The following is a 561,369-nucleotide window of genomic DNA, read 5'->3' as shown; positions in this document are numbered from 1 at the left end:
TCCCTGGACTGACCTATCCCCTCCCTACCTCCCCACCTATACTCTCCTCTCCACCTATCTTCTTTTCTCTCCATCTTCGGTCCACCTCCCCCTCTCTCCCTATTTATTCCAGAACCCTCTCCCCATCCCCCTCTCTGATGAAGGGTCTAGGCCCGAAACGTCAGCTTTTGTGCTCCTGAGATGCTACTGGGCCTGCTGTGTTCATCCAGCCTCACATTTTATTACCTGCCTTGTGCCTGGGTTAAGGAGATTAACGGGGAGTGTAAGGCACCCAGTTATCATCATCCACATTGGTACTAATGACATTGATAGGTGCAGAAAGATGGTTCTGCTGAAAGATTTTGAACAGTTAAGAGATCAATTGAAAAGTAAAATGTCCAAAGTAATAATCTCTGGATTATTACCCGAGCCACAGGCAAATTGACAGAGGGTAAATAAAGCCAAAGATGCATGTCTCGAAGATTGATAAGGGTGGGTTGGGTTTCGATTCATGGATCACTGGCACTTGTACTGGGTGGGAGGGAGATGTGTTAGAACAAGCTTCACTTGAATTGTGCTAAAACCAGTGCCCTGGTGACTGAATATCTAGAATTTTAATTAGACTGAAGAGGAAGGTCATTTCAGGAGAAGGGAAATCGAAAGGATGTGGCAGCTATTGAAGCAATAATACGTAGAGTGGAACAGGAAGGGACAGAGTGTACAACCATAAAGGAAAAGCAGCAAATATGATCAGTTGAGGGGCAATGGCGAAAAGGCAATATTAATGGCTCTTTACTTTAAATGCATTGAACTACCAGCAGTTCAAGAAGGCAGGTCACCATCATTATCTCACTGGCAATATAGATGGGCAATAAATTTTTGCCAGGGATGTAGCATTTAAAGACAATTTTAAAAAAATATATAGTTAAACTAACTGTGCTGAATAGACAGGGATCTCTAATGCTTGGTGTGTGTTAATTTTTTTTAGACACAGGGTTGTAATTCCACTCTCGGAGAGCATAGATGCACTGCATCAATGCAATAAACCTATTTTGTAGCAGTTCATTTGGATATTTTTAAAAACATCTGTGGATATTGATGAGTGTCTAAATTAAATAACTGTAAAAAGTACCTTTATCAGCAGTCCAACAATTTAAGAATAACTAAGTAACATATATATAATTAATTTCAGTTATTTTAATTTTGACTTTGGATTACATCTTCTCTTCCTTGAAAGGTTATATCAGACAGAAAGCGAGACAATTGTTTTACAAAGTTTTTATATTTCATCTAAATTTACTATTTTTTTAAAAAATCTAAATTGGAAATTGCCAGACATAGACATGCAGCAATAAAAAATAATCCTGGAACTTCCAAGAATAAATCCATGACAGTAGAAGAAAAATGAAATTAACTGAACTGGAAACGCTTTCACAGACTGTAAATTTATTTGAACAGCAGAACGGTGATGAGTACCATTAAAACACCCCCTACAATGTCTAAAAGAAAAGAGTGGGATTGAGGTTTCCACTATTTCAATAGTCTGTGAGCTGGGACATCTTCAAACTAACCAAAAGAATAAATGCAAAGCAAGCTGAGCTGTTCATTTCTGCAACATTTCACTTGTGCGTTAGTTAGGGTAGAGGGTTCCATAGCTGTTCCTGGAATGAGGGGTAAAAGACTGCATTTCTGTTCCTGAGGTTGGTGGTGGGGGGTTTATTGAGATGGTGGGGAAGCACCAATACCCCTAGGTTTGTAACAACAGAAGCCAAAACTCATATTTTTGGAAGAAGGCAAAGAGAATAACATTGAAAAACACATCAGCCATGATTGAATGGCAGAGCAGACTTAATGGACCAAATGACCTAATTCTGATTAGATTCCCTACAGTGTGGAAACAGGCCCTTCGGCCAACAAGTCCACACCGCCCCTTGAAGCATCACACTCAGAGCCCCCTGAACACTATGGGCAATTGAGCATGGCCGATCCACCTAGCCTGCACATCTTTGGTCTGTGGGAGGAAACCCACGCAGACACGGGGAGAACGTGCAAACTCCACACAGACAGTCACTCGAGGCTGGAATCGAACCCGGGTCCCTGGTGCTGTGAGGCTACAGTGCTAACCACTGAGCCACCGTGCCACCGTGCCACCTGACTATATCTTACAGTCTTACATGCATGTTTTTGTTTGCCTTTTTGCAGCTGTGTTCATCTTAGAGAGAGTGAGCAGTTAGAGATGAGCAAATAATCCTGGCCTTGCCAGGAATGTTGCATTTACAGAAGAAATGTTTAAAAGTACAGTTAAATTCAACTAACTGTGCGGAATAGATAAGGATCCTTAATGATTGTTTTTTGATAACTTATTTTTTGAATGCTGCCTGGCCTTTGCAAAGGGCCTCAGTTGGTGAAGATGAAAGATGGATTTGGAACGTGTCATGCTTTATCCCTGCCGGTTTTTTATGTCCATCTGATTTTCTGCAGTTACCTGAACTGGACATTGATTGCACCTGCCTATAGTGCATCCACTCTGGGCGGATCTGGTTCAGTGAGCTCTTACTGATGCAGCGATATGTTAGTCTGTTAAATGTCTTTGAATTATCATGTCTAGTGTTGTTAGGCATCCTATCAAAGACAGAAACAATTTCATTGAGTTCCAAAATTCCTGCTGCTGAACTGTACTATTTGGATTCTTTCACACTGTTAACAATTTGCCAATAACTGTTTCCCCAGCCACTGTGGCATTCCTGAATGCACCCTCCTTCCCCTTCCTACACAATCTGTTGATTTTCTACTTCTTCCCTCATGGAGTGTGTGCATCACTGGCAAGGCTACCATTTTTTGCCCATCCCTAATTACCATTCAACCAGGTGGTTTGCTTCTCCATCTGAAAGGGCATTTAAGAGTTAACCAAAAAGCTTCAGGGTCTGCAGTCACCTACCAGGCCAGGTAAGGATGGCAGATTTCATTCCCTGAAGTTCTTCGGTGAATCAGATGGGTTTTTACAATAGCTGTTACAGTCAACATTACCGAGACTAGCTTTCAATTCCAGATATTATTAATTGTAATCAAATTCCATCAGCTGCTGTAATGGGATTTGATCCATTGTTCCCAATACATTAGCCTGCGTGTCTGAAGTACGAGTCCAGTGACATTATCACAACATCATTGTCTCCCCCTAAAAAAATTGATGAACCCCTCCTCTGTGTTTAATGGAGATAAAGGAAGGATACAGTCACAGGAACCATTGGGAACTCAGCCACTGGAATGCCAGTCCAGGTTGTTCTGACTTCAGACTGAGCTAAGAGTTAGGTCTCTTCTAGCGTCCACCATTGATATTGCACTGCCAGTGTCTGCAAAGGTCACCACTTTCCTGAAATATCATGTGACCACATCTTTCCACTCTCTCTTTGAGGTACCAATCGGGGGAGGCAAGGATGCACTAAACAAGACACGGATGCACTGTTCACTTGAGCAAACCAATCCATCACGGGGACTGCAGCATTTATTGAGACATTCAATGGTGTTAAAGACACCACTGTTGAGCCATTCAATGTCACCATGTTGGTTTAATGGTTACCACTGCTGTCTCATAGCACCTGGGTTCAATTCCACCCTTCGGTGACTGTCTGTGTGGCGTTTGCACATTCTCCCTGGTGATGCATGGGTTTCCTCTGGGTGCTCTGGTTTTGTCCCACTGTCCAAAGATGTACAGGATAGGTGGATTGGCCATGCTAAACTGCCCCTTAGTGTCTAGAGATGTGTAGGTTCAGTGGATTAGCCATGGGATGTCCACGGTCTTGCAATAGCTCAGATGTTGGGTTTGAGTAGAATGCTTTTCAGAGGGTCGGTGCAGACTTGATGGGCTGAATGGCTTGCTTCCACGTGGAGGGTTCAATGCTCACATTGCCCACGAAATAGCCATTGCTAACATGAGGATTATGGAGTTCTATGGACTGACAAGATCTCTGAACACCAAGGAGTCATCACTTGCGTTCATTTATGCTACATTTTTTAATCCCATCATGTTTTTCAACAAATATATGTTTTGCTCATTCAATGCAAAGGTAATTTGTGACCAGGAGGACTACATAATGCAAGCAGATGCTTGTTCTTTCAGAAATGACCACAACACTGTCATTTCAACACTACTGAATGTCTCAACAAATTCTGCAGCCAGTGAATTACTTTGAAAGTGTAGGCACTGCTGGTGTGTCATGTCAGTATTCTTTCTTTCACATAAAAAGCCAAAGCTTGGATGGATTCTAGGCAACTGAAATCATTGTGTTGTTACATCTACATGCCTTTGTGGGATTCTAGGAAAACTGCTACAATGGAAGCTACTATTAAAGTCATTACAAACATGCTACTTGGAACGTTCTATGGTATAATCCAGCTAGAATGGCAGTCGTGGTATTCTGAGTACTTCATGTAGTTGCTGCACAATGTAAGCAAGGCAAATGAGGTATCAGAGAAGAAGCAGCTCAGAGGCAGACGAGGAGCAGCATGAGATGGGTGTAAGTTATCAGCTAACCAAAGAATGCTTGGACCAAAATACTTCAAAGTGATGAAGTACTATTGGCAATGCAGTGTGGAGCTGGAAGAACACAGCAGGCCAAGCAGCATCAGAGGAGCAGGAAAGCTGATGTTTCAGGTTGGGGAAGAAGGGTCCCGAACTGAAACATCAGCTTTCCTGCTCTTCTGGTGTTGCCTGGCCTGCTGTGTTCCTCCAGCTCCACACTGCGTTATCCCAGACCCCAGCATCAGCAGTTCCTACTATCTCTGAATGAAGAACTATTGTTGTGTAGCCAAGGATCAGAAGTTGTCAGGAATGTCTGCTCCTGATTTACCAGTCAGGTGGGATCTTCACTGATCACCTAAACAGGGTCAAGGAGTCTTGGTTTAATATTACTTCCTTCTATATGTCACTTTTTCCACCTGCAAAGGGGTTTCAGTTGAACAACATGCTCTAATCTTTGGAGCACAGCTTAATCCCACAATGCCATGACTGAGCTGCAGTACCAGCACTGGGTCAAAACTGATGTTATTCAGTCATACAGCACAGAAATAGACGCTTCAGTCCAACCAGTCCATGCTGACCATAATCCCAAATTAAACTTGCCCCACCTGCCTGTACTTGGCCCATATCTCTCTAAAGATTTCTTATTCATGTACTTATCCAAATGCCTTTTAAAGGCTATAACTGTACCCATATACACCACTTCCTCTGGAAGTTTATTCCACACAGGAACCACTGTGATGATTGTTGTTGATTAAAAACTGATGCAGATCCACAATATGTCCAATGAATGGTTTATTCCCTCTGTTTATGTCTACATGCCAGCAGAAATACCTGCAGAACTGACCCACCAATGTGAGCGTTAATTCCATTGAATACTAACCATGTCATCTTATCAAATGTTTCTCTGAATAATGTTTAGGTGCCAATTTAGCTCAGATATGATTTTTCACAATTGCCCGCGCCCCCCAAATTTCCCTTAATACTGTGGTGGACTGTCTCTGCACAGGCTATCATCTGGTCCAAGTTCAGAATGTGTAACATCTCAAAATAGCTTTTGCTTCCCATCAATGCTATTCAAATTTCAGCAGTACTTGAGGTAATGAGCTGCTATGTTTCTTTTGGAACATGTTTCCTTTGGTGTTTGTTTAACACAATTTATATTCAGATAGATTAGACACAGGGCATTTAAAGTTATAGAACACACTGCCACTTACAACTTCCTCAAAATACAAAATCTTGTATGCGCAGAAACTCTCTGTCCAACTTCCTCCTATTGCAATTTTTGGACACATTTTGTCTGTAGTTGACATTTGAACTATTTGCATAAATATATGAAAGATATCATTTGTGACAAACAAATAACTGAATTGATACAATTACAGACTCAAATCACTACATGAAGCTGTGAAATTAGTTTATGAAGTCTCCCAACTCCATCAACATCATGTACATAAAGAATAATTAACCAAAGGCAGTGCTACTAACAATTTACTAAACTACATTATGATGTAAGGTGTGTGTATATAGTTTGTATTTTGAAATAGTGGCATATGGGAATCAGTCTATGAAGGGGTTTACTAACTAACTTATAAGTATTTCTGTAGCCATGTGATTAATATTAAAACATTATTTGAGAGAGAGATTTCTTGGAAAATAATGGGGTTTTGTTTACTTTGGTTTTTTTTTAGGAGCGAACAAGGTAAATACTGCAGTTCATCAGGCTTCAGGTAAAGATTTTAGAATGGATTTTGTTTTGGTTCAGGGGATGCTCAAAGAATGAATAATCTTTTGATTTCAAGGACCTTGACTGAAGCTGGACATGTAAGATAATTCCTCCTGAGGAAGGGAGGTCATTTAAAACTGTTAAGAAGTAGCTTATCTCAGTGTAAGGAATTTAGTTTGAAAATTCCATATCAGAAGTAGTTGATTAAAATCCTGAAGGAGTTATTTGAAGCTGAGAAGATATAAGCTTAGTTGTATAAGTACGCAAGAAAGGGGCTTTCAGATTCTCAAGACTGATAAATTGTTAGAGAAAGAGAATGTGATAGAGAAAGGATTTCTCTCTGGTGTTTGTACTTTGTAAGAGTGCCTTTGGAACTAATTGGATTGTATTGCATCACATGTTTTGAAACATATAAACTTTTTTTGTTGGATGTAAATAGTTTCATTTATCCTACTTTTGTTTTTCTTTTACAAAATAAATTTGTTTTATTGTTCAAACCAAATCTGTAGCCATTGTGTTCTTATATTTCAGTAAGAGGTCACCTTATTAAAACTAAAGATAAAGCAAAATATGATCTATCAAGCCAGATTTCAGTTTTGGGGTCTGACTTGCCCAGTAATAACATCAGCTATGATAGTAATAATATACATCTTATGAGAATACAAGTGATTGTCATAGAAAGATATTTTGCATCATTTTCTAGTATAATTGTTATGAGATTGGTGCCAAATCTTTGTTCTCTTCCTGTATTAGACAGAGGAGGGAATGAAATTATTTAGAAGCATTTTATCAAAACAAAATGTAACATAGATTGTAAATAAACATGTAGAAAAATATGCAGAAGCTTCTTAATGGGAGCAATTGAACAACAATGTCTGAATGAACTCACCAACTGAACTGAGTTGCCTTAATAATGAAAACAGTCAAATCCTGTAACATGAGATTATGAACGTGAGGAAGATAAATCTGCTTCCTGTTATTTGTTCTGATTGGACTGTCAAGCCATTAGTATGGTCAGAGATCAATCACTGGAGAGCAAAGTTGTTGGTCAGCATCTGGAACCTGTGTTATTGGTGTCCATGTATTGCTAAGTACATGATCCAGATGATACATTTATCATTAATATTAACCTGCAGCTCTGAGACTATCCACACCCTGATATCCATGATGTGGAGGTGACGGTGTTGGACCGGGGTGGACCAAAGTCAGAAGTCACATGACACCAGGTTATAGTCCAATGGGTTTATTTGAAATCACAAGCTTTCGCAGTGCTGCTCTTTTATCTGGTAAAGTGACTATAACCTGATGTCATATGACTTCTGACCATACCCCCAATATGATTACATTCCACTTCTAGGAAGAGGTGACTGACATAAACAGTGCTTCCAAACCATGAGCTTAGTTTCAATATGTAATGTTTCAGCTAACATTTGCGCAATGTCAGTTGAATTTCAAGACCCAAGCTGACTCCGAAGGGACATGAATGACGTTGAGCACCTTGAATGAGTATCCCCACTCCCGCACATCCCAGATGCCCAAGTTCTTTAAGGACCGCAACTTTCCCCCCACAGTGACTACCTAGAATACACCTCCTCCCACCCACCCTCCTGCAAAAATTCCATCCCCTATTCCCAATTCCTCCGCCTCCGCCGCATCTGCTCCCACGATAAGACATTCCACTCCCGCACATCCCAGATGTCCAAGTTCTTTAAGGACCGCAACTTTCCCCCCACAGTGATCGAGAACGCCCTTGACCGCGTCTCCCGTATTTCCCGCAACACATCCCTCACACCCCGCCCCCGCCACAACCGCCCTAAGAGGATCCCCCTCGTTCTCACACACCACCCTACCAACCTCCGGATACAACGCATCATCCTCCAACAATTCCGCCATCCACAATCCGACCCCACCACCCAAGACATTTTTCCATCCCCTCCCCTGTCTGCTTTCCGGAGAGACCACTCTCTCCGTGACTCCCTTGTTCGCTCCACACTGCCCTCCAACCCCACCACACCCGGCACCTTCCCCTGCAACCGCAGGAAATGCTACACTTGTCCCCACACCTCCTCCCTCACCCCTATCCCAGGCCCCAAGGTGACATTCCACATTAAGCAGAGGTTCACCTGCACATCTGCCAATGTGGTATACTGCATCCACTGTACGCGGTGCGGCTTCCTCTACATTGGGGAAACCAAACGGAGGCTTGGGGACCGCTTTGCAGAACACCTCCGCTCAGTTCGCAACAAACAACTGCACCTCCCAGTTGCAAACCATTTCCACTCCCCCTCCCATTCTCTAGATGACATGTCCATCATGGGCCTCCTGCACTGCCACAATGATGCCACCCGAAGGTTGCAGGAACAGCAACTCATATTCCGCCTGGGAACCCTGCAGCCCAATGGTATCAATGTGGACTTCACCAGTTTCAAAATCTCCCCTTCCCCTACTGCATCCCTAAACCAGCCTAGTTCGTCCCCTCCCCCCACTGCACCACACAAGCAGCCCAGCTCTTCCCCCCCACCCACTGCATCCCAAAACCAGTCCAACCTGTCTCTGCCTCCCTAACCGGCTCTTCCTCTCACCCATCCCTTCCTCCCACCCCAAGCCGCACCCCCAGCTACCTACTAACCTCATCCCACCTCCTTGACCTGTCCGTCTTCCCTGGACTGACCTATCCCCTCCCTACCTCCCCACCTATACTCTCTCCACCTATCTTCTTTACTCTCCATCTTCGATCCGCCTCCCCCTCTCTCCCTATTTATTCCAGTTCCCTCTCCCCATCCCCCTCTCTGATGAAGGGTCTAGGCCCGAAACGTCAGCTTTTGTGCTCCTGAGATGCTGCTTGGCCTGCTGTGTTCATCCAGCCTCACATTTTATTATCTTGGAATTCTCCAGCATCTGCAGTTCCCATTATCTTTGAATGAGTATCTCTCTGCTTTGGATTCTGTGGAGTAACACAATAACTGCTGCATCAATGGAAAGCTACAAATACTGTCTGAATATATCCTTATGCCATGATTCTTAAGCCAAAATTCATGATTTCATGGCCATGTATCAAGAATCATGATCGTTCCTAAATAGTTCACAGGTCGGCGCAACATGGAGGGCTGAAAGGCCTGTTCTGCACTGTATTGTTCTATGTTCTATGTTCGATTACAAACAGATGAGCAGTCATAAAACTCCCATTTCTCCCCATTCCCCACTTGGCCACAGGTTTTTCTTAAACAAAAGCTTGCCAATTCAGTCAACATTTGACTGTTTATATGCTGCGCGCACACACGCACGCACGCACGCACACGCGTTTCCTTGAGCGATCTGAAAAGGAAGTACATTTTTTTTAAATTGTACATTTATTCCTTCACTGCCATTGGGTTAAAATCCTGGAATTCTCTCCCTCATAGCATTGTGGATCAACCCACAGCAGGAGGACAGCAGCGGTTCAAGAAGGCAGCTCACCACCACCTTCTCAAAGGCAACTAGGGATGGGCAAGAAATGCTGGCCACCCAGCGACGTCCACATCCCACAAATGAATAAATAAATGAAAATACTCATAGTAAGAAAAATAATGAAAGTGGTTTCACTATAATGCACGCACACATCAGAGTTTGGTTTCTTTAAGGATCAAACAGATCAGTTCCAGAGTTGATCGAGACCAGGCGATACTATCTCTGGATTAGGAGACATAGATCCAAGTGCCACATGCTGCCCAGTTGTGTAATGACATTTCTGAAGCGGTTGATTGGCAATATCTATGAGCTGATGGGTTGTACAAATTTTTAAAAAGTTGTGTTCTTTCCAGGGCTCGTTTCTGGTGAGGGGACAGACAGCAGATGGGAAAAATGGAAACTGATATTTGTGCTGACTTATACATTTACAATAAAATCTTGGTAAATCTCAGAACGTCTTTTACTACCTAATTCACTACATGGATATCCGTGTTTATTACAATAAAGATCAAGGTTCACACAAATAAATCGATTGCAGGAAAGATTAAGCAATTTAAGTCCGTTAAAGTCACAGCGATAAGGTTAGATTCAGACTGGTCCATCTAAATCAGCATTGAGGTAAAGATACAGAAAAATAATTTACCTGTTTTTTCCGAAGATAGCAACAGGTGGGTATGTGTGAGTTCTTTTTAAGTCATCTGTCCATGGCACACAGAGGTGAAAAACACTAGACCAGGTTTCAAGTTTGCCAGCTATCTGCGGAGAGAGAGAGACTCGCACAGGCTTCTTCATGTTTCATGTTCATGTCTTGGTCTACAGAGAAAACGGTTTTGCAAACACACGAAGTGTTAGCTGGCGTGTCACTTCACTCTTTCTGCTCAGTCACCCAAATAGGGTCATGGCTAGTGGTATTTCAGTTGTGATTTGATTTTTGTTTAAGGATGGGAGTTCTCCTATCAGCCAAAGTTGTTTGTCTGAAATGATTACATATAATACTGGTTCCTTGTAGAGTTTAGATGTCCTCACGACTGGGGCTAAGAGGAGTGGCTCAGTCACATTCATAGCTACCTTTGAAAAGGATCTTGCAGCCTGGTAGGCTCCAAAAAACATTGAAGATAGAAGGTAAAGTGATGCAGATTTGGAGCCATCTTTGAACATAATTGCAAGTCATTAGAAAGTGGTTTTAGATTTTCTAAAATTCAATTCGCACTTTCCTGTCAGGAGATTCATAAAGTTTTTTTTATACAGCATGGCCTTCTTTTATATTATCTTCACTGAAGGCAATATAATAAGGAAATTCATTGTGCCAAAATTTTCTAATATGCAGTATGGATTTAGATGTCCACTGAACAGGTAGAACCAGCAGAATTTAATAATTAATTGAAGTTTTGTGTCCAGAAGGATTTGGAATTGTATATTTTGAAGCAAGGACTGCTATAGTATTCACAATGCACTCAGCCAAATTGGAAGTTAATAAGCCGTTGCTTGGATCCAAGAACTTTGTTTGTAATCAAATATTGTGTCACAGCCCTTATAGACTTTTATTTTGATACTGCAACATGAATGATTACATAAAGTTTTATCCATTAACATGTAGCACCGTCTTTAATGTATTACACCTCGTACATTTTTGAGTGATTACATTTATATTTATATTTAATAACGTAAGACAGAAAAGTAACCACATGAGCATGAGGCAAGAGCAGAAATAGGAAGTGGCATTGAAGGAATGGCAGCATGCGGCCACAGTGGCCTGGTAGCTCGCCTCTCAGTACTACTGCCTCCCAGTGCCAGGGATTTGGGTTCAATCCAACCTGCGGGTGGCTGCCTGCGCGGAGTTTGCGTGTTCTCCTCACGTCGACGTGTGTTCCCATTTCCCCCCACAGTCCAAAAATGGGCGAGTTAGATGGATTGGCCATGCTAAATTACCCATCGTGCGCAGGCCGGCTCGGTTAGCCATGGGAAGTCCCAGGGAAGGGGATGGTGTTCGGGGGCGGGGGGGGGGGGGTGGGCTGCTCATCAGAGGGCCGTTGTAGACTGGAGGGGCCAAATGGCTGTAGGAATTCTATGGAGTCAGGACGAATTGTGGCTTGAAGGGGAACTTGCGGGCGGTGGTGACATTTCTATGTACCTGCTGCCCTTATATTTCTAGACAGTTGGAGTCACGGATTTGGAAGGTCCTGCCTTTTATTCTATATACACACTTTAATCCTTAACAGTAGCCTTCCCTATGTGTTTGTCTGGACTGCGTTTGAGCTTTCAATACTAGAATGGCACGGACACACTCTGGAGCAAATTGCACGGACAGATCCTGAGATTAACAATGCTGACTATAACAGTATCATCTCGAACTGAAATTCAGTCAGAATCAGTTGTAAACGTGGGATACGAAAGCCCAGGTCAATTGCAACTGAATGATAGATCCTAATACGAGCTGGACGCGAACCAATCTCAACTCACCCAAGATATCTAAACTGTTCTTCCATGTTTCAGTGTGTTAGAAAATCAAGCAGGTTTAGCAATCGTCGTGGTCTAAATATTCAAAAAATATATATTCTGTAATTCCCAGGGTGTGCTTATCACGGCGCGGTATATTCTTTATATTAGTAATTATACTAATTATTTTCGACAAGATAAAATACACAGCACTGAGAGGCAATGTGCTGCAGGATGATGCATTTACTTTAAGACTTCCGTTCCCAGTTCAGTTATGTGTGAAGATTACGCGAAGGGCACTTGAGATATCCCTTCGTGTGAGGCCTGGAACAGAGCGGGAGGGTCACTTTCTCTCTCTCTCAACACATTGAGCGGAATATTCAGGTCACGTATGGTGTTCTCAGAGCACCCTCTAGAGGAACTCCCGGCTGGCCGGAATTAGACCCCCTCATTGTTCAGCAAAAACATTGCCGTAAACTCTTTTAAGTGTTCCCGAGAGACTGCAGCATTCCCAAAGACATTGTTTACAGCGCAGACGTAGGCAAAAGCTTAAGAAAGGACTGTGATGTTTAACTTTTTAATTTTATTTCTTTCTTTATCTACTTTTACGCTAAGATCTTGTAGGTGAGGTGCGGGCGAAGTTGTAAAATTTTCGCTGTACTCCTACACCCGTAGTTCAGTACAACTGACAATAAACCTTAAACTTTAATCTAAACATTAATGTGCAGTCGCAGCACGCGATCCGGAAGGTGACTGGGATGTTTTCATTAATTATCAGAGGGTCTGAACATAAAAGAAAGGCTGTTATGTTTCAGTGATACATGGGACTGGGGGACCACATCTCAAACGCATTGTGCAATTTAGATCTCCTGATTTAGGAAGGATGTGAATGCACTGGAGGAGGTTCAGAGGAGGTTTATTAGATTGATACCTGGCATGAGCAGGTTGTTTTATGCGGAGAATTTGGAGCGACGCCGGCTAGTTTCCCCTTGAATTTAGAAGATTGAGGGATGACTCGATTGAAGTGTGTGAGATCCTGAATGATCTTGACAAGATGGGCGTGGAAAGGATGTCTCCTCTTGTGATGAGCCCACAACTGTTTTAAAATGAAAGGTAGCTATTTCTGGGTAAAGAGGTTTGATTTTTTTTCTGTCAGACGGTTGAATGATTTTGAAGCTCACTCCTTCAGAAGGCAGTGGATGAGGGGATCATTGCTGAGTGTTTTTTCCAGCAATTTCAGTTTTTGGTTTCGTATCTGCTTTCCAGTATCCACAGTTCTTTCGGATTTTATATTTAACCTACTGTCCAGTGTCAGCGTCCTTCAGTTAGCAGCACTCTCACCTCTCACACAGCATCCTGCTTGGGGTCTTGAATGCAAAACTTAAAGTTGATGCCCCAAAGCAGTACTGAGAGACTGCTGCACTGCTTTCCAGATGAGGCATTGAAATGAGACCCCATTTGCGAGCTCGGAGCAACAGTTCCCAAGGAACTATTTCAAAAACAGCATGGGAGTTATATCCAAATATTTATCTCTCAATCAGCATTACGCAGACATATTATCTGATTATTATAGATAATGGGAACTGCAGATGCTGGAGATTCCAAGATAATAAAATGTGAGGCTGGATGAACACAGCAGGCCAAGCAGCATCTCAGGAGCACAAAAGCTGACGTTTCGGGCCGAGACCCTTCATCAGAGAGGGGGATGGGGGGAGGGAACTGGAATAAATAGGGAGAGAGGGGGAGGCGGACCGAAGATGGAGAGTAAAGAAGATAGGTGGAGAGGGTGTAGGTGGGGAGGTAGGGAGGGGATAGGTCAGTCCAGGGAAGACGGACAGGTCAAGGAGGTGGGATGAGGTTAGTAGGTAGCTGGGGGTGCGGCTTGGGGTGGGAGGAAGGGATGGGTGAGAGGAAGAACTGGTTAGGGAGGCAGAGACAGGTTGGACTGGTTTTGGGATGCAGTGGGTGGGGGGGAAGAGCTGGGCTGGTTGTGTGGTGCAGTGGGGGGAGGGGATGAACTGGGCTGGTTTAGGGATGCAGTGGGGGAAGGGGAGATTTTGAAACTGGTGAAGTCCACATTGATACCATATGGCTGCAGGGTTCCCAGGCGGAATATGAGTTGCTGTTCCTGCAACCTTCGGGTGGCATCATTGTGGCAGTACAGGAGGCCCATGATGGACATGTCATCAAGAGAATGGGAGGGGGAGTGGAAATGGTTTGCAACTGGGAGGTGCAGTTGTTTGTTGCGAACTGAGCGGAGGTGTTCTGCAAAGCGGTCCCCAAGCCTCCGCTTGGTTTCCCCAATGTAGAGGAAGCCGCACCGGGTACAGTGGATGCAGTATACCACATTGACAGATGTGCAGGTGAACCTCTGCTTAATGTGGAATGTCATCTTGGGGCCTGGGATGGGGGTGAGGGAGGAGGTGTGGGGACAAGTGTAGCATTTCCTGCGGTTGCAGGGGAAGGTGCCGGGTGTGGTGGGGTTGGAGGGCAGTGTGGAGCGAACAAGGGAGTCACGGAGAGAGTGGTCTCTCCGGAAAGCAGACAGGGGAGGGGATGGAAAAATGTCTTGGGTGGTGGGGTCGGATTGTAAATGGCGGAAGTGTCGGAGGATAATGCGTTGTATCCGGAGGTTGGTAGGGTGGTGTGTGAGAACGAGGGGGATCCTCTTGGGGCGGTTGTGGCGGGGGCGGGGTGTGAGGGATGTGTCGCGGGAGATGCGGGAGACGCGGTCAAGGGCGTTCTCAATCACCGTGGGGGGAAAGTTGCGGTCCTTAAAGAATCATCTCCAACACCATTCATGACCTCATCACCTCAGGGGACCTCCCACCCACAGCCTCCAACCTCATTGTTCCCCAACCCCGCACGGCCCGTTTCTATCTCCTTCCCAAAATCCACAAACCTGCCTGCCCCGGTCGACCCATCGTCTCAGCCTGCTCCTGCCCCACCGAACTCATCTCCACCTATCTGGACTCCATTTTCTCCCCTTTGGTCCAGGAACTCCCCACCTATGTCCGTGACACCACCCACGCCCTCCACCTCCTCCAGGACTTCCAATTCCCTGGCCCCCAACACCTCATATTCACCATGGACGTCCAGTCCCTGTACACCTGCATTCCGCATGGAGATGGCCTCAAGGACCTCCGCTTCTTCCTGTCCCGCAGGCCCGACCAGGCCCCCTCCACCGACACTCTCATCCACCTAGCGGAACTCGTCCTCACACTCAACAACTTCTCTTTTGACTCCTCCCACTTCCTACAGACTAAGGGGGTGGCCATGGGCACCCGCATGGGCCCCAGCTATGCCTGCCTCTTTGTAGGTTACGTGGAACAGTCCATCTTCCGCACCTACACAGGCCCCAAACCCCACCTCTTCCTCCGGTACATTGATGACTGTATCGGCGCCGCCTCTTGCTCCCCAGAGGAGCTCGAACAGTTCATCCACTTCACCAACACCTTCCACCCCAACCTTCAGTTCACCTGGGCCATCTCCAGCACATCCCTCACCTTCCTGGACCTCTCAGTCTCCATCTCAGGCAACCAGCTTGTAACTGATGTCCATTTCAAGCCCACCGACTCCCACAGCTACCTAGAATACACCTCCTCCCACCCACCCTCCTGCAAAAATTCCATCCCCTATTCCCAATTCCTCCGCCTCCGCCGCATCTGCTCCCACGATAAGACATTCCACTCCCGCACATCCCAGATGTCCAAGTTCTTTAAGGACCGCAACTTTCCCCCCACGGTGATTGAGAACGCCCTTGACCGCGTCTCCCGCATCTCCCGCGACACATCCCTCACACCCCGCCCCCGCCACAACCGCCCCAAGAGGATCCCCCTCGTTCTCACACACCACCCTACCAACCTCCGGATACAACGCATTATCCTCCGACACTTCCGCCATTTACAATCCGACCCCACCACCCAAGACATTTTTCCATCCCCTCCCCTGTCTGCTTTCCGGAGAGACCACTCTCTCCGTGACTCCCTTGTTCGCTCCACACTGCCCTCCAACCCCACCACACCCGGCACCTTCCCCTGCAACCGCAGGAAATGCTACACTTGTCCCCACACCTCCTCCCTCACCCCCATCCCAGGCCCCAAGATGACATTCCACATTAAGCAGAGGTTCACCTGCACATCTGCCAATGTGGTATACTGCATCCACTGTACCCGGTGCGGCTTCCTCTACATTGGGGAAACCAAGCGGAGGCTTGGGGACCGCTTTGCAGAACACCTCCGCTCAGTTCGCAACAAACAACTGCACCTCCCAGTCGCAAACCATTTCCACTCCCCCTCCCATTCTCTTGATGACATGTCCATCATGGGCCTCCTGCACTGCCACAATGATGCCACCCGAAGGTTGCAGGAACAGCAACTCATATTCCGCCTGAGAACCCTGCAGCCATATGGTATCAATGTGGACTTCACCAGTTTCAAAATCTCCCCTTCCCCCACTGCACCATACAACCAGCCCAGCTCTTCCCCCCCACCCACTGCATCCCAAAACCAGTCCAACCTGTCTCTGCCTCCCTAACCGGTTCTTCCTCTCACCCATCCCTTCCTCCCACCCCAAGCCGCACCCCCAGCTACCTACTAACCTCATCCCACCTCCTTGACCTGTCCGTCTTCCCTGGACTGACCTATCCCCTCCCTACCTCCCCACCTACACCCTCTCCACCTATCTTCTTTACTCTCCATCTTCGGTCCGCCTCCCCCTCTCTCCCTATTTATTCCAGTTCCCTCCCCCCATCCCCCTCTCTGATGAAGGGTCTAGGCCCGAAACGTCAGCTTTTGTGCTCCTGAGATGCTGCTTGGCCTGCTGTGTTCATCCAGCCTCACATTTTATTATCTGATTATTATAACTGGTTAGTGGGAGCTTGCTGTACACAAGTTCATTGCTGAATATCCAATGTTACAACAATGATTACAATTCCAAAATACATTGTTTGCTGTAAAGCATGTTGAAACATCTGGCAGCAATATATAAATGCAAGCCTTTCAATTCTATATCATTAGTCGCTAGTGTTGGACTGTCCCAGAAAAGGAGGCACCGTCCCTACCATTTTGGACACCTTCACAATTCTTCATGTCACCTCTTGGCCTTCTATTTACAAACTGTTCAGTATTTCCTCATAGATCTCATGTCTCAGTCCTGGTATCTTCCCTGTTAGTAATTTGTAGCATTACCTTAACCAACGACCCTGTCAGTTTCATTGCAGAGACCTGAACTGAACAATAAGTTGGGCTGAAGCAATGTGACTCGCATAATGAGTGGAAGCGAAGAAATGAAATGCTCTATGGATGTGGATTCGAATCAGCATGACAGCCAGTGATATTTGTATTCAATAAGAAGAAGCTGGGATGAAAAGCTGACTTATTGAACAGTGTGGTTTGTTAATAAACTCCCATCTAGCTCGTGAATATCTTTTAGAGAAGGAAACTTCCATCTTTACCTGGTCTGGCCTACATGTGACACCAGACCCACAGCAATGTGGTTGTCTCTGAAATGCCCCCTGGCCAATTAGAGATTGATAATAAATGCTGGCTCAGTCAGAGAAGCCCACATTCTTTGAATGGGTAGAAAAAAGGGGAAGTTCCTGTCGGATCTGAGATAAGTGAAAAAATAAAGTTTGCATTCGTTTCAAAATCATAAGTCCCGCTGATTTGCTTTTGAGTATAATCTATGACCAGTGTGCCAATAGTTCACATCCAATGTGGCACATTGTAAAGTATGCATTATTATTATTTGCATCACAAATTGTGTCTTCCTTATTTTTATCTTTTCTTGTATTTCATCCATGGGATGTGGGCATCACTGGCAAGACCAGTCTTTGAAATTAATAGTTTGCTTAGCCATTTCAGAAAGTGCGTTCTTGAGTGGGGCTAATTGTGGGATTGGAATCACATATAGGCCAGACCAGGTAAGGATGGTCAATTTCCTTCTCTAAATACAGGAATGAATAGATGGATTTTTACAACAATTGAGGAAAATTTCACTGTTGTCAGTATAGAAAGTAGTTTTTTGTAAACTGAATTCATTTTCCACCTCCTGCTGTGGTGGAATATGAAGCTGATCACTAACATGAGCCTCAGGAGTACTCATCCAGTGACATTACCACTGCTTCACTATTTCTCTCCTTAATGGAACATGAAAGGTGCCTTGTAAATGGTGCTTGCTATTGAATTGTGTAGCAGCATTACCACTTTCACAGCTCCACTGCCAGAAATAGGCTCACTAAAAGTCATTTTGTAAATACTAAAAAGTAATGAACATGTGTCTAACTTTTTGATCTGCATTAATGCCAAGTTAGGAGAATTGGTTTTACTTTATCTATCCTACAGTTACGAATACTAAAGCATATCTGGTCTTACAGAATCATACTGACAGAAATGCCCGAGAGTGTTTAGTTTTAATTCTGTGTTTACCTGCATTAATAAATATTACCCTGTGTTTCCATCAAAATTAGTTAAAGTGGATTTAGGACAAGTTGCTGTGATTTTAATAATCGCCCACAACGGTTTCCCTATGCAGTTTAAGTAGCACAAACTGAGACAGTCTGTGGACCAAATCAAATTGGTAAACTGAAAGGGCAGAAAGGGGAAATATCAAGTGAGGGAATGTGTAAATTATATTAAAGTTATTATGATTACATTGCTAAAAATGTTTCCGGTCCTAATGAAAACCAGTGAAACTTGTAAAGTAAAAGTAAAATGACCAAAATATAGATTTTCGCACAGAATTTACAAATATTGCAATGTTTTCTCTGCACAGGTGCTGACAGAAGCTACTGAATTTCTCCAGCAATTTGTTTTTGTTTCAAAGTTCCAGCGTTTGCAGTTCTTTGTTTTATTTTGCTATATTTACATGTTGTCAGTAATAGTCACTATTTTAAGTTTATCTCTGCAGTACTTTACAGAATTATGTAAATAAATGCCTCCAAAGAATATTTATCCTCTGCAATTTGACTAGAAGGGTGTCAGCAGGATCGACTGGGAGAACAACGAAGACAGTGGCGCCAGCGCCATCTTGTGGTGAGCCACCGAAAGTGGGGCTCATGTTTTGTCTCGATCATAAAATGTGAGGCTGGATGAACACAGCAGGCCAAGCAGCATCTCAGGAGCACAAAAGCTGACGTTTCGGGCCTAGACCCTTCATCTCTATCCCCTCCCTACCTCCCCACCTATACTCTCTCCACCTATCTTCTTTACTCTCCATCTTCGGTCCGCCTCCCCCTCTCTCCCTATTTATTCCAGCTCCCTCTCCCCATCCCCCTCTCTGATGAAGGGTCTAGGCCCGAAACGTCAGCTTTTGTGCTCCTGAGATGCTGCTTGGCCTGCTGTGTTCATCCAGCCTCACATTTTATGATCTTGGAATTCTCCAGCATCTGCAGTTCCCATTATCTCTCATGTTTTGTCTGATCAGATATAAAATTAAAAGTACATATATCAGCAATTCATTACTCCTGTTCAACGTAAGGTCACGATAAACCCAATTAAATACATAATAATGCCAAATACAGTACAACTAGAAATCAGTGCCTCATTAAATGTTTAGAGTGTGAGAAAGAAAGGAGCTGTGTTCCTATAATAATAAAATGTGAGGCTGGATGAACACAACAGGCCCAGCAGCATTTAAGGAGGGTTCCTATAAGTTGTTTTGTTACTTTTTAAAGGATTAAGGAGGGTTCCTATAAGTTGTTTTGTTACTTTTTAAAGGATTTGCTTCAAAATAATTCAACACCAGGATAAACAACCAATAAAGTGGCATAATTATACATTACAAGTGAAATGTTACTTTACATTAAATTGTGAATGGCACACGGGCTATATGCATTCGCCTCATTTTAATTAAAACACATCACACTGTGTGATCAATTAAGGACTGAGTTTGAAAGCATCTCCAATACAATGGCACTTAGCTCAGGATGCTATTTTGTCAAATTGTCAAATTGAATGAGTGAAGATTTGGAGCAATACCTTTTTTTAAGGAATCTTTTAAAATTAGATTTTTCATATTTGAAATAGGAAGGTGTGCAACCAAAAAATCAGACTCAGTGCCACTGTAGATGAGTAACTACTTCCCTTTAGTTATAACTTCCACTAATCATTCCCACAAAGTGAAAGGCTGCAAAAGTGGCCACAATTTTCTGATGAATTCCCATAAACTCTGTCAGCCGCAATTAATGTTCACCGCATTTCAGAGAAACATTGAGGGAAGAATTGAGATTGTGAAGTCTTGGACTGCCTGAGAGAAAACTCAGACTTCATTGAAATTGGAATCTTTCCCTTTCTGCACTGAGTAATACTTTCAAAACTTTAACAAGTTCACAAAATACAATGATTTAGAGTCTTAAAACTACTTTTAAAAAACACTGAAATGCCGAGTGTAGCACAGACTGGTTGAGATTAGAACATCTAACTTTTTTCTAAATACTGTATATCCCCAGGACCAATTCTACCTAAAGAAATGAAATCAAAATACAGCTGGAAATCTGAATCAAACAGTTTCCAAAAGAAGATATATACTGGAAAAGAAATGTTAACTCTGTTTCTCTGCCCACAGATGCTTCCAGACCTGCTGAGTTTCTCCAGTGTTCTCTGTCTAACCAGAATACATTATGATGGATGTGGCAATTAAACTAAATGCTGTCCCTGTTTGGATTAAGTCTCACTGAATCTGTTTCCAAGTTCCCGAGGAAGGGAATGAATTGTTTTGCTAACCCAATCCACTCCTGTTGCAATCACCTCTAGAATGCAACATTCTGAGAGATATTTTTAATGTTGACTCGTGTCATCAATAAAGAGAAGTAAAACAATAAGCAATGCCAGAGGTCACATGACACCAGGTTATAGTCTAACAGGTTTATTTGAAATCACAAGCTTTTGGTGGGTAGCCCTTTTGTCAGGTGAAGTGAGAGAGAAGTGAGCAGACACTGAATTTATAGGCAGAGAGACCAGGGCAGAGAGATCAAAAGACTACAAAAATGGTGTGAGTGGAGTGCCAAAGAATAAGAACCTGTGGGTGATCTGAAGTATTAGACGGTATGAGTAAAGTGTCAACTGTTGAATAACAAGCAAAGGGATGACCTATAATCCAATTATTATCACTGGGCTGTTAATCCAGAACCCAGGTAAAGTCCAGGGGACCTAGGTACAAATTCCATCTTGGCAGATGGTGGAATTTGAATTCAATTTTAAAAATTGCCTATTAAATGAGGCAGAGAGATAATTATAAAAAATTGAAAATGAAATGATGCTGGAGACAAACCAAATCTCTGTAATAACATTTTGAGGGTCTAACCAAAGTAATAAATAATCCAAAACTGTACAAATTAATTAAGGTAGAGAGATCATAACAATTTACTCAGGTGATAGTGACAAAACAGGACCGTAAGGAAGATGCTACAGATCCAGAACATTAGTAGTGGGGTCACATATAGTGTGACATAAACCCAAGATCACTGTTGAATGGGTATAGAACAAAAACAAAGTTGCTGATAAAGCTCAGCAGGTCTGGCAGCATCTGTGAAGGAAAAAACAGAGTTAACATTTCAGGTCCAGGGATCCTTCCTCAGAATTATGTTTTTGTTCCTGATTTACAGCATCTGCAGTTCTTTGTGTTTTTGCGGGTATGGAGCTTGACTATCAGTTTCTGCTTGGTGATTCTGTGTTATTGTGTACCTCGAAGGCCACCTCAGAGGAAGCTTCTGCGAAGATCAGAGACTGAATGTCCCTGACCACTGAAGTCATCCATGACTGGGACGGAACAGTCTGGCAATTGTCATGCAGTGTCCATTCATCTATTGTCATAGCATCTGCATGGTCTTACCAAAATACTATGGCTCAGGGCATCCTTAAGAGATAGACAACATTGGCTGAGTCACATGATTATCTGCTGTGCACATGGTGGGTGGTGTTTCCATGTATGATGATAGTCTCCATGTCGATGATCTGGCATGTCTTGCCGAGGTTGCCATAACAGGGTTGTGTGGCGTTCTCCTAAAGGTTGGGTAGTTTCCTACAAGTGACGGTCTGTTTAAGGTTTGGCGGTTGTTTGTAGGCAGGAAGTGGAGCCGTAGGGATGGTCATCATCAATAATATGTTGAGTGCGGCAAAGAACATGGCATAGTATCTCTGCTCTGGAGAAGTACTGGACAACAAAGGGTCTCTTGATCGTATCCTGTGTCTATCTTCTGAAGACGTTGCTGCGATTTTTCACTGTTGCACATCAGAATTGGCAATCGATGAGCAATGCAATCTTCTTTGAAAAACTTTTGAAATATGTTTAGAACCGTCATTTTGCTTAGAGTGCCACTCGACATTGCACGAAGGATTGACTTCCACGTCAATATTCGATTAAGCTAAATTTTTCCGGATTGAAAGCTTCATACAGTCCATTCATTGGGAGGACTCTTGCAGTGCAGTGGTAATATCAACACCTCTGAGCTGGGAGACCCAGGTTTAAGTCCCACATGCTCCAGAAGTGCATAATAGACATCTCTGAACAGGTTAGAAAATACCTGTTCGGTCTCAATGTGTCTCTCTGTGGTGACGCTGACCCTGGCTAAAGGGATAAGTAGTCTGCAGACCAGTGTCACTGTATAACAAGCTCCTCCAATTGGCTGAGGCTGATGGTGAGCACAGCCGTATGTTGCTGGGCTGTGTTAAAAAGTTAATCGCCTATTGTGCTGAGGATTAGAGTCACATCAGATTTCATTTACCTAATACTGTCGGGGAACATTTGGAATCTGCTTGTATAAAGTGCACAGAGGTTGAAGAGGCCACAAGGTTAATACAGTACTGCACAGGAGACTTTCACATTTTACACTGTCATTTACTGAGGCCCCAAGGAAATTAGTATCAGAACAATTATGCATTGATCCTTAATTAGATCACTAGACTTGCATCGATATTCTATAAAGTTGAAGAAAATCTCATGTGAAACAAATAAGTCCTTAACTCATAAATCTAGTGAGTCACAGATTGTACAGAAATACAAAAGCAGGAAATCTGATACAAAAACAGAAAATTCTGAAGAAACTCAGCAGGTCTGGCCACATCCATGGCAAGAGAATTTCAATTTTCATACATTTTTTCAGAAGAACAACAGGCAGTCAGACAAATAAAATGTCGATGAATGAAAAAAAAAACTATAAGCGATAACATTCATATTTGAAATACATTTGGAACCATCACTTTGCTTACAGCCAGTTACAATGTCACTCAATGTTCTGCTAAGGATTGATTTTCAGCTCAGTACTTGATCAAGCATCTGAATCTTTGCTAAATTGTAAACATTATATACTTCCAAATTCGGACAGGATTATTGCGTTGAGCTGCATGTAACTGAAAATGTTCAGAAATCCTGTACTCACATCACTGTTGGATAGATTCACATTTTAAACAAGAACAGAAAATGCTGAAGAAACTCAGCCGGGCTGGCAGCATCTGTGGAGAGAGAACGGGATCCTTAAAAAGGGGTCACTGGACCCGAAAGGTTAACTCTATCTCTCCCTCCATCGATGCTGCCAGACTTGCTGAGTTTTTCCAGCAATTTCTATTTCAGATCTTCAGCACCCGCAGTTCTTTGCTTTATCTTGCATTTTGGATACTTGTTTTATTATTTATAGACGGCGCTTTGCTTAGGTGTACCATCCTAAGGAGATTAAACAATCAGCACCACTGAATAAGTGTAATCTGGCTAATCCTGTCTCTTGGGATTTAAGACTGCTTGGGCTGTATGCCTTTCATTTCAGAGTGAGGAAGGAAGCTTTGAGTCTCTGTTACTGATAGAGGAGGGCGTTTATGTTTTGGTTCTGTCAAAAGAAGCATCTCATTCAGAAGCATGGATGGAACTGCAAGTCTTTGCTTGGTGCTTATACTTGTGAGCTCCATGCCCAGTGCTAAAATGCTCCAATCCACTATGATGTTAGATATGGCTGAAGTCTTGCTGGAAAATTACTGCTTCCCGGAAAACTTGGCAGGTATGAAGGAGGCCATCCGGCAGGCTAATCAGAGCGAGGAGATCCTACATGTGAGTGAGCCACACACCCTGGCTGCCGTGCTGACGGCCGGGCTGCAGGGGGCTTTGAATGATCCCCGGCTACGAATCTCCTACGAGCCCGGCACCTCTGTCCAGGAGCCAGCGCCTGTCCCTCCCCTCAGCCGCGAGATGCACCTCCAGCTGGTGCAGAGCTCCGTCAAATTTGAGATCTTGGACAACAACGTAGGCTACTTGCGGATTGACCACATCATTGAGGAGGAGATGGTCAAAGAGCTTGGCCCCATTTTGGTGGAGAGGATTTGGGACCATATTGTGACCACCAATGCACTCATCCTGGATCTGAGATACAGTGAAAGCGGTAAAATCTCTGGGGTCCCCTTTCTCATCTCCTACTTCTGCCAAGCCAATGATCAAATCCACATTGACTCTGTCTATGACCGGCCGTCCAATTCCACCCAGGAGCTCTGGACACTGCCTAGTGTCCTGGGGGAGAGATACCGCCAGGACAAGGACCTGTTGGTGCTGGTCAGCAGCCACACCCAAGGGGTGGCAGAGGATGTGGCCTACATTCTGAAGCACTTGGACCGGGCTCTTCTGGTGGGTGAAAGGACCGCAGGCGGCTCACTCAATGTCCAGAAGTTCCGAATTGGCACCTCAGATTACTTCATCACTGTCCCCCTCTCAAGGTCCATCAGTCCCATCACTGGCCAAAGCTGGGAGGTGAATGGAGTTTTCCCAGTGGTGCTGGTCAGCGCTGATAGGGCACTAGAGAAAGCCACCTCTATCCTAGCCATCAGGAAGGCAGTGCCCAATGTGATTGCCAGGGTATCGAATCTACTGGGCAATTACTACGCCTTTGTGGATCACGTCCCTGCCCTGCTACGCCAAATCTCCAAACTGACCCCCTCAGCAGTGATTTCTGAGCAAGACCTGGCAGCCAAGCTCAACTGCGAGCTGCAGGCCATCTGCGAGGATCCCAGGTTAACCATCAGAGTGAGCCTAGTGCCACCCCAATCCATGGTGCCCAACCCTTCAGTGGACCCAGCCGGCGATGCCAGCTCCCTGCTACACCTACTGGACTCCCTGTTCCAGCTGGATGTCCTGGAAGGCAATATTGGTTACCTGAGATTCGACCAGTTCCCTGGCGATGCCCTGATGCCTGCACTCAGCCCTCACCTGGGCGCTAAGGTGTGGGCACCCCTGAGGGACACTGATGCTATGATTGTCGACCTTCGCTTCAACTCAGGTGGCCCTTCTGCCTCAATCTCGCTGCTGCTGTCCCACTTCCAAGAGCCAGCACCACCCGTCCTCTTCTACACAGTGTATAACCGGCTGAGCAATACCAGCCAAGAGTTCTCGACCCTCCCGGCCCCAGATGGGACCCTGTACAGCTCAGAGAAGGATGTCTATGTGCTGACCAGCCACCGGACTGCCTCTGCTGCTGAAGAGTTTGCCTACTTGATGCAGTCACTCAACCGGGCCACTGTAATTGGAGAGATCACATCTGGGACCCTACGCCACTCCAGCTCCTTCCCAATCGGAGAAACCAACCTAGTTATCACAATCCCATTCCTCAATTTCTTGGATAACAATGGCGAGTATTGGTTGGGTGGTGGCGTGGTGCCCGATGCCATTGTGTTAGCAGAGGAGGCACTTGAGAAGACCAAAGAGGTGATGACCTTCCACGCCAAGCTCTTTGAGCTGGTCGAGGAGACGGCCAACCTGCTCAAAGCCCACTATGCCATGCCTGAGGTGGCAGCCCAAGTCAGCTCAGTGCTCCATGCCAAACGGCTGGAAGGGTGGTACCGCTCGGTGGTGGATAGCGAGTCATTGGCCTCGCAGTTGACCAGTGACCTGAAGGAGGCAGCCGCTGACCACCGGCTCCAAGTGTTCTGCAGTGCATCCGTGCCCGAGCCACCGGAAGAGGCTCCCGAGAGTATCCCATCGCCCGAAGAGCTGGGCAGCATACTCCGTGCCCTGTTCAAGGTGGAGGTGCTACCCAGCAACGTGGGCTACCTGCGCTTCGACCTTATGGCGGGGGCCGACACCATCAGGGCCATCGGACCCCAGTTGCTGGAGCAAGTATGGAACAAGCTGGTGGACACGGAGAGCCTGGTCATTGACATGAGGTACAATGTCGGTGGCTACTCCACTGCCATCCCCATTCTGTGCTCTTACTTCTTTGCCCCTCAGCCTCTGCGCCACCTCTACACAGTGTTTGACCGGCCCTCCTCGACCAGCTCACAGATATGGACCATGCCCAAGGTCTTGGGGCGAAGGTACTCCCCCGAGAAGGACATCTACATCTTAACCAGCCACATCACAGGCTCAGCAGCAGAGACTTTCACCAGGGCCATGATGGATTTGAAGAGGGCGACAGTTGTCGGGGAGCCAACTATTGGTGGAGCATTGTCAATAGGCACCTACCGGATAACACACAGTGACCTCTACATGGCCATCCCCAACCAGGTGGTGCTCAGCAGCGTCTCTGGCCAGGTTTGGAGTGTTTCTGGGGCTGAGCCCCATGTCCCCGTCCAAGCCAATGAAGCCCTACAGGTAGCCCTCGGCATTGTCCAACTCCGTGCCAAAATCCCCTGGATCATCCGCACAGCCGGGGAGCTGGTGGCTGCCAACTACGCCTCGGCTGAAAGCGGGGCATCAGTGGCTGAGCACCTTGCCCACACCCTCAGCCTGGACCAGTACAGCGGCATCAACTCCGAGCTGGAGCTGGCTCAGAAACTGTCCGAGCACCTTCAGCAGCTGTCGGGCGACAAACACCTCAGGGTAGCTCACATTCCAGAGAACCGAAAGGATCACATTCCCGGAGTGGTGCCAATTCCGGTAAGTTCACCTCAACATTTCTTGGTTATCCTTACATTATCGTCGATGTGTTTGGCACACGTCCAGGCGGGTCTTGAAGTCAAACCCTCCGATCTAAAAATCAGAGACACAAGGGGAGGTGCTGGTCCAGGGGTATTATTGCTGGACTGTTAATCCAGAGATGCAGGTCATGTTCGGGGGACCCAGGTTCAAATCCTGCTGTGACAGATGGTGTAATTTGAATTCAATTTTAAAAAAATCCGGAATTCAGAGTCTAATGATGACCACGAATCCATTATCTGGAAAAGCCTATTGAGTTCACTCATGCCCTTCAGGGAGGGAAGCTATCATCCTTGCCTGGTATGCCCTATATGTGACTTCAGACCCACAGCAATGTGGTTGACTCGTAGCTGCCCTCTGAACAATTAGGGATGGGCAATAATGCTAAGCTAGCCAGTGATACCCTCGTGTTCCACTGTACTAGAGGAGGCCCATAAAAAAAACAAAGTTCAACTTTTCTGTTTCAGCAAGCCTCTGAGGAAGGTGGAATTTCAACACAGATTTTCTAATCTACAGGTACAGACACTCTAATTGCACCACAAGTCCCTTTCTTTTAGCAATATCAGGTCCTGAAATAAAACACCCTGTGAAAATGAAGTAATGGATTTAGTGTACATTAAGCATAATTCTGCTCTTTCCTAGATTCCTCCCCCTGAGATGTTTGAGGACCTCATCAAATTTTCTTTCCAAATAAAGGTGTTTGATAACACTGTCGGCTACCTCCGATTTGACATGTTTAGTGATCTCGAGCACATCAACCGGGTGTCAGATCTTATGGTGCAACATGTCTGGAATAAGATCGCAAACACTACTGCACTCATCGTGGATCTTAGGTAATGTACACTGCGTGACTGGCCAGTTGGTAACTGCAATGAGGCGCAGTGTTATGTCTGATCTAACTGTCTTGGGCTGCCTGAGAGGTGTTAATATTGTTCAAAACTATAGGCTTTCTGCAGCCTGGTACTGTCTCATGGTCATTGTCTTAGAGTTAACTAAGCACTTTAATAGTCTTCTAATGTTAGCCATGACCCCATTCTCAGGTTTTGACAATGATAATAACCTTCCTCCTTATTTTAGCTTGAAATAAATGAGTCACCCCTTGTTCAAATCCGTGCTGCAACACAATACATTAATTGCCAAGTATTAGTCCAAAAAAATGAATACAATCAAATCTCTTGCTGCCATATTCTGCTCTTGCAAAGACATCTTGCTACTTGGCTTTACCCCAAGCCAACCAGGTTGAATTAGAACTGGAACCAATTTGAGAGATCTTTCAAAGATCTGACACAGACAAGATGGACTGAATGAGATCCCTCTGTGCCATATCATTCCATGATTTTTTGATACCCCATACCCACTTCGCAGATAAATACAGGATTCCCTAGCAGCACTAATTAAAAGCATGCACACTACAGTCCTCCAGAGATTGTAGCTGCTCCTGCCTGGAGACCTGCTGTCACAGTTTGTTACAGTCATCTGTTGTGCCACATCCTCACACACCCACTGTCCCTGCGTTACAACCACACCGAGAACAAACCCTCTCTTGGATGTACTCCACACTGCCCTCTAGAGGACATCCTTTCAGTTCTCAGCTAAGGACCCAAATAACTTTTTAGGATAATAAAATGTGAGGCTGGATGAACACAGCAGGCCAAGCAGCATCTCAGGAGCACAAAAGCTGACGTTTCGGGCCTAGACCCTTCATCAGAGAGGGGGATGGGGGGAGGGAACTGGAACAAATAGGGAGAGAGGGGGAGGCGGACCGAAGATGGAGAGTATAACTTTTTAGGATGTTACTTTTTAAGAGCTCTTATTAACTCTGTAATTTCCAGCACATCTTCATTCCTTTTACAGCTTGTGTATGGAGTTTTTAACATGTGTTTAGAGATCTTTGAAATGTTGATACTTTATTTTACTTGGTGTTGAGGTTTGTGCAGTATTGAGGGAAGTAGATCGAATGCAGCATCTTATGAGATTGTTACAGGCTTGACTTTTCTAGTTATTAACACACCCTTCATCTTCACAAAATTACCCTATCCTTCTTATAACTGCCATCTAGTAGTTATTATTTGCTGTAAAGAGACAAATATATCAACTTGTTCCAGTGTGGTACGAACCATATCAACATCAATGTTCTGAAGAAGGGCCAGTGGACACAAAACATTAACTCTGATTTCTCGCCACAAGTGCTGCCAGACCTGCTTGAGATTTTCCAGCAATTTCTGTTTTAGTTTCAGATTTTCAGCATCTGCAGTTTTTTTCAACTTTTGTTTTCAATATTATTGGAGTTTCTTCTAACGTATTTCTTCCACTTACCATTGTCTTTGTGTTTTTGATCATAAACAGCTGAATTAAAATTGAACATTTGTGTTTTGCTTTTGGTCCAGAAGTCACAGAGGGCAGATTGAAAACTATACATTCACCTTTAATTCCAGGATACGGACTGTTAGGGGACACACTGGGGACCAGTCAGCATTTGAATTTTGCAATTTTGATGTGTGTTTGCTGTATAAATTTAGGGTTTATATATGCCTGTTTTGTGCATCACATTCAAATGAACATTTGTGTTGTAACTTGAGTGTTAAGACATGAAGTTTACCAATGTCAGTGACTGGAGAGAATCTCAGTTTATTTCAGTGTCAATGTGAGACCTGACTCCAAATCCAAAGTTTATTTAAGTTCACTGCAATCAAATTCTCTATGAAATTTAAATACATATATGATTGATCTTACAGCCAGAGTGTAAAAGAACTCCTAATAAAGAAAGAAAACCAATTACTTGAAATGTTGCTGATTCAGTACTTCCCATTCTTTATGTTCTTTCAGCAATACACTGTATTTCATATTTTTTCCAAGGGGTTAAATGGAGTTGGATAAATGCTGATCAGATATAATGGGAACTGCAGATGCTGGAGAATCCAAGATAACAAAGTGTGAAGCTGGATGAACACAGCAGGCCAAGCAGCATCTCAGGAGCACAAAAGCTGACGTTTCGGGCCTAAGACCCTTCATCAGAGCTCTGGAGGGAGGAGGGTAGCTTCTTCAAGTTAGGCATCCCTTGAAGGGCCTAGTCCCGAAACGTCAGCTTTTGTGCTCCTGAGACGCTGCTTGGCCTGCTGTGTTCATCCAGCTTCACACTTTGTTATCTTGGATAAATGCTGTTCACATTTACAGGTTCCTAGCTCATATTTAAATGATAAATGGCATAAGCCACAAATTTGTGGCTGATCTGTAACTTGCCTTCATCATTCATTGTATAACACAAATATTTTTTCCACTTTGCTAAACTGCTGACAAATTATATCTTTGAGTTTTACAGCTACTTGAGCGCACAGGCAAACATGCCACTCATAATAGCAAATCTGGCTTCCCTTCATCAAAAGGAAAACACTGACTATGACTGACAGATATGGGACTCATAAATGACAGGGATGTTTCACGATGCTCTGACATTCAGCTTCCAAGAGTTCTCATAAAATAAAGTATGACAAAAATACGATTGATGGCCCACATTTAATGTTTGTCATGATATAAACTGCAGGAATGCACAGTTTTCAGTCACTGATTCTGTGCTCCTCCAGAAGTATGCTGTTGAGACAAGAGCAGAGGGTGCTGGAAGACTTCAGCACTTCTGGCAGCATTTAGAGAGAAAGAAACATTTAATCTTTTCGGTCCAATATGACTCTTGTTCAAAATTGAAGTAAAGAGGAAAAGTGATGAGTTTTACACTGTGGGTAAATACATGGAGCAGTAAATGGAACAGGAGGAAAGACTAGAAAGCCCGGGAGATTAGCTGTGAAAGATGTCACTAAACCAAATAGCGAAGCTGTAGACAAGAGACAAAGCATAGCTACACAACAGTTGTTGAAAACAGGATATATATCTAAATAAAAGCCAAAAGAACTGCTGATGCTGTAAATCAGGAACAACAACAAACTTGCTGGTAAAGCTCAGCAGGTTTGGCAGCATCTGTGAAGGAAAAAACAGAGTTAACGTTTCAGGTCCAGTGATCCTGAGGAAGACCTGCAGAGCGTTTTCAGCAACTTTGTTTTTGTTCAGAATATGGATCTGTTCAGCTAAAATCAAAACCACAAAACCGAAGGTTCTAGGGGGTGCGGTGGAGGACAGGGTTTGTGGTCTGAATTTGTTCAGTTCAGTGTTAAGTTCAAAAGGCTGTAAAGTGCCCCAAGTGGACAATAAGACATTGTTCCTTCAACTTGCAATGAGCTTCACTGGAGCACTGCAGCAGATCTAGGACAGGAATGCGAGCATGGGGGTAAAGTTGAGCATTGAGATGGCAAGTAATTCAAAGCTTATGGTCCCATTTGCAAACCAAACAGGGGTCTTCCATAAAGTGGTTACCCGATCACCTCAAACTTGAAGGGAGTGCATTGTGGGTATCGATCATGGCAATATTTCCTTCCCGTCACCCACCGCTCCTAGTTTAATGACCTTGTTTTTCAGCAGAACTGTGTTGATGTAACAAGTAATTTAGGTTAGAATGAATGTGTATGATGGCCGTTATTTGATATCTAGGCACATACTGAGGAAATGGTTGGGCCTGGGACAGGGAGGTGCTGGACTCATATTGTCAATGAACTCTGTGCATAATGATAATCTGTGTCTCTTAGCATCCATTTGAGCAGCCTGGTTAGAACCCATCAACAACGTGGCCAATATTCTGCACTAATAACCTACTCTGCATCGTCTTTTGTCTACAATCATTTTCAATCCCTTTCTATGATGCATTTGAGGTAATCTCCCTCATCCACTAACTCCTCCCTGACCTTTCCTTCTGTTCCTCACCTTTTGCCATAGTATAAAACCCAATAACTTTCTATATCATTTCAGTTCCAAAGAAGAGTTATATTGGACACAAAATGTTTACAATGTTCCTTTCTCCACTGATATTGCCAGATTTGCTGAGTTTCTGCGGCACTTTCTGTACTTGCTTTGGATCTCCAGGGCCTGCAGGATTTTGCTTATGTGGCATCTCCAAACATTTCTAAGAAATTAGAGAATTAATAATAACCTCCACTCTTACGCTGTTATATCTGTTCTTAAAACCCTTTAAAAGCTATGGCCTTGAAATATTAACTCTGCTTTCTCTCCACTCCTACTACCTACTTGCTGAGTTTCTCCAGCTATTTCTGTCTTTGTTCCTAAGAAGTAATGTTTTGCTCAAAGCAATGTAATTGCATCTTTTATCAGTGTGTGCAGTTCATAATTAAGTACGCTCACAGGCTCTGAAAAGATATGCAAAAAAATGAAATTCCTGTATCCTAAAAACATGCCTTTTTCATTTGTTTTTAAGTGCTTCTGATATTTTACTTTCTATCTTAATCCAATCATAGTGCTATGCAAAAAATGTAAATTAAACATGAACAGATTTGGTGTTTAACTTCCTTGTTTGCTATAAGTGAGAATACTTCAGTTTGGTTGGGTACTTACTCTGCTTGGTGACATCACTGGATCTGGTCACCTAGCGATTCCCTTGAATTGATAGCAGTTTGAAATTGCCAAAGTGGAGAAGGGAAATTCACTTCCTTTCCCCTGGAAACCAGGAATTACTAAATCTTTGCAGACAATTATCTTCAGAATCAGCAGTGATTAATATTGATTTATACAGTCTATTGTATAGGCTGAACAAGGAGATTCAAAATATTTCAAAACAGTATTTTTGTTCATTTATTCAGGAGTTGTGTGCCTCTCTGGCAGGGCCACCATTTATTATCAATTTCCAATTGTACTTGAGAAGGTGATGGTGAGTTTCCTTCTTGAACCTCGGTACTGTATTATGTGTAGGGACAGTAATGATCCCATTCAGGAGGGTGTTCCAGGATTCTGACCTAATTGTGAACGAATGGTTGTATAATGCCAGGTCTGGATGGTGTGTGGTTTAGAGATAAAGGTCAAGAGATGGTATTCACATGTCATTTTTCCATTGTCCTTCTACATGGTACTAGTTATCAGTCTGGAAGGTGCTGCATAAGGAGCCTTGGTGAATTTTTGTAGCGCATCTTGTAACTGAGTATTGGTGGTGGAGGGAGTGAATGTTTGTGGATGTGGTGTCAGCGAAGCAACTTACTCTGTCCTGAGTTAGACTTAGCCTGTGAATTAAACATTAGTCGCCATTTCTACTCGCTGGAGTTCAAATCTAAAACATACACAGAGAATACTTGAGAAACTCATCAGGTCAGATAGCATCTGTGCAGGAAGAAAAAAAGATAGTATTTTGAGTCCAGCACAGCTAAACATTAATTTTATTTCCTTCTCACAAATGCTGCCTCACACTCTCCAATATTCTTCGTGTTTCCAGCATCAACAGTACTTTGCCTTTATTTGGGTTGAAATCTGGCCCAGGCCGTTTGAATGAAAAGCACTTCTGCAAGCTGTAATAGCGCAATATAAAGTAGTTCGGAAGAAGGATCACTGAACTCGAAATGTTAACTCTGCTTTCTCTTCACAAGTGTGGCCAGACCTGCTGAATTTCTCCAGTAATTTGTGTTTTTGTATGTATAGACTTGGTTGATTGCTGTCTACTTCTAAAGAGATTGTTCACCAAATACAAAGTTATCCATTGTTATGTATGAAGACGGCAATCCCATTCAGAGATCCTAAAAGATAACTTGTATAGAAAGTGGAAAATGGCAACAAGATGGTGCAAGTATTCCATTGTGCTCGTGACTTGTGCCTTGTGGGTGGTTGACAGTTTATGGGGTTCTAGGAGGTGAATTACTCACTGCAGAATTTCCAAGCACTGATCTGTTATTATAGCCACATCAATTTATGGTTAGTCCAGTTATATTTCAAACCTCCAGGATATTGATGATAGGAAAATCAGTAATGGTAATGCCATTTAATGTCAAGTAAAGTTATATTCTTCCTTGTTGGAGATGGTCATTGGCTTGTATGGATATTGCACTAGTGTTACTATCAACCTAAGCCTAAATGTTGTCCAGATCTCAGAGTATATGGACATGGGCTGCTTCAGGTTGATACCCACATTGGAAACTGCTTCATTCACAGACATTAGCATGTTATACCCTTGATGAAACAACAGGACTGGAACTAATACAGTTTCATGCCATGGAATGTTGCATACGCTTTGAACTTTAACAGTGATCTGCACAGTTTCTAATTATGTTGAATTTAATTTTATTACATGGATTTTCAAGATTTTTCAGAGCAATTTAGGGACCAAACTAAAACAAAGCACTTTGGGTCGTGGACATGTGGAACAGACAAAAGACAGAAATTGTTGGAGAAACTCAACAGGATCTGGCAGCACCTGTAGAGAGAGAAAGTGTTAACATTTCAAGTCCAATCAATGGACTCTGTTTATGAATAAAGTTCACTTGTGTTAAAACTGTTTTCTCTCCACAGATGCTGAATTTCTCCGGCAATTTCTGTTTTGTAGGTAATATATGGAAACTGCTTTCAATTTTGATTAAACTGATTTTCTCAAAACAACTAAATCTGTTTTGTTGTGCAACAAATTCTGAGTTTCTTGAAAGTGTTTTGAGAATCAAATTCAACAATTTCATCCATTTTTGTGAAAGCTATGAATTAATGATAATGGTGATGCAGTATTAGTCAAAAATTAAGATGTTATGTAAATGAAGTGACCAGCTAGTATAGGTAATTGCATCCCAACATGTAAATAGTAACCATATGATATTCTGTTACAGGTGTAACTGCACTCAAGGAGATACCTGAGCAAAATGCAGATGTTTTTATGCATTCTGGTCATTACCAATGTTTAAAATACTCACTGCATCCAAGTGAGGCCAAGTGCATGCTTCATGATTACAGTTTCCCTGTCATATCGCATGGTTAGAAGATTAGTGCTGTTTTTCAGTTGATGCAATTTCAAAATGAATTGCTATTGTGGTTGAACAGGATAAAAGGCAAATCTATCAAGTGAATGAATGCACTTCTTTAAACTGGGAACTGAAGCAGGAGTATCTGTGACAGTAGGAACTGCAGATGCTGGAGAATCTGAGAAAACAAGGTGTAGAGGTGGATGAACACAGCAGGCCAAGCCTTCTTCAGAAGGGTTAGGCTCGAAATATCAACTTTCCTGCTCCTCTGATGCTGCTTGGCCTGCTGTTTTCATCCAGCTCTACACCTTGTTATCTCAGAAGTATCTGTGTTAGCATTACACTCAATTTCAAATTTCATCTTTGCCCACAAGCATGTGGGCAAATTAAATCTTTAAAGAGTATTTTGAGCATGTTGATTATTGGTAAGTTTGAGAAACTATATTATTGAAACATGCAGCACAGAAGTAAAAATTCTCTTCCTTGAAAAAAAAGCGTTTGTGTTTTTCCATGTTAATTGGACCAGATCTGCAAAATACTTTTCAAATTTACAGAAAAAAGAGCAAAATTATTTCACAGTTAGAATTTCTTGAATGGCAAAACATTGAGGCAGAGCAGTCAGTGTGACTATTGTGCTCAGTCCCTTAAGGGCAGAGGCAACTCTACATGACTGAAGGAAAGGACAGTCAGCACAGATTCATAAACTGCCCAAAGATTATTCCACCAAATAAAAGGAAAATACTGTGGCTGCTGGAACTGTGAACAAAAACAGAAAGCGTTAACACTGTATGCGCTTATACGGTACATACACTATATTGAAGGTACTCCAAACATAAAGTTTGTTTGTCTCTCCCCAGATGCTGCCAGACCCGCTGAATTACAGTGTGCATACTGCAATGTACAGTTCACATTCTGCTGAGTCTCTCCAGCTTTTTCTGTCTTTATTCAGATTCACAGCAAGTTTCGACCTTTATTCTGGACCTTCACCTTGTTTAATTTCTCCAACCATTATCTACCCCTTTGTCTTCTGTTCAATAATACTTTTAACCCCTAATCTCTCTCTCTCTCTCTCTCTTTCCCTTCTGCCCCATTTGTTCCTTCCGCTTATTCAATACGTAAAACCGATTACATTTCCACCGTTTTTCAGTTCGAAAGAAGGATCAAGTTGCAGTCCGGATGAAACCCCTGTTTCTCTATTCCACAGATGCAGCGCTTTTCGGTTTTAATTCCAATATGCCCACTTTGACAGGAATCATGCAGCACATCACAAGACATAATTTTTGTTCAAAATGCGTCGTTCGGATGTTTCACTAGTTTCTTTGTATAAAGAGATTTCATGCATAATGCCTTGATTTCAAGCAGAATGAGTGAAAATCCGAAACACAGTACCCGGTTGCATATAGGCTCAATCCTTCACTCTCGCCGTGTTGGAAATGTTGAAATGGCCCAAACACACACACACACACACACACACACACACACACACACACACACACTCACTCACACACACACACACTCACTCACACACACACACACACACACACACACTCCCTCTCTCTCACACACACACTCCCTCCCTCACTCTCTCTCTCTCTCTCACACACACTCTTTCTCTCTCTTTCTCTATCACACACACACACACACTCACTCACACTCACACTCACACACACACACACACACACACACACACACATTCCAATTTCTTGCTACTAGCTAATTCAAATACATCTTCTACCGAGTAGGTACAACATTGGAGGACCTACATCTGCCATCCCGGCCCTGTGTTCCTATTTTTTTGACGAAGGAAGGCCTGTTCTCCTCGATACTGTTTACAACAGACCTACTGACACCACCTCCGAACTGTGGACACTTGCACACGTAGCAGGTACGGGAATGTTATTTGTTACCAAGTCACTTATCCGCCTTTGCATTTGTCATGCTGCCTTGTCACTGTTTCCCCTGCTGTTTAAGGTGAGCGATATGGCTCTAGAAGGGAGTTAATCCTCCTCACCAGCAACTTCACCTCGGGAGCAGCTGAGGAGTTTGTCTTCGTGATGAAGAAGCTGGGGAGAGCTCTGGTTGTCGGCGAGCTGACCAGCGGCGGTTGCCACCCTCCGCAAACCTACCATGTGGATGACACCCAGCTGTATCTGAGCATCCCTACGGTCAAATCCTCCAACCCGGACGGAGAGTCCTGGGAAGGAACTGGAGTCGCCCCTCACCTCGAGGTCGCTGCTGAAACCGCGCTAGAAAAAGCCAGAGACCTCTTGAGAAGTCACTTACATAGAGACTCCTAATGTAGCATCAGGTGGTTTATAAACAACATATAAACCCCAAAGTTAAACACGAATGGTAATTTAATGACTTTCACCGAGAATTAGGGGGAATCCAGGATTAAAAGTAATTGTCAATTGACGTGCATTCGAAGCCCAGTTCTCTTTATGCCAGTCACTCTGGAACTCATTCTATAACCCTTTCTCACAAATGCAAATATCTATGGTGTGAATGTGCTACCAGTGTGGGATACTGGAGGACACTGCATCCTAACTTCAGACATTATGACACAGTTGGACCTTATCTTTGCCGTGTGCTCCATCCGCGTTCTTCTCGTTCGACCCATTATTCTGTACATTCCGCCTTCTCATCGGGAAATATCGTGCACGTTTCGGCGCGCTGGGGTTAATTTGGCGTGTGACTCGGCGATTAATACAATAAATTGTTAAAAACTAAGAACACTTTGATGTGTCTATCTGTTCTGGTGTGTTGCCTAAACTTTAAGCCAAACTCATTCCACTGGTCCTAATAAAATTGTACCTATTTCTTGAAAATGGTATCTATGTACTCAATATCTTTAAATCAATATCTATGGTTATAATAATTATATATTGTCAATCTGAAATATTACATAGAATCCAGGCCGTGAATTCTTACCTGAAAAACACGTTTATCAAAATATAAGGAAGTCTAACACATCATTATATACAGCAGGGCATGTGTTGTAAATATAAGTGTTTTAGCCCACTATAACTGAAAGTTTGGGGAAAATACGTCAGCACGTATTCAGAACATTTTCTGTTGCAGGGTCCTGATTCGAAACGTCAGCTTTCCTGCTCCTCTGATGGTGCCTGACCTGTTGTGTTCCTCCAGCTCCGCTCTGTGTCATCTCTGACTCCAGCATCTGCAGCTCTTACTATCTCCTTGTTACTATAATTGATCCTTTTAGTCGCTTATTAGCTGGTAACTTCTCGGAGCGTGGTAAAAGCAAAGTCACTGAACTGCAGTATTCTGTGCTCTTGTCAAAATGAACTGCCCACGTGTAAGTGATAATGGGAATTGCAGATGCTGGAGAATCCAAGATAACAAAGTGTGAAGCTGGATGAACTCAGCAGGCCAAGCAGCATCTCAGGAGCACAAAAGCTGACGTTTCGGGCCTAGACCCTTCATCAGAGAGGGAAGTGCGGCTTGAGGTGGGAGGAAGGGATGGGTGAGAGGAAGAACAGGTTAGGGAGGTGGAGAGGTGGGAGGGGGAGTTAAAATGGTTTGCGACTGGCATGACTTTCCATATTGAGCAGATGTTCACCTGCACATCTGCCAATGTGGTATACTGTATCCATTGTACCCGGTGTGGCTTCCTCTACATTGGGGAAACCAAGCGGAGGCTTGGGACCGCTTTGCAGAACACCTCCGCTCGATTCGCAATAAACAACTGCACCTCCCAGTCGCGAACCAGTTTAACTCCCCTTCCCATTCCTCAGACGACATGTCCATCATGGGCCTCCTGCAGTGCCATAATGATGCCACCCGAAGGTTGCAGGAACAGCAACTCATATTCCGCTTGGGAACCCTGCAGCCCAATGGTATCAATGTGGACTTCACAAGCTTCAAAATCTCCCCTTCCCCCACCGCATCCCAAAACCAGCCCAGTTCGTCCCCTACCCCCACTGCACCACACAACCAGCCCAGCTCTTCCCCTCCACCCGCTGCATCCCAAAACCAGTCCAACCTGTCTCTGCCACCCTAACCTGTTCTTCCTCTCACCCATCCCTTCCTCCCACCTCAAGCCGCACCTCCATTTCCTACCTACTACCTCATCTTGCCCCCTTGACCTGTCCGCCTTCCCTGGACTGACCTATCCCCTCCCTACCTCCCCACCTACACTCTCCTCTCCACCTATTTTCTTTTCTCTCCATCTTCGGTCCGCCTTCCCCTCTCTCCCTATTTATTCCAGTTCCCTCTCCCCATCCCCCTCTCTGATGAAGGGTCTCGGCCCGAAACGTCAGTTTTTGTGCTCCTGAGACGCTGCTTGGCCTGCTGTGTTCATCCAGCTTCGCACTTTGTGGCCCACGTGTAACATGTGAATTTAGCAAGTCCAAGAATGGCGCTAACTCCAGTCCAGGAGGCCCGGATTCAACTTCCCACCTGCTCCAAGAGGCATATTGTCACATCTCTGAACTGATTGATTAGAGGAAAGGTCTAGCTGGAATAGCAGTGCCTTCAGAACCAAATCAAAGTGACTCGTCCCAGCTTTCGGGAGGGAGACACGCCTGTCGCTCCCTCTACCTCTCTCACAACACTCCCTCTAGCTGTATCTCTCTCTTTGTCTCCTTCTATCTCTCTCTATGTATGTCTCCCTCTCTGCCTCTCTCGCTGCCTCTATATTTCTCCCTCCAACTCTTCCTCCATCTTTCCCTCTCTGTCTCCGTCCGTATCACTCCCTGTATCTCTTTGTCTGTATCTGTCTGTCTCACTACGTCTCTCTCTATCTCTCCCTCTCCATCTGTCAATCTGTATTTCTGTCGCTCCGTATTTCTCTCTCACTCTCTCTACGTCCTCGTCTATCTCTCGCTCTATCTCTGTCGCCGAGAGACAGGGCAGCAAGCGTGGAGCTGCAGTGGTGTGCATTTATATCTCTCAGACCATTCACTTCCACCTCACCGCCATGCCTTTACTCTTCCTTAACTCATTGTACTGAGATACTACTTCCCTTTCAGAGGAAAAACGCGGGATAAACCCCAGAAGTTTTGCCGTTTTTGAATAAGTAATTACGAGGAGTAAGGAATAAATTGTAAAAGTAACTGCTTTAATTATATAATTTTCCCCAGAAAACAGAAAGTTCAATTTAAATAGCTTCCTGTATTTTATCAGAGGAAAAAAATTGCAGGAGTCAACCATATAACTGACATGTCTAACGACAGTTTGCTACCTACAACCAGTTATCATTCATAGTGTAAACATGAAGCCTGGTTTACTCTAGAATCTGCGGGAGAAAATGCGGTACAGCTTGTTATGGATTTCCAGACCATAAACATTGCGTCATGTTTGGCTTTCTCATTGGTCGATGTGAATCTCTCCTTTGTGATTGGCTAAAAATACTTCCCTCCTGTCAGGATGGTTACTTCTTGAATTTGCCAATCATGTCCCAGAGAAACCATTTGGGAGATAAGATAAAACAAAGAACTGCCGGTGCTGGAAATATAAAATAAGACAGCAAAATGTCCCTGCTGACATTCAGCAGCGCAGGCAGCGTCGACTCGAAATGTTGCTCTCTCCCCCCATTTGGTAAGAGTTTCCGGCTTGCCCAACATGGACGAGGATATTGATGGACATTGCAACCCGATTGTTCACTGTGATTGGACAGAAACCTCTAGAGTGGCAAAACAGAACTAAATAACGTTTCAGTCCATGGACCCTGATGAAAAAGCGTTGTTTACTCTCCACAAATGCTGCCAGATCTGCTGAGTTCCTCCAGCAATTTTGTTTGTGATCTCTAACTTCAGCATATCTTTGTTCTATTTTACCTCTTGTGTTTTGATATCAGTACTGCTTTAGGCATGATGGATAGTTTTACGGCTCTGGAAATAAAATAGACGACCTGCAGAGGAGGCAACCACTTACTGGTCTTATCGCTAGACTGTTAATCCGGAGACTCAGATAAAGTTCTGGGGATAATAGGAACTGCAGATGCTGAAGAATCCGACATAACAAGGTGTAGAGCTGGATGAACACAGCAGGACAAGCAGCAACAGAGGAGCAGGAAGGTTGACGCTTCTGAAGAAGGATCTAGGCCCGAAACATCAGCCTTCCTGCTCCTCTGATGCTGCTTGGCCTGCTGTGTTCATCCAGCTCTCCCCCTTGTTGTTAAAGTTCTGACGAACCGGGTTCGATTCCCATCATGGCAGATGGAATTTGTACCTCATAAATATCTGGAATTAAGAGTCTAATGATGACCAGGAAGCTTTGTCGATTGTTGCGGGGAAACCCCTCTGTTTCACTAATGACCTTTCGGGAAGGAAACTGCCATCCTTAGTTGGGCTGGCCTACTTGTGATTCCAGACCCACAGAAATGTGATTCTTAGGGATGAGCAATAAATGCTGCCCAGCGATGCCCCCATCCCACGACTGAATTAAATAAAAGGTCAATTTCCAACATGTGGAGTGCTGCTCCCCTGTGCATTCTGGACCCAGATAATCCAATCACCATGTTTATATTCGTCTCGTTTTTTTTTGGGAAGGTGTCCAGGATTCTATCTCCTCCTGAACCTTCCAATAACCCCACCGAGCATCGAGCTACAGGTGAATTCAAGTAAAATAAATAGTAGAGAACAACTCTCTTTGGACACGCATCTCTTGATACTGATGCTAGGTGCCCTTGAATGTTGTCTTGAATCATTATAGACGGCGAACGTTTCTTAAATGCTTCTTGCCTATTCTATGAGTGCCTCTACAGTCTGACAGTAAATCTCAATGTCCTGTACCATTCTTTTCAGAGTTTACTGGCCACACCAGCCTGCACGTTACACTCGTTTGTGTCAGTGTCCCCTCCACTGGGTTACAGGTTCCTAGCTCAAAGCCCACTCACAATACCATAAGAGCATAAGACATAGGAGTGGAAGTAAAGCCATTCGGCCCATCGAGTCCACTCCGCCATTTAAATCATGGCTGATGGGCATTTCAACTCCACTCCCCTGCACTCGCCCCGTAGCCCTTGATTCCATGTGAGATCAAGAATTTGTCGATCTCTGCCTTAAAGGCATCTAACGTCCCGGCTTCCACTGCACTCCGTGGCAATGAATTCCACAGGCCCACCACTCTCTGGCTGAAGAAATGTGCCCTCATTTCCGTTTTAAATTTACCCTGTCTAATTCTAAGGCTACGCCCACGAGTCCTAGTCTCCCCACCTAACGGAAACAATTTCAACACAATCAGCACTTGGGAACAAAGTTCCAGGGGAAGTGGTAGAGGCCGGTACAATTGCAACATTTAAAAGGTATCTGGAGGCGTATGTAAATAAGGGTTTCCGGGGGGCCAAATGCTGGCAAATGTGACTAGATTAATTCAGGACAGGCATGGACGAGGTGGGCCAAAGGGTCTGCTTCCGTGCTGTGCATTCCTATGACTCTGTGGCTTAGGTAAGTGCAGCCCTGAGGGAGTGCTGCACTGTTGGAGGTGCCCGCTTCCCCAACATGGGTAAAGGATTTGGGAGTTCTACCGCTCGTCCTCTCCCAGGCCCAATAACCGGCCCCTCCAACGACACTAAAATAAGCCATCCCTAACAGTGCCGTTCTTGGGATCTTGTTGAGTGCACGGGAGTTGATGTTTTCCCTACAACGGCGACTCTGTGTCAAATGCTGCAATGGATTGTGGGGGGGGGGGGGAGTGCGTATTGGGAGTAGGTGGAAGGTGCTACACAAATGCAAATCTTTATGCTTTGATGAGGCAGCCTCCTCATGCATCAGTGAGGTCTGGGACAGAGGGGAAAGCTTGCAGCCCACTTTGGGAACCATCCTCCTTCCCTAAGACAGCCGGGCAGCGAATTGTGTGTGTGTGTGTGTGTGTGTGTGTGTGTGTGTGTTGAGGGGTTGCACCAACTTTCTGAAATCGCTGTCCGTGCCCTCCACCCGGTTCTACAGAGAAACATAGAAAACAGCAGCAGGGGTAGGCCATTCGGCCCCTTAAGCCTGATCTGCCATTCGATATGATCGTGGCCGATCATCCAATTTAGTCCCTTGTCCCCACTTTTTCAACCCATACCCGTTGATTCTAATAATTATGTCTTAACTCCCGCTTGAAAACATTCATTAAGAACCAAAAGAACTGCGGATGCTGTAAATCAGGAACAAAAGCAAAATTGCTGTAAAAGCTCAGCAGATCTAGCAGCATGTATGGAGGGGAAAAAAGAGTTAACGTTTCGGGGCCGGTGACCGTTCCTCAGAACTTCAATGTTCATTCAATGAAAACATTCAATTCAGCTACGTTTTGTGGCTCACAAAATTCTATCAGATCACCACTCTCTGGATGAAGATATTTCTCCTCATCTCAGCGCTAAATGGCCTACCTCATATCCTGAGACTCATACCTGAGTGCAAATTGACCCTGGTTCAGGAAACTAGTGTCGGCATAAGCTTGGCTCACCTCACTGCCTTGACATTTCTCCATCCCCATGAAGCAGATGAGCTTCGGATTAAGTTTGTTTACGTAACGTGCGGGGGCTACACTTTAAAACGTAAACTCGCCACAGTCCTGCCAGACGATATCGCCTGTTCTCTCATGAGGAAGACAAATGACTGGTAGTTTAGGCTGAGGGTCATCAGCCTCAGATTAATTTGAAAGGCAGCTAACTGGCTTCATGGCTTTTTTTAGATGTGAAAGTCGCCTTATAAATGTCATTTAATGAATTCAGCCATTACTGTACAAAAACAGAAGTTGCTGGAAAAGCTCAGCAAGTCTGGCAGCATCTGTGGAGGAATGAAACAGATTTAACGTTTCGGGTCCAGTGACCCTTCCTCAGAACTCTGTTTATTTATAGGAAACAACTTGTGACTGTGTGGGGCAACCACTGCACTTTTCTCTGGACCGGTTTATTTGTCCCTTCATGATATTTAGAAGTGGTTGGTTGAACCAGCATGTATTGCCCATCCCTCAGCTGGAGAGGGTGGTGGTGAGCTGCCTTCTTGATTTGCTGTAGTCCTTGGGGTGTGGGATCAACTCTGCCAGGGAGGGGGTTCCAAGATTTTGACCCGGCCATAGTGAAGAAATGGCAACATATTTAGTTTCAAGGCATTCAAGGGGCATTAAATGACTACTTAATAAGGAGCAATGCGCAGGCTGTTGGGAGAATGGCAGGATATTGGCACCAAGTCACATGCTCAGAGGCGAGGTGGTGTCCTACCGCGCCTCAACATGTTTGTGACGCTGTCAGCTCAGTGGGAGAGCTTGCACGATTAGTCTTCCCATGTACCTGATACTACTGTCCTTCCAGGTGAGAAACGGAGAGGAGCAAAAAGGATTTCGTAGCAACTGGAAGTTGATAAAGTTGATCAGGAGACGTGTTCAGCTGACCTGGGTTCCTCCTAGTTCAGATCCACAGAATGTAATAAGCAACAGCTAATATGAATGGACACTCTCAGTCACTGTCACCGATTTTTTTTCTCTGAAGGAACGTCAGCTTTTCTGCTCCTCTAATGCTGCCTGACCCGCTGTGCTCCTCCAGCTCCACACTATGTTATCTCTGACTCCAGCATCGGTACTTCTTACTGTCTCACTGTCACTGATTCGTCCGACATACAAACACCTGTAAAATGAATCCTGAACGACAATCAATTGAAGTGAAACTTCCTCAATGAGCACTCACTCGGTGAATACCCCTCTGTTCCCTCCTGCCTTTGACTTGTTCTGGGTGACAGAAAAAGTATTGAATTTAAAGAAATATAATAGCCCGTTATTAATAATTATTAATAATAACTTTATTAATTAATATAAATTATTAATTAATAATAATATTATTAATAACAACGGGCTATTATTATTTGAGCTCTTCCATCCTTCTTTACTGTTTGCCCTGCAGCTTCTGTTAACCAATCATCAGCACCATGACTTCCACTTGGCTGTACGTGAAACAACATTGACTTAAGCACCCCCCAACCTTTCCTCAACCCTATCAGGGTGCAGTGGTAGGCTGCAGGAAACAGACCAACTTTCAAGAGTGATTGGTTGAGTGTTTATATGTCAATTTCAATCCAACCACCAGGCTCTGTTCGAACGGATGATCAGCCACACACCTAACAATTCAGAGGGCTGATGTGAAAATTGATCTTCCGCCGTCTCTCTGCTGTTGGGACAATGTCAGACTGTACGGGAATGGGAGTACAAGAATGAAGGTCACATATTTGTAACAAGTGGACTGCAGATACATACAGTATACTCTGAAAAGGAATTATCCAACCGAGAAGAAATGAAAATTGTAGGTCGCTTTACCAGCTGCATCTTCTCTTACAAGAAGTTCACAGTACTTAAAAACAGAAAGTGTTACTGTACATAACGGTGTTTAAAGCGACTGTTTCGGGGGTCTTTTGTATTAAGTGCATTCATTTGTAGGTATTATTCTGCAAATGCAACCTGGATTACATTGATAGTTGTCTGTATTCCGGATTCAGTTGCCCGCTCTAAATAAATGCGTTTTGCAAGATTATTTTGGAGGTTAAGACAGCTCGTTCGCCAGCTTTGAAACGGTCAGGTCGTCTGATCTGTCCTGGAAAGGGGCTTTGCCGGTTTGTAATTAAACTCCGACCAAAGAAAAACGGATGATAAACCTCACTCCTTACAATGCCGAATCGGATCTCAGTTGTGCGATGTCATGTGCCGCGAGAGGTGATGGCGCTCCCTGAAGAACTCGTTACAAATCGGGCAGGTCAGTTTGTCCTCCCTGCGCCTCTGGCTCAGGTAGTCGGTGGCGTACTCCTTTTTGTGGTGGGACCTCATGTGAAACACCAGGTCGGATGTCATTCGGAAGGAGGCGTTACACTTGGCGCACCAGTTCTGAGCGGACACCGCGAACGAGGTATAGGACGGCGGTAGCAGGGTCAGCGAGGAAGTGGACTGGAACTGTACTCCCCCCGGCTTTGGCCACAGCTCAGTGCTGTAGAGAAATGGGCTGTGAGTGCTCACGCTGGTGTGTAGTATGTGGGAGCCGCTAAGGTCAGCACTGAGAAGCTTGGATCCCAACAGGTTGGCGTGGCCAGGGAGAGGGCTGGAAGGGATAGAATCTGGGAAATCCCGAGAGCACTCTGTAGGAGGGCGAAGGGCGTGCGCTACCAGCATTGAAGGACCCAGAGCTGTCCTCCTTTGGGGTTGGCAAAACGCACTTTTCCGTTCTTCGCGGGCACTTGAAGGTAACACTGAAGAGAAGGCGCTCCCTGTGGAGCTGAGAACCACGTCTGTTCTTAGACTGACCTTCCTGGTCAGGTCAGGGCTGCTCTCTTTAACAATGCCCTCGGTTTTGTCAGCTCTAACCTTATCTCTGAGCCGCCGAACCTCGGTAAAAGCACTGGTGTTATGCCCGGCTGAGTCTTTCTTCAACATGAACTTGTCTGAGTGAAGTCTCCAAATGGAGACCGCGAGGGCCGGGCAGACACTTGACTGTTCTCTCGGAAGCTGCTCTCCCTGGTCACAGCCTAAATTGTTCGTCTTCTCCAACAGAACGGTTTTGCGGATTTTATTCTCCTCCCCTCCGTCTTGTTTCCTTTTGCTGGCGCCTGGGGACCGGCTCTCGTCCTGGGCGCCAGGCTTTCGCTTCGAGTGCTCCAGGTCGTGAGCGATCCTGTGGAAGTTCGTGACTCTATCCTCGGTAATCCGTTGTGGCTCTTTCAGTAGAGAGCCCGGAGCAGTCCCGAGCGCATGCAAGTCCCTCCAGGCCAGACAGTCTTTCCTTTTTCCACACAGGAAGCGGACATGAGCCAAGTATGGATTCTCATATTTCAGTTCCTGATCACAGTCCACGCACCTAAAAGCTAAACGCAAGAAACATTAAGTGAATGAGCAACCTACCCTCTGCGTGCATAGCAGCGAATCCAGAGAAAAATAAAGCATGTGTTAAATTGCCCATTGTGTCTAGGGGGGTGTGTAAATTAGGTGGATTAGCCATGGGAAATGCGGGGTGACAGGGAATGGGTCTGGGTGGGATGCTCTTCGGAGGGGCGGTGTGGACTTGATGGGCCAAATGGCATGCTTACACACGATGGGGATTCTATTGAGATACAGAGAAAAATATTGCTTTGCTTGCTATCCGGGCAGATCAAACCTTACACAAGAAAATCAGGGTAATAGGACAGAATGCAGAATAGTGTTACAGCTACAGAGAAGGTGCAGAGAAAGATCAACTGTAATATATGAGAAGTCTGTTCATAGGTCTGATGACAGCAGGGAAGCAGCTGTTCTGGAATCTACTGGCACGTCTTTTCAAACTTTTGTATCTTCTGCCCGTTCGAAGAGGGTGAAAGAGAGTATAACCAGGGTAACAGGGGCCTGTAGTTATCGCGGCTGCTTTCTCCCAGGTAGTAGGAACTATAGATGGGGTCAATGGTAGGAAGACGGATGGGCTAGGCTGCAGTTCACAACTCTGTAATTTCTTGCCTTGGGCAAAGCAGTTGCCTCACCAAGGTGCGATGTAAGCCGATGCCCTCTATGGTGCATCGAAAATGGATATTATCACCGTTCTATCAATGTCCTTGGGGACACAAGTTCAAATTCCACACGGTAAAGGTTAAAGATTGAATGCAACTAAAATCTCCAGTTAAAGGCTGGCCTAATGGTTCCCATTGTTGTTAAAAAAAAGTCTCAAGGTTCACCGACTTTCTCCTTAAGGGGATGAGAGGCCTGACCTACGTGTGACTCTAGACCTACAGCAATGTGGCTGACTCTTAACTGCACTCCGAAATGGTCTGGCATGCCTGTTTACAAAGTCTCCAGGCGCATGGACTGCAGCGGTTGAAGAAGGCAGCTCACCACCGCCCCTTAAAGGGGCAAATAGGGACAAGCAGTAAATGCCGGCCCGTCCAGCGATGCCCACCAGCGGGTTAAATGAAAACACAGTTCTGGGGCAGACGGATTCCGCAAATACCAACCCAGAGGTAGGTTCTCTCAGAGCGCCACATAACTCCAAACTTTCATTAATACAGCGCCTGTCATGACCTCAAATCACTTTACGGCTAATTGAGTTATTGCTACTGTTGCAATGGATTGCAACAGCTGATCCGAAAAAAGATGTTTGGAAAATATATTTTTTAAATTGTTTGCTCATAGATAAATATTGCTCTGGGCACCTGGAATAAATTGGTCGACTCTGTTTCAGGACTTCTTTTAAAGAATCAGAAACATAGTACCTTAATGTATTGTGTCTTTTTAAAAAGAAAACCTGTTTTGGTCAATACAAAAACTAAACATTACAACGAACTTTCTTGGTTGTAATTCGGAGTGAGAGGTGGCCTCAGGAAAATGTTCCTCTTATACAAAACACGTGTTGTAAACATTTCATGAAACACACAAGATAAGTCTGGCCCAAACAAACTAACTGAATTCTGGATGTGAGATTGCTCGCTGAGCTGGAAGGTCAGTTTTCAGCCGTTTCGTCACCATTCTAGGGAACATCATCAGTGAGCCTCGCACGAAGCACTGGTGTTATGACCCCTTTCTATTTATCTGTTTAGGTTTCCTTGGGTTGGTGATGTCATTTCCTGCGTTGGTGATGTCATTTCCTGTTCTTTTCCTGAGAGGATGGTAGATTGGCTCCAAATCAATATGTTTGTTGATGGAGTTCCGGTTGGAATGCCATGCTTCTAGGAATTCTCGTGCATGTCTCTGTTTGGCTTGTCCTAGGATGGATGTGTTGTCCTAATCAAAGTGGTGTCCTTCCTCATCTCTATGTAAGGATACTCGTGATAGTGGGTCATGTCGTTTTGTGGCTAGTTGATGTTCATGTATCCTGGTGGCTAGCTTTCTGCCTGTTTGTCCAATGTAGTGTTTGTCACAGTTCTTGCAGGGTATTTTGTAGATGATGTTCGTTTTGCTTGTCATCTCTATAGGGTATTTTAAGTTCATTAGCTGCTGTTTTAGTGTGTTGGTGGGTTTGCGGGCTCCCCTGATGCCAAGGGGTCCGAGTAGTCTGGCAGTCATTTCGGAAATGTCTTTGATGTAGGCAAGAATGGTTATGGTTTCTGGGCCCGTTTTGTCTGTTTGTTTGGGTTTGTTGCTGAGGAATCGGCGGACTGTGTTCATTGGGTACCCATTCTTTTTGAATACGCTGTATAGGTGATTTTCCTCTGCTCTGCGTAGTTCCTCTGTGCTGCAGTGTGTGGTGACTCTTTGGAATAATGCTGTAATGCAGCTTCGTTTGTGGGTGTTGGGATGGTTGCTCCTGTAGTTCAGTATTTGGTCCGTATGTGTTGTTTTCCTGTAGACGCTGGTTTGAAGTTCCCCATTGGCTGTTCGCTCTACTGTGATATCTAGGAATGGCAGTTTGTTGTTGTTTTCCTCCTCTTTTGTGAATGTGATGCCAGTAAAGGGTATTATTGATGGTCTTGAAGGTTTCCTCTAATTTGTTTTGTTTAGTGATGACAAAGGTGTCATCCACGTAGCGGACCCAAAGTTTGGGTTGGATGATTGGCAGAGCTGTTTGTTCGAGTCTCTGCATTACTGCCTCTGCTAAGAACCCTGATATCGGAGATCCCATGGGTGTACCGTTGGTTTGTCTGTAGGTTTTGTTATTGAAAGTGAAGTGGGTGGTGAGGCATAGGTCCACTAGCTTGATGATGTTGTCCTTGCTGATGAGGTTGGTGGTGTCTGGTGTATGTGTCTTCGGTTCTTCTAATAGTGTAGTCAGTGTTTCTTTGGCCAGTTTGATGTTGATGGATGTGAACAGGGCTGTTACGTCAAAGGAGACCATTATTTCATCCACTTCTGTCTCGGTGTCTTTGATGGTGTTCAGGAATTCTTGGGTGGAGCGAATGGAGTGGCAGGAGTCTTCCACTAGGTGTTTTAGTTTAGTCTTTGGTGTAGTTCCTTGGCTAATCTGTAGGTTGGTGTTCCAGGTAGCGACACTATGGGTCTGAGGGGGGCTCCTGGTTTGTGAATTTTTGGTAGTCTGTAGAAGCGTGGCGTGTTGGATCCATCTGGTTTCATTTTTGGAAGTCTCTCTTGTTTAGTTCTCCAGATTTTTGAAGTTTTTTGAGTAAGGCTGTGATTCGGTTCTCTAGTTGTGGGGTCGGGTCTATCGCCACCTGTTGGTAAGTGTCGGTATCTGCAAGCCTATCTGCAAGCAGTATCTGCAGACAAACCAACAGTACACCCATGGGATCTCCGATATCAGGGTTCTTAGCAGAGGCAGTAATGCAGAGACTCGAACAAACAGCTCTGCCAATCATCCAACCCAAACTTTGGGTCCGCTACGTGGATGACACCTTTGTCATCACTAAACAAAACAAATTAGAGGAAACCTTCAAGACCATCAATAATACCTTTACTGGCATAACATTCACAAAAGAGGAGGAAAATAACAACAAACTGCCATTCCTCGCTGTCACAGTAGAGCGAACAGCCAATGGGGAACTTCAAACCAGCGTCTACAGGAAAACAACACATACGGACCAAATACTGAACTACAGGAGCAACCATCCCAACACCCACAAACGAAGCTGCATTAGAACATTATTCCAACGAGCCACCACACACTGCAGCACAGAGGAACTACGCAGAGCAGAGGAAAATCACCTATACAGCGTATTCAAAAAGAATGGGTACCCAATGAACACAGTCCGCCGATTTCCTCAGCAACAAACCCAAACAAACAGACAAAACGGGCCCAGAAACCATAACCATTCTTGCCTACATCAAAGACATTTCCGAAATGACTGCCAGACTACTCCGATCTCTTGGCATCAGGGTAGCCCACAAACACACCAACACACTAAAACAGCAGCTAATGAACTTAAAAGACCCTATACAGACAACAAGCAAAACGAACATCATCTACGAAATACCTTGCAAAAACTGTGACAAACACTACATTGGACAAACTGGCAGAAAGCTAACCACCAGGATACATCATCAACTAGCCACAAAACAACATGACCCACTTTCACTAGCATCCTTACATACAGATGAGGAAGGACACCAATTTGATTGGGACAACACCTCCATCCTAGGAGAAGCCAAACAGAGACACGCACGAGAATTCCTAGAAACATGGCATTCCAACCAGAACTCCATCAACAAACACATTGATTTGGAGCCCATCTACCATCCTCTGAGAAAAAGAACAGGAAATGACATCACCAACCCACGGAAACCTAAACAGATAAATAGAAAGGGGACATAACACCAGCGCTTCACCGGAGGCTCACTGATGATGTTACCTAGAATGGTGACGAAACGTCTGAAAACTATCCTTCCAGCTCAGCGACCAAAGTCACATCCAGAACCTCAACCTGAGCTACAAATCTTCTCAAAACTCGCAAACTAACTGAATCATCCAAGTCGTGTCACAAATCCGTTTGAGCACTAATCGTGTAGGCGAGGCAGGGTATATTTCAATTGTTTAACGGGACCTGAACTTACGGTGTCATCTACACAGTGGACCTTCCAGCAGTGCAGCTCTCCCTCAGCACTCCACCGAATTTCAGGCGAGATGGTCTGCCCTCGTCTCTGTTGGGGTCGGGGATGAGGGCGGGGAGGTCTTGACACATGATTTGCTGAGCGGAAGACGGTCGCGTATGAACACAGCGCCACAAAAGGCAGGGTGTCTTCTCCCTGCAATCCTGAACTGAGAACCGCGCGCAGGATTGTCAAAACCAAGGCGATCGCAAAACATTGGTCTGCGGATAGTGACAGCACAGAAGGAGACCATTCAGCCTGTTGGACGGTGACCTTTGCCAGAGCAGCTCAAATCGTCCCCCCACACTTCTGTAACCATGTCTGTTCTTTATCCCTATCTATTTCCATATCCCTTTCTATTTCCATATCCCTGTCTATTTCTGTATCCCTATTTCCATATCCCTGTCTATTTCTGTATCCCTATTTCCGTATCCCTGTCTATTTCCATATCCCTGTCTATTTCTGTATCCCTATTTCCATATCCCTGTCTATTTCTGTATCCCTATTTCCGTATCCCTGTCTATTTCCATATCCCTGTCTATTTCTGTATCCCTATTTCCATATCCCTGTCTATTTCTGTATCCCTATTTCCGTATCCCTGTCTATTTCCATATCCCTGTCTATTTCTGTATCCCTATTTCCATATCCCTGTCTATTTCTGTATCCCTATTTCCGTATCCCTGTCTATTTCCATATCCCTGTCTATTTCTGTATCCCTATTTCCATATCCCTGTCTATTTCCGTATCCCTGTCTATTTCCATATCCCTGTCTATTTCTGTATCCCTATTTCCGTATCCCTGTCTATTTCCATATTCCTGTCTATTTCCATATCCCTGTTTCCGTATCCCTGTCTCTCCCTGAATTGTTACAATGCTTTATTTGAAATCCCGGGTTGTATCTATCCTCGTGCACGCACACGCGGACAACATGGGCTGAACATCGGGCCTCCCGACTCAGCACATACCACAGTGTGCCCATTCATTTTCCCTCTGTCGCTGTCGCTGCTTTTGCCAATCGCCTCAGACCAGTGCCTTTTCCCCCTCTACTGGGAAGATGCTGATTACGACAGAATTCTGTCTGATGCTAAAACCAGACTTACTTTGCCTTACCTGGTTTGTCTAATTTTAAAAAATGAAATAACGACACGGCGCTAATATTCAGAAAGTTAAACAGCCTCAATCCAGATGTCAGATCCCAAACTAACCAGCCTGTACAATGAATGCAGACAACTGTGACAGATATGTAATGACAGAATTGTTACGGATCCTGTCAAATAAACCATGAATAAAGGTGCCACTTTGGATAGACATATACAGCTATTCACTTTTCCCTTTCCGATGTGGAACTCATATGTTATTAAGAAATGAAACTTAATTTAGAACTCTTATTGTGGTTTAGGATGTTCACAATTTCTGGATATCTTTCTGAGCTCAATGTTACTCCCTAACGCATCTTCACAAGGGACGGGTGGAATTAACGAACGATACTGGCTGAAACTAAACAGAAAACTGTCTCCATAATATTCCGAAACCCCGACGATATTTTACATGGGTAAAGTTAAATCTTTAGCTCTTTCATTTACATTAAAATCTTTGAAATCGTCGCAGGGATTGGATTCCAGCAGTCTGGTCGGTAAAAATAAAACTGAAAAGGGGTGAAAATATTTATTACTCGTGGGTGACGGTACCGGAGATTGCTATCTATTTAGGTTATAGTGAGATTCTGGAGACAGGATCTGAGAAGGTTACGATGCAGAGCCGAGTTACGCTGTGCGCTAACTCGGCCCTTCAACTCAATGATGCTACGGATTCTCGTTCCCCCGGGCTTTCCATTGTCCCATTAATGCCAACTTCGGCGATTTATTTGCTGTGCCCATGTGCTATGTCTACTGAGATCCTATCTGAGGCTGCCAGAACGCATTTATAATTTTTTTTATTCATTCATTTCTGAGACAAGAGCGTCGCTAGCTGGGCCAGCATTGATCGAGAATGTGGGAAGGAGCTGCCTTCTTGAACCACTGCAGTCCCCTAGCAGTTTGTGGGGTTAGGGCATTTTCATCGCCTTTCTCAGGGTATACCTTCCAACACGTTGAGTTGACAGAATTAACACTGCAAAGAAGGACACTGCTCAAACCAACGGCTCTACACCTGTAATTATTTTTAAGGCAAAGCTGCCTTGGTACCTTGCTGGAGTGCGATGACAAAAAAACGTTTGCTTTGGAGTCGTGAAGACTTTCCATTTAAAGGCTGAAATATGAGTCGCTGAGCCGCCGGTCTCTCCTCGCCTTGTTAACCCAATTATATTTATTTGAAAGCGACCCTGTTAAAAGACAGGCCAAGCAGCATCTCAGGAGCACAAAAGCTGACGTTTCGGGCCTAGACCCTTCATCAGAGAGCTTTTGAGCTACTGAGATGCTGCTTGGCCTGCTGTGTTCATCCAGCCTCACATTTTATTATCTTGGAATCTCCAGCATCTGCAGTTCCCATTATCCCTGTTGGTTCAATTTGATTTCACAGAGAGACCCATTCTCACCCTTAAAGAAAATTGAATCCATTAACTTACCCATACCTGATGGTCGATCTCGTCGAAGTTTGCTTTGTCCGTTTTAAGCAATAATATCAGTTTTTATTTAAAACGTAACCCACCAACCAGGCGTCTGTCGGAAAATTGAAATTGCTGGAGAAACTCAGGAGGTTCGGCAGCATCTGTGGAGAGAGAACGTCCGGAAACGTTAATTCTCCTCTTTCTCTCTCTCTCTCCGCAGATGTTACCAGACCTGCTGAGTTTCTCCAGCAATTTCTGTTTCTGTTTCAGATTCCCAACATCCGCGCTGCTTTTTTTTTCTAATCGACGCGCCAGTCAGGTTTAGACACTTTTTGGGGCCGAATTTCGAAGCAAGTTTCAAGCACGGTTTGAGCCAATGGGGTGGATTGTGCTAACGCGTTTCAGTTTGTTTTAATTTTACGATTCACGTTCTGCTGCCCCGGACCTGTTGTTACTCACTGTTGGAGTCAGCTCGAGTTTTGATATCAGTGAGTCCGAGGAGTGTGGATAGCTCGCTGTCGTACCATACAAACAGCTCCTCGTCTTTGCTGATCCTCCTGGTGGAGCGGTAGTACAGCTGACCACTCTTCAGATACGCCTCCAGGTTCTGTTCTTTTGAGTTGTTTGCCGCTTGCACGAGTTTCAACCAGGACACACCATCCGTGGTGCTGCTAATCGCTGTGGCATCTACCTATGGGGCAAACAATAATGTTAAAGGGAGGGCTTAAATAAGTTGACTTGCTTATATGGTGTATGGAGGCTTTTAAAAAAAAAATCATTCGCCAGTTTTGGTAAAATATTGAATTTAGTGTCAAATGCATTTCAACCGCTTCTGACATCCCTGTCTGCAATTTCACAATTTTACCGTCTAATGAGAATGGTCCGTTATGTTTCTCACAAAAGTAAAATGTTCTACAGTTTCCTTCCCTCCACATCAGCTCACAAAATTCCTCATAAGCTTTTCTTTAGAGGAGCTGCGAATTTGTTGGGGGTGGGGGGGTGAGGTTAGATTTGGATGTGATACTTCCCTAATTGCCATTGACATGATGTTGCCGGGTATAGGAGGTTTGAGTTACAAAGACGGGCTGGATGAGCTGGGGCTATTTTCACTGGAGCATTAAAGGTTGAGAGGCGATCTGATAGAAATTTACAAAATGGTGGGTGTTCTAGATAGAATTAATGGATATAGTTAAGTTGTCTTTTCCCTAGGATGGGGGTTTTCAAGACTAGGGAGCACGTTTTAAAGGTGAGGGGAAGGAGATTTTAAGGAAGACATGGGGGCATTTTTTTACACAGAGGGTGGTTCGCGTGTGGACTGAATTCCTGAGGAAGTGATGGATGTGGGAACAATTACAACGTCTAAAAGACATTTGGATAAGTACATGAATAGGAAAGGTTTGGAGGAATATGGGCCAGGGGTAGACAGGTGGGACTAGTTTAGCTTGGGATTGTATTCGACATGGACTGGTTGGACCGACGGCTCTTTCCCGTTCCGTACGAGTCTATGACATGTACTTCCCGAGGTATTTCTAAGCTCTACCTTCTAAGAGCAGCGCCTGTTCCTGCGTGAGAAGGCTTCTTACCCTGAACACGTACGGAACGCTTCTCCTGTCTGAAGACTTCAACGCAATGAAAGCTATAGTGTCATAAAAGGTGTTCTGAAGGATACAGGGTCCAAAGATCGTGTCCTCGGGAATCTCGCGAATGATATGCACGCTGGTTAATATGTCAGTGAAGAGATGATGTAGAAATTTGTTATCACCTGCCCACAGTCCCTTTGAGAAGGGGCTCAGTTCCATAATGTACCTGCGATAGACAAGATGAGACAGCATAGTTACTCTATATGGCCAATGAATCAAAACAGTAGTTTAGACATAAATAGTAGTTTAGTCCAGACCATTTGAGCAAAGCAGTATTGGGAATTAAACTTGCGTTCAGAACGTTATGGGACTCGTAGAGACATAAGCATAAATACCTTACATGTTCTAATGCAACCTTCTAAATAAGTGGCATTGGTAAGTGAATACATGCATTCACAGTGCACATAATATGAATGTGTGTGTGAGCTACCTCGGTTTTAAAGGTGAACGAGGCCTATCAATATGAGATCGCCTATTTTAATGAAACATTTGGCTATTAATGGCAGAAACAAAATACGTTTATCATGCAACTGTTTGAAGAGAAAACATCTTGAGAATCTGCATAAGACTGTTCCTGACATCGATTGCATGGGCCGCCCAGTTTGACCTCCCGGGGCCTAATGGTACCAGCGGCTTACCGTGAGTGCCGATGTCGTTTCTCATCTCTATTAGCAGGGTTGTAGTCTCGATGATTTTATCTGGCCTTCCTTGGAACGAGTGTTATCGCGGGCGAATCGGTGTCGACAAGGTACGGCAATTCTGACCCAATCCTTAATCACCGAAGCACTTTCCAAATATTTTAACAAAAGCTTTGTCAAGAGCTCGACCCCCAGATTAATTGACGCGGAAACTAATCATTTGAATATGTCCACCATTCAGTGGAAAAGCAAGGATATATGTGTTTACATTAATACAAACACACAAAGTCTATTTTGATAATTTAGATGAGCTTTGGCGGTTTTGTTTTGCAGACTATTTTGGTTTTATGTTCAGTTAGAACCAATTGGATTGTGGAGTGAACATTTTTTCTGTCACATAGCAGATCTTTTGAACCCTCTTCGCGCCTCTGCTGTCTGGCACTCAATGCAAAGTAACTTCTCAGGCTCTTACTGAGTGTACTGACACTTAGAAGCACGGTACCGTATTTTACTCTTCATTCTTCCCCCTCCTTCCCTTCCAGCTCATTCAAATCTGTCTTCGACTTCACAATACCAAAGTGACACCCGTGCAAAATCAATTTGACATGAAGACGCCAAGATCAACGTAATTATCTTCAGTGCACGGAAAAGGAGTGCTTCAGACTGTTGGAAGCAATCTAAATACATACCCACACCCCTTCAACTGACCAGCCACTATTGGTAAAGATAGCCAGGGCGAGTAAGACTTGCTGCTTATGTTGTAATGTTAGCAGATTAGCTTCAAACGTGTAAGCTACGTGCGCTGCTCTAATTGCCGGTGGTGATCTGATAGAAATTGTCAAAGTGACTGGTCTAAATGTTCAGTAAGTAGATGCAATCTGGGTGCATACATCTCCCCCACAATCAGACCACTCCCCCCCCCCCACCCCCACCACCCCGTCTCCATTGTGCACGGGAGGGAAGTCAAGGGACTGTTCATTTGATGCGTATCAGCTCAGTGAGGCTGATCTCCCCATTGTCCGCCCATCTGTCTGCTTGTTAGCTCCGGCCTTTATTTTCGACCACCACTGCTAATATCACATTTAAATGCACCATTTCGTGCGCAGTTAACAGACAATGTTAGCCACTGCTCGGATTGCTCAAAGTCATTGGAAATGGCAACAAAAATACATCCGGATGTAACAGTTGCTATCTCTGAATTATTTTCAATCACTGTGCAGATTTTCACCCATGGCTGCATGCTTAATTATGTTAAATACTGCTAAAGAATTTTGTTTTATCACCTCAGTTCTTGCACAAGATGAATTAAACAAGGGTTACTGATAGTAGCATGTGACTTTCTATAAACGTACATCACGATCTTCATTAAAATGATTTGGGACGCTTTCAAAATCTAAGACATATTCGGAAATTTAGCACCGCGCAATGCTCATGACAATCTATAAAATGTGCACACACAGTGCGCAGCTCGATACAGACGCAAATCCAGCTTTCATTTACCAATGTAAGCCGATGACTCCTCGGAATCGATCCCTTTCGCTTTCCCCTGTGGGTCTAACCTTCTGTGTGAAAGCAGCGATTCCTATCGATCCTGAAACTGTGAGTGACGCTGGTGAGCGTTTGGGTGGAAATGGCAGTTTATCCCGCTGCAAAGGAGATTTTCCTCTGGAAGATCATCTGCTCAGTGAAGAGTGACAAGCCATCCCAGGGCTCTTCCGCTTGCATGCTCCTTGAGTTGGCACGTTCATTGGTGGGTTATATGGAGCAATTCTCAGAATGAGTGCATGCGAGCGGACAATTGCAGTTCATTTGGAGCAGTGCTTAATAGCTTTCTGCACAATACGTAGATAAGAACAATTTGAAAAGCTTCCACAACAAAAGTTACGGTTTTAGGGCGCTGCCTGGGTGCACCTGACCTAAAAATCAGAGAGAAAATATTACACATTTGTAACAAATTCGCACCTTAGTTTGAAGGTGGTTCATTAACCCTCAGCTCGTAAACTGGCAAGCAGGAGGCTGGAAGAACACAGCAGGCCAGGCAGCATCTGGAGGAAAGGAGCAGTCAACGTTTTGGGTATGATCCTTCTTCGGGACTTCAGAAGTTCTTCAAGCCTCCTGTCTGCCTGCCTTCGATTCCAGCATCTGCAGTTTTTTTGGTTCCTAAACTGGTACAGTCGCTTACACTCATGGTTAAAGGTTTAATATTTTTCTCTAACACAAAATTGGCCACATTCATACAGAATCCGCTCCCCGCAGCCGCAAAAGTTGCGCTCTATTCTGTAGCGTCTAAGGTCAAGTTAGAATTTTTTTTAAATAATAGTGTTTGGTGCCTGTATATAGCTCACATTTTGCACAAACTTCGCTGCTGGGTAGAATGAATGGATTCTAAACCGCCCAGATTCGGTCTTATACTTCCTTGGCAAATTACTTCTTCTTCAGTCTATCAATGATTGAAGATTCGGCGTGTCTTTGATAACGAATGAAAACTGAAAGGAATTATCGAATTAAATCATTAGAAATCACGGAGGTCAGTGTGAACACTTAGATGAACTTAAACTCTATCCTAGTACGTACGTATCGAGAAATGAGTAATTTTGGAGTCCGTTGCACGGATTTAAATAAAAACAATGTTAAATGGCGATAGGTTGATTCTGAAACGTCGACATCATTGTGTTGACGCCTTGTTTATTATTTATGCACCAAACAACGGAGGTAATACACTATTTATAAATTCTAGCAGATCTTTTTAAATGAAAATAAATCGCTTAATTCTCTTAACGCGAATAGCGCAACAATAACAGGAGTATTTGTCTCACCTTTTTTTAAAATTCAGGAAATAGATTTTGTTTTTAAAAGTTTGTCGCGCTACGTGGTGCGCTAATTGGATTGGAGTAGTGTCTCTTATTCGGGGGGGGGGGTAAACAGCTAGATTTCTGGGCCTTATTTTACAAAGAAATAGGAGCATTTGAATCAGGAAGCCGGATCTAACTTGTGTTACAGACAGTCGGAGGTTTCTGTTTTCTCCCTGAACGCCAAACAAAACAAATGGAGCTTAAGCCGCAACCCACATTTTGATATAACAAAGTGTGAAGCTGGATGAACACAGCAGGCCAAGCAGCATCTTAGGAGCACAAAAGCTTCTCACCCACAGTTTGATGTTGAGCCGTGAAAATGTTTAGCGTCTCCAAGGCAGATCTCCCCACAGCCCGTGGCGCAGAACTCCGAGAAACTATCAAGTTTCTGTCAAATTACGCGCAAATTCGGGTCAAATCAATAACGTTCATGGATTGCCAACTTACCCCTTTAGAAGCGGTTTACAAATTCCCGTAAAGTGCCCCCTTTCCCCCCAATTCTCTTGGAAACAAAATGTGACCTTATGCTTTTTGCTAAATCAAAGAATAAACGAATCTCCGCATAGCATTTAACATGCATGGAAATCTTATTTCGATTTGAAATCTTAACGGCGCCCAAATAGATTATTGTGATGCTGCTGGATATTAAATTTAAAATGATACTTGAATTATTCTTTTCCTAGGAAGGGTACTTCATTCTATCGAAAGCGAACCTGAACCTGTTCCATTTAAGTGCTAAATATTCCAAATAACTCGGGGCGGAGAGAGTGCAGTCGGCCGAGTATATAATTTGATTCTTAGAGGAAAGCTTGGAAATGGAATTACAAAAATACTTCCCCAATGGTCAAATGCCTTGTCATAATCAAATATTGCTAAAGATTCAAAAAGTAGCATCGTTTTGGAAAGACGTCGGCCCGAATAAAGGCATGTCAACGCTTGAGAGAAAATTCCTATGAGCATCTTTGACATCTGAAATAACCTACCCTTTTCTGATCTAATGTTCCCGTTATTTCAAAGGCAGCTGGCCACTGAACGCAGAACTAGTTCAGAAGCGCAAGATTGCCCGTTAATTTCACCAGAACTTAATGTTTCTGGGTTGTTAGAGTTTATTTGTTTCATTTTCATAGGAGAACTATGACTATATTCAATGTGGCAATGCAGGTGAAATTGAACAGTGTGGTATGTGGTAATAGTCAAGCAGAGATTCTTTATATAGACCAGATTACGCTGATTGTATGATGATGAATTTGAAAATCATGAGACACTAACAAGCTTGCTTACAAAATGAGTCAAATTTAAGCTTGGTCTTTCAATTCACAATATATTTGTCAATTTCAAGTCTGGCCGAGTGTGAATTTCGAAGCTGTTTTGTAGATTCATAAAGATTCAGTAAAGTGAATTTATTTTTGTTTTAAGTTTGATAGTATCACCGACAGTTGCAAATTATTGTTACACTCTAATACTGTAAATTCTAAATATAGTCTGCATTCCATACAGGCACTGCAATCGATTCTCTAAACGAGAAAGAGACCATTAACCTCGCTGTCTCTGATATTGAACAGGACGGGGTCCAATCGAAGCCTGAAATTAAACAAAAAACCTCTTAAAATAACCATTATCAAAATAATTCCTACATTTATTTGATACTTGCTGTAATTTTGATTCAAGTTGCTGCACTGTTGCAAAATAACATTTTGAAAGAAAGAAGCGAGGCTATAGATAGAAGTCATAAATTGAAGAAGGCATAAAATAATTGTGGAGTTTATCTTTGTGGAAAGAAATACTTAAGAAAGAAACATTTATTTCGTTTCTTTTGGCATAACCTGCCACAGATTTGCTGCCGTGTTTAAAAGCCGGAGTCAACATTTCAAAAATCTCATTTTATTTTTAGGTTTCTGAAGCCGTAAGTAATCATAGCGATTGATATAATTCCGTTCATAAGAGGCATCTTAAGATGCCGTGGGACGCGCATGGCCTGGAAAATATTCTGAAAGTCAATCCTGCTCACAGCACTTGAGGTCAAATGTAAATAGAGATTGAGCATCAGGGTCCACAGCCAGCGGGAAGTATTTTTTTAACATTCGAGTGTGGGTAAACCGTGCCAAACTGTTGCAAACGTACCTGATTTTTAATGGATTTAAACGAATAGAATAATGTTGCTTTACGACAACGTTTATACGCTGTGTCTCAAGCGCCCTCTTTCCAAGGAGCGCGTATTACATGACATTTTCAGATCAAACTGCCTCACCGTTAACCCTTCAACTCTCAGCACCGTGCTTCTCGTTTAATCTTGAAGGTACAGGTCGAAGACTTATTTTGAGTTAAAGAAAAACAGAAGATTTTCATCAATGTAACTATTAAAATCACCGCATGTTTCTCGTCGAAAAAATAATGACACCTTTCATTGAAGTGATTTGACAGTTTTGTAGAAATATTAATTCAAGGTTAAGAAAGTGGGGTGGGTGAGGGGGTGGGGGGGGGTGGTGGCGGATGTTGTTGGAGGCAAGACTCACGTTGACCGTAAGTGTTGCTGTGACAGAAGACTCGAGCCATTGCGGTAAGTGTGCTGTTTGACCATTGAAGGCGCTTTATGGACTGATTGTATAGAACAAAGCAAGACATGAGGAGACCGTTCAGCCCATTTTGGCTGTACTTGTTGCTTGAAAAAAAGGCTGTACAATTAGTCTCAAATCTTTTTCCTTCGCCTCTAAAACCGCGTAAAGATCTCCTCACTCCCTGTTTATCCAAATCCCTTCTCAAAATTACTAAGTGATATGCTTTCAGCGCTATTTAGGGCAACGCATTACATATTATAGTAGCTTCAGGAGAATTATCCGTATTTGTCATTGACCAAAAGAGCTATCCAAATAATGTCCCGTGCCTACCCTTTCCTATAGTCCTGTTTAAACAAGTGTTCCCAAGTACTTATCCAATTTTAGGATTATTAAGGAATTAGCCTACAGCACCGTTTCACGCAGTGCATGTGGTTTGTCTGTCGTAACAGCTTCTGGAGAAGTATTGCACTTAATGCTTCTTGTCAGCCCCTCTTTTCCCTCTCTCACGGTTGAATTTCGCTTACTGGTGCTGGAAATTGGATGCTCGGGATTTATAAGGGCTGGTTAAATTGTAGTCCCAGCCTCCGCACTGACTGTGTGGCGAGGGGGGTCAGGAAGCCTCAGTCTGCTCTGGAGAGAGCATGCTGGAGAGTTGCTGCTCAGACACTCCAGTTTGGGGAGGGAATCATTTGTCTGGCTTAGCCAGGGAGCAATAGAAGAGAAAGAGGGAGAAAGTTGGATCAGTTATTTCCACTCCAGCAGCGTCCTTTTTTTTCAGCCTTGCTTTGCTTTGAAGATCGAATGAGTATTTTGCCCCGAGAAAAATGGCGAGCTTTCCAAGCCGCGTTTGCAGAGCTTTGTTGCTCCTCGGCGTCTTCTTCTGCTCATTTACTTTTGGCCAAGTGAGAGAGGACAAAGACCACGACAAGACATCCTGTCATGGCGCTTTCGACCTGTACTTTATTTTAGATAAGTAAGTGGCGATCCATAGTGCTGGAGCTGCTTTATTTACTCTTTGCTGAACTTGTGTGTGTGTGTGTGTGTGTGTGTGTGTGTGTATGTGTCAATTTTGGGATTGGGGGCTGGTGATGGGAAAAGGAGGAGGGAATTGATCCTTTTTACTCTTTCAGATGAAAATTGAGTGAACCCAGCCAAAACAAGGTCCCACATAAAGGAACGGCAAACGAGCACAAAAGGTTGCAATTCTCCTCAGTGCGTGCTTGTTCGCTTCGGTGGTTGCAAATGAAAGACATGCAGAGATTTCCAACAAAAAATATGTGGTGTGTGTTTGTTTCGCTTATAAGTTTATTTCTCTCCCCACCCCAAGAGAACCTTTATTCTGCAGAGACCTCAGCAACCACGCAGCCCCCACCACCGCAACGCCGCCGCCAGTCACACGGACGCGGCGACTCTGGGGAGGCTACGGCCGCCCGCGCGCCTTTTGTCCGCTCGGTCCCGCTCCGCCCCGCCCCCCGCGCCCCGAGCGCGGCGGCCGCGGCTCGAGACTGATCCAGCTCCTGTTTGAAAGACGGGCTCGCGCCGCGGACGTTGGCGGAGCAGGGAACGTGCGCCCACCTGGCAGATCACGTGACAGGGTCGGGCTCCATCCAGCCAGAGGGAGGGGGTGACTGGCACTGCACTGGATCAACACTAGCCAGAGAGTGGGGTTGACTGGTACTGCACTCACTACACCCAATCAGTGATAAGAGGTACTGGAATTGGTTTGCTTACACTCAACAAGTGGGTGAGAGATCCTGGCACTGGGCTAGATCCATATTGCCAGCTGATGAGTATCAACAGTATTGAGCTGGTTGCACCCAACCAGTGGATGAGAGATACAGGTACTGGGTGCAAAACCCCAAGAAGTGAATAATAGATGCTCTGGCAGTCACTGAGTGGATGGATCTGGCAATGAATGAGAAATCATTTAAGTGAGTAAGAGACCCATATTGAATCTGAACATGAAATACTAAATGACGCATGGAATGAGAGGCATATTGGCACTGAGTGAGTAGGATTGTTATGGGCACTGATTAACGAAAATGAACTGAGCAAGAAAAACATTTGATAAAAGAGGTCTGAGTGAAACATTCTGTTGCTGAATGCAAAAGACTGTCATTGAGTGAGACAACCCTGTGATGAGTGGGAAATGTAGTGTTATTACTGGATTGGTAATACAGAGCCCTACATTTGGGGATCTGGGTTCAAATCTCACCACGACAGAGGAGTTTGAATTCAATAATAATCTGGAATTAAAAGTCTAATAATCAGAATGAAACCATTATTGATTGTTGTGAAAAAAATCCATCTGGTTCAGCAATGTACTTTATGAAGGGAAATCTGCTGTCCATGTTTGGTCTAGCCTACCTGTGACTCCAGATCCACAGCAATGTTGTTGACTCTTAACTGCCAATAGCGCAGTTGGCTAATTAATGATGGCCAAGCCAGCAATATCACATATTAAAATAAAATGCAGTGTCACTGCATAATGGCCCATGGGGGAGAGTGATTCTGCCTGAAAAAAATCGGTAAGAGAGTCACTGCTGATGAAAAGTAAGGGATTTGAATTGATGTAGCTTTTCTATTTGAGAAATATATCAAAGTGCTTCAAATACAGTTATTTTCAGTGGAACTTAGTTACTGTTTTTAGAAAATGCAGAAAACGAAACCAATGAATTAGCTGGTAATTTGTCTAGCAACGATGGTGGAAAGAGGTATATTCATGATGTTTAGTATCATACCAAGGGACTTCAGTATCCTCTGGAATCTCTAGACTGAATCTCAACTTAAAGTATCTGCTATGCCTCCAATAATTAATAATCCCTCAACATTGCCTGAATACATCAGCCTAAGATTTTGTAACTGGATTTTCTGGAGTAATTTCACACAAGCAGCATTCTGACTGGAGCAATGGTGGGATGAGTGGCATTGGTGTTCGCTGGAGCACACCCACAAGATAAGAGTGGATAAAAGTGAGAATCAAGTGTACTTTGTTCAGTGTCACTACTGCTTACCCACTGGATGTAATCAGCCTAATATCTCACTCTCAAATGCAATGGGTGAAAGAAAATGAATATGGCAGTGGCATTAAAAAGGAGGAAATGATGTATGGGAGAGATGCTCTGGCACTAGTACTGGCAAGAGAGAGACAGCAAGATTCATTTGGCACTAAGAGAATAAAACTGCTACTGCATGAGTCAGGTTAGGCAACATGATGCTGAGTAAGAGGGACATCAGTACAGTAAGTGATTAAGGAATTAAAATGAGATGCTGAAGAACTGTAAATCAGCCTGCTTTATCCCACAATGTCAAAGCTAAATGTTGAAGTTCTTCCAAGTAAAACTTCACATATTTTAAATTTTGAGGTGGAACTTTGCTGAAGTATGTGATTGGGGAAAAAAAAGCAAAAAAAAAGAAATCCCAGTCATAAATACCTGAAATAAAGTAAAATTTCTAGAAATGCATAGTGCTTGATGAAGCATTTATCTGACTTTTTCTTTCTGAGCTTGACCATTTTGCTCCATACTTCCAAAGTTTTTGTTATTGTTTGTGTCTAATCATTCAGAAGAATACAGGAGATATAACAACAGCTTTTTATAAGGTCTTGCATGCATATATATACATATATATATATATATATATAGCAGTTCCTTTGAGAAAGTGAGTTGAGTTCAGCAACAGGGTATGAGAACCCAACCATTTTCAGCTTGTATTTGTTGGAAACTGCATATAAACCAGGCAGCACAAAGAAAGGATTCACTGAGCTCACGTCCTTTCTCCTCTCCCAGGGCATTCTGCATTGTGATATCCTATTTAGCTGGCAGATAGATGGGAAAAAGGAACTGTTACATTTAAAACCTGAGAATTTAGATACTTTGTTTTTAAATGTGCAAATTATTTTTTTAAAAACTGAATTAATAATTAGTTCATGGAGTAATTAATCATAAAGTTTCCAGAGTTCTCTTTATTTTGAAGCACCATTTTATTGCCTGTAACACATCTGAAATTTTACTGGCATTGAGCCAGCCTCCTAACTAACTTCCCCAACACAGTGGAAGTGAGTTACACATGGTTCCCACCAGTTCCATTTGTATTTAAATGGCAATATTTTAACCTGCCATTTTGAAGACAAACATTATCAGGGAATGGACACGGATTTCAGACTCCTTTTGTTTTCTCAGAACCTCTGCTGTAGTGGCTCAGTTGGAACCAGAGATGTTTGTGGACAATGGTTAATTCAGGGAGGTGAGGTACACCAAGTATTGCATGCCTGTGAGTATCACTGCAGTGCTAGATTCCAGGGCACAGGCCAGGGAAACAGCCAGGACTCCCCAAAAGTATGTAAACGTTTCAAGTGCAATGCTCTTATATGGAGGTGAGGGAAACATAGTGTGGATTGGCAGGGGACAGGATTGATTTGTACTGTCCTCCCTTATGTTTGTGAGCAGCACACTTTACGTTTGATCACCTTAACTGTCCCTCTCCAAGCTATTGAGCTGTTAAGCTATAGAAAGGTGAATCTTGATAGGAATATTATCAATGGTTTTTCATTCATTCTTGAGAGGAAATGTGTGATTTGATCCAATGGAATGTGACTCCATGCAGTGGAAGTTTGAATATATGTATTTTTCCAGACAGAAATGAATAAACTGTACTTCCCTTTAGCATTGCCTTTCAGAAATCGAAATAGTCATTTTGTATCGTCAGTTGTATATCATACAGTGTAATCATCCATTTCCCTTTAAGATTCTCTTCAAAACTCAACTTCTTGATGAAAGTCTTGACATAAAATTCTATGAAATAACAAGAACTGCAGGTGCTGGAGTCAGAGATAAAAAGAGCAGGAAAGTTGACTTTTCGAAATGTCAACTTTCCTGATTCTCTGGTGCTGCCTGGCCTGCAGTGTACCTCCAGCTCCACACTTTTTTTTAATCTCTGACTCCAGCATCTGCAGTTCTTGATATCTCACCAAATTTTATACCTTGGTGCCCATCTTTCTCTTGCAGCTCTGTGAAATGCCTTGATTTAGTTTCCGTAACAGCAAGTTGTTGCACATTTTATGATGGAGGAGCTGTAATTCACCTCAGGTGCACCTGAGATAAGAGGGACAAATAAATCAGCTAGGGATAACGAAGTGTGGAGCTGGTTGAACACAGCAGGCCAAGCAGCATCTTAGGAGCACGACAGCTGACGTTTCAGGATGGGGAGAGGATTCTGAAATAAATAGGGAAAGAGGGGGAGGCAGGCCGAAGATGGATAGAGGAGAAGATAGGTGGAGAGGAGAGTATTGGTGGGGAGGTAGGGAGGGGATAGGTCAGTCGGGGGAGGACGGACAGGTCAAGGGGGCAGGATGAGGTTAGTAGGTAGGAAATGGAGGTGCAGCTTGAGGTGGAGGAGGGGATAGGTGAGAGGAAGAACAGGTTAGGGAGGTGGGAACAAGCTGGGCTGATTTTGGGATGCAGTGGGGGGTGGGGAGATTTAGAAGCTGGTGAAATCCATCTTCAGTCCATCTCCCCCTCTCTCCCTATTTATTTCAGAATCCTCTCCCCATCCCCCTTTTCTGATGAAAGGTCTAGGCCCGAAACATCAGCTTTTGTGCTCCTACAATGCTGCTTGGCCTGCTGTGTTCATCCAGCTCCACACTTTGTTATTTCGGATTCTCCAGCATCTGCAGTTCCCATTATCTCTAAATCAGCTAGAGTTGTTTTGCTTCTGATCGTAAACTGCTAATCACTGCAAAAATGTGAGAAGGTGAATTTCTGCAGTTACCACAGCAAGGAAAGGGGAGCCTGAGGAAACTGTGTGGAAGTCTTAATGTGAGGAGAGGAGAAGATCAGAATTGTGTTCAACGGCTCCTTGTGACCAATTATCTATTCATTGTCTACTGTTTTGAAGAAATAAACCAATTAACCAAATTAGAAGTGACAGCCCCTTAAGAGGCACTGTAATAAAAATAAGAAATTCCAAAGGAAGCTTACAGTTCAAAATTAAAATATAATTTTGGTGAGTGATGATGTGTCTCAGCCCCTGCAATTCCCACTGGTCACTGGAGGCCTGAAGCATACTGGCAAACACTGTACACTTCCCCTCCATGGGCACCCAGACATGGATATAACTGAAAGGCAAATTGTTGAGTGCAACAACCTCATTCAATGGCCAATTGCCTGACCTGCTGTTGGGCATAGTTCAAAGCCCAGGAACAGACCAACAAGGAAGTCTTCCACCTAGCCCTACAGCCAGAGATCTACTAGCCCTTTTTCATATTGGCTGCTCAAAGATCAGGAGCATGAGGCTGAAATGAAATATTTGATTAAAAAGTCCAATGCAATTTATAACTATAAAACCAAGAATTGCAGATGCTGGAACTCTGAAACAAAAACAAAAATTACTGGAGAAACTCAACGGGTCTGGCAGCACCTGTGGAGAAAAAACAGGTTGCTGAAGAAGGGTCACTAGACCCAAAACATCGACTGTGCCTTCTGTCCACAGATATTGCCAGACCTGCTGAGTTTCTCCAGCAATTACAATTTTATATATGTTTTTTCCACATAATCTTCAAGGCAGTAAAAATTACAGGCTAATATTAAATAATGACCAAATTAAGCAAAAAAATTAGAATTGACAATCCCTGAAGGGTACTGTAACAAAAGTCAGAATTGCAAATGTAACTTACAATTTTCAAAGAAAGTGTTATTTTGAGGTATATGATGCATGCCAGACCCTAAACGGTGCCCACCAATCACAGAAAGCCTGATTTATACTAGCAGACACCACACGCTTGTGCTCTAAGGATGCCCTATGTGAAAGTAATGATAGAGAGAGTCAGGCAGTCAAATGCAATGACCAGTCTGTGGCTCACTGCCTGGATCTCTTGATGACCACCTATGCCAACATTTATAGCCCATCTGTAATTGTCATTGAGAAGGTGATGGTGATTCACTTATTTGAATTGTTGTAGTCCATGTGGTTCAGCTATGCCTACAGCATTCTTAGGAAGACAGTTCGAGGATTTTGACATAACAACAGTGAAGGAACAGCAATGCATTTCCAAGTTTCTGTGGTGCGTGGCTTGGAGCGGAAATTCCCACCACTGTCATTGTTCTTCTAGGTGGTACAGCTCGCAACGTATGAAAGTGCTGTCGAAAGAGTTTTGTTGAGATGGTGAAGTGCATTTTGTCAATTATGCACACTGTTGCCGCTATTAGTAGTGCAGGAAATGAATGTTGAAAGTCACAAATGTGGTGCCAATCAAACAGGCTGCTTTGCCTGGAAGATGTCGAGCATTTTAGGTGTTGTTGGAAATGCAGTTGTCCTGGAGCAGATCTATGAGCCTGTCCCCCCATATTGTCTGCTGCTTTTGGCACTGTACACCCAAAGATCAGGACCATGGGACTAACGTGCAAAAATGTAGTAAAAACCCTTTATGAGTAACATGAAAGGAAATATAGCCTTATACATTTTAGTAACCACATGGTCCAAGGATTCCTTGAGGCCACAAAACATTCAGGTGGACTGGGAGATACTTGTTGCCAATGGCTACAAGTGTTGAATGGCTAGTTAGATGGAGTACCAAAATGTTGATACAGGCTTTATGAGCTATGTTTGATCCTTCAGTAAGGAAAATTAGGATGTTCACTCAGATAGTGAAGTCTACATAGGCAAATTCACAAAATTTAAGCCCATGTTTGATTTGCTAGCCTATGACTGAACCCACTCTCCTTACAGCATGACATCCCAGATGCTGCAGCTTTTCAACCTGGTTCATATTGTGGCCACTTTCAGTGCAGAAATCTTGAGCTGTTCAGTGTCTTCACTCACAAGGATCCATGTTCCTGAAACTCGGGTGGGTGCAGTGCTGTTAAACACTGTTTGTGGCAATAATGACTTGCTGGCTGCTAACTGATGAGCAGTACTTGCTGAGTGGGACACATGGTGAACAGGATGCCTAGAGATGAGCACCTCATTCATGGAGAAAGCCCAATGGCAGCCAATAAGAGCCTGAAGGGCATTTGATTCCATTTGTCCTGTCCCATAGAACTGACCCACCACCAGTTCAATGACAGGTGAGCAAGAGTCCTGTTGGCTTGACAATATCTTAGCCTTTTTTTTTGGCCTCTCTGTTTTGCACCTGTTAATTTTCTTATCAAAGCTTAATCAGAAAGGTTCCATATTTCATGTCTTATCATGCTTTTAATTCTTTAAGAAAGACAAGCTAACAATTATTGGTGTAACCTGTATGTTCTTGCACTTCAATTTGTGTGATATACAACACCTTCAATCATGCTGCTACAAAAGGGAAAGGTTCTCCACAATTTGTATGTTCAGACTGTTATATGGGAAATTGTAAGCACAGTTGGTTGCTAAGTAGCTATTTTCATTTCAGCTGCTAGTTATGACCTTGAAAAATATGAAGCAACACCATTTGAGTTTCTTTGAGCGATCTTAGCCCTGTCATCTTGAACTTTCTTAAAAATATTTTGAACGTGCTTCAACAGGTGAGTTTAGTCCTTTTTGTCAAATTTGTTACTTTCAAGTCTATCATTTCATGGGTTTAAAGTGTTTTGTACTTTCACAAATACGGGTAGTGCTGGCTATACCAACATTTATAGCCCATCTCTAATTGTCTTTGAGAAGGTGATGGTGAGTCACTTATTTGAATTGTTGTAGTCCATGTGAACCCACTGCATTGTTAGGAGATAACATGGTGTAGAGCTGGATGAACACAGCAGGTCAAGTAGCGCCTAGCATGCTGCTTGGCCAGCTGTGTGCATCCAGCTTTACACCTTGTTATCTCAGATTCTCCAGCATCTGCAGTTCCTATTATCTCTGATGCCTTGTTAGGAGGGCAGTTTGAGGATTATGATGCAGCAACAGTGAAGGAACAGCTACTTTCTATGGTGTGTGGCTTGGAGGGTAATTCCTACCACTGTCATTGTCCTTCTGAGTGGTACAGCTTTCAATTTTTGAAGGTGCTGTTGAAAAGAGTTTTGTTGAGATGGTGCAGTGCATTTTGTGAATGACACACATGGTTGCCGCTATTGGTAGTGCGGGGAGTGAATGTTGAAGGTTGTGAATGTGGTGCCAATCAAACAGGCTGCTTTACCTGAATGACGTTGAGCGTGTTAGGTGTTGTTGGATATACACTTTGTCCAGACAAGTGAGGAGTTTTCCATAACACCCCTGTCTTGGGTAGTGTAGACAGTGGGCAACCTTTGGGAGTCAGGAGATGAATTATTTGCCTCAGAATTTCGAACCTTTGACCTGCCACTGGAGCCACAGTATATAAAATGGTGGGTTGAATCCGATTTGTGAAGTGTCCATCTTAAAGCAATAGTTCTTATACAGGGCTCCATAGACCATGCCAGGCGGTCAGCAAAATAATATGAAATGTGAACCTGGAGATGAGGTGGCGTGCAGTTGCCACATGTACCATGCTGCATGGGCTGACTATTACCTAGGAGGGACACACAAAGGTAAACAGTCTTTGAAGTTACAGGCAGACACATACTATTTCACATCTGCATTTAAAGACCTGTTTTCTCAAAAATCATTCTTAAAACACTCAGTATATACAGCTGTTTTATATCATTGGTTTAACATAATACTGTATTGTACTCTACCATTGAGCCAGGAAATCTGGGTTCAAGTCCAACCTGTTCTAGAGGTGTGTAATAACATCTTTTATCAGGTTGATTAGAAAATAGGTTTTAAATAAGTAGAAAACCTAAGGTGCAAACCTGCACACAAGTTTGGGGTTGGACGGGGTAGAGTAATGGGTAAGATAATTAGACTGGATGGAAACAGACCTTTTGGTCCAACCAGTCCACACTGACCAAACTAAACTAGTCCCATCCTGTGTTTTGTTCATTCCATATCCGTCAAAACCTTTCCTATTCATATACGTATCTAAATGTCTTTTAAATCTTGTAACTGTACTTGCAACCACCATTTTCTCTGGCAGTTTATTCCACATACTAACCACTCACTGTGTAAAAACATTTCCCCTCCTGCCATTTTTAAATCTTTCTCCTCTCACCTTAAAAATATGCCCCCTACTTTTGAACTCCCCTACTTTAGGGAGAAGACCTTTACTTTCACTTTATCCATGCCCCTCATGATTTTAGAAACCTCTGTAAGGTCACCCCTCAACCTCCTATTGCTCCTGTGAAAAAAGTCCCAGATTATCCAGCTTATTTTTATAATTCAAACCGTCCATTTCCAGGAACATCCTGGTAAACCTTTTCAGAACCCTTTCTAGTTTAATAATACCCTTCCTATAATAGGGTAACCAGAACTACACACAGTACTGCAATGCCCTGCACAATCTCAGCATGACATCCCAGGTCCTGTACTCGGAGCAATGAAGACAAGCATGCTAAACACCTTCTAAATGAGCCTATCTACCTGTGACGCAAATTTCAAAGAATTATGTACCTGAATCCCTTGGTCTCTTTGTTCTGCTGCACTACCCAGGACCCTCCCATTAATTATATAAGTCCTGACCTTGTTAAATTGTTAAACAAAAACCAAAAAAAACACATAAGTAGAAGGTTTGTATCCCTGCTTACTAATTCATTTGAAAAAGAGCTTCATCATGCAAAGAAATATGACAGCTACTAATTTAGTGGACAGTCCAGTGATAGTCTAAAGGATTAAGGGGAGTCAGCTAGTTCAGTTAACTGAACAGCTGGTTTGTACTACAGAATGATGACAGAGCATGGGTTCAATTCCTGGTACCAGTTGAGGTTAACACTAAGATCACACCTTCTCAAACTTGCCCCTCACCTGAGAGGTGATGACCCTTAGGTTAAACCACACCAGTCATCTCTTAAAAAATGAGAGAGTAACACTCTGGGGCTAAGATATTTTAAGGGGAAGATAAGTTTAGTTGGTTAGATTGATTATTTGCAATGCAGAGTGATGCCAACAGTGCAGCTTCAATTCTCACACTGGCTGAGGTTGCCGCGAGGGTCCCACCTTTTCAGTCTTGCCCCTTACCTGATGTGTGGTGACCCTTAGGTTAAACCACAACAGTCATTTCTGTCTGATGAAGCAGCAGCGCTATGGTTCCCTGGGATTATGATGATTTAAACTTTTTTTTAAACCTAAATGATTGTTGAGAAAGGAATGGAAGCATATGTAAACAAGATGGGATGAAATAAAATGGAGGAAGCTCATGTCGAGTAAGAATAGTAGCATGGGCCTGTGTATCAAATCGCCTGCTTCTATCTAGTAAGTGTCTATTGTTTACAATTTGCAGCAATTTGAATGGATTTGCTTTCATTCCTTGCTTTTGGTACCCCTGCTATTGTTTGTCGAATTGCTGACAATGTGTTCGTTAGTACATTGCACAATTTTCTTGTTAGTTGTCTTTTGTTGTTGAATTCTGAATATAAAATTTGAGCTAATTTGAGACAGGTGCAAAGGTGCTGCAAAATTTTCAAACATATAAAACTGAAGTGTGGCTCACTGAGAGTATTTGTGCAATCCATTTTGTCTGGGTGATACAGGGTCTCTCTGATGATGCTGTTGATAAATTGAATGATATGTTATTTTGTATGCGCGAAAGTGACAGAAAAGGCAGCTGCTTTTTGACTGTCTGGCTTTCACTGGGATCAAATTTAAGCAGTCAAAGGAGAAAAAATAATTAAAATTTGTGCTTCACCTGTGGCTCGGAATCCTTTAGAAGCAAGTGGGAAAGAAATTTGGTTGCAGGCAAAATAGCAAATGGGAGAATTATTACTTCAAAATAATGTCAGGTGTGAACATAGAGTTACAAAGCAATGCCCAAACTTGCAGCTGGAGGCTGGCCCCTTCTGTAGGAATTTTCTCAGTGGGATCAGCAGCTATGAATACATAGGACAGACAGGTTCACCCGGTATCACTCTGTATAGTGTATCCAGTTTCTACTCTCTCAGAATGTGATGGACCCTTGGCTACTTGCCGAGGAATGGCTACCTAATTGTACAATGAAGGTTTGGTGAATGAAGGCCACAGGGGAGGCAATGGCCTAGTGGTATTATTGCTGGACTGTTAATCCAGAGACCCAGATAACGTTCTGGGGACCCAGGTTCGAATTCTGCCATGGCAGATGGTGGAATATGAATTCATAAAAATATCTTGAATTAAGAATATAATGACGACCATGAATCCATTGCCAATTGTCAGGAAAAACACATTTGGTTCACTAATCCCCTTTAGGGAAAGAAACTATCATCCTGAATAAAAACCGAAAGAACTGTGGATGCTGTAAATTAGGAACAAAAACAAAATTGCTGGAAAAGCCCAGCAGGTCTGGCAGCATCTGTGGAGGAGAAAACAGAGTTAACGTTATGGGTCCGGTGATCCTCCATCAGAACTCAATTCTTATTTCTGGTTTTGAGGAAGGGTCACCAGACCCGAAACGTTAACTCTTGTTTTATCCTTCGCAGATGTTGCCTGACCAGCTGGGCTTTTCCACAACTTTGCTTTTGAAACAATTATCCTTACCTGGTCTGTCCTACATGTGACTCCAGATGCACAGCAATGTATTTGACTCTGAACTGCCCTCTGGGAAATTAGAATGGGCAATAAATGCTGCCTAACCAGCGATGCCCTCATCCCGTTAATGAATAAGTGGAAAAGAAAGTGAATTAGCCATGGTGAAATGCTGAGTTACGGGGATACAGTAGGGGGCTGGATCTGGGTAATATGCTTTTCAGACGGTCGGTGCAGACTTAATGGGCCAAACGGCCTCTACTGCACTGTGGGGATTCTATAAATTCACATGTCATCTAAGCATTAATTGTTTGAAAACCATGGGGTTGAAACAAACAATCATGATGCCTGGCTATTTGCCCTTGAGGAAGCCTGTGTCTAATGGAGACTAGGAGACTGTGATTCAAAAGATGTGCACTTTAGGTGGAGTGGCAATGGTAAATTATCTGTAGTGTTCAGGAATGTGTGCCCTAGGTGGATTAGCCATGAGAAATGCACAGTTGCAGAGAAATGGTATGGGGCTGGTTCTGGGTGGGACACTCTGCAGAGGGTTGGTGCTCACAATGTGTTGAATGGCCTCTTTTTGCACTGTAGGGATTCTGTAATTCTTGATTTATCCAGTTCATACATCCTTTTAATATAAAAATTAATAAGAATAATCTTTGCAAACGTTGCATTCATCATTTCCCTCCTGCAAGTGCAGTTGGATTGGTGTTACAGCTCTAGGTGGTTTAGAAGGATGCAGGTGTTTGGAAGCATCACTCAGTGACAATCTTCATTCTTTGGGAATATTTGTGTCTTGTTCTGATGTGCATTAATTGTTGGGCCCATGTCTCATCAGTCTGTGAGCATTGGAATTTTCTGGCATGTCCAGATCCTAGGGTTATAATGGGTGTGGCTGGAATGGTAACTAAAGCTGCAATAGTTAGCTATTCACCTGCTCATCATACTCATTACAAATATTCAGAGCCTTCAAAATCCTCAGAGACCTAAATTAAACCTTCGCTTTTGTCTGAAGTACCATACAAAGCAAAAATTGGGAATAATAAAAAAAATTACTGATGGAGAAATCGAACATAAATCCTACAGTAGTGGCTCACCCAGCAAAAACGACAAATCCAGAGAAGCAAGTGCAACAAGTGTACCTGAAAGCACCAAAAACTTAATTCAACCCTTTCAGATGGGCTGATAACCAGATTTCTGAAGTTTCAACCTTTATGTGTCTAATGTTTGATGGTGGTACTTGCAACATGTAAGCTAAAATGTATTATAGAGTGTGATATGAGGCAACAGTGTCCCTTTAAGAGATGAGTCACATGAACACTGATGAGTCATCAGCCAGGTTCGGCTGCTTGTTTCGACTTGTATTGAGTTTCTACAGAGTGCACAAATAAGAAATAAAACCCCAGTCTTGGGTTATCGGAAACAGCAAGTTTGTTTGTGCTTTAGTTTTGAGTGGAGCTTAGTAAATTTCTAGCCAGAGTTGGCTAGTAGTTATTGAAGGTGTATAATTCACAAATAATTATGAGGCCTGCTCAGAAATGAAATGTACCCCAGAATTTTCATTCAAAGAGCTGTGAATTTTTGGAATTGTCTACTCTAGAGGGCTGTGGATGGATGGTCGGCCGTTGGGTATTTTCAAGATTTAGTCATTGTCTTAGAATTATGTAGCATGGAAACAGTTCCTTCAATCCAACCAGTCCATTGCCAAACATAATCCAAAACTAAACTAGTCCCATCTGCCTGCTCCTGGCACATATCCCTCCAAATCTTTCCTATTCATGTACTTATCCAAATGTCTTTTAAACATTGTAATTGTACTCACATCCGCCACTTCCTCAGGAAGATCATTCCACAAGCAAACACACGGCGTGTAAAACAATTGCCCATCACTTTATTTTAAATCTCTCACCTTAAAAATGTGCCCCCTTGTCTTGAAATCCCTCATCCTAGGGAAAAGACAACTACCATTAATCCTATTTATACCCCTCATTGTTTTATAAACTTCAATTAGAGAAATCATCTTGGGTTAGAAAACTTATAGTGTAATATCCCTAATATTCGTTAGGAAGGTGGAGTTAAAATTGAAGATCAGCCATGATCTTACTCAATGACACAGTAGACTTGAGGGACACCTATTCCCATTTTTCATGTCTTAATGTGTTTCTGGTCGTGCAGATCAGGAGATGGGGAGAACTTCCCTGCCATCACTAAATGGGGCCAGGAAACTTTTACATCCACCTGACAGTAGAAGGTTTTAATGTCTCATTCAAAACATAGCACCCCTAGCAGTGCAATTCTCCTCACCAATGGTGTCGTCTAGCCTAACATATACCCCTGTTGATTGCACTTTTTTTTATTTTCAGGTCTGGAAGTGTGATGAATCATTGGTTTGAAATATATTCTTTTGTTGAACTTCTGGCTGAGAAATTTTTAAGGTATTATCAGGTTTACTTAACATAACTACTGTCCAGTCAAGCAGTTATTTTACTCAAAATAATAATCACTAATTATCAACTGTTTTCAGTCCTCAGTTACGAATGTCTTTTATTGTGTTCTCCACAAGAAGTACAACCTTAATGAGCTTAACAGCAAATCGGTAAGTCTTGTCTCAGATCACTCAAATTTAGTGTCAAATTATGTATTTTTTTTGCCATACAAGGCCCAACTTTCCTTAAACGAGATCTTTATTGCTGCTCTCATTCTGTGAAAAATTACTTGCTGAAATTAGCAACTCACTGCTTTAACAGTACACCTCAATAACAAAGACAGGGGCAAATGATAATATATTCATTGACTTAGTACTATTATTTAAACTTGAGCAATTATATTTTAACTAAAGGGAAGCTATACGAAGAGGTCTTCAAACCCTTCGCAATGTTGTGCCTGGAGGAGATACATTCATGCATGAGGGCTTCAGAAAGGTATAATTTACAGCATAAATTCTGTTGTTTATAATTTGATTCCTTAAAAAAAATGCTGATGTAGACACTGCTTCAAGCTTCACATCAATGTTCTTTAGTAACTGTATGCCATTTAAACTTGTTACAGGCAACTGAACAGATTCACCATGAAAACAATTCAGGTGGGCATCAACCTTATTTCCAGTGGCCATATTTGATCCAAATCCTTATGCTTAAATCACATCGTAGCATTCCCAATTATGCTATAACTTCTATAATTGCTACAACTCCACCCAAGCTCCAAACACTTGGTCCTTTCTCACCCGCCTCCATATTTTGCAGTTCTGACTCATGCCTCTGGTGCATCTTCCCTCCTTTGAACCGTTATTGGTAACAGTTGGCTAAAACATTATTAGGCCTTCAGTTGCCAAGATCCAAATCTCTATAATTTAGTTATTAAGCCTCCCTACCTCTTCTGATCTTATTCAGGGACAAAAACTGTTTTTGCAGATTACATCCGCACACCTCATCGTGTTTATGATGAGTTTTGATTTGAACGTTAAACAAGTTCTGAAATTTCCTATTGCAAATGTAATAGAGACAAATCGCTTGTCACTACTGAAATATCTCCACAGAGGCTGGTGTCTTGTCAGCAAGTCATCCTTTATTCACAAGTGGAGAGTGCTTGACACTATCCAGCTTCCGCAGAGTAAACAGAATGTGTAACACTCCTGTTCCTACCTGTCAGCCAGGGGTTCCTGATTGGACCAGATTGACAGCCCCCATGTGGGAACTTGTACTCCACGAGGTCCAGCTGGCTGACCTCATTACAATCACTGCAACTTCTTTACGGAGTTCCTACTGTCAGCAGCATTGTGCAGGTAAAGGTGCCAAATGAAGGCCACAGTTACTTAGAAAGGCAAGAAAAATATGGGAGTGAGCTGAGACTGAGCTATTTCTATGCCTTCTGCCAACTGCAGGATACTTGCAGAGGTTGGGGACAAATCATTTGTTTGTTTCACTGCTGCATTTGATGGTCTAGCAAGACCAGGAAAAGAGGAAGAAACTTAATGTTGGGCGTGTTTTCCTTAAAAACAAGAAGAATAACTTCTTTAAGAAGAAAGTATTGAATGAACCTGTGATAGAGAAGCTGTAGAAAATAAGTTTTAAAAAATGTCTTTTAGCTAAAGTTTAATTTGTCCTTGTAGTGAGTAATTGCACTGATCATTTGGCATTATTTTATGTAATGCAAGCAATGTTAAATTAAAAATTGGTTGAAATCATATATCTCACATGTCAATGCAACATACTAAAAGTAAAAAATTGAAAATATTAACAACAGTTAAAACATGTATTTATATACAGCCCACAAAGCTGTTCTACACAGCAGTAAGGAAATATGATTAGCACTGAGCTGTAGAAGGAAATTCTTGAAGAGATAACCAAAGCGATTAAAGCAGTGTGTTGTATGAATGGTCTAAAGGATAAGAGTAAGTTAGGGCTGTTGATCTGATCCAATCAGACCTGAATAACTGACTGGGTAGTCGATAATGTGTGCCACTAGCTTAAGATAGACCATTGGAAGGTCAGCAGAGAAGAGAAAATGTCCACCTCCTCATGTACTGCTGTGCTTGGATCTCTGTTCATCTGCAGCCTCAGTGCGATATTTGTTAACTTGTAACACAATCCCAACTGCGCCATTGAAAATAACAGATGTCAAATGAAATATACCTGACCTGCACCAATAATTAGACAAAGACCGAGTTTTGTCAGCAGTGGAGAAAGTGAAGATATAAATTAAAACTGCCTGACAATCTCTTGCTTGTTTCTCTCTTGATTGCAGTCTGTTGCTCTCCTCTTTCCAATGTGTGGTTTTGTTTAAAATATTATCTCACTTTGTTTTATCAGCCTTAATCATAAGTTGTAATATTTAAGAAAATGTTCTGAACCACATTCAAAAGACTAATTAAAATGATTTAATTCCCAGTCTCCTGCTACACAATTATTTTAGTGTGCGGCAGTGGCAGCGCATCAAGCAGTCAGTATGGATTAAGATCAAATTTTCTGCTTTTTGGAAAATCACCCATGAGTCAATGCAGCTCCCCAGAGAGCGGGAAATTTGATTTTAATGTGCGTTGACTTTTATACACGATGCTGCCACTGCACATTACTACAATAGAAAGCAGAAACCTAATACCAGACATTATTTTACTTCATTTTTAAAATAAAAACCAAAAATTTTTCTCTGGTTAAAAAGACTCAGAAGTAAGGGTAGTGGTGCAAAAGCTAGAACGCCTTTTAAACATCTTTGTGCAGTTGAGTTGGGGGATAGGGCATTATGATTGGCAATCCAAGAGGACAGGAATAAGTCTGGGATTCTGCGTGTGGAGGACATCAGGCAGGCTAGAGGAGAGATAGGCCTGTGGTTTGATCATAATGTTGACACCCACCCAATTTCATTCATAATGAAGGTGGAAAATCAGCTCCTATGCTTGGATCCCCTTTATATAGAAGAATGAACAGCAGTGAGCAAAGTATACTTTTAAAAGAAGGCAGATTGAAGACCAAAATACTGCACAGTGAGATCCTTCCGTACCTTTGGATGTACATGAAACTGCAACTCATTTAGAATCTTTTCAAGCTAATTCCTTGTAATTTATGAAGTTCAAGTTAGCCATTTGTCTCTACCATGTTTAAATTTTCAAGGAAATTATTATATTTGTTGAGCAATTAGTCCACTAAGTAGAACTTAGTATATTACCGCATCAAAGTTATCCTGCTAATGATAATGTATATTTTCCTTTCCTCTCCTTGGAGGGTTATTAGTCAATGAAAATGCATACAGAAAATCTATAAGTACTACTTCCCTTTGACTTGGTTTGATACAGAGTTATTTGGAGATGTTAAATGCTGTAGGAGTACTGGATGATAAGTTAAATTCTGCATACTTCCATCCTAAATATCTTCTGCTGGGAAAATACTAATGCTAATTTGCAATTACAGGGATTCGAGCTGCCAGTGTCATCATTGCATTGACGGATGGGGAATTAATTGATCATTTGTATGATCTTGCACAAAGGGAAGTAAGTATCCATAAGCAATAGGAAAGAAATTAAGTCTCCAATTTATTTTCAACAATAAACAAGTTTGGCAAACTTGTCTTCTCTTTTTATAGGCTGAAAGGGCCAGAAGTTATGGAGCTACAATTTATTGTGTTGGTGTGAAAGATTTCAATGAAACACAGGTACATATTGCATTTTCACAATTTGATTTATTTAATAAATTCTTCCTGATGCTTTCTCAAACTTCAAAAATTGCACCGCAAATGTTTGGTCCAGGAAACATTTCCAGTAGCAAGTTTGTAGATGTCTCCTGCAATTGCACCTCAAGATCCCCACTCCTGACTGTGCACCTCCTCCTTCATAACAATGACACTTATGAGAGTGCCCTTTGGGATAGCCATTGCAGTGACTTTGCCATTCCAAGTGTATTACAAAGGATGAAGGTGCAAAGGAAAATTAGTTTCTGACGTTCACAGAACTCTCACCAGGAATTTGAAGATGTGCAAAAAGAGCCAAGCAAAATAAAATTGCCCAGATAAGTGGAGAGATGGAGTGCAGAGTTTGAATAGTTCTGTCAAAATGAGGTATATTTAAGATCTATAATTTACCCTGCCAATTGGTGATTTTTACACTGTCTGCATCACAATTTCTTGTTGTAACTGCATGCCACAAGCAAACTAGGAAATTCCTAGTCACAACTGATTTGAATGGTGTGGAGCTGTGCTAATGATCTTGAAGGGCCTCAGCAGATAGCCTGGAGCAGCAAAGCAGAGATCCCAAGAAATTATGGAGTAACATGAAGTCTTAAAATAAAAGCCAGAGATCTGAAATTAAAATAGAAATAAAATAAAAAGAGAAACTCAGCAGGTTTAGCAGCATCTGTGAAGAGAGAAATATTAGACATGCAATGCTATCCTTGTTTCTCCCTCCATGTATGATGCCAGACCTGTTGAGTTTCTCTAGCACTTTCAGATTTTATAACCTGAGTAGCTTCCTGGCTTTAAATTACGGAAAACATAGGGGGTGCCTAGTGTCTATTGTCTAATGAAAAGCTGAAAATGAACTGTCAATGATTCACCACCCAAAGTTGATAAATGCAGAGCTGGAAAAGCACCACTGGTCATACAGCATTCAAGGAGCAGGAAAATCACCGTTTCAGGCCGAAACCCTTCATCAGGCCTAGCTTCCAGTATCTGTAGCCCTTACTGTCTCCAATTCACCAAGCAAACTTTTTTAGTTCTGAGCAAGGGTCATCGGACCCGAAATGTTAACATTTTTTCTCCTCCACAGATGCTGCCAGACCTGCTGAGCTTTTCCCGCAACTTTGTTTTTGTAAACTTTTTTAATCATAAACTTTCATTCTTTTTTAGCTGGCAAAGTTAGCTGATAGCATTGATCATGTTTTCCCAGTGAAAGGCGGATTTCAAGCATTAGGAAGTGTAATTGATTCGGTAAGTCCAACTTGCATGGTACAGTGGCTTTATGTCCAGTGGTACTTTCACGCAGTTTTTAAGCAGCAAATTATTCTCCACTCCCTATTTCAAATTAATTTAAAGCACAAACAACCATTTTACAAGTATGTTTGTAGTTGAATTAGTTGGATATCAAAGTATTCTTTGTTATCTCTGTCCTACCAGGTTCTTAAGAAATCTTGCATTGAAATTCTGGCAGCTGAACCATCAAGTGTCTGTGCAGGAGGTAGGTTTGACTTTTTAATCAAAAACAATCCATCATTAAGTGATAAAGATTTAAAAAGTTGATGAGAGAGAATTTTTTAAAATGTTTAATTTAATGGTTAAAGTTTTGGCAAGGATCAATAGCTTGGGTTGTGGGTGAGGTTGTTGACTTGCTCACTGAGCTGGCTTGTTCGCATTCAGACATTTCGTCACCATGCTAGGTGACATCATCAGTGGAGCCTCCAATGAAGCTGAAAATGTCACGTAGCATGGTGATGAAACATCTGAACGAGAACAAACCAGCTCGGTGAGCTAGTCAACAACTTCAGTGTAGTTGGTAAGATATATTTTAAAGAAACATCTTTGCATTGTTCATTTAAACACTAACTGAACTCTGATTGAAAGGAAACAAAGTAATATGCATGTTTATGCAGTTTACAAATTTCACACTTAACCAAATTCTTTACTGTTTTATAATAGGGGTTCTCTTAAAAGCAATCAGGCCTAGTCTTGTAATACAAAGGGCATAAGTTAGTTCATGTCTGAAGGTGGTTCACAAGTTGCATGAGATCAGTCAGATTCACAACCATAGCATTACAGTGAAAGGAATGTTTAGAGATGCTTAAATTGATTAGATTAGATTCCCTACAGTGTGGAAACAGGTCCTTCAGCCCAACAAGCCCACACTGCCCCTTGAAGAATTCCACCTAGACCCACCCATTCACCCTGTATATTAATGCAAAAGAGGTTCAGGATAAAATATTTCATTTACTCCCATTTATTCTCCAGTTTTAGCCAAGAAAAATTTTACTTCATTTGACTTAAATAACTTGCTTGGTACCAAGTTCTGCAATGTTTCACTTTCTGCCTCTTGACCGAAGAATTAAATCTCCATATTACATAATCAGTTGCTTTCCATGGTATGAAATTTTGATAGACAAGTATTTCATGCCATTTTGTGTTCTTAGTAATCTTTTCCATCTGTCCTACAACCTCCAGTGTCATTGCTAAAATTTATTTATATAAGCAGAATTGATGCTTGGCTAATAATAACCAGGGAATAATCCTGTGACTCGTGCGGGGTGAAAATGTTAGTTGAACTAACTAAATAAGAGTGGTTGAAATGTGAATAATAGGAGTGGAGTAGTATTTTGATAAATAATTTCTCATTCCAACATAATTTAGAAATTCGAGCAATGCTGCCTTGGTAACTTAAAACTTGTAATTAACCTCATACTTAATTCAGTTTATTGTCACAAAGTCATAGAATCCCTAAAGTAGCAACAAAATTTAGTTTATATGCAGGTTCTAAATATTACACCACCATTCATTAAGTTGTGAGTGCAACTATATAGGAGATAATTTTAAAACTAAACAGCTAATTCTGAAACTGATGATATGAATGGATTGTAACTGAACATTGCTGTTCTGTCTTCACCACCTGGTTAGCTTATGGAATTTAAGTGGAATTAAACATTTCAGTCTTTGTATGTGAAAGCTTATTAATAATTTCAAAATCAAATGTTGAAACAAAAACTTGTTTCTCTAAAATTATTTCACATCTCAAATGTGGACTTTAATCTTTGTCACATATATAATTTGTCTGTGAAAAAGGTTTTATAGTTGTGAATGTTTTCAAAGAAATTTAAGTAAAATGAATCTGACCATCCAAGTTAACATTATTCACTATTACTTTTTATGTTCATTAATATTTATACTTTGATGTTTTACAGTCTGAATGATGCACTGAAATAAAACTATAGAAAACTATGACTTTAAGTTCATTCGATAGACTGTGCAATCAAAGAAGTAGTCCATTGATTCTATATATATTTCCCCAATTCTAAAATAAAAATGAAAATTAAAAAGAGAACACTATTGACTGTCATAAAATGAAATGCATATATTTTAAAAGCCATAAGACATTACATTTATTGATTAAATTATCATCCATTTCTGTCCTTTTTTCTTAACCATATAAATAAGGGCATTTTTGAAATTAAAACCTTGCTGTATTCTTAATATTAAACTGCAAAGTACGAGCTAGATGCTTATATAGTCCAATCTGTCAGTACAGAGTGTGCACTGATAGAGTTGAAAAATAATAATAAATGGCATTCCTGAATTGTGACAGACATGTGTGAAGATATCACTGTTTCTGTAACATGCCACTTCATGCTTTCTGCCTGCATACTGATGGATTCATGAACAATATTTGCATTCTGCAACTCCTGATACAGAGCAACGCATTGCTATCTTCGTAATAAGGTTGATTTGAAATGACCGGGACGTGCAGCCTGTAAACAGGCCATCAGTTCGGCGTTGGAGGTGCATTGTATACAAGTTGACAGCATCATTGCTTTGATTATGCTCATCGTACACAGACATGATTGAAAGGTTTTGCTGGATGTGGCATCCTACTGGCCACGTCAACTACCAGGTGTGGATGCAAACAGTCAGCATCTCATCAGAGTCACAAAAGCAGAGCCGACAGCACAGCCAGCGCGCACCAGCTTCAACCCACCATCTTGCTGCCAGCGCTGCCCGATTATTTCAGAGCTGACCTTTTTCCCTTTGCTATCTTGTCAAAATCGACAAATGTACAATCTGACAGTAACTAAGAAAGAAAAGGACTCGGTCACAGTCAGAACTTGAAATTAAATAGAATTAGCCATTTCGGCATTCAGCTTTCATATTAATCACGTATTGCTGGGCACAAGCAAGGATTTGATTCGTAAACTGGCCTACGACTTTGAAACAAAAGGAAATTTAATGTAAAATTAAACTGGATTACTTGATTGTGATGACATGTTATTAGAGATTTGAACTGGTTGCTAGCTGACAGTAGAGGTTTAATAGTGTACCTCAGCTGACATGGCAAGTGGGACATCAGAAGAACCATAGATGTAAGCTATAATGACGTGATTAAACCCTGTGACATTAACAAGAGAGCAGTTCACGATTTTTGTACTCACAGCTTTGTTTGCCTTATGCCAGCCATTTTTCATTCTTCTTATTTTTTAGTGAACTTGTCTACTTGTGGTAATCATTATTATTGTTTCATTACTATATAACTTTTTAAATATTGTGAAGAGGAAAGTAAAAAGATCCTATTTAATTGTAATAAACTTACAGAATAATAATTACCTCAATAAAAACAACTATTTGCTTTAATTATGCAATACAATGGATTATATTGATCAGTCTTCGGAAGAATTCAGATAAATATGCAATTATATTCAACATTGTTGCAAACTCCGGTATTTTCAAAATTGTTTCAATTGGAAGGAAACTATTGTGGTAGGTAGACACCAAAATGCCATTTAGAAATATGAAAGTGAGCTTGGCTGTTATTCCTCTCCATCAAAGATGCAAACCAAAATCGTCATTATTCCGCATGATGTAGGGAACCTTCAGGTAATGAAAGTTGAGAGATAATCAAGAACTCAAAATTTCAACCATATATATCTAACAAAACAGTAAAGCAGAAAGAGGGCACATGTATTATGCATATTAAATTGATATTAAGCATTCTTGATTATTGAGAAACAAATAAAATGTAAATGACAAAAGAGGTGCATGATGAGAGAATATCTCTGACAAACTTCTGGTAAGTAGGAATATGAATAAATACAACTTCAACATACTGTCATCTTTAGGCACCTGTGAAACTGACTGATTTGTGCCTGTATTCAACTAAAGTAACACTAATGTGCTAGCTAACAAGCTGAACTACTAGACTTACTTGAGGGAATTATAACAGAAATTCTGAATTCCCTGTATTTTAACAGCAAAATTTTTAAAATGAATACATTCTAATTACTTTTAATCAACGAAGTAAAGAGCTTCCTGACTTAGTTCAATTTAAGTTCCTCATGGTTCAATGGTGGCACTCTCACCTCTAAGTCATTAGAGAGTTATACTCTCTAATGCAGTGCTGAGTGAGTGCTGGATGGTTGGAGTTGCTGTCTTTTGTCTAAGACATGAAATCAAATCTCCCTTTACCCTCCCGGGCAGACTAAAAATGCCTCATAGCTCTATTTCAAAGAAGGGCAGTAGAGTTCCTTGGGCAATATGTATTTATCAATCAACATCATTAAAGCAGATCATTTAGTACATTGGTGTGTGCAATTTGTCTGCCTCTTTTTAAAATTACACCAGTGACAATACTTCTAAAAATAATTAAGAGGCTGTAGAGTGCTTTGAATGTCTTGAGATCTGAAGGCGGTATATAAATGCCTGTCTTTCTCTTTCATTTTTCTCTTTCGGGGCAAACTTGTATTTGATTAAAATTTATCCATAATGATGAACTACTTTTGCTCTCTCAAATGCCACAAATACAACAAAGATAGAGCTCTGTAGTAACAGCTTGTGATAACATTCATTAAATTCAATGATTGATTACTAATTCAGTATGGAAACATACTAACCGCATTGTACTTAGCATTGGGAGTGAAATCAGTGTTATTGCATTCTTATGTAAAAAGGGATTTCCTCCCATTGATGAGAACCACAGAAGTGTATATTATTATATATAATAAGGATTAAGTTTTACTCATTATTAAGAACTTAAGAAGTAGGTGTAGGAGTTTGCCATTCAGCTTGTAAGTCTTTTGCACTATGCAATAAAATAATTGGTCTCAATTCCACTTTTCTTTCAGCCCTCTCTTAACCATTGACTTCTTGTTAAGCAATAATCTATCCCCTTTCAGCCTAGCATAAACACAAAAATGTTCATAGCTGCAATTCTGTCGGGAGTGTTGTTCCTTGTTATGTGATCAAAGCATGTGATGATATCAGAAAGTGATGCACCAAGGCTCCAGTGGTTGATGACAGGTTGATGTTAAATCTCAAGATGCAGTCGCCAAATATCCTGTAGCTAATTATTGAAGATTTGCATAACATGTTCAAAGTTGATTATGTGATTTCTAGCATAATTATTACTGTTCTGATGCAGTAAATCTGCAGGATGCATCAGTACAACTATGCGTGTGTTCTAAAATTAAGAAATGTGAGGTTCATATTAGTATTGACGGCCACCTGTAATGTTTTTGTGCTATTTTGCTCTTGTTGCAGAATCATATCAAGTTGTGGTAAGAGGTAATGGATTTTCTCGTGCACGGAATGCTGATCAAGTTCTTTGTAGCTTCAAGATAAATGACACCGAAATAATAAGTAAGTGCAAAATGAACATTTCTGCTTAGATTTTTTATAAGCAACATCTAATAACCATATTTAGTCAAATGATTCAAATCTGATCTCTGCTGAAATCAGAACCAAGTCATCTTACTTGAATCTATTTGGACAGGACGGCAAGTAACATTTTCATAATGTGACAGCAAGAAGCAATTAACATTGCTGGGCTATGTGGGACTTTGCATTTCCTGCATGCATACATTTTGGTATAACGAATTCTGATGCTTGAATAAAATCATGTTATTTCTCCAATAATATCTGAAATTCTGGATTCGCTAAGCAAAGTAGGTTCCATTTTGATTTGGTTTTAGGCTGAAGATTTCTAAATCATTCCAGGAGTCTTGTAGGCTCCAGTCGGAATGCAATTTGCAATTGCAGAATGTATTAAAATTTTCTTAAACAAATGCTTGTGCAATAAAGACTGATTTGTTACCCTAATTGGTACAATATTGAAGCATTGCAATTCAACTCGCAAGTCTTCTTTCAAATCCAAGCTTTGTCTGACATTTGCACTAAGAAATCCAAGTTTGCTGGTCCTGGCAAGGTCATCTGGTGGTAGAGGGCAATCCCTCCAGGGGGTACCTCCATTCAATTCAAATATACCTCCAGCTAAGTGCAGCATTGATGTAATCTATGGAAATATTGGTAGCCTGATCCATTTCTTGCTTCCTAGTGAAAATGATGTGAATCAAAGAAAAAAAATTAAAGTTTTCTGGAAAGAACATCTTTTGTAAAGCTATTTTAACACATAATATTACAAGAGTTAATGTTTATATGGGATACAAATGTGCCAGTTAATTTTCCTGCCCAGGTTATTGAATTTTACTGTTTATATTTTAAAAAATTACATTTTAGTTTGAACATGTTTTCATTGTGTTATTGGACTGCAAAACATTAGAAAATGTCTCATTTACATAAGTCTCAAAGGTGAAGTTTTGAAGCAGCTTCACCATTAAAATTGTAGTTAACACAACAAAAGAGCTAGTTTTTTCATCTTAATGGGATTTGGGTTAGCATTTGTTGCCCATCCTTAAGTAGTGCGGAAGTGAATAGTTTGCTAAGCTATTTCAAAGGGCCGTTAAGAGTGAACCACATGGCTGTGGGGATGGAGTCACATGTAGGCCAGGCCAAGTTAGTGTGGTAGGATAGTAAAGGATATCAATGATTTAGATGGCTTTTACAACAGTCAATGGCAGTTCAATGGCACCAACACTGAGTCTAGTTTTCCAATTCAGATATTATTGAATGAATTTAATTCCGCCAACTGGCAAGGATTTGAACCCTTATTTCCAGAGCATTGGCTTAGGCTGCTGAATTACTGGTCCATTGACAATACCATTACCCAACCACTTCCCAACTTGACGCGTGCTGAAGGGATCGGTTTAGAAACTGGGGGGTCCAGAGTACCCAATCCGGAGAAGTGTAAGTAGACATGACAAAATCAGTGATCTAGAAGGAGTAAAGAGAACAGAAGCAAAGAAAATAAAACAAAAGTGCAAATAATGTGATGGGCTCAGATCCACAATGAAATCAACTGCACATGGAAATGAATTAGGGAAAGGCTAAAAGGGGTAAAAATTAGGATGCATAAGAACCTGATAGTAAACTGGAAATAGGAAGTAAATGAATACTGTAGAAAGTAGTCCAGCATCAATATCAAAGGTCCCAGTGTGGGACAATTATGAGATAGGTAAAGGGAAAGCAACATGGAGTCTCACCAAACCCTTGTCTAAGGTCGAATGCAGCTGTAGTGAGTGAGGTTCAAAAGCTACAGGTGAGTGGAGTACATCAAGAGATAACAATTCTGTTATTTTTATTGTAATGAAGATTCAGGAAGTGCACAGAGTCTGTTGCAAGATCTTAAAGCAGATGGTGAAGATGGGAGTTACCATAAAATCTAGGAGCAGTCAAGATTTATTTCTTTACCCAGGTGGAAGATATTCTGGTTACAACCAGCCTGTGGTTGAGGAAACAGGATAACTCAGTGGCCAATCATGGGTCTGTTGGACCATTGAAGTCTCTCTGTTATGACAGTGGTAGAGAAATGGCTATAATTTGACTAAGTTTACTTTAAATATTACAAACGGCAGCAGACCAGAGACAGAAGTTGGGACTTATGGTATAGCCTACGAAATCACTTTAATATTGCCTCAGTTCATCTGGTGCTGTAACCCTTATTCATGTCATTTTTACTGTTCGATATAGCTATTCCACACTGTCCTGGCTTGCATCCCATCTTCCACCTAACATATTTGTGCTTGTCAAAACTCGACCTATTATCTTAACTCGGTCCAATCATTCATCTGTATTTGCTTAACCTCACTGGCTTCCATTCAATTTAAAATCCTTGTCCTTGTTTTTGAATCTCTCCCAATGCCATGCCATTCTTTATCTCTATTGGATCATCCTGTGCTTCTAGCCTGTGCTTTCCAATTCTCCTCCTTGCGCATCCATGATTTTAGTTGCTTTTAGCAGCCCTGGTACTACATTCTGGAATTCCTTTACTAAACCTGTTAAAGATCTCTCGGTCCCTTACAAACTATCTTCTTGATCAAGTTTTTGCTTTATTTCCCTAGTGGGTGTATTTATTGATATTGCTATTGAAAAGCACCGTTGGAACATTATTTTGCACTAAAATCACTCTACAAATATGAGCTATTATTGTTGTTTACGCTAAGAAATCCCAGAATTTCCTAACCAATCTCCTGTCTGTACCACCCAAAGCAGATTAACTGATCAGACGTCTCATTTACTCTCTGTGGGATGTTCATATGTGCAAATTAAGAGTTGCATTTTCTTGCATAACAATAATGTCTATACTGTGCTTAAATAATTCATTGAAATACCCTGAGGATATGACGGCATGTGATATAAGTGCAAGCTCTTTCTTGTATTAGGTGGGTTGAGCAAAATAACATTTCTTTTTATAATGATTTTGTGCTGCACCTAATTTTCAGGCTTCAAAACTTAGAATTTTACTTGTTTTACATTCTCCACTGACTTGATACACTTTAAGGAAACCTGTCTTGTGTTTGAACCTAAAGATGTTATGGATAGAATGGGGGTTGTGGAGTTGCACACACTCTCCTATTCCTACATTGTTTAAAATCCAGTAATTACATCATTCTATCAGATGTGTACCCTCAGGTAAATTTTTGCTTATTACATTTTTTTTAGCACCAAAGATCAAAACAGGAGTCTGCTTTGGACAATCTGGGCACAAATCATACTCGTGTTTGATAACAGACACGTGAGTTTAGGACAACAAAATGTGAGGCTGGATGAACACAGCAGGCCAAGCAGCATCTCAGGAGCACAAAAGCTGACGTTTTGGGCCTAGACCCTTCATCAGAGAGGGGGATGGGGTGAGGGTTCTGGAATAAATAGGGAGAGAGGGGGAGGCGGACCAAAGATGGAGAGAAAAGAAGATAGGTAGGGAGGGGATAGGTCAGCCCAGGGAAGACGGACAGGTCAAGGAGGTGGGATGAGGTTAGTAGGTAGATGGGGGTGCGGCTTGGGGTGGGAGGAAGGGATGGGTGAGAGGAAGAACAGGTTAGGGAGGCAGAGACAGGTTGGACTGGTTTTGGGATGCAGTGGGTGGCGGGGAAGAGCTGGGCTGGTTGTGTGGTGCAGTGGGGGGAGGGGACGAACTGGGCTGGTTTAGGGATGCAGTAGGGGGAAGGGGAGATTTTGAAACTGGTGAAGTCCACATTGATACCATTAGGCTGCGGGTTCCCAGGCGGAATATGAGTTGCTGTTCCTGCAACCTTCGGGTGGCATCATTGTGGCACCGCAGGAGGCCCATGATGGACATGTCATCTAAAGAATGGGAGGGGGAGTGGAAATGGTTTGCGACTGGGAGGTGCAGTTTGTTGCGAACTGAGCGGAGGTGTTCTGCAAAGCGGTCTCCAAGCCTCCGCTTGGTTTCCCCAATGTAGAGGAAGCCACACCGGATACAGTGGATGCAGTATACCACATTGGCAGATGTGCAGGTGAACCTCTGCTTAATGTGGAATGTCATCTTGGGGCCTGGGATAGGGGTGAGGGAGGAGGTGTGGGGGCAAGTGTAGCATTTCCTGCGTTTGCAGGGGAAGGTGCCGGGTGTGGTGGGGTTGGAGGGCAGTGTGGAGCGAACAAGGGAGTCACGGAGAGAGTGGTCTCTCCGGAAAGCAGACAGGGGTGGGGATGGAAAAATGTCTTGGGTGGTGGGGTCGGATTGTAGATGGCGGAAGTGTCGGAGGATGATGCGTTGTATCCGGAGGTTGTTGGGGTGGTGTGTGAGAACGAGGGGGATCCTCTTTGGGCGGTTGTGGCGGGGGCGGGGTGTGAGGGATGTGTTTCAGGAAATGCGGGAGACGCGGTCAAGGGCGTTCTCGATAACTCTGGGGGGAAAGTTGCGGTCCTTGAAGAACTTGGACATCTGGGATGTGCGGGAGTGGAATGTCTTATCGCGGGAGCAGATGTGGCGGAGGCGGAGGACTTGGGAATAGGGGATGGAATTTTTGCAGGAGGGTGGGTGGGAGGAGGTGTATTCTAGGTAGCTGTGGGAGTCTGTGGGCTTGAAATGGATATCCGTTACAAGCTGGTTGCCTGAGAGGTCCAAGAAGGTGAGGGATGTGCTGGAGATGGCCCAGGTGAACTGAAGGTTGGGGTGGAAGGTGTTGGTGAAGTGGATGAACTGTTCGAGCTCCTCTGGGAGCAAGAGGCGGCGCTGATACAGTGATTCGCCAACTCTCCAACACCACCTCCTACCGCCCCCTCGATCATGACCCCACACCCGAGCACCACACCATCATCTCCAACACCATTCATGACCTCATCACCTGAGGAGACCTCCCACCCACAGCCTCCAACCTCATTGTTCCCCAACCCCGCACGGCCCGTTTCTATCTCCTTCCCAAAATCCACAAACCTGCCTGCCCTGGTCGACCCATCGTCTCAGCCTGCTCCTGCCCCACCGAACTCATCTCCACCTATCTGGACTCCATTTTCTCCCCTTTGGTCCAGGAACTCCCCACCTACCTCCGTGACACCACCCACGCCCTCCACCTCCTCCAGGACTTCCAATTCCCTGGCCCCCAACACCTCATCTTCACCATGGACGTCCAGTCCCTATACACCTGCATTCCGCATGCAGCTGGCCTCAAGGCCCTCTGCTTCTTCCTGTCCCGCAGGCCCGACCAGTCCCCCTCCACCGACACCCTCATCCGCCTAGCCGAACTCGTCCTCACCCTCAACAACTTCTCTTTTGACTCCTCCCACTTCCTACAGACTAAGCGGGTGGCCATGGGCACCCGCATGGGCCCCAGCAATGCCTGCCTCTTTGTAGGTTACGTGGAACAGTCCCTCTTCCGCACCTATGCAGGCCCCAAACCCCACCTCTTCCTCCGGTACATTGATGACTGTATCGGCGCCGCCTCTTGCTCCCCAGAGAAGCTCGAACAGTTCATCCACTTCGCCAACACCTTCCACCCCAACCTTCAGTTCACCTGGGCCATCTCCAGCACATCCCTCACCTTCTTGGACCTCTCAGTCTCCATCTCAGGCAACCAGCTTGTAACTGATGTCCATTTCAAGCCCACCGACTCCCACAGCTACCTAGAATACACCTCCTCCCACCCACCCTCCTGCAAAAATTCCATCCCCTATTCCCAATTCCTCCGCCTCCGCCGCATCTGCTCCCGCGATAAGACATTCCACTCCCGCACATCCCAGATGTCCAAGTTCTTCAAGGACCGCAACTTTCCCCCCAGAGTTATCGAGAACGCCCTTGACCGCGTCTCCCGCATTTCCTGCAACACATCCCTCACACCCCGCCCCCGCCACAACCGCCCAAAGAGGATCCCCCTCGTTCTCTCACACCACCCCAACAACCTCCGGATACAACGCATCATCCTCCGACACTTCCGCCATCCACAATCCGACCCCACCACCCAAGACATTTTTCCATCCCCACCCCTGTCTGCTTTCCGGAGAGACTACTCTCTCCGTGACTCCCTTGTTCGCTCCACACTGCCCTCCAACCCCACCACACCCGGCACCTTCCCCTGCAACCGCAGGAAATGCTACACTTGCCCCCACACCTCCTCCCTCACCCCTATCCCAGGCCCCAAGATGACATTCCACATTAAGCAGAGGTTCACCTGCACATCTGCCAATGTGGTATACTGCATCCACTGTACCCGGTGTGGCTTCCTCTACATTGGGGAAACCAAGCGGAGGCTTGGAGACCGCTTTGCAGAACACCTCCGCTCAGTTCGCAACAAACAACTGCACCTCCCAGTCGCAAACCATTTCCACTCCCCCTCCCATTCTTTAGATGACATGTTCATCATGGGCCTCCTGTGGTGCCACAATGATGCCACCCGAAGGTTGCAGGAACAGCAACTCATATTCCGCCTGGGAACCCTGCAGCCTAATGGTATCAATGTGGACTTCACCAATTTCAAAATCTCCCCTTCCCCAACTGCATCCCTAAACCAGCCCAGTTCGTCCCCTCCCCCCACTGCACCACACAACCAGCCCAGCTCTTCCCCCCCCCCCCGCCACCCACTGCATCCCAAAACCAGTCCAACCTGTCTCTGCCTCCCTAACCGGTTCTTCCTCTCACCCATCCCTTCCTCCCACCCCAAGCCGCACCCCCATCTACCTACTAACCTCATCCCACCTCCTTGACCTGTCCGTCTTCCCTGGACTGACCTATCCCCTCCCTACCTCCCCACCTATACTCTCTCCACCTATCTTCTTTACTCTCCATCTTCGGTCCGCCTCCCCCTCTCTTCCTATTTATTCCAGTTCCCTCTCCCCATCCCCCTCTCTGATGAAGGGTCTAGACCCGAAACGTCAGCTTTTGTGCTCCTGAGATGCTGCTTGGCCTGCTGTGTTCATCCAGCCTCACATTTTGTTGTCTTGGATTCTCCAGCATCTGCAGTTCCTATTATCACGTGAGTTTAGGGTTAGGTGAGCGGAAAGTGGCTGCGCCTGAGATCAAAATGGTATCTGTCCGAACATCAAGTCATCCTGGTAAAATTGAAGTCAATAGGACTCGAGGAGCAAACATTCTACTGGCTGGATGAATACCTAGCACAAATGAAGTTAGCTGTCGTTGTTGGAGGCTAGTCATCTGAGTCTTAGGAATTCCTCAGAGCATGTCTGCAGTCCATCTATCTTCAGTTGCTTCATCAATGACCTTTCCTCCATCACAAAGTCAAATATGGGAATGTTCTCTGAAATTGCACAGTATACAGTTCAAATCACAATTCTATCCACACCATAAACATGTACTCCCACCACCAGCAGAACACTGTAGTAGTGTGTAGCTACCTACCCATAGGGTAGACTGCAGTAAAGCACCTTTCAAACCTGAAGTTTCTGGAATCTAGATTGATGAGGGTATTTGACACATGGGAGCTCCACCACTTCCAAGTTCCCTCCATCATTGCTGGGTCAAAACCTACTCATACCATCTGTATAGCTTCTCTGTATGGTGACTCAAGAATATTTCTCACTTCCTTCTCCAGGGCAGTTAAGGATAGACATAAAGTAATGGCCTGTCCAGATCCTGTGAGTGAATAATCAAAATAAATTTTTCACCAGTTCAACCTTGTAGCCTGGAATAATCTTTTAAAGAGTGATAACTTAATTTGCTTTCATAATTAGAGCTGAAAAAGTATTTTTAATGAACTGTAAACATTTTAATCCATGTCTAGTGCACGACTGTGAGTAACCTCTTTTCTAACAAACAAAAATAGGTCGAAAAAAAGAGAACCAATCATTAGCTTCATTGGTCTACAGTTGTCAATTATTGTGTATATTAGGAATTTTTAAGCTTTAATAGCTTTTAAAAAGGTAGGTATTAGTATTATTGTGATTTAAGAATAAATTAATTTTAATAGTCTTAAAAGCCTAGAAATGGGCACAGTTAGCAGGAATGGCATGATGATTAATCTGATCGGCAGTCACATCCAGTTTTGTAAGCAGGATTCGATTACAGTGGAATCTTTCTAATTTGGTTGAAAATATTGCAGAAACTTTGTATGCACCAGTGGCAATTTAAGGGCCTCCATCTCCTGCACTGGTTCGCTGATTTTAGAGCTTTGCACTGAATCTGTCAAAACAGTACTACAAACATCTCATACCACAAAGTTCAGTACTTTGACAAGAGTGCACTTTTGTCAACATTGACTGATTATACATTTTATTCATTTGGCTGATCTATTTTAGAGTGCCCTCTTTCCCGTATTACACATTATAACACACTGCCTGCTACCACTCAATTATTGCACAAAATGGTAGTGGCCGAAACTGCAACATTGTCAGTTTTGCTAGCGGTTTAGAGGGAGCTAATTCTATGTTTCAGACCTACTCAGTTAATTACATTCTTGGAAGGTGTGGCTGGTTCATTTACCTTGCCAAACCTTATAAGATCAGTACTTATTTTTCCCCTGAAATTGCTGCAGCGCTGAGTAATTGAGTTGATACTGAATATTTCAACAACCTAGCGTTTGCTGTACTGTGCTCTTCTGGAGTTTCAGACAATGTCTCCTTTTTCTAACTATTGAGAAATGCTGATATGCTCTCAATGCTCCTGGATGGGTGGTGGGGGTTTGGTGGAAACCTCCATAGGAATAGGAATCCTGACATGAGTCATTCTGATCAATCCAAAGGTTAAAAGTTTTGAGTGTTGTTAAATCTAGACATCAATGTTTAATAAAGATATGTGCATCACTTTATGTGACAGTTTCGATATGTTCATTTAGCAACTCATTGAGAAATGCCCAAGAAGCAGCTACAGAAAGGACTGACCAACCCATAACTCAGAGGAGGAGGAATTTCTTCTCTAAAAGGGTTGTGATTCTAGAATACTTTACTGAACAGCAGTAAAGGCTGGGTCATCAGCGTATTCATGGCGAGATAGAGTTTTAATCACTGAGTGAATCATGGTTATGGGGAAAAGGCAGGAAAGCAGAATTGAGGGTTATCAGCTGAGCCATAATCTAATTGAATATTGGAGCAAACTGGATGGACTGAATAGTGTACTTCTGCTATGTCTTATGGACTTACAACCTGCTCTCAACAGTTGTGTCAAATGACCATAGGCAGTCTAATCAATTGCATACCTTAGACCCTAGCAGCATTGGGACTGAATGTAATGCTGACCACTGAATGGAAGAATCACAGCACAAAGCATGGGCAGATGATGCAAAAGCATTTAGGGTCAGTCAATGACAACAGCCTCAGGAATGGTTAATCTTGAGGATATGCTTACTTACTGTTTAGCATCAGGTGTGTGTCCTCAGCAGTGTACTCCTGAATGACGTTCTATCAAAGATCCTCATCTGAGTCTCTAGCAGTAGAGTTCATTTGCAATCTCCCCTTCTGGGAGGAGCTGAGCAACAAACCATCTTCACCTCTGGCCTGGCTGCAGCCCATTCATGGCCAATGCATCACACGCTTACCCCAACACTGCAGGTCCATTGAATGTCAGCAACTGACCTGCTGTCTTTGCAATTTCTGATCAAGTGGTTTGGCATCTTTATCAGCACTGTGCTCTTCCATCTTGGCCTTCTGTGGATTGGGAAAGTGCAATACACGGGGTTGGATGGCTGGTTTGCTCAGCAGGGTAATGGTGACAATGTGGGTTCAATTCCTATACTGATGAGGTTACCAGGTGCTCTCTTTCTTAACCTTTCCCCACTCCTGGAGTGTGGTGACCCTCAGGCTAAACCACCATCAGTCCTCTCTCTCTAATGGGACAGCAGCCCAGTGATACTTGCATAAACAACTAGATATAGTTTTATACTTTTTCTTGGGCATTGAAGAAAATTTTGTAATGAGAAAACTTTATGTTGATTTATCCTCTCATCCTAAATATATTTTCTAACAAAATGTGTATTTACGTAGTGTTTGTAGCATAGTAGAACGTTCTAATACAAGTCAAATTAAAATTTACACATTACAAGAATGTACTACATTAGTGTGAATATTTATATTTCAGATTAGCCATTACAATATTCACTTTTAATGCAAAATTTCGGCATTAATAAATATTTCCATCTTTTAGCGGAGAAGCCTCTTGTTGTGGAAGATAATTACTTGCTGTGCACTGCTCCAGTGATCGATGAAGTTGGAATGTAAGTAATAAGGTTATTTTTTTTTGCAATGTATTGAATACCTGAAATTAAGCTTAATTCTGACTCCAGCATGGGCTTCTACTGCAGATCACGATGCATAAGATGACCCCATTTTCTCAGTGCCAGAAATCGTGCTATGTTTGCTTGTCATTTAAGCCAATCCAGTTTTTCAGCCAAGAGATGTTATACACTCATTAAAACTCAACCCATCACCCCAGAAATGCTGCTTTTATTTACCTTGTGCTATGACTCAGTACATTGCATCAAGCAGTTAATACAGACTTGGTTGTGAACAAGATGTGAGGAAATTTAAGGCATGTCCACATGAAAGACACTGTGCATGGTATAGCAAGTGAACAATTGAAATTAGTCTTCCAGCAATAAGTATGAAATACAAAGTTGCTTTTGTGTTAAAAGCTGTAGGAGTTTTTTGTGTACATCTATGATAATGTTTGGGTGGATATGGATTCGTAACTGGAGTTCCTGTGCTCTGTGTAAACAGTGCAGCCTATTAATATAGCAAATGTCCAGATCTCCTATAACCAGCAAGGTCAAAGGATGCCTGAGACAATAGTGATAGAAGTACAGCAGCATTGTCACTGTATTGGTAATGCTTTTGAAACATGGATTCCAATCACCATTGTAGCAGATGGTGAAATTTGAAAAAAATTGGGCAAAACTGTTGTCATAGTGTGAATGAGTAGGTATAGCATTATATTTGCAGGAGAAATTCACAAATATTATTCCTGGGGTGAGAAATTTTAGTTTTCAGGTTGCCATCCTGAAAATATCCCCTTTATCCCACCTCTGTCTTCTGTTAATTAGCCAATGTTCCATCCTACCCTACTCCCAACACAGTATGGGCTTTTATCTTGTGAAATAATCTTATCTTTGGTACCATAAAAGAACCTCTTGGTAATCCAAGTATATTTACAGCTGCTGGTTCCCTCTATCTATTCTTGTTATCTCGTTATCTCCTCAAAGAACTGTAATAAATTTGTAAGGCATGATTTCCCCCTCATGAAGCCATGCTGCTTTGCTTGGTTATATTCAGTTTCTAAATGTTATGTTATTACATCCTTCATAATCCTTTTACAATGACAAATGTTAAACTAACTGGCCCAAACCTACCTCCTTTTCTTTCTCCCTTCCTCTGAATAAGCAGTTTTCTAAATCTCTAGGACGTTCCAGAATCTAAGGATTCCTAGAAGGTTACTACCAGGTAATCCATGATCTCTGTGCTTCTTCATTTAAATCCTAGGATGCAACCCATCAGGTTCAGACGATTTATCAGCCTTTAGCTTCATTATTTTCCACAGCCTGACTGGTCATCAGTGAGTCTACAACCAATGAATACAGCTACCTAAAATCTTGGTCTGCAAAGAAATGCCATGACAGATGGTAAAAAAGTAAAGAAGAATGATAAATTAGTTAATGCATGATATTTCTGTTGCTGACATTCAGAAAGAAACATTAAAACTGGAGAGATTGTACAGCCATGGTCTGAATTATACCAAATATCAGCTAAGTGGCAATTTTTGGGTGTTACATGAAGGGTTTCTCACTGCAACCCCTAGTGGGTTTTTTATTCTTGATGTTGAGAATCTCATTTTCCTGAGTTGACAATTTTTCCAACTGATTTGCCATTATGCATGTCATTCAGGGCTGGAAAAATTTCAGCCATAGTTTCACCAGCATGTTAGTAAGGCTGAGAAGTGTTAGAAGATGCTATCGTATACTGCAATTATTCATGGTAGAGCAGAGAATGCAAAATAAAAATTTTTTTTTGACTTTTAAAATCATGAGAGTGAATGGGAAAAGATTCCTTCCTCAGGTTGGGTCAGTAATAAGAAATTGTCAATTTGAAACATTCACCAAGAGAGATTAGGAGAAATATTTTTATCTAGAGCTGCTGTAGCATGGAGTACTTTGCCAAAGCAAACTAACGAGGTAGACACCATTGCATACTTTAAGGTGGAGTAGGTAAACATTTGAAGAAATGAATTCAGGATGCTGAAGGCAGTTGAGTTAATTTCTAATTGCCGTAGTAAATTGTGGTACAGGCATGATGGGCTGAATAGCCCCAGACATAATATATTTCTATGCTTGGTGGTTTAAACTTTACATAATAATAAATGTTTGACCCTTCTTGTTTTGGCAAAGTAATTCTCATGCATACAGTTTCAACTAATCAAAACTATATGACTCACCATCATCTAATAATTTAAGTTTAAAACAATATTATTTAGACAATTTTATAGGAATTCACCGCTGTCAGTAATTTTATTTTCTAAGTTACTTCACTTTTGTTATAGACAGTCTCTGGTTAACCAGAGATTTCTATTGCTGCACAACTGGAAATTCTGGACAGGATGAAATTGTGGTTTTCCTGTGATTTTGTTTGTTGAGACTGAACCCCACGCATTTTAATAGTTTCTTTGCTGCACCTGCAGTAAATGTAATGACTCTCATAGAGATGCTTATTGTCCAATTTTATTTAAAAGTACTGAGAAACCTACATCTTTACATCCATTTATCCATTTCAAATTCAAGTCGCCTCCTGCTGCTGTTACAGTTTGGATGTTCTTAATTTCGAATATGCTTACTTCATCTGTGGTCGATTGTGATTGATGGATAGCCAGAGGCTTAGAAGACTGTAGAAAGACACTTACTGTTTTCACACAGTCTAGAGCAGTGCAACCTGCATTCTCAGAATAACTTTCACATCTAAATATTCCTTTAGCTGTTGATATTGCAAAGGCTTGCTGTTTCAGAAAGTAGAAGACTGTATTTCACTTCTTAGCACATCATTATTCAACCAAAACATTTTTAATTGATCTGGATTTGAAATTTGTGCTGTTTTTTGCATGACAGAGTATAAGTTCAGTACTCCAACAAAATGAAATCTCACTTAAAAAGTGTCATCAGAAAAGAATGTCTCATCTGAAACATATGATCTGCTATGTCTCAGTTTATTTTCCTGAACTAACTAACTAACTGTTCCAGCTTATGTTCCTGAACTAAATAAATGTTCACATTTTTAAAAAAAACTCCAGAAACCTTTTGCACTTCTCAGTAGGAAGTTATTCAGATTATATGTCTTTCAAACGCCATTTAGTATTATTTTCATTCATTATTTGCTTATCAGATTTATAGATTATAGTGAGAGATGTGGTGAGAGTACTGCCTTTGACATCAAGGTTATATTTGACTGAGTGTGGCATTATGGAGCCCCAGCAAAACTGGAATCAATGGTGTGTCAATACTATGGCTTTAAGCAGTGTATTTGTCCATTTTTTCATGAAGGGAGGTTGAGACAGAAGTGGAGAGTAGTTTGTTCCAAGTCAGTAAAGTAAATGGCTTGTGAGGTTGTGGCTTTTTTTAAAAGTTGGAACAATAGAAGCAGCATGAATGGGAGGTGTTAGACTTCCAAAGATCCAGGGTTTGAGTTTAACTGTCAGTAGTTGTTGACATCTAGAAGTTGGCTGTGGAAGCTGTCTCTGTCTCCTTGCTCCAGCTAAAAAGCTTAGGTTCTCTCTCTCTGCCAGAATCATATGTGAGACAGTCTGTTTTACTGATTTTGCCTTTGCCAAAGGTGTGCTTATGGGATGTTGCTATACTAGAACAGGTGCTGTTTAGTAGTTAAATAGTCTATTATTCTGTTATGCATTCCAATAGAGTTTAAGTTATACCAATTCTTCTTTCTTTTATATGTTTTTTAAACTGTAGGTAAGAATAAAATGTACTTTGCTTAAAGCCAAGGATTGTAACCAATTGAATTACACCTGAAACACAACACCTTACACTTGTCTTTAAATAGGATAAAAGTTAGGGTCTAGGCTATCTCCTTGATATACTTGAAGACAGTTGGGTCTGTTCCATAATAAGTATCAGGGGGTAAACTCTATGTTGGTTGAAGTCATCCCTGACACATAGGAAGATGGTTGTGGTTGTCGGAGGTCAGTCATCTCAGCTCCGGGACATCTCTGCAGCAGTTCCTCAGGTGTCATAGGCTGTCTTCATCTGCTTCATTATTGACCTTCATTCCATCATAAGGACAAAAGTGGGGATGGTCACTGGTGCTGAACGTTGCACATTCATGCCTCCTTGGTGACTGAAGTAACCCATGTCAAAATGCAGAAGTACCTGGACAATATCTCTGTTTGGGCTAACAAGTGACAAGTAATATTCTTGCCACATAAATGTCAGGCAGTCTCCAACAAGTGAGAATCTAACCATAGCCCCTTAGCAAAACCATCATTGAATCCCCTACTGGGAATAGCATTGACCCAGAACTGAACTAGACTAATCATATTGTTATTATGGCTACAAGACCATATCAGAAACTAGGAATCTTGCAAAGTGAGCCACTGTGTGCTTCTTCAATGACATTCAAGAAACCCACATTCATCTAGTACAAAGCAGTCTATTTGATTGGCTTCCATAAACATTCACTCCCTCCACCACTGGCACTCAATGCACATAGCAGCTACTATCTTGAAGATGCACCGCAGAAATTTACCAAGGCTCCTTAGCAGCACCTTTCATAGAATCATAGAATTTTAAAGATAGAAGGAGGCCATTGATAGATTGTGTATATAGAAGCTTCCATAAGAGCTACCCAGCTTGTCCCATTCTCTAGTCTTATCTCCATAGCCCTTTAAAATTCATCACTTTCCATTAAATATCCATCCCTGTTTTGAAACTTCCTATGAATCTGCCTCCACTACTCTCCCAGGCAGTGAATTCCAAACCCACAATTACTTCTATCTAGAAAGACAAAAGGGCAGCCTGTAGTGCAAGTTCCCGTCCAAGTCACTGATCATCCTGACTTGGAAATATATCACCATTCCTTCAATATCACCAGATCAAATCCTAGAACTTGCTCCTTCATGGCATTGTGGGTCTACCTATACCAAACGGACTGCAGCACTTCAAGGAGGCAGCTCACTGCCACCATCTCAAGGGCAACTAAAAATAGGTCATAAGTGCTGGCCCAGCCAGCAATGCCCACATCCCATGAATTAATTAATTTATATAAAGTATGTTCCAAATAATAAGCTGTGTAAAAATATTCCAGTTGCCACTGAGTTTACAGTATAGATGTATTGAGAAAAATATCTTGTGCAACAAAATAATTGAGGGCAAAGGATTGAATAGTAGATCAGCAAGATTTGTATTGTTTTGTTCTAAAATAGCAAAGGATTTTCAAATGATCAGTTTGGTAAATGATCAATTCCATCTTAACTAATTTCATTGATTTCTATATGCAACAATATATTGTAATCATATAGCACCTTTTAATGTGACCAAAAAGATTCCAAGGTATCTTATGAAATAACTACAGCATAGAAGATTGAGGGCTGACATTATTAAAATTTATAAAATCATGAGGGGCATAAGTAAGGTGAATGACAAGGGTCTTTTCCCTAGGGTGGGGGGGGAGTTCAAAACAGGGGGCACATTTTTAAAGTAAGAGGAGAAAGATTTAAAAAGGACATGGGGGCAACTTTTTTACACAGAGTGGTTTCCATGTGGAATGAACCACCAGAGAAATTGGTTGATGCAGGTACAATTACAATGTTTAAAAGATATTTGCCTAAGTTCACAAATAGGAAATGTTTGAAAGGATATGGGCCAAGTGAGTTTGGAATTATGGTTGGCGAGGACAGATTGGACTGAAGTGTCAGTTTCCATGCTATATGATTCTCTTACTCCACAGAAGCCAGTAATATCTCACCATATCAGCCTTTATTTACACATGGAGAGTCCTTGACGCTGAGCCAGCTCCCTCAAAGCCAACTGTCAGAGTGAACAGGATGTCTAACACTCCTGTTCTTATCTCAGCCAGGACTCCCTGACTGGACCACATTAACACCCCCAATCAGGGCACTCATATTCTATGACGTCCACCTGGCTCAGGTTATTACAATCACACCTTACGGAAGCATTATAAAACAAAATTTAAAACCAAAGTGCCACATTTGTCACTGTCTTCCCCTCAAAAAGACCTATTTAATCCCATTTCTTATTTTCTGTGTGCTAACCAATTCACAATCCATGTGAGTATATTACCACCAATCCTATGTGCTTTGATTTTACACAGTACTCTCTTAATTGAGACTTTATCGAAAGCTTTCTAAAAATCAAAAGCACCCAATACAACTGTTTCTCTCTCATCTATTCTACAAATTACCTGCTCAAAAAACTCCAATAAGTTTGCCAAATATGATTTCCTTTCATAAATCCGTGTTGACTTTGTGTAATTTTGTTGGAATTTTTAAGTATTCACTTGTCCGATCCTTCATAATAGACTCCAACATTTTCCCTACTACTGAAGTTAGGCTAACTGGTCTGTACCTTTGCATTTTCTCCAAGCCACCTTTTTAAAGAGAGGGGTTACATTTGCCACCCTCTAATCTGCTTGGACTATTTCAGAATCTACAGAATTTTGGAATATGACAGCCAATGCTTCCACCACTCCCATGGTTTTCCCCTTTCGTATCCTGAGATTTAAGTTATCTGATTCTTTAGAGAACTTTAGGTCTTTAGGAGGTGAGCTGCTAGCTGCAGGCGTCCTATTCTCTGACCTACAGGAAAAGGCACAAACATGAAATGGCTGTCTAATTCAAATTTCTGGTCAATGGCAGCTTCTACAACGTCACTGGTGGTGTCTGCAACCTTGACACAGTCTTGAACAAGACAGCACCTGCAGTAAAACAAAATTGGGGCTCAAATGATCAACATGACATTACCATTTTCTTTCACATTGGATATAATTCCAACCAGGACAGAGCGTTTCAAGATTTCTTAATTCACCTCAAGTACAAACCTATGCAAATACTTCAATAGTTCAAAGGCCAGAAAGTAGTATAATTGGAGTAAAACCTGCATGTATTATAAGGAACATGTTATTAATCAATATTAATGTTTTCCTTTCAGGGTAGTTTACCTTCAAGTAAGCATGAATGAGGGGTTAACATTCATATCCAGCTCTGTCAGTATCACCAGTACACATTGTGTAAGTAAATAGTTGGAAATACAAATAAGAAGGAAATATTTTGGATTATTATCAAAGTATTTATAAGAAGACAAAACTACTCAAATGCAAAAGAAGCTGAAGTTTGTGGTAGACCTCATACATTATAAAAATACTTCTCTGATGGTCACAGAAATTTGAGGGTGCATCCATGAGGATCAATGGTCGGCACAACATTGTGGGCTGAAGGGCCTGTTCTGTGCTGTACTGTTCTATGTTCTATGTTCTATGATCAAGAACAATTTGCACTTCTATTAAATTCACCATGAGCAAAGAGTGATCTCAGTTACTGGAAGCTCAACAAAGTATAAACAAATGGGAAAAAGAGGAAAAAAGATAACGTGGGATTTCAGTCAACGTGAAGGGTTTTAGAGAACTTCAGACAATATGCAGGAAGAGACTGAAGAAAGGAGTTCTGCATGGGGTCTAAGTGAAGGCGTCGCCACAGTTAAAATAAAGGAGTGGCTAATGTTCGAACTGAGAGAGTGGAAACAAAGAGAATTTCGTTCTTAGATGAGCGGACAGTGCATGTAGTAGTGACTGCAGGGTATTTTTTGAGGTCTGGTGTTGTGAATAACAGCATTTGAAGATAATGAAAAGGCTTCAGACTCTGAGGCTTCGTGGATTTTTTTAAAGCTCATTATAGTGATAACGTAACTGCAGGGATTTGTATGAATTGTAGGTTATAGAAAGTGAAGGTGGGAGAGCCAGTTTGGAGATCACTGGGAAAATTAGGATTAAAGCCAGTAAAGGCATGGATCCTGTATTATTTCCCAATTCATTTATTTCTGTTGTGCATATTTAGGTGCACTCTTTTTCACTTCTGGTCTTATTTCTGCATGTCTCTCTTTCTTTAATATTTTTAGCTTGAAGAATTCCTTACTCATCTTACAAAACTATTTGTTCTTCTCTGAGACACCTTCAACTCTTTTTCTCTGGTTGTCTTCCTCCTATAGAGTAAGTTTCTCTACTTCCTGGGTTTATGTAGCTATTTACTGTTGTAGTCTGATTCATAACTATTGTCACCATTTTCCTCAATTCTGAGCATTTCTGTTTCTTTCACAAGATTTATAATGTCATTGGTTGTACATGTTATCTACTATAATGGCTTCTGCCAAGCAGGATAATATCTTTTTTTCTATTTTTCAGTCTGATGGAACAATCCTTTTAATTGCTCTGTTAGTTTTGTTCCTGCTGTTGGCATTGATCTTGCTGTGGTGGTTTTGGCCTTTGTGTTGTACTGTGGTAAGTTTTCAATCACTTAAAGTGACTCTGAAACTAAAACAGAAATTGCTGAGGAAACTGAGGAAGTTGAGAAGCATCTGTAGAGACAGAAACAGAGTTAATATTCCGAGTCCAATGGGTTCAGTTCTGATGAAGGGACACCGGACTAAAAATGTTAACTTTATTTCTATCTCCATAGGTGCTTCTAGACCTGCTAAGCTTCTCTAGAAATTTTTGATTTTGTTTAAGATTTCCAGTATCCACAGTTCTTTGTTTTATTCATTTAAAGCAACTGTCTCTTTGTTTTATTCATTTAAAGCAACTGTCCCTTTTAATGATATTTGTCAATATTAGAGATTATGCCAAAAATTAGATATTTCTCCTACAATCATAATTATTTTTCATAAAACTGTTATTTTTTTTGCCATGCTAAGTATTTGGCACTGTATGTTCGAGCATTAAAATGTTGTACCATGGATTAATTAACCCTACCAGGCTTCAGCAATGACACTGAAGATAGTTGGGAAACCCAAGTTATTTAAATGTGAGGGGAAAGAAAATCAGCTCGTTTGGACATGTTATGTTATTCATCCAGGGAATGTAGGATTTTAATGTAGACCTTCTGATCCAGAGGTAGGAACACTACCGCTACACCACAGGACACCTTTGTTTGAAAGTAAAGGTAGTGGGAAAGGTACCTAATTTGAAAATTTTTGTTTTAATAGAAATAGTGTGTCCAACTGAAACGATTTCCAATCAAATTATTTTATTTTTCCTAATAGGTGATTAAAGAGCCACCACCTCCACCTCCCTATGAGGAGGTAAGTAATCTGTTCTTCGCTTAGTTATATCATTTAATCGTTGACTTAATAACAGTGATTCTGTATTTACATTCTGTGAAAAAAAGTTGGAATTGTTAACTATTTGCACCTGAATTTACTTATGTGCAAATTGTGCTTTGAAAACTGAACTACGTATGAGAATGATTTTGCTATAAGAAGTGGTATGTATTGCCCACAATCATCATAACTATAATTGAAGTATGATTCAGTTAGTATAGTATAATTAAATCTCTCAAATCCAGCAAAATGATATGCCTTCGTTTCAGAAAAACTGGGATACTAAGAGTTCTAGTCAGATAGAAGAATTACCTCCTTATGCTAAATGGGTTATGAAAAGTCAAGGGTCAACACTTTTAGCATAAAGCTTTGCAAGAGACCTTTGTCACACCATACTACAGATGTGTACTTCTGTATAGCCTGCAAAGATCTTGGAGTGAAAAGTGCAAACGTGCAACAGTTACAGGGAGGTCTGTGTTTTAGTGCCTATTACGTAGAGATATGGTAAACAGAAGCAGAATATGGCATTGTCCTTACATAATGACCTATTTTGGCATGAATTATCAGAATTTGTTGTCCTGTATTTGTGTGTGAATAGAACACAGATCGGTGCAGATTCCAAATGTCAAGAGTTGGCTTTTTCTGGCTTTTACCCGAAAAGGAGTTCCAAACAGAATACAGAAACCCATTAGTGATAATGGGAACTGCAGATGCTGGAGAATCCAAGATAATGAAATGTGAGGCTGGATGAACACAGCAGGCCCAGCAGCATCTCAGGAGCACAAAAGCTGACGTTTCGGGCCTAGACCCTTCATCAGAGAGGGGGATGGGGTGAGGCTTCTGGAATAAATAGGGAGAGAGGGGGAGGCAGACCGAAGATGGAGAGAAAAGAAGATAGGTGGAGAGGAGAGTATAGGTGGGGAGGGGATAGGTCAGTCCAGGGAAGACTGACAGGTCAAGGAGGTGGGATGAGGTTAGTAGGTAGGAGATGGAGGTGCGGCTTGGGGTGGGAGGAAGGGATAGGTGAGAGGAAGGGATGGGTGAGAGGAAGAACAGGTTAGGGAGGCAGAGACATGTTGGACTGGTTTTGGGATGTGGGTGGAGGGGAAGAGCTAGGCTGGTTGTGTGGTGCAGTGGGGGGAGGGGACGAACTGGGCTGGTTTTGGGATGCACTGGGGGAAGGGGAGATTTTGAAGCTGGTGAAGTCCGCATTGATACCATTGGGCTGCAGGGTTCCCAAGCGGAATGATCTTCAAGGACTGCAAATTTCCCCCCACAGTGGTCGAGAATACCCTTGACCGCGTCTCCCGCATTTCCTGCACCTCCCAGTCGCAAACCATTTCCACTCCCCCTCCCATTCTTTAGATGACATGTCCATCATGGGCCTCCTGCAGTGCCAAGACGCACCTCCATCTCCTACCTACTAACCTCATCCCACCTCCTTGACCTGTCCGTCTTCCCTGGACTGACCTATCCCCTCCCTACCTCTCCATCTACACTCTCCTCTCCACCTATCTTCTTTTCTCTCCATCTTCGGTCAGCCTCCCCCTCTCTCCCTATTTATTCCAGAACCCTCACCCCATCCCCCTCTCTGACGGGTCTAGGCCCGAAACGTCAGCTTTTGTGCTCCTGAGATGCTACTGGGCCTGCTGTGTTCATCCAGACTCACATTTCATTATACAGAAACCCATTATTTTGTTTTAGCACCAACATCAATTAGTTTTTAGTTGAAGACTAAAAAACACTTGGCTGCTTAAGATTCACTTAAAAAACTTAGAGTTTGGCAAAAGGTGCATGGGCAGCATGCTAGCACAGTATGGGTGGTACAGTGGCTTAGTGGATAGCTCTGCTGCCTCACAGTGCCAGGGGCCCAGGTTCAATTTCAGCCTCGGGTGATTGTCAGTGTAGAATTTACACAATTTCCTGTTTTACCACCTGCTCTGGTTTCCTCATACAATTCAAAGATGTGCAGATTAAGTGGATTGGCCATGCTAAATTGTCTATAGTATGGCGGTTATGTGGATTAGCCGTGGTAAATGTAGGGTTGTGGGTAATGGGTAATGGGTAGGATGCTCTTTGGAGAGTTGGTGCAGACCAGTTGGGCTGAATAGCTTCTTTCTGCACTGAAGAGGTTCTCTGATTTCCCTCCATGGATAACATTCTTTGGTTCATTTGCCTGCAGGAATCTGATGACGAAGCCATGGCAAGGAAAAAATGGCCAACAGTTGATGCATCATATTATGGAGGAAGAGGAGTGGGCGGCATTAAACGGATGGAGGTTTTTATGTTGCTTCTTCTTCTTTCTGAAAGTATATTTGACGCATTGACACTAGTATATTTGGAAAGTTTATTAACCATCTGGAAACATTGATTTTCTTACCATGAGACATGAAAGGTCTACTTACAAAATTTTAGATTAAATGTTAGATTAGACTTTTAGATTAAATGTTAGTTAGAATCTAAGATTTGAAATTTAAAGTTACAATGCCACTTGTACCACAATTACAATGCTGGCTGACTTGTCCTGGTTTGCAGCTGAAGGTAGTGTATGTTATAGAGAAATGTGAGGACAGGACTGTACTGATGGATTTGAATCACTTTGTACTTAAGCTAGTCAAGTTTCATTTCAGAACATTAGAATAAGAATGATCCAACTATCAATTTTTATTTACATTATAAAAGGTAAAAGTGATTTGCTCATCTTTTTTTGAACCTAAATTTTAATGTTAAATTAGATGGCTTCACGAAGGCTTAGTTATATGGTGATTATACAAGACTCAAACTGGTTTGATAATCTCCTTATGAAACTGAGTAGCACCCTAAGATTGGTAAACTAAAGGCAAAGTTGTATGGCAGTTTCTAAATTAAGATCAGAAATTACGTTATTGCCATTGCATGACCTTTACAGTGTTAGTTGCATCTGTAATTGTGAGCCATAGCTTCCTGGAGATTTCTAGGATGGGAGATGCATTTTCTTTCTGGCTGTCATCTGAATTTTTGTGAGGAGCAAGGCGCAAACCTCAAGGTTAAACAGTAACACTAACTTGTTATTGCCTTTCCAAATTTTGCAGCTTTGGAGCCAAAGCAGAAAAGAGCCTTTTTTGAATATATTTAGTTTGGGAGTTATTGTCCCTATTAAATTCAGTGTGTTTGTAAAAACCACTGGTAATTGAGCTGAACACATTAAAGGTAAATTGTTAAAATGATTTTTAGTCAATGAGGAGGACCCACAAAAATCACCCACCTGCTACATTCTGATAGGTTATGCCCTATTCTTTTTAACCCCGCTTGCTGAACTTCACAGAAAATATAAGGATATGACTGAGGCAGTGACAGAGTCAGTGGGGCACTGAGGTTGTAATCGTTTCCCTCCCCCCTCATTACTTTGGGGTTAATCAGTATTGAATTATGGGACACTGACAAAGCTAACCAAAATTAATTTGCTCATTTAACTTTAATTCTGAATCATTTTGCCATTCCGAGTCTGGTAATATTGGAGGATGTCATTCAGAAATGCTGTGTAATCTTCGTAAAATCAAATCTCCATTCTCCTTCAATCATTTATCCTACAGATTAGCCCTCAGCTGATATCATTTTCTGCAAATATGCCCTCAAAATTGGCATTCATTTATCTATTATTCATTTATTCATTCTTTCTTTTACTTCTACAGAATATGTAAGAAATAGGGTTAGGGTTAGGGTTAGGGAAATCACTCAAACCAACTACAACCACAAAAAATCTTGAAGTAATCTGCCTCCATAACAACTTGTTGTATGAAAGATTCCAGGTAGACTCTTAAACTAATTAAGTTAACATTTAAACAACCATTTGATTTTGGCACCCACATTAATAATTTACGACCCAACTCTTCCAATCTGATTTGAAATTCTTGTTTCCTATTTACTTTTGCACCCATTAGGGCCAGTAGCCTTCCCAGCTGAAGCAGCGTGAGTGCGTCTAGGAACACTTGCATCCAGCAGTGGATGGACCTGACATTGAAAGCACACACCCGTTTTCCAGCCAATCTCATACTCCATCTTAACTCCTATTATTTGAGCTGGAGCCATTACAAGAAACATGCTATTCTGTGAAATTTAATAGCTCAATGTTAGGCCAAACACACATGTGCCTGTGAATGCAATGCTTGTACGTAATAGCTGGCCGTAGTAAATGACTGTAAAACTCTTCAGTACTGCTCTATCCAAATCTAGTTTCTTATGTTACATGACATAACATAAACATTGGTGCATCAAGTAAAATGCCCTGTTGGAGGCAAAATCATACTGAGTGCAGGATGCAAGATAGTACAGTAGCTGATATAAGATTTAGTACAGATGCCAGGCAATTGGTTGAGGGTTTTGCTTAAATGTGGGTGTGAGGGGAGTTGGGTACTGTTGTGGAGGGTCTGATTGATGTCAGATCCAAGGAGAGTTGAAGGGGGTCAGGGAGCAGATCAATGAGTATAACTCTTAATTTTTCCTGGCTCTCCTAGTCAGGTAAGTAAGTGCCATGTCTTCCTGGTGCCACAGTTGTTGTCTTTTTGCAAAGCATACTTGAAGAGTAAAAAATGGACGACCAACTTGGCTGCCTTACTGTGTGGCTTCTCGTGTTCATTTTTTATAAACATGATGTTGCGCTAGGGTTGGATCAATCACAAGCTGCGTTATTGTTATGGTTTGAAATAATCACCATCTTTCTTTCAGAAAGATGCTTTGTTTTTGGAATGGTCTCAGAAAAGGGATGCCGCTTTGAGTCTGGAATAAGTGGCAGTTTTGAATCCAAATATTTTGAATTTTTCAAAATGTTGATCAAATGCAGTCTGACAGGTTGCCAGGAGGGAGATATCAATGCTGTGAAATAAAGTTTGTGGCAGGTGATTGAATAGAGTGACCTTGATTTTTTTTTTCTCACTCATGTTTAACAATGGGAATTTGTAGCTCATCTAGAACTGGAATTTGGGCAATTAGATCGACAAAACAAATTATTGGAATCTGGTAGAGACTGATGTTAACATATCTTTAAAAAAAGAAGTCTCCACAGCACCAGTGGATAGCACATGGATAGACTGGTTAGTAACGTTAGATTACATGGGATCCAGGGAAATTCAGCCAGTTGGATACAAAATTAGCTTGATGGTAGAAGACAGAGGGTGGTGGTACAGGGTTGTTATTCGAACTGGAGACCTATGATCAGCTGTGTGCCACAAGGATCATTTCTGGGTCCACTGTTGATCATCTATAACAACAGTTTGGATGACAATATAGGGGGGATGGTAAATAAGTTTGGATGACACCAAAATTGGTGGTATAATGGATTGTGAAGAAAATCATCTAAAATTTTGATCACATAGGACAATTTGCAGGGGAGTGGCAGATAAAATTGAATTTAGATAAATGTGAGATGTTGCATTTTGGGCAGACTAGGGCAGAATTTACTCAGTTAATGGTAGGGCCCCGGAGACTGTTGTTGAACAGAGGGACTTAGGAGTGCAGGTTCAATGTTCTTTGAAAGTGGTGTCACAGGTTTGGCACAGTTGCTGTCACTGGTCAGAACATTGTTGTGTTGCAGCTATAGAAGACATTGGTGAGGCCACTTTTAGAATACTGTATACAATTCTGGTCTCCCTGCTATAGGAAGGATGTTGTTCAACTAGAAGAGGTACAAAAAAGATTTACAAGGATGTTGCTGGGACTGGAGGATTTGAGTTATAAGGAGAAGCTGGATAGGTTGGGACTTTTTTTACCTGGAGCGCCAGAGGCTGAGGGGTGACCTTGTACAGGTTTATAAGATTGTGAGGGGCATAGATAAGGTGAGAGGGGAAAGATTTAAAAGGGACCTGAGGAGCAATATTTTTGCACAGAGCCTTGTGCGTGTATGAATGAGCTGCCAGAGGAAGCAGTAGAGGTGAGTACAGTTACAACATTTAAAAGATATTTGGACAGGTATATGAATAGGACAAGATTTAGCGAGTTATGGGCCAAATGCAAGCAAATGGGACTAGTTTAGTTTAGGATACCTAATCGACCTGGATGCATTGGACTGAAGGGTCTATTTCCATGCTGTATGGCTGTACGATTCTGTAAAATATAGCAGTAAGTTTACATTTGTTTTAGTATTTCGAGGAGTCACAAAAACTCACCATTTTCCCTCATGTACTAGTCCACATCTGTTCTCTTCTCGTATTATGTTTCTGTAATCGGAAACAAATTTTCTATATGACTGCACAGATGCTTTTAGTGATGTTTCAACATGTTTGACAAATTCAAAGCATGTTTAATAAGTGGCAAAATGATAACTGAAAACATTATGTTTACAAATTAACAATACAGCATTCCAACATTTTGTAAAATATTTTATTGTAGTGGTAGCTAACATTTTTTAATTATGCTGTTATTTGTACAATCTTGTTTCTGTGCAGTAGTTGACACAAAATAAGACTTGTGTTTTAGAGTATTTGAAGAAAGGAGGTTATGAAAATTATACCTTCCTGATTTTTGGTATAGGCATTTCTTATCAACTCCAGGACTCTTGATTCATTTATACAATTTTCAAATAGATACCACATTTCACAAGGAGCTTTCAGGATATACTTAACGTGGAGAACCTTTACTTTTCATGACGTTTTGAAGTAAAAGAAATTTCACTTTTGAAACAAAACTGATGAGAGAATTTTTTGTCTGCAATTAATGACCATTTTAAAAAGTTGGCTTCCCAGAATTTGTGTTTCAAAGCTACTTATTCGTGAGATGTGCTGAGCAAATTAATAACTATAAAGAAAAACTGGTATCTATTCTTCTTTTAAATAGAAATTGTGCCTTTTAAATGTTGGCTTCTTTTACAAGGCTTCTTAATTTCCCATACCTCTGGTTTCTCATCGCATTTCAACTTCTGGTTTAAATTTATTTGTGGTCAGGTGCGTTGGGGTGATAAAGGTTCAACTGAAGAAGGTGCAAAATTAGAAAAGCCCAAAAATGCAGTAATCAAGATGCCAGATCAAGAGTTTGAACCATTGGATCCTAGACCCTGCAAACCCCGAAGGCCACCACCAGAGCAGAGAAAATGGTATACACCAGTTAAGGTAATTTACTTCTCCTGCTGGGGAATATTATAATACCTGACTGATTATTAAGAGGAGTAAGACAAACAATTGAATAATTTTGTGTTGCATGATCACCCAAATAGTGCGAGCACAGGCTATTCTGTTCATGTCACAGACTTTTGTGAATTCTTTTTTAGATAATTTGTTTCTGCACTTACATGTAAGAAAATTTTTCCGTGAAGTTTGAAGGAACTTGCAAATTCATGGATAAGTATAATGGCAAGAAATGGTGTAGTGGGACTTGTTTATGGGTACTAAGCAGCTTGAGCTATCTGTTAGCATTTGGCCATATCACTGCGAAGTAATAGTGCAGCATACAGAACATGGAACATACACAAAAAGCTGGTGAGATGGATTTGTGTTCACAAATATACAATGATTCAATAATTAGTCTTCATTAAGCTTTTTAAAAGTCATAATTTCTAACTTAAAACCTGGTTATAGTGTTTCCCTAATCTGTAATACTTTGAAAGTAGTCTCTATGAAACAGTGAACAATTTCTGATGAATTTGTGTATTTAAAAAAGTTTCTGAATAGCATTTAAAATATAGTCACTCTATGATTGTAGAGTTTTCATTTCGCCTTTGACCAATGTATACTGAATATATATGAAATATATAACACTTTGACTGTGACTGTGTATGTAAATCCCGTAAACCTCCAAACACAAGTCATTATTGTACTATGCATTATTAAAAGTGATGGTGAACAGTACCACATGATGTTAATGTGTGCAGCATTTTTGAGTTGGCTATGTTTGTTGCCATTGCAGCAGCCGGGGGTGTCCCTTTGAAGTCACTTCCAGTATTGACACAGAATTAGTGTAATAGCTTCATATTTAAAGTTGATTTCATCCAGCAGCCTGGAACCCCGGAAATAAATTAGAATACCCAGAGGAGAGCTCAGAAAGAGCCCACGGTGCCCTCACCTGCTTCACGTGTTGCTCCATGTTCTGAGTGAAGTGGCGAGCTGGGCAGTGGGGAGAGTGGCGAAGGGGATAGCCAGAGGCTGTGAGGGGAGCAGCTGGAGAACTGAGTGGGTGGGCAGCAGAAAGTCAAGGGGTGCATCAAGGGGACAGTCCATGAGACCGCCAAGGGAACAGCCAGCGGTAAGGGCTGTGGGGTGATCAGCAGGATGTGAAAGAGAGACAGCAACAGGTAGTGCATAACCTCTAGGTCCAGTTTCACCATGGGATGAGTGCACAACCTCATGTTCAAGTGCATTGGCAGGAGATCTATCATTTTAAGTTCATGTTTACGTTTCTAAAGTGCACAAGGATAAAGTTTTAAGACGCAATGATAAACTTTGTTTCTAATATTGTCATAATTTGTCTAGGGAAAATTGGATGCCTTGTGGGCACTTTTTCGCAGAGGGTATGACCAAGTATCTCTGATGAGGCCACAACCTGGGGATCAGGTAATTAGCAAATTGATTGACTTGTACAGTACAGAATGATGCATTATTTCTCCTCTCTTGTCTGTATGTAACAATCCAGATGCGATCAAATGACTAGTAGTATGGTGCCAATTTTGCATTCTTGATGCCTTACATGCAGAATAAGTAATTAATGACTTCAGAAGTGATTACTTTTCTTTATCCCTGTAAATAAATAACTTGTATGTCATAGACTCTTCTACACAGTAAACTTGGAGTACTCACAGAGGTGCATTCAGTTTTATATAGCTGTGAATTTTCTGTGGCAGGTGATTCTTGGACAAAGTATTTAATTATTAGAAGAGAGTTTGTGATTAACGTTTTTATAATGTCTGGCTGCGCTGTGAGTTTAAGCATGTCGATGAGGACAAAGCATTTACACAAACCCCAACAGAGCACTGTCTATGTTCAGGCCAGGACAGCAATTCGATCCAAGCTAGAATAAGTTTCAGTATACAAAAGTAAAACATTGCAGATGTTGGAAACCTTTAATGTAAACAGATAGTGCTGCAATTACTCAGTAAGCCCAGCAATATCTTTGGAGAGAGAAAGAGACTTAACATTTCGGGTCAATGATCTTACAGTTTTTGATGAAACACACAACTGAACAAAAATTCTTCAATCATTTAAGCCATGTTGTGTTAAATTTAACTTACTTGTTAACAGTTTAATTTTCCCACATGTGTAGTTAATTACTCATTTTGTTTCAAAATATTGACCTTTCTTAATTTTTTTTAATTAATATTTTTGTTTGAATTTTGTTTGTATAGTGTTGCAATTTTCTTTTAACCATTCTGTTAAATGAGGGATGCCCTGCTTGCCTGGAAAAGAGAAAAGAGCTAACATATTTAAATTTATCAAGTATTTGAGACATTAAATTTCTAATGCCTGTCATATTAGAAGGATGAATTCAGTTACAGCAAATTTCGGCACTAGCAGTTCGGCAAATTTTGAAAATTATTTGTAGATGTTGTAAAACGTAGGTCCAAAATTGTTCAACCTTATACATATTGTTACAGTTTTTAAAAAACATTTCTTATAAAAAAAGTTGGAAGTTGCCCTCATCCGCTCTCTTATATGTGTATGTATATAAAGAGAGAGGGAGAGAAAGAGAAAAGACTGATGATAAGTTTAACTTGAGGGTCACCTGGTGAGATTGTGAAGGGAGAATCTTAATGGTGACCAAAGCCAGTACAGGAGATGAACGCTCACACTATTGGTATCATGCCGTGTTGGAAACCAGGCTGCTTTTTCTTGGATAGTGTCAAGCTTTTGTATGTGTAAGGCTCAGATAGATAGATTCTTGATCAGTAGGAAAATTGAGGATTATGGGAAAAGGGCAGGATAGTGGACGTGAGGCGTGCTGGATCAGCCACAATCTAATTGAATGGCAAGCCAAGCTTGGGGGCAAAATGGCCTGCTACAGTTCCTTACATTTCTTATGGTTTGAACTTCTTGCGAGTTGTTATAGCTGCACTTATCCAGCTCTGTGGGCAGTATTTCATCACACTCCTGATTTAATGTTTGAGTTTGATTTATTGTTGTCATTTGTACTGAGATACAGTAGAAAGTGTCATTTTGCATGCTGTACAGGCAGATTGTACTGTACAAGGTGCTTCAGAGTAGCAGAACAGAGTGCAGAATACAGTATTATGGTTGCAGAGGAGGTGCAGAGAGGGAGATCAAAATTAACATTTGAGAGATCCATTCAAAAGTCTGGTAACGGCAGGGAAAAAAACTGTTCTTGAATCGGTTCGTATGTGTTTTCAACCGTTTGTATCCTCTGCCTGACGGATGAGGGTCGCAGAGAGTATATCTGGGTAGGAGGGATCTTTGGTTCTGTTGGCTGCTTTCCCAAAGCAGTAGAAAGTGCAGATGGAATCAATGGATAGAAAGCTGGTTTGAGAGATGCCCTGGGCTGTGTTCACAACTGTCTGTAGTTTCTTGTGGTTTGGGGAAAAGCAGTTGCTTTACCATGCTGTGATGTATCCTGACTTGTATCTTGTAGATGGTGGACAGAAAATGGGGAATCAAGAGGTGAGTTGCCCTCTGCAGGCTTCCTATCTTGTTGTTGTCACAGTCTTTATATGGCTGGTCCAGTTCAGTTTCCTGTCAATGGTAACCCCCAGGTTGTTGAAAATGGGAGATTCAGTCATGATAATACTGTTGAATGTCTAGAGATGATGGTTAGATTATTACTTATTAGAGAAGGCCATTGCCTGACACTCCTGTGGTATGATTATTAGTTGCTACTTGTCTGCCCAAACCTGGATATTGTACAGATCCTGCTGCATTCGGTAAGAACTGCTTTAGCATAAGATAAGCAGTCGCAAATGGTGTTGAACATTGTGCAGTTGTCAGTGAACCTCTGACCTTATCATGGTAATTCTATCTGTTCTTCCAACTCAGCAAAGTTTTGTATAAAAAGCAGAACTGCAGGACAGTCTCTTTTTTTGTGAAATTCATGCTGGGGAATACAAATAGTTTTAAAATCCTACTATAAAGTATCTGAGATAGTGACAATGGGAACTGCAGATGCTGGAGAATCCAAGATAATAAAATGTGAGGCTGGATGAACACAGCAGGCCCAGCAGCATCTCAGGAGCACAAAAGCTCTGAGTATCTGAGGATGTTTCACTAATTTGTTGGTGGTGACTTTTGTAGCTTTATTACGACTAAAGCTATAAGGGTTTCAGTTGACTTTCAAACATGTTCTGATTTGGGTAGGATATTGCATTCCTGTCTTTCTGTGTTCTGACTGGAGTCTCTTTTATATGAAGTAGGTCAAAGTGAACAGACAAGTTGTATATAGCCAGTATCAGATTGCCAGTTTGATTTCAGATCAAAATCTGATCCGTGATGTTTCAGAACGAGAGCAATTCTATGCTTTCCAGCACTTGGTTACTTCTGTTGTTCTTAAAATAAAAATGACCACAGATCCTGGCTCAAACGTCAGTTTTGTGCTATAAATGGTGTGAATGGATATGCATGCAGTGTAAGGCTATTCAGTTTCTTTGTGTGGCAATTATGCAGGATTCCTTAAAGGAACATACTGGGTACCACTCTGATAGCAAGAACTGCAGATGTTGGAGTCAGAGACAACACAGTACAGAGCTGGAGAAACACAGCAGGTCAGGCAGCATCAGAGGAGCAGGAAAGTTGACGTTTTGAGTCAGTACCTTTCAGAAATGGACAGGCGGAAGAGAGCTGGGTAGTAAATAGAGGGAGGACGGGTGGGGCTGGGAAAAGGAGATGGGATGGTGAAAGGTGTGTGCAGGTAGGGAGTGGTCAGGATTGGTCAGTGGGGTGGGTGGAGCAGATAGGTGGGAGAGAAGATAACAGGGTGTGTAAATGGATGAACACAGCAGGCCAAGCAGCATCTCAGGAGCACAAAAGCTGACTTTTTGGGCCTTGACCCTTCATCGGAGAGGGTTCTGAAATAAATAGGGAGAGGGGGAGGTGGTCCAAAGATGGATAGAGGAGAAGATAGGTGGACAAGAGAGTTGCAGTGGGAGAGAGATTCCCTGAGGTTGGTCTGGAAGGAGGAGGGTAACTTCTTCAGGTTAGGCATCCCTGAAAGAGGCTTCACAGTGAGGTTAAAATTGTGATCAGAGATAATGGGAACTACAAATGCTGGAGAATCAAAGATAACAAAGTGTGTAGCTGGATGAACACAGCAGGCCAAGCAGCATCTCCAGGAGCACAAAAGGCCTAGACCCTTCATCAGAGAGGGGGATGGAGAGAGGATTCTGAAATAAATAGGGAGAGAGGGGGAGGCGGACCGAAGACGGATAGAGGAGAAGATAGGTGAACAAGAGAGTTGCAGTGGGAGAGAGATTCCCTGAGGTTGGTCTGGAGGGAGGAGGTGGGAGAGAAAATGGACAGGTTGTGTCAGGTCAAGGAGGCTGGGATGAGAGTGAGGGTTGGACATGAGATGAGATGAGGCCAGGAGTGGGGAAATTTCAAAACTGGTGAATTCCATGTTTAGATGATCAAGCTGTAGGCTCCCAAGATGGAATATAAGGTGTTGCTCCTCCAGTTTGCAGGTGGTGTCATTGTGTCACTGGAGGAGGTCCAGGATGGAATGTCACCCAGGGAGTGGGAAGGGAAGTTAAATTAGTTGGCAATTGGAAGGTGTTGTCATTTGTCGTGCTTCTCATCTTCATCAAAGTCTCAGTAGGTGTCACATGCCAGCATCACAGACATCCCAAGAGTGAATGAATTTTTAAAAAATCAAGAAGCTGTAAATTAGATAGCCACATTATGTAGATGCAGAGTTGCAACTTATAGCCTGCCCACACTTTCTCAGGTGTAAATGAGCAGCATGTTAACTGGGGTGAACTCATCTAATTTGGATGAATGGTAGCATTGTTCTGGTGGCTCCTCCACTGCTCCCCTCTCCTAAATGGTACCTGTCATTTTGTGTTTTCAAGGGCAATGCTGTTAGAAAACCTTGAGATTCAGCCAGCCGGCCCTTCTTAAAAGCAGGTTACCTTTCTTTAAAATAAAGCACACTAGTAACTGATGGCTTCACTGATAACAGCTTATTTTCTGATTCTCTTAAGAATCTGTTCCTCGACAATCGACATCAGTTGCTATATCTTTGGTTGCAGCATTTTCTTCACCAATGTTTTTCTGTGGACTTTCTCTTCTTTTTTTCTTCATAGTAACATAATGTTATTTGGTGAGGTTTTTGCTTTAACAATGGATAACAACAGACTAAAATGATTTTTAAGATATTGGCTGTGCTATATTGTGACAAACTCCATCATCCCCACAACCACCATAGATTTCTGTAACAAATTGAATTTTTATTGTGACATTGCAATGATGTGATGAACACATCTACCTCATTATATTACCTTGGAACATGTTCATGGCTGTCTCAAGAAAACTTGATCCTCAGCTTGAATCCAGAGAAGTTCAAACCATGATTTCTACTTTATAGGAACCAACTATTTGCAACACTAAACATTTTCTTTGGCAAACTAAGCTGTGTCGTGCTGAAGTGGAAGCTTGCATTATTTCTGGTGCCATTAAGTGTTATGAAGAATTCTAATATTCCATTTTTCTTTTAGTTTTTAGTAACTTTTATCATTTCATGAATTATTAAATTTTTTTTCAACTGATTGTCATCACAAATTCTGGACTTTGGTAGGGTGATGAAAAATTGTTTTTCATCCATTGTTTTTGAAAAATTGATTCTTCCTATTTTACACTGCAATTGGTTCTTGCAAATGGATGTAAATTTTTATGATCCAATTTTCAGAACAAAGATGAAATTACCTACTTTATGAACATGTATTGCAAATATATTTGATTTGCGTTGGCAAGCAAAGATAATGTAGAAAAATGATTTGATACATATTTTACTTTAAATCTAATTATTGCTAAGTAATGTGTAATAGACTATAGTCATTTGGTCAATTTACAGTTGTCACAAATTTGTTGTTCAAATTTGCTCACAGTTGTGAATGCACTAAAACCCTCAGTGTTTTCAAAGATTTGGTAATAGATTGAATGAAAATTGACTTTTTCTTCCAAATTTATGGATTCTTTTTCAGAATCAGCTTTTTCTGTCAGATTTTGTCGAAACAAAAATAGAAAGCAGCTGAAAAGAATTTATTTTTAATTTATGGTGAAAATTACTTTCATGATGCTTAATTATTTTAATGTGGTGAGTTCTCAATAAAAGCAGGGACGTTTGCTATAGAAGGTGGCTGGGTGCTGGAAAATTGAACTTAGATGATCATCCTATGTCAGTCAGGAATCTCCATACTATTCTAGTTCAGATACTTAAATTTTTGGATTCAGTGAGTCCGTCAACATAGCTGTCTCAATTAATCAGAATTGACTTCAAGTGCACAAAATGTGAAAACAAAATCCTGAGAAATAAATTTTTAAAAATCAGCCAAGATTATTTTTGGCTTCTTGATTATTGAAAGATCTAGCAAGTTTTTTTTATTGAATTGAAGCCTTTCTGAAAGACCTAACATTTTCTGATTCTGATGAAATGAAGCAATAGAATAAGGTGCAAAAGAGTCTGGATACTGAAAATCTAAAATAAATTAGAAAATGCTGGAGGGAGCAACAGCTCTGTCACTATCTGTGGACAGAGGAACAGAGTTAACATTTCAAGTCTAAAGACATTTCCCTCAGAACTCCTAGATTTGAATCCCCTGGACGATCTACTGAGCATATCACTGACATGTCTCCACAGCTGGTTGAAGAAGGAATGCAACAGGTCACTGGCAATCAGAGAACTGCCAGTAACCAGGCATCTTCTTAACCGCAGGCAATTCCATGTTCTCAGCCAAAAGTGACTTTGATGAAATATAAAAAGATACTCAGCAACAATGAGCAGATTGTCAGAGGCAGTGGGTAAACTGAATTGAAGGATGAAGGAGTCCATCAACACTCGCGGTTCTGTGCTGGATCTGGCACACTTAAATCCAGTTGGGCTAGATACTGGTATGCACAACCAAGTACACAAACATTCAGTATCTGCAGTATGTGTGCACAGACCTACACCTTATTTCTGTAGTCATAGATGCTCAGCATAGTTTTCAAGGCAAGATGATGAACAATCTCACTTCATGTGCCCCTTCCTTTCAAGGAAACGGGGAAATGCCAGTAAGCAGACAGATGGAATTACGAACCTGGCCGACTGAAGCATCCTCTCCAGGCACTCCAGAGATGCCTGAAGTTCCAGTTCCAAAGCAGAATCATAATAGACTCAAAAATTCAACTCTATTTCTCTTCTATATTTGCTGCCAGACCTGCTGAGCTTCCCCAGCACTTCCTGTAGTTATTTCAGATTTCCAGCATGAACCATATTTTGTTTTATTTAAAAGAAGTGGTAATGAGCAAAAATTGCTCATCTTTCACAAGTTAGTGACTCCTTAATTGTGGATATCATTAGATGTCAGGGATCCTTGACCGTGGCATTGATGAGTGCAACCAAGACATTATATTTTAATATGGACAACACTGAGTCTATCAGCAAAGTGCAGGGAGAGTGGTTCGGCCTGCCCTGCATAAATCATCCATGCTTATTCCCACCCTGTGATTCCACACATCTCTGTAGGCAGCGTTGGATTCTACCTTTCAGGTTTTCCAGTGAATGCACTGCTTTTCAAGGCTGGGAGGTATACAGTGGGAAATTCACATTCCCACTCATACTCATATCTCAGTGGCCTGCAAAGGGAAGTTGCACAAAGTACAACCTCTCTCAAGATTAAACACTGTGCTCCATATTACTCAAGCATTTTTTGGACAATTTACACAAACTGTGAAACATCAAAAACCAACCAATGATCGAAGAGTTCAAATGATATTTTGTACAAAATGTGAAGGAATGGGATTGTGAAAGATATAGCAGTTTGGATCGGAAATTGGCTTGCTGAAAGAAGACAGAGGGTGGTATTTGATGGGAAATCTTCATCCTGGAGACCAGTTACTAGTGGTGTACCGCAAGGGTCGGTGTTGGGTCCACTGCTGTTTGTCATTTTTATAAATGACCTGGATGAAGGCGTAGAAGGATGGGTTAGTAAATTTGCAGATGACACGAAGGTCGGTGGAGTTGTGGATAGTGACAAAGGATGCTGTAGGTTGCAGAGAGACATAGATAAGCTGCAGAGCTGGGCTGAGAGGTGGCAAATGGAGTTTAATGTGGACAAGTGTGGGGTGATGCACTTTGGTAGGAGTAACCAGAAGGCAAAGTACTGGGCTAATGGTAAGATTCTTGGTAGTGTAGATGAGCAGAGAGATCTCGATGTCCATGTACACAGATCCTTGAAAGTTGCCACCCAGGCTGACAGGGCTGTTAAGAAGGCATACAGTGTTTAAGCTTTTATTAATAGAGGGATCAAGTTCCGGAACCAAGAGGTTATGATGAAGCTGTACAAAACTCTGGTGCGGCCGCACTTGGAGTATTGCGAACAGTTCTGGTCACCGCATTATAAGAAGGATGTGGAAGCTTTGGAAAGGGTGCAGACGATATTTACTAGGATGTTGCCTGGTATGCTGGGAAGGTCTTACAAGGAAGGGCTGAGGGACTTGAGGCTGTTTCCGTTAGAGAGAAGAAGGTTGAGAGGTAATTGAGACATATAAAATAATCAGAGGGCTAGATAGGGTGGATAGGGAGAGCCTTTTTCCTAGGATGGTGACGGCAAGCACGAGGGGGCATAGCTTTAAATTGAGGGGTGAAAGATATAGGACAGATGTCAGAGGTAGTTTCTCTACTCAGAGAGTAGTAAGGGAATGGAACGCTTTGCCTGCAACGGTAGTAGATTCGCCAACTTTAAGTATATTTAAGTCGTCACTGGACAAGCATATGGAATAGTGTCGGTTAGATGGGCTTGAGATCGGTATGACAGGTCGGCACAACTTCGAGGGCTGAAGGGCCTGTACTGTGCTGTTATGTTCTATGATATGCCCCATGATTATCCCCAACCTGCTGCCTATCATGAGGGACTGGACAATACAGCACTTGGTTTCCATCTGCTGACTGGAGCCTTAAAAGCCACCAAGCCTAATGCCCTGCTGTAATTTACTGCCCTGTTCCATTGACTGCTACTTTCTCCTGGACGGTAAGGAAGGCCTGTAAAAGTGGGATCACTTCAAAGGTGGGATCAGCTGAAGACACCACCCAGAAAATCATGGATAAGAAAATCTTTATCATCGACAGAAAGTTGTGGGAGTGCAGAAATAGCCAGCTCCACATATATTGTGATCAGCTCAGAGGTAACCAACAGAATATAACACAAGGAAAGGAACTCCACACCCTTCTGGAAACGGGTTTCAATGAAGCTTTGGCTGAGTTCAGTAGTGCCTAGTTTTATCATTGTCAGTTGGATGTCTCTCACAGTTAATGTCCTGGTCTTATCCTCATCCTCTGAGGACTGCTCTCAGTCTTCCTAGTTTTGTCAGTACCTTGTTATGGATCAGACCAAACCGCCCTCAAAATATTCAGAAAATAGCTCAGACTGTAACCATTTCTTTTTCTAAAGGTAAATGTAATGTGTTGCATTCCAGACATAATTCGATTGTGGAACTACCGGATTTAAAGCAAAACACACTTTTTCACCCATTATAGTGAAAATACAACAAAAGAAAGAAGAAATTGGAATAACAACTCTTTTGTAAAACTTTACAGAATAATAGATACAGTTGCTATTATTAATTAACTGTCCCAATATAGTAATAGCCCATTAAAACAACCTTGGAATAAAGCACATTCAGAAAACTGATTGTCTCACATGCAACTCTCATAGCAGACAGAGAACTGCAGCTTTAGGCTGTAACTGAGAGGGGGTAAAAGTAGCTTCCATTTCTTCAAGATGCCAATAGCAACTGTTGAAAACTAAATCTAAATTTCTTGATTCTGTGGGAGCTCAGCCACATCCATTAAGGCTGCTTCTACTGTTTCAACTTAAATTTGGGTAACTCTTCCAAAGTCCTTTTAGCTGTGATACTGCACAATGGATTGGCCTCTGGAAATCGAGCAGACATATCCATTATGGTCAACCAATACTGATTCCCACTTTTTGTTATAGGTAGGGGTCCTACACAATACATTAAGATCCTTGTAAAAGGTTCCTCAAGTCCAGGAATGGGTATTAAGAGTTCTGTTTTTATCACTACCTGATGTATTCCAATTACCTGACACATATGTCTGGTAATATTTAACCACATCCTTATGTAGTCCAGGCCAATAAAAATGTTATTGTATTTTGGCTTGAGTTTTTCTTGCTCCCAAATGACCTCCTACTGATATTCATGTACTACCTTCAACACTTTCTTTCCATAACCCCCTGGTAATAGAGCTTAATGAATTTCTACCCATTTCTCATCCGCCTGAAAATGTGATGGTCTCTGTTTCCTCATCAAGATTTGTTTTTAAGATAGTAATGTTGTTCTGGGATACTCTCAGATTCTTCTTCTCTGAATGCTTTTGAAACAACTGCTTTAGTTTTTCATTCTGTTGTAATTCAGCTATCTTCTCTAAACTAAAACTAACAACTTCCTCCTCTCCTGCTTTTATTTTTCTCAACCATTTCATCAAATATAGTCTCTGGCAAATGAACTTCAACTGCCTTTTGTTTGTTCTTTGATTTGTCTTCCTGCTTATACCTGTGACTTTATGACCTTAATACTACTGCAAAGTCAGGAAAAATTGCAGGATATACTTCCTGTAACACCTCAGTTGCCTGCCTTTCCTCTGGCTTTTCAACCATTGTAGGCATCTCTCCCAACTGTGATCTAGTCATATCATTACCAAGGATAAACTGCATTCCTGCAAGAAAGAATTTCTCTATTACTGCTACCACAATTTCTCCACTTTTTGCCAGACTCTGCAGCTACACTTTATTTAATGGGACAGTATTCTTCTCAACATGAATTTTATCGTGATACTCCTTCTGAATTACATATCTCCTCACCATCACTCATCTCTCACCATCACAGATTGATTTGCTCCCATATCTCTTAACAATTTTAATTTCTTTGCCTACTCCCCCTGGCATACATGAGTGCACCTTACCCTCACAAGTAACTTATTTAAAGAGCTCTGTCATTTATTTATCAACCAACCCCTGACCAGTGTGTATATTCTTTTGCAACTTTTCAGCTTCCTCTGTGGTTTCGTTTACAACTTCAACAAAACTCACTGGCTTATCCTATTTTTTCCACATCCACCTTCCCAGTGCTTTTCCTAAACCACCAACACTGCAACTTCATGTGGCCTACTTTATTGTAATGAAAAAGCCTGAACTTTTTTGCTTATTTTCCCCCTCATAGGTTTCCTGTTTACTTTATGGTAAACTATCTTCAATGAAACTTCCTTTACCCTTGCCACCGAGAATTTTTCTTTTCCTCAATTTCTATCCCTCACATATTGAAATTGATGTCAGAAGCCAAAGTTTGATGTATGAGCTAACTCACCATTATGGCCATTTCTGCTTGGAAACTCACAGTTTTAACTCTTTGCTCATCCACAAGAGCTCTCACTACTTCAGGAAGTGAATTTTTGAACTCCTCCAACACAATCATCTCTCGAAGAGCATCATATGTCTGATCTATTTTCAATGCCCTTATTCATCAGTCAAAATTACTTTGTTTGATCCTTTTAAACTTGGTGTACATTTGTTCCTGAAACATTGTCTGTAGGCTTCTGGTACTAGATCATATGCATTTAAGATGGCATTTTTCACCTCATTACACTTCCCAGATACCTCCTCTGATAGTAACACAAATACCTCACTAGGTCTACCTACCAACTTTCTTTGTATCAATAATACTCACATGGTTGCCAGTTATTTCATTTGTTTAGTCACTTTCTCAAATGGAATGAAAAAGGCTTCTACATCTTTCTCGTTGAACTTAGGCAATGTCTGGACAGATCCCAGCCAAGCCTTTGGCTACAATGAGACTGTCCTCCATCACTCTCCTCACACCAAGTCCTACTTTTCAACTCTACTTCTGCCATTTTAATTCAACTTTGAGTTATCAGTTTCAACCTTGGAAGTTCAAAAACTCTCTCTTTCTCCCTTTCTTCTGCGAGGGCCTTCCTCTCCTTTGCTCTTTCATCTGCTTTCAATTATAATTCAAATTGTTTCATTTCCTTTTCTTCCATTTCGTTCAACCAGAGCTATTCTTCTGTTGCCATTGCCTCCAATTCAAGCTGCTTTATTTACAATTGAATTTTAGCCATTTCCAAAGTTTCCAATGACATTCCTGGCATTTGTAAATACTGTGCATTTGCAACAACTATTTTCCCTTTTCTCATAAACGCAGGCAACCCTAACTCTAACTTTTACTGCCATGTCCAAAAGTTTTGCCTTGTTTACATTTTGTATGGCTCCCAAAGTGACCTCTTCCACTCCCAGAAAACTCCTAGTGACTAAAAGAGCCATTACTACACAAGGTACATTCTGTTAAAACCAACCGAATTCAACACCTGAAATAAAAGATCCTGATATTCATCACTCACTACATTTGAGTCCAACAATCCTGACCCCCAACCTGGAATTAGAAATTCTGATCATGACAAGAGCTCCCAATTTATTATGGACCAGACCAAACCTGCCCAAAATATTCAGAAGATAGTTTAGACCCTAATTTTTTCTTTTTTTCAAAGTAAATGTAAGGTGTTGCAGTCCAGTCAAGTTACCAGATTTAAAGAAAACCATACTTTATTCATCCACTGTAGTTAAAATGCAACAAAAATAGAAGGAATTGGAATAACAACTCTCTTGTAAAACTTGACAGAATAATAGATACAGTAACTATTAGTAATTAACTTCCAATATAGTAACATCCCATAAACACACCCTTTGGAAAAACGCAGATTCAGAAAACCTATTGTCTTCCATGCAATTCCAGTAGCAGGACGAGGAACCCTCTGCTTTAGGCTGTAAACAAGAGAGGATAAAAATTGTTTGCGCTTCTTCAGGATCCCAAAAGCAACTGCTGAAAGCTAAAGCTAAAATCACCCATCCAGGTTGCTTCTATTGTTCCAATTAAAAAAAAAACTCCAAGGCCTCACAAGCTGTTTACTTTATTGGCTTTCCAAATAGACAACTCATCACCTTTGTCTTAAAACCTCTATTGTAAAAACAAAGGGGAAAATAACCTCTTAAAGCCATTGTATCATCACAAACTGTGCTCCCCCCATGTATCAGCTCTGGTTTTGAAGGTACAGTGTGCCATGATGGCGTGTGGCAAACCCTTTTCTGGGCAATATTGCAGGATCTTGCCAGAGTGATCCAAGCATCAAAGTGGCATGACAACGATGCCAAAGAGGCATCAAATTCTTCATCTTAAGGGGGCCTGTGGTCAGTTCCACTATTGCCTGGTGGAAGGTTGGGAGGTGTTATACCTCTGATATGCAGTGGTCTGAGGGGTTTGTAAAAGAGTCATCGGCCATGTATGACCACGTATGGACCTTGAAAGGACACATGACAGCTCTCCAATATATATACATCATGGCACTTCCCAAGACACCTGGCGCACACCTTCAGAATCTGGCCACTCTGATCAGAAGTAAGTTGGGCATTGATGGACTGGAAGCCTTTTCGATGGCTCTGCAGGTTGGTGATGGGGACCTCTCAAAGTTACATGGGTGCAGTCTTTATTGGCCTGGACCTGCGGGATGTCAGTGATGTTGGAGAATCCCACTAACTGGGTTGCTTGACTGTCCTCATCATGGGGGATAGTTAGAAACTGTTACATTCCGGAGAACTCCTGTGACTCCCTGGATGCATTTGTGGGCCGAAGATTGGCAGGTACCAAACAGGCTCACAGTTGCTTCTTGGAATGAGCTGACTAGCATAATAATCCAGGCTCAATGAGCACCAGGATGGGATGGCCACCCATTCTTTTTGAGAGTAACTCTAGCAGATGACACAGCCTGGTGATAATAGCCCAGAACATTTTATCTGTGAGTACTGGTTCTCTGACAGCTATAGATAAACACAGGGGGAGGGAGCAGTAGATTCAGGATCTAGTCATTCTCCTCCACCACCCTGGGGGATCATCAGCTGCTAGTTTACCCTCTTGTGCATCAGCCACTGGAAGTTCTTCTTCTTTCTGAGCTTGGTAATAGCATTGTAATCGATGTTTTATTCAGTGCTGCTGTCTGATTTCTAACAATGCCACAAGGAATCCTCTGAGCGCATGTTCCATCTTGTATGAGTGATCAGATAATCTGTGGGGAATGTCAGAAATAGAACAGCATGTCAGTCGCAATTCTAGTGATTGCTCATGTCAATCACTACGCAGGGACAGGTTATGGGCTCACATAGTTTTGAGTCATGGAGGCATTGTGTCATAGAAGTAGTTTAGGAAAATTCTTTATAAGATCGTATCAGGAATTCTTAGCTCCCATCAAGTTTAGACTGTTTTACGCTACCTGACTTTGAGAAATTGTTGAACAAAACTGTCATTACACCAGTGTGAGTTTGCTGCCATTTCTGCTAACTCATCCTTCACTACCCATCAAATGGAAATACCATGAGGCAGGGATAGATCTGCAGCATATTGCTCCCCCATCTATCTTTTCCACAATGCTTTCTGAGCCCAGTTGTTGAACTAGGGAAGAAGACCTAAAGGAATGGTAAGAAAGAGTTTTGATGAGATGAGAGAGAGAGAGTAGGCCTGGTGTAGACCTCTTTCTAAATGTTTATCTACTTCAAGCCATTCTCAGGCAAGGCACTCTGAATCTGCTGATCTACTGTGCAGAGCACTTGAATGCTGCTTCCTAACAGGTGATATAGCAGGGAATGGTGCCACATTGCTGTGATTTTCCTGCAAGTAGTTGGTGCACGTCCAATGGGAGCCTGTAATGGACCCTTAACAAAAAACAATACAGTACAGGAGTAGGCCCTTCAGTCCTGTGGGACACCATTAGTTACAACTCTCTATTCTGAAAAGCATCCTTCCACCACTACCTTCTGTCTCCTGTGATTAAGCTCGTTCTGTATCCATCTTGCCAGCCCAACCCTGATACCATGTGGCTTTACCTATTGTCCCAATCTGCCATGAGGAATTGTATCAAAGGCTTTATTGAAGTCCATGTAGACAACATCAACCACTTTTCTCTCATGAATCATCTTTGTCACCTCCTCAAAAACCTCGATCAAATTAGTGAGGCACAACCTCCCTGGGACAAAACCATGCTATCGATTGCTAATAAGTCCATTTGCTACTAAATGCATGTAGATCTTATCCCTAAGAATCTTTTCCAAGAATTTCTCTACCACTGATGTTGGGCTTACAGGTGTAATTTCCTGGATTATCCCAGCTACCCTTCCTAAACAATGGGACGACCTTGCCTGTTCTCCAGTCCACTGGGACCTCAACTGTAGCCAAAGAGGATACAACGATGTCTGACAATTCTCCAGCAATTTGTTCTCTTGCTTCCCCCAATATTCTGGGTTCGATCCTGTCAGGACCAGGGACTTACCTACCTTAATACATTTTAAGATGGACAATAATAACAGTTTGTCTTAGAAATTCAACAACTCCCATCCCTGAGATCACCCTTCACCAATTCCCTCTCTTAGGTGAATACCAACACAAAGTATCTGTTTAGGACCCCACTTAGCTCTTCTGGCTCCACACGCCGCTTCCCTCATTTATCCTTGAGTGGGCTTTTTATATGTATAAAAAGACTTGGGATTCTCCTTAATCCTGTTTGCAAACAACTTTTTATGGCCCCTTGTAGCCTTTCTAATTACTGGTTTAAGTTCTTTCCTACTTTCCTAATATACTTCAAGGGCTTCATCAGTTTCCAATCTCCTAGATCTCGGGTATACTTCCTTTTTCTTTTTGACCAAGGTCATAACATCCCTGGTAATACAAGGTCCACTTAACTTGGCATACCTATTTTTTATTCTAGCAGAACTGTGCTACTCTCGAATTCTTATCATCCGCTGTTTGAAATAATCCCACATGTCTGATTTGGATTTACCCTCAATCAACCACTTCCAATCTCAGTTCTCCAATTCCTGCCTAATAGTGTTGTAGTTCGCCCCGCAATTTAACACCTTCACTTCTGTTGTCCCTATCTGTCAATATCTTAAAATGCAAGGTATTAGGGTACTAATCTTGAAATGCTCCCCCACTGAAACTTCAGTCACCTGGCCAGGCTCATTTTCAAAAACCAGGCCCATTATGACCCCAAGATAACAAAGTGTGAAGCTGGATAGACACAGCAGGCCAAGCAGCATCTCAGGAGTACAAAAGGTGACATTTCGGGCCTAGACCCTTCCTCAGAGAGGGGAATGGGGAGAGGGTTCTGGAATAAATAGGGAGAGAGGGGGAGGTGGACCGAAGATGGAGAGAAAAGAAGATAGGTGGAGAGGAGAGTATAGGTGGGGAGGTAGGGAGGGGATATGTCAGTCCAGGGAAGACAGACAGGTCAAGGAGGTGGGATGAGGTTAGTAGGTAGGAAATGGAGGTGCAGCTTGAGGTGGGAGGAAGGGATAGGTGAGAGGTGGAACAGGTTAGGGAGGCGGCGACAGGCTGGGCTGGTTTTGGGATGCAGTGGGGGGAGGGGACGAGCTGGGCTGGTTTTGGGATGCAGTGGGGGAAGGGGAGATTTTGAAGCTTGTGAAGTCCACATTGATACCATTGGGCTGCAGGGTTCCCAAGCGGAATATGAGTTGCTGTTCCTAATCCTCTGCTGTGTCCTCCCTCAATACAGCTGTGAGATACTCCTTTACAGTAATGCAACTCCCTTATCCCTTTTACATCCCCTTCTATCACAAGCGAAACGTCTAAATTCTGGGGGACATTTAGCTACCAGCCTTGTCCCTCTTTCTGCCAAGTCTCTGTAATTGCAATAATGTCATAGTTCCAAGTAAGTTCATCTACCTTGTCTATTATGCTTCTCACATTGAACACCCTAACACTGTAACCCAGGAAACTGGCTCATAATGGGTCAGGGTAGAAGAGCTTTAGAGTAGGATCAGCCAATCTAATACTTCCTTACACTTTTTAAAATAATGCTGTGTGATCTTTTACACCTACCTGACAGGGCATTCAGAGCTTTGGTTTGACATCCCATCTGAAAGATGTCACCTTCTTCAGTACTGCACTGGAGTGTCAGTCTGGACTTTTATATTCACGACTAGGAGGTGTGCTTGAACCCACAATTCAGAAGCAAGAGTGCTACCATCTGAACCCCCAGTTAAAATCAATGAGTTTCCTTATAACTATTCTATTGACAAATCCTCAAATGAACAACTCTTTGTACATGGTGCAGGAATGACTGTACAGTGTGTGTTACTAGATTCAGTTCTTATATTACTTACTTGCAGCACAACCTTTTTATCTCATAATTTTACAGCGAATGGTAATGACAGAAGCTATAATCAGTGCATTCCTAATGGTCAAATACATAACACATCTCTTGCTCATTTTCTATAAAAGAATTTGGTTTCCGATTTCAGTCAGCTTTTTCATAATGTATGGATCTATTCCTTCCTCTTATAAGTATAGCCTATTGAGCTTTTTGAATAGGCTGTATCGTCCAGCTGTATTCTGTAATGTGCATCCTGTTGCACATACAAATTCTATTTAATAAGCCCACTTCTTTCTTCTGCCAACTTCTCACAAAGGATACATTAGGACTTCTGTTTGGATGTAACCTCCTTAAAGATTCATAAAATAATCATTGAAGGAAAACAGTTTGAATTAAAGTGAACACATTTAGATGGTAAAAGAATCGTGTATTATGTGCAAAAAAGAAAGCAATTAGTGAGTGACTGGCAGGAAACTGCCAAAAGTGAATATCTCTTGGTATAAAAGAAAACCTTTTGCATGACTCCCAGCTGCAGGATTGTGTATATGCTTTGATTTTCTTCAAAACAGGGATGTGGCTGTCAACCAATATTTACACAGAGTGGAAAACAAGTAATCAGGATCACAACATGTGTTTAAAGTAATACATGATGTCAGTGATTAAAAATAAAAATCCTCAAAGGTCAGTAGTGGACTAATTTCCTTCCATGAATCAGGTGATTCAGCAGTCATGACATGCACAGCTTATGATGTGGTTCTGCTTGTATTTTAGCACTACACTGAAAGTAAGCAAAATTCATTTTCAAACTATTCTCACACATGCCCATTGAGCCTCTCAAGGGAATCTGCAAAAGCAGATGACTCTTCTATTTTGTTAAGTGAATTTAAAAAAGTTTTCCCAGCAACTTTCTACCAAGAAAAATACATATGACGTATTGACAGACTAGGTAGGTATGTGACCACAGTAATAGTAGTTTGCATATGTTTTCAATCTGCAAACAAATGCTGACTGTGTGAATGAAACTTTAAATCCATGTCTCCTGAAGGAAATGCAACAGTTTTTGTTAATTAGAAGCTTTAATGTATTTTATTTATCTTAATCAACCTCTTAAGGCATGTTGTGATGCACCTCTAGGACAGTGAGATTTGAACCCAGGTTGAGACACTACCACTTGTGTATTTAATTTGTAACCAATTTAATGATGAAACTTGTGTCATTTTAATAAAATTACATGTAATCAGCCTTACTAGTTATTTATTGAAGTTTAGAATTATTTATTAATAAAGAGAATCTCGTTCAAGCATACATACAAAGGACAAGAATAGACCTTGCAGTCCTTTGAGCATAGTCTGACATTCAATAAGATCATGGCTGATCTGATTTTAACCTCAACTCTACATTCCTGCATATAGAGTCATAGAGTCATACATCGCTGAAACAGGCTGTTTGGCCCAAATCGTCCATGGCAACCAGGTTTCCTAAACTGAACTTGTCCTATTTGTCTGCGTTTGGTCCATATTCCTCTATACCTTTCCTATCCATGTACCTATCCTAATGCCTCGACCACTTTGGCAGCTCATTCCATATATGCACCAGCCCCTCAAGTCTCTTTTATCTCTTTCCCCTCTCACCTTAAAACTATGTTGTATGGTTTTGTACTCCCCTATCCTGGGGAAAAGACTTTGGCGATTCACCTTATCTATGCTCCCACTTGCCCCCTCCTGATTTTATAAACTTCTAGAAGGTCACCCCTCAGCCTGCTAAACTCCAGTGAGAAAATGTCCCAGCCTATCCATCTTTCTTTATAACTGAAACCTTCCAGTTTTAGTAACATTCTTGTAAATCTTTTTTGCACCCTTTCCAGTATAATAAATCCTTCCATAGCAGGGTGACCATAATTGTATGCAATACTCTAAATGTGTCTTGTACAACCTTAACATGATGTCCTAATTCCTGTATTTAGCACTCTGACCGGTGAAGACAAGTGTGTCAAATGCCTTCTTTACCACCCATCTCCTATGACATCACTTTCAAGAGACTGTGTGCCTGTATCCTTTGGTTTCTCTGCTTGACAACACTCCCCAGGGCCCTACCATTAACTGTGCAAGTCCTGCCCTGATTTGTCTGACCAAAAGGCTATACTTCGCATTCATCTGAATTAGACCCTGTCTGCCGTTCCTCAGCCCACTGACCCAATTGATCAAGATTCTCTATATTCTTAGGTAACATTCTTCGCTATCCACTATACCACCAATTTTGGTTTCATCCTCAAACTTGCTAACCATGCCTCCTATATTCTAATCAATGACAAACAACAGTGAACTCAACACTGAACCTTGCAGCACACTGCTGGTCACAGGCCTCCAACCTGAACAACAACCCTCTACCACCACCCTCTGTCTCCAACCATCAAACCAGTATTGTATCCAGTTGGCTACATCTCCCTGGATCCCATGTGATTTAACCTTGCTCACCAGTTCACTGTGCAGAACCTTTGCCTCAATCTTCCTGAAGTCCACATAAACAATGTCTACTGCTCTGCTTTCCTCTGTCTCCTAGGTCACCTCTTCAAAAACCTGTATCTGGTAACCTTACATCCTCTTGCTACTCAAGAACCTAACTACCTCCACTTTTAAAATTATCAAGAATCTTGTCTGTTACTTTAAAACTTTTGTGGCTTGAACAAGCAGCATTGCCAGTTCTTAGACTGGCAAGCCAATGTGGAATGTGACTTTACATGTAAAGCTCTTGAATCTGTGTTTGGGTAATGTAAACAAAGCACACAATACCTACCATTAGCTGCTCTGATAAGCTGATCATAGACCATTTTGAAATAATATAGTCAAACTAAGTGGAAATGCCAAGATATTGCCCTAATGATGGTGAAGAAATATATATAGGGCCAAATCAAGATGTGTATGACTTGGCAGGGAACCCATGATAGTGCTCCAATGCCACTTTTTCATACACTGAGATTGTCAAGCTGTGAGATCAAAATAAGCTTAGTGAGTTGCTAATAGTACGACATACAGATAGTACACAGGGCAGTTCATAGTGCAAATGGTGCTGAAAAAGTGAATATTGAATCCAGTGGCAGGAATACCAATCAAGTGGATGGACTGTATTTATCTTAGATGGTATCAAATTTCGTCAGTGCTGTTGTGGTTATCCATATCCAGGTGAGAATTCCATCTTTCTTATGAATTCACTGTGTAAGCAATGGAAAAGGTTTTTGGGATTAGGAGTTGAACATTACATCATCAAGGAGCCAGCCTTTTCCCTGGCCTTTTACAATTCAGTATTGTATCGCTTGACTGTACATCGCCGAGTGTCAAGTTGTTCAGCTCGTTAACATGGTTTTACATTAAAGTTTGAATGAAATTGTAGGTAAACTAAACACTTACCACATGTACAATGGGGAGAAAAAAAGAAATACCTTCAAATAATGCAGTTTACGACCACTGGATAACTCAAAGCACTTGGCAGCCAGTGAAGTTCTTTTGAAGTGTGGCCACTGTTGTAATGTTCTGAAGAAGGGTCACTGGACCCGAAACATTGACTCTGTTTTCTCCTTCACAGATGCTGCCAGACCTGCTGAGCTTTTCCAGCAACTTTGTTTTTGTTCCTGATTTACAGCACCTGCAGTTCTTTCGGTTTTTATTCATTGTTGTAATGCATCGGCTAATTTGTGCACCGCAAGTCCCACAAACCAGATAATGTGATGTTGATTGTGGAGTAGATGGTGGGAGGATATCGGATATAATTTCACTGCTTTTCTTCAAAATGCTGCTTTGGGATCTTTTACATCCATCTGGGAAGATGGGATCTCATTTTAAAGCCTCATTTGAAAGTCAGCATTTCAAACAATGCAGCACTGACCCAGCACATTGCTGGAATTTAATTCTAAATTTGTGCGTGGAAGCTCTGAACACTTGAATCAAAAACCTTATGGATATCAGCCAACAGTGTACCAACTGTATTACCACGAGACAGAAACAGGAAATAAATTGTCTTACTCTCTCTCTTCCTCATTTGTTCACTCTTTTCTGTTTATATATCTGTCTGTTAGTTTGTCTCTCTCTCTCTCTCTCTCACAAATGCTTCTACCTGTCTTTCACTTTATCCACCTGAACTCCATTATTTTTATCCATTTTTATTAACTTTGTTTCTGTAGATAATCTTACGGTGATCATTGTAACAGAAGGTAATGATAGAAAAGGACAATAGGCAACCAGATTAAGAATAATCCATTGGGAGACAGTTGACTTCAATGAGGCAAGAGTGGCGTTGAGCCAGTCACACTGGCATAAAACATTGATGGGAAAACTGTAGCTGTGCAACAGGTTCCCTTTAAGGAGGAGATTGTTCAGGTACAGGCAGAGTATATTCATACAATCCCTACAGTGCGGAAGCGAACATTTGGCCCATTGAGTCCACACTGAACCTCCAAAGAGCATCTCACCCACACCCAATCCTTGTAACTCTGCATTTCCCATGTCTATTCTACCAAGTGTACCTATCCATGGACACAATGGGCATGTTTTACATGGGCAGCCCAAATAACCTGCACATCTTTGGATTCTGGGAGGAAACCGAGTACCCAGAGGAAACCCATGCAGATATGTAGAGAATGTGCAAGCTCGACACAACCGTGCCCTGAGGCTGGGATCTAAACCTGGACCCCTAGCACTGTGAGGCAGCAGTGTTAACCACTGAGCCACCGTACCACCCCTATATTTTCTTCAAATTCTTTTGAAAGAGAACAGGAAGGCACACAAGTTCACCCCTGGATTAAAAAAAAGGGGCATTGAAATTAAAATAAAGAAAACAGTGTGAACTTACAACAAATGGCAGGTAGGAAATGCAATTGAGAACCAAGAGGAATACAGAAAGTTCAGTGGAAAAGTGAAACTACATATTAAAGAAACAAAGAGAAATTGTGAGAAAAGACTGGTGGCCAACCTAAAGGGGAGTCCCAAAATCTTGTATTGGCATGTCAGTAGCAAACTGGGCGTGGGATTGGGTTAAAAGGAAGAATGGGCCAAATGGAGGCCAAACGTTATGTTTAGACGTTGAAGCAAGAGACATGTCTGAAGTGTTAGGTGAATATTTTATTACATTTTTACCAAGGAGGTAGGTGACAGAGGAGGAATCTCCATCATTAGAAGGGTTCAATATTGATAAGGAGGAAATATCATATATGCTTTTAGTACTCAAAGTGAACATGGCACTGGGACTGGAGGAGACGCATCCATAGATATTGAAGATATTGGGAGTGCAAATTGCAGAGGCATTGGGCATACTTATTTGGCATCCCTTAGAGTTTATGGAGGTACCAGAATATTGGAGAATTGTAGATATTACAGTCTTATTCAAAAAATGTCTTCCTAGCTCAGAAATTGCTGGACAATTAGTTTAACTTCAGTATTGGGGAAGCTTTTAAAAGCAATTATTCAGGATCAAATCACATAGAACAAAAGGTGGGTTGGTTAGAAGACTATGGATTTCCCAAGAAGCAATTCTAGACTAACTTGTAGGAATGCTTTGAAGAGGTAGCAAAGGGTCAGTAAGGATAGTATTGTTGATATGATAAACATGGACTTTCGAAAAGCATTTGATACAGTGCCACCTGAAATAACTCCGCAGAGGCCAGTATCCCATCACCAAGTCACCCTTTATTTACACATGGAGAGTTCTTGACACTGTTCCAGCTCCCTCAGAGCTAAGCTGTCTGAGCAAATGGGATGTCTGACACCCCTGTTTATATCTGTCAGCCACGGCTCCCTGATTAGACCAGGTAACAGCCCCAATCAGGGAATTCAGATTCTACATATATGTTATATATACCTATATGTAGATATACCTGGCTCATCTCATTGCAACCGTTACATCCCTCCTCCTCTGACCCGAGGACATAGGTCATTTTTTTTGTACAGATCCTCCTGGGGAGTTTTAGCACTGGGTCATGTTCCTCCAATGCTGCCTCTGATTGTGTGGCGTGTAACACACAGTAACTTACCTCTTGCGCCCAGAGTGTCTTGGAAGAAAACCATTTTCCTCTTTCGGCAGACATCCATGTTATCCGTGTCAGATTCCAAGATATCTTCAACGCTTGATGGAGACAGAGAACCCACAGGTTCCAGAACAGTCAGAAATGCTGTTAAGGAGCAGGGCATGTTTTGCTCTTGCACTATTTGTGAGGTTGCAGTTTTTATATGGTCCGTGCTTGTTCAGGTCTGTCGCACTTATCGGAAATTTACATGTCACTGGACCTGAGCTCATATCAACCATGCCTCTTACCCATGCAGGGCCATTCCCGTTCCTACTCCAAACTTCATCGTCTGAAGTAAATTGTCTCTTATTGCTTGCCGGAGCTTCGTGTGCAGCATTGATGTTCCTGATGCCATTTCACCCTCCCCAACCCCCACGTCCGGGAAGATCAGATTTAACCTGGTGTGATCTTCTCCCCATCTCTGCAGGGGTATCCCTGCAGTTGCATGACAGGTGGTCCTACAATCAAATAGGAACAGGGACAGTTTGGTACTTAGTGAAGCTGTAGGCTGTTTGTTTAACCATGCCTTCAAAGTTTGGATTGCTGTTTCTGCCAGACCATTGGATGATGATGGTATAGAGCTGTCATTGTATGTTGAATGCTATTCAACTTTAGGAAATACTCAAATTCTCTGCTAGTAAACAATGGACTGTTACCTGTGACCAACACTTCAGAGTCCATGTATTGTAAAAGATATGCAGTTTTTCTCCCATCATCTTTGTGTTTGACAAAAGAATTCTATGTAGTCCAGCCACTTTGAGTAGGTATCCAGAATAACTGAGAACGTTGAGCCTGTGAAAGGATCTGTGTAGTCAATGTGTAACCGAGTCCAGGTTCAGCTGGCCATTCCCACGAATGTGTGAGAGCTATGGGCGACATTTTTGTCCCAGTTGACACTCTGGACACTGCCCCACAAATGCCGCTATGTCTGTATCCAATCCTGGCCACTAGACATAACTTCTCGACAACATTTTCATTTTGGAAACCCCTGTCTGACGCTGATAGCGGTCAGCCAGTATCTGCCAGTAACTTTTGCTTGCGACAATCACCCTTGCTGCCTGTAATAATATGCCATCCTATACTGTGATCTGGTGTCTTCAGGTCCAGAAAGGCTTCAGTTCTGGTTGTGATGGGCCTTTGGTTTCCCTTATTAGCACAAACTGTTTAGGTTTTGTCAGGACCGGATCTTTCTGCGCCCAAAGTCTGATATTGTCAGCTGTGACTGGAAGGGTGTCCAGAAAATTTAAAAGCATGATAGACTGTTCCTGTGGTGGTACTTCCTATGGTATATCTGGCAGTGAAAGGCAGCTCAATGCATCCACATTTGCTACTTGACCTCCCAGATGGTGTTCCAGCATATATTTATACACACTTGGTATTAGAGCCCGCCACTGAATTCAGCCAGAAACAACGTGCAGCACTACCTTGATAACAAAGTGTGAAGCTGGATGAACACAGCAGGCCAAGCAGCAGCTCAGGAGCACAAAAGCTGACGTTTCAGGCCTAGACCCTTCATCAGAGAGGGGGATGGGAGGGGGTTCAGGAATAAATATGGAGAGAGGGGGAGGCAGACCGAAGATGGAGAGAAAAGAAGATAGCTGGAGAGGGGAGTATAGGTGGGGAGGTAGGGAGGGGATAGGTCAGTCCAGGGAAGACAGACAGGCCAAGGAGGCGGGATGAGGTTAGTAGGTAGGAACTGGAGGTGCGGCTTGATGTGGGAGGAAGGGATAGGTGAGAGGAAGAACAAGTTAGGGAGGCGGGGACATGCTGGGCTGGTTTTGGGATGCAGTGGGGGAAGGGGAGATTTTGAAGCTTGTGAAGTCCACATTGATACCATTGGGCTGCAGGGTTCCCAAGTGGAATATGAGTTGCTGTTCCTGCTACCTTCGGGTGGCATCATTGTGGCACTGCAGGAGGCCCATGATGGACATGTCATCTAAAGAATGGGAGGGGGAGTGAAATGGTTCGCGACTGGGAGGTGCAGTTGTTTATTGCGAACTGAGCGGAGATGTTCTGCAAAGCAGTCCCCAAGCCTCCACTTGGTTTCCCCAATGTAGAGGAAGCCACACTAGGTACAGTGGATACAGTATACCACATTGGCAGATGTGCAGGTGAACATCTGCTTAATATGGAAAGTCATCTTGGGGCCTGGGATGGGGGTGAGGGAGGAGGTGTGGGGGCAAGTGCAGCACTTCCTGCGGTTGCAGGGGAAGGTGCCGAGTCTGGTGGGGTTGGAGGTGAGTGTGGAGCAGACAAGGGAGTCACGGAGAGAGTGGTCTCTCCAGAAGGCAGACAAGGGTGGGGATGGAAAAATGTCTTGGGTGGCGGGGTCGGATTGTAGATGGCAGAAGTGACAGGTGTCCCTGCCTCTCTAACCTGTTCTTCCTCTCACCTATCCCTTCCACCCACCTCAAGCCGCACCTCCATTTCCTACCTACTAACCTCATCCCACTTCCTTGACCTGTCTGTCTTCCCTGGACTGAGCTATCCCCTCCTACCTCCCCACCTCCTCTCCTCTCCACCTATCTTCTTTTCTCTCCATCTTCGGTCCGCCTCTCCCTCTCTCCCTAATTATTCCAGAACCCCCTCCCATCCCCCTCTCTGATGAAGGGTCTAGGCCCGAAACGTCAGCTTTTGTGCTCCTGAGATGCTGCTTGGCCTGCTGTGCTCATCCAGCTTCACATTTTGTTATCTTGGATTCTCCAGCATCTGCAGTTCCCATTATCTCTGACCACAATTCAGATTTGGATATTGCTCAGTGGGGTGCTCAAGTGATTGATTTTAGACCAAATTTCTGACGTACATCAGTGCCTTGGATTCCAAAACCCAGTGCAAACTAGTCAACTCTGCGGATTAAATTGGGAGAAATAGAGGAGAAAACTCAAAGATTACAGAATGATCTAAACAAATTTCTGCCTGGACAGAGCAGTGGCAACTAGAATTTAATGCTGACATGTATAAAATACTCAGCATTTGGCAGAAAACATGCGCCATACACATACTTCTTCATGAACTGTACTGACAAAAGATGAATTTGAAAGACGCCAGTCTTAGCAGATCTAACATGCAACATGTGCACCTGTTGCAACATAGCAATCCACAGGGCCAATAAAATGTTGAATTATATGACCAGATCCTTATAGAATGTTTGAGAAAATCACAATCAAGCTATAAACTGTTTTGAGTCAGTACCATTTGGTGTAGTATTTCTAGTTCTGGTCCTGAGAATTAAGAGAACCATTCAATAATGACTTATCCCCAGTGATAGATGTCTTGAGATTTGAGTAAAGAGAGAAGGCTTAAAGGCTTTTCCTGGTATGAGGTGAGCTCTTAGAAATAGATAATGCATGAAATTGTATAGATAAGCTCAATCTGTAACTGAAAATTTAAATTACGTTATAAGATTAGAACAGCTTCAAACTGATAAAAGGCAAATTTAGGATTCCTATTAGAACGTTTGTCACACTTTGAGCAAACTCTAAGTGGAGCATGGAAGAGAAAGCCAATTGAACATCACAATGATGGCATTTAGCAGCACTCTGCCTAGCTGAACAATGAAAAACAACATTGACTTTCTCATTAATCACCTTATATTTATGTGATTGAACATACTTGCCTTATAAACCTAACTCTAAATGTTCTGGTTTTTATAGGCACTCCTGTAATGATTACAAATCATGCACTATGGTACTTGTGGTTCAGTTTAGGGCAAATACAAAAGCTGAACTGCCTAAACTAAATATGATTGCGACTAGTCCATCATCAATAAAGTGAAGGTGATAAGCTAAATCACCGTTGTCCATTTTAATCTGTTTTAATCCATTTAAATTAAGGAACACATTGTTATGTTTCAGTCGGTATATTCTCTGCAGGAATTTTTATTAGTAGAGTGTCACTTTATTGACAACAACAGGGAAAATGATACCATCAAGGAATACCTAGAGGCTGTCCTGTGTGAGAACATTAAGCATGGAGCACAGAGTTCTAAGAACAGCTGAATGAAATGGCTTCATGTATTGTAACCAAAAAGTTGCTTTGTGATGCAGTTAGAGGTAATTTACAATACAAATCAGCATCTAGGTGGTCCATTGAAATGAATACTTCAGTAGATAGACCTAAAAAGGACATGAGGTCATTCACAAGAGGATAATTAGGGGCTGGCATTCAGGCGTGATGTGCTTAGGCAAGGACTAAACAAGTTGCTGTGATTGATTGGTCTTAAGTCAGGGTGAGGGTAACGCCTGCTGCCTCAGCACTTGGGCAGAGAAAAGGCAATTTGGTGAGCAGTACGGCCAACAGCCAAACACAAGGGTGAACATATGGGAAAGAGCAGAATGGTGCAGCATGAATACTGCACAGCTGTGAGTGGAGGTAAGGGACTCATTCCATATGGTGCCTTACTGGTCTTTGGATGGTCATGAATGGCAACAAGCTTCAGTTCAAGGCAGCAGAGAGATTTACTGTCAGAACTAATGATGGAAGTACGAAGAGCAGAATGTAAGCAGACTGATAAGCTGCTTCTTAGGGCCGACAGGCTGAGCTACTAAATGCAAACTGGGAAATGGACAGCTGTCACAGTTAGGATCATTAGTCCACTCTTCAACAATGCATCTCTGACACCTTGGTTTAAAGATTTAATGCATACCAGACTGCAAGAGAACAATATGCCAGGGGTATTGCATTAGAGTAATTATTACCCGTCATACCTCATTAATCTGTTTACCAAATCATTGTGGGGGAGGGGGTGATCATTTGGCCGATTCGATTGTCATTGAAATTAAATGTGGGGAAATCAGCCACAAAACAAAACTATAAGTGAATACATATTCATGTGAATGCACAAGAAAACATCTTTAACAAACAGTTGTGGGTTTAAAAAGCATACCCTTTGGTGTCTACAATAAAGAGGCTGTCATAAAGAGTAGCATACATATAATATGGTGTCACAATTTCTCATTATCTCATTTGGTTGTGAGTCATGTTATTCATTTAAAACCTATTCCTGCTAGGATTCACAAATTGTATTATCCTGTCCTTTGTGCGGTTTAGCTCGCTAAATTTAGTTTAATGTGTTAGAAAATAGTAATTACTGCGTGGAAAGAGACTGTTTGGTCTATTGGGCCTCCAGGGCAGATAGTATTTTAAAAATATTTTACCAAATGATTAAAATTATTTTACCCTAGAAATAATTATATTTTAAATATCAATATTTGTTAGATTAATATTTCTATCTGTGCAGTATTACTGATGATATCCTCAAAATCCATCAAAAGCACACAAATACATGACTTGACCAGGATTTCTATAGGCCTCTGAACGTTGCATAGTTACTGTGATGATCAGATCATTTTGCACAAGTGGCATTCCAATATTAGAAGATCACATTCTTTGTGTTGCACCAGGAAAGATCTGTTTATGATATGTTTATCAAAAGGATAGTTGGTAACATTGCCTTCACACACATAGATTAATCTGATAATGAAAACTTTATGCACAAATGCACCTTATTTATATTTACCAGTTGTTTATCAAGCTGCAATTTCAGCTCCACATCATGCAGTACAAAACAAATCTCGTGCTGACAATGCATTTATGGGCATTCCATTTAACCCATCCAATCTGAAAATTCTAAAGAAACTACAAATGTGTGATTTCTTGAATCTTTAACTCAGCTATATTCTTTGCTTGCATGTTAAGCTCTGACTGACTAAAGAAATTTTTAACATGAGGTAGAGAAGCTTGAACAAAAAATAACTTAAGAATTTAACTTTAGAAGATTTAATAATGAATCGATTCAATGTTTTTTAAATGATTAATAATGATAATGGGTAGATTGCACTTGAGGAAAATTTAGACCTGAGAGTAAAAGAAAACATGAAAAACACATATAACATCAATCAAGTCAATAGTCATCTGGTAATAACAATGATCCTATGTGAAATAGTGTAAGTAGAAAATGTACTATCCACAATCTTAACACTGTTTAAAGTGTATTATTTCTGATAGTCATATGATACGTGAATGACGTTTGATGTTTTCAAACAAACAGAATAAGTAATAGTTTAGTCATATTGTAGATTGCTGAAATATATCACTGATTGAGAAGACCAAGCTTAGCCATGATGTAACGTGCTTTAGTACAGAAGCAACAAAACTGTTGATTGCAGTTAAAACAGAAGGGCATTCCTTTTTTCTCATTTGCAAAGACCTAAGAGTGTGCCAAACAAAGAAAGGAATCTTTTCTGTCACAGTATGGCTCGTGGCCTTTAATCTCTCCATCTGTTTGTCTGACAAGTAATCAAAGTGCGTGGCAGGAACTGGCAGCACTTTGACGGCCCTTCTCACTTTAACTGGAGTGAGAGTAATTTGAACAGATTCATGGTTTCTTACATGATTGTATACCAGTGATGGGCTAGCTATGATTTTTTTTTACGACTGAGTATTTTTGTGTTTGATTAACATAGCATGAAATGAGCACAGACACTTTAGAACCATGGTTATATTCTTTAATCAGTGGATTGCCCAGAGGAACATTTAACATGTTACACAGTTATTTTTAGCTGCTGTTTTAATTAAAATATAAACACTGTGAGGTGCAATTATTTGAAATTAAACTCTTGCTGAGTGACTCTGAACTACATATGTACCCATATGTAGATACTTACATGGTTTCTCTTCCATTCATATTGGAAAGGGTCAAACTATTATCAGCCTCATTTGCACTTTGTACCAAAATGTCCTATATTTGCCATAATATCAGAGGTAACTCGTGTTTCCAATTAATGTTAATACGCATATCACCATATTTTAAACTGTACAAAGTCTGCCTCAAATGAAATATTCACATTTTCACAGCCATATTGAACAAACTATTCAACTGGAGTATGCTTGCAATTAAACTAGAATATGTCACATTGAAATAAAATTGTGAAAATTTAAAATAAAAATGTTAAAATGCTGGAAATGTTAACACCTGATAAAGGTAAATACTTGAAATATCAATGATAATGGGAACTGCAGATGCTGGAGAATCCAAGATAACAAAGTGTGGAGCTGGTTGAACACAGCAGGCCAAGCAGCATCTATGGAGCACAAATGATGAAGGGTCTAGGCCCGAAACGTCAGCTTTTGTGCTCCTGAGATGCTGCTTAGCCTGCTGTGTTCATCCAGCTCCACACTTTGTTACTTGAAATATCAACATCTTTTTATCCCATTTCATTAATGTTGCATATGTTAACACCTGATAAAGGTAAATACTTGAAATATTAAAATTTTTTAATCTCATTTCACAAATGTTGCTTGACCTGCCATTTCCAACAGTGGCCATTTTTATTTCACACTGAATAAATTTAAGTAATAATAACACACAATGAGTGCAAGTACATACTTATATACCAACTTAAAATCAGCAGTGTTACATTATTGAACCGTTGCTCCTGTGATTGTAGTGGTTTGATTTTCTAGCAGATCAAAACCCACAAGCAATAAATGATAACAAGGTGTGGAGCTGGATGCACACAGCAGGCCAAGCAGCATCAGAAGAGCAGGAAAGCTGATGTTTCGGGCCTAGACCCTTCTTCAGCAATTAATAATTATTAGATTAATGCAGGGTGAACCAAGGACGGTCTCTTCGCAGACCAAATAAGATGCCAAAATAATTCTCACTTCTGGACTAAAATCACCTTGTTGTAAATGAAAGTCCCAAAGGAAGCTGGCAGCATGGTGAATGGTATTTTTTCTAAGTAAGGCATTTGGCTGCTAAATATTTTGTTTGTGTGGGAAATATGTAAACATGCAGCTCACATATTTGTTGTATGAGGTTTCAAAGATTCTAGGCAGTGGAATCAGGTCTTCACATCAGGTTGAAGTGATTCTTCTTTGCTAAACTTTTTCTGCTGTGTTTGGACAACTTTTTGAACAAATTTGTCTCTGTGTGTGTTTCTAATTTTTAAGTCAACATTGATTGTTGTAGATAATGAAAATGTTCACTGTTGTTTGTAAGCACTAGCAACATATTTTGGAAGGGAAATGCACTGATCATCTACATCATAGTTCTCACTTTGTTAATCAAATATAGACAGATGGAAGATGTTTACAAATGTCTCCATAGCCCCCCTGTCTCTTAGCTCTGTTACTTCCTCCAGGCTTATAGATCACTCGAGATTCCTTGCACTTTTCTAATTCAGGCTTCTTGGGCATTCCCAATTTTGGTCATTTCACCATTTGTGCTTACATCTTTAGTTGCTAAGGTCACAAGCACTGGAATTACCTCTTTAAATCTCTGGCTGCCTTCCTCTCTTTCCTTCTTTAAGGAATTCCTTAAAACCATCTCATTGACCCAAGGTTTGCTCATTTGGTCTATTTTCCTTAGAGTTTTTTGTTTAATTTTTGTTTGACAATGTTCATAAAATGCTTTGGGTATTTCATCATGTCAAAGGTGCTATATGAATACACATTGTTATTGAAGACTTTCACAGATCTTAGAGTTTAAACCACAGTTATAGACATGCTGGATTTTCTTTTGTGATATGTTGCATCACCTGCATTCTTCAATTTCATTAAGTCTCTTTATAAATAATGTGTACATGTAAATAAACTGGTTATATGAGGGAAAATAAATCAAAAACGCAACGGACCCAGTGGAAATTCCGGGACAAATTAACTGCTAGCTAAATTGTACTGAAGTGAGTCTGGTATAAATAATATTGGCCTTTTAAACAAACAACCTTAAATAGGTATAAAAAGAAATGTAAACTAAATGTTAATTTGCTGGCTGAAAGAATGCTGACAAACATAGTTGCAAACAATAGTGTTGGGAAAGAAAATACAAATATGAATTGCTATGTATAAGTCTTCCCCAGAGCACTTTGACCTGAAATACAGGAATGAACACATGAAGATTATAATTTGGTTATTTCTGTTTCTAATGTAGGGTCGCTGCATAAACTTCACCAGAGTGAAAGAAAATGAAACACCATCTCGTCCATGCAATGCTCCTGCTACTCTCACACCTCACAATGAATGTATTCCTTTAACCCGTGAACTTCCCAGGCCTCCTGCTTCATCAGCCAGGCCATGTGTGAGGAGTCCACCTCCTGGACCACCACCAGCCCGAGCACCCCCTCCTTCAAGACCTCCCCCACGGCCTGCGGTAAGAACCTGACCTCCCCATCATTAATGTTGGTTTAAAAAAAATCCTGAAGAAGAAAGAAAAGACAAGGCCAAACAGAGAATAATACTGGACTTCAAATATTTATTAAATTTATGGGTTTCCTTAAAAGGGTAAAATCTGTTGCTGTGCAGCATGTATCCATTTGGATAACCTAAATCAGTGGAACCTCCTTTTGGGGTTGGAGATGATATTGTCCATCTAATGTACAAGCCATATGTTTGAATTCTGCTTAATTATAAGATTGATTTCAAGTTTTCGTAAACCCTGGCTTTTTATCTCTTAAACATTCAATGCATAGATCAGAATTTGCGTTGTTATTAAAAGTTAAACATATTGTTAACCATCTGTATAAAAGTATCACTAACATCTACTTTAGGTGCTCAAGTATGCGTTCTGTTGATGTTGGTAATAAGTGTTTTGTTCGTCATTGAAACTTTACATTTCCAGCAGAGTCACACCCAGAACTTATGTCCAAAATGGTGCCATTTCTAAACAAATTCACCAATGTCAGATTATGTTTGAAATCCCATATTATATCAAAAATAAATGTGGGCACTAATCAACCTCTGCAGCATACAATCTTCCTTTAAATACTAAATTAATGTTTCCACTCATTTAACCATCATTCATGCAGATTTGGTACAGCATATGTAGGAAACTGCGAGTGGGAAGCTGTTAAATTTTTAATGTTGCCTGCAATGATACCATGAAAATAAGTCCAGTTAAAGACATAAATGCAGCAGAGCAGGTTTCAATGAGCATGATTTTATTTTTTAAAAGGCTCCAAGAATTTCAAGGGAACACTGGACCCATGACTTTGTTCTTTCTGAACCTGGTCATAATTTTTTAAGAATCCTCTGAGCAAATGGCAATAAAGGAAGCAAGGCCAGGATATGGGTTTTGGGCAGAGATGGGCTTGGTGAATGGTTATAAAAGATGGACTCTTGGGGATAATATACTTAAGTACATAGCTCAATTACAATCAAAATTCCACAAGCTGTTATTGATCCCATTGTTGTGCTTGTCTCTGGGCGTAAGTACGCAGGAAATTGCAAATCAAAATTTCTGTTCCTGAATAGTATTGCTGCAGATTCAATTAGATGACTTCATTAAGAGTTCTTCATATTTACCACGTACTTCAAAGTCCAAGATGATTTTTGACTATAAGCATTATTCTTCTTTAATTTTTTTGATAGTTAAAGATAAACGTTCTGACAAAATGAAACCTTAGCAAGGGAAGACACTCTCATACATAATTAATTTACTAAAAATCAAAGGCTAGTTGACCTGTGAGAGACTCTTTAAAAGTTACTGGTTGACTCTATTTGACAATGATTGACCCTATAATTGATTAATTCACAGAACTTTGAGCTCTAATTTCAGTCATACTTGAGCTCCTTTGTACATGGTTAGTGACCCTAAACTGTGCTCTGCGTATAACAATGGTCCTAATTTAGGCATCATTCTCGCTAGCCTTGAATTTTAAACTGTTACAGAGGGACTTTGTTGAGTTGTGTGCAGGTTGTGACCCAAGTTATTCTGCTCTTTAAACGTGAATAGTTGAACTTGCTCTTCTTATACAATGTATTAGCTGGCTACCAAATAGCAGGATGTTCTTTATGCGAAGATCTACATAATAGTTTAAACTGCAAATAATAGCTCACAGAAAACTTCTTAACAGTTGAATTCGGTTTTGGAAATGCTTGTCTGCTGGATGTTAAGCACTTTATAGTTATTTCAGTGTAAATACTAAGAGGCCTGATCCTTTTCCAGACCACATCAAATTTTATAATTCTGGCTATCCACTTTATTCCTTACAAATTAGATTGTACTTTTTGCTTCAGGCACAGGTATGTTTTGGTGATACATAACAATGTCTACTGTAGTGTTTTAATATCAGATGTGATCCATGATCTCATACTGGTAAAGAAAATAATGTAAGGTTTGTGATATTAGAAAAACAAAAAAAAGTCATGTTTTACTGCAGGACAGTTAAATGTATTAATTTACTAAACTGTGGTCTAGGTGTAGGTACTTAAATCTGAGTAAAGGTGGCCACTAAATTTTCAAGATGCTTGATGCATGCAGTAGTAAATAAAAGAGCAAGCATCATTGAGCTTGGGTAGTATATTGATATTTTGCTTTATTACCTATTTAATACCTAACAACTTGAATTAACTTCCTATTTTTAACTAACCATTAATGATGTGTAACCCTTTTGGCATTCGCTACCTGAATTTTCACTTAAGGAATAATTTAGTGAACAAGCTGTATAATCATGAATTGAATTGCAGCTCTAGAAAAGCAGAGTGAAATGTAGTGACATTGGTATGGCTGTGCAATGTAACAGAATCATTATGACAAAAACAAAGATTCACTATTAATTTGACTAATCTGTATGTTAACTCCTGATTTAACACAGTTTTCTAAAGGTATTAAAATAACCACGACAGGTTAGTGTTTAGTAGAGGTATCAAGGGTTACGGGGAGAGGACAAAATAACGATGTTGAGAAACATATCAGCCATGATTGAATGATGGAACAGACTCAATGGGCCAAATGATCTAATTCTGCTCCTGTGGCTTAAGATTTTATAACACTTGTGTTAGGGTTGCAGCAAAGACCATTAGTTAGATTCAAATCAAACTCATCAAACTTAATGCAACCTCGTGCAAGATTGCATTGGGCTCTTGAAAGGTTTTAATGAAAATTGAGTGAGTGTCTACTCAGGCTTGCTTTGGGAAGTAATTCGTAAAAGTATTAAATGATATTGCCTAACAGTAATTTATTCTTCTTCATTTAAACCTAAATTTTCTGTCAAAACTTAAATTGAGGAAATACTATTAATACTGTTTGGAAAATAAAGATACTAGGCCTTGCTTTAGGAAGGATGTTGTGAAGCTTGAAGGGGTTCGAAAAGATTTACAAGGATGTTGCCAGGGTTGGAGGGTTTGAGTTATAAGGAGAGGCTGAAGAGGCTGGGGCTACTTTCCCCAGAGCATCGGAGGCTGAGGGGTGACCTTAGAGACGTTTATAAAATCATGAGGGGCATGGATGGGGTAAATAGAAAAGGGCTTTTCCCCGGGGCGGGAGTGTCCAAAACTAGAGGCCATACATTTAAGGTGAGCAGGGAAAGATTAAAAGGGAACTATGGGGCAACTTTTTCTCAGAGATAGTGGTGCATGTATGGAATGAATTGCCACAGGAAGTGGTGGAGGCTGGTACAATTACAACATTTAAAAGGCATCTGGATGGGTATATGATTAGGAAGGGTTTAGAGGGATATGGGCCAAATGCTGCCAAATGGGGCTAGATTAATTTGGGATATCTGGTCGGCATGGACGGGTTGGATGGAAGGGTCTGTTTCCACGCTGTACAGGCCTATGACTCTGTGTGTATATGCGTAGCAGAGAACAAACCCTAAATTTGCCCTGCACTGTTCAATTCTGTTCAATTGTTTGTGTGATTTTGTTACAACTTATTAAGAGATTTATATGAGATAAGTAATTACTTCGCCAACAAATGCTTTCCAGTTTTTAAAGATTTGTTTGTTTCCTTGTGTTGGAAATTAGTGTTTTCTTAATAGTGACAAAATTGCTACTTTGGAATCAGAACTTAAGAGTTAAACTGCCTTAACACACAATGAGTATATCAACAAAGTAGCATTCTTTTTGTATTTTCAAATAACATAGATCTCCTGGGGTTTTGGGCCGGGGGGTGGTGGGGTGCGGGGGAATATGTTAAAGCAACTAAAAACCAGAAGTAAAAAACTGGAAAACGTTGGAAAGATCAGAAAAGAAAGATATATAATTAACTTGGATGGGACCTTTCGATTGATGACCTGGTGTGTTTTAAAGGATTTTCATTTGTTTTTTTTTAAAGAAACATATCCAGTTGTTTTAAAATTGAGAATTTGATCATTCCAACAATGTAGTCACATTTTTGGTTCAGATGACATTTGGGTCCATGGAACATGTGAGTACAAATGTGTCAAAAATAATTATAAATTTGATATTTTTTCTACGTATTTGAGGATCCTCACTAATATACTAAATTATGGTGTACTTGTGTGTATATAACATCTGGGTGGTGATCTGATATAGTTTACTCAGGCAGTTGTTGCGGCAACATATATTTTCACATGCATGTTGACATCTGGAGCTGTCGGAAATGATAATAGAGCCCTCCAAGTTTTATCCATCATATGCCTGATCAGGAGTCTCTCCCACCCTTACCTCCTGCTATTGCAGTGTACTTGAAGGATTTGCAGGTTGATATTCAACTTGTTCACCTGCAATATAAATACATTTCCATAACCATCGAGTCCTGGGGTGGGATTCAAACCTGGAGCTTTTGGCTCATAGGAAGGGATGCTACCTACTGTACATCAAGACCTACTGTGCCATATCTGTTGCATAAAAATGCTGCTAATGCACAAAAAAAACTTCCAGTACTCAAATGTCAAAATTACATTTCTGTAATTTTTTCCAATCTGTATTCATGAGCGTTGACATCAAACTGTTATTAATGGTCGTGCATCTGTGATAACAAAATGTACATTTTCCTTTATGCCTGTAATGTTAATATCACTAATAAACTGCAATTCTTTTATGTAAAATTAATTTCTAACTTTTATTGTTGGTGTACTAGATGTAATTAACCCATTGACTGCAAGTCACCTTGGATCACAGTTTTGTACGATTATCGGAAATGCACTTAATCATAACAGGACAAATGTTCCTGCTACATTAACCCAAAGTTGCAAAAATGGGCGAAAACTTTTATTACATTGCTTGCCCATCCCATCTTTGATCTTTCTATGTAATTTTTTTTATGTTTTTATACTTCTTTAAACATGCATGTTGAAATTTGGGGAAAGGAGAAAACACACTAATGGCAGATCTTCCCAGCCCTTGGCAAAATATTTGGGAGAATACAGCCAGAATGAAAAAAGAATTACGGCTTCAAAATTGAGGATATCCTTCTGATATCGATGGCTGGATGGGAATTGCACTAGTAGATGGTCCCTATTTGCATGTATTAACATATCCTAAGCATGCCTCATTCTTACGCAGTTTGTAATTCTCCCAGTGATACACTAGACCTCACCAGTTTCCAATGTTGGCAGTCCAAGTGGTTAAATGAAAGAAATCCCTCATATTCACTTTACAATCAACAAGTAACAGTTTATTTGTCTAACTCTCTAACAGTTAACAAATTAACAGAGCTACAAACAAGCCAAATCCCCCTGAACTACTAACTAATCCTGAATTTTAAAAATTGTAATGGTATGCTGTTCCAGTAGATATATGTCCCACTTATCTACACCAAACGTTGGAGCATCCCACCCAGACCTATCCCCCTATATCACACCCAATCTATGCATGCCTGAACACTATGGTCAATTTAGCACAACCAATCCACAAACCAATCCATCTGCACATCTTTGGACTGTGGGAGGAAACCATGCAGACACGCAGAGAATGTGCAGACTCCACACAGACAGTTGGCCGAGGGTGGAATCAAACCCGGGTCCCTGGTGCTGTGAGACAGCAGTGAGGCACCACTGAACCACCATGCTGGCCATCTTTGGCCTAATCGTGACTGTGCAAGAAGGATGAAAACTAACAGCCAGCATCCTCATGGTGGGTGAAATAAGTTTGTTCTGTTTCAGGGGAGGGTGCACTTGCAGCAAGGTGAGGCCAACAAAGGAGCAATTTCATTAATCAGGCATTCATAGCTTCTAGTGACAACTCACATTTAGCATTGACCAACAAATCAAGTTCTTATCTGGGATGAGGAGACAGAGGTCAGTCACCCTGCAGCCTGTCTTTACACTTCCAGCCCTCTTTAGGAGACAGTTTCTCCCACAGTGAGTCAAAGACTGAGAAAGCGAGATGACAGTGGCTGTTTGTGCAGGGCAGGAGTGAGGTGACCCACGTGTTTCAGTCGGAAGCAAAGAGAGCAGGGAAGGGCTAGTTGTTCAGGAGGGTGAGGTGGTTGCAGTGACAGAGTTAGAAAGTGCAAAGCTGCAGAGTAAAGATGGTGTGCCTACCCTTGTGGAGCGCAGAAGATCACCAACCTTCTTGTACCATTGCTGCATAATCCTCTGGACGGTGGACACTTACTGACCAGGGTAGCTCCTTCAGACCAGGCTGGTGGCATTGTTGCCTCTGGTAGTCCTGGGCAAAGAGGGTGGTCCTCCCATCCACCATCCCATCCACCGAGACTCCCAGTTGGCAAAGGAGGCACCAATGTCCCCTTCTCTTCCAAAACGTAATGTCACGAAATAATCTGCAGTGGTCATTTCCAGCTCGCCGCATTTCAACTGTTCTGCAGCTGGGATTTAAGTAAGGCATCCACGTTAGAAAGTTCCAGCACTGGTGATCATTCTACTTCTGTGTAATTAATGAGGTGACCAAAGGAAATTAATGTGAGAAAAATCACCGAGGCTCACGAGCATTGGCCTCCATGAAACTCACCAAAATTGACACTCTAGGAAAGTTCAGCACTATTTTTGTTATTTGTTTTATCTGCTACTACATCAATTTTGAAGGGTAACTAGCATGTTACAAACAGATTTCCAATTATTATAACTAGCCTGGCAGACTAGTTCTCTAGCCAATCAGTAAGCGATGACTAGTCCCTGATGCATTTCATTCATAAGAAGCAGGAAGACATTGCATGCCAAGGCACACACTCAGTTTACATATCACTAAAACAGCATGAATTTCAAACTCTGTTATTGTCCTAATCAAACGTGGTTCATTAAGTTGAATATTCCCCTCCCTGGAGTTTTGAGCGCAATGGTGAGAAATGTGGGAAAATACAGTGAGAATCAAAACATCAGAATCTCAGTCTCAAGAGAAAGCTAAAACTAAAACAAAGAACTGCAAGGTGCTGGAGGTCCGAAACGAATGAGAAACAGAAATTGCTGGAGAAAATGAGAAACAGAAATGTTGGAGAACAATCCTGAAAAAGGATCACTGGACTTGAAACATTAACTGTTTCCCTCTCTACAGATGGGGCCAGACCTGATTCGATTCTCCAGCAATTTCTGTTTTTGTTTATCAAGAGAAAGCTTCCTGATTTTCCCCCTAAGCTTTAAATAGTGTTTGCTGAATCCCACAAACACATGATGACTATCTTATTTTCGTGTTAGCTCAATTCACCATTTTTATGCAACAATTCCCATTCTCTTTTCCTTTCCTGAACACGAATTCCCGACATGTAAATCAGAGTAAACCTGGCCGCTTATCAAATCTGCAGTCAACTGCTCCTTCAGCACAGTGTCACTGCGGACACCATAGACAACATTCTGCTATATATTTTTCTAGACATGTCAACAGCAGCGAAACACCAACCTCACCACATCACCATGGCTGTTCTTGGACAAACTCTTACACTACTTCATCCCTTCAATGCTTTACTTTGGATCTCAGGGGCACCTGTGGCTTGTGAGCTTCTGTCAGGTCACTTTGCACAAAATGTCACAAAACAGTTCAGAGAGGGTTTACTAGACAACGCCTGGAATGTCAGAATTGCCTTCTGATGAAAGGCTCAACAAGTTAGGCCTGTATCCTTTGGAATTTAGAAGAGTCAGAGATGACTCAGTTGACTCATGTAAGATCTTGAGAGGACTTGGTTGGGTGAATGTTGGAAGGATGTTTCCTCTTGTGGAAGAATCGGGATCTAGAAGTCATAGTTTAAAAATAAAGGTTTGCCCGTTTTGAGACAGCGACGAGAGAAAATGTTTCTGTCGGAGACTCTTTGGAATATCCTCCTTCCAAAGGCAGTGGCTGCAGAATTTTTAAATGTTTTTAAGATAGAGGTGGACAGAATCTTGATTACCAAGGGATGAAAAATAATCGGATTTACAGGAATGTAGAGTTAAGGTTAAAATTGAATAGCCACGATCTTTTGCAACACTTGCATCTATGTAGGATACATCTTATGGTTCTTAGCTTTGTCTGTTAGGGTCTGCTTACATTGCGCTTCCTTGAAGGCTGTCAGCCTTTGTGTAGGTGACATCGCTTTCTGGCATAGAGGTTCATCAGTGCTTAGTTACAGGCTGCCAGCCTCTGTGACTTGCATTGGAATTTATTACAGAGGGAGAGTCAGGTAGCTTATAATGGTGCAGTGCTGACCAGCATGGAGCTACGTCAACATTACATCTGCAGCTTATACCAACTGTATGCATTTCAAGCAAAAGACTATGTGTGAAAGTCAAAGGGGAGCAGTCCTTAGTGAAGTAAAGGGGACTACCCTCAATCAGACAGTCAAAGGGCTCTTCCTATTCTGGTTCAAGGGTTGAACGTGGTCCGTCAAGCACATTCAGTTCAGTCAGGGCACTGTGGAAACATCAGTCCCGAGGGTAGGTCAATCTTTCTTGCAAGAGGCAAAGGGAAGGATTCTGCATGATGGAAGTAGATGGGAAAGGAATTAGTGGTCTTTCATGGACAGGAGAGGAGGTGAGGTGATCCTTGTGATTGAGTAGGAAGCACAAAGGCGGGAAGGGTTAATAGTTTAGGAGGATGAGGTGGCTGAACATAATGCATGCAATAGTGAGAGTTGTATCCATCAGCCATACACAGTGACAGAGTTACAGTGGCTCCATAAGGGTGAGATCGCGGACAGAGCAAGAGAACAACGTTGGTTACCCTTAATGAGTGCTGACTTCATTGAGCTTCTGCTTTCACTGCTGGGAGCTGCTGTTAACCTGGGATACAACACTGACCCAGGCTGCTTTGGGTCCAACCTGGCTTGTTCTGCTGCTGTGGCAGTCTACTGGGAAAAGGACTGGCCTCTTTTCCACCATCCCAAGACCTCCAGGCCCCTGCCTGCGAAGGGGGTAGTAAACCTTCCATGCTGTTTGGCAGTGACTTCAGCAAGAGCAATCAAACCCCACAGAGTGAGGGACAGATCCTGTCCTGCAGCATTGACAGCGATGAGCAGTTGGGTTTTAGATATGGTACCAGTGACTGGAATGTTGCAAGATCCCAGATGGGGGTGACCCCTTCCATCTGTTTGGTCACACAGTTCCCCAGGGAACACACCTTAGAACCTGGCTGTAAGATGAAGAGCAGAAGACTGTGTGATAAAAGTTGCTCTGAGCCTGGGAGGACTGGATGTCAGGAATCACACTGAATGAACTGAAAATTGGAAACTTCATAGAATCATAGAATCCCTACAATGTGGAAGCGAGCCATTTGCCCCCAACAAGTCCACATGAACCCTCTGAAGAGCATCCACCCAGCACCACCCGCACATCTCTATCCCCATAGCCCCCATTTTCCAGACTAATCCCCCAGCCTGCACATCCCTCGACATTATGGGCAATTTAGCATGGCCAATCCACGTAAACCATAATTATGCCCATAATCTTTCACTAACCACCCTTTCCATTTCAAAGGCCACACATTAGTTACAACTAAAAGCTACAACTAAAGCAGGCTCTTCCTGCTACATTGATATGATGTTGAATCGTAACATTACAAATATAATTTAAAAGTTGGTAGAATTAACACAAAATGCAAACTTAAATGAGAACATGCACAGGCAACAATTAACAGCACAAAATATTGTAATGCATTAATGAATCTGGCATCTAAGATTACACCATTTCGTTAGCACCAAAAATCAAACTTTTGTACATTCTTGACCTAGAACTTGATCAACGCCTCCACTTTTTTGAGATAAAAAATAGTATGCTCACATTAATAGTTAGCCTCAATATTTCATCTCAAAAATGCTTGTTTTACCTTTTTTTAAACACAAGAAACACTGGCATCCTCTGCAAGCCTCTCCTCCTGCACATTTGTTGTCTCGCCCAACAGGAAGAGGTGGCAGTGGTGCCACTTAGTGCCGGGCATATACCTGACTGCCCCTTGCAGAATTAGTGCCTGGCATATGCCTGGCGTATATACATATTGCAGTTTCAATGACCCAGTGCATGTCTCCTGGGTGCATCTGTACAGAAGCTTCCTGCTGTACCACTGACTTATACAGGAAGAGCCTTACATGATCCAGATCTGGTATGTAGAACCTTAGCTCTACTTGGTCAAACAACAATATTGGCTCTTTTCTGACAAAGAATTTTAAAACTCACAGCTAGGCCGTTATGTCCATCACATCTATGTCAGTTGAGCCTCCAATCTTTTAAAGGCAAAATGCTGTGGATGCTGGATATTTGAAACCAATGCAATAAAACCACTGCTGAAGAAACTAGCAGGTCTAGCAAGTGACAAGAGAAACAAAGTTAACCTTTTGTGTCTGGTATGACATCTTCAGAATTCATGCACAAGAGCACCCAGATCCCTCTCTGCTGAGCACTTCTTTTTGGAGCCCCTCTCTCCATTTAAATAATAGCCTGCCACTTGAATCATCCATTGTGACCTCATGCATATGTTCATGAACTCACACTTTCCAACATTAAGCTCCATCTGCCATGTTTTGCCCAGACACTCAACTTACATATGTCCCTTGCAGTTTCCTTATGTTCCCATGCTTTCCCACCTATTCTTGCTTGGTCATCAAATTTAGATCATTAAAATCTGACCCTTCCTGTGCAAAAAATAATTCCGGCCTTAAGACCGGTCCTTGTGGTATTCCATATCTTTCCAATCTGAAAAGGACCCATTAACCCCATGCCTTCACTGTGTGTTAACCATTTTGTTTTCCCTTTGGATAGTCTTTCAGCTGAAATAACAAGTAGCATTCTTAATGGATTTGGGCAAAAACAACCAAATACTCACAAATATTGAGATCATTCTGCAATGTATAGCAATCCTGTTATATCATGTGAATGGGTGCTTTCATGTATCTACTTCTACCTTTTCCTGTGGGAAGTCAGACAGTTTAACTACTACTATCTGACTGCAATTTCCATTGGTTAGTAAAATATTCCAGTCCTGGGCTGGCTGTAGTGCAGCACCTAGTGGAAGTGTAGATGATGGGGGCCTGACTCATTTAAGAAATACAATTTGTGACATTATGTGCTTTCAAAAGGGATTTGTTTTGTTCTGTTCTCCTTGCAAACAGGTGTTGTCAATCTGGCGCAAGGTGTCCATAGAAAAACAGAGCAGGTAGCTTTTCTAAAAAAAAGACAGAAGAAGCATGAGTTGGTGGAGGCAGGCTCACACAGCTTCAGGGTTTTAGTTTTGCTTCCAGTTGTTGAGGTTGGGGGATTTTTGGAGTTGAAGCTGCTAGATACAGCTGTCTCTCTGCTGCTGCAAAAGCTTGAGTTCTGTCTCTGCTGCTAGCTTCTTTCGATGTTCCTTCTCCTGGACTGGAGAAGATAGAAAGTGTGGTAAATCTATTTTACTGAATTTGCCTTTGCCTAGGGTGTGTTTGCAGGATACTGCTATATTAAAACAGTTGATGAGTAGCAGTTAGATAATATATTATTTTGTCAAGTATTTCAATTGAGTTAAAGTTATGCCAACTCTTTTTTCTTTGTTTATATTTTAACTGTGGTGAAGGAATGAAGTTTGTTTTGCTTTAAGCCAAGTAGTTTGACCAATTAAATCATATCTGAAAAACAGGACCTTCCACTTGATCCTAAATAAGATGAAAGTTAGGATCCAGGTTATTTCCTTATTGTGTTTTGAGAGAGTTTGGTCTGGTCCATAACAAACTTAATGGAATTCAGTCTAAGTTTGACTATCTTGGTGAGAACAATGGGGCTATTATTTAAATTGAAAGAGACTCCAAAATTCCACATGAATCACAAAAATTATCATACAAATAAAGCAAGAAATTAGAAAGACAAATGGAATTTAATTTTTATTGAGAGAGGTGTAATATAAATGTAGCAAAATCTTGCCACAAGGACATTGGTGAAATTCCACCTTAGTGATTGTACAGTTTTGGTCTCCTAACTCAAGGAGGCATTACTTACAATGGAAGTAGTTCAGAGAAGTTTTATTAGGTCGATTCCTGGGATGAAGGGGTTTGGTTTATGAGGAAGGATTGAGCAGGTTGATCTTATAACCTACTCACAATGTGGATCCTCTACACTGGGGAAACGAAGCACAGACTGGGTGACTGCTTTGCAGAAGACCTATATTCTGTTCATAAAAACAACCCCAAATGTCTAGTAACCTGTCACTTCAACAAACCACCATGCTTCCTGGTCAGCACCTCTGTCTCAGGATTGTTGCAGTGCTCTAGCGAAGCTCAGCGCAAACTGGAAGGGACAGCGCCTCATTTTCCACTTGAGATCCTACAACCTTCTGGACTTAATTAGAATTAGAATTAAATTTATTGTCATGTGTATTCAAGTACAAAGTACAGGAGTAGACAGAAATGTGTACATTGTCACCACACATGGTGCCGCTTAGGTACAAAATTAGTGCCTAGGTACAAAATTCTAGAAACTAAAATACGATAGGTACAAAAATAGAGAAATGAGAAGTGGAAGTTCTACATTACAGCTCCTCATAGTATAAATTAGGAAGATAAAGAAATAAAGTTAAAAGATAAACATTACAGTCCCTTCTATAGCCTGCGGTCTCTCCATGCTATTGGCTTTTCACACATGGCCCCGCTTTCCCAAAAGTGCCAGGGACAAGATTTGTGACAAGGCCCCAATCCGCTGGCCTCTCCACTCCAGCTCTGCGATCGCTGGCTGCTCTGTTCTGCAGCACTGCCAGTCTCTTCATTAACCAAGGTAGCTTAAACAAAATGTAAAAAGAGAAGAGGAAAAGTGATAAAAAGAGAAGTGGATAGAAAAGCTGAGCCCAGAGCTGAGGCGGACGCTGCCTACTTTGCCATCACCATTTTGTAAAATATAACATTGAATTCGATAATTTTAGGGATTGAGCCCTTACTCCAACCCCCACACGCCAGGCTTTGACATCAATTGCGGCTACCACACACAACCCATTGTCAGCTACTTCTAGGCCCTATTAGCAACTGTTCATTACCCAGACTGTCCTTTAACCACTCCTCATTCTTTCCACCTCTTTCTCTCTGTCTTGGGGCTCAACTTCCACCAATCCTTTACTCTTGGCCCTTCCCCCACCCCATCTTCTACATAAATATCAACTTTATCCTAGCTGTCATCAGTTCTAAGGAAGGGTCACTGGACCCAAAACATTAACTCTGATTTCTCTCTGCAATGCTGCCAGAGCCTGCTGAGCTTTTCCAGCAATTTCTGTTTTTGTTTGCGTTTCTGATTGTCCACTGTACTTCGAGTTTTCTTTTTGACCTAGTGGCCATTTAACTTGAGGAAAACTGAGAACTGACTTTACTGAAACAATGAGGATACAGAGTACTAAGTACTAAGAGGATGCTGTGTGAGGAAGTCAAGGACTTGGGACACAGTTTCAAAATAAGGGATCTCTGATTTAAGACAGAGGTGAGAAGGAATTTCTTCTCTCAGGGGCTTATGGATCTTTGTATTTGCCCAGATAGCAGTGGGAGCTGGGTCATTGAATATATCCAAGATTGATTTGGACAGATTTTTGATATATTGAGAGGTCAAGGGTCATTTTAGACAGGCAGGAAAGGCAGTGTTAAGCCACAATCAGGTCAGCCAGGATCTTACTGAATGACAGACTAGGCTGGAAGGGCCCAACAGCCTACTCCTGCTCCTTTCTTGTGTCCTTATATCACATAAAAGTTGAGAGGACTGTACTGATAAAATATCCAGCATGGTTGAGAGAGCATGGAGTTTTATTGGATCAATGAGTAAGTCCAATTTGTTTGAAAAGCAACATGGAAGAAATTTCCTGTGTGCCCCCTTAAACAAACATTCAGGAACTCAGAGAGAAATCCAGGGTACCAAGCTTCAGTTCCAGCAATCATTAATTACACTGAGTAGCCAACTTCAAGGCAAGACAGACAATTCACCTTGATTTGGTTTTATTAACCACTACAGATCTTTTGGCTTTGTTGCAAAGAAGTGGCTGATTCTAAATATATGTTTTCCTTGCACATATCAGTTCTGCTTCAACCAATTGTTCCCATCAATCATCACCATTCCAACTTATTACATTCAAAAGCAGATGGATTCTTAACTTTTTACATTTTTGTCAAAGTTCCTTTCCCCTTCCAGCCAAATCCAGATCCGTTGAACAAACATACATCCAGCAAGTAGGAGTTTGGTTAGCTTGGATGGCTAGCTTGCAATGCAGAGTGATACCAATAATCAATTCCTGTACATGAAGGAGTCTCCTCCTCAATCCTCGTTCTTGCTTGAGGAATTGACCCTCAGGTTAAACCACCTCAAAAAAAAAAGCCCCAAACAACTATGGATGCTGGGAATCTGAAACAAAAACAAAAATTGCTGGAGAAACTCAGCAGAATTGTTGACATCCATGGAGAGAAAGTAGAGTTAAGATTTTGGATCCAGTGACCCTCCTTCAGAACCACTTACCCTTCTCTCTCTGATGAGACAGTAGGACTATGGCAACTTTCATTTGAATTTATCAGGGACAAATAGAGAACAGATAATGAAATGTTCCCACATGAATAACTTTGAACAATCAAAGCATCTTTTTACATTACTGAGCAAAAGTAAGAAATCATGTCTACTTCCTGAGAGAAACTCTGTAACGTGATTCTGCTTAAATATAACCTAGACCCTATAAATATCTGAGGATTCTTAAGTAGACCAGGAATTTCAGCTGGACATTGTTTCTTTGTGGTGTTGGCTAGAATGTTATTACCAGATTTTTGACATGCACTGACATATTCTCAAACCAGCTGCCTCAGCAGAAGTGAGATGGAGCAGAATTTGTTCAAGCGCAGTTAATACTGAGTGTTTTAACCCAGTACCAACTGTTAACTATACTGCAAGACGTTGTACTGAGCTTAAAAGATAAAATTGTTGGTGGATTGCAGGAGGGAATAACTATAGTTCATTCTTCTGGAAAATATTCCTTTCTTAGTAGCTTGCTGATTCTTAAAAAAAATACCATTTCCACTATAATTCTTTATGATCTATTTAATAATTTGTTTTTAACCCATGATTAACTTCACCTTGATCTCAAACTACATTTACAACAGTTTCTTATTATGAACATTTTGGGAGGCAGGCTTGAAATGACAGTATTTGCTGTCGTTCTAAAAGTAAACAACCAACAAAAGTTCAGCAAATTTTGTTGCAGGTTTCTTCATTAATTATAATCTGATGCCAATCACTGGGGTCTACAGCCATTCAGCAACAGCGATGTCATCAAGTGGTGTAAACAGCCAATCACATTGATGTATGGTCACAGACAGCAGATCAGGAAGTTACAATGAACTAAAACAAAAATTGCTGGAGAAACTCAGCAGGTTTGCCTGCATCTGTGCAGAGAAAGCAGAGTTAATATTTAGGGTCCAGTGACCCTTCTTCAGTTCTAGAAGTATAGAACCACTGACAGCTAATTCCTGGTTTTCCATGTTTGACCACATTTGTGCAGACTAAAGATGTCACTTGCATTTTTAGAATCAGCTACCAGTTTTGTTATCATCAAAACCAGAAAATCTGAGTCAATATAATCTCTTGTAATTATCATGGATCAATGCCAATGAGCTGCTTCTATTCAAATAGAGAGTAATGGTTACCGTTGGAACTAACTTCTGGCCAGAAAGAACAGGGAACTCCCAGTTTAAACCCAACAACATGTTAACTCCCTTTCAGCATTTAGCAAGTAGGAACCTATCAGCTTATTATCTGCAGCTAACAACCTCATCGTAAATAATTATAAATAGCCATACAAGAGAAATATTGTATAATTCCAACAAAATCCAAGTGGTTATGCAATCATTATTGAGCAGTGTGCTTGTTGAAAAGGAATACATGCTAATATTCATTTGTGAAATGTCTTTTCCTTCTTCTCCACACTCTGCCAATTTAAGATGTGAACAGGGAGAAAGTGAATAGGTCAGCCTTTTTATCCCCATCTACAATGCTGTGCTATGTTATAATGCCCACAGAGTCCAGCAGGTCAAGAATACTAGCTGAGCCGCTAGTTCAAATCAGGACCATTTGGCTGGGAGTTGAATGAGGAAAATTGAGCAGAGCACTGCAAGGTAAATCAACAGAGGTCATAGAGCATATCAGTAAAACCACATTTAAGTGCACACTTGCACTAGAAGAATAACATTGTTGTCGCAAAGCTAAATCAATTTACAGTGTGAATGCAGCATTGATCTGGAGTCAGAGCCTGGCCTAAGACTAGACGAGAGCAGAACGAGGATTAGCTACAGATTTTTAGGTATTTTTAATCAGCATATATGGAGATGTTTGTCACACACCTTTGGAGCAAGTGGGACTTGAACCTGGTCTTCATGGCTCAGCGGTAGATGCACTACAACTGCACTCAAGAGCCCTAAACTTCAGATTTTATGCTGTAAGTTTATAATCATTGTGAAGATGAAACAATTTTGCATTATTGCTAACTTAAAGTGTAAATGCACAGAGTGTTGAATTGAGCATGACCATCCCATCTTTCAGGAGTGGTGTCTGTTGGGTGAAACTTTAAACAGGCATTCAGTCTAGACACTCAAATAGAATTAAAAGACCTTACAATAGAGTCATAGAATTGTACAGCACAGAAACAGACCCTTCAGTTCAACTCATCCACACCTTTTGTTCACAAGAAACAGGGGAGTTATCCCTGGTGTTCTGGCTGGTATTTATTTCTCAATCAACGTAGGGAGTAAAACAGAAAATCTGATCACTTTTGTGGAAGCTCACTGTGTAGTTGCCATGTATTCTACATTATAACAGCGATCTCACTTCAAAAGTAATTCATTGCCTGAAAAGCAATTTGGCATCTGAGGATCGAGAAAGACAAAGTACTATTTCAAGGTTTTCACTATGCATTCGACATAATGATAGCGAATAGGGTAGAGTGCAGAAGAACAGCCTTGAAGTAGCAAACCAGTCATGATGGAGTTGAATGGCAAAGCAGGCTGAATGGCTGAATGGCTCACTCCTACTATTGTTTCTTATGTTCCTATATTAGCACAAGTGGGTAGAGAAAAACAGAAGAAACATATCCATTCCAAAAGGGATTAGGCTGGAGGAAGAATTGATTAAACCAATGAGAACAGCAAGAAGATTTGGGAGAAGAATCTCATTGAAATAAAGCATCAAATGGTACATCTGTGGTAAAATCCTAAAATAAGATCAGCTCAGTCCATGACAATAAATCTCCTGAGATGCTGCTAGCCCTGCTGTGTTCATCCAGCCTCACATTTTATTATCTTGGATTCTCCAGCATCTGCAGTTCCCATTATCACATCAGCTCTGTCCACACCTGATTATCATTGGCTCCTTCATTAGCCAAAAATCTATCTACCTCTGCCTCAAAAATATACAACTTCTACGAGTCTTTGGAGAACAAGGTTCAGGATTTGAAATAATTAGTGTACAGTTGAAGTGCACATATATGTTCAAAAACAATCCCTCAGAGTAGTGGTATAAAGAAACAGAGAACTTCATAGAATCCCTACAGTGTGGAACCAGACCATTTAGTCCAGACTGACCCTCTAAACAGCATCCCATCCAGACCCACCCCATCCCTGTAGCCCTGCTATTCCCATGGCTAACCCACCTAGCCTGATCTTCTCTAGACACTATGGGCAATTTAGACTAGATTCCCTACAGTGCGGAAACAGATCCTTTGGCCCAACAAGTCCGCTCTGCCTCTTGGAACATCCCACCCAGACCCATCCCCCTATAACCCACACACCCCTGAACACTACGGGCAATTTAGCATGGCCAATCCACCTAACCTGCACATCTTTGGACTGTGGGAGGAAACCGGAGCACTTGGAGAAAACCAGCGCACACAATGTGCAATCTCCACACAGACAGTTGCCTGAGGCCAGAATCGAACCCAGGACCCTGGTGCTGTGAGACTGCAGTGCTAACCACTGAGCCACCGTGCCACCCTATGAATGGGCAATCCAGCTAACAACTTGGGAAGAAACTGGAGCACCTGAAGAAAACCCACATACAGACAAGAAGAACTCCATGCAGACAGTCACCTGAGAGTGGATTTGAACACAGGTCATTGGCACTGTGTGGCAGCAGTGCTAACTACTGAGGCACAGTGCCACTCATAGCTTGTGTTAATACAACATTCTCCTAATGTGGTTGAAGCCAATGAAACATTTTTGTTTTGCCCTCTCTCCTGAAGGGATAAAGCAATAATCAATCTGAGCTTCAATGAGCTGAAGCTTTTTCTTTTTAATGTCAATTTTTAAAAATCTGAATTAAGGCTTTAAAGTAACAAAAAAGTAAGTTGTGTTATCTAAGCAATTTAATCCCTCACCTTAAAAACACAATGAATGATTACAAGAAAATCTGTGACAGTGAAATTATTGCTTGCATTGTAAAAAGTGGTACTGCTTGCAGTTCTAAGCTACTATGCAGAAAATGTTTCCAAGGGTAATTATATGCATTTCATTATTAAGATATAGGTCATCTTTGTATTAGGTGCCCTGCTGTATTTGCATGAAGTATCGTGCATCTACACTAGTCCTTGTAAATCACATTCCAGAACATATCCCTACATCACTTCCAGTTGAATAGGCAGGTTTCTCTTGCTTAAAGCGATGCTGATCATTCTGCAGTTACTGACTTAGCCATTATCCCTCGGACAGTCTCCCCTGCAGGAAGAATGGACAACGCATGAATTTAACTCTGGGCATTTAAATGAGTCACAGCTATGGTAATAAGAAACAAAAATATTGTGTCTGGCATCTAAGACTGCTAGTCATTTCGCTTTGTCAAAAAAAACAAGATATTTGTGCTTGCCACTGTTGTATTGTTTTAAAAATAACTCAATTTTCTTTATCAGAGCATGGCAAACTTTACACTGCAACCAAAAACAAATCGAGTACTTGTAGAAAAACACACTGCTGTGGAATTGTAAGAGTAGTTCTGTTTGAAATCTGAAACTATCTTATTGCTTCCTCAAGTGAGGCAGTTGTGTGAGTTTTTATCCTAAGGTTGAATTCCTTGTTTGGATTCTGTTGCACTTCAAGTGTCCATCTGTTGTTCAAGTCCATGGGATTGATGGTAATACACAGGAGATGAAGGGTGGAGAACAACTATGTTCCAGCACTAAATATATGCAAAGGAGAGGAGAGTGACTGCACGATCAGTGCTCAGTATAGAGACTGCCAAACTCTCCAAGTTTTGTTACATAATTCAGGCCTAGACCTGATATTCTGGTTTCTCTCACTGGTCAGAAGTCATGTTTTTGTTCTTTAACTTCCTGTTATGAGTTTAATTTGTGCAATTTGATGTTTTATTAACTTGAAAAAAGAATATTTTCATGCCAACTCAAGAGCCGTAGTGTTTTAGTGTAATGCCTTGGATATTTTAACAGTAGATTGTGTTTTGATGTGGTTACTACATACCTTTCAGCTAATTAGCTTCGTTAGCCCTATCAAAATTATGGCATGTTTATGGCAAAATAACATTTTCAAACAATTTCAAGGAACATAAACACAGTGAAAACACATAGGTATGGTCAAGCTGTGAAACCTTAACTCTAACTGTGATAGTAATGTCTTATGAAGTATGTAAAATTGCTTATTCTAAATGTATATTTCTCCAGTCAGATACACTGAATTCTAGAGCACCTGCAGAACAGAGCTGTTCTTTGTTTCACCAGCTTGTAGCTCTTTTGAAGTTGTTGCCAATACCTATAAAAACCCAAGGGAGATTTGAGACAATCGGCAGTAACCAGAACCATCGACACTCTGGAATATTTAACACTACTTTAGACAAAGGGTTTATGTTTAACAATTACTAAAGGTGTGTATTAGAAGTGTAAAACAAAAGGACTCTTAAATTAACTTTCAATAAAATCATCAAAGACCAAACTGAGCTTGCAACATTCTCTTTTGCAAATTCTAAGTCAAAAGATGTTCATGTTAGGCGTACTGGCCAGGGAAAATGTAGGGTTACAGGGATGGGTTCGGCCTGGGCAGGATGCTCTTCCGAGGATTGGTATGAACTTGATGGGCCAAATGGCCTACTTCTACACTGTAGGGATTGTATAAGATTATAAGATGTAGGAGCAGAAGTAGACCATTTGGGTCATCCGCTGATTGATAATCCTCAACTCCATGTTCCTGCTTTTTATCCATTATCCTTGATTCCCTTTATGATTCGAAATCTGCCTGTATATGTGATGATCCAGCCTCAACCGTCCTGTGCAGTAAAGATTTCCATTGAATCACTAATCTTTGAGAGAATAAATTCTTCCTCATCTCTGTCTGTGCCTCTTTATGCTGCCCTTTAGTTCCTAACTCTACCACAAAGGGAAATAACCTTTCCACGTTTACCCTGTTAAGCCTGCTAAGAATCCTACATGTTTCAATAAGGTCACCTCTCATTTCTCTAAACTCCTATGAATACAGGCCCAACCTACTCAACCTCTGCTCAAAAGAAAATTGGTTCATATCTAGGATTAAGCCAGTGAACTTTCTCTGGGCTGCTTCCAATGCTAATGTAGCTTTCCTTAGAAATGAGGACCTAAGCTGTTCACAGTATTCCAGCTGTGGACTGCCTTGTATACTTTTAGTAAGATCTCCCTGTTTTTAATCTCCATTCCCTTTGAAATAAAGGCTAACATTCCATTTGCCTTCTCTATTGTCTGTTGAATTTGGATGCTGGCATTTTGAAATTCATGCACTATGCCCCCCAAAATCCACCTTGGCTACAGCTTTCTGCAGCCTTTCTCCATTTAAATAATGTATCACCAATTATAGATAGCCCTCTGTTCTATTTTATTTGACCTAACATTTGTTGCAGGGTGTGCCTCTGAGCTGTATTAAATGGAGCCAGGCTGTATCAACACATCTTCTTTATTTTTAAAGGTGAGCACCTTGTCCACCTTCAGGACAAATGCAGAACCAGAAACAATTTGATGAAGGAAATTCTTATGTCCTCCTGTACCAGCACAATAACCATCAGCACTGTAAATCATCTGACCCTTACAGAATTCTTGACACTGGAGGGACTGGCATAGTGCCAACGTTGCCCAATGAAGGAAACATAGATATCACAAGCCATCTGCCTTTCAAAAGGCTCAAGTTAGTGACTCATGCCTTGGATCTAACTGAACACTTAGTTGAGATCAAAAACAATGATGCACAACATCATAGGCAATGCCAGTCCAAAGGCAATGCCAGTCCACAGACAATGCCACTCAACAGCAAGTACACTGATTTTGTCCTGTGTCGGCTTGTTCTTTGGAACTATCATTAGAAAACAGCAGCTAAGGTATTGGGGCATTACTTGGAACAACCCGATGTTGATTTATAAGCACCAGACCATGGCAATGTTGTGTGGGAATGGAATTTTGATTCCAAAATGTTGGGATCGCATGTTGGATCACAGTAGTGCTGTCAATATGATTATTCTTAATGGCGCTTCAATGGCTCTTAATAAAGTCAATGGAAATGGTTTGTTTCTAAGCCCTAAAGCCAATTATATCAATTATTTATCATCACTAACATTTGCTAAAATACCACATTTCCCAGTATAGGACAGCATCCTGGCAAATTATTGCCTATATTTTTCTTGCTGTTTAATAACTTTTTTAAAAATTTCACTTCAATGAAAGCTGAAAGTGCCCCAATCCAATTAGCTGGAGCTAACTGATGCTTAATTTTAGGACTGTTTATTTGGCTGTGCCCTCCCAGTTCACTAGTAGGGCTTTGAGTTTTGTAGATAAAGGCTGTGGGTTCAACATTTCAACTCCCAAGCCTCCAGGAAAGGCAAAGACAGCTGCTTGGATTCACTGTTTCTGGTCCTGTTCAGCTACAGCTTTGATACCCCATATGCTGGAATGAATTACTGGCTGAAATTTGTAGAGGAAGCTGGGAGCAGCTCAGTGGCACAGTGGTTAGCACAGCCCCCTCACAGTACTAGGTCCTCTGGTTTCAAGCCCAGCCTTGGGTGAATGGCTGTATGGTTTTTGCACATTCTCCCCAGATCTGTGGGGGGGGCGGGGTTTCCTCCCGCAGTCTGAAAATGCGCACGTTAGGTGGATTGGCCATGCTAAACTGCCCATATTGTCTGGAGATGTGCAGTTGAGATAAACGTACGGTTTTGGGGATAGAGTAGGTGGCTGAGTTTGTGTGGGATGGCCTTCAAAGGGTCAAAGTAAATTCAATGAGCCAAATAGCCTCTTTCCCCACTGTAGGGATTCTTTGATTGTCAGGCTTGATACGGCAGCAAAAAGAAATTGAGGGGTTTTACTGTCAAAATTTAAACTAAATAGTATACTGTGCATATAATGGCTTTTACAAACAAACAAATTAGAAGCAGGAGCAGGCCAGAGCCCATTGTGCTTGCTATTCAATAAGGCTTCAAGTCAACTGTCCTAGTTGGTTAAAAATCTATCAATGTCTGCCTCAAAAATATTCAGTGACTCCACCCCCACTGTCCTTGGGGTAAGAGAGTTCCAAAGACTACTGACCCTCAGAAACAAAATAATTCATCTCATCTCCATATTTTTGAATCAGTCTGTTCAGAGATATTATTAGGCACCTCTGGAGCAGGTAGGACTTGAAACTGGATCAAACTGGCTCAGAGACAGGGACCCTACCACTCTGCCACAAGAACTCTCAAAGGTTTATATTCTGACTGTGTGTCCCCAGGTTCTAGTTGTTCCCACAAGGGGCAACATCCTTTCGGAATCCACCCTGTCAATTTCCCCTTGGGACCTTGTACTTTTCAATAAGACCATCTCTAACTCTTCTAAAACTCCAATGTATGCTGGATCTGCCTTTCCAATGTTTCCTCATAAAACGACCCTTCCCAACTCAGGTCTTAGTCAAGTGATCTTCTATTGTATTTAGGTGAACCAAAAGACTGCAGATACTGGAGATCTGAAATAAAAACAGAAATTGCTGGTGAAACTCAGCAGGCCAAGCAGCATCAGAGGAGCAGGAAGGCTGATGTTTCAGGCCTAGACCCTTCTTCAGAAATGGGGGAGGGGAAAGGGGTTCTGAAATAAATAGGGAAAGAGGGGCAGGCCGATAGAAGATGGAGAGAGGAGAAGATAGGTGGAGAGGAGACAGACAGGTCAAAGAGGCAGGGATGGAGCCAGTAAAGATGAGTGTAGGTGGGAGGTAGGGAGGAGATAGGTCAGTCCAGGGAGGACGGACAGGTCAAGGGGTGGGATGAGGTTAGTAGATAGGAGATGAGGGTGGGGCTTGAGGTGGGAGGAGGGGATAGGTGGGAGGCAAGACAGGTTAGGGAGGCGAGGACAAGCTGGGCTGGTTTTGGGATGCGGTGGGGGAGGTGAGATTTTGAAGCTTGTGAAGTCCACATTGATACCATTGGGCTGCAGGGTTCCCAAGCGGAATATGAGTTGCTGTTCCTGCAACCTTCTGGTGGCATCATTGTGGCACTGCAGGAGGCCCAGGATGGACATATTGTCTATATGTTTATTTTGTTAATGGTCAATTCTACCGTGAGCACAGCCTGTCTATACTCTCACACCATGCTTTAACTCAAAGCCCAAGCTGTCATTGTTATTTCCGAATAGGGTTTGAGTGGATCACTCTAACTTAGATCACTCAGCCGTTCCCAGTAATGATGAGGACTTGGCTCAATATCAACACAGCTAGCAGCAGGCGAGACACAATGGCAAAGGTTGGGTGACATCACCAGGATCGGATCAGAGTCAACGACACTACTGAAGTAGCCTTTCAGGAGAGTAGGAGGATTTCTGTATGGAGTGCAAAGAAAAGCAGAAGCAGTTAGGTTTATTCCCTATTAATATCTCAACTGGAGCCTCAGGAGAGGAACTGCCGGTGGTCACATATGTACAAATAGACACTGCGTCTTCTGAGTAACAAGACGTCACGGCTAGAAATGGCAAAGTTAGTTTAGAGTGAATGCCTGACACCATATTGTTGCAGGTCTCCTTATGCATTAAGTAACCAATCACTTCCGGTGCAAGCAGTAAAATCGATGTGCAGGGATGTGGGGACAAAGCAGAAAATTGACACGAGGTGATACAGCCATTGCAGACGCAATGAGCTGAATGCTCCGTTTTGCTCCGTAACGTTTCTGTGTGTCTGTGAAGTGATTCAGTCATAAACACAGCCCACTTGTGCTTCCTTTGGCAAACATTTCCTTTTCCCGAATCCAGGAGCTGAAAACAGAGGATGCATTCCAAGTAACCTGACCTTGACATTCATATTGATGGCCTTCAAATTACAATCGCTCCTAACATCTTCAAGCAAACTATTTCTCGAAGCAGAGTGCAGCAAATTGTGGTCTGAAACTCGTTAAGCAGATACTACTCATGCAATTATGGGTCATGTCCTAGATTAAAATCACAGAAAACTGGAAGAAACAACACAACAACCCCTTTGAAAGCCCACTGCTGTACTGCTACAATATACAACACAAAGAACATATTCAAGCTGGGAAACACAGTAATGCAGTGATAATGTTGCAGGACGGGGCAGCATGGTGGCTCAGCGGTTAGCACTGCTGCCTCACAGCACCAGGGACCTGGATTTGATTTCACCCTCAGGCGACTGTCTGTGTGGAGTTTGCACATTCTCATTTTGTCTGGGTGGGTTTCCTCCCACAGTCCAAAGATATGCAGGTTAAATGGATTTGCCATGTTAATCTGGAGATGTGTAGATCAGATGAATTAGCAATAGTAAATGCAGAGTTACAGGGATAGGGTGGCGGTCTGGTTTTTAGTGGGATGCTCTTCAAAGGATCAGTGTAAGCTCAATGGGCCAAATGGCCTCTTTCCCCACTGTAGCGATTGTTTGATTTTGTGGCTTGGTACAGCAGCAATAAGCAAAGGTAGGGGTATATTGTCAAAACTTAAACTAAAAGGTATGTTGAGCACTGAATGGCAGTTACAAACAAATAAATTAGGAGCAGGAGTATGCCAGTAGCCCAATGTGCTTGCTATTCAATAAGGCTAGTTTGACGTAGCTTCAACTCAACTGTCCTTGTTGGTTAGACATCTATCAATCTCTGCCTCAAAAATATTCAATGACTCCACCTCCACAGTCCTTGGGGTAAGAGAGTTCCAAAGACTAATGACCCTCAGAGACAAAATAATTCACCTCATCTCCATATTTAAACAGAAGACCCCATGTTTTTAGATATTTTTGTATCAGTCTGTTCAGAGATATTATTAGGCACCTCTGGAGCAGGTAGGACTTGAAACTGGATCAAACTGGCTCAGAGACAGGGACCCTACCACTCTGCCACAAGAACTCTCAAAGGTTTATATTCTGACTGTGTGTCCCCAGGTTCTAGTTGTTCCCACAAGGGGCAACATCCTTGCGGAATCCACCCTGTCAATTTCCCCTTGGGACCTTGTACTTTTCAATAAGACCATCTCTATCTCTTCTAAAACTCCAATGGATGCTGGATCTGCCTTTCCAATGTTTCTTCATAAAATGCCCTTCCCAACTCAGGTCTTAGTCAAGTGATCTTCTATTGTATTTAGGTGAACCAAAAGACTGCAGATGCTGGAGACGTGAAATAAAAACAGAAATTGCTGGCGAAACTCAGCAGGTCTGGCAGCAACTGACGGAAGCAAATTGGGAGAAATATTCATCAGAATCTTTGAATACTGCTGGTTAGTTACTGTTGTCCTCTGTGATCCTAAAATTCATCATTAGTAGCTCAAACTAAATTAATAGTACCTATCATCAAATAGATGTGAATTATGTTTATTTTGTTAATGGTCAATTCTACCTTGAGCACAGCCTGTCTATACTCTCACACCATGTTTTATCCCAAAGCCCAAGCATTCATTGTTATTTTCGAATAGGGTTTGAGTGGATCACTCTAACTTAGATCACTCAGCCGTTCCCAGTAATGATGAGGGCTTGGCTCAATATCAACACAGCTAGCAGCAGGCGAGACACAATGGCAAAGGTTGGGTGACATCACCAGGATCGGATCAGAGTCAACGACACTACTGAAGTAGCCTTTTAGGAGAGTAGGAGGATTTCTGTATGGAGTGCAAAGAAAAGCAGAAGCAGTTAGGTTTACTCCCTATTTATATCTCAACTGGAGCCTCAGGAGAGGAACTGCCGGTGGTCACATGTGTACAAATAGACACTGCATGTTCTGGTTAATAAAATGTCACGGCTAGAAATGGCAAAGTTAGTTTGGAGTAAATGCCTGATACTTCACTGCTGCTGGTCTCCTTAAACGTCAAGCAACCAATCACTTCCACTGCAAGCAGGAAAATTAATATACTATACATAGATCATATTCAGGAAGGGAAACACAGTAATGCAGTGATAATGTCACAGGACCGGGCAGCATGGTGGCTCAGTGATTAGCACAGCTGCCTCACAGTGCCAGGGACCTGCGTTTGATACCACAGACAACAGTCTGTGTGGAGTTTGCCCATTCTCCCCATGCCTGCATTGGTTTCCTCCCACAGTCCAAAGATCTGCAGGTTTGGAGGACTGGCCATGTTAAACTGCCCATAGTGTCCAGGGATGTGCAGGCTAGGTGGATTAGCCATGGGAAATGCAGGGTTACAAGGATAGGGTAGGGGATGGGTCTGGTTGGGATGGTCTTCAGAGGGTCGGGGTGAACATGATGGGCCAAATGGCCTGCTTCCACACCATAGGAATTCTATGATGACTGGTCATTCAGAATCTCAGGCTACTGCTCTCTGCAATTACGGGTTTGAATCCAACAAAATAGCGAAACAAACACTGGAAAAGATCAGCATCTGCGAAAAGGAAGTCACATTTCAGATCCAATGACCCTCCCTCAGAAACAGGTAGATGGTGGAACTGGAATCAATAAGGATTGGAGTAACAATGATCATCGTAAAAAGCTATTGGGTTTCCCAGTATTATCCTTATCCAGTCTGGCCAATGTGTAATTTCAGACCCTCAATAATGTAGTTACCTCTTAATTACCCTTGAAATAGCATAGCAAGCCATTTGGCTCAAGGACATATACGAACTGTTAACAAAAATGACCTTACATGTAAGAATTTTTAAAAAAGACTGTGATGACATTAAGGCATACCAAGGTCCTGCATGTAAATGAATCTGGATGGACAGGGCAGGCTCAAGGGCCTTGAATAGGTTTTAGGCTAATAGAGCAAACCTCTTTAATCTGCAGAATGAAACCGAAGTAAATTCGATCCGCTGGGTGACCACTGAATAATTACAACCAAAAATACTTTAAAACCTTGTGAGAAAATAACTCCAACTATCACGTAAGGTCTTATTTTTAGCCTGTAAAATTATATGTCCGTGAAGCAATAACAGGTTTTCATGTTGTTGCAGCTGGTAATCCCAGCTCCCAAAGGAATCACAACTGAACTCATGAAAATTCAGTAAAGGGACACAATAAAAGCAAAATACCATGGATCCGAAACGAACACGGAATGTTCGAGAAACTCAGCAGGTTTGGCAGCATCTGCGCAGGGACAGAAACACAATAAATGACTGAAAAAGAGTCATACCAGACTCCACCTGTTGACTCTACATCTCTTTCCACAGATGCTGCCAGACCTGCTGTGCATTCTCTGCGTTTATTGCACTAGACTATGGTTCAGTAAGATCATTTTATTTAAGAAATCCATCTCTTTGAATTAATTTCCATTTTTCCCCTTTATTCATTCATGGGATGAAGGCGTCTTTGGTTAGGTAGCATTTATTGTCCATCCCTAATTGCCCAGTTATGGGTTGGAGTGGGGTTTAGGAGTTAACCACATTCATGTGAGTCTGGAGTTGCATGTAGTCCAGACCAGGTAAGGATGACAGTTTCCTTCCCTAAAGGGCATTAGTGAACCAGATGGGTTTTCCCCCAACAATCACCAATGGATTCACGGTCATCATTAGACTCTTAATTCCAGATTTTTATTGAATTCAAATTCTGCCATCTGTCATGGTGGGATTTGAACCCAGGTTCCCCAGAACATTAACTGAAGAATCTAGATTAGCAGTCCAGCTAATACCACTAGGCCATCACCTTCCATGCTTTAATCTTTGGATTTGCTAGCTAACAGCAACATTCAAATGTGTCGAAATCCATTTGAAAGAAATTCCCCTTTTTAACATTCAAAAATGGAATTAACAACCTGATGATGACCATGAAACTTTTGTCAATTGATGGAAGAACTCATCTGGTTCACTATTGTCCCTTAGGGGTGGAAACTGCCATCCTTACCTGGTTTGGATTACCTCTGACTCCAGAGATACAGCAATGTGGTTGCTGTCTAATTGCTGTCTGGGGTGAGAAGTAAATGCTGTCCTATCCAGCAATGCCCTCAGTCTGCAACTGAATCTTTTTTTAAAAAGTTGTTTAGGGGATGTGGGCATTGCTGCATTATTTGCCCACTCCTAATTATCCTTGAGAAATTGGTAGTGAGCTATCTTGAACAGCGGTCAGAAGTCACATGACACTGGGTTATAGTCCGACAGTTTTATTTAAAATTACAAGGATGAAGGAGCAACACTTTTAAAGCTTTTGATTTCAGATAATCTGGTTGGACTATAACCTGACATTGTATGACCTCTAACCTTGGTCACCCCAGTCCAACATCGGCTTCAATTCATTCTTGAACTGCTACAGTCCATGGGACTTGGATACAACATACTGCCATTAGGGAGGGAATTCCAGGATTATAAACCATTGACAATGAAGGAACGACCAATATATTCCAAGGCAGGATAACATTTGCCTTGGTGGAGAGTTTGCAGGAGGAATAAAAATGTAGCAAAGGTAAGTAGAAAAGTGAGCTGACTGGTTGATACCCAAAGCAGATTTGGAGAGTAACACTAGATTCCAGTTCCTTCCCTACTCCCAGAAACAGCCTTTTCCAACTGTGAAGTTTTTTATAATCATTTCACACACCCCATGACTGGAAAGGCCAAAGGAAATGCGCACCAGTATTGTGGGAAGTTGTGTTTTCCTCTGATATTAGTCACCTGGGATATTTAGTCTGGAATCACACAGTAAAAGTTTAGTATGATGCAGATTACAGAAGAAGGACTGATAAACAGTTGAAGATGTGGCACATTGGTAGATGCCCAAACACAACCCGAAAACTGGCTTGCAAATGCCCATCAGATGTGCCAGCATAAAGCCCATTGCACAACCAAGACTGGATCTGCCTTCACACCTATGATCACACATGGGTATTGGATATTGTTCAGAAGCAGGAACCCTCCCAACATTTCCACTCCATAAACCGCGCATATTCAATCCACCTGTATCGCCTAGCTAGTAGTAGCTAACAAAACCGCAGTCATTTGTGTAACATGTTTAATGCAGAACATATCCCAAAATATTTCAACAAGGGAAGGCAGTCAGGGTAGGGTTGGTGACAGAAGAACTAAAGCAATACAACAAAAAAAATGAAGGAAGGACATCAAACCTTGGGCCAGAAGGAAGGAGCAGTAACTGGGAATTTGAATGGAACAAAGAGCATTGACAAGCATTCAAAGTTGGAAGGAGGAATTTTGTAAGTTTAGTAATGGTTTTGTCAATTAGGGATTTTAGTAAGTTTGCGGATGACACCAAAATTGGTGGCATGGTGGTCAGTGAAGAGGTTTATCTAAGATTACAAAGAGATCTTGATCAATTGGGTCATTAGGTTGAGGAATGGTGAATAGTGTTTAATTTGGATAAATGTGAGGTTCTGCATTTTGTAAAACAAACTAGGGCAGAGCTTCTACAATTAGAAGGAGGGCCTTGGGTAGTGATGCAGGACAGAGAAACCCAGAGGTTCAGGCACATAATTCATTGCCATTTATATCACAAATAGACAGGGTAGTTAAGAAGGTGTCGAGCATGCTTCACTGAGCAGGCCTTGTTGTTCAGAATCTTGGACATAGAGGCAGATGTCAGTCTGAACACATAAAACAGCTGAGATAGTGGGGTGAGGCTTGCAAAAGACTTTAAGACAAGAGTAAAGACTTTACTTAGAATGTGAGAATAGAGGGCAATGATGACAGAAGGGATGGATGAGCAGAACACCACACAAGGTACCTTAGCATAAAGAAATGGGACTTTGCGGAGGATGCATATGAGCAAAAAGCTTGAGAGAAATAAAATCTACAGGTTACGGAAGGTTTTAGAGGCAGTGGGGTTGAGGCAAGGGGCCTGAGAGGTAGAAATAAAGGATTCTGCTGATGGCTGAGATGTGACCTAGCGGCTCGGCGGTTAGCACTGTTGCCTCACAGCTCCAGAGACCTGGGTTCGATCCTACCTCAGGCGACTGTGGAGTTTGCACATTCTTCCTGTGCCTGTGTGGGTTTCCTCCGGGTGCTCCAGTTTCCTCCCACAGTCCAAAGACATGCAGGCTAGGTGGGTTGACCATGCTTAAATTACCCTGCAGTGTCTTGGGATATGCAGGCTGGGTGGGTTATCCATAGGAAATGCAGGGTATGGGTCTGGGTGCAATACTGTCCAGAGGGTTGTTATGGACTCGTTGGGCCAAATGGCCTGCTTCCACACCCTAAGGACTCTATTGAAGATTGAAGCTGAGCTCCAATACTAAATGCCACATCAAGGAGCATGTTTACCCACTAAGCCATTCAAGCTGGTGTATTGGACGGCTCATACTTTGCTCTTTAGAGCATACAAGGCACTAATGCAACTATTAGCGATGCAGGATTTCAGACTTGGAGCAGTGAAGCAACACAGCATGGTCCATGGACCGCCTTGTCTGCGGTGGAGGCTTGTTTTCTTCTCTTGTGAATCATGCCAGATTTTTTTTAAGCTGCTTTATCATCGGAAAAGTATTTGCAAGCCAGTAAAAGCAGTATGAACTAAACACAGGCTAGTCAGCTTTGAGTCAATAACACCGATCCTTTGCACTGTTATATCCAGTTTGATTTCATAATTCAACTTTACTTGCATAAGAATTCCTCTTCAAGCTTGTGGATTTGTCATCATCTTTGTTCACACCATAGTAAATTCATAGCACAATGCGCTTTCACAGGTCATCCACACATGCATTTAGTTAGAGGTCGTATTGTGTCGCATTACTGCTTGAGTGGTTTAGTCAGACTAATTTAACATAGCTGCAGACACACAGCAAAGGATGCAATTGTGTTTCACTCAGTGAGAAAGAGTTTGCAGAGTTATCTATCTACATACTGAAGTTGATTTTAATTCAGATATCATAATGTTTTGGTGAAAATAGGGAAAGTAATAGAGGTAGAACAATGTAGGAAACCCAAGAAGCAGAAGAGGGTAAAATCACAATTGGAGCCTCATACTGGCTGCTGAGTCATAGAGTCACGCAGCATGGAAACAGACCCTTTGGTCCAACCAGTCCATTGCCAAACATAATCCCAAACTAAACTAGTCCCATCTGCCTGCTCCTGGCCCATATCCCTCCAAACCTTTCCTATTCATATATCCTTCCAAATGTCTGTTAAATGTTGTACTTGTACCCACACCGCCACTTCATCACAAATTTCATTCCACACACTAACTAGCCATTGCATTAAAAATAATTGCCTCATGTCTTTTTAAATTTCTTCCCTTCTCACCCTAAAAATATCACCCCTAGTCTTGAAATCCCCCATTTCCAGAAAGGACACCTACCATTAATCCTATCTACGCCCCTCATGATTTTCTGCATTTCAATCGGGTCGCGTCTCAACCTCCTACACTCCGGGGAAAAAGTCATAGTCTATCCAGCCTCTCCTTCTAGCTCAAACCTTCTGTACCGAGCAACATCCTGGCACGTCTCTTCTGAACCATCTCCATCTTGATAATGTCCTGCCTATAACTGGGAAATCGAAACCGGACCTACCAAGAAAATAATTTCATACATTTTTTCACAGATGTGGAGGTGGAGGTGGAGGTGCTGGTGCTGATGTTGGACTGGGGCTGACAAAGTCGGAAGTCACACAACACTAGGTTATAGTCCAACAGGCTTATTTGAAATCACAAACTTTCAGAGTGTCGCTCCTTCCGACGCGCCAAAAGCTTATGATTTCAAATAAACCTGTTGGACTATAACCTGGTGTTGTGTGACATCTGACATTTTTCTAAGCTGCGGACCGACACCAGATCACCGTCTTCCCCTCAACTCCCTGTACCCACCCTCGCCAGATCACCATCACCCATTCACTCACCACCACCACCACCAAATCTCCACTCACTCAGCTTCCACAGCCAGATCACTCAGCCCCTCCTCACTCTCCAGATCAGTCACTCCCCATCACTAGCAGATCACCCATCCACCACCCTTCCCCACCAGATCCGACTCACAGGATTTCTGGTCACACTCTGTCTGCAGCTCAGCTGGTGAAGCTGAAGGGAAGCCAAGGGAATGTTAAGAAGTTAAGTATTAATTACTCTCAGAACCAAATTCAAGCTTTGTAGAAACTTGGATTTTATTAGCACCAAACTATTTTCAATTACAAAACAAAATCCGAACTATTCTTTGGTGTAACTGCACTCAGAATAGAACAGCAATTGATTTGTCATGTGCACATTTACAACCAAAAATGGCGAAAGTTTTATAAGTTGCCCTATCACACACCTAAATTAATGACATGTCATAAATAAGATGGAGAAAAATAGAAGTTCATCGTAGATCAATTACAGACTCATGGGTTCACAGAACGCTGGAAAACCTGCCCGAAACTGCCCCGTGTGGCTGGGCCGAGACCTCATTGTCACACAAAGACAAGACCTTCACACTAGGCTGTTGGAAGATGAAGAAGCCACTCTGTGCTAGGACAACACCTTCACACCACGCTGCTGAAGACGATCCCCACAGTCGGACGAGAACAACAGTCAAGGCTGAGATCGTCCCCTGCTGGACAAGACCATCATGCTGGGAGACCACCCAACCAGGCCTGTACCACCATTCCAGGCCGTTGGAAGCCACCTCGTCGCTGGGCCTGGGAGGGCGTTACATTGTAACGAAGACGGATGAGAAATAACGTTGAATGTATAACATGATATGGAATATTACAATAGCAGATTGAGACTGAGAACAATTTACTATGATGCATATATACGGTTAGATGTGTATATTTGTACAGAAATACTCTGGTTCAACAATTCCATAACTCTACGACAACTTTACTGCATGCACCTTTTGCACAGCGCCAGACTGTTGACATACCCATTCTCTTTGGAGTGCTACAGTACTCTGTCACTGATAGGTCTCACCAACTTGCTGCTTTGTGCATGTATTTCTTTGCGCTTTCTCTCTTAAAGACACTGGCACACCTGCTGAGTGTCTCCAGCACTTTGTTTTTGTGTCAGGTTTCCAGCATCTGCAGCTCTTCTTTATTTCTCAGTGTTCTTCCTTTGAAGAAGTCAACAAGACTGAACTGTTACTACCATAAATTGAACAGGCGATGATATCCATGCTGCCCTGAATTCTGGCACAACGGTCAGCCTTCCATTCAAAAGAAGGATTCTGAAGGACGGTGAGAGGACCCGAAACATTAACTCTGTTTTCTCTCCAGAGATGCTGCCATACCTGCTGAGTTTCTCCACCAATTTCTGTTTTTGCTTCAGATGTCCAGCATCTTCAGTTCTTTGCTTTGTTTTTCCAAAACAAGAGTGTGTCCAGGGCAATTGTCAAAATTGCTCAACCTGTACAGTAAAGCAGCCTACAGAGACATGGAAGATTAACCAGGTTTCAATAACGGGACTTTGGTGAGTCGCTGAAGTTAGGGCTGTTAAGGTATAATTCAGCTACAAACTAGAACTTGGCCTATTCCCGCTGCTTTGAGCCTTCTCCCTCTGTCAATACGATCGTGGAGGGGGGAGGGGGTGGAGTAGTAAGAACTGTTTGGTTGGTGTGACTGGAGGGCAAGATCACATGAGACTGCCAGGAATATACCCACTCAGAACTGGGAACACAACCCTTTACCTGACAGCATTAATTCCTTATTGGAGTATGGTCTCATTGACACCGGTTAACCCTGGGTGCTTTGGAAACATAGAAAACTGGAGCAGGAGTAGGCCATTCAACCCTTTGAACCTGCTGCCCCATTCGATCTGATCATGGCTGATCATTGACCTCAGTTCCCTTGTGCCTGCTTTCTGCTCCCCGGGCCCCCCAATTATCTTTGATCACTTTAGCCCTAAGAAGAGTGTTTAGCTCCTTCTTGAAAATATTCAGCATTTTGGCCTCAAATATCTCCTTATCTGGTTAGGTGGATTGGCTGTGCTAAATGCCCACAGTATCCAGGGAAGTGCAGGTTGCTTGGATTAGCCATGGGAAATGCAGGGTTACAGGGACAAGGGGTGAGTATGGGTGGGATTCTCTTCGGTGGGGGGGTGGATTTGATGGGCTGAATGGCCGGGTTCCACGCTATAGGGGGTTTATGATTCTTAGTCCTTCATGGCCTACCCTGTAACCTTAAACCATGGCCCCAGAGTCCCAAGTCATCAGGAACATTGCCCTGCATTTACCGTGTTTAATTAGAATGTTATACATTTCTATAAGAAACTACTGGAATAGTAGAACGGCTGAAGTTTAATGTTCATATCTTGATTCAACCAGTGTTGGTACTTCTACCACAAAACAGCTATTATATCTTCAGACACCATACCAATTAAAACTATTATTCAACTAATATCCTCATGGGCTGGGCAGAAACCTTTCTCTTTCCAATTATTCATTACGCTGAGTTAAACGATGGAGACAAGCCCAACTAATCAAAAGTATTTAATTTTGTAACTTCTGATGAAACATGACTCTACAACTTGTTTTAGGAAGACCATTTGGCTTGTTCCAGCACTAAAGAAACATTTGGACCCCCACTGTCTAGATGTCACTCTATTCACTGAAACAGTCTAATTATAACAGAGTCACATCCAGTCCTTACATGAACCATTGCAACTGCAGTGACCCAGCCTGCAAATAAAGCCCAAAACAATGCAATCTTTGCTAATTATAAACAGTTGCACAAGGAGCAAGCTATTGCCATTTTAGTCAAATAGCAGGTAAAACAGGCTTGTACACAAAATCAAGAATTGTTAAAAAAATACATCATCTGCAAGAACCTAGAAGTGTCTCCCCTAATGACTAGGATTGGAATGTGCAACATTAAAGTGAACACAATACAGATTTACAAAGTCCCAGCTGATGCCTCCCAGAATTAAGTTGTTTCTCCTCAATTAATTAAATATGCAAGCGTGTCAATGGTAAAACCAGCACTTGTTGCCTACCCCTAACTGCCCTCGAACAGAGTGGCTTGCCAGGGCAATTCAAAAGGCAGTTAAGCGTCAGTGATTTCTCTACAGGTCTGGAGTCATATGTAGACCAGACCAGGCATGTATGGCAAAGTTCCTTCTCTAAAGGGTAACAGTGAGGTGGAGATAGTGCGGAGCTGGATGAACACAGCAGGTCAGGCAGCATCAGAGGAGCAGGAAAGTTGACATTTAGGGTCAGGACCCTTCTTCAGAATTCCGTTTCCGACGAAGGGTCCTGACCCGAAATGACAATTTTCCTGCTCCTCTGATGCTGTCGGCCTGTTGTGGTGCTCCAGCTCTGCACTGTGTTATCTTTGACCCCAGCATCTGCAGCTCCTGCTATCACTAATATTGGGCTGGATGAGCTTTTCAGCAAGCAGTTTTTTAAAAAAAATCATTCATGGGATGAGGGCATCACTGGCCAAGTAGCATTTATTGCCCATCCCTAATTGCTCAGGGGACAGTTAAGAGTCAACCACATTGCTGTGGGTCTGGAGTCACATGTTGGCCAGACCAGGTAAGGATGGCAGTTTCCTTCCCTGAAGGACATTAGTGAACCAGATGGGTTTTTCCCCGACAATGGATTCATGGTCATCTTTAGATTCTTAATTCCAGATGTTTACTGAATTCAAATTCCACTATCTGCTGTAGTTAGCTCAATGGGTTGGTTGCCAAATGCATAATGATGCCAACAGCATGGGTTCAATCCCCACATTGGCTGATATCAGTATAAAGATTTATTAATTTTAAAAATAATTCATATTCCACCAGCTGCCATGGTGGGTCTTGAAACTTTGTTCCCAGAGCATTATTCTGACCTCTGGATTACAGTGCTGTTCCCATGACATCAGTGTCTGAATTGTCTGCCACATCCAAGGACAAATTCAGCTGATGCTCCTCATCATTGCTTCAGTTTAATAGTGTTCAACACTTAGGTGGTGGGCATAGACAAAAATAAAAATACCTGGAGATAGTCCGAGGGCAGGACAGCAGTGATGCAAATCAACATCATCTTCATTCACACAAGAAGGCTCCCAGTAAACAGGACACAGCTGGCTAAATCCTTTCCAAGTTTCCTTTGACCTCCCATAGACATTATGAGAGTTGATGCTGCTCCTGGTTTAACTAACTACTACCTTATAAACTAGTCTTTGCTAGATTGAATTTTGTTGGCTACATCCATTGAAGCCTGACAGTGTGGAAGCAGGCCATTCTGCCCAGAGTCCACAACGATCCTCCACAGAGCATCCCACCCAGACCCACCTCTCCCCACTCTATCCCTGTAATCCTGCATTTCCCATGGCTAACCCACCTAGCCTGCACATCTTTGGACTGCGGGAGGAAACCCACGCAGACACAGACAGAATGTCTGTCTGAAGTTAAACAGTCAGCCAAGAGTGGAATTGAACCTGTGAGGCATCAGTACTAAACACTGAGCCATCATGCCATGCAAGCATGACTATACCCACAGTGTTGATGTAGTTCACACTCGCTTCTAACAGTTGCCAGTGCCAGAACCTAAACTCTATAATGATATGGAAACTGGGCATTGCAATGCAGCATGCAGGAAGAAAATACTTCTGCTGTCTTTTAAGAATCAAATGTCGCAACATTTTCCTTAATCAGTGAATAGCTGCTGTACAGTGAGTTATTTCTGACTCTTCTCATTAGTCAGATCAAAGGATGTGATAAAATAATTACAGTCAGAGATTATTGATAAATGGATTCCCTGTTGCAACCTCCATGTTTAAAGTAAAGGCTTAAGAAAACAAACATTTGGATCTTTTATCAAAAAGCTGAAGTAGGTGTTTGAGGGAGATTGGAATGAAAAGCCAATGCCACAAAAGAAAAACAGAACAAAGGAAAAAGCAATTTGATATCATTGTATTCTTTTCACAGCACTTGTATGGTTTACCAGCCCATAGGCTCGACCACTCATTTAAACTCAAGGAACAATTCTGTAGGTGAGTTCCTTAAAACTGTCAAATATTCATTCTTCACCACACTGGGTCTTTGAGTGCCTTCAGTTGATAGCCAGGCCCCTGAAGATGAAGAAATGTTCTGGCCCCGCCATGGAAACATTTGACTACCTCCCTGTAAGTGATCTATTCCTGTGACTAATTGTCTTTTGTCCGGCTACTTATTAAGATCCTTCTTAAAAGGTCCATTTCATCCTTGATTAGCAACATAGACCATTGCAAGGATTTAAATCCACCTGAAACATGCTGACTGAGAAACTCTGGTGGATATCATAACATGAGCCATGATTAGCAACACATGCACATTGAAATAAGAATGCTACACAGAGGGTGCATTACGAGAGCACTGATAATTTGCTTGGAGGGTGAGGTGGAGCAGGAGGGATGAGAAAAATAAGTCAATTATTGTCAGCGGTTCGAAGGTGATCATCGTGGTGATTGAACAGGCAATTTACATGATTCAAATGGCCTTCCAGGATAGTTCTGAGTAGAGTCATTTCTGATTTTGTGGCCATTTTGCCACTAATTCTCCTTCCCCTATTTATGACATAACATCCTGCCCTTTCTTTTGCATCTCAATTTTTCCTGCTTGCTTCCTGACCTCCCTCGTTCTGATAATTTAAATGCCTGCCTTTATACAGGAGCATCCAACAGCATTCGAAATGGGAATCAGCAGACAGTGAGGACAGAGTGTGAATAGCGGCAAAGAAGGGTTTGGTTGAGAAGCTGGGACTTTGAAGGTGGTTTTCAGAAATTGACAAACACTTGTAGCAAGGCTTTCCGAGTGAGTTGTTGAGTTAACTGTCACTGACAGTGGAGTCATGGAAGGATTATAAACAGGCTCACATTGAGAAAAGAGGAACTGTAAACCAGGCCACAGGACTGAGAGATTGTTCAGGAAAGTATACGAGAACAGAAAGGCAGGCATTCACTTTTAGCAACAAAGTAGAACTACACAACTTTCCAGTGATCAGATTATAAAAGTTGCAATAACAGCGATTGAGGATATTGCTGGGAAGGTTGTTTTTGCCAAACAAGCTCATAATTATGTACTTTACCTGATTCAATTCCTAGATATGTTTCCAACCAGTCCCTCAGGAGAATTTGCAATCATTGGAGCACTGGGGGAGCTTGCATTTTCTTTTATTATCTTTTCTGTGGTAAAAGCAATTTCCTGGGGCTTGGCCACTGTCTCCTGCTGAACCAGACTGTTTGCAACCTTGGCATTCACTCAACCACAAGCTGAGCTTCCAACTCCATACCTTGGCTATCTTAAAGTCTGACTAGCTTCTAGCTGCCCTATTAACACCATAATCTCAACCCATCTGCCACTGAAATGTTTAACTGTGTCTTTGCCATCTACCATTATTCCAATGTTCTCCCATAGTTTTGTAACCTCTTCCTCTAGTATCACTGCTGCTGGGAGCTACTGCTACCAAAAGCCCCTAGTTTCTTGTACTATCCTCTCACATCCACAGTGGCTCATCTGCAACTGCTGCACAACATCCATCATTTATCTCCGGCGAGATGACACGCTTACCTTCATTGGTCAGGACATTGAGTACACGAATCGGGAGGTCATGTTATGGCCTTCCAGGACATGGGGTTTGGCTACAGTTGGAATACTGCATTCAATTCTGGTCTCCCTGGTATAGGAATATATAGGGTTCAGAAAAGATTGACAAGGATGTTGCCAGGATTACAGGGTGAGAGTCGCAGGGACAGACTGAATAGGCTGGGGTATTCCACCAGCTAGCTCCCCCCCCCCCGACCCCCTCCAGGAGTGTTAGAGGCTGAGGGGTGACCTTGTAGAGTTTATAGAATCATGAGGGGTGTGAATAGGGTAAATAGAGCACATTTTTTCCTCTAGGGTGGGGGAGTCCAAAATTAGAGGGCATAGGCTTAAGGTGAGAGGGGAAGGATTTAAAAAGGACCTGAGGGGTAACTTTTTCATGCAGAGGGTTGTGTGTGTAAAAGAACAAGCTGCCAGAGGATGTGGTGGAGGCTGGTACAATTACAACAACATTTAAAAGGCAACTGCATGGGTATCTGAATGGGGAAGGGTTTAAGAGGGATATGGACAAAATGCTGGCAAATGGAATTAGGACAGATTGGGATGTCTGTTTGGCAGGGATGCATTGGACCTAAGGGTCTGTTTCCACACTGTACAACTATATGCTGTCCTCCACTTGCTGACTCTAGTAGCTTTTTATCCTAACTTTCAGTATATCAATGTCCCTCTGTCAAAAATCATAGATTTCATACAATCCTTACATGGGAAAGAGGTCATCTGGCCCATCGTAAATGTAAAGAGAGTGGAAATTCGTTTCTTAAAAGGGGATTGGATACGTAGTCAAGGTTCAGGAACTTGATTAGGGTTACAGGCAAAAAGCAGGGATTGCAGAGGTTCTATCTACAGATTGCAAGATCCAGCAAAGTCAAGATTGGGTGAAAGGCTCCTTTTCTGTGATTTAATAAAAACTCTCACTACCTCTGGGTCTGGCCTTGTGTCTCACCCCTCTCCCTCTTCTCTCAATGTCAGGCACTCAGGAAGGTTTTATAAAGCATCCCTGGTTAACATGCTACATTAAATAAATATTGCATTTTTTAAAAAAAATCAAGCTACCATGGAAATACTATTTTTTCCTTTCTTCCTCTGCCTATCATTCTCACTTTTTTTTCTGATTATGCCTTGCATTCAATGTAAACCATTTTTAACCAGTCACAACCACTAATCAGAATATGTTTCTCACCAAACACTTTCTCATCTAATTACTACGTACCTGACATTACCCTCATGCATTAGTAACATCACATCATGCCCGTTCAGCTCCTTACTGCAAACAGGACAACACATGCCTGATAATATTGCACTGCTATGTAGTTGTCATAGAACAGACCACATTGAACACAAGATAATAAAATGTGAGGCTGGATGAACACAGCAGGCCAAGCAGCATCTCAGGAGCACAAAAGCTGACGGAAGGGTCTAGGCCCGAAACGTCAGCTTTTGTGCTCCTGAGACGCTGCTTGGCCTGCTGTGTTCATCCAGCTTCACACTTTATTATCTTGGATTCTCCAGCATCTGCAGTTCCCATTATCTCTGATACAATTTTAACCATATTGAACACAGAACCCTTAACATTATTTGGAAGAAAGTTTTTACACAAAGCAAAATTTTACAGCACAGAAAAACTATTCTGCCAAACAGGTCTAGGCTGTGTTTGTGCCCCATCTGAACCTCCTCTTACCTTCCCTCGCTTAGTATTCCAAGCAAATTTCTTCCCATGCCTTTATTTCTCAGATGCTAAGAATGGACAAATCTCCACTTGCCTGGGTGAGTGCAGCTCCTACAACATTTAAGAAACTCAGCACCATCCAGGGCAAAGCAGATCCGTTTGGCCATCCATTCATCACCTTAAACACTCACTCCCTTCCTCCATGCTGAGTGGCAGCAATGTGTACCATCTTCAAGACACACTGTAGCAATTCACCAAGGCTCCAAACCCATGTCTAGAAGGACATGTGCAATAGATACATGGGAACACCAGCCCCTGCAAGTTCCCCTCCCAACTGAACTGCCTGTACTGCTCACAAAACAAAACTTTTCAGGTACTTATGTACATGTGACCACAATAAATCAAATCAGAACATCCTGACTTGAAAGTATATTGACGTCCCTTCAGTATTGCTGGGTCAATATCCTGGAACTCCCTCTCTACAACATTGTGGGTCTACTGGCAGCTCATCACCACCTTCTCAAGGGGTGATTAGGGATGGACAATAGACACTGACCAGCCAGTGACACCATGAACAGATGAAGAAATGCATTCACTTTCAGCTTGTGAAATTTTGTCCTAAAATTTACTTTTAATTGTTACTCATGAATTTACATTTCTTTCTTTCTTTATTCATTCATGGGATGAGGGTGTCGCTGGCTAGGGCAGCATTTAATGCCCATCCCTAGTTACCCAGAGGGCAGTTAAGAGTCAACCACACTGCCAACCACATGTGTCTTCTGTTATTAATACAGGCGTCATATTTGTCATTGTGTTTTTCTTGTAAAAGTACATATAGCAATAAATTCCAAATTCTAATTCTATTGTTCGGAATAGTTTATCCCAAGATCCTAATTGGATTAATCAGTGACTACCAAATACTTTGACGAGCATTTTGGACTCTTTTATAAACAGAAGCATTTTCTTTTACATCTATCCCATTAATTAAAAGATAGCTATCAAGACATCCCTCAGTCTCTTCTTAAGGAAAACAGCCCCAAGTCTCATCAGTTTTTTCTCTGCTACATCTTTGCTATGCTTTCTCAACCTTTTCCAGACGTTGCCGAACTGAATTCCAGGATAATAGGCTTGTGACCACGATAAGCATACCTGCTGAGTCCAATGGAGGACGAGACAGAGGAGGATAAGTCAGTGATGTTTAAGGCCCTTTAGGGAGGCAAGCCTCAGTGCGTCAAAATGGCATGATAGTGGCAGCTGTTACAAGTGCGTGTAGGGTAGGCTGGTAAAACCAACAAGCCTTTCGGGGAGTGTCAAAACCATTCCATTCCAGCCACTGCTCAACAGAAATTCAAAAGGAAGAGACAATCTTTGACCAGAATGTTTAAGATAGAAGAGAAGTAGGCCATTCAGCCTGCTTCAGTAGTCAAGCCTGCTCCTCCATTCATTGAGATCAGGTAATTGTCAAATCGAGTTTCTGCCCAGGGAATGCAAATGGGACGCACATAGGAATGGTTACTCTTCAATCCTGGGCCGGGTCGATTTAGCTCTGGATCAGAGCTAGACGGGAATTTTGCTGTTGAAACGATCAACGTAAGGGGAAAAATAAAATATCACAGTGCACAAAAATCACAGATTGCTGACAAGTCGCAATTATTTGAAGGAGTTAAGGGATACAGCAAGTTTCTTGACACTAGGAAAGCTCCAACAGGCAAATGTTACTTTAATTCATTCCCAGCATGTGGTTGTTGTTGTGAAGCCTGGCATTTATTACCCATCCTCAGCTGCCTATGAGATATGGGCCACTCGGTCCCTTGAGCCTGCTGTGCCATCGAAAACGATCATGCGATCTGCTGGTGTTTCAAAACTCCACATTCCCATCAACTTCGATAAGTCTCGATTTCCCTTCCTATCACGAATCTAGCTCTGTCTTAAAAAATACATAATGACCTCCACCTTCATCACCTCCTAAGGCAGTAAAATTTCTAAAGTTGTACGTTTCCCTCCTGAGTGAGGGAGGGGAAAGCAATTTGCCTGACCTTTATCCCAACAGGGCAACCTTTAATTCTAAATAGGGTCCCTCTTAAGTAACCTTTCTGGACTTACCCACAACTTCACTTCCATGTCCATCTTGTCAATACTGTTCAGGATCATAAAATTACCTGCTTCCCTTCCCTTTACTGGCAGAGGTAATGCACTTAGGAGGTGCTGACTGATAAACCCAGGCAGATTGCTGCATTGCATCCAATATATACAGGACACAGCTCCCAAAATGTAGCCAGAATCTCTAAATCAATTGCACGGTTTGGGAACCAAACTCCCATTAGATTCCTTTAACACAATCCATCACTCCACTGATGCAAAGATACCATCCTGTTTCCATCAGCATTTGCCCAGGTATGAGCATCCTACTCAGTGTTCACTATCTGGTGTCTTCTAGCATCGAATAATGTACAACCACTTCAAAAAGAAGAGCCAAACACTTAGGTGGTGGATTCTAAAGTTTTATTTAAATTGATCTTACAAAGCCATCCACATTGTTGAGAAAAATGCACAAACCCACCTCCTTTACAGCTGTGTACACATACAATGCACCCCAAGCAGAGAGTTGCTATGTGTCAGCTACCCCCTACTCTCAAACTTTGTGGATTTAGACAAACATGAGTTCAAGTGTAATGGCATTAGCCTCCTCCATGAGAGAGAAAAATTGAAGTTCAAAAGCAGCCAAAAGAGGTTCTAGTCAAGGAGTGACTCTATCCTCCTTATAACTTGGTGATTCCAATCGGTAAATTGAGAACCCTTTTTAAAACAGGGATTAAAATACTAGAGGAAGCAAGCCAGGATATGCTTCTGGGAGAGGAGGTTGCTTGTAGTACAAACTTGACAGGCTCCAGACAACAGTCTGCTCTCAGAAACCCTAGACTCCACGCCAAGCCTGTTGTTACCCCCTGGTTTTGTTTGTAGGCACTACACACTACTATTCAGACTTGCTGTTCCCCTGTTACTGTAGGCCAGTGACTCTCATTTACTTCACAGCACAAAAAAACAACTGTCGCCAGGACCTCAGCTGCAGGGCAATGGGGAAGAATAGATGCAGAAAAAACTAGAGACTTCCACCGCTCTCTGCAAAACTGCAATCAGCAAAAAAAAATCTCTCAATTTACTTATTACAGTGTTGTGCCACGTGTAAAGTTCATGTTCTTAATGCACATCAGAGGTAGTTTAACAAATTCACTACTGTATGTAAAATATCCAGATTGGCTCTAGAGAATTCCAACATTCCAGTAAAAGGGCAACGCCTTTCCAGAAGTGTATTAATTTGCATCGTCACAGTATTACATCGTACCATGTTGCGAAGCTGTGCATTTAATCTGGGAGTACAAATCGAGACTGTAACAATGTAGAACTGTTGGAGATTGAGGGGAGTTTGTGGGAGGATTTGACCTCGAGTCAGACAGCATGAATTAAAAGATCATGGAGAATGGCCCTCATGAAAGGATAGTGAAGAATGGACTGCAACTGGAAATTAGAAGAGAAAAAAGGAAAGAAAGATATCAAAATGATTTTTAAGAAGGTAGAAAGCTTCACAATGGTATTACTTTTTAAATTTATTCATCCTTCGGCTGTGGGCATCACTGGTAAAGTAGGAATTGATTAAAGATTCTAGCTTGCCCTTGAGGTGGTGGTGGTGAGCTGCCTTCTTGAACCACCATAGCCCAGCTGGTGTAGAGACAACCATAGTGCTGTTATGGAGGGAGTTGCAAGATGCTGGCCCAGCAATGAAGGAACGGTGATCTACACTCATTCAGGATGCAGTGTGAGGTTAGGGAAAACTTACAGGTGATGGTACTTGCACCTACTTTGTCCCACCAAGCAAGCAGAACATCCAAAAATGTGCAAGTTAGGTGGATCAGCCTTGCTAAATTGCCCCATAGTGTCCAGGGGTGTGCAGGCAAGGTGGGTTAGCCAGGGTAAATGTGGGATTATATGGGGACTGGGTGGGGGCTGAGTCTGGGTGGGATGCTCTTCAGACAGTCAGAGTGGACACAATGGGCCAAATGGCCTCTTTCTAGACTTTAGGAATGCTACAATTCTACATATATTTGGAAGGCAGTGTCACTGGGGTTTTAGTGCATTGCTGCAGTGTATCTTATCAATGTGATACAAACTGCTGCTGCTAAGCACTGGTGGTGGAAGGAGTGAATGTTTAAGCAGGTGGATGGAGCGCTTTGTCCTGCTTTGTGTTAAGATGTAGCTGGGTGCAAGTATCAGATAATGGTAGGAGTACTCTGTTCCAGTTATGCTGTTAGTTCATGTGGATAATGTATTACTGTCACTTACTGATTTTAGGGAATGTTATCCATTGTATCAGAGAGGGCAGGGGGAGGTGGGCAGGAGCTTAGGCCACGTTAACCAGGGTTCTAGCGCCCACTCAGAATGCAGACATGACTGACTGGGGCAGTGGAGTAACTAGTGGATAGCCAGCCAACAGAAGGGTGATCCCTTGTGCAATGTACCACAAGCACTGTTTGGGGGGTGGGGGGGGGGGGGGGGGGGGTACTGAGAGAGAGAGGGAGGTAGCTGGAGGAGGTGGAGAGATTAGGCAGGTTGAGGTAACTAACAAACACGAAGAATGACTTTCTCAAGGCACTGACCCTGCTCCCCCTCCCAAAGCAAGAAAAGGAGGCCTGTCCAGTAGTCACGACTTAACAATTTAGTGGTTAGCATAGTACTTGTTAATTTGGAATCCCTCAATTATGCAGGCTGAGAGATCATTCTTCTGGCTTCACTAAAGGAAGCATTCACTAAACAGCGATTTTGATGATAACATAAAATAAATGAAATTCTGAGATGGCCGACTTGGTCACCGTTCTTGGCTTGTTCTCATTCAGATGTTTCGTCACTATACTAGGTGACATTGTCGGCGCAGCTGTCGATGAAGTGCCTGGAATTATAGTATTTGGTCCGTTACCGTGAATACTGTCATTTCCAGTTTTGATCTGAATGGGTTTGTATACAATTCAGTGTGTTTGTTGATTGCATTATGGGTGGAGAATCATGCCTCTAGGAATTCCCATGCATGTCCAAGTTTGGCTTGGGCAACTGTGGCTACTATGACAGACTGGAAAGGAACTAGCCACCAGAATACATGAACAAATAGCAGCAAAATGGTACGACAAACTCTCCTTAATATCGGTACACTCAGACAATAAAGATCATCAGTTTAATTGGGACAAAGTAACCATAGTAGCCCAATACAAACAGAGACATGCACAGGAATTCCTTGAGCATGGTTCTCCACCCATAATGCAATCAACAAACATACTGAATTGGAGCCCATATGCAGCCCACACAGATCAAGACCAGAAATGGCACTACTCTCCATAACGGACCAAAGAGTATAAATTCCAAGCGGAGCAGAATAACATCGCTACATCGGAGGCCTCGCTGATGACGTCATCTAGCATGGGGATAGAATGTCTGAATGACAACAAGCCAGCTCGGCGAGCCAGTCTACAACTTCACCCACAACCCGAACTACAGATCTCTGCCGAAACTTTGAAATGAAGTTCTGTAAAATTCGAAATACCTTTTGCAGGAAGGGCAAAGAAGGGTTAAAAGTTAGTGCGTTGCATGAGGCAGTGGCAGAAGCAAAGGAATATTTATCGAAAGCCCCCTGTGGATTATTTCCCCAAGGATAATCTGTATAATAATGCAGTACGCTTTCCAGTGTTCAGAGAGTGAACAGCAAGTCAGACTTAAAATCAGTATTAATGCAGGTCAACAAAATAAAAAGGAATTTTAAACCTACAGAAAAACTTTGGGAGTTATGTCATGCATTCTAGGGGAGTAGATTTATCAGCATTAGGAGGCAGCTTTATGAATCTGGTCTCCTGGTGGGAAGTCTTACAGGCAGGAGCACATTATCAATGAATTTGAGCTTGTACTCCCCACAATTTTCCTGCACGGATAAAATCCTCATTGACTGGAGGAGATTGACATCCTCTGTCCAGGAACCAAGTTTCACCAAGGACCTCATGTTTCAAAATGCTGGCAAATGGGCCTAGATTAATTTAGGATATCTGGTCAGCATGGACGAGTGGGACCAAAGGGTCTGTTTCCGAGCAGTACAGCTCTCTGACGTCCCATTTCAGCATTCCTATGTTTATTCAAATGTCCCTGGAGGTCATCCATGCTCCTCAGCGTGAAAAATAAACAGCAGTGGGAAAACAAGGAATTAAAGCAAAAATCTAACAAACTTAAATGGAGGAAGTTGACGTAAACACAATTCCATTTCCCAGCTGCACATTTGTGCTGGCCTCACTAAAATCATCACACTGTCAGTGAGGTTTTTAAAAATACTGCCTCCACTACAGTGGCTAAACAATTTGGTATGAAAGAGCTTTTAAAAATGTTCCAAGCATTAGGAAATAATAGACTAGAAAGCTATTCTGTGCCCCATATGATTGAGGCCAATGTATTCCTGAAAGTTTCATTACATTTTGTTGACAAAAGAATTCCTGTTGCCCAAAAATACAAACTAAGAGTAAACTGAATTGTCTGTGAACATTGCTCCTGCTTCCAGTAAGGCGTGCTCAGCCCCCAGAAAATGGACACAGTCTCTAGCCATTATGCAGCCTCACGGTTCACATACCAACTCACATTGGCACGTAATCTGCTTCAATCTTCCTCAGTCGCTTGTTGTCATCCACCTTGAGTCGGTTAAATGTGTTGAAAGAGATTTGAGAGAGGAAATCACCGAGTGGGGATCAGGCATGTAAAAAGATTTAAAAAAAATACAGAATGTGAGCCTTTGAGTGAAGTACTCAGACTGATCCTTCCTTCAGAGAACGCATTTGCGAAGGAGCAAGTGCCTTTACAATGCATGGGAGGTTTTGTTTACACTACAAACTAAGAGCTTCAAAGCAATTTTTTTTGAGGAAAACTCTTCAAATCTCAAAGGCAAAGTGAAAGATGCTGTTTCAGCTCTTCCAGATCCCCGCTCAAGGGAACGAAAAGCTTCACTTCTGCAGCCACATTAATGTTGGATGTTGTAAATTCATTGTTTTGAGTCCAAGATGAAGCACATTGGGATCAACTCCACTCCAGTGTCTGAACTGGACTAGCCCCTGGAGTTACAGCAAAACTCCCTTCACTGAAGCCAATTCATAAACGGATATTAAGGTGGGAAAGTTCCGGGAGGACTGTAGGACTGCTCTCTCATTAGAGAGAGAGAGAGAGAGAGAGAGAGAGAGAGATAGGCGTTTGGTGGCGAGTTTAACCCAAGGGTCACATGCTCCAGGTGAGGGGTGTGGTTGGGAAGGTGGGGCATTCACGGTAATCACAGAATTGTTGACCATCACCCTGCTCGCAAACCAGCCATCCAAGCTAACTGGCCCCCGATACTTGCAGGCCGGTGAGATTGGGAAAAATTTGCTAACTCTTGGGTCAAATGTGTGATCTTTGTAAGTTCTGAGCAAAGATAAAACGCATCTTAGGGGCCCTCTTGTGGTACAGCAGTAGTGTCCCTCCCCTTGAACCAAGAGACCTGGATTCGAGTCCCACCTGCTCCAGAGTTGGGAAATAACATCTCACAACAGGCTGATTAGAAGGTAAAAAGGAGGTTAAATTAAAAACAAAACACATTCCAAGAACCAATAGTGTGTTATATTTTGGATGAAGCAACAACTCACATCATAGCCTCTGAGCACAGCGAGGTGGAAAGCTAGAAGCTGGAGAGGGATAACACTGAGGATTCCTTGCAGACAATCCACTGTGTGGGGAACCTTGACTGCACGGTAAGCATTCTTCATGGTCTCCTCATCATTCTTCTCGCAAATCAGGATGGGACGCCCCTACGGAAACAAACACATCATCCAGTCCCTGCCCAGCAAGCTTTGCATGCTGTACCAGCTACACCCTCCCAAATTCTGATCCCAATCCCTGGACACAGCTCATGCTCCACAATTGCAGGAATTGTGCCAAAACCTTCACGGCAATAAACATGAAAGTAAGGATGAGGTTTAATGAGATGCATCAGATTCACCAGGACATTGCCGGGTGTGGAAAGTTTGAGTTAGAAGGCTGGGACGTTTTTTTTTCCATTGGACTCTCGGAGGTTGAGATTGAACATATAGAAGTTTATAACATAATGATGGCTATAGATAGAGTTAATGGTAGGTGCTTTTTCCCTAGAATGGGGGATTTCAAGACTAGGGGGCACATTGTTAAGGTAAGTGGAGAGATTTAAAAAAGATATGAGGGGTAATTTTTTTTTTAAAACAAAGAAGGTCACTTGCATATGGAATGAACTTCCTACAGAAGTGGCGGTGTGGGTACAAGTACAACATTTAACAGACATTTGGAAGGATATATGAATAGGAAAGGTTTGGCGGGATATGGGCCAGGAGCAGGCAGATGGGACGTTTAGTTTGGGATTTATGTTCAGCATGGACTGGTTGGACCGAAGGGCCTGTTTCCATACTGTACGACTCTAATGACTCTGAGTGCTGGATGCTTTCACCCTGGCCAATGTGTACATGGTCAAGGCACATCCAATGTGGCACTGGGTAACTCCAATGATCTGGACTGACCACTAGTCAGCAGAATGATGACTGGTCTGGCAAGGAGAATTAAACTTGGCCTGATTTTTACATGGAAACACAGAATATTGCTGCAAGCGTAGGTCACTCGGCCCATCCAGTCTGCACCACCATTCAATACGATCATGCAATTTCAGTATCCCATTCGTGCTTTTTCCCGATTTCCCAAGATCCCTTTAGCTGCTAAGGCCATGTCCAGCTCCCTCTTGAATATATCTAACAAACTGGCCCCAACAGCTTTCTGCAGGAGACAATTCCACAGGTTCACAGCTCTGCATGAAGAAATCCTTCCTCACCTCAGTCCTGAATGGCTTAGCCCTTACTCTAGTGATTTTGGCCTGCATTCATTGTTAATACTCGACTGGATCAGATAACAGCTTCAGGAGTCGGTACTTGTGCAGAATGACACGGAAATCCAGGAGCTGCTGTCAGTAACTCCATTGAGTTCTGACAGAGGATGCTCTGTAGATGTCCATCCAGACTGCATTCCTGAAGCCGCAAGAAACTTCCACTTCTATATTGTCGGTCTGGTTATAAGAAACTTTGAAAGCATTATAGAACATAGAACATTACAGCACAGTACATGCCCTTCGGCCCTCGATGTTGTGCCGACCTATCATACCGATCTGAAGCCCATCTAATCTACACTATTCCATGTACGTCCATATGCTTATCCAATGACGACTTAAATGTACCTAAAGTTGGCGAATCTACTACTGTTGCAGGCAAAGCGTTCCATTCCCTTACTACTCTGAGTAAAGAAACTACCTCTGACATCTGTCCTATATCTTTCACCCCTCAATTTAAAGCTATGCCCCCTCGTGCTCGCCGTCACCATCCTAGGAAAAAGGCTCTCCCTATCCACCCTATCTAACCCTCTGATTATTTTATATGTTTCAATTAAGTCACCTCTCAACCTTCTTCTCTCTAATGAAAACAACCTCAAGTCCCTCAGCCTTTCCTCGTAAGACCTTCCCTCCATACCAGGCAACATCCTAGTAAATCTCCTCTGCACCCTTTCCAAAGCTTCCACATCCTTCTTATAATGTGGTGACCAGAACTGTACGCAATACTCCAAGTGCGGCCGCACCAATATATCTGATTAAGTAACTTCAAACTGGGTTTTAATAAAGTACGAAGCAGCTTAGCTGATCATAGAAACTAATTTTCAATTAGGTGAGGTACAGCCATGATCCTACAGAATGGCAGAGCAGGTTCGAGGGGCTGAATGGTCTACACCAGTCCATATTTCTTGTGGTCTTATGTCAGATTTCTTTTTGTGATAGAAAACCTTGGATGATGGCATGGTGTGCAGGGATATCGAGTAAGGCAGGAGACTGGCACTAGGTCATAGTACCATTGCACACACAATAAGCTGAATGGCCTCTTTCTGCACGATAACAATTCTGTAAGGTGCCGCAACTTTAAAATTGCTGTACTTTTGAAGTTTGTGATATTTTTACCAACAATCTTAAATCAGCGCTCCACTACCTAGAGACTTGTAATAGAATGGAAGGATAGTCAAGTGTTTTTAATGACAGGGTTGCTGTCTGTGAGAATATTTTAATGTGATTGATGGCTCAGCTTTCTCATTGACATCATCACAGGCTGGATGCCTGGCCACTTCCTTGTCTCTAAACTGTTGTACAGATCAGGTAAACCCAAACTGGAGAAATTGTTAAGTACTTGCAGGCAACTGGCTCTGGCTTAACAACAGAGCGCAAAAGCTAGCCATTGATGTTAGAGTTGAAGACGTTGCTAAGTTGGTTACATGAGGCTGGAATCTGCACACTGTCCCAGATTTTGAAGTCCACACTGACCCCTGAACCCTCCTCTCCCAACGAAGCATAAACACCTTGCCCAGTCTTTCCAGTGCCACCTGCTGAACACTTCCACCATTTTCTAGTTGATGCTTCAGTACACCACTCACACCATTCCCTCCCGTTATCACTGATGGACAGCCTCGGGCGTTTCTCGCAATCCGCTGCCTGGAAGTCGGAGCAACGTGTGGCTGTAGATGCGTGGGTTGACATTTGACAAGGCAGGGTCCCAATGTAATGGATCTCCCAACCTCTCACAAGGGCGCCCATTCACCTTCAAATGGGCCTCATTTAAAACAACAAGCCAATGTGAGGTGGAATGATGCTGAGAGATGTCGGAGGTTTGATCAGCAGGGTTGACAGCTGACACAAAAATGAACAAAGCGGGGGAATAATCAGACCCAAGAAACTGCAGACCATCAGTGGGATCTTGGTACACTCATTCATGGCTCCTAGACGCGCAGCAGGACAGGTAGGCAGGGTGGTTAAGAAAGTACATGGGATACCTGCATTGAACAGCCACAGAATCGTACAGCATGGAAACAGACCCTTCGGTCCAACTTGTCCATGCTGACCAGATGTCCTAAACTCAGTGACTTTAAAGAAACAATTGCACATTTCCCAGTCAGGATGCTGATGCATTCAATAGAAGAGCAGGGAGGGTTATGATGGGACTGTGTAAGATGTTAACTACAGCACAGCCAAAACATTGATTTGCCACATCATAGGAAGGATGTTATGGCATTAGGAAGGATGCAGGGGAAGTTCACCAGGATGTTGCCTGGGCTGGAGTGTTTCAGCTATGAAGAGAGATTAGATATGCTGGGATTGTTTTCCTTAGAAGAGAAGGCTGTGGGGCAGATCTGACTGAAGTCAACAAATTATGAGGGGCATAAATAGGGTGGATAGGAATAAGCATTTCCCCTTCATAGAGGGGTCAATAACCAGTACGGAGCAGGAGTTTAGAGGACACTTAGGAAAAATGCTTTCACCTAGAGGGCGGTGGCGGGGTGGGTGGGGTGTTATATAGAACTGACAGTTTTAAAAAGTTAGAGAGGTTGAAATTTAAAATGTATTTTGGTGAACACCTGAAATGTCACAGCCTACAACGTTACAGGCCAAGTGCTAGAAAATGCTATTATAATAGTTAGTGGTTGGAGACCAGTGCAGACATGATGGGCTGGGGGGGGGCCTCCTTCTGTGCTGTGAAAACTATGTGGAAGATTACAAATCTGCTCATTGGCAAGTCTCCCTCAGAGGAAAATCTAGATTTGGGTGGTGAAGGTGGCATTTGGTCCATTTGCCTTTCCTGGTCAGTACATTGAGTGTAGGAGTTGGGAGGATCATGCTGTGGCTGTACATTGGGCATCGGTTTAGAACACTGTGAAACAGAACAGAAGTTGCTGGAAAAGCCCAGTAGGTCTGGGAGCATCAGTGAAGGAAAAGAAGAGTTAACGTTTTGGGTACGGTAACCCTTCCTTAGAATACTGTTCAATTCTGGTCTCCCTCGTGTAGGAAATATATAGGATTAGAAAAGTTTTACAAGCATGTTGCCAGGGTTGGAATGCTTGATGTATAAAGGCATCTGGATGTACACATGTATAAAAGATTTTAAGAGGGATATGAGCCAAATGTTGGCAAATGGGACTAGATTAAATTTAGAATATCTGATCAGCATGGATGAGTGGGACCAAAGGGTCTGTTTTTATGCTGTCTGATTCTAGGATTCTAACTTGGGTGCTCTGGTTTCTGCCACAGTCCAAAGATGTGCAGGCTAGGTGGATTGATCATGCTAAATTGCCCATTATGTTCAGGGGTGTGTGGGTTATAGGGGGATGGGTCTGGGTGGGATGCTCCAAAGGGCAGTGTGGACTTGTTGGGCCAAAGGGCCTGTTTCCACACTGTAGGGAATCTTGGTACGCTCATTCAATCTAATCTAACTCACACAGGACAAAGGGCACTCTCAGAACCTGCTCTCCAAGCTGCTTCCTTTAGAAGCCACATAAACTCGCAGTTCAAGAAAAAATATTCCAAACACAAACACTGCAGAATTGCTGGATAGCTGCAGTCATTAAATTCACAACACCACCTTCACAGCTTCCTTCCTTGAATTTGGAAAGCCACACCATGCAAATGCCAGGGCAAATCAGATCAATTTCAGGCATCTTCACTGAACTGGAAGCAAGTTTACATAGATCACCAGGGGAGCTCTAATGCCTTTCCTCGTCCAAATTTTGTGAATGGTTCTGGTGTGGTGTGAGCTCACCGTTGGCTGTCACATGCCAGGGTTGCATGCAGTCAAGGCGAAGAGCAGAATCTTGAAATCCTGCTCTGACATTAGTTACCAAGTTGTCAAGGTTCAGAGGGAGGATCATGGTAAATCACTGCTACCTCTGGCTGGCCACCCATTAATGTTGACATGGACATTGAGTGGGAGAACATTATATGTCATAAACATGCTGAGGGTCATGTAACCCATGTCCAGCGCTGTAAACAGCAATCTGGGTAAAAACCCTGCAGTCTGATGGTAATTTCACATGCTGGAAGTTGATGACTAAGGAAAGGGGCTCAAAACATGGCCAAACAATTTGAGCATCAACCTGCAAATCACATGGCAACAAGGAAGAGCATGACAAACTCTGGAGATAATGGAAAGTAATCAGAACCTCAACCATGACTATCCACAGGTCTGGATTACAACAAGTTTAGACTATGACCTGTTGCCACGGCAACCTAAGCTTCCCGAGTGACATGTATCACTGCCAGCATGAAGCAGTTTAGGGGAGGCAATGTCTTAAATGGTATTAACACTGGACTATTATTCCAGAGACTCAGCTAACGTTCTGGGCAGCCAGGTTCAAATCCTGGCATGGCAGAATTTGAATTCAATAAAAAAAACCTGCAATAAAAGGGTCTCATGATGACCACAAAACCATTGTCAATTGTCAGGAAAAACCCATCTGGTTCACTAATTCCCTTCAAGGAAGGAGACTTGCCACCCTTACCCAGCCTGGCCTGCATGAGACTCCAGGCCCACAAGACTCTCAGATGCCCTGGGGGATGGGCAATAATTGTTGGCCTGGCCAGCGATGCCCACATCCCGTGAACGAATAAAATAATTCCCTGGCTTTCATGGACTTGGGCCCCCCAACACACAGCCAAATCCCCTCTGTATGCACCCGCTCCCCACAAAAGTCAAACATTACCTGACGTGCCACCACTTGCTGCAATGCATTCTGACACTTGACAAACGTGGGGTCCCTCATGACCACCATGATGACAGGCATTCGATGGTCCACCAGTGCCAGCGGGCCATGCTTTAATTCTCCGGCCAGGATTCCCTCCGAGTGCATGAAAGTAATCTCCTTAATTTTCTGCAACAGATGTTTCGAGAGAGGTAGGTATTCATTTCCACTTGGGCATACCAGCAGCAGAGAGAGAGAGTGCCTCACACCACGATTTAAAAGAAAATGCTTGATTCATGCTTATTACAGTGATCAGACCATGAAAAAATGTGGCATTTGATAAATTAACTGCTTTTCAGTTTTATCTTGGTGGTTAGCACTGCTGCCTCACAGCATCAGGAACCCAGATTCGATTCCACTCGCCCGTGTGTAGTTTGCACATTCTCCCTGTGTCTGCGTGGGTTTCCTCCCACAGTCCAAAGACGTGCAGATTAGGTGGAGGGGCCATGCTAAATTGCCTAAGGATTCCTAGGATGTGCAGGCTAGGTGGGTTAGCAAGAAGTGCAGGGTAACAGGGATAAGCTAGAGGGTGGGATACTCTTCGGAGGTTCAGTGTGAATTGAATGGGCCAAATGGCCTGCTTCCAGACTGTAGGGGTTCTCCAGTTTGAAGGCAATATCTACATGAGCAATGAGCCTCAAGACCTCTGATTGAAGAATATCAAGTGATTTTGACATAAACATTACACAAATTCACAATTCAGCACAACTATTGAACAGAGTTAACTGCAGTGGAATTTGTTCCTTCATGGAGTCAATTTGCCCTGACTGAAACTTGAGTGTTACTCACCAACGCCCCCTCCAGGCAAGTAGCATAATGATAACCACGGCCCATAATGAGCACAGACTTCTGCTGATACAGCTCGCTTGCTAATCTCTGGATCTCCTCATCTGAGCTCAGAACTTCCTTTATTTGGTCTAGAAAAACAACATTGGGAGAATAAAAACAATAATCTGAATTACTGTCAGGGAGCCGCTCATGTTTTAATCTTCTGTCTGAAAAGCTAAGGGAAGGGTTCTGTTTAACACGAGATGCGGCAATACACTCTCAACGGCAATATGAGGCTTTCATGAACTTGCAATTAGCCAAAAAATGCTTTCAACAATTTGAGTACTTGATATACATCTAATGCTGCATAAACAGTACAGCAACTTGCAATTATGTTATCCTATAGTGTGGCAAAGAATCCCAAGGCATTCAGTATCTCCCAATCTGACAGTTCCCAAACAAAGGAAGTTTTGGAAAATAAAAACCAATGCATCAACTATCTCACTTGCCACTTATTTTAAGACCTTCGCATAAAATCCATCAGGACATAGGTGCTCATTAATACTCAGCTCCAACATTGCCCTCTGTATCACTTTTCTGGTGATTGCAATTTTCCTGTGTTCCTCCTTCTCTACCATTACCCAGAAGCAGCAATTAATCAGGAAATGGGAGGGATGAACTCCACAGGCTCGGTGGTTTAACCTCGGTCAGAGGGAAAACGTTAGAGGTTAATACTCAAAGATGTTGTCGCGGGTTGTTTAGAGGAGTACAAGGCAATCAGGCAATGTCAACATGGCTTTGGGGAAAGGAAATCATGTTCAAACAATCTATTGGATCTCTGAGAACATTACACGTTCTATGGACAAAGGGGAGGTGGTGGATGTACGTGCTTAGATTTCCGAAGGCATTTCATAAAGGGCAGGTCATTGCTGAAAATGAAAGCTCATGATGTACAGTGCATTAGCATATCGGTACGGTTAGAAGATTGTCTGGCTAACAGGAAGCAGAGAATAGGCATTATTGGATACATTTCAGGTTGGCACCATGTAACAGTTGTGTGCTGGGATCTCAACTGTTTGCAGTTTATATAAAATGAGTGAGTTGGACAAAATGGATGGAAGGCATGGCAGCAAGGTTTGCTGATACAAATGTAGGTATGAAGTTGTGAAAAGGACACAAGGACAATGCAGATGGATACAAATAGAATAAGTGACTGGGCAAAGAGTTGGAAAATGGCGTACACTGTGGGAACGTGTGAAATTGTCCATTTCGAAAAACAAAAAAAGCATATTATCGAAACTTTGAGACACAGAGGATCTGGGTGCCCTGATGTATAAACCTCTGAAGAGGAGTACGCAGGTACAGCAAGCAATTAGTAAATGTCATAGAATGCCATCTTTCATGCAAAAGGAATTGAATACAGATGTAGGGAGGTTACAGTTCAGTGCTGCGCACCCAATTTTAAGGGTTATCATTGTATGAGAAGCAGCTCAGAGAAGGTTTACCAGATGAATACCTGGAATGGGAAGGTTGGCTTATGAGGAAAAATTAGCCAGACTAGGGTTGCATCTGCTCGAGTGAGAAAATGAAAAAAAGATGACTTGATTGAAGTGCACAAGATCCTGAGGGTCTTGACAGGATGGATATTAAGAGTTGAAAACAAACAAAAAAAGAGCTGGAAATCACAGCGGGTCAGGCAGCATTCGTAGATAGAGAGCAAGCTTGATGTTGCTTGGCCTGTTGTGTTCATCCAGCTCCATACCTTGTTATCTCTTTTAAGCTAACATTGAGTTTTTTTTTGTTTTCAGTACAGATTCCAGGATTTGTAGTAATTTGTTTCTACTGGATATTGAGAGATTGTTTCCACTTATGGAAGACATGGGGCGTGGGAAGGGGGGGGGGGGTTACTGTTTAAAAATCAGTATTTAACGCAGGTGAGTTGAATTCTTTTCCCATCTCAGATGGTTGAGTCTTTAGAACACTCTTCCTGGAAGCAATGGTGGAAGCCAAGGGTTTGAATATTTATAAAGGTGGGGTGGAGAGATTGTTTTTAATCAAGGGTCCTAATTCTTGTCAGGAGTAGGAGGCAATGTGAATTTTAGGCTACAACCAGATCAACCATGATCTTGTAGAGTGGAAAGGATTGAGGGGCAGAATGGCCTTCTCCTACCCTTGTCCATACATTCCTGAGGTGCTTCATTAGCATGGAATCAAATAAGCATTAACACCAAATCAAAAAAATGATTAGGGAGGGATGACAGGAATGTTGGTCCAAGTCGATGGTTTAAGCAGGATTTTAAGAGGAAGTAGGAGCAGCACAGACTTTGTGGAGTGACTAGTAAAGATGGGGGAGGTTATTCCAGAGATTAGGGTCCAGGCACTTGATCAAGCAACAGAAAGAATGGAACTATAGGACTGCAGAGTAAATTGGAGTCATAGAGTCAACACTGCATAGAAACAGAGCATGAAAGCTGACGTTTCGGGCCTAGACCCTTCATCTAGGCCTGAAACGTCAGCTTAGGTGCTCCTGAGATGCTGCTTGGCCTGCTGTGTTCATCCAGCCTCACATTTTATTATCTTGGATTCTCCAGCATCTGCAGTTCCCATTATCTCTCATAGAAACAGAGCATTCAGTCCAACTTGCCCATGCTGACCAGGCAGCCCAATTTGATATAGTCCCATTTACCAGCATTTGTCCCACATCCCTCTAACTCAATGCTAGCTTGCTCTCTCTGTACAGATGCTGCCTGACCCGCTGTGATATCCAGCACTTTTTTTGTTTGTTTTCAACTCTTAATATCCATCCTGCCAAGACCCTCAGGATCTTGTCCACCTCAAGCAAGTCATTTTCTTTTCCTTTTTTTGAACTCCAGCAGATGCAAGCCTAGTCTGGCTAACTTTTCCTCATAAGACAACCTTCCCATTCCAGGTATTCATCTGGTAAACCTTCTTTGAGCTGTTTCCAATACAATGATATCTATAAAATGTTATAATTGTATCTGCTTCCACCACTTACTCTGGCAGCTCGTTCCGTACACTATTTTAAATTACTGCCATCGTTCAACTGTTTGATTTTCTGCTGAACTCCTTTCCCATTATACACAGCCTCTATCCTTGTTTAATTGCCCCTTATTTAAGTTTCGCACTTTTGTTTCCAACCAATGTTTCTCACGCTCAAGCTAAATGCTAAGTTCTACCTTGTCATGGTCATCGTTCCCTAGGGGATCTCTTACTCTGAGCTAATTGATTAAATCTGTCGCGTTACATAACACCTGATCCAACATAGCCTGATTCCTGGTTGGATCCAGGAAAAGGTCCTACAGACACTCGATATATTCTTCCTCATACATTTGCCAATTTAATCTTCACGTAGATTGGGAAAATCAAAATCACCCTTGTGTACTACCTTTCCTAAATGCCGACTTTGATCGCCTTGTAACCTATCTCCATAACGGCTATAAGATCATATTGCTATTTGTGCTATCCATTCGTTCATTTTATTCTGAAAGCTTTGCACGTTTAAGTAGACAGCCATTAATTTTGCCTTTTTGTCAGTGTCCCACCCCATCAACACACTATCCACTGACTATATTTGCTGCAGTGTTTCAATGTTATAGGAGGAGGATACTAACATTGGGGGTGGGGAGGGGGGTTTCAAGGATTGGATGGCTTTGATAAGAATTTCAAAAGGGAGAAACAATGATGAATGCCTAAAATAATGGCTTCAACGAGAAATTGCAGAGAAAACGTGCAGCCAAAACTTTGCTAACGTATGTGACTAAAATAGAATTCTTAAACACATATGGCTTCCTACATTGCAACAGTGAATAAGGAATGTAAAACACATTCAGAGAAACGATTCCCTGGGAACATCAAACCTGCTTCAATATTTTTGAGACATGCAAAAATATGGTTGTATTCCTTTCTAACATTGCTGCAGAAAATGGAATTGCTGCAAGTTTAAACACTGCCTGAGAAGTACAAGCAGGGTTAGAGATTTCTGGGTGTTCTTGCAGGTATTGGTTACCTGGGAGATTTTGGAGGCCATGAATAATCTCTCTGCGTCGCTGTTGCATGGAAATCCGGTCTTCGGACATCATGAGAGCAAACATCACTAGTGCCACAAACTGGCTTGTGTAGACCTGGAGAGAACAGATTGCTCAAATAAAGTTACTTGCTTAGTTTCGACATTTATGAGGAACAGCACTTTCGAACCAGGTTCCAATTCCCAGCAGCAAAAACAAAAATCACATTCTTGAGAAGGACAGAACACCCCAAATCTGGTTAAGGCAATTGTCACAAACAGTGAAAATTTCTGTTGCAATTCTTTTCAGCATAAACACGAGACACGGCGGCTCAGTGGTTAGCACTGCTGCCTCACGGTGCCAGGCATCCAGGTTCGATTCCATCCTTGGGCGACTGTCTGTGTGGAGTTTGCACATTCTCCCAGTGTCTGCGTGGGTTTCCTCCCACAGTCCAAAGAGGCACAGGTTGGGTGGATTGGCTATGAGAAACACAGGGTTTGATGGAAAAGAGCAGAGGGAGGGTCTGGATGAGATGCCCTTTGGAGGGTCAGTGCAGACTCGATGGGCCAAAAATGTCCACACTGTAGGGATTCTATGAACATTTCTGAAGCGGGGAAGAGAGGTGCACAACTTCTTGTATTCCAAGTGCAGAATAAAGCAGCCTTTCAAAAGTCGCTTATTCGACCCACCTGTACCCCGTCGACTGCAGATTGGGGGGAGGCGATTGGAGCCTCCTTCCAAAATCTGACCTCTAAACGGCCTTGAGTCTTGGTGAAAATTCTTCCTCCAGGACTAACTCCCCCTATTACTTCCCCTTCTCACCTTTTGACACCACCAGGGAATGGGAAAAATCACATTGCCACTCGATTATGGCTAATCCCAAACTTCCTGGCACGAAGATTAAGAATAAAAGTGGTACAATGCCTGTGAAAACATTCTTAACGCTGCAGCTAGGGACAGGCTACAAACAAAACACATGCAAACATTTCACTTGGCCTATAGATGTGAAGTCCAGACAAAAGGTGCATAGCTCCTTTTTTTTGTGGGGGGGTGGCTTGTGTTGCAGGAGGATGGGATGGTTAAGGGAGGATTTAGTGTGCTTGCCTTCGCTGCTGAGACCATGGAGTGTGGGAGCTGGGACGTTGTGCTGAGGTTACTGGTGGAGCCATTTTTGGAATACTGTGCAGTTCTGGAAGGATATTATCAAATTGGAAAAGATTTGCTGGGATGCTGTAGGGATTGGGGGGGTGGGTTTTGGGGTATGAGGGGTATGGATAGGGTGAGTGGCAGGGGTCTTTTCCCTAGGGCAGACAGAGGAAACGCTTCAGTGATACTCTCGAGGCCCCGCTGGCAAAGTGCAACATTCCCACAGACACCTGGGAATCACTGGCTCAAGACCGTCCAACACGGAAGAGGAGCGTCCAGGAAAGTGTCGTCCATCTCGGGACTTGCCATTGGGAAGAAGCTGAAGTCAAGCGAAAACAGTGAGAGTAGCGCGCTACCATACCAACGCCCCACCCACCCCTTCTGCCCCCAGTGTATCAGAGCCTGCAATAGCTGTATCTGTCATACAGACATCTACAGACTCACCCTGAGAGTGGAGGACAGTCACCCACGTCTGCGAAAGGACCACCGATGAGTGAATGAAGTTCCCTTGGGTGGGAAAATTCAAAATTGGGGTGGGTATTTATGTTGAGGCCAGAGGAGAAAGATTTAGGGGCCACTTGGGTGGGCAGGCCACTTTTTCACACATAGGGTGGTTTGTGTGTGGGACGAAACTGCCAGAGGAAGTTGGAGGGTCAGCGACAATATTTGAAAGAGTTTGGGTAGGTATATGAATAGGAAAGGTTTAGAGAAATATGGGCCAAATACCAGCAAATTGGGACCATTTTGGTTTGGGAAACCTGGTCAGCCCAGACCAGTTGGGCTGAAGGGTCTGTTGCTATGCTGTATGACTACAATAATGCACCGATAGAGTGGAAGCACTCCTACACACTATGGTTGGTAGGAGTTTGGAACTCTTCCACAAATGGCACTGGATGCTGGATCACTTATCAATGTTAAACCTGAAGTAGATAAGTTTTTGTTAAGCAATGGTATTAAGGGATATGGGCCAAAAGTAAATGGGATTAGTCCACTGATGGCAGCACAGGTTTGTGGGGCTGAATGGCCTACTACTCTTCTTCTGTTTGTATTTCGAGTACTTTATTTACTTAGCAAGCTCCTAAACCGCAACAGCTTCAGGAAACAGCCTTTGAAATATACGCCAGTAAACAGAGAATTCCAGGCTGGCATTCTCCACTTATTTTGCTGGCCAGAAACCTACATTCTGAATACCAACCCACCCAGATCCCATTGGCGGCACTACTGGACGGTCTGTACATAGTGTAACTAGGCAGCAGCTGCAATTAGGCAAAGCTGGAAAGATCATCCTCTCGCATTTGGTGTCAGAAACACAATGTGTTTTACATTATGCCTTTCAGCTTCATGGAGCAGTACATATTTTCCCAAAAATGTCATCACCCCGGTGCTTCTGCCCATGAGTGGTTCTGAGACAGACTAGCCACAAAGGTCAAAGTGAGCAACTTGCGAAAGGGTTGCATGACCAAAGTGTAGCGTGAGCTTACAAGTTTTGTATCAGCTTTCTGTTGGCGTTACTAACTAACAGGCCTCTGCATGGGAAAAAGGAAACTATTAGCCCAAGAGCTGGGACTAAGTGTTGCGAAGGGCTACTGCAGGTCACAAGGAAGAGAGACACAAAGCTGTAAATTTACTGGGGGCTACCATAAACGGAAACTTAACTGCAAGCAGATGTGCGCGGAGCGGTCAGATCCCTCACAGGGATTGAATCACCAATCAGCCTCTGGTTCACATTAATTACAGGAAGCCAAATCTTGCTGAATACAGTCTTTACTGTGTAATCTTCTGTGCAGTCATAAACTCTTTACAACACCAAGTTCAAATCGACTGAAGTTATTTTTAAGCAACCCTTCATTTCCCTTCAGAATACTGGCAAAAGTTGATCTCAAACCAAATAAAGAAAACAAGCCAAGTTTTCTTAATTCAAGGCTGAGAATTTACACCGGAACATGACGCCAGGATGAATGTAGCGACCACATTACGTAATTGACCAGAAACTGATCATGTAGAAACTTGGCTTGGGTCTTTTTCTTTGGAGTCAGAAGGTGATGGATTCAAGCCGCCAGACCCTAGTACATAAATTGACGTTGACAGCACTGAGGGAATGCTGCACTGCCAAAAAAGGTGCTGCCTTTTGTAATGGAACAATGAAATGTTTGGTTGGATAGGACTGTGCAATCCTAGCTAACAGGCAGCACGGTGGCTCAGGGGTTAGCACTGCCGCCTCACAGCGCCAGGGACCCGGGTTCAATTCCACCCTCGGGTGAACATTTATGTGGAGTTTGCACATTCTCCCCCACGCCTCCGTGGGTTTCCTCCGGGTGCTCCGGTTTCCTCCCATAGTCCAACGGTGTGCAGTTTACGTGGATTAGCTGCGCTAAATTGCCCTGTAGAGTCCAGGGATGTGCAGCCTAAGTGAATTAGCCATGAGAGAAATGCAAGGTTACAGGGATAGGGTAGGGAACTGGGTCTGGGTGGGATACTCCTCAGAGGGGCAGTGTGGACTTGGTGGACTGAGTGGCCTGCTTCCAGGGATTCTATGATTCTTCTCTCAGTCGCTACCATCCAAAGTCAGACCGGAAGAATCATGTAATTAAATGGCTTCGCTTGTTTACCAACATCTCCTGGACATTGAGAAGTTCTAGTATGCAAACAAAAATAAAAAAGCTTCTCTGTAAAATCAGGGGCTTTTAGCTGACAGATTTCAGGGTGGGGAAAGTTTCTCTCTGGCATTCTCTGCTACTTTTACACTCGATTCATTAGTTCCAGCCTCTGTATTCTGAAGTCCCATTATCCCAGGCCAGTCTGCTACCCAGTCTGTTGCCACGGTGACATGGCCCACACTGCACACAAGCGTCTTTCTGTAGCTCTGCCAGATCAGAACATGCCATCACTCTGTGCACTTTCAGTGTTAAGTGGGAGACCACAATTCCAGCAGAAGGTCAGGAAACCAAGGAGGAGCTGAAGGTTTGATTCCAAACGTGCAGAGAACACAGTGTAACCAGGGGCGCGCGCACCAGAATAGCACTGGATTATCATTAAATACTATAATTACAGCAAACATTATTTTGGACTCAAATTCACATGAAGGTAACTACCCCACTGCATGAGTTAAATCCGAAACTGATCTGTTGAGTTCCTGATGGGCAGTGAACAGTCCATAGTTGTTGTTAGGCAATCGCAGATCAAAATTACAGTTGAAACTTATAATGGAGACAGGCAATGTTTATAATGCACTTATTATTAATTAAGGGCATTAAAGACAGAGAGCCACCCACTATACAGTTACCAGAATGATACCATCATGTGAATGGTATGGTTATAAAGATAACTTTAAGATGAGATAGTTGAATGCAGGTAGTGTCACTAGATTAGCAAAGGCCCAGACTAATTCTGTGGGAACAAAGGTTCAAATTCCAATCAAATCCAGAATATAAAACTCATTGCAGTAATGGCAACTTGATAAATACCAATATTTGTTCCAAAGATGTGCAGGTTACGTGGATTGGCAATGCTAAATTGCCCATAATGACCAGGGATGCACAGGTCATGGATTGACCATGGTGAATGCACGGTTACAGGAATAGGGTAAGGGGCGGTATCTCTTGGGATGGGACACTGTTCGGAGGGTTGGTGCAGGCTCAAAGAAGCCATTTGACCTAATTTGCACTGTAAGGATGTGATTTGTTGTAAAATGACAAATGGCCTTCAGGTAAGGAAATTTACCATCCAAAACTGGTCCGACCTACACATGACTGCAGATCCACAGCAATATGGTTGATTTTCAACAGCCCTCTGAAGTAAGCTCTGTTTTTACTTCTACTTCAATCTTATACCTTAATATCTTCTGTAAGCCAAAACAATGGTAGATCACAGTGACATATTATACTTTTCACTGTTTGTTAAATACTACTGACAATAAGTCATTCAATTCAACAGCTGAGCAAGCAACTCAATATGAAGACAATTAGGGATAGATGACAAATGCCAGCCATGATAAATGAAGAGGGAAAGACTTCTTATCTCTAACTGCGGAATTCGTTCAACAGGTCTTTTTTTCATTTAACGTTATTACGAGAATTTGGGATCAGCACAAATTTCCTCACTGAGGGTCATCTTAGCTCAGGGTAACATCTTGTGACATTTCAGAATTGCACATAATCAGAATAAGAGATGCGCCCAATGTGAAAAGTAGCTGCAGAGAATCTTTGTGAAGCCCCACGAGACTATTGCCTCATGACCGAGGGGATTCCAATAGAGGTTAGGAGGATGAGGGGCATGTCTGTCTGACACTTACAGAATACTACGGGGCCTGGGCAGAGTGGATGTGGAGGAGATGTTTTCCCCCAGAGGGAGAGACCAGGAGCAGAGGGCACAGCCTCAGAGTGAAGGGACGACCCTTTAGAACTGAGATGAGGAGGAATTTCTTCAGCCAGAGGGTGGTGAATCTGTGCAAGTCATTGCTGCAGAGGGCTGTGGAGATGAAGACATTGAGTGTATTTAAGACTATCCGAAGATGTGCAGGTTAGGATGGATTGGCTGTGCTAAAGTGCCCATAGCGTCCAGGAATGTGCAGGTTAGGTGGATTAACCATGCGGTAGGGTCTGGGTGGGATGCCAAGGGACTCGATGGGCTGAAAGGCCCGTTTCCATGCTGTAGGGACTCCAGGGAGGAGGAGAAGAATTTATTTTTGATATGCAGCAATTTACCACACCGTACCTTGGTACTCGCCACGCCGATTTCTGGTCCAGCATTGATGTGGACGCCACAGTCAGTCTCTCGGGAGATTGAGCTGCCCACTGTGTTGGTGATGCCAACAGTCAGGGCTCGCCTCCCTTTGCAGTACCTCAAGGCCATTAAAGTGTCCGCAGTTTCACCTGGAGAATGATAAAATGTGGGTTAACCAGATGCCGCACTGAGAGCACAAGAAAGATCGCTCTCCAAACGCTTTATTGGCTTCAAGACTGCATTCATAAAGACACTTTGAAACAATAATCAGCAGTTCTGCACACAGAAACAAACTAATATAGACCTTCATGTTTGCTTCCCTTGGCAATGTACATGCATATAGTACCACTCACATGGCAACACATCACAGGAAAACTTTTGAACACTGAGCCGCAGAAAGAGGTATTAAGACAGGAGAGTAAATGTACTTATACAACACTTCTAAGGTGAAAAAACACATGGAGTTTCACAGGAGCTTTATAAAACAAAATTTGACAGCGAGTCACACAAGGCAATATTAGGAAAGATGGCCAACACCTTGGTCAAAGGATAGACTTTAATGAGTATTTTAAAGAGAGATTTATGGAGGGACATTGGGAGTGCAGAGCCTTAGCAGCTGAAAGCATGGCCAGAGTGGAGTAATTAAAAAACTGTGATGGGCTAGAATAGAGATAATGGGAACTGCAGATGCTGGAGAATCCAAGATAACAAAGTGTGGAGCTGGATGAACACAGCAGGCCAAGAAGCATCTCAGGAGCACAAAAGCTGAAGTTTCGGGCCTAGACCCTTCATCAGAACTTTCTGATGAAGGGTCTAGGCCCAAAACGTCAGCTTTTGTGCTCCTGAGATGCTGCTTGGCCCGCTGTGTTCATCCAGCTCCACACTTTATTATCAAGGGCTAGAATTAGATGTGTGCATACATTGTGGAAGACTGAGGGGCAGGAGGAAATTACAGAGAAAGCAACGGGCAAGCTCATGGATACACATGAAAACAAGAACGGAGAATCCTTTTTTTAAAAAAAAGAACATGAAGTGTTGTGCCACAGCCGGTGGGGGTGGGGGCATCAGACAGCAAAGCATAAAAAGGTAAAGGGGTGTACAGTAATTTTGCAGGATGCACTGTCTGACAGTGCGTGCACAGTTCACTGTGTTGACTTGTGCATCCAGAGGCTGCTGCGGTGCACGTACCTTGGATCACCGCACAGAAGACAAAATGTTAAAAATGAGTTGGTATGCTGCTACGTGTAACCAGGCTCCTGCTCAGTGCCAAGGAGGAGAGGATCACATGGTGTCAGCGAGTCTTGACTTCATTGAGCTGCACACGCAGATATAGGAGCAGGTTTGTTCAGGGGCACTGGGCAACCCAACACAAAGGCTGGATGGGACTGCAGCAAGGACACTCACTGCAAACCTGGCACTTCAGGTACAAAAGGGTCTGGCTCAGAGTCAATGGACCTGCATTTCCCCCCACCATTGGGTCCAACAAGCAATCTGGGTGGTGTGGGAAACAAGGGAACAAGGGATGCTCCTTTATCCTTTATTCATTCATGGGACAAGGGCATCGCTAGCTAGGCAACATTTATTTCGCACCCCTAAGTGCCCAGAGGGCAGTTAAGAGTCAACCACATTGCTGTGGGTCTGGAGTCACATGTAGGCTAAACCAGGTAAGGATGGCAGTTTCCTTCCCTAAAAGGGTATTAGTGAACCAGATGGGTTTTTCTGACAATTGGCAATGGTCATCATTAGATTCTTAATTCCAGATGTTTATTGAGTTCAGTTTCCACCGTCTGCCATGGCAGGATTCGAACCTGGGTCTCCAGAACGTTACTGGGTCTCTGGATTAACAGTCCAGCGATAATACCACTAGGCCATCACCTCCCCTTGTTGCCCTCACTCAGGTGGGCACTCCACATGAGGTGGTGAGGTAGGTGCACAATCAGAGGAGGAACCTCATGTACCCACTCTTCCCTCACCCCTCCGTTAGCTGTTTCCTTTCAGGGCACTCCAGAATTGGTCAGGCCTTCTCCCCCCACCTCAGAGGCACCTCACCTTCTGCCACCTCAGAATGCCTGCACCCTCTCAACACGTGCGTCCCTGGGGTCAAAACTCCACTTGCAAATCCCACTGTAAATTACCAATTGTGGAATACTGTATAACAATAGGCCAGAAATTACTGAACAATCCCAAGCAATTTCAGACAAGCTCATAACAGGGCTTAATAATGCTTGCTATGAGCAAAATTTAGTCATGCACAAGGACTCATTTAGTACCTTCTCCTCCTGTAATATAAAAATTGTTGTGATCGTTCAAAATTTGGCATCCTTGTATTTGCCCTGACAACGCCAAGACAAAACAAACATCAGCCAAGCTCCTCTCTTTACTAGACTTCAATTTCTGTTGAATTAATTTGTTTTATTCATTTGGTTCCAGAGACATCAAAACTAGATCAATTTATATAAAATCTAAATCAGTGTTTACAAAATCCAAAATCTAAAAGCTTTTTAATCTGCAGAAAGCACACGGTAATCACAAGGACATTAAAGACATCAAACCACGCCTGCTTTCATCTGTGTGGGTGTTGATGTTATTAAAGGGCAAAGCAAAGCTGTTGTTTCTCTCCTGATTGGGATCAGATGTCATGTTATATGCTTCTGTTCGGGTCAGTAAAAGTTAACGCACAGTATGTGAAGAGCTTCGTCATCATGTAGAAAACAAACGACGGGAGTCAGTTACAAAGTTTTAAGAGGTGAGAGGACGTCAACATGTGAGAAATTGGCTGAAAAGTGAGCCCCGGATCAAAAACTGAGAAAATGCGTCACATGATTCAGGAAGAGCGAAAGGCAGTTCTTTAGTCAACAAGCTGTATTTGTGTAGTACCTTTTTAGTGCTGTAAAATGTCCCAAGGTGCTCTGTAGGAGTACAGTCAACAAAATTTGATGCTGACCCATACAAGCAGATATTGCGTGACCTGAAGCTCGAATGAAGATGCAACTTTTCAGGAGTGTCTTTGGAGATGGGAAATGAAGAGTGTGCAGGAGGGAATTCTGGATCCAAGGAACGCAAAAGATAGCCCAAGGCACAGCAGCCAATGACGTGTGAAGAAAATGTAGGAAATGCAGGAAGCCAGAGATGGAGGGATGCAGATTCCTGAAAGGGATTGGACAGTTGGAGGAAGCTGGATACAGAGATAGGGAGGGGGTAAGGCCGTGGAAGGGTATGCTGTTTATCCTATTTGTTCACACCTTGTCTGCCCCTTCTCACTCCTCCTCCACCTTCCCCACCCCCCCAAGCCTGCACTAGCACACAGCTGCCAGTGATGGAATACCCAGAGACTAACAGAACTCAAAGGCAGCAGCAGCACTTGATCTGGACTTTTTCATCACTGATGTAGCTGAGCAGCAGGGTTAATGAATGACGCAAGGGGGATCACCCAAACGGATATATTGTAGAGCTACGTGTCGCCGGTCAAAATATTATTTTAAAAATTATTTGCATTTTTATAAGCGCCATTCCCAGCCACTGGACTTGTCAATGCACTTCACAGCTAAAGTAATACTTCTTGAAGTGCCATTACTGCCATAATGCAGGAAGTGCAACCAAATTGCGGACAGGAAGCTCACACAATAAAGCTGAAAACAATTGGACAATCAGTATCTCCTGCGTCAATTAAGGGATAAATACTGTCATAGAATCCCTCCAACGCAGGAGGCAGCCGTTTGGCCCATCAAGTCCGCACTGACCCTCCAAAGAGCATCCCATCCAGACCCACACCCTGAGTCCCCGCAGCCCAGCATTTCCCATGGCTAACCCACCTGACCCTGCATATCCCTGAACATTTAGGACAATTTAGCATGGTCAGTCCCCCTAGCCTGCACAGCTTTGGACTGTGGGAGGAACCCACGAAGACACAGGGAGAACGTGCAAACTCCACACAGACAGTCAGCTGAGGTCGGAACTGAACCCAGGTCCCTGGAGCGGTGAGGCTGTAGCGCAATCTACTGAGCCACGTGCACCTGGACACCTGGAAAAACGCCCCTGCTCTTCTTTGAAAAAGTATCATGGGATCTTTTGAATCGACCTGCGAGGGCAGAGGGGCCCTCAGTTTAACATCACATCCGATAGACAGCTCCTCCCACAGCACAACCCTCCCAGAGCGCAACATTGCGTGAGTATCTTTAATTTATGTACTCATGTCTGAGATTGCTACTCACTGTGCCGTTGGTCACATTCCTACTAAAAGTCACCAAGTAAGAAAATAGATGGAAACTGACAATCCCACAGTCCAAAAATGTGCAGGTTAGATGGATTAGCCATGCTAAGTTTCCCAGAGCATCTGGGGATGTGCAGGCTGGGTGATTCAGGTTACAGAGAAAGGGTAGGGGGCTGGGTTTGGGTGGGATGCTGTTTGGAGGGTCAGTGTGGACTCAATAGGCCTGCTTCCACACAGTAAGAATCATAAAATCGTATGGCAATACCTTATTGAAAATACATAACTAACTATTTGCTCACAGCACAAGTCATGGACTCCTTTCAACAAGTTTTTATGCTTTATTTGTCATGGGACCTGATCAGTTGTACTCTAGAAGTCTGTGGGAAGCTCGGGCAGTGATTGCAGGGCCTCTTGCTGAGATATTTGTATCATCGATAGCCATGCATAAGATGTCAGAAGGCTGGAGGTTAGCTAACACAGTGCCATTATTTAAGAAGGTTGGTTCAGGAAAAGCCAGGGAACTACAGACAGATGAGCCTGACATTGGTGGTGGGTACATTGTTGGAGGGAATCCTGAGGGTTTACATGTATTTGGCAAAGCAAGGTCTGATTAGGGGTAGTCAACACAGCTTTGTGTGTGGGAAATCATGTCTCACTAGCTTGATTGAGTTTTTTTTTCAAGAAGTAGCAAAGAGGACTGATGAGGGCAGAGCAGTGGATGTGATCTATACAAACTTCAGTAAGGCATTCAACAAGGTTCTTTATGGTAGACTGGTAGCAAGGTAGATCACACAAGAGCCTAGCCATTTGGATACAGAACTGGCATGAAGGTAGAAGACAGAGGGTGATGGTGGAGGGTTGCTTTTCAGACTGGAAGCATGTGACCAGTGGTGTGCCACAAGGATCAATGCTGGGTCCACAACGTTTTGGCATTTATACAAGTGATTTGGATGAGAACATAGGCGGTATGGTTAGTAAGTTTGCAGACAACACTTAAATTGGAGGTGCAGCGGACAGCGAAAAGATTAACTCAGCATACAACAGGATCATGACCAGATGGGCCAATGGACTGAGGAGTAGCAGATGGAGTTTAATTTAGACAAATGTGAGGTGCTGCATTTTGGAAAGGCAAATCAGGGCAGGACTTGTACACTGAATGGTAAAGTCCTGGGATGTGTTGCTGAACAAAGAGACCTTGAAGTGCAGGCTCACAATTCCTTGGAAGTGGAGTCACAGGTAGACAGGATAGTGGTGGAGGTGTTTGGCATGCTTGCCTTTATTGGTCAGTGCATTGTTAAAGGAGTTGGGAGGTCATGTTCCAGCCAAGCAAGACATCGATTAGGCCACTTTTGGAAGATTGTGTGCACGTCTGGTCTCCCCACTACAGGAAAGATTTTGAGAAACTTGAAAGGGTTCAGAAAAGATTTACAAGGATGTTGCTGGGATTGGAGGGTTTGCGCTACAGGGAGGGGCTGAATAGACTGGGGCTATTTTCCCTGGAGCGTCAGAAGCTGAGGGCTGACCTTATAGAGGATTACAAAATCATGAGGGGCATGGATAGGGTAAATAGTCAGAACTTTTCCCCAGGGTGGTGGGGTGGAGGGGGGGGGGGTCCAAAACCAGACAGCATAGGTTTAAACTGAGAGGGAAAAGATTTAAAAGGACATGGGGGCAACATTTTCACGCAGCGGGTGCTGTGTGTATGGAATGAGCTGCCAGAGGAAGTGGTGGAGGGGGTATAATTACAACATTTAAAAGGCACCTGGATGGGTACATGAATAGGAAGGGTTTAGAGGCATACAGGTTAAATGCTGGCAAATGGGACTAGATTGATTTAGGTTATCTGGTCGACATGGACAAGGAAGACCAAAGGGTCTGTTTCCGTCCTATATACCTGTGCGAGTTGAAGCAAACAAAATGACTTTGTGACAAATAGCATATCTCTGTAGACTTTGGGGGGGACAGCCACAAATTGAGGAGCTGACTCAGCCTACCTTGTTAATAATCGGATTCAGTTACTACAGCCCAAAGGCACGCTGAAATGAGCCTAAATTTTGCCTTTACACTACAGCAGTGCCCATTGGCAGCAGCTTCTCAAGGGCAGTTAGGGACAGGCAATAAACGCTGGCCTAGCCAACAACCCATGAAGGAGCCAGTTACAGAGAAAAAGCACAGCAGCTCTTTCTTGAACTCTTTTCCATCAAAAGGAATTTGAATTTCTTCCAAATCAGGAACTGGCAGAAGGTGGAGAGTAAAAACTTTTCCACAATTCATGCACTCTCCAAGTACAGGCATGCTGTACTGGCCAGAGAGAGAGATTTGTATAATGCCGGTCTTTATCTACACACGTGCAGATATGTGCATTTTTCCAGAGATTCACCAAGTTGATACGAGCGCGAGGGAGGGAGCAAGTCAAGAAATCATAGTGATTTAATGCCACTGGAGCAGAAGTATCCAGGTTAATCCTCAAGACCCAATACAGCAGCAGCAAAATGTAAATTCAATTAACAAACTCAAAAATTGAAAGCTGATCATCAGCACTGCTGACCACAAGACTATCAATCGTTGTAAATATCCAGGTCACTAGTACTGGGGAGGCAGTGGCCTAGTGGTATTATCGCTGGGCTGTAAATCTAGAGAACTGTGTAATAATCTGGGTTCAAATCTTGCCACAGCAGAAGGTGGAATGCGAATTCAATAAACACCTGGATGATGGCCATGAATCCATTGCTGATTGTCAGAAAAACCCATCTGGTTCACTACTGTCCTTTAGAGAAGGAAACTGCCATCCTAAGCTGGTCTGGCCAACATGTGACTCCAGACTCACCAGCCATGTGGTTGACTCATAATTGCCCCTGGGCAATTAGGGATGACAATAAATGCTGCCCTGGCCAACAATACCTTCATCCCATGAATAAATAAAGAATGTACTTCAGGGAAAGAAACTTGCCATCTTTAGGGGCAGCACAGTAGCTCAGTGGTTAGCACAGCAGTCTCACAGCACCAGGGACCTGGGTTCAATTCCAGCCTCGGGCAATTGTCTGTGTGGAGTTTGCACATTCTCCCCGTGTCTGCGTGGGTTTCCTCCGGGTGCTCCGGTTTCCATCCACGGTGTAAAGATGTGCAGGCTAGGTGGATCGGCCATGCTAAATTGCCCATAGTGTTCAGGGGTGTGTGGGTTATAGGGGGATGGGTCAGGGTGGGATGCTCCAAGGGGCGGTGTGGACTTGTTGGGCCGAAGGGTCTGTTTCCACACTGTAAGGAATCTAATCTAATCTAATCTTGGTCTGACTTCAAACCAATAGCAATACAGTTGACTCTTAACTGCCCTCTGAAAATGGTCAAGACCCTCAGTACAACGGCAATAAAGGGATTGGCAATATATGCCAGCCTTGCCAGGAATGCCTACCTGCCATGACAGGATAAAGAACAGCAATTGAGAGGAGAGACGAGATCACGATTAAGAAAGGAAGCGATGCAACGAAAGTTCTGAAGTGAGCTGAATCGCAGAATCCCTACAGTGTGGAAGGAGGCCATTTGGCCCATCGAGTCCAGAGCAACCCTCCGAACAGTACCCCACCAGACCCAAACGCCCCTAACCCTGTAACCCCACATTTCCCATGGCTTATCTACCTAGCCCGCCCACCCCTGGACACTAAGGGCACTTTAGCATGGCCACCCACCTAACCTGCACATTGTTGGACTGTGGATACGGGAGCTCCTAGAGGAAGTCACACAGAGAAAACACATTTAATTAAGTGCATACCATGCTTGTAGATCGCAAGATGTACCAGGACTTTGAAATGAAATATTTCAGAGATTTGAGGTTACAATCAAGTCAGCTGTACCTTTCTTTTTATGGCCCCTTACACTTAAAATTATTCAAAATGGAGCCGTTTCTTTATGCCAAATGAAAGCTTTACACTATATTTTGTTGTATTCTTACTGTAAAATACCTGTGACAACAAAATCAGAGTCAAAAACTCAAAATGAAAGGCTGAATAATCTATTCACAGTTTGTGCGTACACAGAAAACAAATGGACAGCAGAAATTTGAGTAGGCCCACTGTCAACTTCTCAGGGAACTAAGGACAGGTAATAAATTCTGCCTTTGCCAGTTGTGAGCAAATCCCAGAAAATTTATACACAGAATAAAGTTCAGGAGTGGTTTAGTGTTGGATAACCTTCATAAAAGGTGGATCATCTGAGTTGGAAACAAGAACCTGCCTCTAAAAATCTGCGTTACAAATGTTGCTTGGTACCTGATTGGCTGAGGAAAAAGCACACGTCATCCCGGAAAACAGGTGTACTACGATCCAGGAAGTCGCTGGAAAGTTCCACTGTGACTGGCAACTCTGTCAGCTCCTCCAGGATTTGCCGTGTCTGAGGGAGGAACCAAGGCACAGACAGATATTAGGTCAAATCCATCAGGTCCAGGGTAGGACACACTCTCTGCGTTTTAGCACCATCACTCCCCTTCTGAAGAGGGTCCATTTGAATCAGAGAATCCCTAAAGTGTGAAAGCAGGCCATTCGGCCCACTGAGTCCATGCTGACCCTTCCAAAGAGCTTATCATTCAGACCTGCGCCCACCCTATCCCTGTAACTGTGAATTTCCCATGGCCAATCCACCTAACCTGCACATCTCTGGACTGTGGGAGGGAGCTGGAGCACCCGGAGGAAACCCATGCAGACACAGGGAGATTGTTCAAACTCCACTCAGACAGTTGCCCGAGGGTGGAATCGAACCCGGGCCCCTGGAGCTGTGAGGAAGCAGTGCTAACCACTGAGCCACCGTGCCTTCAAGACACTCAACACCCCAGAAGGTAACATTCCCAGACTATGTACTGTCTCATCCTAGGGACTACCTTCACTGGAGCTCACGGTAGAATTTCATCAGACGTCCTCTTTAATAGAATAGATTTCCTCATAAAAACCTTGCACTTTTCTTGTAGTTAAATCCATTTCAAAACTGCAGTCACTCACCTTAGCTCTGTTGATCCTTGTGAAAGACTGGGGCACCACTATTTCCTTATACCAAGGTCTTTTAAAAAGGTTTCTGACTCTTAAGAAAAATAACTCCTGCAAACTTTAAACAGCAAGTCCTGCTCCAAAGGCTTGAGAACATAACCCAAGCTAACACTCCAGTTACACTTGTATCACTGGAATACTCAGGGAGTGTTACACTGCTAATGCCTTATCTGAATCATGGTGCTTCTAAAGGGTGGGGGGGGGGTCTGGTCACCTCTGTCACCCACCCCCTAAAAAACTCACCAATTTGCTACAACACTTGTAAAAACACTCCACTGTAGATTCGCACACACATTGCAACAGAGGAAATTCTGAAAGAGAGAACTTTAGCTGTAATTTCAGGCACTAGGCTTTTTGAAGGAACACCACTCACAGGCAGAACCTGCAGCCTGGCACTTGCTGCCCACCGCGAGATCGGCAAACTGTTCGCCTGAACTGTGTGGCCGAGGTCTGGCATGGCAGTGCTGCGTTGTCCTGCAGCATTCCTGGGCCCCCCCAGAGTGCGTGGGGGTGAGCACCTTTCTCAAGTGGGCACAGTCCATTGGGGACGGTGCTGCAAGGAGTTTGTGGGCAGAACACTGCAAGGCATCATGGGAGACGATTTGCTCACCCTGAATCTTCAACATTTTCGAGGTCTGGCAATTGACCCGAAGCAATTCCCACCACACAGACGCCATGAAGCACTTTCTGGATGCACTTGATAAATACAGAGTACAGTCTGGTTCAGCGACTAGCTAATTTGAGGCAGCAAGTCCTCAGGGATCTCTCTTCCTGCAGAAAACTATCTGACTTCATTCTCCTTCAGCAAAACGTTAGAGGAACACGGGATGAAAAAGCTTAGGAACACAACAAGCCTTCACTGAATTCACTGTGGTTCCAGCCAAGCCAAACCACACCCACACACACCCACACCAACAAAACATCTTTATACACAGGGCATAGAAGACTAACCAAATTCTACTCCAATTCTGGTCTCCCTGCTATAGAAAAGATGTTGTGAAACTCAAAGGGGTTCAGAAAAGATTTACAAGGATGTGGCCGGATTTAGAGGGTCGGAGCTTTGGGAGGGTCTGAATAGGCTGGGGCTATTTTCCCTGGAGTGTCAGAGGCTGAGGCGTGACTTTATAGAGGTTTATAAAATCATGAGGGAAATGGTTAGTGATCTTTTCACCAGAGTAGGGGAGTCCAAAACCAGAGGGCATAGATTTAAAAGTGCGAGGGGACGCGATATAAAAGGGATATAAGAGGCAACTTTTTCACACAGTGGTGTGTGTAAGGATTAAGCTGCCAGAGGAGGTTGTGGAAGCTGGTATGATTACCAACATTTAAAAGGTATGTGGATGGGTGTATGAATAGGTAGGGAATAGAGGGATATGGGCCAAATGCTGGTGAATGGGACTAGATTGATCTAGGATACTGCTCGGCATGGGTGAATTGGACAGACGGGTCTGTTTCTGTGCTGTACAACTCTATGACTCTGTGAATGAATGGCTTAAAGAAATAGAGGTCAAAGCCAACAGACTCAGTACTAACACCAAAACACAGGCCAGCAACAAAAAGTAGGGAAGTGTCACTAACTTGCAGCAAACTATCAACTATTTCAGCTGGGTACCTTAGTTTCAGAAGGTGGTGTGGGGTTCGGGGTGTGTAGTCATATTTGTGGGCCCCGACTGTGCCCTGATTTATATACAAATTCAAGTTCTGGAGTGGTAATTGCCTCTTTTCTTAATGGAGCAGGATTAATGAGGCATGCGGGGTCTGTCAGTGCTGCATCTGGTTTCAAGAGCCCAGCTCTCCATCCAGCCCTTTTCAAACAGGAGACAATTTGTCACGATTAGATGTCGACAAGGCCAGAGATGGGTAGGTTCCAGGTACCATCATAAATTAGCCACTAACGGGTAAACACGTGTACACGCATTTAACAGTGAATGTAATCCACGTCCTTCCGCTTTGTGCCTTTGCAAAGGAAGTCTGGAGGAAGATGCAGTGCTTTTTGTCATGGTTCGTCCTGAGCAGAGTGACGCAGGACTCTGTGCTCTATGGGCTGTTTCCTGGGACACACACTAAAACAAATATCAACTGTGCCCGGAGGACCACCAACTTGGTGAAAGCAGCTCTCCGGTCTTCCCAAAACTTGTTGGTCTTCCAGGGCAAGGAGTTGACCCCGACCAAGTGTTGCAGACTGGCACGTTCCAAGGTCCAGGATTACGTGCTGAGGGATGCACTAAAGCTTGGGGCAGCTGCTGCCAAGGTGGGGAAAGACCACTGTCTGAGGCCTTCCTGCTGAAGGTAAATGAGGGTCCGTTCAGTTATTGGACCCTCCTGATGCTTCAAATATAAGTAAATGTAGTCCTGGGCAAGAAAAGAATGCTTTTGGTTTGTTTGCTGCATAGAGTCAAATTCCAACATTTGATATTTGTTTCTTCATCGGCTACTGTACAGAAACAAACTGCATTAATGGCTATGTATGTATATACAAGGTATTTTCTAAATAAAATTTATTTTTACAAAAAGTTCAGGAAGTGTCACTAACCTGCAGCAAACTATCAACTGTTTCAGCTGGGTAACAGTACCTTAGTTTCAGAAGGTGGAGTGTGGTTCGGAGAAAGCAGTCACATTGTGGGCCCCAACTGTGCACTGATTTATATACAAATTCAATTTCTGGAGTGCTAATTGCCTCTTTTTAACAGAGTCTGAATACTGCGTGGGCATTAAAACAGGTAGCACACAGTCAACTACAGGCTGCACAGAATGGAACACAGGATCAGAGGCAGGCCATTTGGCCCTTCCACGCTGCTTTCCAAAGGAAAGCCATAGGGCATGAAATTCATGTCTTACCAATCTTGGTCATGATTTGGAGGGTGACTGTACCCAAAGGAAATGAGGTGAATAAGACAAAAATCTGTCTACCCACCCAATGGCTATCACTGGAATAAGTTGCAGTTTCCACTTGGGTGCACCCTGTAGCTTTTGCAAAGGCACAGAGACCTTCTGAAAAGAGGGTAGTCAGCAATGCACTGTGAGCCACTAAAATCTTTGCCATTCAGCGAGAGCAATGGTGCATCAAGAGAAGCAGACAGCGCCTGGATTTTGCAACTTGGACTCTCTGTGAAGAGGTCAACGCCAAGACTGGGAGAGGGAAGAGAACAGGATCCAAACTGTAGTGAGCATGGAGTGAGTAGGAAGGTTTGCTAAAACAAAAAACCCAGACACACTCACACACAGGCACTCTCACACAGACACCCCTTCTAATCCTGCCAGCCCTACAAACACCTCTCCCTGACTGGATCATCCCTGAAACCCAGAGACACACCACCACAGACAATCTGTTCCCCTCTCTTTGCCCCATCTCGTGTATGAACAGAGGAGTGGGGTATAGTACCAAAGATCCAAGCCTTCAGTGCCCTCAATCTGTTGGCTCAGAGGGTTACAGGCACCATGGTAAATAAGCTGGTGCCACCTGCCTGGAGACAGCTAGTTTCTGATTCCAGCACCTCCTCGATCAGGTCCTCATCCTCAAGGATGTTACGATGGAGTGATTATGGGCCTTCTGTTTTCCTCCCCACCTCACATTCCACGCCTCTTGTCTTGTTGTTGGGATCTCTGGTTGTCACGGGCACCCCCTGCACCACCACATGGAAGGGCAAACAGAGGACAGCAGTGCCACAGAAGATGCACAGCCACCAGCTGAAATAACCACACTGCGTGACTATTTAGGTCAGGAATCGACCGGAGAGAAATAGGTCAGCCCACCCAGAGGGTGCAGGTGCCCACTCATATCTGCTGCCAGGGGTTCCAAAAGGATGTAGGGGGTGGCGGTGGCCTAGTGGTATTATTGCCAGTCTATTAATCCAGACACCCAGAGAATGTTCTGGAGACCCAAGTTTGAATCCCACCACGGCAGGTGGTGGAATTTGAGTTCAATATATATCTGGAACTAAGAATCTAATGATGACTGTGAATCTATTGTCGATTGCTGGAAAAGCCCATCTGGTTCTCTATATTCTTTAGGGAAGGAAACTGCTGTCCTTACCTGGTCTGGCCTACATGTGACTCCAGACCCACAGCAATGTGGTTGACTCTTAACTCCCCCCTGGGGAATTAGGGATGGCCTAGTCAGCGACGCCCCCATCCCATGAATGAATTTAAAGAAAAAGATTATGGGGGAAAACTAAAAGGAAAATGCTGGGGCACGTACAGTCAGATGCCAGGGCGGGGTGGGGACAGGGTTTGGAGAGTGGAGGGGCATTGGCATGGCCTACCAGACAAGCCCCAGTCACTGGTTAGGAATATGGCTCTGCCAACGGCACAAGGCCTCACGCAGATGCTGGAGCTCACGGGGATGTAGTGGGCGCCTCTTTGGCACTGCCAGGTGACCCCCACAATGAAGAGTCTGCCGGCCCCCGTCTGAACTGCAGGGCAGGAAAACACACGAGAGACAGAGGAGATTCCAAAGCCAGGAACGGGAGCATACCGCCAGTCCTGTGTGATAACTTGTTCCACAAGCGATAATTAACAAACGCCTGCACCTTCTGATTTCTTTAATTGAATCCTTCAGTCCACCGAGGATCACTAAGAGACAGGAGAGAAAAAAAAGTTACAAAACGAAGACTGAACAAAATATGCTGACCAAACTGCATGATGTCATGAGTCAGGAAACAAATGCTCAGCCTCCTCTGAATGGTGGTGAAACTCGAGACTGCAATCTCCCTGCACACGGTCACCAATCAAAAGAGAAAGCCCACACACTTCATCTCGAATGTACTGTCACCAACCCAGGCACCGTTTACAGAACAGGTCTGTTCGAATTGGGTTGCTGGGATTCTAGAACAAGTTGGTGCCATTCACAAAATGATCAATCTGAAGTTTCCATCACATTTGATCATGGGAACATAGGATCCGAGAGTTGCACAGCATGGAGACAGACCCTTCAGTCCAACTCATCCATGCTGACCAGATATCCCACATTAGTCCAGTCCCATTTGCCAGCATTTGGCCCATATCCCTCTAAACCCTTCCTATTCATATACCCTCCAAGTACCTTTTAAATGTTGTGATTGTACCTGCCTCCACCACTTTGTCTGGCAGCTTATATCAAACACTCTCCTGTGTGGAAAAAGTTGTCCCCGAACTCCTTTTTAAATTTTTTCCCCTCTCGTGTTAAGCCTATACCCGATAGTTTTGGACTCCCCCAACCTGGGGAAATACATTGGCTATTCACTCAATCCATGCCCCTCATGATTTTGTAAACATCTACAAGGTCATCCTTCAGTATCCAACACTCCAGGGAAAATAGCCCCAATCTATTCAGACACTCTCTATAGATCAAACCCTCCAACCCTGGCAACACAGAACACAGAACATAGAACAATGCAGTGCAGAACAGGCCCTTCAGCCCTCAATGTTGCGCCGACCTGTGAACTAATCTAAGCCCCTCCCCCTACACTATCCCATCATCATCCATATGCTTATCCAAGTACATCTTTGTCAATCTTTTCTGAACCCTTTCAAATTTCACAAGATTTTTCATGTTTCATATAGCAGAGAGACCAGAATTGAACACAGTATTCCAAAGATGGCCTAAGTAATGTACAGACACAACTTGAAATCCCAACATAAAATATGGAAAACAGGAGCAGCGAAAGGCCTTTCAGCCCCTCAAACCTGTACAGCTACCCAGCTAGATCATGGCTGATCCTCTATCCAAACACCATCATTGCACACTATCTCCATTTCCTTTGATTTTTAAGAAATATTTAGACGTCTGTACATTCTGCGTTGGACATAACTGGTGACTAACCATCCACAACTCTGTGGGGTAGGCAATTTCAAACATTCATCACCTTCGGTCAGGAATTTTTTGAGAGTGTCACTAGTACAGTTGATAAGGGGGAGCCAGTGGATGTGGTTTACTTGGCATTTCAGACATATTTTCGTAAGGTCCCACATGAGGGATTAGCATGCAACATTAAAGTGGAAAGGATTGTGGGCAGAGTACAGGCATAGATAGAAAACTGAGCAGCAAACAGCTAACAAAGAGCAGGAGTAAACAGGTCTTTTTCCAAATGAGAGGCAGTGCCTAGTGGAGTACTGCAGTGCAAGGATACCAGCTATTCTCAATGTAATTCTCCAAGTTTGGAGACAACACAAAGCTAGGTGGGAGGCTGAGCTGTGAGGAGAATGCAGAGATGTACCACTTTGGTACAAAAACAGGGAGAAACGTTCTTTAAATAGTGATAGATTGGGAAAGAGGTGGATGCAACAAGACCGGAGTGTCCTTGTACACAAGGCACTGAAGTGAGCTGGCAGTGAAGGCAGCAATTGGTACATTGATCTTCACAGGGAAGGGATTCAGGTTCAGAAGCAGGGATATCTTGCTGAAAATGTATAGGGCCTTGCTGAGACCACATCTAGAGTTTCGTGGGCAATTTCAGTCTCTTTAGTGAAGGAAAGACATTTTGGCTATGGAGAGGTTGCAACAAACATCTACCAGACTGATTCCTGGGATGCAAGGACTGATAGATGAAGTACTGGATCAGTTCATATGATATCCACTACAGTTAGGAATCTAGGGCAGCACAATGTCTCAGTGGTGAATGCTGCTGCCTCACAGCACCAGGGACCCGAGTTCAATTCCATCCTCGGGCTGCGTGGAGTTTGCACATTCTCCCCGTGTCTGCGTGAGTTTCCTCTGGGTGCTCCAGTTTCCTCCCACAGTCCAAAGATGTGCTGGTTAGGTAGAATGGCCGTGCTAAATTGACCACAGTGACCAGAGATGTGCAGGCTGGGTAGGTAAGGAGTGGGAAATGTGGGGATGGGGTGAGATATTCTTCAAGAGTCGGTGTGGACTTGATGGGCCAAATGGCCTCTTTCAACACTGGTGTCTTCTATAAAATTGTAACTCCATCAAAAGTACATTTGTGACATGTTGGCTAATGGCCACTAGGGGTCCCTATTTATGGCAAAGACCCAGGTTGGCATCAAAATCCAAAATGACTTACTCATTCCTTTAAGGAAACAGGTTCCTCTGCATGGCGTCACAGGGCACCTTGGGATGGGGGAAGTGCTCTTTTCAAAATGTTAATAACAGTCCAACAGCAAATTACAAAACAAAACTGCATCTTTAAAAAAAACGACAAAAATTATCCTCATACGACAAACTGTCGTCGGTTCTAATGTTTCTTAAAGGGACAGACATCCACTGGTTCACTCTTCCCTAAGTGGGAAGGGGCGGGGGGGGGGGGGGGGGGGGTGGGGGGGTAAACAGGGCTGCTGCGGATGCCACGGTAGCATCTTTCCCTCTGGGCCAGAGGTCTCTGGTTTACCTACTCACGAGGCCTGACAAAAGGAGAGTTGGCAATGAGATTCAACATGCCGATGATCAGCCAGAAATCCTCTAAAACTCTCCCCTGCTCATCCCCAAAAATAACAAGAGTGACTCTGCGATGATATGGGACAAAAAAAAAGCTCGCCCTCTCTACTTCTTCCCAGAAATCCCAATGCAATCTGCTCTTTTGCATTTACAATGAACTCTTGTAGAAGTGTGCGCGACAGATTTGAAAAACTACAGCACACCCAGAGAGCACATGTATTTTTGAACTTTTAAGCATCGGCCCTTACCTGTGTTGTTTTCAAAATTGACTCTTCCCCTCATGGTATTCACCACCGATTCTGGCTGCTCAAAGATTTCTTTCTGCATAAAGGAACTATAGTTGCCTACAAAAAAGGTCAGGCAGAATAATCACATGAGAATATACTTAATGATAAAAGGTCAGAACAGTTGGTCTGAGAAGACCAAGTCTCAAGGCTATGTTTGTAATAATTTATCAAGATGTCTGCAGTCCCTGTTTAGCATTCATAATTCAGTGAGTACCATTCGCTGTCAAAATCAATCCAAACATCTTGAAGCATGACAACGTCATCTCTTTTTAAGGTATGCCTATTGTGGGTTTCATTTCAGCTGCTATAGATACAGTGGCTTGGTGAATGTGCAATTTGAGGATTACCAAAAAAAAAGAATCACAATCCTAATGATGGCATAAAATATATCAATATGTCAGAGCGTGTGTGAAGTAGCAACTGACAGTGTGGATGACAGAAGTTACTGGCATAAGCCAACTGGCTAATGAGCACTCAACTGTAGCTCTACTCAACTCCCTTTCTGCAATGGCTGACCAGGACAGTGAAACCTAAAAAGAACAACATGCATTCGCACAGCACCTTTGGATTGTTCCAAAGGACATCACAGTCAGGGAGATCGTTTTTGGAAGTACGGTCATTGTTGGAGTGGCAAAAAAGGTATCGGTAAGGCCTCCATCCTCAATCAAATGTCTGAAAAACTCCTTTCCAGCAAGGCAGCGCAGTGGCTCACTGCTGCCTCACAGCACTAGGGACCCAGGTTCAATTCCACCCTCGGGCGACTGTCTGTGTGTAGTTTGCACATTCTCCGTGTGTCTGTGTGGGTTTTCTCCAGTTTCCTCCCACAGTTCAAAGATGTGCAGGCGAAGTGGATTGGCTGTGCTAAAATTGTCCGTAGTGTTCAGGGATGTGTAGATTAGGTGGGTTATGGGGAGATGGATCTGGGTGGGATGCTCTGAGAGGCCCAACAAGTCCACACTGCCTAAGAGCATGTTTCCACTCGGTAGGGATTCTGTGATGATTCAATCTAGATTACTTCATGGACCATTCACATGAGGGTCTCCTCTACACTGGGGATGTAGGTTAGGTGTCTATTAAGAGGGCCATTCCAGTTGCTTGCCATTTTAATTTTCCACCTTGTTCTGGCCTCTCTGTCCTCAGTCTACATAGTTTTCCAATGAAGTTCAATGCAGGCATAAAGGATCTTCATCTTCCACCCCTGCACTCCACAGCCTCCTGCATTCACTATCAAATTCAAATTTAGCCTTTGTCTTCACTTTTGTGGCTTGTGTTTTCCTGGGGTTTTTCTTTGGGAGTGCCAGCCACTAGGTAGGGCAACAACTGTGCACGTGCAGAAAAGCAGCACGGCCACAGAATTGTCTGGAAGATCTGGTGATTTAATACAAAAATCGTGGAAGCAAAAGAATTGCGGCTCTACGTTAAGCACTGCACCCTCATAGCACCAGGGAACCGGGTTTGATTCCAGCCTCAGCTGACCATCTGTACATAGTTAGCACGTTCTCCCCATGTCTGCATGGGTTTCCTCTGGGTAGCCTGGTTTCCTTCCACAGTCCAAAGATGTGCAGGTTAGGGTGGATTGGCCGTGCTAAACTGCCCAAAGTGTCCAGGCATGTGCAGACTGGTGCATTAGCCATGGGAAATGCAGAGTTACGGGGACAGGGTATGGGATTGGGTCTAAGTGGTATGCTCTTTGGAGAGTCGGTGTGGACTTGATGGGCTGAACAGCCTGCTTCCACACTGTTAGGGATTCTACGATTCTATGTGCAACGACTTTAGACACTGCAACAAGGAAAACACCCTTTCTGAATCTACTCTCGAGTTCTCAAAACTCTCTTGAATCCTGTAAGAAATTTGTGTTTTTTTTAAAACGAGATCAACGTCAAGACGAACCTTCTTTGATTAGGGAGACCGAAAACAATACTCCTAGTGTAACCAGAACTGGACAACACAGCAGGTACTGCACTACTTCTCCATTAAAGATGTAAGCAAGTGCTTACATCTTTAAAGGAGAACATTCAGCCCATCATATTCCTGCAAGCTGTCCAACTATTATCCAATTCATTACAATCCTATTTTCCCATCATTCTGAAAATTTTTCCCTTTCATGTTTAAGTCCAATTCCTGCTTTAAAAATTACTATTGAATCTAACCACACTTCTGCCTCTGGAAGTGTAATCCTCAGCATCAGTAAATTCTGCTCAATTCCCCGACACCATTCCCTCCCAAGAACTGGGTCATAAATCATGGAGAGTAGAAATTAAAACGGAAGCAACAGTCTGAAATCGGAAAGGTTAGTGGCACGCAATAAAAAGAACAGCAAAAGGCCAGGAAGCAAGGGATTAAAATCCATGCTCGCATCAAACGATAATACTTGCTCAACAAATAAAACTGGATCAGATTTGTCTGAAAAACCGTCAGGAACTTGAGGAAAGATACAAATTGCAGAATGTTGGCACACAGTTTTCTAAAGTTTGGCTTGCTGAGATGCCTGAGGTTTTGCATGCAGACACAGCGGGAACAAAATAAGGTCATCCAACTCCTCCAGGGTCGTCGTTGAGCTCCTACTGATTTTGTTTTGTACTGCTGCTAGATTTAATGAAGTTACCAATGTCGTTGCAAACCTTTTCAAATTTAGTTTTTTTCTTGGGATTTGGTGTCAGTGGCAAGGCCAGAATTTGTTGCCCAGCCCTTGAGCATTTCAGAGGGTGACTAAGAGTTAACCACATTACTGTTAGTAACATACTTTTGATTCTGAGGGATGGCCGATTTCCTTCCCTCAAGGGTATTATGAATGGGAGATAACAGCTTAGTGGTATTCGATAGACTATTAATTCAGCAACGCAGATAGTTTTCGGGGGACCAGGGTTCAAATCCAGTCATGGCAGATGGTGGAATTTGAATCCAATATTGAAAAAAATTTGGGAACGAAGAATCTCATGATGACTATGAAGCCACTGCCGATTGTCGGTAAAACACATCTCGTTCACTAATGTCCTTTAGGGAAGCAAATCGGTCATCCTCATCTGGTCTGGTCTACATGTGATTCTAGACCCCCAGCAACGTGGTTGACTTTTAACTGCCCTCTGGGCAACTAGGGATGGGCAATAAATGCCAGCCTAGCCAGAGACGCTCATGCCCCGTGAATAAATAAATTATGAAAGCACTTCACACTCTCCTATCTTACGCACTCTACTTTAGGTCGATACTCTTGTGCTTTTCATGTCGTTCTCCCTGGTTGGTCTTGCCTTTACCTTTCATCATCTGCTGCATCTCCACTTGCAGGGTCTGGATGCCACGCGCTGGGCAGTCGCTTGGCGTACGTTCTACCCGGTGAATTGAAAGGCAGCCTGCAACCACTGCTGCCACATCATCATCCTCCAGGAAAATCACTCGGTTTGTGTGCTCAATGATGGCGCTGGGGGGGGGGGGGGGGGCAGAAGAAAATCCACAGGACATCATGGACAGTACTTCCACAAGTGGCTTTAAAGCAAAAATAAATAAAACTCGAGCATATCCAACTAGGTGTTCTAGTCATGAATAAGCTGAAAAGAAAGTAATTTCTCCCTTTAGCTAGTGAAGCCTTTCCATTCTGTCTCCAGCTCATCTATGCTTTCCCAGAATTCCCTCTTTTCCTCAAGTTGACAGCCTGCTCCTCTGCCATTTTGTGGCTCGTTAGCTGCTCAGGTGGTCAAACCGGCTTTAAAAAAATTAATGCGAAAAATACAAATCACAGAAACTTCTGGTTATAATCACATATTTAATTGATCCTGTTATTGATGTTATTAAGTATTTATAGACTGACTTTACAGGACAGTTTTGGCCACTGTGCTAACATAAATCTTGTTATGGGGAGTGGTGATTCAAGACGGCAGTTATTTATAAGCTGGGAAAATGAACGCACAGAGCACTGGCAACAATAACCTCTTTCTGAAAAGGGGTTACCAGTTTCAAAACGTTAACTCTGTTTCTCTCTCCACAGATGCTGCTAGACCCGCTGAGCTTTCCTAGCACTTTCTGCTTTTTGTTTTAGATTTCCAGTTTTTTGTTCATATGACAGTTTCCGAATACACTTGTGTGATAAACTGAGTGGATGGGATCTCACTGGACTATGAACCATCCTGAAATAGCCCTCACACTGTCAATCCCGATCCAGGCCTGTTGGTGAGACAGAGACGGGGACATCCATCTTTGTGGACAAAATATATTGACCACTCAATCTTACAACTCCTCCCAATCCCTGGTATTGTTCTCTATGTGTCTAGATACTTTCCAATCAACCACTTCAGAGAAACATAACTCTGAGGCTGGTGGGACTGGAACCTGGGCTTTCTGGTACAGCAGTGGGGACCATACGACATAGGAGCAGAAATTAAGCCATTCAGCCCAACCAGTCCTATCCACCATTCAATTATGGAGATAAGTTTCTCAACCCCATTCTCCTGCTTTCCCCCAGTAACCCTTGATCCCCTTGACAATCAAGGGCCTATCTATCTCAGTCTTAAATATATGGAATGACCTGGCCTCCACAGCCTTCTGTGGCAGTGAATTCCATAGATTCACCACTCTCTGGATGAAGAAGTTTCTCCTTATCTCCGCTCTAAATGGTCTTCCCTTTACTCTAAGGCTGTGCCCTCAGGTCCTACTCTCTCCTACCAATGGAAACATCTTCCCAACATCCACTCTGTCCAGGCCATTCAGTATTCTGTCAATTTCAATTAGATCCCCCTCACCCCCTCATCCTAAACTCTATCAAGTATAGTCCCAGAGTCCTCAAACGTTCCTCGCATGTTAAACTTTTCATCCCTGGGACCATTCACGCGAACTCCCTCCAGGACCAGCTCATCTCTCCTGAGATATGGGGCACAAAACTGCACACAATACTCCAAATGTGGCCTGACAATAACCTTATGAAGCCTCAGAAGTACATCCCTGCTTCTATATTCAAGTCCTCTCAAAATAAATGCCAAAGTTGCATTTGCCTTCCTGGCTACTGATTTAACCTGCAAGTTCACCTTGAGAGAATCTTGGACAGGAACTCCCGAGTCTCTTTGTACCTCAGGGCTTCTGAATTTTCTCTCCATTTAGAAAATAGTCCATGCTTTTATTCTTCTTACCAAAGTGCATGACCTCTCACTTTCCGACGTTGTACTCCTTCTGCCACTTCTTTGCTCACTCTCCTAACCTGTCCAAGTGCTTCTGCAGCCTCCCTACCTCCTCAATACTGCCTGTCCCTCTATCTATCTTTGTATTGTCTGCAAATTTAGCCAGAATGCCCATAGTTCCTTCATCTAGATCATTAATGTACATAGTGAAAAGTTGTGGCCCTAGCACTGACCCTTGTGGAACACTTGTCACTGGCTGCCATCCTGAGAGGGACCCCTTCATCCCTACTGTCTGTTTGCTGCCAGACAGCCAATCTTCCATCCATGCTAGCACCCTGCCTCTACACTATGGGCCCTCAGCAGCCTCCTGTGTGGCACCTGATCAAAGGCCTTCTGGAAGTCCAGGTAGATAACATCCATTGGCTCTCCTTGGTCTACCCTGCTCGTTACTTCTTCCAACAATTTTAGTACATGTGTCAGGCATGACCTCCCCTTGATGAAACCATGCTGACTTTGCCCTATTTGACTATACATTTCCAAATATTCAGAAATCTCATCCTTTACAGTGGACTCCAAAATCTTACCCACGACTAAGGTTAGGCTAATCGACCTGTAATTTTCATTCTTTTGCCTTACTCCCTTTTTAAACAGGGGGTGTCATGTTAGTGATTTTCCAGTCTTCAGGGATCCTCCCTGACTCTAGCAATTCCTGAAAGATCACCACTAACACTTCCACTATCTCTTCAGCTATCTCCTTAAGAACTCTGGGGTGCAGTCCATCTGGTCCTGTGATTTATCCATCTTCAGGCCATACAGTTTTCTAGCACCTTCTCCTTGGTGACGGCCACCATACTCAGCTATGCCTAGTAACTCTGTCGAATTTTTGGGATATTATTTGTGCCTTCCACTGTGAAGACTGATGCAAAGTAATCATTCAGTTCCTCAGCCATTTTCTTATTCCCAAATATCATCTATCCAGGGTCATTTTCATTGAGAGATAGTAGGAACTGCCGATGCTGGAAAACTTGAGATAACACAGTGTAAAGCTGGATGAACACAGCAGGGCAAGCAGCATCAGAGGAGCAGAAAAGCTTGACGTTTCGGGTTGAGACCCTTCGTCTGATGGGTCTCGACCAGTAACGTCAAACTTTTCTGCTCCTCTGATGCTGCTTGGCCTGCTGTTTTTATCCAGCTTTGCACCGTGTTATCTCATTTTCATTGAGGTTGGTTGGCTCGCTGAGCTGGTTTGTTGTTCCGCATGCAATGAGCCAACCAACCTCAACACCCACAACCCGAGCTACTAATCTACTCCAAAACTTTCGTGCCATTTTCCAGTGGTCCAATGTCCTTTGCCCTTTATCTATCGAAAGAAGCTCTTACAGTTCTCCTTTATACTACTGGTTAGCTTACCCTCATATTTAACCTTCTCCCTACTTATTTCCTTTCTTGTTGCCCTCTGTCGGTCTTTCTAAGCTTCCCAAACTTCTGGCTTCCCACTGCCATTCGCCAATTATAATCTCTTTTGTTTTTAAGCTATCTCTCACTTCTCTAGTCAGCATGTGATTGCTTCATTGTCCCTGTACCATGATTCTTTTTCCGAGAGATGAATTTTTGCTGTGCCTCCTGAATTACTCCCAGAAACTCCTGCCATTGTTGTTCCACTGTCTTGCCTGTGAGGCTCCTCTCCAAGTCAATTCTGCCCAGCTCCCCCCTCATGCCTCTGCAGTTGCCTTCATTTAGCTAGAATACCATTACCTGTGATTTTATGTTCTCCCTCTCAAATTGCAGAGTAAATTCAATCATATTATGATCACTGCCTCCTAAGGGTTCCTTCACCTTAAGCTCCTTTATCAAGTCTACCTCACTGCACGACACTAAGGCCAGAACTCCCTTTCCCTAGTGGGCTCCACCACAAACTGCTCCAAAAAGCCATCTCGTAGACATTCCACTAACTCCTTTCCTTGCAATCCACTACCAACCTGATTTTCCCAGTCCACCTGCACATTGCACTACAACTGCACCACAAGAGCCCCTTCCCCACGTATGTGGATATTTTCTAACCAACCAATTCAGAGATGCCATGACACACCTCTGGAGCACGCGGGACTTGAACCCAGATTTCCTGGCTCAAAGGTGGGACATTACCACAGCACCACAAGAGCCCCTCTCCTCCATCCCTACGTACTTATTTTTATTTTAACCTACTTGGCTAATCAACTGGTTTAGAGATGTTATTACGTGTTTCTGGAGCAGGTCTATGGACATTTACTCAGACCGTTAATAGCCTCCACCTGTTTCTTCTTAATATTATAAAGATATGAATGAACTGTATATGATTAATTAATCATTAACACACTCCACTATGTTCTCTCCTCTCAGGCTTGCCTTCCCTTTGCTTCCCCACCTTGCTCCTACATTGCCACCATCAGTGCACTCGCGAATTAATTGACCAAAAGAAATTACAAGCCAAATATAAAATGCAACACCAATTAATTGAAATCCTTGCTAAGTTTTGCACCTTAACAGCTCATTACATCATTCATTTTTCACTGGGGATATGCATTTTCTGGTATGATCAGTACTTTTGTTGCCCATCTCTAACTGCCCTTGAGTGGAATGGCGTGCTTGGCCATTTCAGAAAGCAATGAACAATTTGCTGTGGGTCTGAAGTCACATGTAGGCCAGACCAAATATAGATGGCAGACTTCCTTCCATAACAAGGACATTGGTGAACCAAATGGATTTTCACAACAATCACTGATAGGTTCATGGTTCCAATTGATGAGACTATTACTCGCATTAAAATTCCACCAGCTACCACATTGAGATTTGAATCCGGAGAATGGGCCTCAGTTTCAAGATTACTGATTCAGTGACACTATCACTACACCATCATTTCTGCCACCAGATTTGTTATTCATTTATAACTGCTGCCAAACGAACTAGGTCCCTAGTGCCCCACAGAATGAGGCCATTTGGCCCATCAGGTTCGTACCGAGCCTCCGAAGTGCAATCCACCTAGACCCACCCTCCCAACTTATCCCTGTTACCATTTCCCATGGGTAATCCACTTACCCTGCACATACCTGGACACTATGGGCAATTTAGCACAGCCAATCCACCTCACCTGCACATCTTTGGACTGCGGGACGAAAACAGAGCACCCAGGGGAAACCCACGCAGACACCGGGAGAACATGCAAACTCCACACGGTCAGTGGCCCGAGGGTGGGACCGAACTCAGGTCCCTGGCGCTGTGAGGCAGCAGTGCTAACCCCTGAGCCACCATTCCGCTCCACATTTCCAATAAGCTCTGGACATACTGAACAGACGTACAAAGTAGGAGTGGTTACCCCAAGCACCTCAAAATGAAAACCAGTTATTTGAAACTCCAATGATGGAAGAGTCAGAATGCCCATCCTTCTCAACTTCAATTCGAGAAAAGGTTGAGCACTTTACCCTGAAATTTTGTCAAAGTCTCCATTTCGCAAATAGCCTTTACCACAAAGACTGAAGTCTGGTTGATCTCATCACATGTTTCCTTAACAATGTGACTTTGCAACTTGGATGTTGTACTGCTTTAGCAGATTAATACAGCACGTACAAAGTTGTATAAGCTGTTTGGGAAACAGTGTTGTAGTGTCATGGCCCTAGATAAGTAATCCAGAGAGCTGGGTCAGCACTTGGGGAACACGGGTTCAAATCTTACTGTGGCAGTTGGTGGAATTTAACATAAAACATGCAATTAAAATGTTAGTCTCTAAGAGCAATTATTGTTAAAAGTCTTTCCTGGTTCCAGGAATGTTGTTTCGGGAAGGAGATCTGTCAACTTTTCCTAAACCAGCCTATTTATGACTCTTGACCCACATCAACGATGGCTAACTCTGAACCGTCCTCTCAAACAGAGCTCAAGGACGGGCAACAGATCCTGGCTTTGGCAGCGTGCCCACACTCCATGAACGATAAATGAAAAGTCTTTGTTCTCTTTAAAGAACACCTGGTCTAACTTTACCAGAGCAATGCACAGGAAAGAGACCCATGGGTGAAAAGGGGCTTACTGTTGCCTCTGATGTTACAAACCAGTAAAGCTCAGGATGATGCACTTTGATGCAAACTAATCTTAAACAATGAACGCCAGTCATTTCCCTGCTGGATTTGTGAAGCCAGAAGTTTCAATTATATAACTCCAGGCCTTAACAGTTTTCCTACAGCGAGCACGAGAGGTGTCAGCTTAAAGACTCACTCCCATTAGCAAAGCTTTTTCTTGGCCGCTAAACAGTATGTATGGGCTTCATGCAACACATCAGGGGCACTGTGGGAGATCCATAGGTGGGAAATCTCACAGAAACAAGTTACGGCACCCCATTTACAAGTCACTTACCTTTCCTGGAATTCCCCAACTATACACGTCTAACTAAGCCGAGCTCGGGTGAACAAGTGGTTTACCTGGCATCTGATGCAAAGTAGTACTCCACTGACTTCTCTTCCCCGACTGGGTACAATGAGGTGTCATCGGTGCGAGAAACCAGGCAGGATTTTGTCACTTCTTTACCTGGCAAAAACATGCAGATATTTTCCATCAAAACTCACCACAGAATTACCTCCTTGCCCTTTCCCCCATTTTAATACAGAACAGAACACATACTCTTCTGTGCACCATGTCGGTGCCTACCATGATGCCAGTCCAAAGATGTGCAGGTTAGGGTGGATTGGCCATGCTAAATTGCCCGTGGTGTTCAGGGGTGTGTGGGTTATAGGGGAATGGGTCTGGGTGGGATGCTTCAAGGGGCGGTGTGGACTTCTTGGGCCGAAGGGCCTGTTTCCATGCTGTAGGGAATCTAATCTAATCTAATCTAAACTAATCCCATCTGCCTGCACACAGTCCATATCGCTCTATTCCCTGAGGAAGGCTCACTGGATCTGAAACATTAACTCTGATTTTTCTTCACAGATGCTGCTAGATCAGGTGAGCTTTTCCAGCAACTTGGTCTTTTTGTTCCTGATTTTACAGCGTCCACAGTTCTTTCAGCTGTTATTTAGAACACTTGTAGAAGTGTGAAGGGACAATTCAAACCTTCCTGACAAATAAACAAACGCTAGATGCATGGGGCAGACATGCCTCAGTAAGACAAAAGACCAGGTGTATATTCTGGGATAAAACCAGATATCCGGGTCCCCCCAACAGCAGACACAAAGGGGTCACTGTTAAGTAGGCCATCGAGAGCCATCAACAGCATTTCAAAGTGATAAAGCCAACTAACTCAATATCTGGTTGGTCAACTCCTTGGAAAGTTCCAGAAGACAACCACGAGGGTACAAGAACCCAGCCCAGCAGGGCTCAGGGTACCCCCACTCTCCAGCCTACCAAGAGGTACATTGGGATACAGCTGTGACCAGAGCAGCTAGACCTCAACCAGAGACAGAATCAGCCCATGAAGAGAGGAACAGACTGTACAATTTGTTCCTGATTTACAGAATGCACAATTCTTTTGGTTTTTATTCAGATATAACAACTTGTCAGACCAGCAAAGTTACAAGTACATGCAAAGTATTTTAAGTGTCTAAAGAATTGGGATAATTAGAAATAGAGTTGTTAAAAGTGTCAAGTTTAACTCTTAACCTTGTCTTCAAATAAAGTTGAGAGCCGGTTCACTGACTGCAAACTTGTGTACTGTAGTCCTTTTCAGATACACACTAAGTTGCCTGGGTAAATTACTATTGTGTACGCTGGTCGAGGAGTCTCCAGGGTCTTAGAAACACACCCTGTTCCAGACAACACTGGGGTCATCAGTTGGCAGGATGTATTTGGAATAGATACTTAAATCTCCCAACTTCTCTGTCATCTAATTTGTTAGTTTCGTCAAGAGCACTAGTGTGCTTCTAACTTGTGTTCAGTGATCCTACTGCTGAACATACTTAGAATTTCACCATCACCACTGCAATTCCATTTCCTTTGTTGAGAACACTGAAGCCTGTTAAGGTGAGCCCTGAACCAAGAGACTTTTCTGGCCATGTTTTACTAAACCAATGAAATAAAAAAAAACAGCCACTTGGTACAGAAACTCGGTTATTTCTGTGGAAAGATATAATTGGCATCTCTGCAATTCTGTTCTGGTGAGTAAAATGTGAAAAGCTTTGACAGCAAGTTGTTATACACTGGCCAATATTGTGATACATGATACCATATCTTAAGGTACTCAATAAATTAGTCTCAATTTTTTTTAAAAAGATTCATTCACAGGATGTAGTCAGTGAATAAAAACCAGAAGAACTGCGGATGCTGCAAATCAGGAACCAAAACAGAAGTTCCTGGAAAAGCTCAGCATCTGTGAAGGAAAAAACAGTTAACATTTCGGGTCCGGTGACCCTTCCTCAGAACTCAGACTTGCTGAGCTTTTCCACCAACTTTGTTTTTGTTCCAGCTGTCATCACTGACTAGGCCAGCATTTATTGCTCATCCCTAAGTGGTTAATAGTCAACCACATTGCTGTGGGCCTGGAGCCATAGACCCAGATGGGGTAAAGACTGCAGTTTGCTTCCCTAAAAATTACATTTGCCAACCAGATGGGTTTTTCCAGACAATCAAAGATAATTTCATGGTTAGCATTACAGTCTTAATTCCAGGTATTTTGATTGAATTCGAATTCCACCATCTGTCACAGTGGGATTCAAACTCGGCTCCCAGAACATGACCTAGGTCTCTGGATCAATCTCTCTCGAATATTAATCTCTAGAATTTGAGCAATTCTGAGTGCTCCAATGGTACTTACATGTACGATACAGAACTGGGATGTGATCTGTTGAAAGTTTGTGATTACTCCTTACACCAATCATCAGAGGGCTTCCTCTTCTAAATAGAAGAAAAATAACAGCGCTAAACATTCAATTTGTGATGGCTACAAATGACACTTTAGAAAACAAGAATAAACAAGAACAGAGGGTTTAGGAGCAGGAGCTGCCCCACTGTTCAGTATGATCATTCAGATCCACTTATAGTGTCATACAGCACTGATGCAGACCCTTTCGGCCCAACCAGTCCATGTTGACCATAATCCCAAACTAAACTAGTCCCACCTGCCTGAGCATGGCCCATATCTCCTCAAACATTTCTTGTTCATGTATTTGTCTAAAATGTCTTTTAAAAGTTGTAACTGTACCCATACATCAATGAAATTTGTTGAGTGGTACTCTCTGCTGGAGTCAAATTGTCAATTCTTCAGCAATGAGGTTACACCACTAACTTCTGGTGTTGTTTATCAAGAGGTCGATGCAGACCAAGACACCAAGGATTTCTCAACTGTTCTCCAAAATAGTGCCAAGCAACTGTCCATGTCCACCCAAGTAGGCTGAACTTTGGCTTAATATTTACCTGGGAACCAGCACTTTCAACAGTGCAAGCAATCTTTCAGTTCTACAGAGAGGGTCAGCCGAGATCACACTCTCAATTTTGCAGACTGGGGCCTGAAGTCATAATTTACTGACTCAGAGCTGAGCTATTTGAAGACACATTGCATTCTGTTCCCAAACAGGACACTCAACTTCCTGTGAGTCATTTGTGACTGCACTATACCAGAGCTTTTGGAAGGAATCTGTATGTGTCCACTGGGATGGGCCCAAAGAAAACAGAGTCATGGAGGTTTACAGTGTGAAAGCAGGCCCTTCGGCCCAACTGGTCCATGTCACCTAGGTTTCACAATTAATCCAGTCCCCATTTGCCCGCGGTTGGTCCATATCCCTCCATACCTATCCCATCCACGTACCTGTCCAAATGTTTCTTAAAATGACATAATTGTACTCGTCTCCACCTCTGGCAGCCTGTTGCAGACGCTCATCACCCTCTGTGCAAAAAATTGCCCCTCTGGACCCTTTGTATCTCTCCACTCTCACCTTAAAACTATCTTAGACTCCTCTACCATGGGGAAAAGTTGTTGGCTATCGACCACATCTATGTCTCTCATGATTTTACAGACCTCCAGAAGGTCACCCCTCAGCCTCCTACATTCCAGGGAAAAAAGTCCCAGTCTATCCAGCCTCTCCGCATAACTCAAAACCTTCCAGTCCAGGTAGCATTCCAGTAAATCTTTTCCGCACACTTCACAGCTTAATTATATCCTTTCTATAGTGGGGCTACCCAGAACTGTGTGCAGTGCACCAAATGTGGCCTTACCAATAACTTATACAGCTGTAGCAAGATGCCTCAACTCCTATACTCAAAACTCAAACTGAAAGAAATGCCAACATTTCAGGGATTGAGGAACAATAACTTAATACTCTCTAGATCTAATTATTTATAGGTTGGCTTCTTAATTAATTTTAAATGGCAAACACATCTGTTCCAAGCCACATGGTAGCTCAGTGGTTAGCGCTGCTGCCTCACAGTGACAGGGACCCAGGTTTGATTCCATCCTCGGGGTCTGTCTGTGTGGAGTTTGCACATTCTCCCCGTGTCAGCGCGGGTTTCCTCCAGGTGCCCCAGTTTCCTCCCGCAGTCCGAAGACGTGCACGCTAGGTGGATTGGCCATGCTAAATTGCCCATAGTGTTCAGGGGTGCGTAGATTAGGTGAGTTATAGGGGGATGGATCTGGGTGGGATGCTCTGAGGGTCAGTGTGGACCTGTTTCCACACTGTAGAGGTGATGGTGATATGTTTGAAAGATGGATGGAAGATGCCTCGCAATGGGGTATGTGAAGAGTTGGTGAGGCAGGTCATTTCGTTCAGAAGGGAGCTTGAGAGTCAAGATTGGAAATTCCAATGCCAGTCATCCTCAACATTTAGAAAGGCAATCTTAGTCCAGTCGGCCAATTCTCTGATGATTCCATAACTGAGCAGACAGCTGAAAAGATCTCAGGATCATGTGAAAATCTCATGTGGATTGTGGTGAATTACCTCAGGCTGAATGGTAGGTTCAAGACACCCAGATCTACCATCTCCAGGAGGGTTTTGTGCTCGTCCTCCAAAAAGAGGGGAAAACTTCGACCAACAATGGTGTCAGCGCAGAGGGTGCGTGCATTGGCAGAGTCAGATATCAAAGTTCCACTCCTGAGGTTTGAGATCCAATCCTAAACTGTCAATTCAGTGCAACATTGACAGAGTGTTGCACTGTCACAGCTACCCTCTCACAGATAAGGTGTTAAACTGGGTTAGTTGCTTTCATTGCTCAGGCCCTTGAGTACAGTAGTTGGGAAGTCACATTGAGGTCATGCAGGACATTGGTGAGGCCAGTTCTAGTTGCTCTGTTATAGAAAGGATATTATCAAGCTGGAGAGGGTTCCGAAAAAATATAGGGGTTTATAGGCTTTATAAAATCGGGAGAGGCACAGTTAGAACATTTAAAAGGCATTGGGAAGGTACATGAATAGGAAATGTTTAGAGGGAAATGGGCCAAGTGCAGGCAAATGGGACTAGTTTAGTTTGGGACATCTGGTTGGCCCCATGGGTCTGTTTCCATGTTCGATGGCTACAAAAACACTTCACTGACTTTTGAACATGCTGAGGTCATGGAAGGTGCCATCTCAAGTCTTTTTCTTCTTTGGGCAGGAGAATGTGTGAATGACCAAGGAGCATGTTCAACTAAGTCCAGCTCCTCATAATTCCAACAGCAATTCATGCTTTCCTGATGGATAAGATGTCATTGTGAAGGTGAAGACCAAAACAGCCAGAAAGAAAAGCGTTAGTCATTAATTTAAACTTGATGCTGTGGAATTCCAGCTTTAGTAAGGCGGGAGGGCACAACAGGACGCAAGAGTGTGAAGCTGGCATTATTAAAATTACGCTGTAAAAAGTCAAGGAATTTGGAGTAGGTGGCTCGGCTCCTTCAATCTGCAGAGGTCAATGCTGATTGGATTGTGGGCGCGATCCTAATTTGCTCTTTACCTCTCTACCCTTGGAGTCCTTTGTCAGTCAAAAACTCAAGTCTTCAAAAGTTTTAATGATCCTCCCTGCGTTGCTATCTGGGGAAGAAAATTCCAAAGAATATTGACCCTGAGGGAAAAGAAAATCTCCTAATTAAATGACATAATTAAATGGCTTAAATGGAATAAGCATTTTCAAAACTATGTTCCCTGGTTCATAAGACGAAGCATCCTGTCAAGGCCCTGAATTCCAATAGATACAGGCCCAAACTGACCAATCTTTCCTCACAAAACAAGCCCTTTTCTTCAATGAATCACAGTATGATGCAGTATGTAGGGTGAGGCATGGAAGCAGGTATCGTTACTAGGAAAGAAATGAAGACAGCCTGGCACACACACACTGGCTGAGTTTATCAGCCATGGTCATGGCTAAAGTCCAGTTCCCAGAAAGCAGGGGGCAAACGTTTTGCAGCCTTTTCTGGAAGCCCCAAGTGCAACTGCATGCCCATTCGGCAACGAATTGCCTACCGTCAGAACTACTGCCCCTTTAAGAATGGCAATCCCACCACCAACAATGGCCGACCCATCACCTATCCAGGCAGCACCAGGCAGGGGTTACTGCTGGCACTGCAAGGGTTCATTTATTGTAGTTGGATTGTAGCTGGAACTCCCTTCCTGACAGCGCTGTAGGGTGTGTCTACACCATATGGACCACAGTTGTTCAAGAAAACAACTCACTACCACCAGAACAATTTGAGATTAAAAAAAAGTGGCCCCTCACCAATGTGCACATTCTAGCAAATCATTAAAGAAAACTTCTAAGAACTGCCAAATGTTCAAACATAAACTATATTTTGCACTATTGTTAAAAAGTGGATAATTTCACAACTGATACCAAAAGTTAGAAGGGAAAGGGCAAAAATCAGAAGAGACTACTTGCTAAAATGAGAGTTTTATTGCAAAGAATCAGCAATAAAGCTGTACTGTAGGATTAGAGGGGCAGTGAAACTCTGACTTCTGAAAGATTTGCATTGAAAAATTGAACAGAAATAACTTTAAAGCATTCAAATGCTTCCTGAAAATGTTTCTGTTAGTCTTAGGCTCCATTGACCAAACATTGCAGACTTTAGCTGGGCCCTCGGAGATTAGTTTATCTTACTCATACCTCCACAACAAAAAACATACACATCAGCCACAGAGGTAAACAGAGAGAGTGACTGATTAGGTAGAGACTCTGCTAACATTCCTGTGGATTTTCCAACAGACAGACACATACATTTTGACAAGAATGGTCATCATTGAGAAAATCCTTCCATCCAGATTGCCAGCGGAGTACCCTGGTAGTCAACGTGGTCTGAATTCTCAAAGTGTGCTGCGAACAGGCTGATAGTGCATTCAGGGCCACGCAGCAAATAAAATTACTTTTGTCCTTTGTCATTTTGATTCAAGGATATACAATCTAATAAAGGGCCACAATGAGGAGCACAAATAATGGAGGAAGACGACCAAGTTGGTGAAATCTGTCACATCTTGAGAAATACCAGTCTCTCTCTCTCTCTCTCTCTCTCTCTCTGCACCTCCTACGTAAACAAAAACCATTCCGGCTCACTCAGCATGCAATTCAAAATACTGACTGACAGGAGACATAAATTTACCTTTTCACCCATTTGCATTATATCCCCTGGGCCTGTGCTCATGGCTTAGCTTGAAACATTAATGTTTTCCGAGGCACTTTATATAGCTTTCAACCCATTCTCATTGCTCTACGTTGGTTCCTAGTTAAGCGATGCCTCAATTTTAACATTCTCACTTGGCTTTTGAAATACATGGCTTCACTCCTCCTGATCTGAAATATCTCCTCTAACTCCTCTTTAACATCTCCAACTTTAGTTATCCCATCAACGGGATCCATGCTTTCAGCAGCCTAACTTCTGAAATTCCCATCCTAAAGGAGGGGGGAGAGGTCTAAAAGGCTACTTAAAACTACGCCCTTAACCAGGCTTTTGGCTATCCACCCTCACAGTGCCGTATGTGGCTCAGTGTCAAATACAGTTTCACCACGCTTCTGTGAGGAACCTGGGAATATTTAGTCTCATTAAAAAAGGGGCTACATAAATGCACATTGTTGTTTAAATTGCAACATCTAGCAATACTGTGTGCTGTATTACATCTCAGTCCTTTGCTGCTTCAGATTTTTAGCACAGTGAAATTTGACCAAATGGATGTGTTGGTTAGAAACATAAGGATATTAGCACTGACCCCAGGGACACGTCACGCCCAGGGCTGATGAGAGCTCATTGACACAAAGCATCCTTGTTTTACTCTCGACACAGATTCTGCCAATCTCATATTTCCATTTGTTCATGGACCGTGGGTGTTGTTGGCTAGGCCAGCATTTATTGCATATCCCCAAGCTGCCCAGAAGCTACTGAGTGTTTCCAATATTTTCTGCATGGAATAAAACCGAGTTGGCTGTCATTCAGTAAGCCTGTTTTGTTTGTTAAAAAGACATGCAAACTGGTCCCTAATGTACACTGGCCAAGTGTTTTACCTGGTACAGACAGCTTGCCCTGGGAAATGGACACTCTTGAATACCAAGGCAAAAGCTCCTTCCTGTTTAAAAAAAGCAACATATATTTTAAAATGTATTTGCAAACTCAGTTTTCTCACAGAAATTGTGTTCCTTAAACAACTATTTTCGCTCAGTTAAATTTACTCCAGATAACCATCAAGGTTCTTTCTCCTCTCCAGTTTGTTTTCCCTTTTATTCATTCTTGGCACATGGCAAGGCGAGCATTTGTTGCCCATCCCTAATTGCCCTTGAACTGATTGGCACTGCCAGGCCTTTTCTGAGGGCAGGGTAAGAGTTAACTAAGTTGCTGTGGGTTTGGAGTCACATGCAAGCCAGACTAGGCAAGGACGGGCTCTTCACTAAAAAGGACGACAGGGGACCAGGTTAATGTTTTTGCAATAGTTACGGTAATTTCACTGACACTAGCTTCCAATTCCAGATTTATTGAACTGCAATGAAACTCCGCCAGCAGCTGTAGTAGGATTTCCTCAGAGCATTAAGTTGGACCTTGGAATTCTTTGTCCAGTAGTATCATCATTACATTATCAATCGTTTCCTATTAAAAAATATTTTACCAAACAATTGTTATGCGTGTTGGAGCTGATCTGAGAATAAAGTGACCTGATCCTAGCCAATGTTGCCTTTGGCAAAGAGCTCAGGTAAATCATAGAATTGTTACAATGTGGAAGCAGTCCATTCAGCCCATTGAGACCTCACTGACCATCTGACAATCCCACCCAAACCTACCCACCCCATTCTTGTAATCCTGCACTTCTCATGACTAATCCATCTAGACTGCCCGCCTCAGGGCACTGTGGGCAATTCGGCGTGGCCAATCCACCTAACATGCACATCTTTGGACTGTGGGAGGAAACCAGAGCACCCAGAGGAAACCCACGCAGACACGGGGAGAATGTGCAAACTCCACACAGACAGTTGCCTGAGGGTGGAATTAAGCCCAGCCGCAGCAGTGCTAACCAATGAGCCACCGTGCTGCCCCAAGTACACTGCGCACTGCTGATGCCCCTCAGTCGCCTGAATCAAACGTGAGGCGATCAGGTTCACAAGCTACGGCAGAAGCTGTTCACCACTTTGGTCCTAAAGGCACACTAGCTCAAACTTTATGGTGAATTCGGTGCAACCACAGTTTCTTTTAGAAAATTCTCCTGTAGTTGTAAGAGTGAGAGAGAGCAAGGTGCCAGAGAAATGCCTTTTTATTACAGATAAATTCCAGGGGAAGATTTTTTTTTAAAAAATGCTTAAAACAAATCCAAATTTCAGTTCTCAGAAAGCCTCTTTCAGTGTGGAAAGTACAGCTGGGTCTCCCTATCCAGATGTGTAAACGACCCATAACATTCCTCCCATTCCCCATCTGAAAGTGTGGTTGGGGCTTCTTCCTGTGTCAAGTGTGTTGGCAGTGAAGACACTGAGTAGCTGCGACTTTTATCCCTGGAGCGGAGGCTGAAGGGTGACCTTACAGAGGTTTATAAAATCATGAACAGTATGCATAGAGTGAATAGTCAAGGTTCGCTTCCCAGGGTACAGGAGTCCAAAACTAAATGGCACAGTTTTGGGGTAAGAAGGAAAAGATTTTAACAGGGACCTAAGGGGCAATTTTATCACATAGAAGGTGATGCGTGTATGGAATGAGCTGCCAGAGGAAGTGGTAGAGGTGGGTACATTTACAATATTTAAAAGACATTAGGACAGGCACACGAATAGGAAAGGTTTAGAGGGACATGGGCCGAACACAGGCAAATGGGACTATTTCAGTTTAGGAAATCTGATCAGCATGAATGAGTTGGGCTGAAGAGCCTGTTTCAGTGCTGTACGTTTCTATGACATTACTGTTTGCTGAAACAGTGCTTGCAGTTCAGCCAAAAACATTTGGCACTGCTCAAAGCGCATAAGATTCTAACAAAGCAGATCTCAGCCTCACTTCCCGTCCCCTGTTGACTATTGATGTCAATCTCTGTATAAGATACACTGCAATCATAGGGCACTATGTGAATGCCAGCTACTCGATATCATTTATCTTTCTAAGCACAGAAAGTAATCCCATCCCCCACAATACTGTTTAACCTGAAAGCAGCAAATTTGTCTCCAAATGACAACCACTTACCAGTTGCTGGATGACTCTCTCAACCAGGGTGGCAAAGCTGATGTTCTCATTCTCACTGTTATCATGGACATATTTGATCAGTTTTGCAATCGATTCTGTATCCGTTTCAGACTCAAACTCATACCCTTTGCTCTCCTGAAGGTCAAAGCACAAGAAACAGTTAATGGCCCCAAGAGTAACAGTTGGAATATCTGCGTATGAAGTGCATCAGGGTGCTCTGTGGAAGGTGTAGGAAGTAAAAGTCAGCATCAAGTCAGGATGAGATATTTGGAGCAGCAGAACAGCTGCCCGAATGACAGTGTTTCAGATATGGAGGACAGTGCGTTGGAGTGCTCTGTGGAGCGAATTCCAAACAGCAGACACTAAGGGAATAAAGTTCAAACCACTAGAGGGACAAAGAAAGGATCTGCACATAGGTCAGCAACGCTGTATGTCCAAACTTAATGTTGTTGAGTAAATTGGACAGGGTAACTTGCAACATTCCCGCCAGCAAATCTGCGTAGGTGCCATCATCTCAGTTACCCTGATTTATCAAAGCAAGAGGATAAACAATCATTGATATATTGATACATTGCCTTTCGTAAACTCAGACCCATCAAGGCACCTTGAGCAATGACTTAGTTTGAACTGCAGTCACTGTTGCTGCGTAAACAGTAGCTTGTGCACAGCAAAATCTCACAATAAATGACTGTTTAATGTTTCATTACAAGAACACCTACATTATATATGCTAAAACAAAAAAGAGCCTGAGCTGTCAGCTGCCTGCCACTTCGATACACTGCCATGTTCCCCAACCAACACCTCTCAGCGTAATGCTCCTGTAAAGCTCAGCGCAAGCTCGAAGAACAGCACCTAATTTCCCACTTGAGAACTCTACAGCCTTCTGGACTCAAAATCAAGTTCAACAATTTCAAGGCTTGAGGCACCTTCTCCTATGCCCTTACCGCAACCCAAACACACACACCAGGCCTTGCTATCACATGGTTCACTATTGCACACAACCCATTGTTAGCCATTAATTGTTCACTAATTCATTCTCCCAAACTGATGGTTTTCCAGTCTCCTGTCTGTCCAACTGTTCTTCTCTCTCTTTGGGCTCTATTCCTGCTGTCCCCTCAGCCCCCAACCTATCTTCTGTATTAAAAAAAAAGCAATCTTTCCCCAGCTACCATCAGTTCTGAGGAAGGGTGAATGGGTCTAAAACATTAACTCTGATTTCTCTCCGCAGAAGCTGCTGGACCAGCTGAGCTTTTCCAGCAACTTTTGTTTTTGTTGCTGATTTCCAGCATCCGCAGTTCTTATTTAATGTTTCACCCTAAAGACAACAGCGTGTGCCGTTACAGCAGAGTAACAGGGAAATCCCAAAACTGACACAGTGACTTGAACAATATCAAAACTGAGTTGAGCAGCTGCATGGTAGCAGAGAACCTAAGGCAGCACGCAGCCCTCTATTTTGCAAACTATAATGTACACAGGTCTACAGTACAAACAAGTCTGCTTATTCACAGTACAACCCAAATACCGCGCAGAATGTCTTAACACTACGCATTCCAAGCTGCAATATAATCCTCAGTATTGTAAAAAATCAACTTAAGGGTCAAATTTTGAAGAAAGTCTGTTCATTATGGAATCATAAAAAGAAGATGGTTCCACAGTCTTGCCAGACCAACGGGCTGCTCTCTTGAGAGAGAGAGGGGGGTTACTGGTGGTGAGTTCAACCTGAGGGTCACCACGCCTCAACAGTGGGGAGGGGCCGAGAAGAAGAATCCTTCGTGGTAACCTCAGCCAATGTGCGAATTAGCCCTTCTTTGTTGGCATCACGCTGCATTGCAAACCAGCCATCCGGCTACACAAAAACTGAAAGTGATTGAATCATACAGGACCATAGAAAGTTACAACACAGGAAGAGGCCATTCAGCCCATTCTGTCAGTGCTGGCTGAAATCCAATGAGTGCACTCATCCGGTGAAAAAAATGGAGCAGAAGTGTTGCTGGACAGCCCCCAAACAGTAGATGCGAGAGACAATGTAAAAATGTTACTTGGAGGAGTGGGATGATTTTGGGGGGAGGAAAACAAGAGCACCATCAGGAAGTTTGTCCAGCAGAAACTACATAATTTCCTGAAGTGCTTTCAGATGTCTGCTCTGAAATTAACTTTAACAGCTTTTGCCAAATGAAAGAACATCTAGGACAGCAATTAAATAGACTCTGCAAAGGAAGACTGTATTGAAAGCTCAGGGCTGCTGAGCACTCACCAGGAACTTTCGCAAATTCTTGTGGTTCGTAATGATGCCATTGTGAATGACGATAAACTCTGCAATTCAAAAACAAATGTGCAATAGAGATTAGAAATGCATGATCAATTCGACAAGATTCAACCTGGCATCCAGCCCAAATAAACAAAAACAAAAGGAACCTGTGTTCAGCCTCTCACACCTGTACATCACAGTGACTCAGTGATTAGCACTGCAGCCTCACAGCACCTGGGGCTCGGGTTCAATTCCAGCCTCGGGCGACTGTCTGTGTGGAATTTGCACATTCCCCCGTGTCTGTGTGGGTTTCCTCCAGGTGCTCCAGTTTCCTCCCACAATCCAAAAATGGAATAGAATTCCTACAATGTGGAAACAGGCCCTTTGGCCCAACAAATTCACACCGACCCTTGGAGCATCCCATCCAGACCCACCCCCTATAACCCACCTAATCTACAAAACCCTGAATACTATAGGCAATTTAGCATGGCCAATCCACCTAGACATCTTTGGACTGTGGGAGGAAACTAACCACTGAGTCACTGTGCCTCCCTGAACAGATGTGCAGGTTAGGAGGATTGACCATGCTAAATTGCCCAGAGTCCTGGGATACACAAGCTACATGGGTTAGCTATGGTAAATGCAGGGTTGATGGGGTGGGTCTGAGCAGGATGCTCTTTGGAGGGTCAATCTGGACTCAATGGACTGAATGGCCTGCTCCCACACTGTTGGGATCCTATGAAATAAAAAAGTTGATGGTTATCCAGGAATGTGGGCATATCATTCTCTACCAAATTTTGTACACTTGCCGAGCAATTGTGTGTGGGTGTATGTGTATGTGTGGGTGTTGCCATTATTGAATTTTAGCAGTGTGCAGCAATGTTATATTGGATTCAAGCAAGTCAACAATTTTCATCTACTCTTCTCCTAAAGGAGGTAACCAAGCATGTTGATGAGGATATTGTATCTTGTGACCCAGATAGTTTTCAGCAAGGCTTTTGATAGCTTCTCCCTTGGCAGACTGGTCCACAAACCCTGGGATCCAAAACTGGCTAAAGGAAGGAAGCAGAGGTTATTGGAAGAGGGATAGTTCGGGGACTGGAAGTTTGTTTGTAGGGATCAGTGCTGGAGCCTTGGCTGTTTCTGGCATAAATTAACGACATCAACACAAACATAGGGGGTATAATCAAGAAGTTCACAGTTGACAAAACTGGTTAGGTTGGTAAAGAATGAGTCATAAACTACAAGAGGATAGCAACGGGCTGGTCAGGTAGGGAAAGCAGTGACAAATGCAGAAGGAAGGGTTAACAAGACACTCTCATGGGACCCTGAAACATACTGGAGATCAAGGGGTCCTTGGTATGCATATTCACAGGTCCCTGAAAGTAGCAGAACACTTAGGTAAGTTGGTTAAGGCGACAGCTGGATGCTTGTTGCATTGTGCACTTCACTTAATAACAAGAGCAGGGAGGTGATGCTGGAATTCTATAAAATGCTGGTTTGGCCACATCTAGAGAACTGTGCGCAGTTCTAGTCACCACATTATAGGAAGGACATGATCACACTACAGAGGAAATTTACCAGGATGCTAAATAAAAACCCAAAGACCAGCAGATGCTGGAAATCAGAAACAAAAGCAGAAATTGCTGGAAAAGCTCAGCAGGTCTGGCAGCATCTGTGGAGAGAAATCTGTGTTAACGTTTTTCAGAACCGAGGAAGGGTCACTGGACCTGAAACATTAACTCTGATTTCCTGCCACAGAAGCTGCCAGAACTGCTGAGCTTTTCCAGCAATTTCTGTTTTTGTGCACCAGGACGCTGCTTGGGCCGAGAGGAAAGATTGGATAGGCTGGGGTTGTTTTCCATAAGTTGAGAAATGCATAAGAACATGAGCTACATAAATAGAGTGGATACAAAGGTACACTTTCCATTTGTAGAAATATCAATAGCAGTAGCAGCAGTGTTTACTATCTACAAGATGCATGGCAGAAATTTACCAAAGATCCTCAGGCGGCACCCTCCAAACCCCAAACATAACTATCTAGAAGGACAAGGGTAGCAGATATATGGGAACACTACCACCTCTAAATTCCCGTCCAAGTCACTCACCATCCTGACTTGGAAATATATCACCATTCCTTCAATGTTGCTGGGACAAAAATCCAGGAATTCCCTCCCTAATAGCATTGTGGGTCAACCCACAGCAGGGGAACTGCAGCAGTTCAAGAAAGCAGCTCACCACCACCTTCTCCATAGAGACCAGCCAGCAGCACCCATATCCCACAAGAACAGAGGAAAAAACACAGGGGGAAGATTTAAATTTAAGAGGTAAAAAGTTAATAGGAGAGTTGAGGAGAAATGTTTTCACTCAGAAGATGGTGGGAGTGTAGAATTCACTGTTGAAAAGGGTGGTTGGGTCAGGAACTCTTATAATGTGCGAGCATTCTTCAAATATTCACTTGTGGCACCGTTGCTTCCAGGGCTGAGGTCACAAGCTGGAGAGTGGGATTAGTGCAATCAGATCTTTGTTGACCGATGTGCAGATGGTTGGCTGAATGGCTTGCTTCCGTCCTGTTTGAGTCACGTTGTGAGACTTGTTGGGTGATACAGCAGCAAAAAGGGTGGAGGGAGTTAGAGAGAGCTCACTAATCTCCAAACACCTCATTCCCTCGACTGTGTGCCACATGCAGATCCCATGCTAGTCTCAGCGGCCATCTCAAACCCCAAAACAAGCCCTCCTCAATCCTGAGGGGCTACCTCAGGTGCAGGACGTGAAATTCACTCGTGGAAGACCCTGGTACCCAAGACCATTCCTACGAAACAACCTTCTCCAAGGAAATTAATCTGAAATAGTCCACAGGGCCAAGGGCCAAGCCTTCTGAAAAGGACATTCCAAGGAATTGAAAGATATAGCTAATCCACTACAGCCAGCAGGTTCGAGCGTTGGCACGGTGGCTCTGTGCTTAGTACCGCTGCCTCATGGCACCAGGGACGCAGGTTTGATTCCACCCTCGGGTGACTGTGCAAACTCCACATGAACGTTCTCCCTGTGTCGGCGTGGGTTTCCTGCAGGCGCTTCGGTTTCCTCCCACAGTCCAAAGACGCACAGGTTAGATGGACTGGACGTAAGGAATTGCCCGTCGTGCCCTGGGACTATGCAGATTAGCCATGGGAAGTACAGGGTTATCGGGCAGCGTGGGTGCATCTGAGCGGGATGTTGGCGTGGAGTCAATGGGCCGAATGATCCGTTTCCACACTATAGGGGCTCTATGAACTAACGGATGAATAATACTGTCACAACAGCAGGACATGGTAATGAAACATTGTAATTGCCTTGTCAAAGAAGGCTTCCAATCAGAACAGCAAGATCTTTCACCGGGCTTTGGAAAGTTGGAAGCCATAATAAGAATCCATTTCACACCCCTGTTAAAAAGGGCAAGGCAATACCTTCTGATCCTTATCCAGCAAACACAGAGCGAACCCTCCCTCTGAACACAGAGCTCTACAGTCTGAGGCAGACTGACGTGTCACCATTACTGAGACACCCTTCTGTCTGGTATTTGGGACCTGTAGGAGGCTTGTCTGATCCTGTCTGTGCTACACGCTGACCAGCAGACCCATGATACAGGAGGGAAAATTAAAAAGATGCATTGCAAGGAAAAATAATACTTCAGAGATCTGAATCACTTTTGGAACTCAAGACCAGCCTGAATGGACAAAACACGGCTGCTCTAATTAGTGGATTTGCGGATGATACAAAGATTGGTGGAATTGCGGATAGTGAGGAGGATTGTCAGAGGATACAGCAGGATGTAGCTCAGTTGAAGGCATGAGCAGAAAAACGGCAGATGGAGTTTAATCCAGACAAATGTGAGGCGATGCAGGTCAAGTACAGGTGGAAATTATACAGTGAATGGCAGAACCCTTAGGAGTATTGATGTGCAGAGGGATCTGGGTGTGCAGGTCCACAGATCACTGAAGGTGGCAGTGCAGGTGGATAAGATAGTAAAAAACGCCCATGGCGTGCTTGCCTTCATTGGAAGGGGCACTGAGCATAAGGATTGGCAAGTTATGCTGCAGCTTTATAGAATTTTATTTCAGCCGCACTTGGAATATTATATACAGTTCTGGTCACTGCACTATCAGAAGGATGTGGATGCTTTGGAGGGGGTACAGAAAAGGTTTACCAGGACATTGCCTGGTGTGGGAGATTTCAGCAAGGAAGAAATGTTGGATAGACTGATTTTGTTTTCACTGGAACACAGGGGTTTAAGGGGTGACGGTAGAAGTTTACAAGGTTGTGAATGGCATGGATAGAGTGGAAAGTATAAGGCGTTTCCCAGGGTGGGGTGGGGGGGGGGTGTGGTGTCAGTTACTAGGGGACACAAGGTTCAAGGCGTGAGGGAAAGATTAAAAGAGATGTGCGAGGCAGGTTTTTCACAAGAAGGGTGGTGAGGGCCTGGAACACGTTGCCAGAGGGGTGGTGGTGAAAGCAGACACAATAGCAACATTCAAGAAACACCCGGATGAATGACTGAATAGGAAGGCAACCGAGGGATACCGATCCTATAATCAAAGGCAGTTTCAGTATGCAAGGGCAAAACGTGTTGGCACAGACTTGGAGGGCCGAAGGGTCTGTTCCTGGGCCATACTGTTCTTTGCTCTTTGATATCAATATGAAGTTGAGGGAGGTAAATACCTAGGATTCCAGGGATAGAGTGGCGGAAATGGGACTGAATGGATTCTCTCTCAGAGGGCCAAATGGTCTCAGTATGACAGGCTCATTGAAGTTTGGCCACCCAAGGAATAAAGGAAAGGCCTTCAGCCCATCTGGTCTGTAATGGGCCAGACCAGACTTCCTCAAAATATATCAAGGTGGTAACCTAGACCCTAACTTTCTCTTATTTTAAAGGTAAATATGAGGGGCTGTGTTTCCAGACGTAATTTGATTGGTCAAACCACTCAACATTGCTGTGGGTCTGGAGTCACATATAAGCCAGGATAGTAAAGGTATCAGATTTTCTTCCATGAAGGACATTAGTGAACTTGATGAAATTTTACTTCAATAATAGTCATTACAGTCAACAAGTTTTATATTTTAGATTTATTAATTTAATACAAATTCCACCAGATGTCATGGTGGATTTGAGGCCTGTCTCTTCAAAGCATTAGCCTGGGCTTTGGGATTCCGCATCATGTTTCTACTGATGCTCCATCTATTCTGGCCTTCATGGTTTTGTTTTATTCATTCATGGGATGGGTGCATCACTGGCTAGGCAGCATTTATTGCCCATCCTTAAGTGCCCACAGGGCTGTTAAGAGTCAACCACATTACCATGGGTCTGGAGTCACTATATAGGCCAGACCACTTAGGTTGGCAGTTTCCTTCCCTAAAGGACATATGTGAAGCAGTTGGGTTTTTCTGACATTGACCAGAAAATAGTTGTGTTTTAATTCCAGATTTCTACTGAATTCACTACCTGCCATGCTAGGATTCAAATCCAGGTCCACAGAACATTATCTGGGTCTCTGGATTAGCAGTCCAGCAATAATACCACTAGGCCACAGCCTTCCCACAACAATTCAAGTATAATCCTCTAATCCCCAAGGTTATGCTCAGAAGATGTGGGTAGTTTTACTTTTATCATCTCACACCAAATGAAATCAAACAAAACACATGCTTGGAGGTGCACAAATTCAGCAAAAAGAGGGGACTCACTTGAAGCTTTTCACCTTGATCTCTTGAAGACAGAACTGCAGGAGTACACAATCTCAAACAGAAAAACCAACTTGAAATGTGAGAGGAGAGGGTCGTATTTGGCATTCTTGCAATTCTGTTCTGATGAGTGCACGTTTTGGGGCAGCATGGTGGCTCAGTGGTTAGCACTGCTGCCTCAGAGCGCCAGGGACCCGGGTTCAATTCCAGCCTCAGCTGACTGTCTGTGTGGAGGTTGCGTGTTTTCCGCCCCCCCCGTCTGTGCGGCTTTCTGCTAGGTGCTCCGGTTTCCTCCCACAGTCCAAAGATGTACAAGTTAGGTGGGTTGGCCATGATAAATCACCCATGGTATCCTGGGATGTGTAAGTTGGGTACATTAGCCATGGGAAATGCAGGGTGACAGGAATAGGGTGGGGTGATGGGTCTGGGCTGGCGTGGACTTGTTGGGCTGAATGGCCTGTTTCCACACTGTAGGAACTTTATGAAGTTGAAAATCTTCAGAAGAATACTATTATAAATTATGTTGTAAAATTCACATCTGATATTTAATGTGTTGCCTCCCTTGCTGTCCAGTACAGCTTTAATTATAAGAAAGGTGTGTCAAACCTTACCACAGGGAGCAGAGAAACATTTTTCATTACCCAATGTTGAATTCAAAAAAAGTTAGAAAATTTAGAGTCAACAAAATTTTGCCATAGATGCCTTCGATTGATCGAACCTTTTATCTCAAAAGGTACAACTGAATGGCTTTGTTTGTTGCAGCATAAATGGAATATGCAGTAGACTCACCATTGTCCTTATCAGATCTCTGGGGATGACTATTAACAATATTTGGAATGCCATGTGTTGCCCAGCGAGTGTGTGCAATGCCAAAATGCGTTTCAAACTCAGCATCAAAGTCAACGTCTTCTTGTTCTTTTAAAAAAAAGGGAACAATATTTAACACAGACTGCAGTGAAATTATGCAGACAAATTACCCCCACAGCATTATGTACAAAAGACAGATTATTTATAGACAACTATAGAAATATTTCAAATTGGCACATTCAATATCAGCCAAAATACCAATAAAGTGTAAGAACTGAATGAAGCTACTCTGCCCAGCCACAGAATGTCTTTGGGTACAGTGGGTGGTGTCTTGACCTCTGGGCCTGAGGTTTGAGTATAAGTCTACCTTGCTGGCTGTGGACTGTGCATTCATGACACTGTTCAATGACTTGATAATAACAGCCTGGCAGAGAACGCTCCAAGACCCTGCTCCTGTGTTTAATTAACTTGGGAATCCTTCTCCCTCCTCCCAGCACATATGGAATGAGCTGCCAGAAGTAGTAGAGCAGGCTGGTACAATTACAACATTTAAAAGGCATCTGGATGGGTATGTTAATAGGCAGGGATTTAGAGAGATACAGGCCAAACTCTGGCAAATGGGACTAGGCTAGTTTAGGATGTCCAGTTGGCATGGACGAGTTGGATCAAAAGGTCGGTTTCCATGCTGTACAGCTCTATGACTCCACTTCCCAAGGGGAAAGAGAGGTGTGCATGAAGATGGTCTTAAATAAATCTCTACAGCACAGCGTAAACATCAGCATGTTCTCTTTGAAGTTCTGTTTCTCCTGGTTCACAATACTTGCCAGTTTATATCCTGTAGACCGAGGACATCGATTAAAGGGAGCATTTGCTGACACTATTAATGCAGGGAGCACAGGCAGTGATCAGGCTGAATGGCTGTGATGTCACCGACAAAGATGCCACAGGTATTTTACTGCATCAAAGGATAGGGCTGTCCATAACATTGTTCCTGTGTTTGTTATGATTTGTTAATGAAATGCGCTCTTTTTTCGAATATTTGTTGGATTTGCAGAATCATACAGCATGGAAGAGGCCCTTTGGCCCATCAAGTCTGTGCGACTTACTTAGACTAATCCACTTTCCAGTACTTGGCCCATAGTCTATGACAATTCAAGTGCTCGCCCACATACATTTTAAATGTTGGGAGGCTTCCCACCGCTATGACCCTCCTCGTTCCAGGCCCCCGCCATCCTCTGGGTGGAAAAAAAAGTTTCCTCAAATCCTTTCTAAACTCCCCTTCAACTCAGAACGATGTCTCCTCATGATTGCCCATTCTACTAAAAGGAAATATCTCCTTCTTATCCACACCCTTCATAGTCTTATACACAACAATACAGAGTCTTAACTGCCGTGAGATCTTACGCTGTCAGCCTAAAATCATGACTCAGGACTGTAGTCGTTAGTGGGGCAGTGTGCTGAGCGCCAGGCAGCAGATCTGTCAACGGAGTGCCACCATGGTGTGGAACCAAGTGGGGCTGAGAGTGCAACACTAACACCAGCTGGCACCTGCACCACACACGTGCCCAGTGATAGAGTAGCTTACTAACTTCCTGGGCACGTCAATGACATCTGCAGCACCGACCTCCCGTACGAGAGGAGCAGCACGAGATCCACCATTATATATAGCAGGAAAATAGGGAGGTATTCTAAGGAAGGACGCGCTGGCCTTGGAGAGGGTCCATAGGAGGTTTACAAGAATGATTAAGGCTGAAGGGCTTGTCACAGGAGGAGCAGTTGAGGGCCCTAGGTTTGTACTCCACAGAATTTAGAAGGATGATGAGAAAAATCTCATTGAAATTTACAGAATACAGAGAGGTCTGGATAAGATGTTTCTGCCGAGAGAGATTAAGACCTGAGGGCAAAGTCCCAGATCGAAGTGATGGCCCTACAGAACAGAGATGAGGAGGAATTTCTTCAGCTAGAGGGTGGTGAATCTGAATCAAATACACATCTGAAGGCATATTAAAGAGTGAATATATTCTCCAGCAATCCTGCATGTCAGCACACGCGAAACTTACTGTTTACTTCCTCTTCCAAAGTCTTTATTTTCCCATTTCTTTTAATGATAGAGATTTGCTTCCCTTTGTCTTCCCACTCCTTGTTATTACCGCTGTCAATTCCAACACCTGGTAGGAAAGTCACAAAGAAAATGTGCATTCATCAATTTACACTAACATCACAGCCAATGCAATAGAACAGCCTGAAATCTAGTTGAATGGACACAGTAATCCAAAAGGTCCAAATAAACTACTTCAACATATTTGACAGAACGACCAACATGCAGCATTGGGAGAAATGGTAAGGCAGGGCAAGATGCACACGCTAGCCATGGAAGAATACATTCAGACAGTCTGAACTACTGGGTGAGTTGAGTGGGGGCCCCCAATCACCTCCAACACTCTTTCCAATACAACCTTTATCTCAGGTCTATACATTCCTCCCTAAACAGGAGTGTGGGTGTACCAGCTCCTCAGGTCTGGCAGCTCACCTCAACCTTGGGGACACAATGGGCTAGTGGTATCTTTGTTAGACTATTAACCCAGAGGCCCAGGCAATGTTCTGGAGGCCTGGGTTCCAAATTCACCATAGGACAATTAAGTGTCTGATGATGACCATGAAACCACTGTCGATTGTCAGGAAAAACCCAACTGGCTCACTAACGTCCTTTCAGGAAGGAAATCTGTCATCCTTACCTGATCCAACCTACATGTGACTCCAGGCCCACCAGCCATGTATTTGACTCTTAACTGTCCTCTGGGCAATAAAGGGATCAGCAGTGTTGGTCTAGCCAGCAACGCCCACAATCCCATGAATGGATTTTTTCTTTAAAAATCCTTCTCGAAGAGCAATAAATGTTGGCCCAAACATAGAAGCCAAAATCCCACAAATGAATTGTATTTTTTAAAAGAATACTCTCCTCAGCTGGAAGCAGCAAAGCATCATGTAGAATGAGCCTCTTTGCCTAGGGTTCTGGCACTCATTACAGAACCTCTGATGCTAACTCAGCACAATTCGAGATCAAACCCAGGCTCACTACATATTGATGTTATTGAGGTCTCTACAGCATAATGCACTTACCAGGAGAGTCACCAGGGGCGCAATGCGCACTATCTGCATCACATGTGCGTAGACACATTTAGCTATGTAGCCCTTACTGTTTTACTTATACTAATGCACATTCTCATGGAGTCTAGCAGCTGAAATATGATATTCCATTATAAGATTTGCATTTGGGCTGTTCTGGGTGCAGCAGTATTGTCCCTATCTCTGAGCCAGGAGGCTCCCACCTGCTCCAGAGGTGAGTCATATCTTTGAACTGTTTGATTAGAAAGTAACAAAGAAAGGTTTTCATGGCCTCCTGCATTTCCAAAGAAGAGCCACATATTGGGTTTGCAACACAAACTCTCTTTCTCTCTCCACGGATTCTGCCAGAGTTCCCGAGTTCCTGCAGCACTTCCTGCTCGGCTTTCAGAACTGCAGGATTTTGCTTTTATTTTATCATAGAAACTGTACCAATGCTGTTAGTTCAAACTCGTGTTCATCGGAGAGGGCAAACACATTCATGGTTTAATGTCGCATCCGAAAGCGAAGCAGCTCTGACAGTGTCCTCGTGGATGAAGTGCTCTAGACTCTGAAGCGGGTCTTCAGCTCATTTAGACTCGGGAGCGAAAGCCTGACGAAGGAGATGAGGCTGGCATTGTAAAACACGAAGCTTTTTATTTCAGGGGCTGAAAGGGATTAAGACAAAAGGAAAGGAAAAGCTTCCTTCAGCAGACATTTGGCCAAATTTCACCGATGCCCACAGGAGCGAGATGGATGGAATGCCAGAGAGCAGTGATTAGCAGGGAGTAGTCCCAGGGTGCTGCGGAGATTTATGGGGCAGGCAAGATTGAGGTAATGGCCTAGTGGTATTATATGGACTGTTAATCCAGAGAGTCAGGTAACGTTCTGGGGACCCGGGTCCAAATCCCACCTTGGCAGTCAGTGGGATTATGGGGCAGCAAGGTGGCTCGTTGCTTAGCCCCGCTGCCTCACAGCGTCAGGGACCTGGGTTTGATTCCAGCCTCGGGCGACTGTGTGGAGTCTGCACATTCTCCCAGTGTCTGCGTGGATTTCCTCCCACAGTCCAAAAATGTGCAGGTTAGGTGGTTTGGCCATGGGAAATGTAGGATTACAGGGAAAGGGTAAAGGGATGGGGATGGGTCTGGGTCTGAGTAGGATACTCTTTGGACTTACTGGGCTGAATGGTCTGTTTCCACACTGTGGGGATTCTATGAAACCAGCAATTCTTTCTCCCCCTAGTGTCATTAGGACAGAGGGGAGATTGTGTCCAGTTCTGATCAGCCTGTTCCAGGAAGGATGCTATTAAGCTGCACAGGGTTCAGAGGAGGTTTACCAGGATATTGCAAGGAATGGAGCATTTGAGTTATAAGGACAGGCTGGACAGGGCTGGACTTTTTCCACAAGAGCATAGGAGGTTGAGAGGTGACTTTGTAAAGGTTTAAAAAAATCACAAGGGTTATGGAGAAGATAGATGGCAGGTGGGTTTTCCCTCGAGTGGGGAATTTCAAGGCTAGAGAGCATTTTTTTTAAGGTGAGGGGAGAAAGATTTAATAAAGACAGGAGGGCAGGTTTTTTTTAAATAGGGTGGTTCTCCTGTGGAATGTGCTGGATGCAGGTACAGTGACAACGTTTAAAAGACATTTGGATAAGTACATGAATAAGAAAACCATTTGGAGCGATATGGGCCATGCTCTGGCAGGTGGGACTAAGTTTAATTTGGCGTTATGACTGGTTGGATTGAAGGGACTGTTTCCATTTTGTATGGCTCTATAACTTGATCAGTAGCTCAAAAACAGCTTTGCTTGACACCGCAGAGCAAGATTGAAGCTCAGATTAAAAACCCAGGGACAGAAATGGCTCAGTGAATCTCATAATCAGTGACGAGCTGGCATTACACTTGTGGATGGTGACTGGAGTGTAGTTTGAGAGTCCAAAGGAGCTTGGACCCAGGCAAGAAGGGTGACTGAACAGAATGGGAGCAGTTGTGGGGGTCAGTCTGCGATGCAAGAGTTCCTGAAAGGAAGTTTTAAGGCTGGATCATTAAGAGTGAAAAATGGTATTCTCTTGCGAAAATTACTGGAGATTTGATGACTCACTGTCTCATTAACATCTGAGCAAAGCAGCTGAGAAATGTGGCATGTCATCATCACATTCACTTTTCTGTTGGATCGGAGTCGGACATGCATTTAAAGAATCCCTAAAGGGTGGAAGCAGGCCATTTGGGCCATTGAGTCTACACTGACCCCCTGAAGAGCATCCCACCCAGACCTCGCCTCCTGCCCGATCCCTGTAACCCTACATTTTCCGTGACTAATCCACCTAGCCTACACATTCCTGGGCACTATGGGCACTCGCACACCCCAATGTCAGTAGTTGCATACATCTCAGTGTGTTAACAGTGTTGGCAATTTGAGAGAGGGTTTAATGAAAATATTGACATGCGTTGAAGGTAAATGGAGTAATCATGTGACCCTGCTAGGAGCTTGGAGCTTGTACATTTTGGCGCATGCTGCTCTGTACCTTGCCATCACATGCAGATTGGTGATGAATGCTGTTTACAAGCAATCTCAAAGTCTGGTCTGAGCTTGTACAAAGATCCAACGAGTGTATATAAAAACAGAAGGCTCTAAGATGGCAACTGGAGCAGGGTTTATTCCCAAAGTGAAGGAACTCTGAATGCATTTGAACTCAAATGGACTGCAATGAAGCAGCTCAAGACAATTTACAAAATAATTGTCACTTTTGAATCACTAAGAAAATGTACTAGTTCAAAGAGGCCAGTTAATTTAGAGCTTGAATTTGTATATTAGATTGACTTTAGTCAATGTAGAGACAGGATTTCCACTAAACCAGGGGGAAAAAACACTGTCAATAGTATGCAGCCAATTCCAGCACACAGATGTCTTCATTTGCAATTTGGCACTATCCATAGGGGGTCTGTAGTGTCCAATAGCAGGCCCATTGGGCCAGTCAAATTTGAAGAGCTTTGAAAGACAGCAAATCAAGGAATGAAAAGTACATTTCTATTACTACGGTAAAATCAAAATAATGATTTGGACAACCAGACTGAGCTAAAAGAGAAGCATAATTACAGGAACATTTTTAAAATTATTCTATTTTATTGGGGGAAAAAAGTTTTGAATGTTTTTCTGAATGTGACTTCACATTTGTAAAAGCAGCATTTTTCAGGGCTACAGAGTTACTTAACAGCAAAACAAACAGAAGTTGCTGGAAAAGCTCAGCAGGCCTGGCAGCAGGAGGAGAGAAATCAGAGTTAACATTTCAGGTCAAACGACCCTTCCTCAAAACCTAGACTATTTAGCACTCCTTTATGTTTTAAATATGCCAGGAGAAAAGTCAAGCCCAAAGACTTTTATTTGGCTTACACAATTCATCAGTCAGGTTACAGGCTTAACCTGTACCACATTCTAACCATCAGCTGACTGATTTAACTGGCCCCTTAGGGGGCATAGAGTTATACAGTATAGAAACGGGCCCTTCGGTCCAACCAGTCCATACAGACCATAATCACAAACTAAACTAATCCCACCTGCTTGCACTTGGCTTTTACTTATATAAACGTCTTTTAAATGTTGTAACTGTACACCCATCCACCACTTCCTCTGGAAGTTCATTCCACACATGAAGCACACTCGGTAAAAACAAAAAAATTGCCCCTTAGGTCTTTTTTTTTCAATCTTTCTCCTCTCACCTTAAAAATATAGCCTCTAGTCTTAAAATCCCCCACCATAGGGAAAAGATACCTTATCTATAATTTTATACACCTCTAGGAGGTCACCCCTCCATCTCCAGTGAAAAAAGTCCCATCCCATCCAGCCTTTCCCCATAACTCAAAACCTCCATTCCGGATAACATGCTGGTAAATCTCTTCTGAACCCTCTCCAGCTTTATAACATACTTCCTATAACAGAAATGGATACAGGTCTCCAGGAGAGGCCTCCTGTACAAAATTAGGAATCTAGGGTCATTGTGAGAGTTTAGTTGCATCAATAAACGAGTTAATGCTTTCTTTCTGCACTGTGATGGATTGAAGTGAAGCCAACACACTAAGTGTTTACGTGTGACTGCAAATAACTGCTCCTTTTACGCCTTAATTAAAACATTGGTTAGTTTCACGTTCACAACACTTACTCCGCATTTAACCACGCAGCTTATAAATCTTCAACAGAATACTTACAGTGAGGTGCGAAACAGATAACGGCTTTACAAAGATGAAGAATGCAACAGCCAGTAGTGTCTCAGTGCAGTGCAAATTGTAGGTTATAGACACAAGGCCCATCTGGAGATTTGAACACCCAATGTTCCAGGCTGTAGCACCGAGGGACTGCCACATCGACAGATGCACTTCATGGACAGCTCCAGCCAACTGGATACGAAGCATCTCTGAGCGCTACTAAAAGAAGAGGTTGGTCCGGTAGCTAAATACTATTCTGGCAAAGCCAGAATCCCCACAGGAGAATGCTGGAAATTCTCAGCCGAACTTGGAGTCTTGGTTACCCGTAAATGACCCTTGGCCCAGAACTTCCCCATGAAAGGACTGCGAGATCAACGTCTGTTCCCAAACCTGCTGAGTACTTCCAGTACTCGTAAGTGAAGCACAGGCTGACCTAGCCAATATTTAGCCCTCAATCACCACCACAAAAATATCACATTCACTTCACTGCAGGATGTGAGATTGGCTGCTGTATTTCCCTGCGCCACAACAGGTACCCCTGAAACTTTTCGTGAAACTTTTCAGAATGACGTGAGGATGAGAGGTACTATGTAAATGCAATTTTACATTCCTCCCCCCATACAAAGACACCATTTAAAACAAAACTATCTTACCTGCAGAATCATAACCTCTGTATTCTAGTCTCTGCAGTCCCTTAAACAAGGTTTCAATAATCTCTCTTCGAGTCTGCGGTACATGGTAGTTGAGGTAGGCAAAAATTCCTTGAAAATATAAAAGATGACTAAGGTGTTAAGTTTTAGGGGTAATTTTGTTGATACACCTCAAAAGTAGATCGTCATAGAGTTATAGAATTACAGAGCTGTTTAGTCTCTTTGGTTCAACTTGTCCATGCTGACCAGATATCCTAAATAAATCTAGTCCCATTTGCCAGCATTTGGCCCATATCCCTCTAAACCCTCTTATTCATATACCCATCCGGGTGCCTTTTAAAATGTTATTATTGTACCAGCCTCCACCACTTCATCTGGCAGCTCATTCCATACAAGCACAATGTTGTGTGTAAAAAAGTTACTTCTTAGGACCCTTTTAAATCTTTCCCTTCTCGCCTTAAACGTATGCCCTCTAGTTCTGGACTCCCCTACCCTCGGAAAACGACCTTGGCTATTCACCCTACCTATACCCCTCATGATTTTATAAACTTCTATGAAGGTCACCCCTCAGCCTCTGATGCTCCGGGGAAAACAGCCCCAGCCTATTCAGTATCTCCCTACAGCTCAAACCCTCCAGCCCTGGCAACATCCTTGTACAACTTTTCTAACCCTTTCAAGTTTCACAGCGTATTTCCTATACCAGAATGGAACGCAGTATTCCAAAGGTTTACTAACCAATGAGCTGTACAGCTGCAACATGACCTCCCAACTCCTACACTCAATGCACTGACCAATAAATGCAAGCAAATCAAATGCCTTTTGCACTACCCCGTCCACCCGTGACTGCATTTTCAAGGAACAAGCAGCCTAAGGTCTCTTTGTTCAGCAATGCTCCCCAGGACCTCACCATTAAGCGTACAAGTCCTGCCTTTCCAAAATGCAACACCTCACGTTTGTCTAAATGAAACTCCATCTGCCACTCCTCAGACCATCAGATCAAGGCCCCATTGAACTCTGGAGGGATGGTTTCCTCGAAATACGAGGACATCTGGGATGTTTGGGCGTGGAACACCCCATCTTGGGAGCTGACGGGGCGGAGACAGAGGAATTGGGAGTAGGGGATCACATTCTTGCAGGAAGGTGGGTGAGAGAAGGTGTAGTCTTGGAACCTGTGGGAGGCCACTCCACAATCTGCACGTCTCTCTTGTCCGCTCCACACTCCCCGCTAAAACCTGCAGGAGGTGCTATGCCTGCCCCTACACCTTCCCCCTCACCTCCATCCCAGGCCCCAAAAAAATAACCTTCCATAAATCAGACAGAGGTTCCCTGCAAATCCGCTAACATGGTGTATTGTATCCGCTGTTCCTGACGTGGCCTCCTCTACGTCGATGAGACCAAGCGGTGGCTCATAGACTGTTTTGTAGAGTGTCTGTGTTCGGTTTGTAACAAACAACAACACTTCCAGTCGCTAACCATTTCAACTCCCATTCCCACTCCCTGGGCATCATGTCCATCCTGAGCCTCGTCAAGTGTCACAATGACACCAACCGGAAACTGAAGGGGCAGCACCCCAAATTCCACATCGGGACCCTACAGTCCAATGGCCTAAATGTGGATTTTACCAGTTTCAAAATCTCCCCACCCCCAGCCTCATCCCATGACCAACCCTCCCTCTCATCTCCGCCTCCTTGGCCTGACACAACCTGTCCATCTTCTCCCCCGAGAAGGGGCTATCGGCCCCTTCCATCTCACTAACCACTCCCCACCTGCACTCACCTATCACCATCCCACCATCTTCCCCAACCCCACTCTGCCCTCCACCTCTTTTTATTTCAGAGCTCCCTACTGCCTCGCTTATTTGTGAATAAGTTTGCCAACCTGAAAAATCAACATGTCTGCTTCTGTGATGCTTCCTGGCCTGCTGTGATCCCCCAGCTCCACACTGTGATAACCCATTGAACTATGACGCACACACTAGAAAAACCTCTATGCTGTAGAAATGACACAATACAGCACAACTAATAAAATTATAAGATTATTTCCACCCCTCCCAAAGCAAGATGCATTTCTGTCATGACCGATCCCAAGAGAAGCCATCCAGGTTGACTACATGCGGATTACTCCAGCTAATTCCACCCCCCGCTCCCCAAAGCAGGTGTGCAGGATAAGCAGGGGTGAACTGGTGTTATTTGTGGGGTTTGCAGCACAAAATATTTCCTCCTCAAAACTGATGTTCCAAAGCATTGTTGCGAAGACACTTGAAAATATGCTACACAGTTGCAAGCTGCTTTTTCCTTCATTTTGTAACTGCTGATCCCACAGACTGGAAACATTGAGCTGGTTGTTCCTAAACCTTTTCCTACTTTGACCTCATTTTGAGGTTTTTAAGTTGCCGTGACCCCAGAGTGAGAGGCAGGAAGTGGGACTGCTGCAAGTTGGGAATGTGGGTGCTGTTTAGGCTGCAGGACTTTTAAGGGAAATGCATCTACCTTCTGAATGGCTGTTTTGGAGCAGGAATACAGCCTCCAAGATCAGTACGTTAGAACCCACCCACCATTGTTTAAAATTTAAAAGGAACATTGCGGTTATTAACACTCAGTCAGAGCCATCCTTGATTTGGCTTATTACTTTCTCTGTACCTTGGTACACATGACAAGTGGTGTTTTATGTGCTATACAGGCAGATTGTATCTTACAAAGTGCACCAGGGTACGAGAACAGAGTGTTACAGTGTTGCAGGTTGCGTTCCCTGTCCTCCTTTGGAATACTAGCCAATTAGGAGTTTGATGGGACATGTCGGAACCATATTTGGTTGGATTTGATTTATTATTGTCAAGTGTACCGAGGTACTGTGAAAAATGTTGTCTTATTGTGCTTTACAGGCATATCAAAGTAAACATGTGTATCAAGAGAACAGAACAGAATGCAGGATAAAATGTCACAGCTGTTGAGAAGGTGCAGCGAGAGGTCAATATTAACAGTAAAAGGGGTCCATTCAAAAGTCTGACAATAGCAGGAAAGAAGCTGCTCTTAAAGATCCAAGGGTCACAACCGTGGGATGGTTAGAGAGGCAGTAGCAAAGTTACCCTCCTGAGAGTTGCAGTGATCACTTGGTGAACAGAGAACGGAAAGAGTGGAGAGTAATTGTCCCATTACTGGCACACCATTATGATACAGAAAGATCGTCTAGTTCATCCTAATCTGAGGAAGGGCATTCTTGAGGGAGTCCAGCAAAGGTTCACTAGACCAATTCCCAGGATAGCAGGACTAACACATGAAGAAAGACTGGATCAACTGGGCTTGCACTTGCTAGATTTTAGAAGATTGGGCAGGGGGGTGGGGGGGGGGGGGGGGGAAGAGATCTTAAAATGCTGATGGGACTGGACAGGCTAGATGTGGGAAGAATGTTCCCGGTGTTGGGGAAGTCCAGAATTAGGTGTCACAGCCTAAGAATAAGGGGTAAGCCACTCAGGACCAAGACGAGAAAGAATTTCATACAGAGTTTTGAACCTGTAGGACTCTCTATCACAGAGAGCTATCGGGGCCGGTTTGTGAGATATCGTCGAGAGGAAGTTGGATGTGGCCCTTGCGGCTACAGTGATCAAGGGATATGGAGAGAAAGCGGGAATGGGATACTGACATTGCATGATCAGCTATGATCATATTGAATGGTGATGCAGACTTGAAGGGCCAAATGGCCTACTCCTGCACCTATTTTCTATGTTGTATCCAATCATTTATAATGGGTAAAATAGTCATGGCTAAACTCTATCTACCTCCCTACAATCAAGTATTCACCTGAGAGAATCATCCAGGTGCAGTGAGGCAGAGTAGATGCTTCAGGAAATACCTTTCTGGGACTCACTCATAGTCAGTGACTCGGGAAATGGGCAGACATGGGGGAACTGGCAGGAAAGTGGAGTTCTCAGTCCAAGACTGGCCACAAACATGTTGATTTGAGAAGCAGTAGACGCCACATCAGCTCCCATCTTCTGTTTCACCAGACAATCAAAGCCAATTCAAAAACAAAATCATATGAACCAAATGCAATATGCATGACTAACTTACTTAACATGATGCGATTTCTACCCACTCAAGAACCATGCAACTCCCTTTAAAAGCAGAGTCAACTCTCATCAATCAAACTGCGAGTACATTCTGATGTCTCCCCACCCTTACATCAGGGGCATACAAACTTGGAGCAAAAGTCTTGTCTTTCAAGCCTGCTTCACCATTCGATAAGATCACAGCTAATTTGTCTGCACTCCAAATTGAGAATCTTTCACTCCCCTGCCTAATTTAAAATAAAAATCATCCACTATCCATTCAGTTCATGTCCTTTCTGAAAGTGCGGAACTTAGAGCCACACGGCTGAGATCTAACTTGTTCAGCATCACGTCCCTGCTCTTGTACTTTTTCATCAAATTTCTGGCAATTTGCCCTGAATATCAAATCTTGTTCGATAACACTCCAGTGAAGTGCTGCAGATGATTTTTTCTGTTAAAAGACACCATATAAATGCAAGTTGTTGTTGTATAGCTATGGTTTTTGTGCACGTTCACAGTAAAAGTACCAAATTACCCACAGCCATTGACAACTATAACTTTATGCAATCGACTCATACTTTGGCTTCCTAACCAATGGACCTGGAAATCAAGAGCTCAAGCACAAGTCTACCACAATCTCACTGTTCACAGCATGCGTTCAATCTTCAAGTTTAAAAATTACAACTTCAGGCCACTACTTATTCAAGCATTTCAGACACAACATGTTTAAGAACCTGTGAACATGGGAGTTTTTCAGTTGCTAATGTCCTTATGCCAACACCACAAAACCTGTATCCAAAAACAACAGAAAACACAGCATGTCCTATTGAGAATAAGCTGGGCTGGGGGAAATCAAACAGCAGAAAATAACTTTAGTTACTCTTATTTTCTGCTGCTGAAAATCCTCTGCTTAGGAATCTTTAACAAACTCTTGATCTTGTGTAATTCAAGGGCAAGGCCACTTTATAAAAGTGACCATGCACTTAGGTATCAGCACACACAGTTAAAAGAGGAGTTTTTGGTTTATTGTATTTAATTAAATTTCTATCTTCTTTTAGCCTGCCAAATTTGACTTGGTTACAAGAGAAGAAAAAAACCAAGGCACAGAAGGTCATTCAGGACCACTGTGTTCATGCTGGATTTAAGAGCTATTCAGACTATACCATCTTCTGTTTTTTAATCCCTTGAGACCACTGTATCTTGGGTGCATAGCTGAATGTGGCTCAAGGGTTTCTGACCCTACCATACTTTGAGTTCCAGACACCCACCACCTTCTGGATGAAGAAACATTTTCAACTCATACTTCCACCAATTAATTTAAATCTTTAAATTTATTTACATGTACCCTTGCTAACAAACAACTTAGATGTGAAGAAGGTCTCTAGGCCCCCTCACTACTAATCTACGGCCCCGCCTCCACACCACTGCTCATTCACAAAAGAAACTAACGCCGAATTTAGGGTGGCACCATAGGGTCCCATGTCCATTCTCTCTCAGCTGCCTTCTCTCCCATCACAATCTTAGTTTCTTTATCCAAAGTTGCCACTGTTGTTTCCCACTGAAAGTATGCTCTGAAATCTATTAATTATATGTCTTACCATATGGGAAGTCAGGAAAAGGCTAGGTACAGAAGCTGTATTCTGGTTAGCTTTCTTTCTCACCCCCGTGTCTTCAGAGTTTACAAATTCTGCACTGCCTCAAACAAAACGGGGGTTGGGAGGTGAAACCGTACCATATAAGTATTTTTAAAGCAGGCCAGAGGAGAGATGGGCCAAATCAGGATTCAATTAAAAGCTACCTCACAGAAACTCGCATCAACTGACACCGATGCAAAAGGGCCCTCACACAACAGCCAAGAAAAGCTGGGCTCAAAGTGGCTGGCGGCAGTTTTCTGAAATGAGGCACATGTCCTCGTGAGGGACGGGCTTTTGTTTTTCCCGTGTCCCCGGGGCTTGGGGAAATGCCCGTATTCTGAGCTGAGGGTGACAGTGAGAGGTCCCGGTTCTGAGGGAGTTGCGGTCACTCTCCCCCTTTACCCAGCTGATTCTTACCGCACATTGTCTGTTTCGAACGCTCACACTCCTTTGTCACCGCGGTTGCTGCGCGACGTCTGGCAACTTTCTGTCACAACATTCTACGTCGGTAAGGTCACGTCACAGCACGCGCTCCGCCTCCGGAGGCGTGTCTGAAAGCTGCAAGACCACCTCCCCCCTCAGGTTTCCATTCTGCAAGACTGCCCCCTCCCTCCCAGGTTTTAATTCTACAAGACTGACTCTCTCTGAGGTTTCAATCCTGCAAGACTGTCTCTCAGGTTACAATTCTGCAAGACACCCTCTCTCTCTCTCAAGATTTAATTTTGCAAGACTCTCTCCACGCCCTCTTTCTGTCTCTCGGGTATTAATTCTGCAAGACTCTCTTTCAGGTTTTAATTCTGCAAGACTCTCTCTCGCTCAGGTTTTAATTCTGCAAAACTCCCCCCACCCGCCCGCCCTCTTTCTGTCTCTCAGGTTTTAATTCTGCTAGACTCTCTCAGGTTTTAATTTTGCAACACTCTCTCTCAGGTTTTAATTCTGCAAGATTCAGAATTTAAATCTGCAAGACGCTCTCTCTTAGGTTTTAATTCTGCAAGACGCTCTCAAGTTTCAATTCTGCAAGACTCTCTTTCTCCCTGTCAGGTTGTAAATTCTGCAGCACTGCCTCCTCTCTCTGTCGGATTTTAAATCTGTAAGACATTTCTCTCGCTGTCTTTTGTGTTTTAATTTTCCAAACTGTATGATCGAGGTTGTTCCGTGAAACTCCCTATGAGTTTCTGATATTCCAAGTGAGTTATCCTATCCCATTCCACCCCACCTCAAAAAAAGCTGCTTAATAATTAACATTGAAAAATGTTGTTTCAATAATTGATGGATAAATTATATTCTGACAGTGAGGATTAAACCGCACCATTTCACCCAGATACTGGAGCACCTCACAGCTGTCCATGTGCCGTACACTCTGATACACTTACCCGTCAGACATTCTAACTATAATTGTACGCGAATAATCTAATCCCCGCATCATTTTCGTTCAATGTAGCACGGATAACTGGCATTTTGAGATGGATGTTTAAAAACCTAGATGTCATTATCGTGCTTTAACTGCCTCTGTAGTGAAATGGATTCTTTTTGAAGAACATCCTATCACGTGGTACATTACAAAATGCCTCAATGTTACATCATGCGAGACATTAAACCACCTTGTCTGTGGTATCGTTGTAGTGTCCCAATCTCTGAGACCTCGCTTGGAGTCCCTCCTGCTCCATAGGTGTGTCATACCGTATCTGCTTAGAAAAAATGCTTGGGCGGGGGGGAAGGTAAAAAAAGGGAGGTTATGTTGCAGCTTTACAGGGTTGCGGATGGGGCCGCACCTGGAGTACTGTGTACAGTTTCGGTCTCCTTACTTGAGAAAGGATGTGCTGGCCCTGGAAGGGGTGCAGAGGAAATTCACTTGGTTGATTCCAGAATTGGGAGGGTTGACTTCTGAGGAGAGATTGGGTAGATTGAGACTGTACTCATAGGAATTTAGAAAAATGAGGGATCTTATAGAAACATACAATTATGACGGGAACAGATAAGATAGAAGCAGACAGATTGTTTCCACTGATGGGTGAATCTAGAACTAAGGGGCATTGCCTCAAAATGAGGGGGAGCAGATTTAGGACTGAGTTGAAGAGGAACTTCTTCACCCAAAGAGTTGTGAATCTGTGGAAGCTCCTGCCCAATGAAACAGTTGATGCTACCTCATTAAATGTTTCTAAGGCAAAAATAGATTTTTCAACAGTGAAGAAATTAAGTGTTATGGTGAGCAGGCAGCTAAGTGGAGCTGAGTCTGTGAAAAAAATCAGCCATGATCTTCTTGAATGGCTGCCTACTCCGGCTCCCATTTCTTATGTTCTTATATCCCTCAGGAGACAATAAGGCAATTTATCGTAAGACTGCTCGCAGATAGATATAAGGGACATGGCGAAATATAATTTTAGCTTTCAGAGCTTAGAAGAAACTTTGGCTACCAATACTACTGTGATCATAATCAAGAATGTGCACAAAGCCATAATTGGAGGGGTGCATATATTTCAAAGGTTTGTAGGGCTAAGAGGTTACTGAAGTTGGTTTGCCTCAGGCCATGCAGCAATATAAAAAACGGATGACGATTTTAGCATTGCTGCTTTATCATATTGGCAGTGAGCACAAGCGAGCACAGAGGAAAAGCCTGAAGGAGGCATGTCACAAGATGTGAACAGCAGAGTTTGGGATGGGTTCAAGTTTACATAGGATGCAAGATCATTCAAGCAGTCAAGCCTAGAGATAACAACGGCAAAGATGAAGAATTCAACAAAACACAAGCTGGGACGGTTGGTCAGTCAGTGTTATTCTGATGGAAATAGGAGATTTGATGATGGAATAGCTATGACCTGTACTTAGTATCAAAGTTGCAAAGAGTCGAGCTCAGCTTAGACAGTTGCCAGGTTCTGAAACAGTAGCCAGTTAATGGAGGTAGTGACAGGGACAAAAGTCAATGACCTCAGTCTTCAGGTAATTTGGAGTTTTACCAATACTGTCAGATAAATAGTACAAGTTAGATAAATAGTACAAGTTAGATACTGGAGGAATCGAGAGAAATATTGGTGAGACAAAACACAGTCTCACTATGTGCTTGGATGTGAAGTATTTCCTGATACTGCCAAGGGGCAACGTGTCGATAAGAAACTGAAGAGGGTGAAAGGGGTCCTCCAGACTGCTCTCTATGATTGAATTGGTAAGAATGGAACCAAGTAAGGATAGTTCTACTCAGCAGGACAGGTTTCAAAGAGAATGATATGGTCAACCATTTCAAAGCTGCTAGCAGGTCTAGAAGAATGAGGAGGTATTGTCTATCACAATCACAATTGCAAACAGTGTCATCTGGGCTTTGATGAAGGGACAGAAACTTGGAGGAATTCAGATTTTGAATTGCATACAAGATAGGACACAAACCTAGGTGGAGGTAATTAGATTGGTCATGTATGGCAAACCCAAAGGTGTCAAAAGGTTATTTTGAAGACAGGGTTGATGACTGTAGATTTGAAGACAAGGATGAGAGCACATGAGGAGAGGAAATTTGATCAGTAACTAACATGGGGCCCAGAAAGAGAAGTTGGGTGATCAAAGGTTTGACCAGATTAGAATCCAAGAGCAGGTGAATTTCAAGATGTGTTTGGTGAGGGGCAAGGCAACAGAGTGTTTAGAATCTAGAGAAGGTTGAGAGTTCAAGGTGAGAACAGCAGACAGCATTTGGGAAAGTTTGACTCGTTGGATTAGAGATTGATCAACATTAATGAGCCAGAAGCTAGTATAAATATTCAATCTTAGAACAATCTGAAGATATGTCTCTTTAAAAATGTTACACAACAAACTGGGCTTTTCATTTGTGGATCTGGAGTCATCTGTAGGCCAGACTGGGGAAGGATGGCAGAAATTAGTGAACCAGATTTATGATAGTCAATGATAAGTTCATTGTCACTATTACTGAGACTAGCTTTCAATTTCAACTTTATTGATTATATTTGAACTCTGCAACCATACGTAGTGGAATTATGAATCCTTTGACCTACAGCCTGGTTCTTGAGATTACTAGACCACTGATATTACCAGTACACTACCCTGTGTTCATCAATAGACTTGGCGTCACACCTTAAATTTGATCAAAGTTTTGCTGCCATTGTATGTAGCAATCCAATGACATGTCAGACCAGCTCAGCAAAGTGAATCAATCATGGGATTAATTCTTTGTTGAGGGCTTCCTAACACATTTATTCAAGATTCTGAATGCCATCTACATTTAATGTTCAATGTGTACTTTTCTTGGTGTTTTGGAAACAGAGTCATGACTTCATTACTGGGGGCACAAAAATTGTTGTTTTCGACAAGTGGATAAACCAGCACTATATGACAGTAGAGACAACAAGGTGTAGAGCTGGATGAACACAGCAGGTTAAGCTGCATCAGAGGAGCAGGAAAGCTAGGGTCTGGACCCTTGTTCAGAAATTCTCTGTATCCTACTATCTCTAAATGACAGCAGTTGATCCACGGTTGGAGCAAAGTTTGTGTAAATCTGTATGTGTACCCCATGGCAAAGATCTGCAGATTGTCTCCACCAAGGTTTGAGTCCCATCCCGCATACAATTCAATATCTGAATCCTCCAGGTTGCTGTCCCCACTTCAGACAATAAATTACGTTCATTAAAGACGTGGATGACACTTGTTGCAACTGTGATCATGGTCGACAATACCTCCTCATTCTTCCAGACCTATTAGCTTCAAAATAGTTGATCACACTATCCTGCTTCCAGTTGCTGCCCACCGTCCCTTTGAAATGAAGACAATAACAAGGACAGTTTATGAAACAGTTAAATGCCTTCTGCAATGAATTGGGTGGAATGCGTTTTGAAGGAATTGAGCCAGATTTTGACAGGATCAACCTGAAATACCAAGAAGTAGTTGTCTCTGTATATTATTGTCATTGATCTCCTGAACTGGTTTAGTTTGAGATTAATTTGAAGATAACAAAAGGTATTTATGACATAAACTACTATCATTTCATTTACCCACCTGTCGAAAACAACAATTTTTGTGCTCAAGTAACGAAGTCATGATTCTGTCTGCAAAATATCAAGAAAAGCACACGTTGAACATTAAATGTAGGTGATATTCAGAAATTTGTATAAATGTATTAGGAAGCCCCCAACAAAGAATTAATCCTATGATTGAGTCACTTTGCTGAGCTGGTCTAATGTGTCATTGGATTGCTACATACAATGGCAGCAAAACTTTGATCAAATTAAAGGTATGACGCCAAATCTAGTGAATGAACACAGAGTGGTGTACTGGTAATATTAGTGGCCTAGTAATCTGGAGAACCAGGCTGTAGGTCGAAGGATTCATAATCCTACCATGGATGTTCCCAAATTGCAGATCCACAATAATGTCTTAACTGTCCTATAACCTAGTCTAGGAGGGTGTTTTAGTTCAAGGTGGGCAACAATAGCTGACCAGACCAGCAATACCCAGATCCTATGAATTGTTTTTACACAACAGTGAAATTATCAACACAGTCCATGAAGTCATCTCCAGTGGCTGATGGTGATGGATGTAATGTCACCTTTAAATAAAACTCAAAACGTACTGTAGCTGCAACACATTTATTTCAATTTTAACAATATACTTCTTTTTACAACTTTTACTTCCATGCTTCGCCACTACTTACAACGTAAGAAAACAAAGTATTGCACAGTCAATAGTAGTTTCAGCTTGTGAAGAATTTAAAATTTGCTCCAGTTCAAGTGATCTTTAATTTCAATTCAATGAAGTTAAAATAATTGTTCTGAAGCAGCGCCAAACCTGTTAAACTGGATTTACTTTTCACAGGCTGTTGCGCTATTAAGTTCTATCCTGAAAAATCTGTAATTGTAACCTGGCAAAATACGTAACAGCAAGATGGAGTTTGTTGAACTAAACGGAAAACAAAAACACTAAACGCATTTTGCCAGAAGGTTTCTCTGTAATAAAATCAGAATAATTTTAAATGTAAACTATTAGTTGGACTGTAACAAATATACTTAATGGTGTACTCCTTCTGCACATTTTTAGTGTACAGCCAAAATGTACAGCAGACATTTAAGTGTAAAGAGCTTAGTGTCCAAAAATTGATTTTATTAAACATTGCAAATTGCTAATTTTCTTTAACTTATTTACATTAAACATTCTTACCCTTCAGCCTTTTATAGAAATAAATTTTCCATACATCAAAAAATAAGTCTTGTATTTACTTTACATGTACACAATGCCAGCAGGACTACATTTTACATGTTTTCCTTCCATGGCACTTGCTCCCTCATTTTACATGGTGCTTAACATATTTTCTTTTTGATGGGACAGCCAATGTCTTGTGCCCCAAAATACTATTGTACCATGCTGACAGGTAACCACAATATTTTGAGCTTTGTAGCTCAGACTTCTTTGCTATGTTGAGTTCAGAAGCTAACAAGGAAAATTTCAATATTGTGTAGACAGTGCATAAGGATAATAACAAATTCCAGAACCTGGAACCGAGTGGTCAAATAATTATCCGAATATTCAGCTCATATCACTGTGACTTTGGTGCACATGCTATCAAAAACTGAACAGCACTTGGATCCAAAGATTAGTCATGATGCACGTGAATGACCCAAAACAGATCAGGGCTAACACCATCTCATCTCACAGGAGATTTGGGGGAAAAATATATTACAGTGCTTTTTTCCCTTCAGAACAAAACATATCAAGGTGCAACCAGGGAACAGCATTTTTCTCACAAGCTGGTACAGGAGTGGAATTTGCCTATCTTCTTCCACTCAGATGTTAGATGAACTGCAAAAAAGTTAGAAAAAAGGAGATGCCAAACAACAGAAAGAAAGAGAAAAGCAACCAATTCTACACTGTCAATATTTTCTATAATATGCATTACACTTAAAAACAATGATTGGGGTTCAGTGACACAATCAAATCTAATTGTCATCACAGGGGAAATTTTGATAAAGTCACAGTTTTCAATCTTGAAAAGTTCAGGTAATGACTTTACATATCTTTTAGCTTTTTCTCTAATTCTTCAAATGCTTTAATGTTGGCTTCATCTATTTCATCCTGGACCTGTCGTAAAAAAAAAATCAAAGGAATGGGTACCAAAACCATCCATGAAGGTCTAAATTGTTCATTATATCAACAAGTTTAATCTGGAAACAAAAATGTCAAGTTTCCAGAAAAATAATGGTTAACGAAACATACATTTTATAAGCCACTGTTGATCAATTTATTCATCACACAAAGTATACAACATTTGTTTTACAGCAGGACTAACTAGGTTTTGAAGACTATTAACCTCAACTTCACAGTTGGGAAACGAGGACTATGAAAATGATCAACGTGTAAGTAGACAATATTGGAAGAGACCTGGCAATACTTTTAAGATTGAGGAATAAAGCTACCTTAATAACAAGAAAACATGGTCATGAATATGAAAGCAAGGCTTAGAGCTGAAAACAGTAGCAGGTATGAATTTTCGTTCTTAATAAGAACAGAAAGTGCTGGAGAAACTTAGCAGGTCTGACAGCATACATGGATATAGAAAGAGTTAACATTTTGAATTCCCTGTGTCTATTCTTCAAAACTAGATGGGGCTGGAAAATGATGGTGGTTGTGTTGTTAACAAAAGGGGAAGGGAGAAGTGAATGGTGCCCAGAATAAAAGACAAAGAGAGAGTGCTAATAGTAGTTAAAAAGGAATCATGTTAGAAAATAGATGTTAAACATAGCTGAGGATAGTCAGAATTAGGTTGCTGTGCTGTTTCTCTCTGCACAGATGCTGCCAGACCTACTGAGTTTCTCCAACGCTTTGGTTTTCATTTCAGATCCAGCATGTGGTATTTTGCTTTTTAATGTTTTCTTTCAGAAGAAACTAGTTTTCCATGAACAATGGATTAGTGCTACAAGTTGGCATGACTTTCAGTCCTGCAACAGTTCCCAAACAGACTGCATGGATGGCTTCTGAGCCTGAGAACTCCCTGTCTTCCAAGGTTACCATGGTAACTTGGGAAAGGAAGCTGCCCAGCCTGGATGGTCTGGTGGGACAGCCCTGACCTAGTGAATTGGAGCTACGAAACAGCAAAGGGAGGGACAATGAGCCCAAAGTGCTTGTTAACCTTAGTGAGAGCTATGCAGGCCTGCAAGGTCTGTCTACTGACTTGGTGCAGTGAGACAAAACTAAGTGACTGACTGGTATGTCCAGAGTGCAGAAGAAAAGAATAGAAAAGTCCAGCAACTGAGCTAAGCAGTGACTGTTGGCTTCCTCTTCTGCTGTATTGACTCTCCAAACAGCATCCCACTCAGACTCACCACCCCCACCCAATGCCTGTCACCCTGCATTTCCCATGGCTAATCCAACTAGCCTACACATCCCTAGATACTACAGGCAATTTAGCATGGCCAATCCACCCAACCTGCACACCTTTGGACTTTGGGAGGAAACCGGAGGAAATCTACACAGGCACAGGGACAATGTGCAAACTCCACACAGATACTCACTGGAGGGTAAAAATGAACCCGGCTCCCTGGTATTCTAAGGCAGCAGCGGTAACCGCAAAGCCACAGTACCGCCTTTCTGCTCCTTGTTCGTATTTTGTAAAAAGGCTCTTCAGCCCTGGCTAGCAAGTTTGCTTTGCAGGCACTGGGAGCTGGATCCTGTACAGGAGGCAAGGCTTGTGCAGTGTGTGTGTTTACAGGGAGATGACGATTGATGTGTGCGCGCACATGTGAGAGAGGGAAAAGGAGGGGCTGATTACTCTACTTGATTGGCAAAGCAGTGAGGGGCTGTTGTGTGTGGTGTGTGTGTGTGTGTGTGTGTGTGTGTGTGTGGGGGGGGGGGCATAAGGAAAAATGACATGGTTACAGTGTGTAAGTTTCTGCACACCTACCTTTGTGTTGGAAATAGTGGGGGTAAGGGAGGAGGAGGAACAGGAGTTTCATTGAATCTTCTGTGGTGAATAAAGGAAGTTTGGCTGAAACCTACATGAGTTCCTTAAATAATAACAGTTTTACAAAGCACATTAAAACAGATATTTTCATATTTTTAGGATGGATTGTACCTTGATCTGCAAACTTTAATAATTATATAGCTAATATTATTATGCTGCTTTATTATTGCTTTGATTTGACTGGGATCCGGAGTCACAATCATTTTCGAATATTCAACTGAGATCATATTGGAAATCGTTTGGAAGGCCCTGCAGCAGATGATACACATCATTATCAGAGAACAAAATTACAAACAGTGAAAGCTGGCAGTGGTAAGCAAAATAAATGGAAAGGCCAGGCTACTAAGCACAATTTGGAGCAATCCAGGAGCAAAGAGCAGGGTGAAAGTAAATTGAGTAAATGGACAAAACTAACAATCATTAACTGGAGATAATGGGAACTGCAGATGCTGGAGAATTCCAAGAAGGGTCTAGGCCCGAAACGTCAGCTTTTGTGCTCCTGAGATGCTGCTTGGCCTGCTGTGTTCATCCAGCCTCACATTTTATTATCATTAACTGGATGCAGCAAACATCAAGTAACAGCTTAGGGGCCAAATTCAAATTTTTAAATGAATAAATTACATATGGAGTTATAAAGCTGAAACCTGCTAAATATACTGGTCATGAGATAATGGGAACTGCAGATGCTGGAGATTCCAAGATAATAAAATGTGAGGCTGGATGAACACAGCAGGCCAAGCAGCATCTCAGGAGCACAAAAGCTGACGTTTCGGGCCTAGACCCTTCATCAGAGAGGGGGATGGGGGGAGGGAACTGGAATAAATAGGGAGAGAGGGGGAGGCGGACCGAAGATGGAGAGTAAAGAAGATAGGTGGAGAAGGTGTGGGTGGGGAGGTAGGGAGGGGATAGGTCAGTCCAGGGAAGACGGACAGGTCAAGGAGGTGGGATGAGGTTAGTAGGTAGCTGGGGGTGCGGCTTGGGGTGGGAGGAAGGGATGGGTGAGAGGAAGAACCGGTTAGGGAGGCAGAGACAGGTTGGACTGGTTTTGGGATGCAGTGGGTGGGGGGGAAGAGCTGGGCTGGTTGTGTGGTGCAGTGGGGGGAGGGGATGAACTGGGCTGGTTTAGGGATGCAGTGGGGGAAGGGGAGATTTTGAAACTGGTGAAGTCCACATTGATACCATATGGCTGCAGGGTTCCCAGGCGGAATATGAGTTGCTGTTCCTGCAACCTTCGGGTGGCATCATTGTGGCAGTGCAGGAGGCCCATGATGGACATGTCATCAAGAGAATGGGAGGGGGAGTGGAAATGGTTTGCGACTGGGAGGTGCAGTTGTTTGTTGCGAACTGAGCGGAGGTGTTCTGCAAAGCGGTCCCCAAGCCTCCGCTTGGTTTCCCCAATGTAGAGAAAGCCGCACCGGGTACAGTGGATGCAGTATACCACATTGGCAGATGTGCAGGTGAACCTCTGCTTAATGTGGAATGTCATCTTGGGGCCTGGGATGGGGGTGAGGGAGGAGGTGTGGGGACAAGTGTAGCATTTCCTGCGGTTGCAGGGGAAGGTGCCGGGTGTGGTGGGGTTGGAGGGCAGTGTGGAGCGAACAAGGGAGTCACGGAGAGAGTGGTCTCTCCGGAAAGCAGACAGGGGTGGGGATGGAAAAATGTCTTGGGTGGTGGGGTCGGATTGTAAATGGCGGAAGTGTCGGAGGATAATGCGTTGTATCCGGAGGTTGGTAGGGTGGTGTGTGAGAACGAGGGGGATCCTCTTGGGGCGGTTGTGGCGGGGGCGGGGTGTGAGGGATGTGTCGCGGGAAATGCGGGAGACGCGGTCAAGGGCGTTCTCAATCACCGTGGGGGGGAAGTTGCGGTCCTTAAAGAACTTGGACATCTGGGATGTGCGGGAGTGGAATGTCTTATCGTGGGAGCAGATGCGGCGGAGGCGGAGGAATTGGGAATAGGGGATGGAATTTTTGCAGGAGGGTGCACCACACAACCAGCCCAGCTCTTCCCCCCCACCCACTGCATCCCAAAACCAGTCCAACCTGTCTCTGCCTCCCTAACCGGTTCTTCCTCTCACCCATCCCTTCCTCCCACCCCAAGCCGCACCCCCAGCTACCTACTAACCTCATCCCACCTCCTTGACCTGTCCGTCTTCCCTGGACTGACCTATCCCCTCCCTACCTCCCCACCCACACCTTCTCCACCTATCTTCTTTACTCTCCATCTTCGGTCCGCCTCCCCCTCTCTCCCTATTTATTCCAGTTCCCTCCCCCCATCCCCCTCTCTGATGAAGGGTCTAGGCCCGAAACGTCAGCTTTTGTGCTCCTGAGATGCTGCTTGGCCTGCTGTGTTCATCCAGCCTCACATTTTATTAAATATACTGGTCATGACTGGTTGGACACAAAACCCCTAAAATCATCCAATTATTTAAATTAATGAAAGCAATAGGGGTGGCACAGTGGCTGGCACTGCTGCCTCACAGCACGCAGGGACTTTGGTTTGATTCCAGTGTTGGGTAACTGTCTACGTGGAGCTTGCACGTTCTCTATGTGTCTGCATCAGTTTCTGCTGGGTGCTCCAGTTTCCTCCCACAGTCCAAAGATGCACAGGTTAGATAGACTGACCAAGATAAATTGCCCATAGTCCAGGGACGTGTAGTCAGGTGGATTAGCCATGGGAAATGCAGGGATAGAGTGGGGGTGTGGTCTGGGTGGGATGCTGTTTGGAGAGTCAGTGTGGACTTAATGGGCCAAATGGCCTGTTTCCACACGAGGCAATCTTAAAAACAAAGGTGGCTCGGTGGTTAGCACTGCTACCTCAGCATCAGGGACCTGGGTTCAATTTTAGCCTCAAGTGACTGTCTGTGTGAAGTCTGCACATGCTCCCCGTGTCTGCGTGGGTTTCCTCTTGATGCTCCAGTTTCATCTCACAGTCCAAAGATATGCAGGTTAGGTGGAATGACCATACTAAATTGCCCATAGTGTCTAGGGTGGGAAATGCAGGGATAGCGTAGGGGGTGTATAGCAAAGTAGCTTTAAGAACTCTCAGTAATTTACAAATTTTATGTCACGTTTCAAACGGGCACGAGATTTTATAAGATTAGAAGCTTCAGATTGATATAATAGAGACTACTGTTCACTGCAAACTGAATTTTCATTTTGAGGCAGATACTAGACCAGTAAGTTATGATGCAACTTATGTGTCAAAAGGGGCCCAATACCACCCTTAAAAGAAAATCTGAAGTTGATGAGAGAAATGCTTAGGAAAGGGACACTCTCTCATTTTGAGCACTCAGTATCAATAATGATGAATAAATTACAAGAGCAGCTACAGAGTAAAGCTTCCTTTACTCTCCCTAAAAAGGTGTTCACGTTGCTGTCAGGAAAAGCTGTCTCTGCATTATATCGGACTGTCATGTCAATTTCATAAAATGGCCACTCTAATCAACTTGGTAACAATGGAAATACTAACAAATTACAGTACGTAATTCAAAAATGGATTGAGACTGCTCTAAACTATTTATTACATTCGCTTACAGAAGCTTGTGTACTTCAACACAAAATCCCTATGTTAAATCCACAGTGTCTTCAGACACAGTAATATCCCACCTTTTCACATTTTGAAAATGAACACTTGGCATCCTGGTATTTTGAGTGCTTATGTTCTGTTGTTTTTTTAATCAAATGAATTTTCTTTATGTAACTGTTAGAAAAACAATATTTCTATAGAGATAATTTGGCGCAATGCACCAATCCCATCCAGACTTCAAGCCTATCAACTTGACAGTCTGAAGGAATGTCATCAGCAAATCAATTAACAACTCACCTGTACTACTTCATCAACTTCTGGAATGTAAAACTGTAGCATATTTTGGATTCCACTCTTCAACGTAATAACTGAACTAGGGCAACCAGTGCAAGAACCTGACAATTTCAGCTTTACGACACCATTTTCAAAACCCTTAAAAATGACATCTCCTCCATCCTCCTGCACAGTAGGCCTGCAAATTGAGATAGAGACAGCTTCTCAGATTTTTTTTATTGATATCATTTATGACAATCTCATAAATACTGATAACTTTTTAAGACTAATTTAATTTTCCAGTGAATGGCTGAAATGGTTGCACAATGAAAATTCAAGTATGAAGACTTTTACTGTAACACGCTAACTAAAATCAACTTTGACTAAACACTATTCAACAGGCAACTTCCATTTTAAACTACAGACATGATTAAACATTTGACATTTAGAACAATGGAAATTCTCCTTCCTCAGCCGTGCTTTACAATGCCTCTGAAGTAGATCTATTCTCCAGGAGCTAGTCCAAAGTGATTCTTAGGTGCTGTTCTGTCATACATCTAAATAATGGGGCGGCACAGTGGCTCAGTGGTTAGCACTGCAGCCTCACAACACCCCTGACAACACCAGGGACCTGGGTTCGATTCCAGCCTTGGGCAACTGTCTGTGCAGAGTTTGCACATTCTCCCCATGACTGCAACGGGTTTCCTCTGGGTGCTCCAGTTTCCTCCCACAGTCTAAAGATGTGCAGGCGAGGTGGATCGGCCATGCTAAATTGCACATAGTGTTTAGGGGTGTGTGGGTAATAGGGGGATGGGTCTGGGTGGGCTGCTTCAAGCGGCAGTGTGGACTTGTTGGGCCAAAGGACCTGTTTCAACACTGTAGGGAATCTAATCTAATACTCAAATTAGTTTTCACTGTATGAGCTTTTTTCTCCTTTTTCCTTTAAGAAGTATGGGGCAAGGATATTAAGTGGTGGCTAACATGCTGCTACCATTGGTGCAACGAGTCACCAGATCACCTACCAATCAGCTCATTGAGAGCTGATAGGTGAGCGAGGACAAGTACCTCATTCAATTACAGATTACACAGTAGGCCAGGCAGTATCAGAGGAGCAGGAAAGCTGCCGTTTTGGGTCGGGACCCTGCTTCAGAAATGGGGGAGGGGGGTGGTCGGGGCACTGCTTCAGAAATGGGGGTGGGGCAGGGGGCTCTGAAATAAATAGATTTAGGGGATGTTGGGCTGAGCAAGGTAGGCAGTGGTGGGGATTGGTCAGTGAGATGGGAGGAACGGATAGGTGGGAGACAAGTACCTCATCCTATTACAGCCCTTGTTGCTGGCACCCTGGGCCAGCAGAAGCTGCCAGCCAATCGGAGGCCAGCAGTATCTGGGTCCTAAAGCCTGCCAGTCTAGATCCACTTCTCAGGGGATCCAGACATGAGAGGCTAGTTTTTCTTCTTACAGGATAGGGGTTGCAGAGAGAGGGGTCAGAGACAAGGGCACGCTAGTCTACCAGCCATGCCTTCCACTAACCAACAATTAACAACTTGACACTCGCTGTCCCTGGATCAATATTCTATAATTGTTTTGCCTAATACCATAGTGACTGTGCTATAATCATAGTCATTCAAGAAGATGCACCATCACCTTCTCAGGGCAAATGGAGATGGACAACAAATGGTGCCCAATCACATCAGAAGAACAAATAGAAAAAGCATACATAAATGATCAATGACCTTATTCTTGTATCTAGTAGTTCCTTAATCATTGCAACCACTTCATCATCCTCCTCGCTTTCCTCTGAAGGAACTAAATGATTAAAAAAAAGTTAAAAAAAGATAAAATATCATACAAATAGACCTCTTCCCATTTCCAACAAAAATCAACATTTCTTACAATGATCTCTACTGATGTCAAAAAAAGAAATTGCTGGAAAAGCTCAGCCTGTCTGGCAGCATCTGTGGCGAGAAAGCAGAGTTAACATTTTAGGTCGAGTGACCCTTCCTAGAGGTATCAATCTTAGCCATCAGAAGTAAAATTTCACTGGAAATTATTTTCAATGGTAAAGTATATCTGTATAAGATTGATATAGACCACAGGCCACAAATAGACAGACAAATATTTCCTGCCCCTGCTGGTTTTAGTACTGTTCTATTTCCAGTTGCACCTACTTTTGCAGTAGGTACATCTCCAACCAATGGAGAGCTCCCCTGAAATTTACACTGATTTCAGGTTTGCCTGTGCTACTTGGACACATGCAGCCTCAATGACAACAGCAATCACTCTTACTCCCTGTCCGAAGTTCAGCTGCAATGAGGGCAGGAGCTGAATAGGTGGCAGAACCCAAATGGAGTATCAGTAAGCAGGTTATTGCTGGGCATTGCGAGTGGTCTGAACAGATCAATACTGCGGAGTCCATCTTAGACCATCCATTGTGATGAAGGCAAACAATGCCAGGTTATAGTCTGACAGATTTATTTGAAATCACAAACTTTCAGAGCAAGAGCTTATGATTTCAAACAAACCTGTTGGATGATAACCTAGTGTCGATTGACTTTTGACTTTGTCCGTCCCAGCCAAACACCAGCACCTCCACATCATGACCCATTATGACGCCGCCATGTGGACCTGTGAACATCCAGTCCTCTTGGATGACTCTATAACATATCAACTTACACTGTAACTAGCTGTTATTATTTAATAAATTATATCTTGATGCCCAAGGAGTTTAGGCAAGATCACTACAATAATGGACTAATCGTCTCGCTATGTTCTGCATGGTTCACAGTTCTAATCCAAGCTTCTCAAAAGCACAAAGGCAAATCCTTACCAGAATCAGATTGTGGTCCATCTGTTATTAACGGAAGACCACTGGCAAAGAAATCTACAAGGACTGTTGAAACTTTAGGTGTAAGCATGTTCCATTCCACTTCACTTTCCTGTGAATATTTAATACTTTAATTAAATTAACCCTGCAACACTATGTTCATATTTTACATAACAAGCAAAACAAAATAATAAGGGTGACAGTGATGCTCACCTTGTTTATTGTTACGAAATCAGGGCCAAAAAACACACTTTTAACCCCTTCTATTTGGAATAGCTGCCTGAAAAAGAATATATAATCATATAACTACTTGCTCCATAAGTCTAAATAACTTGCTTTTTATAATCAATATTAAATACTTAAAAGCCATTATTATTTTCTGTTCATTGTACACACCATATTACAAACATAATTCTTAGGTTATAGGAATGGTCAGGTGCAGAGAGGAAACACTGCGAGTTTGGTGAAAGGAGTGTATTTTAGATGCTAAGGATTAATCATATATAAAACCTATGACTTCATGCATCCTGCAATTTAGCATTTTACTTAAGAATACTATTGTAACTCTAAGGATAGTTCGAGGCTTGGGGCCTATTCAGGAAAAATCAGGTTTTCTGCTGAACAGCAAATGAAATTAAGTAATTAAAAGGTATTTGAAACTGCCTGTTAAGATGGTAATCTGAGTCCCAGTAGTATTAAAAAAAGGGGTCAAATGCTTTGGTACAGAGTGGTACTGTATTGAGATAACAAGGTGTAGAGCTGGATGAACACATCAGGCCAAGCAGCATCAGAGGAGGAGGAAGGCTGACGCTTCGGGCCTAGACCCTTCTTCATTTTCTGAAGGAGGGTCTGGGCCCGAAACGTCAGCTTTCCTGCTCCTCTGATGCTGCTTGGCCTGCTGTGTTATCCAGCTCTACACCTTGTTATCGCAGATTCTCCAGCATCTGCAGTTCTTACTATCTCTGGTATTGTATTGAGTTTGGTTAAAGAGGAAAGGAGGTGCTTCATTCCCTTTTTCTTTCTCTATCTTGAGATTTAAGGAGCCCAGGTTAGAGATATTTCTTTAGAGAAAAGCTGAACAAGAGAGGTGAATTTTGAAAATACACAGAAGTGATATTGCAGGGTAAACATAAGCACCTCAAGAGGAACTGAAAGCTAGTGTAGGATGAGTGATGGTCTTGTTAAATAAGATCAGTCCAGTCTTTCATGCAAACACTGTGGTGTTTAGATTAACAGTGTCTGAAGACATAAGGAATAAGAAATGTTCCTAGTTACATATTTAATACAGGAAGGAAAGAAAACAGAAAGCAAAGAAGTGTGAGAGCAGTCATCATGGAGGATTCTATTTTAAGGAAATTTCTGTGGTACCAGAATGGCATATTGTCTCCATAATGACAAGTTCAAGGATGTCACTGAATGGCTGCAGGGCATTCTGAAGGGAGACAGAGACAGAAAAGCACAAAGCAAAAATGTAAGCTGAGGAAACTAACACTAGCAGCAAATAGGGCCACAGTACAAAAACAAACTGTGACTATGTCAAAAAGACAAGGCTAAAGGCACTGTATCTGAGTGCAGAGCACGCTTGCAATAGGTAGACAAAATTAACAGTTCAACTAGTTGTAAATGGGGATGATATAATTGTAAATGGGGATGATATAATTGCAATTGCAGAGGCATGGCTGTGGGCTGTCCCGAGCTGGAAATTGAACATTCAAGAGTATTCAATCTTTAGAAACAGTAACAAGGAGAAAGAAGTGAAGTGGCAGAGTTAATGAGAGATGAAATCAATAATGGGAAAATTATGGTTTCCTTAGCCAGACGTACCTGAACATTCTGGCAGAAACTTGAAGAAATATTAGGCACTCCATATGGCATTCAAAAGAGCACTTGCCATATCTCAGATATAAGCTAAGCCCTTTATATTCCAACCCATAGATTCATAACCTATTTGTATGTCTAAAGCTCACAATATATGGCAGGTGTGGATCAGTGGAAGCACAGATAGTCAGAAAATCATGGGATTAGTCCCCTCCAGAGACTTGAACCCATAATGTAGCCTGCCACTTCAGTGCTATTGTGCAGCTTACTGTTGAATGCATTATCTTTTAGATGAGAAGTGAAATCAAGACTGTATTGTCACATAAAAGCAGAAAGTTTTCTGATCTACCTCGGTGTAGTCCAAGTCAACTGTTTCCCCTTAGTCTGTATTATGGAGTCATTTATTTTGTCGGTATTTGCGTGACCTAGCTGACTGCTGTTTTCTCTCGAGCAGGGGTGAATATTTTTGAAACATGCTGAATTGTGTGTGAAATGGTTTGGGATATCATGGCAGGATAAAAGGGCCTAAAATCAAATTTTGTACCATTCCTTAAGGGCCTACATCTTGCAGTCTGAGCCTAGTTTAAAACTCATTTGTTATACTTACTTGGCTAGAGGTGAGCAATGAGCTGCACTGACATTTGGAAAATCTATGCTCCCCGATGCCACGATTTGACGATCAACAAGAAACTTCAAGCTGTTGGGGTTTGGTGTGTCCTGGGTCTGTATCGCCATGAATCGTACTATAAAGAAAATATTATATTAAAAAATATTTACTAAAGCTGAGCTCTAAAATACACTCTATACTACATTAGTTGATGTATTCACAGGTTTTGTTGCATTTAAGTAAGCAGTAACTGAGAGGTGTGGGTATGCACTAGTGTACATTACATCGGGCCTCAATTGCTTATGTTGCAATTAACTGCATGGTCAACCTGTCCTGTAAAGTAAAACCGTGCTTTTAACATATAGCAGGAAGAGGTCAATCCTTTGTTTTTTTAGCTAGTTAAAGGTCACACGTTCAGAAGTTATCGAAGGGGCCTCAGCAAATTACTGTATTGCACGTTGCAGGTGGGGCTGTGTGCAGCTAATATTCATAGGTGTTGGAAAGGCTGCCAATCAAATTGAAATACATACAGCTGGAAACCTACTCTGAAAGCTCATTCTTTCTAGACTTTCTAAAAGGAGACTTAAAATACCAATTTTTTTAAAAATAGGTTCTATAGCAAAGTTGTTGTTAATGAGCAGAGCAACCACTTTCAGGAATAGTGTAAGGGCTGAAAATTAGAATTCGAAAGCAAATTTTAAAAATTACAATTTTTATTTGGATATGAGACAACTGTATCTGGTAAGGTAAAGACAAAGTGAATTGTCTTTCTAGGAAACTGACATCTTAGCTGCACCACTAATAGCAACTGGGAGGGACTACTTTAGTTTGGGATTACATTTGGCATGGACTGGTTGGATTGATGATTCTGTTTCCACGCTATATGACTCTATGACTGCTAGAATCAATTGATCATCAAGGTGCCTAGCCAAGAATTTTAAAATTGGGACATCTTCAAGCATAAATAACATTCCATTTCTTCTGCAAGAACAGGTAATACTCTATTTCCTTCCTCCAAAAACTAATGAATTTCAGGATAGCCTCAGTCAACAGGTGCAGATCCCTAAGCTTCCTGACTTGCATGGAATCTATCAATATCTTGACTTCCAAGGCTCTAACCCAGCACAAGGTGGGGTTCCAAACTGACGTGATCTCAAAGGAAAAGTTGGACAGTGAAACAATAAATGGGAGTATACTGTTTTTATGATGTTTATGATTTGCACCTTGAGTTTTACAAGTTACAGCACTAGTGTTACGGTGGTACACAAAAACTGAAGAAGTATACAGATTTTAAGACCAGTGCCCAGTTTCTACAAACGTGAATGTTCCTGGAGTGTGTAAATATCTGGCAGAAGCAGCAAATTTCCAACAGGATGCAGCAAAATCACAACTTCACACCTTGGTAGGAAATGATTTACTACAGGCTGTTGCCTGTAATACCTACATCAGCCGCTGAGATAAATCCATATCCATTATTGAACGGATTGCCGGAAGTTAAATATTTCTCTTAAGGCACAGGCTGCAATATCTAAGTACATGCGAACTGAGAAACTTTTTTGGAATACCCTGGATATCTTAGAGTATATAATTGACTCTATTACATCTATTTTGCCAGGAATTGGCAAAAAAAAACAGAAATAAACTAAACTAATAGATTTGGTTCCAGGCCTGCCCATCATTTCAGAACATCACCCATTACAGACAACTGCTTGTATTTTTGGGTAAATAACACCATAAATTACAATTCAGAATTCAGTCTGATTAACAAAATTTGGCACTTTTTATTTAAATAGCGGCGATGTAACTCCTTTCAGTTAATGTGTCCGTAATACATTACTTCATTGAGGTACAACAGGTTACCAGAACTACCAGCTCTCCGTAAAGTTCTTTTCTTCAAACTGAAGTGTGATATTGAGTTTAGCAGAGTAACTGATTGATGAAGTGTTGACCCTATTATATGGCTGAATGTAGCAGCCAATTTGAAATAGCATGGCCCGACCAACAGCAAATTAATAAATCACAGTCTGTCAGTTTAGAAGGTGTTGATAAGGAAATGATGCTGGCCAGGACACCAAGAGATCTGCCTAGGCTTCTTTGAATCCTGTCATAGGATTTTTCACTTCTACGCAAACAGACCTGGCCTCCATTAAGTGCTGAAGCACAGCGCTGCATCGATGTACACAAGGTGCTATGTAAATGAAAGTTATTGTTGTTAATTTTGAAGATTCCTTGATCAATACCAATATTAGATATATTTGAAGAATCACCTATTCTCACTGCTGTGTTTGTGACGGTATTGCTGCAGAAGTGAGGTCAGGTTTGTCTATTAAATAAAAGCTGTTGCAGCTTAAACTAATTAGTTTATATGCAATTAATAAGACTATAGAAATGAAACTATAATCTGCTGTAGGTTACTGACAAAAAACTAGTATTGTAGTCCTGCCTTAGGCAATAAGCAATTTTCAAGGTCATTTAAGCATTTATTTTGTTTTCCTAGCAAGCTTGGTGGACCATTTTGTGGACTCCAAGTGGATAAAAAGTGAGTTATAATCCTCTGTTACACATTTGGCCTCTTGCAGTCCAGCTGCAATCAGTAGGTGCACTTCATCTGCTGTTTAAACAAGTGACAGAGAATTTGGGACAATCAGACAGCCCTGTGATACCAGCACTGATTCCACCTGTGCTTCTCCCTAGTCGTTGGTATTGTTAACAATAGCTAAGCAATTGTCCCAAGTATCAGTTATGTTAGATGTCAATTGACAGAGTCAAGGTCAACATCAAGTCACAGTAGTATCTGTGCTGCTGAAATCTGCATTTTCCCTCCTAACAGTTACAAGAATATTTCTTAGAACTTGAATACTTGCAGAGCTTGAGGTCACATTGAGAACAGTTTTTAAACAGAAATGTTTATAGCAGCCAAGTAATCAATTTACTTCATAACTGGAGAACAGCACAAAAAAAACTGTATATGGCCTGCTTTACATCTGAACAATATTGGCACGTGGCTTCATTTTTTGGAGTCTCTCTGCACGTTAACAGACAGTTTGCTCTCTCTCATAAAAGAATTCATGAAAGAAGCCCTGTTAAAATAAGCAAAATTACTTGAGATTTCATATAATATTTCAACGACTTAATTACACATAGTACAAAGTGAAGGCATTACACGTATTGGTGAGAAGTTGATGAGCTTTCTCTACCACCTAGTGGCTGCTACTTAAGCAGCAGATTATGACTCGAAAGCAGAATTGGATGAACCTTAAGTAGTATTAACTGCAATTAAAAACAATCACCATGTATCTTAAACATAAAATATAAGGAATTAATGGGAAAACACACATTTGACATTTTTCAACATGACACATTGAAAAATAACTTTGTACAAAGTTATTAGTATCTACAATACAGACTGTGAATGATTTAGTTACACTGTAACTTTAATCATGGCATTTTGATCAATGATTAAGTACACGAGTATGAGATCGGTAAAAGAATTAAGTTGTATTTAAGCTCTGCAGCATCTCTGATGCAAATTGACACCCTTTTGCTGAACAGAGATTTACGCCATCAATGAGCACTACAATGATGTATGATAAGTTGCTTTAGGAGAGACAAGTTCCTTAACACATTGACAGAAATATCACACACCGCTGAAAAAGTAATAAGAAGAATGCATGTCGATGATTAGTCAGGATATCATCTCGTACAGACACAGGACTGCCACGCTACAGCAGAACAACAAAATCAGTCAAAATCAATTAAATCTAACACACTTGACTGTTATACTGAGGCTTCCACTGAATCTTAACCAAGGGCATCATTCATGCTTTCAAAGGGTAAATGCTAACTAATGAATATGCAAATTAAAAATAATGTTCTTTTAAATATCTGCTGGCATTTTGCTGCCATTTGGACCAATATGGTAACATGCACATGACAGCTCAATAGCAAAGGCTGCGTACTCACTAACATGGATGTCAGGTACCATGACAGGCAGTCAATAGATCTCATCAGTATTTTAACTCTCTTTGAAAGTTTTCATTAAGGCTTGATGTTTATACAAAGATAAATGAGGTTTTCAACAGAAGTTTCCCATGTACAGCCAACAGGATGGGAGTCTACATAATCTACACTTCATAACAGTAATCCTCATTTTAGGTCATATTAAATCACCCATAATGGTCAAGATAGAAAAACAAATCTGTTCTAAAGTAGCTGGTACATTAGTGGTAACTGATCATAATAGAGTTTTTTTAAAAACTCTTACATTACTGGATTAAATCAATTTATGCTCTTTGTGTTATGTCAAGAATAAGCTATGTAGAGCAGTGACACTTGGATTAGTCATTTCTTCTTCATCAAGGAAATGTAATACATGATTCTTGGACATACAGTATCAGTTGCTCGTCAATAAAAATATCTGTTAACAAATACAATGGATTCTTTATTTGAGAATCTGTCCAGTACACATTTCACACATCTTATTAAAAAAAATTTCCCAAGTGAATGAAATGAAAGTTATTTCCCAGGAACATAAAATATCATTGCCAGAATATCTGCAGCCTTTTATTTGGCTATTTCATGAGCTGTTTTTCCTCAACAACAGAAGAACAATACATTGTTTCACCCTTAGTAACATAGCAGATTTGCCAGTAATAGGATACAAATGTCTTATTGAAACATCCAAGATTTATTTTTGTTTCAGAAATCAAGAACAATCTTGACGTGTTCTTTGCTTCACTCTGAATCACTAGTTCTGAATGGTTAATTTTAATTAATGAAATTTACTAAGAAAAGCAATTGATTTTTGAACTTCTATTACTGTATTTTTTTGGTGTACAGTTCAATAATCGTTGGCAGTTTCGGAGTACTGGTCCAAGTAATCATTTCTCATATGTGTCCCTAAACTACAAGGTATTCAAAGGCATTAAAACCTTAAGACCAGGTTTGCCCTCCCTTAACATCTAGACCATTAATTAACTATTTGCAAATGGCAATCAGAAACCAGTATCCTGCTCCTACCCTCAGTTGCTGGCCCAGATGTCTGTCCCAAAGTAGTAATTCTACCATAGTGACAACCAAGGATAGTATAGTGATCTGAGAGTCTGAATACAACAGCATGGAATGTGTGCAAAATATCTATTAAAAGGGGAAAAATCTCATATGCAATTTTTAAAACATTAGGAATGCAATCAACATCTTAAACGGTTTTGCTTAAAATCTGCTTACTCGATTAAAAATGGTATTATCCAGAAAGAGTTCCTATGCCTTCTCGTTCAACTATTTCAGGATAGATTTACACTGTAAGTTTAATGCCACGGCAAAGTTTTTTTTGGTGCTGAAGTCAAAGTTCCAGTTTAATCCAAATGCAACATCTGACATAAAAGAAGACTCTGTCGAGGTGGTAGGCTTAAGCCTCTTCAGTTTGCTTCTTTTATGTTGCAAAATTATTGCGGTGTCAAACCTAGTTTACACAATATCAGGATATACATTGAACCATCCTGATATTTCAATGAATAGGCTTTCCCCAAAGGCGTTTGGATGGTTCAGTAAATTCGGTCCCTAAACTCAATCTGTCAGTTCCTCATTAGGAGGAGGGAAGTGCCCTTTTTGAAGTACAGGGTTTAGGCCAGTGGGGCCAGGGTGGAGGAGGATTGGTAATTTCAGGAACAACACTTGGAAAGTACACATTGACAAAAGAAAACTAAACTCAAAAGCAAGATTTTGAAGTAAATAAGATGATCACAAACAGAACTGCCAATGGATTCTTGCAGGAAAATCTCCTCAGGGGCAAATTCGTGCACACTTTAACTCATCATAACTGTTTTTAATGATATGCATTGCAGTGCTTCGTCTGTTGTACTGCTACCCTTGGATTTTGTACAAAAGCCTTCCTACCCTCACCCTGTTTGCTATTCACCCTATTCCATTCTGTTAATTTATTTCTGTTCTTTGTCCAAGCAATGCTAGGCCATCTTACTATTTCTCAGCCCTTACGTCTCCACTCCCACTGCAAAGTTCTGCCATGTAAATAACCCCCTTCCCCTGGCCAGTGATCAATCTTTATGGAGCCACACCGTAGCATGGTTTCCAAAGAGTGGTTATAATGTTGGCAAATACATCATGTGTTAATAGCATTTTCAAAATGATGTGCTTGTGAAAACAATGAAGTTCAGTACCGGGGAACTCAGGGACCGAAAGTAGAAAGACTGAAAAGGCAAAGCAGCATGACCAAGGGATGAAGTGGTTATTGGAGCCAGGGTATGAGAGAAAGGTAGTGGCCCAGCAGTGAAAGGAAATGGCTAGTGATGGTGGAGGGGGGCGGCGGTGGGGGGAGGAGGTGGGGAATGTGGTATGATGAAAGAAAGACAACAGTCTCCAAAAGGTCAGAAATAGATACGGGCATCTCCTGCTTTCACAGGACTAAAATTTATCCAGAAAACTAAAACAGAGCAGAAAGACCTGGAGGAGTGGCCACTGCATAAGCCAAAAGAAACATTATTTCAAAATCTCAAAGACCAAAGCTAGAAGAAAAATGGATACTGCAACGACAGCACATCTAGAAGAATAGGCACGGAAGTTGCAACTGGCAAGGATTACAGTGTACCTGTGGTAGGCAGACATAATGGTAAGTGTAATTATAAATATGGAAATTTGCTAAGCGCTGCTCAGAGACAACCGAGCCACAAGAAAGTGAGGCAGCAGGAATTCAATACAGATGCAAGACCTAATATGTAAACGCAAAAATGCTCATGTATACATGTGTATGCCTCTTCCAGCATTATTCAAGGGCCAAAGGTGCACTAAAGTGTAACTGAACAGGAAGTATTTGGGATGCTTTTAGGAAGGTTTCCTGCACCCCTCGTATTCAGAACAAATTGGAACTGGTATATAATATCCTTTGTCTGCAAAATTATTGAGACAAAGTATATCACCCAACAACCAAACCAAACAGGATCCTTCAACTGAAGCAGGAAGTTCGAGCTACTGTTGACAAAATCCATTGATAATGAAGCACCAATTTGTAAATTTTGCACTTCCGTACGCAATGATCAGACAACACTTCAATACTGACAGTAAAAGCAGGCAAATGATCAAAAGTCATACACAGCAGCAGAGAACTTTTTTTCTACAAGTTTAATTTAAAAAGTACTGAGTTTTAGGTGTTAATTAGGGTACTTTTCTGTCACTTGGGCCAACTGGTGTTTGCACTAAGAATGGAGGGGAATATTTATAATGCATTTTGATGTGGACCTCAGATGTTGCGGCTAAGTGAATCAGTCAGCTCTGAACCATGTCGAATAACCATCTGGTGAAGTATGAGTCACAGGAGACTCAGTGTTCACAAGATTACAAATCTATCATGAAGAGTTCTGTAGAGAAACAATTTATAATCTTGCAATTAACTGAGGAGGAAAAGAAGGCAGAAAGAATTTCTACAAGTTAACCATACAAATAGTGCTAAAAGCAGCACATACTCAAATTTCTAAACTATCAGGAAAATTATATTGTTCATATAAGCAATGAAAATAAAACTAAAGCATTGTTAATACCTAAAAATCCTTGAAGTTGACTAATTAAAAACCAAATTACTGTAGAATTAAAAACCCGATCATATGTTTGGGACTATATGTTTGGAATGGAAATAATACTTTCTGCCAATGGATGCTAAAACTTTTGTATGATGCTTTTTTCACACATCTGCTTCCTTACAAATTCTCAAATTTCAGGAATTCCACGCTACATCTTAAGCTGCAAAATCTAAACTTAATGACACAAAGCAGACTTAGTAACAAGGTTATGGAAAATACAAATTGTTAAACACAGTCCAAACAATAGCGTGTTTTAGGTCTCATAAAACCCCAAGTTGCACAGAAATCCCATTTTATTCTTGTCTACAGAGAATACGATTCAAGTTGTTTATGTGCCTTGTTATAAATCAAGGAATGTATTAACTGCCCCTAGTTCTTGAAAACTACTGTGTTTCAAATTACTGCATGATCAGCAGTATGGAAAGCCTGGAGGCAGTGACTTTTTGCTGCCATCTAGTGTTAGGCATTAGTATTTTCTACCACAAGACAACTTGCGCAGGCAAATGAATATATTAAATTTAGTTGAATGCAAGATCGTTACCCAGAACACGTAAAGGCTTAGTATCATATGTAACACTAACTTATCTTTATGAAAACTTTTAAAAATATAGTGCTATTTCTGTAACTAATTAAGTTCACTGGCTTCTACTCACTATTAGAAGCAAGGGCATTCTGACAAATTACAAGCTTGCTACCATTGTCTGTGCAATGTTACTTCAAATTTAGCATTTTTTTGTTGCATTAAGACAGCATAGGAATTAATGTTTACAATAATATAATTTGCTTTAAAATACTTATGAAATGGTGCAAAGAAAAATTAAATGTCAACACATTCATTTGGAAGAGAGGCAATTCTACTGATTTGAGAAGGGGTCTTCAGAATGGAGCAGGAAAAACATAATAATGGCTCCATTTTGCAAGATTAATGAAAAATTATTCTTAAGAAGGAAAATTTATAAACAGCATATTAGCTAGATTCTGCACTACTCATGAAACTGTCAGTAACTTCTGCAGTCTGCCCATTAAAGTTAAACGCAGACACTGCTATCAGTTTTCAATCCTCCTCCAGAGAGTGCACTGTTCAGGATCCCCCAAAATGCAATCTATTAGAACTCACTGAACTGGAGAATAATGCTCTTGCATTATTAATCTTGCTGTAAAAGCCTTTGAGAAAGTTACATCTTATTAAATGAAGCATAATTAGGGTTTTAACAATGTAAGTTCATAATTACTGGTAAACAATGCATATGATCCTGAAAGAGTAATTTCCTAATTAAACCTTTAATTTTAATGAAAAGAAATTCTATGTATAAAGACTGTTTTTATTCAGCTGCTACTTTAATCCTATATGCAAATGAAAATCGCCCCTCTTTCTATGTGTAAAATTAAAATTGAAAGTGGCTTTTTACTTCAGGGGTGAGGGGGAACTCTTGTTTGTCACATTTGAGGATACTATCACATATATGCTTGCCCCCACCTGTGCTTTTATCATGGTTTGTGGGGGTTTTTTCTCAGCAAAGTTTGAACTTTTCAAATTGATATATGTTCATACTGGCGAAGTACGTACATTTTAAAATTTCACATATGTTGCAGCTGGTTTGATATGGATTGAAGTCTTTTCACCCTGTCTGGAACATGACTTAACCCATGGCATGGATGAGAACCCCCATATGCCACGTTGATATTGGTATCTTTCTAGCCCCGTTCAATGTGAATGCCAATTTCAAGATCTTTGTTTTGTTTGAACTGAGATTGAATAGATACATTCTAGGACCAAGAATTATTGCCAACAGAGGATGTAAATTGTCATCCAAGTTTACTTGGCTTTGTTACACCACCAGCAAACAAGGGTAAGTGTTCCAACTCTTCTTAATTTGTGCCCTAGTCCACTACTGTAACTGGATTCTGGCTGACTGTCTATCCTGCCTAATGCCTGATTTATTAAAAAATTCAACTGAAAGAGAAAGATGATTTTGAATAGGGTCAGGGATTAAAGTCAGAATAATCTGATCCTCAATCTAAACCCACTTCCAAACCCTTCATTTCCCACTTTGAGCTGCAGCTGGAGGTAGGATGCGATGGTAGCTAACCCAAGCCAATGTGGCAAGCTGCGGCCGTATGTATGACCATTGGTTATTTTCCAGCAGCTCTTACTGCTGCAGGCCATATTTCCTAGGCTACTACCACAAGGCATTCACAAATGATCTGCTTTCACACTTAACCCAGATCCAGGTGCCTGTGTGAGGTGGCATTGTAATTGGGACGGTGCCCAGATAATCTTTGCCCGAGTTCTTCAATCTTCCCCCTGCAACAAGGCCCCAATCTTCCTAATCCCTTTACCTTGTTGCTGATCCCTTCGGTGGCTGGAGGTGTTTGGAGAATATTAGTTACATTAACCAGTAGAAATTGCATGCGTTGTGGAACGGTATTTTCACATGGCAAGTTGAGATCAGCAATGTATGCACCAGGATCAGTAGGAGGGAAGCAGATTCAATAATATATCACTGAAGGAATTTGGATGAGTACTTGAAATTAAAATTTTGTACGGGTTTCGGGAAGGGAGCCTGGTGGTGGGAGAGTGGAACAAATTGGAAACCTCTTTCAAAGAGCTGGCATGGGCTGACGAGACTTACAGTATTGTTTTCAGATTTTAGGAATATCAAGGAAGAAATTTGCTTGAGACTGGATATGAAGAGTTGATCGTTGCAACTTGTGCAACCTGAGAGCCAAAATAAAGAGTTTATTTTGATGCTGTGCAATCTAATCATCAGAACCCAGCAGCTTTCTGGAGGCAAAGAGGCTTTCTCTCCATTATTATGAATGATGATCTTTTACTGCTGTTGCCATTTGAATTAAAAATAACGGTGTTTGGGATTGACTGTCATTATGCCAAATTGAAAGCTGATGGAAGATTGATAATGCAATATGTCATATGGCAGTCCACACATTGGCTTGTTGAGGTAAGGAATAGTGGATTAATAGTGTTCGCTGTTGTATAGACAGAATGCCATAGTAACACAGAGGGGAAAAATGCAGCCTAATAGGGATGATGGGAAACAACTGATGTAACCGCTGAGGTAATAGCAGCTTTATGGGAACAGGCCAAAGCCATTTAGCCTTTTGAGCTTCCTGTGCCATTCAATTAGATCACGGCTGATCATCTATTTGAATGCCACTGCATTACTGTTTCCACATACCTTATGCCATTAGTCTGCAAAAACCTATTGATTTCTGTCTTTGACATGCCACAACTATCTGGGCTAGAGAATGCCAGAGGTTCACCAATGCTGAGTGAAGAACCTTATCTCAATCCGTTCTTAAGTGGCCTGCCCCTTACAGTGTGATTATGTCCCCTGGTTTTAAACTCATCACCCTGTCATGCTCCTTCAGCATACCACATATTTCAATAAGATCACCTCTTGTTCTTCTAAACTCCAGTGAGTGGAGTCCCAACCCGTTTAAATCTTTGCTCATTAGACAATACCTCCATACCACTCCCCTTTGAGTCAGAAGCCATTGAACTCAAGACCCACTCCAGTGTATGAGCATAAAAATCAAGCTGACATTCTAGTCCCATATTCAGTGAGTGCTAGAGCCAGAAGATCCTGACTTTAGATAGCCCATTCGATCAAGCTCCCATTGATGCTTGTAAGTTGACATAAAAGATTCCATGGCACCATTTCAAACCAGAACAGAGGGTTTATCACCTGTGGTCCAGCCAACATTTATCACCCAGAAACACAGTCACAGATTACCTGGTCATCATGCCATTGCAATTTGTGGGATCTTCCTGTGCATAAGATGGTGACTGTATTTCTGACATCTGAAAAAAAAACTTTATTGGTTGAAAATTGCTTGGCATATCCTGGGCTTGTGGAGGGTATGTATACAAATGCAAGCTTTTGTGTTTGGTCTATGCATCCACCATTGATAATCTCACAGCCAACTAATGCCTCATTATTGGCGAGTGCAAGTTATTTCAGCACAGATCAGCAAACACTCTGCAGTAGTGCCTGCTGTCAATGAATGGCATACATACCCGTGGCAAACGATGGTCCAGATGGAATCACAAACACTGTTTTTTCTACACATCTTGAAGTTGAACACAAGGAAGGATGAATGTATCTCCGGGTGGTGGTGGAGAATAGTCTAAAATTTAAAAGCAAGCCAAACAAAACTGTGAACCATACATTCAACTTAACATAACTGCTGTCCAAATACTAGGCTATGCCTCCAAGCTGCTTAGTACATTGTTGTACAAAGAGCTCAGGATCAAAATTTACTGATTATGGTGGGGATAGGAAGCAGTAAGAGGGCAAGAGATGTTGCAATTGTTGACAGATGCACTTTCATTACTACTATTTAATGCAGTTCGCTCTATTACAACAGTAACTGATTCAAAAAGTACATCAGCGACTGAGCAGTGTTCTGGGAAATGCGGCAGTTATGGAAGGTGTAGCATAAACGCAAGTCTTTCTTGTGGGTTTGGTTTTAATAGATAACATACATTTAAGTTGTATTTAACTATCAGGGAACTATTTCCTTACATTTACTTGTTGGAACGATTTGAAATGAAAGCAAATATCTATAACTTTGGCCTTGTAAAAACTTACTCAGACTCCCTATAGATGTTTTCAGTTTATGACATTCCAGAAGAGACGGCATAAGGAGCACTACACCACATCATATAATAAGTTACCCAAAAAACCAACAAAAGGAAGAATAGTTCCGGAAAACACAATATTGTCACTTAAGTTTACCCCATCTCTCAGCGCCTATGAGAAACAGTGAGTCACATTTGTGCCAAACTAATTTAGTTTCTGGGTCAGCATATTTCTTCTGTGATATATCAATTAAATTTAAATTGTTGCTGTTAGTACAAGTGATTCTATAAACAAGCGAGCAGCATTCTAATGTTTTAATATACAAATTCCTTTAATGCAGATTCTGGGGAAGGACAAAAGCAACGAGGTGCATTGCTTAGAATTTTCTCAAGTGGATATAGTGTAAAAAGGTTATACATATACCATTACACTGCAGGGAAACCCTGGTCACAATATCAACACAATGTTCTATGGGCAAAAATTAAAATTTAATGCAACTTCCCCTATTATCTTTCATAGAATCATAGAATGCCTACAGTGAGGATACAGGCCCTTCAGCCCAACAAATCCACACCGACTCTTGGAGCATCCTACCCAAACCCATCCCCCTACAACCCACACACCCCTGAACACTACAGACAATTTAGCACGGCCAATTCACCTAGCCAGCACATCTTTGGACTGTGGTAGGAAACCGGAGCACCTGGAGGAAACCTACGCAGCCATGGGAAGAATGTGCAAACTCCACACAGTCGCCCGAGGGTGGAATCGAACCCGGGTCCCTGGAGCTGTGAGCCTGCAGTGCTAACCAGTGAGCCACCGTGCGCAAGATCTTCCCCAATTTAGTCAACACTGGGTCACCTAAATAGTTAACTAGAGTGAAGGATCAGACAGAAACACACTACTGAAAATTCAATTTCTATGTAATTCTACCTGCACAGTCCTTCAACAAAATTATGCAGATTTATGTCTGGAGCTGCATACTTGGCTTTCAGACTCTCATCCGGCAAGAGCAACACCCCCTCCCTCACTTCCAGTCTCATTAAATTGTATTTTCTCTTTCATAAGAGAACAGGGGAGCTGTGAAAAATCAACTGGTGAAACTAAATTAATCTGCTAAATGTTGGTAATATAGGCTAAAAGGCAGACTCTCATTGTTAAAGGCTTTAGTTCTATAATTTCTCAGAGCCTGATAAAATCTACAGCAATAGCATAGCATGGATTGTGCCTTACTGTAATGTGACAAAACTATTACTTCACCTACATGCATTGTCTGTAGGCCTTGCATGATCTTAATTCACAGGTACTGATATTTTATTAAATGTACGTAACCAAGCAGGGTAAACTGATGCCAGTGACATTACCCTATGAATAAGAACATGAAATAGGGCAGGAGTAAGCCATTCAACAAGATCATGGCTGTTCTGCCCCTGGCCTCAACTCTTCTTTCATGCTAGCTCCTCAACATTTCAAAAATCGATCTACTTCCTCTTTAAATACTTTCAGTGATCAAGATTCCAAAACTTTCTGGGTAGACATTTCCTAGCCTTAGCGATAGAAATTTGTTTTTAAAAGAGTGTCCCTTATTCTGTGACTACGACCCCTTGTTCAAGACTCCCTACTAGTCAAAGCATATTCTTAAAATCTAACATGTAAAGGCCCTTTAGATCTTGTACATTTCAATAAGATCACCTTTCATTCTTCTAAACACGGACGAATAAAGGCCAAACTTGTTTAGCCATTATTGATAAGTCAACTCCTTATCCCAGCAATAGGCCGAGTGAGTCTCTTCTGAACTGCCTCCAATTCCAGTATATCTTTTCTTAAATTTAGGGTCCAAACTATATGCAGTGCTCCAGGCCTCACCAATACCCTGCACAGTTGCAAAAAGTCTTTCCTTTTTTAAATTCCACCTGCACCTCCCCCTTAGCAGTAAATGCTAAATGTCCATTGCCTTCTTATTTATCTGCTGCATCTACACACTAAACTTTTGTGTTTCATATACAAGCAAACCCATATCTCATTGTGCTGCACTTTTTTTGGATCTTTCTCCATTTAAACAATAGTGTGCCTTTTGATTTTTCTTATCAAAGTACATGACCTCACACTTTTCCAAATTAAATTCCATTTGCCAAGTTTAAAGCCACTCACTCAATTTATCTACGTCACCTTTGCAGATTCCTCACATCTTCACCCCAATTTTTTTCATTTGTCAACAAATTTCGATCATTATGCTGACCCCTGCTAATTTATTGCTATAGATGGTAGATAACCGATGCCCTAGCACTGACCCTGGTGGCATTCTGTTTACATTTTTCCAACCTGAAAAAGATCTGTTAAACCTGACACACTATTTTCTGTGTGTTAACCAATCCTTAATCTATGCCAATACATTATCGCCAATACATTATCACCAATACTGTGAGTTCCTATCTTGTGCAAAAACATTTCATGTGGCATCTTATTGTAGCCTTCTGGAAATCTAAACATCCTACTTCTACTGGTTCCCCTTTATCAACTCTTTGTTTATGTTCTCAAAGATCTCAAGCAAATTTGTCAAACACAATTTCCTTTTCACAAAGCTGTGTTGATTCTGTTTGACTGTGTTAAACTTTCCTAAGTGTCTTACTAGATCTTCCTTACTAATGGACTTGCATTAACAACAGAGTTAAGCTGACCAGCTATTAATTTACCATTTTCTCTATTCCTTCCTTCTTGATCATGGTATCATATGAGCAGTTTTGCTATCTGTTGGAACACTCCCTGAATCCAGCAGGTTCGGTAATACGTACAACTGTTATAATTCAGTCAAAGTTCTGCTGCAGCCATTGCTGACTTGGAGGTCATGACCCCAAAATGTCAGCAACCCTACTTTGGGAAGATGTGAATTAGAGATAAAACAGATCTTAAGCAATTTAACAGGCAGGGAAATGGGCTAGAAATGCAAAATGGGAATATCTTTAAGAGGTTGGAAAGCAAAACAGATTAAATGACAAAGAATGCATGGCCGAAAGAGTTAGTAGTCATGTAAGTAAATAAATAAAAGATAGGCCTAAAGGACGTATAAATGGCAACAACACAATTATTATAGCCACCAACCGAAAAGGTGACGATCTGAAATTGTTTAACTCAACATTGCGTTGGGAAGGTTGTAAACTGCTTATTACAAAATTAAGGTGCAATGTCTGTAGCTTTGTTCAGTTTTATTAAGACCACTGTTGGAGACCAAGGACACAGTTGTCAAAGTGGGCCTCGTACTTTTCTGAACAAACTCAATAATTTACTGATGATACCCCTATCGTTAAAGAAAGGTGTTAAAAAGAAATTCAAAGTACTGTGCAAAGTGATATGGATGGTTAAGTGAGTCAGTAAAAATATATCAGCTGAATATATGGAAATATATACACACACACACAGACACAGAGACAATTGCCTAGTGGTATTGTCAATGAGCTGGTAATCCAGAGTACCCGGATAACATTCCAGGGACCCAGGTTCGAATCCTGCCATGGCAGATGGTGGAACTTGAATTCAACAAAATATCTGGAACTAAGAATTTAATGACAACCATGAATCCATTGTTGATTGTCTGGAAAAACCCATCTTGTTCACTGATGTCCTTTAGGGAAAGAAACAGCTATCCTTACCTAGTCTGGCCTACGTGACTCTAGACCCACAGCAATGTGGTTGACTTTGAACTGCACCCTGGGCAATTAGGGATGGACAATAAACACTGCCGAGCCAGTGATGTCCTCATCCATTTAATGAATAAAGGATATACATGAAAAAATAAGAGGTTGATTAGTTTGAAAGGAAGAATAAAAAGCAGATTATCCAAATGGACACATAACTGCAGAATGATGCAGTACAGAGGGGCTGCTCATATATAAATCACAAAAGGTTAGCATGCAAAGAAAGCAAGTAATTAGCAAGGCAAATGGAGCATGGTGGCCTTAAGTGCAAGGGGCATGCACAATAAAAGTAGGAATGGCTTACCACAACTGTGCAGGAGTTTGCTGAGATGATATCTATAGTACCGTGTACAGTTTTTGTCTCTTCATTTAATGTGGATTCCCACAGAAACTGATACTTTTGGAAAGATGCTCAGATTTCTACTGACTGACTGGAAGAATCACTTGACAAGAATGCAAGCTGTAAGTCTTTCATGACAATAAACTAAAACCAACCTGGTCTAAATGCTATTTAGTAGACAATTCATGCTCTATATGATAAAGAAAATGCCCATATTAATGTTTAAAATGTACAAATATCTCCAAGTTATATTTTATTCTGTCCTTTAAGTGAACACTTCATTCTTCAAGAACAAGTTTAAAACTACCCTCAGCTCCCAATGGCTTGTTTCCCTTTTCCTTTTCCAAATCTTCTATAATCCTGGAACAGACTTTCACATTGAGGGTTATCCTGGAGCCTTCTCTCTCACCAAAGCTAGGCAAATCCTCTAGCCTCACTTAAAACATCACAATCTAATTGAGACTTCCCATATTCAACATAGTGAATTAAAGATTCTAGCTGCTGTAATTTCTGTTCCTTTTCTCTCTCAGATTCTTGTACATTGACCTATTTGAGGGCTTCAGGTGTATGTGAAGAAAAGTCCTGTCATCTGACACTACAACAATATGGATGGGCTGCTCCTCTCTCCACGGCAACATGAATCATGAGTCTTGTATTAAAGCAGAAATGTTATTTCAATAAAAATAAGAAGAGTGGATGCTGGAAATCTGAAACAGAAATTGCTGGAGAAACTCAGCAGGTCTGGTAGAGATGGAGAAAGCAGAGTTGACATTTCAGGTCCAGAGTTCCACCACCGTCTTCCTTGACTGATGTTTCTGTCTCCAGTCTACTGCAGTGCTCCAGCGAGGCTCAGTGCAAGCTGAAAGAACAACATCTCATCTTCCACTAGGAGATCCTGCAGCCTTCAGGACACAATATTAAGCTCAACGATTTAGATGCGAACACCTTCTTCCATGTCCTTTAACACCTCTCTCCCATCCTGGGCCTTGTCATCACATGGAGTGCTTTCAGCACAGCTAACCCATTTTTATCTACTTAGAGTTCGCATTATCAGCTTTTCTCCTTCGCTGGGCTACCATTATCCATCCCTTTGTTTCCACAACTGTTTCTTTCTCCCTCTGGTCTCTGCCTCCATCTATCCTCTCACTCCTTTGTTCCTCATCTCTACCCCGTGCTTTCAGCATTTCTATATTTCTGAGCTACTACTTGTTCTGATGTAGGATCACTGGACCTGAAATGCTGATTCTGCTTTCTGTCTACAGATGCTGCCAGATCTGCTGAGATTTTTCAGAATTTGTTTTGGTTTAGAAAGGTTAATTAGCCGTTTGTTAGAGCTCCAATTCCATCCTGTCTTACATTTAATAAACAGTTTCAGTATAACCACATACACTCCTGATATTCCTAACACCTTCCTGTGACTTGGAGGCTAACAGTTCATCACCAACAACATAGTCACACTTCTGAACAGTAGTCAGGCCAGCTATGTCAAACCTTACTCACAGTGAGACAACTGCTCCCTAAGCCCAGTCTCCTGTAACCTTTAATAACACAATCTTGTTGGCAGGCAGAATTCAGAACACCCTTCAGTCCTCCATTATAGAGGGATAGTCACAAGATGTAATAATCTCACAAACTTCATATTTGTAACAAGAGATATAATTGCTGAGGATGACTAGACTGATTCCTAGGAAGCAGTAGTTATCTTATGAAGAAAGATTTAACAGATTAGGTTTGCAATCATTTGAATTCAGAAGAATGAGAGGCGATTTTATTGAAACATACAAGATTTTAAAGGGGCTTGATAAAGGTGATTGTTGAGGATGTTGCTCTCTGAGAGGTATCTGGAAAACCAAATGGTTTAAAAATAAGGAGTTTCCCTTTTAAGGCAGATTAGAATAAATTTGTTCGGTCAGAGGGACTTCAGTCTTTGGAATTCACTTTCATAGGCAACACTGGAGACTTAGTTATAAAAAATATTCAATGCTGACTTAGACAGGTTCGGGACTGATAAAGAAGTCAGGGTTATAGGCAGACAGGAAAGTGAAGACAAGGCCTCATTCAGATCAGTGATGATTTTATTGAATGGCATATCAAATGTTAGGGGCCAAATACCCCACAACTCCCACTTCTTAATGTCTTATTGGTATCTTGTTGATTGGCAAAGAAGGAAGTGGGTCTCAAATGGTCATGGACCATATTTCTCAATGGTAACAGGTGTAAACCAAAACGAGCGGAACAAGACTAGTGATTTACAAGCCACCTTCAATGACTTAAGAGTACAGGGTTTCCTGTGTCAAGGCATCAAATGGCATTTGGCTTTGCCCATTCACTTTGTTCTCTGTGTTAGAATTTGCTGGAAGCACGTACTCAGAAAAAGAGGGTTCTGAATGGAAAGTGAGGTCTCAGCCTGCTCCTGCCCCACCGAACTCATCTCCACCTATCTGGACTCCATTTTCTCCCCTTTGGTCCAGGAACTCCCCACCTACCTCCGTGACACCACCCACGCCCTCCACCTCCTCCAGGACTTCCAATTCCCTGGCCCCCAACACCTCATTTTCACCATGGACGTCCAGTCCCTATACACCTGCATTCCGCACGCAGATGGCCTCAAGGGCCTCCGCTTCTTCCTGTCCCGCAGGCCCGACCAGTCCCCCTCCACCGACACCCTCATCCGCCTAGCCGAACTCGTCCTCACCCTCAACAACTTCTTTCGATTCCTCCCACTTCCTACAGACTAAGGAAGTGGCCATGGGCACCCGCATGGGCCCCAGCTATGCCTGCCTCTTTGTAGGTTACGTGGAACAGTCCCTCTTCCGCACCTACACAGGCCCCAAACCCCACCTCTTCCTCCGCTACATTGATGACTGTATCGGCGCCGCCTCTTGCTCCCCAGAGGAGCTCAAACAGTTCATCCAATTCACCAACACCTTCCACCCCAACCTTCAGTTCACCTGGGCCATCTCCAGCACTTCCCTCACCTTCCTGGATCTCTCAGTCTCCATCTCAGGCAACCAGCTTGTAACTGATGTCCATTTCAAGCCCACCGACTCTCACAGCTACCTAGAATACACCTCCTCCCACCCACCCTCCTGCAAAAATTCCATTCCCTATTCCCAATTTCTCTGCCTCCGCCACATCTGCTCTCACGATGAGGCATTCCACTCCCGCACATCCCAGATGTCCAGGTTCTTCAAGGACTGCAACTTTCCCCCCACAGTGGTCGAGGACGCCCTTGATCGTGTCTCCCGCATTTCCCGCAACACATCCCTCACACCCCGCCCCCGCCACAACCGCCCAAAGGGGATCCCCCTCGTTCTCACACACCACCCACCAACCTCCGGATACAACGCATCATCCTCCATCACTTCCGCCATCTACAATCCGACCCCACCACCCAAGACATTTTTCCATCCCCACCCCTGTCTGCTTTCCGGAGAGACCACTCTCTCCGTGACTCCCTTGTTCGCTCCACACTGCCCTCCAACCCCACCACACCCGACACCTTCCCCTGCAACCGCAGGAAATGCTACACTTGCCCCCACACCACCTCCCTCACCCCTATCCCAGGCCCCAAGATGACTTTCCACATTAAGCAGAGGTGCACCTGCACATCTGCCAATGTGGTATACTGCATCCACTGTACCCAGTGCGGCTTCCTCTACATTGGGGAAACCAAGCGGAGGCTTGGGGACCGCTTTGCAGAACACCTCTGCTCGGTTTGCAATAAACAACTGCACCTCCCAGTCGCAAACCATTTCCACTCCCCGTCCCATTCTTTCGATGACATGTCCATCATGGGCCTCCTGCAGTGCCACAATGATGCCACCCAAAGGTTGCAGGAACAGCAACTCATATTCCGCTTGGGAACCCTGCAGCCCAATGGTATCAATGTGGACTTCACCAACTTCAAAATCTCCCCTTCCCCCACCGCATCCCAAAACCAGTCCAGTTCATCCCCTCCCCCCACTGCACCACACAACCAGCCCAGCTCTTCTCCTCCACCCACTGCATCCCAAAACCAGTCCAACCTGTCTCTGCCTCCCTAACTTGTTCTTCCTCTCACCCATCCCTTCCTCCCACCCCAAGCCGCACCTCCATCTCCTACCTACTAACCTCATCCCACCTCCTTGACCTGTCCATCTTCCCTGGACTGACCTATCCCCTCCCTACCTCCCCACCCATCTTCTTTTCTCTCCATCTTCGGTCCGCCTCCCCCTCTCTCCCCATTTATTCCAGACCCCTCAGCCCATCCCCCTCTCTGATGAAGGGTCTCGGCCCGAAACGTCAGCTTTTGTGCTCCTGAGATGCTGCTGGGCCTGCTGTGTTCATCCAGCCTCACATTTCATTATTCTGAATGGAAAGGCCAGGCAACTATCAGCTTAATGAACCACTTTAAAGGAACACAAAATTAACAGTAATTAGATTGTGAAGGAAATGTGAATTAATATTCCAAAATTTCCTCACTATTGTTCCACAGAATATTGGTTTAATCGATCCACTGACAGGGGATTCTGTATTATTGCTCTTGTAGTTATAACAAGATGAGGGTAGGTGGAGATAGTATGCTATGATAGTGATGTGACAATGCTGTGATAGTCTGCTTTAAGTTACTGAATACCTGAGGGGGTTTCCATAACATGGAGAAAGCAGAAGAATTCTCTTTCATTGGTGGAAATCAACTGGGGCAAAGTTCAAATCATTCAAAAAGGTATTGCAATTCCACCACCATGGTCCTCTGCACCTAACACAATGGTCTCTGCTCTTATGGTAATTTAAAGGCTTTAAACTGGGGTCACAATGGGAAAATATTTGTTAAGTGCTGCTCTATTCCTTGTTTGCTAATTCCTGAGTCTGATGATTTCCCCTTAAATACATTATTCAGTATGTCTGACATTTTCACTATTTTCTATTCTATTCACTAGGAGAGGTTTCTTTTAAATCCTCATTGAATTGCTTGCTCATTACTGATGTCCTCTAGTTATGCGCTTTTCCACACAGGGAAGCATATCACCCTTTCAAAGTACTGAATAATTTTAAAGTCCTCTGAGTCACCACTCAACCTTCTTTCTACAAGAGAGAAACATTTCAGATTGTCAATCCTTTCATCAGTTGGCCATCATATGTAGGACAATGAACTGCTTCAGATTTTCTAGGGCGGTCCTGTAACTTGGCTTTTCACTTTCCCTGGTTGTGTTTTGTCCTGGATTTCTTCCATCTCTGCAGGTTTTATGTCTGTGGGCTCAGGGCTGGTGTAACTGGTCTTTAGAGCTGATGGTCTCAGACTTTGGGTGAGTCACACAACAGCAGTAATCATCTCATGCCTGAGTTTAAGACCTATTTTCCCCTCCCTCTCCTTGGTCCCATGGCTTTGTCAGCGACTCCCTGTCTGCTTTCAAGGTCTTGTCAGCACCCACCAGCACATCCCACAGTGTTGTCAACCTCACACAATCCCTCTAAAGGTAGGAGTAAACTACTGCAGATGCTGTAATTTGTACTGGAAATCACAGCTGCTCAGGCAGCATCCATGAAGACAGAGAGAGAGACAGAGAGAGAGAGAGAGAGAGAGAGAGACAGCAAGCTAATGTTTTGAGTCTAGATGACTCTTCATCAAGGTTCTCGCGAAGTCCTACCGGCACAACCCCCCCACGGACTTTGCAACATCCCACACCAGATCTCACATCTGCACTCCCTATCCCCTACTCCCAAGATCTTGTCAGCAGCTGTAGTGTCCATTTTTACCTTTCTTGCCTCGAGATGGTCAAAATGAAGGAGAGATTTTTAAAGTCTGAGACGCCGCAAAAAGTAGACGGATCAGAGTTTTCCAAACTATAGGAGGAGTGCAAGAGAAAGACAGGCACCAGTTTAAAATCCAACATGTAAGAGAGAGGAAGAAAGACAGGAGAGGGGGTTCGAAAGGGTGTACCAACACTGAGCAGTAATAAACAAGGCCCCAACCGTTTGGGTGAGTGACCATCCTTCAAATTCCCTGCAGTTGACAGCTCTCCACGAGCACCCATATTCCTCAGGCAGCCAATAAGGTGGTCATAAATAGCTGTATTTGCGGTGATGTGTATATAAAAGAGGCCATGGGCCTATTACCTACCTGTTCTCAGGCCAGCGCCGCCTCCAACGCCAAAGCAGGGGCCACAGCCGCCTGCCTAGCGCCGCCATTGCTCGGCACCGATGCTAGGACCCGCGCTGACCAGCACCCGAGCCACCGCCTGATCCGTTCACCGTTTACATTTTAAAAAACCCGAGCAACCACACAACTCCGCAATAAATCAATCAACCTCATCCCACCCGTTGAGGAAAAATAAAATAAAACCGATAAAGAAATCGACTAAAACAATCAGGCGGATCCGAGACGTCTGGCTAGCCTGTGAGGCCCCCTTCCATGGACACCTTTGACTGATTTGCAGAACAGGATGAGGAGCGGCTTTCAGTACACACCGCTAGAGAGAGGGGAGAGGAAAATGCAAAATGCCTGTGGTAAATCTGGATTCTTTTTACGCGTGCGAGTTGGAGTTGTTGGAATTGTCTGAACTGGGCGTTAAAAGGCTGTTGTCGGGATTGTGATGTGATTGCACGGCAGTGTTTGGGGGTGGTTAGTGAAGGAGATGCTGAGGAGCGGCTCGGCGCGGGCGCTTGATTGACAGACGCCCTGCGGCTCGCGTTCCAAAGCCTGACTCTGGCCATTCATTAATTCACAGCCACTCATTCATTCATTCAGTAGTTGGATGGTGAAGAAGATTTGCAACAAAATGTTCGTTCTCATGGGCTGGGAAAAGTATCTCTTCCAGTTATCATTGGGAAATTGTAACTTTATCTTCTGTTTCATCTTTGAAATGTAACGTCAAAATGGATCTCGTAACTTTCCCAATTGAAAGTCAGAGACGTCTGTCCTGCAAGTGATGAAGGTGGCAGCTTCATCACTTTACCTCCGACAGAAAATGCAAATTCTCTAAAAGCTTCCTGAAGAATTATAATTTTGTTTTCTTTAAAATGTGGTGTATTTATATTCCACCTTGCAACAAGTGATGGAAGCTGCTTTTTTTTCTCTTTTGCAATTCCTAAATTTTAAAATAAGGCGCCGTAGATAATAAATCCCCAGAGGAAATAACTATCAAATTTGTGAATGACACAAACTAGGCTGGTTGGTCTTGTACAGTTCAAATGGAACTCTATTTGACTTGAAGTTTGAAAGATGATTTGCCGCTTGATTTTTGAAATTTCATATATGTGAACAGCCATTCTGATCAGTTGCATTGATTAGAAATATTGCAACTATGATGATCACTTATGTGAGAATACAGTGTATTGATTTGGATTTAATTTATTTATGTGTACACTTGATTTCAGCTATACAAGATCTGTTGTGGTTTTATTTAAGGCATGTGCATTCCACTTGCTTAAATCTTGCCTAAGCCAGTGCATGTCAAAGGTGAAACAAGTAAGATTGTTCAAGTAGGCAGGCAGGTAGATCCTGTAACAAAAATGACTGGCTGCGGCACAAAAGCAGTTTAAGAACTAACCACACTTGGTGTGTAAGTAATCAAATAGGCATTCTGCTGCTGCAGAGATAGTAGGAACTGCAGATGCTGGAGAATCTGAGATAACAAGGTGTAGAGCTGGATGAATGCAGCAGGCCAAGCAGCATCAGAGGAGCAGGAAAGCTGACATTTCGGGCCTAGACCCCCTTCACCTATCTTCTCCTCTATCCATCTTCTATCTGCCTCCCCCGTCTCCCTATTTATTTCAGAACCCCTTTCCCTCCCCCATTTCTGAAGAAGGTTCTAGGCCCGAAATGTCGGCCTTCCTACTCCTCTGATGCCGCTTGGCCCGCTGTGTTCATTCGGCTGCAGCACTAAGCTTCTGACAAGGTGCTGTAAGTGCCAGTAATGCTCTTTGGCGGTTTTGCTCAACCCCTGGTTTTCTACCTCTGTCATTCTTGAGCAGTTTAACTAATCTGGCTTCTTCTGCAACAATTCGGGTGGTATTTGTGGAGATGGAGCAAATTAAGCTCTGGGGTCAAGTAGAGGATAACTTTTGGAACTTTATCTAGATTGGCAGCTTCCTGATCACCCTCTGTTATCTTGGCAACTTGGTGAGATTTCCTCAAGGTCAGAAAAAAAGTTGTCAGCAAATAACTGGATTTCTTCCACTCGATTTACTTCTAAAGATTATATTTTGTCTTATCCTGAAATGTGTATTTAAAAAAAAACTTTGCACGTTTCCTACTAGACAATTATTTGAATTGTGAGATTTAGTGCTTTGAGAACATGATGTTCGTGTGATTTCTGTAATTTCTGACAAGTGTTTAAGGAGAAAGGGTTTGGTTTACTCCAATGGTTTTACAAATCTTAATTGTATTCCATTAGAGAAGACGGAATTTGGCAGATAATCAAATTCATTGTATGAGGACAAAAACAAAATATAGTGGATGTTGGAATTCTGAACTAAGAACAAACCAAGCCTAGAAAAAAATCAGCACCTGTGAACAGCAGAAAATTTCAGAGCAAAGACTCTCCATCAGAATTATCAGCCTGAAACATTAGTTCTTTGTCTCTATAGATGCTGCCTGACATAGTGAGATTTTGCAGCTTTTTAAAAAAATTGTTGTAAAATGTTCAGAGGCCTTTGGTGCTTCCCACAACCGTTGCCTCTGTGACCATGTTTTGATGCTTGTGAATTGTTCCAATTCTTTAGATGTGAACTGTGGTTCGGGAGGAGGGAGACATGAGAGAGGGCTGTCTGTTTTATTGGGATTGAGTTGTTATAATTCATTCAGAGCTTCACAGTGGTTAATAGTGCCTTGGAAGTGACCAATCTCAGCTTGGGGGACTCGATGTGAAGGAATAACCTCCAACATTAGAAAGCCCTGACCCATAGCCATTACTTGCTTTCACCTTTATTTTGTGGTCCTTGTTTTCTCTGTAAGGGATAACTCTTGTGAAAGGCTACATTTCTAAATAAAGGCTAATTCACCCTTTCACCAAATGCAGCTCCTGACTACCCTGGACTAGATTCTCCCAAGTCCACGTCAAGACACCAATGCTGAGAAGTACCCGATTTTCCCTCATTGGTCAACATACTCAGGACAATGACTGCCAGATAACTGAGATGATATAATTAAATCATTCTCGGAATTTTCCCACCACAATCCACTGTGCAGGGCAAAGGATCCTGTGTAGCATTTACAAAACTACTGCACCCTCCCTTGTCAGACTTCCGCAGAGACCGTTCCCTCTGGGACACCCTGGTCCACACTTCCCTCACCCCCAACACTTGCCCACAGCCCTACAGCACCTTCCCTTGTAACCGGTAAAGGTGCAACACCTGCCCATTTACCTCCTCCCTCCCCAGTACCCAAGGGCCCAAACATACCTTCCAGTTGAAGTGACACTCACGTGCACTTCCCAGAATCTAGTCTACTGCATTTGCTGCTGACAATGTGGTCTCCTCTACACCGGGAAAATGAAGCAAAGACTTGGTGACCACTTCGCAGAACATCTACTTTCTGCTCGCAAAAAAAACCCTGAACTACCTGTTGCCTGCCATTTCAATGCAGCACCCTGTTCACTGGCCAACATCCCTGTCTCTGACTTGCTACAGTGTTCCAGTGAAGCCCAGCACAAACTGGAGGAACAACACCTCATTTTCCGCTTGGGGACCCTGCAGCTCTCCAGACTCAATATTGAGTTCAATAATTTTAGGGCTCTCCCACGTCCTAGACCCCCACCCCACACCAGGCCTTGTTACCACATAGCCTGCCAATACACACCTTCTGTTGTTAGTCACTAACAGTCCCCATTAACAACTATTCAACCTCCCAGCCCAATCGTTAACAACTCCTTTGTCTGTCCAACTGTCTTTCTCTCTTTGGGCTCTGTCCTATCATTTACTCCCCATCCCACCCACCTCCGTATTTTCTGCATGTAATGCAACGTTTTCCCAGCCACCACAGTTCTGAGGAAGGGTCATCGGACCCGAAACATTAACTCTGTCTTTTTTCTTCAGATATGCTGCCAGACCTGCTGAGCTTTTCCAGGAACTTTGTTTTTGTACTGCACCTTCTTTCTTTTGTTACTGCCAACAAAAACCCCCTCAGAATCAATGGGATAAATGACACTGCTCATGCCAGACACCTCAAGGATACGGTGAGACAAAGACGTCAGGTTCTAAACAGGAGAGCTGCAGGCTTAATATTAAGCCTGTTCAACTTCCAAACAGATTGAAAATCCAATTGTATGTCAGAACAGTGATGTAAGTATTGCTTGTAAGATTTGTCACTGCTTGGGCATTTGACAACTTGTTGCATACACCCAGGAGCCCTTCTGCTTCACACAGGTGAGTGAGAACGTGGGTTCTGCCCTCTCTTCTCAAATGGCCTCAGCCAGGACATTAAGGGTTGGTGACTTAGACCAGCCCACCTTGAGGACCTTCGCAAATCAGCACACTTCCACAGACTGCAGTTTGAAAATTGTTCCTGTAAGTCAACGCACCAATTTAAAATCAAGGAGCTCAGAATACAACACAAATCTCTCATGGGTTTAAAGAAAATAGCCAATCCTCGATGGTGTCCCTTTTATGGATGGCTTGCTCTTTCTTTCTCAGATTTTACAAACCTGTGTCCAGTTTTGGCTGTTGTAGAAAGCTTTAAATGTAGTTTAATCCAGATGCATTTAAAATTTTCCCAGTTCGGTTGTTGCTTACAAAACCCACACGTTGTTAAAGGCTGAAACCATGCTAATCCTCATCTTGTGACTGGAGCATAATCCAATCAAAAATTTCTAAATGCTTGGTATCATTAGCCAAACCATTCTCCTGTTGTGTGGGATTGATGAGCCCAGTTTGCAAGGACAGTGACTCTGGATGGATCGGACAAGATGTGAACTTAACTCTCTGACAACTTCATTCATGTGCATTTATCATGTTTTTATTGTAGCAAAATGTCCCCGGCACTTTCCCAAAGTGTAATCTGAAAAAGATCGACACTTCATTCTTCTGTGCTTGAAGCAGAGGTTGAACAATGGAGTATTGTTATTCCAACAGTGAGCAAGACCTCAAAACCTGTGAGTAATCTTTGTGAATATACTGGTAAAGAACAGTAAGCTGAAAATAAATTGTTGCAAAACTCTCATATTTATTACATCTATCGGTCTTTCTTGTTAGGCTCTGTGAAAAGACAGAAGTGTTTTTCAGTCATGTTTCGAATAGAAAGGGCATTTGCTGATGTGGCAGTTAACCTTCATGTGGGAGGAGGGGGTGTGACAGTTATCAAGAGGTGATAACATGAGAAGTGTATTTTTGATGGTGTCGAGTTTTATTTTGGTGTTGCAGCTATCAGGCTGAAAACAGCTCTGCAACTGCCACATGTGTGTGTCTCAACCCTTTTATGGATCAGAAGTTCTGCTCAAGAGTGTTCTTTACTCTCATGGTTATTTCTTTGTTGTGTGGACTGGAACTGCCAACACACTTTGAGCATTTGACTCAGCTCAGATAGTTTTAGAGAAACTCCAATAGACTCCTTTGTCCTTGTTAAAATGTGGTTTACTGCAACACTAGGGTTACAGTTGCACGATAGTGAGTCTCAGCTGAGTTCAGCCTGCTCCCCTGTAGAAACAGCTTTTAACATGGTAATCTTGAATAGAACAAAAACAGATGCTGCCTGACCTGCTGAGCTTTTCCAGCAACATCTATTTTTGTTCCTGATTTACGGCATCTGCAGTTCTTCCAGTTTTTAATCTTGAATAGAACTTCAGCTAGACCTCATTAGGAATACGCTGAACAGCTCTGCTCTCCGTATTATAAAAGCAAGTGAATTGGATGCCATGGCAAAGGGTTTTAAAAGCATTTCGAGGTTAATACCAGAAATCAGAAGCTATGCTTGATTGGGAAAGATTGAACAGGCTTGGAGTTTCCTTCTTGGAACAAGAGAAGATCTTATTTGATTGAGGTCTTTAAGATTACAGTGTGTGTGTTCCCAACAAAATCAGAAAAGTGTTCTGGCACAATAGAAGACCATTTGGCCCATTGTACCTGCACTGGGAGATAGGATCCTGCCACTAAGTATGGTTGCCATGATCCATCTGCACACATGTAGTTGCCTCCTTGACTGAACCCATGACATTGTGTCATTAGTGTAAAAGCTCTAGATGGTATTTGAAAATATCCAAAGTGGTAATCTCTAATAATTGCCAGTTTATTAAAATCAAATGTACAATGATGTTGCAGTATCCACTGTGATTAATGTATCTTTTGTGTATTCACTGACAGTAAACTATATTGTGACTTCCAGTTCAGATTGATCTTCTGTTTACCATGCAATCGTCTATAAAGTTAAACCAATATTTTGATTTGGCTTAAGCATCACTTCTGAAGTGATAATTCAGTTAGACATCTATCTACATTATGTAAATAATAACGATCAGCTCCAGATGTTTACCTAGAACTGTGTGTTTTTGTTTTTTAAATTGTCCAGTCATGTCAACACTATTAGACCTCATCCCATTGTGATTTGTAAATTTCTTTTCTGATAATACATATAAGATTTGTATCGTCTTATAATAGAATGCATGTCTTCAAACTTCAGGACTGTGTGGGCATTGCTTTAATGCCAGCACTTGTTGTCCATCCCTAACCACCCTTGAACTGAGCAGCTTACACCCATTTCAGAGGGCAACAGAGTCAGCCACATTGCTGTGGGTAGCCCGTCCAAGATTAAGATTTTCTTCCATTAAGGGCATTAGTGAACCAGAGGTGGTTTTTAAACTGTAATTGATGACAGTTGGCACTGTCATCATGACTGAGATTAGCTTTAATATTCCAGATTTATTAAGTGAGCTTAACTTGCACTAGCGGATGTTGGGGATTTGAAAGCAGATCCCCAGAGCACTGAGCTTTCTGAAGAAGGGTCCCCACCCGAAATGTCAGCTTTCCTGCTCCTCTGATGCTACCCGGCTTGCTGTGTTCCTTCAGCTCCATACCTTGTTATCTCCAGAGCACTAGCCTGAACCTGACTAGTCCAGTAGACTAGTGACATTATCATTACTTCCGAACCTGTGAGCTCGAGCAGAAGAAGGATAGCAGCAGTAGATTAAAGGGAATGGTACACACGGTCGCTTCATTAACTAAGGTCCCGGCGCTCCCTTCCCAGCAGCATGTCTGATGTAGCTACACTGCATGGAGTGCAGTACTTCAGGAAGGTAGCTCACCACTAACGTCTCGAGGGCATTTAAAGATGTGCAATCTATGCCTCATCAAAGGGTACTTTTATTTGAAGATGCCATTGTCTTTCCTGAAATATGATCAGCATTTTGCAATAGTTTCTTTCATGGCCAGTTGTTCCCAATGAAAATGACCTGCCTCTCTTTCCTGCTCAGATTTAGGTTATCAGAACAAGATGACTCATAACATCCTGAAGGGTTTACATCGTGTTGAACTTGGTGGATACAACAACTGGCCACTCTTTTCACAAATTGGAATTCGCCTTTACAGCTATGAAGAAATTCCAACCTTTTTAAAGGGCAATCCTTACATCACTGATGGATATAGGGCCTACTTACCATCAAGTTTATGCATCAGAAGGTATGTTTGGATAGTCACAAATGACATTTTGAGGACAAAAGTACTGGTTTAATCTGATTGTGCAAAAGAATTAAGGAATGAGGTTACAGGCAGTTTATTTTGTGTGGTCTTACTCATGTAAACACTGGTTTCTTTAATAATGGGAGGATAAAGGCGTTAGATATCCTCACCCAGCCCTGAAAGTAAAGGCCAGAGGACTGCTCTCTTGGACAGGGAACTGGTGATAAGTTTAACCTGAGGGTCGCCATGTCTCAGGTGAGGAAGGAGGTTGAGAATGAGAGTCCGTCATGGTAACCTCAGCCAGTGCAGGAATTGAACCCACGCTGTTGGTCTCACTCTCGCAGGCCAGCTGTCCAGCTAACTGAGCTAAACTGAATCCTTCCTGTACCTGCCATATTCCTGCAGCTGCGATATTCTGGACATCCCTCCTGTTCTTCCCACTTGGTTGTTTGGGGGATTTACAAGTCGAAACTCAATCTGTTTGGTCGTGTTCTGAACAGACCTTTGTGGAAGTGCAAGTCGACCACAGAACATCTGCTTCTAAAACAAGGATGCTACACTCTGCACAACAAGACCTTTGACCCATCAATAACAGGCCAGTAATCCATCAGTGAGTGTCCTGCCCATTCTCTACTCCCCCTCTGCAAATTGCTGCTTCTTAAATAAAACTCCTAGTCTATTTGGCCATCTCATTTTGAATGAGATACTGGAAATAGAAGCATACAGCATGGAAACAGACATTTCAGTCCAACTTGCCCATGCTAACCAGGTTTCTCAAGCTAACTAATCCCATTTGCCTGTGTTTGGCCCATGTCCCTCTAAACCTTTCCAATCATGTACCTGTCTACACGTCTTTTAAATATTGTAACTGCACCTGCATCCACCACTTCCTCTGGCACTTCATTCCACCTTAAAATCTGCCCTCTAATTTTGAAATCCCATAGCTTAGGGAAAACACCATTTCTGTGCCCCTCATGATTTTATAAACCTCTATAAAGTCCCCCCTCAACCTCCTATGTTCCAGTGGAAATAAAGGTCCCAGCCTGTCTTGCCTCTCCTTATAACTCAAACCCTCCAGTCCTAGTAACACTGCTGTAAATTTTTTCTGCACCCTCTCCTTGTCCATGGACTCTTGACTTTCCTTTGAAATAGCCTGGAGAACTACTCAGTCTGTTCAAGAAGGGAACTTGCCAACGTTTTGCAAAGCAATGGGGATGGATTATAATTGCTGGCCTTGCTGTCTATGCCCATAAATATTGTCTAACTGAGTAACGTTACTACTTATTCTTACCTTAGCAGTGTCATGGTATGTTTCACCTGTCTGATTCTACAGACTAAATCTAACCGCTTGCTTGACTGTGCAGCAAACCACCTGTACTCTGTATCAGTTTACCATTCCAGATGTGTAGAAGCAGATTCACACTCCCCACTGATGGGACTTGACCTCTGATACAAATTCTGCCCCCACCCTCTGATCCCAAACTAACCCTATTTTTCCCTTTACTTTCTGGTCCAGCACTTTAAAATTTTGGAGCTTTCTCCCCCCTCGGCAAATCTGTGTCCTGCAACATAATTTATAATGTCACATATCAGGCACACTTAGAAACATAGAATTCCCGCAATGTGGAAAGAGGCCATTGCCCAATTGCATCTGCACCAACCCTCTGAAGACTGCACTATTCAGACCCAGCTCCCCCACCCTTTCCCCACAACCCTTCATTTCCTATGGCTAATGCACCTAGCCTGTATATCCCTGGACACTATGGGCAGTTTAGCATAGTCAATCCACCCTAACTGCACATCTTTGGACTGTGGGAGGAAACCAGAGCACCCAGAGGAATACCACGCAGATACAAGGAGAATGTGCAAACTCCACACAGTCAGTCACCTGAGGGTGGAATCAAACCTGGGTCCCTGGTGCTGTGAGACAGCAGTGCTAACCGCTGAGCCACCGCACCACTGATAGAACAGGGAAAGATGCTGTAATAAATTAAGTGTTTATTCATTTGAAAAAAGGGTATTCTTTCCCTTGCGTAATACATAATCTCACCTATAGTCTGAGCCTAGCTGGTGGATTTCATGAAGGTATTCAGTTGTACACATTTGTTTAGTAATCCTGCTGTTGCCCAGCATACATGTATGTGCACTTCCAACAGGATCACTGAGCATCAGCACGTATACAAAGCCTGAATCAGCTTTATCAAAGTCTCTGACATGGAAATTAGTGGCTTAATGGTGGCTGGTCATTTGCCTGAGGGTAGAATCGAACCCTTAGTGCTGACCACTGAGCCACCGTCCCACCCAAGGGATCATAACAAACCTTTAGGGAAGGAAATGTGCCATCTTTATTGGGGTCTGGTCTCCATGTGACTCAAGACCCCCAGCAATGTGGTTGTCTCTTGACTACCCTCTGAAATGGCTGAGCAAAACACTCAGTTCAAGGCCGTTCTGGGATTGGCAGTAAATGCTAGCCTTAAAACGAAAAGATGGCCACATCGATGACAGTTACACAAAGCAGTTCAAGTAGGCCATTCGGCCCATCCTGTTTCTGCTAACATCATATGCATTTGTAATTGATCCGATAATCCTCAATTCCACTTTCCAGCCTTTACCCCATGCTCCATGATTCTCTTAAAAATCAAATGTCCATCCCAAATATATTTTGTGACCCCAGCCTCAGCCACCCTTAGCAGTAAAGAATTCCTCAGATTCACTAGTCTCTGAGGGAAGAAATTCTTCCCCATTTCTGCTTTAATGCTCGATTCTGCCCTGTGACCCTTGGCTCTCCCATAAGAGGAAACAACTCACTTCATAGACTCTGTCAAGCCCCCTAAATATCTAATGTGTTTATGACATTGTCCTACTAAATTCTGATGAGTACAAGCCCAAACTACTCAACCTCTCCTTATTGCCCAGCATCAACTTGGTGAGCCCTCTCTGGACTTTCTTCAATGCCGGCATTTTTTTTTAGGTAAGGGGGACATGATTGTTCATAGTATTCCAGGTGTCATCTAACTAGTACCATGTGTAGTTTAGCAAGATGCCCCTATTTTATATTCGATTCCCTTTGAATGAGGATGGCACGGTGTCTCAGCGGTTAGCACAGCTGTCTCGCAGCACCAGGAACCCAGGTTTGATTCCACCCTCAGGCGACCGTCTGTGTGGTGTTTGCACGTTCGCCCCGTGTCTGCGTGGGATTTCCTCCGGATGCTCTGGTTTCCTCCCACAGTCCAAAGATGTGCAGGTTAGGGTGGATTGGCCATGCTAAATTACCCCATAGTGTGTAGTTTGGGGGACTGGCCATGGGAAATGCAGAGCTAAGGGGTGGGGCGGGTCTGTGTGGACTCGATGGGCTGAATGGCCTGCTTCCACACTCTGGGGATTCTGTGATTCTAAATAAAAAGCCCACAGTCCTTCTGCCTTCCTTATTACCAGTGAACTTGAATTAGTTATTTTAATGAACCGGTTCATACATAGTGTGACACAGCTCAGGTCAGGTGGGTCCTGAACTTCTGGCTGAGAGCTAAGGACACTACCACTGTGCCACAAGACCCTAGGGCCCGATGAACCTGGTTGCTAGCTTTTTGTGTTTTACGCACAGGGACTCTCATATCCCTTTGTGTTGCAGTTTTATGTGGTCTTCCTCTATTTAAATAATATTGAGCTCCACTATTCTTCCGTCCACACTGCTTAACTTTGTATTTGCCCACATTACATTCCAAATTGCAATATTTGGCTGCCTGTGGAGCCTGTCTATATCCCATTGCAGATTCTGTCAGCCTCACCATTTTGCTGTCCCAACTAAATCTGGTTATGTTACATTCAATTCCCTTTTCCAAGGCATATATTATAAGTAATTGTGACACCCTACTAATTATGATTGATGACAATCCTGAAATTTATCCTGACTCTTTCTCGTATTAGTAGGCAATCCTCTGTCCAAGTAAATATACTGCCCCAACATTACGGCCTCTTATTAAGTGACCTCATGTACCATGGCTTTTTGAATGCCTTCTGGAAATCCTAATATATTGCATCTACTGGTTTCCCCCATCCTGCTTATTACCACCTCAAAGAACACTAGGAAAGTTATCAGGCGTGATTTCCCCCCTTTATAAAGTCATATTGACTCTGCTTGATTATATTACATCTATTTCTAAATGGATTTACGTTCTTTTAAAGTAATACATCCTTTATAGTAGGCTTTAACATTTTCCAACAACAGATGTTACAACAACTGACCTAAATAATATTTCTCCCCCTTTTTAAATAATTATTAGCCTTTATCTCCATCAGTTTACCCTCAAATATTTTGTCTAGCTGTACTTAGTGTATTCATTCCCTGTCCATTGAGTCACAGAGTGATACAGCATGGAAACAGACCCTTTGGTCCAACCATTCCATGCTGATCATAATCCCAAATTTAACTAGTCCCTACTCCTGGCACATCCCTCCAAACCTTTCCTATTCATGTACTTGTCTTTTAAATGTTGTAACTGTATTTGCATCCACCACTTCCTCAGGAAGTTCATTCCACGCGCAGGCCACCCTCTACGTAAAAAAAATTTGCCCCTCATGTCTTTGTTAAAATCTGTCTCCTCTCAGCTTAAAAATATGCCCCTAGTCTTTTCCCTAGGATGTGGGATTTCAAAACTAGAAAAGACCATTAACTCCATCTCTACATAATGTGCCTCTTCATTGAGGAGTTTTGGAATGACATTAGTGACTTCTACCTGAAGGCTGATGTAAAGTAATTATTTAATCCCTTTGCCATTTTCCCAGCTTCATTCTCTAAGGGACCTATGTCCATTTTGGCCCCTTTCCCCTTTGTATACAATTAAAGAAGCTCTTCCTGCCTGTTTTTGTATCACTTGTTCATAGTTTATTTTCCTTTTTTTGCCATTTTTTGTTGGTTTTTAAAGCTTTCCCAATCCTCTGATGTCTCATTCATCTTTATGACATTGCATTTTTCTTTTCTTTTAATTTGATACTATCCTTAACTTTTTTGGATAACTGTGATTGATTTATCCCCATCTAAGAATCATTCTTACTCCCTGGGCTACATCCTTATTGTGAGAAGTTAATTGTTTTCTTACATGTCTGTCATTACTCATCAACTGTCTTTTCTGCTGACTTCCTTTCCCAGTCTTCTTTAGTAAATTCCACCCTCACCCCCAGGATAATTACCCCCATTCATGTTTAGCTCAGTCGCTTCCAAACAAAGTATAATTCTCTAACGGAATGCTAAATTCAACTTGCTATGGTCACTGTTCCTTCGAGGATCTTTTACTTTGAGATCATTTATTGAACCTGCTAGATTACACAGATCCAAAACAGCCTGATTCCTGATTGGAACGTTAATGTATTATCCCAGGACGCCATCCTGAGTCCACTCTGTGTATTCTTTCTCTTGGCTACCTCTGCCAATTTAATATTCTCAATCCACATGAAAATTAAAGTCACCCAAAATTAATAAACTGATTTTTTTAATACATGTCCTCATTTTCCCTCCTGACTTATTCTCTGTCCTACAGTATAGATGCTGTACACCTGCTAGTGTCATCTTCCTGTTTGTTGCCTGTCTTACCTTCTCCCATATGGTTTCTACATTTCCTGATCCAAGATTTTTTGTTTTTGGCGTCATTTTTATTCTATCCTCTACTATCAAACCTGCCCGTGCTATTGAAAAGTTGCATAACCCTGAATTATTAGTTCCTAGCTTTGATCTCTTTGTAACCTTGTCTCCACAATGGCTGCAAGATCATACCCATTCACCTCTATTTGTGCTGCTTAATTATTTATATGTTTCTGCGTACTAAATAAAAAGCCATTAATTTTGACCTGTTTAACTGCCATATTTTCCTTTTGGCTTTTTTTTTAAACCCTATTTGCTTTCTTTTATATTTGTATACTTTGAGTATAATGACCTAAACAGCTATCCTGCAATGCTGCTATATTCTTTTTATTTTGTAAGCCTAAATACTCCCTCTCCAGAACCCTCAACCTCCCCGTCCCCACCATTAATTTGAAGCCCCCTCAAAGAATAAATTGTTTAAAGAGAGCAGTGTGGTGATTTTCCTGCAGTGTGGGGAACACTTGTAAAACGATCTGGATAGAAGCAAGAAGTTGCTGAAATCCCCATCTGTGCATCTGATGTGTGGACATGATTGTTCCAACATATTCCTGCCTGGCCTCTTATACTCTACAGCCCATCAACTAAGGGTAGTCCAAAACTCAGTTGCCAGAGTCCTTTGCTTGCTAATCAACATTGTTGCTGAACTAGGAGCCATTGTCTTTCAAAATCAGAAACAAAAAAAAGTTGTTAAACAAACAAAAAAAAACTGCAGATGCTGGAAATCAGAAACAAAAGCAGAAATTGCTGGAAAAGCTCAGCAGGCCTGGCAGTATCTGTGGAAAGAAGTCAGAGTTCATGTTTCAGGTCCAGTGACCCTTCCTCAGAATTTTCCTGCTCCTCTTATACTGCCTGATCTGCTGTGTTCCTCCAGCTCGATACTGTGACTTTCAAACCTGCCTGGTTTTCAGATCACTCAAAAATTTCACCATCCCCCATGAACCAGACTCCTCCAAATTCTAGCTTCCTGACCAGGACATTGTTGTGATGGTTTGTTTTCCCAAATGGCATTTATTTCAGAATGCAGGTGATCTGTATATAAAATATCTTTTGTGCCAATAGTATGTGCCTGTCTAATCTCAATCTGGTGTTCAAAATGTAACAAGCGCACACATTTCACTTACGCTGTTCTGTTTGCAATCTGCCCCTGTTTAAAACAGCCTCTTTGTATTGTCCAATGAGAGTGTGAACATTTGGAGCCATTTGCTGGGGTTTTTCCTGTTCTTTGTCATTGTCCTACACGATACTTGCTTCCTGCTCCCGTCATCGAACAGCACGAGGGATGACTACGTGGTTTTCATTATTTTCGGATTTTGTTTTCAGGTGAGCATATCCTTTAACAGGCAAAATCATGGGACAGGAACGCAGGCTGGCGTCCTGTTTTTTTTTAAATATATTTTTCTAATTTATTTCCCCTAAGAATTTGTTCTTAAGAATTGGTACCTAGGTACCTTTGTACCTAAGATGGTGCTGTAATGTGGTGACTTACAAACTTTTACAGTATTCATGTGAGTACATGTGACAACGAAACTACTTCAGTTCAGGTGGCAGAAGAAATGGCAATGCTTGGATTTCTGATCCTGGATGGACAGGCATATGCAGTGCAGAACAGACCCGTGTCCAGGGCACTTTTCCAACTTTTAAGTCCCTCCATGAAGCTATTGTTGTCTGTTGCTTTGTTTCAAAATTCACTCCTGTGCAATACACATACATCTGAACGGATTGATATAAAAATAACTACTGAACTGCATCGACCAGCTACAATATTGAGTCCAGCTCGGGGAGGCGCACTTGGCACAGGTTCTAACAGCCTTGGAGAGGGTGCAGATGAGATTTTGCAGAATTGGTACTGCACAGCAGGTAGCCATTCTACCCATCCTGCCTGTGCTGTCTCTACAAATAAATGATGCACTTCGGGCTATTCAGCTGCGTTCTCCCCATTCCTCAATTTGTCAATAACCATCTAATTCCCTTTTGAATATCTCAATTCAAGCAGCCTTCGCCCACTGTCTCATAGAATCCCTACGGTGTGGGATCTGGCCATTCGGCCCATCAAGTCTTGCTGACCTTCCAAAGAGTGTGCCATCCAGATCCACCACCCTACATTTCCCATGGCTAACCCACTTTTCCTGCACATCTGTTGACACTATGGGCAATCTAGCATGGCCCATTCACCTAACCTGTTCCGGAGCACCTGGAACAAACCCCCACAGACAGGGGGAAAGAGAGCAAACTCCAGACAGACAGTGACCTGAGGCTGGAATCGAACCCATGTCCCTGGGTGCTGTGAGGCAGTAGTGCTAACCCTATCGCCACCGTTGCCACCTGCTCAGGCAGTGCATTCCAGACTTTGATCAAGCACTTTGTGAATATGTTTTTGTCTCATGTCATTTTTGCTTCTTTGGCCAATAACTTTAAACCCATGCCATCTCATTTTTGACCCTATTACAAGTGAGAACAAGTTATCCCTAGTTATCCTATCCCAGACTCTTCGTGATTTTGAAAATGTCCAGCAAATGAACTTTTAACTTGTCTTTTTTCCAAAGAAACCGGTCTTAACCTCTCCAATCTATCTTCATAATTGAAATTCTTCATTCCAGCAATCCGTGTCATAAACCTCTTCTGCCCTCTTGCCAATGTCTTCATGTTCTTTCTAAAGTGCTGGGCCCAGAAATGTAGAAACTCTTCAACTGAGGGTCAACTGGTGACTTACTCAAGTTGAATATGAACTTTCTACTCCTATTCTTTATTCCCTTATGAATAAATTTGAGAGCACTGTATGCTTTTTCAGTTGCATTCTCAACCTGTCCTACCACTTTCAGTGACTTAGGCACATATATAGTCAGGTCCCTTTGCTTCTGCATCCCATTTAGATTGATATCCTCACTAGGATTGATATCAGAGTTAGAGAATACTGATAATGCGGTCATGGAGAAGATGTTTGTGTTCCGCACCTGCAGTATTGTGTGCAGTTTTGGTCTCCAAATTTGAGGAAGGACATTCTTGCTATTGAGGGAGTGCAGCGTAGATTCACGAGGTTAATTCCTGGAATGGCGGGACTATCATATGTTGAAAGATTGGAGCGACTGGGCTTGTATACACTTGAGTTTAGGAGGATGAGAGGGGATCTGATTGAGATGTATAAGATTATTAAGGGATTAGACACTCTGGAGGCAGGAAGCATGTTTCCGCTGATGGGGGAGTCCAGAACCAGAGGGGACAGTTTAAAAATAAGGGGTAGGCCATTTAGAACAGAGTTGAGGAAAAATGTCTTCACCCAGAGAGTGGTGGGTATATGGAATGCTCTGCCCCAGAAGGCAGTGGAGGCCAAGTCTCTGGATTCTTTCAAGAAAGACATGGATAGAGCTCTTAAAGATAGAGGAATCAAGAGTTATGGGAATAGGGCAGGAACAGGATACTGATTGTGGATGATCAGCCATGATCATAATGAATGGTGGTGCTTGGCAGCCGAATCAGTAGCTAGAGCCTTTGGATTTAAGAAAATTGTCCAAAGTACTGGATTGGTTTTTGTTTCACAGTGAGTTTAATGATCTGAAACACACTGTCTGAAAAGCAGATTCAAGAATACCTTTCAAAAGTCAGTTTGTATAATTGACAGGGAAACATTCATTTGGAGTAAATCTTGCAGGGCTATTGATAGGGCAGTTGGGGGAAGTGGAACTAATTGGAGAGCTCTTTCAAAGAGCTGGTTGCGGCACTATGGCGTGAATGGCCTTTCTCTGTGCTTCAAGCTTCTCTGATAATCCACACTTCTACAGCTACTAGCTGGATTTTGAAACAGATGAACCAAATTCCAATTATCTTTAAATTAAACTGAATGTGATAACCAAAATTTAGCCATGTTGTGGAATACTGTGAGAAATGGGGATGGAGAGAAAGATTAACAGAATTAAGAATGCCCAGAGCAACGCAGTTTGAATTTAAACCCACTGATTCTTTATAAATTAGAACTTATTTCTTGTGTAATAGAGTAACTAAGTTTGAGAACATCTCTTTAACCTCTTTGTTGGCTTTGATGAGTAGCCCCCAATGCAATCAAGTAAATCAATAAATTGTTATTTCCTGATTGAAATTTATGATAAAAGAAATTAGTTCTAGTCAACAGATCTTTGAACCAGTGCGAGCTGGCGATAATGTTAGTTCTGTTAATTCAAAGATATTGTGATATTTTAACATTTTTGTAACGACTTTGATACTGTCCACAGTTCTGCATGTTATGCTCAGCGGGATACCATCTATTCTGCTGTCACCACTCAGAGAAGACCAGTCAGCAGTGGCTTGCTCTTGATTATGCTGGCGTCTCTGTAGGAATGCTGGGATGTTATGTCCCAGGGGTCTTTTATGCCTTCTATTGTGCTGAGGTGTGTATTCATTTTTTTTTAATTATGCTTATGAAGTTGGAAAGGTCCTGCACAGAATTATAATAGCCTCCCAGTTAGTAAGTAGGATAGATGATTATATAGACCTTTTAAAGCGACTGATGGTACACATACTTCTCACCACAGCACCTCAGGATGAAAAAAATTCTAGGCGCAATTGCTTTTAGGCTATCTCCATTAGCAATGTTAATTATCCTGCAACATCTAAAACGGAGGCTTGTATTTATAGATTATCTTGTCAAATCTCTCTAAGTGCCTCAGCCTTGTGTTGAGCTATAGTAAGGTGTGGCAGTCAGAGTACTAGATACAATATGATACAAACACGGGATCCAGCACCAAGTGTCGAATGCAATTTACAGCAAGCAGTAAGATTTGACACATGATTAGTAATAGGCAGAAACTGGTGATATTCTTGTTCCTCATAATTGCAACACCCCTCAGGCACATGTACTCAGTTCAGACTTCAGACCATTATCTCTGAAACATATCTGAGTGCTCAGTAGAACTGTTAAGAACCTCCAATTTTGATATTGCCGAATCATTCTTCAACTCTGGGTGCCAAAACATGAAACCACTTGATAACCAAGGCAGGAAACCAACTGAAGTTCCTCTTCAGAAGAATCTACAGGAAGGCAGCAGTGTAGGGGTAACATCCAGCTCGTCTGGTGATCCTGAACCCACGTTAAAGTTTGGAGCCCTCCTGTGGCACACTGGTAATGCCCCTGCCCCTGGACCAGAGAGGCCTGGGTTCAAGTCCCACTTACTCGAGAGATGTGTAAAAACATCATTGAACACATTGAATTTTAAAAATCATTTATGTACAAACAAAGAACCTACAGTCTTGCACACAGCAGAATGTTAAGGAGTGCTTTTCAAGGGAGATGGACACTTAAACAGGATTGAAGGATGAGGTAATTATGGGATGCGTGTTAACTGGAGAATATCTACAGAACTTTGCAACTTGACCACTTCAACCACCGTAACAGATTCAGCTGGTAATGCATGCCCAAGCTGTGAAATTATTGGTCAAAGATCTGACATTGAGAAATGTGTTCTGATCTGAGTCAATTTAAATTACTTAAATAATTAAATCATCAGAATATATCATCACATAAAAGTGACAGAATTACTTCAATGTTTAGAGTCACAGTTTGGAGAAACAGCAGTAGGCCATTCAGCCCCTTGACCCTGTGCTGCCTTTCAGTGAGATCATGGCAGATCTGTGGCCTAACTCCATAGACCTGCCTTTGGTCTTAATACCTTTGTTTAAATATGAGATAGACAAATTATTGTTAAAATGAACAACTGATCCAACATCCACGGCCAGTTGTGGAAGAGAGTTTCAAATATCTGTTACCCTTTTGTAGGAGTGGTTCCTAACATTTCTCCTGAACAGTCTGCTTTAATTCTCAGACCATGCGCTCCAGTTCTAAAATTCTTACCTGGTGGAAATAGTTTATCTTATCTACTATGACTTTTCCTGTTAATATCTTTAAGTCATGGATCAGATCACCCCTCAACCTGCTAAATTCTAGGAGAACACTGGCCTAATTTGTATAATATGTCCTCATAACATAAACTCTGAAGTCCAGGTATTGTTCTTGTAAAACTAAATTTTTCTGCCTTTAAGGCCAATATATCCTCCTATGGTGGGGTGCCCAGATTTGCTTGCTCATGGTAGGGTCTGATTCTAGCATAACTTCAACATGATGAACTCCAATCCTCCAGATAGAAAGGCCATAATTCCATTAGCTCTCTTAATTATTTTCTGCACCCGTTTGTGACATTTATGCACCTCAACTCCCAAGCAACGTTTAGTTTTTGCAACTTCTCATGGTGATGCATGCAAGATGTTAGGAAGGCAAGTAAATTAATGTGTGAAAAGTTGGTCATTGATAAGGGCGGCACGGTGGCACCGTGGTTGGCATTGCTGCCTCACAGCTCCAAGGACCCGGGTTTGATTCCACCTTCGGTCGACTGTCTGCGTGGGTTTCGTCCGGGTGCTCCAGTTTCCTCCCGCAGTCCAAAGATGTGCAGGTTAGGTGGATTAGCAGTACTAAATTTCCCATTGTGTCCAGGGATGTGCAGGCTAGTTGGGTTAGCAATGGGAAATGCAAGGATAGAATAGGGGGGTAGGTCTGGGTGGGGTGCTGTTTGGAGACTCGATGGGCCAAATGGCCTACTTCCATACAGTAGCGATTGTATGATAAATGGCATAATTTAAATAAATGGAAAAGCACTTGCATGGTTAACAATATTTAATAATTTTGTATTTATTCCTTCTGGACACAGTATTGGAGACAAGTGTACCTTATAACCGTGCTGGCCATGATTTTTGTAATGTTCCTCACGCAAATCCATCCGCATTATGCCTCTCAGCATTGTCACAAGCTGCGCATTTTGCTGTTCTGCTTTATTGCGGCCTATGGATTAATTCCCACCGTTCACTGGATATTTCAGAATGGAGGAATTGGGGAGCCTGTTGTTAAGGTAGGAAGGATTGTCGCATGCTTTTGTAATTCATCAAAAATATCTAACTCCTATGATTTTTATATTCTAATTGTGGAAACCTTGAAAGATTATGTAGGTTTACTCAGCAGACCTGTGCAGAGATTATTCAAAATTAGTCCAAGATTATTCCAGGTTTAATCCTTGTTCTCTCCTGCATTGAGCCACCACATAGCTAAACAACAGTTAGATTTCAGCGATAGGATGGACATGAAGAATAGTTACAGCATAAAAGGGAGGTTCTGCCAGTGGTGTCTGTGCCAGTGCTGTATTAGAGAAAGCAATTATTCTTACTCTCTTGCCTTTCTCCATAGCTCTGAGACTTCTTTCTCTTTGGGTTTTTATCTACTTCCCTGTTTGAAAGCATTAATTGATTCTGCTTTCACCACAGCCACAAGAAGTGCCTACCATATCCAAATCACTTACCGTGCAAAATGCACCTTCTCTTGTTCTGCAATATGTGTCCCCTGGTTCTTGTCTCTTTCGCCAAAGGATCTCAGTGCCTCCCTGTGTCTAGGTCCCTCGTGATTTCCAACCTTCCTGTGAAATTCCCTCTGCCAAGAGGATGGCTCCAGCTGCTTCAGACTGTTCATGTAACTGAAGCCCCTCATCCCTGGAACCGTACCCTTGTACTGTTTCTGGATTAGAGGCTCCCTGCTGCCTCACCACGCCAGGGACACGGGTTTGATTCCAGTCTCCGGTGACTGTGTGGAGTTTTCACGTTCTCCCCATGTCTGCTTTTCCTCTGGGTGCTCCGGTTCCCTCCCACAGTCCAAAGATGTGCAGGCTATGTGGATTAACCATGGCAAGTTTAGGATTTTAGGGATGGATTGGGAGTGGGTCTGGGTGTGATGCTCTTCGAGGGTCACTGTAAACCCGATGTGCCAAATGTCCTGCTTCCACATTGTAGGGATTCGATGATCTCTGAAACCTTCATGTATTCTTAAAATGCAGTGCTGAGAATTGAACACTATACTCCTGCTGGCACCAAATGTAAATGTAAATGCAAATCTTAACTGGGTTTTGTACTCTAGGCTTTATAGATAGAGGCACAACGTCTTTTAACCTTTCTCAACTTTTCATACCATCTGCAATGATCTGAGCACATACATCTCATGTCTCTCTGTTCCTGCAACCCCTTTCGAATTATGCCCTTTTATTTTATGTTATCTTTTCTCCTTCTTCAAACCAAAAAGTACTCTTAATTTGCACTAGCCACTCTGCCCATTCCTCCAGCCAGTCTTCATACTCCTTGTAATTATCACTGCCCTTCTCACAGTAGTTACAAGAGTGCCAGTAAGCACATATTTGCAGTTGCCCTACAGTTCCATGGTCAGCAGACTGTACATTGTCATGAATGGGTTTCAAGCAGAATTCAAAGTTGGAAGGCGGACTTGTGCTGATTTTACATATGTTGCATTGGAAATCAGGCTGAAAGATATAGTGACTTCAAAATCACACACATTCCCACTCCCTACCATGCCCCTGTATTCATTCGCTCACTCACATACACGCCTGCTGACTCGCTGACACTCCTGCTCGGTGGCTCGCACTCTCTCTCTCTCACTCTGTCTCTTTCTTGCTCTCTCTCTCTCTCTCACTCACACACACACACACACACACACACACACACACACACACACACACACACACACACAGTAGGGGAATTAAGAGTTCTGGGAAAGTGGACATGAGGGATGTGTTGGATCAGCCATGATCCAACTGAATGGTGGTGTGGCTTTGAAGGGCTGAATACTTCTGTACTTTTTCCTTACCTTCTTTTTAACCTTAAGAGGATATGTCACCTGTTATTGTATTTTAAATTTGTTATTATAGTTTTATCTTAAAATCAAAGGAGAATCTGTTATTGCCTAATATGGCCTGATGGAATGCCTGTTTGAATGAGGGAATAGGAAGTGGATATGTTGATGCAGGGTTAATTGAATGTGAATTGGTTGCATAAACATGGGAAGTCAGAAATCAATGGAATCCTGGCTTTCAGTCCCATGTGCTCAGAGCATGTCAGACCAGGTAGATTTAAAGTGTTACGAGTTGAGTGTGACTGACTGATGTATAATTCTGTCAAAAATGAGACTTCAGAACAGTTATCTTTCAGAGTAAAACAACTTTGTCAGGACTCTGAGCTAGTGCAGTGTGGTGACTATTAGTCGCTCTCTGCAATGACCTAACCAGTCACTCCGTTCCAGGGCCAGTGGGGAATGGTGCATGTGATGGCCCTGCCAATAACCTCCCACATCCCGGGAGTGAATGAAAACAATGAACTCCTGTATTCCCATCCAGAGCTGGATGTCAGACAGGGTCATACCTATCGAGGGACCAAAGCATTGAGCCTGAAAGCCAAGATTTCACTATCAAAATTGAGTTGACACAGAATTTAATCCATCTTATGGATGGAGGAATTCGACGTATTGGAGTTTGTCTTCATCTACATATTTTCAAAGGAATGCAGGATCGTTTCTGCTCGATTTGTTAAATAGTTACAATGTGCTGCAACTCAAAGGGTTTTTGGTTTCAATTACAAAGTTTGCATCTGACCTGTTGCATTGCTACAGATATTTTGAAGTGGCTGCCTCAAGTCATCCATGCCCAATGCAGGATACCCGCCATCCAGGAGGGCATTCAGTACCTCTCTCCAAGTATCATCATACACCCATTTCAGTGCCATTCCATACCAACAGTATCACAGGTCCCTTGAGAAATGAGTGGCAACTAGGCAGACTTTACACTCCTGGATCCCAACAATGCAAACTCTGGGTAAAAACTATACCTTTTAAACAGGGTATGTTGTTAAATTTGTCCCTTTATTCTTGAATCTTTCCCCGTTTTCTGAATCACCTCTTTCCTTTCTTGCTAGGTGTTTGCACCGAGAGTGGGTGTGATGTATCTACTAGCAAGTTTGGCGTTTTTGTTTTATTACAGTAAGGTACCTGAGAGGTACTTTCCTGGTAAGTGTCTCGGTCTCTCTTTTGGTATTTGTAATCTATACACAAACAATATGTAATGTATCTGATGTTCACTGTAATGTCTGTATGAAAAATAGGTGACTAATTTAATATTTTAAGGGTAATTATTCAGATGTACTGGTGTAAGCTTTTATCTTCCAGTGTAGAGATATGAACACAGTGTGTGCCTATTAGGAGTATGAGTGCACAATGATTCCCTCATGCATCCAACAATGCTAATGACTAGACGTGATATGTTGATATCCATCAGCTTTCCAATTCCAGAATAGAATAACTGGTTCATTCCTCATCTCAATTTACAGCTGCACTTACATAAAGCTCTGTTTGCTGTCCTTCAAGTGTTAGTATTGAGTATAGGTATGAGAAAACAGCTGGCCTAAAGCTGCTGTACCCTGAGATAAAGTTATCAGCATCATTTCCCTGGCTCAGGAAGCCCTGGATTAAGTCATGACCACGGAGGTCCTAAGCCCTGGAATTCCCTCCCACATGTCTCTCTCCTCCTGTCAGGCAATCTTTAAAACCTATCACCTGGGCCAGCCTTTCACATTCTGCTCTAATACCTCCTGTTGAGGCTGAATGTCAGATTTAGCTTAATACTTCTGTGAAATGTCTTTGGACAGCTTTACTAGATTGAAAGCACTTTATAAATGGAAGTTGGTGCTTGTTGACTGGTCCAGGGTAACTGCACTAATCATACACAGTGAAGCCACACCAGAACATTAGCTAATGGTAATGTAACAGGTGTAGAGCTGGATGAACACAGCAGGCCAGGCCGCATCAGAGGAGCAAGAAAGCTGATGTTTCAGATTGGGACCCTTTTTCATAAATTTCTGAAGTAAGGTCCAGACCTGAAACGTCAGCTTTCCTGCTCCTCTGATGCTGCCTGACCTGCTGTGTTCATCCAGCTCTGCACCTTGTTATCTCAGACTCCCCAGCATTGGCAGTTCCTACTATCTCTGGTAATATAACAGGGTTCCCTTCTGTGTAGGAGATCTGAAATGGTGGACCTTTGACAGTAAAGATCTAACTTGTTTTCTTCCGAGAAAGCAATGCATACTTTTCTCATAAAGTAATCTATTTATTGAAACAGTATAGGGTAATCCTTTGTTTGAAGTATTCAACCCCCTCACTTGTGTGTTGTTTGATTTAAATATCTTTGACAGTGTTCATTAATCACCATGTAAACCTCTTGGATAAAGAATTCCTGTGAGTACAGGCATGACGTAATAGTGTTTAGTTACATTACTTTCCTTTACTTGTAATCATCCTTTTTGCTTTCATGATTAGCTATTGAGATGCTCAATTACCAAAGTGTACAACCCAGTTTGCTTTTCCCCTTGTATCAGAATGGTCTTAATTTCGGGAAGAAACTCACAATCTCTTCCTTATTATAATCTGCCCTTACTGCAGGCCATGATCTAGCAATGCTGGCCATGGGATTGGTTAATTACTGTTCTCTGTGATATTTCCCACCGCTGAGCTGGCTGAATGTGCCTCCATCGAATTGAATGATTTATTGTGATTTGTATTGTACAGTGAACAACACAGTAAAATACAATGAAAATCTTCAACTGATGCCACAATCTGTGCCGTTTGGAACAGTTTAAAAATAAAAAGGATTGCTCTAAGGCTCTTCAAGTAAATTACAGCAAAACTCCTATGGCACAAATGAATTTGTTTAAAGTTGTTGCCAATGTCTGCAGCACAGGCAAATAAGAATTTGGGATTCATTTCCTGTGAGATTCTTGACTCATCCACTTGCTTGGATGAGTGCAGCTCCAACAACATACCATCCAGGACAAACTGATGAGCAGTACATCCACTATCTTCATACCAACACCCAGCAACTGCAGTATTGACCATTACGGCAGAAATTGACCAAGACTCCTCAGACAGTGCCTTCCAAGCCCATGATCTTTACTACCTAGAAGGACAAGGGCAGCAGATAGATGGGATCACCACCCCCTTTGCAAGCTCCCTTCCGGGCCACTCACCATCCTGACTTGGAACTGTATGCCGTTCCTTCACTGCCTGCAGCAACCCCCCCGCCCCCGCCCCTGTGCTAAGGACTGCAGCAGTTTGGCAGGTTGTTAGTCACCACTTCCCCAAGGGGAAATCAGGCTGGGCGATGAGTGCTGGCCCAGGCAGTGACTCCCACATCCCATCCATTCATTTATAAAAATTGAGTTCTTTTAAAGTTTATGTTTCTACATAATTATACAGGGGATGATGGCAGCATCGTGGTAATGTCACAAGACTCATAATCCTAAAACTCATGCCCTAGAGCATGAATTAAAATCCTACCATGATCATTTGAAATCAATTAATAACATCTACAATGAAAACCAATCTCTGTGACATCAACCATGAAACAGTCATTGAATGTGAATACAAAACCTATTTGGTTCCTTAGGGAAGGAAATCTGTTATCCTTACCTGGTCTGGCCTACATGTGATTCCAGATCCACAGTAATTTTTTATGCTTTGTGCAGTAATTTCTCACCAAAGCATTATCTAACATCAGAAATAACTATGTACTTGTTCTGTATAATAAATACATGAAATATCATGGGATTAATTTTGGTCTGTTGGTATAAAACCTGTAGGAGTTTCACATTCACCGCCTGGAGATGATGACAGTGACTCATTCAGCTTTACAGGTTTCCAGTTTTTTGCAATAGCACAGATATGTGGTTGATCCTTAACTGCCCCCTGGAAAAATACTCAATTCAAGGGTAATTAGGGATAGGTAACAAATGTTGACCTTCCATTCATGTCCAAATCCAGGGGAAATAAAAACTGCACTGTACCCTCGGACAATTCCTGCAAAAAGTAAACTGCAGAATATCTTTATTCCTTGGAAAAAAAAATTAGCATGTGAATTGACAACATTACAACAATGGTAACCATTTAGACACATTTCATCTGAAACAAAACATTTTATGACATCCAAACATGGTGATATATAAATGCAAATTATTCTTCTTTCTCTTTACTAGGGCTGGGGAATATATTGGTGTTGTCAGTGACATCTTATTAATCGGACTGTAGCTGTACTCTTTTTTTTTTAAGGCATGTTGATTCACATGACTAATCGGATATTTTGGGGCTAACTGTACAGACTTATGGCTGTTTCAGAATTACAGACCCTCTTTGAACCTCTAGGTTTTAAATACTGTCCATTTCAAATTAATTTTTGTGTATCTTGGTGGATTGACTTGACTTATTTCCTGTTGAAGTTAATCATCAGTAAAGTTCAGGCAGAATATGTGATGAGTTCCACTCATAGCTTGGAGAAACCTTGCATAAAAAGGCCACCATACTGACGTTGGCCAAACTCTTTGTACTTTTGTATTGTCGATAAATGATATGTAAAAGTCTCAGGAAGACATGAGAGGATAATGGATAGTGCACTAAGAGGTTTTCAAAACAAAAATCTCATTATTGAAGGGTTGAATGACCAAAAGGTTTCCTGCAGTAGGGAATCAATGAAGAAAGTCATGATCCTCATTAGCAATTGGGCGTGATATTGGAAATAATTTTTGAAGCAGACGAGAGAAGCAATTTGATATTTTAACTGGAGGAAAAACAAGACAGTGGGTAAGGTAAGAAAATGAGATTAGAATAAAGTTGGTACAGGCACTGAAGTAACTGCACAGAGGTCGGTAATCTGTCACCAAATCACCCTTTTATTTACATAGGGACAGCACATTGACGCTCACCAGCCAGGTCAAGGCCAGTCCCTAGAATGAGCAGCCTCTCTGAATCTCCTGTTTGCATCTGTCAGCCAGAGCTCCCTAATAGGGGCTGTTAACCAGGGACAATCAGGGATCCCACAGTCAGAGATTCAGCTGGCTGCGGTTCAAATTATGACAGGCACGGCACCTCAACATCTCTCATTTGCTGTGAACGTCATTGCTTTGTCAGTCTGCTGATTGTTTATCAAGCATAAAGTTGAAATATAGAAACCCATTGTCATCTATTTTCAGTTGTAAACCAGACTGAGTTAGCACGGTAAAGACCAAATCTTAGTGAAGATCTTTTAAGTTGTACTCTACTGACCTTGCTCATTTGGTTTTTGCACTCAAGTAAAGGGGGCAGTTTGAATTTTCATCCCCCTTCTGTAGGTAATTGAACCAAGTGTATTCAATAACCCTTGAATATATCCTCCTTCTGTTTTGCTATTTCTCTATGGTTAGAAGGAGGATATATTCAAGGGTTATTGAATACACTTGGTTCAATTACCTACAGAAGGGGGATGAAAATTCAGACTTTTCATCAGAAATTCATCTCGTCGAAAGTAAGGAATAATGTGTTATTAGTGCATTTTATGTAAAATCCAGTTTATAGTTGATATGTTATCATCGGCCAACCTCAGGCAAGTCAGCAGTAGCAATTCTATAATTGGTTTGATGTTGGCACAGAATAGGGTGTAAATGGGTCTAGGAGATGGCAAATTTCACTGGGCTAGGACTCCAGACACTGCCTGGCTTCTCCAGTGTTCTCTCCTTATTTCAAACTTCCAGCATCTGCAATATTTTGTAAGAAGAATATTATCAGTTCAGTGTTAGTGTAGAATTTAAAGGAATCGACTGTTCCCTGGCATGCTGAAGTACATTTATGTTTGGAATTAAGAGTGATTCGATATGTGTCTGAGTTTAAAGACAATGTTATGTGAAGATGGGTAGTTATTCCATCCATTTGGTTTTGTGATTTGCTTTCTAATCAGAGTTCTTGTTTTCTAGGTGGATACTTGAATTACTTTGGCTGTAGTCACCAGTGGTGGCATTTCTTGGTTGTTTTAATGTTCTATTGGTGGCATCAGACTGCTGTCCATATAATGCATTATCGACATGCACAGCCATGTCTAAAAATAACAGAATAAGTTCCTAAGTTACAAGTTTTTCAGCATTTCCTCAAGAGGACTGCTTTGCAATTAAGTACAAAAAAAACCTACTAATTAATTCTTCAGTTCTACAAGTCTTCTAATCAACTGCATGACGGCCTTCTAATTTACTTTTTAAAAAAAGTGAATGTGTCTCTATTACGTGCTGGAAGTTTGAAGATTGTCCTGTGGTACGTCATGATACTATGGCACCTCCTCAGTAGTTGCTCAGACTTAGCATGAAGCTGCCTTTTTAAGCAACTAAACCAATGGCTGCCTGTTTTTCTAACTTTGGATTGTGCCAGTAACTACTCAGATTCATGGTGCAGTGAAGGCAGCTACAACTAAATGCCTTTTAACTGGAAGCAAATGCATGTATTTGTAAAAAACAAATTGTATTGAATTGTTTTGAGGTGCATTATAATGCCTGCCTTGTTCATTGTTCTACGTTTTGTAGCAATGATTTAATATGTACTGTAACATGTATGCTGCAAATTTAATATAACTAGAGGACAGAAAAGCAATTGTACTGCATGCAAAGTAGCAAACTAAATGTTTACATGTCTAATCTGTGCTGCTCCTTAACGGTGATATTTTTTCCTGACATTTAATGTGATAAAAAGTTCAATAATCACTAAATTTGGCTTAATGTTGTGAAGTAACCAATTTACTTGAAAGATAAGTGCACTGACCATTTTAAAAAGGAGGGTTTTTTTATAATTGGTCCAGTAAAATTAACTCATTTGTAGAAAATTTATGTGGGAGTTAAATTTTCAGAGGAAGGAGTGGAAATTTGCTCAACTTTTTATTATTTTTCTGAAAGGGGAAATTAAATGTTAGTCTTTGGTTATTACATCCCTGCCATGTGATGTTTAATTCTACAATTTTGTTTTGGCCCAGGTGTGTTGATAAGTATTAGAAACTAATGTCAGGAAATGCTAAATATGCAAGTGGTTTTCTATTCCCATTCACTTGAAGAGCAAATGGAAAAGGAGCTGAAATTCTATTATGGTTACAGTAATACTTAGGGCATAAATGGCTGTTTGAATGCATGCTTTAATTTCTTGGAAAAGCTAATGAAAAATAGGAATGTGGTTTATACACTTTGCTAACCCACAGTGCATTAGTCTCGTACTAAGCCCGAATTTTCTTCAGGATTCAGTACCATTGCCAGCAGAGATCCTAAACAGTGTGCCAACTTAAGTCTTATAATTGGATGTGCAAGTTTCCAATATACAGTTTACTTTAACCTCACAATGTAAATTGGCAGAATTAAATCTTGTCTACTCCAGGCAAGATTAACCTTTTATTTGAAGAAAAATTTGCAACCTTTGTTCTACTACAGTGTAACCATAGCCATGTTTTAGTAATACACAAGGATACACTCTTAGTTGTGATGTATGTAATCTGCTAAATGGATTTGGTATAAAATGGACAAATACCTGGAGATCATGGATTACAAAATAGCTGATTGATATGATAGTGAAGCTGAGAAACACATGGAAAAAATCAACAGTTTTCCAGAAATAAGACCAGACTCTAACAGATACTCTCTGACCTGCAGTAAAATTTGAAGTTTAGGTATCTTCGGTTGTGTTACATCAGTCACAAAACTCTGCATGTCCATCTTGTCTGTCACTGCAGTCATGATGCTACAATCGTTGTTTTGAATTGTATGGAATGGCTAAATTACAGAATTTTGCTACTCGTCTTCCCTTTGAGCTGATCAGCAGCTGGAAGGTGGGTTGGTGGTGCCCATTCTTACAAATAGTATGTCACCTTCACCCCATGCTATCCCAGTTTCATTGCACTTGTTCTACCCCTGTTCCAACAGCTCTGTCATTACAGAATATCCCACAGATGTGAAAAAATGCTTTTCGTACAGATAAGGAGATTGATGACAACACAAAATCCTATTCTATTATTGTTCATGTGGTCAGTGTTTTGTTGCAAAGCTCCTCGTGCCAAATTTGTCCAACTCTAGCAGTTGGTCTACTTTGAAATATTGTGCTTATTCCCTTCAACCTTGTTTACCTGAAGGTAGAGTTTGCTTAAATAGTATTTGCTTATCAAGGCAAGATGTCTGTTTTTTGCTATTTAAACCATTGGTCTTTTGATATTACTTGAATGGTTTTGAAAATGTTTATAATAATGAATGTTGCATCTTCAATAAAGACTTTTCATTTAGTTGTGTTTGTCTACCACTTTTCCATAATGCCTAGAAAACTAATGTTCCATTAAATTGCATTTCAATATATTCTTACTACACAAGCTGCATTTTATATTTTAATTTGGTTTAGACACCAAGAAAAGAATCTAGTTGTCATAGAAAATGTTAACTCATAAATCGTAGATTAAAGCTGTAACTTATGTTAGAAGTTTACATTAATATCATTGCATATTGCAATGAAATACTTAGCTTTATTACACTAATACCTTTGCCATTTATATGTACTAGGCTCCAATGCAGGATGCACTAGATGGGATATCATTGCTGCAGGTTTATCATAAATGACTAATAACGCTATCTACAATCTTCTACCAGTTTTGCGTCCTAGTAGTTCAACAGGAAGTTAGTTCTGAATTTTTTGCAACATGAACAAAAACAGTTTGACTTTAGACTTCTAAAGAATACAAACTGAATCCAAAACTCCACAGTACTGCATTGTTGAATACTACATGTAATGAACAGATTAGCATTTTGTTCTGGGTCAACACAAAAAAGACATTTAACAGTATTGCTGAAGCAAAGTTACGGATCACATTTTGTAGTGCAATGAGTTACATTATTTTGAATTTTCAATTTGACATTACTCAAACTCAAAACTAGCATAACATTTGCCTGATAATCACAATTGCTGATTTGTAAGTAGTTGCTGTGTGGTTATCAGCATTCATCCTGACTTTACTACAGCGTATTAATTTTCAGGAGCAGCAGAAGATTACACTGAGTATACTGGATATACAGAAAAGATGCTCAAAATAAATTTTTTTCCAGGTTGCATTCTGCTATATAAATAAGGAATAGTACAATAAACGATGTCATGGTATTAGTTAATTCTGGTTGACTATTGCTTGTAAAGGCTAGAAACATTACACAGAAAAGGAAAACAACCCAACATTTATTTGCTGAAGGGTCCAGAATGAAAACAGCAGCTTTCCTGCTCCTCTGATGCTGCCTGGCCTGCTGTGTTCAACCAGCTCTATACCTGGTTATCTCAGATTCCAGCATCAGCAGTTCCTTCTATCTCCCACAGACCCTTCAATCCAACTTGTCAACGCTGACCAAATATTCTAAATTAATTTAGTCCCATTTGCCAGCATGAGACCCATATCCCTCTAAACACTTCCTATTCAATGTGCCCATCCAGATGCCTTTTAAATGTTGTAATTCTACCAGCCTCCTCCACCTCCTCTGGCAGCTTATTCTATACATCCTTCACCCTCTGCATGAAAATGTTTCCCCTTAGGTTCATTTTATATTTTTCCCCCTCCCACATTAAACTAATGTTAGTTTTGGACTCCCTTACACTGGGAAAAGACTTGACGCTTCACCCTATCCTTGCCGCTCAGTTAGTAGGTTGGTTTGCAGATGTTTCGTCACCATACTAGGTAACATCATCAGCGTGCCTCCAATAAAGCGTTTTTGGTCTGTCCTGCTTGTTATATGTACGGTCTAGTTTGATGTTGTGGTTGGTACATGGGGTCTATTTCCACATTTGATGATGGAGTTCCGAGTTGACTACCAGCCACTATGAAGCAGAACTGGAAATGAGGCTAACCACCACATCAAACCAGACCACGTAAATAAAACGGGACAGACCAACAACACTTTATCGGAGGTGCACTGATGATGTTACCTAGTATGGTGATGAAACATCTGCAAACCAGCCAACCGGCTCAGTGAACAAGTTGACAACCACACCCACAACCTGAGCTACAAGTCTTCTCAAAAACTTTATGCATCCCTCAGCCTCCAAACCTCCAGGGAAAATAACCCCAGTCTATTCAGCTTCTCCCTATAACTCAAACCCTCCAATCCTGGCCACACACACTTGTATATCTTTTCTGAACCCTTTCAAGTTTCACAATAAGTTTGCTTTATCAGAAAGACCAACATTGAAAGCAGTAAGAACAGAAGTTGTCTTTGATTCCCATCCCTGTCCTTGGGAAATGTTTACTGGCCCAGGTAAGCTTCTAGTTAGGCAACTGCTCCATTTTTAACCACACCCTTGTTTTCAAATTTCTCCATGCCCTCACTTCTCCTTGTGTCTAATGTCTGTCCACCTCAAAATTCTCAATGATAACGGGAACTGCAGATGCTGGAGAATCCAAGATAAAAAAGTGTGAAGCGGGATGAACACAGCAGGCCAAGCAGCATCTCAGGAGCGCAAAAGCTGACGTTTCGGGCCTAGACCCTTCGTCAGAGCAAAATTCTCAATGCTGGCCTCTCAAGCATGCCCAGTTTTAAACATTCCACCATTGGCACTCATGTCTTGGCTACTGTGCCCTTGAACTCCGGAATATCCTCCCTAAGCCATTCCACCATACCTAGCTCCTTTAAAACTACCTCCTTGATCCTTTGAGGCTCAGTGTCAAATTTTATACGATAACATTTACGCGAATGGATTTGGAATGATCTACTTTGTTAATGGTGTTGTATAAACCAGTGTTTTTTTCTGTCAAGTAGGTAGAAAGGACTTGGATAAGGTTACTGGCTATAAAATTAAGAGTGGAATTCAATAGAAAGAACATTTGACCCTAATAGCACACATCCTAGAGTGCCGAGGCAAGTCAGGGGAACCAGTCTAGGCTCCAGTCTAAAATAATAAACCGTTGGTATTAGAAGTTGTCACAGGTGTGGTGTTACCAGTATAATTGCCCCATAATAGACAAGCATGTTTTTTTCTTTCTCTCTATATTGCACCTTCGTGGGGGAGGGGGGGGGGGGGGGTGCAAATGATCTAATGTGCCTCACAGATGTGCCACCAACAAATAAACCAAATGGTGAAGATGCAAAGCTTAGCCAAGCGGTAGGTTTTTGAGTAGTTGAGTGGTTTGGGAAAAAGGCTAGACTTCAAAGGATTGGAAGCTTGATGGGCATTTAGGTGATGAATGGATTTAAATAGGAAAATTTCTGATGTTCAAGGCATGAGGAGATCAGGGTCAACAAGGACAGTGATGATAGGTGCATAGCAGGGAGTACTACTGGCAGGGTTACAGATTAGCTAAAGTTTTTTTGCAGAACACTGGATGAAAAACCAGCTAACAAAGCACTGCTTTCGGCATGTGTGAAGGTTTTGGCAGAATGGATAAAATATTGGCAGAGATAGTTAATATTAGAGGTGGAAGCAAGTGATCAATTATCAGTAAATGAAATTTTAAAAAGTTGGGGATGTGGTGGAAAAAAATTGAAGATCACTTAAGAACAAAGGGAGAGAGTAATTTTTTATGAAATACCGTATCTGCATGTATGCTTAAAATGGAATGTGAAAGAACTTGCACAAGGGAAGTAAATAAGTTCATAAATTGAGCATATGGGAGAAAATGCAGAGGAATGTGCTCCAGTCATGAGATTTTCCAGAAAGTTAGCATCAATGGAATGGGTTGAATAGTCTTCCTGGCCGTGAAATCAGCAATTCTGGCATTTTTCCATTCCGATTGCAAAGATTTATTGGAATTAAATAGTAAAGAAATATATATTCAATATATCTCAACCTGTACAGTGATAGTCAGGTTTTAATTCATGCTCTTCATAAAGTCTGTTCAATTACTTTTCGGCACAAAATCTCCCCGAATTTTTTTTCCCCACATTCAATACAAGCTTACAAAAAAAAATCTGATGGGTACCAATTTATACAGCCTACTTCGAGCCACTGGTTTCAGTGTTGGCACAGGCCTTCCCTGGGAATGGTGCAGCAGAAAATGGATCATCATTGTCCATATTATTTTGGGAAGAATCCAGGCATGCAGGCTTCTCCACATCAACTATCCCATCTGAATGTACCTGTCCCAAATCTCTCAAAGCCTGGTTTTGGTAACTTCTACTTCCTTCATTATTGCAGGCTAAATGTTCAAAATAGCAATTTTGACTAAAAGGATTTAATGCAGAATGGACACGGGAAAACAATTCAGGTTTCTGCAACTTTAAAAGATTAGTGGCTTCTGAAGGTTCACCCAGCAACAGCTCTTGCTGTTCCCCATGTAATTCACCTTTTTGCACCACATTGCTGGTCTCGCATATCATTCCTTCCCTAGGTGAATGCACAAGTTCCTCTGCAGCATTTGTACTTGCACTTAATAGGCATGTTTCTACAGAGGAGCTTTCAGTTTTAGCAGAAATTTCTCCAAAAGGAAGATAATCAAATATATCTGTTTGCACTGAAGGAACAGACTGTGAGCATGCGCCAGGGCCAGTTGACAGTGTTTTGCTTCTGAATGGCGCATTTATGAAAATCTGGGATTCATCTTTGTCAACTTCATCATTATTCTTAGGTAGAAATGGTGCTCTTTTAAATACATCCGTGTCCTCACCAGTCTCACTATGAACAGCTGAACCTAAGTCATCAGTTGCAAAAGGTAGAGTATTAGTTTCCAAACCACCCAGAGTGAAATCTTTCAAGATAATGACGTCTTGCATGTTGCAAGTAGAATCCAGAAGCCCTATTGTACGGAGCTCACGGTCAGCTTCTGTAGAAATGCGGTAGGTAGGATACTCCTCTTCATCCTCAGATTGATCATGTAGGTTCAGATAGCAATTCTTCCTTAATTCCAGGTTAGAATCTAGTTTTGAATCTGCAAGAATAGGTATGGAACTCTCCATGTCTTCCAGTTTGATTATTTTCTCATCACTTTTACCTTCCTCATCACTGCTGTGTAAAGTTCCCGTAGAGGGGGTGAGATCACTTGAGTGTTCCTCAGTAACTGGTGCTGACAAACAACGTCCTATAAAATGCACCATGTCCTCACAAGTCCGTTCTATTCCATCCTGTGACGTGCATCCCAAAACAGTAGGCAGGGTACTGTGCTTTATCAGATTCACAGACATAACATTTTCATAGCCTGAAATATAACCATAGATTGGAAATTGGGAGATGGACATTCGAAAGATTGAAGGAGTTGCACATAATAAATTCAGGTATGAGGAAGATAAATTGCAGTAAATCTATATGCTGCTTCTCCTCACTAATGAAAATACAGTTACAGAGTTACCAAGGAAATGCAAAACACAATCTTTCACATGAATTGCAATTTATTTAAAAAGATTGAATAAATTTAAGAGTCTATGATTCTCAAAATTCCATTTATTCACATCAATAAAAGTTAGCCAAACCCAGCAGAAACCATGTGACATAATTACATTTTAAAATGAAAGACCTATCAATTCATTGAGGCAGGAGGAGAGCATATTAAACTATTTGTTCATTTCTTGCAAGACCTAAAAAGTGCCGGCTCTAAACTTCCCAAAATGAACAAAGGGTTGATTCATTGATTTTAAAAAAAAAGCTCAGAAAGGTGGTCTCATTCATACAAGTTTTCTTCCAAACTAAACCTACCGACTCCCACAGCTTCCTAGAATACACCTTCCTGCAAAAATGCCATCCCCTATTCCCAATTCCTTCACCTCCGCTGCATCTGCTCCATAGATGAGGCATTCCACTCCCAGACATCCCAGATGTCCTTATTTTTCAAGGACCGCAATTTCCCCTGTACAGTGGTCGAAAATGCCCTCAACCACATCTCTCGCGTCTCCCACAACTCATCCCTCACACCCCTCCCTGTAACAACAAAGACAGAATCCCCTTCATCCTCGTGTATGACCCCACCAACCTCCTGATTCAACACATCATCCTCTGCCAGTTCTGCCATCTGCAATTCGACCCCACTACCAAGGACATTTTTCCCTCCCCACCCTTATCTGTCTTCCGGAGGGACCACTCTGTCTGTGATTCCCTCGCCTGCTCCACACTAGCTCCACCACCCCTGGCACTTTTCCCTGTAACTGCAGGAAGTGCTACACCTGCCCCTACACCTCTCCCTCACCCCCACGCCCATCCCAGGCCCAAAACAACCTTCCACATTAAACAAATATTCACCTGTACATCTGCTAATGTGGTATATCGTACCCACTGTTCCCGACATGGCCTCCACTACATCAGGGAAACCAAGCAGAGGTTTCGACACCACTTTGTGGAACGCCTATGCTCAGTTTGTGACAAATGACTGCACCTCCCAGTTGTGAACCACTTCAACTACCCCTCCCACTCCTTGGACATGTCCATGCTGCGCCTCCTCCAGTGCCACAACAATGCCACTGGAGGCTGGAGGAACAGCGCCTCATTCTGCTAGGGAACCCTACAACCCAATGGTTTCAATGTGGACTTCACAAGCTTCAAAATTTCCCCACCACTGACCTCATCCCAAGACCAGGCCAGCTAGTTCCTACCTACTTGTCCTGTCCGTCTTTTCTCCCACCTATCCGCTCCTCCCACCTCACTGACCAACCCTCACCCGGACTTCCTGCCTACTAGCATCATCCCTGCCTCCTTAACCTGTCTGTCTTCTCTCCACCTATCTGCTCCTTTATCCACCTTCCATCATCACTTCCCCCCCTCTCTGTTTATTTCAGAGTCCCCCTCCACCTCCTCCATTTCTGAAGAAGGGTCCATACCCAAAATGTCAGCTTTCCTGCTCCTCTGATGCTGCTTGGCCTGCTGTGTTCATCCAGCTCTACAACTTGTTAACTGCATCGGCAGTTCCTACTATCTCTTCTATTAAGAGATCCTCTATGAAGAGTTTCCTCTGGGTGCTCTAGTTTCCCCCCACAGTCCAAAGATGTGCAAATTGGGTGGACAAGCTGTGCTGAACTGCCCATAATGTCCAGGGATGTGTAGGTCAGATGGTATAGCCATGGGAAATGCAGGGTTTCAAGGCTAGGATAGAGGGTGGGTCCGACCAGGACACTCGAGGGTCAGTGTGAACACAACAGGCTGAATGGGCAGCTTCTACACTGTAGGGATTCTATGAAGAGATTATTTGACAATCAATTGCTCTGATTTGTTCCTCAAAATAGTAGGTCAGATTAGAATCATTCATCAGTCATTCTATACTCAGCCAGATTGCCATTTCAGAGTTTTGGCAGCAAAGTGAACAAGAACAAAATTAGCTTTCGAAAGCATTACTTAGGACTAGACAAATGACACAGGCTCCAAGCTCTAGAGAAAACAGTTCACCCACATGGTGAAAGTCGGCATTGCGGTCACATTTAAGTAGCTTCAGCTATTCCTTTTTCACATTCAGCAACTTCGGTAGTAGCTGGAAACGCATGAAAGAGGTCCTTGAGCAAAATGACTGATAAAGGATATAATTGAGCCTAAGAAATAGGAGAAGTTGGCCATTCAACCTCTCAAGCCCATCCCCATTTTAGGTAAGGCATTCCTCAGGCCTCATCTCCTCTTAGCTCTCAACTCCTCAAAGTTACAAAAAAAATCTACGTTTTCTTGAAATACTTTCAGTGATACAGACTTTACAACTCTCGGGTAGAGAGTTCCAGACATTCCCTAGCCTCTCCAGAAAAGCAATTCTTTTGCATTTATTTTAAATGATTGCCCCTTATTCTGCAACTATGTCCCCTAGTTTGAGATTCCCTCACTAGTGAAATCATCTTCTCACTGACTACCTTGTCAAACTTGTATATTTCAATAAGATCACCACTCATTGATCTGACCTCTAATGAATAAAGGCCTAATCCATTTAGCCATTCTCAATGTCAACCTTCAGCCCATGAATCAGCCTTGTGAATCACATCTGAACTCCAGTGTATATTTTAGTCAGCGTGTTTAAGAAAACTATACACTGTACTCTTAGTGCAATCTTACCAATACCCTGTACAGTTCTAACAGGACTTCCCTATTTGTAACCTCCAATCCCTGAGCAATAAAGCCAAAATTTCAGATGCCTCCTTAATTACTTGTTGCACCAACTTTTGTGTTTAATATACAAGAACACTCAGATCCACAGCGCTGCTCTTTTCTTTGGAGTGTTTCTTAAGTTAAAACAATAGTCTGCCTTTGATTCTTCCTAACAAAGTGCATGAACTTAAAACTTTCATACATTAAATGTCGCATGTCAAGTTTTTGCCCATTCAACCTATCTATATTCCCTTGCATGTTCTTACTGCTCTCAGCACAACATGCTTTCCCATCTATTTTACGTCAGCAGTTAATTTTGATACATTAGATTCTGTCCCATCCTCCATAAGTGTGAATATAGATGGTCAATAATTGAGGCCCTAGGACTATTCCTTGTGACACTCCACTAACTACATCCTTCCAATCAAAAAAGATCCATTATTCCTGATCCTCAGTCTTCCGTGTTCACCAATCCTCAATGTATACTAATATGTAAACTTCAAAACTGCAAACTTTTGTGACGCCTCATCAAATCTTCGAGAAATCCAAATATACACCAACTACCATGTTGCCCTTTAATCAACCCTATTTGCTATATCCTCCAAAACCTCTAGAAAATTGGTCAAACATGACTATGATTGATTTCAGTGTTTTAAACATCCCCACTATTTTTTTCCAGAATAGTGGATTCTTAGCAGTTTCCCAATGACAGGTGTTAAGGATAATTGGCCTACAGCTTCCTGCTTTCTATCACATTCCCTTTTGAACAGGGCATCACAGTAGCAATTTTCCAAACCGTGAATGCAGAAAATTCTGTAATATTTTGAACAATGCCTCTACTATCTCTGCAAACACTTCTGACAAAATCTTTGGAGGCAAGCCATCAGTCTGCCTTTAGTTCCATTATATTGTCAAATAGTTTGTAACTTGTGACAAGATTTTTCCATTTATTAACATCTTGCTGTTCAAATATTTAATGCCCTTAACCATGAGGCTTAGGCAAAGTATTGGTTTATCTGCTGTTTCCCTCCTCCCCGTTATTAATTCCAGTTTCATTCAAGAGTCCAGCAGTCACTTTAGCTTCTTTTTAATAAACAAAACTTACCCATCTAAGTTCTTGCTATTTGTTATATTTCTTGTCAATTTGCTTTCAAAATCAATTTTCTTCCTTTTTTTAAGCTTTTCAGTCATCTGCTGCTAGTTCCTTGAAAAATCCCAATCCTCTAGTACGCCATCAGTTTTTACTGTTATTTTAATGCTTTGGATTTAGTACTCTTCTTTGTTTGCCAGTCTTTGTTAATCACATCCTTCTCATCAAGTCCTTTTCTCGACATTACTTTTGCTGAGCATGATGAAATATCCGTTAAAATTTCTATCACTGCTCACCAAATGACTTGCCCTTCAATCTACTTTCACAGTCAGCTTTTGTTATATCTTACTTCATAAGACATAGGAGCAGAAGTAGGCCATTCAGCCCATCGAGTCTGCTCCACCATGCAATGAGATCATGGCATATCCGAGACTCCCCCATGCCATTTTCCAACCATTGTGTAATGTAACTAGATATGTGAGAGGAGGCAAAGAATACTGGAATAATGCCTTGATTTTTATTCACTTGTAGGATATAAATAAGACCAATTACAGATGGACGTCAAGGACACAGATTTAAAACAGAGCTCCTCTCCTTCAAACAGAATTTGAAATTCTATCATGTTGTGATCACCCTCCCCTAAAGGATCCTTAACTACTGGATCTCTTTTAGATTTCGTCAAGGATAATATAGTAGATGTAGAACAGCCCACTCCTGGATAGGCTCTGCAACATACTGCTCTGAGGAACAATCCCCGAAGCAATCAGTCTTCCATGTTACCCCTGCCGACCTGCTTTATCCTGTCAATATGCAGATTAAAGTCACCCATGACAATTGTAATGCCTTTTACATGTCTATTATTTCTAGATTTATACTTCATTACTACTTCGGGTTAACTCTTCAGGGACTTGTACAGGACTACCGCCCATGACTTCTTGCCCTTGCTATTCCTCATTTCCACCAGAACTGATTCCACAACACAATCTAATACAATCGATGTCACTACTCAGCACCACTGATGCCTTCCTTTATTGACAAAGCTGTTCCACTTTCTGTACACTTTTGCCAATCTTCCACATGAAATGTGTGATTAAATGTCTTCTGCTGTTCATCCACTGGCTTGCTGTTCTGTCTATTTTGCCTGCCCACTTTAAATCTTTTTTCATAATTCTGTAATTGCCCTTATTTGAAGGCTGAGATGCTCCTCCTTAAACTGAATTTTGTTGAACACACTTGAATAGGGAGTTTCCAGTCTTGGGATCCCTGCAAACCACATTTGCCAAATTGCTGTGATGTCATATTCATTTATTTCTCATCTCTGAAATAGAAACTTTGCCTCCCCTGGAGTTGTAATCCACACTGTTTAGTGGTTAAGATATTGAAAACAAATCTCAGATAATCAAAGCAAAAATTAGGAGAATGTCACTAATAGCACTGACGACAATCAGTATTCAATAATTTGTGGTATCTAACAAAGGTAATACTTCAAATGACAGAAAAATGAGAACTGCAAACATCACATCATAGGATAATTTTTGTCTTCTATACATTTTCTGTAGAAGCAGACAGAATAATTTTTTTTTAAAATATAGGGCAGTTTTGGGATCCCAGACATCAATTTATTGAGCCTCCTGGAATGTGAATCACTAGTCTAAATCTATTAACTGTTGCAGATCACTCTGCTTTCAGTGGCTGTTTGACTCAGAAATCACAAGTAGGCCACCAAAACTTTCCACTATTCTTCACAATGTGATTTAGAAAGTTTAACATCTTCCATTTATGAATTTGAGAACCAAATATAATTGATCTTTGGCCTCCACTCTACTGTCCTTTCTACTCCATCCAGTGATGGAGTGCCATGCTTCTACAGAAAATATATAGAAGACAAAAATTATCCTATGATGTGATGTTTGCAGTTCTCATTTTTCTGTCATTTGAAGTATTACCTTTGTTAGATACCACAAATTATTGAATACTGATTGTCGTCAGTGCTATTAGTGACATTCTCCTAATTTTTACTCCATCCACTTCTTGATTCCCCAATAATTCTTTTCATCTTTAAAAATGGAGCATGCAAAAATTATAAATCTTTGACGAAATGAATTTCTCTTCATCTCAGTCCTATAGCATCAGTGCCTTTTTCTGATTTTATGCCTTGTCCTAGATTCTCCAGCTGGGGAAGCAACTTTCCAATGTATACCTGTTACATTCAGTTAGAATACTATTTCTTTCAATGAGATCTCCTCTAATTCTCCAATCAGGGAGCCCGGACGTCAGGTAAAAATAGAAGTGTCAGACATCCTGGCACTCAGACCTGGCTCTGAGGGAGCTACATCAGTGTCAAGAGCTTTCCACATGTAAATCAAAGGTGGCCTGGTGATGGGATACCAGCCTCCATTGGAGGTATTTCAGTATCAATCCAAAGGTTATGCTAAACTGACAGTCTTCTAACAAGCATTTTTCCAACTCAACAAACATACTACCCCCAGTGGTCAAAATAGCAATGGATTAAACTGAATGACACTCATCCATAATACTTAATTTCCTCAATTCTTTCTCACGTTAGTGATATGGCTGAAATAGAACAGCCTAACATTCTCATGACTGACCATTGAGAACATCTGCCACTAGAAAGTGCAGACTTCATCTACAAATTATGTTTGTTTTTCGGTTAGATCTGCATTGGAAAGATTAGCAAATCCAATCCCTTGTACTGAGACTATGCCCATGTTCTAGATTATTGTAAGGTAAATATCAATTTCACAAACATAATACCATGTGGAAGTAATACATATAAATTATTTAGATTTGAATGTAGGAGGGTTAATCAGTAAATTTGTGGATTACATGAAGATTAGTGGGGTGCTAACACCTTTAAATTACAGGACAATACAGACAAGCTGGTCGGATGGATTGTTTGTTGGCAAGTGGAATTCAATCTAGTTAAGTAAGGTGATGCACGTCGGCAGGACAAACAAGGCAAGGGAATACACAATAACAGGAATCTGAGAAGCACTGAGGATCAGGGTACCTTGGTATGCATGTCCAATGGCCCCTTATAGTAGTGGGACAGTTAGATTAAAGCAGTGTTATGGACCAAACCAGACACCCTCAAAATATTGTATCAGTGATAATGGGAACTGCAGATGCTGGAGAATCCAAGATAATGAAATGTGAGGCTGGATGAACACAGCAGGCCCAGCAGCATCTCAGGAGCACAAAAGCTGACGTTTCGGGCCGAGACCCTTCATCAGAGAGGGGGATGGGGTGAGGGTTCTGGAATAAATAGGGAGAGAGGGGAAGGCGGACCGAAGATGGAGAGAAAAGAAGATAGGTGGAGAGGAGAGTATAGGTGGGGAGGTAGGGAGGGGATAGGTCAGTCCAGGGAAGACGGACAGGTCAAGGAGGTGGGATGAGGTTAGTGGGTAGGAGATGGAGGTGCGGCTTGGGGTGGGAGGAAGGGATGGGTGAGAGGAAGAACAGGTTAGGGAGGCAGAGACATATTGGACTGGTTTTGGGATGCAGTGGGTGGAGGGGAAGAGCTGGGCTGGTTGTGTGGTGCAGTGGGGGGAGGCGCCTTCTTGACTACTCTATCAACCTGCCTTGCCACCTTCAGGGACAACAAACCTGAATACCCAGATCTCTCTGGGCATCAATTTTCCCCAGGGCTGTTCCAAGTACCACACAGTTCACAGAGGAGTTGTACTAGGATGTTGCCTTGGCTGAAGGGTTTGCTTTATGAAAAAATATTGGACAGACTGAGATTACCTTCCGAACAGCAGAAGAGACTCAGCAGCTACATAATTGAGATGTATAAAATAATGAAGGGTATAGATAAGTAGATAAGAAATAACTTTTCCCCTTGGTGGGAGGAGCAAGAGACTTGGGACAGTATATTTAGAAGGTAAGAAAAGGAGGTGGTGGGAATCTGAACCTCTCTGCTTGCAGGGGTGGTGGCGAAAGAAACCTTCATAAGGTCGAAGTAGTATTTAGATGTGCAGTTGCAATGCCAAGGCCAAATTGCTGGAATAGAAGATTACAATAATTAGGTGTTTGTTTTTGACTGGCACAGTCAATAGGCTAAAGGGCATTTTTCTATGCTGTAGACCTCAACGACGACTGAATGCAACACAGGAATTTCCCACAATAGGAAGATAAAGGAAATGGGTTCATTTCGGAAAATTTGAAATCCTATAAAGTTACTGTTGACTCCCAGGATTATTGGAGGTTCAGTCGACATTCTTTTCAGAGATGCACTGGCCAGTGGCATTTAGGTGAAATCATTACTGGCAAGATACACAGACATCTTCATGCAGATTAGGTCATCCTAAATTTGCACTGGTGAGACAATAACTTGGACCCGGGTTCAATTCCACTCTTGGGCGACTGTCTGTGCAGTTCGCACCTTCTCCCCATGTCTGTGTGGGTTTCCTCCAGGTGCTCCAGTTTCCCTCCACAGTCTAAAGATGTACAGGGTCGGTGGATAGGTCATGCTAAATTGCCCATAGTGCCTAGGGATGTTTAGGTTAGGTGGGTTAGACATGGAAAAATGCAAGGCTAGGAGAATGGGTTTGGGTGGGATGCTCTTCTGGCAGGCAGTGTGGACTTGTTGGACTGAATGGCCTGTTTTCACACGGTAGGGATTCCATGAAAGAGCAGGCAGGTACTGCAGGAGTCCCCTGGGTTCCCACTTACTAACCAGTATTCCATTTTGGAGGCTGATGAGGGTGCAGATACTTTGGAGTACTGCAAGCAGCTTGGCTGTACAGAGAGGGAAGGAAGATGAAAGGAACAGCAATACTTCCGTGGCCGAGACATGACTCCTGGATGGTGGGTTGCCTCCCCACTGCCAGGGTCAGGGATGTCACCGAATGGCTGTAGGACATCTTGAAAGTTGGGGGGGGGGGCAGGGAGAGTGAGGAATTAAACGTCATGGTTGTACCAATAATATGGCAAAGTGAGGGATGAGGCCTTGCACCAGGAATTTAAGGAGCTAGGCAGTCATTTAAACAGCAAGACATTAAAGGTTGTAATCTCTTGATTACTCCCAGTGCCACAAAGTAGCGAGTGTAGAAATAGGAAAACAGGACAGAAGATTGCATGGCTAAGGAACTGGCGCAGAGGACAGGGTTTCAGGTTCTTGGATCATTGGGACCTCTTCTGGAGTGGGGGTGACTTGTTTATAAGTGACAGGTTGCACCTAAACGGGATAGGAACCAATATCCTCACAGGGAGGCTTGCTAGAGCTATTTGGCAAGGTTTAAACTAGAGTGGCAGGGGTTGGGAACCAGAGCGGCAGGTCAACTAGTGGAGGAAGTGAAGGGAAAGTTGATGTTATAACCAGTAAATTCTGAAAGGATAGACAGACAGGTACAAGTTAATGAACACAATGGGACAGATGGACCGAAGTTCGTTTATTTCAATGTAAGGAGTATTATGGGTAAGGCAGGGACGAGCTGGGCTGGTTTTGGGATGCGGTGGGGGGTGGGGGGTAGATTTTGAAGCTTGGACTGCAACTTCACCCCCGCAGTGGTCGAGAATGTCCCGAACGTGTTTCCCGCAATTCATCCCTCACACCCTGTCCCCGCAACAACAACCAAAAGAGAATCCCCCTTGTCCTCGCATATCACCCCACCAACCTCCGGATCCAACGCATTATCCTCCGACACTTCCACCATCTGCAATCTGACCCCACGACTGAAGACATTTTTCCCTCCCCACCCTTGTCTGCTTTCCAGAGGGACCACTCTCTCCGTGACTCCCTTGTCTGCTCCACAGTCCCCTTCAGCACCACCACACCTGGCACTTTTCCTTGCAACCGCAGGAAGTGCTACACCTGCCCCCACACCACCTCCCTCGCCCCAATCCCAGACCCCAAGACGGCTTTCCACATCAAGCTGAGGTTCACTTGCACATCTGCTAATGTGGTATACTGCATCCGCTGTACCTGTTGTGGCCTCCTCTACATCAGGGAAACCCCAGGAGAGTCTTGGGGACCACTTTGCGGAACACCTATGCTTGGTTCGCAATAAACAGTTGCGTCTCCCAGTGGCGAAGCATTTCAACTCCCCCTCCCATTCTTTAGACGACATGTCCACCCTGGGCCTCCTGCAGTGCTACCCGAAGGTTGCAGGAACAGCAACTTATATTCCACTTGGCAACCCTGCAGCTCAATGGTATCAAAGTGGATTTCACAAGCTTCAAAATCTCCCCAACCACCCCCCCGCACCGCATCCCAAAACCAGTCCAGCTCGTCCCTGCCTCCCTAACCTGTTCTTCCTCTCATCCATCCCCTCCTCCCACCTCAAGCCACACCCCCATTTCCTACCTAATAACCTCATTCCTCCCCCTTGACCTGTCCAACCTCCCTGGACTGACCTATCTCCTCCCTTTCTCCCACCAACACTCACCTTTACTGGCTCCATCCTGGCCTCTAACTTGTCTGTCTCCTCTCTACCTATCTTCTCCTCTATCCATTTTTGATCCGCCCCCCCCCTCTCTCCCTATCTATTTCAGAACCCTCTTCTGCTCTCCCATTTCTGAAGAAGGGTCTAGGCCTGAAACGTCAGCTTTCATGCTGCTTGGCCTGCTCTGTTCATCCAACTCCACACCTTGTTATCTAGGATTGTCCAGCATCTGCAGTTCCTATTATCTCTTATGGGTAAGGCAGATGGGCTTAGAGCCTGGATCAATACATGAGATTACGATGTTGTAGCCATTACAGAGACCTGGTTGAGAGGGGGACATGAATGGCTGCTCAATATGTCAGTGTTCCGATGTTTTAGATGAGATAGAGAGGGAGGTAGAACAGTTGCATTCCTAATCAGAAAGGACATACTGGAGGGCTCATTCACTGAGGCAATTTGGGTAGAGCTCAAAAATATGAAAGGTACAATCACTCTAATGGGATTATATTATAGCTCGCCCCCCCCAACCCCAACAGTTGCCAGGATGTTGAGGAACAGATATACAAGGATAGCAAGGCATGTGACCTTTGGAATGACGAGGGAGGTTGTGAATTTAGTCAAAAAGAAAAAGGAAGCACACGTAAGGTTTGGAAAGCTAAAATTGGAGAGGGCCCATGAAGAATATAAAGAAAGCAAAAACGAACTCAAGCAGGTAATTAGGAGAGCAAGGAGGAACCATGAAATGTCCTTGGTAAGTAGGGTTAAAGAGAATCCCAAGGCATTTTATACATATGTTAAAAGCAAGACAATAACAAGGGAGAATGTAGGCGCAGCCATGGATAATGCAGACATTCTGCTTGTAGGTTTAGGCTATGGGCAAGAGCCAAAATGAGTACTTGGCACTGGTATTCACCAAGAGGGACACAGAATAGTGCAGGACATGCTAATACGCTATGGCATTTTGAGGTCAAAAGAAAGGTAGTTTTGGATCTGTTGAAAAGCATTAAGGTGGATAAGTCCCCTGTGTGGGTGGGATCTACCCCAGATTATTGAGAGAGGCAAGAAGGAGATTGCTGGGGTCTTGACCAAGATCTGTGTGTCCTGGATGTGAGTTTGCTCACTAAGCTGGGAGGTTAGTTTTCATTTCCTGACATCACCAACCCAAGGAAGCCTAACCAGATAAATAGAAAGCGGGGCATAACACCAGCGCTTCACCGGAGGCTCACTGATGATGTTACCTAGAACGGTGACGAAACGTCTGAAAACTAACCTTCCAGCTCAGCGAGCAAACTCACATCCAGAACCTCAACCTGAGCTACAAATCTTCTCAAAACTCGCTATCTTTGTGTCCTCTCTAGTCACTGGACAGGTCTCTGAGGACTGACTAGTCAGTGATGCTGTTCCTCTATTCAAGTTGGGAAATAAGGATAATCTTGGAAATTATAGACAGGTGAGTCTATAATCACCTTTGGGAAGCTATTGGAGAGGTTTCTTGGGGATACAATTTACATGCATTAGGAAAAGCATGGCCTAATTAGGGACAGTCAGCATGGCTTTATGCAGGGCTGGTCATGTCTTACTAACTAAATTGATTGTTTTTTGAGGAGGCAATGAGGGTGATCAATGACAGTAAAGCAGTGGATGTTGTTTACATGGATTTTAGTAAGGCTTTTGACAAGGCCCCTTTTGGTGGGCTCAGAGAAGATCAAGATGCATGGCATCCACGGCATCCACAGGGACTTGGCTGTTTGGATTCAGAATTGGCTTGTCCATAGGAGGTCAGAGGGTAGGGGTGGAAGGGTGTTTTTCTGGCTGCCGGTCCATGACTAGTAGTATTCTGCAGGGATCTGTGCTTGTTGCTTGTGATTTATATAAATGACTTTCATGAAAACATACTTGGTGGGTTAATAAGTTTTCAGACGCCACAAGGATTAGGGGAATTGTGGATAGTGTAGAAGGCTGTCAAAGATACAGCAGATTTAAATTAGTTGCAGATATGGGCAGAGAAGTGGCAGATGAAGTTTAATCCAGGCAAGTGTGAGCTGTTGAACTTTAGAAGGTCAAATATTAAGGGAACATATAGAGTTAATGGCAGAACCCTGAACAGCATTGATGTACAGAGGAATCTTGGGGTCCTAGTCCAAAGCTCCCTGAAAGTAGCCAACAAGTAGATATGATGGAAAAGAAGGTGTATGGCATGCTTACTTTTATTGATCAGGACACCGAGTACAAGAGCCAGGAAAAAAGCTTTATGAAATTTTGGTGAGGCCACAATTATAGTATTGTGTTCAATTCTGGTCACCACGTTACAGGAAGGATGTGGTAGTTTTGGAGAGGGTACAGAAAAGGTTTACCAGCATGCAGCCTGGATTACAGGGTATGAGCTACAAACTGGGGTTGTTTTCTCTGGAGTGGTGGAGACTGAGGAGAGACCTGAAACAAGTTTATAAAGTTATGAGAGGCATTGACTGGAAAAAAGATTCTGTCAACCTTGAATTTGAACATCTGATACTAGAGGGTATGCATTTAAGGTGAGGAGGGGAAAGTTTAAAGGAGATATGGGGGACAAGTTTGGCAGGTGTCTGGAACATGCTATTAGGAGTAGTGGTGGAGGCAGATATGATGGGAGCATTTAAGGGGCCTTTAGATAGACACACAAATAAACAGGGAATGAAGGGATCTGGGCCATGGGCATGCAGAAGGGGTTAGTTTAATTTGCTGTAATGTTCAGCACAACATCATGCGCTGAAGGGCCTGTTCCTGTACTGTACTGTTCTGTTGAGAACCAAAAAACATGATGACAGGGTATAGGAGCTGCATTATCAGCAAACTAGAGCCAGGTAAGAGTGTGCGTGTGCGGGGGAGAGACAGAACGAGAAAGAATGAGAGGGAGAGAGAGAGAGAGAGAGAGAGAGAAAGAAAAAGAGAGACAGAGAGAGCGAGAAAGAACGAAACCGAGAGAGGAGAGAGAGAGAGAGAGAGAGAGAGAGAGATGTTGCAACAATGTAGATTAAGCTTGAAGCTATTTTATAACCTACCAGAGAGAAATTTACACATTTCCATGATAAGACGAGGTCTCCAAACAGGAGTATAAAATAAACAACTAACTTGATTTCCTGAGTCATCTCATCAATTTATTAGGTTGCCCAACAGTGACAACATTTTTAAACTTTATACCAATCCTGATTCTAATATGAATTTTATAAATCATGAAATACTATGTTGAACTTACAAATGCCACAGAAAGTTACAAAATATGACAAAATTGTTTCTCCAAAAGTATTTCTTAAACAAACAACCTTGCCACTCAAATGGACAAAAATAGCAAGAAAAAAAGAGAGAACATCACCTCTAATTTGCTTCCTTAAGTCACAAACCATTCTTATTTGGAAATACATCACCATTCGTTCAGTACCATTGAATTAAAATCCTGGAACTCCCTCCTTAATATCACTTACCCTCATCACCGAAGATGCTGTAGTTCAAAGTGGCAGCTCAGGATCACCTCTGAAGTGCAAGCAGGGATTGACAATGAATGCTGGTATCACTGATGACTATATCCAGAGACATTTTTTAAAATATAAAAAGCTAAGATATTCTCCCTGAAATTTGACTGCATTTGCAATGTTGTAATTCAATATTCTCAGCATAAAGTCGTAACTTAGACTCCCCGTTGTTCTTGCAAAGCACGACATTCTAATGAACACTTCCACAGCAAACTAATAGTATGGTGCAGACATACAAACTTAATAAACCAGCAAAGCATTATTTCATGTAAATGTGAAAATGTTTTCAAATTTATTTGCAGCATGTATGTGTTTTAAATAATCACATTTTAGTCATCCATTTGTTGCAGTCGTTCAACGCTAGCCTAGTGGTAACATATTCAAAATAACAAGTGCAGAAACACTGCACCATACTTCAGGCTCACACCCACCAGAAATAGCTACTTGATAAACAGGGAAGCAGGATCTATCCTGAGATTTAATCACAATGAAAAATATAGTGCAAAGCTTTATAATTCTTAAAAACCCTGTTAAACCAAGTGATTTATTAAATAGTCAACATTGCACATTGTGACATCTAGTAACAGTCCTCATATTAGACATAAGACATCAGGGAGATGACTTCTCCATCATTATCTTCACCCTATTTGAAATATTTACAGCTAACCTGGAAGTTGTAACTTTACTGCTGTTTCATTTATCTAATCTACCTTTATCTAGCAAAGTTACCTGAGTCACCTTTTGTAAAAGCTCATCACCTATTTAAGATACACACCAGCCATCATTCAATAATTAAGCTTCTATTTCAGTATTCATTATAGCTACTTTGATTAATAATCTTACAAAAACGGTTGTTGAAAATATAATTGTTTGTAATATAACTGACTAAATTGAGAGCCAAATTCTAAACTGAATTAAATAGAAATGATTTCTTTCTCTTTTATGCCCAAGAGTTGTGCAATAGATTTTGGGGACTAATTCAATCTATGTGAAACCTCAAAATCCTCATGTGGTTTAGAACAAAATGTAGGAAAGATAGAGTTAGACAAATGTGTGAGTAACACGTACATTTTTAGACCATCGACAAAGGTTGTTTTACTCTCTAGTCAAAAATAAAGAACCTACTGCAAATAAAAAGCAACTTTTAAAATCATGTTATGGAAGATAACTTGTGTGCAGCATTGACGTATTGCACTCAATGCTACTTAGCCCCATGTGACTAGATCACATTTCATTTGTATGGCTGTACATCAAGTTAAAACAGCTTATTCAAGTTGAAATTCAAAATAACAAGTTAATAACAAATAATTGAAAATCTGTTATTGACATTCAGGTAATGAGGTTAGAACAATGTTTGCAGGGGGAAAAAGTTAAATTTACAAAATACTTGAGAGCAAAAGTGACCAATTAACTGAAGAACATACTAATGCATTGCAAACAAAGGCAAAGTAATTAAAGCAGTGCAAAATGAGCTGCATGTTTTCACATCAGTACATGGTTAAGTATCATGCGAGTTAATACCAGTCCTCAATGCCACTACAACTTCAAGTAGTAGAATCCAGGCACTGTTAGTTTATAACGCTCCAAGCTATAAAATTAAATTCAAACACAAATGGTATTCAGTACTGCAGTTTCAAATTAACTAATCACTTTGTGCAACTAAAGAATATTGTAGCTATGCACACTTTTACCATACAATGCATAAAAATGCTGAGGTATATTGAGCCAAAGTTCCTGCTAAAAAAAACATTACAACACAAGACAGGAAGGTAGGAAGAGGAATTCGGAAGGTTTTAAAAGGTGATGGGATATCCAAGCAGTTTTCTGGTATATGCACATGAACGGCACACAGGCAGGTACAAGGTGAAGGAAGGCCTTGATGAATAGTCATTTAGTTTTTAGTAGAATCTCCATTGCATCTTGTTACAATCATGTCTTGGTAGGCGTGGCATTCAACTGAGGTATTTTGATTTTACCATGCTTTCTTTGGAATGGGGTTTCTACTCAAGGGTGCAGGTAAGTAATATGCAGATAGGTTAATGGCAGGGTCATTAAATGTCTATAAGCTGATCCACAAGCAGAAAAGACCTAGCTAGACCAGGAAGACTGTTCTCTGAACTCCCACTGCAGTTCTTTGAATGACCACCTAGAAAAGTAAAAAATATCACTTTACTAGGTTATTTATAAGCATCATGCACAACTGGATTTTGTGAACTACATTCCTAATTGCACTCACATCTCAGATTTGGAATCATGAGTTGTTGACAGATGAGGTGCTGAAAAAGGCAAAAAGAATGCAAAGGACAGACGTGGTCAAGTAGGGAAAACAGAGTTATACAATTTGGAATGAAAGTAGCAAGAGTGGGAGAGAATGGCACACTTCAATGAATTTACATTGTCTTGTTAAAATTATTCTTAATACATGGGGCCTACAATGCACCACAATTCTACCAGTGAATTCCCTGACAAATACAACACTCAACAGCCTCTCAATAATATGGAAAGTTGTTAAATTGTGCAGGGTTTTACCTTACACCAGTACAGAATTTTCATAATAAAATAAATACGCTACAGTACTTACCAATTACAACCAATTAAACGTTTACGATTTTGTTTTTGTATACTTTTCATATTAACTGGAAATTGATGTCTCCTAGGTTTCAGAATAAGCAACATTCAAAGAAAATAAAATCACCGGCCATCTCATCTTACCAGTCTGTTTAGAAGATACAGTAGGGGTAAAAGGGTCAGTGCTGTCAGCTGAAGCAGGAGCAAGGACGCTGGAATGTGAAACTGTGTCATCCCCAGCACAGTTACCTGAGAAGGTGCAACAGGAATAGCAGAGGAAAGAACACAGTGACTGAAAGAGGTTGCAGGACAGAAAAAGTGAGCAAAAATACAGCAAAATCCATTCTATAGAACAGGCAGTGCAAGTGTTTCCTTAAAAAGTGTTTTTTTTAAATATTCAAAGTGTAAATTCACTTAAATAAAATCATATCTAGTCAATTCTATTTCCATTGAGGAGACCCTCTGTTAAGTTTTACTTTTTGTGAAATATGTCTCAAGTGAGTAGATTCCAGTACATTTGATATGTTTTGCTTTTTGTTCTAGTGCAAAATAAGAACAAGCAGTCTCCATTGATAATCACCATGTTAATTCAATTTTTAAAAAATAAATTTCAAAAATACAAACAACAATGGGAATGAACAGTCCATTTACGATGGAAGAAATTAATGGACATTCTATGTCCAGTCATTCAAAAGGAAGATTTCATTTTAAGGCTAGTCATATAGGTCCCAGTCCTGTTGAAACAGCAGCTGACCTGATGGCTCATGCCAGTATATTTTGTGATTAGCAGTTGCAGACAGAAAATCTTTGGGTTCCATTACTGCCGTGCTAGCATTTACTCATCTGTTAATGGTAAGGGTGCTGCAATATGATCTAGAAACCCCGAGCTGGGTATTGATGAGGATTCAGATTCCTGATTGGGTGAAATATTTACTATTTGAAAATAGTAATCTATGGAAAAGAACTGGGTTCAGAAGCAACTGCTAATCAGCTAAATAGTCTACCAATATGAACTATCATGATCGATGTGGGAATAATAATTTTTGGATGCATACGACAAATAATTCTACTGCAGCAGCAGAAATGAAGAAAAATTTGCAAGTGTATGAAACACCAACAGCACTTTGAAAACAAAGGATACTTTGGATACACAAACATTTAAATTTTCTCAACATTTTGCAGTTCTACCTACAGTCCATAATCCAACAAATTACTTTGCATGCAACCATACAAATGGAATGGATTACTTAAAGATTTTGAATAATTTTTAATCATACATTCCCTTTGAGTGAATTTCACTTTTTAGTTAGATCTTAAGAAACAAGGCAGAAGTTCTCCTTACCGTTTCCAAAACAAATCAAGAGGTCAACTGTTCGACAGCAGCAAAATTAAACAAAAATATTTATTTCACCATCGGAAATATAGTCAAACACATCCCCTACATCATGACTACGTTCATTTCTTATCACATGACTGCCCACGTGCCATCTACTTCTCGTTGGGTCAAAACTCTGTAACACCCTCTCTTATGGTATTGTGGGTATATCTACACCAAATGGACTGTACTGGTTCAAAAAGGCAGGTCACCACTGCCTTCTCAATGGCAATTATGGATGAGCAGTAAATGCTTCCACAGCCAGCCATCCCACGAATGAAAAAGACCTTCATTTTGGAATCTAGCGTCAGGATCTTTCTGTAAACTTGTAACCTGTGCATATTGGTTGGGAAAAACTGGTTGAAAAGAGTATTGGATGATGTCAGGATAAATTATATTTAAGGAAAAAGAGGGTTAGTCCAAAATGAAGTCTAAGGGACAGAGACTGCTTTAGCATGAGGAGCTGTAAATGGTACTGAACAATCACAATCAACAGTGAACCTGCCCATCTCTGACCTTATACAAGAGGGAATGTAGTTGGTGAAGCAGAAGATGGTTGGGGCCATGACACTACCCTAACAAACTCCTGTAAATAGTGTCATAGAACTGGGATGACTGAATTCAAATAGCCACAACCAAGTGGTCAGACCTGTTCAGTTTCTCCTGAATTTTGTTGTTATTTTATACACCTACAAACATACCAGTTTTACTGTTTCAACAATTACAGTCATCTTTTAAGTTTTGCACAAGATCACGCGTAAGAGATGTTCTTAACATATATTTTTCAAAGTAAATAAAAATTACTAAGGCAGAGTTCAAATCAGAAGAATTAATTGTGGGAAACCTGTTCTTCTGCCCCACCCTCATTCACTCTGATAATTTTCAAGAGACCAAAACACCAAGACTCATTATTTATTCATTCTTACCTGGGAAGTCAGAAGTGGTACATGTATAAAAGGATCAGAAATACCAGTTGATGAGCTAAATTCTAGAAATGAAGTTTCCATAGATATTTTAACTTCTTAGGAAATGTAAAAGGAAAGTAGTTGGAAGAAAGGAAACAGTTTGAGAAAGTAATAGAAAGAATTTTATGCATAATAGTAATAATAGGTAAGCTGTATATTAGTGATTAAATTTAAAGTATAAGCCAAATTAAAAAGAGGCTTTGCTTGCATCGATGGATCAGTGGACTCCCCTAATTATTTTCTATCAAACAGGTTCACTTTTATTGCACACTGAAAATTCAAAACAATGCTGTCAGATAAATACTGATTTGTGATTAATCGTGGTAGCAAAATTACCAGGAGTCCACAGCTGCTGATAGATTACACAAATCCTAATACAAACCTGTTCCAGATACAAAAGGTGAAGCCCCAAATAAATCTGTTTGGGGTGGAGTCATGCTGGGGGGAAATGTTGGAACCAAATTTGCAGTAGGCATTTTCTCCAGTTCCGCAGTTTTATCTGTTAGAATAGTTTTAAAGAAAACTATTAGTTAATGGGGAATAATCTTCAGATTTTTTTTTCTCTAAGACAAGAGGATAGTCAGGTATTGCAGTGCGTTTATTGGTAACATTTGGTCAGGTGGTCATCAGCCATTGCCTGTTCCCACCACATTGCTGACTTAACTGAATCTCAACCTACTGGAGCATATGCAGGTTCACATTAGGAACTTCGAATTTGCTGGTTTAACAATAACTTATTTTTTAGCTTCTCCAAATCAAGTATAGACATGCACTTTCAGCAATACTTTCCAGGTCTGATTGTCAAATGAAAAAAACTTGATGCAGAAACCAGTCTTGTCTCAGCAACAAGAATAAACCCCACATATTCTGAATGACTAGTATTTCAAACCTTTTTCAAACTCAACAAATCTCTAAAGAAGGGGAATGAACTCCACAGCTTCGTCCATGTAGACAAGTTATAGTATGAATGAAGCTTGCAGCGCACAACCCCATGTTTAATGCCTGCATACTTCCAAAATACACTGGTATTCTTGTCAATCACCCGACTAAATGCATATGCGTAGCCCAAGTGGTATGCAGAAGACAGGGAACAATGTCACATGGAACTACTTAAGAAAAGTGAGCACAGCACACCTCATAAGTCCTCAAGATACTCACCATCTCGAAGCTCAGCAAACTCTTTATTTAAAAGGTCTTCTACTGTTAAATTGGAAAAATTGTCATCTCCAAAAGGATTCCAAACAGACAGATCTGGTGGATTATAAATGTTCTGCTCCGAGGCTTTGGGTGATCCTGCAGGACTTGTAGAGGCTGACCTAAATTGGAATTGGTCAGAAGTAAAACATTTGAAACAGCAGACTGAATCAACGTACATTTTGCAAATGGAGATAAGTTGCAGAATGGAGAAATATTTGACTAAAAATTGAGAAGTGGTTAAAGAGGCACAGTCCCAGAAAGTCAGCAGAATCAGAGGCTTCATCCAAAGCAATCTTATTCATAAATCATTTGCTACATAAATCTAGAAAAAAAAGTTCATTTACATAATATAATTGAAATAATCTAAACTGCTCTTACTCTACAAGGAACAAAATAACAATATTAGGGCAGCATGGCAGCTCAGTGATTAGCACTGCTTCCCTCACAGCAACCAGGCACCTGGGTTCAATTCCAGTCTCGGGTGACTGTCTGCATGGAGCTTGCAAATTCTTCCCATGTCCGTGTGAGCTTCTGCCAAGTGCTCCGGTTTCCTTCCACAGTCCAAAGATGGTCAAAAATCACATGACACAAACCAAAGATGTGTAGATTAGCTGGACTGGCCATGCTAAATTGCCCACAGTGTCCAGGGACATGTAGGTTAGGTGGATCAACCAAGGGTAATGCAGGGTTACAGAGACTGGGGGCGGAGGGGGAGGGGGCGCAAATCTGTGTAGGTTATTCATCGGAGAGTTGGTGTGGACTTGTTGGGCTGAATGGCCTGTTTCCATACTGTAGGGATTTTATATAAATAAAAATTGTGCAACAAAACTGTAGATTTCCCACTTCAGACTGTGTGTATAGAAGACTTTTTAAATTCTAAATACAAATGAACAAAGAGCAGGAGTAGGCCATTAAGTTCTTTGAGCCTGCTCCTCTTTTCAATAAGATCTGTTTGCAACTTCAAATCCTCTTTCCTGCCTACCTCCTCCTTGCTTAATAAAAATCTAACTGCATAAAAAAAACAAGAGTTATACTGAGATAACAAGGTGTAGAGCTGGATGAACCCAGCAGGCCAAGCAGCATCAGAGGAGCAGAAAAGTGACGTCTCAGATCTGGACCCTTCTTCAGAAAATGAAGAAGGGTCCAGATCCGAAACATCAGCTTTCCTGCTCGTCTGATGCTGCTTGGCCTGCTGGGTTCATCCAGCTCCACACCTTGTTACCTCAGATTCTCCAGCATTGGCAGTTCCTACCATCTCTGAGTCAAAGTTAACAGACACTCAAAGCTCAGGAAAAAAAATCTGGCTAATCTCAGTTTTAAATGGACAGCCCTGGATTTTAAAAAGTGCCCATAATTCTGGGTTCCCCCAGAAGAGAAAATATGCTTCAATATCCTTTCCAAATTTAAAAGAAAGTGCCCCAAACCTAATCTTCCTTCCAGTAAAATGAAAATAAAATTCAAATCACTTGCTACTAACATGGGGTGTCTTCACGATGAGATCATTAACTAGTCAATCCCATCTTGTGGCACAATACCAGGTCGAGTATAGATTACATTCTGGTCAGTTCCAGAATATGATGTTCTACAAATTTATCCTGAAAACATTCCAAGAAGTCATCTAAGCTACCTTCGTCCATCTGACTTTACCAGATGATATTAGATCAAAATTTCCCACAATCATCAGCATGCCTTTCTGTCAAGATCTTATTACTTCTTCCTTCATGCTCCATGTTACTGTGCTGATAATGTTTGGGGGCCTAACATTGCTCCCAATTGCTGTACAAGTGACTTCATGCCTTTATCAATCCACATTTCTACTGTTTCTACATCACTGTTCCTGTACTTGTGTCAGCTGTTATACTAACACCATAATTAAATTAACTAAGTCTCCCCCTCACTTTTTCAATCCTAGCTATCCTTCCTAAGTAACCTGTACACTTTAACAGTCAGATCCCTATTAATTTCCCATATTCCAAAGTACTTGCATCAGCAGCCCACGAACAGAAACCAATTCTGCCACACCAGTCTTTGGGTAATTTCCCTAATTTGACTTTCCTCTTGCCTATTTTCAGTTGGCTTGGGTAATAATCTAAACATTTTGACCACCGAAGTCCTACTTTTTAAATTAGTATCTACCTCCTTCTACTACGCAGAACCATCTCCTTCTGAAGTTAGCACCTACATGGAAAATGTGATCCTCCCCTCTCTCAATGCAAGTTATAATGGTAGAAAAATAGAAGGATAGACTATGGAAAGAGATGGCATTTTGTTGTATGCCAACATCAGCAATGGAAATTTAAAAGTCCATTATTTAACTGTAAATTAAGGTTGGAACAGGCAATTTTAAATAAGAAGTAATGATCCTTTGTTTCTATTGAGTAAAACGTCAAAGTGCTACCTAACTCCGTGATCACGTTGTGTTGAACTCACTTTGATTTATAAAGATTTGCTTCTGCCGCAGCTGCTGCCAGTTGTTGAGAGGATCGACTGGCAGGGACTCCAAATATACTGCTGAATGGGACATCACTGACGATTCTCCGGTGGCCTGCTCGCTGCACCTTTGGTGAAGATGGCGGCGTTAATGATAATAGCTTGTCTGTCTGTTGGGACTGGGGCTGAACTTGTTGAGTTTGAAGTTTTTGCTGCATATGTGCCTGTAACTGTACAAAAGTAATTACATTTTGTGTGCATTCATTTTCACTGGCTCAATTTACTTGTATACAAAGTTAAAAAAGTGAAGGAAACCTAAATGCGGAAGTATTTCACAATTGTTGGGGAGGTGCAGACAGTTCTGGTTAGGTGATGCCACCACCTGAATCTTAAATCTAGTCTGAGGGAATCTAAAGATATCAGCAAATAAAAAGTTGGACATTAGAATTTGCACATGCTAATTTCTGTTAAGAATTCCAATTTCTAAAAAATATATTAAGCTTCGTATTCAATCTTTGATGTTAAATAGCTTTGCACTAACATTACATATACAACCCAGACAAAAGGACCGCACAAGACAGAAGGAACTGAATTTCACACTAGGGAATAGGAGAAAAGAAACTTAAAGATATAAGTGTCTTATATTTCACTGTAGTGTATTAAGCTTGATTACTTTTGTGGTAAACCACTTGCTGCCCTCTGTTCCAAAATCTTCATTTATTAACTTAACAAGTCATGAAGTGTAGCAAGATTAAGGTTGCTTTACAATAATTACTAGGAGACAAAAGCTGCTGGTGAACAATAGAGATACAACTCTAGGCAGCAATGTTTAGGCCAAGCTGTCTTTTGTCACTTGAGTAATTTGAAAATAATTTACCACTGTAAAAATCCACCAAGAGGCATTTGACAGAAAGAACTACAACCATCTATAAAACAAAGTTAGCAAATTGCCAAATGTCTCTGACAGAATGTATAACTCACATATAAAAGATACATGCATTGAACTGACATATTCATAGAAAAATAAATTTAAGTTGACCCAACTTTAACCCCCACTTTTTTAAAACACCTTTTTGGCAAGAATGTCATCTTTTTAACGAGTTTTAAATGCACTTCAATTAATTTTAGCTATTTCTACTCATGATTCAGAAAACTGCCTCAAATAGTACAAACAGCAGCTATATATTGATCAAAATGGTTACTATCATAAAGGCTGCTCCTCAAACCAAAGACATCGTATTTAATATTGATGTCGCCATACCACTTGAACAGGTTTGCTTAGAGCATAATTACGTTTTTTTTGTTAAGATATTTGAAATGCTGCACGATTAGGCTTTCATCCCACCATAAAAACTCATTCTTTCTTTTCTTCACTTGTGTTTTTTTCAGGCTTTTTCATGTTATTGTGATCCAATCGAAAAAGGTTGGGAGCCGTAAGTGAGACATTGAAAGGTCACAAGACTCCAAAGGCAAAGGCTACAGATCACTGGTTGAGGCATTATATCTTTATAACCTCGTACAAGAAAATAAATATATAAGATCAACTTTCCTGATATGATAATATTTCAGTTTGCAGTTCTACAAAATTACTCTCAGGGAACACACTACATGTTTCCAAGTACAAAACATTATCCTAAAATTACCCTGGGAAAAATTATGTTTTATGAGCAACTAACCTAGGTTGGAATTAACTCCTAAAACAGCAAAAAGAATTCAAATTCTCTAAATTGCACTACAACAGTTTCAATTTTTTTTGTATTCTTATGTATTTTAATACCGAATGGTCTTTATGCGTTGATCTTGAGGACCAAAATGTTTAGATTCAAGTCTGGATTTTAAACATTTCGATTACCAGCAAGCATTTTGCAGATTAAATCATTAGAAGATGGCAAATAATCAAATGATCCTCCACCACAGGTAGCGGCTGTTGCACAGTCAAATTGCTGGAACTCAGGCTTTAAAAACCATTTTAAGAAAATAAGATTGCAGCACATTGACAGTATAAACTTATGATCCATTTTAAATTTGACAAGACATTCTAAAATCTAATTTGGCTCTTCATAAAATTTTAACATCCGGTCATACATTTTTAGGTTTTGCAATTCAGTACATGACTACTTGGGAATCAAGGCATACAGCAACAAAAATACATCAACTAATGGACAATTACATCAACTGGAGTACAAAAGGTACTTCTGAATCACAATAAGTTTTGAATTAATGCTTCACCTAAATTGTGTCATTAAGGTGCAATGGCAGTGAAAAGTATAAAAAAAACTTCAGATCTGTTCACTATTTGTATTAGTGTTGCCTTGCATACAATGAACAAGTTGTCAATGAAATCTGGTGAAGGCGTAACAAAAGACTGCGAATTAAACAATGATAGTAGCGAGTTTTGAGAAGATTTGTAGCTCAGGTTCAAGTTCTGGATGTGAGTTTGCTCGCTGAGCTGGAAGGTTAGTTTTCAGACGTTTCGTCACCATTCTAGGTAACATCATCAGTGAGCCTCCGACGAAGTGCTGGTGTTATGTCCCGCTTTCTATTTATCTGTTTAGGCTTCCTTGGGTTGGCGATGTCATTTCCTGTTCTTTTTCTCAGAGGATGGTAGATTGATTTGGAGCCAATGTGTTTGTTGATGGAGTTCGGTTGGAATGTCATGCTTCTAGGAATTCTCATGCGTGTCTCTGTTCCTAGGACAAGCCAAACAAGGACACGTACGGGAATTCCTAGAAGCATGGCATTCCAACCAGAACTCCATCAACAAACACATTGCTCCAAATCAATCTACCATCCTCTGAGAAAAAGAACAGGCAATGACATCGCCAACCCAAGGAAGCCTAAACAGATAAACAGAAAGAGGGACATAACACCAGCGCTTCGTCAGAGGCTCACTAATGATGTTACCTAGAATGGTGACGAAACGTCTGAAAACTAACCTTCCAGCTCAGCGAGCAAACACACATCCACAATGATAGTATGTTAGAACATATGACAATGGACAGAAAACAACTACTTTCCAAGGTGTTCACTTCAAACTTTAATTGTACATGTTGTGAAGGAAAAACTATCCCCAAGCAATTTATTGCAAATCTCTTGATGACTGGTTTTCAATTTGTCATCAGGAGGAGGCTTAAAAAAAATTCAAGAATAGAAGCATGACAAAAGATTTAATTAGTTTTTATTACCTGGGTTAGCAGACTGGTTAATACCGCAAGTCTACTGGAATTAGTATGTTAAATCAGGACAACTGGGATATCATCAAAGCTCAAACTTTACAAAGAGAAAAGCATTCATGTAAGGTAATTATTACACTAAGAGTTGTTAAGCATTCATCTAAGGTTAAAACTAATACTGATACTAAAGATCGGAAACAAAATGCTAACTTTAAAGCCATATACGGGCCAAAAAAATCTTGAGAATGGAAAAAACGAAAGAACAGAGAGGGCAATATCTCTGTTAAGTGGCAATGTGCATTTCAGGTCAACAGCTTCTTGCAACAGCCTGGGTAACTAACCGTGTTTGTTTCAATTTAACTTGGAAGATAGCTAACTATTCTCATCCACCACTTGCCCTAAGCTGCTGCCTCTAATCAGTGACTGAAAAACTGAACAGTGAGAGTGCCAATTGCCATACGCCTGCAGTGAAGAACTGAAGGAAACTCTATTGCATATGCTACCACTGGGTGGAGCTATTACACAAATTATCTGGCAGCAAGTTTACACTGTCGAGCTATTGTTCAAAAATACAGAAACGTACCACCTTGCCTGATCAGTGCATTGAAAATAGGAGTTGGGAGGTTATGTTGCAGGTGGACAGTTCATTGGGTAATAAAATGTGAGGCTGGATGAACACAGCAGGTCAAGCAGCATCTCAGGAGCACAAAAGCTGACGTTTCGGGCCTAGACCCTTCATTGGGTCAGCCATTTTTGGAATACTGTGTTCAATTCTGATCACCCTGATACAGGAAAGATGTTGCGTAGCTTGAAAGAGCTCAGAAAAGATTTATAAGGAGGTTGCCAGGGTTGGAGGGTTTGAGCTTTAGAGAGAGGCCGAATAGGCTGGGGCTATTTTCCCTGCAGCATCAGGGGCTGAGGGGTGACCTTATAGAAGTTTATAAAATCATGAGGTGCATTGAAAGGGTGAATAGTCAAGGTCTTTCCCCCATGGTAGGAAAGTCCAAAGCTAGTGGGCATTGGTTTAAGGAGAGAGGAAAAGATTTAGAAGGAACCTAAGGGCAGCATTTTCATGCAGAGCGAGGTGCATGGTTGGAATGAGCTGCCAGAGGAAGTGGTGGAGGCTGGTACAATTACAACATTTAAAGGACATCTGGATAGGTAAATGAATAGGAAGGGTGCAGAGAGATATGGGCCAAATGCTGGGAAGTGGTACTAGATCAATTTTGGATATCTGGTTGGCATGGACGAGTTGGACTGAAGGGTCTGTGTCCGTGCTGTACATCTCTATGACTCTAAATGCAAAAAAGCCAAATTTAAAATGATTAAATAATTTTCTAAAGATTGGTCTTCTTATTTTTCTTCATTTTGGGTTACAGACCAAAAATCAAAAACTGCGGGAGTTATTGCACTTTTAGAAGCAAGTTGCTGGAAGCCGTGAGTTCTGTTTATACTGTTGGTTTGTTCGAGCAGTAGGGAAAGAGGATTATGATGCCAAGATATCACGAATGTGTGCACAAAGTAAGCTTTGTCAGATCGTAGATTAGTTTGTGCAATCAGACCAGTTGGGGAGGTCCGGATTCACCAACATGACAGCAACTTGGGTAGTTCACCTACCCATAAGCCAGAGTTGTGAATAAGACAAAGGCAGATGCTTCCAGACTGCAACAGAAAAGTGACCTCATTCTCAATGGAAGGAGAGGTCATTGATAAAGCAACTAGTGATATTCAGGCAGAGGGCATTCCTCTGAGGAACATCCGCAGGGATGGTCTGAAACTGAGATGGTATGTTTTGGAATGCAGGAATGTGCACCACAATCCTCCCTGTCAAAGTTACAAAAGCCTAGGTAACTTACCGTGTTTGTTTCAATTTAACTTGGAAGATAGCTAACTATGCTCATTCACCATTTGCTCTAAGCTGCTGCCTCTAATCAGTGACTGAAAAACTGAACAGTTAGACTGCCAACTGCCATACGCCTGCAGTGAGGAACTGAAAGAAATTATAAAGCATCAGAACCTGGCGATCCAGAAGTATGTCTCACTGAATCCTGTGAACTAATGCTATTGAACTGTATTTGCCCAGTACTTTTTTTCTCCATCTGTAGTATCCACATTCATTTGTTCTGCTGTCTGCCTTTATGTCTGCGCAGAGGTTTATAACAAGTTAGAGTTTCATCTAGTAGAGTTGTATTGATATATTTGTTTGCCTTTGGTTAAAACGGATTTCTTTGTAATAAATAATATTTACAGAAACATCTGTCTTCTATTAGCCTTAACATACAAGAAAATAGGGGATGTTGAGTCATTTGATTAAACCTTTAACTTTTGTGATTACCTCAAGAGTAGTGGGGCCTCACAATCATGCACTTTACCAAGTAGGTCATGACAATTGATATTACAGAAGAAATCAGGGTGCTAAACTGCTTTCAAGTCAACAGAGTGGTCATTACGTTACCGTGGACAGATCATCAGAAGACTACTGGATCTTAGTGTTTCTGGAGAAAGGTGCAAAGCTGGAAAATATAGCTTTCATTTGCAGAAAATAGGTTCCTGAATATGAATGCGTGTTATTGCGAATAAGCATTATATGAACCACTCTACATGTGAGAATGATTATCTTAAATTGGTTTTTAGTTTAAATAAAATTACACAATAAGGATTGTCCAGCAAATGCTGCCCAATTGTGGAATCACACGACTGTAGTTTTGTTTTCAGTTTTGTAAACTTGGGATAATCAAGTATGGTTCTAACCAACACTCTACCACATGGTTGAGCAATTCTGTACATTCCACTGAAATTCATGCAATGTCAGGTATGTAGGCCATACATCCCAGAACTAGCTAATGAATCAAATACATGTCCTTCCAGTTGTTTGTAATGCATACATTATCCAATCTGAAACAAAAAGAGAAATCACAAAAATCCTCAGGTCCAGGAGCTTCTGTGGAGAGGAAAACTGCATTAAGGTTTCAAGTCACTGGCCTTTCTGATAAAGATGATTGACCTGAAATGTCAGTTAAAGTGCTGCTCCGTGACACCAGCATTTCAGTAAATCGAAGTGACCAGGGAAAGCATTTATAACTTGTTTAGGGAGGATTCTGCAGTACATTCCTACATTCCAAAGCAGACTAGCTCAGTAAGTGTTCCACAGGGAAAAAGTATCCTCTGCCTAAACGTCACTTGTTGCTTTATCAATAACTTTCCCTTCATCACAAGATTAGAAGTGGGGATATTCATAAAACAGAACAAAATCCACAGAATACCTACAGTGTAGAAACAGGCCATTTGACCTGACAAGTCCACACCGATTCTCTGAAAAACATCCCTCCCAGACTCACCTCCCCCCACCATCTACTCCTGTAAACCTGTATTTCCATGGCTAATCTACACATCCCTGGGCATCATAGACAATCTAGCCTGGCCAATCCACATAACCTGCATAGCTTTGGGCTGTGGGAGGAAACCGGAGTAGCCGGAGGAAACCCTCGCAGACACAGGGAGAATGCAAACTCCACACAGTCACCTGAGGCTAAAATTGAACCCAGGCCCCTGGTGCTGAGAGGTAGCAGTGTTAATCACTAAGCCACTACGCCGTCCTATTCACTGAAAGGTGCTGAACGTTGATAATTGTGCAAAGCTCCTCATATACTGAAGCAGGCTGTGTACAAGTACAGCAAGGTCTGGACAACATCCAGGTTTGGGCCAACTAGCAGCAAGTAATACCTGCGTCATACAAGTGCTGGCAATGACCATCTGCAACAAAAGATAATCTATCCAACAACCTTTGACATTCAATGGTATTTCTGTTACTAAATCTCTATGATCAACATCTTAAGGACTACTATTGAACAGAAACTGAATGAGCGAGCCATATAAACAGTGTGACTACAAGAGCTGTTTGGACTCTGGGAATCCTGGAGCATGTAGCTCACCTCCCAACTCCCCAAAGCCGGCCCACCATCTACAAGGTGCAAATTAGGAGCATGAAGAAATACTTCCCACTTGCCTGAATGAGTGCAGTTCCAACAATATTCAAGAAGCTTGCCTCAAGGGGAGGCAATGGCCTAGTGGTATTATCATTAGACTGTTAATCCAGAGACCCAGATAGCGTTCCAGGAACCTGAGTTTGAATCCCACCACGGCAGATGGTGAAATTCAAATTCATAAATATTTGGAATTAGGAATCTAGTGGTGATGACTTTGAACCCATAGTCGATTGTCAGGAAAAACCCATCTTGTTCACTAATATCCTTTAGGGAAGGAAACTGCCATACTGGTCCATCCTACATTAGACTCCAGACCCACAGCAATGTGGGTGGCTCCTAACTGCCCTCTGCGTAATTAGGGATGGGCAATAAATGTCTTTGACGCCCTCATCCTGTGAATGAAAAAAAATAGAAACCATCCAGGACAAAGCAGCCTGCTTGATTGGTACCACATTCACAGTCATTCACTTCCTCTACCACCCACACAATAGAAGTGCTATGTGCCATCTACAAAATGCAATGTAAGTGTTCATCAAGGCTCCTTATCCAGCAGCTTCCAAATCTACCATCTAGAAGGGCAAGGGCAGCAGACAGATGGGAACACCGTAACCCTCAAGTCCATCTCCAAGTCACTCACACCACCCTCATTTCCAAATGTACTCCTGTTCCTTCAGTGCCACTGGGTCAAAATCCTGGAACTCCCTCCTTAACATTAAATGGATCGCAAGGGTTTAAGAAGGCAGTTCACCACATTCTCAAGAGCAATTAGGAATGAGCAATAAATACTGGCCCAGCCAGGAACACCTACATTCCATGAATAAATTTTAAAGAAACTTTGCATGAGTAAGTAGCACCAATTTAATTGATTAATTATGAAGTGAACACTGCTATTTAAATCCATGATGTAATCTCAGGTTTATTGGAGTCCACAGACAGTTTAGAAGGCTTTAGATAGCTAACATATTAAATGTGAAGCATACAAAATTGAACTGATCAGGTAGGTATCCTATCTCCTTCTCAAACTAGGTAGTTATCCACTCCCCAAACACATAACGCTCAATCTGCTTTCTTGCCAACCACCACCTAATTCCACCATCACCTTTCTTCTCCATTAAAAATGTTGTCTTCTCCCAAATCAGTGCTCACCCTCCCTGTAATTTAAATTTTCTAAGATCTGCATTCAAATTTCACAATCATTAAGTTTCAAAATATTTTACAGCCAATGAAGTACTTCTGAAGTGTAGCCACTATTGTCACATCAGAAACATAACAGCCAAATGTGCACAGCAAGCTCCCACAAACAGCAACATGATTATGACCAGATAGCAATTTTTTTAATGTTAAATGATAGTTAAATTTAGACCTCGATACCAAGGATATTCCTCTTGCTGTATTTGAAAAATTTCCAGTATAGCTTTTACAGACACCTAATTGGCAGATGGGCTTCAGTTTACTGTTTCATCAAAAGACAAAGCAGCACTTGTTCAGTACTGCTCCGGAATGTCAGTGTAGATATTTGCACTCATGACAAGGCATGGGACTCGATTGTGACTCGGGAAAATGGTGGTACTCACTGAAACATATTTGACACCGGGCCCTGATAAGTAGCTCTAAAACAAATATAAGTAACATACTGAGACTTTCATAACAGTGCATTATTCTTTCTCACCCTCTATAGCTTCGATATGGTCAATTACAGCGTCCTTAACCAATGCACATATTTACCGCCCAGCCACACAGTACTGCTCTCAGTTAACTTCACCTGCAATTAGATAAGCATTACCAAAAGACCTTTAATGATCATTTCCATTGAAGTCCCTATCCCTACACCATTACCTCAAAGGATCTAATCTTCACCTTCAACCATTCCTTATTCACAAGCCTTCCTTGCGCACAACATCCACACATGTGGAGTCAGGTCCATGTATGCATTGACACATTGAATTGAATGATTAATTGTAAAATACAATGCAAAGTTTAAACTGTCGCCACGGTTCAGCACTATTTTGAATAGTTTAAGAATAGAAGGAATAAAAAGATCAACTTAAAAGGGAATCCTGAGCTGACTCACTAATGACACTGTGCTCGAACCCCTCCTTCAGGGCCTCACCCATCAACAAAGGCCCCTCTCTTCAGATGTTATCTCTTCACTGCTCAGCCCACCAATGTTGCTACACCAATGCTATTACACCAATGCCTGGTCCCATGCTGAACCCTACTTGCCCGGCAAGCAGGAGTTCCCAACTCTGCTGCCACTGCCTCACCAGTAATTAGGAATCCCCAGCTCTGGGCCTATCGCAACCACAACCAGGAGTCCCTGGCTCCGCTGCTGCCTCAATGACACCATGAGGCCCCCTCTGGGCATACTACAATGCTGCCACTGCAGCCATAACCTCGTCAATACAAAGAGTCCCTGTTCTGCAACTTCTACGACCTGGAGTTACCATGATGGTACCCAATTCTGCTTCCTCTTCGCCTCTTGTAAACTCCCTACTAGTGCCTGCATTTTTTAAGACTGTTTGCCAATATTCAGTCTTTGAGAATCTACAACTGTACTAGCTTGGAAGATTCAAGATATTATCTTGAGAATCAAATGCAAATTTTGTACCTTGACACAGATTTCACATGCAGCCATGGTCTCAAGGTAAAACAGATTATTTGGCAATCCAATACTTTACTTGATCTAAAAGATGAGTTTTTGACCAAATATCCCCTCCATCACATCAGTCTAATTAAAATCAACTTTCCTATACTGCTCCCTTTGTCTTCCACCTACCCTCAATTAGGACTGTATTCATATCTTTAGAGAGACAAAAACATGCGAATACACTCTATGGAGTAAACAGCCTCCCTGTTCATCACCTTTCATAAACTTTAGCTCATCTAACATTGTGCTATCTATTTTGTAACGCGACACTCCTAGGAGAATTACCTGTTGGGTGCCTCTCTCATCAACACACCATACGTCCATGAGGAAGCACATTCTAGATTAATTGTAGATCAGCAGAACCTAGGTCAAAGTGTCATATATATCAGAGCAGCCATTCTGCTGACATCAGTGGAAGTCAGCCCTTGGACCAACATTCCTCCAGATCAATGGGTATGTTAAATGTAGGACTGACACAATACTGATCTATTAATGGACAACAAGGCCAATAGTTCAGAGAGCACCCATTCAAACCTTACTATGGCTGAACTTGAGAATCTAAATGTCATGAAATTAAAAAAAAATCTGGAAACTAAAGTATGGAGCCAATATGAGACTGTGTGGCTGTCCTAAAACCTCAGTGACCTTTAAAGGAACCAGCTGACATTACTCCAGTCCTACATCAATGTAGTTGGCTGTGAACATTCCTATGATTGACCTAGCATGCATCAGCTACATGAAATGTTATAACAGTATACCATGACAACCTAATACCGATTCAGGAAAACTTGGGCTTGGCAATAAATGCCAGCCACACCAGCTATAAGCAAAACCAATTCACATTCACACATTCATTACCTTTGCCCTCAACCATTCCTAGACACATTATTCCTCTGGCTAGTCCCTTTCCCCCAGCTTTGGAAGCCATGTCACTGACCATTTAGATCCTATCTTCTGGATGTTCCTCCTCAGACCTCTTCAACTTTTATTTTTCTCTCCTATACAATCCTTAAAACAAGCCACTAATTTTTAACCTTCCAGTATCACTCCATTTATTTCTGATCATCAAACTAAATAGCATGGAAAAGTTTTGTATTTCAGAAATGCTGTGTAGATTAAGTTACCATTGTTGAGCATCACATTTATAAATGGGACCAAGTGCTGAAACTGTCATATTCTAATGGATCAGCAAGATGCAGTTATGTACACAAAGTATAAGTAAAAATTAAATAACAGTATTTTAAAGTTCTTACCAGAGCTTGTTGCTGTTGCTGTACAGCAACCTGCTGAACAGACGCTTGCGCCATCACGTGCCGCCAAGTTGCCTGCTGCTGCAAGGCTGTTGCATACTGCTGCTGAAGATAGCAATTCTGCATCATCTGCTGCTGGGCCTGCTGCATCACTTGGTAGCGCTGTATTAGTACAGAGTACAGTTTCAGTGTAATGCTTTAGGTTTAGAAAGTAAATGGAATTTCAGCCATCATGAAACATGTTGTCAACAGGATTCTTCAATTGTTTTCATTCACTATTCACGATGTAGAGCTCACTGTGGTTTCACTCACAGGTACATTTTCCTGTCCACGCAGACAGGCACGCTGGAGAAACTACATTTAAGGCCCATCCATAATTGCCCCAGGCACCCTTAGACTACTACAGTTCATGTGTTACTTGTATGAAATTGTTAAGTATGGATTTTATGATCTCAGCCCACACACTTACCCTTGTTATGACCTGGCTCAGGGCCTACAATATTTTTTTTTAAAACAAAGGAGTCCCCAAAAAAGCAAAATCCTGGTGCTCACGAAAAGCAAAAACTCAAGATTCCAACGTTTGGAACAAATACTAATACATTTTACTGCACAAAGTTAGAACAGTGGCACAATCTACAATACATATACAACTTATATTCTCACTCCAGAATTAACCAGAGGTAAATGTGGGTAACGTACAAACCATAGTTGAATCCCACAAAATACATCAAATAGCTAATGTGGCCAAATCAGATCATAGATTTCCCAACAGCATACCACCCCACTAACATCCAACTGTAGGTTGTCAAATCTTAAAAAATTTTACAAGGGATCCTTGTATTTTCGCTTTCTGTGACCTAGTTCTGGAATCCCCTCAAAAGCCATTCCATCATTAACTACCTCAAAAGTGATTCCATGCTGGTTGTTCACTGTCCTTTTCTGGAAGTGCACACCCCTCAATTCTGGAAACTGTATTCCAACGCACAGACATTTCCAACTTCCGGACAACCAACTTTGTCGAGCTGGTACTGCTCTTGGGATTCACAGTTGCACCAGAGCAAATACTGCTTGTAGATGTCCTTCACTACAATCTCAACTGGACTGAAATTCCACTGATCCCAGGGTCTTTTTGAGCCTTAACTCCTAGCTGTATTTCCTGGCTGCCAGAATTTCACAGTCGTCAGTGAACAGAGCCTGCTTATAGAAGCATCTCTTTAGGACTGAGTCTCTCTCTCTTGCTCCCAAATAACTAACTGGTTAACTAGTAATTGAGTTGCAAAACCTTCCATTGAATCTCTACAGTGTGGAAACAGGCCCTTCAGCCCAACAAGTTTACTCTGACCCACAAGGCATCCCACCCAGACCCAATCCCCAACTCACCAAACGTACACATGAACACTATGGGCTATTTAGCATGGGCAATCCACTTAGCCTGCATATCTTTGGGCCTTGGGAGGAAACCCATGCAGACACGAGGGGAACGTTCAAACTCCACACAGAGACAGTTGCCCGAGAGGGGAACTTAACCCAGGTCCCTCACACTGTGAGGCAGCAGTGCTAACCACTGAGACACCGTGCCGCCTTCTTTTCCAACTGTCTGTTCAACTACCTACAGTTTACTCTGACCCCCATTTTACTGGTCAGATAGACACAGGTGAAAAGAAAACATGGATCATTTTTAAACTTAACAGGAACTACTATTTATTAAAAATAAATAGATTCTAACCGATGTTATATGTTGACAGATTATCTGTTTACCTGTGAGCTAAAACTACAACTCCCTTGTAAAACTCCCCTACAGACATACACAAACAGGTAAGCAAAACAAAAAAATTGTTATGGATGGAGGAGAATAACACTGGGAAAACAGTTCAACTGTCCCAGTTCAGTTTACAAAGCTCATTGAGATGATATTTTATTTGTCAGAACACCCAGTTGCATAATTTCCTTTCCCCAGGTTTTTTTATTTTCATTAGATGAGCAGGCTATTAAATATACTAACTGCAAATTCTCTTGCTTACTGTTTAAAGTCCACAGCATCAGGTGAGGGAAAATAGATCCGCCTTCTTCGGCTTCAAGAATTTTACTGAAGACAAAGACACATCATCAGCCTTTTGCACCATTCTAAAGACTTCTGCCTGTATTGTTAACAACCACAAGCTGTTTAGCTACCCAGGAGCCAAGCAGACAGTTGCTGCTCAGGCCAATACCCGTGGTTATCCACAACTAGTCACAATCCTGCAAACCAATCAATAGTAACCTGTTGCCAGCCCAACCACAATAGCCTCTCCCACTGTTTGACCAAAGCAGCAAAATAAACACAATTTAGGAATTTCATAACTTGCTTTTTAAAAATGTGCAACAATTCCTTTCTCAATCCGTTGTTGCAAAAATAAAATGAAGATTATGACCTTTACAAAGTTCATGTTAAACAAAAGGACTACTTTCAAACTAATATCAGATCAAAAGGTTATTTTTGAAATTTAACTGCATTAAATCAGCAAGGACAAGAGTCAAGAGCAGCACACTTGTTGATGCAGACCGATGCTCTGCTTTATTCAATGGCTCTCAATAAAAACTTAATTAAATTATCCATCTTTAGTGTTACTTCTTAGACCATCACCATTCTTATGGCTAGCCTTTCTCAGGATTCCTCCTTTTCATTATTGCAACTGCATGGAGGAAAATACCCAAATGAACAGATACCTATTTACATAGAACCAGAGGTTACAGCTCACATGCTCCTTTGGGTTCATCATATCCAGGCTACTCTCTGCAACAACTTAAATTCCCAACCCCAACTATACCCAGGTGGCCATGAAAATTTTATGCCTGCCAGGTGCTTGTCCAATTCCCTTTGAATCCATCGCCACCATCATCCAGGGCAGTGTGATTGAGATCCCAACAAGTCAAGGTGAAAGATATATTATCCAGACCTCCTGATTTTTAACACCTCTATATAGTGTCTTGTAAATGAGTACTCATACGAGTGTCATACAGAATGGAATCAAACCCTTCAGGCCAACCAGTCTATGCCAACCATGATCCTAAACTATACCAGTCCCACCTGGCTGCACTTGGCCCATATCCCTCCAAACATTTCTTATTCATGCACTTGTCTAAATGTCTTTTAAATGTAACTGTACCCGCATCCACCATTTCCTCTTTAAGTTCATTCCACACACAAAACACTCTGTGCAAAAGAAAACTCCTCACACCTTTAAATCTTTCTCCTCTCACCTTAAAAATATGCTGCCTAGTCTTGAAATTACCCACCCTAGGGAAAATACATTTGCCATTCACCCTATCTATAATCATGAGTACTTTATTAACCTCCATAAGGTCACTTCTCAAACTCCTATGCTCCAGTGAATAAAAGTCCCAGCCTATCCATATAACTCAAACTCAAAACGTTAATTCTGTTCCTCTTTCCAGATGCCACAAGACCTGCTGAGCTTCTCTCGCACTTTCTGGTTGTTTCAGATTTTTAGAATCTGCAATATTTTGCTTTCATTCACATTTAGTATGTTGTACATGCTCTTTTCCTAAAATATCTTTTCTTAGGTTAACAACTGGGTCAGATCCTCTCTTCTTGCCCTTTTATTATTCTGTGTTTAATGAGTCTCTTGTATTTAATTTTAGCTGAGAGTTGTATCCGAAGTTTTCGTAATTTTATTTTTTTTTACAATACTCAATTATCTACATTCAGCCTGCTTCTCATGTTGCATTATTAAGTTGACATGTCACAAGCTCTTTTTAATCTTTCATCTTAAACTGGCCTCAGGCAAAATCTGTAGGCATAGCAAGGGATTTGCTTTTTTGACCTGGGTGTTAATTTACAGGCTGGTGTGTGCCCCAGGTTCACAATTAATAACAGACTGACCTGGATCATAACCATCACTCACTTTAGTGCACTGAATTTAATCAGTCAACATTCATTGCAAAATATAAGCGGGCTATATACTTTTTAGGACTGAGCATCACTTCGAGTCCAGCATACAGCCTACCCTTAAATTTTCCTCAAGTAGGTGGCTGCGAGCCATACCTTGAATTATTATGGACCATGAAATAAACCTATAGTGTTATTAGGGAGTGAACTGCAAAATTTTGACAGCCACCATGAAGGAAAAGCTACATTGTTCAAAGTCAAGATGGTGGGAGACTTTCAGGAGAATTTATGAGTGGTGGTGGTTCCATTTGCTTGTCATCGAGTGACAGAGGTCACAGGTATGCAACGTGTTATTGAAGGAGCCTCGGTAAGTTGCTAATGTATGTTTTCCAGATGGTTGATAGGGTGTCAATCAGTTGCTTTGTCCTGGATGGCCCAATTTCTTCAATGTACCTTAGAAGTGCGCAGATTCAGAAAAGCAGGGACTATTCAAATCACACTCCTTACTTGTACCTTGCAGGTGGTTGGACAGACTTTAGACAGTCAGGAAGTATTACCCAAGATAACATTCCCAGCTTCTGACTATTGCCAAATTCCTTCCTATCACCATTGTGTGGGTTACCATTGACCAGAAACACAATTTGACTGACAATCTAAATGCTATGGCTACAAGGACAGGTCAGTGGCCATTCCGTCAATTTTCACTGCAGTCTTTTGAAATAATTTTGCAACTGTGCTCACATTAGGCTTTCTACTGTTAGACATTTATTTTTGAATATCTGCCTTGGTTGCACAGAGAGCTCACCCATTCTTTAACTTTCTCTGATGGCTCAAATTCTTTACTTCCGTCGCAGCTAATTGTTTGCTCTGTAATTCCAACAACTTGAGTGACAAAGTTTAAACTGAGCGATGTGACTGTTGTTTCTTCTTGATACTACACTATCGTATTAAAGGAAGGGATTAGTGGGAATGAGAAATGCCAGTGAGATGGGAACCTTGACAGCATGTAGAAACAGGCAACACATGGAACTGAACAGTTGTGTTCAAATAAGTTTGCAACAAGAAAGTTTGGCTTCAGTGGTAAGTGGAAAGATTTTAGATTTTTTGACAGAGATTGAGGGTATACTTTTACATGAAATCAACTATTACTCAAGCTTACATGTTGTCATGCAACATCAATAGTAATGTCTTTTAGCTTCATTAATACAAGACAAAATAAAGGTAAAGTTGCCATAGTCTTAACGCTCCACAGGGCTGCTCTCTCATTGGAGAGGCAACTGGTGACGGTTTAACCTGAGGGCCACCATGCTTCAGGAATGGGGAGAGGTTGAGAAAGAGTCCTTCATTGTACCATTAGCTGATCTGAGAATTGAACCCATTCTGTTGGCTATATTCGGCATCAAAAACCAACAACCCACCCAACTCAGCTCCCCACAATGCAGAATAAGTGCAATAACAAGAAATACTCTGACTGGATGATGTAGAAACCATGAGTGGGAGAAAGGTATAACATGAGGAAGAGGATGCTGATAGTAATCCATAGGCCAGTTAAACATAGATATTCTGTAGAACAGAATAAATCGGGAGATAAAGACTGCATGTACAAACAAATGGCAGTACGATAATCTTGATGCATTTAAACTTCTAAGGAGTGGAAGAAATCAAGATGGCAGAGGTAAGTACAGGGAAGAATTCAGAAAGTCTTTTTGCTTTAGTTTCCTCGATCCATCCAGGGATAAGACTATTTGGATCTAGTAACACGTAATGAGACAGGTTGAAGAAATGAACTCAATAGAAAATCCCTTAGGAATAGGGGCTATAACATGGAGGAAATTAGCATTCAATTTGACAGTGAGAAACATGGGTCAGAAACAACTGTGCTAAAACTTATTTAATGATGACTACATAGGAATGAGAATGGAGATGACTAGGAAAGGAATTTTGCAGTAAAAATAGTTGCAGAACATTGACAGACATTTAAGAAGATAACTAATGACTCATAGCAAAGATAATTCTCAGTCAGATGGAGGATAAGGGGATAAACCAATCATGTTTAACCAAAGAAGTTAAGGATAGTATCAAATTGAAAGAAAAATGTACTATGAGGCAAAGATTAGCGATAAACCAGAGGATCGATAAAGTTTTAGATGCCATCAAAAGATGACCAAAAATATAAGCAGGAAGAAAATAAGCTCAGGGCAAACTAGCAAGCACTACAAAAAATGGACAGTAAGACATTGCTTTAGTATATTTTAAGGAAGGTGGGCGGGGCCAAAGCAAACACAGGTTCCATAGAGAAGATGACTGAGTAAATAGATAATAATGGGGAGAACAGGAAATGGTAGAGAAGTTGATGAATAAATACTCTGCTTTAGTTTTCATAGTGCAAGACTGTAACAGCATTCTACAGACACTTAATAATTATAGGGTAATGGGGAGAGGTGAAATAAATAAAATAACTATCATATGAGAACGGGCAGTAGGAAAACTAATGGTGCTAAACACTGATAAGCATCCTAGGATTCCGATGAAAGTGGCTACACAGTTAGCAGATGCGCTAGTCGCTATGTTCAAAGAATCCTTAGTTTCTGGACAGATCTTATAGGATTGAAAAGTTGCCAATATAATGCTCTTATCCAAAGACAGTGATTAAAAAAAGACAAGTGTAAAGTCTTTTAGAAATGATGGAGAGTCAGCGAGGCTTCATGAAAGGGAATCAGCAGATGTAATATATTTGCATATCCAAAGGCTTTCAATACGGTACGCACTTAAGTCCACTTAATAGGTTCAGAGTTCTTGGTTATGGCAGTAATACATTAACATAAATAGAAGTCAGAGCTTAGATAATGGGGGCATTTTCAGGATGGCAACCTGAAACTAGTGGAGCGCCACGGGAATCAGTGCTGGGGTCACAATTATTTAACGTACATTATTGACTTAGACAATGGAAGTAAATGTACTCTTGCCAGGTTTGTGAATGACAAAAATAAGTGGGAAGGCAAATAGTGAGGTTGACACAAAGACACAACAGAGGGATATAGACAGATTGAGTGGGCAAAAAAAAAGGTCAGATAGACCATAATGTAGCAAAAATGAGATTATGCATTTTGGCAGGAAGAATAGAGGCGCTGAAAATTATTTCAAATAGGGAAAGACTGCAGAAAGCTACAGCACAGAAGGATTTGGCATGAATCACAAAACGCTAATTTTCAAGTTCAGCGGGCAACAGGAAGGAAATGGGCTGCTAGCCTTTATTTCAAAGGGAATGGAGTACAAAATAACAGAGGTCTTGCTAAAGCTAAACAAGGCACCAGTCAGGCCACAATAGGAATACTTTGAATAGTTCTGGTCCCCCTAAGAAAAGATATACCGGTATTGGAGACTTTCCAGAAAGAGATCATTAGGTTTATTCCAAGTATAAAGGGATTTCTTTTTCGAGGAGAGTGAGCAGGTGGGCTTATATTACTGGTGTTTAGATGACAGGAGACCTCATTGAAAATCACAAGATCTCACTGTATGACAGAGTAGACTCAACATGCTGAATGCTCTATTTCTGCTCCTACATCTTATGGGGTTATGGATGGAAATTTGTCTCTGTACATAAGCAGATGAGGACCCTTTGAAATGAAGAAGTGGTGCAGATATATTTGAAGATTTCACAGTAAGAATTGGATGAAAAGAATTTCCTGCCACCTTAAAAAGACACTGTTCCATTCCACAGTGTATAACTTGTTGTGTGGAGGAATTCTTTGATATTATAACAGAACACAAACAAACCAGATCATTTTTAAGTGATAACACCAAAGATCTGGGATAATGATATTCTAAATGTTACTGGCACACACAGAAAAATAAGCCTAACGAGACAGAACAAAAGTCAGCTGCTAAACTGAAGTTCCGAATAATCCGATAAAACAGAAGAATGTTCAACGAATTATCCCCTCCCAAGAATGAAAACATTAAAACTAAATGTGCAGTTACTTTAAATCCTAAAGAACTTGACCAAAAACCTGTTTTGGGAAAAAAAACCCATCATCTGTATTCTGTTAAACTAACTGGCAATGACAATTTATATAACTTCAAGCAAAATCCAGTCACTGGCATGTATGTTAACGCAACATGGGAATTCCACTGTCACAATCAACATTTCCCATTTATTTAAGGCAGAGAAAACATCAATGCCAAATGTATAGACTCTATATCAAAGGAGCATTAGACATGCTCTTTATTTAGTAGCTTAACATAATTCAAATTGCCCAACAGTGTGCCTACACGACCTTGATAATGATCCCAAGAACATTTTTTTGGAAGGTGATTAGTGGCTGACTCCACACATCTAGGTTCAAGTCTCCCTGGTGAACACTCAGCTGATGAAACAAGTATCAGAGATAATGGGAACTGCAGATGCTGGAGATTCCAAGATAATAAAATGTGAGGCTGGATGAACACAGCAGGCCAAGCAGCATCTCAGGAGCACAAAAGCTGACGTTTCGGGCCTAGACCCTTCATCAGAGGAAGGGTCTAGGCCCGAAACGTCAGCTTTTGTGCTCCTGAGATGCTGCTTGGCCTGCTGTGTTCATCCAGCCTCACATTTTATTATGATGAAACAACTATCAGGTGTGCTATTCAGCTTACTGACACAAGGTCCAAACTGATAACTTGTACACATACATAGCGTGATAACAAAGTACGGAGCTGGATGAACACAGCAGGCCAAGCAGCATCTTAGGAGCACAAAAGCTGACGTTTCGGGCCCAGACCCTTCATCAGATGAAGGGCCCAAAACGTCAGCTTTTGTGGTCCTAAGATGCTGCTTGGCCTGCTGTGTTCATCCAGCTTCACACTTTGTTATCTCGGATTCTCCGGCATCTGCAGTTCCCGTTATCTGATTACATACTTAGCGTGTTCATTTGAAAATCACAAGTTACTGCTGCTGCCTGTTTGCTTTTGAGGTTTTCAGCCAACATAGCAACTCAGACAGACAAAATATAAACTGACATGTTAGCTGCTACCAAAAAATACACCACATTGGTCCAGCAATGCATGTTTATCATTATTCTGCCTACAGAAAACAAAACACCATCATATTCCTTCTAGACCGGAGTAGTGATATCAACATTGGCACTTGATCATGTTTGAAGATAGAGGTGGTGCACAGCCTAACCCCTAACTTGGCAGCTTACTTTGACCCAACACCAAAGTTCTCCAGTCTCACAAGTACAAGTCTCTGCCTTTAGATTAGGTCAAAGGGACTAAATCTGCACTTCATAAACTAGCAAGAAGGTGAAGCAAGTGTCATTGCCAGCAATGATGGCACTGAAGGCTTCCACTTGTCGCTTCAAGTTCTTTTTGATATAAGCACTGACTCAGCACTTAACGCTTGCAGAATGATGAATACAAAATATTTTAAATTATCATACATAATTACCTCCTTCCACTAGCATTATCAAAATAGGCTTCAACTGAGATAGATGCTAACTGAAGGATTCATTGCAGCAACAAACTTTGAGTCACAATATGATGGGACTCAAGTTTAAAGAAAATACATAGATTCCAAGAAAAACGTTGCACTGACCAAACAAACAGTCATATGAAGCGATCCTGAAATTCCAAGAAAGGGCATGAGACCAGCACTGCGAACAAAGGAACTAAAGCACTGGAGAAGATCAGCACAATTAATTACAGCAAATTAAGTCATCAAACCAAATTTTGAAAGTCATGAGTTTTGAAGGGGATCATCATTTAAAGAATGTGACTAGTCCGTCGATAGTTGAGGGTCATGTACAGAAATACTGGGTACAAAAGCAAAAAATTATGCTGTACTTTTATAAAAGTCTGGGTAGGGCACCTTGATTATTGCATCTAGTTTTGGCCACCATGCTTTTGGGAGAATGTGAAGGCCCCCAAGAGTGCAGAAGATAGTTACTACAATGATTCGAAGGCTTACAGGATTTAACTACCAGGTTAGGTCACAGAAAGTGGGATTGTTCTCTCTGGAGCAAAGATGATTAAATATATATTTGATACAGGTATACAAGATTATGGTAGGTTTAGATATGGTGGAGAAAAGAGAACTGTTCTGATTGGCTAATGGCCAAGAACAAACAGACATGGATTCAAGGTTTTGGTATGAACAGCATGTTTCTTTAAAATAAATCTGGAGAGTTGTTGCAACCTGGAATTCACTGCATACAAAAGCAGTGGAAGCAGAGGCAAAGATTTCAAAGCGAAACAGGCACTTGAGTGAAATAAGCTTCCAGGGCTAGAGACAAAGAGATAAAGAACTGAATGGATTGTCCTAAAAGAGCAGCACAAACTCTATGCATGGGTCAAATGGCCTCCTCCTGTGTTGTAATAATTCTATAATGGCGGAAGTAGTAGCAATAAGTTAAAAAGAAAATCCAAGGATTTTATACTGATTAGTCACCTATCTGGACATATCTGGGATTAGGACAGCTCAAAGCACTGTTGCCCCGAGAAAGAACTCATTGTCAAAGGATGAATATAAAAAGTTTAATTAAATCTGATGACAGAAAATGAGTTGGAACTTTTAACAAAATTATAGTAACTGAGTAGGCCACCAACAGCAGCCTATAATTATACAGCACCTTTGAGTTAACACAACATCCCAAGACGGCACACAATATTACAAAGCATTTGACACCAATCCACATCGGGAGGAATCAGGCCAGATGACTGTGAGCTTGTTCAGAGGTGGGTGATTTATGAAGTACTCTAAATGAGTAATGTGGGAAAGGGAGAAGAGATTAAGAGAAGGATCTTCACAGTAAAATCGATACAGTTCAAGAGTTCAATGCTTCAATGAAATACACTAGTGGGTAGTAATGTCAAAAAGGTTCCAGTGACAGAAAGGAGTGAGGTTATGAAGGGATTTGAACGAGAATTTCAAAACCAAAACCAAACTAGTCAATGATGACAGGAATGCTGCGTGAAACAGAGGTGGGTTTCACAAGATGATTCAAAGAGGGCTCGACAGGATTTAGTAGTGAAACCAGGGCAAGGGAGAGCTTCATAGGAAGTTAGGAGTCAAGTCATAGGGGCCTGGTAGCTCGGGGAGGGGGAGGTCAACTCAACCATTCAAAGGGCTGTAAACAGGCCAAAGCGAGTTTTACCTTTAAAAGAATCAGGTAATGTGTATGTGAGACTTTGATAAGCAGTTTCTTGACTATGACAAGGCCAAAACCTGACTTAAGGGTTTCAGACATGAAGTTCCAGAGTGAGAAACGAACTGGGAGTAAACATTCACGGACTTTGGAGAGGAAAGGGAGGTTGGAGATAGAGCACTCGTTTGCAAAAGGAGAAAAGGTCAAAAGTTGACATTTTGAGGACAGATTCAGAAGACGGGCCGGCAGTACCTCAAGAGATATCAGTTCAAGTGAAACAATAAGGGAATCTGGATGGTTAGCTGTTTAGTGAAAACAGAATCAAAGGAGGTGGTGGGTCGCTTAGACAAGGGGTGCTTAGGGGAGGGAAAACAGGGAAATACAAGAAAAAAATAATGCAAGTTCAGGGCAAATTGTTCAAGAAACATTGCTTGGTGGCTAGATAAATAAGGGGAAATGGCAGAGGGAGCTGATATGATGATCCTACTACTGAAGCCGAATAGCCACGCGTGCCTCACGGTTGATGAATCAATGAAGAATTGAGTACCCAGTGATGGACTATTTACATTGCACCCAACTGCTTCTGTATTTTTCCTGCCCCTTACATCACAAAAGTAGACTTTTACATGAAATTGAGCATTACCTGCGCAGTCTGAAGTATTTGCTGTTGCCGGAAATATGCTTGATGTTGGTGCAACAAATACTGCTGTTGAAGTAAAAGCTGTGGCTGTGGCTTCAGTTGCAGGTGCAGTTGAGGTTGTACTGGCTGAACATGTGCTTGATGGCCAAGTAATTGAGCAATGTGTCCACTATGTGCAGCTGGAACTCCTGTTGAGATGAAGAATTCAAGATGTTTAATATGCTCTGATCACCGTTTGCTCACAGATTTGAAATGCAAATTTTTTTTATCATTCAGCCTAAAAGTTGTGAATGGGACCTGTGCACTGCAGAGTCTGGATATGTACAATGTTTTAATAAAGTGGATTCGTCAATTACATGCAAGAATTTCTTATTGGTCAGAATCTTGGTTCACATAATTCAGTTGACTTACAACTGCTCTTTCCTTGAATATTTCTGACACTGGTTCTTTGAATCAGCAGTCATTACATTGACATTGAAAAACTGACTATTTAATTGTGTCAGCATAGCAGGCCAAGCAGCATCTTGGGAGCACAAAATCTGACGTTTCGGGCTTATACCCTTCATCTGAAAAGGGGGAGGGGGAGGGGGAGAGGGTTCTGAAATAGATAGGGAGAGAGGGAGAGGCAGATCAAAGACGGATAGAGGAGAAGATAGGCGGAGAGGAGACAAGCAAGTTAAAGGGGCGGGGATGGAGCCAGTAGAGGTGAGTGTAGGTGGAGAGGTAGTGAGGGGTGTCAGTCTGACACTTGCACCATCTGCAATCTGACCCCAACACCAAAGACATTTTTCCATCCCCACCCTTATCTGCTTTCAGGAGGGGCCACTCTCTCCCTGACTCCCTTGTCCGCTCCACACTCCCCTCCAACGCCACCACACCCGGCACCTTCCCCTGCAACCGCAGGAAGAGCTACACTTGCCCCCATACCTCCTCTCTCACCCCCATCCCAGGCCCCAAGAAGATTTTCCACATCAAGCAGATGTTCACCTGCACATCTTCCAAAGTGGTATACTGCATCTGCTGTACCCGTTGCAGCCGCCTCTACATCGGGGAAACCTACGCTCGGTTCGCAATAAACAACCGGCCTTCCCAATCACGGAACATTTCAACACCCCTCCCATTCCTTAGACATGTCTATCCTGGGCCTCCTGCAGTGCCACAACAATGCCACTCGAAGGTTGCAGGAACAGAACTCATATTCCACTTGGGGACCCTGCAGCCCAACAGTATCAACGTGGATTTCGCAAGCTTCAAAATCTCCCCTACCCCCACTGCATCCCAAAACCAGTACAGCTCGTCCCCGCCTCCTTAACCTGTTCTTCCTCTCACCTATACCCTCCTCCCACCTCAAGCCGCACCTCCACTTCCTATCTACTAACCTCATCCCACCCCCTTGACCTGTTCGTCGTCCCCGGACTGACCTATCCCCTCCCTACATCCCCACCTACACTCGCCTCTACTGGCTCCATCCCCACCCCTTTAACTTGTCTGTCTCCTCTCCACCTATCTCCTCCTCTATCCTTCTTTGATCCGCCTCCCACTCTCTCCCTATTTATTTCAGAACCCTCTTCCCCCTTTTCTGATGAAGGGTCTAGGCCTGAAACATCAGCTTTTGTGCTCCTAAGATGCTGTTTGGTCTGCTGTGTTCATCCAGCTCCACACTTTTTTTAATCTCGGATTCTCCGGCATCTGCAGTTCCCATTATCTCTAATTATGTCAGCAGTCCTGATTATAAGCTTTGGGTTAAAATGCCTTCAGGACTTTAAATCCAAAGGACCAACGGGAATCCAGCTGACAGCAATTTTTTTCGTAACAATATCCAAGCTTCAAAATGAAAACCCATGGCTATTATCTGAACATCTTGGAAGTTTAAGATAATTCTTTGCATCAGTGGTTTAGAATTCTCAATTATCACAATTATCATCCACAGTCAGGTAGAGCCGTTATGGCCAGCCATTATGGATAGATAATAGAGCTGCAATTATATGTGGTATTGACGTGTTGCATTTTAGCCCTCTTTAACATAGCAGAGAATAAAAATCAATAAGCTAAAATAAATTTGTGGATGTACTCAGTTACTGATCCAACTCATGTTATAAATAATGTAGAAATCCCCAGGACTGATGGAGTTCTCACCTCAACCCAGTTTCCAAATGGCACAAAAGTCCTCTGGAAATCAGTTTTGTGTGGCTCTGAATATGTACGTTTGAATGTGACAATGCTTCCATAATGATGATCTCAGGTCTCAATATAACACTCACTGTCACACTTTGCAGTGTAAAATGGGACCAGTTTTTAAAGCATAATACAGCTGCACGGGGTACTCACAAAGGAAGGATCAACTGGAGTGTCAAGATAGATGCGAGCAGGAATGTTGGCGCAAAGCCACAACACATCAAAGTTTTTTTTTAAACTTGTCCTACTGGATGTCACAGTTCCTAAAATGTCTACTTAACATAGACCAATTCTACTAATTGTTGCACTGGAATTGGAGGGCCTAAAAATTTACTGTTGGAACCACACAGAATAAGTTAAGTATCTTAGAATATTATTTTTGAAAGCTAGGTGGGTTTGAAAATTGAACTTTCATATCTCCCAGCACTAAGTTATTAATAGGTACATCTGAACAAATAAATTCATAAAACTGGCAACTTGAGGTACCTCAATATCTTAATATTCAGAGTTTCATGTTAACGTCGCATTTCTCAACATGTGGGGATACCACATTCAAAGGGGGTGCATATTGCACTGCAGGTAAGGCAGCATTGTATCTTCCATTCTTTTTCCAACTTTGGTCCCCTCTAGAAGTGCAAAATCAATGACTTTTGCATTCTGAAGTATAAGTGAAGCTGTGTCGCATATCACATTTGCCTTTTATAGCCAGTATTCTTCTACATGCATTATAATTTCTGATCTGCAAATTATATTACTACAAAGAATAGTAAACTTAAGTTCTCAATTCATTAAGTTCTCTGATATGGCAGCAACATAATTAAGATTATAATGAATGCCTTTTAGAGATCTAACAATTCAGGTTTCAAACAGATGAAGGCTGTTTAGTTAATTTGAGTGTGTGACTTGTCAGGATTGCAAAGGGTTACTACTGCACAAGTCAGAGACTGGAAAATGCAGTGCCAGCTGAACAAATAACAATACCCAGTTGATTTTGAGATTTCTACTCCATATCCAAACAATAGGCATCCCTTCAGTCCTAGGCTCCATTGGAATAGAGTCAATGTCAGCCGAATAGCTCTGGGCTAGTCTCAGAGGTGTGAATTATATTGTAAATCCAATTTCTTAAGCAACTGAGATTCAAAACAACGTTTTGAACGTAACTGTTACTGACATTTTGAATTGCATCTGAATTCTTTAAATTGATAAATCTTCATCCCAGCTTTAAGTTGTCTGCAATTACATCAGTCGAGTTCTCAGTGAAGTGTAGTCAGTCAATCTACTGTAAAGGCTTAAAACTAAAAATCTAATAGCTAAAGGAGAGGCCATTTGGCCAGTCATGTCTGCGCCAGCGCTCTGTAAATCAGCTCACCGCATCCTTTTCCCTGCCCATTTTCTCCTTAGCCATGCAGAGGCTTTTTCTTCAGTTAATCATCCAAGCTCCTTCTGGAAATCACGATTCAGTCTGCTCTACCAAACATTCAAGTAGTGCATCACGGATCCTAACTATTCACTGTATAACGGTTTGACCCCCTCAAGCCACTGAAACTATTGTTGCCTTTTTTTTTCCAAAGGAAGGTACTTTTTGTTGTCCTCTGGTCCTTGATCATTTCAGCCAAATGAAGCAGCTTTTCATTTACTATGCCTAGAACCCCCAGTTTTGGGCATTACCATTATATATCCTATTAATTCTTTCTTCTCCATGGAGATCAATTCCAGAATCTCCAATCTATTAGAGCCACTGAACCACGCCCCCCACCCCCGGCCACACACACACACAACATTCCCCTACGCACCATTCCTGGAAATATTCCAACAGGGCAAAGGAACAGATTTGGCCGTTCCAGCCTGATCCACGTTTCACTAAAAGTGGTTAAGCTGGTTGCGAACTCAGCTCCAAATATTTTTTGCTGCATTCTCTCTAAAGCTTCAATAACATGTGTTAAAGCATGGTGGCCAGTTTAGGCTCAGCCAGCATTTCATACTACTTTTAGTAGTTTCCCCCTTATGGCCTTTTGCGTAAATTCCAAGGACAATGATTTATGAGCTGCTTTTTCAACAAGCTTTGCCCTGTTCAATATTTTGTCCACAGAAGTCCCGAGGTCCCTATACTGCTGCATCTCCCTTAAAACTATTCCCTCATCTCATCTGCCTCTCAAACTTCCCAGCAATGAAACATTTCACAATGTGCTGCATTCTTCCATTCCACTAGCCTGTCTATAATGGCTTTTCACCATTTTCCTAACGGTTCACAATACTTCTGTTTCAGTTTTATCTGCCAATCTCAGATATACCTCCATTCTCACCTTCTTGAAATTAATGTTAATTATTTCATTCAGGATTGTTTGTCGTCTTTTTCCATTGAAACAAAAGTCTAATAATGCTACAATCAGTGCGATCTAAGAGCTCCCCAACTGGCACCTGATCCACCTGACACATCTCATTTCCGAACCAAATCTAGCAATACCTCATTGTTTGCCGGACTGAAAACATATTTTGATGTAGGAAATTCTCCTTAAGAAATCTAGAATCTCTTGCCCTTTTCTACCCTTTCAACTTATGTCCAGACTATATCATTACAACTGTTCCATAATTCTTGTACGTCTATGCAAATATTCCTCTATCTTCCCTGTCAACGAGTGGCCACTTGATCATCTTTTTAAAAATATTTTCAGAAATACTTTTTTTAATCAATTCTCAGCCAGCTCACAGCTGCTGTTCTTAATATGTTGACACACTACCTAGCAGCAGTATTCGAAGAAACATGTCCTTGAAAAATGATACAAGCTAGGCATTACTCCATAATCACCCCAGAAACAATGGGTATCATGTCCTGTTAATATTTTGTTCTAAACAACAAGGCAGGCAGACAGAAACTGGCTTAAATTTCAAAAGGAAACCAATATTTCAGACATCACCTAGTCTTGAGGAAACACCTGCATCAGCTCATTCGAGTAACCTTTGTTTAAACCTGTTGGTTCAATGCCACGAAAAACTGTTGAAAACTTCCCCCAACCTTTAAACATATTGCCAGCAACAACGCTAATTTGTGGACAAGAGACAAGAAATGAATTATCTATAAAAAAGTGACTTTAAATTTTAAAGATATTTTCAGAGATTATACAGATATGAATATAAATACACACCTGATGGTTGAGGGGCCAGCTGCACAGCTGGGGGTTGAGGGGCCAGCTGCACAGCTGGGGGTTGAGGGGCCAGCTGCACAGCTGGGGGTTGAGGGGCCAGCTGCACAGCTGGGGGTTGAGGGGCCAGCTGCACAGCTGGGGGTTGAGGGGCCAGCTGCACAGCTGGGGGTTGAGGGGCCAGCTGCACAGCTGGGGGTTGAGGGGCCAGCTGCACAGCTGGGGGTTGAGGGGCCAGCTGTGTAGTAGATCTCTTCCTTGGAGTCATAGCAGGCTGAATCGTCAGAATGCTTGTAGATGGAGTTGACTGGCCAGCTTTTGGCCTTTGGCGAGGTGTTATTGAGGTCTCTGTAGTCGGTACTGGGTCTGTAAGCCTACAGAAGGTTTTTATGAACAGTAAATTTATAAGTATCAACTTGTAAAAGGTGACTTCCCCGCCCCCCCCCCCCCCCCGCCCCAAAACTGGAACACACAAGTCTGGACTATAATTTGAAAGGCATCGGGAAATTTACCTTTAATTAATACTTTACAACGGAACAAAACTCAAATTTAGTGAGACAATGCAATGGCTGGTCTACCTTGCCCTTGGTTGAGACTTTTTAGCAGCAACTTCACTAGATTTTACTGGTATTGGCATTTTCACTGGAATCGATACGTTCTGGAAAAAAGAAACACACCTCGAACATATCTGTCCTTCCTTCACATAATACAAGATATAAATTTTTAAAAATATAAAATACAGAATGTTGATTCAAACTTAAATCGTCTCAACAGGAAAGGAATCAAAGTGCTTGAGTTTGGCAAAACTTGAAATAAAAGAAAATGCTCCAAATTTTGAGTTTCAGTCTTTCTCCAAAACTAGCTGCAAAGATTAATCAATTTGAAATACTTCATTTCCTAACTACACTTACTTTTATGAAAACCCAACATATAGAATACTCAGTGCATGTGTTGAGGTTGGTTGGCTCGCTGAACTGGTTTGTTGTTCCACGGACGTTTCGTTACCGAGCTTGGTAACATCCTCAGTGCAGCCTCTGATGAAACGGTTGGTTTTCCTGCCTGGTTTTTAAACTCTGGGGTCCGTTGCGATGGATTGCCTCACTTACAGGTTTCATCTGTAGTAGAATGTATTCAGGGTTGATTTCAATGTGTTTATTAATAGCATGCTTCATGGAGTGCCATGCGTCCAGGAATTCTCGTGCTTGTCTCTACTTAGCCTGTCCCAGGATCTTGGTGTTGTCCCAGTCAAAGTCATGGTTCTCCTTGTCCATGTGGATTGAGATGAGTGAGTATTGGTCGTGTCTTTTTGTAGCCAGTTGGTGTTCATGTACTCTTGTCATTAGTGTTTCTTGAAGTCTCTGCAGGGGATCTTGTAGAAGACATTGGTCCTGTCCATGGTGGGGAGTGGGTCTTTAGTTTGGGTGGGCAGTTGCCATAGGGTTGATGGGGGCTTACGTGCCACTCTGATTCCCAGCAGTCGTAGAAATCTTGTGGCGAGTTCTGATGTGTTCCTGACGTAGGGCAGTGTGTCGGGGCGTGTAGAATCTTTCTGATGCTGTTCTTATAGGCATCTCCTGACCCAGTTCTTTGGATATCCATTGTCCTTGAGCACTAGGAACAGAGATTCGTCCTCCTCTTGACGTAGTTCTATGTTGCTGCAGTGTGTTGTTGCCCTTTTAAATAATGTTCGCACACAGCATCGTTTGTGTGTTTGGGATGGTTACTCTTGATGTTCAATACCTGGTCTGTGAGTGGCTTATTGGTGTACTTAGTTTGCAGTTCCCCACTTGTCTTGTGCTCTACCATGACATCCGGGAATGGGAGTTGTTTGTTCTTCTCCCCCTCTCTTGTGAATTTTATTCCAGTGAGGGTGTTGTTTATGAGTTTGAGCATTTCTTCTGGTTTGGTCCGCTTAATGATGATAAAGGTGTTATCTAGGTAGCATATGCATAGTTTAGGTTGGATTAGCGGAAGGGCCGCACTTTCAAGTCTTTGCATCACATTTGTCATCATTAAATGTAACGTAACCATCCCAACACACAAACGAAGCTGTGTGCAAACACTATTTAAAAGGGCAACAACACACTGCAGCAACATAGAACTACGCCAAGAGGAGGAGGAATACCTCTTCCAAGTGTTCAAGGATAACGGATATCCAAAGAACTGGGTCAGGAGATGCCAACTGGAACAGCATCAGAAAGATTCTGCATGCCCTGACACACTCATTACCCTGCCCTACATCAGAAACATGTCAGAACTCACCGCAAGACTTCTATGATCGCTGGGAATCAGAGTGACACACAAGCCCACATCAACCTTACAACAATTGCTCACCTGAACTAAAGACCCACTCCCCACCACAGACAGGATCAATATCATCTACAAGATCCCCTGCAGAGACTGTGAGAAACACTACATCAGGCAAACAGGAAGGAAACTAACAACAAAGGTACACGAACACCAAGTGGCTACAAAAAGACACGACCAATACTCACTCATCTCAATCCACATGGACAAGGAGAACCATGACTTTGACTGGGACAACACCAAGATCCTGGGACAGGCTAGGCAGAGGCAAGCACGAGAATTCCTGGAAGCATGGCACTCCATGAAGCATGCTATTAATAAACACATTGAACTCGACCCCATATACATTCCACTAAGGAGGAAACCCAGAAGTGAGGCAACAGAACCCAGAGTTTAAAAACCAGGCAGGAAAACACACTGTTTCATCGGAAGCTGCACTGAGGATGTTACCAAGCTCGGTAACGAAACACTTGCAGAACAACAAACCAGCTCAGTGAGCCAACCAACTTCAATACCCACAATCCGCGCTACAGATCTACTCCAAAACCTCAGTGTGTGCGCTTCATGAACCATCTTTAGAATATTTATTGAGCTACAAAAAAACATTCTCTAAATATCTCACCATCAGGATTGTGCACAGTGAAAAGAAACTTACAAATAACCACTAAAATTACATTGTAAATTCATAATAAAAAGGATCAGCAAACTGGCTTATCAATTTGGATATAATGTAGATAACTGACTTGTAACTTTTACATCAACCACATTCATTAGAATGCGTGTCTCACAAGCTAGATAATTTAGCATCATCTTCACTGAACTGTCAAAATAGGCTCTACAAAAATTATTCCTATCAAAGGATTCTTTGTGGCTATTAATGGAACCAAGCAAGCAAACATACTTACACTAACATTCTTAACTGGGCAAATCCTCCTTGACATCCTAAATGTGAAGAAAGAAACCTGATAAATATCAGGTCTCTTGTCTGGATCTGCCTCAAGCATATATCCTGCAAAAAGCAACAAGTTAAATTCACCAGTGAAAAGTTAGGTAAGACAGCAACAAAGATTGACCAAGAAATTCATCTGAAGAGCTGAATACTTACGAATTAAACAATGCATTTCACTGGAATACTTAGAATTATCTGGAATTGTAAAATTTGCATCACAGATAGCAACTTGGCTTTCTCCAAACGGCAAGGTAAAAAAGCAAAGTTTGTAAAGTAAGCATCCAAGGGCCTAGAAGAGTCAAATAAGAGAATTTATCTAAATGAAATGGTTCAACTTTATAACAAACAGTAGATCAAATTAATTCTGAGAATTCAACCAGGCTGGGTAAAGCACATAGGAACAACACATGTATTCGTAGAAACAGATCAATTCTTGCGTACCCATATGTCAGCTTTAGTAGTGATGGATTTTCCACTGTATAGGTTAACCATTTCTGGTGCTCTGTATGACAGTGTTGTATACCTGAAAATTACAGCAAGTTTACTTATTAGTATAAAACAAGCACGACATTTTATAAAGACCACTGCCTTTCCCCACTGTTGGCTTATTGTACACCATCACAGTACATTGACTTGTGTTTAGGCTACTTTAGTTGGAATACTTTGCATTTATATAAAACATTTAATGTTCGTTATCATTCATAGAAGATTTAGCCAAAAGAAATTTAAAACCACGCCAAAATAGGAGAGGTAATCAAATGCTTAGGCAAAGAGCCAGGACTTGAGGACCATCGCACAAGGAAGAATGAGAGAGATAGAGTTAAACAGATGTAGGGAGGAGATTCTAAGATTGGTATATGAACTGCTAGAAACAGAACAATGATTGAAGAACAATAATTAAGAGGCTAGAACTGGAGGAGAACTGAGCTCCCATGGCTGTAGGAGATTATAGGTAAAGAGGGGGCCAAGGTCATGGGCTGGTGGGGGGATGGGCAGAAGTGGTGGCTCAGGATTTAAATCAAAGAAACTTTTAAAATTGAGCCACTGCCAAACAAGGAACCAGTGTAAGTTAGTAAGCGTAAGGAGGATAGGTGAACAGGATTTGGTAACTGTTAGGGCATGGGTAGCAGAGCTTTGGATACTCAAACTTAATGGGTGCAAAGTACAACACCAGCTATGAGAGTGCTTGAGTTGTCATGGCTAGAGTTAATAAAGACATAAGCAGCTGAAACGCTCATTTATAAAATTAAACGGAGGTGGAATCCATTTAATGATGGAAGACGAAATGGAAACTCAACTCAAGGGAAAATGGATGGCAGTACTGAAAATGAGGTTAAGCTTTAGACAGTAGCCAGGGTGAAATAAACCGTTGATGGCTTGGGACCAGATTGAGGCTTCAACATTCCAAATATTTAGTTGGAGATAGTTCCATTCATCAATTCTGGATATCTGACAAGCAACAGGATGAATCAGAGCCAAAAAAGAAATGGAGGGAAGTAGATGTCATACATATGACTTAGTCATTATAACTGAAGTGCTGAATTTGAAAATATTCCTGCACTTGAAAATATAGAAGAACCACCTCGATTAAAATGAAATAGCAGGTCAGTGATTGACATTTCTTCCATATCTTTTTTGATTGGCTAAGCAGTTTAAATCAACAGACAATATTGCAGCTGAACAGTAAAGTTTGGAGATTCACGTAAAATATTTAACACCTAAATTAATTAATCGAATAGGGTTGAGATGGCTGGACAGGCAATGTTGGTGCTGTAGTATATGCGAGCTGGAGGGTACTCGAGTGATCCACAGTGAACACATCTGCAAAAAGTGTTAGCTGAGGCTTAAGGAATTTCAGCCAAGAATTCTGAGCAGATACTGTGACACACCAGGGAGGGAAGTGGTACTGGGACAATGATTTTGGAGGCAGTCACACCCTTCAGTGTAATTACATCAAATCTATCCATGGTCAGGCACAGGAGGTTTGTGACTGTGAACAAGGCAGGCACTGGGATCCAAACTGAGCTATGGAGGAGCCTCAGTCAGTGCCCATATATAATACGTATGAAGGCTCTAAATCTGAATATATATAGCATTCAAAACAAAACAGATGAACTGAAAGCACATATAGAAATGAATAAGCATAATCTGGTAGTCATTGTGAACACATGGGTGCAAGATGATGTGGGTCAAGACCTGATTCTTGAAGAATACTGGACATTTATGAAGGGCATGAAGGTAGAAAAAGAGGGAGGGGTGCCTTGGGTAGTTAGTGATGACCGACTTTCAAGAAACCAGATGTGCAGTTTGGTAAGAGATGAGAAATGATAGGAACAAGAGTAGCTTGTGGCATTGATTTACAGGTAACCTAACAGCAACCAAATAATGGGTGATTTATAAAGGACAAAATAAAGAGAGTTTATTATAAAGGGACAGCTATAAATCATGGGAGATTTTAGTCTACCTATCAACTAGAAAAGTTAGCTTGATAAAAGGAAGCCTGGATGAGGAGTTCATAGAATACTTTCACACAGTTTCTTAGAACAGCATGTTCTGGAGCCAACAGGACAGTAGGCTTTAGTAGACCCAGTTTTGTGCAATGAGATATGATTCATAAATGATTTCATGGTGAAATCACAATTGTTGGCAATGCAGGTGCGGACAATCCTATCGTTAATTCACAACAAGTCCCATCAGTTTGAAAGAATACAAATGCAACTCCTTTATTCAAAACAAAGGGAAACAGAAAGCAAGGAGCTACGAACTAATTAGCTTAATATCCGTCACAGAGAAAATTTTAGATATTATTAAAGTTATATTGGGCCACTTAGATAAGTTCGCATAAATCAGGTACAGTCAACATGGTTTTGCAAAAGGGAAAACACGCCTGGCCAATCTTGGAACTTTTTTTTGAAAGGGTAACACGTCATGCAGTTTAAGGGGAACTGATGGATGTACTGCATTCAGATTTCCAGAGGTATTTGATGAGGTACCACAAAGGTTGTTGCAGGAAATAAAGGGGTAGCACATTGAAATGGATATAAAAGTGGCTAACTAAAAGAAAGCAGACAGCAGGCGCAAATGGGTCTTTTTCAGGTTTGCAGGATGTAATGAGCTCACCAAAGGAATCAGTCCTGGGACCTCAACTATTATTATTTTCCAGCGCCATAAATTGTAAGCACTAATACATAACTCTGGAAATCAGTAACATTACTAAAAATGACAAAGCCAACATGCCTAGAAGAAATAAGCTGTGGATCAACTGTTAACCGTTGTAGAACCAAAGTCTGCTTTGAAGATAGCATTTTTAACCAATTTCAATCCTTTTTTTGATGACATAATTTAAAAGGCACATGATTTTAAGAGAAGAACTTACTTTTTTATTTCTTCTTCAACTGTACTGACACCTTCAATTTGAGGATGTATGACTCTGTTTGTTGCACTTCCAAAATCACAGAGGACATAACTACCACTATCATGAAGTAGAAGATTTTCCACCTAGTACAGAACAGAAAGTGCAACTTTTTTTGAAAATTCCTTGCACACAAGAGATTTGAATTAAATCTTTCTCAAATAATTCTCACCTTGAGATCTCTATGAATAATTGGTGGCTTGCACTGATGTAGCCTGGCCACTGCTTCACAAATATCACAAAATATTTGCAGCACCTCAGTTTCACCAAAGCCAGAATGCAATCGTTGATTCATTAAGTTGACCACTTGACCACCTATGACAACAACAAAGCCTGATGGATTAAAGCAAACTTTTGTTTTGTACTGAATCCTAGCAAAACTAATTTACTTAATGGCATTGAAGCATTGATCATTATAGCTCAAGGTCTGAACTTTTCACTTTCAATCAATCACTTCATTTTATCCTAGCTCTTTATAGGTGAACAGGAGGGCAAAAACTGAAGTAAAAAATACAGCTAAAACTAAAGAGAAAAAAAATGTTTGCAGCATCACAAGTAGTAAGCAGGGAGAAGATGAAACTTTTAAAAGTCAAAACCAATAGACTGAAATAAGATGATGAGCAGAGTTAATATACTCATTCATTAGAGATGGGAAGAATAAAGTGTCCTGCATTGACAGATTTGCCAATTTCAACAACCAACCAACTTAGCCAAGCCTACACGTGAACAAACTTCTAGGATGAAAAGTTTTGTATTCCAGGGCATCAAATTGTTTAGAGATGACACTTTAGAAGTGCAGACAATCATTACGAAGACACCATTCAATACTGGAAAAATAATACAAAACTAAAACAAATTTATTTATTTATTTCTAAGAATCATTAGGCCAGATAAATTTAGCCTTAATCAGTGTCTGCTGAACTATGGAATTGAGTATTAAGAGGAAACACATACAAGACTGTAAATAACAATCAAATTGGCCAGGGAAAGTGAACATCTTGCAAGATAAACCACATTAATGACTTCTTTGAGACTCTGATATCCTAATGGTGGAAAGTCATGTTATGCAGTGCATTTAAATTTCCTTTAATAAATGTAATTGATCAAAAGCTAAAAAGTAGTTACAAGTCATGTTCCAAAACAATGTGTGTCAGAAGCAAGCTATGGAAAGAAAATTATGTTTATTCACAGAGGACAGTTCACACTTGGGTTGAGAAGCTAACTCATCAGTGCTCTACAAATTCAAGCTGGGAATTTAAAGATTTCCGATTGATTGCAGTGATCTAAATTCAAAAATTCAAAGCAAACTCATCATTGATGATATTAAACTAAGGGAAATTGTCTCTATAATGCTGCAGATGAAATCTAATACAGACAGCTGTAAGAGATTACAAATTGAAGTTAAAATGAACAAAGAAGAAATAATTGAAAGATATAGCAACATCATGGACAACAGACGCTATATTTAATGCCAAATTGGTGTGGAGTAGCAGCAACACATCACTAGATCCTTTGAGGCAAAGCTTAAGAGGTTAGAAGTAAAACTGCTCAGCATTCCAGTAAACAACATCCTGCAGAGTAATGTGTCATGTTTGGTCACATACAGAAAACATTCAAGGCATAATCATGAAATAGACAGAACTACAACAGTGACTCATTCTGGTAGAGTGAGATTGCTGTTCTTTGTTTTATCCTTTGACAACAGCAAAGATGATACTACATCAAACAGCTTAAATGATACATGGCAGAGATAAATTAAATCTGACATATTCCATCCATGATATTAGGAAATTGTACACAATAGGGAAGTGAAACCAACATTTTTGATCACTGATGTAGAACAAACTGCAATGCTGCAGAGGCTCTAACACAAACCTGTACCAACACATTGACTTTTTTGAAAGGTTTCTGCATGAATAACCTGAATGAGTGAAGGTTCTGCTTACCGAAATTTGATAAAGTCAACCCAGACAGCTTTAGCTGAACAGCAGGTAATATCTGAATAATTGTAGGTGCTTAGTATTTAACACTCCTGTCATTATGAAATAATTTACAGACTTAATCCTGAGCAATACCACTGGAAAGAAGAGTTTGCTAGGTAGATCACAGGTCAAAATCAGGCAGGACAGATAGCTAAATGCAAAATCATTGCATTCTTGACATGGCATTAACAATGACTATCAACCAACATAAAAAGACGAGCATGCAAACAAATTAAGAGGAGACCAGTCACCCCTCACGTCTGTTCAACTAATCACTAACATCACGGCTGATTGAATTGTGCCCATAACTCCACCTTCTGTCCTACCTGTACTCACTGCAGATTCCCTCCTGAGTTAAGAATCTATCGGTCTTAAAAATATTCATTTGTTTTGCTTCCACCACCCTCTGGAGAAGTGTTTAAAACTCCTTGCCCTCAAAAATAAATTGTCTTCATCTCCCTTCTATATGGGCAACTCCTTACTTTTAAATATCCTGACAAACAGTCCAATATTAACCATCAACTCTCCTGCTCCCTTAATGGTGCCTGAACCTGCTGTGTTCCTAGCTCCACGCTTTATTGACTGCCCCTTATTTTTAAACACTATGTCCCTAGTTCTAGGCCCTCCCATGAGAAAACATCCCTTCAGCATCTGCCCAGTCAAGTGCCCTTAGGATCTTTTATATTTAAATAACATTTCTCCTCATTCTTCTAAACTTCGATGGATACAAGCCCACCTATCCAATCTTTTCTCCTAAGATAACCCCCTCAATTATGAATCTTCTTTGAACTCAGGCTCATCCGAGAGAACGAGAATTTTCTGGACAGGACCTTCAGCGAGGTCATTACACCAAGGATACCTGAAGAGAGAAGGGGAATGTCGATGACGAAGGAAGACATGAATGAAGTACAAGAGACCTCAGGGAAAGCACCTATTGTAAACAGGCTGACTGTCTTGGAAACTATCGAGACAGACGACACTGCCAGTCCAAAAGGTGGACAGGTTTGCGAGTCAAAAATTGGTGTAGAGGCAGAGCCGAGAGGTCAGACATCACGGAGAGCTGTGGTAATAGGGGACTCCAAAGTGAGAGGGACTGACAGGGGTTTCTGCGGCAACACGCAAGATTTGAGGATGGTGTGTTGCCTTCCTGGTGCCAGGATCCAGGACGTCACTGATAGAGTGCAGAGAATACTCAAGGGTGAAGGTGAAGAGTCAGAGGTGGTGGTGCATGTCGGCAAGAAAAGGAGGGGCATTCTACAGAGGGACGTCAGAGAACTCGGAAGGCGGCTGAAAAGCAGGACTTCCAGGGTGGTTATCTCCGGTTTGCTTCCAGTTCCTCGGGCTGGAGAGGGCAGGAACAGAGAGATAATGGACTTGAACATGTGGCTGAGGGACTGGTGCCAGAAGCAAGGATTTAAATTCTTGGATCACTGGGGTATGTTTTGGGGTAAGAATAAATTGTACAAGAGGGACGGTTAGCATCTTAATAGGTGGGGGTCCAGCATTCTGTCAGGCAGGTTTGCCACTGCAACACAGGTGTGTTTAAACTAAGTAAGGGGGGGGAGGGGCCACACTGGACATTTAAGAATCAAATTAAAGAGAAAGTGAGAATAAGAGAAGTTAGGAAGAACAATTGAATCAACAGAGCAGAAAACTCAAGAAGGGATCGTACTGTATGGCCAAGTGAAATAGGGATTGATAGGAAGGGTGATGGGAGAAAGAAATTAGAAATATTATATATGAATGCATGAAGCATAAGAAATAAGGTGGATGAGCTTGAGGCTCAGTTGGAAATTGGCAAGTACGATGTTGTGGGGATAACTGAGACGTGGCTTCAAGTGGACAGGGCCTGGGAAATGAATATTCAAGGATATACGTGCTATCGAAAGGGCAAACTGGTGGGCAGAGGGGGTGGGGTGGCCCTGTTGGTGAGGAATGATATTCGGTCCCTTGCGAGGGGGCACATAGAATCAGGAGATGTAGAGTCAGTATGGATAGAGCTGAGAAATTCTAAGGGTAGAAAGACCCTAATGGGTGTTATCTACAGGCCCCCAAACAGTAGTCAGGATGTAGGGTGCAAGTTGAATCAGGAGTTGAAACTGGCCTGTCACAAAGGTATCGCTACAGTTGTTATGGGAGATTTCAACATCTTGCAGGTAGACTGGGAGGATCAAGATGGTTCTGGACCCCACGAAAGGGAGTTTGTGGGGTGCCTCTGAGATGGATTCTTAGAACAGCTTGTACTGGAGCCTACCAGGGAGGAGGCAATTCTGGATCTGGTGTTGTGCAATGAACTGGATTTGATCAGGGACCTCAGAGTAAAGGAGCCATTAGGAGGTAGTGACCATAATATGATAAGTTTTAATCTGCAGTTTGAGAGGGAGAAGGGAGAATCGGAAGTGTCAGTATTGCAGTTGAATAGAGGGAACTACGGAGCTGTGAGGGAGGAGCTGGCCAAAGTTCAATACCCTAGCAGAGATGGCAATGGAACAACAATGGCAGGTATTTCTGGATATAATGCAGAAGGTGCAGGATCAGTTCATTCCAAAGAGGAAGAAAGATCCCAAAGGGAGGCAGGGGCGGCCGTGGCTGAAGAGGGAGGTTAAGGACTGTATAAAGATAGAAGAGAAGTATAACATAGTAAAGATGAGTTGGAAGCCAAAGGACTGGGAAGCTTTTAAAGAGCAACAGCGGATAACTAAAAAGGCAATACACAGAGAAAAAATGAGCTATGGAAGGGAAACTGGCCAAAAATATAAAGGAGGATAGTAAAAGCTTTTTTAGATATGTGAAAAGAAAGAAAATGGTTAAGACTAAAATTGGGCCCTTGAACTCAGAAACAGGTGAATTTATTATGGGGAACAAGGAAATGGCGAAAGAGTTGAATAGGTACTTCGGATCTGTCTTCACTAGGGAAGACACAAGCAATCTCCCAGATGCAATAGTGGCTGAAGGACCTAGGGTAATGGGCGAACTGAAGGGTATTTATATTAGGCAGGAAATGGTGTTGGATAGACTGTTAAGTCTGAAGGCCGATAAGTCCCCGGGACCTGATGGTCTGCATCCCAGGGTACTTAAGGAGGTGGCTCTAGAAATTGTGGATACGTTGGTATTATTTTCCAAGGTTCTAAAGATTCAGGATCAGTTCCTGCGGATTGGAGGGTGGCAAATGTTGTCCCACTTTTCAAGAAAGGAGGGAGAGAGAAAACAGGAAATTATAGACTGGTTAGCCTGATATCAGTGGTGGGAAAGATGCTGGAGTCAATTATAAAAGATGAAATTACGACTCATTTGGATAGCAGTAACAGAATAGGTCAGAGTCAGCATGGATTTATGAAGGGGAAATCGTACTTGACTAATCTTCTGGAATTTTTTGAGGATTTATCTATGAAGATGGATAAGGGAGAGCCAGTGGATGTAGTGTACCTGGACTTTCAGAAAGCCTTTGATAAAGTCCCACATAGGAGATTGGTGAACAAAATTAGGGCACATGGTATTGGGGGCAAAATACTGAGTTGGATTGAAAATTGGCTGGCTGACAGGAAGCAAAGAGTAATGATAAACGGGTCCCTTTCGGAAAGGCAGGCAGTGATCAGTGGGGTACCACAAGGTTCGGGACCGCTGGGACCGCAGCTGTTTACAATATATATTAATGATATAGACGAAGGCATTAAAAGTAATATTAGCAAATTTGCGGACGGCACAAAGTTGGTTGGCAGTGTGAAATGTGAGGAGGATATTATGAGAATACAGGGTGACTTGGACAGGCTAGGTGAGTGGACGAATGCATGGCAGATGCAGTTTAATGTGGATAAATGTGCGGTTATACACGTTGGTGGCAAGAACCGGAAGGCAGCTTACTATCTCAATGGAGTCAAGTTAGGTAAAGGGGAAGCACAACGAGATCTAGGTGTTCTTGTACATCAGTCAATGAAAGCAGGCAGTGAAGAAAGCTAATAGCATGCTGGCCTTCATAACAAGAAGAACTGAGTATAGGAGCAAAGAGGTCCTTCTGCAGTTGTACAGGGCACTGGTGAGACTGCACCTGGAGTATTGTGTGCAGTTTTGGTCTCCAAATTTGAGGAAGGACATTCTTGCTATTGAGGGAGTGCAGCGTAGATTCACGAAGTCAATTCCCGGAATGACGGGACTATCATATGTTGAAAGATTGGAGCGACTGGGCTTGTATACACTTGAGTTCAGAAGGATGAGAGGGGATCCGATTGAAGTGTATAAAATTATTAAGGGATTGGACACTATGGAGGCAGGAAGCATGTTTCCACTGATGGGTGAGTCCAGAACCAGAGGACACAGTTTAAGAATAAGGGGTAGGCCATTTAGAACAGAGTTGAGGAAAAACTTCTTCGCCCAGAGAGTGGTGGATATATGGAATGCTCTGCCCCAGAAGGCAGTGGAGGCCAACTCTCTGGATACTTTCAAGAAAGAGATAGATAGAGCTCTTAAAGATAGCGGAATCAAGGGTTATGGGGATAAGGCAGGAACGGGATACTGATTGTGGATGATCAGCCATGATCATAATGAATGGTGGTGCTGGCTCGAAGGGCCGAATGGCCTACTCCAGCACCTATTGTCTATTGTCTATAACTGCTTTGAGTGTACTTAGATCATTTGTTAAATAACACAACCAAAACTAGACAAAGTACGTCAAATGTGGCCTCACTAATACCCTGCACAACTATAGCAAAACATCCCTCTTTACATTCCACTCCCCCTGCAATAAACAAACAATCTATCACTGCCTTCCTAATCACTTGCTGTGCTACTTGTAATCTTGCACTTCATATACTAGTACACCCAGACCCTCTTGTTCTTAGAGTTTTATAATCTTTTTCCATTTAAATAATTCTTTTTCTGCACAAACTGCACAAGTTCACATATTCCAATATTATGCTCCATCTACCAAATTTTTGATCATTCACTAACCTATGTCTCTTTGTAGATTCCTTCTGTCCTCTTCACAACTTATTTTCCTATCATTGTGTCACCAACAAATTTAACAATCATACATGCGAACAGGTCACTGAAACAAATTATAAATAATTGAGACCCCAGCTCTAATCGACAAATTTACCCTATAAATTCTTTGACTAAGGACTCAACTGGACATTTTAGATTTATTTTCTTACATTATTTGGTTAATCACACAAAGAGTTTTCATCTATTTAGTTACAATTAGATTAGATAAGCGATCCTGAATTTTATAGTATTACCTGTTGCATATGACCGAAAACAGCAATAGCATTCACCATGTTCCATTTCTTTTTCCATTTTATATGCAAGAACAAAGAACAAGAGCAAAGAAAATTACAACACAGGAACAGGCCCTTCGGCCCACCAAGCCTGCCCTGATCCAGATCCTCTATCTCAACCTGTCACCTATTTTCCAAGGATCTGTATCCCTCTGCTCCCTGCTCATTCATGTATCTGTCTAGATACATCTGAAATGACGCTATCGTGCCTGCCTCTACCACCTCCGCTGGCAACGCATTCCAAGCACCCACCATCCTCTCTGTAAACAACTTTACATGCATATCTTCCTTAAATTTTACCCCCTCTCACCTTGAAATCGTGACCCCTAGTAATTGAAATGCAATCATAAATTCTTCCAATTGCTGGTATATTTCAGCATTATATTGAAATATTAATCTATTTAACATTTTTTTCTGAAAGTATGTAAATACTATCATTTTATTTTCTGTAATTTTGACTGTGGACTAAAATGGAAAAAGGCTGTTTTAAAATCAAAGGACCGTGGAAGGAATTGGTTTTTAAGTGAGTGACAGAAACTGATTGCGTGGTGTTTACACTGTTGCTTCACTCAAGCAGCGGGGGAAATGTCCTGAATAATATATTGGCACATGCTAAATCTACGCAATGTGTAGATGGTCGCATCTTCAGCTGGAGATCAGGATAGAAAATATGTACCAACCTTTTTGACAGGGTGAAGCCTCCAAGAAACAGCATTAAATAAAAAGGTACACACGGGCATAAAAGACAAAATTGTAGCTAAGTTAGTCATATTACTGTTTGCATCTTTTGAAATAATTACACAGATTACAACGTATTGGCTAGAAATACCACTTTTTGTATATATTGGTAGTAAATGTTATATATCAGTAGATAGATGCGCAGATGCACAGATGCCAGAGAAACTATTTTAAAAAAATAAGATATTAACAAACCTCTGCAGTATTCCATTAGAATCAGGACCTCCCATACATCACTGGCATTTACTGAGGTAACACTGGAGTCCAAGTAGTTAACAATATTTTTATGCCCAGACAGATCTTTCTGTTTACAAATAAAAGTAAAATATTTCAGCAATCTAAGAAAACTTTTAACATATTGAAAACTTCATGTTTCATTATTTGAACTTAATGAATAAGGTACCAAAGTTTGGAAGCAGTGACAAGTGAAATATATGGTCACATAACCCTTCACTTTTAGTCAGTTGTCTTATTTTTCATTCATTCAGGGGACATGTACTTTACTAGCTTGGCCAAAATTTCTCACCCATCCCTAGCTGCCCTCAGGCAAGTGGTGTGCTGCCTTCTTAAACTACGACAGTGTATCTGGTGTACATATACTCACAAAGTAATTAGGAGAATTCTAGGAGTTTTCCTCAGCAACACTAAAGGAATAATGTTACATTTCCAACTCAGGATGTGGACTGGCTTGGAAAGGGATCTTGCAGGTAGTGCTGTTCCCACGTATATGCTGCTCTTCTTCTAAATGGTAGTGATCATGGGTTTGGAAGTTGTTAAGGAGCCTTAGTGAATTTCTGTAGTGCACCTTGAAAGATAATTTGCATTGCTATTATGGACAGGGAGTAACCTTTGTAGATGTTGTGCCAATTCAGTTTCTGGTCAATGGTAACAAGCAAGATGTTGAGAATGGGCATTCAGCAACGGCAATGCCTTTGAAGTCAAGGGCTGAAGTACAATATTCAAATACATACAAGAAAAAAGTACTTCAAACATAGGGTCCACTGCGAAAAGAGTATCCCACATTTTCAGCAGTTTTATTTCAAATAAGATATTGTAATTAAAAGTACTAAATATCTACAATGAAAAGCTAGCCTAATGGCAACTATTTAAACACTGTTGATTGCCATAACTAAACCCTTCCAGTTCAGTAGTGTCCTTTAAGAAGTCTGTCATCCTTATCTGGGTGGCCTACGTGTGACTCCAGACCCATGTCAATAATGGCTTGGCTCTTAACCACCTTGCAAAATAGTCAAGCAGGCCATTCAATTCAAGTGTAGTTATGAGCAGGCAATAAATGCAGACCTTGCCATTGACGCCCATATCCCATGAGCAAAAAACAAAAAAATCAGTTCAAAAGAAAGTAATTCACTGCCAAAATTCCCCATAAACAAACCTCACACAGTCATGTTCTAGAAAAATAAAATTCTAAGGCAAGATCCACTTCACCATTCCCATGATGAATCTCTAAAGTACAAACTATTAGTAAAATATGACATGCAAATACATCAATATTTTTGCTCTTCTGTGGAAAATCTGCATTCTCCTCTCACTTCCCAACCATTCCCATCACTTTTCTTCTACTAATTTCCTAACATAGCATGCTGATTCACACTTGGGGTTATGCAGCATATTTCTACTGGAATCTTAAAATAATTTTATCCTCTGCAAATCAGAAGGTCTATTCTTGGCTCTGCACCTGATGACCACATGCAAATAAACTGCTCCCAAAGGTTCATATGGAGATGATTACCAAATTGAATGTTCGAGGTGCAAATCAGGAAAGTGGACACCATGAGGACTACTTGACATTGCAGCAATCAGCAAAACTGACATCTTTCATGAAGAGTTCAGATGTGGTGTCAATAATTTTTTTCCCCTCCTGATTGTGGCAAGAGGATTGGCACGGTTGGCGAAATATTGCTCCAGCATAATTCACCAAATGGTGAGATGCAGACAGAGAAATTCTGACAGATGCAATATGTAGTTGCCAATAAAAGATCACATCCAATGTACAAAACTTTATAGTACAGTACTCTTCTATGTATTTCTTTCCAATATCATGAAAATGTTGAAAGTCAAAGTTTAAAAATTGACAAAAGCTTTGCTTCTTCCAACACAGACATGTCCAAGATCTTCTCATCATGAGATTGTTGTGAAAAATCAGAAAATTACACATTTGAGAAATAATGTCTCAGTTATGTTAATTGCATCATAAAAACAAACTAGTCTTGGCAGTGAATCATGGATAAGGGACACTGTGATTCAAGTTTGATCCAAATGTACTTTTTGCTTTTCAATAGTTGACAACATTTGGATTGTTTCTAATTTGAATCTGAATATCATATTAAATGTATGAAGTTTTAATAGGGGAACTGAGACCAGGAGAGTCTTCGCCAAGTAAACTGAAAACTTAATCGCTGCCTGGTTTACTACCCTAGGTTAGAAGAAGAATCTGGAGATACAATTTTAGCATGTTTGAACTTTAACACTTTAAATTTGTATGCAATTTAGACAAATTTTTCTTCACTTTCTGCAATATCATCTAGTTCTATTTGCTTTCACTTTGATTTATGGTATTATTTCTGTGCTTGGCTTTAGTTCCTCATGGTTCAATTTCTAGAAACTAATTTGGTTCTTTTTCCAGACAATCAATAAGAACAGGGGAGCAGTGCCTACAAGCAAAGCAATTTGGGAATGCTTATTTTACTGCAGAGGAAACAGATGTTATTTTCATGTAAATTATACGGAAAGGTATTTGGTATATCATATTCTCCTTAGGTCTGCTTTTTTTCTCCCCTTACCCATCTGTCAGAACTTCATGTTCTCTGCTGTCTGGACCTACAACATATAAAATGCTTTTAGCATTCATCTTCTTTGCAGAAGAAAAAGACAGGCCCCTAGATCTTAGTTTTTAGCTTCTGTGATGTAAACTGTGTGATTTACATTCATATTTTTACAATAATTTATTCAAAGTTGTGTTGGCAATCCACAGATTTTCAATGTCTCTGAAGGGATAATTAACATTGAGTACTTCTGCAGCCATGGGGAATCTTTATTTTAAAAAATTTGAGGCCTGGCTTTAGGGTGAATAGATTTGTGTGCATTATAAATGATTTCTGTTTATTTTAGATTGTTTTATGAACGTACAAGCTAAATAATGGCTCTTCAAGTTTGTTGAAGACTTCTGGAATTTGTGTTTTTTTTAAAAAGAAGGGTTAAGGGAAACACTCACAGCTGACAAAGAGGAGACTTGTAGTTTTTAGTTTTGACTGCATTTTGGATAGTCCTGAGAAGTCCTTAGAACAGGATGGCTGTATATACGCCAATGCTCCTGAGAAGGAAGGAGTACACAATGACCTATATGACCTTAGAGTGAAGAATTAATGCTTGTCCCAGACTGGAGTTGGGATAAAACCCTGACAAGATTATTTTAAGCTGAGGTGTTCCAAGTAAAAAATTATTTGCAGTTCCAAACTAAAATTTGAAATCACAAATGACTCAAATCTAATGATGAGTTAGACATAGAACTTGTGTAAATATTGCACAAGTGGTGTTTTGAATCCTGCAACAGGGGTGCATTTCAGATACTGTACAAAAGTTGTTTTATCTCTTTCCAACTTTTTAAGCAATGTTTTACCATTAATAAACACTTCCAAGGTGCATTTAAAAAAAAATTTGAATATGTCATAAACAGGCTGTTTGATTTCTATTTCATCAACATTTTCATTGTTAACAAAGATATCAGTGGGTAAGCTGAGGAACACAGCAGGCCAGGCAGCATCAAAGGAGTAGGAAAGTTAAATTTCGGTTTGGGACCCTTCTTCAGAGAAATGAAATGCTTTCAGCTGGAGGCCACTTTGGTAAAAACCAAGCAAATCAAAATATAATCCATCAAGCTAGGTTGCTGTCTGGGATCTGAACTTGCTCAGTAATATCAGCTATCAGCTTGCCACCTACCAACATTGTAAATTTATTTCAATATTGTTAAAACAATAAATTCTGAATTTATTTAAAAAAAACACTGCTACAAGTTGCTGGAACAGAAATTCGATTTTCTAGTTTTATGGTGGCCGTCGTTTTTCTTACCATAATGGCAATTTCTTGCTTACAAACTTGGAGGGCATGTTCACTGTTTACATACATTCGTTTCAGAGCGCATCTTACACCACTGTGAGTCTTGACTAAAAACACTATTGCAAATCCACCTAAAGAAATGAAAAGCAACATGGTTAGAAAACCATTACAGATAATTCAATATCTGTGTTATGCAGTTTTAAATTTTACCACATTCACACTGAGTCACCATATAATTAATAAATACCAATGGCTTTCAAATACTTGCACTGTACCTTTTTCACTTGGGCACCTGAGCTCTGCGCCAAACTAATGACCTATAATTAGTAACTGGTAGTAACTAGTGCAAAATTTGGTCAACAAATTAATAACAGATCTTGCACAATAACTCTCAGTTTTAAGTAGGTGTCAATTACAACTCTTGCATCAACATTTGTAGAAAGAATCAGATTACAAACTTAAGGGAACTTAAGTGAAAGGAAACTAGCACCACAGAACATCAAACATAAATAGAGCCCTCAAGGTGGGGAGTGTAAATGGTGTTAAGTGCTATAGGTGGTGTTACTGCCAGTGTGAAGAATGGTGAAATCTGTGTTAAGGTCATTACACCTGGAAGAGCTGCTACCTTGGTCACATCAGGAAATACTCAAGAGGATACACGACCACTACGGATGCCAAACCTGCAGTCAAAGCCTGAACTAACAGTATTTATGCATGTGCGTGTGGTGAGGGGGCAGGGGGTTGTGAAGAGAAAGAGGTGGAGGGCAGAAGGTGTCATGAGAAGTGACAGCTGCAGTATGATTTGGAGCTGGATTCTGAATGATCTTAGGATCTTTCCCTGCTCAGGATCTCAGCAATGAAAAGGAGATTGCAACCACTGGCTCCATAAGGAACAAGAATGTATCTTATAGGCTGGATGAAGCAGAAATTTTCTACCTCTCAAGGAACCCTTTGATGTTTCCCTTCCCAATTGTTATTCTTTACTCCATTCCTCCACAGCCAGACCTGTCTGTGGCTGGACACCCTCTTCCCCCAATACAGCATCTTCAATGCTGCAAAACATTTTACAGTAGGATTATCAAACAAATTTTGCCAACATGTCACTTCAGGAGATATGCCAGAAGACCAAATGTCACTTGTACATACATAGTTTCTATTACAGATCTCAGATATTGAAAGGAACTAAGTCATTAAAAAACGTGCATTAAAAATGGAGAGGAGGCTCCCAATCGGACTCATACAGATGTTAGCAAAAACAAATTAGACAGTTAAAAAGTCAAGGCTCTCTTCATTACCATTAAAGCTCAATTCTCTGACAGAAGACTTTGACACTAAGGATTGTTAAAGTTAAGAGTAATTGATCATTTCAACTGGTTGGTGTGATGCTTGAGGAGGTACAATTTTAAAAGTCACAAAACGTCCTTGTCTGAAAAACAATCTTCGGAGTAGGTAGCCAAATCATCTGCTACAAAATGCTGTTAAAATAGAATTTGTTAATTCTTTTAGATCAGAATTAGATAGTTAAAAGAAGAGGTTATCAGGAACAAAGAGACGGGATTAGATAGTGGATTGCAGCGGAATATATCATTGCAGCCCTGATGGGTTAAACAGGCTGTTTCTTAACTGTAATACTGATAAATGCTAGATTTACCTATCGGAGATAAAACCTTCCTTTACATGAACTTATGTTTTATAACAAATAAATAGGACAATTATAATCCTAGACTTTACAAGGTGAGAGGATTATCAAATTTAAAAATTTCAAGTGGGTATGTGTCCTTTATCTAAGTTAAGAGCTCACTACAGACAGGTTGACGAGGGTCGAGCAGTGGATGTGGTGTACATGGACTTCAACAAAGTATTTGATAAGGTTCCCCATGCCAGGCTCATTCATAAAGTCAGGAGGTATGGGATACAGGGTGATTTGGCTGTCTGGATTCAGAATTGGCTGGCTGACAGGAGGCAGAGTGGTTGTAGATGGTAAATATTCTGCCTGGAGGTCAGTGCTGAGTGGTGTCCGCAGGGCTCTGTTCTTGGGCCTCTGCTCTTTGTAGTTTTTATAAATGATTTGGATGAGGAGGTTGAGGGGTGGGTTAGTATGTTTGCTGATGACACAAAGGTTGGAGGTGCCGTGGATAGTATCGAGGGCTATTGCAGGCTTCAGTGAGACATTGACAGAATGCAGAGCTGGGCTGATAAATGGCAGATGGAGTTCAACCTGGATAAATGCAAAGTGATGCATTTTGGAAGGTCGAACTTAAATGCTGAATATAGGATTAAAGGCAGGATTCTCGGCAGTGTGGAGGAACAACGGGATCTTGGTGTTCAAGTGCATAGCTCCCTCAAAGTTGCCACCCAGGTGGATAAGGTTGTTAAGAAAGCATACGGTGTTTTGGCTTTCATTAACAGGGGGATCGAGTTTAAGAGCCGCAAGGTTATGCTGCAGCTCTACAAAACCCTGGTGAGACCACACTTGGAATATTGTGTCCAGTTCTGGTCTCCCTATTATAGGGAAGATGTGGAGGCTATGGAGAGGGTACAAAGGAGGTTTACCAGGATGCTGCCTGGACTGGAGGGCTTGTCTTACGAGGAGAGGTTGACTGAGCTCGGACTTTTCTCTCTGGAGAGAAGGAGGAGGAGAGGTGACCTGATCGAGGTGTACAAGGTAATGAGAGGCATGGATAGAGTCGATAGCCAGAGACTTTTCCCCAGGGCAGGATTGACTGCCACTAGGGATCATAGTTTTAAGGTGTTAGGAGGAAGGTATAGAGGAGACGTCAGAGGGAGGTTCTTCACCCAGAGAGTTGTGAGCGCATGGAATAGTTTACCAGTGGTAGTCGTGGAAGCAGAGTCATTCGTGACATTTAAGCGACTGCTGGGCACGCACATGGACAGCAGTGAATTGAGGGGAATGTAGGTTAGGTTATTTTATTTTTGGATTAGGAATATTCCACGGCACAACATCGTGGATGAGGAGCCTATACTGTGCTGCACTTTTCTATTCTCTATGTTCTACATATGGAATAAATCCTATAAAACCATTATAGGTCATTATAGATCGATGTTTTCTGATCTAATTTGCTTTCAAAGCTATTCACTATACAACTTGTGAACTGGCTGCAAGTTACAGTAATTCTGCTTTCATACATCCTGTAATCAATGAACAATTGCGAAGTCAATCCTCAATTCTCCAATTTTACAAAAACATATTGATTAGCATGCATAAGGAAAACAGCAGTATGAAGCGCCGAGCAACCACTTTAAAGTCAAAAGAGGGATGGAATGTCACCATTTAATTAAAGCTTTGTTGATCTAGAGTGAAGCAAAGCATCCAGCATGAACAACTGAAAAAGGAAATCCATTCCACAGATTCCAAAGACTTTTGGACTTCAGTTCCAAGTTGCACTGGTAAGTTTGTGGTAATTAATACTCTGGAAGGGATGTTCCTTCAGACTGATAATGGATTTTGAAGAAATAGATGTTGAATTCCAAAGCATTTCATTGTCAGATAATGGGTATTATTATATGATGTATATATATCACAAAAAGTATTTTGAAAACACATTCTCAAGCTGGCAAAGGATATATTATTACATAAAATAAATTAAATATTCCTTTTACTTAACAGTATTTCTGTCCCTTCCCAACCACCTTAAAGTCTCAAACAGTCCAATTTTTCTTTGAATGATAATGATTTTTATTAGAACAAGTTGAAACAAAGATCAACTAATCAACACCTACCAGGCAACCACCCCATTAAACTTCAGAAAGAGTATTCACATTAATTTTTTTAACAAATGACAACCCCATGACACATTAGGCCATGATCATATTAAATGGCAGAGCAGGTTTGAGGCTTGCCTACACTTGCTTCTAGTTCTTATGTTCTTATGATCGAATATTTCAGCCTCATTGGGAAAGGATATGCTGGCTCCTACATCATTGACATGAAGCCTCCCTTACCTATTGTGCACTAACATTCGTTGATGCAGCAGGACTGCAGATTTGATCAGTTAGTCATGGGATCAACTAACTGCAAGTTGCACGATGCTTTTCCTTTTGGTGTGCAAGTGGCCCCGTATTGTGGATTCACCAGCTTGGAACCTCATTTTTTGGTCTGCAAGGTGCCTTTAGCTTCCTTGATTTGATGGTAATGGTAAAGAAATATGTTGAATCATGAGTACAAACTGCAGGTGAAAATAATTCCGCTGCTACAGATGGCCTGCAGTACTTTATGGATATCCAGCTTTGTGTTGCTTGCTCTTTCTGATTTTATTCCTGTCAGTACTGCTATGACCGAGCCACCCCTGGTAATGGATATTGAAGTCTCTCACTCAAAGTCCTCCAATCTTAGCACTTCTTCAAAGGGTGAAGTACATGGAGGAGGAATGATTCATTAGCCAAGGGAGGTTAGTGGGTGGTAACAAACAAGAAGTTTCCTTGACCATATTGGTACTGATGGCAAATGACCTCATGGGGTCCAGAGTCAATTTTGGGATTCCTTCCTATGTGCACACATGTGCACTTAATTTACTACTGTCTTATCAATGCATTGGCTGTAAGGTATGATTCAGCATACAGCTGTCAACTCACACAAAATGTTAAGGTGGACTTTGTCAGGTGAGTGTGCATTGTCACACAGGAGGCTAAGAAATATTAACATTTAAATGAATTTCCCCTTAACTCAATGGTATAGATTTGCTAAGAAGGAATTAATTTTCTTCATAAGCAGTTCTTTTGCAGTGAATAGTTTAATATTTGTGACAGGTTAAGGGTAGTAGGAGATAGTCTATATTAACAAAGTATCTGCATAGAAGTCAAAAAGGAAACCGTTATGGAGTTGAAAAGTTCATCTGCATCTGACTTTCTCTACTTCCGCTTCTCAAAAATGAAATCTTCAGTCATGTTTAATCCCTATAGCGTTGAGTGTACGGTCAGAACCACAAATAGTCAGACTGTAGCCCATTTCAGTCATGGTCATGGTCATATGATTATCTAAAATACATGCAAAACAACATTTCAAGTGGCTGTGCCTGTACTTTGGGATAAATACCAAAGTAGATTCTTAAGTCTGAGTTATTTCAGAGTGCTGTAATTCCGAACAAACCAAAGAAAGTTGTCGATTTACATCCCATTACAAAGAACACAGTTTGACAGTAAGGTAAATGTAGAATGTAAATGGAAGAAAATTTACTTTTGGAAAAGATCATATTGCACAATGAAAAGGTAACTAACAGCTAAAAAGAAAGGCTATCAAAAGCCCTACATAACATTTCCACACTTGTATTTAAGTTACAACTTGATTGAACGGTTAGTTTGCCTTCCAAAATCCAAGCAGCATGTGCTTTGATACACTAAATTTAACTTCAATGATACAACAAAAAAAAGAAAGTTCCTAAAAACAAAGGAAGAATTTGAATGCTATAATTTAGGAGACTGGAAGCCAAACAGGTTAGCAATGATTCAAGATCTTACTGCAGAAGAATCTGGAGAGTGGCTAATGTAGTGGTAAGGAAAAGCAAGGGAACTATGGACCAGGGAGCCTGATGTTAGTGGTGAGTAAGTTGTTGGAAGGGATTCCGAGGGACAGGATTTACACGTATTTTGAAAGGCAAGGAACAATTAACGATAGACAACATGGATTTGTGCATGGAAGATCATGTCTCACCAACTTGATTGAACTTTTTTTGAAGATTCGGACTAGTAACAAGGCAGAGCAGTGCACACTATCTTTAAGGAATTCAGCAAGGCGTTCAACAGGGTTCTGCATGGTAGACTCATAGCAAGGTTAGATCACATGGAACTCAGGGAGAGCTGGCCATTTGGATACAAAATTGGCTTGAAAGTAGGAGTCAGAGGGTGGTGATGAAGGGTGGTCTTCAGGCTGGAGTTCTGTGGCCAGCAGTGTGCCACAAGGACCAGTGCTAGTTCCACTGCTTTTTGTCATTTATATAAATTATTTGGATGTGAACAGAGTAAGTATGGTTAACAGGTTTGCAGATGACACCAGAATTAGTGGCGTAGTGGAGTGAAGAAGGTTACCTCAAAGTACAACAGGACCTTGATCAAATGGGCTGACGTGCTGAGGAGCGGCTGATGGAGTTTAATTTAGATACACGTGTTGGACACTACGAATTCAATAACCATGAAATTTAAACTGAACAAAGACATCATGAGTAGAAAAAAATTCAGGTATATTAACATCAGGCATTTTTGACATTTTTCAAGCAGCCAGGCTGCTATGGAATTGAATCAGTGATAATGGAAACTGCAGATGCTGGAGAATCCAAGATAATAAAAACGTGAGGCTGAATGAACACAGCAGGCCAAGCAGCATCTCAGGAGCACAAAAGCTGACATTTCAGGCCTAGGCCCAAAACGTCAGCTTTTGTGCTCCTGAGATGCTGCTTGGCCTGCTGTGTTCATCCAGCCTCACATTTTATTATCTTGCTATGGAATTGAGGTGTTTTTCAATTTTTAATTTTCATTTGATCAAGCAACCATGCCCAGCATCTCAAATTGGCATCCCAAGGTCAACAAATTGAAACCCACTGCCTTTGTGAAGGATTCTCTCTTTTGCAGAGATCATAACCTAAATGAATTCTGTAAAACTTGTGAAAACATTTTTCCTTATTCCAAAAATTTTTCAATCTCAACATCATATCTATAGATCTCTGGAATGAAGAACTAAATGCTACATAACCAATTAAGTTTCAAGATCCCCTATAACAGTCCGAAATGACCATCTCTTTTGCCAGAGACACACTAGTTTCTTTTCCCCCCCAAATGGAGGGTCACTGTGCACCTTTTACCCTAATAAGGCCTTCCAAAATGCTATCTCCTGACACTCAAGAATCAGGTTTTAGTTAAGGAGCTGAATATGAATTTTCATTGTGTATACTGTTAATCTTATCTCTTACCCAAAAACCGGTAGCGCTATGAAGTCACATTTTCAGAATTATTTGAATAATCAAGTGGCATACAAGATTAATTATATGTAGATAAAAATGAATGACACATGTGGATACATAAAAAATGAGTATGTCGTGCAACAACTGGGAAGGCAAGGACCAACTGGTATTATCACTGGACTGTTAATCCAGAGACCCAGATAACATTGAGGACCCGAGTTCGAATCCCACCATAGCAGATGGTGGAATTTGAATTCAATACAATATCTGGAATTAAGAATCTAATGATCATGAATCCATTGATGATTGGCAAGTTCACTATCTAGTTCACTAATGCCCCTTAGGGAAGGAAACTGCCATCCTTACCTGGTCTGTTCTACATGCGACTCCAGACCACAGCCATGTGGTTGACTCTGAACTAACCGCTGGGCAATTAGGGATACCTAGCCAGAGACGCCCTCATCCCGTTAATGAATAAAGAAAAGTAATAATTATTCAGAATCTTTAATAATTATCAAATTGCTCTGTAAACTGCATTCCAAAACAAAGGTATGTTTCTATTTTCTGAAAAGAAAGTGCCTTCTCTAAGTCGGTACGTTCTGAAGAATCTTAAGTTTATGAAAGGTTTTCGTGGTAAGTGAGAATATAAAGTAACTAGGTCAGCTATGATCATACTGAACAGTAAAGCAAGCTTGAGAGGTTCGCTCCTTTTAAGTCATGTCTGTTGTACAACTCTACCTTGTAGCCTACCTGAATCTCCATATCCTACTTAAAGTATGCAGTTTAAGACTCATTTGAGACTCATCATTAGCTCTCAAATCATAGAATAGAATCATAAGATCCTGGCATTTAATGTTTTATACATTTCAACAAATCTTGAATTGCATTCACTCTGACTTAACATGGGCATTACCAGAGACAGCGTTTTCATGTCCCATTAATCTTTTGTACCATAAACCACTCACTATCCGAAGGACCGAACTAACTTTCAATTGGAGTGTAATTACTTTCATTAGAATCTTTGAAAACGAAACTAAATCATAACATATTTTTTGACACACTGAAATCATGTCCTAACATTTTCAATACTATTTTGCAACATGCTAGGCTATCACCTGCACTACCTATAATGCTGCCTAACTTTGCATTATCAGCAAATTTGGATATATGACTATATTTATTAATAATCTGCACATTGTCATTATGCAAGTTAAAGCCAGAACACCGATCCTTGTGGGTTATCACCAGTCACACCTTGCCAATTGCTCAAATTGTCACCTCCCACTCTACCCATTTCCCAGTTACGTCAGTAATTTGACCTCAATTATGTGGAACTTTATTGAATGCCTTCTAGAAGTCCATACAAACAACATCCATAGGTAAAGCCCTGTCCACTACTTTAGCCACCTATTCACTTAAAATAAACCTAATGAGGTTTGTCTGGTATAAAGTATCTGCCCGTGAATCCATGCCGGCTCACTCTGATTAAATGAAAATTTTCAAGGTGTTCAGTTACCCTATTCTTAATTATAGACTCCAACAATTCCCCCATTTCAGACATTAGGCTAATTAGTCTGCAATGTCCTGGTTTTCCTCTTTTGCCCTCCTTAAAAAGCTGAGTGACATGTACAATTTTCCAATCCAGAGAGATGACTTCTATATTTAGGGAACTTCCAAAGGTTAGTTAGGTCATCTAGAATATGCTCCCCCACTTCCTTTAAGACTCCTAAATGGAAACTTGCAGGTCCTGGGGATTTGTCACACAAATTCCATAATTTCCTCATTACCAATGTTTTACTAATGGTAATCTTATTCGGTCCCTCCCTCTATCCACTATTAATTTCCTCTGGACTTCCAGGAAGCTATCCTCCTTTTCTACAGAAAATACCGAAGCAAAAATAATTATACAACACCTGTGCCATTTTCCCATTCATTTACAATATCCTCACTTTCAGTCTTTAGCTGGCCAACATCGCCCTTGACCACCTTATTTCACTTTATGTAACTATAAATTTCTTCTTATTGATTTTGATATCCCCAGCAAGTTTCCTTTAATAATCCTTTTAGTAGCTCTTATAATTTGCTTTGAAGGCCTTTTGCTGGTATTTGTACTTTTCCCGTTCAGCACAATCGGTTCTGTTATTTTTGCAATTTGAAAGCCTTTTCTTTTAGTTCTATGCTGTCCCTATCTCTTTAATTGTCATGGCTTTTTTTAAATCCTGTGAAGTGAAACTTTTCCCCCCTCAGGGATGTAGACTGGTTTTGTATTGTGTGAAATGTTTCTTTAAAACATCCACCACTGTTCTTCCGTTGTTTTGCCCATTAGTCAATTTTACCCAGTTTACAGTCTCTGTCTCACTGCATTAAAAGTCAGCCTTATCCAAATCTAAAACTCTAGTACTAATTTATGCTTTTCACATTCAAATGCTACACTGAACTTGATCATCTTTTGATCATTATTTGATAAATTTTCATGCACAATTAAGTTATTAATTAAATTCGGCTCATAACTCATTACCAAATCCAACATCGCTTGTCTTCTTGTTACAACCAGGACATATTGCTGTAGGAAACTATCCCAGACGCATTCCAGAACTTCACTACATTTCTGACAGGTGCTCGTTTGCCTCTCCCAATCGAGCTGAAATGAAAATCCACTATTAATACTACTGTGGTTTTGCTATACACTTGTCTAAGCTCTGCAGTTATACCGCCAGCACTTTACAGCTGCCACCAGGGGGTCTGCACACAACATCTATCAGTGTTTTAGATCCTTTATGTTCCTCAATCCCATCCACTGAAGGCATTCCCCTCATGATACCCACCCTCACCATTGAAGTAATCTTGTTTTAATCAGTAAAGCCACTCCATCTCCTCTGCCATTTTTCCTGAAAATGCTGTAAACCTCATAACCTGGTATATTTAGTTACCAATTTCGACCATCTTGCAGACATGATAATAATTCAGCCCTGTGTCTGAAAGATACTGGCGAATCAGAACATCACAGCTCTAGGAGCAACAAATCCATTAAAAATGATAATTGCTTTTGCTAGCCCCACAAGACAAATGGTTAAAACGTGAAAGGACTATTTGCTCATCTGTTTAAATTAGCTAAGGAAGCAACCCATCTATGAGAAGAAAGATGTTCAAGGACCGTTCATGGAATGAACCAAGAGAAACCAGGTTTCAATGTGGGTCCAAGCTGCTCCAAAGCAGGAAGTTATTAAATCCAGGTGAATATAACATCAAGCAAAGACTGGAAACAAAGTTAAATTTATAGCTGAATAACGTTTCATGTTTAAACACAGAGTGAACTTAATAAAAATTCGAACTTATTAAACTCCCAGAACATTAATTAGTACTACTTAGTAATCACTTTTGTCATGGTTAATTGAATTATTTTGTTTTATTTTCCATCATAACTTATTATATCTGTGCAATTATGCATTACCATGCTTGTTGTGGCAGTATGTTAGACAGTATTTGCCACAATACTGTCTATTGAAGTGACTGGCCCTGAAAGCACCAGCATCACTCTTCAGAAGGAAATTCATGTCTCAAGCGAGAAATTTTACCATGCTCATCAACCTTGGAATATTTAAGGACATGAAGTTTGACCTCCTTCCTTTTATGCTGGTTTCTCCTTTGGTGTGGTGTAAGACTTCTTTCTCCGTTGGCACCACCATGAATGTCTCAACACAAAGGTGAAAAGTTGACTCCTTTTCGATGTTATAATCAGAATGTACAGCCATTCTCTAATTTGTTAACTTGGAATCATAGAGTTGTACAGCATGGAAACAGACCATTTGGTCCAAATTGTTCATGCTGAACAGATATCCTCAATAATTCTAATCCCATTTGCCAACATTTGGCCCATATTCCTTGAAACCATTCCAATTCATACATCCAGTGCTATAATTGCAGCAGCATCCACCACTTCCTCCAGCAGCATATTCCACATATACCCTATCCCCTGTGTGAAAATGGTGCCTCTTAGATCCCTTTTAAAATCTTTTCCCTCTCACCTTAATTCTATGCCTTTTAGTTTAGGACCCACCCTGTGTAGGTGCGGAAGAGGGACTGTTCCACGTAACCTACAAAGAGGCAGGCATATCTTGGGCCCACGCGGATGCCCATGGCCACCCCCTTTGTCTGTAGGAAGTGGGAGGAATCGAAAGAGAAGTTGCTGAGGGTGAGGACGAGTTCAGCCAGGCAGATGAGGATGTTGGTGGAGGGGGACTGGGTGAGCCTGCGGACAGGATGAAGCGGAGGACCTTGAGGCCATCGGCATGAGGAATGCAGGTGTAAGGCCTCTTCCACATCTACACTGGTCCCAAACCACACTTCTTCCTCCATTACATTGATGACTGTATCAGCGCCACCTCTTGCTCCAAATAGGAGCTCGAACATTTCACCCACCTCACCAACACCTTCCACCCCAACCTCAAGTTCACCTGGGCCATCTCCAACACATCACTCACCTTCCTGGACCTCTCTGTCTCCATCACAGGCAACCAGCTAGAAACTGATGTCCATTTCAAGCCCACCGACTCCCACAGCTACCTAAAATACACCTCCTCTCACCTACCCTCCTGCAAAAATTCCATCCCAACTTCCCAATTCCTTCGCCTCTGCCGCATCTGCTCCCAGGATGAGGCATTCCACTCCTGCACATACCAGATGCCCGCGTTCTTCAAGGACCGCAACTTTCCTCCCACAGTGGTCAAGAACACACTCGACCATGTCTCGCGCATTTCCCGCAACACATCCTTCACACCCTGCCCCCGCAATAACCGCCCAAAGAGAATCCCCCTAGTCCTCACATACCACCCCACCAACCTCAGGATACAACGCATCATCCTCCGACACTTCCGCCATTTACAATCCGACCCCACCACCCAAGACATTTTTCCATCCCCACCCTTGACTGCCTTCCGGAGAGACCACTCTCTCCGGGACTCCCTTGTCCACTCCACACTCCCCTCCAACTCCACCACACCCGGCACCTTTCCCTGCAACCGCAGGAGGTGCTACATTTTCCCCCACACCTCCTCCCACACCCCCATCCCAGACCCCAAGATGACATTCCATTTCAAGCAGATGTTCACCTGCACATCTGCCAATGTGGTACACTGTATCTGGTACGGCCTCCTCTACATTGGGGAAACCAAGCAGAGGCTTGGGGATCGCTTAGCAGAACACCTCCACTTGGTTCACAATAAACTGCACCTCCCAGTCACGAACCATTTTAACTCCCCCCTCCCATTCCCTAGACGACATGTCCATCCTGGGCCTCCTGCAGTGCCACAATGATGCCACCCGAAGGTTGCAGGAACAGCAACTCATATTCCGCTTGGGAACCCTGCAGCCCAATGGTATTGATGTGGACTTCACAATCTTCAAAATCTCCCCTTCCCCCACTGCATCCCAAAACCAGCCCAGCCCGTCCCCGCCTCCCTAACCTGTTCTTCCCTCACCTATCCCCTCCTCCCACCTCAAGCCGCACCTCCATTTCCCACCTAACCTCATCCCGCCTCCTTGACCTGTCCATCCTCCCCGGACTAACCTATCCCCTCCCTACCTCCCCACCTTTACTCTCCTCTCCACCTATCTTCTCCTCTATCCATCCTTGGTCCGCCTCCCCCTCTCTCCCTATTTATTTCAGATCCCTCTCCACATGCCCCTCTCTGATGAAGGGTCTAGGCCCGAAACATCAGCTTTTGTGCTCCTAAGACGCTGCTTGGCCCGCTGTGTTCATCCAGCTTCACACTTTGTTATCTTGGATTCTCCAGCATCTGCAGTTCCCATTATCTCTAGCCAATGTCCTGTACAGACATAACAGTAGCTCCCAACTCTTACAGTCAATGCACTGACCAATAAAGGCAAGCGCACCAAATGCCTTCTTCATTATCCTATCTACCTGCGACTCCACTTTCAAGGAAATACTAAACTGCACTCCAAGCTCTCTTTGGTCAGCAACACTCCCTAGTACCTTACCATTAAGTGCATGTCCTGCCCTGATTTGCTTTTCCAAAATGCAGCACGTCACATTTGCCACTGCCACTCCTCAAACTACCTGCCCATCTGATCAAGATCCCATTGTACTCGGAGGTAATCTTCTTTGTTTTCCAAATTTGGTGTCACCTGCAAACTTACTAATCTTGTATCCTATGTCCACATCCAAATCATTTATATAGAGGACATCACGTCCACCACTCTGCCCTCAACCGTCCTCTTCATTACGTCTTCAAAAAACTCAATCAAGTTAGTGTGACATGATTTCCCACACATGAAGCCATGTTGACTATCCCTTGTCTTTCCAAATACATGTAAGTTCTGTCCCTCAGGATCCCCTTCAACAACTTGTCCACCAACAATGTCAGGCTCACCTGTCTATAGATCCCTGGCTCTTCCTTACCACCTTTCCTAAACTGTGGCACATTAGCCACCCTCCAGTCCTCTGGCACCTCAAGCATGGCTATTGATGATACAAATATCTCAAAGGGGCCCAACAATCACTGCCCTAGCTTCCCAGAGTTCTAGGATGCACCTGATCAGGTCCCAGGGGTTTATCCACCTTTATGCATTTTAAGACATCCAGCACCACCTCTGTGATATGGACATTTTCAAGATGTCACTATTTATTTCCCCAAGTTCTCCATCTTCCATATCCTTCTTAAAGTAAATACTGATGCAAAATATTCGTCTTTTATCTCCCCCATCCTTAGTGATCTTTAAGGGGCCCTATTCTCTCCCCGGTTTTTCTTTTGTCCTTAATGTAAAAGTAGGATCCCTTTGGATTCCCCTTAACCCTATTTGCCAAATCTATGTTATTTCGCATCTGTGAAATTGCATCTCTTCTTAATAATTATGTTGCCTACATTTATGTAAGCACAGTGTATTAAGATCAATAAACAAGATCCAAGTTGGTAATGCTGGAATTATAGCTGTTTGAATAAATAACAATTAACATGACTAAATATGCCCAACATATGTATGATAACCAGCCAACTCAACAAGCAAGCCAACAGCCTCATCCACTACCCAAGCTGCAAATCTTTGCAAGAATCTTAAATGTGACTGGATGAGAAAAGATGGAGGGGTTTTGTTTAAAATGTAGAGCTTATTTAACAGAATTTGCAAAAAAATGCTAAATTACAAAAAGAACTTTACAAAGTCACAAATGACAAATATGGTCACATATATGGTCTTAAAAATGTTGCTCAAAAATATTACATTGAGAGTTTTTTTACACAAGTTTTTAAAAAATTATGTAAATCAGCTAATTTGCAATAAAATTGTGCTTTCATCAAAAGAAAAACTTGGTCAATGTTTGGCTCTTATTTAACTACTGCAAACATGTGCTTGTTGGCAACATCCACTTTATTTTTAATATCCCAATAGTAACAGGTTATGCAGAAATCACAGAAAGGGAGCAATTTGGAATAAACATCTCTAGGTAAAAAGCACTGAGCCAACTATCAGGATCGAACACAGACAATGCGCCAGAGCCTAATGGCTTACATCCGACAGTCTTACAGGAGTGGCAGCAGAGAATGTGGACCTATTGGTTATAATATTCCAAACTTGCCTGGATGCTGAAAAGGTTTCAGTGAATTGGAAAGGTATTAATATAAAAACCTCATTTGTGAAGAGGCAGAAACTATGAGCCAGTTAGTTTAATAAATGCTGTTGGAAAATTTGTAGAAACCATTAAGGTGGTAATAACAGATTATGTTTTCACTTGCCAAATATTCTATCAGTGTCAGCATGGTTTTAAGAAGGTAAATCATGTTAGACTAATTTGACAGAGTTCTTCCAAGATGGGTTAATGGGCTGAAAAATGGCAGACGGAGTTCAATCTAGATAAATGCAAGATATTGTATTTAAACAAAAAAAAAGGCAAGACTTACGCAATTAAAGTAAGGTCTTGAGTAGTGTTGGATGCCAGAGACACCTAGTGGATCAGGTACATAATTCACACATAGAACATAGGACATTACAGCACAGTACCGGCCCTTCGACCCTCGATGTTGTGCCAACCTGTCATACCAATCTGAAGCCCATAAGACATAGACAGGGGGATTTAAAAAAAGCATTTAGAAGCTTTCAGATCTCGAACTTTTTGGAATATAGGAGTTGGGAAATCATGCTGAAGTTGTTCAGGACATTGGTGGTGCCTCTTCTTAAGTACCTTAAGTACTTCAGTTCTCGTTGCCCAGTTTTAGGAAGGATGTTATTAAGCTGTAGAAGGTTCAGAAGAGGTTTAGCAGGATGCTGCCAGAAATAGAAAATGTGGGCTATAGAAAGGCCGGGACTTTTTCCACTGGACCATAGGAAGCCTGACAGGTAACCTTATAGAAGTTTATGAAATTATAAGTAGTATAGATAGGGTTAATGGTAATTGTCTTTTCTCTAGGAAAGGGGGTTTCAAGACTAGGGCACAGTTTTAAGGTGACAGGAGATAGATTTAAAAAAGACAAAGAGCAATTTTTTTTTAAAAATAGAGAGAGTGTGATTCCCGCACAGAGTGAACTTCCTGAGGAAGTGGTGAACGTTTATAATGTTCAAAAGACATTTGGATAAGTACATGAATAGGAAAGGTTTGAAAGCCTATGGGCCAGAAGCAGGCAGGTGGTACTAGTTCAGAGATAATGAAGGGTCTCGGCCCGAAACGTCAGCTTTTGTGCTCCTGAGATGCTGCTTGGCCTGCTGTGTTCATCCAGCCTCACACTTTATTATCTTGGTACTAGTTCAGTTTGGGATTACATTCGGCATGCACTGGTTGGACCAAAGGGTTTGTTTCTGTGCAGTATGACTGTATTACGCTATGTAATAAGCAAAGTGGATAATGGGAATCCTATAGATGTGTATGTCTGGACTTCCAGAAAGCATTTGATAAGGTACTACACAAAAGGTTACTAAGTTGGATGTAATTTAGAAGATAGAGGATTGGCTAACCTACAGAGGGCAGTGTCAGGATAAATGAGTCTTTTTCTTGTTGGCGAGACCTAACTAATGAGGTGTCACAGGGTTCGGTCCTTGTGCCCCAACTATTTACAATCTTTTAATGACTTTGATGCAGGGATAGAGGGTACTATAGCCCAAATTTGCAGATGACAGTAAAACAATTAGGAAAGCAAGTTGCGTTGAAGAAATTTTAAAAATTTACTAACAGGTATGGATAGGTTAGGTGAACGGGCCAAATGGACGGGCAGATGGAGTTTAACATGGCTAAGTATGAAGTTATCCATTTAGTTGGAAGATCAGAAAAGCAACTTATCTAAATGAAGAACTTGAGAGTGCTTCAGTACAGAGGGTTCTGTGCATTCTCATGGGTGAATAACAGAAAGCTGGTATGCAGGAGCAACACATAATATGGAAAACAAATGTAATTTTGGCATTTATTGCTAAAGGAAGTGAGAAAAGAACTAGAAAAGTGCTGCTGCAGCTGTACAAGATATTACTGAGAGACCACGCCACGCGAAGTTGGCACAGTGATCAGCACAAGATGCCTCAGCGCCAAGGACTCGGGTTTGAATCGAGCCTTGGGTTAGTGAGTCGAGTTTACATGTTCTCCGCATGTGTGCGTGAAATTCCGCTGAGTGCTCCAGCTTCTTCCAACAGTACAAAGATATGCAGGTTAAGTGGATTGACCATGTTAAAGTTTCCCTGTAGTGTCCAGGCATGCAAGGCTAGGTGGATTGGCCTTGTAAAAGTGGGGTTATGAGAATAGGTGGGGTTTGATGGGTCTGTGTGGAATGCTCTTCAGGGGATCAGTGCAGCCCCGATGGGTTGAATGGCTTCTTTCTGCACTGCAGGGAGTCTACACCTGCACTATTATGCAATTTTGGTTTCCTTGAGGAGGGTGTAGTTGTACTGCAGGCAGTTCACGGAGATTCTCTAAACTGATTGCAGAGATAAAGTAATAAAATGTGAGGCTGGATGAACACAGCAGGCCCAGCAGCATCTCAGGAGCACAAAAGCTGACGTTTCGGGCCTAGACCCTTCATCAGAGAGGGGGATGGGGAGAGGGAGCTGGAATAAATAGGGAGAGAGGGGGAGGCGGACCGAAGATGGAGAGTAAAGAAGATAGGTGGAGAGAGTATAGGTGGGGAGGTAGGGAGGGGATAGGTCAGTCCAGGGAAGATGGACAGGTCAAGGAGGTGGGATGAGGTTAGTAGGTAGCTGGGGGTGCGGCTTGGTGTGGGAGGAAGGGATGGGTGAGAGGAAGAACCGGTTAGGGAGGCAGAGACAGGGTGGACTGGTTTTGGGATGCAGTGGGTGGGGGGGGAAGAGCTGGGCTGGTTGTGTGGTGCAGTGGGGGGAGGGGACGAACTAGGCTGGTTTAGGGATGCAGCAGGGGAAGGGGAGATTTTGAAACTGGTGAAGTCCACATTGATACCATATGGCTGCAGGGTTCCCAGGCGGAGATAAAGTGTTGTCTTACTCTCCGGAGTTAAGAATGAGAGGTCTAATTGAGGTTTACAAGATGCTAAAGGTGATTGACTAAATAGATGTAGAAAGGGCACTCCCTTGCGGGGCAATCTCACATGTGAGGTTATTGTTTTAGGATAAGGGTTAGCAGATTCAAATCAGAGATAAGATCATAGGTGGATGGGCTAGTAAGTTTGCAGATGACATTAAAGTCGGCGGAGTGGTGGACAGTGTGAAAGAATGTTGCAGGGTGCAGGTAGACATGGATAAATTGCAGAATTGGGCCAAAAGGTGGCAAATGGAGTTCAATGCAGATAAATGTGAGGTGATTCATTTTGGGAAGAATAATAGGAAGGCAGAATACTGGGTCAATGGAAAGATTCTTGGTAGTGTGGATGTGCAAAGGGATCTTGGTATCCATGTACACAGATCCCTGAAAGTTGCCACCCAGGTTGAGAGTGCTGTCAAGGTGGCATACGGTGCGTTAGGTTTTATTGATAGAGGGATTGAGTTCGGAGCCGTGATGTCATGCTGCAATTGTACAAAACGCTAGCGCAGCCTCACTTGGAATATTGCATACAGTTCTGGTCACCCCATTACAGGAAGGATGTGGAAGCATTGGAAAAGGTGCAGAGGACATTTACCAAGATGTTGCCTGGTCTGGAGCAAAGCCCTTATGAGGAAAGGCTGAGGGACTTGGGACTTGTCTCATTGGAGAGAAGGCGGCTAAGAGGGGATTTAACAGCACCATTCAAGATGATCGGAAGATTAGATAGTGACAGTCTTTTTCCTAGGATGATGACGTCGGCTTGTACAAGGGGGCATTGCTGCAAATTGATGGGTGATAGATTTAAGACAGATGTCAGAGGCAGGTTCTTTACTCACAGTGGTAAGGGCGTGGAATGCCCTGCCTGTCAATGTAGTTAACTCAGCCACATTAGGGGCATTTAAACAGTCCTTGGATAAGCATATGGATGATGATGGGATAGTGTAGGGGGATGGGCTTAGATTAGTTCATTCGCCAGCACAACATCGAGGGCCGAAGGGCCTGTTGTGCACTGTATTGTTCTATGTTCTATAAGGAGAAATTACTTGCGTCAAAGGGTCACCCAGAGTGTGGAGGATGCCACGACATTGAGCAAATTTAATTAGTAATGGGTAGAAGGGTTATGGGGAGCGAGTGGGCAGTAACGTGGAGTTGAGATTGAGAAATCAGCGATGAACATACTGAATGGCAGAGCTGACTTGAAGAGGCGAATTGCCTACTGCCTGCTCTTTGTTCATCATCCATTTTTATGTTGCCAAAAGGATAATCAGCAATGATCAGACAATGAAAAGAAATACTGCTAAATCACCTGGAAATCAATAGTAATGGAGGGTTAAAGTAGAAAATCCAACTTTAGCCAAATACTAATTCGAGCAACTTTCCAGCTTCAATCTCAATTTCACACCTCCAGCACTCACTTTACCTCAAGCGTTCTATATGTATCATATCATTGAAACTTCCTTAGCTTCGGGTTTCAACAGAACAATAGAGCTGGTTTGACTGTTACCAAACCTAACCTTGGAGATGTAGGTCGCGGCGATAATCACAAATATCTGTCCTTTTAAAAACCAAGGCGTTGCCCATTAACTTCACATACTCTCTAAAGTGGCAATGTACTTTGGAAAGGGCAAAAATGTTTAAGTTGAACAAACTCATTTTAAATAGCAAAGCACAATTGTCAGTACAAAAACAGACATTGTTACTCAAACAGATTACGCTTATTAAAGCTAACAGCCTCTTTCTCCCTCTCTCTCCACCTCTCCAACTCCTATCAACCTCCACTCCCACTTTCGTTCCTTTCTTACTCAATTACTTCTCCAATTTAGCTTCAACTACAGTACACAATAAGCAAATTTCACAAGCTGGAACTGGGTAAACAAGTCTCTGAACTCTTGGATTTTCTGTATTGATCTCACATTCAAGACACTTGATTCTGAACAACCCACGGCGTCCAAGACAAATGAAAAGAAACATCCTCTATCTCCAGTTCGAACCTACCACTCCTAATTTCAAAAGACATCCAACAGATCGATTCACTCAAACTCATCTTCTTAACCCTCCTGGCAAAGTGACCCAGATTATCCAGTCGAGCCTTTCGGGGGCGGGGAGAAACTTCTGTCCTTTTAAAAAGGGGAACTCACTGTATCCAAAACGGCACTACGTTTTAAAAAAGACAAAAAGGAAAGTGTCCAAAACTGGAACCATCTCTTCCTGAATGTTTATTCAAAACATGTCAACGAGACACTTATGCCACTGAGTTCGTGCTGCGGGGTTGGCCATTGATTGGCTTTTCTTCTCCCCCTTCTCCCCCCTCCAAAAAAAAAGTGGGTGACAGTTTAACAGATCACCGTTCTAGAACGCGCGCGCTGTGGTTTAAACCCCTCCTCACGCGCGGGCTGGGGGTTAGATCGTCTCCGCCCCGCCCAGCCTCCGAGGATATACAGACAGAGACGGACCATCTCCACTGTTACCTTCCGCGATCAGCTCCTCCACCGTCACTTGGTAGCGGCCCACCGCATACACTTTACCCTGGAACGAAGACCACCCTCCGGCACTGGTGGACTGTCCGGCCGCTCCTCCGACCGCGGCCGCACCTTCCCTCCGGGCGTCGAAAAACTTCTTCATCCTCCCGGCTCAATACCGTCGGGACCGTGTGCGTTTGTCAGACAGAGAGAAAGAGAGATGCTGTCTGGTGATTCTTCCTCTTCTTTTTCTTCTTCTTCTTCCTCCTCCTTCTACTCTGTCAGTGCAAACTCGTCGATAGCATGGTGACCTCTATCCGGCTGGAAGGGACGTCCGTTCTCCCAAACAGCAATCTCTTCAGGTCAGGTAAGAGTCCTCCGCTCTGTTTTTCTCTAGGAGAGTAAAGCCACACATTCCACTCCCTCCGCCAGTCACCTGGCGGACTGAGCGGCTCAAAGGAAAACATGCGGCACGGGCTGGCCCCGCCCCCGGCCGGAAACGGAAACAAAAGCAGAACTACACTCCTGAGTCAGCGTTTGTGTCCTGGAGGATCTATCCAAGCCTAGGTATTGCTGCACCATTCCTCTCCTTTACACTGGAAGGTTAGATGCCCCTCATTAGGAGGCTGGGGAAGAAAATACGTTTGGAATTAACAGCATTGAGCTTGGAACATATGTTCAGCAGCCTTTGCGGCGAAACAAATGACTGTGGATGCAAGAGCTTGAAACAAGCCGGAATGGAGATTGTTGAAGAAACTCAGCAGGTCTGGTGGCAACTGTGCAAAGAAAACAGTTAATGTTTTGAGTCTAGTGAGTTTTCTTCAGAACCAGGTCTTAGATTTGCCAACATTCAATGGGAGCTGTTCCTCTTTAGAGTTAGATTTTAATTTTTTTTGTCATGTGTAGTCAAGTGTAGGAGTACAGTGAAGAGTGTATAATGTTACCACATAGGGTGCAATTTTAGGCACCAAGATACCTAAGTGCAAAAAAAGCTTGGGTACAAAGTAGCAAGAGAAATGAGAGTTAAGTGTTACTTCATAGAACAGTAGAAAAATGAAGAAATATGGAGTGGTTTACATTAAATTCTCTGAAGCGCTTTCTCCTTCCTGGACCCCTCTATCTCCATCTCTGATATCTATTTCAAGCCCTTTGACTCCCACAGCTACCTAGACTACGCCTCCTCTCACCCACCTTCCTGCAAGAATGCAATCCTCTACTCCCAATTCCTCCTCCGCAGCAGCAGCATCAAGGTGAGGCATTCCACTCCCAAACATTGCCGATGTCCTCATATTTCAAAGACCGCAACTTCCCCTCTTCAGTGGTTAAAATGCTTTCAATTGCATCTCTTGCGTTTCTCGCACCTCTGCCCTCTCATCCCCTCCCCATGACAATCCCCTCCCCATGACAATCCCCCTTGTCCTTACATATCACCCCATTAACCTCTGGATTCAATGCATCATTCTCTGCCACTTCCACCACCTGCAGTCTAACCACAACCAAGGATATATTTTCTTCCCCAGCCCTATCTGCCTTCCACAGCGACGGCTCTCTCTGCAACTCCTTTGTCCGCTCCACATTCCCAGTAGCCCCACCACCCCTGGCACCTTTCCCTTCAGGAACCGCTTCACCACCTCCCTCACCTCCATCCAAGGACCCAAAAACACCTTCCACATCAGAAAAATGTTCACCTGCACATCCACTAATGTGCATCCACTGCTCCTGATTGTGGCCTCCTACGTCAGTGAGACCAAGTGGAGGCTTGGAGACTGCTTTGTACAGCACCTGCACTCAGTTCATGGCAAACAATAGCACCTTCCAGTTGCGAACAATTTTCAGCTCTTCCTCCCACTCTCTGGGTGACATGTCCATCCTGGGCTCCCCCCAGTGTCACAATGACGCCACCCGGAAACTGGAGGGGCAGCATCTCGTATTCCGCTCTCAATGTGGACTTTACTAGTTTCAAAATCTCCCCACCTCATGACCAGCCCTCCCTCTCATCCCTGCCCCCTTTGTTCATCTGTCTTCTCTCCCACCTGCCTGCCTCACTGACCAGTCCCCACCACTGCCAACCTGCACGCACCTATCACCATCCCACCTACCTTCCCCAACCCTGCCCCATCCCTCTTTATTTCAGAGATCCCTTCCCCTTCCCCCATTTCTGAAGAAGGGTCCCAAACCGAAATGTCAGCTTTCCTGCTCCTCTGATGCTGCCTGGACTGCTGTGTTCCTCCAGCTCCACTCCGTGTTATCTCTGTCTGAAGCATCAGCGGTTCTTGCCATCTCTAAGTTAAAAGTTCAACAGTCTTTGATGAGTCTTCCACTTATTTCACTTTGGTCCCACTTAGCTGTCTGCCCCCGGACCTTCTCCACTCCTTCCTCCAGCATGTCAAGTGAGTTAGCAGGAAACATCTCAAGCATTGTCAAAAGCTTCCCTGGAAACAAAAACTCTGCCCCCATCAGTGCGGTAGATTCTCCTCTTAACACCACCCAACCCAGAGGGAAGCACCTGTGAGGGGCTAGCCATTTCAGACAGGTGCTGGAGGCCAGATGCAAAAGGTGATAGAAGCGTACAAAAGTCCTGACAACCCAATCACTGCCTCACCAGACACCACCACCACCTGTGGCACGGTGTGCAGATCCAGCACTGGAGTAGTTACTCTTGTAACCTACAACCCTGGAATGCAAGAAAGTCAACCACGGTCCCAAATGACCACTCAAGAAGTACCTCCTGACCCCTTGGTCTGATAACAACTTTGAAGTACGTTACCTTATCTTATCTGATACCTAATGCTCAACTCATTAGCCTGACAACTTATTATAATGCTGGAAGAGCAATTCACCTGGTACCCAAAGGCCACTTTTGCTCTATAGCCATGCAAATTTTTTCTTTCTGATCATAATCTAATTCACTTTTGTAAACTATAAGGTTGTTCCAGCACACTATGGCAACCATGTTATGAACCAAAAGAGGTGACTTTGTGAGCAAGATAGGAGCAGAGTGGATGCTGAGAATCATGGGAGTTGGTAAGAATGTAGGATGACAAACTCTCGAGTAAAATAAGGGACATCTTGTCATGGTGAGTAGGAAGGCACTCATGTTCAAAGATCAGAGATACAGGGAAAAGACCTGGCAAAACGAGTGACAGTTGATCACCCTGAAAACGTGAGAGGAGTTAGTGTGTGGTGGGGCGATTTACAGATTGAGAGAGAGGAGAGCTCTTGAGACCATACCAGTGAGGGGTGTGTGGCTAAAATGTACCTTTTTTATTTTGCTGAGTCACAACATTATCGTCTCTCAATTCACAATTATACACAAACCATTCAGGTCCACACTGGAAACTCCCAAGATCATTTAGTAAGTGGTCTGAGAAATAAACAACAAAATTGTTGCAAGGGATATGGTACATTCAAAATAATTGACAGTCCATTAAAACAGGACACATGTCACCCTACCTCTGGAATGTATTCCAAATATCCAAACAAAGCACATCCGAGGAAGTGATCTCCCTCATGACCTTTGTTGCTTCATTTGTCAGTCACCTTAAATTGTTGTTCTCTGGTTATCATCTTGTTACCAACACAACCTGTTTCTCTCTATCTACTCTGTCCAAACCCCTCATGATTTCAACAGCACTATAAAATTCTCGTCTTAATCATCTCCAAGTTGAATAGCCCAAGATTCTCCAATCTACCTGCTTAACTGAAGTTCCTCACCTTTGGAGCTATTCCTTCCAATCTTATAGCACCTAAACCAATGCCTTCACATCTTTCTGAAAGGATGGTGCCAGAACCAGACACGATACACAAGATAATGCAAACCACTATTTATGCAATTTAATCATAACTTACTTCATTTTGTACTCAACACCTGTAATTAAAATGCTCAAGATTTATGGGGGGCTTTTGTGATCATTTTATCTGTCTGTCCTGGTACATGCAATGATTGTGCACAGTCCTTTTGTTCCTGCACGTTTAACCAGTTCCAAATCAACATTAGCTTTTTTCTAACTCCTATGATTTCTGAACAATGATCTTTTCTTCAAACAATCAACATCAATTCAATAATAAAAATCAGAAAGTGCTGGAAATACTCTGCCAATATTTTCTGTTTTTATTTCTGATTTTTCAGCCTCCACTGTATTCTGTTTTAGAACATAGAACAATACAGCACAGAACAGGCCCTTCAGCCCTCGATGTTGCACCAACCTGTGGACTAATCTAAGCCCCTCCCCCTACACTATCCCATCATCATCCATCTGCTTATACAAGGACTGTTTAAATGTCCCTAATGTGGCTGAGTTAACTACATTGGCAGGCAGGGCATTCCACGCCCTTCCCACTCTCTGAGTAAAGAACCTGCCTCTGACATCTGTCTTAAATCTATCTCCCCTCAATTTGTAGCTGTGCCCCCTCGTACAAGCCAAAGTCATCATCCTGGGAAAAAGACTCTCAGTGTCCACCCTATCTAATCCTCTGATCATCTTGTATGTCTCTATTAAATCCCCTCTTAGCTCTCTTCTCTCCAATGAGAACAGACCCAAGTCCCTCAGCCTTTCTTTATAAGGCCTTTGTTCCAGACCGGGCAGCATCCTTTTAAATCTCCTCTGCACCTTTTCCAATGCTTCCACATCCTTCCTGTAATGGGGCGAACAGAACTGCACGCAATATTCCAAGTGAGGCCGCACTAGTGTTTTGTACAATTGCAGCATGACATCACGGCTCCAGAACTCAGTCCCTCTACCAATAAAACCTAACACACCGTAAGCCTTCTTAACAGCACTATCAACCTGGGTGGCAAATCATACTTTTCATATCAATTAGCTTCAAGGAGCTCTAGCAACACTGAAATCAATGTGAACTGGGGGAGCTAAGGTGAGCTAGCTGCTGTTTGGAGTCAACCTAGCCTAGGAGAAGATGGTTGTGGTTGTGGATGTCAGTGTAGGAGTTCCTCAAGTTAGTGACCTTTGCCCAACTATCTTCAGCTTCACCATCAATGATCTTCCATCCATCGTAAGGTCAGAAGTGATGTTCACTAATTATTGTAAAATGGAACCAAGGGCTGCTTCAGTATATTTTGGAGTTGCAAATAGTGCCATCAATGAACATACCCACTTCTGATCTTAAGATTGAGGGAAAGTCATTGATGATGTAACTCAAGACACTTGGGACTAGGACACTACCCTGAGGAACATTTGCAGAGATGTCCTGGTGCTGACTGGCCTCAAACAAATACAAGCATTTCTCTTTGTGCCAGGTATGACTCCAACCAGTATGGAGTTTTTCACTGATTCCCATTGACTTTAATTTCACCAGGATTTCTTAATGTAATATTTGGTCAATCCAGCCTTGATATGAAGAGCAGTAACTCTCATCTCACCCATTAATACTTTCAGACCCTTATACCATTAAGCAACATCAAATACTTCACTTTCATTTATTTTCCTAACTTCCTACCCTTTTAGCTTACAATCTAACATGATACATTTCTAAATTTTCTCCTTTCTAATGAGGTCATTAACCTGAATTGGTGTCTCATTTTTTTCCACAGCCTGATTCACTGAGTATTTCCATTGTTTTCTGTTTTTATACCTAGCAGTTTCCACATGTATGCTAACAACACCCAGCTTTACCTTGCCACTACCTCCATCAGCCACTGACTCTAAGTTATCACATTGTTTGGCCAAGTGCAAAACTGGACTGACAATACTTTCCTTCCATTAAATGTTTGGAAAACTGAAGCTGTTGCCTTCAGGGTACACAGCAAATCCTACTTCAAAGCCACTGACTCCCATCCTGGTTCCTATTATGGTAATTTTGTAACATGGTTAGAATTAGGATAAGGCAGTTGATCCCAAACTAAGTTTCTGACCAGATATCTGTGCCATCAAAAGACAATGCTTACTTCATTTTATTTGACTTCAGCTAATCTGCACCTTTGCTACCTTCAGATTATTGCAAAGCATTCCTGCTGACTTTCTGTTTTTCTAAATTCAATAAATTTGAAATTTTCCAAAAACTCTCACCGAGCCCCTCATGCATCACTTCTGGACACATTGACCTCCCAGTTAAGCAACTTTTAAATTTTCAAAATCACTGATCTTAATTGCTCCACCATTGGTGGACATGCCTTCAGCTGCTCGGCCCTCTTTCTACCCTACTTTCATCCTTTAAACCAATCCTAAAGATGTAATTCTAACCAGCTTTTGTTAAATGCCCTAATATATCCCTATGTGGCTTAATGCCATAATTTGTGTATTATGTTCTTACGAAACACCTTCAGGCATTTCATTACATTAAAGATGCTGTAAAAGTACATGTTGTTTTGATTATTGGTGCTTTAATTGCATTTGTCACTGAACATGATTTGTAGGAAAAATTTATAATTACATAGCTCTTTTCAAACCTCAAGGTGCCCTGAAATTACTTTATAACTTAGTGCTTTTTCTGGAAATGTAGACCAATAATAATGTACAAAATGCTGCAGTCAATTTGCCCAGAACAAAATCATACAAATATATGAGAAAATAAAAGAACTTGTGTTTATAGATAATAAAATGTGAGGCTGGATGAACACAGCAGGCCAAGCAGCATCTCAGGAGCACAAAAGCTGACGTTTTGGGCCTAGACCCTTCATCAGAGAGGGGGATGGGGAGAGGGTACTGGAATAAATAGGGAGAGGGAGGAGGCGGACCGAAGATGGAGAGTAAAGAAGATAGGTGGAGAGAGTATAGGTGGGGAGGTAGGGAGGGGATAGGTCAGTCCAGGGAAGACAGACAGGTCAAGGAGGTGGGATAAGGGTTAGTAGGTAGATGGGGGTGCGGCTTGGGGTGGGAGGAAGGGATGGGTGAGAGGAAGAACAGGTTAGGGAGGCAGAGACAGGTTGGACTGGTTTTGGGATGCAGTGGGTGGGGGGGAAGAGCTGGGCTGGTTGTGTGGTGCAGTGGGGGGGAGGGGACGAACTGGGCTGGTTTAGGGATGCAGTTGGGGAAGGGGAGATTTTGAAACTGGTGAAGTCCACATTGATACCATTAGGCTGCAGGGTTCCCAGGCGGAATATGAGTTGCTGTTCCTGCAACCTTCGGGTGACATCATTGTGGCACTGCAGGAGGCCCGTGATGGACATGTCATCTAAAGAATGGGAGGGGGAGTGGAAATGGAAATGGTTTGCGACTGGGAGGTGGGAGCAGATGCGGCGGAGGCGGAGGAATTGGGAATAGGGGATGGAATTTTTGCAGGAGGGTGGGTGGGAGGAGGTGTATTCTAGGTAGCTTGTGTTTATAGATGTTTTCACTGTTTAGACATGTTATGACACACCCATGGAGCAGATGGAACTTGAAGTCAGGTATCCTGTCTGAAGGGAATGGACACTACCATGGACCACGAGTCCTAGAAATTACATATATACAGTATAGTCCAGTACCTCAACAACTGTTTTACAGCCAATTATGGACTTTTGAAATATATAGTCTGTGATGTAAAATAGGGATAAATAATGATCAGTTTAGGTACCAAAAGAAATCAGCGTTTGCAACAATCCAAATGTTTTGGCAAAGGAGCTGCATGATCTCGACCTGCCAACACAACAACTTCAAATCAGCTAACACAATCTCCAAAATCAGAACAGAAACAGCCAAGGCTGTATTTCAGTATGGTGGTTATGTAACTGCACTGGATGGTGACCAATGAGCACTTCTCTTCAAAAAGGTCTTGCCTGGTGCCTGCAGTAGCATTTCTGTTGCCTATACCTCAAATTCTCTTAGTCTTTGAAATAGCAGATGGTAGCTGCTGTCCACTCGTGCATCCCCAGCCATTATTCATCTGGAATTAAAATTACCCCAATGAGTCAGAATCAATTAAATGTATGCTTTAGGTATGTCTCAAACCTTCATGAATAATTAAGTATGACGTAAGTTCACTTTCTGATTTGTTACAATCACATGCATAGAGTCATAGTCATATAGCATGAAAACAGATCCTTCAGCCCAACTAGTCCATGCAAATCAGACATCCCAAACTAAAGTAGTCCCTCGCCTGTGTTTGGCCTTTGTCCCTCCAAACATTTCTTATTCATGTACTTACCTAAATGCAACTTTATCCAAACCAACACTTTCTCTGGATGTTCATTCCACACACAAAGCACTCTTGTGCAAAAAAATTCCCCCTCATGTCTTTTTTTAAATATTTCTCCTCTCACCTTAAAAATATGCCCCTGGTGTTGAAATTTGCCATCCTAGGAACATACACTTGCCATTCACCTTATCTATACCCTGCATGATTTTATAAGGTAGAACATAGAACATTACAGCATAGTATAGGCCCTTTGGCCCTCGATGTGCCGACCTGCCATACCAATCTGAAGCCCATCTAACCTACACTATTCCATGTACGTCCATATACCTGTCCAATGACGACTTAAATGTACTTAAAGTTGGCGAATCTACCGTTGCAGGTAAAGCATTCCATACCATTACTACTCTCTGAGTAAAGAAACTACCTCTGACATCTGTCCTGTATCTTTCACCCCTCAATTTAAAGCTATGCCCCCTCGTGCTCGCCGTCACCATCCTAGGAAAAAGGCTCTCCCTATCTAACCCTCTGATTATCTTATATGTTTCAATTAAGTCACCTCTCAACCTTCTTTTCTCTAATGAAAACAGCCTCAAGTCCCTCAGCCTTTCCTCGTAAGACCTTCCCTCCATACCAGGCAACATCCTAGTAAATCTCCTCCGTACCCTTTCCAAAGCTTCCACATCCTTCTTATAATGCGGTGACCAGAACTGTATGCAATACTCCAAGTGCGGCCGCACCAGAGTTTTGTACAGCTGCAGCATAACCTCTTGGTTCCGGAACTCGATCCCTCTATTAATCAAAACGAAAACACTGTATGCCTTCTTAACAGCCCTGTCAACCTGGGTGGCAATTTTCAAGGATCTATGTACATGGACACAACTCCACCGACCTTAGTGTCGTCTGCAAATTTACTAACCCATCCTTCTACGCCCTTATCCAGGTGATTTATAAAAATGACAAACAGCAGTGGACCCAACAGCGACCCTTACGGTACATCACTAGTAACTGGACTCCAGGATGAACATTTCCCATCAACCACCACCCTCTGTCTTCTTTCAGCAAGCCAATTTCTGATCCAAACTGCTATATCTCCCACAATCACATTCCTCCGCATTTTGTACAATAAACTACTGTGGGGAACCTTATTGAAAGCCTTGCTGAAATCCATCTACACCACATCAACCGGTTTACTCTCATCTACCTGTTTGGTCACCTTCTCAAAGAACTCAATAAGGTTTGTGAGGCACGACCTACCCTTCACAAAACCGTGCTGACTATCCCTAATCAAATTATTCTTTTCTAGATTACTATAAATCCTATCTCTTATAACCTTTTCCAACACTTTACTAACAACTGAAATAAGGCTCACTGGTCTATAATTACCAGGGTTGTCTCTACTCCCCTTCTTGAACAGGGGAACCACATTTGCTATCCTCCAGTCATCTGGCACTATTCCTGTAGACAATGATGAGTTAAAGATCAATGCCAAAGGCTCGGCAATCTCCTCCCTGGTTTCCCAGAGGATCCTAGGATAAATCCCATCTGGCCCAGGGGACTTATCTATTTTCACCCTCTGTAGGATTTCTAATACCTCTTCCTTGTGAACCTCAATTCCACCTAGGCTGGTAGCCTGTATCTCAGTATTATCCTCGACAACATCGTCGTTTTCTAGAGTGAATACTGTCGAAAAATATTCATTTAGTGCTTCCCCTATCTCCTCTGACTCCACACAAAATTTACCACTACTATCTTTGATTGGCCCTAATCTTACTCTCGTCATTCTTTTACTCCTTAAATACCTATAGAAAGCCTTAGGGTTTACCCTGATCCTATCCGCCAACAACTTCTCATGTCTCCTCCTGGCTCTTCTGAGCTCTCTCTAGGTCTTTCCTGGTTACCTTGTAACCCTCAAGCTCCCTAACTGAGTCTTCACATCTCATCCTAACATAAGCCTTCTTCTTCCTCTTGACCAGAGATTCCACTTCCTTCGTAAACCACGGCTCCCACGCTCTACAGTTTCCTCCCTGCCTGACAGGTACATACTTATCTAGGACACACAGGAGCTTTTCCTTGAATAAGCTCCACATTTCTAATGTGCCCATCCCCTACAGTTTCCTCCCCCCATCCTATGCTCCCTAATTCTTGCCTAATCTCATCATGACCCCCTCAACCTCCTATGCGCCAGTGAAAAAAGTCCAAAACTATCCGTCCTATTTTTATATCTCACACCCTCCATTCAGAACCCTCTCCAGCTTTATAATACCCTTCTTATAACAGGGTGACCAGAACTGGACACAGTACTCCAGAAGAGGCCTCACCAACTTTTTGTACAAGCTCTATATAACATCCCAACTCCTAAACTTAAAGGTCTGAGCAATAAATTTAAGTTTGCTAAATGCCTTCTTAGTCACCCTAACGCAAACTCCAAAGAATTATGTGCCTGTGTTAGCTAGGTCTGTCTGTTCTGTAACACTACTCGAGGCTCTACTTTTAATTGTATAAGTCCTGCCTTTACTTGTTTTGCCAAAATGCAATACCTTGCATTTATCCAAATTAAATTGCATCTGCCTCTCTTCAGCCCATTGACCCAATTGATCGTGATCTCTTTGTAGTCTTAGATGGCCTTCCACTTTGTATCATCCACAAACTTACTAACCATGCCTTCCATATTCTCATTTATTAAATCATTTATATAAGTGACAAACAAATATCGATACAGCACCAATCCCCATGAAACACCACCTGTCACAGGTCTCTCGTCTGGAAAATAACCCTCCACTGTCACTCTCAGTCTGTTGCCATTAAGACAATTTTATATCCAATTGGCAAGGTAACCTTGATCCCACATGATCTAACTTTACTAATTCGTCTTGCCTCAACAGAAAAATTAAGTTCTGGACAGGAAGATCCATGGTTGCCTAGTAAAGCCCTGGGGGGATGGATTAAGGGCCACATAAGATCCTCAGCCTGCTACCACTGGGTTAATCCACCTATAGGCTAGCCTGTCTACATGCATCATTCTTAAAACCTGTGACTTGAAGATAGCTTGCCACCCCCAGTGGGTGGGGTTCCTTGATTTTAGGCTATCAGTACCTGATCACGGAACTGGACACCAATTCAGGAGGCTGTCTGATGGGGGCTACATGCCTAACCTTGTTTCCAACCACCCTGTCCCATTTCCCACAATCTCCAATGCAAAGAGATCCACTATGAACCCTGGCCCCCAATACCCCATCTTCACTATGGACTCTACCTCCTCCAAGACTTCCAATTCTCTGGCCCCAACACCTCTTCTTTACTATGGACTCGTCTTTCAGACCATTCATAACCTCATCACCTCAGGCGACCTCCCACACAGCCTCATTGTTCCCCAACCCCACACCACCTGTTTCCATTTCCTTCCTAAAATCCACAAAGCTGACTGTCCAGCTGACTCATTGTCTCTGCCTACACCTGCCCCATTGAACTCATCTCTGCTTACCTTGATTCTGTTTTATCCCCACTGGTCCAGGAACTCTCCATCTACTTCTGGGACACCACCTAAGACCTCCACCTTCTCCAAGACTTCCAATTCCCTGGCCCCCAACACCTCATATTCACTGTGGACATCCAATCCCTGTACACTTGTATCCCCCATGTAGAAGGCCTAAAAGCCTTCCACTTCTTTCTATTACACAGGCACAACCAGTCCCGTTCCACACCCTTATCCGCTTAACAGAACTTGTCCTCACTTCTCCATTAACTGCTTTCAGTTCTTACAGACTAATGGGGGTGGCCATGGGGACCCGCATGGACCCACGCTATGCTTGCCTCTTCATAGGATGCATGGAAAAGTCCATCTTCCACTGTTACACCAGCACTATCCCCCACCTCTTCCTATGCTACATTGATGACACTATTGGTGCTGCCTCATGCTCCCATGAGGAGCTTGAACAGTTCATCAACTTTACTAACACGTTTCACCCCAATCTCAAATTCACCTGGACCATCTCTGATATCTCCCTCTCCTTCCTGGACATCTCCATCTCCATCTCTGGTGATTTCAAGCCCACCAACTCTCACAGCTACCTGGACTACACCTCCTCTCATCCACCCTTCTGCAAGAATACGATCCTCTACTCCCAATTCCTCTACTTTTGCCTCCTCTGCTCCTAAGATGGGGCATTCCATTCCCGAACAGCCCAGATGGCCTCCTATTTCAAAGACTTTAACTTACCCCCTAAGTTGATCAAAAATGCCCTCAACTGCATCGCTTGTATTTCCTGCACTTTTGCCCTCACACCCCCTTCCCCCAACAAAAACAAAGACAGAATCCACCTTGTCCTTGTCATTCGCCGCCACTTCCGCCACCTACAATCCAACCCCACAAACAAAGAGAAATTTTCCTCCCCACCTCTATCTGCCTTTCGTACAGCCTGCTCTCTTTGCAACTGCCTCATCTGCTCCACGCTCACCACTAACTCCACTACCCTGGAACCTTTTCCTACAACTGCAGGAAATGCTACACCTGCCCCTACACCTCCCCCATCATCCCTATTCAAGGCCCAAAACAAACCTTTCATATCAGATAGGGTTTCACCTGTACTTCCGTCAACTTGGTCTACTGTAGCAGCTGGTCTGGAAGTGGTCTCCTCTATGTCGGTGAGACCAAGCATAGACCCGGAGACTGTTTCATAGAGCATCTGCACTCTGTATGTGACAAATGACAACAATTCTTTTTGTATTTTTAGAGCAATGACACACAAATTGCAGAACCACTTAAATATATCTACAGTTATGAGTAAAATGCACAGAAATAGATCAGATTTTAAACCAAAAGCATATCACTGTTATTCATTTGTAACACATAGTACACATTTGCAATGATGATTTTATAAAAGGTTTTCAGAATCTGTTTCTGGAAATAATAGATAACAACTTACATTGCATGGTTCTTTTAATGTGATGAGCTATCCCAAAACACTTTACAGAAGTCCTTTTCAAATGAAATGTTGCTTAGAACTATATGGCCTTGGATCTTGATATTGATCAGGTGACTAAAAGTTTTTAAACTTAATAGATTTCAAGGAGTGACATAAGAGAAGAGATGTATGGAAGGATCGCCAGAGTTTAGGTCGTACACAACTGAAGATAACTTTTTTTAAATTCACTCATGGAATGTAAGCATCAGTGGCTGGCCAACATTTAATGTCCATCTCTTGAGAAGGCAGTCATGTGTTGCCTTCTTGAAGTCCATGTGCTGTAGGTACAATGCCTTTAGGAAAGGAATTCCATGATTTCAACCCAGCCAATGGTAGGACAAACAAAATTGCAGATGCGCAAGATATGAAAGTTGAGGAGATTTCAGGTGTTGCAAGATTGAATGAATGATGTTGCAATTCCCCTAAACTGCAATTCCTTCTTAATGCAGTGTTGTAGCAACATAGAATCTATGAAAAAGTGTAGGCCATTCAGCCTTCTTGACTACTTCTTCATTCAACATGACCATGATTGATGGTCTATTTCAATGCAATGTTTTCACTTTCTCCCTAAACTGCTTGATGTCTTTAATATCCAAAAAAAATCTTTCTTGCATGTATTCAGTGTTTTGCCCTCTATACGTCTGTGGTAGAAAACTCAACAAGGTCCCTATCCTTTGAGGGAAGTCCCACCTCAGTCCTGAATGGCTTACCTATATGCTGAGACTGTGACATCTCATTCCCCCAATTGGGGAAAACATCTTCCTGCATCAAGCTTTTCCAGCTCTGTTTAGAATTTTAAAGCTTTCAATCACATTCCCTTTCCTCCTTTTAAACTCCAGTGAATTCGAACCAACCTCTCCTCAAAGGACAGACCTGCCACCCTGAGTATCAGCCTTGTGAACCTCCACTATATCCCCTTTCTTAGAGAGATTTTATGTTGAAAAAGATATTTTATATATATTTCTCTGAATACCTCTGAAGACAGAATTGGAAAATAAATAAAAAGTCAAAACAAAGAAATATTTGTCCTTCTCTTTATTATGCTAGGCATGATGGCCAAATACATTTTGAATTCTCTTAATGCCTTTGGCTCAATGTCCTTACCTTGAAGATTATTTTAAAATGTTATCACCCCTTAGAATAAATATGTTTTGAAAGTTCTGTTTTATATTTAGATTTCAAGAAATTAATCTCCTCTGCCTCTGTTAGCCTGGTTGACCTTGCAGTAATATTCCAAGTTTATCTTATTTATATCATTTAATACCCTTGAACCTCTTTCTCGGACATGGAAATTGAAGTTCTCTAATCGTTTCTTAGAGTCCGCTGCTTTTATCCAGGAGCAAAATGCTGTGATAATGAAACAACTGCAGGATGTGAGAGAAATACTCAGCAGGCCTGGCAAAATCCATGAGCCAAAGCAAACATTTCAAGCTTTTTAAAATTAGTTCGTAGGATATATATGTCACTGACCAAACCAGTGTCCTGGTTTATTGCCCATCCTAAGTTGCCTTGGAGAAAATGGTGGTTAGCTGCCTTCTTGAACTTCTGTAGTACTTAGGATGTGCATGCACCCACAGTGCTGTTAAGAAGAAAGTTCCAGCATTTTAATTCAACAACAGTGAAAGAACAATATAGTTCCAAGTCAAGAGGTGCACGGCTTGAAAGAAAAGCTGCAGATGGTGATGTTTTCATACATCTGCCTTTGCCCTTCTATATAGTAGAAGTCATGGGTTTGGAAGATGCTTTTGGAGGAGCCTTCATAGGTGACTGAAGACAGGTTGAGAATCTATCTTAAAAAGTGCAAGAAATTCACAAGAACCAAACCTGGGAAAATGAATGGAGGAAAGAACAGTTGCTAGATCTCTTCAAAATCAATACCATAAGCACAGTGGTAGTACCAGACAACACGATGGAGGGTATCCTTAATGCAAAGATGGGCATCTTTTCACAAGGACTGCGTGGTGATCACTCCTACTGTTACTATCATGGACAGAAGCATTTGCTGCATGCGGATTAGTGAGCATGAGGTCAAGTATTTTGTTCCCTCTTCTTGGTTCCCTCACCTAGCAGTTAGGTCCTTTAAGACTAAACCAGCTTGGTCATCAATGGTGTGAGCACATTTGGTGATTATGAATGTTGAAATAATCTCATTGTACATTCTACCCTTTGCTATTCTTGATTCTTCGTCCTAGTGGTATTCTAAATTGAAGAGTACTGATGCATCAATTTAGCAAGGACATTCAGAGAGGGGATATTTGAGATTGATGGTCTATTATAATTAGTAGGAGTTTATTTGCAAATGCTTGATCTCATGCAATGAAGTTTATGTGATCTGAAGTCGGTGATCCTGTGGCAACACCCTCTTGATTTTATTCCTTACATGTAAGGATGGCAGTTTCCTTCCCTAAAAGGTATCAGTGAACCAGATGGGTTTTCCCCCCAACAATTGACAATTGATTCATAGTCATCATTCAAGTCTAAACTCCAATTTTTTTACTGAATTCAAATTCCACCATCTGCCATGGCCAGATTTGAACCCAGTTCCCCAAAACATTATCTTGGTTTTTGGATTAACAATCCAGTGATAATCCCACTAGACCATTGCCTCCCACTTTGGGGTCACATGTAGGCCAGACCAGGTAAGGTGATTATGAGCCAGACAGATTTTTACGACAATCATGGTTTCATGGTCATCATTAGACTTTCAATTTAAATTCCACCAACTCCATCAGGTTGCAAACCTGCATGCCCAGGACATTAACTAGGTCTCTTGATTATTAGCTCTGCAACACAACTAACAAATCATTGCCTCCATGCATTTAAAATGATACGACAATATAGGAGTAGCATTATTGTACTCTTGAGGGCCATTAAATCTAGCATTTATTGATATGATTTGAAATTTGTTTCAAATTTTGAAAATGTTTTCGTGGTTGATTTGAGGAGAATACAGTCTTTTTGCAATAGAAGATCAAACATGTCACTGACATCATATGATACAACAGTTTGATTGGATACCAGTTAGACTATGTCACAACATTCTGTGAACAATATTGGAAATTATTTGAAGTGATTAAACCGCATATAAACTATTGTTGTTACTTTTGATCTGAAAGATTGTTTTGGTGAAAGCAAAACAGCAACCAGATCAGAAATGTAAGAGTGGGGGTAGAGTGAGAGGAGTAAATTCAGGCAATTTTAATTAGCAACATGAAAACATCTTCTAAAAGCTTGCAATACAGAAAATTTAAAAAAGATATAAGGGGCGACTTTTTTCTTTACAGAGACTGCTTCATGTGTAGAATTACTTCCAGGGGAAGTGGTCGATATAGGGGCACAGTTACAATGCTTAAAAGACATTTAGATAAGTACATAAATAATAAATATTTGGAAGGGCATGGGCCAAGTGCCAGCAAGTGGGACTAGTTTAGTTTGGGATTATAGTTGGCATGGACTTGTTCCTTTGCTGTACGACTCTATGACTCGATGTCATTTAACTTAACAATTTTGAATAAGGTGTAAAGGCCTTTTGAAGTATTTGCATGGAAGTACTCTCTATGTGAGATAGAGAAAGAGTTATTTATAGAAAACCTTCTATGGTGTGAGTGCTCTCTCACTTGGAGGCAACTTTGCTTGAGTTTCTAAGTGCAAACATGCAAATATATTGTTTATTAAATAAACAGCTCCAGTGAAAAAAGTTCAAGCCTATATCCAGCCTGTTCTTACAACTCAAATCCTCCATTGCCAGTAACATTCCTAGTAAGTCTCTCCTGAACTCTCTCCAGCTGAATAATATCCTTCCTATAACAGGGTGACCAGAACTAGATACAGTACTGCAGAAGAGGCCTCACCAGCATCTTGTACAAACTCAACAATACATAGTACATTTAAGGCAGAATATATATAATTTCAAAGTAAAATTACAAAATTAGAGTGAAAGAATTGTAGATACAGAAAAAGGAAAAAAAATCAGGGACTAAAAGAGTTATTTTGTCTGGGCTTCATTTTCCAGTGTGGCAGATTTGTTGGAACTAACATTTTCAAGGAACATTTCTTATTGAACTAATTCAGTTTCATTGAAATTGTGAAAAAAAGTGGTGTCATGATTTAGCACAAAATTCCAGTAACTGATGGCATGGAAGCTCAGAGGAACTTTTAATAGGTGGCAGAACCAATTCAAATGAGTATCTACGTCTATAACTTTCAAATTAAACTTAGGATTTTATATATGTCTGCAAAGATTGAACATTTTGAGGTATCCACCAGAAATAAAAGTTAACAAGTTTCTAAAAGGCAAGGGGCAGAGAAAAACAAGGATCACCAGACTGCATTTGGAAAAGACAGTTATTGTAGCAGCTGGAGAAAATCAAGCTTTGATATGGTCTGTTATCATTCACAAAGGCCTTTGTTCTCCTGCTGTTTCAGTTTTGCTTCTTCTGTGCCCATTTCTGCATTTGTTCAAACCAGTGCATTCCATTTACTGAAGTTAACTCTCCTAACACCTTCTTTCCCTTTTCAAAAACAATCTTTGCTTATTTCCTTCCATGATTATATTCATTGCTCTCTAGAATCTATTTTAAACATTAGTTTTTAACTTCCCATCACTATATTTTCCCACAAACATCCTCTCTCAAAATAATCCTTCTCTGTCTCCTCGAAACACTTTTTTTCCCCTTCTGTGAAAGCAATCCACCAGTCTCAACCTTATGCTGAGAAAAGCCATTAAAATGGGGAAGGGTTTAGGAAAATGCATTAAGAGTAACCTAACTTCCATCAAAAATTGTGCTGTGAAGAGACAAATATAGTACATATAGGAGTATAAAACATCCTTAGATAAAGAAAATAAAATGCATTGCAATGTATACCGAAACATTTTCTGAAGAAGTCATTGAGTGATTATTGGAAAGTACACAGACACTGATGAAATCTTAAAGTATGCTGTTGAACAACTGTTAAGGATATATTTTATATCTGATGACATATGTTTAATAAAAAAGTAGGAACAATGTACTTTGTACTTGTAGAAAGGAGGCTACAAAGTGCTGTTTATTTAATAAGCAATATATTTGCATGTTTGTGCTTAGAAACTCAAGCAAAATTGCCTCCAAATGAGACAGCACTCGTACCAGAGAAGATTTTCTATAAATAACAGTTTCTCTATGTCACATAGAGAGTACTTCCATACAAATACTTCAAAAGGCCTTTACTCCTATTCAAAATTGTTAAGTTAAATAACATCGAGTCATAGAGTCGTACAGCAAAGGAACAAGTCCACGCCAACTATAATCCCAAACTAAACTAGTCCCACCTGCTTGCACTTGGCCCATGCCCTTCCAAATATTTATTATTTATGTACTTATCTAAATGTCTTTTAAGCATTGTAACTGTGCCCCTATCGACCACTTCCCCTGGAAGTAATTCTACACATGAACCACTCTCTGTAAAAAAAGTTGCCCCTTATATCTTTCTTAAATTTTTCTCCTCAGACCTTAAATTTATGCTCTCTAACCTCAAAATTCTCCACTCAAAGGAAAAAGTACCTACCATTCACCTTATCTGTACCCTCATGATTTTACAAACTTCAAATAACGAGTTTTGAGAAGATTTGTAGCTCAGGTTGAGTTTCTGGATGTGAGTTTGCTCGCTGAACTGGAAGGTTAGTTTTCAGACGTTTCATCACCATTCTAGGTAACATCATCAGTGAGCCTCCGGTGAAGCGCTGGTGTTATGCCCCGCTTCTTATTTAGGTTTCCTTGGGTTGGTGATGTCATTTCCTGCATTGGTGATGTCAAATAAGGTCACCCCTCAACCTCCTATGCTTCAGTGAGAAAAGTTCAAGCCTATCCAGCCTGTTCTTACAACTCAAATCCTCCATTGCCAGTAACATTCCTAGTAAGTCTCTTCTGAACTCTCTCCAGCTGAATAATATCCTTCCTATAACAGGGTGACCAGAACTGGATACAGTACTGCAGAAGAGGCCTCACCAGCATCTTGTACAAACTCAACAATGCATAGTACATTTAAGGCAGAATATATATAATTTCAAAGTAAAATTACAAAATTAGAGTGAAAGAATCGTAGATTCCATTTAGGTTAACTTAATAAATCTTAAAATAAGTGTAGGGTTCTTTGTTGAGTGAAATATGGATATAAAACATTTTTTGAGCATTCGGTCAGTCCAGTTCAACCTTGTTGGTGAGCTCATAAATGGGCTTGTGCTTTTGAGGGCCATGTAGCCCAAAAAACTCAAGAAGGCTCTCAACTTCCAATGGTACTTGATGCAGTTCCATTTCGAAGAATGTTGTTGTTGGATAAGTTGAGATTCTTGGAAAAAGACATGTATTTTATTCCAGGTATAATGGGAACCACAGATGCTGGAGAATCCGAGATAACAAAGTGTGGAGCTGGATGAACACAGCAGGCCAAGCAGCATCTCGGGAGCAGGAAAGCAAGACCTTTCTGATGAAGGGTCTAGGCCCGAGACGTCAGCTTTTGTGCTCCTAAGATGCTGCTTTGCCTGCTGTGTTCATCCAGCTCCACACTTTGTTATCTTGTATTTTGTTCAAGCAAGTTTTAATTTTATGACACCTTAACAATCAACCTGGCTCAGCTTCCTATGGAACAATCATGATGCCATTCGCCAGTCAAATGGGCAATATTGAATGAGAAGATATTATAAGAAGCATCATATTTTACTTTGCTGAAATAAACATGCATAAAAATACAGAAGACATTGATGAAAACTGAAAAAAAAACTGTAGATGCTGGAAATCAGAAACAAAACCAGAAATTGCTGGAAAAGCTCAGCAGTTCTGGCAGCATCTGTGAAGAGAAATCATAGATAGAGTAATCCTTCCTCACAACTGATATGAATGATGAAGTGTTGGTTATTATGTAGATGATGGAGAGGCGGTAAGGAGTAAATAATATCAGGAGATTGAACCCAACGAGCGAGAAGAACACTTAGACAGACAAAAGAGTGGATAATGACCACCCTGGAAGAATGAATAGCTACTAATGGGGACAATAGCTAACAATGGCTTGCATGTAATAACAGACCACGTGATAACAAAGCCTGGTGTGTGGAGGTTGGTGTAAGTACATGGCAGAAGATGCTTCAAGCCCTAAAATTGTTGAATTCAATATTGAGTCCAGAAGGCTGTAGAGTTGCCAAGCAGAATAGGTGGTGTTCTTCCAGTTTGCGCTGAGCTTCACAGGAGCACTGCAGCAAGCCTGAGACAGCGATGTTGGCCAGGGAACAAGGGGATATGTTGAAGTGGCATGCAACTGGAAGCTCAAGATTTTTTTATAGAAGATACTAATATCCAAGTTTACGTAGTTTTATTTTTTGTGAGATTTCTACCTAATTGCTTATTTATTGTTAATTGGATTATGCACAAATTTATACTTAAAAAACAATATTGAAGCATGAAAGCCTGCAATAAGAACAAACAATTTAGTTCAAGATAATGAAATGTGAGGCTGGATGAACACAGCAGGCCCAGCAGCATCTCAGGAGCACAAAAGCTGACGTTTCAACCTAGACCCTTCATCAGAGAGGGGGATGGGGTGAGGGTTCTGGAATAAATAGGGAGAGAGGGGGAGACGGACCGAAGATGGAGAGAAAAGAAGATAGGTGGAGAGGAGAGTATAGGTGGGGAGGTAGGGAGGGGATAGGTCAGTCCAGGGAAGACGGACAGAACAAGGAAGAGGGATGAGGCCAGTAGGTAGGAGATGGAGGTGCGGCTTGGGGTGGGAGGAAGGGATGGGTGAGAGGAAGAACAGGTTAGGGAGGCAGAGACAGGTTGGACTGGTTTTGGGATGCAGTGGGTGGAGGGGAAGAGCTGGACTGGTTGTGTGGTGCAGTGGGGGGAGGGGACGAACTGGGCTGGTTTTGGGATGCGGTGGGGGAAGGGGAGATTTTGAAGCTGGTGAAGTCCACATTGATACCATTGGGCAGCAGGGTTCCCAAGCGGAATATGAGTTGCTGTTCCTGCAACATCCGGGTGGCATCATTGTGGCACTGCAGGAGGCCCATGATGGACATGTCATCTAAAGAATGGGAGGGGGAGTGGAAATGGTTTGCGACTGGGAGGTGCAGTTGTTTATTGCGAACCGAGCGGAGGTGTTCTGCAAAGCGTTCCCCAAGCCTCCACTTGGTTTCCCCAATGTAGAGGAAGCCGCACCGGGTACAGTGGATGCAGTATACCACATTGGCAGATGTGCAGGTGAACCTCTGCTTAATGTGGAAAGTCATCTTGGGGCCTGGGATAGGGGTGAGGGAGGAGGTGTGGGGGCAAGTGTAGCATTTCCTGCGGTTGCAGGGGAAGGTGCCGTGTGTGGTGGGGTTGGAGGGCAGTGTGGAGCGAGCAAGGGAGTCATGGAGAGAGTGGTCTCTCTGGAAAGCAGACAGGGGTAGGGATGGAAAAATGTCTTGGGTGGTGGGGTTGGATTGTAGATTGCGGAAGTGTTGGAGGATGATGCGTTGTATCCGGAGGTTGGTGGGGTGGTGTGTGAGAACGAGGGGGATCCTCTTTGGGCGGTTGTGGCGGGGGCGGGGTGTGAAGGATGTGTTGCGGGAAATGCGGGAGACGCGGTCAAGGGCGTTCTCGACCACTGTGGGGAAAAGTTGTGGTCCTTGAAGAACTTGGACATCTGGGATGTGCGGGAGTGGAATGCCTCATCGTGGGAGCAGATGCGGTGGAGGCGGAGGAATTGGGAATAGGGGATGGAATTTTTGCAGGAGGGTGGGTGGGAGGAGGTGTATTCTAGGTAGCTGTGGGAGTCGGTGGGCTTGAAATGGACATCAGTTACAAGCTGGTTGCCTGAGATGGAGACTGAGAGATCCAGGAAGGTGAGGGATGTGCTGGAGATGGCCCAGGTGAACTGAAGGTTGGGGTGGAAGGTATTGGTGAAGTGGATGAACTGTTCGAGCTCCTCTGGGGAGCAAGAGGCGGCGCCGATACAGTCATCAATGTAACGGAGGAAGAGGTGGGGTTTGGGGCCTGTGTAGGTGCGGAAGAGGGACTGTTCCACGTAACCTACAAAGAGGCAGGCATAGCTGGGACCCATGCGGGTGCCCATGGCCACCCCCTTAGTCTGTAGGAAGTGGGAGGAATCAAAAGAGAAGTTGTTGAGGGTGAGGACGAGTTCGGCTAGGCGGATGAGGGTGTCGGTTCATTAGTTCATTGGCTTTATGAACTACCTGTAATTATTGGCTTCTACCCAATGTTATTAAAGTGCTGAGTGAAGATTCTCTCAAATACTGCATTGACTTCAGAGTGCATGAAATTCTGAGTCTTGGTTAAACTTTGCAACATACATTATTCAAACTTGGCAGGTTGCTTTATTGCAGCTCTGACTGAAGCAGCACAGAGTATTTGATTATATTTGCTTACTCCAATTTGTTTAACAGTATCCAGTTCCTTTCAAAAAAATTTATCACAGGATTAAATTAAGACTTTTTTTGTTTGAAAGAGAGGAAAGTAAAACTTTGTGTTAGTTTGTCATAATGGCATCGTGCACAAAGGATGAGATGATATATTTTGTAAATCTTAACTTATTGGATCACGTGCTTACAAATGAATGAGTACAAATTCTGCCTTTTAAAAGAAAATAAAACGTAGCCCTCTAACGGCTGATGTAGATCTGTTTCTAAAGTCAGTAACCTGGAGATAACAAGGGATGTTACTAATTTCTGATAGCATGTGAAGTTTGTTGATTTTGCGTTCATCTCAGGGTCACAGTCCAGGTTGGTTGACATTTTTAGATTATTTGCACTTACAATATCCAAAGTGCTCTAAACTCAGAAAAATTGGACTGTAAGACATTTCAATTTTCCCTCCTTCAATTAACACAGTTCATTCAGTCTGTCTTCATAATCTAGTTCTTGAAGTATCAAAATCATCTTTGTCACATGCTTTCCTAATGCAGGACTTAAGTTTTGAAATATAGTATTTAAAATAGCATATCACATTCCAAATATGTCCTTGCAAATGACCATGAAAAGCTCAGATAATTTTCTTTGACTTATTTTCAAATGACCCTGAATATAGCTCAGTACATAATTTACCTTCGTGGCAACAGCATTGAATTTACACCAAATTCTTTACTTTCCAACTTTGTTAATAGATACTATCGCTGTGTGTATTTATTTGCATTAAAATCCATTACTTTTTCTTAGGTCATCAGATCAACAATAGTTTGCATTTACAGAACACATTTAGGGCAGATAAAATGTTGCTCTAACATAGACTCACAATTAAAATAAAGCATTTGGACACTCCGTTTAACCTTTACAATTCACTAAATACTGTCAAGCTCCCACGTTGTATAAGATAATGATTCTGAATGTGTTAATGCTGAACACTGCAATACACTCCTCTCAATCTAATGATGTCTTAAGGACATGGGTCTACACTTTAAGATGTTGAAGAAGATAAAACTGTTACTCTAGGTCTCCTCAGTATTGCTGAGGAGACCTAGAGTAATGTTTGCTGACTCATGTAGCTTGTTGGCATTTCGAAGGACAAAGAGTGACCTTAACAAAACATGCAAGATTTTTAGGGGGGTTGATAGAATCGATGTAGAGAGAGATCCTTTCCCCTTGTGGTAGAGTTTAGGACTAGAGGATTGAGGAGTAGCACATTTAAGCCAGAAATAAGGAGGAATATTTTCTTTCAGAGGGTTGTGAATCTGTGAAATTCTTTACTGCAGAGGGCTGTAAAGCCTGGGACATTAAGTATGTTCAAGGCTGAGTTAAAGAGATTTTTATACAGAGAGGGAATCAAGGGCTATGGGACGAGGCAAGAAAGTGGAGTGAGGGTTATCAGCTATGATCTCATTGAATGATGGAGCAGACTCAATGGGCCGACTAGCCTACTTCTGCTCCTACATCTTCTATTCTAATTTACACTGTATCACTGTCATGACAACAACTACATCTTGTTTAACCAAGAGTGTCTTCCCATGAGACTTCCTTGTGGTTCCTCCCAACTACTTTGATCATGTAGGCCTGTAAACCTATTCAAGGGATGGTTGTAGCTGTCTACCACTATAAATCTGATAGCGGTGAAATAGGGGAAATGAACCCAGGACTCGTCCGCTCCTGTCGGCTTTGTTTCTCTTTGTTTTCTTCGTTTTACTTTTGATCTTCTTCTTTCTTCTTAATTTGTTTTCATCTAAAGCCTGGAAAGTGGCGGGTGAGGGAGGAGGCCTCCAGTGGCAGCAGCAGAAGTAGCAACACGAGGACAAACCAGACATGGCTGCACCCAACCAGGGGTCTCCCATCGACTAAGGAGCAGGTCCTGGGCTGAAGCTCCAGATCTGCAGCTAGTCCCAGGTGTCTGAAGGAGTGGAAGCATTGGCATAAGGGATAGAGGTGCATCAGATGGGGAACAGGAGACTTCTCCCTGCCCAGCAATGAGATGACTTCCATTAGTCTGGCATAGCTGTCTCAGCCTTGCATGTCAGTCTTCTTCAGCGGAGGCTTCCAGCCCAGTATTCTAGCAGCCTGATGTGGTATTCTTGTTTCCGCAATGGCATTCTCGACCTAGAATTGCAGTCTTATCTCTGCTGTGTCTTCAGGGTATTTCATCATTCCTTAATCAGCTTTCCCTGAGCTCAGGAGCTGTTAACCAAACTGCAATGGACTTTGTCTTAATTTTACTTCTTTTTATTATCATATATGACTTCTGTCATTGATACAGGCACCATGGTGCGATGGCTGGGAAAATTGAGAACAATTTTGAATTATTTTTCTAAGCTGAAAAAAATTAGATAATTGTTGAAATCTGACTTCTCTGAATGTAAAATTTGTAGTTTAAAAGAATACCAAAATTTTCACTGTATTTTTCACATAAAAATACACGTGACAATAAGTTTCTATTCTAAAAACGTTTGCAGAGTTTGGTGTCGCATCCTCATGTGACTTGGGGCTGAAATTTACCACAAGTCGGCTAAGTGCCATTTTTGTTGAATCAATAGAAATTTCTCTCCATGAGTGCTAGTACATTTTCTGGTGCTGTATTCGCAAATTCGCCTTAATAATGAGGTACTATGCCAGCACCCAGTCAAGTACTGACAGTACAAAATTTATCTTTTTTGTGCATAGCTGTGGAACAGCACGCACAAACCAACACTGTTCAGGGTACAAAGGCAGCATGGCTGTGAATTCCTTGCTCATTAGATAGCACGTTTCTATATCTGTCACTATTTAAGCACCAGGCCAAACTGCTTATCTGTTCTTATCCACATCCCATCTTACATCTCTCTCGAAGTTGCTGCTGCTGTTTTCCCAATGCCTCCAGCAGTTTATAATTATTCAATGTGTGAATATCACATAACAGAAAAATCTTCAAAGTCTTCTGAAAATCCAAATATACTACATCCATCATTTGCCCTTTATAAATTTTTTTAGTAGCATCCTCAAAAAGCTCCTATCCATTTGCCAAATAGAATTTTCCAGTCACAGATCCATGCTTATTATGCCCAATTAGATCATGGTCTGTGGATCTGGGATGGGTGAGGCTGCTGCCCGTTGAGAGTTCCTTTAAATGGAGGGAATCCAAGGTAGAGGTGCAGAAGGACAAGCAGCGAGTTGGAATAGCCAGAAAACTGCTTGTCTTTCATGTTGGAAATTCCCTACATCTAGTTTCTATCCAGCAGGGGAGAGAATGGGAAGCTGCATATTAATGAGGTGAAATTGGTTAGGATGCTAATGAACAATAATCACCACAATTGACCTCTAGACACTCACTAATGAGAATCTTGCCTTGCCATTCAAGAAGCTCCTTGCTGGACATCTCACTTACTTTTATTAAATTTCTCCTTATGGCCCACACCATTCAGGGGCTGGGAAGATTCCAGCTATTGATAGTTATAAAGTCACAGAGTCATAGAGGTGATAAAATGTGAGGCTGGATGAACACAGCAGGCCAAGCAGCATCTCAGGAGCACAAAAGCTGACGTTTCGGGCCTAGACCCTTCATCAGAGAGGGGGATGGGGTGAGGGTTCTGGAATAAATAGGGAGAGAGGGGGAGGCGGACCGAAGATGGAGAGAAAAGAAGATAGGTGGAGAGGGTATAGGTGGGGAGGTAGGGAGGGGATAGGTCAGTCCGGGGAAGACGGACAGGTCAAGGAGTGGGATGAGGTTAGTAGGTAGATGGGGGTGCGGCTTGGGGTGGGAGGAAGGGATGGGTGAGAGGAAGAACAGGTGAGGGAGGCAGAGACAGGTTGGACTGGTTTTGGGATGCAGTGGGTGGGGGGGAAGGGCTGGGCTGGTTGTGTGGTGCAGTGGGGGGAGGGGACGAACTGGGCTGGTTTAGGGATGCAGTTGGGGAAGGGGAGATTTTGAAACTGGTGAAGTCCACATTGATACCATTAGGCTGCGGGTTCCCAGGCGGAATATGAGTTGCTGTTCCTGCAACCTTCGGATGGCATCATTGTGGCACTGCAGGAGACCCATGATGGACACGTCATCTAAAGATGGGAGGGGGAGTGGAAATGGTTTGCGACTGGGAGGTGCAGTTGTTTGTTGCGAACTGAGCGGAGGTGTTCTGCAAAGCGGTCTCCAAGCCTCCGCTTGGTTTCCCCAATGTAGAGGGCGCCACACCGGGTACAGTGGATGCAGTATACCACATTGGCAGATGTGCAGGTGAACCTCTGCTTAATGTGGAAAGTCATCTTGGGGCCTGGGATAGGGGTGAGGGAGGAGGTGTGGGGGCAAGTGTAGCATTTCCTGCGGTTGCAGGGGAAGGTGCTGGGTGTGGTGGGGTTGGAGGGCAGTGTGGAGCGAACAAGGGAGTCATGGAGAGAGTGGTCTCTCTGGAAAGCAGACAGGGGTGGGGATGGAAAAATGTCTTGGGTGGTGGGGTCGGATTGTAAATGGCGGAAGTGTCGGAGGATGATGCGTTGTATCCGGAGGTTGGTAGGGTGGTGTGTGAGAACAAGGGGGATCCTCTTTGGGCGGTTGTGGCGGGGGCGGGGTGTGAGGGATGTGTTGCGGGAAATACGGGAGACACGATCAAGGGCGTTCTCGATCACTGTGGGGGGAAAGTTGCAGTCCTTGAAGAACTTGGACATCTGGGATGTGCGGGAGTGGAATGTCGTATCGTGGGAGCAGATGCGGCGGAGGCGGAGGAATTGGGAATAGGGGATGGAATTTTTGCAGGAGGGTGGGTGGGAGGAGGTGTATTCTAGGTAGCTGTGGGAGTCGGTGGGCTTGAAATGGACATCAGTTACAAGCTGGTTGCCTGAGATGGAGACTGAGAGGTCCAGGAAGGTGAGGGCTGTTCCTGCAACCTTCGGGTGGCATCATTGTGGCACTGCAGGAGGCCCATGATGGACATGTCATCTATTGTCTTGGAATTCTCCAGCATCTGCAGTTCCCATTATCTCTGAGTCATAGAGGTATACAGCACAGAAGCAGGCTCCTTGGCCCAACATGTCCATGCTGACGAGGTTTCCTAAATTGAACTAGTCCCATTTGCCTGCGTTTGGTTCATATCTCTCTAAATCTTTCCAAACCATATCATTTTATAAACCTGTATTCTTTTCTGTTAGAAATTCATCAACATATCATTTATACGTACCATAAAGGGTGAACATCCCCCAAAAGACTCTTGGGCAAATGTTTTTACACATTGCTTGCTGAGACAGTTGTTCCAATTTATTGTTCATTATGTTTTTCAACACCAAACTAATTGTTCCCTATACAAAAATTTCACAGAATAAAGTTTGTTTTTCAACTAAACTTTGAGGACCCAAAATAACATAAATAATGTCGATGCTGGGACATTTGAGAAAATTTATCAAGGAGAAAGTGTTTTAGTTAGTAATAGGTTGAAGGGCTATGGAGAGCAGGCAGAAAAGTGAAGTTGAGGCCAAGATGAGATAAGACAAGATCGCAGGCTCGAGAGACTAACTTGCCTAATCCCCTTAGTTCTTATGTTCTTATTGCTTTTTTTTATTTATATATTTTAAACACAAACAGTAAAGCTTGAGTTTATTTTCAGTGACTGTAAACATTGTCAACAGATGTCACCCTCAGATATTGGGCCACCTTGATATACTCTCTCCTATTTGCGACCTTAAACTGCTAGTATGAAAGACCTTGAAATGAAAGAGCTTCCTTAGCTCACTGCATTAAAGATATTCAAATTGTGATTGTGTCATTCAGGGAATGCTGGTAATAAATAAATGTGCTTTATCAGCTCTATTATATGGTACATGTCCCCAAAGAATTAAGGTTAAAGAATACACTTATGTGGTTCCCAACTATCAACTGTAGCTTCAACAGAAAATCAATGAAAACTTGGAGAAATGCTATAAATGGCTATTTCAGCTGATCCTCCACACAAAATATGTGCAAATACAAGAAAACATGCTAAATTTAATGCCATTTGTATATAGCATTACACAGTAGTGCGGCCTCATTTGGAATATTGCCTATAGTCCTGGTCGCCCCATTACGGGAAGGATGTGGAAGCATTGGAAAAGGTGCAGAGGAGATTTACCAGGATGTTGCCTGGTCTGGAGCGCAGGCCCTCTGAAGAAAGGCTGAGGGACTTGGGTCTGTTCTCATTGGAGAGAAGGAGGCTAAGAAGGGATTTAATAGACACATACAAGATGATCAGAGGATTAGATAGGGTGGATAGTGAGAGTCTTTTTCCCAGGATGATGACTTCAGCTTGTACAAGGGGGCATGGCTACAAATTGAGGGGTGATAGATTTAAGACAGATGTCAGAGGCAGGTTCTTTACTCAGAGTGGTAAAGACGTGGAACCCCCTGCCTGCCAATGTAGCTAACTCCGCTACATTAGGGGCATTTAAACAGTCCTTGGATAAGCATATGGATAATGATGGGATAGTGTAGGGGGAGGGGCTTAGATTAGTTCACAGGTCAGCGCAACATCGAGGGTCGATGTTGTTCTATGTTCTACATTTTATGTTCTATATCCTTTTAGCTTGCCAAAGATAATTAACTAATATTTCTTGCCTGTTTACATACGTTTGTTAATTTGGAACGGTGCTCACATTCGAACTTTCATGTAATTTACTGGTATTCTTTTAAACTACAAATTTTACATTCAGAGAAGGTAGATTTCAACAATTATCTAACATTTTTCAGCTTAGAAAAATAATTCAAAATTGTTCTCAAGTTCCACAATCAGATCTCCACACTGTGCTCCTCAGCATAGTGAATACAGGCATCACCACAGATCACCTTTTTACTATATGCTGATAAGGGTTTGCCAGTTCTTTTTGCTAAATCTAATATTTGAGTTGTGTTTTATCATTTTCAGGCAGGTACATAATGCTGAAATGTCAATAATGTTGGAAAAGGTGAAACCCAATTCTGAACCACCTGCCTGGTTCTTCAGTTTCAGCTAAAAGCTATCTGTCAGAGTAATGTAGGATTTAAACAATCAGATTTTATTTATTCCATTAAATCATTTTCTGATTGAATTTCAATCATCTGCATAAGATAAACATAAAGGTTCTGTTGTAAAATCAATTCTGGTATTATCTCCAAACTTCAGATTATGATTTATGATCTTAATATGCGTACTCTGTGAAGCCCGAAGGGAAGCAATTTCCCTTTCCAGTTCTTGTTCAGACTTATTCAATAGGTAAGCATGTTTTAAAGACTATTTTTTGCCATATGTTAAAGACCAAGCAATGTTTGATAGAGCTAATTGCCTGATATAAAGTGCAATTTGCAACAGAAATTAATTATTCAGCAAATTTAGTACAGTTTGTATTTTGCACCATATATTAACTGTGGGAAGTAGTACTATTAATGAGGTAACTGAGAAGCAATTCAGCAAACAATTATGGGTGATCAGTTTTTGCTTACTGCCACATTGTTTGTACTATTTATTTTTTCCACTAGGCACTGGTAGTGGTGAGCACAATGGAGCTGGGTATTAATTTCCCATACAAAATCAATGTTGATGACTTTCAGGCATTCCTAAAACATGGACTGTTTTTCAGGCAACCTCTGACAGAACTAGATTAACTACAGTGTAACATATACACTGCTGTTTAAACAGCTACAGTTCCACATGTGACCGCTTTTGTGAATGCATCTAAAAATATAACACATTCTATTTACAGTTCTTGCACATTTTTTCTTTTCAAATGACAGCGTGCTTAATGACCATTCTCATGGAAGCATTATGGCATCTCTCCAGCATTGATGAGGTCTCACAAAGTAGGATTCCTACCCATATTTCACAGGCCATCCTTTGACATAATTTCCTTCTATAAATAAGTTAGTAAGAGCTGAATTTCAGACACTGCTTATACCATGACCATTTCCTGCATATCTTGTGTTGATCCTTAGCATCCTTTGAATTTTGTCATATTTAATCTGTATATTCAGGGAGCAGAGGTTATTGGTCTCAAGGAAGTTTGGGTGGTTTTCAGAGAAAAAAACCTGAAACGTGACATATGGGTGTCATCAGTCTTTCTCTGAACTCTGGAAAACATCTTTATCATGAAAGTTGAACGCATTTATCACTTTCACAGTGTTACGACCAGTCCCTGGAGCAGGTTCCCCAATTTATTATGATTCTGAACAGGATACCCCAAATCATTAAGCTCTTCAATGAGGAAGGACGAAACGGCTTCCCTTCTGTATTCACTCACTACCCAGACCATCACAGCCAATTCACTGCTTAATCCTTCGCTGTTTACATTTATGACACTTGTTTTGGGTTAAAATAGAAAGGCAAGTTATCCAATGAAGAATTCTGTCAAGTAATTGTCATTTTTTTCCTAAAGGATCTCTCGCAACATGATTAATAAAAAAAATCCCTTTCTCATTGCACAAAACCAGATCTAGGATAGCCTGTTCCCAGTTGGTTCTACAGTATATTGGTCCAAAAAAATCTTATACTCCAGTAACACTGCCACAGTGCTTTTAGAACATAGAACAATGCAGTGCAGAACAGGCCCTTCGGCCCTCGATGTTGCGCCGACCTGTGAACTAATCTAAGCCCTTCCCCCTACACTATCACATCATTATCCATATGCTTATGCAAGGACTGTTTAAATGCCCCTAATGTGGCTGAGTTAACTACATTGGCAGGGAGGGCGTTCCACGCCCTTACCACTCTCTGAGTAAAGAACCTGCCTCTGATATCTGTCTTAAATCTATCACTCCTCAATTTGTAGTTATGCCCCCTTGTACAAGCTGATGTCATCATCCTCGGAAAAAGACTCTCAGTGTCCACCCTATCTAATCCTCTGATCATCTTGAATGTCTCTATTAAATCCCCTCTTAGCCTCCTTCTCTCCAATAGTATGACATTGGTCTCTGAAACCTTGCGGCATATGATTTGCCTAGTCCATATGTACATTAAAGTCATACATGATTACTGTAGCACCCTACTTGCATGTATTTTCAATTTCACATTTATTGCCATTCTGTGCCTTACCGCCGCTGTTTTGAGGCCAGTAGAGACCTCACACTAAAGATTTCCCCAACTTGTTGCTTCTTAGCTCTATGGAGATTGACTCCACATCTACACTTCCTATCATAATAAACTTTCTCACTGTTACATTTATTTTGTCTTTCAGTAACAAAGCTACCTTACCTCTATTTCCTTCATACCTGTTGTTTCTAATGGTTGAATAACATTGATTATTCAGTTCCCAGCCTTGGCAACCCCACAGTTATGTCTCCACAACTGCAATCACATTTACAAAGATTTGCATTGTCAATTCATCCAACGTATTGCAAATGTTCCATGCATTCAGATCTAGTACCTTTAGCCTAGTCTTTTTGACATTTTTACACATCTTTTGTGCGAAAGTAACTGCAGTTGCAACAGGAGACAATACCTGCACACGTGGTAATCCTGGATAGTGTGAGTGTCCCTGATTTTCCTCTACAGAAACTAATTTCTGGGCTTTATTCCCCTCTTTATCAGAAGATTTGATTGTGATTTGTTTTTGGTGTTTTGTTCACAGCATGACACCTGGTTTCAAAACAGGAAATGTTAATATGCTTGTCCATCTATGGATGTTCGATAACAGTTATTGGTGCACCTCATGCATGCATCCATACTTAAATTCCTTCTTTTCTTCAGTAAATATTCTTAAGTCTGTACAAATGTCCCAGCCATCAGCTGTGGGAACTCCCTGCTGGAAGATCACAGAGAATTTAATGAGGCAACATTTGATCAGTGGAGCGAATTTGTTGCTCCCTATTTTTGCTGATTGCCAAAATGATTTCTTCTTTTTCTGGTAGCCTTATTGAAGTATAATTTAATCCAATAAACTTTGTTCTCACAAAACTGATTTTCTATCTATGTTTCAATGCCTGTGACCCTGCCTCCACCTACTTTACATCACTGACTGACTCTTCAGACCAACCAAGTACAATAGTTAATGTTCTGTGTCCAGCAACCCATTTTCAGAAACTGTTCTGATGAAGAGTCACTGGACCCAAAACGATAACTCTGCTTTGTCACCACAGATACTGCCAGACCTGCTGAGTTTTTCCAGCAAATCCTGTTTCTGTTTCTGATTGCTGATTTCCAGCATTCGCAGATCTTGATTTTTAAACTAGAATAATTGATGACTGTGGTAGATCCAATGTCTGTCCAATTTTAGTTCATTATACTTGCATATTTAATTTTACAGTACCAACACCACTACTTTACTTCAGTCAATGGTTCCCAGAGGGGAGGTTTTTATGTCTGTAATTGAAAATATACATCCTATTTAGCCAGTTAGAAACTGCACTGCTAAAACAGTTGACTCTTCTAATTAATTATATTTGAAGAAATGCCTGAGATAATGGGAACTGCAGATGCTGGAGAATTCGAGATAACAAAGTGTGAAGCTGGATGAACACAGCAGGCCAAGCAGCATCTTAGGAGCACAAAAGCTGACATTTCAGGCCTAAACCCTTCATCAGGGAGCTCTCTGATGAAGGGTGTAGGCGCAAAACGTCAGCTTTTGTGCTCCTAAGATGCTCCTGCTGGTATTCATCTATTCTGAGAAATCTTTAGAACTTTCTCGCAGTGCCTTCAACATTGCAGAGTGTGTGGCAGTTTGTCAACAAACTCCATCTAATTCACTTACACTTTGTCAAGGCATTCATTTGATATGTAAACCTTAAAGGAGGCACTCCAGGATGCTTAGTTCAATGGCTGGGACCTGCTGGCTGAGGGATACAGCAACTTTAGGAATGTTCATTAATTCACAAGCTTCAATTGTTTATTTTCACATTGGAGCAATGATACACCTCTAGATTGTATTCATCCCATTGTTCTGGACCAGACCCTCTGAAAACATTTTAAGAAGGTAGCCTAGACCCTAATATCTTCTTATTTTAAGGGCAAATATGAACTGCTATGTTCCAGACACAGTGCAACTGATCAAATTATTCAATGTTAAGCAAAAGCACAATTTATTTAAACACTATAATTAAAATACAAACAAAAGGAAAAAGAACTCAATAACTTAATACTGTTGGAAAACTTAACCAGATAATAGATACAGTAACTATTGCTAATTAACTGTTCCAATATAGTAACATCCCATAAACATAACTTGGCGAAAAGGCAAATTCAGATACAGATTCTCACATGCAGATCTTCAATACAGGAGTAAAATAAATCAAGAGCAAATTCAGAGAGAATAGCAACCAGGAGACATTCATTGAAGCCTCTAATAGATTCTAATGTTATACATAAAAAACCAAAATTCAGAAATCCTGATCTGTGAAAGCTAGCCATACCCATTCAGCTGCTAAACAAAAAGCCAAGACCTCCCAAGCTATTTATTGTAGTGGATCTGGTAGACTGCGTGGTGGCTCTGCCTTACAACTTCTCTTTAAAAATAACCAAGACAAACTCATCTCTTAAGCCACAGCACCATTAATGGCACATAACTTTGGCTTAAGAATTCTGACAAAGGTCATTAAGAGTGTCAAAACAAATTCAGAACAAATAAATGGCAGGATAAAAATCTCACCAGCTGTGTATGTGTGCATCTGAACATGTGTATGGGTATCCTTCTTTCGAGCATTTAGAGGTCATGAAGCAATTCAGTGGAACATATCTCCAATGTTACAGAAAAAAAAACTCATGTTCAATGTCTTTTCCAGATTCTCATCAACAGCCTTGCTGATTGTTAGAAAGTTTTCACAAAGACGGATTCTGTCACATGACTTTGACAGTCTGCTCAGGGAATCAAGCGACAGGATCCACCTTCTCCTTTTCCTGCATGGTCTCGAGGATGCTACGTGCTGATCACTTCCTGATGGATTTGTGGTCAAAGGTGTTTTCTTTTGCAAATTTTTCCACAAAGGACAGCTGGAACAGTATGGTCCAACTAGTAGGAGCATTTCGCAGCAATGATACCAGTCTCATTCTTCACAACAGGAGGGACAGGTAGATCCTCAGTACATAGTGGCACTTGTGTTTGCATACCAATAATGTAGGTACAGCGTGATGCAGCCACACAGAAAGATGACCGTCGGGATGAGGATGGCCTGAGTATGTTCTTCCACACCCAATGTTATCCAGAACTTTGACCATCCAGATGAAGTGGAAGATAGCTCAAATGACTGCAGTGTCACAGGCTCAGGGATTAGGCCAGACTTGCACCACATACACCAACAGAGAGAGTACCTCACACCAGAAGACCAAGTTTACACCCACAATGGAGAGTGAACAGTGCTCCCATCTTCACTTTGGTAGTAGCTTCTCCCAAATTTTGGGGTATCTCAGCACCATATTTTTAGCACCTTCAGATAATCTGTTCTGACAGTAAAAGGGGATAAAGGATCAGTCGGCTCAATTCCCAAAGAAGATTTTCTTGGTCTTGCTTTGCCTTCCCTTGGTTTCTGAGGCCAGTTTGAGCTGGTTGTAGATGCTCATGAGTCTGCACACTGACACTGGATCCAATCTTACTGATTCTAAGGCTAGGGTCCACTTATTCTGTGCAGCAGAGAGTGACTATTTTTGATCTAATCATTCCCTTCAGTCTTTTAATTTCAGATTATTATTGTGAGTTTAGTGCTTGCAATTCTTTAGAGACATTTACTTTCATCTTCAGTATCCCATTTATGATAAAGACATTGCCGATAGAGCATTTGCTTGCTCAAGTTACCAATAACTGAAGGTATATGACTTTTAATGGAAGATAATAGCTTTGTTTCCTTTCATGAGATTTCCAATTGAAATGGCAAGCTTGGCCTCCAGAAAGTGCAACCTCAGGTATTCCTACACTTTTCCTTGGTTTATTTCTGAGACAAATGATTTCTCAAGAAAAGTGAAAGAACTTGTTCCCATGCATTAAGCTGACAGGATCTCATTTTGCATTGTCTTGAATAAAATATAAAATAATATAAAAGAAGAATTGATCAGATCACATTTGGAGTATTGTGTTCAGAAATGGGCACCTTATTTGAGGGAGGATGTTAAAGGCTTGGAAACAGTTCAAAGGAGGTTTACCAGAAGGCTACGAGGAATGTGAGATTTTAGAAATATGGAAAGATTAGAGAAATTGGGCTTATTCTCCATGAGAGGAATAAGTGGTGATCTTACTGAAGATTCAAAATTATGGATAATTTTGAATAAACGGGTAAAGAAGGATATTCTGTTTTCACTAGTAACTACAGGGTCATAATTTCAAGATTGTCAGCAAGAGAGCTAGCAGTGAGATGAGGAAAATCTTCTTCAAAGAGTTGTGAGGATACTGGATGTGCTACCTGGGAAAATGGTGGAGGAGGATTCCATACGAGGTTCAAAAGACAACTGGATATATATTTAAAAGTGATGAATTTAGAGCCTTATGGAGATGAGGCTGGAGAATGGGATTAGTTGGGTGGCTCTTTTGGGAGCCCATACAGACACAATGGATCAAATGGCCTCTTTCTGTACTGTAAAATGCTATGATTCTGGAATAAATTCTACTGGCAATATCAACGCAATATGAGTATTAAGCAAGAATACTGATCTACCAACAAGTCCCTTTAAAATTTTCACAGTTTAAAAAGATACACTTCTAAAATATCCAATTTGGCAAAGTAAATAGGTTTAAGTACTTAGGAAGTAAGTTTATGCTCATTTAGAAAGACATGGTGGCTCAGTGGTTAGCACTGCTACCTCACTGTGTCAGGAACCTCGGTTCAATTCTAGCCTTGCGTGATAGCCTCTGTGGAGTTTGCACATTCTCCCCATTCCTGCACGGGTTTCTTCCACATGCTCCAGTTTCCTCCCACAATCCAAAGATGTGCAGGTCAGGTGGATTGCCCATAGTGTCCAGGGATGTGCAGGCTAGGTGGATTGGCTAGGGAAATGCAATGGCCTGAATGGCTTGTTTTCACACTTTAGGAAGTCTATGGAAATAAAACAGATCTTCTCACAGTTTTATGGTATGCTCTTCAAAGATGCTTTCAAACACATTTTTAAAGGCAATATATTCAATGTCTTATTTCCCTGATCTTTAACCTGTAGCTGCAACAATGCAACATTTTGTTTGTTCATTCTTTCAAATTATTTACAGTCATGGAGTCTCACAGAGGTACAGCACAGAAACAGACCCTTTGGTCCAACTTATCCATTTTGACCAAACATCCTAAATTATTCCAGTCCCATTTGCCAGCATTTGGCCTACATCTCTCTAAACCCTTCTTATTCATGTACACATCCAGATCTCTTTTAAATGTTGTAATTGTACCAGTCTCCACCATTTCTTCCGACAGCTCATTCCATACAGTTTTCGAGAAGATTTGTAGTGCGGATTGTGGACGAGGTTGTAGACTTGCTCACTGAGCCGGTGTGTTTGACTGCAGTTGTTTCATCACCCTGCTAGGTAAAATCATTTGTGCAGTACATATAGTTGTTTGTGAGTCATGCTGAGACGGATGGAATTTGTCCCTCCATCTGTGGGACAGTTTGAAGGTGTTGCACCCGTAGGCGTTTAAAGTTTTTGAGAAGATTTGGAACTCGGGTTGTGGATGAAGTTGTAGACTTGCTCACTGAGCAGGTGTAATTTGATTGCAGACGTTTTGTCACCATGCTAGGTAACATCAGTGAGGAGAGCTGCAACCTCATTCCATACAGCACCACCTTCTGCGTGAAAAAGTTGCCCCTTGGGTCCCTTTTAAATCTTTCCCCTCTCACCTTAAACTAGTTTTGTCTCCTCTACCCTGGGAAAAGAGCTTAGCTAATCACCCTATTCATGCTCCTAATGATTTTATAAACTTCTATAAAGTCACCCTTCTGCCTCTGGTGCCTAAGGGAAAATAGCCCCAGCCTATTCAAAAACTGACGCTGTCTAACCCCAGCAATATCTTTGTGCACCTTTTCCACATCCTGTCAAGTTTCACAACATCTTTCCGATAGCTGGGAGACCAGAACTGAACGCAGAATTGAAAGTGGCCGAACCAATGGGGACAGTCAGGATTGGGGGTCGCGGGGGGGGGCAGAGCCCAAAAAGAAACAGAGGGAGGTGGGTGGGGCGAGGGAGAGGGCAAGTGGGATGGAGATAGGTGGATGCAGGTAGGGGCTTATTGTGGTTGGTCAATGGGAAGAGTGGAGCAGGCAAGTGAGTCAGAAGATGGACAGTTTGGGGATGTAGAGATTTTGAAGCTGGGAAAGTCAATATTCAGGCCATTGGACTATAAGTTCCCAAGGCGATATATGAGGTGTTGTTCCTCCAGTTTACTGTTGTCTTCAATCTGACAGTGGAGGAGGCCAAGGATGGACATGTCACCAGGAGAGTGGGAGGGGGAATTAAAGTGGCTGGCAACCAGAAAGTCAGGTTGGTAGGTGGATAGCGCAGATGCTTCGCAAACCAGTTCCCAAGACTGTGTTCGGTCTCCCCAGTATAGAGGAGACCACATCGGGAACAATGGATACAGCAGATGTGGTTGGATAAAGTGCAGGTGAATCTCTGATGGAGTTGGAAGGATTGTTTGGGGCCTTGGTCAGAGGTGAGAGGTGAGGTGTATGGGCAGGTATTGCACCCCTTGCAGTTTCAGGGAAGGGTACCAGGTGTGGTGGAGGGGTAGGTGGGGAGTGTGGAGCTGACAAGGGAGTCTTGGAGCAAGCAGTCCCTGCCAAAAGTGGACAGGGATTGTGAGGGAAATATCTTTTTGGTGTTGGGGTCTGATTGTAAGTGGTAGAAATGTTGAAGGATGATGCGTTGAATTCAGAAGTTGGTGGGGTGGTTTGTGAGGACTAAGGGGACTCTATCCCTATTGTTGTTGGGGGGAGAGTGTTTGAGGACAAGCATGAGAAATGAGGGAGATGCAGTTGAGGACATCCTTAATAACAGAGGAGGGGAAACTACAGTCTCTAAAATAAGAAGATATATAGGAACTTCTAGAGTAGAACGCCTAATCCTGGAGCAGAGTCGGACGAATTGAGAGTAAAGGTGAGAGGAGGTGTGGTGAAGGTAATTGTGGGAGTCAGTGGGTTTGAAATGGATGTCAGTAATGAGTCAGTTACCACGGATGGAAACGGAGACGTCAAGGAAAGGGAGGGAGAAGGGGAAAAATGGTCCAGGTGAATTTGAGGGTGTGCTGGAAGGTGTTGACAAAGTTAATGAACTGTTCGAGTTCCTTGTGGGAGCATGAGGCAGCACTGATATAGTCATCAATATAATGTAGAAAGAGGTGGGGGATGGTGCTGGTGTAGTTGTTGAAGTGGGACTGTTCTACAAATACTACAAAGAGGTAGGGATACCTCAGGCCCATGCAGGTGCCCATTGTCACCCCTTTGGTTTATAGGAAGTAAGAGGAATCAAAGGAAAAATTGTTGCGGGTGAGGACCAGTGCTGCCAAGCAAATGAGAGTGTCGGTGGAGGGCTATGGAGCGGAAGAAGCAGAGGGGTTTTAGGCCATCCTTCTGGGGGATGCAGGTGTACAGGGACTGAACGTCCACGGTAAAGATGAGGTGTTAGGGGCCGGGGAATTGAAAGTTTTGGAAAAGGTGCAGTGCAATTATGCCTTTTTCTGCAAATGTGCATTTGTGAACGGAAAAATATACAAGTTAAATATCCCTACTTTTTTTTAATGTGTAGTTAAAATATGTAAATAAAGTGTGAGAGCATAAACTCTGCCGCTACTGCAATCAGTTTAAGCTTTCTTGATTGATTTTGAGTTAAGATTTTCAAATGGCCTCTAGAAGGCGCTGTACACTTAGAATCAGACATTGCCAGCAGCTGATGCTTTCAGTTTTCTCCAGTACCAATGGAAATACCAATGAAAATGACAAACCATCCACAAAATGTTACCAGTTTCTCATTTCCTGAAAGCTCTTAAAATTGGAATTGGCAAACATGCCAGCAAATAAATAGTCAAATGCCATGGATGCTTAAAATCTAAAATGAAAACAAAAATCGCCACAATTATTCAAACCAGACACTATCTGTGGAGACCCTCCTGAAGAAGGGTCCAGAGCTGAAAGGTCTGCTTTCCTGCTCCTCTGATGCTGCTTGGCCTGCTGTGTTCATCCAGCTCTACACCTTGTTATCTCACAATGAAGAGATTTTTTTTTCAATTCAGGTTTCTCACAATATTTCTGGTTTTTTTTATTCCTGTGGCAGAGGTTGCAATTAGTATTGTTTTTCAAACTAGTGCTTCCTGTGTTCCTGTATTCTGAGGGTGGTTTTGTGGTCTCATTTAAATATAGTTGCTATGATGTAATCATAAAGTCATAGAGTTGTACAGCACGGAAACAGACTCTTATGTCCAACTCGTCCGTGCCAACCAGATTTCCTAAACTGATCTAGTCCCAATTGCCAGCACCTGGCCCATGACCCTCTAAACCCTTCCTATTCACTTACTCATCCAGATGCCTATATAAATACATACACCACTCTCCGTGTGAAGAAGTTGCCTCTTTTATATCTTTCCACTCTCACCCTAGACCTACGCCCTCTAGTTTTGGACTCCCCTACCCGAGGGAAAAGACCTTGCCTATTTACCCTATCCATGCCCCTCATGTTCTATCAACTTCCATAAGGTCACCCCTCAGCCTCCAACGCTTCAGGGAAAATAGCGCTTGCCTATTCAGCCTCTCTCCCTACAGATCAAATCCTACGACACAGCAACATCCTTGTAATTGTTTTCTGAACCCTTTCAAATTTAACAACATCCTTCCTATAGCAGGGAGACCAGAATTGAATGCAGTATTCCAAAAGTGGTCTCATCAATGTCATTCACAGCCACAACATGACCTCCCAACTCCTGTACTTAATGCGCTGACAATGAAAGCAAGCATGCCAATGCCTTCTTCACCACACTGTCTACCTGAAACTCCACTTTCAAGGACCTATGCATGAGCAAACCTCGGACTCTTTGTTTGTTTATGGTCCCCTGGGCCCTACCATCAACAGTATAAGTCCTGAGATAATGGGAACTGCAGATGCTGGAGAATTCCAAGACAATAAAATGTGAGGCTGGATGAACACAGCAGGCCAAGCAGCATCTCAGGAGCACAAAAGCTGACGTTTCGGGCCTAGACCCTTCATCAGAGAGGGGGATGGGGAGAGGGAACTGGAATAAATAGGGAGAGAGGGGGAGGCGGACCGAAGATGGAGAGTAAAGAAGATAGGTGGAGAGAGTATAGGTGGGGAGGTAGGGAGGGGATAGGTCAGTCCAGGGAAGATGGACAGGTCAAGGAGGTGGGATGAGGTTAGTAGGTAGATGGGGGTGCGGCTTGGGGTGGGAGGAAGGGATGGGTGAGAGGAAGAGCCGGTTAGGGAGGCAGAGACAGGTTGGACTGGTTTTGGGATGCAGTGGGTGGGGAGGAAGAGCTGGGCTGGTTGTGTGGTGCAGTGGGGGGAGGGGACGAACTAGGCTGGTTTAGCACCTGCATTCCGCATGGAGACGGCCTCAAGGCCCTCCGCTTCTTCCTCTCCCGCAGGCCCAACCAGTCCCCCTCCACCGACACTCTCATCCGCCTAGCTGAACTCGTCCTCACACTCAACAACTTCTCTTTTGACTCCTCCCACTTCCTACAGACTAAGGCAGTGGCCATGGGCACCCGCATGGGCCCCAGCTATGCCTGCCTCTTTGTAGGTTACGTGGAACAGTCCCTCTTCCGCACCTACACAGGCCCCAAACCCCACCTCTTCCTCCGGTACATTGATGACTGTATCGGCGCCGCCTCTTGCTCCCCAGAGGAGCTCGAACAGTTCATCCACTTCACCAACACCTTCCACCCCAACCTTCAGTTCACCTGGGCCATCTCCAGCACATCCCTCACCTTCCTGGATCTCTCAGTCTCCATCTCAGGCAACCAGCTTGTAACTGATGTCCATTTCAAGCCCACTGACTCCCACAGCTACCTAGAATACACCTCCTCCCACCCACCCTCCTGCAAAAATTCCATCCCCTATTCCCAATTCCTCCGCCTCCGCCGCATCTGCTCCCACGATAAGACATTCCACTCCCGCACATCCCAGATGTCCAAGTTCTTTAAGGACCGCAACTTTCCCCCCACAGTGATCGAGAACGCCCTTGACCGCGTCTCCTGTATTTCCCGCAACACATCCCTCACACCCCGCCCCCGCCACAACCGCCCTAAGAGGATCCCCCTCGTCCTCACACACCACCCTACCAACCTCCGGATACAACGCATCATCCTCCGACACTTCCGCCATTTACAATCCGACCCCACCACCCAAGACATTTTTCCATCCCCTCCCCTGTCTGCTTTCCGGAGAGACCACTCTCTCCATGACACCCTTGTTCGCTCCACACTGCCCTCCAACCCCACCAGACCCGGCACCTTCCCCTGTAACCGCAGGAAATGCTACACTTGTCCCCACACCTCCTCCCTCACCCATATCCCAGGCCCCAAGATGACATTCCACATTAAGCAGAGGTTCACCTGCACATCTGCCAATGTGGTATACTGCATCCACTGTACCCGGTGCGGCTACCTCTACATTGGGGAAACCAAGCGGAGGCTTGGGGACCGCTTTGCAGAACACCTCCGCTCAGTTCGCAACAAACAACTGCACCTCCCAGTCGCAAACCATTTCCACTCCCCCTCCCATTCTCTAAATGACATGTCCATCATGGGCCTCCTGCACTGCCACAATGATGCCACCCGAAGGTTGCAGGAACAGCAACTCATATTCCGCCTGGGAACCCTGCAGCCATATGGTATCAATGTGGACTTCACCAGTTTCAAAATCTCCCCTTCCCCTACTGCATCCCTAAACCAGCCTAGTTCATCCCCTCCCCCAACTGCACCACACAACCAGCCCAGCCCTTCCCCCGCCACCCACTGCATCCCAAAACCAGTCCAACCTGTCTCTGCCTCCCTAACCAGCTCTTCCTCTCACCCATCCCTTCCTCCCACCCCAAGCCGCACCCCCAGCTACCTACTAACCTCATCCCACCTCCTTGACCTGTCCGTCTTCCCTGGACTGACCTATGCCCTCCCTACCTCCCCACCTATACTCTCTCCACCTATCTTCTTTACTCTCCAACTTCGGTCCACCTCCCCCTCTCTCCCTATTTATTCCAGTTCCCTCTCCCCATCCCCCTCTCTGATGAAGGGTCTAGGCCCGAAACGTCAGCTTTTGTGCTCCTGAGATGCTGCTTGGCCTGCTGTGTTCATCCAGCCTCACATTTTATAGTATAAGTCCTGACCTGGTTTGCCTTACCAAAGTGCAACATCCCATTTCTATCTAAATTAAACTCCATCTGCCACTCCTCGGCCCACCGGCCCATCTGATCAAGGTCCCATTGTATTCTGAGATAATCTTCTTCACTGTCCACTACTCCACCTATTTTGGTGTCATCTGCAAATTTACTAACCATACCTCCTATGTTCACATCCAAATCATTTACATGGATGATAGAAAGTAGTGGACCCAGAACTGATCCTTGCAGCACACCAGTCTCCAGTCTGAAAAACAACCCTCTACCTTGACTCCTACCTTCAAGCCAATTTTGTATCCAATTAGCTAACTCACCCTGGATTCCAAACATGAGTTCTCACATGACTTTTCTATGACTCCACATGTCACAGAAAACAACTTGATGCATTCTATCTTCACTACAGGAATCTATACGAACATAGGCAATAAGAGCAAGAGAAGACATTTGGCCTCTTGGGTCTGCTTCACCATTAAACTTGATTATGCCTGATCTTCCATCTCAACAATATTTTGCCACACTACCCCAATATCCTTTGACATCATTGACTGATTGAACAAAATCCCTTAAAGCAAATTTCTTCCAAAGCGCTGCACGGATGCATCCTAGAAGATTCCTGTACACTGAAGGTGTCAGCTACAGTCAGCTGAACACAAAAACATATGCCACATGTCCCAAATTCAGATACAAACACACTGTAAAAACCAATCTCAGAGCCTGTTAGGTAGACCCCACAACATGGAAAATCCTGGACAGAGCCAAGAGGAGAATTCAAGTTCAGGCTTATGGTCAGGCGTCGTGGGTTAAAATCCCAAAATAGCAACTTTTAAGTTAAGTTCAGTGAATAAATCTGAAATAAAAGGTAGTCTCAAAAATGGTGACCATTACAACTATCAGTGATAATGGGAACTGCAGATGCTGGAGAATCCAAAATAATGAAATGTGAGGCTGGATGAACACAGCAGGCCCAGCAGCATCTCAGGAACACAAAAGCTGACGTTTCAGGCCTACACCCTTCATCAGAGAGGGGGATAGGGTGAGGGTTCTGGAATAAATAGGGAGAGAGGGGGAGACGGACCGAAGCTGGAGAGAAGATAGGTGGAGAGGAGAGTATAGGTGGGGAGGTAGGGAGGGGATAGGTCAGTCCAGGGAAGACGGACAGGTCAAGGAGGTGGGATGAGGTTAGTAGGGAGGAGATGGAGGTGCGGCTTGGGGTGGGAGGAAGGGATGGATGAGAGGAAGAACAGGTTAGGGAGGCAGAGACAGGTTGGACTGGTTTTGGGATGCAGTGGGTGGAGGGGAAGAGCTGGCCTGGTTGTGTGGTGCAGTGCGGGGAGGGGACAAACTGGGCTGGTTTAGGGATGCGGTGGGGGAAGGGGAGATTTTGAAACTGGTGAAGTCCACATTGATACCATTGGGCTGCAGGGTTTCCAAGCGGAATATGAGTTGCTGTTCCTGCAACCTTCGGGTGGCATCATTGTGGCACTGCAGGAGGCCCATGATGGACATGTCATCTAAAGAATGGAAGGGGGAGTGGAAATGGTTTGCGACTGGGAGGTGCAGTTGTTTATTGCGAACCAAGCGGAGGTGTTCTGCAAAGCGGTCCCCAAGCCTCCGCTTGGTTTCCCCAATGTAGAGGTAGCCACACCGGGTACAGTGGATGCAGTATACCATATTGGCAGTTGTGCAGGTGAATCTCTCCTTAATGTGGAAAGTCATCTTGGGGCCTGGGATAGGGGTGAGGGAGGAGGTGTGGGGGCAAGTGTAGCATTTCCTGCGGTTGCAGGGGAAGGTGCTGGGTGTGGTGGGGTTGGAGGGCAGTGTGGAGCGAACAAGGGAGTCACGGAGAGAGTGGTCTCTCCGGAAAGCAGACAGGGGTGGGGATGGAAAAATGTCTTGGGTGGTGGGGTCGGATTGTAGATTCTTGGGTGGTGGGGTCGGATTGTAGATTCTTTAGATGATATGTCCATCATGGGCCTCCTGCACTGCCACAATGATGCCACCCGAAGGTTGCAGGAACAGCAACTCATATTCCGCCTGGGAACCCTGCAGCCATATGGTATCAATGTGGACTTCACCAGTTTCAAAATCTCCCCTTCCCCCACTGCATCCCTAAACCAGCCCAGTTCATCCCCTCCCCCCACTGCACCACACAACCAGCCCAGCTCTTCCCCCCCACCCACTGCATCCCAAAACCAGTCCAACCTGTCTCTGCCTCCCTAACCGGTTCTTCCTCTCACCCATCCCTTCCTCCCACCCCAAGCCGCACCCCCAGCTACCTACTAACCTCATCCCACCTCCTTGACCTGTCCGTCTTCCCTGGACTGACCTATCCCCTCCCTACCTCCCCACCTACACCTTCTCCACCTATCTTCTTTACCCTCCATCTTCGGTCCGCCTCCCCCTCTCTCCCTATTTATTCCAGTTCCCTCCCCCCATCCCCCTCTCTGATGAAGGGTCTAGGCCCGAAACGTCAGCTTTTGTGCTCCTGGGATGCTGCTTGGCCTGCTGTGTTCATCCAGCCTCACATTTTATTATCTTTGGAAATGGAAATGTGCAGGTTGGCTCCAAGCTGCCAGTGCATGACCGTGTACAATTGCATTTGAGATATGGCATCTCTGGGGCAGCCAAGCAGTAGCAAGTGCTCTGATGAGGCAATGACCTAGTGGTATCATCGCTGGACTGTTAATCCAGAGACCTGACTAATGTTCTGGGGATAATAAAATGTGAGGCTGGATGAACACAGCAGGCCAAGCAGCATCTCAGGAGCACAAAAGCTGCTTGGCCTGCTGTGTTCATCCAGCCTCACATTTTATTATCTTGGAATCTCCAGCATCTGCAGTTCCCATTATCTCTAATGTTCTGGGGACCCAGGTTTGAATCCTGCCAGAGCAGATAGTGGAATTTGAATTAAATAAACGTCTAGAATTAAAAGTCTAATGTGACCGTGAATTGATTATCAGGAAAAACCCACCTGGTTCACTAATATCCTTTAAGGAAGGAAACTTTCATCCTTGCCTGGTTTGGCGTATATGTGGCTCCAGACCCACAGCAATGTGGTTGAATCTTAACTGTCCTCTGGCAATTACAAATTGGTAATAATGTTTTCACCCTGTGAATGAATTACAAAAATAACTAATGAGGTGAGTTTAGGAGAACAGTCTGGGAGCCTTCACCGAGAGAAACCTTCTAACAAACACCCCAAAGTTGAGCCTTAGCTAACTTTTTTTTGGTAAATAGACATCTATTTTGACCCCAAATACCGAACTTACCCCCAAGTGAGAGACGTCATTCTGCCACTTTGTATGAAACAGTGGCTCAGTGGTTAGCACTGAGAGACCCAGGTTCTATTTCAGCCTTGGGCAACTGTCTGTGTGAAGCTTGCATTTTCTCCCCGTGACTGTGGGTTTCCTCCGGTTGCTCCAGTTTCCTCCCACAGTCCAAAGATTTGCAGGTTAGGTGAATTGGGCATGCTAAATTGCCCATAGCGTCCTAGGTGGAAGGTAGGTGGATTAGCGTGGGAAATGCAGGGTTACAGGAATGGGGTAGCAGATTGTGTCTGGCTGGGACGCTTTTTGGCTGGTGGACCCGACGGACCAAATGGCCGCTGCTGGATTCTATGAAACAGGTGGTTGCTAGCACACGACTGGGAAAAATCAAATTATTTCCCAATTTCAGGGAGACGCCTGCTGAGAATCAATGACTGATTCACAACTGCAGCAACAAAGCAGAGATTGCACCCAGGTACTAGACGTTTGCCCAGCATCGATTATTTCTGCACAACGTCTGGCTTGACTTTCGGGTAGAAATGGAAGCAAAACTTGCAAATCCGGTGAGAAGTCTTTCCTCTGGGAGGGGTCCAAGCGCAGGCAACCTGCCTTTGCATTGGCGCTGTGGAAGATGCTGCTAAACAGGAGTGGTAGCTCCTGGACCGCCTCCTTTAGGGAAGAGGAATCCAGTCTGGACAATTTTGTATGACCACACCTATACACACCTACTCATCAGCTTTCATTTTAAAAAATCGTCAAATCAATCTCCAGATCGTGTCTCTTACTAGGACGGAGAAAGCGGGGAGTTGGGGTTCCCCAAAGTACCTTTCGATAAAAAAACACCTATAATTTCGAGATCATGGCTGCTAAGGGCGGATACAATGTAAGTAAATGGCATGATTATGTTTTTTTTCGGGCGCTTCACAAATTCAGATGCATTGCTGTTTGAAATGCACGACGGAAAGACATGTTTCACACCTCGGGGTTTGTTCATTTATTCAGCTGCCCCGATTTCCATATCTATTAGCCATCGAACAATCATTTCACGAAAGTCACCATTGTTGCGTCAAATGGCAAATAATTCACGCAATTTCGTCTAGATGAATTCCATTGATATGTAAATACAAAGTCATCGACACCCCTTCTCTCCCGTACATTAACTTGTAACACATTGTAAATTCGTGTTAATGGCCGCGAGTTGAGTGATTCAAAAACCTATTGAAGATTTACAGCTCGGGATTATAACCCCTGTGAAGAGCTGTGAGTTGTGAATTTGCAGTTTCAGAAATATTTGCGAGAAATTACGCTTGGTTTCTGGGCGTGATCAAGTTGCTCACAAATTGGGAAAGTACAACTCATAAAAGGATTTCAGTCCAGGTTTTAACTTCATGACGCCGAATTGCGAATCGTTTCACATACGTTGGGGATTTCTTTCACTCCTGGATGAATAGCTGCAATTTCATGCAGAAAATGGTGTGTCCTCTTTGGGATCTTCATCGGCAAGAACTTCCTAATGGAGCAGTTGTTCATTCTGTCACACCCAGTTTCGAAAAAAAGGAACGCGATTGTTTTAGAGATTAGAGATAGTGGGAACTGCAGATGCTGGAGAATCCAAGATAATAAAATGTGAGGCTGGATGAACACAGCAGGCCCAGCAGCATCTCAGGAGCACAAAAGCTGACGTTTCGGGCCTACACCCTTCATCAGAGAGGGGATTGGGGTGAGGGTTCTGGAATAAATAGGGAGAGAGGGGGAGGCGGACCGAAGATGGAGAGAAAAGAAGATAGGTGGGGAGGTAGGGAGGGGATAGGTCAGTCCAGGGAAGACGGACAGGTCAAGGAGGTGGGATGAGGTTAGTAGGTAGATGGGGGTGCGGCTTGGGGTGGGAGGAAGGGATGGGTGAGAGGAAGAACAGGTTAGGGAGGCAGAGACAGGTTGGACTGGTTTTGGGATGCAGTGGGTGGAGGGGAAGAGCTGGCCTGGTTGTGTGGTGCAGTGCGGGGAGGGGACGAACTGGGCTGGTTTTGGGATGCGGTGGGGGAAGGGGAGATTTTGAAACTGGTGAAGTCCACATTGATACCATTAGGCTGCAGGGTTCCCAGGCGGAATATGAGTTGCTGTTCCTGCACCCTTCGGGTGGCATCATTGTGGCAGTGCAGGAGGCCCATGATGGACATGTCATCTAAAGAATGGGAGGGGTAGTGGAAATGGTTTGCGACTGGGAGGTGCAGTTGATTGTTGCGAACTGAGCGGAGGTGTTCTGCAAAGCGGTCTCCAAGCCTTCGCTTGGTTTACCCAATGTAGAGGAAGCCACACCGGGTACAGTGTGCCGCCTCATCTGCTCCCACGATAAGACATTCCACTCCCGCACATCCCAGATGTCCAAGTTCTTCAAGGACCGCAACTTGCCCCCCACAGTGATCGAGAACGCCCTTGACCGCGTCTCCCGCCTTTGCCGCAACACATCCCTCACACCCCGTCCCCGCCACATCCGCCCAAAGAGGATCCCCCTCGTTCTCACACACCACCCCACCAACCTCCGAATACAACGCATCATCCTCCGACACTTCCGCCATCTACAATCCGACCCCACCACCCAAGACATTTTTCCATCCCCACCCCTGTCTGCTTTGCGGAGAGACCACTCTCCGTGACTCCCTTGTTCGCTCCACACTGCCCTCCAACCCAACCACACCCGGCACCTTCCCCTGCAACCGCAGGAAATGCTACACTTGCCCCCACACCTCCTCCCTCACCCCTATCCCAGGCCCCAAGATGACATTCCACATTAAGCAGAGGTTCACCTGCACATCTGCCAATGTGATATACTGCATCCACTGTACCCGGTGTAGCTTCCTCTACATTGGGGAAACCAAGCGGAGGCTTGGGGACCGCTTTGCAGAACACCTCCGCTCGGTTCGCAACAAACAACTGCACCTCCCAGTCGCAAACCATTTCCACTCCCCCTCCCATTCTTTAGATGACATGTCCATCATGGGCCTCCTGCAGTGCCACAATGATGCCACCCGAAGGTTGCAGGAACAGCAACTCATATTCCGCCTGGGAACCCTGCAGCGTAATGGTATCAATGTGGACTTCACCAGTTTCAAAATCTCCCCTTCCCCCACCGCATCCCTAAACCAGCCCAGTTCGTCCCCTCCCCCCACTGCACCACACAACCAGCCCAGCTCTTCCCCTCCACCCACTGCATCCCAAAACCAGTCCAACCTGTCTCTGCCTCCCTAACCTGTTCTTCCTCTCACCCATCCCTTCCTCCCACCCCAAGCCGCACCCCCATCTACCTACTAACCTCATCCCACCTCCTTGACCTGTCCGTCTTCCCTGGACTGACCTATCCCCTCCCTACCTCCCCACCTATACCCTCTCCACCTATCTTCTTTTCTCTCCATCTTTGGTCCACCTCCCCCTCTCTCCCTATTTATTCCAGAACCCTCACCCCATCTCCCTCTCTGATGAAGGGTCTAGGCCCGAAACGTCAGCTTTTGTGCTCCTGAGATGCTGCTGGGCCTGCTGTGTTCATCCAGCCTCACATTTTATTATCTTGTTTTAGAGATTACTCGCGTTGTCATCAAGAGAATTAATATCGCACACCGTACAGACGCAAGTATGCACATCAACACACAATTTTGGTATGATGTAGGTGAACTGAGGGCAGTAACTGCTTCAGTAACTAAGGTGTTATACAAATGCAACTCCTCACATAATTTCTTAGAATGCTTGAAATGTTTAGGTGTGGTATCTTGAATGTTTGTCGCTGGAGCTCTCAAACGATAGGAGATACTACCTCAAATGATCTGGCCAACTGAAGAAATTAATTATTCCCTTATCCTAAGAAATGTAGTGATCTCCTGTCTTAGCTTATTTTAGATTAGATTCCCTACAGTGTGGAAACAGGCCCGTCGGCCCAACAAGTCCACACCGCCCCTTGAAGCATCCCACCCAGACCCATCTCGCTGTAACCCACACACCCTTGAACACTACGGGCAATTTAGCATGGCCGATCCACCTAGCCTGCATATCTTTGGACTGTGGGAGGAAACCGGGGCACCCGGAAGAAACCCACGCAGACACGGGGAGAATGTGCAAACTCCACACAGGCAGTCGTCCGAGGCTGGAATTGAACCCGGGTCCCTAGCTGCTGTGCTATATTTATTTATTGAAATTGACTCCAACTCTTGGAGCCTCTTATGATAAATACAGTTGATTCGGCACAAAAATACAAATGCTACCACACGATTTAAGAGCAAGGGGGGGTAAAGGGACTTGTTAGAGATAATGGGGATTGCAGATGCTGGAGAATCCAAGATAACAAAGTGTGAAGCTGGATGAACACAGCAGGCCAAGCCCGAAACGTCAGCTTTTGTGCTCCTAACATGCTGCTTGGCCTGCTGTGTTCATCCAGCTTCACACTTTGTCACCACTTGTTAGAGTTGCATCAGTAGCAGGGACAATACTGGCATTTGTCATAAATGGACACTGATAAAATTGAGCAGCCAGCATGGATTTACAGATGGAAAATTGTGTTTGCTTAACGTTTTGAAGGTTTTTTTTTGAGGCTATTACTAGCAAAATCAATAAGTGGCAGATAATTGATGTAGTATATTTGGATTTTCAGAAGATGGCGCAGCAATATGAAACTATATGGTGTAATTCCCACTCCAGGGGCATTGTGGGCCAACCCACAGCAGGTGGACTGCACCGGTTCAAGAAGGCAGCTCACCACCACCTTCTCAGGGGCGACTGGGGACGGCCAATAAATGTCCACATCTGACAAATGAATTAAAATAAAGAGCTGATGTTTGACGTGGGTTGAGGATTGGCTAACAGAAAAAAAGGAATAAATTGATCCTTTTCATGTCAGCAAGCTGTGATGAGTGGAGCACCACAGGGATCTCTACCTGGGGCCCCAGCTGTCCGCAATACATAGCAAATGGAGTGACAGACCAAATGTAATCCTTCCAAACTCTCAGGTGATTGCACGCTAAGTAGGAATGTGTGATATAATGGCTTTGGATGGGCTTTGTTACTGGGCAAGAACGTAGCAAGTGGAATATAATGTGGAAAATGAGAAGTTGTTCCCCTCATACACGGAGTGTTTCTTAAATCGTTGAAGATGGGAAAGTATAGATCTGCAAAGAGATTTGGACATTGTTGTCAGTAAATCACTGACGGCTGATTAGCAAGTTTAGTAGCTAGTTCTGCAAGCTATAAGAAGGTTAATGGGATGTTAACGTGTATTGCACGAGGGTTCGGGTACAGACATAGTGAAGCCTGCTTCAATAGGAGTTAGACCAGAAGGCACAATAGCAGAATTAGGCCATTCGGCCTATCAAGATTGCACCACTGTTGGATCATGGCTGTTATGACCCTAACCCTTTCTCAAATGCAGTTTCCTGTCTTCTCCACTTAGTCCTTGCCAATCAGGAACCTATCTATCTCTGTCTTATACACTCAATGTCTTGGCCTCCACAGCCCTTTGTGGGAATGAGTTTAACAGATTCACCATCCTCTTGCTGAAGAAATTCCGCGTCATCCCTTCACTCAGAGGTTGTGCCCTGTAGTCCTAGTCTGATCTACTAGTGAAAACACCTCGTCTATGTCCACTGTGTCCTGGCCCCTCATCCTTCTAAACTCGACTGAGTCCAAACCCAGAGTCTTTGACTACTCCTCATATGACTAAGCCCTTCCTCCGTGGGATCATTCTTGTAAACCTAACCTGAACAAACTGTGCTTGGAATACCATGTTAGATATAACACAGTGTGGAGCTGGAAGAACACAACTGGCAAGTCAGCATCAGAGGAGCAGGAAAGCTGACATTTCAGGCCGAGACCCTTCTTTAGAAATGGGGGAGGGGGAAGGGAGCTCAAATAAGTAGAGAGGAGGGGGGCTGGGGCAGGTAGGTGGGATGGTGATAGGTGAGTGCAGGTAGGGAGTGGTACGGATTTGTCAGTGAGGTGAGAGGACCAGATAGGTGGGAGAGAAGATGGACAGGTCAAGGAGGTGGGGATGAGCCTGGGGGTGGAGAGATTTTGAAACTGGTAGAGTCCACGTTGAGACCATTGGGTTGTAGGATCCCAAGGCAGAATATGATGTGCTCCTCCTCCAGTTTCTGGGTGGTGTCGTTGTGATGCTGGAGGAGGCCCTGGATGGACACGTCACCCAGGGAGTGGCTGCAAGGTGTTGTTGTTTGTTGCAAACCGAGCACAGATGCTCTACAGATGGTCTCTGAGAATCCAGTTGGTCTCACCAATGAAGAGGAGGCCACGTTGGGAGCAGCGGATGCAGTAGACCACATTAGCAGGCGTATAGGTAAACTTATGTCTGACATGGAAGGTTTTTTTTGGGGCTTGGGATTCAGGTGAGGGGGAAGGTGTAGGGGCAGCTGTAGCACTTCCTGTGGTTGCAGGGAAAGGTGTTGGGAGTGGTGGAGTTAGTGGGGAATGTGCAGTGGATGAGGGAGTTGCAGAAAGAGCGGTGGCTACAGAGCGCAGATAGGGATGGGGAGGGAAATATATCCTTGGTTTTGGGATCAGATTGTAGGCAGCGGAAGTGCCAGAGAATGATACGTTGAATCCGGAGGTTAGTGGGGTGATATGTGAGGACAGGGGGATTCTGTCTTTGTTTTTGTTGCGGAGAAGGCATGTGAGGGCAGAGGTACGGGAAACACAAGAGATGCAGTCAAGACCATTTTTGACAACTGAAGGGGAGCGGGAAGTAAGAGGACACCTGGGATGTTTGGGAGTGGAATGCCCCCTCTTGGGAGCAGAGGCAGAGGAATTGGGAGTAGGAGATTGCATTCTTGCATGAAGATGGTGAATTAGAATACTGTGTGTAGTTTTTGTCTCCTTATCTCAGGAAAATTATTATTGCCTTAGAGTGAGTGCAACAGAGGTTAACCAGACTTGGTCCCAGGATGGCAGGACTGTGCTATGAAGAAAGATGGGGCAATCTCTGCCTGTATTACCCAGTGGTTTTGAAAAATGAGAGGCAATTTCATTGAAACTTACAAAATACTTAAAGGGATAGACAGGGTAAATGCAACAAAGGTGTATATTCCGCTTGGGAACCCTGCAGCCTAACGGTATCAATGTGGATTTCACCAGCTTCAAAATCTCCCCTCTCCCCACTGCATCCCAAAACCAGCCCAGCTCGTCCCCTCCTCCCTAACCTGTTCTTCCTCTCACCCGTCCGCTCCTCCCACCTCAAGCAGCACCTCCATTTCCTACCTACCAACTTCATCCCGCCCCCTTGACCTGTCCATCCTCCCCGGACTGACCTATCCCCTCCCTACCTCCCCACCCATACTCTCCTCTCCACCTATCTTCTCTATCCATCTTCAGTCTGCCTCCCCCTCTCTCCCTATTTATTTCAGAATCCTCTTCCCCGTCCCCCTTTTCTGATGAAGGGTCTAGGCCCAAAACGTCAGCTTTTATGCTCCTCGGATGCTGCTTGGCCTGCTGTGTTCATCCAGCCCCACACTTTGTAATCAAAGATGTTTCCTCTGGTTAGAGAGCCTAAGGGCGAAATTCAAACATAAGGGGGAAACTGAGATGAGAATTTCCTTTATTCTCTGGTGAATCTTTGGAATTCTCTACGACAAAGGGCTGTGGAAACTCAATCCTTCAGTATGTTTAAAGTAAAGACGGATAGATTTCTGATTCCCAATTGGGTAAAGGATAATGGGAATCGGGTGCATCAAAAACATATGAAATGTTGGTTCGGTCATGATCATATTGAATGGCAGTGCTGCCCTGACAGGCTTCTTTCTGCTGCTATGTTCCTCCAACACTTTTCATTCATATAGAACCTTTTTCACACCATGAAATATTCCGGGTGCTTCATAGGAGCATTGTCAATCAAAGGACAGAACTGAGCTGCACAGGAGATATTAAGGCACATGACCAAAAGCTAGAGGTAGGTTTTAAGGAGTGTCACAAAGGAGAGCAATGTCAGAGCTCAGAGATTTAAGGCCTTGGACAGCTGAGGGCGTGGCTGACATACTGAAGTGATTCAAATCAGGGATACCCCAAAGGTCACAATTTGAGAGGTCTGAGATCTTGCAGGATCGTTGGGGGAAATACTTGTAGGGGTGACTGAGCTCAGGAAGGATTTTCAGACGAGGATATGAATTTTAAAATGAAGGTAGTTACTTAATCATCGAATCCCTACAGTGTAGAGGCAGGCTATTCAGCTCCTTGAGTGTGCACTGATTCTCCCAAGAGCATCCCATCCATCCTATCCCTGTAACCCTGCATTTACCATGGCCAATCCACCTAGCCTGCACATCTTTGGACTGTGGGAGGAAACCAGAGCACCCGGAAGAAATCCATGCTGGCACAGGGAGAATGTGCAAACTCCACAGAGACAGTTGCGTGAGGGTGGAATTGAGCCTGGATACCTGGCACTGTGAGGCAGCAGTGCTAACCAGGGAGCTACCACGCCACCTATTTAGAGAAAATACAGGAAGAATGGATTAATTGAACTCCATATAATGTGCAGGCAGCAGAGTTTTGGATGGCCAAATTTCTGGAATTTTGAATGTAGGAGAGGCTGGCCAGGAGTACATTGAAATCCTTTAGATATACTAAAAGGGTGGAAGAGAGATCAGTGATCAGAGACCAGTGCTGCAACGGAGATGGAAAACGGCAGGTCTGGATTCTGTGGTTATAGACTGATCTCAAATACAACACTGAAATTGCAGATTCTCTGCATTGAATAGTTCTGAGGAAGGGGCTGGAGTTGATGGCTTGGACATGACATTGTAGCAGACACTGAAAAGAATATTCAGGCTCCAGCTGAAGTTTTGCACCAGTGGGAGAAGTAATTGCAGGTGACTCTCTGCCTTGGATCGGTAAGCAATTGAAACCAGTTTATCGAGGAGAAATACGGGAAGAAAGTAATGCCAAAGGTGCAAACATTGAGAAGGATAAGGATATATTTCACAGTTAGATAGGATGTGTTTCGTGACTTTGATATTGGGCAGGGATAGAAACTCGGTTGGGGGATTCATGGACTGCAGCAGTTCAAAAGGCCAGATCAACACCACCTTCTGAACTTGGGATGGGCAATAAATGCTGGCCCAGCCAGTGACATACTCGTTCCATGAATTGTAAAGAAAATTATATAAAATTACACCAAATGTTTATGCTGATTGGGAGATAAAAGCATGTTTAAAATTTTGTGGATCAAAAAGGAAATGGGACAGTAATTGACATGTACAGTGGAAGCGAGGATGGGTTTTAATTTTCAAGATCATGAAGAATAAAGAAAGTAGATAGATGTTTTCTCCAGAACTTTCTCCTCACATCGTGTCAGGATCAAAACTGGACACAGTCTCCATCTGTGGAAAATCTTGCAGTGAATAGCATTCTTTACTTAGCATTGGTCCAGGAGTCTAACCTAAAGTCTTACCCGTCTTCACAATGATCTTGTCATGCCAGTTATAGATTAATAATCACTGCTCAGCCTTTCTCTCTCAGCATAACCTCTCATTTTCAATGCTGTTGTAAATGGTGAGACAAATGTCTGCTCTAACAGACTTGGCCTATTGTGAATGTTGTAGTTTACATATGGGAACAAATTTTAAAAATTTTCTTTATTCATTCATGGGATGAAGGCATCACTGGCTAGGCAGCATTTATTTCCCATCCTTAACTACCCAGAGAGTCAACCACATTGCTGTGCATCTGGAGACACACGTAGGCCGATCAGTTAAGGACAGCAGATTTCCTTCCCTGAAGGACATTAGTGAAACAGATGGGTTTTTCTGACAATCAGCAGTGGATTCATGGTCATCATTAAACTCTTGTATCCAGATATTTCTAGAATTCAAATTCCACCATCTGCCGAGGCAGGATTCAAACCCAGTTCCCCAGAACATTAGCTGGGTCTGGATTAACAGTCCAGTGATATTAATATGAGGCCATCACCTAGGAGAGGGAAAAATCCTGAACTTGTAACTTTTTTGCTCTGTGAGAAACAAATCTTTGGAAAACAGGAAAGTAGAGTAACATTAACTCTGTTTATCTCAACGCTTGCTACCAGCATCCTATTGTTGTTTCAAGTTCCCAGCATCCATTTTGCTTTTCTCCTCTTGTGCAATATGTGCAGAATGATCTATTGTTGAATTTTATCTCAATGTTCCCACCTGAAACACCTTTAAATTTCTCAATGAAATGTTTGCGAAATATTGTAACTATATTTTTCTTCCTTGTGCAGGCAAGAGGCACTATCAAACCATGTCCTGGCTTTAATGCTTACCATGATGCAGAAAATCTTCGCAATGCTATGAAAGGACTAGGTAACTGAAGTTTTTCAATCAATGGCCCATTTACTATTGCATGATGGAGCAGAGACAACTGCATTGGGTAGCTAGGATAGAGTGGAGCAGGATGTCTTAAGCTTAGTTTCTAGCTCCTTTTCCATAGCTGCCAACTCAATTAGTTGGTTCAAGTCATTATGAATAGTCATTGGTCCCATGTGCTTATGGCATCCTTTCTTGACCTGCAAATTGTACCAGTTTGGTGCCATTGAATATATCTGGTAAAGCGCTGGATCAACACTTTGCTGTGAATGAGGGGGCGATAGTAATGATTGAAAGTGACACTTCTTTGCAATTTTAAAGCTGTTTCTCTTTCAAAACACAGAAAGATAATGGACACATTCTTGCTACATTCCTGTCTAAATTGATTTTCATAAAGATCCTTGACCCACTTAAGAACTTCGCTGATGTTGTTTGTTTATGCATTAGATAGGTACAATTTAGATCATGGTGCAGTGTTGAATTTGTAAACTAGGAAATCCACCTCTACAGAGGATCTTCAGATCTAGAGAAAAATGTTCAAGTTATTGCTATTTTATGAAGTGAAATAATTAAATAGATTGGTGAAAGTGGATTATTTTAAAAAAGTGGTGAAAACCAAAGGAGATGAGCCATAATAAACATATGCTAATTTGTCAGCTTGTAAGTAACTTTGCAAAATGAAGTCCCATTGGGATAGAAATGTTCATTGCCAACAAAGCAGAATGGTTGGCAGGCCAGTCTGCAGTCTTTTGGATCTGATCCTGTTGTTGTGTCTCATGGTCAGTGTGCTTTTGAGACCTGCCCGTGCTGTATCATGTGATTTGAGGATACATGTCTCCATCCTCTTACTTTGGAATCACTTGAAGAATGATATCCTCCGAGTTGTATGTTGCTCCATGTAACTTAAAAGCTACAGATGTTACCTGTAACAAGTGTCTATTGAATTAATCAATAACCTGATCTCCATAGCCAGTATTTTATGTCAATATAAGATAACATAAGCATTGCCTCACCAGGTATAACACGCTGTTGGAGGCAAAGCCTCATCACTAATGACCAAATGTTGCCTTCCTCACCAAAAAAAATTGACCCCTTCTAAGTGTGAGGAAGAATGGCATTAAAATGATTGTAGATTGTAGATTTTGAAAGCTATGTTGTGGGTGGATTTAGTTAACACTTGTCTCTCAAATTAAATCCAACAAACTGTTAAAATGTAACTCATAATTCTTCTGTGTTTGCCTCAAAGCTTTAAGAGGCATGTACACCTGGTGTCTTCTGTAAAAGTCTGTTTACATCATCACTGGTTGTGACAGCTTTTATGAAATAGAGGTGTTTCCCTGGTTTAAATATAATATCTACTTTTGTAAGCATTTGTTACTGCTATTATGGAATTCTGAGAATTTAGAAATAAAACATTAAATGGTATCGGGTGGAGATCAGTTCTGTTTCATTCAAAAAAGTTACACTGAGGTTTCCATATGTAGGATTCAATTACAGTTAGTGTGTCCACATTTATTTACACCATGTGTTTGTGTTGTCTAATTCTTAGAACTATTTTCCATCTGGTCACTTATATTAGAGCAACTCTATAAGTAGTAATTGATAATCTGCATTGTCCATGATAGAACAGGACGGAGATGAGGTTCAGAATTAATAATGACACTGGAGGCTGTTAGTTTGATACATTCAAGATATCTAAGAACACAAAAACTAGTTTCTAACCCACCTCTCAGTACGTCCAGTTTTTATGCAGGTTTTAATTTTTCAATGATTGGTAGCATACAATGAATTTTATTTTCAAGACCGAAAGATAAAACCAGTGTAAACTCAAAACTTATCAGTAACAAAAAGTGAATACTGAATACACACAAACATGGGTTTGCCCGTTATTTTGATAACAATATCAACCAGATAATTTCCAACTCTTTAAAATAGAGAAAATAATGATGGGCTTAACTATTCAAATGCTGTTAATGCCAGTAGTAATTTATAGCTTCATGCATTAAGATTTTTAAAATCAAGCTGAAGCACTGCAATTCCAATCTCTTGTGTACTCCCAACTTCCTTATATCCCATCATTGGTAGCATTGCTAGCAGCCTTAAGGTAAGAAATTCTGCTCTCTAATCCTCTCCACCTCAAAACCCAGCTCTCCTCTTAAGATGCTCCTTTAAGCCTACCTCTGTGACCATGTCAGCTGACCTAATGTTTCCTCCTTTGGCTCACTGTCGAATTTTATCTGATTATTCTCGTAAAACACTTATTGGATAGGTTGCTACTCTACAGATGCTGTATAAGAAGTTAATGTTGAACTGCATTTAAAGAAGAAAAAGGCAAGTTAATAGTCCATGGTGACCCTAACATTTTGTATCAACAACAGAGTTCTGAAGCTACTTAAAATGAATGTCTATTCACAGTCCATTCAGAAAACTCTCAATCAAAGCAAATGTTATTTGCCTTGGAGATAGTAGGAACTGCAGATGCTGGAGAAGGGTCTAGGCCCGAAACGTCAGCTTTCCTGCTCCACTAATGCTGCTTGGCCTGCTGTGTTCATCCAGCTCTACATAAAATGTTATTTGCCTTTTGGGTTACCAAAGAAGGAGTGCAATGATGATACATTTTTGTTTTTTGTTGTGTATCTTGTAAAATGTTTCTGTTCACAAATTAACATAATGCACCTGAAGTCTCATTCTCTATGAAAGGTGATGAACTTTCCAGAATTCTGTTAGAGCTACAATAACTTGTCAGCATTGTAATCTTGAAAAAACTTTCGACCAGTTGAAGAGCAGAGTTTTCATGACAGACTGGGAAAGGGAAATAGGATTTTAAGAATTCTAACAGTGCATCAAATAAAACGGTATGAATCAGAATCTTCTGGGGTTCTTCTTTTTCTATGATGTGTTTCCTTGATGTAGAATTCTCAAGCACCTTTGGTAACTTTTTTTTTATTGATACTGAGACAGACAGCTGAACCAAATCAGCAGTTCTACCTCTATATTCACAATACGGTAAAATTAAACTGTCAAAGAGCCCCAAATAGTCAATCCAATGGTTCCTAACCAGTCGTTTTAAATAACCAGTCCCAGATTAAATTAATTTCTAGACACTAGTTTTGTATCTGAAACAAAAGAATTAACCATTGATTAAATACAAATGGCATGAGCAAGACCAAACTATTTAACAAAGTAAGTTGATAAATGAAAACCAAAAGAACCATGGATGCTGTAAATCAGAAACAAAAATAGAAATTCCTGAAATAGCTCAGCAGCTCCGTTTTGAGGAAAGGTCACTCAACATGAAAGGCTAACTCTGCTTTCTCTGCACAGATGCAGCAGGCCTGCTGAGTTTTTCCTGCAATTTCTGTTTATTTTCAAAGCTGGTTAATGCCTGCGCTTTAAATTTGAAGCGTTTGTTTCCAGCCTCCATTTACACAAAAGACAATCATAATGTGGGGCTACCAGTGTTGGACTGGGATGGACAAGGTCAGAAATCACACTACTCCGGGTTATAGTCCGACAGGCTTATTGGAAATCATAAGCCTTTTGACCCTTGCTCCTTCGTCAGTTGTTAGTGAGAGAGGTAGTATCAGACACAGAAGTTGTAAGTAAAAGGTCAAAGAGTCACATCACTGAGATTGTATTAAACAAACCCAACATGCTGTTAAAACTTTAATTAGTTAGAAGGTTTTAATTGATTAATATGTATGTGTAAATCTCCAAATTCCTTTCAAGTCACTGTCCTGAGGGAACTAAAGGTTTTATCAGCGTGAAGAATTGGTGACATTTTAGGCCAAACAGTGCATGTTAGGTGTGAGGCCTTGTGTCAAATCTGCTTTTGTTTTGTTTTGGTGTCAGACTGGCTTTGTTTTTAAAGTAGGAATTTATAAAACACCACATTGACTACCTATAAATTGTGTGCTTTTTGAACAAAATAGAATGTATCTGCAAATGCAGGTTCACCCCATAAACTCACATGTGCGTGTGTTGGAGAGTAAGTGAGTGTGAGGGGGTGGAGGGGAAGAGAGAGTGAAACAAATACAGATAAGTTAAATAAAAGAAAACAAAGACAAGTTTACTGAAATGTCCTTCATTAAACTTTGCTTCACAACCTTAAATATAGAATCTTTGGCTGTTTATCCTGAAACATTGATAAGAGTAACCCTCTCTGTTCACTTGGGTAAAGGCAGCAGTACATCTAACTCAGCTTTCTGCTCTTTGGGCTTCCGGAAGCTGGTGTATCAGATTAGGCAGGGAGCTTTCAAATCTCCATGCTGTCTCAGTAGCATTCCAGAACCATCACTCTGAAAACATAGTTCAAGAACAAACAATAATTCTAGTTATACCATGATAGACTGATCAACTCCTCCTTTACCTTGCGGAAGCCTTTCTAGTTTAAGGATGCAAATTTCTTTTTTTATTTTGTTGCCCTAAGTGTTGGGGCTGCCACCCCACTGGTAACAGAACCCATCCAATTACCTGCCAGTGCACTCATTTTAAGTATTGATGGGTGCATGTGGGCACATATCTCACCGTATGACTGACTATCACTGGTGGCCCAGGTCACCAGAAGCTGCTAATATTCAGAAACCTCTCTGATGAAGGATCTAGGCTCGAAACGTCAGCTTTTGTGCTCCTGAGACGCTGCTTGGCCTGCTGTGTTCATCCAGCTTCACACTTTATTATCTAATATTCAGAAACTAGCAGCTTCCGCATCCTAGGAATAGTCAGTCAGGGCATACTCCTCAAGAATTCCAGTAGCGAGAAGGCTTTTTTTTATTCTTTCAATGAGGCTTCAATTACCATTCAACAACTGCCATTTGCTTGAACATAGGGCGTCTTTCAGACTTGCTAGAACTAATTCCCAGGTTCTGACCTCATTAATGCCAACTTCTGCTGTTTCAACACAAATGATCCTCTCAGGGTTACTGTGTCTGTAGAACCTTTTAATCAAGACTCAGCCTGCGGTTGGCCTTAGAAACAAACAAAGCTTGTTTGGTCTGTTCTTTTCCTTTTAAAATGGGCTGCCCCAAAGTTCACCAGTCATTTCCAGCTCATTATTCAAAATTGATTTTTTTAAAAAATAAGATTAGTGTGGTTGCTGACACCATAAATCTACTTTTACTGGAAAATCCGCTCTTCGGTTAACAAATCCTTGCCCTGTTGCGCTGTTGATATTGCAGACATATACTGGGTTTTAACTTGGCATTAATGATGTATTTCTGTTTTTAGGAGTGTTTGTAAGTTTCTTTTCAGTTTTTAAAATTGGAAAGTATGATGCAAAACTTAGTCTCAGAGAAGGTTGGAAAAGATATCATATTCCAGTTAACATCTGTACCAAGAACTATATTTTGTAATACAGCGCAAGATTTGATCCACAGTGGAGCTTAATTTAAATGCTCATTTGCATGGATACATTTTGTCAAAAGTATAGTTTTCACATATTCTAAGCTGTTTTATTTGTATGTTGTATATTTCCATACTTCACTACTTTATAATTGGAAGTACCATCCTTCATTTTGCTCTACCGTGATCGCTAAAATGGAGCATTTTTCATAAAAGGAAATTGCCTTGTTAATCCCATCCCTGTAATCCATGCAAATAAAAATCGTGCTTTGATGCAGCTGCCACCATAAGTCAATAACTATAGCAGCTGGTTTACTCAATTTCCCAGCCTACAAAGCAAATAAATGCTCTACTGTGTTTTTCATCCTGAATAAACCCCTAAAAGTACAGTATTATGTTTGAAGTAATTTGCAAGATTCTTGGTAAATCTTTTCTTTATAGTATCAGCCATGACTTGCTGGTAATTTTGTCACCTTTTGATTGCTGTGCTGAGGGAGTGCTGCATCATTGGAGGTGCCGTTGTTCAGAAGAGATATTAAAAGAGGGTTCTGTCTTTTCGTGTCATATACTGCAAAGGATCCCATGGCAATCCTTTGATTAAGAGAAGTCCTGGTGTCCTGGCTAACGTCTGTTGCTCACAAAATATCATTTAGCCATTATCACATTGCTCTTTGTGGGAGCTTTCTGACCACAGATTGCAAACTGTATTTCCTGAATTACGAATGTAACTACATTTCAGAGTATAAGTTCCATCCCTGGACCTTGTAGCCACAGAAGGTGTGTTTGTACTGTGATTTATGAACCTGCAAATCCTTCCAATATGGTCTTTGGCAGGCTTTAAGAGTGTGAGGGTGTGCCAGTCACCTGTGCTTGGTGCAGAGTGCTGCCTCACAAGTTAGATAGCCTCAGCCTCAAGATTCTTCATAGTCCAGGAATGGCAAACTACAAAATAATTCATGTATGCCTGCTTCATCCGCTACATGCTTCTGGATGCCAGAAGGCTTCCGAGGTTAAGGATGCAAATTTCCCTTTGTCACCACCTAACACTTAGGAAAAGAAACACGCCACTCCACTGGCAAAAGAACCCATCCAATCACCTAGATAACAAAGTGTGAAGCTGGATGAACACAGCAGGCCAAGCAGCATGTTAGGAGCACAAAAGCTGACGTTTCGGGCTCAGCCTGCTGTGTTCATTCAGCTTCACACTTTGTTATCTCGGATTCTCCAGCACCTGCAGTTCCCATTATCTCTGTCTCTCCCATCCAATCACCTGCTAGTCAGCTCATTTTAAAGCATTGAAAGGTTCACCTGGGCAAATATCTCTCCCTATCACTGACTTCCACTGATGGCCCAGGTATTCAGAAACCAGCGGCTTCTGGATCCTAGGGATAGTCAGTCAGGGCCTATTCCTCAAGAGATCCAACGTGAGAATTTTTTTATCAGTTCAAGTTGTGCGTTAGGGTTTGTGAGGAGAGAATGTTCAAAGCAGACTGGAGGCAGGGACAGGAGGATGACTTATAAAGGCCACCGCTTAGTCATCACCAACATCCCCCCCGCCCCCCACCACCCCAATTCATGCTTCTGATTTCCCCTACTTAATTCTTAATGACCACTTCATAGCCTTAATTGCTTGCAAGTCAAGAAACTCCCCAGTGGATATTCTCATCCAGCTCAGTTATGGAAGTGGTGAGATCAGGTTAAGTTTCCCTTCAGGACCAACTCCCGTCATTATTTCCATTTCTCAATGCTTCCAAGAAATGGGAAGAATTAAACCCAAAGAGGATTAGAACATCCCCCATCTTTTACTTTGATTAAAAGTTACCCAATGAAGAGAACAAGGATCCTAAAAATACAAAGAACTAATTATAGTTCATGCAGCCATCTCATTTTATCTTTCCATTCTCTATCTATCCATACACTGGTTCCACCGGTATTTACCATCCCAGATGCTGTCAATTTGCTTTGGAAAGTCTGAGCAGGAACACCTGGCAGATGAGTTGCAGTCAATGGTAAATATCACCTTTCCGTGAAAATCAATGGTGAAGGTTGGGGATAAAAGCTAGGTCTCCATTGCAAGCCTATTGCTACAATGATATAACTGTAAAACAATACTTAATTGGAATTTTTAGTGCGATGCTAATTCCGTGTTAATTTGCCAGGAACTAATGAAGATGAAATTATTGAGATTTTGACAACTCGCACCAATTTTCAACGACAGAAAATAATTGAAGCATTTAAATCAAGCTATGATCAGGTAATGAACATCTCTTAATATATGCTAGGTGACTAATGTACTCGAGAGAAGAACCCATATTTCTGATTGAATCTGGGTGACATTATCTATTACATGGCTGAATGACATGTATAATTTTTTTTCATTGGAATTGCTCCCCTACTCTCAGATCAGAGACATCAATTTGAAAAAAAAAGCATTTGGATAGGTACGTGGATGGGAAGGGTTTAGAGGGATATGGATCAAATGCATGCAATTAGAACTAGCTGAGCGGACTCCATAGTCAGCATGGACCAGCTTGGACCAACGGGCCTGTTTCCATGCTGTATTACTCTGACACTAATAGAAAGTAGAGTTCAAATACTACAGTACACGTTTTGTTTCATGTTTTAAAATATAGGTTTATTTTGTCAGTGAAACGAACAGTTGTTATACTTCATGGTAAGGACAACATAATGCCTATTTAACCTACTTGCATTATTCCATGCAAAAGCAGCTGAAGCCTCTTGTCTGGTTAGGTAGAAACTATCTTGTATTAAATAATGAGATAAACTTCTGGGATGGGAATGAGTGAGGCCTTGTAGGCATCTGAGATTTTTAAAGATTGGCTTTCAACCAAGTACTATCTTAACATGGGTCAGTAAGCGCAGGATAAACTTGGCATTGTTAGGGAACAGACAGCAGGGTTCAGGATGGCCTGCAGTTTATGGAAGATAAAATGCAGGAGGTCAGCTGGTAATGTGTCGTAATGGTCAAGTATAGAAGTAACAAAAACATGAATGAAGTTTTTAGCAGCAGATTAGCAAGAGAAGTAGGAATTTTATGGTGCTGGAAGTAATGGATCTTAGCAATGGCACAGCTGTGTGTTTGGAAAAATATCCTGAGGTCCAGCTTCCAGCTGTCAAGAGGTTGTAGTCTAAAAAATGGCAAGCTTTTTCTGTTTTTCTGTTGGTTTGAATAACGTGTTACTAAATTTTGCAATAGAGCCTAATTGATGAACTGAGATCAGAGCTTGGAGGGTACTTTGAATCTGTGGCTGAAGGTCTAATGCTGACTCCTGGAAAATTTGATGCAAAGGAAATGGCAAATGCAATGGAGGTAAGTCATGGCTATCCCTTTTTTTGTTTTGTTTTCATTTTTTCAGTCCCAAAAATGTGCAAATACAGAACCAAATCCTTACTTGAGAACCCTAATGCACGATAGTATCTTCTCAAGCAACCATATTAGCAAGGAACAGCCCAAACTTACAGGATAGGCTGAATAAACAGTTGAATTACTCACTTTTGATTATGAACCCATAGTAAACCATCCCCTCAAATCACTGCTTCTCCTAGTCTCCATTGCACCAGTGCTGCCTGCAGTCTCCAACTATTTCCCTATCCTGCAGTCCCTAATGAGGACATCACTTATCCATAGCCCGAAGATGCTCACAACTAGCCCTCTTTCCTGTCTCCTCCTCTTTGGTTCCTCCCGTAGCTTTGTTCCTATTTGAATGACAGCCTATACTCAGGGCCTCTGTGGGTTTTGTTTTAAATGTGGGAAAAATAAATATCCCACTTCAGTTTCTAGGCCAATGTGTTTATTGTGAGTAAGTGTGTAAAAGAGCATCAGTACAGAATGGGAAAAGCCATTGGTCACTTTAGCGGCACTATTTTCACAGCAAGAATACACACTGCTGCTCTTGGCTGTTCTTCAATGGAAGTGTGTGAATAGCAGATAAAGGTAAAATCTGATACTTCAAAAGTCACATAGTTACTAGCACTTGGCATCTATGTTCACCTGCTACACCAGTTGGTGCTGGGTTTTTGGCTGAGGTCAAAGGCAGGAGTGACTGAAATTCACGTCCATTGACCAACATCTCTCTTCCATGAATTTATCCTGTTGGATGGGTACATGAATAGGAATGGTTTAGAGGGATATGGGCCAAGTGCTGGCATATGGGACTAGATTAATTTAGGATATCTGATTGGCATTAATGAGTTGGACCAAAGAGTCTGTTTCCATGCTGGCCGACCCAGTAACTCTGTGACTGTGTAAATGTGGCTCAGAAACAATGAGTACCAAGTCAGATTTTTGAAGTGCTTCAGGCATTAATTCCAGTGAAAGGAGGTTGACTAGGATTTTTCAGTTAGTCTCCAAATTCACGGGCAGGGACCAGTTTAGGTGACAGGAGAGAAATGCCAAGTGATAGGCTAGAGCTCCAGCAATTGCACCAGGTCCAAGGCAAGGGTTCTAGAATTTGTTCCATTTCTAGGAGAGATATTGCATATTGTCAAGCCCCTCCCATGTGAGGAGGAATGAAACAGCTCTCTTCCTCTACTTAGCAACCCCCTTCAGTTGGTTGCAATAGCTTAGTTAAAAAGGATCCCCTGTCTTCTCAGATGAAATTAATTTGTTTTTAGCCAATTTGACCAGGTTTTCTTGAATTAACAAAATATTCTGTTTTTAGGTATTAACTGTGAGATAGAATGATAATGCAACATATTTCTCATGTTGAATCTGTGTGCTGTTGAGTTGAAAAATATATAAATTAAAAGATATTCAAACTAACCTCCAGGACATATGTGAAGCTGAGAAGGCTTGAGGAGTCAATCTTCCTTGGCTTTGCAGGTGAACTAAATTCTTTTAATCCTGTTTCGTTTTAGACTGTCTTGCTAACAAGCTTACAGCCTCAGACAGAGAGAGACTTTTACCTGTAATGTAGGGGAGATTAGTCGATAGTTCTTCAACTATGACTATCACAGCAAATTGGTGCATGAACTAAGTTTGAATGGACATGTCCCTCAGCACGCTAGTATGAGCCAGATTTCAAGTTTGCTTTTGACCCCTGCCCCTCTCTTGTCCGGACTACTGCATTTTCTTCCAATTTTCTCCCAGTCTGAGAATCTCCCAGGAGATTACAGATCAGCTTGTGGTACATTTCTCCCTTTGATGCTTCCTTGACAACGTCAGGTGTGACATTCCAGAATTCTTAACAGGCAGTGAAATTTACATCCAAGGTCCGCTTTTGGCTGTATTTCCTTTCTTTTTGAAAACAGATTTGTTGCAACTAGAACATAAGAACTAGGAGCAGGAGTAGGCCGTTCGGCCCGCCAAGCCTATTCCACCATTCAATAAGATCATGGCTGATCTTTTCGTGGACTCACATCCACTTACCTGTGTTCTCACCGTATCCCTTAATTTCTTTATTGTTCAAAAAAAATCTGCCTTTAGCTTTAAAAATGTTTACTGAAGTAGCATCAACTACTTCACTGGGCAAGGAATTCCATAGATTAAAAACCCTCTGGGTGAAGAAGTTCCTTCTCAATTCAGTCCGAAATCTGCTCCCTCTAATCTTGAGGCTATACCCTCTTGTCCTAGCTTCACCTGCCAGTGGGAACATCCTCTCTACTTCTATCTTTTCTATTCCCTTCATAATTTTATAAGTTTCTATAAGACACCGCGCCCCCCCCCCCATCTTCTGAATTCCAATGAATATAATCCCAATCTACTCAGTCTCTCCACATAAGCCAACCCCGTCAACTCCAGAAACAACTTAGTGCACCCCCTCCAGTGCCAGTACATTCTTCTTCAAGTAAGGAGACCAAAACTTCCCACAGTACTCCAGTACCTTTCTGCCTCACCAGCACCTTGTACAGCTGCAACATAATTAAAAGTGCTTATGGGCAAATTGATATCAGGGGTCATGATCTGTGGTCATAACACTAGACCTAAAGGCATTCCCTGTCTACCTGGGTGAAAGAACAGCTGTGGGTAGCTCTGTGGAGGGTGTTCTCTCCCCTGACACCTCCACACTCCAATATTTGTCTGCTCAATGTACGATTTATCATTAATTAAAGATTTAACATTTGCTTGATTTGTACTGTCGGTAGCTTGTCTCTTGAATGATTCTATAATGGTCATTCGCAGTGGCCTCAGGCTTGTGGTATTAAATCATGACTCCACTTTGTTATAGAATCATACAGCGTGGAAACAGACCCTTCTGCTCTACCAGTCTATGCCAAACATAATGCCAAACTAAACTCGTCCCACCTGCCTGCTGCTAGCCCATATCCCTCCAGATGTTTTCTATTCATATATCCATCTAAATATCTTTTAAACATTGTAATTGTACCCACATCCACCACTTCCACAGGAGTTCATTCCAGACACGAACGTAAAAAAATTTGCTTCATGTCATGTTTAAATCTCTCTCTCCTCTCACCCTCAGCCCTCTAGTCTTGAAATTCCCCATCTTGGGGAAAAGCCAACTACCACCAACTCTCTCTATACCTCGCATTATTTTATAAACCTTTGTCACTTCACCTCTCAACCTCCTATGCTCCAGTGAAAAATGTCCCAGCCTATATCCAACCTTTCGTCTATAATTAAAATTGTCTGTACCTGGTAAATTGTTTCAGAACTGTCTCCAGCTTAATAATATCTTTACTATAACTGGGTGACCAGAACTGGACACAGTATTCCAGAAGAGGCCTCACCAATGTCCCGTATAGCCTCAACGTAACATCCTACCTTCAATACTCAAAGGACTGAGCGATGAAGGCAAGCATGCCAATGCCTTTTTTACCATCCTGTCTATATGTGATGCAAACTTTAGAGAATTATGTACCTGCAGCCCTAAGTCCCTCTGATCTATGACACTACCCAAGGCCCTGCCATTAATTGTATAAGCCCCACTGTTGTTTGTTGTACCAAAATGCAATACCTCACATTTATCCAGATTGAACTCCATCTGCGATAATGGGAACTGCAGATGCTGGAGAATCCAAGATAATAAAGTGTGAAGCTGGATGAACACAGCAGGCCAAGCAGCATCTCAGGAGCACAGAAGCTGACGTTTTGGGCCTAGACCCTTCATCAGAGCAGTTCTGATGAAGGGTCTAGGCCCGAAACGTCAGCTTTTGTGCTCCTGAGATGCTGCTTGGCCTGCTGTGTTCATCCAGCTTCACACTTTATTATCTTGAAGTCCGTCTGCCATTTTTTTCAGCCCGTTGACCCATTTGATCAAGATCCGTTTGTAATCTTAGAAAACCTTCTTCAGTGTCTACTATGCCACTGAATTTGGTGGCATCAACAAACTTACTAACTATGCCTTCTATGGTCTCATTCAAATCATTTATATAAATGACAAATAAAAGAAGACCCAGAATCAATCCTTGTAGAATACCACTGGCCACAGGCCTTCAATCCGAAAAGCAAACTTCCACCATTACTCTCTATCTCCTGCTGTTGAGCCAATTATGTATCCAATAGGTAAGCTCTCCCTGAATCCCATGTTCCCTAACTTTACGAATTAGTCAACCATGCAGAACCTAGGCGAAGGCTTTGCTAAAATTCCAATAAACAACATCTACTGTTCTGCTATCAATAACCTTTTTGGTAACTTATTCAAAAAACTCAATCGATTAAGTTTGTGAAACACAATTTTCCTTGCACAAAACCATGCTGACTACCTTTTTTCAATTTTGGCCTCTCTAAATGTCCATAAATCTTATCATTTGTAATCACCTCCAACAATTTACCCACAACTGAAGTCAGACTTGTAAGTCTATAAAGATTTCTACCTACAACCTTTCTTAAACATATGTACATTAGCCATCCTCCAGTCATCAGACTGTTATAGGTGGTACAAATATTTCTGCAACGAGTCTTATAATTTCCCCCCTTACTTCTCACAATATTTCAGGATACACTTGATTAGGTCCCAGGGATTCATTCACCTTTATATTCTCTCAGACCTCCCGAATTACTATTTCTGTAATGCGAACTGTAGGGTGCCTTCATGGTGAATTACCTTTTTCCTTTACTTACCCTCTCATTTTCACTAATCTGCTCGACCGCCATACTGGAACATTTCTAATTGGCTGTACGGCTTCAGAGGCTGAGGGACTGCCCTTACTTGGACAGGGGATTGGCCAGTAAGTGCCAACTAAATGGATACTCCGTCTCTGAAAATCCCAGCGAGTGACTGCTCCCCTTTAGGACGCATATTTGCATTTCAGAAACCGTATTGTTGTCTATTTCCTGCCCTGGGAGGCAAGCTGGTCCTTAGTTGAGTTAGTGGAACGTCAGCGTGCTAATAGAACCCTATCCTTAGCAGAAGACATAGCCTGGAAGACAGGTTTAAAATAATTCTTGCATTTTCTTTATTATCTTCTGAAGGACATAATATGCAAATTGAGTTATATTGAAGACCTATTAGAATTATTGTTACCTGATGAGTGTAAGATGCAAGTTGTGACTTCTCTCAACAAGAAGTATCATAATGTTTAGCAAAGATGAAAGCTCAAAGATTTATACACTTTGTTGTATAACATATTTAGGATGAGCTTGTTATGGACCAGTCCAAGCCCCTCAAAACATATCAAGGAACAGGTTTGGATAAAAACTTTTTTTATTTTATTTATTGACACGTGCAAGGCACTGTATTCCAGATTTGATTTGATTGGTCCACTACTAGGCTTGAAGCAAAACACACACTTTATTCTTACAACACTTCTTTAAAGTGAAAACAAAAAAAGGCACAACTTTAAATATTGAAATACTTAATAAAATGTTATTTTTAAACTACTAATCATCAGTTGTTCCAAAATAGCAGCATCCCATAAACACAGCCTTGGCAGAGGCATATTCAGCAAAACAGATTTTCCTCATGTCCTATCTCTGCTCCAGTTCAGGTGAAAGAAACACCAGAGGAAACAATCGAGCAGCAGAGAGAGAATTCAAGCTTTTCATTGTAGCGCAGAAAGAGGGAGAATGCCATATCCATCAGCTTCAATTGCTAACTCCAAACACTGCCTGAAAGCACAACTAAAACCCCTCTGTGTGAGCCTGTCTCCAGGCACTTATGCTTCTTTTATCTAATTTAATAAACCACTGAGTACAAAGCTGTTTACCCGCTGTTTCTGAAGCAGATATTCTGGCACCACTGGAACACACCTCTTTTGCAAGAGAAACAGCACAGTACAAATCCCTCTTAAAAATCTGGTATCCTCTCAAGGTTGACATTAAGTGCTTTTAAATTTGGTTGAGATCATGGTGTAATGTAGTTAAAATTTGCTTTTAATTTGCCAGGGTGTTGGAACTGATGAACATGTCCTAATCGAAGTTCTTGCTACACGGACAAACAAACAACTTTGGGAACTTGCTGAAGCCTATCAATCAGGTAAAATATTTACTTTAATGTCGAATGTTGAAGGGATCTGTCATTGAAACTGGGTTCACTGTAAATATTCAAACTCCACTCTTCAGAGTGCTTTTCCTCTCGCCAGTTCCATCCGTTACCAGTTGTGTTTGTATTTTCTCACCCTCCTCATCTTCGTTTCATTTTTGCCCTTCAAAATACCTTTCCCTCTGAGCCACTCACCGTCTTGTCTTGGAAATATATCATCATTCCTTCACTGTCACAAGGTCAAGATTCTTTTTTCGAGGCATTGTGAATGTACCTACACCAAATGAAATGCAGCAGTTCAAGAAGACAGCTCACCGCCATCTTCTCAAAGACAACTAGAGATTGGCAATAAATGCTGGCACAGCCAGTGATGCCCACATCCTGTGAGCGAATTAAAAACAAGGATCTTTCATCACCAGAAGCCTATTGTAATACTGTATCCAGCATTTGTGTTTGTAAACCTCTGATTTTTTAGCCTTGGACACTGGCTTAACTCTAGTATTAAGATTTGTGGTAAAATGAATTTGGTTATTCTAAGTTTTTAGTCCAGTTGGAGAGTCATACAGCACAGAATCAGGCCCTTTGGTCCAACCAGTCTGTGCTGACCATATTCCCAAACTAAACTAGTCAGATCTGCCTGTGTTTGGCCCATATCCCTTTTATTCGTGTACTTACGTAAATGTATTTAAAACATTGTAACTGTGCCCACATCCACCACCTCCTCTGGAAGTCCACTCTGTGTTTTAAAAACAAAAATTCCCCTTAATTCTTTTATAAATCTTTCTCCTCTCACATGAAAAATATGCCCTCTAGTCTTGAAATCTAGAAATCCCCAGTTCTTCTGGTGTGAGTCAATTACCTAACTTTGGAACTAATTGATCAAATTGCTCTGAGTTGATTTACTAAGATTTGTCCAAATGGACGGAATAAATGATGGATACTCTTGCTGTACAGGATTATATGTACTGAACAGATTGATTTTTTTACAATTTCTTTATAGCATACTTTCCTCTTACTATGTGAAGTTTCTGCTAACACTAACTATGGCACACAATATCAAGTTTAGAGGAAGCTGACAGGAAATGTTCTTTTATTGTTGCAGTGTATGTTTTTGAAAGAAATGCAAAAGGCAGTGTAAAAATTCAGGATGTGATCAAATGAGAAAGGGAGGCACTTGCATGTTTTTAGAAAATGATCTAGAATCCAAATAAGAAATGTATGACTGCTTCCTAATTTCTTTATTTTCTCTTGGAAGAATTTTGATGTTGATATTGAATCTATGTAAAACAAATCACTGTCCTTTAATCCTTGAACCCAGGATGTACTTGGTACAAAACTAAAACCATGGCAAAAATAGTCAAAGTTGTTTTGAGTACTTAGCTTGTATATTTAAGAAGTTATGATTTGGGAGTGCCTAACTTGATTATTGCTGAAAGGTGGTGCACTTTTTCAGGACAGTTTGCGCAAATGCACATTTGTCAGGACAGTTTGCACAAATTACTATGTATTGGTAATACTTGCAAACTGTGCAGACAAGTGCAAAATATGAAAAGTTTAACTTTTTTTATGTTTGACACTTCTGAAAGTTATTGCGTCATTTGCAAATTGTCTTCATAATTAGCTTGTTTTTCATATTAAATTTTGTTTTTATTTTTACAGGGTGTCTCCTTTGTTATTGATAATATTTTAAGACTTTCCCACTTGTTGAAAGTAATTTTATCAGGTTCAGCAAAATATTATGCCCAGAAACATAGCAACATAGAAATAGGAGCACAAAAGCTGACGTTTCGGGCCTAGACCCTTCATCAGAGAGGGGGATGGGGAGAGGGAACTGGAATAGAGATTCCCTGAGGTTGGTCCGGAGGGAGGAGGGTAACTTCTTCCTCCAGACCAACCTCAGGGAATCTCTATTCCAGTTCCCTCTCCCCATCCCCCTCTCTGATGAAGGGTCTAGGCCCGAAACGTCAGCTTTTGTGCTCCTGAGATGCTGCTTGGCCTGCTGTGTTCATCCAACCTCACATTTTATTATCTTGGAATTCTCCAGCATCTGCAGTTCCCATTATCTCTGATACTATTTTAACCTCACTGCGAAGCCTCTTCCAGGGATGCCTAACCTGAAGAAGTTACCCTCCTCCCTCCGGACCAACCTCAGGGAATCTCTATTCCAGTTCCCTCTCCCCATCCCCCTCTCTGATGAAGGGTCTAGGCCCGAAATGTCAGCTTTTGTGCTCCTGAGATGCTGCTTGGCCTGCTGTGTTCATCCAGCCTCACATTTTATTAACATAGAAATAGGTGCAGGAGCAGGCTGTTGGCCCTTCAAGCCTGTGTGAACATGCAATATACCTGGATGAAGGTCAAGTGTAATCTGACCTCATGTACTTCCATTGGTGATATACGTTTTAAATATCAATTCTTTCATTTGTGTTAACTAATGTGAGCGTCTCCATTTTAACAAACAGCACCTTTTTAATTCATTTTTTTTTCTGAGTTTCCCAGGCCAAGAAAAAGCATTTACTGTTTTCACTCACCAACAATATTATAAAAATAAGCTCCACTCAAACCTCCATCTTGGCGATTGACAAGTTAACTATTATAAAAAGTGACTAATTTCATAGAGTCATACAGCACGCATACAGACCCTTCAATCCAACCAGTCCAGACTAACTGTGTTCATAAGCTAAACTCGTTCCACCTGCCTGCACTTGGCCCATATCTCTTCAAGACTTTCCTATTCATGTATTTATCCAAATGTCTTTTCAACATTGTAACTATACCTGCATCCACCACTTTCTCTGGCAATACACTCCACATATGAACCACTCTGTGTGAAAAAAAAACTTGCTGAAGTATGTCCTTTTTAAATCTACATCCTCTCACTTGATAAATATAAACCATAGTTTTGAACACCCCCATCCTAGGAAAATGACGCTGTCATTCCCCTTTTATCTATACCCCTCATGAAGTTATAAACCACGATAAGGACACCCCTCCACCTCCTAAACTCATGAGAAAAAGTCCCAGCCTTTCTGGTCTATTTTTATATATCAAACCCTCCATTCTCCTGGTAAATCTTTTCTGAACCCTCTCCAGTTTAATAATACTTTTTCAAAACAGGGTGACTAGAATTGCACACAGTAATTGAAGAGGTGTCACCAATGCCCTGTATAACCTCCGATGTCACATCTCCTTTACCCAAAGGTCTGAGCAATGATGGTAAGTGTGCTAAATGGTTTCTTAACCACCCTGTCCATATGTCATGCAAACTTCAAAGAAGTATGTACCTGAACTCTTAGGTCACTCTATTCTATAGCACTACCCAGGGCCCTACCATTAATTGTGTAAGTCCTGTCCTTGTTTGTATTACAAAATGAAATACCTCACATTTATCCAAACTAAATTCCATCCTGTACTCCTCAGCCCATTAACATTCAATTTCATGTCCTTTAGATTAGATTAGATTCTATTCAATTCCCTACAGTGTGGGAATAGGCCCTTCGGCCCAACAAGTCCACACCGCCCCTTGAAGCATCCCACCCAGACCCATCCCCATATAACCCACATACCCCTGAACACTACGGGCAATTTAGCATGGCCAATTCACCTAACCTGCACATCTTTAGACTGTGGGAGGAAACCGGAGCACCCAGAGGAAACCCACGCAGACTCAGGGAGAATGTGCAAACTTCACACAGACAGTCACCCGAGGCTGGAACTGAACCCGGGTCCCTGGTGCTGTGAGGCTGCAGTGCTAACCACTGAGCCACCGTGCCGCTCCTTTAGCATCCAAAGGTTTGTGAACTTGAGTAAAGAGTTGTTTAATTTTAAAAATACATTATTTGTTCTATGGCATCCTTGACTATTACATGTTCCAGCATAGTAATTAGTTCCAATACATCAGAATTAGCATCTGATCTTGTCTAAGTTCATAGCCAATCAACTGTTTTATCTCTAAATGTGACATCATCTATTTATCAAGGCCTAGTACAATATTTTGAAGTACAAGTAATATTTTCGGTGTTTTAACTTAAAGAAGATTAGGTCAGGAGCAACCTCCGTGTCTAGGCTCATATATTTAAAGAACTTCCAATCCTAAATTCCTCTTGAATCTTGTTTATAAATGGCTGAAATTCCATAGAATTGGGTAAGTTGTTTTAAAAAAAAACTTCTTGCTGATTTCTTTTTTCCTCTGCAATAATATTTTTAGTTGATTGATTGACCTCATTCCCAAGAACATGTAACCAACAGAGCTAAGAAAACCTTGAAGATTGCTTTTCCCACTGTGAGGGAGAACACTCCAACATTTTGATATCTAAGTCACTCTTTTAAACCTTGAAACATGCGCCTTACTTAGTCTTAAATTCCAATTAGGAGATTTTTTTTTCCATCTAAGTCTATCTCTGATAATACTGGCTGTCTTCTTTCTGGCACTTTGAGTAGACATCAAATTACTTTCAACTATACAACTTTTTTTTATTATTTTACTTCTCTTATTAACTGAACTTAAATTTTTGCACAGCTGCCAAAACATCCTGTTAAAAAGGCTTCTATTTCTGGCACTGTTTCTCGATTGTTTTGTTGCATAATCTTGCCAAGTGGTGGATTCTATGTAGCCCTCTGTCTGTCTCTGGATCATTGCTACTTTGACTTTCTTTTTGATGATCAAGTGATTCTTTCACTTCTGTGTGGATGTTTTCCAGCCTAAGAGCCACTCCCAGGTATAATAAAAGATCCTGCACTAGATTTTCTTGTTTTCCATGTTTTTCTCCCCCTGAGTTCTTCCAGCCTATGGATCTGCTTGTCCATCATCTTGTATGTTTAGCAAATATTTCAGCTTGCCAAGAGCACTGCCCACTGTTTCTGCAGTAGTCACATCTCTCCATTCACTGAGATAACAAAGTGTGCAGCTGGATGAACACAGCAGGCCAAGTAGCATTTTAGGAGCACAAAAGCTGACGTTTCGGGCCTAGACCCTTCATCAGAAAAAGTCTTGTCCATTCACTGATCCTTTTAATATGCATGTGACCTGAGTCCGCCCTCCAAGCAGTCATCCTCTTGATATAACAGTCCTGTCTTGTATGTCAATATAATTCTGCCTGTTGCCACCTAGCCATTGATCCACCATATTTTGTTCTTCATAACTGCTAGATACATGCATATATGAGGTACATGGTAGCCGAATGGTCAGATTGTGAAATGTTATCAACCCGAATAACCTTAAATATGGACCTTCAATGGTTTGGGCACTTTGTTGGAGAGGCATTCTCTTACCAACTCTGCCACCTTACCTAGACACCTTGGCCAATCCCCTCTTCATACTAAACGCTGAATATTAAAGCTTATCCTGGAAGGTCTTAAGAAAACTTCACACTCAGATTTTCTCAGATTTAATTCTTGACGACTGCCATTCTCCCTACACGTAAAACGTTTAATTTTGCAGAAAAAGGAACTAATTGTAACCCTTGAATCAATCAATGCCCCCCATCTTCTGTTATTTAACTACAACATAATTAACATACCAACTTTTTTTTATCAGTTGATTGATAGGTTTTCATAAACTATCATCTTTGGACTTCTTGAAGTCACTGACTTTGAACAGTACCTGGACGAATGCTGCCTAGTAATTTTTTTATGGTAGGAAAGGGCTGGAGTTTTGTAGGATTGTCCAATGCTTGTGATGGAGGCAGTGATTACTGATTTTTCTGCTTTCATGCACACTACATGCCTCACTTGAAGCTTTCAGTCATGCGCTGAGCTCCATCCTCTCCAAAACTGAGCTTATACTGACCAGTGAAGGTTAGGTGACCCAGGTCTTTTCCTCTCTTGAAAAGAAAATGCTAACGGCTAACCTAATAGAGCCCTGCAGAAACTACAGTAGGTATTTAGGCAGAGGTATTATTTACATTTGTGAGGAAGAACAAAACTAGAGGCTGTCATTATAAAATCATCACCAAGAAACTCAATAGCAAAAACGTCTGCTCAGCAAGTGGTGAAAATATGGAAATCATTACCCCGCTGAGTGTCTGAGGCAAATTAGAAAGGGTGTATTTAAGGGTAGCACAGATCAGCAGGGAGTGTCTGGGGCAAATTTAAAATGAACATATTTAAGAGAAGCAGAGGTCAGTAAATGAGGTGGGAGGAAGGAGAGGGTTATTGTGCTAAAATTAGATGCAAAAAGTGAGAGCCATCAGTTCGGCATAAATTCGAGCGTGGATTAGTTGGGCTGAATGGCCTGTTTCTTTGCTACACGTTCATTGTAGTACTGAGCTGCAGGCACTGGCACTGAGGAAATTATTATCAAGTGGAATCATATTAAAACTAGACTGTTCAAGCCAGTAACAAAAATAAAGTTGCTGGACAAGCTCAGCAGGTCTGGCAGCATCTGTGCAGGAGAAAGCAGAGTTAACGTTTCAGGCCCGGCGACCCTTCCTCAGAACTGATGGTGGCTGGGAAAATATCAGTTTATATGCAGTAAATAGGGAGATGGGTGGGGTAGGGAGTAAACAATAGAATAGAGCCCACAGAGAGAGAAAGACAGTTGGACAGACAAAGGGCCTCAGAGATAATGGGAACTGCAGATGCTGGAGAATTCCAAGATAATAAAATGTGAGGCTGGATGAACACAGCAGGCCAAGCAGCATCTCAGGAGCACAAAAGCTGACGTTTCGGGCCTAGACCCTTCATCAGAGAGGGTCTAGGCCCGAAACGTCAGCTTTTGTGCTCCTGAGATGCTGCTTGGCCTGCTGTGTTCATCCAGCCTCACATTTTATTATCTTGGACAGACAAAGGAGTTGCTAACGATCAGCTGGGAGGGTGAATAGTTGTTAATGGGGGCTGTTAGTGACTAACAACAGGGGATGTGTAGTGACAGGCTATGTGGTAACAAGGCCTGGTGTGTGGGGTGGGGGCTGGGACATGGGAGAGTTTAGGCCCTAAAATTATTGAACTCAATATTGAGTCTGGAGGGCTGTAGGGTCCCCAAGTAGATAATGAGGTGCTGTTCCTCCAACATGCGTTGGGCTTCACTGGAACACTGCCTCGAGCCAGAGACAGATGTTGGCTAGGGAGCAGGGTGGTGCGTTGAAGTGGCATACCACTGGATTACACCGTCATATCTCAAGTGTGAGCTATTCCTACGGAAAAGGAGTATGTAATTTGTCTGAATTTTCAACAAATAGCGTGTGTTTTAGTAAATGTAGATGTTCCTGTTTGGCACTATACATTTCAGAAGTGAATTAAATCCAGCATTTTCAGATTGCCCAATGAAAATAATCCCTTTTCTCAGAGAGATTGAATAATGTTTGTCATTTCATTTTGTTCCTGCAGAGAATGCTTCAAGTTTAAAAGATGATCTCAAGTCAGAGAATTCTGGAGACTTTGAGGAACTTTTGGTGTCCCTGCTAAAGGTTGGTGTGATTTGTATTCATGGCATTCCATTCCTTAGAATCATAAATTCACTTTGTATTTTCACGGAATTGTTACAGTGTAGAAGGAGACTATTCAGCCCATCATATCTGCACCAGCTCTCTGAATGAACATTATAGTTCAGTGCCATTCCCCTGGCTTTCCCTCATAACCCTGAATATCGTTTCCGTTTAAATCTAATGCCCTCTTGAATGCCTCACTTGACTCTGCTTCCACCACACTTTCGGGCAATGTGTTGCAGATCCTAACTACTCATTGTCTGAAAGAGCTGTCTTCTCACATTCACATTTGCTTCTTTTGCAAATTGCCTTGTATCTGTGCCCTGTAAGGCAATAGCAAGGCTCTGTTGTTGACTTGAGAAAGAAATCAGATACACAAGGGTAATAAAAAGAAAGAATAGCTAAAGTGAATTTAAAGTGAGCTAAGTGAAGCTAAACATCCCAAAAATATCAGATAAGCAAGGTGCTAATGGGAGGAAAGGTCTCGTAACAGTCTGTATCATGAGGGTCAACGTATTTGTCAAACTGATAGGAATGAAGGGAGACAATTTGCCAAAACCAAAAAGTTAGAGATAATGGAGGCATTGGTTGGAATATTCTTGAACTCACTGGATTCTGGGTGGTTCCAATGGATTGGGAAAGTGCTACTATGTTCGCCCTGCTCAATGAGGAAGAGAGACAAAGCAGGAAACTAGAAGCTAGTTTGTCTAACATACAGTTCATTATTCCAGAAGAAAGAGCAGGACATTCAAAAAGACTTAAATCAGCAAGCATTTTTTTACTGAAAGGGAAATCATGTTGAACCAATTTGCTGGAATTCTTTAGAACATAGAACATAGAATAGTACAGCACAGTACAGGCCCTTCGACCCATTATATTGTGCCAACCTATTATTCTACTAAGATCAATCTACCCTCCATACCCTACATTTCACTATCCTCCATGTACCTATCCAAGAGTCGCTTAAAAGTCTCTAAAGTGTCTGAATCCACTATTACTGCCAGTAGTGCATTCCACATGCCTACCACTCTCAACTCAAGTTGTTACATAGTCAAAGAATCTCTTAAAACTATCTTTAAATGGGGACAGAGAAAAATATGTAGCACAGGTGACTCTGGGTATTTGCGTACATGAAACACAAAATGTTAGTACGCAGGTGCAGTGTGTAATTAAGGTGGCAAATGGAAATTTAGCATTTTATTACTGGAGGATGGTGTTTAAAATAGAGAGGTTTTGTAACTCTGCTTGGAGTTGAGGTGACTGCGCAAGAGTATTGTGTACAATTTTTGATGCCTATATTTAAGAAACAAAACACTGGAATTGGAAGCAATTCAAAAGAGATTCATCCCATGAATCAGTCAAGTGAATGGTTGACTTATCGAGAACTGCTTAAACAGATTGGGCCTTTACTTGTTAGAGTTTTGAAGAATGAGACGTGATCTTATTGAAACATACAAGACCAAAAGGAAATTATCCATCAGAATACGTGAACATCAGCTAGCAGCAAAACAGCACCACAAGCTCTCCTTTAATATCTATATATTCAGACAGTGAAGGGCATCTGGTTGACTGGGACAAAGTAACCATAATTGCCCAAGCCAAACATTGACACACATGGGAATTCCTAGAGGCATGGTTGTCCACCAACACTTCAATCAATAAACATATCGAATTAGACCCCATATACAAAATCACACAGATCAAAACCACAAATGACACCATTCACCATAAGGAACAAACAGTATAAATTCCAATGGAGTAGAATAACATCGCTTCATCGAAGGCTGTACTGATGATGTCACCTAGCATGGTGACGAAACATCTGAACAAAAACAAGCCAGCTCAGCGAGCCAGCCAACAATCTGAAACGTACAAGATTCTGTATAGTGGGTTGGGGGACACTTGACAGGGAAGATGTTCCCACTAATGAGAATCTGAAGCTAGTGGACGTAGTTGCAGAATAAAGGATATTCATTTAAAACTGAAATACAAGGGAAGTTCTTCTCTTCATGGTTGGTAAATGTGTGGAATTCTTTACTCCAAACAGCTGTGGAAGCTAATTCACTGGAAGTAGTTAAAGATGTAATTAGATTTTTGATAGATCAGAGTGTTGAGGTTTATCAGGAGCAGGCATCAAAGGTGAGTCGAACCTGACACAGATCAACCATGATCTTGTTGAATGATGGGGCAGGCTTGCTTGGAAGGGGTGGTTATGCTTGCTAATTGGGCCTATTTCTTGTGTTCTCCCTATACAATAAGGGACAAAAATGGAAGGGGAACAAATTCATTTTTTAAAAACAAAGCCTGGAGTAACAACAGATTTTAATAACTGGAGTTTACCATCTGGTGAGATTCTTGTACAGTTGCAGTTATTTTTATGCAGCAATATTACACTCAGACATTTGTTTTCTTTTTCAGGCTAAGCGTGAAGAAAGCAACTATGTGGATGGAGACCTTGCAAATCAGGATGCTAAAGTAAGCTTTCGTTTTTATATAAATAGTCATATAGCATGGAAACAGACTCTTTGTCCAATTTATCTGCACTGACCAGACATTCAATTCTGACCTAGTCCCACTTGCCAGCATCTGACCAACAGCCCTCCAAACCCTTCCTATTCATTATACACATCCAGATGCCTTTTAAATGTTGTAATTGTACCTGCCTCCACCACTTCCGACAGCTCGTTCCATACATGCACCACCCTGTGCATGAAAATACTACCCCTCTGGTTCCTTTTAAATCTTTCCTATCTTGCCTTAAATCCTCTATCCTGGCAAAAAGACCTTGGTTATTCACCCTATCCATGCCCCTCATGATTTTATAAACCTCTATAAGGTCACTCCTTAACCTTCAACCGCCCCAGGCGAAAATAGTCCCAAACTATGCAGCCTCTCCCCATAGCTCAAATCCTATAACCTCACCAATTTCCTTGGAAACCTTTTCTGCACTCTTCCAAGTTTCAAAACATGCTTCCTATAGAAGAACTGCAACATTATGTTCATTGGGATTTTAGGCTTCTGGTGCCCAAGAGCCAATCTCCTTCAGTGTTAGCTTGCAAACTCTTCGATTTTTGCAAAGGGAAATATAGACCATGTAATGGCAAGAATGAACTATTCCAAAAATGTGGTGGTATGCCATTGAGTCCATTGTTTGAAATATTAGGGGATTCCTTCATTCAAAGATTCATCACAAGGCTGATCCCTAGATTAAAGTACTGAGAGCCTGTATGTTATCCAAATCACAGAGAATTAAGACATAAGATAGAGTTTGCCTTTGAAAAGTAGGTTTATTTCCTGAAAGCAGCATTAAAGATCTGTCTTTTAAGTACAAACTGCCTTCCCCTTTTAATGACAAATAAAAACAGAAATTGTGGTGAAACTCAGCAGGTCTGGCAGCATCTGTAGAGAGAAGGCATAGTCAACATTTTGAATCCATTATCCTTCACTCTTTTGATAAAAAAAATTACCTAATTAGCCTGAAGAACTATCTGTAAAGGGGCACTGTAACAAAATTTACATCTTCAAAGACAAATTCCAAAATTAAATTGAATTCTTATTCCTGGGGTTGGTGATGCATTCCAGGCCCTGTGCTGCTTGTTGATTGTGGAAGGCCTTAAGTGTGTCAGTGGGAATCGCGTGCTCCCTCTCATTGGGCACCTGGGCACAAGTCCCTGTTTTAATTTTACCCAAAGACGATCAATCAATACCTATCACCTCTTTACCTTTAACTTGAACTATAATGTAATATGTGCAAAAAGCATTCTTAAAAGAATCTTCTATCATGACATTAAATCACAACTACGTTATTACTTGTGATCTGCTTTTTGTATGCTAAAAGAAGGATATTATTAAAATTGGAGAGGGTGCAGAAAACATTTACAAGGATTTACCAGGAGTGGAGGGTTGGTGTTGTAAGGAGAGGCTGGATATGCTGGGACTATTTTACAGAAGTGTTCAAGTTTGAGGGATGATCTAATGGAGCTTAATAAAATCATGAGGGGCAAATTTAAGATGAATAGTAAAGGTCTTTTCCCTAAGGTAGGGGAGTTCAAAAAACTAGGGCCCACAATTTTATGATAAGAAGAGAAAGATTCAAAAGGACCCGAGGGACAACTTTTTCACACGGATACTGGTTCATATATGGAAGGAACTGCCAGAGGAGGTGGTAGATGTAAGTACAGTTACAACATTTAAAAGACATTTGGACAGGTACATGAATAGGAAAGGTTTAGAGGGACATGGCCCAAACTTAGGCAAATGGAACTAGTATAGTTTGGAAAACCTGATTGGCATGAACAAGTTGGAACAAAGGGTCTGTTTCTGTGCTGTATGACTGTGTTTGATAACTAATCTACTTGGGAAACTTGAAATGCTGAATCACCCCAGTTGTGTAATGTCTACATCGTCATTGTGATGGTCCAGGTCAGTGTCACTGAAGCAGACAAGGAATGTGTTAGCTTTTGTATACGGGTGTGAAAGGGTTAATCCTGACGAATGCCATAAACACCAGCCCCACTATGACCATCATATGGACCAAGGGTAGAACAGTTTAGGACTCAAGAAGTGAAGCTATCATTGGATCCTTCTCAGAGTCTCCATAACTATGCCCATCGTACTAATGTAATCAGTAAAGCTAAACTATTTTTCCTTAACTACCAGAGACTTTGCTAGACCAGGAAGTAATTGCCCTCTGCCACAATCATCTAGGCACGCCCTGTGGACCATAAGACACGGGAGCAGAATTAGACCATTTGGCCCATTTATTCTGCTCTGTCTTTCGATCATAGCTTATAAGTTTCTCAACTCCATTCTCCTGCCTTTTCCTGTATCCCTGGATGCCCTTACCAATCAAGAACCTATTTGTCTCTGTCTTCAATTGTCTCAATGACTTGACCTCCACATCCTGCTGCAGCAGTGAGTTCCATAGATTCACCACCCTCTGGCTAAAGAAATTTGTCCTTGTCTCACTTCTAAATAGTCAGCCCTTCACTCTGAGGCTGTGCCCTCAGGTCCTAGTCTCTCCTACTGGTGGAAACATCTTCCCCACATCCACTTGAGCCAGCTGTCAGCATTCTCTAAGTTTCACCAGAGTTCCCTCATCCTTCTACACTCCATTGAGTACAAACCCAGAGTCCTTAACTGTTCCTTATATGACAAGCCTTTTGTCCACAGGGTCATTTTTGTAAACCTCCTCTGAACCCACTCCAATGCCAGCATATCCTTCCTTAGATACGGGTCCCAAAACTCCTCTCAACATTCCAAGTACAGTCTGATTAGAACCTCAGCTGTATGTCTCTGCTCTTGTACCCTAGCCCTCTTGACATGAATGCTAACATTGAATTTGCCTTTCTAATTACCAATTGAACCTGCCTATTAACCTTGTCAGAGTCCACAACTCACATTCTCAAGCCCCATTCTGCTTCAGATTTATAAAACTTTTCCCTATTTAGAAAATAGTCTATGCTTCTTCTTCCTACCAAAGTGTATAACCTCATACTTTCCCACATTGTATTCCACCTGCCATTTCTTTGCCCACTCTGCTAGCCTGTTCAAATCATTCTGCAGCCTCTCTGCCTCCTCTACACTACCTTCCTCTCCACCTATCTGTGTGTCATCTGCAAACTTTGCAACAATTCCCCCAGTTTTTTTGTCCAGATGGTTAATGTCTAACAGAAATAGTTGTGATCCCAACACAAATCGTGAAACTCTACTAGTCAGTGGCTGCCATCCTGAAAATGACCCCTTTATCCCCACTGTCTGCCTTCTGTCAGTCATCCGATGTTCTATCCATGTCAGTACCATGCCTCTAAAACCATATGGTCTTAACTAGTTTAGCAGCCTTCTGTGCGGCACCTTGATAAAAGCCTTCTGTGAATCCTGATAGATCACATCTTCTGGCTTTCCTTTGTCTAACTTTCTTGCAACCTCCTCAAAGAATACAGATTTGTCAGACACGATCTTCCCTTGACATAGCCATGCTGACTCCGCCATACTTTACTGTGCACTTCCAAGTGCTTCGCAATCTCTCCATCCTCAATAATGGACTCTAAACTCTAGCCAACAACCAAGGTCTAGCTAACCAGCTTATAGTCTCCTATCTTCTACCTCCCTCCTTCTTAAACAGGGATATAACGTTGGCCCTATTCCAGTTCTCTGGCACCATTGCAGACTCCAGTGATTCCTTAAAGATCACCACCAATGCCTCCACAATCCCTTCAGAACTCTAGGATGTAGTCCGGGTGCTCTATCCAACTTCAAACCTTTCAGCTTTTCCCACGCCTCCTCCTTAGTGATGGCCACTGCACGTATCTCTGCCCTGTAACTCTCTTGAAGTTCTCGTATGCTACTGGTATCTTCCACAGTGAAAACTGATGCAAAGTATCTATTCATTTCTTTGTTCCTCATTACTGTTTCACCAGCATCATTTTCCAGTCGTCCAATGTCTTGACTCTTTTACCTTTTATATATCTTATAAAAGAGGATTGCAAGAGGTTTTTCTATTACTAGCTAGCTACTGTCATTTTTTTTCCCTCTCCTCTTCTCCCCCCACCCCACCACCCCCACCCCCAATTGTTTTATTAGTTATCCTCTGGTTTTTAACAGCTTCCTGCTGATCTTAGATCATAGAAACCCTACAGTGTGCAAACAGGCCCTTCGGCCCAACAAGTCCATACCAAACATCAGAGAATCCTACCCAGACCCTTCCCCTATAACCCACCTAATCTACACATCTCTGTGGGCAATTCAGCATGGCCAATTCACCTAACCTGCACATTTTTGGACTATGGGAGGAAACCAGAGCGCCCAAAGGAAACCCACAGGAGGAATGTGCAAACTCCACGCAGACAGTTGTCCAAGGTTGGAATCAAACCCAGATCCCTGGCACTGTGAGGCAGCAGTGCTAACCATTAAGCCACCATGCTGCCCTAAACATTCATCACATTGTATGCTTTCTCTTTTGTTTTTATGCTGTTTCTGACTTTCCTTATCAGCCGTGGTTGCCTTATCCTTGGGATGAATTTCTGCCATGCCCCCCGAATTTCTCCCAGAAACTTCAGCCATTGTTGTTCCACTACCTTTCCTGCTAGGCTTCCCCTCTGGGCAGCTCCTCCCCCATGTCTTTGTAGTTTCCTTTACCTAATTGTAAACTGTTTATATCTGATTTCAGTTTCTCCCTATACTTAGAGGATGGTGGCTGCAGATCATACATACATCAGCTGGCATGCCAGGGGAACCCTCATCAGAATGATGCTGAGGATGAAAGATTTCTGTTCCATAGAATTTGCTCTATTTTTGTCAAGACAGAAGGTTGAGCAGATTTAATTGAGGTGTTCAAAATCATATAGGCCTGGACACATAAGAAAGCAAGAAATTGTTCCTGTTATCGGTAGGATAGAGAACCAAAGGGCACAGATAATCAGATAATTGGCAAGAACAAGGAACAGTGACATGAAGAACTTTCAGAAATAGAGGGGTTAGGATCTAGACTGCACTGCCTGAGCCTGCAGTTGAGGCAGTCAACTGAAGCTTTCAAAAGGGAATGAGATCATTATCTAAAAAAGGGAGAAATTGCTGTCTTAGATGGCCAGCACAGATACAACTGGCCAAACAGCACCTCTGGGTATTAATGACTTTATGATACTAGGACAACAAAGTTAACTCATCTCTTTAAATAACATAATGGGATCTTGCGTCAGTCTGAAAGCCAAGTGAGTTTATGATGTTGTGGTGCTGAGAGACCTGTCTCAAGGAAGGGCAGGTCTGGGTGTTAAATATTCCTGGTTGCAAGTTTCTCAGACAAGAGAAGAATGGGAAATACATTTGGTCAAAAACATTGCAGTACTGGAGAGAGAGGATATTTGTGGGTTCAGACAATTAGTTTGGCTAAAGATAAAGAATAAGAAAGGTGCAGTCATATTACTTGGCATAATCTATAGATCACCAATTAGTGGGCAGGATGTAGAAGATCAAATCTGCAAATAAATTCGAGAGATGCAAACATCATTGTTATAATGAAGTACCTTAATTACCTGTATGTAGACTGGGATAGTGCAGTGTGACATGCAGCAAGGGACAAGTGTTCCTGGTTAGTGTTCACGAGCATTTCCGACAGCAATGACTGTCCAGTACAACAGGAAAGGAGGCACTGCTAAACCTTGTTCTTGGGAATGACATCAAATAGGTCAAGTGAGAGTGGGGGACAGTGATCCTTTTATCTTAAGATTTTCGATGACGGTGTGGAAAATAAAATTGGTCACTGTAGAGCAGGGAGAATCAACTGGTGGAGCGTTGATTTCAGTCGGCAAGAATGGAACTGGGCCAGTTCAATCATGGCTAAAGGTCATTGGGAAAATAATCATTGAACAATGGGCTACCTTCAAAGAGGTGGTTTTTGGGCCCAGTCAAGGTCAATTACCTCTCAAGGGAAAGGTGATCTAAACCAATCCAGAGCTCCACGGATGTCCAAAGGAAATAGAGAATAAGGAAGAAGAAAAAGTGTGCTTATGGCAGGTATCGGGTTAGCTCAATTGGCGAGATGGCTGGTTTGTGACGCAGAGTGATGCCAACACAGCAGATTCAGTTCCCACACAGGCTGAGGGTTACCATGAAGGCCCTATCTTAACCTCTCCTCTTGCCTGAGCTGTGGTGATCTGTTGTTTAAATCACCACTAATGAGAGAGCAGCCCAACATTCTGGTAGGACAACGGTGACTTTGCAGATAGTAAGTACAATTATTAACCAAGACAAGTGAACCTGCTTGGTCTGAGGATTCAGATTGACAGTTAGCTACTCTCTCCTCCCCATTTATGGCCCAACCAATTAGCATTTCCCTCTCAATGTATGAAATGATGTTTCTTATTTGCAAGTTTGTTTCTTGCATCCTTGTCCTGATGAGTTCAAGATGCAAAGCTTTAACTTCTAATCTCCTTTTTAGCAATATTTAAATGCTGTACTAACCTGCCAAGCCAGAGATATGAGTATAACTGACTAAGCCATGGTGATAGTTCAGGACTTCAACTGAGACCTCAAACCTTGGAAAAACAGTCTATCTGCTAAGACCATGTGGTGAAAAAAGTATCAGTGGTTAAATTTCACATTTCTAATATCCCCTCAATCTTTTTATTTTGTTGCAGGCATTGTTTGCCGCAGGAGAAGATAAGTGGGGAACTGACGAGACCACATTCATTAAAGTATTTTGCAGGAGGAATTTTGCTCATTTGCGAAGAGGTAGAGTGTAAATATCCAACTTTCTCAAATATTGTCCACATGCTCTACTACTGTGATGGTGTTTCTCAGTTAAAGTAGCTTCCTTCACTGGCTGTTGATACCTGACAAACAAGCCCTTCCCTCATCCCCATTATTCATGAGTATGGTTCCCGGAGAAGCAGGAAAGTATCGCAGTGGGCTGAGGGTCAGCATGGTTTATGTGCACACTGGGAAATGTTGGAGCTGTTCAATGGTCATTTTATCACCTTTAATGAAGGCCTGGTTGGCTCAGTGGCAAGTGTGTGACTTAGAGTAACGCCAACAACATGGCTTCAGGCCCTGCTCTGACTGAGGTACAGTTAGGCCTTGCTTCTGATTGATGATTTACTTATTGTCACATATATCATGAAGATACAGTAAAAAGTGTTTTGTCGCCACAATCTGGTGCCACTTTGAGGTACAGTAAGGGTAAAAAGAAATTACTTAAAAATTCATCTTCGGTTAAAATTGGGGTCTCAAACATGGCTTTAGGGCTTCTGCAAGGTGATCAAGGAGTGATGCTCCAGGAGACCGAGGTTCTGCTGCCGCCACCTTACTGACACTGCCAGGAGTCCAGGCTCTGGGCCCATGGCCGCCAGGAGTCCAGGCTCTGGCCCTGCCCCTGAGAGTGGAAGACGAGCATGAACAGAAACTGTTAGAAGGTGTCAAGAGAAACCGTTTGGAGATGAGCCGTCATCACACAGCCAGGTCCTGCTTTTTGATAGAGCACAGTTTTAGTGGAGTGGAATGAATGCTCTAAGAATAGAGTATTGTCAGAATTACCCGTTTGTCTAGTTGCAAGTTTGCAAGCACCCTTGGCTAGCAGCTCTCAGAATGCAAGACTTGTACCCTTAGGGCCTTGATTGCAGGCCAAGGATCCTAGGGAGCCTTGCCTCTCTCTGTGGATCGCCAGCCAAACTTTGGATGGAAAATTGGCCTTTGTTTTTCAGTGTCACTGTACCTTTCCAACTGATTTATCATAGTGCTTGTCACTCAGCGGCTGAGAAAGTTCAGCCCACTACTTCTGTGCTACCCCTTTTCTTTTGCATAATCTTAAATTCAGCTGTACCTATTCCACAAACTTCCTGTTGATTTGCCATAAAGACATCAATCATAAATCTGTTTGAAAATGTACTTCACTGTTTCCTCATAACTGAGTTTGCTGTTGCTTTTTATTGCAAATTTACACATTTAAATGTCATCATTGGCGGTTCGCTGCAGATGAGGATGACTGTCCAGTCTCGGTGAGTCTGTAGGTGGCTCTATAGACCGATATGGCTACTACAGGCTGTTACACTTGGGGCAGGTGGTGGTCATGGGAAGGGGTGTGGGGCGTGGGTGTGACAGCACGCACCTTTCCTGTTTTCACCTAGCTTCTGCTTTTTCCCCAAAGACCAGTCTCCAAGTGCTTGATGCTTTCCCGGAGCTTGATGCTCCTCCTCCATTTGGACGGTCTTGGGCCAACAATTCCCCGGTGTCTGTGGGAATGCTGCATTGACCCCCTGAGGGTATCCCTGAAACACTTCCTCTGCCCACCCAGGGCTCGTCTGCCATTTCGGAGCTGGGAGTAAAGCACCTGCTCGGGGAGTCTCTTATCGGTCACGCAGACAACGTGTCCAACCCTTCACAGCCTATCAAGGATGGCCAGTGCCTCGACACTGGTGATGTTGGTCTGGTTGAAGACACTTGGTGTGTCTGTCTTTCCAGCAGATTCACAGGATCTTGCATTTAAACATTCTCATACATCAGTATTGCAATAGTCCTGGAAGCATTGTAAAACACTTTTGACTTGTCTTATTGACTACTGGACCAATTTTAATTTCTACTGAACAATAATTCCTTGCTTTCCTGTATTTTCTTCAACATCGGTTGATTAGGTCCCAAAAGTATCTGTGTCATTCACAGTCCAGCAGTTGATTAGAACCTGTGTTCCCTGCAAAGCTGTTGTGAAACACTATCATTTTAGATCGATTAAAGTGACTTCATAAGCATAATTCAGCCAAATGTTTCCACATTAAACACAATTGCAAACATGACGTGGCAGCTAACCAGAGTGCAGTAATTTCAGAGTACATGCCTCATGGCTGGTAAGCAGACACTCCCTATAGATACTCACTTAGTAAATGTAATGGTGTTTACTCATCCTGCTGACACAGAGCCCTACTATTGTGCCATACCCGTTCTTCCCAAGTTCAATGGAAACAAAAGGAACTATTGAAAATCAACATTAATTAACCATTCTGAATCTACAAAAAAGGATACAAAATATTATCTTTTATCACATAGTCTTAGAGCTGTACAGCACAGAAACAGTCCCTCTGTCCAACTCGTCTACACCGACCAGATATCCTAAATTAATGTAGACTGATTTGCCAGCTTTTGGCCCATATCCCTCCAAACCTTTCCTACTCATATACCCATCCACATATCAAAGCACAATATCTAAACCCAGTAAATGTGCTGGACTCTGATATTGCATTTCTCCCACAGTCTAAAGATGCGCTGGGTTCAGTGGATTGACCGTGCTAGAAAAAAAAACCTGCTTTGAAGTGTCCAGGGATGTGTATGTTAGGTCGATTTGGCCAAGGTAACACAAAACCTCATGTGGGGTTATGGCGATGAGGCAAAGGCATGGCTTCCTCTTTGGAGGGTCAGTGCAGACGCTAAGAGTTGATTGGCCTCCCTCCCCACTGTAGGGATTCTGTGGTTCGAGGTCAAAGGGTCCAGAGTTACAGTTTTGACATCACGGGATGTTGGCCCGCTTGCAGAGGAAATCAATTTGAATGACACAAAGTGCCGACAAAATCTGGTGCAGATTGGTTTTTTGTTTTTCAAAGGAAAACATATAATGAGTGCAATTTTCAAATATCTGGTTGTGTTGGCTCTGTCCTGACTGCCAGAAAATTGCAATCTGCAGAAATCAATACTGGTTTGAATATCCTAAAGAGAAGCTGCTCTTCCCTGAAATAACTGACAGTAGCCCAAGTGTTCTGATAGTCAGAGTCAGCACTGGAGACATCTGTGGGTTGCTGTAGAAATCATATGGTTAGCTGCATGGAGTTTGCTGGGAAAAATCAAAACTTCAATAGCCACTTCCCCTGCCCTGGAACCTTCCAGGAAAGCCCATTAGATTTGAAGATTCTGGAAGGTTCTGATTCTCATCTGAACTTAATAGTTAGAATCATCATAGAATCCCTACAGTGTGGAAACAGGCCATTCAGCCTGTCGAGTCAATGGCAACCCTCCAAAGAATACCCCACCCTATTCCTGTAATGTTGCATTTCTCATGGCTAATCCACTCAGCCTGCACATCCTTGGGCACTTTAGCATGGCCAACTTACCTAACCTGCTCATCTTTGGACTCAAAGTTACTGCAAGATTTTAGAGAGTTTAAAAACAAGCAGTAGCTCCCAACAATTGGACTAAAATGTGAGACCACCTCCCCTGCTCCTAGACAGCACTCCCCCACCATGGCCCTGACCCCACACATCACTGCGCCATGATCGGCAACCTAATAGCCCCCACAACCTGCCCCTTCTCCTTCCAAGACACACTGCCCCAGCCCCTGAGCTGACACCAATGCCCACCATTCCATCCTGGACCTGACATCTTCCCCAGACCTGAACTCCCAAACTGCCCCAAGGACTCACACTCTTACTGGCATCCTACCATTATCACCCACCTGCCCCCATCACATGGCCATCCAACTCTCACCTCCCATCCTGCCTCCTCATTTGTCTTCTGTACTTGCCCTTTTAGCCCTTTCACAATGTCTGTTGGACATTTAAATTTGAGAATACTGCACTCCATGCTATAAAGTGTGGAGTGCTTTCGCTTATTTGAAGTGGCTGGACAAGCTAGTAGTAACAGGTTCCTGTCCAGGAATCTGCATACACATGTCAGCTAAAGGTAACTGACTATATCTGTCCCCAGTCATATTAAAATAGTAGGATTTCTGACAGTGGTTGGAAGTATTAGGTCATTTTCTTTTCATTGTAATATAAGAATATTATTTGGTTTTGGATATTTAGAAAGAGTAATGATCACAATTTCCTTTGCTATTGGCTAGATACACAATATGGTGGCACAGTGACTCAGTGGTGAGCACTACTGCCTCAGTGCCAGGGACCTGGGTTCAATCCCACCCTCGGGCGGCTGTGTGTGTGAAGTTTGCACATTCTCCCTACATCTGCATGGGTTTCATCCAGGTGCTCCGGTTTCCTCCCACAATCCAAAAGATGTGCAAGCTAGGTGGATTGGCCGTGCTAAATTGCCTGTAGTGTTCAAGGATGTGTCGATTAGGTTGGGTTTGGGTGGGATGCTTGGCGGGGGGGCTGCTGATGTGGACTTGTTGGGTTGAAGAGCCTGTTTCCTGTAGGGATTCTAAATGCAAATTAGTGAGCGGTAATATTTAGAGCAGAAGGTTCAACATGCACTTCCGGGACCATGTGTTGACCCTGGTGACTGACAAACTGACTGGAAACTTGAGCTGATTCAACACTTTCCTCACAATATCCTAATTTGCAACAAGCCTTTTTTTTAGCATTGGTTCCTGGTGCATGGCTCAATTTCAAAATTACAGCCTTTTATTTTCAAAACTTTCCATTCATCCTCATGCCTGTGACCTTCTTCAGCTTGTCAGTTCTTCAGGATCTTCAATTCTGGCCTCTCAAGCATCCCTTATTTTGTTGTTCTGGCTTTGCTGTCCCTACCTTTAGTTATTAAGGCCCTCCCCTCAGCAATTCTCTACTCTGATTTTTATGAATATATTCGTCTCGTCCATTTCTGCATGTCTTGGCCATGACTTATGGATGCTGTTATTGAGACCATTGTTTTCAGTCTCTGCTTCAAGCTCGTTTCCTTGTCTACCACCTTTATCTGTCTCCCTGGCAAGCTTTAGTCAATGTGACCTATCATCACCTTGTGTGTGTATATGTTTTGTTGAATGAAAAGAACCAGGGCCCTGTGTACTAGTGGACGTAGCTTCTAGTACGTGCAAGTGTGTCATACTAGGCCAATCCTGAATTGGTTATCACAGTAATTCCTTACCAACACAGGATTATCCCACAAATCTTGTCAAATTGCAGAATCCCATCTGATTTTCAACATGATAAAATGTGAGGCTGGATGAACACAGCAGGCCAAGCAGCATCCCAGGAGCACAAAAGCTGACGTTTCGGGCCTAGACCCTTCATCAGAGAGGGTCTAGGCCCGAAACGTCAGCTTTTGTGCTCCTGGGATGCTGCTTGGCCTGCTGTGTTCATCCAGCCTCACATTTTATTATCTTGGAATCTCCAGCATCTGCAGTTCCCATTATCTCTGATTTTCAACATGTGTGTTTCGCCAGTATGGTCATTGAGTATGATCAGTACCTTGTTTGTTGTGACCAGCTGAAGGGGCAGGCTGTTTGATACAATCTACTATTACATATTTGAGTTGTAGCAGAATACCGTTTTGGTTTGACAGGAGCAACCTGTTAATGGTGAACACTACTTGTATTGCTGTTGTATAATCGCAGCTGTTGCTAAACTTTTAAGATGCCCGTGGAATGGTGAGGTAATGCACAATAAGGTGCCATCTGTTTTAACTCAACCAAATGGGTGACCTTTTTTTTGGTTAATTTCTCAGGGAAATGCCCTTACCTATGGGAATCTACCCACCCGGGTTAAAATTTAAACAATGTCGTAGAAGTAGTGGTTTTGCTACTTAAATTCATAATCTTGCCATATAATGGGAACTGCAGGTGCTAGAGCATACAAGATAACAAAGTGTGAAGCTGGATGAACACAGCAGGCCAAGCAGCATCTCAGAGCACAAAAGCTGATAAGATTTGTGGGATAATCCTGTGTTGGTAAGGAATTACTGTGATAAAATTTAAACAATGACTGACACTTAGCTGTCAATTAGCATGAATGTGTATGGTTTCCATGGCAATGCATCAACCCATCAGACTCCTCATGCCAACCAATCAATACTCTACTCTCCTCATGTCGTAGAAGTAGTGGTTTTGCTACTTAAATAATGAGAATAATCTTAATTGCCTTGAAGATGTAAATGAGATACAGTACATAAGATGCCTATTTTTGGCTGCCAGTTCGTGTGTCAGATTATTGAAATCAATACAAGGTCACAGTCCTGTGAGGGTGCATTCCTGGCATTGAGCTACACAGACTTGTGATTCGTGGCGATTGGGTAATAACCAACAAATTGGAAACACTAAGAGTCAAGTATACTAACTTTTAGCCTGATTCTTCATTTGTCATTCACTTTTCAAGCAAACATCTCTTGACTTGCTTATGTAGATTTGTAAAATGTGCCTTCATTAATTGTCTATATCAATAGCTCAGTTGGCTGGACAGCCAGTTTGTAATGTGGAGCGATAGCAACAGCACAGGCTCAGTTCCTGCACTGGCTGAGGTTACCACGAATATTTCACCTTCTTAACTTGCCCAGTGTCTGAGATGTGGTGACATTTAGGTTAAATCACCATCTGTCTTATCTCTCTATTGAGAGAGCAACCCTGTGATGGTCTGGGACTCTGGTGACTTTTTCCTATATCAGTGCACTCTTTGTGAACTTCAATATTATAAAGTACGAAAACCTTTCATTTAATCAACTGTTGCTCTTGAAACTGTTCAAAATTGTTTATGAAAGGGCCACTGATAGCTTCAAATGTCTAAATAGTGACTCACATCTCTTCTTGCAGTGTTTGAAGAATACTATCAAATAACTAACAAAGATATTGAAGACACCATCAAAGATGAAATGTCTGGCACATTTCAAATGGCGATGCTAGCTCTGGGTAAGGATTACGTTATCTCCAAACTGTGTCTATAATCGTAGAATGTGCAATGTCCCAAGAAATGTTTGAATTATAAACCTCTGCCTTTGAAAGAAGGTAAATGTGTGACACCCGGTGAAGAGCTCCAACGACAGCCAGGCAACAGGTAACTTCTTTCTCAGGGTATATTCAGTCATACCACTGTTCAGCAGTGAAACAGACCCTTCAGTCCAACTTGTCCATACAGGCCAGATAGGACTAGATTAATTTAGGCTATCTGCCAACATTTGGCCCATACCGCTCCAAACCCTTCCTATTTGTATACCCATACAGATGGCTTTTTAAACGTTGTAATTGTACCAGCCTCTACCACTTCCTCTGGCAGCTCATTCCATACATGCACCGCCCGCTGCTTGAAAAAGTTACTCCTTGGGTCCCTGCTAAATCTTGCATCTGTGACCTTAAACCTATGCCTTATAATTGTGGATTCTACTACCCTAGGGAAAAGACCTTGACTATTCACCCTGTCCACGTCCCTCATGATTTTATAAACCTTTATAAGCTCATGCCTTAGCCTCTTTGGGGAGAAAAGCCTCAATCTATTCAGCCTGTGTGAATGGCTCAAACCCTCCAGACCTGGCAAGATCAAGGTAAAGCATTTCCAAACCCTTTTCAAGTTTCACAAAATCCTTCCCATAGCAAGGAGACCAGAATGGAGTGCACTATTTCAAAAGTGGCCTAACCAATGTCTTGTACTGCCTCAACATGATCACCCGAATCCTGTACTCTCAGGAGCAGAAAATAATTGAAAGAAGGCTGGTGCTGGAATTGACCCTGCATATTTTCAAGGGGATGAAAAATCATTGATTGTTCAAGAAATGCAATCACTGGTGTCTGGTTGGACAACTTATCTTGATCAAGTGACTTTGGATTAGCTTTCAGGCAGCCCAGCTTGTTTTTTTTTTACTTATGCCCCAAATGAAGTTAATGAAATGGGTTTCAGTTTTAAAATTCCTGACAGCTTCTAAATTGCAAACAAAAAATTTGCTGTCCAAAGAAGTACTTTGTGATCATCCTCTGCATAAATTAAACTGTTACTATTTTATAATGTAATTATGTCATGCAAAATCTGAGAGATTGCAGGGGTCAATTTTCAAATAAGGTATATTTAACACCTAGAATTTTGTATCAATGGGGAATCTTGTACTGAGAGTATCGCTTAGTCCTATTCTAATATCTTTTTAAAACGCAATTTCATGTGGACTGCAAATGAGACTTTTAAATGTGAATTATTAATGAAAGCACTAATCTTTCTGACTAAATCATAGATTCATACAACACAGAGACAGGCCTTTCAGTTCGACTCATCCATGGTGATTAAGTTCCCAAACTAAACTAGTCGCATTTATTTGCGTTAGGTTCATTATCCCTCTTAAACCATTCCTATTCATGTATCTGTCACCAAATGACTTTTTTAAATCTTGTAACTGTACTTGTATCTATCTTTTGGCAATTTATTCCATCCACACATATAGCAAACAACTTAGGATTGCATGAATATTTTGACATTCATGTAGATTTTCATGAAAGGAACTTTGTCTATTGTTTTTATCTTGTACCTTCTCAATGGTTTTGTTACTCGTGAATTGAAATTATTTCTCTCTTATTCTTTTCACTGTAGTGCAATATGCAAAGAACCCAGCTGCCTATTTTGCAACAAAACTTTATGAATCGATGTCGGTGAGTGTTAGAAAAGGTTTCCTTTGTTTAAATTGACTTTCATCTGTTATACACTGTAGTGTATTGGGAGCTTTGTCTCAATGCTTTAAGAGTTCTTTCCTGTTGGCTGACACTTCTGATTATACTCTCTTTTTCTTTCTGGTGTTGGCCCTCTTTGCTTTTATGTCTGCTTTCATCACCCTTGTCCTCAAAAGGCAACCCTTGATTAAGCTGTCATTGTAAGCTACTGTCCCTTGTCCAACCTCCCTTTCCTCTCCAAAGTCCTTGAATGAGTTCTCATCTCTTCATACTACTGTGTTCCCTGGCAAACATATATGTCTCAGGCTTAGAGATAATGGGAACTGCAGGTGCTAGAGCATACAAGATAACAAAGTGTGAAGCTGGATGAACACAGCAGGCCAAGCAGCATCTCAGAGCACAAAAGCTGACGTTTCGGGCCTAGACCATTCTTCAGAGAGTGGGATGGGGAGAGGGTTCTGAAATAAATAGGAAGAGAGGGGGAGGCAGACCGAAGATGGAGAAAAAAGAAGATAGGTGGAGAGGAGAGTATAGGTGGGGAGGGGATAGGTCAGTCCGGGGAGGACGGGACAGGTCAAGGAGGCAGAATAAGGTTGTTAGGTGGGAAATGGAGGTGCGGCTTGAGGTGGGAGGAAGGGATGGGTGAGAGGAAGAACAGATTAGGGAGGCAGAGACAGGCTGGGCTGGTTTTGTGATGCAGTGGGGGGAGGGAACTCCCCCTCTTATTCCTTAGACGACATGTCCATCATGGGCCTCCTGCAGTGCCACAATGATGCCACCCGAAGGTTGCAGGAACAGCAACTTATATTCCGCTTGGGAACCCTGCAGCCCAATGGTATCAATGTGGACTTCACAAGCTTCAAAATCTCCCCCCTCCCCCACTGCATCCCAAAACCAGCCCAGCTCATCCCCTCCCCTCATACAACCCATTGTTAGCTGCTAATAGTCCCCATTAGTAGCTATACCTTCTCCCAGAGCTATCAATTTCCACTCTTTTGCCTGTTCAACTGTTCTGGTCTCTCTTTCGGCTCTATCTTCACCTATCGTATACTCCTTATCCTCACCCAATCATGTGCATGAGAAACCTAACATTTTCCAAGCTACCATCCGTTCTGAGGAAGTGTTGCTGGGCCTGAAACATAAACTCTGATTTCACTGCACAGATGCTGCCAAACCTGCTGATTTTTTTTTCCCAGCAATTTCTGTTTTTGTTTCTCATCTCTCAGACCCTTTCCTAGTTTCCTGGAACTTCACATTTGCTCTTTTCTCTCTTTGCCCATGTCTCTCTTTCAATCTGTCACAGTACCGAGACAGCACTTTCTTACCAAATTCACAAATGACATCTAATGGGACTGTGACAAAGAAAAACATTTCACCTCAGTATTTTCCTTAACCTCCAATGCTGTCCCACATGGCTCTATTCTTAACTATCTAACCATAACAGGCCTCTCTTCCTGCTCCCACACCATTGCCTCCAACCCCCCAAAATCTACCCTTGGCCCATATAACTATTTTCAATCTACATACTGCTCTTTGGACATATCTGAAAGCACAGCATTAGTTTTCACATCTAGGCTGATGACACCTTGTTCTATGTCACTACCATATCTCCGGACTCCCTCAGTCATTATAGCATCAGACTACTTGTCCAACATCAATAATGGCAGAGTAGAAATTTCCTATAATTCAATGTTAGGAACGCAGAACTCTTTTTGTTTTCAGTCCTGATTGTAAACTCTATTCCCTAGCTCCTGACTCCAGCCCTTTCCGTAACAGATTGTGGTTAAGCCAGTCTGCTCATAATCTCAGTGTTATGTCTGACTGCCATTTGAGTTTCTGACCTTATATGGTGATGGCACCAAGACTGTGTTGAATTCCACCACCATAACATTGCCCAGTTTCAGTTTATCTGCTGTGAAACCCTTATGCATGCCTTTGCCATCTCAGGCCAATACATTCCTGGCTATTCTCCGACATTCTACCCTTCTCCATCTGTTAGACGCAATATCATTCAAAAATCTCCCCTTGCCTTAACGTCCACCAAATCACATTCCCCTCTCAATCCTGTACTGCCTGACCTATGTTAAAGCCTAGTCAAACAATGAATTTTATTGTAAATTCTAATCTTATTTTCAAATCCCTTCCTCAATATCCATATAATATCTTCAACCCCTCTAATCATCTGAAATACCTTTACATTTCCAGCAATGTTCAAGAGATCATAATTAATTTCAATTACTCACTGTTGATGCCTGAACCTTCCGCTGCCTGGGACAGCTCCCTCTCCTCCCCCCCATACCTCTCTGCTTCTCACTTCTTTATGATGCACCTTGTTAACTGAACCTTTGGTTATCTGACTTAATATCTCTTCACATGGTTCTGTGTCATACTTTACTTTGCAATGCTCCAATGAAATGCCTTATGCTGGTTTTCTGTGTTAGATGCACTGTTTCTACAAGAATATCCTGGTTCCTAACATTGAAAGTTGGGTCTTATTAATAATTGTAGAATTGTATGACCCACAGAGTTAATAATTGCACTATTTGGAATGATCTAGAATTAAAATTAGAACTCAGTTTTGTGTCACGTGTACTAATGTACAAAAGAATACGAGTACAATGAAAAGTGTAAGATAACAAAGTGTGGAGCTGGATGAACACAGCAGGCCAAGCAGCATCTCAGGAGCGGAAAAGTTGACGTTTCAGGCCTAGACCCTTCATCAGAGAGGGGGATGAGGAGAAGGTTCTGGAAAAATTAGGGAGAGAGGGGGAGGCGGACCAAAGATGGAGAGAAAAGAAGATAAATGGAGAGGAGAGTATAGGTGGGGAGGTAGGGAGGGGATAGGTCAGTCCAGGGAAGACGGACATGTCAAGGAGGTGGGATGAGGTTAGTAGGTAGGAAATGGAGGTGCGGCTTGAGGTGGGAGGAAGGGATGGGTGAGAGGAAGCAGAGACAGGCTGGGCTGGTTTTGGGATGCAGTGGGGGGAGGGGATGAGCTGGGCTGGTTTTGGAATGCGGTGGGGAAGGGGAGATTTTGAAGCCTGTGAAGTCCACATTGATACCATGGGGCTGCAGGGTTCCCAAGCGGAATATGAGTTGCTGTTCCTGAAACTTTCGGGTGGCATCATTGTGGTACTGCAGGCGGCCCATGATGGACATGTCGTCTGAAGAATGGGAGGGCGAGTTAAAATGGTTCGCGACTGGGAGGTGCAGTTGTTTATTGCGAACCGAGTGGAGGTGTTCTGCAAAGCGGTCCCCAAGCCTCCGCTTGGTTTCCCCAATGTAGAGGAGGCCACACCGGGTACAATGGATACAGAGTATATCACATTGGCAGATGTGCAGGTGAACCTCTGCTTAATGTGTAATGTCATCTTGGGGCCTGGGATGGGGGTGAGGGAGGTGGTGTGGGGGCAAGTGTAGCACTTCCTGCGGTTGCAGGGGAAGGAGCCAGGTGCGGGGTTGGAGGGGAGTGTGGAGCGAACAAGGGAGTCACGGAGAGAGTGGTCTCTCCAGAAGGCAGACAAGGGTGGGGATGGGAAAATGTCTTGGGTGGTGGGGTTGGATTGTAGATGGCAGAAGTGTCAGAGGATGATGCGTTGTATCTGGGGGTTGGTGGGGTGGTGTGTGAGAACGAGCGGGATCCTGTTAGGGCAGTTGTGGCGGGGGCGGGGTGTGAGGGATGTGTTGCGGGAAATGCCGGAGACGCGGTCAAGGGCGTTCTCGACCACTGCGGGGGGAAAGTTGTGGTCCTTGAAGAACTTGGACATCTGGGATGTGCGGGAGTGGAATGCCTCATCCTGGGAGCAGATGCGGCTCAGGCGGAGGAATTGGGAATGGGGATGGAATTTTTGCAGGAGGGTGGGTGGGAGGAGGTGTATTCTAGGTAGCTGTCGGAGTCAGTGGGCTTGAAATGGATATCAGTTACTAGCTGAGGGATGTGTTGGAGATGGCCCAGGTCAACTTGAGCTTGGGGTGGAAGGTGTTGGTGAAGTGGATGAACGGTTCGAGTTCCTCTGGGGAGCGAGAGGCGGCGCCGATACAGTCATCAATGTAAGGAGGAAGAAGTGGGGTTTGGGGCCTGTGTAGGTGCGGAAGAGGGACTGTTCCACCTAACCTATAAAGAGGCAGGCATAGCAGGGGCCCATGCGGGTGCCCATGGCCCCCCCATGGTCTGTAGGAAGTGGGAGGAATTGAAAGAGAAGTTGTTGAGGCTGAGGACGAGTTCGGCTAGGCGGATGGAGGTGTCGGTGGCGGGGGACTGGTCGGGCCTGCAGGACAGGAAGAAGCGGAGGGCCTTGAGGCCATCTGCATGAGGAATACAGTTCATCCACTTTACCAACACTATCCACCCCAACCTCAAGTTGACCTGGGCCATCTCCAACACATCCCTCACCTTCCTGGACCTCTCAGTCTCCATCTCAGGCAACCAGCTGGCAACTGATGTCCATTTCAAGCCCACTGACTCCCACAGCTAACCAGAATACACCTCCTCCCACCCACCCTCCTGCAAAAATTCCATCCCCTATTCCCAATTCCTCTGCCTGAGCCGCATCTGCTCCCAGGATGAGGCATTCCACTCCCGCACATCCCAGATGTCCAAAGTCTTCAAGGACCGCAACTTTCCCCACGCAGTGGTCGAGAACGCTTTTGACCACGTCTCCGGCATTTCCCGCAACGTATCCCTCACACCCTGCCCCCGCCACAACCGCCCTAAGAGGATCCCCTTCGTTCTCACACACCACCCCACCAACCTCTGGATACAACGCGTCATCCTCCGACACTTCCGCCATCTACAATCCAACCCCACCACCCAAGTCATTTTCCCATCCCCACCCTTGTTTGTCTTCTGGAGAGACCACTGTCTCCATGACTCCCTTGCTCGCTCCACACTGCCCTCCAACCCCACCACACCCGGCACCTTCCCCTGCAACCGCGGGAAATGCTACACTTGCCCCCACACCTCCTCCCTCACCCCCATCCCAGGCCCCAAGATGACTTTCCATATTAAGCAGAGGTTCACCTGCACATCTGCCAATGTGGTATACTGTGTGTCCTCTGTACCCGGTGTGGCGTCCTCTACATTGGGGAAACCAAGCGGAGGCTTGGGGACCGCTTTGCAGAACACCTCCGCTCGGTTCGCAATAAACAACTGCACCTCCCAGTCGCGAACGATTTTAACTCCCCCTCCCATTCTTCAGACAACATGTCCATCATGGGCCTCCTGCAGTGCCATAATGATGCCACCCGAAGGTTGCAGGAACAGCAACTCATTTTCCGCTTGGGAACCCTGCAGCCCAATGGTATCAATGTGGACTTCACCAGCTTAAAAATCTCCCCTTTCCCCACTGCATCCCAAAACCAGCCCAGTTCGTCCCCTCCCCCCACTGCATCCCAAAACCAGACCAGCCTGTCTCTGCCTCCCTAACCTGTTCTTCCTCTCACCCATCCCTTCCTCCCACCTCAAGCCGCACCTCCATTTCCTACCTACTAACCTCATCCCACTTCCTTGACCTGCCCGTCTTCCCTGGACTGACTGATCCCCTCCCTACCTCCCCACCTGTACTCTCCTCTCCACCTATCTTCTTTTCTCTCCATCTTCGGTCCACCTCCCCCTCTCTCCCTATTAATTTCAGAGCCCTCTCCCCATCCCCCTCTCTGATGAAGGGTCTAGGCCCGAAACGTCCGCTTTTGTGCTCCTGAGATGCTGCTTGGCCTGCTGTGTTCATCCAGCTCCACACTTTGTAATCTTGGATTCTCCAGCATCTGCAGTTCCCATTATCACTGATACAATGAAAAGTGTACAATGTTGCCACACACAGCGCCATCTTGCGTACAAAGTACCTCATTACTAATCTTAGCTACTGAAATAGATCAGGTGCAAAAATAAAGAAAACAGCCAGAAGTTCTACATTGCAGCTCTTCATAGTATAATTTAGGAAAATATAGAAATAAACTTCAAAGATGCTGGAATTACTATAAATCTTATTGTATTGGTGTACTCTGTTCAAGATGGTCGACTCTTAAACTCTGTTTAGAGCCCCTAGGTGACCTAATGATTAACAAGTACATATAAATGGAAAACGTGAAGTATAAGTAGATTTGCTAACAAATAAAAATTCCATCCTGTGAACATCAAAAAGTTGGTGATCAAGTCCTTGGGGTTTACCTGTCTGCATCCTTTTCATTCACTTTACCGTTGTTGAATAGAATTCACATTGTTCAATCGAAAAAGCTTATCACTGCAAATAAGTCAAATTTCTGACAAAATTCTCTCCTTATCTGTCTTGTTTCCTGTGACATGGGCATATAGCCAAGTGTGAGCCAGACTGGATTGTTTTATAGCTATGCATTTCATTCAACAGTTGAATTGATGCAAATGCAATTGTTACTGCAATGCCAATTCATATAAATCCAGATGTCAGTGAGAAAAGTTAATCATGCTGACTCCTGAGGGTCTATATTATGAGTGGATTATAACAAGAATTTAGTGTTTTCTTTGTGCAAATTTTAACAATGGGAAGTTGCAGCAGCAATGCAACCATTACTATTTTACGATCAAGTCACCATACCCTCTGCAAACACTGGACACTTTTTTTTGGACCAGTGAACCAATGGATTGCTTCTTTGAAACCAAATGTATTAACATTTGTGATATAATTAATCACCAATTATGTCAAAAGAAGAACAGTACATCTGTTTTGGTGCAGTTTAGCCATCTGTCATGATAGCTTTCAAAACAAAATAGATTTCTTTAATTTAGCAGTCAGATTAATGAGATAACAAGGTGTAGAGCTGGATGAACACAACAGGCCAAGCAACATCAGAGGAGCAGGAAAGCTGACGTTTCAGGCCTAAACCCCTACTATCTCAGATTAATGAGATGTATATAATTCAGAAAGGTGAAAGAACGTAGATAAGATTGGGCGATGCTGATGAACAGCGCAATGAAATAAGGAAGTCTAAAGATATGGATGAGGGGTTCAGCAGCAGTTGATGAACTAGGACAGGATTGGAGCTGGGCAGTATTACAGAAGTTAAAATAGGCAGCCTTAGTTTTGGCATGGATGCTGGATCAGAAACTCACCTTGGATGGAATGAGATTAATACTGCAAACGAGATGCTTTAGAGAAAGGGATGGAGTTGGTCGCTGCTGAATGGGCATGTACCAAGGATCAAAGATTCAGTCTTCCAAGGACTTAATTGGAGAAAATTTCTGCTCATCTGGTATCGGATGTCAGACAATCATGAGGATAATTTAGCATTCCTAAGGAGCCAGGATCAGTGCTGGGAACTGTACTGTTTTGTGCATAGAAATAATTTGGATGAAAAGATGGTCTGAGTAAGTTTACAGACGACACAAAAATTGGTGGAGTTATGGATAATGAGGAAGATTGTCAAAGGAAACAGCAGGACATAGATCAGTTGGGCAGAGAAATAGCAGATGGATTTTAATCTGGACAAGTGTGAAGTGATACTTTTTGAGCGGTCCAGTGCAAGAGAAAAATATATAGTAAATAGCAGGACCCTTAGGAGCATTGATATACAGAAGGATCTTCAGGTGCAAGTTCACAGCTCCCTGAAAGTGGCAACACAAATGGAAAAAGTGGTGAAGAATCTGTACACATGCTTGCCACCTTCGGTCAGGGCAGTGAGGATAAAAGTTGCAGCTGTGTAGATGTTTAGTTAGGCCACATTCGGAGTATTATGTGCAATTCTGGTTGTCACACAACTTTGGAGAGGGTGCAAAAGAGGTTTACCAGGATGTTGCCTGGATTGGATTAGCTAGAGGGAAAGGTTGGACAAACTTGCAATGTTTTTTGCCAGAGCTTCAGTGGCTAAGGGGTGACCTGATGGAATTATATAAAATTAAGAAGCATGGATATGGTGGACCTTGGGAGTCTTTTTCCCAGGATGGAAATGTCAAGTACTAGGGACATAGGTTTAAGGTGACGGCCCGGGTTGGGGAGCGGATTTAAAGGAGAGGCAAGATTTTTACACAGCATGGTAGCTGCCTCGAAAACACAGCTAGGGCAGCTGGCAGAGGCAGATACAGTTGCAACATTTAAGAGTCATTTAGACAGACACTTAACAGGCAGGGAAATGGACCTTATGCAGGCTGATGAACGTAGCTTAGAATGGCATCATGGTCAGGACAGACATGGTGGGCCGAAGGCCCTGTTCCTGTGCCATTGTGTTCTATCTTCGAAAAGTTGTAGCATATTTGGAAATGAACGGCTGGCAACAATGTGGACTTGTATAGCACCGATTTAATTTTGTAAAATCTGACCGAGATATGTCAGAGCAGTGTAATCTAACCAGACTAAATCTGCCTCTGAGCCTCCTAAGTCTATTTTAAAGCATATCCCAAAAAGTTGATTTTATTGAGAGGCTTTTATGAAGTCTCTTGATGAATGAGGGTAAGTAGACGGGCTAGATATCTTTAGAGAGGGAATCCTAGATTGAAAAGCTGGGACAGTTTGAGGTTGGTAAGGGCAGCCAGGGGTGCACAAGAGGCCAGAATTGGAAGAAGATTTTAAAGTCCTGAGGAAGGGTCACCAGACCTGAAACGTTAACTCTGATTTTTCTTTTGCTCACAGATTGCTGAGCTTTTCCAGCAACTTCTGTTTTTGTTCCTGATTTACAGCATTCGCAGTTCTTTGGGCTTTTATCAAAGTTTGGCCTTCCACTTAATGGAGATGACTCCTGAACTGGCCGCAGGACCAGCTGGATCTAATCCCTCCTCATCACCAAACCTTGGAAAGTTGCACAGTATTGTCAACACAGATCCTTGATACGAAAGATCTTTTTGTCTTTGGGGGATGATGGTGATTTGAGGTAGTAAGGGAATGTGGGAAGTGTAGCAATGCTATAAGCCCACAGGCTGTGCAGTAAAAACAGTGACCACCTTCCAAGGCTTTTTCCTCACTTCTGTCATCTGCTGGATCCCCTGGCCTGGAAAACCCGTAGGCCATGTGTAAATACTGGAAACAGGATGAATCTGATGCTGCTAGTCCCATTTTCAACAATGTAACTAACTAACAAGCTCCTTGGAGAAGGAATGGACACTTTGCTTTTCAAAAAAAAGGGGAGGGAGCCTATGATCTGGCCGTAACCGTAGCCCACCGATTTTTTTTTTGGTGATTAGACCCAGTCCTTTGAATCAGAAGTGGTAAGATATTTTACACAATTAGCATCCACTACTGTGAGTAGCTGCTGAGTATCTGCTTATCTCTGCATGTGCTTGTTTCAATCTGACCATTCAGTATATTCAGTCACTGGATTTTAGCTGTTCTGTTCCTTTTTAGGGTGCTGGTACAGATGACAGAAGCCTCATTCGAATTATAATCTCTCGGTGTGAAGTAGATATGATTGACATCAAAGCTGAATTTATGAGGCTGTATGGAAAATCATTATATTCGTACATTCAGGTATGTCCCTAATTAATATATGCTTTTAAAAAAACTGCATATTAATCCTGCATGCTAATTCTAGTATCCTATGGACATTATTGTAAACCAAGGCTGTGAAGGCATTTAACTGTAGCATTACTTGCCCTGTTTTGGGCCCGGGCCCTAACAAACTTAGCTGGAATATCGCGTACAGTTCTAAGTGCTGCGCAGTAGGAAGAATGTGATAGTACTGGAGAAAGTGCAAGAAAGGTTTCCCAGAATGGTTCCAAGCAGGGCACAGAGGTTGGCTCTTCTGCCTTCCGGGTTTAAATCTGCCCTCTGACACCTGTCTGGAGTTTGCACGTTCTCCCTGTGTCTGTGTGGGTTTCCTCTGGTGCTCCAGTTTCCTCCCACAATCCAATATGCAGGGTAGGTGAATTGGCCGTGCTGAATTTCTCCTAGTGCCAAGGGATGTGTAAGTTCGATGGATTAGCCATGGGAAATGCAGGGTTACAGGGATAGGTCTGGGTGGGATGCTTTTGTTGGGCTGATTGGCCTGTTTCCATACTGTAGGGATTCTGTGATCTATGATGAGAAATTCTTTTGTAATCGTGGAGAAAAAATAAAATTTTGGGACTGTTTTCTTGATCGAGAAGGCTAAAAGAAGATCTGATGGAAGTTCTGAAAATTATGAGGTGCCTCAACACAATAGGGAGGAACTGTTCACACCTGTAAACAGATTGAAAACCGGAGCGCGTAGTTTTTTGCAACTGAAGCAAATGTGAGCTGGAATGATCTTTTTCTACTTGATGATTGGTAAGGGTATGGATTTCCAGGAAGCCTGTTCAATTGAGCCATTCAAAAGGCCATTAGATTATTCACATAAAAACAATGTGCAGAATCATGGAGTATTGGCACCAAGTTCACATGTTCAGAGAGCTAGTGTAGATATGATGGGCCAAAAAGCTGCCTCCTGTACCATAACTATTATGACAGAGTGTAGATAAACAGCTGCAGAAGACTCTACAGACTTAGCTGTTGCTATGGTATATATCCAGTACACTTACACTGCGAGGAAGAAAGCCTGGAAATAGATGTGAATAGAGGCTAAAATGTCAACTTAGATATTAATTGTACCCTGTTTCTATTCATTCCTGCTTCACGTATGTTCAAGACAAACCAAAAAATAATTGTTTGCGTCCGCAAAGATTCCCAGACCTTTGTGTCCAATGGTTGTCGAAATCATCAGGCCTACTGGCGGACATTGCATTCTCCGTTTCTCAGGTTACCGGGTTTGGAAAAGAATGAAGGGGAAAGTTTTTAGTTTTATATAATTAACCTTTCCAAATACAAGACAATTAGGTTTAACAAGGCATATTTGTTTTAGAGTTTGGCTTTCCTGCTTTATTATGTACTGGTTTATCCAACTGAGCACTACTGTTGCGTTGCTGAACCTACCTTGATCTGACTTCCAATGGAGCAGGCGTGACTGGCCAGATGGCCGTCTCTTGTTCCTATTTGCTATGACCTTCAGTTCAAACCAATTGAGAGCCATTAAAAGAAAGGAAAAGCCAAGTTCATTGTTCACACATGACTATGAGGTGACCCTTACATCCACTCCATCTTGATGGATATATGTAGATCTTTTTAATCAACCTGTTCAGCAACGTTATAACACATCTCTGGAGCAAATGGGACTCGATACCAGGCCTCCTAGCTCCAAGGTGGGTACGCTACCACCACATCACAGGAACCCTTTCTATTACACCTGATATTTCCAGGTGTTCTTCTCTATAAATACTCACTCACCAGGCTTAAGTCTGCTTCGCTTCTGTGGTCAGATGTGATGTGATGAGAAAGCCTATGCAGAATTCAAATTCTGGCTACTAGCGAAACCAATTTTCTGACAACCGTTATCTCACAGTGCGCTCTAACCTCATCCTTGATCCCATTACTTGCACTTGTGCTAAAACACTCTCTTCTAGGACATTGAAACTGTTGGTTGCTAAAATACAGCAGCTAGTGCTGATCCACTGCTAGCTTCGAAGATTCCTGTGCTGAGCAGTGTTTTAGGAATGCTTCATTGGAAGATTGTTCATGAAAATTGGAGGAAGGCAAATGAATAACCTTTCTCTCTCTGGTCAAAGGGATTTTGATACTGTCTAGAAGATCTGAGCCGTGGAACTTGGTTCTGTTCTGTTCTGTTATTTGATGACATAAGAACATAAGTGCCTGGAGCAGGAGTAGGCCATCCGGCCCCTCGAGCCTGCCCTGCCATTTAGTAAGATCATGGCCAATCTTTTTGAGACTCAGCTCTACTTACCCACCCACTCACCATAACCCTTAATTCCTTTAATGTTCAAAAATTTATCTCGCCTTGCCTTAAACTCATTCAGCGAGGTAGCTTCAACCTCTTCACTGGGCAGGGAATTCCACAGATTCACAACACTTTGGGTGAAGAAGTTCTTCCAGACATCAGTCCTATATCTGCTTCCCTTTATTTTGAGGTGATGCCCTCTAGTTCTAGTTGCTAGTGGAAACAACCTCCCTGCCTCCACCTTATCTATTCCCTTTATAATCTTATATATTTCTCTAAGATCTCCCCTCATTCTTCTGAATTCCAATGAGTATAATCCCAGTCTACTCAGTTTCTCCTCGTAATACAACCCTCTCAAATCTGGAATCAACTGAGTGAATCTCCTTTGCACCCCCTCCAGTGCTAGTATATCCCTTTGCAAGTAAGGAGACCAAAACTGCACACCGTACTACAGGTGTGGCCTCACCAGAACCTATACAGCTGCAGCGTAGCCTCCCTGTTTTTAAACTCCATCCCTCTAGCAATGGCAGACAAAATTCCATTTGCCTTTTTAATTACCTGCTGCACCTGCAATCCTACTTTTAGCGCTTCATACACAAGGACACCCAAGTTCCTCTGCACAGCAGCGTGCTGCAATTTTTTACCATTTAAAACGTGGTCCATGACAAGTTCCAAAAGTAGTTAAAAGGAAATTGAAACGAGAGCATAACATGCCTTGCTGACCCAGTGCTAGATCTGTAGCTGGACTTTAAATTGGTCGCATTGCTGCATAAACCATTTGCATTGTATTACTGCGCTCTCTGCATGGAACATTGTCTGACTTGGTAGCAAGGTAAAGGCAGATGTTGGCTCGAGGGCTGCCTGCATTGTTTTTATTGTAATATTTATAAGGCAGCCTGCAGCATCAATTTGGAACCAACAGTTTGCTGCTTGAGCAATTTTCCCATTATAAATTAATTATCTCATTCATGTTTGGGGGTGGGCAGGCTAACACACCTTGTGTACAGTCTGCAACATCCTTGGTAGTTGTCAGTTGTATTGCTATATATCAGATGCCTGTGGTTCCACAACTAATTCCTTAATTCTGTCCTTTGCCCTGTGGCCAGCTCCAATACCTCAGGTAGTTGGCACTTGACTTCTAACTTGGAATTTAGAAGTTATCTAGTTCCATGCTTCATTCTATCAACCCTTCTCCCCATTTCCATTCAGATTTATCATTCCTTTAAGTGCATAGAGTTGTAGGATATTGAGTCTTTCAGCAAAATATGACTTCTCTCTAATTGTCAGATCCATAAAGATGATAATCTCTCTTTCAATGTCAGCAAAACGATAGAGCTGATCATTGACTTCAGGAAGCCGGGGGGAGGGCATGCTGCATTTATATCAATGGAGCTGAGGTGGAGATGGTCAAGAGTGTCAAGTTCCTAGGACTGACGATCACCAACAATCTGTCCTGGTCCACCCAAGTTGAATCTGTGGTCAAGAAAGCACAGCAGTGCCTCTACTTCCTTGAAGCTAAGGAAGTTTGGTTTGTCTGTAAAGAGTCCTACCAATTTTTATCATTACAGCATAGAAAACATTCTTTCTGGATACATCATGGCTTGGTATGGCAACTGCTGTGCCCAGGACTATAAGAAACCAGAGAAAGTTGTGAACGTAGCCCAGTCTGTCACACAAGCCAGCCTTCCATCTATTGACTCCATCTATACTTCCCACTGCCTTAGAAAGGCAACCAGCATCATCAAAGACCCCTCCCATCCCCATCATAATCTCTTTCACCCTCTTCCCTTCCACCAGGCAGAAGATGCAAAAGCTTAAACACACGTACCATCAGATTCAAGAACAACTTCTTCCCTGTTATCAGACTTCTGAACGAACCTCTCAAATTTTAAACTTAAATGTTGAGTTCACTGTTTTTGCACCTTCTCTGCAGCGGTAACATTGCATTCCTTGCTCTGTTCTATTACCCTAATGCACTGGTGTATGGTATGATTTGCCTGTACTGCATGCAAAATGCAACTTTTCACTGTACCTAGGTACGTGTGACGATAATAAATCATAGAATGCAGCTGTCCATTTGGCCATTTATTTTGGATAAGGCTGTTGTGTAGTCTCTCTTATTCAGTAAATGAGGCAGGAAATAAAAGAAAAGGGATTAAAAAAAGAAATAACTTTGGGAAATAGTTAGAAAACTGTACAGTGAGTCAATGGTTGCCAGTACACCTGATTTAGTTATAACTGCTTTTACCTAATTTATTATATTTGCTGTTTGGTCAGTACAATGAAATGGCCAACTGAAATGCATAACATGAATAAGGCTTTTGCTTTTCCTACAGGATGATGTAGGAGGAGATTATGCGAAGATTTTGCTGCGACTATGTGGGATGGACGAAGATGAAGAATGAAGCGCATTTACAGTTTCAGATAAAATGGCCACGGCCATGGCTTTGGAAGTGAAATGCATGTCTACCCTGCCTCATTCACTCCCATTTATTTGTATTCTATATACTTCACATATTAAAGTTTCAATTCACAGTAAATTCGACATTTCGGATATAGAGCTGGATCTTGAAATACACAATGTGTTTGTTTAACAGATTTTTCATCCTGAATCAGTGTTCCCATAAATGCCAGATAAACAGTGCATTTTTGTTCTTGTCAGACTGTTTCCCATCAGTCATTGCATTAACAACTCTGTGTAAACAAAAATATGCTTTTAAACAAAAGATTAGTGTTTGAAACCTAGTTGACAGCACCTAAATTATATTGAATACGCTGAGCATTGAAAATTATAATAATGGAAGACTTTAATTTCTAAATTGGCACTTCATATTTGTTGAGCTCTGAATCCTAATTTGTGCTCAGCATGATGTTATTAAATATTTTGTTAAGAGAAGGATTTCATTTTGTATCTACTGCATTTTTAATACAAATATTATAGTTAACAGCAGATTGTGATTTGAAGATCTTGGCCCAATATTGAAAATAAAATTCCTGACAACTTTTCAACTGATTTTACTGCATTCCTTGTCTTTTGTGGCTGTATTTTTGGGTAGTTCTCGGTTAATTTCTTCACTTGCCCGAGTGTACATTTCTAGCCACTGATCATTTCCAGTTGCTGATGGAGATAATTTTTCCACACCTGGCATGCACCAATGTCTGCTGGATGGTCACCCACATTAATACAGCTATGCAGACAAAGCTTCTCGGATTCTGCAGCTGTTAAACCATTGTAAGGCAATAAGTGATGCAAATTTCAATCTGTTTAGCTGACTTTTTAATGATGTGTTTTAGATACAAGTTTTTTTTGATGTATTTGTATACATGGCAAAGTTCACAGTTTTGCTTTGTAATATGAGGGAAGGTGAAATATGTTGCATAAATGGTGCTGCCCTTAATTTTATCTTCAAGTCCTGAACCAACCTATGGAAGATTGTAAATTTGCCATGATTTCTTAATTGATGACACAAGCCAGCTACAGCTGCATTTCTTGTGACTCTCAAGACTCCAGATACGACCTTGTATTTTTAATGTGCATGAAATCTTCGGAAATCAGATCTTCACAATAAGAATTATTTAATAGCTGAGCAGCGTAGAGTGAGTGTTTTTACCAAAGAGTGATGCACTTGCTTTATTTTGCAGGTTTTGCTGTCATTCAATCCTATTTCAGAAATAAAATATGCTGCATTGCTTTTTAAACTATCCAGTGAGTTGAAATGCACATTTATATTTGCACCTGTACCTCTTTTTATCCTGCTCTGCTCTCGGCAAAGTGAGTCATACTACTCAAGCTCTTGCTTTGCTTAACTGGCTGAGTAATTAGAATATGATTTGCAGCATAATGAAAGCAGGAGCCCTGTCTCTGCAAATCATTTCAAAATTCATGACGTTTATCATTCTTGTTGCCATAGAAATCAAGTTGTGTGTTTCCTTACCCAACGTGTTGAGTGACTCCATTAACCTACTACCCTCTAGGCTTATCTGTAATCTTGTGCCTTAGCCTCTAATGTGGGACTTTATCAAGTTTCCTGAAAATCCAGATACATCACATCTACTGGTTCTCCCTTATTTATTCTTCTAGTTATGTCCTCAAAAAAACTCAAATTATGTTAGATAAACCTACTAGCCTTTCAATAATCCATGTAGGTTTTCTTTAATCTTGTTGCTATTTCTAAGTATCCTGTTATCACATCTTTTTAAAAACACTTTACTTTCTGCAGGCTGTACCTTCCTAACCTGGCTTTCTCTAGTTGAGCAACTTTCTAATCTGGCACCATTTGTACTTCCTGTTTTCTCTGTAGTGGGAAAAGGGACACAAAGGACATTGAATGGATGTACTGCATTCAAAATCAGACTTCTCAATCTCCCTAAGTACCTGTGACAATAATAAATCAAATCAAATCAAACATGTGTTTGGATGTCAATGGACAACATCCATTAATGTCCTTTGTATCCTTTGGAATTCAGTTTGAACATCCTAAATCACTAATTGCAATCATATTCTGCTACTTCACAACTCCTGCATTCAAATGGAATATATTTGTCCTTTTAACGTGCATTTTTTTGTGCTTTGGTCCTATTAGCTACTGGTCCTTGTTCCATTACCTCCTGCCTTTCCTTTCTACTTAACTTTTTCATTTCTAACTTTGTGTTCCTTTCTGGTGTCTCCTCACACAGGTTCTCAATGTCCCATTGCTCCACTTTAAGCCTTCACCCTAGTACTGTCAATTGCCTTGTTAGGCTATCAATCTCACTCCTGCTATGGTGAACCCTTTTCCTCTGAATAGGTTCTGATGCCTCACAATCTAAGTCCAGCCCTCCTATAATCCAAAAGTACAGCCTGAAATGAATATGAACAAGAAAGCCCATGTGTTGACAACCTGATATCTTTTTGATATGATATGAACATCACTTACAAGCACAAACTTCAACTGTAAAGCAATCTTTAAAACTATGTAACCAAAGAAGAGAGGCTAACTGAAAATAAATAAGAAAAAGCACTGAAGTATTGATTTCTTGTTTCATCTGACATTTGTAAAGAGCATAAAGCAGCATAGCAAAGAGGGAATGCTAACATTTGAACATGGACTGGCATTCAAGTGATATTTTGTTAGAGTTTCAGTTATTCACAGAGAGAATTAATCTTTTTTTTATTCATTGGTCATCAGATAACTGGTAAGGAAAACACGGTGTCAAATGTCTTATTGCTTTGGGAAATGAAAGATTACCAAGGATAAACTCCTCTAGCGTTTTGACTGATGACAACAAAGTCCATATAAGGCTTACCAAATCTGAGATGACTAAATTAAGGTCAAAACCAACTTCAGAATACGCCGATTTGAATTCATGTAATACCACCAACAATCAGGTGAAAATGATGACCAGTTCAAAGTCAGATGTTGACACAAAGATAGAGAATTTAATTTCAATGAAGCTAACATAAATGACACTGGTGGAACTAGTCAGTGCCTCCATTCCCATCAAACCATTCGAAAAGGCACTTCTTATCATGCTTACCAAAATTACCATCCTTGCACTGTGAGAAGAAGGACACAAGTTCATTTATTTTCTAATCAACCTGTTCAGAGGTGTTATGATACACTGCTGAATCTGCATCTCCTGGTTCAGCGATTGGGACAACCGGAGTCCCCTAGAACACAAGATCAAAGCAACTGCATTCGGACAGCAATTACTTGATTCTGCAACTGCAACCATCAACAAGGCCCAAATCACATCTGAGATGTGGATTGATCTGCAATCTACAGTCCACATGTAGGTGGTAAGTATCCTTCAGCATTTTCTATGAGCATATAAACAATGATAGGCCACTCAGCCCTTCGAGTCTGGTCCACCATTCAATAAAATAATGACTGTCTGATTATAACCCAACTCTGCATTCCTGCATACCTCTAATGTACCTAGTCTGAAGAATGGGGGTTCTCAAAGAAACATATTACATCCTGATGGGACTGGACAGGCTAGATGCTGGAAGAAGGTTCCCAATGTTGGGGAGGTCCAGAACTAGAGGTCACGGTCTAAGAATAAAGGGTATGTCATTCAGGACTGAGATGAGGAAGAATTTCTTCACTCAGCTGTGAACTTGTGGAATTCTCTCCCACAGAAAGCAGTTGGGGGCATTTCATTAGATATATTCAGGAGGAAGCTGGAAATGGCCCTTGTGACTAAAGGGATCTAGAGGTATGGAGAGAAAGGGGGAATGGGATATGGAAATCACATGATTGGCCATGATCAAATTGAATGGTGGTGCAGTCTTGAAGGGCTAAAGGGCCTACTCCTGCACCTATTTTCTTTGCTTCTATGTCATGTGATTGACTCATTATTGCCATCCAAAATGGTCCAGCACTCTGTTCCAGGGCAGTCAGGGATGAGCAACAAATGCTCGCCTTGCAAATGACACCCACATCCCCTGAACAACTACAAAAACAAATCGCTGATCTGAGACAAATAATGCATGGAAAAAAAGCAATTTAATTAGTTCAGGGATTAAAGTATAGGTCATGTTTTGTTTTGTGTAGTTCTGGCACTGGATCCCCAAGGTGAAAAGTGTTCCAGAACCTTTACATTTCACACTTAAGTGAACACTAAAATAACAATGAAAAGTTTGTATTTATATAGCACCTTCAAAGTAGAAAATTTGCTTTTGAACAGGCCTGTGTGCTCCTGCTAGCAAATAATAGAAGATTGACACCATTTCCATCTGCTTCATCAATGGCCTTCCTTCCGTCATAAGGTCAGAAGTCACAGTGTTCAGTTCCATTTGACATTCCTTTTGACTGTGTCCATGTGCTTCAAATCTAAATTACATTCAGGCTCAGGCTGGCGAAGGAAGAAAATTTATGCAACACAAGTACCTGGGAATTACCACTTCCAATGTGACAGGAAACTCTCCTCTTGAAGTTCAGCTGAATTACTATCACTGACTACATGTGGGTCACCACTGACCAGAAACTAAACTGGACCAGTTGCAAAAATACTGTGATGACAACTGCAAAATGAGAGGTTAGGAATTCTACAGTGGGGAATTCATGTCCTGATCTCCCTAAGCCTGTCTACAAGTTAGGAGTCTGATAGATTACTCACTGTCTGGCTGGATGGATGCTGCACCAACAAAATTAATGAAATTTGACGCCATCCAGGGAAAACCTGTTCGCTTGATTGGCATTCCATTCACCACCTAAAATAATCACTCCCACAATCACAGGCATATCCCGGCTGTTTCATCACTGTCAGTAGATCAAAATCCTGGAACTCCTTCCCTAACCGTATAGACTGCACTCATTCAACACCATTTCTTCAAATGCATTTAGGAATAGACGACAAATGCTGGCCTAGCCAGGGAAAACCCAGGAGTACAAAGTGTGGAGCTGGATGAACACAGCGGGCCCAGCAGCATCTCAGGAGCACAAAAGCTGACGTTTCGGGCCTAGACCCTTCATCAGAGAGGACGTTTCAGGCCTAGACCCTTCATTTCAACCCCAAAACCCAGGAGTGGTGTTTTTCAATTCTTACCTGGCCCAGTGTCCAATGATGCCTCTCTGGGCACCGTGAGACATTTTACCACATTAAAGGAACCATGTAAATGCAAGTTGTTTTTGTCTGCTTTTTTTAGAATACAGTTCAACTGATTGTAATACTGTGAGTAATTCTGTGATTCATTAAGACAAAGACAAATTTCCTCAGGGTTTCTCCTGATTTACCTCCACAATTCTGGTGAAAAGCTCCTGCTGTACTTGGGTTTTGGCCTGTCTTTTGATGAAGTTTCAGAGAGCTAAGTTCTCTGAGTAAAGAGCCAGATACTTTCTGCAATTTGGCATAAAATCAATTATTACATCAGTATTCTGTGAGAAGCAAAACATGGACTGCACTTTCAAGTTGCATTGGCCCTGACCCATATCTTCATCCCTATCATATGGTATACGTTGGGACTTATATCATACTTTACCACTTTGTCTCAGTGCACCTTAACTGAGGCATGTTCCTTTATTTGTGCACCATTCCATAACAAGTTAAATAAATCGATCCTTGTAAATTTGACGTTGCTTTACTCAGCAGATACAATTTGCATTGAATTATAAAAGACATCTCCATTGTTCTATTTATATGTGAAATGATCAGTCAATAAAAGGATACATATATATTTCATAGAATCCTTACAGTGTAGAAGCAGGTCATTTGGTCCATCGGGTCCACACTGATCCTCTGAAAAGCATCCCACCCACACCCAGCACCTTACCCCATAACTCTGCATTTCTCATGGCGAATCCACCTAACCTGCACATCTTTGGACTGTGGGAAGAAACCCATGTAGACACAGAGAGAACGTGCAAACTTTACAAAGACAGTCACCCATGGGTAGAATCAAACCCAGGTCCCTGGTGCTGTGAGGCAGCAGGGCTAACCGCTGAGCCTCCGTGATGAAAATGCAGGGAGGCCCAATTGTCCAAATTGTCCAGTTTTGAAATCTGATACATAATGAGCATTCCTTTGTACTGAGGCCCTCAGTAAGTTGCAATAAATGTTGCAGGAGTCTGTCCACTGCCTTCATGGCTTTGGCACGCCCTCACAAGGCTGTCTCCCTGGAAGGAATGCTGGCTGCCATGGAGACCTAGGTCAAACAGAACGCTCAGTGGCTGCTAGATATGTGCTTGGATGTGCAGTCTATTGCTGTAACTGTGATCAACAAGAATGCAACAGGGGAACAAGCCCTTGACATTCAGTGATATTAATATCACTGCGTCCTCAATATCAACATCCTGGGGGCTAACATTTACCAGAAACTTAATTGGGCTAGCCACATAAATGCAGGATCAGGTCAAAAGCTAGGAATCCTGCAAAGGGTAACTCACCTCCTGACTGTATAAAGCCTGTCCTCCATCCACAAGTGAAAGTAGGGAGTGTGATGGAATACTCCCCACTTGCACAGATGGGTGCAGCTCCAACAACACTCAAGAAGCTTAACACCATCCAGATCAAAGCAGCCCTCTGGATTGGCACCACATCCACAAGCATTCACTCCCTCCACCACCAACAATCAGTAGAAGCAGTATGTACCATTTACAAGATGGATGACAGAAATTCACCAAAGATCCTTAAACAGCACCTTCCAAACCAATGACAATCTAAAAGAACAAGGGCAGCAGATACATGGGAACACCACCCTCTGTAATTACTGCTCCAAGCCACTCACCATCCTGGCTTGGGAATCAATGGCTCTTCCTTGACTGTCACTGGGTCAAAATCCTGGAACATCCATCCTAATGGCATTGTAGGTCTACCTAGAGCACGGCTCAAGAGGGCAGCTCATGACCATCTTCTCAAGGGCAACTAGGGATAGGCAATAAATGTTGGCCCAGCTAAAAAGATGGCTTGACCTCTCTCCAGGCATTCTATCTTCTTAAAGAGACAAGTATCCACAGGGAGGAAGAATGACAGACAAGTGCCCCAGCAGTTTCACCTCCTGTACCATTGACACCATTAACACCAGCAGCTCAGGCAGAAGACGGTGAGCCTGTCACTATGCAGGAGATTATCACCAGGCCTGGATCCCTAAGTCCCAAAGTGCTAGAGAACATTTGCCAAAGCCAGATAGCAGGGTCCCAGCATTCTTTTTGCAGACATTGGACACGTCCATGCACATGGTGGGTGTGAAAGGAACAAAACAATTGGTGGAACAGTGGCTCAGTGGTTAGCACTGCTGCCTTGTACTGCCAGGGTCCCGGGTTAGATTCCACCCTCAGGCGACTTTCTGTGTGGAGTTTGCACGTTCTCCTCATGTCTGCGTGGGTTTCCTCCCACAGTCCAAAATGTACAGGTTAGGTAGATTCGCCATGATAAATTGCACATAGTGTTCAGGGGTGTGTAGATTAGGTGGGTTGTAGGAGGATGGGTCCGGGTGGGATGCTTTGAGGACTGGTGTGGACTTGTTGGGCTGAAGGGTCTGTTTCCACACTGTAGGGATCCTATGAAAACCTTCTGAGGGCATAGTGGTAGCATGGGTCCCCAATCATGTGACAGAATTTTATAAATCTACCTTCACTTGCCCTTGTCTAAAATTTGCATTGTCTTAGTGCCTCCAGAGAAGATTCTCCAAAGTGAAAGCTTTGGATCATATTCACCCACCAGCTTGGAAGAATCCAAATATCGTCAGTGAGGATACTCAGGTACTGTAAGGGCACAGTGAAGGCCTATTTCATTATGAATCACTGCAGGGATAGTGAGGAGGTAGGACACAAAGGAAGGACTCTCAGGATGTGGGACAACTTGGGAGTATTCACCAGGAATGGAACTCTCAGATGTCACTAGTATGAATTTTGCACAAGGACTATTTTGGCAATGGACGCCCAGGAATGAAAGTGCTTGTTGTACACAGTTGTTGGTCCAGGGTGAGATCTGCATAGAAGTGAGGACATCAAAGCCACAACAAAAAGGGAAAATCAAAAATTTATCGCAAGGATCAATAAAATCAACCCTTAAAGAATGCAGCGTAGACCAAGCAGAGTGTGGCACCTAACTGCATAAATGAAATAAGAATCAGAACAGAAAAGATTTCAACACAGCTCAGTGATCCTGGAAGCTGGTGATGATAAGATTCCCTCTGGCCTCTTGCTCTCAGTCGATTTGTGTCCTTACCCCATCTTGTTGATAGCGTATCTGGTCCACCTAAGGTGCTCACACTCCTCTTCCTGCTGGGAGGATTTGTCTAAGTCCTCTACTTTCTCCTCAGACAACACATCCATCCTTTGGTGACTGAGACTGTAGCTGGCATGGTGCATCATCTTGTCCGGGCTATACTGCGCAGTACCACCTGACCAGTCCAGGCATGGGGTCACCACCTTCAGGTCTTCTGCTTTGGTGACTGTTCCTTGGCAGCCAGAGGACCACAAGACAAACTGCTGGATTAATCTTTGCCATGTTGCCTGAAATTGCAGCAGATCTGAGGCAGTAAGAGAAAGTACACAGTCTTAGGGCAGCTTCATTCCCGAAATCCTTCGCTGTTGAACTCCAGGTAATGCCCTCACAGAGGGTAGCGTTGCACCTGGCCAATGCCCCATGCAGGGTGACTCCACTTATGCATTGCTGTTTATATTGAGGAGTCACGTCCTTGTCACCAACCCCACAGCAGGAGCTTGTCGGCATGTGATGCTGCAGAATTACCTTCACAATTGACAACACCCCTTCCCCCGCACTTTGGCCATGTTGACCTCATGTAAGGTGGCCTAAAGAAAGTGCCTTGGGCTTAAACACATGCCAGGAGAACCCCACCCTAGTCCATCACGGATGCTGTGGACCTTGTGTGAGAGGATACGGCGGCCACAAAGTGATGGCTTCTGTAGACTGCGTAACTTGGCCAAGTTTTGTAAGAGAGGTGAAGGCAAAGTTTATCTACACAGAGAGTGGTTCATGTGTAGAATGAGCTTCCAGAGGGAGTGGAGTATACAGTTACACTGTTTAAAAGACATTTGAATAAGCACGTGAATAGGAAAGTTTTGGATGGATATGGGCCACGTCCAGGCAGGTGGGGATTCATTTACTTTGGGATTATGGTTGGCATGGCCTAGATGGACTGAAGAGTCTGTTTTCACACCATATGACTCTCTAACTCATGAGGGAAGCAGAGATGTGGAGTGAACGTGCTTGGTTCATTGACACTTGCTGACCTCAGAGATTGCACGATGCCTGCCAAAGCCTTGATATCCTCTCACTTCATGAGATCAAATGAGAATTAGATGGCACAAGGAAAATACTATTTTTCATCACCCTCTTCAGACATGAGACGGCCCACCTTCAGGGCAGCTAAATTTGATCCCGGACCTTTGCGCAAAGAGACAGGGAGGCCACCATGATGGTACAAGACCCTGTAAAGATAACGTTGAGTTTCAAACTCTGAATTATTTCTTGTTTATGGGAAAGCTGCTTTAACCAGCTTAAATGATCCTTTTAACTGCAGATTGAAGATGGATGTATAACAGTGCCCACTGCCTAGATTCACAATTACTGGAGTAACTCTTTCGGAGGCATCGTCTCCCAGCTCTGGCCTCCAAACTCTTTCAAAAGGTGATCGTTTACTCCTCTCACTTTGGCTGCTGCTTTTCCAACACCAGAACCCGACTACTTTGGTGCTTTTTGGATCAATTTAGTGAGATTTAAACTTTGCATTCACTGTAGTGGTTTGCAGGCTCCACTTGTGACCCACAAAATACCACGCCTCCCCACCTTGGTGTCCTGTCCTGTGTAGCATTCCCTGTTCCCCTATTGACTTTTCCATTTCAATGTCATTTCTGTTAAGCCCCTTTATGTGATCATTATTGTCCTCATTTTACACCGCAGGAGCCTTCGGTTGTTGCGGTTTCAGCAACTTTGAAGCTCTGGACTCTCCCCACATTGAGGCAGGCATGATCATAACTTGCCTTGACTCAGCCCTTGGAAACCTCCAGGATCCCACCAGATCCCAGCCTATTCTTGACAACTGCCTCTGGCAACTGGGACCAATCTCTCAGCCACCAAATACCAATTCCCAGAATGAGTCATAGAGTTGCCCTAAAATCCTCCTGGATTATCTATGACTCATTTCCTTGATTGACCGCACTCCACTCCCACATAGACTTGGGGCGACAGCTCAACTGACAACAGGCTACCCAGGCCTGAGTTTGCAAGAGGACTCCAACTAAGTGACCAGCAAGGCCTAGACTATTTTGGTCTTCGTGGACAGGCAGTCCCATGCTCCTAAAGTGCATATGAATAGTTTGCCACATGAGCTACAAACATGTGCACCCCCTCTGATATTGACACAGCACAATGCCAAACAGCAACATGCAACTCTCACTTTTGCATTGTCCATTCGCTGTTTCCCATTAACATCTAAATCTACGCCTTGTTTAAAACTGAACAAGGGGAAAAAAAGGGTCTTAAGGGTGGAAGGAAAAACTGGGAAATAAGTTATGTTGTCCCTTTCCATAGGGTTTGCTGATCAGAACACTGATTCCAGATCTTCCCTCCCTGCATACTTTCACTGGTTTGGACGCTGGCTGGTTCACAATTATAAAAGTAACAGCCTCCAGAAACTTTTGAAGAAAAAAGAAACTAGTTTTCCTCAGAACCTAAGTTTTTTTTCCCTCTGGAGAATGGAGACAGCTCCTGGTAGTTTCTCCCCATCTTGTTCGCTGGTCCCAAGCTGCGTGGGAACCAATCATATCGTTGTTCACAGGCAGCAGATGTTTGTCATTGATGACTGGTTACTAGCTTACAGACCAATCAGCAACTTGTTGTCAGTCGAATCTCCATTTGCACAGCACCCTTGGCTATGGCTCATTGGAAAACTAACTACTACAGCCTGAACCAGCAACTGTGTAAACAGTGCTTGCAATGGGTATGAGATTACTTGCTTTCAAAAACTGCACTAATCCATCAGCAATCTTTGATTTTAAGCGAGTTCTTTTCCCATGTCAGTCTGCAGTAAAAATACAGAAAAATAAAAGGATACAGTCTTTCTATTATGTATTTAAACCGAATAACCAGCCAGAAAAAACAAAAAAGACTAAGACACTTAATTTCGAAAAGAGAAGGCTGAGGGATATATTGTTCGAGATCTTTAAAATTAGAGGAGTGGTTGATAGGGTAAATGTATGGGACGTTGAAAGAGGTTACTAATAAATCTGAAAGGGAATTCAGGAGAAACATCCTTTCTCAGGGAGCAATGAGTAAGTGGAACTCTGTACCGTGAGGAACAGTCAACATGAACAACATGGTTAATAGAAAACCAGCCAAACACATGAAGCTCAGGAATGTTAATGGGACGAGGGGAAGAAGGATGAGGGGAAGCAAGTTGCAATGCAGAAAAAAACAGGCCTGGTTCAACTGAACTGGCTTGTTTCCACACTGTAAATATTTAGCCAATTTGTGAAGAAAATGCATTCAAGGGGGCAAAAGTCATGGGGTGTCTAAAAAAGTTAAAATTCAGGATGTGATTTTAGGTGGGAACAAAAATTCGTACCAGATGGTGAGGGGAAAATTACCCTAGACGTATTGTGGGATCTACAGTATTGAGAGCTCCACCGGACTGCTTTCTCATTAGAAAGCAACAAATGGTGCTGAGTTTAACCTGAGGGTGACCACACCACAGGTGATTGGGAAGGAGACTCCTTCATGGTAACTTCAATGTGAATTGGACCCACACTGTTGGCATCACTCTGCATCTGTTTGCTCAGGTGGCAGGGCACTGTGAGGTCCCAATTTCCCAACCTCACCCCTCACCTGAGGCATGGTGACCATCAGGTTAAACCAGCCATCTCTCTCTCTCTCTAATGAGTGAGCAGCCCGATGATCCTCCAAGAATATAGTCACTTTAATTTCAATTTTTAATATTGAGAAGAAGCATTTCCTATTTCTGGAGAGAGAGAGCAAGCTAACGTATTGAATCTTGATGACACTTTATGACTCGTAACGTTGGTTTACTTTCTCTCCAGGGATGCTGCCTGACCCACTGAGATCGCCAGCATTTCTTGGTTGTCAGTACAGATTCTAACATCTACAGTAATTTTGCTCCTACACGTCCTATTTGTGTTGTCAGTTCTTCCTCTGCCTCGCAACTTAGAAGATTGTAAACATTTCAGAATTGGCGGATGTCTTTTTTAGGCTCTGTGCCAGTGAGAGCTATTCCCAGGAAAGCTCTTGCCTGAGCAACTGGATTTATTCGGCAAAAACAGGTGGAGTTCGGTTCTGGTTTTACGTGCATCCTTAATAGCTCGGCGTTAGTCACTTCTCATAGGATGCCTTCCCTCTATGGCTAATTTAAGTTTCAAGCTCTCAACCAATCCAGAAGCAGCCTCCGCTGGTTTCTCTCGAGAAATAGGCAGGCCATTAGTGTGTCGTTTTTTATGAGCTGTACAGACTGAATTTTTTTTAAAACAGTCTTTCCGAAACAGGTTTGTCTGTACTTTGCAATGATTTAATATTTTGTTTGCCAAAGTATACTGAAGTACTTTAAGACTCAACCAGCTAGATTAAGTTATTTCTGTGTTTTTATTTTGAAAACAGAAATTTTTCGACTGAACCATGGCAGCCAAAGGCGTGGTGAGTAGTCTGTACTACATCTGCCAACTTCAGTGAAATCTGAACAGGCTGCAGTGGTCCGCTTACTGCAAAAAGGAATGGTGACTTTTTCCTCATCTGGGCGGGGAAGTGTGTGGGCGGTTAGGGGATACTATACGACACTTTTCAGCGCTGCTGTGATTTCTCAACCATGTATTAATCTACTAGTAATACTTAGTGAATCGTTTTTGTTTCCAACTTTTCTTTGACAACTAGGTATGCACTGAGTAAATGTGTGTGTGCAAAATTTCAGGTTTCTACTGAAATATTACCAGCCGGTTACGTTCAAAGTAAACATCATCTTCCCTGTTGAGATACTGTGTTAATTAATATCATGTACCCATCAACAAAGGAAAGCCACCCATGTCTGCGAGACTGGGTGTTGTACTCATTGCAAATAGGCAAGGAGCCTATCTCAAATGCACCTGATTATATACTACCAATTATGGGCTTAAATGCAAAAGCTAGTTTCTACAACTATTGTTTCTCTTAACAGAGAGAGCCACAACACTCGGCCTGTTTTTTTTTGGGTCTTTTGATGGATCACGAATTCACCCCTTGCATTCCAAGTGACTGCCATCAAACTGAGAATATGGGGTGGCTGTAACTCCACAACTTGAATAGCTAAACTTCATAAATGGATGGGATTGGGCTGTTAAATTGTGGTGGTTGATTGCACAGCTTTCAGATTTGTGTAAATCAAATGAACTTATTGAACAAGATAATAAAATGTGAGGCTGGATGAACACAGCAGGCCAAGCAGCATCTCAGGAGCACAAAAGCTGACGTTTCGGGCCTAGACCCTTCATCAGAGATCAGAGATGAAGGGTCTAGGCCCGAAACGTCAGCTTTTGTGCTCCTGAGATGCTGCTTGGCCTGCTGTGTTCATCCAGCCTCACATTTTATTATCTTGGAATTCTCCAGCATCTGCAGTTCCCATTATCTCTGAACTTATTGAACAAGTTGGGTTGGCTCTGAGAGACTCAAGATTTTAAAAGCTGTGGAATAAGAAAATGGTAATCATCCCTCCAGGGGATTGGTTTGAACAAGTCAACAACTGGCTGTGGCTACTGTTGTTCAATTAGGCAACCAACTAATTGAGTTGGGGCTTATGAGGGACACTGCCGCTGTACCAATCCCTGAGCCAGGAAGCCCAGCTTTTAAGTCACGCCTGCTCCAGAGGTGTCCTAACAACTGATGAGCAGGTCAATTGGGGAACTATCTAAATGACTTAATGGAAGGGCTTTTGTGGTACAGTAGTAGTGTCTACTATGGGGACTGAAAGTCTAGATTCAAGTCACCATATCCTAGCCATTTCATAGCATGTGTGGCTATGCTATTGCTACTGAAATGAAATCTAACCAAATGACTGAAATGCCATTAATTTGCATTTATAATAGGCTGATGTTGGTTGCACTAACTTTAAAAGTACTCCTACTTTAACAAGGGATATTGTTGTGTAGTACCCTACCGTAGGATCAGAAGGTCTGGGTTGAAGTTGCATTTCCCTGGAGTGTTCTCATGTCTGCAATGGCCTTATTGTAATTATCCTTGCCACAAGTTTCTGCTGCTGTAGTTTAATAGATACTCCAAGCTCACTGCTCTGTTGTAACCAAGCCTGTTTTCCAACAATGCTACCAAATAATACCCCATCATTGTCTGTTTATACAACTGAGCAGCTTGTAAACTGCTCTAGTGTTGTCTAGACAACTGTAGCTGTCCCAACAAATGCACTAGGGTTAGTGCTGTGAAGAAGATGGCACTGGTGGGATTTGACTTGTATGGAGGGCAAGGAATCCACTACTGTGTGAAGTAATCAGTGCATTGGTTTTAATCCATAGTGTCCCTGCCATGTTGATGGGTGAGGAATTTGAGAATGTCATTAGCTGATGAGGTGATCTGGGTCTTGTAGGCAGCTTTGGTTTCACTACTCGGAGTTGAGATTGGCAGTGCAATTTTCAACAACTGGCCTTTGTGTTCAGAGCACTGTCACAGCAGCAGGTGCTTGTTCAGCCGAATTGAATTTCTCTGGAGCAATCCAGTCACCCGGCCATTGCATAGGCCTGGTGACGGCAAGGTTGGATGACGAACCAAGTGGGGAGGAGCAGGAAACCTGAGCCATGGAAAAAAATTGTAGGGTCAATCTGATGTAGATTGTGGGGCTGCTACTTATTGTGCTGGAGGATGACTCAGTTGGGTGATGTTAGAGATGCAACAATCTGGTGTTCCTCTGGAGTTACCATCTGATAGCTGATGTCTTTGAGGTTTATGAAAAATGAGCAGCATAGATAAGGTGACTAGCCAAAAATAGTTACCCCAAGAGTAGGGGGGCCCAAAACTAGAAGGCATAGGTCTAAGCTGAGGGAGAGCACAGTGGTGGTGTGTATGGAATGAGCTGCTAGAAGTTGAGGTGGTTAAATTTACAACTTTTTAAAAGAAGAAAATCTGGATGTGTATGAATAGGAAAGGTTATGAGCCAAATGCTGGCAAACAGGACTAGTTTGGGAAACCTGGATGAGCTCTGCACAGACTGGATGTACTTGTCATAACCAACAACACACTGCTGCTACATTGTTGACTTTTGGTATCTGACTGTCTTGAGGTGATGGAGTTGGTGACTTTGACTAAGTGTCAGAACTTTCTTTAATTTAGACAGCTTTCTCATCTGTATTGGATGTTATTCCAACAACCTTAAAGTCATCAGTGGGAGGGAAACTAAACCACTCACCACCTGAAAGTGCTTTCCTGGGGGGGGGGGGGTGGCATGGTGTGTGGTGGAAAAGGGAATGTCAGATGCTATACTCTAAAGGAATTATAACTTAAGATTTTTCTCTGGCAGTAAAGAAAATAACTCAATCCTATTGCCAGAATAGGTTTTGGTGCAGACATTAGGGAAAAGGACACAACTAGAATTGCTTTTTTAGTGCTGAACCACTGCAGATGATGTAAAATTTGTAATGCTGGAATGGGTGTCTTGTGATTCATGGCATTGCTTGTTAACTGCATCACAAGGCAGTGAATCAGGGGGAAGTTGTAACTGCTGAGGATGGGTGTGACACAACCTCACAATGGAATCTGTGTAAAGTCATGATTCCTGATCTGACTGCAACTTCCCTCTGATAGAACTGCAGATGCTGGAGTCAGTGTGGAGCTAGAGGAATGCAGCAGGCCAGGCAGCATCACAGGAGCAGGAAAGTTGACATTTCAGGTTGGGATGTCTTTTAGGACACTGCTGTGTTCCTCCAGCTCCATCCTGCGACTTCCCTTGCCTGCATGTGACAGATAACCATTACAATTGTTATTAGTCAAATGCTAGGATTTCTCTCATTGCTTTTTGTTTGTGAAACCTTCATTCCAAGGTCATAGCTGAATGTGCAGTTCTCATCTGGTGCTGCTTGTTCCAGAGATCCTAGTCTCTGCACTGAGCCCCACCCACTGCTTTCAATGTGACGCTGTCTCTGTCCAAAACGAGGAGAAATAGAATCCTAATGAGCCTGTATCCTCTGAGAATACTTGGATATGTTTGCTCGGTGCTTGCGTGAAGTAACACTAATGGTTGTAAAAGCAGTGCAAGGAACTTATTCTTACCACCTCTGCTCAGTCTGTACTATATAGCATTCTCTGTCTACTTCTGTTTTCAGGGATAATTGGGTAGTAAACTAATGTTTGCTTTAGTATTTTTAAATGAAGTTACTTGATTGTGCTTGGATCTCATTCTACTAAATTACAACATTGGCCAGCACACCCATTGTCCAATCTTGGCAAAGACTTGCTAATAACATCTCTTAACTGCAAGAGTTAATTTTAGTTGTGCAA

At 42.2% G+C, this 561,369-nt stretch overlaps 9 protein-coding genes across 17 annotated transcripts in view; 5 read left to right on the top strand and 4 right to left on the bottom strand.

Moving 5' to 3' along the window:
• The first annotated feature begins 23,869 nt into the window (after positions 1-23,869).
• rbp3 (retinol binding protein 3) lies at positions 23,870-37,602 on the top strand. The gene is made up of 4 exons (XM_048563235.2): positions 23,870-26,951; positions 27,633-27,823; positions 36,556-36,698; positions 36,785-37,602. The coding sequence occupies exons 1-4, from the start codon at positions 23,952-23,954 to the stop codon at positions 37,108-37,110; spliced, it is 3,660 nt and encodes a 1,219-aa protein (XP_048419192.2). The 5' UTR covers positions 23,870-23,951; the 3' UTR covers positions 37,111-37,602.
• A 3,306-nt stretch (positions 37,603-40,908) lies between these two features.
• Positions 40,909-56,886, bottom strand: prdm8 (PR domain containing 8). 2 transcript variants are annotated; one of them, XM_048563233.2, is made up of 4 exons: positions 56,059-56,886; positions 55,364-55,586; positions 54,240-54,471; positions 40,909-46,599 (listed from the first exon to the last, which is right to left on the bottom strand). In XM_048563233.2, exons 2-4 carry the CDS (start codon positions 55,577-55,579, stop codon positions 45,431-45,433), a joined length of 1,617 nt encoding a protein of 538 aa, XP_048419190.1. In that variant the 5' UTR covers positions 55,580-55,586; positions 56,059-56,886; the 3' UTR covers positions 40,909-45,430. The 2 variants fall into 2 exon arrangements, with proteins under 2 accessions (XP_048419190.1, XP_048419191.1); XM_048563234.2 differs by having other exon boundaries at positions 56,748-56,886.
• A 5,179-nt stretch (positions 56,887-62,065) lies between these two features.
• Positions 62,066-172,114, top strand: LOC125467594 (anthrax toxin receptor 1-like). Of its 2 annotated transcripts, none has more exons than XM_059640271.1 (19): positions 62,066-62,438; positions 76,309-76,380; positions 76,470-76,541; positions 76,785-76,866; positions 76,994-77,027; positions 79,849-79,928; positions 80,021-80,089; positions 81,278-81,358; positions 81,545-81,605; positions 86,660-86,758; positions 96,843-96,912; positions 103,855-103,933; positions 105,101-105,196; positions 105,958-105,996; positions 108,197-108,292; positions 112,929-113,093; positions 114,450-114,530; positions 146,340-146,558; positions 172,037-172,114. In XM_059640271.1, exons 1-19 carry the CDS (start codon positions 62,290-62,292, stop codon positions 172,073-172,075), a joined length of 1,683 nt encoding a protein of 560 aa, XP_059496254.1. In that variant the 5' UTR covers positions 62,066-62,289; the 3' UTR covers positions 172,076-172,114. The 2 variants fall into 2 exon arrangements, with proteins under 2 accessions (XP_059496254.1, XP_059496255.1); XM_059640272.1 differs by lacking the exon at positions 172,037-172,114 and adding an exon at positions 150,462-151,174.
• A 17,349-nt stretch (positions 172,115-189,463) lies between these two features.
• Positions 189,464-270,763, bottom strand: LOC125467588 (glutamine--fructose-6-phosphate aminotransferase [isomerizing] 1-like). The gene is made up of 19 exons (XM_048563656.2): positions 270,658-270,763; positions 264,565-264,672; positions 258,672-258,779; positions 256,594-256,719; positions 250,096-250,154; positions 247,842-247,976; positions 245,699-245,760; positions 240,067-240,146; positions 237,743-237,848; positions 231,447-231,610; positions 228,157-228,252; positions 225,011-225,108; positions 219,769-219,889; positions 211,288-211,445; positions 205,431-205,545; positions 201,425-201,552; positions 200,597-200,764; positions 194,662-194,823; positions 189,464-193,680 (listed from the first exon to the last, which is right to left on the bottom strand). Exons 1-19 carry the CDS (start codon positions 270,662-270,664, stop codon positions 193,627-193,629), a joined length of 2,055 nt encoding a protein of 684 aa, XP_048419613.1. The 5' UTR covers positions 270,665-270,763; the 3' UTR covers positions 189,464-193,626.
• Positions 270,764-275,806: 5,043 nt separating this feature from the next.
• Positions 275,807-310,655, bottom strand: LOC125467509 (NFU1 iron-sulfur cluster scaffold homolog, mitochondrial-like). Its single transcript, XM_048563460.2, has 8 exons — positions 310,563-310,655; positions 299,863-299,972; positions 288,235-288,370; positions 286,023-286,089; positions 285,813-285,921; positions 284,719-284,791; positions 283,010-283,184; positions 275,807-277,308 (listed from the first exon to the last, which is right to left on the bottom strand). Exons 1-8 carry the CDS (start codon positions 310,628-310,630, stop codon positions 277,237-277,239), a joined length of 810 nt encoding a protein of 269 aa, XP_048419417.2. The 5' UTR covers positions 310,631-310,655; the 3' UTR covers positions 275,807-277,236.
• A 163-nt stretch (positions 310,656-310,818) lies between these two features.
• LOC125467506 (progestin and adipoQ receptor family member 3-like) lies at positions 310,819-362,320 on the top strand. 3 transcript variants are annotated; one of them, XM_048563456.2, is made up of 8 exons: positions 310,819-310,948; positions 315,405-315,531; positions 317,842-318,046; positions 324,839-325,001; positions 327,905-328,060; positions 330,371-330,568; positions 333,462-333,552; positions 362,027-362,320. In XM_048563456.2, exons 2-8 carry the CDS (start codon positions 315,489-315,491, stop codon positions 362,056-362,058), a joined length of 888 nt encoding a protein of 295 aa, XP_048419413.1. In that variant the 5' UTR covers positions 310,819-310,948; positions 315,405-315,488; the 3' UTR covers positions 362,059-362,320. The 3 variants fall into 3 exon arrangements, with proteins under 3 accessions (XP_048419413.1, XP_048419412.1, XP_048419414.1); XM_048563455.2 differs by lacking the exon at positions 362,027-362,320 and adding an exon at positions 338,316-340,624; XM_048563457.2 differs by lacking the exons at positions 327,905-328,060; positions 362,027-362,320 and adding an exon at positions 338,316-340,624.
• Positions 359,047-434,995, bottom strand: LOC125467505 (AP2-associated protein kinase 1-like). 4 transcript variants are annotated; one of them, XM_048563451.2, is made up of 19 exons: positions 434,526-434,995; positions 414,673-414,791; positions 410,782-410,890; positions 402,769-402,911; positions 402,561-402,682; positions 399,626-399,707; positions 399,341-399,473; positions 399,141-399,244; positions 396,507-396,586; positions 395,932-396,302; positions 390,617-390,801; positions 378,964-379,122; positions 367,905-368,134; positions 365,436-365,593; positions 364,660-364,776; positions 363,280-363,306; positions 362,082-362,186; positions 361,606-361,645; positions 359,047-361,515 (listed from the first exon to the last, which is right to left on the bottom strand). In XM_048563451.2, the coding sequence occupies exons 1-19, from the start codon at positions 434,677-434,679 to the stop codon at positions 361,458-361,460; spliced, it is 2,496 nt and encodes an 831-aa protein (XP_048419408.2). In that variant the 5' UTR covers positions 434,680-434,995; the 3' UTR covers positions 359,047-361,457. The 4 variants fall into 4 exon arrangements, with proteins under 4 accessions (XP_048419408.2, XP_048419409.2, XP_048419410.2 ...); XM_048563452.2 differs by lacking the exon at positions 361,606-361,645; XM_048563453.2 differs by lacking the exons at positions 361,606-361,645; positions 362,082-362,186.
• A 45,963-nt stretch (positions 434,996-480,958) lies between these two features.
• LOC125467508 (annexin A4-like) lies at positions 480,959-545,458 on the top strand. Its single transcript, XM_059640343.1, has 12 exons — positions 480,959-481,347; positions 490,705-490,786; positions 498,289-498,383; positions 499,347-499,460; positions 505,437-505,527; positions 512,857-512,936; positions 515,373-515,429; positions 522,089-522,182; positions 528,907-529,002; positions 530,663-530,721; positions 540,045-540,167; positions 544,782-545,458. Exons 1-12 carry the CDS (start codon positions 481,324-481,326, stop codon positions 544,848-544,850), a joined length of 984 nt encoding a protein of 327 aa, XP_059496326.1. The 5' UTR covers positions 480,959-481,323; the 3' UTR covers positions 544,851-545,458.
• An 11,800-nt stretch (positions 545,459-557,258) lies between these two features.
• The window catches only part of LOC125467579 (annexin A5-like), a 25,657-nt gene continuing 21,546 nt past the window's right edge, over positions 557,259-561,369 (top strand). The window contains exons 1-2 of one of the 2 annotated variants that reach the window (XM_048563645.2): positions 557,259-557,387; positions 557,500-557,535. In XM_048563645.2, the coding sequence (XP_048419602.2) occupies positions 557,518-557,535 (18 nt within the window). In that variant the 5' untranslated portion in view covers positions 557,259-557,387; positions 557,500-557,517. The other variant, XM_048563646.2, reaches the window with a different exon arrangement.

The sequence above is a fragment of the Stegostoma tigrinum genome, chromosome 37 (assembly GCF_030684315.1).
Source record: "Stegostoma tigrinum isolate sSteTig4 chromosome 37, sSteTig4.hap1, whole genome shotgun sequence".
In the NCBI taxonomy this organism is placed as follows: domain Eukaryota; kingdom Metazoa; phylum Chordata; class Chondrichthyes; order Orectolobiformes; family Stegostomatidae; genus Stegostoma; species Stegostoma tigrinum.
The sequence above is the reverse complement of the archived record's forward strand: the minus strand, read 5'-3'. Positions and strand labels throughout refer to the sequence as shown.

What these genes read in the sequence shown, in the direction of transcription:
- rbp3 (XM_048563235.2), top strand. Translation starts at nt 23,952, where the DNA reads ATGGATGGAACTGCAAGTCTTTGCTTGGTGCTTATACTTGTGAGCTCC. An exon ending in CCGGAGTGGTGCCAATTCCG is followed by an intron (nt 26,952 to 27,632) that starts GTAAGTTCACCT and finishes GCTCTTTCCTAG; the next exon opens with ATTCCTCCCCCTGAGATGTT. An exon ending in GACACTTGCACACGTAGCAG is followed by an intron (nt 36,699 to 36,784) that starts GTACGGGAATGT and finishes CTGCTGTTTAAG; the next exon opens with GTGAGCGATATGGCTCTAGA.
- prdm8 (XM_048563233.2), bottom strand. Translation starts at nt 55,579, where the DNA reads ATGGAACTGAGCCCCTTCTCAAAGGGACTGTGGGCAGGTGATAACAAA. An exon ending in GCGTTCCGTACGTGTTCAGG is followed by an intron (nt 54,472 to 55,363) that starts GTAAGAAGCCTT and finishes TTTGCCCCATAG; the next exon opens with GTAGATGCCACAGCGATTAG. An exon ending in AACTCGAGCTGACTCCAACA is followed by an intron (nt 46,600 to 54,239) that starts GTGAGTAACAAC and finishes TCTTGCGTTTAG; the next exon opens with CTTTTAGGTGCGTGGACTGT.
- LOC125467594 (XM_059640271.1), top strand. Translation starts at nt 62,290, where the DNA reads ATGGCGAGCTTTCCAAGCCGCGTTTGCAGAGCTTTGTTGCTCCTCGGC. An exon ending in TAGGAAGTGTAATTGATTCG is followed by an intron (nt 81,359 to 81,544) that starts GTAAGTCCAACT and finishes CTGTCCTACCAG; the next exon opens with GTTCTTAAGAAATCTTGCAT. An exon ending in GCGGCATTAAACGGATGGAG is followed by an intron (nt 108,293 to 112,928) that starts GTTTTTATGTTG and finishes ATTTGTGGTCAG; the next exon opens with GTGCGTTGGGGTGATAAAGG.
- LOC125467588 (XM_048563656.2), bottom strand. An exon ending in CAATTTTGAAAACAACACAG is followed by an intron (nt 225,109 to 228,156) that starts GTAAGGGCCGAT and finishes CCTGTCTCTTAG; the next exon opens with TGATCCTCGGTGGACTGAAG. An exon ending in GTTATCACACAGGACTGGCG is followed by an intron (nt 219,890 to 225,010) that starts GTATGCTCCCGT and finishes TTCCTCCCTCAG; the next exon opens with ACACGGCAAATCCTGGAGGA.
- LOC125467509 (XM_048563460.2), bottom strand. Translation starts at nt 310,630, where the DNA reads ATGGCGGCGCTAGGCAGGCGGCTGTGGCCCCTGCTTTGGCGTTGGAGG. An exon ending in TGGACCACAATCTGATTCTG is followed by an intron (nt 284,792 to 285,812) that starts GTAAGGATTTGC and finishes TTAATCATTTAG; the next exon opens with TTCCTTCAGAGGAAAGCGAG. An exon ending in CTACTAGATACAAGAATAAG is followed by an intron (nt 283,185 to 284,718) that starts GTCATTGATCAT and finishes CTCAATTTGCAG; the next exon opens with GCCTACTGTGCAGGAGGATG.
- LOC125467506 (XM_048563455.2), top strand. Translation starts at nt 315,489, where the DNA reads ATGGAGTATTGTTATTCCAACAGTGAGCAAGACCTCAAAACCT. An exon ending in TCAAGTTTATGCATCAGAAG is followed by an intron (nt 318,047 to 324,838) that starts GTATGTTTGGAT and finishes TGTTTAAAACAG; the next exon opens with CCTCTTTGTATTGTCCAATG. An exon ending in TTGGGGAGCCTGTTGTTAAG is followed by an intron (nt 330,569 to 333,461) that starts GTAGGAAGGATT and finishes CTTTCTTGCTAG; the next exon opens with GTGTTTGCACCGAGAGTGGG.
- LOC125467505 (XM_048563451.2), bottom strand. Translation starts at nt 434,679, where the DNA reads ATGAAGAAGTTTTTCGACGCCCGGAGGGAAGGTGCGGCCGCGGTCGGA. An exon ending in GTTGAAGAAGAAATAAAAAA is followed by an intron (nt 399,708 to 402,560) that starts GTAAGTTCTTCT and finishes TGTAATTTTCAG; the next exon opens with GTATACAACACTGTCATACA. An exon ending in AAGTCTCAACCAAGGGCAAG is followed by an intron (nt 396,303 to 396,506) that starts GTAGACCAGCCA and finishes AACCTTCTGTAG; the next exon opens with GCTTACAGACCCAGTACCGA.
- LOC125467508 (XM_059640343.1), top strand. Translation starts at nt 481,324, where the DNA reads ATGGCTGCTAAGGGCGGATACAAT. An exon ending in TGCTGAAGCCTATCAATCAG is followed by an intron (nt 505,528 to 512,856) that starts GTAAAATATTTA and finishes TTGTTCCTGCAG; the next exon opens with AGAATGCTTCAAGTTTAAAA. An exon ending in AACTTTATGAATCGATGTCG is followed by an intron (nt 530,722 to 540,044) that starts GTGAGTGTTAGA and finishes GTTCCTTTTTAG; the next exon opens with GGTGCTGGTACAGATGACAG.